The sequence below is a fragment of the Erithacus rubecula genome, assembly GCF_903797595.1.
Source record: "Erithacus rubecula genome assembly, chromosome: 6".
Classification (NCBI taxonomy): Eukaryota; Metazoa; Chordata; class Aves; order Passeriformes; family Muscicapidae; genus Erithacus; species Erithacus rubecula.
The window spans coordinates 4,461,279-4,999,379 of NC_136688.1; the positions used below are offsets into that span (position 1 = coordinate 4,461,279).

At 41.8% G+C, this 538,101-nt stretch overlaps 8 protein-coding genes and 2 long non-coding RNA genes across 35 annotated transcripts; 3 read left to right on the forward strand and 7 right to left on the reverse strand.

The window, feature by feature from the left end:
- Positions 1-856: 856 nt before the first annotated feature.
- Positions 857-30,096, reverse strand: NAP1L4 (nucleosome assembly protein 1 like 4). Of its 7 annotated transcripts, none has more exons than XR_013774585.1 (16): positions 29,886-30,038; positions 26,036-26,067; positions 24,875-24,936; positions 23,309-23,408; positions 22,240-22,381; positions 22,048-22,134; positions 20,432-20,551; positions 19,791-19,862; positions 15,982-16,121; positions 13,916-14,061; positions 12,020-12,042; positions 11,274-11,393; positions 10,945-10,974; positions 9,679-9,756; positions 8,526-8,563; positions 857-3,373 (listed from the first exon to the last, which is right to left on the reverse strand). XR_013774585.1 is itself a non-coding variant. In XM_079308456.1 (16 exons), the coding sequence occupies exons 2-15, from the start codon at positions 26,047-26,049 to the stop codon at positions 8,558-8,560; spliced, it is 1,119 nt and encodes a 372-aa protein (XP_079164582.1). In that variant the 5' UTR covers positions 26,050-26,067; positions 29,886-30,092; the 3' UTR covers positions 857-3,373; positions 8,526-8,557. The 7 variants fall into 7 exon arrangements, 5 of the variants coding, with proteins under 5 accessions (XP_079164582.1, XP_079164580.1, XP_079164581.1 ...); XM_079308456.1 differs by having other exon boundaries at positions 9,679-9,735; positions 29,886-30,092; XR_013774586.1 differs by lacking the exon at positions 8,526-8,563 and having other exon boundaries at positions 29,886-30,018.
- A 5,257-nt stretch (positions 30,097-35,353) lies between these two features.
- On the reverse strand, positions 35,354-66,751 carry CARS1 (cysteinyl-tRNA synthetase 1). 3 transcript variants are annotated; one of them, XM_079308417.1, is made up of 23 exons: positions 66,621-66,740; positions 61,573-61,818; positions 58,643-58,734; positions 57,728-57,816; positions 57,351-57,447; positions 56,827-56,925; positions 55,725-55,874; positions 54,350-54,490; positions 53,722-53,810; positions 53,013-53,134; positions 51,907-52,019; positions 51,255-51,383; positions 50,922-51,051; positions 50,528-50,631; positions 49,441-49,538; positions 47,820-48,009; positions 47,264-47,332; positions 43,851-43,932; positions 39,966-40,046; positions 39,467-39,534; positions 38,057-38,116; positions 36,751-36,834; positions 35,354-35,659 (listed from the first exon to the last, which is right to left on the reverse strand). In XM_079308417.1, the coding sequence occupies exons 1-23, from the start codon at positions 66,646-66,648 to the stop codon at positions 35,525-35,527; spliced, it is 2,496 nt and encodes an 831-aa protein (XP_079164543.1). In that variant the 5' UTR covers positions 66,649-66,740; the 3' UTR covers positions 35,354-35,524. The 3 variants fall into 3 exon arrangements, with proteins under 3 accessions (XP_079164543.1, XP_079164545.1, XP_079164544.1); XM_079308419.1 differs by lacking the exon at positions 61,573-61,818 and having other exon boundaries at positions 66,621-66,751; XM_079308418.1 differs by lacking the exons at positions 35,354-35,659; positions 36,751-36,834 and having other exon boundaries at positions 38,084-38,534.
- A 3,635-nt stretch (positions 66,752-70,386) lies between these two features.
- Positions 70,387-76,990, reverse strand: LOC306803963 (uncharacterized protein). Its single transcript, XM_079309985.1, has 9 exons — positions 76,932-76,990; positions 75,618-75,708; positions 74,750-74,881; positions 74,483-74,594; positions 73,733-73,897; positions 73,356-73,453; positions 73,119-73,211; positions 72,090-72,124; positions 70,387-70,958 (listed from the first exon to the last, which is right to left on the reverse strand). Exons 1-9 carry the CDS (start codon positions 76,968-76,970, stop codon positions 70,851-70,853), a joined length of 873 nt encoding a protein of 290 aa, XP_079166111.1. The 5' UTR covers positions 76,971-76,990; the 3' UTR covers positions 70,387-70,850.
- Positions 76,991-81,925: 4,935 nt separating this feature from the next.
- On the reverse strand, positions 81,926-84,488 carry LOC306803262. The gene is made up of 5 exons (XR_013774591.1): positions 84,357-84,488; positions 83,489-83,620; positions 83,222-83,333; positions 82,569-82,636; positions 81,926-81,945 (listed from the first exon to the last, which is right to left on the reverse strand). It is a non-coding gene; the product is annotated as an uncharacterized lncRNA (long non-coding RNA).
- Positions 84,489-87,743: 3,255 nt separating this feature from the next.
- On the reverse strand, positions 87,744-258,223 carry OSBPL5 (oxysterol binding protein like 5). 4 transcript variants are annotated; one of them, XM_079308388.1, is made up of 23 exons: positions 257,997-258,223; positions 148,231-148,387; positions 142,122-142,195; positions 141,017-141,079; positions 132,095-132,175; positions 131,360-131,461; positions 129,550-129,753; positions 123,805-123,889; positions 112,899-113,070; positions 108,299-108,518; positions 104,891-105,075; positions 103,468-103,549; positions 102,638-102,736; positions 101,637-101,733; positions 100,638-100,736; positions 99,483-99,580; positions 98,627-98,716; positions 96,397-96,533; positions 92,656-92,841; positions 91,997-92,135; positions 90,750-90,867; positions 90,051-90,153; positions 87,744-89,064 (listed from the first exon to the last, which is right to left on the reverse strand). In XM_079308388.1, the coding sequence occupies exons 1-23, from the start codon at positions 258,009-258,011 to the stop codon at positions 88,929-88,931; spliced, it is 2,742 nt and encodes a 913-aa protein (XP_079164514.1). In that variant the 5' UTR covers positions 258,012-258,223; the 3' UTR covers positions 87,744-88,928. The 4 variants fall into 4 exon arrangements, with proteins under 4 accessions (XP_079164514.1, XP_079164512.1, XP_079164515.1 ...); XM_079308386.1 differs by lacking the exon at positions 257,997-258,223 and adding an exon at positions 220,844-221,108; XM_079308389.1 differs by lacking the exon at positions 141,017-141,079 and having other exon boundaries at positions 257,997-258,087.
- A 13,875-nt stretch (positions 258,224-272,098) lies between these two features.
- Positions 272,099-342,926, reverse strand: PTPRJ (protein tyrosine phosphatase receptor type J). Of its 8 annotated transcripts, XM_079308391.1 has the most exons (25): positions 342,434-342,926; positions 297,621-297,639; positions 296,444-296,587; positions 295,406-295,678; positions 294,547-294,813; positions 291,978-292,244; positions 291,112-291,378; positions 289,767-290,042; positions 288,293-288,568; positions 287,176-287,442; positions 285,293-285,571; positions 284,560-284,694; positions 281,861-282,062; positions 281,588-281,703; positions 280,942-281,029; positions 279,620-279,661; positions 278,590-278,677; positions 277,416-277,506; positions 276,541-276,614; positions 276,260-276,394; positions 275,719-275,838; positions 275,221-275,381; positions 274,642-274,777; positions 273,772-273,958; positions 272,099-273,740 (listed from the first exon to the last, which is right to left on the reverse strand). In XM_079308391.1, the coding sequence occupies exons 1-24, from the start codon at positions 342,479-342,481 to the stop codon at positions 273,800-273,802; spliced, it is 3,930 nt and encodes a 1,309-aa protein (XP_079164517.1). In that variant the 5' UTR covers positions 342,482-342,926; the 3' UTR covers positions 272,099-273,740; positions 273,772-273,799. The 8 variants fall into 8 exon arrangements, with proteins under 8 accessions (XP_079164517.1, XP_079164516.1, XP_079164518.1 ...); XM_079308390.1 differs by having other exon boundaries at positions 272,099-273,958; XM_079308392.1 differs by lacking the exon at positions 294,547-294,813 and having other exon boundaries at positions 272,099-273,958; positions 342,434-342,923.
- A 43,535-nt stretch (positions 342,927-386,461) lies between these two features.
- PTPN5 (protein tyrosine phosphatase non-receptor type 5) lies at positions 386,462-460,798 on the forward strand. Of its 7 annotated transcripts, none has more exons than XM_079308434.1 (14): positions 386,462-386,794; positions 408,469-408,579; positions 427,893-428,074; positions 428,974-429,093; positions 430,910-430,993; positions 434,566-434,804; positions 437,356-437,545; positions 440,384-440,468; positions 442,794-442,873; positions 443,361-443,498; positions 446,772-446,882; positions 452,359-452,519; positions 455,192-455,305; positions 458,936-460,798. In XM_079308434.1, the coding sequence occupies exons 2-14, from the start codon at positions 408,480-408,482 to the stop codon at positions 459,027-459,029; spliced, it is 1,698 nt and encodes a 565-aa protein (XP_079164560.1). In that variant the 5' UTR covers positions 386,462-386,794; positions 408,469-408,479; the 3' UTR covers positions 459,030-460,798. The 7 variants fall into 7 exon arrangements, with proteins under 7 accessions (XP_079164560.1, XP_079164558.1, XP_079164562.1 ...); XM_079308432.1 differs by lacking the exon at positions 386,462-386,794 and adding an exon at positions 387,041-387,245; XM_079308436.1 differs by lacking the exon at positions 386,462-386,794 and adding an exon at positions 387,134-387,245 and having other exon boundaries at positions 427,908-428,074.
- An 11,192-nt stretch (positions 460,799-471,990) lies between these two features.
- IGSF22 (immunoglobulin superfamily member 22) lies at positions 471,991-513,252 on the forward strand (the record flags this gene model as incomplete). Its single annotated transcript, XM_079309986.1, is given in 7 exon segments — positions 471,991-472,149; positions 475,734-475,908; positions 475,911-476,052; positions 480,304-480,381; positions 482,441-482,607; positions 510,812-510,941; positions 512,723-513,252. Coding segments are annotated over 5 exon segments (645 nt in total). The 3' UTR covers positions 482,532-482,607; positions 510,812-510,941; positions 512,723-513,252.
- TMEM86A (transmembrane protein 86A) lies at positions 488,623-516,326 on the reverse strand. 2 transcript variants are annotated; one of them, XM_079308467.1, is made up of 4 exons: positions 515,868-516,326; positions 500,184-500,448; positions 495,562-495,989; positions 488,623-488,722 (listed from the first exon to the last, which is right to left on the reverse strand). In XM_079308467.1, exons 1-3 carry the CDS (start codon positions 515,886-515,888, stop codon positions 495,562-495,564), a joined length of 714 nt encoding a protein of 237 aa, XP_079164593.1. In that variant the 5' UTR covers positions 515,889-516,326; the 3' UTR covers positions 488,623-488,722. The 2 variants fall into 2 exon arrangements, with proteins under 2 accessions (XP_079164593.1, XP_079164592.1); XM_079308466.1 differs by having other exon boundaries at positions 488,623-495,989.
- Positions 516,327-518,311: 1,985 nt separating this feature from the next.
- LOC306803373 lies at positions 518,312-518,981 on the forward strand. Its single transcript, XR_013774614.1, has 2 exons — positions 518,312-518,508; positions 518,704-518,981. It is a non-coding gene; the product is annotated as an uncharacterized lncRNA (long non-coding RNA).
- Positions 518,982-538,101: the final 19,120 nt, after the last annotated feature.

Below are 538,101 nucleotides of genomic sequence, written 5' to 3' on the forward strand. Positions count from 1 at the left end.
CTCACATCTTGAACTCACCCTGCATCGCTGAGCTCGCAGGGAGCGAGCCATTTCCTCGTGCTGAACTAGTCTGACCTCTTCTTACGTGTCCCTGGGCAGCGTGGGGCTCCTCGGGACTGTGCTGTGCTGAGCTGGCTTCCCAGAGACTTCATTTGCTTGAGGAACTGCCGGCAAGGCAGCATTTAACTGAGCGTGAATCTATTACGAGTCTCCTTTATTTTAAAACAGGAAAAGCTCGTTTAATGAGGAGAGTGGAAACACACAGAGACCATCTTAATTTTTCCAGGTACCACAGATCCTGACCAAATAGCAAACCCCAAATAACTGAACGTACCGAAATTGAACCGAAAGCTGTTATCCCGAGTACCGAATTTCCAGGAAGGTTTGCTGATGCTGTGCTGCACTCCTGAGAAACCACAGGCTGTCCCCGAGTTTCAGCTGGCAGCAGAGCATTCACCATTTGTTCCTGTATCAGATAGGGCAGCAGGGCAGTAGCTCCAAGGCTCTCTTCCTAGACAACCCAGGCGCTGAGAGGCTGTTAATCACACTGTATCCCAGGCAGGTGACACGCCAGATGAATTTCTCTTGGAGTACTTCCAGTTGCTTCAACTTTCAGGCCCAGAACTGGAGTTTTTTCCTCCCTCAAATGAGATGCCACCAACATGAAGGCTGCATGACCAAGGTGTGTTCCCATGGACAAAACTTCAGGGTTTTTATCAGGGTGCTGAGATGGCAATCAGGCATGGATACACATGCTATCACACCATTTTTAAAAATTCTCACTAGCTTTACATAGGGCATTAATTTATTTGTCTCAAGGCCCAGTCTTCAAAACACACCAATTTTATTTTTAAAAAAATTTCATTCAAACAGTAACTTGTGGGTTTTTGCACACCCACACTCTGTCCAGCCTGGATTTATCTGACCATGAAATTTTGACCACCACCTCATCACTACATACTGTTAGAGGAATGAGCTGTACAGGTACCAGTTCGTTTCCTGTAGACAAAGTCTGTAAGTGAAAACAGAGAAGTCTAAGAACTGCTCATCTCTGCTGTTATCAGTGAGATCTGCAATGGAAAGAGCACGGCTGGGTTTTGACAAGATCTGTTTTCTATTAGGCTGTGTCAACTGGCATTAACTCTGCTTGAACGAATCCCAGCTCAGCTTTCCCATCGCTTTCCCTAGGATGAACATCTTGCTAGGCAGCTTCATTACCCACCCAGCTCATTTGGCTCCTGAGATGTTGGCACATTTGCTCCACATGTTCTGGAATTTCCCGTTTTCTCAAAATTAAAGTCAGCCTTTCAGGATTCATGCACATAAATTACTTTGGTGTGCTAATTTGCAGATGTTTATCTCCAGGTAGCAGCACTCCCGTTTAACCATGTAGTGGAAAGTACTGCTTGAGGATGGGGAACTATTATTCACTTTCTCCTAATATAGAGAAACCAACCAGGTCAAATCTCTCTATTTGCTGGCCCTGGCACTGTGCTGAGCCAGTCTACACAAGGGCAAGCTCCATTCGTTATTCCTGTCAGTGTCAGAAATGCCTTTACACTGCTCTCTCCATGTCTGGCAGAACGGACTGCAGTCAGACTCGGTTACAAAGTCTAGTTTTTTAAAACAAAAGCCCAGAACCTATTCCTTTTCATGCCTTCTTTCCTCATTCCTGCCTTAATACTATGGCACCTGAGCATTAGTGTTAACATTTTCTGACTGCAAGGTCAGATGTGGGAGTACCTCAGTATTCATAAACCAGTTTGGCCCCCAGCACCTCATTCAGTCCATGACCAAAGTACACAGATCATGTGGAATCTTGTAATGACACAGCCTCCCTAAAAACCCCAACTCCTGTAAAAGATTCCAGCCTGTTTGCTTGCAAATTGAGCAAGTTTGTTCTGATTTACATCAAAGAACTCTACACTGCTATATTTACAAGGGCTCCTGTTTTAGCTTTTGGCAAAGGCAGATGTTGAGCCAGGAGCTGTGGCCAAACAGCTGGAAGGTGCTGTGTTTAACACTCCACCATTCACAACAGGATGCTCATTTCTCCTAGGAAGCATTAGGGACCAGACAGGCACCACCAGTAATGTTTCACAACTTTAATAGAATATTCTATCTATTCTGTACAAATTGAAAACACCGTATTAAGTTACAAATGTGTAAGGTAAGGCTGGAGCACTCTACATGCCTGGTCACAGTGTTGATACAGCTGCTATTCAACTGCTGCCAGGGGTTGGTAATGGATGCTGAAACTAGAAATGTGTACCCTTAAGTGCCACACAACAACAAAAGGTAGTTTTGAAGACTTCAGAACTTTTAAAGAAAAACTGTGGAATGGAATAATTTCAGTGTTGCAAGTAAGACACCCAAACTTCAGATTTATTGAACTGATTCATTTTGATAAATTTCTGTGTTCATAGTGAAAGGTCCTTTCATGCTGGACACTAAGCAGTAAGACTATTGGAAATTGTCTGGTTCTTTGGCTGCAACCCACTTCCACCAACAGCAACAGTTTGGCCTTTGCATTTTGATCTTCATCCAGAAGAGTTGTCATTTTGATTGTGAGTTTGCTTCTTCTGTCTAGACTACTACATTGAGACCACTTTGAATTACTTGTTTTACAAGTATCCATATTGTATGCAAAAGAGGAAGAAGATTTTTCAAGTATATTAAAAACTATTAGAAAGCACTAATTCTGTCAAAGTACTTACAAACATGAATAAATAAATAGTAAGATGAACAACTAAGTCTCAAATATGACACCCTCTTCAATGAAGTAAAATTACTTCAACTCAACTGGTTGTACTGAGATAATAAATATAACATTTAAAACTGCTCAAGCACTAGTTCAATTTGTAGATTGCGAGAAACATTAAAAAAGTGGGGAGGGAACTAGCAAAAAAGTCATATTGCTCTATCTGTTTCAGCTACCATACATGTAATCCATTTACTTTAGCTTCTCAGCACATTGCTATTCCACAATTTTCAATGTTGAGCAAGAAAATGGATAATCCTCACATGGTAGTCTGGACTATTCTCCTATGCATAGGGCAGAAGGCTCTAAAGGCCTATTGACATACTTAGCTACAGTGTACCAACGGCTGTAGAGTGTGCTTTATTGAAACCTCATATTTCCCAAATGCATTGAAGTTGCCACTGTACATGTTAAGCAATAAAGTTAGTGAAAATCATGCATTTTAAAACAAATTAATTTTAAGCATTGTTAATAAGATTGTGCTGCAGCGATAGAATATCCTGAACTGCAGGCCAGGTATCCAACTATTTGTTACAAGTTGTTCAAATATCACTTCCAAGTGGTATTTCCTTATTACTGTTGTTTGCATTCAGCAGGTTGGCTGGACTCTTTCTGCATAAAGTGAAAAAGAGAAAATAAACAGTTAAAAATCAAATTGACATAAAAGAAAACATTTCAACAAATACAGAGGAACTGGATATGTAGTTCTAAATTAACTAGGTATTGCTAGCATGTACTAAAATGCTACATGAAAGCTCAAGCTACATCATAAAGGTCCAACAGAGTCACCACATTTATTTGGTTTCCCCTTGCCCCCAGCTGCTTGGTACCCCTAATTTATCTATTTCTGTGCTATTAACCCTGCATCCTGCAGGTTCACACAAGTAAGAAAGCAAACAACCACCTACTCCCTTCAACCAGAGGCTCTATTTGACTTCCAGCCTATTAAACAATTTTAACAATAAACTGCCACCTCCTCCAGCTCTGAGGAGAGAGGAAGGCAGGCTGCTTATTCTGCAGCACGTCTGAGTTTTTCCTTAGGAGCCTTGCCCTTTCTGCTAAGGTGATAAAAATGTAATTAATGTGTTGATTTCTTCTAGGTTCTGCATCACCAGCAGGTAACAATTCAACATTTTAACACCGGGCAAGAAGTCCGTATGTTAATCTGAATATGTAAAAGTAAAAACACCTTCATTAGGTAGTTAAACAACTTCCCCTTTGGCAAGAGGAAGTGCATTTGGGAATGAGAACAAGCACTCAAACAGCTAAGAACTTCAGGTTTACACTGCACTTCTTGCTTTCTTTCCATTGTAAAACAGCATTCTTAGAAAGCAGGATAATTTATTCAGTGAATTTCCACTTTGCTTCTCCCCTCACCATTCTTAATATCCTTTATTACACAAGCAGCAGTCACAGAAACCTGCTGCAGTCTAGTAAAGAAAAATACAGGTATAAAACACAACACCCTGAACATCACTGATGCAGAGTAAAATGTTTCTTAGTTACTATCCTAAAGAAGAGGTTTATGTGTTATAAAAAAATGTATCCATGCCAAGTTCAGTATACATCAAGTAACCAAGAGCTAAGACAACTGAAGTCTTTTGCCTCTAGAAACGAGGAATAACTGCAACTAGTTTAAACTTCCTTATGAAGTTTTGCCCTTGATAATCTGCACTAAATTCAGGCTGCTGTTCTGTTCCTCACAAAAACTGTCTTTACAGTCAGAGTGGTCACTATCATTCCCACTGCAATTAGAGCCAAATGCACAGATGTGTCAGAGACCTTTCAGACTTCTTCCTTGTGGTATTCCTCACCCAGCACATCTGGCTAACTTTAGCTTTGTTCTCTCTCATTTGCCTGGAGTTTCAAATAACACTGATGTGAATTAAATTGCACTGATCAGGGACTTAACACAGAAAAAGGGATATGTTTACACAGAACACAAAATTAACATTCTTGCTCTTAAATTAAAATTCAACTGCCATTGGTAGTGCATTATTCATGCCATTCCTTTTTTGAAGGGCAGCAGGCAAAATCCAGCAGAGTTTTTATCTAAAGTTTTCTAAGCGTTTGTATTCTTCTTTTAACTGCTTGGTATTTGAACATGGTGTGCAGGCAGCCTCACTTCCTCTCCTCTTAGCATTCTGGATAAGAGCCATGATAAAATAACAAATCTGCTATTTAAAATGTACTTTAAAAAAATCTTTCCATCTCCCTCTTTCCTTCCTTCCTAGTCACCTGTTATATTTAGATCAAGACACACTTAACTTGACCACTGCAATAATTTCCGCCAAATTTTAACGATCAACCAAAACACTTGTTTTATTTTCTAATAAACTTCATTATCTTTTCCTTATTTCTGTAAACACTTAAATCATATTTACTGCATTTAACTGTTTATTCTGTAAAAACTGAGTCACAGAGATCACAAAGTTCTTTTTAAAGGACCTTTCAGTGTTGATTACTGCTCTCAGACAAAAAAACAACAAACACAGTTTGAGGGGTTACCGGATCTGAGTCAGCTCTTGGAGGATTTTAAGACAAATACTGCTATTTTTGTGTTACACTCAAGGGTGTATCTGTGCAAAATGTTTAAGCAAGCCCTAAGTATCAAGGCAGTATTTCAGATCCACTTTAACACACAGCACTGCCCTTGGTGAGGAAGCCAGCATGTGAGCTCCACGCTGCCTTCAGCTACTCTCAGCCTCATGCAAAGCATCTCACAGCCTAATTCCAGAGGACACCAGCACAGAGACCACAATCCCCTTCCAGTTACAGCTGCTCCAGCAGGCACATTGAAACTCATCTCTGGCCTTCACTGGCTCCTGATGGAGAGCTGACACTCCACACTCCCTCAGGCTGGGCTTTAAAGCCTGAGCCTGCCCTTCCTGCAGAACCCAGACTTGCTGACACTGGGTCAGCCAACCACTACCACTGATCTGCCTTAGCCCCTGTGCCATTTATCACCCCATCCTGGCAAGGTTTCCCTTCATGTTCTATTTCCCTAAATTAACTTCCCAAGATATCTTAGAAAGGTAGTGAAGTACATTGGCCAGGCAACAAATGCCAGAGAGACTTGAACTGGCAAAGATAAGAGGAATTACACCTTATTTAAAAATAAATTTAGCAGTAAACACATGCACTCAAGATCACTACCTGGGCTACAGAGACAAGAATTCTTGTGGTAAACCAGATTCTTTACAGTAACCATAAGCAGATTTAAGTTAATCTTAAAATTGGTGGGATTTAAGATTTTTAATATCTTCAAAGTATTTCATATTCACCTATTCTGTGCAAGAAGTTAAAACTACTCTGGGCCTTTAATTTCAGTTTGAAATGCCGTTTCAATGGATATGACCAAGCTGCATGAGACTCACACCTATTTTTTCTATTCTGTTTAACAGAGCAATATACAGCTTTTTGTTTACTGCTGCTCATTACATCACTTTTTCGGAATTAAAAATTGCACCTAAAATTTGCAAGAGCATAGACCTAAAACAGAGAAAGTGTGTCTGAGTTGATACTGCTTTCATGATGTTCCTACACAAACCCCACATCTGCCCATCTACCCTAGACAATGGGGACTAAGCCCAAAATTTCCATTTATTTTAGCATTTTTGTTTTTTTCAAAAAGGTCCTGTAGGAAACACTGAATTTCTGTTAGCCTTCAGTGTTTAAACACCCAAGGCAAGATATGTTCCTAGGTGATTCAAACAGCAATCAAGTCTTTATCTCCTTACTTTTCCAATTCACTTTTTGGGAAGCTTCCCATCTGCTAAAGTAGCCGTGCAGGAACAGACAGATCATCAAGATATCTGACTCCCCAAGATGTCTGCTGCCAACAGCAGTATCACAGCAGGCAGCAGGTACTACATCTGATGTCCTTTCCAGTGGAGAAGGTAAAAGTCTTTCTGAAACATCTTCAGTGGAATAGCCCAATTATGGGATCTAAAGCTGAATCTTATCTTTATTTCCTATTCTGTTACTGAATGAGAAAAGGCAAGGATATCTAAGTGTAAACCCAGAGCTAGCTGGAGTTAAGTAAGCAACCCTAACCCAAACTGCCTCCTTGCACAACTGGTTCTAGAAATGAATTTGCTGCTGACAGGTCTTGCACTGGAACACAAAAGACAAAGGATCTTGAAGCCCATGCAGTCTCACACACAGCAGCTCTTCTGCTCATGATTCAAACCGGCACCCTGCACTCCCTGTCAGCTACCTCTCAATTCAAGCACAGCCTCAGCATAGTGAAATAAAGGCAGTTAAAGAATGGGACATGCAAGCACACAGAAAAATACACTAGACAAAACCAGCTACATTATCCAGTTTTGTAACAACTTCTGAAGCTACTTTCAATCATCTGACTGCTCAGTCTTCCAAAGCCACAACTTATATGGCAAAAGTGCTTTGTGTAAGAGATAATGATCTGGTTGTATCTGAACAACTCAAATGTACTTAAAACTCACAGGAAGGAAGGAGGAAAAGTTTACAAAGCAGAAAGTGTTGACATGCAGCAAATGTACTACAACAATAAAGGAGGTAATATGGAAATGACTGAAAAGGAGAAACTGGATTTGAAAGGAAAACAGACCAATTATTCTTGTGTACATGAAAAAGAAAATGATTTCAGATAAGAAAAACAGGGGGTGGGAACTGGAAGGCAAAGAAAGGAAAGGAACAGAGAAAAAGAGGAGAAAAGAGCAGGAGAAAGAATGGAAAACAGGACAGGATTGGAGTATCAGTGCCAAAACAAAGTAAAATTCCAAGCTGACTAGAAAAAATGAGTCGGTGGCTGACATTTTTAACTGTAGGAAGGGAATACAGCTGTGTAACAGACTGCAGCAGAATAACACACACAAGCCACTGTGAAAAACAGATGTTCTACTACTGCAGGTGAACCACCAGTGCACGAGGCTGAGGCACCAAAAACCAACACAAAAGCACAGCTCCATTTTGAGTTTAACAAAAGCAAGAAAGGGCATTATCTATGCAGATAGAATGAGCTGAAAGTATTACAGCTTCTTCTAAATAATTAAAATAAAAAGACACGAGCCTAAAATACAGGGAGGGGAAGAAGTATGGAGGCTGTTGCAGGCATTGTTCTCTGTGAGAAATGGGAAGAAAGGTGAAAGATGACAGTATACAACAGAAGTACAACAGAAGGAACTTTTTCTTTCTTCTTTTAAATAAACAGACAGATGAGCAGAAGAACAATACCTGTGCAGAATCATAGAAGATCAAGAAAAGGCTTCTAAGAGTTACTGCTTGCCTTTGTCAGGCACCATAAATAAGATGGAAAAGGTATACTAAGTAAGCTGATGACTTAGAAGAGTTTAGGAAGAGCAGAGAAGATATTTAAAAAATAATTTTCAAGTGCATTAGAAACAGTAAAGAGATGCAATATCAAACCAGAAGCAAGGAAAAATAAAGTCTGACCAGTCTCAGTATCTTTCATTATGTGTATATGAAATACAGTTTGGTTGCTACAAAGGCAAAGCAGAAAGTGTGCCAGGAAGGCAGAGAGTCATTCTGAAAAATCTACTTTAATTATGATTTAAAGGCACTCATCTCTACACCCATTTCTTGCTATTTTTTACTAATAAAACCTAAACCTAAAGTCACCATTCCCCCACTTCTTTTCCCCATACAAAGAGAAAAAAAAAAAAAAGCACAAAACAAAACAGAAAACCCTAGAAAACAAATCACATTGCATGACTACAAATGGGACTCTTGGAAGTTAGGTATGAATGGAATTCCACCTTACCTAGAAATGTATGAATGAATAACAGACTTATATTACACCTAAATGGGAAAAAATTGAAAGGAACGGTCAGCATGGATGAAAAGTGAAATGTACAAAATAATACAGGAGGCAACAACCATAACCTTCCAAGATAACTTCAGCTTTATTTTGCCTACCAAATCCTCTAGAAGGATGCTTCACACAAACATATGTTGATGCAGAACCAACATTGTTTCTCAGCTGTCCAACTTTTTCCCATTACAGAACACCACTGCATCTGAAACCTACAGAGCAGTCAGAATATGGATTTTTACCAATCTAACCTGGTTTGATTGATCTTTGTACAAGACAGACTTTAGTATACAGAATTTCTCATTAAAGAAAAACAAACTTGACTCTTGATAGTGACAAAAACCATTTACCAATGATATGGTGATGTATAAAACTATACTCAGAAGAGTGACATGTCAAGCTGCTGTCAAGACTTTTATCCAAAGATCAAGCAGTTTTGCATGCCTTTCACTTTTTCATCTGTCTTTATAAAAAATTGATAGCTGATGTTTTAAGAACTACATGAACCCAAGTCTGTCAACACTATCCCAGCTTCACTAAATATAAGCATTTACCATGACTGAAGGACTGAAAAATACCTGTCAGAAGGAACACTAGCCCTCAAGGCTGTATTTTAAGTCAGGTATCATAAAGTTTAAAATTCAAAGCTGAGGATTCTTTTTTTTTATTTCTAACCAAGCACAGACATGTAGAGTCTAACCTGCAGCCATCAGGACAACGATAAAGAACAATTCTAAGGAAAAGAAAATAAACAAACAAGCTAGTTGAGATTTGTCAGACTAATTCTATATTGAAGTCCAGCCAAAGAACATCTGAATATGACCTTTCTAAAGGAAAACTGTATCAGCATTACACAGAGATGCCATTAAGAAGCAAAGGCACACAGTTTTAGTGCATGCTGGAAGTCAAAAACTGCATTGTCTCAACTGGTGGAAACATTAACTTCTCTTTTAAGAGCAAATGGAGTGCTGAAGATAATGAAAACACTGCAGTTAGAAGCTAGGGTGTTTTTTTGATTGATCTTTTCACAAACTATCATGCCCTTAGCTACACTGCTCATGATTCTAACCTGTTTTATGACTAAGCACACAAGAGTCCTTACCTTGGGATCACTCTCTGCATCATCCTCATCTTCTCCCTCCTCTTCCCCTTCCAACTCCTATGACAAAATAGAGATAAACTAACAGAAATTAAAACAGGTTAAAAGTGCAACTTTTTGTAATGGACAAAATGCAAAGTAGCAAATTAAATTATCACTGTATTCCAGAGTGTTTCAGATGTCAGCACTAGGCTGATTTAGAAGACCTCAGCATCTTCCAAGTTTTAAATGCAAAATCTTTAAAATATGATATAAAGGTCTCAGTATGGCTTAAGGCAACCTTCCTATGTATGCTGCTGCTGCAGTCCCACAGCCATTTTTAAAATTCTACCTAAAAAATTATTTAGAATTTTAGTTCTGGTAATAGGTATATATGCCTAATTTTGTTCTTTGTTTCAGTCTCCCTCCAAAGACTCTGTTTATTTAGCTTACTGTGGACAGCATTTCCTGTGCAGGGTTTTTGCACTCAATTTTACACACAACTACATCCAAGTGATAACATCTGGCACTGGAAACAGACTAAAAATACACATACACACTTCTATCAATGCCCAGCTTAAAAAAATATGAAAATGTTTAACCACTCAACACAGAGAAAATAGATTGCTTGCTGAAGGTGCCAGCTCACATCAGATCAGCAGATTGATAACCTCTGATGTACTCTGCTATGCTGAAGCTGACAACAGTCATGGATCAGCACCTTTGACAAATTAGCAAGAACACTCCAACAAAAGCAGTAAAGTAAAAAATGTAAAGGATATTAGTTCATTTAAGTCTGGTAATGGTGACATTTAATGGGTTTGTGCAAAGCCTTTCATGGTGTGTGTTCATCAACACTACTGCAAATAGACCAGAGCCAGCCTAAATTATTTATGCTCCTTTTTTGCTTTACATTTGGTAAGACCCAGTCTTCAAGCTTATGACAACTAAACACTGACAGCTGAATTGCACTATCACCTAAGGAACAGATATTTATCATGCAGCACTCTACAGGAAAAAAAAAGCTTGTCTTTAATTTCTGACTCTTGATAGAAAACAGCTTTCAGAATACTAGATAAAAAATGGATATATGCTCTTGCAGAAAGTACTTTTATGAAAAGGAAAAACCAGGCAACTTTTGCAAGTCATGAATGCTGAACTGTTTTGGAAAGAAGTATCATGCACAAGAGCCTTTATGGACAACTGTTTTCTGCTGCATATAGAATTATTCCTGGTACTGGAATGGAATTGGTAATCAGTAATCCATAAAAAATACAGTGTGCATCTCACCTCCTCTTCACCTTCTTCATCATCTTCAAACTGAAAAACAAACCCAAACTTTAATTAGCTCTACTAGTATTTGCATAAAAACTTCTGCAGTAATAGATGTAAGCATATTCAAATACTGTAACTGAAACTAAGGCCCTTCCAGAAGCACATTAACAACTTACAGCAAGTTGAATGACCCTTTCCTATCCCTAAGTGGCAGGAATCTCTTCAGGGTTTGTTTTTTTTTTTGCTATTGTCATGTAATTAATACTTCACCCTAGTCTAATCAGAAAAGGAGAAGAATGTTTCTATGTGCTAACTAATAAATAAAGTACTAATTGCATACATACGTTATCATCATCCTCTATAGCTTCCCCAGTGAAATAGAGCACAGCACGAGGGACTATCCTTTCACGGAAGAAGTGTCCAATTTCAAAATCTGCTGCTAAGGTGAATTCTGAGTCTTCATCCTGTAAGACAAGTCAGTTTGAGTTTTCTACTGCAAATGTGATGTGCTACACAGAAGCAGATGAAAATATTTCAAAGTAACACGTTTGGGAAAACATCACACTGTCATCACCAACCTTCAGGTCACAGGCACTTTCAGTATACTTAATTTTGGAAGAATAAAACCCAAATCTAAATTTACAGAATTCAAATTTTCTGTATAAGCTTTCTACTTTCTACACATAGGTTAGTGTCCTGCTGAGGCCCATTTATTGAAAAGCTCATACAGACTTGGCTGGCTCTGGCATCTGACATTGAAGAACTGTTCAGAATATTCCAGACAGATTTTTAAAGAAGTCAGGTACCAGCCATGCAGTACTGCTGAATGGACAGGGAAAATAATGACCTTCCCAACAGCGACCACTGGACATGCCTTGGATCAGCAAGCTGTGAAACAGTGAACTGTCAATGGATTACTTAGAGAAGTTGACAGTATCATTCATTTTATCAAGGTGAAACCCAGCTTTGTCAAAAGGAAATATAAAAATAAAAATACACAATGCTTGATAAAATAACCCTATAGTCACTGTACAGTGACTTGGCAAAAAGGATGTGGCAAAGAGGAATTGTGCTATTTCAAAAAACTTACCAATGACTCTCCATCACCAGACACTGCAAAAAGAAAAGACAACAAATTTAAGAAATGCTTGTATGGTCTCATCCATCTCGGTATTCAAGATGACACAACACAGTATTAAGATCTTCTCATAGAAAACACAAGTTATAAAGGCTGCACAAGGTAACTATTAAAACTATGACAATTCAGATTAGTATTAAGTTAAATCTACAGAAACCATACTTAAAAGAATTTCACTTGTTGTAGTTAAAGCATCAAAGCTGCCATTTGAATGTTGAAGATTTTTGCAGAAGGAAATACTCTTTCTACAAGGATGGGTTCAGAGGACATGTGGATGAACATATTTGGTTTCTCTACTAATGCTGTAATTACAGTAACTTCATTTGGCTGGAGCACTACAAATCATCTCCTCTCCCCCAAAACAAATGGAAGTAAATAGATGAACATTTTGACATGAATCTGTAAAGCACTGTGGAAAAGAGGCTTGGTTACAGAAGAACTGTAACCAGCATGGAATAAGGTGGGTGTTTTGCTTGTTTAAAGAAAAACCCAAGCAACTAACCAACAACAAAAGCAGCAAATCAATGCAAAAAACCCCAATACAAATCAAAATGTTATTTCCCTTCTCTGCACTACTATGATCTACTGTGAAAATGACCATTTGGCTCAGTTCTCAAGTTGAAAATGCAACTATCTGCAGCCAGCAGATGTCAGTGTCTTATCTTATAGAGGTAATTCCAAAAGTGCATCCTTTGAGTACTTAAAAGAACAACCTAACACCCACACCAGACAAATCTCCATCCTTGCCTCCAAGCAGCAACAAAAATTAAAGGACATTTCTGTACCAATCCACCCTCAACTTTGGAAATGCACATCCCATGTTTCTTAACCTACATACATGGGGATCTGCAGTGGTAATTAGGAGGGACAGGTAGTTCATAACAACCCAAAACAGAATCAAGAACCATTCTGTTCAGTACACCTCATAGTCTGGGCTGGAAGGGACCTTAAAGATCACTACATTTCAACCCCTCTGCTGTGGGCAGGACATCTTTCACAAGACCAGGTTGCTGAAAACCTCATCCAGTCTGGCCTTGAACACTTTCAAGAATGCCCAGAGAAGTTATGGATGTCTCAAACTGTTCCAGTGTCTCACCACTTTCATGGTCAAGAATTTCTTCCTAATATCTAACCTAAACCTGTCCTCTTTTGGCCTAAAGCCATTCCTGTGTCCTGTCATTACATGCCCTTGCAAACAGTCCTCACCACCTTTCTTGCAGGACCCCTTTAGTCCACCAAATAAGCTACTTCCCTCATCTATTATTTGCAGAAGAGGACAGTGAAAGATGTACCAGGAAAAAAATATTGGCTCTGGAATCCATCTAAATTGTTTAATATGTGAGTACACATCTAACATTTGACTAGGAAAATGAGACAATTATGTAGAGAGTATCAGGGATCACTAATTAATCACAGAATTTAATGACAGAAAGTTCTGTCACTTGACAGAGGTTTCAATGAAATCGCCATGCTGCAGCTTGACCAACAATGGAACATATTTCTGTTGCATGTTAGAAACAAACTGATGCATGGAGCCATCCTGTGGCAAAACATGTTAACTTCTTTTAGAGAGTCTACAAGAGACTTTTTCCATACTGTGGGTCCTCTTTACACTGCATATCTATTGGTCAAATTCTACAGAATAACATGAGAATAAAATCATCTGTTTGGATGGGCAAGATGTTTGCAATCTTCCTCTAGTAAGCACTTTACAATGCAGCAGTATAAATAGTTTGAATGTTTAAGTCACATAAAAACAAATATATATACATATTATATATATATATATACATATATATATCTACACATATATTTTAAGGATCCTAAATTCTTAATTACCAAACTTACCCTTTATTGGGCTGAAGAAGTTAAAAAATGAATCATTAGGTACTTGTTTAGTAATTGTCCGAACTGTGCCTCGGCCCTTGTGTTTCTGTTTCTTCTTGATTGTTTTAACTGTAACATTTTTTCCTTTCTTCCAGTCGATGGTACACCTAGAGACAGCAGGTGAGAAACAACATTTTAACACAAGGCACCATGAAAAAGAAGGAATTGTGCAGCAGAACAGCAAGCTCAAGGCCAAGACAGCTTATCACTCTCTAGATAAAGCTGCTTGATGAGACATGAAGTGGCTCATAGTCCTAGAGATGATGTGTATGTTGGACAGGTCAAATATTTCCCTAAATGACAATGCTATACAAGTTTGTCTTGGCAGAGTAATAATCACCACTCCACCCACAATTCAATACCTCTGGCCCAACAACTGGACTTCTATAACCAAGGACAAGATTAAGCTATTCCTGAAAATACCTCACCAGTCAGACTGTTAGAAAATAATTCATCACATCCTTTAACTACAGGTCAAGGCAGTGTCCATTTACCCTAAAAATGCATGTCCAAAGAGTGGCCAGGGGTGTTTGAGCTCTCCAATGAGCAGTGACTGACTTGGCAGCCAAGCACTGAAGCTGAAGAGAGCCTAATTTTCTGTTCCATTCTGCTGCTGTACAAACTGACACTCAATGAAAAGTCTCTCTCCATTCAAACAAGTTTTTCCAAAGCTCCACAGGGGCAAACACAGCTATTTCTCCTATAATGGAAATAATGGTGTCACAGTAACCCTTAAATGCCCCCAAAATACCTTGTCCTATAGACAGATGGCCAAAGTCACCAGTTTTATAGTATGACAAGCACACACATGTTTTTCTGCTCTACTTGTACCACATCTAACACCTTTCCCTGGAAAAATCAACTGAAATCCAAATTTTGACAAAGCAGCAATCCAGGAAAGCATTCCTTTGTAATACTTAAACAGAAAATAATTTGCTGTAACGAACTGAAGTTTTCTTCAAAATGGAATACTCTGTTACTTAGGCACAACTTCCACTGAACATCCAAGAAGGCATTTTGCCTCACTGCAGTGAATGCTGGATTCAAAAGCCAACAGAAGCACTGAAATGCAGCACTGAAAGTCAAGAGGTTTTGAGGTTGTCAACATGCCTTCAGAAAACCAGGTATTTGGCATCTCTTAAGTGTCACTTAGAAAACTCGAAAAACCAAACCACCTAAAAATGCCCTTGAAGGGGTAGAGAAAAAAAACTAAATACCAAATAATCACCAACAGAAAAGAATACCTAGATGCAAAGAAAAATAGGGTACAAAAGCCACTTTTCATTTGTGTCAGCTCTGCTCCAGTGTGCCACTGGAATTTGGTTATAGAGCAGAGATCATGGATGTCAAGAGAAAAGGTTAGGTTAGATGGAATGATTCTTTTACCCCCAAAAAACTCTAATGTTGTATTCAACTCAGACTTCCAGAACAGACATGAGAATTTTCCATCCACAGCTGTTTCTGAACATGTTTTGCAAAAACAATAAAATTTTATTAAATTGCTACATTAGCCACAGCTGCCAGGATCAAACTGCATGGCCTTTATGCTCCAGCCTCAAAACAGGCTGAAAGAACACATGATAAATGTGACCTATTCCTGCCTGATAATAATAAACCAATTCCTGCTGGAATAAAAATTGCTGAGGAGATGACAAGAATCCAAGAGAGTCCAAGGCTACTCATCAGACTGAGGAGGGGAGTAGTCTGTGAAAAGTCACAACTCAAAATAATTTGCTCAGTTATCTGGAAGTAAGAGGTCTGTTACCTCCATTCAAGAACTATTATATTCAAAAGGTGTTCAATTTAAAATGCACACAATTTTAAAATTTATCTCCATCTATGAATCTGTTACTTCTGCATGCTGAGACTAACATCACCATCATCATCATTTTTGAAGTCAGTAACAATTTTATCTTTAATCATTATCACAGTAAGCAAAAAAACCAAAAAAAACCCCACAAACCTAAAAAAAACTCAAACCAAAACATTTTCACTTCAGAAGTTTTTTGAATTTCAGTTTTCCTTACCCCTCACAATCAACTATTTCAGGTCCTTCAAATGAAAAGGGATCTGTCTTGTCTGGCTCCGACTTCATCTTGTATGTTTTTGTCAGGACTGAATTAGAAAAGTAGTCATTGGGCCCAAAGTGGAACTCTAATGAGAAAGACTGGAAGAAATTTTATGTTACCACTAACTTTCATCTATGAAATAGTGCATCAGCATAATTATCATTAATCAAACTCTGAAAATACAAAAGAACAATTGTAATTTGATGGCAAACATTTCAAACTACAGCAGAAACAGGATATTATGAATGTCAAAAATTTCAAATGCTACAAGAAGCTACAACAACCTTGGCTTAGACTCAAATTATAAAAAGGTAATTAGTACATTTCATTCACCTTCACATACAGAACTGCTGTTTTAAAAGCAACCTTAGAAATAAGTACTTTTAGAAAGGTCTTAATTTCCTATGGAAACCTCTCATCATTCTTGCACTAGGGATGAAGTTGTTATTCTGAAGCAATTTTAACATTAGATCACCACCAATGTGGTTCTATTGCTCCCCCAAGTCTGATCAATATCATGATCTTAAGAGAATCAGACTTTATTTCCAATTAAAGCACAATTTAGATTGTAGGAGTATATTTAAATAGCACGCTCCCCCAGGAACCAGAGTAGTTTTTTCCATTTGATAATAGAAAATCCTGCAAAAGAAAACACTGACTTCATAAACTGAATCCTACAACCAGCATGTTTCAGCAGCTTTGCAGTCTGAAGTGGGTGTTTCTGGTTATGTTTGAACCTCCTCTGGCACCCAAAAATTGTTTGCAGAGATTCAGTTTCTTACATGGAGAACAAAAAGCTCTAGTTACAGAAAACCACAGCATCCATGATGCATCAATTTTCGGATCTGTAACTGCTTGCACAATGCTACAATATATATATACACTTTGCATTCAGGATCAACCATGAACTTTTAAAAATACACTAGAAATCAAGCTGTCTTGGAACTGGGGAAACAATAAAGGAAAAAGGTTTTTGGCAACATTGATTTAGTGGCTTGAAGGGAGAGAAAGTCTGCGGGTCAGTTCAGCACAACAGAAGGACTGAAAGCCAAAGCTTCCAATACCACTGCCCAGCCACAGCATGTGTAACAGTTGCCTAAATATTTTATTTACTTTCCCAGTAATATGCCTTATGAATTAGCCCTAATCTGCATACAAAACAGACTACATAAGTGTCAAAAGACTAACCCTGAATAAATTTCCCCCAGGAATTCTTTAGACTCGGGCCAGAAAACTGAATGTTATCACCAAGTCTGCCTTACCACCCTCTTTTTCAAAGCTTTTCAGGTGCAGACAACATAAATAACTCAGGACAACAGCCTGTTCTTCACAGATATTTATCCCTCACTCATCACCCAAAGGCCCCTAATCTTCCTAAGACCCCATGAATCTCCTCACATGACTCATACCTGCTAAGAGAGCAGTCGAGGAGTGATGGAGACCAAAGGCAACAGCAGCCTTCCCAACCCCCATGCCCCCTGTTTAAGGACAGGAAGCCACTGGGACTCAGCAGTACACTGGAATATCTGTGTTGACTTCACATTGCCTAGGTCAGCCTTACTTCCCTTTAAAGCAACTCGGGACAGCTGCATGGTTTGGAGGCTGTCTCCAGCTAAGGCTAATCTCTCTCTGGCAAACATGCTCAAGGGAAGAGTTACAAACTTAGCTTATCCACAAACAGTGACGAACACTCATACCCAAATAATCCCATAAACCATCACTGGGGCTATAAATAACCAACCAGTGGCACTACTTAGCATGCAGGATCCCAAGACAAAAATATCTGCACACAGCATTTCATTGTATACCTGCTAATTAGGAGACAAGAAGCTTCAAGCTCCATATAATATTTGAAGTGTTGTAATAGCCTTTCCAACACTCTTTATCTGGGTATCTCTGGAGGGTTTTTTTATCAAATATGTTCTCATGAAGTTAAAAAAAAAAAAAAAAAAAAAAAGGGAAGAAAACTGCCTTTTTATTATACTTAAGCTATACCTAGATGCATCATCCAGATCTGAATATGCTAGCTAAGGATCCTGATACCCAAATAAGTATGTAAATAGAAATTATAATTATAAAATACATGTACATACAAATAATACTTATTTATCCATATGGTTATAAATAAGTAAAAGCAAATAGTAATGGATCACTTATGCTTCACGCAGATAGAAGTTTCTATGTGCAGGCCATAACAGACAGGACTTTGAAGCACTTTAAATGCAGTCAGGTAAATCCACTTTTGGAGTGCCATAACTATGATTAATTGTTTAGAGTCAACAGTAAATCCTAATCATCATGTATTCTTTCAACAGCAAAACCTAATCCCCAACAGAAGCAGTGTATCTATGACACACTAATTGTGTGAAGCTCATACAGTACAAAGCTACCACTGCTGCACCAATTTTCAACAAAGAATTGCAGATAAGACAGTCACACACAGCTGCAGAACAGGTTTCACTCAAGCAGTTAGGAGCACATCCTTTGTCTCCAAATACAGAAGGGACATGGAGTTTGTCAGCCTTCCATTATTGGATTTAATGTAGCACTGGAATGGAACCTATTTACAGAAAAATGCTGTCAAAAGGTTACGAACAGTGCAAGACCAGGCAAATCTAGTGTTTAAATTATAAAACAAAGCTGAATGAGAACATAAAAATTATGGAGGCAAAAAAAAACCCCTATTCCCATCTCATCCAAATGCCACTGAATAGATATGCTTCAAGCTAAAGCCAACTTAGAGCACTTTACTTTGTGCTTAGACCATTCAAATCAACATTTCTTCATAAAACTCATATCCTCTCTCTAAGCCTCATCAATTTTAGCAACTTAATTCTCAGTTTTTCTCTGCCATACTACTTTCTTGCATAGTATCAGCTTGAGTGTTTCAGTACAAGTAGAATAAAGACAATAAGGAATAAAAAACAAAACTCAAACCCAACTTGCTATCAACCATTAAAAGCTCTTCTGAGAAAGTCCTCCCATCTTTCTTATGTGAATCTTCAATGCTGATTGTCTTGCATTTATTTCAGTCATTATCAAAAGACCATTACTCCATAAAATACAAAACATAAAGCCAGAATGACAAAATCTAAACAAAGTATGTGTAGGCTCAAATTCCATCCTTCTCCCTGTCTCCCCTTCAAATGGACTTCAAGGAATAAGTATAGTCTTTATAAATTAAATAAGCAGCAGAACTTATTTTCAACAAACACAGTATCTGTTTTTGTACATCAAACTTAAACAGAAAAAAAATTCCAAAAATAAGAAGAGGAAGTAGTACTTTAAAAATACTCATGAGATACCCTTTTATATTATTAATGTATTTTCTATTCTTTTCAACAGGCATAGTATCTATAATCTTTTGATTACTATTAACAAGTCATATCTCTTTTGATAAAATGTTTGATAATCCAGAATTTTCCCCACAACTCATTTTCAAATCAAAAGCAGCAATGTAATTGTATTACTAAGAACAGATGCACTTGAATTTGAGAGATAAAAAAGAAAGCAAAAACTAGACAGAATTCATCCAGAATTTTAATCTAGATACTACAGTAATGTCAGAGCTGTCCAGGCTTAGCATGGAAAGAGCAAAAAGTTGGGAAAGCTGAAGATAAATCTTTCATAGGCAAAGTAAGACAATAATAGCTTAGAAAGAAAACTTCCCCACACATGCTACAGCCAAAGAGAGCTGAATGAATATTTTGGAATGCTGCTCACTTCATTATCACAATCTTCATGAGAAAGAAGCAGAGAAAACTCACCATAGGCTGTCCTGGTTCAGAAAACTTAACTTTAATATCCTGCAGATGTTTCAAGATAGGTTCATCATATTCCTAAGCAGAGAAAAAAAGTAAAATCCAATTCAGCAGGCAGTATTTGGAAAAACAGTCTCTCCTTAAGAACCAAACCTTGTTACTAAGCCAACAATTTCAGCTAAAGTAAAGATCTGGATCTAAATTTCTTAATCATAGTTGCAAATTCTCAGTCATTTTAGGGCTCATCTTCAGTAAACAGAGCTGCTAGGATGTATTACTGAAGATACAGTAACCTCATTCAGGGTATTTATTACCAGGGATATTCACAGAAGACACATACCAGGGAATTCTTCTTTAACAGCATTAAAAGCAATTAATACAAGTGCAGGCACAACTACCTAAGCTATTTAACATGAATTCTGCCAATCCACAGGTATTCTTATAATCTTGCAAAAATAATCCTTTAATGGATTAAACTAAAATGCTTGTCCATCATTTCAAGCATCATCAGGGATTCCAAAGACTCAAAAGATTTGGTGTCTCACACCAAAGGATTGACTTATACTCCACAAGGATTGACTATTAATGTGAAAAGTAGTTATTTATTTAACACAACAGGAGTTGCTCATTTCAGAGTAGAAACTTACTTGTACTAATTCACTTAGCATATCTACATTCCTAAAGATAGTAAACCAGAAGTCTGGAATTCCTTTGACATTTGTCTCTTCTGCTTTTTCATCTATTACCACTGCATTTTTCAGTTCTCCCTGGGAAAGAAACACAGAAACAGCCAAGGCTAAGTATATCTAATAAACAGACAGAAGTACAAAACAAATGCCATCTCTGAAGATGTGTTTAAGGAACACTGGAAATCTACTTTTTTTTCCTCTGCAGATGAAGTTGAGATATAAGGTTTATTTACACAACTGACATATACACAATTCAGATTTATTTTCAATTCATTTGAAACTCTATATGAAGACTAAATAGACCAAGTGTCTGTTTCACCGATTTGACAAATAAAAATAATTAAAACGCTTTCCATAAAGAGAAATATAAATGCATTTCTATTTTTCTATTAATTTCCTTTCTGCAGTTCCATAAGCCCCCTACAGCATTTCATCTAACAATTTAAAATTTAACTTTGCCCCCTGAAATGCTGCTTTAGCTTCCCCATTTTGCAGAATACTTGTAAAGTTGTTTTTTACAGGTATTTTTCATTATTATGCTGCATCTAATTGTTGCTGTTTTAGGAAACAAGATGCTCTCCACATAACTAATATCAAATGTTATAAAAGAGAAGAATGAGGAAGTAATTTCTCAATCCTAAATAACCCTGGAAATTCAGTCTTGATTAGCTGCACCTTTCCTTTTACACCACTAGATAGCAGCAGATATTTAAGCTGCTTTTGGCAGTTGCTAGGGTTATGATGAACCAAGAATATGAAGCTACAATTTATTTCCCATCTAGACACGTTTCTGATTTTATTGTGTGGAACATGGCCAGTCAATGCTGTATGTACACAGAGCCTAAGGAACGTTTTTTTTTTGCTCATGCACACAGAGCACTGTGCCATGCTAAATCTCAGGAGATCATTAAAACAAAGAAAACAATTCACTTTGAATACAGAACAGCATTAAAAAAAAAAACTAGTAGAAATCAGGCTAAGAAATGCAAAAAAACCCTGACAGAATGGCAAAAAGAATTTTCTAAGTAGGTCACTTTGCCGAGACAAAGCCTGAGCACACATTTCCAGAAATGATGCTCAAAAAGTAACAGGCAGCCCACAGACTATACTATACCTCCTAGATCTAGACAGCTCCTATTCAATAGACAAGTAAGAATCCACCAGCCAAGCAGACATTTTGTTAGCTTGGTTCTGCTTTATGACTGTGTGACAAGTGTCTCACCTGTATTTATGAAAATCAAAGCTAATGATGTCCCCTAAAATAATGGGGACAGGAAGAGAACCAACCAGTCCTTTATTATCTTAGGGTTTCATGTAGCACTGGAATGGAACCCATTAGCAGGAAGGTGCTGTTAACAGGTTACGAACAGTGCCAACAAAGGCAACTCCTCAATTCCCACAAGTCACAAATTTGAAGAAAGGCTAAATTAATGGTGTAGAAGGTTTCACTGGACATAGCAGTGTATTTATCACAGGAACACATCACTGACACAGAAGTTCTTTCAATGGCAAGAACAGTAATTTAACTCTGATAATCTGATATATCCACAGTAGATGACCCGGGTTATACTCACAGCCAGTTTTTCCTCATCCTCATTTTCACTGTGCCATTCTGACTCTGCATCTGTGGGTTCAGCTTCCCCAGTAATGAACTCTCTTCTCTGTGTTAAAAAAACCAAAAATGTATTTGAAGATGGGAAATTACATATATGCAACCAGAACTGACAGGAACAAAGAAATAAAAATTATATACATTATTTACCCACCTTATCAAAAAGAGGTTGATAGAGTGCTGCATATTTTCTCTCTAAGTCATGTACCTCTTCATAGAATTTAGCTTCTATATGGGCACATTTCACCTGGAGCTTTTTCAAGGCATCAATTCTTCTTATCACTGCTTTTGGAAAACTAAAAACCAAAATTATTTAAAGTTAAAAGTTAGTTGCCTCAGCATTATTTCACATATTACTGAGAAACAGGTTGCTTATAACTACGTACAATTTTTAAATAAATGGCTTATGTCAAACATACATGCTTCCCCAAAACCTATTTCAAAAATTGAAAGAATCCTCTCCTACCCAAGTTGTTCTCAAAGGTGTTATCTTCTGTTCCATTCCCTGGGGCCACCACCCTCCCCGTGTAGTTCACAGATCTGAAATTAATACCTTTGTTTACACCTAAACTTTGAGACTAGATTTGTTTTGATCCATCTATGAAAAGTAAAAGCTATGCATTCTACAGGAGAAAGCTTTGATTCATAGGGTCATACTCAAAGCACACATTGCCCATCTGCACTTTAAATTATTAAACATTTAGATACAGTCATGTAAAAAGATCTCTTTACAGAACATGTGTGCTCTCTAAAGAGAGGTCTACAACAGCTATTCTCAGTCAAGAAATAAAAGGGTAAATACTTACTAAAGGTAGCATTCACATCTGCTTTACAGTCAATACAAAACTAAGCTTCAAATTAGGGATATACAGGTCCTGAACTTTCCAATACATCTAAGACAGCAATCTTACAGAAATCATCAGCCAATGTAGCACATACCATGTCAGAGTAAGGGTCACAGAAGGAAATAAAGGAGGGGAGTTATTTCTATCCAAAACAATAAATGGCCACAGTAAATATTGAACAGGACAAAATTTTGTTTGCAGGTTTGCATAAAGTAAAACTTCACTCTTCCTTCCAAAAGTAAGACGCTATGAATCACAGGTTAAGCAAACCATTTTTCTTAGTGAATCATTTATTCTAATTTCCTACCTTAATTGCATACTAATAATATTCTACTATGCTTTCAGTCTTTCAGGAATTTTATCATGCCCAGTACTTACTTTTCAATGTAACTTGAAGGAGTGAGTGGTGCATTGTCAAGACGTTCCTGAAGAGCTGCCAGGACCTGTGGATTTTGCATCACTTGGTCTGCCAGCTTTTCTATGAAGACAAAAAACCCCTTTTAAACAAATTTGCATTGACTTACAGTGCTTTTGTCATACTGTGTCTTACAGCAGTCACAGCAAAAATACTCACTGTTTTCATACCTCAACACCACTGTTATTTAAGGTGTGAAAATAGTATTTTACTACTAATACAAACAATTACTTCAGGACCAGATTTTTATATCAGTTGGGCAATGACAGAAAAAGCACTTTTCTCTTTGCAAATCCATCAGTTGCTTTCACAAACAAGTAGCACATTGACAACGTAAGCAAATTTCCTGTTTTCCCTTTATGTAAGAAAGTACAAAACCAAAAGTTTCTCTATGCTCCATCTGTATTAGCTGTACCTTAAAAGCCACACTTAATTTTGCAGGAGGAAAGCCACTGAATTATACTTCCAATATAATTGTTTTCCAGTTAGTATGACTCCTGAAAAAACCCTTCCAGTTTTGTGTACTGTACAATAAGCAGCATGGCACTGTGACTCTGACAACTACTTATTTTTTACCTAAAGATGATTTTACAATCTGTAAGATTCCTCAACACATCACAACACTTCCCAGAAGACTACTTTTATAGAAGGTTAGACCTAAAATGCTTCTGGTTTGGTGTTAAAAACCCTTACTGATAACCATGCATGGTGTCATGGTGTGAAGACTTGCTTTTCACATCTTTCCATTCCTTCTCTGTGCTCTTTTCCCCAGACATTAAAAACCCAACAAATTGCATAGCACATACTAAAATGGTGAAGCTTTTATATGCCTGGGTTTCTGTGTTGCTTTGGTTTTCTTATTTATTTGGGATGTTGTTATTGTTTTTTCTCAATTCAACTTGACTTTAAAAATTATTCAACGGTGTCTACCAGTTCTCATGCAATTTCCAACTGCCAGCCACAAAGAATTTCTTAAAAAAAAAAAAAAAGGGAATAAGGGAGACCTAAAGAATATTCAGTGACCATATATATGAAACATATTCACTGTAACTTACAAATTTGAGTATTTGGAGAAACAATGGAACTGCAGCTTTTCTGCACACAGAAGCAATAATTTGAAATACACTACTCAGCAGTTATCAGCAGACCTTGCTAATGGAAAATAAAAATTTCCAAGACACGTTGTAAAGATGCACTTTCTGAGAAGCATGACAGTAAAGAACTGCCAAACAAACAGCACTGCTCATTTTGATCATCATGCTGACAGAGAATAGATGCTGCTACAAGCCAGTCTTTGCAGGGTCATTTCTTGCAAGGGTCTAGTGGGTCATTTCAGGCAATAGTAAAGCATTACAGTCACAACACATACAAAAATACAGCCTTCACTCTGGCTGCAATAAATATGGAAAACAAAGTGGATAGTTAGCTTAAGCTTACTGCTTTGCTTTCAACTGTGAACACATCTTCAGTTTTGACTATAAAGGCTTATTCCAATTCTGTAACATCACCTACTACTATGTATTTCTCACCTTTTTTGTTGCTTGCATTTTTAGCAGCCTCCAGAGAATCTGAAGCAGTATCTTCTGTTTTACTAAAAGAATTTAAAGGGTAACATATTAAAATAGCATCACATTACACAAATGCTGACATTTAAGAACAAGTTATTCTGAATCTTTGGTCTACTACAGACATGTTTTATAGACAAGTATGCCAATTAAAGATATATTTATGTCTTTAAGCTGGTGAAAACTCCAAAGTTTAGGTATGAAACTAGATCTAAGATGAAAAGGATGCAAAGGCAAGGTAATGTAAGGCCAAAAAAACAAAACAAAAAACAAACAAGCCAACCTCAGAACAAAACAAAAACCTTTGACAGATAAATTCATCTCATTAAGTGAATGGCTGGCCATTCATGTGTAGGATTCAGTCTGTGAATCATGTGGCCATTCACTCTGCACATTAAAATGTTATTACTCACAAATAAAAATATGAGACACTTTCAGTGTAAGTGATGAAGAAAAACATGAGAAATTATGCAGGTACAAAAGGAAAATGAACAAGAGATAAAAGCTCTTTTTCCAACTTCCCTAACAAGCTGTTTTGATAGAAACATTCACTCCTACTCTAAAAGGGATGTCTCTGGCCTCCCCACCTCCCTTGCTGCAATGTCTTCCATCTCACTTCCCGTGCTGGAGGAGAAGGCCCAGCATGAGTCAACAGCCAGCCAGGATTCCCTGTGCTGCCTGCCAGTTTAGAGGTCACAAAACACACACTGGATATCGCTGAAATTAACCCTAACTCACACACAAAACCAGAAGAGATATATCACATATGCAAATGGGTATTATCAGGTATGGACAGACCAGTTTATCTAGCACTGCAAGCCTCAGAAGAGCAGCAGCACACATGGATTTGCAACAGTTCCACAGAAATACTGTATGCTGAAAAAATATTCCAACTAGAAAAAAAAAAGGTGCCTCTTGCAACGCTTGAATTACACAGATCAGAGAAACATTAAGGCTCTTCTGTTCTTTAGAGCATTTAGAAAAATATTACCATTTTACTCTTATCCAAGTCTGGTAATCCACTCTTGAGAGGTTAAAAAAACCAAAAACCTCTCATGAAGAACACCAGATATACAGTTGGCTCTACCCACCTTGATTTAATTTCAGGAAAACAGTCCAACATACCTGTTATCTGCCATCTGTGTGCCTGTATCCACCTGCAAGTTGAAATGCAGTGTTTAAAAATACTTGAACAGTAATTTGTTTACCTCAACAGAAGATGAAAATAGAACAGGTCATTGTTTAAAACCTCAATACAAATTAACAACTGCTGGTTTTTCTAAAACATCCATTATGCATAATGCTTCATTGTAAACTAAATAGCTACCACAATACCCAACTCAAACTGAAACTTGCTCAGTTTTTTAAATCTGTCAAGTGACTTAACCTCCTAGAACTTATCTTTTCTGTTAAATACTCCTGGTACCAATGCATTTCTACCCAGTCATAGGTCTTCAGTCTGAAGTGCCACAATTTTCTAGAATTGCTCAGCATTCTATCAAAAATGAGCCAAAGAGGAAAACATAAATGCATTCTTTTCTAACTCCTTGACAGCATCACAGTAAACAATGATTTTTTTAATCTCTGCCTGTATTGCATACTTGAGCAAAAAACAACTAAAGTTCAAATGAATTAATCACAATAACTTCCAAATGACTTTTTTCTTTTAGCACCCAAACAGAAAAATATGTTTCACTTGTCTGTCTAATCAGGGTTATTTTTGTGAGTAGCTGTTTCTGCTGCTGCACAATGTGCCTAGAACTGTTGCTTGATAAAAAGAACACTGAAGAAAGAAAATTATTTACCAAGAGAAGGGGTTTTGACAGAAGCTAGGAAGACAGAATCTCCTGTATAAAGACTTTCTCCTTATTTATCAGGAGTTAGAAAATGAAGAGGAAAGAGAGACATTAAAACCTCCTTGTTAACAATGACTGGAACCAAGTGCTACCCCAGCCCCCAATATCTAAATTTGCTCTCCTGAGAAACCAGAGGGAGCCAGATTGTCTAACTTATTCTGCTGTTCTTTTTTTCTGAGGTGAAATAGCCAAGCCTGTTCGTGTATTTCAGTAACAGAGATTGAGGTTTTCTACCCACATTTTAAAAAGCTGGTCACAAATTCCAGTAATCATCACCTGCCACAGAGAAGCACAGGTGGTATTTTCCACTATCAAGCTTTCACCAAAGCAGGCAGTCTGTGAGTCAAATTCAGAACAAAAAGTACCTTCAATCATTCATCAGAGTTGACAGGTCTGATTTCTGCAACTCTGTGAAGGCCAAACAGGCTGATCTGAGGCCCAGCTTCCAACAGAGGGCTACCAAAGAAGAACCTAAGTGCTAATGCCAACTTGAGCGGCAGCCCAGAGATTGCATGCACTCTTCCATCTGGAAAATGCTGAATCCTGCTCTCAGCTGCAAAAGCAACACTTTCACAACCATTCCAAACTGAGCTGAAAAGCTTTGTTAGTTTTCAACAGTACTAACAGTGTAGTTCAGATTATTCCACAGAAGTTGTTTACATCTCCCAGATAAGCCCACCCTACAGTTTAAGCCCAGGAACAGAACAAAGGGGCTTTTGGCACAGTAGGTGTTCCACCAGCTCAGGCAGATTTACTTCCAAACACTTCCTCTTGCCTTAAACATAACAAGAGAAAGTGGCAATGCCAGCAGGTGGTTCCCTGCTAGAGCAAAACAGATTTTCACAATCTCACAGCTGAAGAAATAAAGGAGCATAAATTAGTTTTTCCTTCCATGGCAACAGAAGGCAGGGAAAAAAATACAATTAAAAAGGTAAAACACTGCAAATTGACCTAATATCAGAGTTCAGCCAACAAGTTATATGATCCCAGTCACTATTAGAGGAGGCAACAGTAGCCAACTAAAAACGCAGACTCGCATCACTTAAAAATTACCCTCAAAGACTTGTGGCTTTCAACCTAGGCCCAGCAACCGAGCTAATGGAACAGACTCTACTCTACATAAAAATTCTTCTCCTCAGCTCTTTGTGCTGTATTTCCAGCAGGGAAGTATTTCTCAAGCCTGCTGAGGGAAGACAAGATCCCTCATGTGTGTTTGGAAAACATGGACTAATGTTTTAATAGCAGCTGAATTCATCTCCACTGGATCAGACATGAATTGGGCATGTTCTGACAAAAGCCACTCACCAAGTAGCAACAAAAAAAACACAAAAAGAGAAGAAAAAAGCCACCATTCCCTGGTGCAAATACATACTTCCAGCCTTGTTTCACTCCCTAGAGTTGTGCCTCTAGCAACTGGAAAGTAAAAAGAAGTATATAAATGAATAATTAGACGCAACTTTCTTAGAAGAAAGCTTGTGATTTCCAGTTTCATTCCAGCTGCCTTGCACTGACTTCACTGCCACAGAGTCACCAACAAAACTGCTCGATCCAAGCTGGTGAGGGCAGTGGAGGGGGGGGAGAGAAAAGCAATTTTAGAGATAAAGTTAAGTGCACACCAGTTGAAAAAGAACAGCACCAAAACACTGAGCTTTCATGTCCATTGTCTTCACTACTTTCCAAGCAACTTCACAGGCAATGAAGACATGAAAAAGCAAGCAGGACCAAGCAAATGACAGCAGAAGGTGTTGTTATTATTGCTGCCACCACCATTAAGAGGCCAAATTAGCGCCTCATTTCTTCTGGACAATTCCCTGTTTTCATGCAGATGAAGTTTTGGGGATGGTGGAGATCAGATCAAGCCCCTGTCCCACAAGGCAGGCTACTGCTGCAACTTTGTCTGGCACAAAAGTCACACACCATCAATCACTTAAAACTGCAGCAAACTGTAAACTCAATGCACATCAGGATAGGAAGAGTTCATTACAAGGACAATATCCTGAAGGACACAAATTCCAAGGAAAAATCTACAGACGGGCAAGATGTACTCATAAATACAAGCGTACACGGAATAAATTTTCTCTGCCTTGCAAAAACCTTCTAAACACAACTAAAATACAAAATAGGAAACTGAAGGGCTCCTGAACTCACAGGAAGACTGCCCACAGCTGTTAAGTGGTTTTCGTAACTACAACAAATCAGAAAGGAAAGTTCCAGCTTCCGTTTCAGAGGCACTGAGATGCAACCCCGTGGGAAGTCACAAACGAAACAGTGGGATACTTTCTGTATGGATAGTAAGAAAGGATCATGAAAAGTTATTTTGAGGAAGAAACTCATTGACCTGTTACGCAAGCCCCGGACATCATGAATACGTAGGCTCACCTCCTAAGTTTTCTTAAAAGAACACTATTTTGTTCAGAGATGACCTTATAAAAATCGACCTAGTGATTCTGGTTCCATCATATTTCCCACACTGGCTTCTCTACCTGTATATATTTTAAAGCGTCGTGAGTAGATGCTGCAGAGAGTCTGGCATTGTGTGTAGTAAACAATCGCAGCAGCAGAGAAAATTTCTAACAGGCCCTCAGCCGGGAGGCAAGGAAGCCGAAATGCAAAACCGAGCTGCCTGACCCGCCCGCCGCGCTGCGGGAACACCACACCGTGGCCGAGGCCAGGCGAAAGCACGGCACCCCAGCCAAGCGGCGAAGGGCTGAACTCACCCCGAGCACGGCGGCGAGAGCACCGGGGCAGCGCTCGGCGCCAGCAGCGCTCCTCCTCCCCCGCTCCCCCGGGAGGGCGGGGACAGGGCGGGCGTGCAGCCAGCCAGCGCGGCCATACATGCGGCCGGAACCCCTGCGTTACCCGCCGCCAGGCACGGAGCAACGCTAGAACCGTTCCGTGCGCCCCAACTTCCCGAACCAGCCTTAAAATGGAACGGCGGCCGGCCGGGCGCAAGCCCCTCGGCGCCGGGCGGTTGCGGCCGCCGCCGCGCTCCGCCCCTGAGCGGGCCCAGAGAGAATCCTCATCCCGCGCCGCGGTGGCGGTGCCCGGTTCGGCCCGTCCGCTGTCCCCACCGGGTGCCCGGGGCGCAGCGCCCAGAGCCCGGTGCCGCCCGCCCTCACCTGCCCGCGCCCCTCACGCCGCAGAGGCCGCAGCGCCGCCGGGCTCCTCGCAACCTCCTCGCTCGGGCAGAGCCGCCGCCAACAAAAACGCGTCCCATTGGCCGCGGCGCGGGCCCCTCCCTCAGCAAGCGAGCCGCCGATTGGTCCCGGCGGCGCCGCGGCCGCCACGCCGCACGCGGGCCATGTTGACTGTCCGCCGTGCGGCGCTCGGCCAATCAGAGCGCGCGGGTGGGGGGCGCGCGGGGCCGCGGGCGCGCGCGAGGCGAGCGCGTGATGCGGGGCGGGGCGGGGCCGGGGGGGACGGCGCGTGCCCGCGTCCTTAAAGTGACAGTAATATCCCTTTGCTCCTCGGCTCCTCCAGCAAAAAGTTACCTTCAGTAATCTGCAGGAATTTCCTGGACTGTGTGTGCCGGGCCGTGCTGTCCCTCCAACAAATATCAGGGTGGTTGGAGCTCCGCAGGAGAACTGGGGCCTGTCCCAGCTGCAGGGCTGTCCCAAACACCCACACTGGTGTCGCCTTATCAGCCCTTAATTCTCATTATAAACTCTCAAATCATTCGCCTGTCCCTGGGTAGAATTAGAGCAACTCCACCACCTCACCCCTGTGACCCATCCTCAAAAGTACCCAGCCATCCGTGACAACATTCCAGCCGTGTGGGCCATCCCACCATGTCTTGGCAATTACAGGAGATCCCTCCATGCCTCAGTAATTGCAATTTGTCATTAAGATTATCCATGCTGGGAGATGATCCATGCAGTTTCCGAGGCACTGTGCCTGGCCTGAGAAATGTGGTGTTGCTTTCCAGCTCCTCTGCAGCAAGGCTGCTTGTGGCAGTGCCCATTTTCAGCTCAGACACAATTCACAAAGCAAGCCCAGAAAACCTCATTGTCAGCCCAGTCTGAAAGCACTGGTGTGAGGAACCGGGCAATTGCAGCACCAGCAGCCACTTCCAGAGTTTCAGTCGTTTTCTACTCAGTTGGAAAGAAATCTCCAAGCCTTTTTTCCTATTAGGGAGTTCCCTTGCTCTAAAATATTTTCTCCAGGTCTGCAGCTTGGATTTCTGTAAGGACTAGTCTTTGGAAGCAGTGAGACCAATACTTTATAAATTAACAACCAGCCAATATATTAATGTTGGATTAAATAATTTACAGTAGGAATTTAAGTTACAGGAATAACCAAGGAGCCTTTAATTAGATACCAACACTGTAATTAAAAATGAGATCATTTTGAAAGAATTGTAGGAATGTTGTAGCCAGTTGCACAAACAAGCAGATTTGGTGGGCCAGAGGACATGTCCATTGGGAGGTTCCCCTTCTTTACTCTGCTTCCAGCTCCCTTTCCCTGTTTCTCCAAATCAGTCCTTTTTCTAACATCAGCAGATTAACAGCCTTCTCATATTTCCATTAATCCTTAATTTTGGGACAGCCTTATTCATTGTAATGACCATGCTTGAATCTCAGTGTTCCAAAGAAGAGCAGAATGAACTCTGAAAGAAGGGTGTATCTGAAGGAATTCCTACCCCACACTTCTGTGCTGGCTGCTGGCTCACAGCTATCAAGTATTCTTTGTTAAAAGTCACTCAGATGCTGAGTACAAACTCCAAACTGTCTCCTATGAAGATGTAAGAGAGGTTTTGCCTGATCCTGTAACCTAGCTGCACCTTTCTGCACCTGTATATCAAAGTAAACACATTTCAATGACCTTACACTCTGGATTTTTAGTGCCCCTGTCCAAAGGCATTAAACCTCCCATGATCAACGAGGGATTTTTGCTGACTGTTGTCTAAATCTCAGTGCTAGACTCCAGGACTGTGGATAAAGCACAATCTGTGGAGTCATCTTGCTGTCAGGTGCTGCTACCCTGCAGAGAGCTGCAAACAGATATCTGCTGAATCACCCTGGCTCAATTTAAGCACCCAGCCTCACATGCAAGGGCTTGGAGAACCAAAACCAAGGGAAGGGATTGTGCCAGAGCTGCCAAACAGATGCACTTGACACTGCAGAGCAAGCTCAGACTGAGATCTGTAGCTGGCATTAAAACTGTCTGTGTCTTCTGCCCTTGGGTGGGTATTAATGGAAACTGCTCTCACTGGGTGAGATGCCAGACATTCACAGCCTCATCTGAGACATAAGACTTCGTCTGTCAATGACTTTTCCTGCAGGGGAGGAAGAAGTTTGATCATTGCTAAGCAGAGTCTTGGCACTTAAATAGCTGATGTGCTTCTTAATTAATCTGTTCTGTCTCAAGGCATGTTAAGTACTATGTATGTGGTACATACAGAAATTGCCTTGTGAAATCAGAGTGGAGTAAAATTCCTCCCCATATTTGTGTGGTAGAAGTTGTGTAATTAAAGAGGCAGCTAAAGTTGGTCCAACAACTACCCCTAGCTGAGAATGCTTAAACTTACCTTCAACTTCATTTTCTTCATTTTAAGCTATGCCCTGTATGTGGCAGTGATTGCTTATTTGCACACTTAAAATGTAGCAGTGCCTTTGTGCAACAGAAGACAGCAAATAAAAATGTTAGGATAAACTGGTCAAAGAGAGTAGCAAAAATGTAATCAGCACTCATCAGTTGAAAGTCTTTGAAAAAAATGGTGGCATCAAGTTCACACTGAACAATTCACAGATTTTTCTACCAGTATCTCAGCAAACTGAGTGATGGGAAGAATTTGTTCTCTTGAGTGGAGCAGCAGTCACATTTGACACTAAGGGGAATATTCACATCAGAAAGGCTGAAAGGCACACTCTTAGCAAGAGACAAACAAAATTTGCTGCTGCCAAGTTTGGCCTTCAGCCAAGGGTGCAATTAAAAACAGAAACACCACTCTTTTATCTTCCCTTGCCATCTCTGAATAAATTCTTTGATAGGTGGGAAATTAAAAACTCCATGTTGTATGAGCAAGATGAGGTTTCTGTTCCAGAAAATTAAAATATTTTATAATTCTAAGACTTTGCTATGAGGATTTTCATAATTTTTCATAATTTTCATAATGCTTAGAAAATCATATTTCAGACTGGTTTCCCTGAGAGTGTGTATGCATACATGACCTTAAAAAACACATACACACAAAAAAAAAAAAAAAAAAAAGGAAAAAATTAAAATGCTGTGTAGTCTGCTCTCTCCCTTTTTCTGGCTGAGTGAGACAGATGACTAAGACTCTGCAGATCAGTGCTGTTGCACTCCCTTCTGCTTGCCAGGTCTCTCTCACAAAGCAAGTGCAGTGGAATTCACTTAAGTGCCACCTTGAGGGATTGCCAGGGAACAGGTATTGTCTGTGCAATTCAGTAATCTTGCAGATCAACAGGCATGTCCACACTAAAAAAGTCATCTTAAGCAATGTGCATCCAAGCCTGGCTGCAGCACTCTTTGTTTGCTACCAAGTTTTCCTTCACAAGGATTTTACACATACTGAATTTAAAAAAAAAAAAAACATACCAAGGGAAGGTGGAAGCAGTGTGTGTGCATGTGGGAAGCATACAGAAAGACTGGAAAATAACCTTTGGAAAATGTGAGTCTGAAATGCTCCCAAGATTCCTGTAAAGAGCCTTGTCCCAGAAACAAAATTAAGTGTTTAGGAAGGAAAAACAGCATTTAAAAAAAAAAAAAATCATTCTTTTACATTGACAGAGTAGTTAAATAATGGAATTGGACTAGGTTCTACTGAAAACATAACAGGAAGAGAAAAAAACAAAATGTGGGGGCAAAAGCCAAGATTTCATCATGGAGATGTCAAAAACTACAGTCCAGAACAGCCACGGATAAACAGCACTTTCTCCACAGTTAAATACTAACTCACTTTCAGTAAGTGCTACCTCAGATCACCAAAAACAATTCCTGTATTCAAATTCCTGGCACTATTTGACAATAAGTTTCAACTTCAGAAGCAGCATAGACATGGCCCATCCTTTCAAAGATATCCTGAGTGCACGTGCATCTTCAGGGAGCAGGCTGGGAAGAAAATGATGGGCTGATAATGCCAAAGGGAGTTAAGATCTAAAATGCTGCAAAAAAATCTAACTGAACCTTGTCTCTTCCCATACCAAAGGATGAAGAAGTTGCCCTGATGTGCAGTTTAAACATGCATTTATAAAATTGATTAGAAATTAGCAGAATAATCAAATATTGAATGCAAAATTGATTAAATTAGTAATAGCAAGCTAAAGGAAAAGCTCTGTAAACCACATTTCAATAAGATGGTTGTGAAATAAAGATAAGCTCAGTATTTTCCCCATTACACAAAGTTCAGATACAAGTACTTCACAACATATTTTATTTTCTGCACACAAGATGCATCTGCTTTATTGACCTTAACACTATGTATGTTTTCAAAGGCAGATACAGACAAATTAGAAAAAAAAACAACCCTACTAGACCTTTCTGTTACTCCAAATAATGTGTTCATTCCTCAGAAGGAGGAATATAAATATAAAAATATGAAGGAAAAACAAAAATATTTTATCTCTTAACTAAGGAAAGGAACATAGTCTGATGATTGTAGCATGAGCCTTAAAGTTGAGAAAGCAGAGGTATCACAGTATGACTTTCTTCAAGTCACCTTGAGAATACTGAATTAATATAGTTCTGCAAATCAGACACTTGGTTGATCTGTCAGCTGCAAAATAGGTGAGATATTTTTTAGGATTTCATGAACTTTTGTTCATTTAGTAGCTTCTGCCAGGGAAATACACTGTTAGGCAACAAAGAACTCTCCCTGCAGATACAGTGTGACCATAACTACATCAGAAAGGTTTTTATCTCAGGGTTAAATCATCATGTTAAAACCATCAGTCTTGAATACAGGGCAATGTCTAGCTGTCTTTCCTAACTGCAAACCAATCCACAAATTGCATATCAGTAGGAAACCCTCTGTTAATTCCCCATGGCTCTGAACTGGTAATCAGGTACTGAATACTTTGGGTAATCAGGTACTTTGGCAGGGCTCCTGCTTCCTTGAAGGGATAGCTCCAAGAACACATCACCTCTGCCATCAGACCTTCATGTCTTTCCCACCTGTTTGTACAATGCAGATGCATTTGCCTTGTACTTACCCACTTGACTGCAACTGCAGGTTGATGATCTGTTCCCTTTTTCAACAAAGGGACTGTGAACTTCTACTATGCAAAGTGTTCTGGGTATAATTATGAGAGTTTTTAATAACAGCAGCTAAAATAAGTATCATAGTGGAACTACCCACTTTTCCTGCTTATGTAAAGATACTAAAGTCATCTGGAAAATACTGTTCTTACTGTGAGGCAAATTACTCAGCTCCCATTTAGCAATAAATTTTTCTGACTGTAACATTGGGTCTTAGATAGAGATCAGGATGCAGAACAAATTAACCAAAGCATGGATAGCTACAATGAACAAGAATTCTTATGTGGATTTGCTGACTGAGCAGCAGCTTCACAAACAGAACTGGCAACCACTATTGCTACTGCTGAGAAGAAACTTCTTACAGGTTGGCTTTTTTTTAAATGATAGATTTTTATTATATTTCCAGATGACATTACTAACCCACGTAAACAGGAATTTTACTTTGCACATAATAGAAAGTGTAAACAGAAATTTGAGCATCAGTATATGCTCACTTCTTCAATGGGAACCCAGCACTCGCCTTCTAAATAAAGTCCTGTTTTCAATTTGCACTTCCATTCTGAACCATTTGTAGATACTCCTTGTGTAGCTTTTCTTGGGTTTCATAAAGTTTCTTTAGCTTCTTAATTTGTCCTTTGCTAAGTTCTTTGCCTTCTGTATCATGAGTGGGAAATCCCTGAAATATATATATAAAAAAAAAAGAGTCATTAACATAAATTATTGGACTGCTTTTGTTCTTTATGGAATGTTTTACTAAGATAGGGAGATAATATCATAACGACAGGCTGTCAGGAAGGAGTGTATCTTGGCTAATTTCAGTCACCTAGAAGTCTGACAGCTAACTTTGACTATTTCTGAATGTTCCCTTCCTAGCTAAACAAGAGGCATAAGGGTGTATTTATCTTCTGTCCTGAGCCACAAAAGGGAATCTTAGACCACTAACTTCTAGATGGTTTTAGTTAAGAGAATAATAACTAATTCCTGAACAGATGATTAAAATAATCTTTAAATCATACTAGGAGATTGAATTCAAGGCTTAAAGCAAAAGCAGTAAGAGATTTATAGCCTTGATGAAGAAAGTATGATCAGCACTTTTATGGACATTCTCCTTGGCTTGCAGGGCTATTTTCAAGTATTTATCCTCTCCATTCTGACTTGTCTCCAGGGCTTGAATTTGTGTAGGTGAAGGGGAAAGGCAGAAGCAGGATCAATGACCCAAATTAACCAGAAGTGAAGAAAGAGTAATTAATGTTTTCCAAGTAACCCTTTCATCCCCAAGGGGAGCAATCAAGAGCAAAATTATACATACAGCCCCTTCAGAGAACCTTTTCCAGGAGAGAGCAAAACAGTGGGTAGAAGAAAACAGGAAACACAGGACCTCTCCATAAAACATCAGTTCTGGCAGAGTTGGGGAGTTTGTACTTGCAAATGAATACCCTGCCTTGCACCAGAGAAATAAATCTGTGAATGAAAATCATACACATTCCTACCCACAATATATATTTTGCTTTGCAATAAGGGGAGCCAAAGGAAATGTACAATGAATGTAGAAGGAAAATATCCTTGAAATGATGGCTAAGAGAGACCTTGCTCCCCAGTACACAATAAAATTCATATATCACCTTTTCTTTCTCTCCTCCCCTCCTCTTGCTGCATTAATAGCACTGCCCTGGAGGTTTGGAACAAGACTGCTATAAACATATATATAAATAAGTATGTACAACTGGGGAAGGAAAACCCCTCCCTATATGAAGAAAAGTCTCTTACATTTTCATCAAACATGGAATATTTGTCAAGCTCCAATTTGAACATTTCATGTGGTGGAATCTTCATTTTTTCCAGTTTTGCTGCCTGCAATATAAAACATGCATTAACATCACAGTTAATTACTGACAACCTGTCACATATGCAAAAGGAAAAGCAGATTACAATTTCAAAATCAAGAAGCATTCAATTCTTAATTGCTTATTATGTGAAAAGAAATATGGAGTGAGGAACAACTCAGCAGGTCTTAGCTGTGCTTGTCTGAGGGAAAAACTGTTTTAAACCTGAAGAGAATCACTTTATAAAACAGATGCATTGCAGAAACTCAAAATAATTTGCTTATATGCTCCAAAAACTACATCTGATTCTTTTTAACTTGGTTCTTTAGTCAACACAAAGTGAGTAGCTGCTATTCAGCTACTAACTCACTGCAAAGGGAACCACTTTTATCAAGTTTCCTGTTGACAAGCAAAGGTTTCTATGCAGGTCACAGAAGAATCAGATGCAGTAATTGCACCAAAAACAAACTGAATTCTCCCTTAGCTGTAAATAAGCACATTTCAGAATCTTTTCCATGTAAATTTTGCCCTATGCAAGGGAATCACCTTTTTCAAAAAGGGTACTTGGAAGTTGTGGATGATAAAACAAGATAAGTAGCATTTATGTCTGTATGTGCTGCTCTCTAAAAGTTTTCTTCCTCTTTTAACACAGGAATGTATTTCCTGTACTGTTAAAGTCATCACCAAGGCAAACAATTTTTTCTCCTATGAGTTCATCTTCTCTGTCTACTCCCCATGTAAATTCCAAAACGTTTGAAATATCTGAATTCCAATCACAAAGATAAAACATTTCCCTGCTCAATCATAAGGAACAGGGGATTTCTTACAGAGAAAAATAAAAAAAAAGAAGAAAAATAAACTCTTTCATATATATTTATGATATTAGAAAGCAAATAAAATCATAAACAACACAAGCAAAATCTTCTCTAACAGTAACAAGCATGCAAGATATACTTTGTCAATTAAGGAAGTAATACTGTTTATAGAAAGAAACTTGAAATTAAGTGCTACAAGTTTGTAATAAGTTTTTGCAGGCCTTAGTTGTGTTTTCAAAAACAGCTTCTCTATAAGAATTCAAAGTCCAAACCTAAACTGCAAGCCAAAGCCATTCTGAGCAGGAAATTTTACACAAAAAAAAAAAAAAAAAAAAAAAGACCTGCTTCAGGCTGGGCAGAGAGCCTGTGTTCTAATGTTCCTTCCTGCACGTGACTATTGCTGTCCACACTTTCCTTCAAAATGAGGTTACTTACTTCCTGCTGTTGTTTTTTCCTGGCTGCTTCTTCTTTCTTCCTTTTTTTCTCTTCTTCTATCTGTGAGAAGCAGCGTTAGTGAGTAAAAGATAATGCACTATTTCATTTAGTTGTTTTCAACAAACCTGAGCCAGCTCCCTGGATATCTAATTATAGACAGACAAAACTGGCAGCATGACCCACAGCAAATCCACCATGCCTAATAATTAGGATTGTCTGATACATCCCACTGTATGACTTTGATTTCATTTGCTTTTATTCACAGTTAAACCAGTTTTAAGTGTTCAGAATGCATTTTGCATGCAAAGTGGATACCTATAAAAGAATATCTAAAAGAAATTGTTCTATCATTTTAGGGGGGAAAATGTTTTGCAAATGACTTTTTTGAAAGACTGTATTTCAATGATATTTTAAGCTCTTGCCTCAAACTGTGAAGATATCACAGTTCCTCAAGCAGCAGTTGTATCACTTGATGTTCCTAGGGAAACAATTATCCAAATTTAGCCAACTTGCTAAAAATCCCATCTTGCAGTTGCCCAGGAGAGACCTGTCAGTTCTCCAAGGGTTCTGCTAGTACTGAACATAATGCCATTTCCAGAGAAAAGGCACTGGCTGCAGGTCCTACCCAGCAGCTATAAACAAACTGCCTTCAAATGTCACTCTGATGAAAACATCTGGAACTGACTAAAACAACTTTTTACTTCTCCCTTTTCTTCATAACATCAACATGGAAGGAGAAATGTTAGAAAGTCTTCCAGATATTTCTAGTCATGACAGAATTTTATTATTTGGTAAAATTGAAGACAGACATATGAAATGTTACTTCTAAATATTACAAAGTCAAATATTAATGGTAGCAAGTGCCAAAAGCAGGGTTTCTACACAGACCTTGTGCATGTGGATTCAATTCCACAATCTTTATAGAGAACACATGAATTCTCCCCTACATCCTGAATATCTCACTAATCCATACTACATTAAGATTTAGCCAGTGCATTTTTTCCTCACATATCAGATGAATACAGACTAGTTCTATGAAAAACTTTGACTTCATTTGTACCAACAAAACCAGTCTGAATTAGCTTCTCATTGGAGTTGTTCTTCCAGAAAGATAAGACAGTTTGAATGCAATACTGAACATCTCTTAGTAATATGAAGTTCTTAAAAATCATCTTCATATAAAAAATCTCAGAGGTATTTACTAGGGCCCACACAAAGGTTTCAAGAATCTGTTTCAAAAATTTCTTTTTCCAACACACTTAAAGTTTGGTATCAATTCTCTTATGTCATCTTTCTTGTTCCTTGTAGTCTCCTATGATTTTTCTTATGAATTATCAAAGAAATGTAAAAATATCCATAGCTTACACATTACTTTAGATTTAGAAAATATAAGATGCTTAAAATAATTACCTTTTTCTTTTCTTCTCTTTCTTTCAATAATGTGTCCTTATCCACTAATTTAACCACAGTTGGAAGTCCTAAACAAGCAAAAAGACATGGATTAATTTCTTGATCAGTCCAGGATAAATGTGTTCACCCTGTGATAATTGTTTTCTTTTTGCATACTGAATGCAAATACAACTCAGTGGCCACTCAAAAGTGACTAAGAGATTAGGTGCTGTACAAAAGGTGAAAAATATTGCAATGTATGTTTTCTTATTCTGTACCTGTATTCCAAAATACAGTTCTATAACATATATTCATATATATCCACCATTATATATTATATGCCATTATATATAGCACATATTAAATATACATGGTGCACATACAATATGCTATAGCTCTGTAATACTTGAGTTTACTGAATTATTGTAAATCAGTTTTGACAGTTTGTTTCCCCACTTCTTAAGAAAACAGTAGGATTATGAAAACAGCTCCTACAAAGTTCCAAGAGATAACTGGGTACCTTCATGATCTTCAAACCGAACTCCAAGCTCAGGCAGGATGTCATCCCGAAGAGCATCACTCAACTGCAGCACTTCAGTTACTACAGAGCATAAAAATACTTTTAGAGAAGCAAAATTTGGCCAAAGTATACATTTACCCAGCTACATAGTTACTTTAGTACAATTAACAAATTGCCACTCTGTGACAGAGAAAGGTCTTTTCTTTTAAAGTGAAAAGTAAGTCCTGCCTTATTTCAGCCACACAGAGAAGCAGCATGTTTCTTTGTGGGGACTTGAAAATCAAATTTCTTCCAAGATACCCTCACTGTTCCTGAAGGAAAATAGAAAATCCAAGGCAATTAAGAAATGATGCAACAATTCTGCCAGGGTATGGTGGAAGGGTATATGACTCAGGAAAATCCTAATGGTTGCTGTAGGATGTGAAATAACAAAGGTTAAAAACCTAATTTTAGAAAAATCACAAATTAAGATATCCTGTGCTAAATCTAACAGCACCCTTTGAAGGACTATAATTTTGTTGATTTGATAACTACATATACATTTGACAGAGGAACTGCAATCCCTTTATTTCAAGCAATCTAGTTGCAGCAGAACAGAACTTTGGTTTTCTGCATGGTGATCAGGACATTGTGGCTAATTTTTTTTTCCCTTGCAAACTTATCAAAGAGCCTTTGATAACAGCAAATAGTTAAGAACTTAAGATTTAGCTGAAATATATGCTATCAGCTTTTAAGGAGAAACCAAATCTTCATAAGAAATAATTTTTGGATGAGAAATAGTATCAGTTGAGAAGCAGCAGAATGGTCAAGAGAGACTTAATGCATCAAAGAGACCCAGCATGTTGCTGCTGTGAATTCAGTGGCATTTTCTATAGGCAGTCTGGTATTTGGGAATAACACCTAGCAAGTGTAACAAGACATATTTGGGTTAGAAGTGCTTATAATGAACAAATGTTCTCCCTTTCAGCAATTCTTAGCTGGTTAAACCTAAGAAGTACCCAGGGTCTCCAAGGTATTTTAGACAGTGGAAGCTTCCATCCAGGCAGTTTCCTAAACACTGCACCTTCTGGTAGATACAAATACCACCCTGAGCCTTCATCTCTTCCACAATTCTCAGAGAGCTGCAAGTGAACAGCACTGACTATGCTAAAACCATGAGAAGGAACACCCTGTTTCAGTGCATGGCTGTGTTCTGTGGCTCTCTCTCTCTGCACAGAAAACCACTGCAGTGTACAGAACCTCTTTTGTCTGCCATAAACAGAGTCACTGTTTCTCCTGATCCAGAGCAGTTACACACAGTGAACCACAGGCATGTTTGATGCAACTCTAAATTGGCCATTAAGATAAACCAGGAATAAGATTATCTCACTGGAGGTAACTGTGTAAAGGAATTACACACATCATATCAAGACTGTATCAGAAACATCTACTTCTTACTCACCAAAACATCATTTGCAGTTATAAATGTTTACTTATCTAAAATCATGAATAATTGAAAGCTTAAGTAGAAGAAGTCCATCAAGGAGAAACACAGAATGAAACACATGATTTATGAGAGGACACTGTCATCCAGAGGAGTCAGCACCACACTACTTAAGGCTGAAAGGTGCCTGTTCTTTGCATGTGGCACCTCCAGAACAAATAAGTTTGGGATTGAGTAGGGGGTTGTTTATGGACTGTCTCAGGGCACGAGGAGGCTCTCACTGAGGACAGTGACCAGATGGGAAACCAGTGGGACAATGCCTTGCCATCACTGCCCATCAACACCCCAGCACATGGACACTCCTTGGGCTTGTGACTATTTCCCAGACCTCCTCACATTTTCTGTGAATTTCAAGCCAAAGATGTGAAACAGATGCTGAGGTGCTGTGAATCAGAACACTGATGGGAAGGAAAAAAAGGAGCTTGAAAAGCATCTGTAGAATGCTGGATGGGAAGACTGGCAGCAAAAGACAAGAGCAGGTAATGCTACAATGAGAGAGTTTGTCTCAGTTCTGGTCAACTCATGAGATATATGGAGAGGACAAAAGGTACAGAGGGCACTGTGAGAATTATTAGTCCACATTTGAATACTACCCATTCCAGATGACAGTAATATTTTTGCAGACTATATATATTCTGATTATTACTAAAAACCATAGCTTTAAAAATGACTATTCTGTGAAATGTTTTGTAGATACATTTTCAAAGTGCATATGTATGGATGGGGACATCTGTAATACTCCTCAGGTTTTACAGAGCCACATGCTTTTTATTTAACATGAGAATACTTAAAGCAATACAGATTGTTTTAAATAATATTTAATACAACCCTGCCAGCAACAGGCTATTATGGGGAAGCTCCCTTTGCCTACAGCCATGCAGAGGCAATATCCCCAGCCACTAATCAGAACAACTTTTACAGTAATTTAACACTTCCTGCAAGCAAGAATTTAATGGGTAAAGGGAAAGCAATCAGTAGCATGTCAATGCAGGTCCTTCCAACCATCACTCAGTTTCCATATATCAAATAGTTTAAAAGAAAGATGCCTCCCTGGTAGAAGTGCAGAGTGCTCCATACCCCAACCAAACAGCAACTAGATCCAGTTTGATTCTCACTGTCCAGTGTATTTCAGGCAAAAAAATCACTGTCTTCCAAGCAGGAAATTCAAATACTAGTAAGCAGTATAGAGACAGGAGTGTTCTAAAAATTATCTACAAGAAGCCCTGTGATATTTAAACCTTACCAATGCTAAAAGCAATGATCAGTTTAGCTGAACCATCATAAAGCAAGAGGGGAAAAAGCTTCATATAAACATGATAAATACCAAAAGACTAAAGCTCACATTTTTGGCTGAGGATATACACACAAACCTCTTGAATTAATTCAAGTTAATATTTACTGTTGGAATTATTGGAACTTATTACTAAGCCTACTTCTCAGCATCAATTAAGCCTATAAGAGTTGGACAATAATAGCAGAGTAGTCACATTAACAAAAACAGTTTTGTGCTTTTAATGTAAACTTATCAGCTTTAGAAGGACTCCAAACAGTAGTAGAAAAAAGAGTCCAGATTCTTTTCCAGCTGAATAGGTTACCAGACACTACAAGTAATTTTATGTTTCTGTGTAATATATGAGTTACTTGTATGTTCTGTGTAGAAAAAATGCTCTGTTTTGCCTTCAAGTACAAATCCCAGTATCAAAGTTTTGAGGAAACAAGAATCAAGTACATGTTGAAGGCATGCAAAATTCCACAAGGAAGAGGAGAAAACAGTAAGAGCTCCTCCATTAGGAAATATCAGTAAAATCAAAGAAAGTTTAATGGAACAACTTTTTTAACACTCTATAGATCTGCTGCCAACACACACAGCATGATCAAAGTTTTTCAGAGGGATTAAAAACGGCACCTGAAACTTCCAGCAAACTCCCAGATGAATTCTCCAAAGAGAACACTCAATTACCATCAGGGGAGCTACAATTCCAACTATGCTAACAAATAATAGTGAGCATCCTGGGCTATTTAAATGTAGACATCATTATTGTGTAACAATCTACACTTTCAAGTAAATGCAAGCTCCCTGGGGAAGAGATAATGGGTATTTTCATACCTAGAAAGCAGGGAGCACCCTAACCAAGAAAAACAGCAGCTGCACCTCATCATTCCAGAACTTTTAGATTTTTTTAGATTAGTTTAGCAGCCTAAAATGATTCTAAAATTAAAGAGACGGGCAGCAGAGATGCAAAAATTGAAAGCAACTCTGATTTAAAGATGCCCTACTTTCATTCTCTAAGCAAGGAGAGACTGTCAGGTGCTTCACATCCACACCTCCATCCTCTCCCCCAGTTTGGTTCCTATATATCAAAGTCTCAAGTGAAACAGCACAGGAAAAAGTGAACTCTCACCTTTCTTCTCTCTGGCAATTTGTCGCACTCCTTCTCTGAACTCAGAAAGGACTTGGAGGTATGGCATCACTGTAGATTCAATCTGTAGGATCATTATTTCCACAGTTAGCTAATCATCATTCAGATATAAAACATGTCCCTACCCACTTCATATTTATGTACTGTTGGATGGAACTTGACTCTCAGGGCAGATCTGTATTAATAAAAATTGATATTGATCTATCGATATTAAAGGATAGATGACAATTTGCATTAGCTGTCAATTTTCCTTTTGTGCACATAAAAATCAGCTTGTCAAGTTCAGCCTCTATCCATTCCTTTTTCACATCCTCTCCCACAAAAAGTGGAGAAAGATTACTGTTGAATTATTTCAGGTGTAAGTAAAAGCTCAGCATGAAAGTCCTGTGAGTGTGGTCTCAATGGCAGTGAATAGCAGCAGCAAGCAGTTAGTGAACAGCAGTGAACACCTATGAAAACAACTACAGATCAGTGTCTGCCAACACTTCTCTGGAACCCCAAGAGGAAAAGCCAGGCCCTTGGAGGAAAGCCTAAATTAAGTTTCATTACTTTGGTAGGTGGGGGAGGGAAAAAAAGTTGCAAACTTCTGTCTCCTCTACAATTTCCATATGTCTTTCCTGTCTGTTTAATCTCCATGACGAATTTCTGTACAATTAAGGGACATGATAGTCTGTCACACTGTAAAAGTGCACCTACAAAAATAACTGAGGAGCTCTGTTAGAACTTTTTAAAAATGTGAACACTGCAATCAGTTTCATCATCAGATCCAGTGCTGACAAGTCTGGCCCAAGGAACAGACTCTGGAATGTGAGGAACAGTCACATCTCCACTGCCCCTCTGCATTGGAAATATCTCTGCATGCAAATAAAGTTGTATGGGGAAAGCAGGCACTGTCACTACTTTATCAGTCATTTCAAGAGGAAAGATTTTTATTTCCACAATAATTAACTCGAAATCCTCAATTCACTTGGAAAATGATATTATGGAATGAGGTTTTCTGACTTCAAATCTCTTATATCCATTTTTCAAGTAAATTACTGATCCATGGTAATTAAGCTTGTTTATCTTTCAGTACTTTTGAACTGGATTATGACTTTTTTGGAGATACTGACTCAATTGGTTCTTTCATCTCTAATTTAAACAAGGAAACAACTGGCCTACCCACAGCTTTCTGTAATTAATGAGAAGTTTTTGAACCTTGGAAGTTCACCTCCTTTAATTTGTGCTAAGAAAAATAAGAATTTGCATGGAGGACTGAAAGACAGTATAATATTTAATGAAACAGCCAAAAACATTTGTGATAATATGCATTTTCATATTATAATGCTTAACACCAGTAATAACTTGAGTGATAAAAACAAAAGCTTCTTGAGTGTAAGAGATGTTAGTACAAGATTCTTCTGATTGTGCTAACAGTGTTGCAAAATGTGGAATGTGTAAAACTTTCTTCAGAAAAGATGTTCTTTAATGCTTGATTTTTGTATCTTTTCAAGCCTAGTCAACAGAAGGGAGATTTAATCCCTGAAACAGCAGCTCACATGCAAGCTCTAAGTGATGCCCAGGCATTAGAAAAACAAACTTCTTGTTGGTAGAATTGCCTTGTTAAGGTTTTGGACCGGACATGCTACAGTGATCTCAGACTTAGGAGAGGTTAACAGAACTTGGAGACAAGGACAGCCCACTGATAATGGACATAAAAAATGCCACAAAGAATTTACAGGCCACAAGGACACTTGGCAGAACTCCCAAGATAAGGATGAAACTCATAAAGCCAACTCAGCAACTGTGCTGAATCAGCTCCCACTGGGCAAAAGGTAATTTCAAACACCAACTCATGGACCACCAACCCAAGGAACCCACTGACTCAAAACAACAGAAAGACTTGAGTATGCAGACTAATTAGCATAGGAAGCAAAAAAATTATTAATCAAGAGAGGACAGAATACAAATTAATAAGAGAATCATGTAACTTGTAGCCAATGAACAGTAGTTGCTTTGTTTGCTAAAATGCATAAATAGTAAAAAGTTTTGATAATTGTTGTGCTTGATTTGCAGAATGCCACCGAGCTCCCAGGCCTCTACAACTCTTAAACAAATAATCAGTGTTGCTCTTAAGGGTGTAATTACTGGCTTGTTGCACATGGGTAACAAATCCAATTTTTGTGGACAACATGTGTTAGCACAGTTTTGTTTTGTGGTTTTTTTCTGCTCAAGATTCTTCTCACTCTATTACCCATGGCAGTGTTATTTCAAAGGAGTGAAAGTACTTAGCTTCAAGCTATCACCAATCCTTCCATAAAGCATATGTATTTATCTATTGGAAACACTGCCAGAAGTGTTAAATACAAATTTAATTTTCATTTTCCTTAAAAAAGTATTAAAGTGCTACCTTTCTTCTGAAATTCAAAATAATGCAAAGCTAAATTAAAAAAAAAAAATCACTATTGATGGGCTTTGTAGGCAATACTGACCATCTTCCTTATTACATCATTAATGGAAATTTTCACTGCACATGAATGTAAATATTTGCATTGGCAATTATTGCATGAGTGTTCATACCTATTTTTCCAACCACAAGCAAGCTTGCCAATTCATCTGATGAATAAAAAGTTAAGCTTTTTTTGTTGCACCAAAAATGTTCCATTTACTCCTTCTATGAAAGAACAAAAAGGTGCATGGTCACACCTTTAAATGGAGAAAAAGACTTGAAAAACAGCACTGATGTGTCCACAAGAGATTTTTGGCATGAAGTGTTGATAGCTTTCACATGGAATTATTTCTCCTGCCTGCACCACAAAATGCTCCAGTTATTCCAGAGCCCATCAGCACTTTCATCAGGCACCTCTCAGGTACTTCCAGAAAAATTATGCATCGAAGCAGAACTGCTGGGTGACTAAAGCAAAATAGCCTTTGAAAGCCACATAAAAACTGTGGCTGCAAATGAGATCAGAAGAAGAGATTGAAATGTGGATAAAACTCCAGCTGCCTCCAGGCTGGTTTCTGGTGTACCACAAAGAAGTTTAATCAGTGTAATTACATTTTAGAAACTACTTAGCGTACAAATACTTGTAATGAGTCTTTAGACTGTAGCATGTGCTCCCTGTAGTTCACATGTGGTTTAGGAAACAGACTCATCATTCAGAAGACCAGATAATTCTTTTTCTGGTTGCTATATAATTTGTCTGTCATTAAATCAAACAAACCTATAAAAATCCCAACTCTTGTAAAAGAAAAATCCTGCTTCCTAAGCCAATTAATTACATCAGATTCAAAAGCTAAAAACAAAAAGCATGCAATTCAGCTACATATAAGTAATGTCAACACTCTAACCTAAGCTCTCAATGGATAGAGAGTAATTTTTTTTTTTTTTTCAGAGCATTTTGTCCTTCACTTACATTTATGTTTTGACTAGTCCCTCCAACAGGAAAACCAATTGCATCATCACTTTCTATGGCACCAAAAATCTGGTCAAGGAAAAAGAAAAGATGGTATACATCAATTCACAGGAGTGTGAAAACCGAGCAAAATCACATATACTAGGCTTTTGAATAATTCTCATTTAACCCAGAATTCTCAGCTCTATCAAGATGATGTTCTGATTTGTAATTGATATACCATACAAAGCACAGCCTTTCAGATTTAGCTTTAAAGCTGTCAGATTTGTCATTCTGACTTCATATTTTTTATGCTACCTAATTTGTATTGAACATATTAGGGGCTCCCCAGTGTTCAAGAAAACATTAGCTGAAAACATAATTTAACATAGAGGACTCAAAATTGCTCCTGCTGCAGCACACACTAGAGTTTAGGGTTGTTTTGGCTGGGGAATGTGTGGAAGATCTCTAGTTTCCTGTAAGATGTAAACAAAGACTGTACAGATCCCTCTGCAGTTGAAAATACAAGCTATAACTGCACAGTGCAATAGCAACATTACTCCTTGCTGTCACATACCTTCAGCATTTGAGTGAGATAGGAGCTGATGTTTCCTAACAGAAGTCTGTTTGGCATCTGTCTGGAAGATTTCTTTGCAGCAATATAGGAGTTACTCTGGCTGACTAACGAGCGCATTTCTTCTAAGACAGAGCGGGTGTCAATATTGTCACACAGTGCTTCATGAATTGCTGCTTTCTTCTCGTAAAAACTGAGAAGAAAAAGATTCTTTTTAACTACTCATGCCAAAAACCCTGCAAGGTACTCTGAAGAGTCTGTCAGAAGAGTAAGGGGAGCTAAAAGTAAGATAACTTTTTGCTGGTCATAGTTTATATTTGAAGGAAAAACAGATGAGCAAGAAAAAAGGCATTATCATGATGTTGCTGTTTTACTGCTATGGACAAAGGCAGGATAATCTAATTGGCAACAACTATCCAAATAAATTACATCAAACAATTTTTCAGCAACTGGCCTTTCCATGCAAGTTTGTTTTTTTAAGCAGTATAAATTGCTTACTTAGTATCTTCTTGGGCTTACTTTTTATTTTTTTACAGTACTGCTCTCCAATCCCTGTGTACCAGCCAAGTTCTCTGTTTAGTATATTTCCAGGAAGGAGCACCAATTTGGAAGTTAACTTAACACAAAGTGAATTGTTATGAAGATATTACAAGTAGATAAAAGGAATAAATTCATGCAAACCTTTGTCATAGTAGTAACATGTTAGTAGGTATAATAAATAATACAACCACTTCATCACACAAAGGTTTTATGGTTTCAAACAGTGTACTTTTTCCATAAAAAAAAAGTAGTAGAAGAAAGGAGACAAAACCAATTATCCATTAATCATATATTCTATTCTTCCCACTTCTTTATCCCTTCCTTTTGACCTCTCTGCTACTTATTATCTCACACCTTTTTAAAAAAGGGGTTGTCTCCACCATCCTCAAGTTGAAGATAAAGTTTTCAGAGCATATCACTACACAGAAACACCTGCACTCAATAGTAATGTTAGTGACTACAACAGTAAAATGAACTAGGAAACAATTCTAGCAATGTAAGATGCTTCTGTTTTAAATTTCAGACAAAACAGAAGTGTTTTAGGAAGTTCTTTGCATTACAAATAATAATGGTAGCTTTTTAATAAATGTCAAAAGACTGCAAAATTGATGTATCACTGTCTCAATGATATATTTTCAAACATTGGCACTCTGATCGCCTGTGGGTTTAGTCAGGTCTTAACTTCTGTTTGTCAAGATGGCTTATGATACTTTGAAATATGTGAAATACTGTTTTTCCAGTTGTAGCCAATATAAATTATTGGTCACTCCTCAGAGACAAGACAAGATTTCACATTGTGAAGAAAATGGCAATTATCTAACAAAGGACTTCTCTTTCCCTTAACAAACATGGCAATGAGGCATGCCAGGGTACTTAACATAAACAAAAGGGAAATTAACAATTTAATCTATACTTCATAAAGCTATCTCAATATTAAAATGATTGCTTTTGAAGAATTGGGATGTTAAGTGGGAATTCTGCAGACATAAATATCACTATACACATTGTAAGTGATGTTGTAAGGAAAAAAAGAATTAAACATGAAGCAACACAATTCAGAGAGAAGTAAGAATGCTCCACTCACCTTTTGTTCAGCTCTGCTTCTTGATTTTCCCATTTCTGAAACTGGCCTGTCACATCAGTGGGAGCTCGAAGAATATCCTTCACATTCAAAAAGAATTCCTGTAAAAGAAGAATATAGCTGGAAGTCAGTTTCAATTGACCATATTAATTGAATATAATATAACCAATACTTACTATGAAATGGCATTATTTCTTTATTATACTCCTAAACTTTATGGGTTTAACACTGTTTCAGCCAGATCTAATGATGTTTCTCAAGACCATAAAATCCAATAAAATAATTTTGTATAACTTTCAATCAGATTTGGACTACAGTTCATTTTTATCTCTTGCTCTGTTACTGATATCATGATACCCTATGATATTCTAACACCAAGCTGCTCACAAAAAACCTTTTAAAAATGTTAGGGCAACAGTTCTTGTGATGGATTTAAAGTGTGCTGCTAGCAATGGAAGCTGAAGAACAAAATGGCTTTACAGCAAGGATCTATTTTAAATGGCATCCAGCTCAGTAAATAGACATTTTAACCTAATCTGTGGTCCAAACCAAACATTTTACATAAAAAGAAGAATACCTTCAGCTGGAGAGACCAAGATCAACAATCTCAAAATGCTGCCCAGTGTCCTTGTGGGAAATGTCATTTTAAATTATGGCTCCAAACTAACCAGGGACAGGAATTGTGCCTAACCTCTCACACACCTGCAAGGCTCCATGTTTGTGGTGAGGAGACAAAGTGGGAACAATACTCCTTCTTCCCTTTAGCTACATTTGTGTAGAGTCTGACCTGGTAAAAATGTTAGAGTGTCTGTGGGACTGAGTTCTCTAAGCAACTTGTGTCTAAGTGTCAAGCTGCTCAGAGATGTCAAAACCTGGAGAGAGCACCCAGTTGCAGAGAAATGTAGCAGTCTGTGGAATTTATAGGACTTGAGAGTTCAATGGTAGCTAAATAAGCACTGTGCCATCCCAGATGAATTCAGAAAGCAAACCCAGTATGGGAATATGGCCTACATAGCCTTGGAGCTGTATTCCTTGAAACAGAGATAACAAAATAAAGATTAGAGAGCTGGAGAAGAAATAGAAAACTTACATTCATAAACTTCTCATATTGAATAGCTGACTCCATAGTATTATTTGAATAATCCAGTGTATCCTTCCAAGAATGCATGAGGAAAGCCAGCCGTAACTGTCGTGCTATTAGGAGGTTTAAAATACACAAGGAAAGTTTTTATAAACTAAAATATGGACTCAAATACTGCAGTGGCTAAGAACATAATCTTTAATGTTTTTACTGTCACTACATCTACCAAAAAAGCAAAACTATTGTCATCCTACTGATAGATACCAACAATGATCAGAAGAACAGGGAAGGTGTTCCTAAATTAGTGAAGAAGAAAGGCATCTGAAATTACACCGAATAAAAAATTATTGCAGTTGCCACTCAAAGTACACCAAAAGCATTCCCATTCCAAAACAATTTTTACCTGTGTGTTTCTTCAGTGCATCTTTTATGGTAATGAAATTCTTCAAAGATTTGGACATTTTACAGCCAGCAATTGTTAAGTGACCAGTATGCAGAAAATACCGAACCCAGTGATCATTTTCAAAGTATGCCTGCAGGAAAAATACAAGAACCAAAGATGCAACTCTGTTGACATACATATCCTGAAATAGGAAAACTTAGAGAATAAAATCCTGAGAATCAAAACTCGTGTTTACAGAAAACACAGATCAAGTTTAAAAAACTGAATTACAGATTTGTGTAAGTTGTAATGAAAGCAAAGCATGTTGCTTTATCACAGCAGAAAGTTTCTCACCTCAGACTGTGCCAGTTCATTGTCATGGTGAGGAAATCTGAGATCAAAGCCTCCTCCATGAATGTCCATTGACTCCCCTAGAACAGATCCACCCATGGCAGAACATTCAATGTGCCAACCTGGACGACCCTGTTAACAAAATGGCATTACTTGGTTACTAGTAACTGTCTTCCTCTCCTGCCTGTCTCATTCCCTCATGCTGTTACTAAGAGAAAAAAAGATTCCCAGTCTCAGCTTCACAAAAGGAAACTCTTGCATTTAAAGATTTAACATGGCAATACATCTGTAACATTCTGATTATCTTGCTTACTGCTCTTTTAAAAGATACATTAATATTTTTGATCACAAGGGGAAAAAAAAGGAAACAGAATTTACTGCAGCTAAAGCTTGTCAATTAACAGAGGACAAACCATAAGTTACAGCCATGCTGAGCCTGCATGCAAACTTCTGCTTAAAAAGTATCAAACAGACTGATACACATTCCAGATTATTAAATGAACACTAACCACACAATCTTTATGACTGAATACATAATCTCCATAATTTATACGGTATTAATAAGATGTGAGGCAAAAAAAACTTGTGTAACTATGTTATTTAAATAAATGAGGAAAATCCAAATCGTTATTATAATTATAATGTCCTTCCTTACCTTTCCCCATGGAGAATCCCATGAGGGCTCTCCTGGCTTGGAGGACTTCCATAAAGCAAAATCATTTGGAGAATGCTTCTCACTTAAGCGATCAGCTGAGATGCTCAGGTCACCTTTCAAAAGGGAAAATGCAAATGTATCCATTTTACACCAGCATTACTGATTTTTGGCCTTCCTGTGTCCCACATAAAGAGAATCTTTTAAAAACCCTCGAACACAAGCCCCCAAATCATTGAACTCTCAAAAATCCTCATTATTAAGCTTGAAAATCCTTTGGTGTTTTGGTTAATGTGTGATTAACAAGTATCTGACAAGTAAGTATCAGCAGCACTGCCTTCTAAGTTTTGACATGAGATTCACCCACATTCTCTTACCAGGCACATATTTCTTCCCCTAATCTCAGCTGCTGCACAGAATGGTTGGTATTTGTTCAATAGCTACATTTACTCCTCTGCTACCTACTGTTCTGTGTCTTCATTTTGCCTGGTATGAGTGTTATATTTAAACATTTTAATATTATTTTTATAGATTTTCTGCATGATTTTCTAAAACTGTAAAACTTTAGGAGCAGGTAACTAATGAGTCCTATTTACTGAGCATTTGAAGTTAATCCTCTGCTACAGCTCTATCCAAAAAAATCCATACTTGGATTTGGTTCAGCACAACAAAGTTAAAAGAAGAGCTCTCAGTATGAAAGAGGAACCCAAATATTTGTCATGAAATAACCCCAGCCTGATGTGGAGAACCTGTGCTGGGCATGTGGAAGACCCAGGTTCAAATCTTTGCTCCTACTCTGAGCCAGATGAAGGGTCAAATAACTGGGCAATGGCCAAATGACTGAGTTATTCATGATTCTGACAAAAATCAAAACCACACAAACAAACAAAAAGCAACTCCAAACCACCCTAGAATCAATATAATTTCTTGGTATTTTCCAGTAAAAAATTTTCAGGAAGCTCAAGCTACAAAACTAGAAAAGAAATTGGTAAAGGAAGTGCAACAGGTAAATCATCAAGCTCTGACTGTGACTGATCCAAAGATCAGTAAAATCAATTGAAGAGACCAACACATCACCAGTTTCTTCAGCAACTTGAGCAAATCTTTACCTTCACCCTCTTGAAGAGCTTTCTGATCACCTACAGCTTCAGGCACCAACTTAGCATAGGAGTGTTTTTCACTGGCATCAAACTTCATTGTATCAAAGTATACAGATCCATTAGACACATACCTGAAAAGTTAAAGATCATTATTTAGCCTAACTTTCTACAACTTAACAGAATTTTATCCCCAAAATCACTGTTAAAAGTTTGCTAGTAAGTCCTCTCATATTATGATATTGCCCAGTATTGTAAATATGACTTAGGTGAGCCTAAGTTTTAAGGCCTCACCATATGAAGACTTTGCACAAATCATTGGAAGTTATAATAAAATTAATTGAAGAGAAAACAGCAGTTATTGTTAAGTTTTTGAGAAGTATCAGGAAATGGTCACAAGAACTACTATTTTTCTTAAAAATTGTTATTTGCAACCGATTTCTGCCATGTGTCAATTTTTGATGATTTTTGATGAAGACCAGGAATAAAACCCAGTTCAAGTGAACTGAACTTCAACTTTATTTTAATGAACAAGGATTTCACCTGTAGTACATCATAAGAAGCACATCAGGTGAAAAATAAGAGCTCTTTTGCAAAAAAACCTGAAATTTATTTATTTGATGAAAAACTGCTTGTGGCAAAGACTACTGATGAAAACAGTGAAAACAGCTCACAGCTAAATGCTGAAATCATTCATTCTGGCACTCAGTAGTAAACTTACCCATAACCATTATCCACAATCTTCTTCACAAAATCTACAATTTCTGGCACATATTCACTAACCCGTGTTAAAACATCTGGAGGTAAAACCTAGAGATAAAAAGTAGAATTATACATATATATATGGAAATATGTACTAAACATACATGTTATGTATTGGTTACAATTTTGCTCAAAAGCAAATAAAATCTAGCACTCCTATTTCAAGCTTTTTGCTCTGAAACAACATGCTGTGGCCACTTTTTCCTCAGTCTTTAAGGGGATGCCAGCTCTTCTGACAGAAGAGGTAGCAAGTCCCTCTGATTTGCAGGTAAATAAATCAACCTTCACTGACCTGAACCACTGCCTGTGACAAGAATTTCATGTTACACCAAGGGGATGGCATGGAGAGCATGCATTAAACCTGATCACCAATTAAGTGATGTGCAACAACCACAATAGATTGAAGGTTGTTGGGATGGAAACACAGGTGCTAATTTAACACCTACCTATTAATATTAAAGGCATTATTTTATCAATAAGGCTGAAACATGAGGTTCTTGAAAGCTAATAAGGAGCTAAATTGTCTTCTGGGTACTATAAGGCATGGCATGTACATTTTTAGAAGAGAAAACAGTTCATTTACTCACGTTGAGTGCTTCCATATCTTTATGGAATTCTGCTTCCCAGAATTTGGGGAGCTTTGAGAATATGGAATTGTCAGTCACCTGACTGCCAAATTTTGTGTCCAACCAGTCAGACAGCAAGTCTTTGGCTTCTTCCAACAATGTCTAGAAAACAATAATGATAAGAGCAACTGATTGAAGACTTGCCCTGTTTAAATTGTGTAGAAAGATCTCATTCTGAACAGAAGTTTGCTTAAGGAATAAGACATTTGCAATACAACATTTAGTTGTGAGTACAGAGTAATCCAGATTTCTACCAAATTTTTATCATATTGTGCTTCATAGATATAGATGAAACAACCAGAGTAAGGAAGATAAACTGTTAAGTGGTATCTGTTTAGACACTGATCACTTAAATAGGCATCTGGAACTTGCACTGTAAACACCAGATGGTACCTGCAGTTGTATTATATTTTCTGTTCCTTCACTGCTACTGGATAATCTAACAAGAAGCCTTACTGTGCACATTGCTAAAAAGTGTCTGAAAAACTAATATGGACATCAGCAAAGATACCTTTTAGTCTTATATTAAAGGATTTCTATTTCTGACACTAGGATATAATGTACAAGGTATGATTGCTTAGATTTCAGGACTTTTTAAAATTCCATTAGATCAGTATGCACTTCTATAAATGCATTTGATATTAGAATAGCTGGGCTTTTTTAAAAGATACATAATTTAGACAGGGTCTTCTCAAGAAGGAAGCACATAGCCACATGTACCCCACAGTACTTATCACAAATAATCTGAAAGCAAGACAAGATAAAAATGGAGATAATTTACTAAAAGAAAGTAACTACTAAAAACAGTTCTACTGACTGACTTGATTAGTGGGACAGAACCAAAGCCTAATAAAGTCAACATGATTATTTGTCACTAAATGTAATTGTTTTAAATAAAAATAATCCTGAGCACAATTTTGTGGGAGGAATTTTCCTCTACAACCAGAGACAGAAACACTTGTGTGGAAAACTGCCACTAGTATTGGAACACCAGAAATGCATGTTCAGTCACCTATAATGAAAATAATTCATCAGGACAAAAAAGTCAAAGAGAAAGTCTAAGCACATGCAAGAACACAATCCTCTGGAAAGGTTAAAAAAAAAAAAAAAAAAGTAATTGATAAAAACAGCATCCAAAAACTCTCTAGTTGAACTGAAGAATCAAATTTCCTATATTGAATGCAAAGTACTAAAAAATTCTCAATTCCACAATTCCTCTTTTCATGAATTATGGATTCCATCATATCTCAGGGAATTACTATGAGCTACAAATTATTTTTAAACCTCCTAAAAATTATAGGCCAAATCTAAAATATAAAAAGGAGCTCAAACTTACCTCATAACATCTGTTGATCTCTTCAGCAGGGAGCTTTGCTTGGACAGCTTCTTGTAGAGGGCCAAAAGCAGACTTCACTGCATTTTGAATTCTTTCCAACATTTGTTTTTTATCTGGGTCTGTTGTTTCATTTAGTTTAACTGAAAAGGGCTACAATTAAAAATAATAATAAAAAATAAAAATCAGAAAGCCAGCTGCAGCACAGTAGCATGCTCCATACACAGAATATTATCTTAGCCACACAGTACCTTGCTGGTGATGAATAAGACATTATAACACAGAAAAACCCTTGACTTCAACTACTGAAACATGAAATATGCTCCTCATTAGAAATAAAGGTGCAATCACAAGATTTTAGTTCACATCCAAATTCATTTTTCAGAAAGACTTCATAGATCACTACATCATCATAATTACTGCTGTTTTCATTTTCTGTGCAGCTAATCACTTAACTGTGCAGTTGATTACCATGAATTTGAAAAGGATAAGCTTTAATGTGAAACAGGGAGAGATTAAATGCAATGTTTAGGGAGTATGTCAGACAAAGACAGTTGTCCAAAATTTCAGTCCTCCTATTCCCAGGCCTGTACTCAATTCATTAGAATGATAATCTCTTTGTGATCTGTAGTTCTAAAAATTACCTGAGAATCACCTTCTCTCACCTTCAGTCCTGAATACACAATTTATTAAATCCTAAAAGCTTTTGAGCCTTTTTTTTCAAGGTCATCAATGGTACAAAATGGAAACCTCCCAAGCTTTAAAAGACTATTGAAGATCACTGTTTTAAACTCTTTTAAAGGATTATTTTAAATGTCTGAATTCTAACACGAAAACATCCAAATGCTGTTTGAGCAATATATGTACTCACAAATAAGTGCTAAGATCACAGAAATCAGAAATGCCTTCTAAAAAATTTGTCAATTTTAAAACAATGTAAAAATCAAAGCGATGTGCAGTTCAAGTAACATTTCTAATGTGTGCAGTACCAGAACTAAAAGAAGGAGAAGGTTTGAGGAGGCAGCAAAGTCTGAAGCATTCCTTAGATGCTTTCCTATATTATTGAGTGAGAATCTAAAACACAAGCAGAGATTGGCACACCCACCTCTGAGGCAGTTCTAACATCTTCAAGTAGCTGATCTGGTGTTGATTTGTTCTCTCTATATCGTTCAAAAAGGTAATTTTGTCTTGCTCTCTTGATGATCTATAAATCAGAAAAATGAAAATATTTCAATGAAGTGACACATACAAAGTTCAGATAAAATCTATTATGTACAAAAGGCATTTCTTTATAAATGTAGCAAGTTACAAGAATTGTGTGCAATAATACAAATCAAATACTATACAAAGCTAATTAACTACCTCAACAGGTAAATAAAATAAATGATCTCTTTAAAATACTTAGTCTTCATTATTTGTGACAGCATTCATTATTATCCAACAATATGGGGTTTGCTACCATAGGAATGCAATAAAACTGATAAAATCAATGCCTTTGTGCACAAAATGTATGTCTCAGTTAATACATGTAAGATTTATCTTGGCTTATCAAGTGGCAATTACATGTGACTCTCTGATTTCTATTCTAAAATTTCAGCATTTTAGATTGCAATTTTAAAAAACCCTTACCTTATCATCAATATCTGTAATATTCATACAATAGAAAACGTCATATTTAAAATAATCCCTCAAGACTCTTCTCAGGATATCAAATGAGATGTAGGACCTAAAACCAAAAAGATACAGGAGTGTTTTTAGTAAATACCTGTGTCTATTCTGTACACAAACCATTTTAACCTCAATCAATAACTGTGCAGCAGTTTTACTTTGCCCCCATCTATTAGTAAGTTTTTAATCTCACAATGCTAAAATATTATAATTGCAAGCATTGAGTCCAAAGAGATCATTTCCTAGTAATACACTCATCTAAATAATACCTTCTTCTAATAATCTTTTCCTTCCACTAGGCTCTGTTACCACCTATATCAAAGTAAGGAATGAAGTACCTGGCATGTCCCATGTGAGAAGCATCATAAACTGTTGGACCACAGCAATACCACAAGACCTTTTTTCCATTCTGAGGCTGAAATACTTCCTTAAGTGAAAGGAAAAGTACAATGGTCAGAAGAAATTGAAGACATGACCTCAGGTCAGTAACATCCCATTTAGAGATTAGAACATGAAAACATGGATAATAATTACAAAAAACAAATAGTTATTCCATTCCCAACTTTACTGTGAGTAAAGATCACCATTAGCTTTATCATGTAAGAGATAATGGGGAGTGGATGTTTATGTTCTATGCATTTTCATCAATCAAGATACGAGGTTACAACAATCTAAAATAAGCAGGGCACTATTCAAACTGTTAGGGAAAGTTTTCTTTTGCATTGGAAAAGGTTACATCCTACAATCAGTTCACAGATACTTGAACACTACATGCCATGTAAAATTAATATTCTTAGTATTTCCTCTTTCCAAAAGGACTTTCAAACACGACCACAAGATGTTTTAGACTTTTTATATTACAACTATATAATTGGTGAGACTTGTTTTTACATAGAAAACACCTGAATAAAGAAACTGTGATTTTATTCTGCTTACACTGCCTACACTTATGTGTATTACAGTTGAATGCCTGGCTATTTTGCATGACAGCTTGAAACTGGGAACTCAATATTATGCAATATGCACAAAGAGACACACACTTGTAGTGTGTATATATACTAGTGTATACAGGACAATTACACTTGACCAGCAAATGCAATTGACTGGCACAGAGTTCCTTGCGGGTGCTTGTTTACATTCCACAAAATACAACCCGGAGACCTGACTATTGACAGAGCAAACACTTCAGAAACAAGGATTTGATGACTGCTCTATTTGTGTTTCTAGGGAAATCTCCACTTTCATTTATTCACCTTACTGCGAGTCAGGCTGTTGTAGAGGCAGAGCCTGGAATGTTTTGTCCCTTCAGGGGGAGACCAGGGGGGCTGCACACGCTTGCCTTTACCTAGGAGAAAAGGTAGTTTAAAGAAAACTGAAAAGACACCTTTCACAAATAGGTTTGCAATATAACATTTCTTCCTTATCACATCACTATTTAAGAAGGAAAAAACCCCACATCTACATGGAGAAAGCAGCTTCAATCCTAGTAATGCAGCTAATTCTGTTAGAGCCTTCTACAAAGCAAACAAAACCAAAGTAAATTGCTCCAATCTAGTCTATTTTCTACTCTCTAACTCGCCATTCCTATTAGCTTTTGATGCAAGTAGCAATGAGGAAGAGGGTACACATGTAAGAGCATGTGATTCAGGTAAAGTATTACCATAAGTTTTGAAATTCAATGAATCATTAATGAAGTGTTACGGCAATCCTGGCTATCTGCAACACCACTGATTCTACTGGGATGGAACATCACAGATCTCACACAGAATTTGCAAAACATCTCCAGAGTCCAGAGGTGGGTGTCCAGAGCCAATATTGACAGTAGGTGTGCTCAGGCTGAGAGGGAGAGCTGACACAAAGGCTTAGAAAGATCCTCAGCTTTTTATCATGCATTGTTGTTATGTACACAAGACATTTCTGAACACACTCATTTACCACAAATATGCTCCAGTTCTGCAAGAAGCCTACATTTTGCCATTAAAAAGGAGTAAATAAAACCCAGGGTAATATTAGTGACAATATTCTTGCATTTGTTTCCTCTTAGATTTGTAAGAAGCAACATAGCTGTTAAACTCATGGGGTTTTTTCAAAGAGAAGTATGGGCATGTGATTTGTCAGAGTTGCAGTTTGCTGTGCACTGGGCTGCTTACAGCTGTAATGATGTTAAAGCAATTATCACATTAACTAGGAATGAAAGCAAACCAAGAAGTTCAAAAATACAGCAAGTTTGCCAGCTTAATACACACAGCACTATATTTAGGAATTCTCATGGTATGCATTTTAACTGCAATTAAAATATTCTACAAACTGTTCTGACAACAAAATTGCCTTTCTTATCCTGTATCTCAGGGTGCTTTTCACTAACTCTATTTCCCTCAATATCTTCATATGCGTATTTTGGCTGAAAACCTTCAAGTAACATAAACATTCATGGCATAAAAACATAATCTCTCCATCTTGCTTTTTTGTCTAAATAAGAAAAAAATATGTAAGTGTAGTACTCTGCCTCACAAAGGGACTTATTTATTTAATTTCCATGCTATGAATCCATGGAAATATGGGTGCATTCTAAACATTTCATAGCATGAGGTACTCCTGAAGAGAACACCTCAAGTTCTCTCCATAACATGGGTCATACACCAAGGTTTGGATTTGTTTACTCTTTGATTTACAAAGATTACTCTGGCATGCTTAATTGTGGCCAACGCTTCCCTCAGGGAAAGAAGCCTGTGTGGGTTAGTCTAATAAAAGATAAATCTGTAAAGCTTTCTTCAGTTACAACCACATGAACATAAGGAAAAACCCAGATACTAGAGTCCATATTTCTCAGCTTGTGAGTTAGGTGTCAAATTTTGCCAAGAGCAAAGTAAAAGGCTAATAAAATATTGGTTAGTCTGGTCAAATACAACTCTGTCAACCTACAACCTTTCCCCTGGATTTAACTGAAGTTCATATGCTCAAATCCACCATGGAGTTTGCTGGTACATCAAAAAAAAAACCAACAATGAAGCATTCAAGGTCTAAGAAGTACGGCAGATTTATGTGTTATTTTCATGGGGAACACTGCAAAACACCATTCCAGGAAATACACGCACCGATCATGATGATATAAACCTTCAGAAAAAGAGACTTAACAGTAAAGATTTCGTGGTCAGGAAAACAGAAACCTTTTCTCTTACTGCTCCACCCTGACCCATGTAAGTCTATAGACAATCTGCAGCTGGTGGATAAATCTGCTATCAGAGCCAGGGGTGCAGCTGAGATCTCTTCTCTGCTGGCAGGAAGTAATAACCAGCACAAACACTTGCAGGCACAAGCAAAACACAGAGAATTTATTCACAGCAGTCTAATTTTAACTGCTGGTCTGTTAGGAATTGAGAACACAAATGGTGAGAGGTTGTGAGAAGATGGCACTGGAGTAATAATAGTTAACAAACATCAGTAAGAATGACAGACGTGCATTCATTTGTAGGTATTGCAAGCACTATACAACAGCTCTGCGTTGTTATTTTTCATTATTTCATGACTCCTTGAGTAAGGATCTCACTATAAAGCAATTAAATTAGACTAGCTCATTGAGAAACAACTCAGGAGAGTGATGCAGCTCCCAAAAATGCCTGCCCATGCTTACACAATGGTCTAGATTAACCAGTTAACACTTCCTCAAACCATCAGCATGCCTAAATTACCAGGGTTAAAAAAGTATCCCAGACATTCTTTGTGAAGTTCAGTGTTAACAGTCATAAGAGGAAGTATTCAGTTTATTTTATTGTGGATTTGTATATTATACAACAACTATCTGGTTAGCCTTGCAAGAAAAAAGTAAAAAAAGTAGACTGGGCAAATCTTGGCATTTCCAGGAAAAAGCCCAAACCCACACATTCTTTTACAAACCAGAAGATAATCAGGTTTTTAAAGAAAATACACATAACTGAATTCTGTAAACTGAAGAATTTTAACATAAAAAATTTGATAACAGCTTTTACATCCAAATAGGTCAGGATCTACCAATTACACAGTAAGTGTATGCAATAATAATGTTATGATTTCAAATACAAATTGATACTGTAAATTTTAAGGCGTGCAAGAAAGTATGAAAAAGAACTTCTTGGAATTCTCAGCAATAACAACCAATACAATGTCAGCTAGTCTACAACCTGCCCACCAGTTTCATATTACTCACTTGTTTGAAGTTTACAAGGCTCATTTTTTTCACTGCTGCCATCATAGATTGCTTCTATGTGTCTGTACCACCGGACAACATGGATATACTGGTCCACAGGTGGCCCCGAAAACTTTCTGAACACCTCCACATCTGCATGTGAAAATGTGAACCCCTGGATATAACTACGAGTGCTCAGGTACTCGTTCAGAGCCTTCACCCTGGCTTCCTCTTCACTAATGCTCAGAATAAAACTGTAGCTGGAAGCTGTAAAGAGAGGCACAGGACATTTGGTCAGCATTAAAAGAAGGAGATCCCATGACCAAAATATATCCTTATAATATATATCTCCCCCTGTAAATTAGGTCTGGCAACTCGTAAAAAATTTGAGAAAATTAGATTTAATACAAGCTACCAAATAACTATGTATTTCCTGTAAACAGGATTATGTTCATGCGGCCATAAGTTTTTAAAGACATCTTTCAAAGGGTAATAAGGACAAGAATACAGGTCTTTTGCATGAAGAATATAATCTACCAAAATTGGAGAAAATCCTTCACACAGAGCAAACCTAATCAGTCACTGTTTTCCATGCTGCTAAAACACTCATCCTGCCAATATTTAAATATGATTCATTTTATACACTGTGGAAAGGCTGTGAATGTGTCTACTGAACTTGAGCCTGTAGTTACATTTTGCAGGGGTATTGTCTGCATGCAGGCTCCCAGCACAATGCTCAGTTCCTCCTACTTGGTGTAGAAACTCAAAACTTCAGCTGCTGCTGTATATTCCCATACTTCTCCTATGCCCCTTTCCCTCCTCAGGCACATGAATAATATTTAAAATGAGTAAAATCTGCACAAACAGACAGAAGATATCAGATCGTGCCCCTCTCTCGCAATTTTTTAATTCCATGATTTCTTTGGTATATAGGCAAAGCACGTTCAGCTATGTCTCATCTTGACAAACGCAGGGATACAGAGGAAAGCTCTGTAAGCTGGTGGGAATGCTCACTGGAAGAGCAAGCCCTGTGTAAGCCAGTGGGTGTAAATCTCTCTGAGGTTATGGCACTGGGCTAGCACTGCCATCAGGCAAACCCAGCATTCACATTTTCCTACTGTGATTCAGTGTTTGTGGCTCAATTTGTGTTCAAAGTACTGTATAAACATGAAGGCAACATCCTGTCTAGGCAGTCAGCCAGCAAGGTAATTTGAACCAAGGTCATGTGCACTAAAGTGAGAGAGGCAGAAGGAGAGCACCTGTCACTGCTCCCAAATCCCAACAGAGACCACAGCCAGAAGAGTCACTTCTCACACTGGCAGGAATATCTCCTGCAGGAGGAGTTCCCAAACCATGGAGGTGCTCACAGAACACAACTCTTGGAAAGGCAGGAATGAAAGGAGATGGGAAAGTGATGGCTAGGAGACGACATGAGGGATTGCACAATTAAAGTTTTTCAAATATAATCGGTTTAAAATTTATGAACCATTTTCTATATGGAAATCAATTATTAAAATATCCAGTAGCAACTCAGGATGACAGCAAAGTGGCAGCTAGATATCAAGTATGTTTGCATTCAACTCTTCAGGGTATAAATGAGATACAGTGACACATCAGGAGAGCTAATTACAAAGGTCAATGATCTAACAAAAAATATTTAAAATCAAAATTCACAAAAGATATTTAAAATCTATGAATAAAAGAAGACAGATCCATTTAAAGTATAAGTCCTTCTCAAAGCCTATCCATGTAAATGCTCAGTACAAATAACAACTACTAAGGAAATAAAGATTTATAACTCGACCTTATAGGCTTGCCTTACCCAGCTGAATGGGATTGAGCTTTAGCTCACATAGTTCATTTGACTACAATCTTTTAATGTTCCTAAATATTTACTGATGTTTATCAGCACAGAACTTCACATGTTTATACACATGGAATAGTTTCAAATGGTTATGTTCATTAACAGTGGAAACCTAAGACATAAGTCTTCCCACAACGTGAATTTTGTATACATGAAACATATGAGGGAGAAGGCAAAAGAAAAAAAAAAAGTAAAACAAGAATGATCTGGGTAGAAATGAAACTATATCTCAAAGAAAAGATCTTTTGCAAGGAAAAACAACACTCAATTTGCAAAGTATTATTATGGTTATTATGACCATTATTCACACACCAGGCTGCTAATGGGAAGCAAGTCAGTGTATCTGAAACAATGTAAGTGCTTTCCAACCACATCTGCAAACCAATCTAAAAGAGAAGTTGCCCAAACTTACACACATATACAACAAATATTACAGCACTCATACAAGCTTATTTTGGCAAGGAGAAGTGGCAAACACTGCCTGTGAATGTTAGGACCAGTTCAGCACCGATAAGGTTAACAACCAAAACTTTTTGGAGCAATCTTGGCACAGACATTAATAACTGAAATTGTAATGTTTGGCAGGCTCACTGTCCCATTTCCAGTGTCCCACATCAGTTTCATGGCCTGTGCTGAGTAAATGACCATGATAACACTGTCTTGGAAGGCAGTGTAGCAGTGGATCACTTTTTTCAAGCAAAAGGAATCAGTGACAGCTGTCTGTATAAAATTCTGTTTCAGTTTAATTCATATCACAACTAAAAGAAGAATAGCAAATCTACAGAATCTAGTTTTCTGTGATTTCCATTCTGCATCTTCTGTTGCACCTGTCCTGCAATTCCTTCAATTTATTAAACACTTGCACTGAAATATTTCCTAATACCTCCTAAGTGCTGCATCCTGTTTTCCCATACACTTCAGTATTCCCATCCTCCTGCACACCTCCAGCCCACCTTTGCTAAATCTGCTAACTGTGTGCAAGAGCCAGCTGCCCACTGTCAAATTAATCGATTAATTAATACCAATCAATAAATTCAAAAAAGCACTGAGGCAGAAGGGCCAATGGATATATGCACATCTGACCTGTTTTCCTTGTTACTTTAGGAAAACAGGCTAAGGAATTGCCCTTCTCACTAACTGCAATTGTTTCCATCCCCAAAACTACACTTGTTACTACTCAATTGAATCAGGAAGTGTCTCCTTGACAGCAGAAACACGAGAGTACTACAGAGCTGTTGCATAACATTGAATTTTAACTCATGTGAACAGAATGATCCATAGATATCATATCACACAAGAGGAAACAAACACTGAGCATGAGTATTGGAGAGGTAGCAAAATAACCTTGAAAAATTAGAAGAATTAATGTCAACAACGTAACAGTAAAAAGCTGTTCAAAAAAATTCCACTGCAGAGATCAATTAATGCAGTTCTCACACAATAACTGCTGGTGTACAATCTCTTTGGGTGATATAATTGTCACACATTCTTCTTTCCATGCGTGGAGTGCTTCAGAGACTATTAAAGGACACTGGGAATTTGTCTGAGAGACTGCAGCAACACACAGACCCAAAGGCACAGGACAGCTTCTACATTTTATTTGTGCATAAAATTAAATAACTTTGGAGGTTTAATCAAGAGACATAACCTCCACTACATCAAATTTCATTGAAAATCTCCATACTTTTATTAACTTGAAAATGAAAACCTCTGCTCCTTGAAGGTGTGGACAGCAAAGTAAACACAGGAAAGCCATAAAGTAGGCAGTAAGGTAGCTAACACAACATCAGGAAGTTACTTGGCTTCAGGGAAAACTTGTTTCCTGGGCTTCCCTGAACCTGCTAACCTTGTCAATCATAATTAAATGACATTCTAAATGTTCTGGGAATTCCGCAGAGGCATTCTCCAAAAATAAATCTTACCCATTTCTGAACATTTTGAAATGTAATTTGTCATCCCATTTAGCATTCACAAATTTTAGACAACCCAAAAAAGACAAATGTAACATTATCAACACAGCTCCAAACTGCCCATTTATCATCCCGAAAGGAATTCCTCTTCTGAAAAGAATTCCAACCATCTGCTCGGCCAAGATGAGATCTCCTTTTCCACTAACATTTCACAAGAACCAAACCAATGCAGTGATTCCAGCTAATGCCAGACACACCATACACTGAGACACAAAAACAGAGGATTTATCAATACTCACACACGAGAAGCAAGAATCTTTTATGTGAATAGAATTTTTAAGACTGAACTATCCAACACAAAGGAAGACCTTGTAAATCCTAGTCCTTTGAGCCCTGAAAGTTTCACTTCCAGTTTCCTGAACTGAAACTAAATATAACAATTGCAGTTCCAGTAAAAAAACCCCACCCTAACAAACAACAACTAAAGAGTTTCTCAAAGTGCACCTGAACCGAGCTTTTCTTGGGTGTTTTCCCCTCCCCAGATACTGAAAAGACTTCTGAAAAAGCTAATTCCTTGGCAATAAGAAATGTTTCACTTTAGTGGGAATCATATGTGATGAACAAAGAGCAAAGTAATATTCGGTAAAAAAGAAAAAGCAGCAAAAATATTTGTATTTACAGATCCTTAGCTGGAATGACAGAAATTTCCAACCCTTTACATACCATAATGGTATTTCATACCTGCATGACTGGTATTCCAAGTTTCCATTTGCTCCAGTAGTGCCAAAAATTATAGTACTACCCTATCCCTCCTTCCGTATGGAAGCGAGCAGTACAACCCATCATTAAAACACAACCACAAAAAATGTCCGTAAAAGTCCAAAAGTTCGGGCGTGAGTTCAGGGGAGAGCGCTGACGGCTCGGGAAGGGCAGAACAGAGACGGAGACAGGTGAAAAGCAGGGACGGCGAGCTGAACAGCGCACGGAGCGAGCGCGCCCGGCCAGCGGGGGCACAGCTGCTCCCGGCCGGGGTGACGAGGAGCGCTCCGATTTCCCCCGTAAATCGCTGGCCGGCAGCACGAACCTCACCCCCGCAGCGAGGCACAGGGCGAGGACGGGCACCCAGCGCGGGGCTCGGCGGCAGCGGCGCCGCCGGGCGCGCAGGGGAGGCGACCCCAGCGCCACCGCCGTGACAGCGGCGGGGCCGCGACCCCCGCGCCCGTCGAGCCGTGACAACCCCGGGCGCCCCTCGGCCCGGCCCCACCGGGGGCCCGCGGCGCCGCTCGCCCACCTACCGTGCTCGGCGCTGGCGGCTGCTGCCATCCCGCTGCTGCCGTGGCTGCTCCTCCGCCTGCCCTCGCTCCCGAGCTGATGCAACAGCGCGTCCGGAAGCCTGGCCCCGCCCGCACTACGCTACTTCCGGCCGCGTCACCCGGGCAACGGGCAGCGCCGCACGGCCCGGCCCCGCTCCGCACCGACCGGCCCCTCACGGCCCGGCCCCGCTCCGCACCGACCGGCCCCTCACGGCCCTGCCCGGCCCCGCTCCGCACCGACCGGCCCCTCACGGCCCGGCCCCGCTCCGCACCGACCGGCCCCTCACGGCCCTGCCCGGCCCCGCTCCGCACCGACCGGCCCCGCTCCGCACCGACCGGCCCCTCACGGCCCTGCCCGGCCCCGCTCCGCACCGACCGGCCCCTCACGGCCCGGCTCCATACGACACCAACCCACCCCACACAGCCCCACACCGCAAAGACCCGCACCACACAGCCCGTCACAGCCCGGCTCCACACCGCACCGACCGGCCCCGCGGCCATCCCGTAACCCAACCGCACCGTGCTAAGCAAGCCCGACTCCGAGTGCCGCCTCCCGCCTTTTCTCATATAGCTTCAAGGACGGAGACGCCGCCGCCAGAAAAAAAAAAGTCCCAGAGTCGATTTTCCCTCTCAGACAGGCTTTTATTGCTTTCACGTAACGGCGCTGAGCAATCCCTTCAAATTCGAAACAAAAAAAGCATCACAGTACTCTCAAAAACAGCAGCCGACTCTTGGTCGCACCAGCCAGGTTAGGGCAGCAGAGCACAGCCACTAAGCGATGCACGATCTCCTGTCTGCCAAGTGAGCATCCAGCACCTGAGTTTAATATTTCACAACTCAAAGGTAGACAGGTCATGTAAACATGAAAGCAGCAGAGCCATTACATCCCTGCCGGCTCTCTGCATGAGGTGAGGGTGTCAATTCCATTTCTACTAGCAGTTTCTGACACCCTCATTTAAAGAAGTCTGAAGAAACACATATGCTACACAGAACATTTTTGCAGTTCATCGTAAATATTAATCTTCAGTTTCTCCGTATAATGATTTTACCTTTTACAGTTTGATATGTTGTAATACCTGTATCTTATATATGCCTCAATGCATTCAGTAAATTAATAATACATTGTTCCTTTCTCAGTCTGTTTCTCCAGAGAAGCATCTGATAGAACTCTTCACTATAAATAGGAAATAATAATAGCATAAATAATAGTAGCATAAATAATAGTACAAAAGAATTATAGTAGGAAAAAAAGTAGCAGAAGTAGCTTCCTCAGTATCATCTTCCTATAGCCGAGTTTTCATAAGCTGCTCACACTGTTGTGGTGGTTTTTCCTCTATAAAAACATCAGAGGGCTCTCTCAGTTCTGCAAGAAGAAACATACACATCAGCCTGGATTTTAAAACACAGGGGTTATTTTTTCATAGCTCACCTACATACTTTCCCCTTAATTTTCAGCCAATACCTGCACAAAACAAACAGCAGCAGCAAGGCAGGGTTTGGCACCTAAGAAGCAGCAGGACAAACAGGTTTACTCCTAAGTGGTCTTAAAAGTTCTAAAGGTGTTGGTGCACATCTCAGAAGTGATGTCCTAAGGCAGGGCACCATCCAGTAAAGGTGGCTTTGAGGAAGGCTTCCTTGGCATTTTCCCTTGACAGGGCTACTGAAGAAAAAGTTTTAACCACTTCACTATGCTGCTGGCATAGACCCTCACAAGCAAAACCCATTGCTTGGACATCCAGCAGAACAATTTGCTGGGTACAGGAGGATGTGTTGAGGTTTGATGTGCTCTTCCACATGAGGGGACATTTGACAGAGAGATCTCTCACTCTGACATACATCTCACTCAGTAAAGCAGAGTACACACTGCTGCAATGCAGACTAGTTTTAAAACTTTTTTCCAAAATTTGTACCATGCTTATTCTTAAAGTCATGACTATGCTATACTCCCATGCAGAAAAGTCATGCTCCAAAGGCAGAACAGTTTACCACCAGGATTACAAATGCATCAATGATCCTGTTTCAGCATATTTTACAATAAACTGGAAACCTTGTAGCTCTAAGCAATATTCCTTAGCCTCTTTATATTACTCCTTAGGTAGACTAAAGTCAACAGGGAAAAAAAAACGAAATTCCAAGTACTGCCAAATTTATGCAATACTTACCACTTTGAGAGAGATCTTTAGCAGTTATCTGACTTGATTCTCATACCTGTAATACAAAGTTTTGGACCATTACTCCAACAAACCAGGGTGCTTCACTCACAATCATTTTTTACCTACTTGACAGCTTGCTTTTACAGCACACACAGCAAAAAAGGGAAGGGGAGGCAATTTCAGAGCAGACCTGAAAGTACTGGAGTAAAGAAACTTTTTGTATGGTGAAACAAACATGCTACTGGCTCCAAGGCAACATTCGCTGCTATTGCAGAAGGGTGGCTTCTGTTGGGGAGATGGAAGAGGCACAGTAAATTAAATGAGGGATTGAATTTGTTTTCTCCCCAAGCTAGCACTTCCCATGCTTCCTATTACATGTTTAAGGCAAAGTTTCCTCTATTGTTTTGCCTGAAAGCTCTAGGAATAGTTAAGAGCTCAATTAAAGGGATACTGATATTAGAGAAAATACAATGATCATTTCACACACCTACAGTCATTCCACAATTTGCTGGAGTTCCACTTGGAAAATCAGACAGGGCATTCTGCTCAAAGGCAGAATTCTGGGCAGGTTTTGCTGCCAACAAGGTCTTAACAATCTTCCTCAACCACACTGTCCTACAGCATGCCCACCTCCTGCACAGGACAGTGCCCTGCTCAGAAACCACACAATTCTCCACTATGTTCTTCTGGGGGAAGAAAAGGAAATACTTGAAGACATCAGATGTCAGAGAAATGAATGGAGAGCTGTCAATTTGGCAAAGTTGCAGCACTTTTAGAATTAGACTTCAAATGGTTTCAGAGCCTGATTCTCCACCTCCCTGGCTGCTCTGTACCAGGCAGACTGCAGGGTAAGGCACCTAACATCTACAACAACCACAGGAAACTTTTCCTAATGTTCTTACTGATGTGGATTGCTGCTTGCTCCTCTCTAGGTACAGGAGGTAGGTACCCATCCAAGGACAGGGGGAATGAAAGGGCCTTGCTGAGCTGACTTAACAGCACCAGGGCCCCCAAACCTATCACTGTGTCAAGGCTGATGCTCAGAACTGATGCCAAGGAGTCTGTTAGCTGCATGGAAGTGCACTGCCTTGGGCTCTCTGGATCTGTATTTGCTCTCCTGGAGATTCCCAAACTATAATCAGCCTAAAGGAGCCAGTAAGCACTTATATAAATTGCATAGCTTTTAGGAGGGGACAAAGATGGAAGCAAGCAAAAAAAGGCTCCCTTCCTCTTTGGCATTACCAATTTGTTAAACAAGCATAGGCAGGCAGTACAGTACCAGTCAGCATGACCAGTACAAGCACAAAGCAGAGGCACGTCTTCAGCATGACAGGCAGTGCTTTAGGAATAGGCTGGCTTCGGGAATATGTTTTTACATGTGGAAAACAGGGATGAGGAATTACTGCCCTGTCCTTGAGACTTGTCTTTATTAATGTGCAGTCCACCTGTAAGCATAAGCCAGCATGTTTTCTGCTTGCACAGGGACAGTGACCCACAGGTGACAACCACCCCCCTGACCAAGGTGCCCAAGCAGGGTTGTGAGGGGGAACCCCCCCAAATATCACACAGGTAGTTGTATATCATTCTCACTCAAAACAGTGTCTGTTCAAGCATAGAAACACATTAAATAACTTGATCTTATTTATGCAGGACAATTCTTCAACAGCAAAATAAGTGACTGGAAGAGCAAAGAACAGCTAATATTCCAGTTTCAAAATCCAGCATCAGCTCTTCAAGTATCAGCAGTTGTTGGGGGCATTAGAGCAGTGTGAACTCGCTGGTTCTTTGGAGGGAAGGTGTGCAGGTGCCAAAATACTCTGTCTCAGGACTGCATCAGTGTAACACTCTCATTAGCAAATAAGCTCTTACAGCAGCATGAGCACTCCAAGTGTGAACTTCCCATCCACCTGTGGCAGCTCTTACATGAGAGACAAGTGGCACCATGCACCAATTTGTAACTGCATCATTCTATAACCATTTTATTCAAATTAAGGAGATGTTCTATTTGCCAGCTCCCATGCTACAGCATTTTGATCACATTTTTTGTCATATTTCTTCATCAGCTTCTACAAATAGATGAAGTGCTGCAAATCTGGCCAGAGCGTGAGGGGAGACACAACCCAACAAAAAACCCAGGGTGTTTCACATATTTGAGGCACTTATGGACCTTCAAGAAAAAGAGCAGAGTTTAAGGTGAGCCTTGGAACATCTCTTTAAATTCTGTTTCTTCAGTCGTCAAGTGTTTTTGACATAATTAAAATGTATTGAATTACTCAAAATGTCTAATTAGTAACATTAGACACGAGTGCATATAGTGGGTGGGTAATGCATTGGTGAGGGACAAGAGAAGCTGCAGGAAAAGAGTGCTGTACACACTGTGAGAACAGTCTGAATATTTTTCCTAGTTCCTCAAGACTAACATTTGTTGTCTGAAATTGAGCTCATTTTTGCCTTGCGGTGCAGGTAGGAATGAAGCTTCTGACCAGAGAAATTAAAGCCAGCTTGTATTTACTTTGTCCATTTTTGTGTTTATCTTGCAGTAGGCTAGACTAGCAAGAGGTTTTTTCAGACTCAAACAGGAAGGATCTGAAATAGTGTTTGACTACAGGATGCCAGGGTATAACCAGCTTCAAGTTGGAACATATGCCAGCAACCAGCCTCTGCTGGATAAACCATTCCTAGGCATGTACTTTGGGACTGGCACGCTCTGAGCCCTGAACCCCTCCCTCTTTTGGGACTGCTTAGGACCAAGAATTCAGACTGTCAGGTCCTGGTCTGTAGATTGTGACATGAGCCCAAAGGCAGGAAGACTCAATCACATCACTGGATCAGGAGTGGTTAAGTCTTTTGAACAAATAATTTGTAGAGACAATGCAATGAGGGCTTAAACACCACCATGCAGGTAAACAATAGATGCCATCAGTTGGAGAATACACATGTGAAACAGCAAAAAAAAGAAATTAATTGGACCAAAGGATCACTTGGAGACAGTCTGAAGGGAAAACTTGCAGCTAGTCCAAGCTTTTCCCCTGCTTCCAAAGCATCCTGGTCACAGGCTCTGAAATGTTTCCAAGCATTGACAAGGCCAACTGCAGAAGACACATGCAGATATTGAATGAAACAGGCACTTGCTAATTATCATTGGACCTCACATGAATCACAGCTTGTTGCATCACAGCAATACATCCTATCAGAGATGTACAGTAGATGTAGAGAGAAATATTGAGGGCTGTGCATCAGATAGACTAAGACTGAACAATTAGATTGAGATGAAAGACTTGATCCATCACATACTTACCAGACCTCTCTCTGCATCTTTATCAGTTGAAGCAGCTGAAAAACAAAAGAAGTTTCTTAGAAGAAAGAAACTTATAGGAATTGCAGCAACTAAAACATGGCTGAATTCACACAAGACTTATATGCAATAGAAACTCCTGTAACACAGCAAAGCTTTCAAAAGCAATTTAGTTTCTTTGAACCTGTCATACTTCTCACCACAGTACTACCCTTAGCTTTCACCAACAGCACAAACACTGTGCTGCTAACCCTAATACAGAGAAGGGTCCTGCTTAGTAAAATGCAGAGCACAAGATGCAGTTGGGCTTTTGAGCCATTCTGGCAATCTCCTCTACTCCAGCCTTTGTTTCTCAGCATTTTTGTAGGCTATTGCAATAAAGAAGGCAGAAATTGTCTTTACTGACACACAACCACTAAGACATGATTTCAACAACCTTAGCACTTAAAATTCAGAATAATTTTCAATATTCTTTTAAACTAGGAGCAAAAATACTTTAACACACAACAGTGGAAATAGAGGTTCCCAAAGAAAACAGCTCAATTTCTGCTAAAAAAAAAATTAACACAGGACTTAGCAACTTAACATTCACGTTAAAAGGTTCAAACGAATAAAGGGCACCAATTCCTAGGAAAAAAAAAGGCTCCAGAGCCAAACACAGTGAAAGTAATTAGTGATCTAATTAGCTGCTACTTTCTGCCTCATGCATCTGAAACACACACAGGTTTTTCTCTTCGCCAATACAAGGAAAGTAGATTGGAGAATTCTTTTTTAAGGATCTTACTGTAATCTTGCTTTGAAGTAGATACATCTGTCAGCAAGATAAGAATCTCACAGTTAAGGATTATGCATTTTATTTACCAAACAAAACTACTCTTCATTTTCAACGATTTGCTAATTTCAATCACATGCTAAATGAACTAGAGTTTAAGAAGGTCCTCTATAAGAGAACACAAGAACGAGAGATAGCCCTAGTGCATGCGTTGCCTCACTCTGGAAAGCAGATTTCATGGATAATAATCAAGCAGTTACCTTTATCACATTTCAGCTTTTTAACAAGAACAACAACGACGACCAAAACCAAGACACACAGAGCCAGAATAACCCAAACGACAGCACTCATCCCTGCAATGAAAGAAAAACAAAACATAAAAATTAGTAAACAAACATCTGTCCAAAAAGATATTCCTTAAAGTCCTAGAGGAAAACCTAAACCGAAACTAGTACGACAGCCCAGACAGTGCATCCGGGAACACATCAGCCCTGTACATGTGAGTATTTGTTTGCACAGCACATCATCATCCAAAGGCAGCAGGGAATTCTGCAGAGAGCTGCAATAAAACTTCCACAAGGCTTTCTGAGAGACACTTCAGGGAAAATAAGTAGGCACAAGATGACAGCAACCTCTGGATGCTGTAGTACAGACAGTGTGCAGCCCTGGCAGAAGAGGAAGTTACTCCAAGTACAGTAAACATCTCTGCACTATCCATAGCTTTCAACTGGGCCACCCTTGAAACTTGAAGAACCCTGGCAACACATGAAGCTTTCACCCAGTGAAACTCAAGGAGGTTTGGCCCATCAAGCAATTGGAGAACTTGGCCTTAGCAAGTCCCAGACTAACAGGCAGCTCCTGTTCAATGTGTTACAGCAGTTGAAACACTGTTGTACAGACTGCTCTGGTGTTATTAGCCTGAAGGCACAGACCCAACAAACTAAGCTGAGGGGGTTTTTTGTGCACCAGACCTTGACTGGGTGTGCCTGCATCCGCAGCATCAGTGGAATTCTGTGAGATGTCTTTCTCGTCCGGATGCCTGAAGGGGATGGTAACACAAGGTTGCATCAACATTTCCAGAGCAATACTTGGCTCGGCCCAGACCTGATTCTTTTCCAGACAGAGCTTAGAACCATGACCAGAACATGCATAAGCTTTGAGAGAAGTGCACTTCTAAACAATCCAAGAAAAAAACCCCAGCAAAGCAGATAAAATTCAGGTATGTTACCTTCTAAGCGAAGAGGGAAAAGAAAACTAAAAAGCCACAGAGTAGAGGCATTATTCATGCACACTTAGTTTCATTCAACAGGGAGTTCTACATCCCAAAATTTTCAGCGGGGTGCTAGAAAGTTCATTCACGTGTGTTTCTGGGGAAATACCAACCTGAAGACACAAAAAATGCACATTTACAGCCATAGGCAACTAGCACAGAGATACCCAAGTCCATCTCTTCGCAGCTATCAACATCACAGATTTTGACACCTAACACGTTAAATGCATGAATAATGCCATTTGGGTTCAGGGCAATTATTTACAGCCTGATGATGTGTTAGCTATTGGCACAGATTGGGCCACAGCTCTAACTTTTCATTGAAGGAAAAGAATGACTTGGTCTCAAACTTACTTTTCACTGTTTCTCTCACATATCTCACAGCCCTCATCAGCACAGAAATACCCGTGTTTGCACTGGCATTCAGCATCCTGTGTCAGAGTACAGGGACTCAGGGTTATCCGATCTAAAAATCAAAAAGAAGTTGGCAAGTGCAAAGATTATGCTCAGGCCAAAATGGCCATTTAATTTTAAGTTCCATATGCTCCATGAAGACCAGGCTTTCTACATTAAAGAAGGGGAAATGGTTAAATTTTTATAAGATTTCATAAGTTTTGGTACCTTCATTGCAGTGTCTGCAAGGCACACATTCCTCCAAGCCATTTGCATGGGCAGTAAAGCTTTTTCCTTGCTTGCAAGGGTCACATTTTCCTTTTGAATGTGGAACACTGCAGTGAACAGCAACAAAAGTACCTGTGGAAGAAGAAAACAGGCAGCAGCAAAGTCAGGGGGTCTTTTGACAGACAAAGGGCTAAACCAGGATATTAAAGCACAAATTTCTGGGGAGAATTCAACCCTTCCTTGCAAATCAATCATGTGCCACATGAATCAAACAGCACAGGAGAGTCAGGAGGAACACTGGGAATTTGCTGCTCAGACAGGGAGAGGTGCAGAACGAGGTGTCCAGCAAGGCCTCAGCTGGGACAAGGATCAGTCACTGCAGTGGCTCAGGCAGGGAGCCATGTGGATGGCAGCATTGCTGAAGGAATGGGACAAGCCCAGGGACAATTGCTTTCAATCAACTTGTTTTCTCCTTTGTCTGAACCCACATAAATGCACCAGTAAACTTTTGATACTCAGGAGAGGTTTCCTCTTGTTGCAAAGCTTGTTATCTCTACACACATTGAGCACAGAGGGGAGAGCAAAACCATACTGAAGTTTTGCCTACAGACACAGAAATATCAGAATTCCTCTAGGCCCGTTCTTGGTGATAATTAAAATCGTTTAGCATCAAAAACTTTATCCTCAACCACAAGCAGAGGCTTCCTGGCTTGATGCTAAAGCACCTCTCCCAGTCATCACCTGTTGCATTAAGGAGCTCTCACTTCAAACAGCACCAAAAGTCATCACAGCTCCAACCAGGCTTCCCCTTTCACAGCATGCAATGGAAGAAACAAGAGCTAGCAGCTGTCACTGCTCAAAGTCTTACCTGCTTCACACAATACACAGCAGAGACCTTCGTGGGGATACTCATTCTGCCCACAGTTGTCTTGGGCTCCAGGCACGGTCAGTAGCACAACCTACAGGGCAGGCAAACAGGCATCTGGAGTGATTCATCCTCCCAGGATAAGATAACTATCCTGAGGAGATTAACTTGTAAAGACTTGGAAACACATTCACAAGTTCATGGGAAGCCACAGAGGAAACCCAAACAAATTTCGGCTAATTGCTGCTCACAGCAATAATTGCCATCACGAAGTTGGGGTTAAGGAAGCACCACACAGTGGGTGATGGATTTAAGGCAACTATTGCCACGTATTCCTGCATCCATATAAACTTGTTTTCTTTCCACTAGCTCACTGCAGTGACCAAAGTTTCTGCGGTGTTCAAGGGACTCACTTCTGCCTTTTTCCATTTTCTTATTTCATCAGAAGCTCTGCTACTCTCGCTGCAGCAAAATTGAGGAAACTCCCCACAGACGCATCCAACGTGTCTCTCTAACCGTATGCAGAAGGCAAGCCGAGTCATTCACAGTGCTACCAGAGCATTCGTATGATTTTTTATTTTTTTTTTTAAGTAAAAGAATCGCGCGGGGCGCATTCCCGGCAGCGCTCCCGCGGTGCGCCAGGTGCTTCAGGAATGCGAGCGCAGGTTCATTGTCTGCGCCCAGGGACACCTGAGTCACATCTCTCACAACGCGCACACGAGAAGAACTGCTAGAACAAGAGCAGGAGGGGAAGGGGCGGCCGCCCAGCGCCCCGTCACTAATTGCCAGCAGCCGGCATCTTTTAAGTAAAACCAAGAGGGTCCTGCACTTTAAACTCTGCTCTGCTGGACTGAAAAGATTCCCCGTAGCTGTGGGGAGGTGGGAAAACTTCCAGCTTCACAGATAAATAACGTGAGATTCATTAAAGAACTCACTTGTGACTTGGAACATTCCCCCCGTACCCCATCCCCAGGAGAGACGGAAGGTAGCAGCGCTGAGGAAGGATGGGCTTTTACATGCATACAGCCGTGCTAATGTGCCGACTTTCCTGACGGCGCTGGGGCATGAATGGCACAGATTTGCCGGGCTATCAAACACGAGAGGAAGTTCGGGAAAGTTACTAAAGTCTTTTAAAAACGAAAGGGGCAGAAAAATCCCAGAAGGTTACCTCACACTAGAGCTGCAAGAAGAGTTTTTCCCCCACAAAACGCGGAGTACGGGTTCTAACGACACCAGCGCCACTCGCGTCAGGCAGGCGCAGGGCGAGCCCGTGGATAAGTAGCCCTGGCCAGTCCCACGGGCACGCAGAGTACTCACCGGTAGCAGGAACAGCCCCATCACTCCCGCGACTGCCATGGCACCGTCCGTCGCTTCAGACGGGTCCTGCGGAGCCGCCGATTTTTATTCCGCTGATCAGGTGTTTGGGGTGCGGCTGAGAGGCGGGACTCTCCCTTCACGCTTCCAAGGCCTGCCCGGGAAGCGCAGGAAATTGCCTTATTGGTCTCTCCACCTGAACCTCAGGTGCTGACCCTGATCACGAAAAGCAGAGGGAAAGGCTGTAAGTACGATAAGCCGGTCCAATGAGGATGGGTGTTAGAGCGGGTTAACTGGTCCTCAGTTAGTTGGAGTTTGAGTCTGCTGGCTGTGCTGAGAAAGGAACATTCGATCATGCAAGGGACAGACAGGGTAAGGTGGCCGGGTAAGGGACAGGTTGGGATTAGCCGGTATGGAGAAGGAAGAATGAATCTTGCAGAGAGAAGGAGGGAAGGAGTCAGTGCAGTGTGGAGCCGGCTACTGAGAGGCAAGGAAGGAGTCAGGGCTTTGGAGCTGGCTGCTGCCCTGCCTTCGTGTGAAGGCGAGCAAAGAGGAAACAGCGAGCGCTGAGCTCTGGGGCCGTGCTCGCCTGCGAGGGCGAGTGGGGTCAGCAGTGAGTGCGGGGCTGATGAGGAGGCTGAGTGCTGCCCGGCCCGCCTTGAGGGCGGGGAAGGAGTCGGTGCAGGGGTTTGGGGCTGACTGCTACTCACCTGCGAGGGCAGGGAAGGAGTCGGTGCAGGGGTTTGGGGCTGACTGCTACTCACCTGCGAGGGCAGGGAAGGAATCAGTGCTGGGGTTTGGGGCTCACGGCTGCTCTGCCCGCCTGTGAGAGTGAACAGGGCGCCGCCAGTGCGGGTCTGATGGTGGGGCTGGCCGCGGTGCCCTGCCCACCCGTAAGCCAAGGAATGAGTCATTTCTGAGTGTAGCTTGATGCGGGTGAGGAAAACCAAACTGCAAATGCTGTTTGTCCTGTTTTGATACTAAAGACATCCTACGGAAGTGATTTGGTTTTTTTTTTTTTTCCTTTTCTTTCTGAGAGGCAAGGAAATGGAAGGGGGAGCCCATCGCCCGCTGAAATCCTGGCTTTCCCCCTCACTGCCCTCCCGGCGTTGCAGAAATGCTGCCGCTGGGACACCTCGGCAGCGGCCGCTCCCCCCGGCGCGGCGGGGATCGGTGGCCACTGGGACCGAAAAGGGGCGGCTGTGGCTGAGACGAGTTCACCCCCCAATAGAATAGAGGTAAGCAACACACTCCTATTTCTGGCTGGTCCCTGTAAGATGACAGTCCACCGTTCCATCATGCCATAAAAAGTATGATCTTACGGCTAAAAAAACTCCCGGCGGCGACCCGAAAAAAAATCGCATAACCCTTTGCAGTCCCAGGCAAAATATTAACACTTTCACTGCCCAGAATAAACGTTACAAAGTCTTTGTTTTCTCTCCTGAGTGAAAGAAAAGAACGGAAACAAAGATACTCACAAAAGCAACATAAAAACTCTGAGGTCGAACAAAAAAAAATTCAAGTCCCAAGAGAAGAGAGGAAAAAAGTCATGGACTGAAATTTCTTATTTTTAAACAATAAAAAAAGAGACTCTTGTTTCTGCATAACACATAAAAATTTATTATAAGGTAAAGAAATGTTTTAACTGTAAATAGAGACACTAGTGCTAGAATAAACAAATATTCAAATGAATATAATCCCAAAAGTTTAAATGAAAAAGTTTAACATGCCTGCTGTTTCCCAGGGAAGCAAAAAAAAAAAAAAAAAAAAAAAAAAAAAAAAACAAAAAAACAAAAAACCAAAAACAAAACCTCAAAACTAAAAAACCCCCCAAACCTCTGTTTTCAAAAATGAGGAAGGCTTTTGCTTAAACTGCTACAATCCTTAAAGTGTGCCCCATAAGTTACTATCATTCTCAATAATGGTTGTGAAAAAACTGTTAGTCAAAGAAGAGATTTTTACATAGTGATCAAATTTCCATTCTCCTGGGCACCTAATCGCTGACATTGAAGCCATGAAAATCTATTTCTTGTGTAAAAATTTCCATAGATTGAAGAAGGAAATTTCCTCTCCTAAATGAATTCATAAAATATATCTTTTAACAAAAATGATAAACTAATTATTTTTGTCTGTGCTGCCTGTGAGCTGTTGCTCATGGTATTAACTGGGCCAGAAATGTCCCGGGGCTGGCTCAAGAATTAAAGTACCAAGGGAAGAACATTAGAGCCTGACCCAGTGACACCTGAATACTTGCCATCATCACCTGAGAGCTCCTGCACTGACTCTGGTGTTGAGCAGCTGCTCTCTGTGTTCTGGCTGTGGTTGGAGGGCTGATCACTGGTTTTACAGCACCTGGAGTCTTTGGCAGATCTGTGCCAGGCCATCAGATCCACACCATCCAAAGGATCCAGTTTTCCCTGGCTAGAGGCAGGGCCCCCCTAGCCCTGGTTATTTTGTTCCTGGGCATAAATACTAGAGGTTCTTTCCAGGGAATCTGACAGATCATCCTCCCTCTGTAATACCCAGCACCTTGGCCATGGGAGGCTGAGGCTCTACCTTCACTTTAATGGAGCTCCCTAGGTTAGTGTTTCCCTCCCCGAGCTGGCACACCTGTGCTGCCAGGACAAGTGGCATTCCCATCCCATTTTCCTATGCCATCCCCATGGTCACACAGAAAGAACCACAGATCAGCTGGTGGGATGTACCCTCTCTCCCTAGCCAGGAGATGTTGGGCTCTGACTTTGGGGCCTGTGCCATATGGGAATGGTTCCTCCCCACCTCCTCTCTCATCTCCTCCTGGAGATACAGAGGGATGGGCCTGTATTGGGCCATTGATCCTACTCCTGTAACTCTTCAGCTTGTTGGCAACAGAGCCCACTGTCTCTTGACTGTTATCATTGATCATTGCAGTGAAGGTGGTATATTGAGATGGCCCCAGGGTTGCCAAATTCCACAGCATCTGCTCTGTGCACCTGACCTTGTCAGGGTCATAGTCATGCTGTCCCTCCCTCCCAAAGAGCACCTCTAATACTGCTGCTTCTCTCAGCTGCTGGATCCCTTCCTCAAGGGTCTGCCAGCGCATCCTACGGTGATGCTCCTGCATTCTCTCTGTGCACAAACCTCTCTCTTACACTCATTAAAACTGCTCCCAGAGGGAAAGGAGGCCTTGCTCCCTTACAGATACGTGACTCAGACCTGAGTCCTGTGTCAGGGATCCCAAATTCCTTCCCTCAGTTCCATCCAGTTGTACACCTGTTCCCATAAGGTCCCAGTCCCGGAGTAACCAAGTTGTAAAAGACTCATGGCCTCAACATACAGTCTCCTTTTACAGATTACAGAAACATTTATACAACAGGGACTCAACTCTCAACCTTTGGCTCCTGTGCAGGTTGTGGTTGCCCTCCTTTCTTTTCCTTATTAACTAAGTGCTTTGATTTCATCTTAGACTTCTTCATTTCCACAGGGGCGACTGTTCCTGCTGTGACAGATGAAACATCTGTTGGTTCCACTGCTGCACCCTCAGACTCTCCCTCTTTAAGGCACAGTGAGGCTTTCTCACCAGCTGGGGAGATGAACTCCCTCAGCATCCGGCCCATCTCATGCATCTCCTTCACTAGAGTACCCACCCACTCTGGGTGGTTCATTTCTGAGGTGAGCTGTGGGGCAGCATTCCTATTTCCTGGGGTAGGTATCAGGGTAGTTATCCAAGTCAATCTCCCCTTAGCTCTGAATGTTAAACAGAACAGGCATTATCAGCAACACCAGCCACTGTATGATATCACTAGCATTTACTGCAGATTTGAACCTGTCAAAACTGGTGGGGTACAAGGAAAAAACTGAGTGAAGGGGTTGGGAGAAGACTTCCCCTGCTGTCACTTCCTCACAGTAAGTACCATTATTGAAGTAACCCCAAAAACACAGTGCCATAGCTCTGCATCCATGAACCCCCCTCCCAGAGGAAGGTAAAAGTCCAGGTGACTTCCTCACCTTTTCCACCCATAAATTAAGCTGGCTAACAGCCACAGCAGACTTAGTTATAGGACACGTGTTTAGATAAGGGGGCTGCAAATGGGAGAGATACAGCTGTGACCACATGCAACCTGAACCAGGGGAAACTAGACCACATGGTGCCACCTAACAGAAGAAATTAAAACTCAAGGAGTGTGAGTCCTTTTTCACCCTTTCCTCTGGATGATCTCAGGCCCCACCTTTGGGCACCAAAATCTGTGCTGGTTTGAAAGACAGGTGTGCAAGGGAAAACAGGGCCCTCCATTGAAATGGAGAAAATAAATCCTAACCCTCTGAGCTTGTATCATTTTGAAATTAAGAGGCTCTCAGCAAAAATATGGGGATAGGGATAACAGGTCTTTGCTAGTATATATATTGAGGCAAATAAATGAAACAAGGCCATCTCTTACTTAAATATTTATTCATTTAAAAAACAAACAAAACCAAGTATAAAATTAACAAGAAACAGAACAGTAGCCCAGTTGCAGTCCCCTTGGCCACAGGCACTTTCCCCTGTGGTGCAGTTCCCATCACAGCTGGCAGTGAGCGCTGCCGGCTCCTGATGGGCAGGTACCATGGTCTCCACGTGGCTGCAGGGGTGCTGGGGTGATGGCAGCTGTGTCCCAGATGGGAAGGGGTGGAGGAGAGGCAGGATGCTCAGGAACAGCAAGCTGAAAGAGGGAGGGTGTCCTATGAGGGCAGGTGAGAGGGTGCAACAGCACAGAGGCAGCTCCGGTGTTGGGATGGCAGTGGTGGCAGTGACTGTCCTCCTCCAAAGCAAGGAGTGAGTGAGAGCCAGAAATTGCCCCCCACTCTCCTTTACCTGCTTCCAATCTCGGGGTGTCCCCCTCCCACCTGCCAGGGAAAGTCCTAAGAAACCAGGGAGGTTCCCACTCCCTGTCTCTAGGACCTCGCCATGAGGGCTTCTTAGCATGGCAATAGAAAAAAAATACACAGGCAAAGAGGACAGGAACAACCAACCCCAAGCAAACCCAAATAGCACTTGTCCCTGCAAAGAAAGAAAAACAAAATTAAATTAATACTGAAACAGTCCCCTGCATAGATATTCCTTACTGTCCTAGGGAAAAACCTAAGCCCAAACTAATACAACAACTCAGATAATTTTTCCTGGAAAAGAAAATTTTTTCTGCCCTGACCGTGTGAGTATTTGTTTGCACAGCACACCATCATCCAAAGGCAGCAGGGAATTCTGCAGAGAGCTGCAATAAAACTTCCACAAGGCTTTCTGAGAGACACTTCAGGGAAAATAAGTAGGCACAAGATGACAGCAACCTCTGGATGCTGTAGTACAGACAGTGTGCAGCCCTGGCAGAAGAGGAAGTTACTCCAAGTACAGTAAACATCTCTGCACTATCCATAGCTTTCAACTGGGCCACCCTTGAAACTTGAAGAACCCTGGCAACACATGAAGCTTTCACCCAGTGAAACTCAAGGAGGTTTGGCCCATCAAGCAATTGGAGAACTTGGCCTTAGCAAGTCCCAGACTAACAGGCAGCTCCTGTTCAATGTGTTACAGCAGTTGAAACACTGTTGTACAGACTGCTCTGGTGTTATTAGCCTGAAGGCACAGACCCAACAAACTAAGCTGAGGGGGTTTTTTGTGCACCAGACCTTGACTGGGTGTGCCTGCATCCGCAGCATCAGTGGAATTCTGTGAGATGTCTTTCTCGTCCGGATGCCTGAAGGGGATGGTAACACAAGGTTGCATCAACATTTCCAGAGCAATACTTGGCTCGGCCCAGACCTGATTCTTTTCCAGACAGAGCTTAGAACCATGACCAGAACATGCATAAGCTTTGAGAGAAGTGCACTTCTAAACAACCCAAGAAAAAAAACCCAGCAAAGCAGATAAAATTCAGGTATGTTACCTTCTAAGCGAAGAGGGAAAAGAAAACTAAAAACCCACAGAGTAGAGGCATTATTCATGCACACTTAGTTTCCTTCAACAGGGAGTTCTGCATCCCAAAATTTTTAGCGGGGTGCTAGAAAGTTCATTCACCCGTGTTTCTGGGGAAATACCAACCTGAAGAGACAAAAAATGCACATTTACAGCCATAGGCAACTAGCACAGAGATACCCAAGTCCATCTCTTTGCAGCTATCAACATCACAGATTTTGACACCTAACACGTTAAATGCATGAATAATGCCATTTGGGTTCAGGGCAATTTTTTACAGCCTGATGATGTGTTAGCTATTGGCACAGATTGGGCCACAGCTCTAACTTTTCATTGAAGGAAAAGAATGACTTGGTCTCAAACTTACTTTTCACTGTTTCTCTCACATATCTCACAGCCCTCATCAGCACAGAAATACCCGTGTTTGCACTGGCATTCAGCATCCTGTGTCAGAGTACAGGGACTCAGGGTTATCCGATCTAAAAATCAAAAAGAAGTTGGCAAGTGCAAAGATTATGCTCAGGCCAAAATGGCCATTTAATTTTAAGTTCCATATGCTCCATGAAGACCAGGCTTTCTACATTAAAGAAGGGGAAATGGCTCCAATCCCATCAGGTTTCATAATGTTTTGTACCTTCATTGCACTGTCTGCAAGGCACACATTCCTCCAAGCCATTTGCATGGGCAGTAAAGCTTTTTCCTTGCTTGCAAGGGTCACATTTTCCTTTTGAATGTGGAACACTGCAGTGAACAGCAACAAAAGTACCTGTGGAAGAAGAAAACAGGCAGCAGCAAAGTCAGGGGGTCTTTTGACAGACAAAGGGCTAAACCAGGATATTAAAGCACAAAGTTCTGGGGAGAATTCAACCCTTCCTTGCAAATCAATCATGTGCCACATGAATCAAACAGCACAGGAGAGTCAGGAGGAACACTGGGAATTTGCTGCTCAGACAGGGAGAGGTGCAGAACGAGGTGTCCAGCAAGGCCTCAGCTGGGACAAGGATCAGTCACTGCAGTGGCTCAGGCAGGGAGCCATGTGGATGGCAGCATTGCTGAAGGAATGGGACAAGCCCAGGGACAATTGCTTTCAATCAACTTGTTTTCTCCTTTGTCTGAACCCACATAAATGCACCAGTAAACTTCTGATACTCAGGAGAGGTTTTCTCTTGTTGCAAAGCTTGTTAACTCTGCACACATTGCGCACAGAGGGGAGAGCAAAACCATACTGAAGTTTTGCCTACAGACACAGAAATATCAGAATTCCCCTAGGCCCTTTCTTGGCGCTAATTAAAATCGTTTAGCATCAAAAACTTTATCCTCAACCACAAGCAGAGGCTTCCTGGCTTGATGCTAAAGCACCTCTCCCAGTCATCACCTGTTGCATTAAGGAGCTCTCACTTCAAACAGCACCAAAAGTCATCACAGCTCCAACCAGGCTTCCCCTTTCACAGCATGCAATGGAAGAAACAAGAGCTAGCAGCTGTCACTGCTCAAAGTCTTACCTGCTTCACACAATACACAGCAGAGACCTTCGTGGGGATACTCATTCTGCCCACAGTTGTCTTGGGCTCCAGGCACGGTCAGTAGCACAACCTACAGGGCAGGCAAACAGGCACCTGGAGTGATTCATCCTCCCAGGATAAGATAACTATCCTGAGGAGATTAACTTGTAAAGACTTGGAAACACATTCACAAGTTCATGGGAAGCCACAGAGGAAACCCAAACAAATTTCGGTTAATTGCTGCTCACAGCAATAATTGCCATCACAAAGCTGGGGTTAAGGCAGCACCACACAGTGGGTGATGGATTTAAGGCAACTATTGCCACGTATTCCTGCATCCATATAAACTTGTTTTCTTTCCACTAGCTCACTGCAGTGACCAAAGTTTCTGCGGTGTTCAAGGGACTCACTTCTGCCTTTTTCCATTTTCTTAATTCATCAGAAGCTGTGCTACTCTCGCTGCAGCAAAATTGAGGAAACTCCCCACAGACGCATCCAACGTGTCTCTCTAACCGTAGGCAGAAGGCAAGCCGAGTCATTCACACTGCTACCAGAGCATTCGTATGATTTTTTTTTTTTTTTTTTTTTTTAAGAAAAAGAATCGCGCGGGGCGCATTCCCGGCAGCGCTCCCGCGGTGCGCCAGGTGCTTCAGGAATGCGAGCGCAGGTTCATTGTCTGCGCCCAGGGACACCTGAGTCACATCTCTCACAACGCGCACACGAGAAGAACTGCTAGAACAAGAGCAGGAGGGGAAGGGGCGGCCGCCCAGCGCCCCGTCACTAATTGCCAGCAGCCGGCATCTTTTAAGTAAAACCAAGAGGGTCCTGTACTCTAAACTGTGCTCTGCTGGACTGAAAAGCTTCCCCGTAGCTGTGGGGATGTGGGAAAACTTCCACATTCACAGTCAAATAACATAGAGAATATTAAAGAATTTCCTCCTTACTGGTGGCCTTTTTTATTTCTTTTTTCCCCCCACGAGAGACGGAAGGCGACAGCGAGTGCGTCAGTAAGTTCCTACGGTGAGGAGCTACTTGAGGAACTCCGCCAACCCTAAGGGTGCGGGGCTCGCGGCGCATCCAAACAAGGTTTGCGGGGACATCAAAAAAAGACAAAAAGTTCGGGAAAGTTACTAAAGTCTCTTGAAGAAGAAAACGGAAAGAAAATAAAAAGAAAGGAAGTAAAACCCCATAAGCGTCTCTCACACTAGAGCTGCAGGAAGATTCTTTCCCCGTCAAAGAGCGGAGTGTGGGTTGCCTGCGGACGGCTGACAGCCACCGCTAGCGGAGGGCGAGCCCGCAGACAGTAGCCCCGTTGAGTCCCCCCAGCACTCACCTGCAGGAGCAGCGGCAGCGGCCCCATCACCGGCCCGGCTCCCAAGGCGCCGCTGCCCCGGCGCAGGACGCGAGGCGAGGGCGGTGAGATGGGGTGAGGGGGAGGCGTGGCTCTGCAGTAATACACTGCGCCGGACAGAGCGCTTCTTCTACGATGTTGTGCGATATTCCCGCAAACCGCACCCAATCGCCTGAATAAATATCTCCACCTGAACCTCGGGCGCTGAAGGGCTGCCCACCCTGATCGCAAAAAGCACAGGGAAAGGCTGTAAGGAGAATTTTTCCAACAGTGTGCAAACGAAGTGCAGATAGCTGATTTTTCTAAAGCCTTAAAAGGGTTCTCACGCTTCTCCTCAGCAGTTATTCCTCTCAGAGAAAGAACGTTTCTGGCCATGAATTTCCTCGAGAATACTTTTCATTTCCCATGTAACTGGCATGTAGGAACATTCACCTCCAGATGTTGAAACTGGATGAGAATTAATGGCACAAGGATTCATAGGCTGTTCCTTTTCGGATTAATTTTTAAACCTCTGCGGCAACAGCCTGAAATGCTACATACTCTTCCTCTGCTGATGCAATAGATCGGTGATTTCTTTCACTGAATTGTTGCTCTTGTGGCAACAGTGTTTATTTTACTCACCGGTGAGGGTGAGGAAGCAGGCAAGGAGCAAAGCAGACACTGCTGGATTTTGGTACTGGCAGCTGCCCTGCCTGCCTGTGAGCCAAGGAAGGAGTCAGTGTTGTGTGCAGCTTGCTGCCTGTGAGGAAAATCAAAAACTGCTATTGCTGTCTGTCCTGGTTTGACAGTGAAGGCAATATGGCCAAACAACTTCTCCTCATTATTCTGCTTATCCAGCGTATTTCAGAATATTTCTCGTTGTATCATTTCGTGGCCAGATGAACACTCTGCAGACCCACCTGTGAGGGTGAAATATGTGATTATCTCTTTTACTGCCCAGAATAAAACTTGCAAACACTTTGTTCTCTCTCCCAAGTGGAAGAAAAGAACCAAAATCAAGACATGCACAAGAACCAACATAAAAATTCTGAGGCTGAACAAAAGAAAAAGTCAAATCCCAGATGAAGAAAGGAAAAAAAAGTGGTGGACCGAAATGTCTCTTTTTTCAAACTATAAAAAATAAACTCTTGTTTCCCTATCACACATTAAAATATAAGGTAAATAAATGTTTTAACTGTAAATATAAACAGAGACATTCGAGCTAGAATAAACAAATATTAAAATGACTATAATCCCATAAATTTAAATTAAAAAAAAAAAAAAAAAACACAAAAAACCCTGCTGTTCCCTATGGAAGAATAAGCAAAAAAAAAAAAAAACAAAACAAAACAAACCAAAAAAAACCAACCCCAAAACCAAAAAAAACCCCAACAAACACGCCTCCCCCACCCATTTTCAAAGATGAAGAAAGCTGCTGTTTAAACTGTTACAATCCTTACAACGTGCCCCATAAGCTAATATAGTCCTGAATAATGGTTGTGAAAATCTGTTAGTCAAAGAAGAGATGTTTACAAAATGATCAAATTTCCATTCTCCTGGGTGGCTAATCACTGTGGCATTGTGGCCATGAAAAACTGTTTCTTCTGTAAAAATCTCCATAGTCTGAAGAGAGAAGTCTCCTTTCCCAAATAAATTAGTGAAAGACTTTTTTAAAAAAAAAAAATATTAACTAATAATTTTCTGTACGTTGTCAGTATAAACAAAAAAAAAGAAGAAAAAAGAAGTGTTCCGAAAATTTTATTCTGAATTTTACTTTTTTTGATAGTTTCTAATAATAAAGTTTTTCTTTGTACCCTTTAAAGTTTAAGCCTATTTTGCCTTCATTCTAATCTTATTTCACAGCAAAAATTTAATAAATAATTCTAATAAGTGCACTGATGATGTAGCCAATGCTAAACCCATGACACTGTACTAACTTATGGACCAGATCTGACACTGTTGGATGCAATTTCCTGTAGATTTTCCTTTAAAAAGTGATTTACTTGTAAAACACTCTCAAACACAACCCCCCAAAAAAATGTCAGATAGACTGCCAATGAAAGTTGTGTGTAGTTTTTATTTCAACATATCAAGCACAAACAGGTTTCCCCTAACTGGGGAGTATGACGAGGAATGTACTCAAAAATTTGGAAACATTTACATTGAAAGATAGCCCAGACTGGCACCACCACTAAGTATTTTAAGGCTGTATATATAGCAGTACTTACCACTTGGAACTACTTCAGGCCAGAAAAGAAAGGCTTAGTACTGTCTGCAGTCTAAAGAAAATATTGCAAATCTTTAAAAAATGGTGTAAAATAGGAAGACTATTAACAGGGTTGAACAATGCAGTGGCAAAACCCTCCCTCTTTCCTGACCTTTGACAATAAATGTGCCTAAGACCAAACACACGTACACCTACATCCCTCCCATCCTCACCTATGCTGGGGCAGTGGATTTCTCTCTACAATGCTAGGGTGTGATATTATAAAACAGCCATAGAGCAAATAATAACAAGAATAGTAAGTGACCAGGTTTTGCAAACAGGCGTGCGTGTCTGACATCACACTCGATGGGCCACACTCAGGACAGTGGCTCCATAACCAGACAAGGAGCTTTCACTGAATACTTCCCATTTCCTAAAGAAGAATGGCTCTAGGAAATTGTGTATATTTACAGTTTCTGTGGAATGGAAAATAAAGCACATCCTGAGGTCCCATTGTGTTGACTAAACAGATCATAACTTAATATCCTGGGGCTGGATTTTTTGGACCAAGTGTTATCCCTCCTGTAATTAAAGGCAGCTGGACAGGCACCGTGGACATCAGTTCTTCATTGCTCTCCCTCACTCCTGGAGCTATGACCCAGGCTGCCATGCCTTTTCCAAAATGTTGAGGTGATTACCATTTTGGGGTTACCAATACTGCTGGGTAATTATTAATTGCATCAGAAAATGACAAAACATAGAAAACAAATTGCACAATTAAAGCTACATTTGGCTTCAGCATTAAGGCCCATACAGGTTAAGAGGTCCTTGAAGATGTACATGTAAAAGGCAAAAATGACATAATCTGCAGGAACAAAGTTTTGCAGGTTCTAAGGTCCCTTTTTAACCTCGTTTTCCCACTTCCTTCCACCTCTGCCGTGTTGGTTCTAAAGTGCTTTGGTGCCTCGCTGGGCTCCTTGCGCGAGTGGCCCCCTCCTGCAGCCAGTGCTCATTATTGCTGCCAAACGTAGTGACTTTATTTGAAGACATAATTAATGAAGAGTTGACACGTAAGAAAGATGCAGAGGAGAAACCAACAGCGAGAGTCCAGGAAGAAGCTTTCAGAAGAGGCCTTCCTGTGGAAGGACTTCTTGTTCAGAGCACTGAGGTTTCTGCAAAAGAAAGCAATATAGTTATTTGTGTGTTGGAGAGAGGTGTGCCTTCCTTCACACGTGTGCATACCCAGAACATCCACACCAGGAGGGATCCCTGTATTTTGGTGACACCCTCAGGGGCAGAGCAGTGTGCCCACCCAGACTTTACCTCCCCCTTTTTAACAGGAAGATTAGTGCTTCTGGCTGCAGCTGGTTGGCATGGAAAGGGCATAAACCCCAAGAAATCTCTTCATCCAGCACCCACTCTTAACCCTGTGAGTTTAACCTTTCCAAATGCAAGGCCTGCCCTGGACACCCCCAGGAGCTGCAGTGAAGCTAAAACCAGATCACCAATGAATCTGGCATCCAGAAATAGTATCATGTGTGATATCCAGAGTGGATCATGTGTGATCCCACATCACTGAAGCCTTGGGAGAGCTGGATAATACTCCTCACACAGAGGGGAATCAACAGAGCTCCCTGCAGCAGAAGTAGCAGTTAATACCTCCCCACAGGAGTCTACAGGGCAAAGTCCTCTGTCAGCAGCAGGTGTAGTTAAAGCTTCTCTCAGATGGCAACCAGCAATTTGTACAAAAAACTTGGAGTTTAGTGCTTTTCATCATGCAACCCAGTTTTTCAGACCACAACCCTACATCTCTGTAGCAAACTGAGGAAGTTCCTAACATCCTCGACCGGAAGGGAGACCTCACATGTTCTTTCCAGGCAGGGATATATTAGCCAGGACCTGGCCCAGCCCCTCTCAGCCACAAATTGTGTAACATGCTGACGTGATGCTTTTTGCCCACAAAGAATGAGCTAAGATGAAGAGATTTCCTCTCACTGTTTCAAGCAGAGTGTGCATTTGTCTTTCTGGTGTGTTGACTTTAACTGCAACAATCTGAACTGCACTCCTGTAGTTCACACAAAAGTCCACAGTAAGGAGCTCAATACCCAAGTTACCTTTGGCCCATTAAGATCATTGACTCATGACAGAAAATGCTTACCTGTGTATGTCCTGTTGGGCTTTCTGTAGGGATAAGACAGCTGAGTGAATTTCCTTCAGGTGATTCATTTCTTTTCCACACTGAGCACACAGGCTTTCAAACCCTGCAGCAAGGTATTGAAGGACAATTATGTTTTGCATGACCATTCTGATGGTAGTGATGAAACACAGCAAGAGGGTACTCTAATTGTCACTGTCTAACTATCACTGCTAGGGGGAAGCCTTTCAGGATGAAAAATGGGGAGAAGGAGACAGGGAACAATTTTCCACCCACAAGACCCAGGCCACTGTAACAGGTTCTGAGACTCTGGCTCGAGGTGCTTTTCAGTCAGCACTAACTATGCTAACTAACAATGCTCCCCAGCTGAGGGGAGGAGAAAGGAGTGCTCACACCTGCCCCCTCTCTCAAACATCCAAGGTTACCTCTAACAAAGGCAGAGAAAAGAGAAGCACAGACTGTTTCCCATGTGTTGACTGGAATGTCAATGTATTTTTCCAATTTTGCCAGGAATTAGGAAGTCCTTGTTGTAAGGCAGAAAGAGAAACAGCACATACAGAGAACAGAAAAGCAGAACATTCTCTGTGCTGCCTGCGGGCTGTTGCCCATGGTATTACCTGGGCCAGAAATGTCCCAGGGCTGGCTCAAGAATTAAAATACCAATGGAATTAAAGCCTGACCTAGTGACACCCAAATACTTGCCATCATCATCTGAGAGCTCCTGCACTGACTCTGGTGTTGAGCAGCTGCTCTCTGTGTTCTGGCTGTGGTTGGAGGGCTGATCACTGGTTTTGCGGCGCCTGCAGTCTTTGGCAGATCTCTGGATGAAACAGGGATTAGAAGTGACTCCGTCTCTATCACTTTGAAGACGTGTTTGCTTTAAACAAAACAATTTGGGTGCTGGGAAATATATGTGAAGTTTGGTTGCTTCCTCAGCAACTCCTAGTAGTTGGACCCTGGCAGCTCCTTAAGTAGATCATACATGTGCCTCATACAGAAGCATTTTCCCAAATGACAATGTTCTTAAGACACTTATCCAAACTATTCTTCTTGTAGCTTTAACTGACATATATTATGGATCATTTTATAGCTCCTTTGCTGAGTTGTGCACCCAACTCAGACAGGCATGTAAGAGAAAGTTGGAAAAGAAGAAAAAATTAGAATCAAATTCCCCAGCAAAGATTTTTCAGAAGGTGCACGAAGGATCTAAACATCACAGAATTTTTATGCCTACTCTGTTGATGCCCTTTGGAAAGTTTCTCCTTCTCTCTCAGATGAGTAAACCAAACGTATTGATTCAAACTTATCACTAGAGGGCCTGAAAAGCAGCTATGTATCTCAATTTCCCCACTGAATAAGAGACATTAGATGTGAGGTATAATACAAGAAAATTACATAATAAGATACAAGTTTTTCAGTGTAATATGGGTTATACTTAGGTAGTTTAGCAGTTCTACATTTGAAAATGTGTTATGAATGACATGTATCACTCCAAAGATGAAAGCATTGAAATAGGGGAAATATTATCTCTTTTTAAGGGAAAGGATGGAAAGATATTTCTTGTCTTGTCTGAGAGAGTGCGTGATAAAGGCTGATGGCAAGGACTGAAACTGAAATCAGGGGATCTCAGTTGTGTACTCCAAAACCTATGGGAAGTTTTCTGCTTTGGAAACTCTGAATAGTGAAGTTCAGCTCAGTCATGTGCAAAATTCACTGTCACTAATATTGGGTGGAAGAAAAATGCCAAAACTGATAGAATGAGTCAATCAGAAATTACAATTCTTTGGAGTTAACAATGGTATAGTAATGCAGGTCTATGGTCACAAGCTATATTTACCCAAAACAAAACTTTCAGCCTATGCTGTGCTTACATGCAAATGCTGTAGAAAAAGGGCTGTGTATCTAAACAATCATAAAGAATATTATAATCCCCAAAACAGGCTTTTTACCTTGTGCCGTGTAATTTGATTGTTTATGCACGTTGCTTTGTGGTTTGACATCCTTGTGGATAAGTGTCTTTCCATTGTCTGAAGTATTCCATCCTTCTCAAATTGGGCAATGTCATTCAAAGGATCCCATGGTCTTAGACTTTTGAGACCAAATTAAAAACAAATCATCAGAAAAGCAAGAATCTCACATTAGGTGTGTTAAGCCCAGTACACTAATCCCACATGCATCAGAGCAGACAATCATCCCTGACAGACTTTCCAGATGCAGTGACAAGACTGACAGATAGTTCCCTGCACGTTCACAGCTCCTTGCAGAAAGCGAGGGGGTTCAGCCTCCAGAGGCTTCGCCCTTCTTGCCCAGGGGAGGAGAGCACAGTTGCTAACTCTGCTCTGAACAGAGCAGAAAATCTCTGCTAAATGACTGCACTTGATTGCAGCAATAGGAATTTACATCAATGGCACAGTGGATTTTCCACTGCCATTCCCTCATTTGCAGCTATTCCCAATTAGTATCATGAATATGTATTCTAGTGATGCCATGGAGCTCTGGACGTGGTTTTGGGGAACGGCAGGGCTCCAATGACAGGTCTGCAGCCCTGCTTGCATCCCTGGGAGCTCAGGCAGTGGGAGGAGTTGGGAAGCCCCAGGCCAGCACTCACTCCTGGTATTTGTAGTGCCACTCGTTGGTGCCGGCATCGTGCCGGAACAGCAGCGGTTTCCATTCCGCGCCGCTCTCCCTCCGCTCCCGGGCCGCGTTCCTCTGCTCCTCTTCCAGAACAAACTTCTCCTGCGTCGCCTTGTGTTGATCACCTTTGTTTATTGCGCTGGTAACGTGCTGCCAAAGCCTAGGAACAATCGGAAGGAAGTTAAACCACCTCAGAACCATCAATGTGTTTGGCCAGGTGGAACTTGTCAGTATTAGCAGTATTAACTTGTCGGTTAATATTCCATCAGAACTGTCAACCTCTGTTTATTCTTGTAAGTTGAAGGAAACGAGAATGGCAACACTGAATGCTCCTAAGTGACTAACTGAAGCAACCTTCTCTTAGATAATAGCATTCTTCAGTGCTGTCTGAGTCATAACTGATTATTAACCCACTGGGATCCATAGCCTCTTTAGACATGATGGAGAATCTGTTCTGCTCCTCAACCTTTCAGGCATTTCTGTTTTAAACACTTTGTGTCAATGCCTATCCCCAAAACAAAGGCTTTATATTTAAAGTTTAGAAGCACTAGAAAATGAATTTATAAGCACATCTTGTAGCTGCACATGCACCTCCTATGTAGGATCCTATGTAGGATCTACAACCTGATCTGTAGGAAGCTGATTCAATCCACAAGCAACAAGCATGTCCTGGTGCTCACAAGCTGCAAGCACAAACACAGGTTTTCACCCACACTTGTTGGCAGCTGCCAAAGGAAACGTAATCTCTCATATGATGCTCTTAGTAAGCATCTGCCCTGGAGAGAGGATATGCCTTCTACCAGGGAAAAACCAACACCTCTTTTTTTACTATAGCCAAGCTGTGATCAGCTTCTCCACAGTTCCTCTAATCAGAGCACTCTACCTTCATTTCAGACTGAAAATACTTCTGAACCTAGCAGTTAGCTCTCCCAAAACATTACTGCATGTAATGTTTAGTGCTTAGAATGTGCACAGGAGATCCAGGCTGCTCCAGCATTCCCAGCTCCACAAAACACCCATCCACCATTTAGAAGATGAATTCATTACCGCATTTAATTTGGAGCCTGTTGTGCAGCTCTTAATTTAAAAGTGATCCTGAAACTTTCATTATATTTCTATCACCATACATTAACACAGCACTTCCAAAAATGTGTCTTCTTAGATTAACTGAACACAGAGCAAGACCTTCCTTTCCTTTTTAACAAGTCACTCCCCTATTTCTTTGTATTAATTTTTTCTCCCAGAAACAAAGGAAAGAAATTCAGTGATGAGGATGGGAGAGGGAGGAGTGAAAAGCCTGAGAAAATACTGTGGTGTTGTAAAACCTGTCCTAAGGAATGCAGTGGTGTAAGGAGTGAGTCCCCAAATTCTACAAACCTTAGAGGGACAGCACAAAATTGTTTGATAAGAGCAAATTACTCCATCAAGACCTGCATGTGTCAGACAATGAGAGCCTCCACGGTGAGCTGCATGACAGTATGAGCTTCAGAGATTTCCAACAATTGTGAAAATAGGTGACTTTCAGCACTGCAGGGAAAACTAAGCAATTTAGGCAGAATATATCCTGGATTAGATGGGATTTATTAATGCAACTGTCAGCATAAGAAGTTTGGTGGAATGTCTGTTAGGGATCTCTGTAACTGTCCCTTTTGCCTCCTTCCCTTGGATGCTTGTATAATTATTAATCTCTGATGTAGCAAAGTGAGTCTGGCCATAAACTCTGGTAAACAGAGAACTGGAAATTCTGTGCCCACAAGACCAAGATTCTCCTTTAAAAGAATCTTCTGAAGATGAAGAGATAAATGTACTACAGTCTGTCCTGCTCTGCAGTTAACAAATCTGCTCTGTAAGTTACAGACTTAATTGCCCATAATGCTCACTGCTGTCCAAATGAAACCTTCATGTGTTTTTATTTTCATGCAGTCTCTTTCTTTACCTATAAAAAGAGGAATCTTGTTAGGGTGATGTGATGCAACACCAAATTGAGATGTCCACAGAGAAGTGGACAATGTAATGCAGAGCCAGGCAGCTGCACCTGCATGTGCTGGCTTGGGATGTTGGCTGGTGCTGGCTGACCACAGTGGAAAGGAAGCACAACTGATTTAAAGCCAGCCAGCTCCACATAACTTTGCTCAACACATAGTGCTCTTGCTCAACAATTGTACAGTGTGCATTATTCATTCCTTCTATTTCCTAAGTGTATTGGGTTTGCATGGCCTGGTTTTTGGCAACAGGGGTGCTACAGAGGTGGCTTCTGTGAAAAGCTCCAGAAGCTTCCACAACATCTGGCAGCATCCTGATGGCTCCAAATATGGACATATTGCTGGCCAACACTGGGGTAATGGCAATGCCTCTGTGATAACACACTGAGGAAGAAATCAAAAGAATGGTTGTGGCACAGTTTTAATTGTGACTAGAGAAGAGCTGGGTGAGAACATGTGAGAGCAACAGCCTTGCAGACACCAGGGTGAGTGCAGAAGGATGGGAAGGAGTGCTCCAGGTGCCAGATTCCTCTGCAGCCCACGGAGACCCACAGGGATGCAGAGATCCACCCACAGCCCATGGAGGAGACCCACACCAGAGCCAGTGGATGCCTAAGTGGAAGCTGTGACCCTGTGGGAGGCCCATGGAGAGAGGAGCCCACACTGGAGCAGCCTGTCCGTGAAGAACCCCATGGAACAGTGACCCATGGGGCAGCTGTCTGGGGAGGCCTGCTGCCCAGGGGATGGACTCACACTGCAGCAGTTTGCAGTGAGCTGCTGCTCATGAGATGGAAAAGTTAATGGAGAACTGTCTCCTGTGGGAGGGACTCCACAGTGCAGCAGTGAAGGACTCCTTTCCCTGAGCAGCAGGAGAAGCCATGGCTAATAAAGTGACTAAAATCCCCACTTTCCTGTCTCCTTGTGGTAGAGCTGTGAAGGAAGGGGTGGGGGGAAGGTGGTTTTAGGGACTTATTTTACTTCTCATTATCCTGGTCTGATTTTTAAACAATAACTTTATTTTATTGTTGAACCTGTTTTGCTCTCGATGGTAATTGATGAGCATCTTCTCATGGATGTTATCTCAACTCACAAACCCTTGGTTAAATTTTCTGTCCTCTGTGCAGCTGGAGAGGAAGTGAGTGAGTGATTTTTGTGGGCATGTGGCATCCAGCCAGGGTCAAACCGCAACACTAAGTTATTTTCCAGACTACCTTTATAAGTAACCTAGCCTGTTTCAGACTGCATCAGAGATCTCAGCTGAGATTATGAGGTAAACATCTGTATAATTACATTCATAAAATCCTGTTATGTGGTTCGAAGTACTGCTCTGCGGATGCCAGGACTTTCCACAATTCCTACATCTACTTGAAGAGCTTGTGGTTCAAATAACCATTCCTAACAAGATATCTAACCTCAGGATGACATCCTGCCCTTTCATAAAATGCTTCAGCAGTTACAGACATCTCTGGAGTCCAGGCAGAATTGTTATTTTAAGCAGATAAAATGTAGCCTCAACTATTTCTCAGTCCGAGTCTATTTCAAAGCTGCACTTCATGGAATTACTCCCAGTAGCCTAGAAAGAAACAGGTAAATGGGTGGGTAATATGTGCCAACAAAGCAGGTCACTGTCTTTCCAGGACAGTGCTGAGGGACTGGAGGAGCTCTGCTGGTCAGAAGCCTGCTCCCAGGAGAGAAGCAGCAGTGAGGTCAAGCAAGTTCCCCAAGCTCTCTACCTCTCTGACTCAAAGTCTGTCTGCTCCTCAAACAGCACAATGTGGCGCTTCAGCCTCTGCCTTCGCACTTCGCTGGTCGGGTTCCAGAAGGTTTCTGTGCTCCCATTCTTCAGCTCATTTATAAGCACTTCTCCATCCTGAGGAGGAAAATTAAATGAATTAATGACAATCAGAAAACCAAGGCAGAAATTAATCCTGATAAATCAAAGCTGCTCCTGGATGATAATAAGGGGTATCAGTTGGAGGCTTCTTTCTTCCTCTATCCAATAAAATCTCACTGAACACTTCCTGAAAGTTTCTGAAATGAATGAGATTAGGTATTGCCAGAAACAGTGGTTGCATTTATCATTCATCAGAGTAGAAAGGGACCTGGTTGCTTCTATTAAGTCTTGTCCCCAAACCTGACTGCCCATAAAAGCCCTAAGATACTATTCTTTCACCACTTTTCCTCTCACCACTCAGCATATATAAACAAGATCCCTGGCTCCTTTTTTCCAAAGTCTCCCTCAGGACTTTCTCTCCCATGTTCCAATATGCTAGTTTCAGGACTGATCCCAGGTCCCCAAGGGACCCCCAGTGTGGACAGGATGAGGTAGGCAGGCATTATCAAGCACCACTACATGAACCTCTAATAAGTACCTGCACAAGCACTCAGCTGCTGCTGTGACCCTAGGACTGTGAAGCATTGGGATTTGCTTCCCTTCTTTATTCAGGTGGGTTTTCAGGTCCTAAGGCAGAGGATTTGCCTTTCAGATGCAAGGATTTTTGTCAGGAAACTGGATGGTGTCAGAGAGAAGCCAGGAGAGCAGGCCAGTACTCCCAGTGGGGTGGGAGGAGAACGAGCACCATCCCTACCCCACAACATGGCAGCTCCTCTGTTCACTGCACACAGCTGCAAGCAGCAGCTTACAGAGCCACCCTTCCAAAGCTTTTAACTTCTTTCATACATCACTACAGTTTTGTGCACCACAAACTACCAGCACAAAGGTCAGGGAAGAGAGTATAAGCAGAAAGCTGGGAACTGAGCAGCACTCAACCTTGTGGCCCAGGAGAGCCCCTGGATGACAGGATCTCATGGGTGGTATTGTCAGGACCCACTGCAGACAAGATACTCCACAGCCCAGCACAACTCACCACTGACAGGGCACATCCTGCAGGACAGGGAGCTTAGAATGGAGCAAATCCTTTGTATGTGTCTAGAAAGGGAAAACCTCCCAATTTCAAAATGGTCTTTAGCTTCCTGTGTAAAAATACAGACTGCCTGACAGGACAAGTCCAGCACCAAAGGCTTCACTGTGGTTAGCACCTCACCATAGCAAGTGCTTTATCCAGGCATACTTCACCTGGCCTACTTTAAATACCTCCTTCAAATAAGACAAATCTTTTCTCAGAAACAGCAATTTCTATAGACTGGCAAGGGAGCACAGGTCAAATGTAATGACAATGTAGATGCCCAAATGTTGCTCAGAGAAATACCCAGATGTCCAGCCCAAAGCCAAGATTTGCTGCTTTTGTTTCAGATATCAGGAGTTCCAACCAAAATTAGACTACATCATTCAGTATGCAACTTTATTCTTGTGGGATTTTGGCTTGAGGGTGCCTCAGAGTGAATCGCTTGTGTTTACGGGTGCACAAAGGTGTCAGGTTCAGCAGTCTGGCTGACTGTTCTGAGCTGGCCACAGAGATAACACCCTCACCACATTGGTAACCTCTGTCCTTCAACTGATGAACAGGGTCATATCTGTCTTCTACCATAAATGTTTGCTGTGGAAATAATGAATTCAAAACCCTCAAGTTTCTGATCATGGTCTAACTGGGAAATACTGAACACACCAGACAAAACACAGCCTCAAGATCTTTGCAATCACACCTAACACACATGATATCTCCTGCCATCAGGGCTTGTCCTAAACCTCAGACCATAAATACAGAAGCACTTGCTTTGATAGAGAACTCCCCTACTGCTCCCAGCCTCCCCAGGCTCTGGGTGTGGCCACCCCCACTGCACATGTAAGTGTAGATGAAGTGTAAATGACCTCCAGAGGTACCTTGAGAGGTGTGGCCCAGGCTCTGCTCACCTGCATGCCCTGAGGCTGGCAGGAAAAGGCAGGACAGGGCCCTGCCAGTGCCCATTCCAGTGCAGGGAGCCTGCCAAGGGCTGCCAGTCCTCCCTCAAACCCTGCAGTCATGGGCTTGTAACCTGTCAGCAACTTCGATTATCAAATGTTACCCAGTGTCCAGTGAGATTCGCTAGCACTTCTTCTCCACATTTAATCTTCCCCGAGATTTGATTAATGCTCGTGCTGCCACCAAAGAAGGGCTGTCAGGGGAGAAGAGAAACAACAAATGTGGTCAGTCTGGAGAGGACTGGAAGAGAGACAAACACAGAGATGCAATAGGAAGGAAGCAAAGTGCAACTGCTTGACTCCCACTGTTTCTGGGGAAAGGCAGAATGAATTCTAATATGGATTCTGGCTGCCTCACATTGTGCCCCCTTCCTTCTGTTTGTAATACCACAAACACTGTAGCTGCAGGTAGGGAGATAAACCTTGAGGTGCATTAACACTCAGGAGTGCAAATTCACTCAGAAGTCATTGTAATTCACTCAGAATCACCTGCCTGACCAAAGGGCTGTCACCTGTTATCTAGACCTGATAAACACAAGCTGCAGCTCACCATAAAACCCACAAGATAAAATTTGATGGCTGCTGGAGATGCCTTAAGATGTCTGACTTGCCACACCCTAACTCACATCCAAGTCCTTTGTACACTCACTGCATTTAGCAAGCAAAACTAATCATCCCTGCCTAAACAGAAGCCACACTGTTGTTGCCAAGCTTTCAGAACAAAATTTGGCCAGTAGCTAGCTGCAGTGAAAAGTCATATAAAACTAAGGCTTCCTGGGGACCATTTGAGTTGCAGAAGCAAAACCAACAGCAGGGTGACCCCCTCTCTTCAGGCACACTCTGCTCTGGTGGTCACATACACTGCTGGTACAGAAATGATCTGCTGTGAATGGTCAAACCCTGCCTGGGGCACAGGGGCAAACCTGAGACCCACTCAAAATGGGGCACAACATATCTTACCTTTAGTTTGAATTCCAGTTCTGCCCTGTGGTTAGTTTTCTCACAGTCAATGGTAACCTTCCCTCCAAGCTCCATTGTCATGGTACCATATAAAAGACCTGAAAGGAAAAAAAGAGGCTTAAGAGAAGCCACAGTGGAAGCAAGTGCTTTCTCAAGTCAACCTAGCTGTTGCTGACCCACTGTGAAATTAATTTCTTGGCTTAAAGTTTTGAAGAGACAGAACCAGAGTTTTCTAGGAAATGGCTGTTTACTTTAAGCATGAAAAATCTCCCCCTGAGTCCATATTCCCTATTTATTACACCAGCTAGGAAATACCTTGACTCATGGGTGCATCTGTGGCAAGCTAAAAGTGAAACAGGAAAAAAAGAAAGTTGTGCCCACAATCTCATTCACACTAGTGATTAAACAGACTCAGTCAGCTCTTTCAGGGTGGCTGAAGAAGAGAAATTTGGGATTCAACAGAATCTGGGAGACTTTTTATTATATTTACCATTTGCTGAAGAGGTGCTTTGCAGAAAAAGGAAAGTTGGTAAGAAGAAGGTTTATGCACAGGAATACTTCACAGAGGGCATGATATTATGAGGTTACTGTTTCCAGGTACCCAGGCCCTTCTAAATATAAACTTAGAAGTCATTGTGTCAAAAAATACTCAACCCCCAAAACTGGATTCAGCTGCTGGTTTTAACTCTGGGGCAGAAATGATGCAGACAGAGCTTGGTGAGGAGCAGTGAATCAGCAGCCATGCCCCAGCCTCAGCACACACGGGCTCCACAGAGCAAAACCACACAGCAGCACTGCCAGCCTCACTGAGGCAGCTCATGCTCTGGGCAGTGCAATGACTAGAATAACAAGGAAGTGGCAAGAGAAGTCAGGAATTTGCTTTGTCCTCAAAAAGACAAAAAATATAACAAGTAATTTCAGTGTTAACATAATAAACCTTTTTATCCTAAAAAGTTCAGAAATGTAGTAACCCAGAAAGAGTTCAGTGAGGATTACTGAAGGTGTCCTGCTGAGTGCTATGACTCGGGGGACTCTCTGGAGTTACCAGGCCCTGTGGCTATCAGCTGCTTGAGAGGGAAGAGCCAGTGCAAAGTTAGTCAGCAAGACACCATTTTGTTATTCTCTTTGTTTCCTATTTGAAGAGTCATATCTTACCTTTACAGTGGGCATATGGCATAGTGATTATATAATCTTCTCCTCTGCTTAGAAACATAAGCTTTGCTTTCCCATCCAACAGTGCAGAAAGTGAGTTGCCTAGAATTAAGAAAACATACACATTAAAAAGTTCATGTTATGCTTTGTCTCTACTCCTACTTTAGAAAATATAGGTCAGTTGAATTGTGCATAATTCAGGACCTTGCAAGTCATGCACAGCTGGAGGCAGGCAATTCTAACAAACTCTGCTGCTGTTGTTTGCTCTGGCATTTAGCCCCTCTAGCAGAAAGAGCAGTAGATTAAAGAGATCAATAGTGGGCACTTTGAAGTTTCTCAGGTCCTCCAGTTCTCACAACTTTTCTGACTGTGTATGATCCCAATAACAAAATGAAACTGCCAGAAGGACAGCAGAGACTATCTAAAATTGTTTGAGCAAACACACTCAGCAGAGGATAATTAAGTAATTAAGAAATGTTTGTCTAAAAAAACAGATTTCACATAGCAGCAGTGTTTCAGAGGCTGGAGTTGTGCTGTTTCCATTGACATTAAATGACTGGAGGACACCTTAAAGCTCTGGGGCTCAGCTCTCAGGAGTCTGGGAGCCAGATAAAGGTTCAGATCTGTTCAGAGTTTTGTCTGTGTTGCCTGGGTGCCAAAGTGTGGTTTACCATGACTCATCCCAGTCAGGCACACGTACCCAGTGCATACTGACAATCCCATACATGACCTTAGCCTTTGCCTTCTGATAAACAGATTTTAAAGCTCTTAATCTTTCTATTAGATTTTTTATTTCTTTTAGTATCAGAGGGGTGTCTAACTGAAATGGTGAAATTGGGGAAGACCCAGGAGAGTCAAGACAAGGAATTAGGCTGTCCCAGTGATAGATTTGTCAAATATTTCTTTGTTCTTATCTCTCAACACACTCAGGGATGATTAAAAAAACAAACCAAAACCGATGTCACAACGTTACCTGGGAGAGGTCTAGACTTAAAGCCTTACCATAAAACTTGGACCTAGCTAGAATGCTGCCAGAAATGCAGAATCCATCCTTCCTATTGCTGACATGAAAAGCTGACACTGGTGGGTGATGGGACACCTAGGATAAAAGCAAGCAGGGGTCATTTAGAGCAGTGTGCACAGGCCAAGCAAAAGTGTGGGGGTGTTGTGAACACTAAAGGCAGAAGACAATACATGGCACCATTATGTATGAGAGCACTATACATCTAATCTTTCTCTCCCACCCTGTATTTCTTTGAGTTTGTGAATGTTCATTTGCAGAGAACTCACTGAGATCACTTTCAGGCCAACATGTAGACTGTAAAGTTTTCAGGAAATAAATGAACAGTGCAGAAGTTTAGTGCAGCATTTGAATAATCTCCATGAAATGAATGCAGAGGTTGAAATAAAAATTTTTACAAAGCTAAAATTATCTGATTAAATAGAGGGAAAATGTAGGTGAAACTGGGAGTCCCTTTACTACAGACCACACAGTTCTCAGACCCCGTTATTAACACTGTAAATCTCAAACTACACTTTGTCAGGACAGTAAACTTATGAACTTTGTCCTTCATTTCATCACAAAAACATAGATATAAGCCCTCAATTTACTCCGATTAACATCATCATAGAAAGTTTAGAAATAAAAGATGGAAGGATTTGGTTGTGTGTTTTATGCCCCTTTTGACAGAAGAAACACAAACCCAATTGTATTAACAATAAGAAAACAGTAGGGCAGAATTCCATGGAAAAGGTCTTTGTTGAGGATGCTGATATTGTATTATGGGAGACCTGCTGTTGCAGTTTTGAGTGCCCACCAAGCCTCATATAATTTCAGTAAATCTGCAAAGAAAAAAGATCAGCAGCCAGTTTAGCCCATGTTCTGCTCTGTGTTTACACAGAGCTCCAGATTTCTCTCCTAGGGTGAGATGAGTAGTGTTTCTATGCACGAGGTGCAAGCAGGTTGGTGTTTGCAACACCTGAGCATGCAAACAGCAACTTACCTGTTCTGCTATGTAAAATGTGTGACTGTTCGTCTGAGGGTGAAACCAACAGCAGCGGAATGTCTCTCCCAGAATAGGGTTGTATGGCTTTTTTATTCCCTGAAAAATCAAGTAATCAAAACCTGCTACAAATGAAGATTTGCAATCCAGTGCTACAGGTGGCCACAAAACAATATGGTAATTTTTTCTCTGATCTTTTAATCCAAGTCAATCACAAGAACAAAACCTGAAGAACTAGTTACATAGCCATTAAATCTAACTTAATCCAATCTCTTCATCTGAGCCACAGACTAATCTGCTATTCTCACCAGTTTAATATTTAGTACCACCCAATCAAAGCCTTACAGATGATCAAACTTCATTATTGCTGCTATTATACACAGCAAGGGTATACTGATGTGGAGATATGGCACACTGGTATTATTTGGCCTGGAAAGAGAAAGCAGACCTGCTTTCAGCAAAGGGAAAAACCTTGCATCCCAGGGCATGTTACTTGTTGATGACAAGTTTTACTTTCTAAAAGCTACTACTCTGTCTGCTTTGAAACCAAAAGCAATCCCAGTCTGAAAAGTAATGGTCAAAATCTTTGCAGTAGCAGAGCAATAAAAAAGTCAATGACTTAAGGTAACACTTTGTTAAGACTATATAAACTGAGAGCATGCAGAATAAAGGAAATGCCGTTGTTGTTTTGCTTAAGTGTGTGTGTGTCTGTGTGTGTGTGTGTGTCATGTCTGACCTGACTGTGACAGAGAGGCAATAGTGAAATTAAACAAAATCACAGCAGAAGATTTCAGTGCCCATTATAACCCCAATTTCATGCCTCATTTTACCTTTGGCTTCTTATAGAAGCCGGACAGATACCACCTCAAAACTTGCTTCATTCGGGTGTAGGGATCATCTTCAAGGACAGCCCTGCAGAACAGAACATAAAATGTTCTTTATACTGGTCACACATCACATTAGTTTCTTACCGGTATAATAACAGCAATTTCAATCTATTTCCCCACAACTAAAGAGAAGTAACTTCTGATGCCAGTGAAAAAGGTGTCTCCCAGCAGGAATATGTATTTTTAGTAATGTACATCACAAAACACAAACTGTTAAAAAGTGGCACCCCTTGCCCTGCATTTCTACAAAAAGCCCAATAAAATTTCTGGAGTGTCCCAGGTTATTGGAGTAGGTTAATGTGGTATTGTCACCCACACTGTAATAGTGTCACAGCTAGTAGAACAGTGGAGTCACAAAAACAAACCTATGCCATCAAAATTAAATATTGTTTTGGGGGTCTCTTGTGCTTTGTTTCCCTCTTTCATAAAAGATCTTTAAAGCTGATGTGCTTCATGAACTCAATCAGTAATCTGAGATTTCGTGCAATACTTCAGGTTGGAAGTGACTTCAAAAAGTCATCTCAACCAGCACCTCCAAACAATGCTCAAAGGTGAAGCAGGAAGTAAACCAAACTAAAGGCATTCCTGTATTTCCAGCCATTCAGTCAGATTTAAAAATCAACTTGGGTTAATTATTGCAAAATTCATTTAAACCACAAATTTAAAATTTTTTTATCAAGACCTCCAAACCTCTTGAAGTCTTATTACATCTCAGCACTGAGAACTATTTCTTTAACTTCAGATGGTACAAATACCACAAACAAGACTTGAAAATGATTCTGTAATTACTCAGAAAGTGGAATAAAAATGAGTATCTAGTGCTGCTATTAGAATATTACACATGCTGGTTTTACAATTCACTTGGACATCTCATTCAGAAGGCAGGCCGTATCTGGAAGCAGAACATCTCCAATTTTCGACTCTGTTGCCCCCAGTAGGCCTCTCTCATCAATGATTTTAGAAGATGTCTTTTATTTGTTCACCAACCATCACAATTATATTGCTTTGGGGAAGAGAAGTGCTTGGCAATTTTGGTTGTCCTCTGTCCTATTCCCCTGTGTACACGAGTACACCAGGAGGTGGCACATCTCTGCTGTGCAAAACCTCCAAGGCATGGGCTGAATTCCCATCAATTCCAGACAACACTGGCAAACATGTCCATATGCAAAGGTGGGTTTGTCTTCCTTCAGAGTTTAACTCTTCCTCCCCTGCCCCTGCCTGGCAGCAGTCTATCAGTAAAAGTCACTGCAGCCTGGTCTGTGTTGAAGCCAGTGACCTCGGTATTTTTGGAGTCTTTCTGGCACACACAGGGATACTTTCACAAACACAGGAAAGTGCCCATGTCAGGCCCACCCTGTGTGCTTACTGGGAGAGCAGGTCAGCATGGTAGTAGTAGTCGGAGAGCTTGTTGAGGAAGGAGCGCGGCTCCAGGATGAAGGTGGGCAGCACCACCCGGGACAGGTCCATGCCGGGCCGCAGCTGCTTCAGCAGGATCCACATCAGGCTCTTGTTCTCCTCAGAGACGGTTTCTGTCTGAGACGACTCCCCTGTCTGCAAAGGCAAAGCCAACTGCAGGGCAGGAACAGCAGAGCCATTCCTTGGGGTGCATTTCCCTGGGGTCCAAGCTCACCGGGCCCTGGCACAGGGTGAACGCTCAGCTACAGCCCTGCAGAGACACCAGCGGTGTCTCAGCAGAAATGGATCCCCAAGCCATCAGGTGAGGGGTGCAGAAAGCCCTGGGTGTGTGTGGAGGCTGGCAGGAGGCAGGGAGCACAGCAGCACTCAGGGCTGTGATGGGCCAGCATGGACCAGCATTAGCCAAGGGACTCTGCACTGCAAGCACTCAGGGGACGTGGATGTGCCCAGAGCTGCCACAGCACCCCTGTGGCCTGAGGGATGCACAGAAGCTCCTCTCAGACTCATTCTCCACAAATGAGAGATTATAAGATTCACTAGGATATATGTAGAAAAATGTAGGAGGTAAACAAGTAATCAACAGAGAATAGAAGCAGTCCTCCAGCTTCTAGACAACACAAACTGGTTGTCAATATGGCAAGGGTCCCACTGCCAGGAGAGAGGCACAAAAACTCCAGCACCTGCCAGTGCTGCTCAGAGCCCTTTGCAGCAGAAGAGTAGGTTAAAAAAAACAGGGATTGTGCTGTGGTTTCAGCCCTGTGTTGTACCTACTCATTCAATGGGTCTATGAGATGTGCAGCATGGAGAAATGGGCCTTTCACACCACTAGAGTAGGTAAATTAAACTAAACTTTAAACAAAAGTGCCATTTAATACATCTTAGGCATCACAGTTTAGCAGCAAAAAAGAATACTTAGGCTTTCTAGTGACTTTAGGCAAGTGCTGTGCTATGCCCTCTCCCAAACCAAAGTCTATTCCAAAAGTGGCCTTTTCCTCATAGGACATAGCACAGCACAACAGGATTTTCAGGTGGTATAAATCACTAAATATTCTCTTTCACAACCTGAGCATTGCCACCATGTTGGCTCCCAATCAGCCCTACAATCACAGCAAGCCTTCAGGGCTTGCAGGCTGAGGGAATTTCAAACTAAGGAACAACAAAGCTCTGTTACTGTAATTGCTTTTCCATTTTTGTGCCATTCTTCTTTTGACAGTCTGATGCAATACACACCTTGAACCTCCAAGGAGAAATGTGAGACCACAACATCACCTAGGGCTTACAATGCAAATGGGTCTGTCAGAACTCTCATTATTTATCCAGGTTCTAAAGTGTGCATGTACTGTCAATATAAATTAATGCCATGTTGAAATTACTGGACACGGTGTTACTCAGAATGAATCACTGCACACAGGAAGGACATAAACAGAAAGAGAAGAAGGTGCAGGAAGATGTTAACAACCACAAATAATAACCCTTTTTATAACTTGTTAAAACAACAAGCTTGGAAAAATGGGGGTTTTTCTGTTAGCAATCTACCTACTGAAGTGTTTATTTTGTGTTCTAGACCAACTTTTTCAATCTCAAAGTTCTTCTGACACCTGTCTCTGCCTTCTCATCCCAACTGCACGCAAGGCAAAACTGGAACACCAAATGCACAAACACCTTCCAAGAGCACAGTGACACACCTACCCACATGCACACCTTTAAAATGAGCCCTCAAAGCTAACCTGAAAATTTGACAGTGCCAGCCTGTGACTTTTGTCCTATTGCACACACAGGCTGAGGGCAGTTTGAGTTTAAGATGATTGCTATTGGCATGTGCTTACCTTGCTACATCTCCACCCAGAGGAGCTACATCATTGCACAAAACCTATTTTTTCCTATCTTCCTTTCACCAGTGAGTTCAGACTGAACAACCAGTCCTACCTGCGTGGCCCAGGTGATGACAGCCCCACCTCTTGAATAAATCTTACAAGACACCCATTGGCCAAGGCCACATGGCAATTTGTTTTGGAAACCCATTGGATGCTACCTGTGCCTGAGCAGACACACTAAAGAGAGCCTTATTTACTGCCATACAAAGAGTCACTGTCCAACAGAAATGCCATTTTTTTCACTTGGTTTGTAGTGCATTTTTTTCTTATTTTAATGTAAAACTGCAGATATCTCTCTGTTTCTCTCTCACACACCCACGTACATACATCAGTGTAGCCTGTAAGGTTTGAACATCAAAATATCAGCCTGCCCTACCACCACTTCTAGGACAAGTTTGTCATGTGAAGAAAGGTCCTTTCAGAATAGGCAGCTGACAAATTAAGTTTGCTTTCATTTTGCTGCTGTGGAGTTACTCATCTATATTCAAAATCTCCTGTTTGAACCCAGTTACCATTTACCTGTCTGCAAGGGGATTTGAGGAGAAAAGTGCACCAAAGAGAAGCTAGGTGGAATTAGGATATATTTGGCTGTATTCTTTTTGATCAATATTAGTACTACACTTTCAGGAAAATATTGAAAGAAAAGTGTAAGAGGCTGGTGAAGAGCCTGCAGCACGAGTCCTGAGTTAATAATTGGACTTGATTTTCAGGGTCTTTCCAACGTAAATCGTTCTACAATTCCATGACTCTAAGAACAAAAGGGCTTTCCAGCAGTGCATTTCTTTGAAGCACCAACAAGACATCAGCTTCCTTGCCCAAAGCAGTAGGCAAGCAAGTGCTCAGAGCTGAGCTCCTCTGCTGCCTGCTCAGACTGATTGTCACACAGCACACTTGGCTGCCCCAGCTCTCTACCACTGCCTCCCTCAGACGTGTCACAGTGACATCCAGCTAGCAAGGCTCTTAAGTGGAACAGAAATGCATCCTCCTGCTGTTAAATGTCATGAGAAATGTCTTTCAAGATAAGCAACTGGAATTTAGCAATCAAGTAGCTCAAATGCTCTATTCAGACACTGAAAAAAGGATCTTCCATGCATAATAAAAAAGGGAAGTGTCATATTTTGTATCACACAAGGACTGAATACCCTAATTGGCCAGGACACATGCCCAGGATAATAATCCTCCCTCCTGCTGGCTCCACAAATGTGCCAATGCTGTGCAGATCTTTAATGCAATAACTGATTAAAGCAACCACTGATGCTGGAAACACACCAAAGCACAGTAGCAGAGCTGCTGTTCATAATGCAGAATTATTAAAGCACATGATAACACCATGTAATTTAGCAGAAAACTGTGCTTTGCTTTCTCTGTGAAACACAGGAACTCATAAAGTTGGCTGTTACCTGCCATACAGCTAAATGGCTGAGTGATAAATACTATCAACAGATATGTTTTAACAGGCACAGGCAGCAATCAGGTTTTCTTACCTCTCCAAATTCTTCATACACTTGTTCAATATAAGTGGTCCCCTTCCTTCCTGGAGAGATCTCTCCCTGTATTTCTGACTGATCACTCTCACTTTCATTTGTCTTCCTGCTGTTCTCATGTGTTTCATTCTCTGACTCCTCTATGTTGTCTCTCTCTGACTTGTCTGAAAAAGCATCGTTTTCCAAATGGTGGTTGTTCTCCAGGGTTGATTCATTCAACCTGCAACACACAGTTCATTACTCGCTTCAGTTTGATTTACAAAGCCACATGGCTTAAAGCTTTTTAAACACAGTAAAAACACTCCCAGGACTCAGAACAGGGTGTGCAGACCGGGACAGTCTCAGAGATTGATTTCCTGAATAACAAGGGTATTATCACAGAAAGAGTTAAATATTTTCCATCAAAATTTTCCCCTCCAAACTGCACTTTTCAAAATGTGCCAACTTCATTTACTCCCCTTTACACAGCCCTGCTGCTGGCTCTGTATGGGAGCCCACAGACCAGAGGAACACAGAACAAATGCACTCCAACAACTCTACCCTGCTGATTAGAGAACCAAAGTATCCATCAGGAGAGATTCTTCCCTTTAGAAGACAATCAGTGGATTGCAGCACATATGAAAAATATGACATTATGGGATACATTTTCAGTGCTATTGCTCTTTTATTTCAACAGAGGGTGGCCCTAAGTCAGCCCTACACTAGAAAAGACAAATTTAAAAACTAACAGACACAAGTATTTTCTCACACACATACCACTCCCTCATCCACCAGGCTAACCTGGGGATGTGCTTCCCCCAGATGATGCTGTGTGGAAGAACAGAGTTGAAAGCATGGAGTGGATAGCTGCATGTGAGAACTCCCAAATTATAACAGCATCTAAGGGAAAGCATGAAAGGTGTAACAAGCTTCAAGCTCAGTGATCCAGACTTTATAGAATGTCAAAAATTCTCTTTCAAGTAACCTATAGCATCTCCACTTGAAAAAGCAGATGTAGTTCATATGACACATGGCACATATGATTACACCAGAGGCCAGAGGTCAGGTACTGAAAAGTACTCACTAAAAGCACTTTTTTTCAAGTGGTATCTATCATGTGAAACAGTTTTCCTTATTCAGATATGTCTGCAGACACATTACCTCTTCCACGGCCTGGCCTAACTCCCATTTGCTGAACTTCTCAGCTTGTTCTTCCTCTAAAAATTTCTTAACTGGAAAATTGTCTTGGATAGAGCAATAAAAAAAGATTTCCAGCTGTACAAAGGGTTTCTAAAAGAAGATTAAACAGGCCCTGGATCTTGAAGAGTTTTGTAGCTTCCTGTAGTCTGTCTTCCTCTCCAAGATTTCTCAGTACATGGGAATGTTCTGTCAAGCATTAATCTGCTCTATGATGGACATTTTCTCAGGCCATTCTGGCCATGTTCCAATTTCTACTAAGGATGGATGCTGAAAGTTCCCACCCCCTTCTTAGCTTCTATTTTCAAAAGATAATTAGGCATTGCTAGGTAGAGCCAGATTAAATTAAAAGAAAAAGCAATAGAAGAATCACAACACAGAACTAGCATCAGTTTTTCAGATCTCAGCTTCCAACTATGCACTGAAATAAACTCATGATTTTTAACTTGCCCAGCAAGCCACATTGTGACAACCAAAGCCCAGTTTCTAGAATTCTTTTGGAAGTGCCATCTACAGCTTTTTGTGCCTTTAGAAAATCTTTCTTTTAATTCCATTTGTATGTCTGCACATATAGATGTATATATATGGTGTTTATATAGACAAATCACAAGGTTTTTAAATTCATAGTTGTACTGTACAATAAAACTAAGATCATAAATCAGAGTCAATGACCAGCACTAATAATTTGCTATCAGACATTATGTATCTTCATTGTTCTGGTGCCAGGATGTTAGTTGTCTTATTTTAGCCAGCAAGCAGCAAATGTAATGACTGATAACCAAATACACTGGAGGCACAGATTACACACACATGAATTTAAAATAATAAAGCAGAAAAAAAGATGAGGAGAGAGCTGTCTGGAGAGATTACCCCACAATTCCTCAGCACATTTGTTTCCTGGATGGTAATAGGAAAATACTAGGTTTTGATAATTTAAATACCTAATTTATTTATTAAATTTTCAATGGTCAGGTAAACATGTGAGTGTTGTCTGTGGTTGCTTTTCTCCCTTTACCTAGTGAGTCTTTTCCATGGGGGAAAAAAATACATGAAAGAACTGTTCGTTATAAGACTTTTAGTTCATGGTTGAGAAGTAGCACTTGTTTCTATTTCACATAGAAGAGCAAGTTTTCCAGTAACCAGCCAGATTCCTGGGGCTGCTGGAGATAAGACATGGAAGCCACAAGAAATACAATTTCATATTAAAAAGAAGAGTGCCTGGTGCTCTAAAACTCTCTTGTCTAAAATCACTGATTTACACAGTACTTAAGCCTTTGATTCACTCACACAGTTCTCTCTCTCATTTTTATATGCTACTAAGGACATGGATTTTGAAATCACTGTATAATCTTGATTTGTTTCCCAGCAGGAAAGGAATAAAGCAGCCAGCAGACAAATGCAACTTTGGCTCAACAGAAAATCTGTCTTTGCCAGCTCCCAAGGGGGTTTTGTTCTTCCTATAATATCCATCATCCTCCCTTTCTTTTTCTGTTCTTGACAGAGTAGTTTGGCTAATTTGAAGATAGAGTTAAATGTAATTAACTGGCCCCCTAACAACTGCATGCCAATTTAATTGGTAAGATTCCCTGTAGGGAAAGTATTTAATTAGAATGACTGAATCCCTGTGAGGAAGTCACTGTCACTGACAAACCAAAAACACTTTGCTCAGCACTTGTGTAGTTTGGGTTTTGCATTCTTCCTTATTTAAAATGTTCTTCATTCCTTCAGAGATGACAGCAAGTCATCCTCCTGTCCTGCAACCCTCAAACTCCCCTGCGCTTTAAGCACTGGAGTGTCTGGGTACATATTCTCAACAGTGGTAGGACTCAGAAAGGAGAGTGGACTGTCCAGACAACCACAAGCTGAATGCCCAGCTTGAACCAGGCTCAGCTAAAACTTTAAGAGAGAAATGTAAGAAATATCTGATTGCAATTGTGGGTATTCCATCCTGCTGAAAACTCTGCCATGTGTACTACTACTACTGAGTCCCATATTTCAAGGGGGCTTTTAATGCTGGACAACTAAGAGGTGAAATAGAGGCATCACTTAAGCAGCATTCACATATCATATTCTGAAGAAATACTTTAATACAGTTTTAACCCTATCTTCTGCATTGGCTTACAGTAGTCATGGGTTTGCCTGAATGTTCTCAGTGCCACATTTTAATATTATGTGTATTTCTGTACACACACCCATCAGCCAAAAAACAAGTCCACAGCATTCTTGAATTCATTATCACAGTGAGCACAGAGACTCCCAGGCATAAGGAAAGTATTATGAAAGAAGCCCACAAGCACATGTACTAGGGCACATGATGTGGTAAGATATTAGATTTCCTTTTCTCCTCCCACTGCTTTTCAGTAAAGCTCTTCTTCAAACTCTAGATAAAAACCCAAACAGCAGGACTGGAGAACACATGCTGGGATAACCAGAACCTATCAGGGCAAAGAGCAGACTGAAATGCTGCCACTCCTTTTGTCCCATGGGGCCAGAGATACCTTCACACTCTGAAGAGGACTCAGACCCCTGCTGTTGTTATGACAGAGATCAACAAAACCTCTTAAAGGTGAGGTCCTCCTCTGCAAGGCATCATCTTTGCAGACTGCAAGAATTGCTACCCTAGAAACTGCATAACTGATGGAGCATTGCTGTGAGCTCTAAAAGTCACATTCCAATCAGCAGAACTAGAAATAGACACTACCTCCCCCAGTTCTCACTCCAAAGGCCAAATGTCTGTACCAGGAGGATTTTTGAAGTTGCTTATTCAGCTATAAGCAACAGAAAGACCTAGAGCTTTTTACTGTGTAGAGAGCTTTGATGTTCCAAAATGCTGCAGTAATACCAGGAATATGAATAGAAAAGGAGGCTGTGGGGACTCTTTTCCCCTTATGTAAAAATTTATCTGATTCATCGAGGAAGAAATTGGACACCCCTCAAAACCCCTGTAGAGAGAGAAAGTAATTATAAAACTAAGGATGCAGTGTGTGCACTCTGCTGACTATGACACAGTATTACTAGGGAAGAGTACACATTATTAAAAAATAGATCAGACTCAGAGCCATATGTGCTAGCAACACACAGACATTGTTAGTGACTGTGTCTGTGTAACTACAGCAGCTAGATTCTGCAATCTTTACTTAGGAAAGACATTTTTTCATGCTGTCATCCCCAGACACCATTTTGGCTCAAGCAGGGGACAGAAGAAAGTTGTTCATGTACAAACAAACACAGCTGAGATTTCTCCCAGCCCGTGTGTTCAAGCATTAGGTGGCAACACCAAGCCCATATATTAGTGAGGGATGAAGCAGCAGAACGCACAGGCTGGTTTTAAACAGGTTTCCACAGTGGACTCTGCCTAGATTCCACTAAAGTTTGAGCCATGTGACACCAATTTGTGCATTAAGGAGTAACAACCCCATCTTACTGGAAGAACTCCTGGTCTGACATAGCACTGCTGTGCAAGAGGTGGTTGAGCCCTGCTTGTGCAGCATCACTGGAGCAGTTCATGTCTCCATCCTTGCCCTGCTTGGAGGCACTGAGCCGGAAGAGGCTGGAGCAGCGCAGGGCAAGTTCCAAAGCATCCAGCCAGCATCGGCCTGTGAAAACAAAAGGAGTTATTTCAACATAGCAGAGTCAGTTACACACTCATGCATTGCTTCTCAAAAGCTTCTTGCCTGGGAGTAATGCTCATTATCATTACAATTCAGGAAGTCACTGTGTAGAATATATTTTACATATATATATATAATCTCTAGGTTATCTGGCCAGGAATGGTGTGTTTTAGTGGCTGCATGAGCAATATATCTACATGGGTGATACAGTGAGAAGCTCACCCCAAACCCCTCTTCCCTAATAACATCCCCTTCTAATCCCCCACAACTTGTTCCTATCCCATTGCCCCTTTCTGATTCAGTCTGAGATGCAGGGAATCTGTGCAGGTACGGTGCTTCCACACACCCAGCATCTCATGTCTGCAAGTAATAAGCTCCCCAAAACACATTCACCAGCCACTTGGCATCCCCATCTCACACACTTCCCAATGGCAGGGGGATACAGGGCACTGAGCTGCATGGGAGAGGTCCCTGCTTCCTCTGGGATTGCTGAACCACAGCCTGCTCAGGGGTCCCATGCTGGCTGCAGTGCTGCAGTAACCACCATTCCAGTCAAGATCCAGGATGGTCAACATGTCACACAGTGATTGAAACTAAAATTTCCAGGCTGTTCATTTTCCCTCTTTCTCCGCATTTTTTTTTTTTTTCCATTCTTTCTTTCTGCCTGGTCTGTTAGATAATCTGGGTGGGGCATCATATTTTCTTATCTTGCCATAAAAAAATCATTACCTGAAGGGTCCATTTTGCATAAATTATAAGCATGGCACAGAGCCAAGACAAACTGCAGCTCCAGTGCACAGCCACACTGGATTTCCTTATGGCTTGCACAGGTCCAGACAGCAAATGAAAAGTACAGGAATCCAAGCTGACCCTTGGCTCCTTTTGCAATGATCCATACAAGGCTACAAAGCTGTGTGTTAAAACCAAAACACCACAGTGCTGGAGCTGTTGAACTCCTGGAAACACCTGAAAATAGTCTGCTTCTGTAGTGTAGTCATTAATGAGGCCAGGGCACCTGCAAATTAGCTGAACATTCGAGAATTGAAGTATCAAGGGAGTTATCCTCTAATTTCAAGCTTGTAAAACACAGCTCTTCATTACATTTCTCAGAATATATTTCACAATAATTAGAAGTGTGACTGAGAGACAATGAAGGAAACAAAGGATTTTGCTCTAGCAATGGCAAGTGCTGCAAACAGGGTTTCCCTGTACTGCATTCATTCCTGGTCTCATTTGGCAAATTTTCCATTAGATTCTTTTCTATCACACAGCATCATGCACATGCATAAATCTCACTGGGATCCTGCTGCTCTCCTGGGCAGAATTCCCATCAACTTCAACATCATCAAAATTTGGCTCTGTAAGACTAATGAGAGTTTAAAAAAAAAAATCCAGAATGTGTATATAAAGAAATGTATAAATTTGAGTGGTTTTCAGTGCTTGCTTTGATACGAGGCTGTAACCAGTAAAATAAGACCTCCAATATTTGAGGAATTATACTTGAACATTTAGCCAAAAACGCTGCAGAGCCCTAGTCATTTATTCTAATTTTATTCAATAAATTCCATCAGCATCAGCTTATGATTTAATAATAACATCACAAATAATGGTTAATAAAAGATTAGAGAGGTTGAATGCTGTTGGAATTGATTTCACACTATTTTGTATTTAACAAATATTCTTGCATTAAGGCTTTACAGGCAGAGATTTATTCCCTTCTCACTATGTGGAGGATTTGCATGGATAACCCATTTGAGTTAATGGCAGCACTGAGCACAAATCCACCTCCTCCTACATATCCTTTCTCCCCCAAACCCACCACTATGCAAATCTATTTCAGGCTGTTCCACACAAGGGAGCACACTGCTGCTCAGGCTCCCTGCCTTGACTCTCCTCTGCCTTTAAATTTGCTTTTTTTTCCCAGCTCCACAGAGTGAGAACCATGTGATTTGACATTTGGAAATGCTGCATATGCCAAGATATTTTTGTATTAACTAGGCTGTGAAAATCAGGTGCTTTGACAGGTGGTTGATTTGTAGCAGCATGAGCCCTTTGAGGCAGCCACCTAGGTCATCTCCTCTGTGCTCTGCAGCTCTCATGTACAGTCATTATCCTATCCTATGATGAATTTGGGGTTCACCACATCACCAGGGGAAATTTCTGTACAATATGTCTAGGGTTTCCATCTCTCCAGATAACTCCCTGAGAGGTGTTATGAGAAACCTGAATCTGTTCTGAAGCCTTATTCAAAGAGCTTGAATTTTAAAAACCCAAAATGTTAAATATTCATTTTAATAGTCCCAGGCAGATATACAAAGCTTTAGAAGAACTTGCTGTGCATCAGCAGTCAGCATTCCTTGTGCCCTGCAGCAAACAGAAATGGCATCAGTGCACACCCTTGTTTTCATTTCTAACAGAAACTGAACTGAAGGGATGAAGAGCAGCCCCAAGCTCAGAAATGGGTCTTCAGCCATCAGGTGGTGCTGTGAATCCAAACATATGTCACTAACCCACATGTGAAATATGGACTTAACTCTGCAAATGAAAAGGTTACATTCTCTGCAAGTCAATGGTGTGTTAATTGCAGTATAAACCCATAAAATTATATTCTCTCAATTACAGAGATTGCAAACAAGATAAACCTGTTTCCTTGCCAAAGGCCTCTGTGAAATGTTTTTACATCTGAGTGACCTTTCTATTGAGCTGTGTTCTTCTGGATTGTGAAGATGACACAAAACTGCTAGCATTTGGATTACTTAATTCCTTACCTGACAAGTCTACTCACCTCCTCAGGAAGGGGAGAAATGAATGTGGTCACATAATTAAAGGCTGCCACCTACAGTCATGGTACTGCATGAAGGCTTCATGGCTACCTCAATTCTCACATGCTCTAATTTTGAGTGGGTGACTCAAATAGGGTTTTTTGTATCCAGGGTAATTAGATCAGAAAAGAATGTAAGATGTGGGTTCCTTCAGAGAGAAATGGCAGCCCAAATGGGTGCATATGAAGGAAACAAAAAAAACCCCAAAAAACAAACAAAAAAAAAAGTTACAATAATATTCTTTTAGGTTTGGAACTATAAAAAACTGCAATCAATTATCAGTTATAATTTTTCACAGACTGTGGCTTAAACTGAGCATATGTTTAAATCCTAAAGAAAAGCCCAAAAGCATATTGTCAGCTTGTGGCAGAATCTCCCCACAAGCTTTTAAGCTCTTCTCAAATCAAATAATAGAGAAACAGACAATTGTTTACCTTGGAAAATACCTCTAAGATCATCAAGTCCAACTGTTAAGTCAGCACTGCCAATCCACCATTAAACCATGTCCCAAAGTGCCACATCTGCATTTTTTTAAACACCTGCAGGGATGGTGACTCAGCCACTTCCCTGGGCAGCCTGCTCCAGTGCTCATCCAGCAAGCAGGTCACCTTGTCATAGGAGATCAGGTTGGTGAAGCAGGACCTGCTTTCCCCAAACCCAGGCTGGCTGGTCCTCCTCCCTTGATTATCCTGTACATGCTTTGAGGTGCAAACAGGAATCACTGTGGCTCCTTGCAGGACACTTTGTGGGTCAGCAGGGCACTGCTGGCACCATGAAGAAACCTGGAAGTTGCAAGGCTGAATAGCAGCAGGCATGTGCTTGCACCAACCCTTTTTTTTTTTTTTTTTTTTTTTTTCACAGACAAAAGGAACTACTAAACCCAAGAAACAAAAATAATTTCTTCTCTCTCTTGGAAAAAAAAAAGAATAACCAAAACAACAGAAGGTGCTTATGCTAACCCAGGTTCTGTTCAAAGAGAAACTTCAGTCTGTCCAAGTCTTTGAAGAGATCTAAAATTACAAAAATATCTCACAAGACAAAAACAGGCAACACTGAAAACAGAAAGCTATTCAGTTTTGAAATGCTTTGCACTCACCTAGAACAACTTATAATCTGATGTGCCATTTTGCAGCAGCTGGTCATAGAGGACACAGCCAATGTTCTCTCAGCACTCACCAGGAAGAAAAATCTGCTCTAGATGGAATCACACCATTTCACACAGATACATCAGTCTGGGACTATACTTCTTTTCCACTGCATTCCTGTAGCTACAGAACACCTGGGATGAATCTCTTGCCAATTAAGACTTCAAAGGCTCACACTGAGCAACCACACATTCCTCCAGAGAGGCATCACTAAGGGAATATTATTCTTCCTGAATTATTAAAGTCCTCCAGCTTTGGCCTCATGCCTCACACTTACAAGATAGATGCTTTTAAAAATCAACCTGAAGTAGACTGTCACCTGGAAACGATGAATTCTTGCTCAAGTGCACACAAATCAGGAGTGGTGAGGAAGAGGCTGATTTGGTTCAGTCAGTGAACATTAAGGTCATTGTGTTCAGCTGACTGCTTGTTTTGCTGTGCCACTTGGGTGCCTGCCTGCATGATTTCTTGCACTTTGGCTGTCAAGATGCAAGGATGTGAGCTCTCAATTAGCTGCAGGTGCAATTTATGCAGTGAACTTAATGAAATCTTGTTACAAAAGCCTGGATTTTAAACCACTGTGAAAGGTCTAAGGAATATGAATCACAGACATAAAGCTAAAAAGATACTGTATTTTTTCCAGAGCTGCCAAGACCCAGAGATGTATTTCATTGTTAACTTGGTTTCAGATTGCAATCTTCCTTGTGGTTCTTTGCTTCTGTGCGTGACCCTTATTTCAATAACCTAATTTCCTCCCCAGATGAGAGCATCAGTTTGGGCCAGATGCCTAGAAAAGAAACCACAACACTGTAAGCCAGACCATCAGGATTTCCACACAACTGCATCCACATCAGGCAATGGAGGCAACCCAAAGCACACCTGAAGGAGAGGGCAGACATAAGGAATAAAATGTAAATGTGGTTTACAATTCCACTGTTAAGATTTTAACCCTTGGTAATCTGCCACTTTGAATTCCATTAGGAGGAATAAACCCTGTGGCAGCAGTGCCCATGGCAAAGTGGAGATCCTCACAGTGACATATAGGCAGGTGACTTAAAATGCTTAGGATGCACCAGTTAGAGCTCAGGGGCAGCTCCAGAATGGTCTGGGCAGGAAGCTTGGGAAGGATTTAACCTATTAATTTTAAGTAACTTCTCAACATAAATCTGAAATGCATGCAGAGTCACTGTTTTGGAAAAAGCAGTCTTCTTTGAAACTGCTAAGAAAGAAGAAAAGACGCTGCACTTGTACAGGTTGAGCCCTGTAGGCTGACATGACCTTCCCAGAGGCTGATATTTAAAACACACCCAAAAGCAGACTGCTGCTCTGGTCTGTGAATGTGAAATCTGCTCCAGCTGGGCAGTGGTTCTGCAGATCATTCAGAAGTCAGGGTCTTAAATCCTACCAACAGCCTGTCACAGATGGCACAGCAGAGGGGCAAAGGGGATTCTGAAATGCTGAGAGAAAAAGTAGGCCATGTAGCTGCTGATCATGATATAGTTGCCTGGATGGCTGAACTGTACATCTAACATATGCTGCAACTCAAGGTTCCCCAGCAAGTCAGAGCCCTCCACGAGTTAGTAATATTTGCCAAATGCTTTGCTGTTCATTTTCCACTGCTAACATGGGAGACTGTGTTAAGAAGAACACAGCCAGGACACCTACTCAGAGATGCTGTAGATTCACACAGTATTGCACTACAGGGGGAGATGTGAACACACTGTAAATACAAACAAGGGCCCAGATCCCACCTGCCTCATTTGTCTCAGCTGGTTTAGCTAATTTTATCTCAATCTTCTGTCTCTCTTGTATCCTCTAGGTTTGTCCAGTGTGTTAAAGAAATGAAACAAACTCAGGCAAAACCTTTTGGAGATGCCTCTTTACACCAAGTGAAGCAATGCACCAGCCTAAAACCATTTCAGTCCTGTCTTCTGAGTTTAAAATGAAACTGTATGAATTGCAAAGAACAAGCCTTAATTTCCTGCAGTTTATACAGAATTCTTTAAATGTAGCAGTTTCTGCTCCTTGTGCCTTTGTCTGCATATGTTTTACATGACCTGCTGACATTATTACTGTCTCCAAGTCACTCATCAAGTATGACACTCATGTGTTTTTGTGGCCATTTGTGGGGACATGTTTGGGAGGAAGCTGTTCTTCCCTCTTGTCTGGAGATTCACATCCTGCTCTTCCCACACAAAGTATATGGGCCACTTTCCACAGCTCCCTGACCTCAGATGTGAAGCCAAATACTCTTTTTCAGCTGAAAATTACACCATTTTTCATGCTAATATTTCTGGTGCAGTTCAGTATCGATTTTTTGGTGAAGTCCACTGCTAAATGGACAGACCCAAAGCTTCAGCTTTCATGATCACCTCATCAGACTCAGAATCTACCACATATAATGTGGGTGTCCCAAACCTGTGCAGGTGGCTCTAGGGCACTGCTGGTGCTGTTCAAGAGCTTCTATTTTGTATTGAACCAAAGGCCCTAGTTGCTTTATACATACACATTTAGGATATTTGATTGAGAGGCACCTCAGTTCCTCCTCCTTGAGCACATTAGCTTTCCATCTAACATTAGGACCCTACTGGAGAGAAGCAGCAAAGTAAAGGAAAATCACACTAGACCAAAAGTAACTCTTTCTTGATCTGTCTGGCCTCTGCATGCTTCCCAAGAATCTTGGCCAGCATCTCACCTTTCAAAATGTATTCCAACTCACTATTTTAAATTCTTTTAACACAGAGCACAGTGTTCTGCATGTCCAACAAGTTAATTTCTGTGATGCCAAAGCCTTGGAGAGTGTCTGGCATGAGCAGAATCTTCTTTGGCTCCCTGGTGAGCACAAGGAGGCACAGCAACAGTGTCTCTAACTTGGTCTCTGCCCAGCCAGAGCTGCCAGGGACTTTCAGAGCCCATGTGAAATGGCCAGCATGGCCTGAGAGTGCCAGGGCAACACAGGGTGAAAATCATCTTTGTAGCCACCATGGTCTTCAGTGGCTGCTGCACCAGGGAGACCACTGACAGGAGCAATGTGGAGTGAGAACTGTGTGCCTTTGTTAAGAAAGGCTTGCTACTAACAGTGCCTACTCCCAGCCAGTCCCAAATTCACACCTAGTGGAATTTACAAATACTCTAGGTCTGGTCGGGTTCAAGAAGAGCTTGCACAATCCAGATACTGGAATTGGTCAGTTTATTGAAGCAATAGCACAAGAAGATTCAGGATTGCTGAATGCACTACCTACAGCATATTAATATATGCAGTAATTCACTAACTAGAGGGTCCTAATATATGTAGTAAATTCATGAACTAGAGGGTTCTAATATATGTAGTAAATCCACTGTCAATATACATAGTAAATGAGTGCCCACAAGGACAGCTCTGTGCATGAGGATCTCTTTCCAAGGCTTAGAACAGCATTTGTTTGAGCTGTTCTAGCAGATGAACATACTCCTGCATAGCCTTTATGGCATCTGGATTGCTGGCGAGGTGCTGGAAGAGGTTGGGTGCTGGGGTCCTGTTTCCTCAGCTCCTCCTCAGAGTGGTGGACGAAACACAGCATGTCCTCCCCCAGCTGCTCCCTCGTGCAGGTGCACAGCAGCTCCACATGGACACAGCAGTTCCTCTGGAGCACCCCTGAAGCATCCAGCTCCAGGTGGAAGGCATGTCCTGGAGGGGGACTCAGTGGTACAAGCACATGGTACACAAGGTCTTGTGCATGGGGACTCCAGCCTTCAAAGGCGTTGCCCACTCTGATGGCTTGTTGTTGCACCGGGTAGAAGCTGTTGGACAAGCCTAGTCCAAAGATGTGTGTGAGTCTGTCCATCAGGTCCGTTATGATGGAGCAACCTTTATCCAGGTTCAGAATAGGCAACTATATGCGCTCCTCTAAAAGGCTTCCAAGGTTCCTTTGGACATTGTGGCCATCGTCATCTTCATTTGCATCATGTTTGTCCTCTTCATTTCCAGCAGCATTGCTTTCCTCTCCCTTCTCATCGATGCTTACTTCTTCCTTTGGATCATCACAGCCTTCTTTTGCTTCATTTCCAGCATTGCTTTCTGCCTTTGCATCCACATTGCTGACTTCTTCATTTCTGCCCTTGTTGTCGTCTTCCACATTTGCATCGTCGCTTTCTATATCTTTCTTTGCAACCACGTGTCCCTCTTCTTCCTCCTCTGCCAAGTCGCTGCTGGATCGCTCCTCCTGGATCACGCCGGATTTTGCGGAGTCCAAACCACAGCGCCAAGAGAAGGACAAGGATTCCTGTCACAGCCCAGAATTGCCACATGGGCTGGGCTCCCCTGGCCACAGCACTGTGCTCCAGGTTCTTCTGCTCCAGCTCCTGAATCAGCTGAACCATCTGCTGGTCCAGATACTCGGCGCGCTGCTGCATGCGCTCCCGTGTGGCCTCATCCAGCCCGTCCCCGGCTGGCTGCAGGTACTGGAGGAGATCTTGCACAAGCACGAGAAGGAACGTAGTGGCAAACATGGCCTGAGAAGCTGAGTAGGAGTTGAGTGGGGCGCTGATAGGGGAAGTGGGGACAGGAGTGCCAGGGGTCTATCTGTAGGCAGGAAGGAGGGGCCCAGGCAGCAGTGGCTGCCAAAGGCAGTCCCACAAGGATTGGCCTCTGGCTGCCCGCTGAGAGGCGGCTCCCGGTGTTCCTGCTGTAGCTCCCACCCAGCACTCAGCACAGCCTCCTGTGTGCTGCACACTCGCCGCTCGCCAAGGCTGCACTGTAGCAGGGTCACCTGTTGCTGGGCTGAGAGCTGCCCCATTGTGATGCCACAGCCGCCATGTGCACCCCAGCCAGGCCAGCCTCACCTTCCATCTCTACTCAGCTCATGACTCACAATGGCCCCGGGCAACCAAACGCCTGACACGCAGAGCCACGGGTCATCATGGATCCCTGGGGTTCCTTGACAAAACAGGCAGAGCCCCCCAAACCCTTTCCAATCTGAACTTGGTTCACATGACCCATAAATGCTTTGTTCCTGGAAATCTCCTGCAGTGAGACGGAACCAGTTCCCAGAGCACATAATAATTCACTGGGCAGAAAACTTCCCACAGGCATTTCAACACTGAAAATTCTCACATGCCAGCCATGGTCCCTTTTGTGATCTTCCATCACATGTCGTACGACCCAGACAGAGAGATCACAGCTAGAAAAGTCTTAGCTCTGATGATCTCTTGGGAGCTATTGCTCCCTTAGGATCCTTTATGGCCAAGGTTAGTTAGAACAAATCTAAAGCTTCTCTACTCCATGTAACTGGCCTATGGCAGACACTGTAAAAAGAGGGAGTAGAAGCCCAGCCACAGGTCTCTTTCGAAGGCTGCCTCTAAGGTTTAATCATTAATAATTAAATTAGTGGAAAGGCAAGCGCACAGGTGTCTATGGAAATCATATTTTATAAAATCTGGATTGACAGATGGTTGTTGAAGTGATCTGGTTGCCGAAGAAATCTGTGGGATTCTTCTGTATATCTGTTCTGTGGCCTTTGTGTATAACTAAGGTTTGAAATGTCTCTAATTTAGCAGCTCTACCATACAGTCTATTTTTCCCACAAGAGATTACTGCATCAATCTATCTCTTTCTAGGCAGGTGATGTTTGGAGCCAGGTTAGAATTCTGTATTCCTTTACATAAATAAGCTACAAAAGCATCATATTTTGTGAAATAGATGTATTTCTATGGGTCTGTATAAGTTCTGCTTATTTTCATATAATTTCACTACACTGACATCTGTGAGCAGGCTTCAGTGTCAAGATGGTGTTCCTCACCATGAACTGTCCTGTTTTCACTTCAGGAGGAAAATAGCACAGAAGTCTGCAATGAAGGAAGGCTTCCTCTTATTATAAGTGTCATGTCAAAGGTGCATTTGCATTGTCTTATTTCCATCCCTTAGGAAAATGTAAAACCTAATCACTGAACCAGAGGGACACTACTTTCAAAGTCCATTTCTCTCAATAAAAAGTCCTTATGTTCCCTAAAGTTACTCTAGATGAGACCCAAAGGAGCATATGGGATAGATTAACCCCCTTGGTGGGGTAGGTGAAAAATATCCGGAAAATGAACAGCCTGGGTTAATTTGCTATAAAAAAAAAAATAGAGTAGTCTGAAGGTCAAGTGGAATGAAAACATGGTTTTAATCTTCTTAACTACTTATAAATCACTGATATTTTAGGTCTGCTGAAGTAAATTACAGAGATTTTCACATAGCAAGCTGGCATGTCTGTTATATTCTGACCTAAATTTACCTTCCATAACTTTGCAAATTCCCTAAACAGTATTTTGCATTTGGAGTCAACAGCATCTGGGCCTGCTATATTGCAAACCACAGCAGAAATAGTTCACAGCAAAATTCAGGTGGGTGAAATATTACCACACCATTCTCCTTCAACAGATCCCTCCCTAGAGTAAGATATAGGCAGATAAGACAATGAAGTCTCTGCTGAACTGAGGACACAGAGCCCTTTTCATATCAGTTTTGGGACCAACCCCTTCCATCCTTTTAGTTTATACTGACTTAGTGGTTTTCCCCAATTAGAAGCCTAAATCCTTCTTCCATACACATGGCCAGAGAGGTGGCTGTTCAATGTGCCAGAAGCCTGCTTGACCTACTCTGACCATTGCTAAGAGCAGTATTTCAAGCTGGGTGAGCCATCATTTTTTCCTTTATACACTTTTAACAACCTACTTTCTTAAGTGGCAGAAACTATGATATCTGGAGAAAGCAAACAAAACCCCAAACTTACCATCTGATTCGGAGGCTGCTCTGAAAATCAAGTAGCTGCTGGGAAGAGGCTGAGTGATCGAACCGACATTTTCTCCCTTTGGTCCCTGGAAATGCACACAGACAGAAAAATGTAAAGCATGGAAGCTGCAATAGACTGTTCTAGAAATGTCTTTCCACCCTTCCCAGGCAGAGAGTGCATGTTTGTGATAGAAAGAAGGCAGGAGCAGATGGAGTAATTTGGAGAGACTCATTAGTAATCATGATATTGCTGCAGCAGCTCCAAGGCAGTAATGAGCTCCTATGAAAATGGGGCTTGGTCTAACCTATGCTCAGCCCAAACCTGCTACGTTTATTCTGATATATAGGAATGGAAAGATCTTATTGCTGTCACTTGGGACAAAATCATCAAATCTTTGTGCAACACCAGAAGGAATTGCTCCATGAGGTGCACATGGAGTCTGCCTGCAGCCAAATACACTCAGTGAAACACCCTTCACACACCACCACAGAAGCAGCAGAGAAGCAACAGCAGCTCTCCTGGAAGTAAACAAAGGGGAAACTCCACCCTGAGTCTGTGGGAAAGGTGAAGAAGGGAAAACCAAAGGTCCCCCAACATGAGCACATTCCACTGGGTTGCAGTCCTTCACCTTTAAATCTAGAGAACCCTTGTGCTCTGGTGCCAGGGGTGACAGCCACTTCAGGCTTTGCTCATTTTATGCTGCCTTTAGTTTAGAAGCTGTGGGGGAAAAAAAAGAAAAAGAAAAAGTGTCTTGTAAGCATCCTGCCGCCATGCTTTCAGCATGACCCTCCAGAAATGATGCCCAGGGAAGATAAGTCCATCCTGGATGAGACACTTCTTTGAGCAGAACCACAGGCTCCCTCCTTGATCTCCTCCCTGCTTCCTCCTCTTCTGAACTGCAGAAGATGCTAAGAAAAAGCAGCTCCTGTATGCAGTGAATACAGCTTCATACTCTTCATGGTATGGACTTTGTACCATAACCTGATAGAAATAAATAGAACTCCCTCCTCCTGTCTTCCAGCCTACTCCAGCTCCCTCTCTTCCTCACTTTGTAACAAATAAAAGCAGATCCTTTTTCAAATGTGCAGACATTATGTCAGAAATAAAAACAGGGCACAAACCATCACCAATACTCGTGTGACCACTACGTCACCTGCAGGGGGGAGCAAGAGATTTTCTCCAGGATGCTCCAACACAGATTTCCTTGACTTTCTAGAGAATACCACACAATGCTGAAAGTCTGCAGGCAGATTTTTGCAGTTTGACTATTACTCTCCTCCCTTCCACAGGCCTTTATAGTACCCAACCATACTCCTTGAAAGAAGGATTTCTCCCTCCCAGTTGTTAAATATGGAGCTCTAACTGCTACTGAAAACTGCTCTTGTACACAAGTGCCTTACAGTTAAATAGTGGTTTTAGCTGGATTTTTGTTGCTAAATTATATTCAGAAAACCAAAATTTGGACAGAATTTAAAATAGGAAAAGCATCAAGCTGTATCTGAATGTAAGAAGATGAAGTGTTGAGAAGACAACAGTCTCCAGTCAAGCTTTCTGCCTTCACATCTGTGGGATTCCTCTTCTGCCAGGAGAAACTGGGATCCTTCTTACTTTCCTTTTCCCCTCCCTTGTCCCATGAGAGGTTCACTGTTTAAAAATTAAGACTGTTTAAAGGCTTAATAGTCAGGACTGGCAAAGTTGAGATTTGATTTGTAAACCAGAGCAGAGCAGCTTAAGACATTACTGGTGACATTAATGCAATCAGGCATCATTCCCCGTGGCATTTTTCCTTTCAGTTGCTTGCAGCTGAGCAGGCTGTTGGAGAACTATTGATAACACCATTACTTGTGGTTTTAGTGCAGAGGTGAATATTTGCTGTGTTTGAGGACAAACCCCACAACTTAACAGTACAGATACACAGAAACAGCATTAAAAAAAAAAAAAAAAGGTGGGAGGGTAGATGGGAAGGAAGGGATAACAGAAGATTCAAACAGGCATTTAGGCATGTTGATTAACTCAAAAAGCAGCCATGTCACTCTGTCAAGGAAATATATCAATAGTAAGACATGTTCATGCATGGAGGGGGCCATCTCCAGCAGAAAAAAAAGAGAGGAGACCATAAAAATAAAATAAGCATCTGCAGATTAAATGTTCTGTATTTGCCCAGTACAGACAATGATGCTTTTTATCTCCTAGTCTTTGAGCACCATTTCAATGACCATCTCTCACTAAAAGTGTTGTCCCAGCTGCAGCCTCTGTGCAGAACAGGTAAGAAAGTACAACCTTCAGATCATTCCTAGCTTTACATCTAATTTGAGGCTCAAAAGGCATTATGAAACAGGGGGTGGTTGGGCTTTGAAAAATAGAAAGGACTGACAGTTTTGGATAGTATGACAAGGCATCTCAGAGAGTCATAAAACAATGTTTTGAAAAGGGGAGAAAAATCTCCTTAACAGTACTGTGGATAACCACAAGAATGAAGATGAAACTGTTGTGTTCTGGAATGGAATAACAACTAGAAAAGCAGCAGTGCAAGACCATTAATAGAACTTTTTCTTTAAAGGAATGGCTCAAATTCTTACAAATCAGGAAAATTCTAATTACACATTTTCCCAGATGCAGTGGGTCTGTCCCCAGCTTACTTACTGCCCTAAATACATGTCAGAATGGGCTGCAGATAATGAAAGCCTTCCCCACACCATGGTGCTCAGCCAGCTTCTGAGCAAGCTTGAAGGGAAATACAGCCTATCCCAGGACACTTTTTGGGACAGGAAGGCAAACCCTGCCAGCTGATAGCCCTACAGTCCCTCTGGGAAGCAAGAGGACAGACACCCACACCCTCACATGAATTACTAGGTTGGCATTCCCCAGTCTCCTGCAGCCACCTTGACAAAATGTCTCTTCCCAGGAGCAGTGTGAGATGACACTGCCTTCACACATTGGGCAAAGTGCCTCTGCAGCAGCACTTGGAATATGTGGGGAAGCTTTTCTTACTGCTGCTTGCACTGCTGCCTGATTTTGGGGTGTTGTAAGTTTTGGTCTTGGGTTTACAAAGGCCTGGATGGAACAAATAGATAAAAGGTCCAATCCATGGGCACTGCAAAGGAGTTTCAGGCTGAAACTATCAAAAAGTCAGAGAAGCAGTGTAGAAAAAAGAACTCTTTCCCTCAGCAATGTGCTTCTAAGGTAGCTCTAGACCCCAGACAGCTTTATAGGAAAAGCAGTGCCCTGGTGCATATATTTAGCTTTCAACTATAAGCCATTGGCCTTATGTCTTACTTTGAAAGGTGCCCCAAAATCTCACCCTGTTCTAACTGAAGTTAAATGTCTGCACATCAAATTTATTTGGCTGGTACTACCATAAAAGCCTTTGGCACTGCCTGAGCCAGACATGTGTTCCAGGGCTGAACCCCAGAGTTAGCTCCAAACATCTGCTGGGCAGCCAGGCCAATGTGTACAAAGGGTATTTAGTAATTACCCTGAATAAACTGCAAATCCACTGATGAGAGTTAAAGCTGGACCATCAACTCTAGTATGGATAATCCCTGAAAATTTCACAAGCCATTCTGGCCAAGAGTGAAAGGTGTTCATCCAGATCTTATTTCTGTTGTGATGGACAGTAACTTGGGCACTTTCCTTAAGCTCAGGTGAATGTATATTTCATGGGAAACAGACTTTCTTTGCACAGTTATACACAACCAATGTAGATCAGTCAATTCTGCTCCAGTTGCCTTAAAAAGAGGCTGTGAAATGACATAAAATAAAACAGTATTTTTAGCAGCTTCAGCCTTAAACTGTTGACAGAGTGCAGACAGCCTCTTTGACATCAAGCAGCTCACTGGTGGATTTCTTCCTGATGTGTATTTTGGTATTTACCTCATGGCTGAAAGGATCTATCACACACAAAAATCCATGCTGAACTCAGGTTTCAGGGAGTATCCTACTATGCAGCTCAAATGTGGCTTTCTAAATATGTCTCAAGAGACACAGAATATTACTCTGACTTTAAAATTTAAACCTCTTTGGACTTCCTCTAGTACACAAACATTTTCAGACATATGCCCCCTTCACATTTAATATACTAATTCTTATTTCTACCATGTGTTTTCTCAAGAGACACACTAATTAGATATACACATTTAAATGCATATTGATAAAACCTCCTCTTTCTTTGGGATGCTTCATATCAAAGGAAGGGCATCCTAGTGCAACACTTCAGATCTGTCAGCAACTCTGCCTTTCAGTATCTGACTGCACTTTTGATTCTATTTTTCACTATCTCCTCTGACACTGCTTCTCAGAAGAATTCAGTCGACCTGTCAAGTCACAAGGAATGTTTTTGTTGACAGACAGTAAATCATCAACAACCTTCTTGAGTGCATGTTCTAAATTTAAAAAGTAAGAGAACTCTCAAAACTGAACAAGAAGCAAGGTAGCAATGAAACTTTTGGCACTTCAAGGAAAAGCAATGTGTTTAGGCACAAATCAGAGCTGAGTTGCTGGCAGAAATCATCAGCTCTCACCCCTGGTTGCTGAGGTTAATTTTAATTCTCTCCTCCTACCTTATTAAAAATGGAAAGGCTTTTAATAGAGATTTTATAGCTGTGTTTAAAATTGTTCAATTAATTGCATGGATGAGCAGGAGTGTGTCTGCTTGATCTGCTCCCACAGGGCTTCTCCCTTTTGTTAGAACTTCTGATGCCATGACAAGTGCTTTCAATGCTCTCTCCCGAGTCTTTCCATCTCCATTCCCTCTGCTGACCACCTTGCAGCAAGGCATCAGCTCTTAATGCCTTATTTACACTTGTGATGTCTCCTAGAGAATTTATGTCTGCAATAACTCTGCTTTTGTCACTGTTTTTGACAGGGAAACAAATACAAGTTTAGTCCTCAGGGTATCCAAAAGATGTGTTTCTCAGTGCCTCTCAGGAGGTACTGGGATCTTCCTCTTTGCTCATAGGCATTTTTCTTTTTCTCTTTTTGCCTGTTCTTACAGGAAAGAAGAAAAAGATACAGTTCTTTAAGATTTGCAGGGAGTTATTTCAAGAAGTGTGAAAACCTATTAATCATTTTCAATATAGGGAGATCCAGAGGTCACTGCAGGACCCACTGTGTGTAGGAAGGGATTGTCTCAGCCTGAAGAATAACTCAAAATGAAGTGGAGAAAATCCTGCTATTTCCATTTCAAAGAAGAGACAATAAGGGCTATCTAAAGTCACACTTTTGTGCAACAGTCAAGGCTTGAGCTGAACACTGAGTTCCAAGTCCATTGCAAACAAATCCAAACCTCAGGCGCATTAGAAAAAAAGAAGTCAAATTATAAATCTGCTTTTTTGTCACTTTGCCAACCATCTCCTAGTATTGTGTGAAGCACTTGGTGATTTCTGTGTCCTTGTTTAGGGGACTTCAGTTAACTGTGTCGATGCCCAACTCCTTTTAAAGATGTAGGTCATGCCTTGCTATAGCTTTGAGATATTGAACTTCTTTTCCTGTACTAACACATTTCCTTTTTCAGTTTATGCAGGCATCTGTACACTGAGAATGATACATCTGTGGAACTAATCACAAGGGCTGTGTCTCTTTGATGTCCTTCAATGATCAAACTTTGGAATCTTTAATCTTTTTATGCAGTCAATTCACCACTGCTAACAGCAACTGAATAACTAAATAATATCAGTGCTAGTCAATACCAGTGCTCAGAAACTTTGGTGACCAAGAAGAGATTGTTCAACTCATCAGGATTGTTACCTTTACAGCCCAGATGGATTGATCCAAAGGATGGAACAGTTTAAAGCAGAAGCCATCCTTTTTGGAGGGTCTCTCGATCAGCTCACAAGAATGGAGCAGGATTGTCCCAACCCACTGTCCGATCTTTGGCGTCTTATAAATGAGCAACACCCCTGGTTTCAGGACACACCACAGTTTGGTCCAGCTCTTCAGAGTCCCACGAATCTGGAGGAACAAAACAAGTTGCATCTACATTGTTCCTTAGAAGAAACTCAGTGTTTATTCAGTATTTATTCAGTATTTCCAGTATGTTTACTCCAAGGCTGCACCATGATACACTTCCTAAGGAAAATACATGGTGCTCCCTGAACAGTCCTAGGGACCTCACAGCAAAATCCCAGAACTTGGAAATCTGGCTATCAGAATCTTGACTTCATATTTTCAATACTGGCTTAGTATTCTTCCTATTTTTGTTACCAGCTCAGTATTAGCAGCTTGATTAATTTTTTAGGCAATCAGCACTGCTAGCCCATGTGAGAGTGATCTGTTAATAATCACGGAGACATGCTAATTAGAACATTGCATATAAAAATGTTATAGCTAGTCTAACTTGACTTATAAGTCATTTTAATAGTGTTCTGCAGAACACTGCTATTAATGGGTTTTGTCAAATATCCCATTTTTAAAAGTACTGTCTAGAGCTGGTTTACTTCTCTGTCGAGCTCAATGCAGCTCTCTCTTGTATAGAAGACATTAAATTTGATAAGAGTATATTAAAGATAACAGCTTTAAGAATGGAGAAGTTTCTCAGTAAGGTTAGATTTTGCCTAAGGTCTTCCTGCCTTCAGTGTGCATAGGCCAAACCTCAAGTCTTTTCTGTGTTCTGTTTTTGTGGTGCAGCAATTATTTGCAGCTCACCAGAATTTTACAGCCACAGCAAACATGCAACAGGTGTTTTATGTTTTAAAAAGTCTCAATATTTATTTTTCATTAACAGTAAACACTACAGGAAGGCTTTGATGCCAATCTAATTTTTCAAATAAACAATAAGGATGTCACTATTCTGACCACTAATAATAATTGCAGAACAATGTTGGAGGTTTTTGTTGGAGGCAAACCTAACCAAATGCAACTGTATTATTTAATGAAATCCTTAATTTACTTTGTTTTTCTTAAGAGCTATGCATTGGGCAATGTTTGGAAATTAGGTTTTGCTAATATAAAAGGTTCAACCAATTCAGTAATGTTTGAGAAAACTAAATGGCCCCAAAGGAGGAGAAAACCAGTGCTCATCTCTCAATGTCAATCCAGATTTACTTTGCCACACAAAGTTTCAGGACTTCAATGTGAAGCTGTCACTAACTGAGTCTGTGCACAAGGAGAAACTGCAGTTGTCATCAGGTACAATATGTTTCATTCTGTGCTGTGACAACAGAAAATCCAATTGTCGATGGAACAAGCTGTATCTGCCCGTTTTCAGGCTGTTACTCAGTCTATTCCCTCTTCAGTACAAACCCACGTTTATGGAAGAGGCCAATAGAGTCTTTCAGAGAGGAACAAAGAGAGAAGCATCATCACTTTCCTTTGTACTATGCCCTTTTTGAGTCCTTGCTGCTGCTTAAGGACATGGAATAGACCAGTTGGGCTAAGAAGGAAAGTAAATGCCCACAGTTCCATTTTCATAGCAGTTATTTAAATAAAGCTTGAGTTAAAGTTGAAAACTATTTGGTCTTCTTTCACTTAAAAAAGTGCTAGTGCATATATCTCATACACATCAACTACTTCACATCTCGGTTATCTTTTCCCATAGCCTCAGAAATGCATCAAATACCTTCAGCCAGTCTGCTGTGATCACCACACTGGGATCCTTCAGAGCACTGAACAGTTGTTTGGTAGCTCTTTTCTTCTCCTGTCTGTAATTTTTTTTTTGTACCTGGTTGAGAACAGAGAAAATATAGTAGGTGAAATCATGGCCTCTTTTGGGGAGGAAAGAACATAATGCATTAAGGACAGTTATGTATAGCACAGCAAGAACTTGACCCAGCACAGATTCCCCACAAACAAGCACAAGGAAGAATAAAAACATAATGAGAGAACAGGCATTTTCTTTGCTTCTGAAGCAAATGGAAAGAGGCTGGATACCAAGTCTTCCTCACCCCTCAAATTCAAGAAACTAAATCAAATTTCATTCACTTATATTTTTGGTTTGGTAGACAAGCAAGTGTTCAAGCTACTCAGTAATTTGCTCAGATTGCAAAGGCAATCTAGGCAAGCCTGTCCTAAAAAGAGCAGTGAAGGATTACAATCCTCTTGAGGTGCCTAATGGCTCCAGAACATACAAACACAGTGAAATAATTACACTGATCTGTTCTGCTTGCAGCATATCACCTAATCCTGTATATAAAGCTTGCAAATGTCCTTGGCCTATAATGACTTCTAGAAGATTCAGAGGCTTCTCTGAGTCTTGGGAAATGACTCTGACTTGTTTCCAATGGTTTGTTTGGAAGGTGCCATTTGTTTTTTAAAAGCAAGTCAGCTGATGGTGACCAGTCTGCTTTTCACATACCTTCAGAGTTTCCTTCTTCATGAATTTGGCTGTGGGAGACACACACTCTTTGTCAGACCCATTGCAAAGCTTATATTCAATCTAAAAAAAAAAAAAAAAAAAAAAAAGAGGGAGGGAAGAAAATAAGAATGTGTTAACATGAAGATGTTCAAGTTATGCTCTGATAAACTGTTGTTTATAACTTTTAGGAATCCATGAAAGAGCTGATTGTGGACTTCAGCAGTGGAACATGAAGCAGGTGCACAAAATGCATATCTGCAGTGCAGTCCAAACTTCCTTTTTTTACCCATGGCTAGTTGGAAAATTCCCCACTAAATTTTCTTTGTGTTTCTCCCATGTATACATTAATCTTGGTTTAAAAAATGAACAAAAACCCCAACAAAACAAAACAGAAAGCCAAGAAATTATATCTGATTCTGAAAACTGCCCAACTCGTTCAGATCTGAAAGCATTTCAATTACTAGAACATAATTTATGGGGAATTTGTTATACATTTTCCAGAACTAGACTTGATACTGGCAATGGCTGTTGCACTGACTGAAATGCCCAAAAACATGGGTGGGCAATAAATGACCTAATCATGTTGCAGATAATACAGGAAATCATCTTCATCTTGGCCTTGCCAAGTGAAGCACAAAATATACCCAGTCACTTCCAATCATGTTTGATAGTGTCAGTGCTGTTTAAATTCACTTTCAGAAACTACAGCCTGATCTCATGACTGTGCTGATGGGCTGTAGAAATGCTTTACTTCCATTAGGCATAATGACAGCATTACTGTTACCAAAATAAAGGATGCTTAGAAAGTGCAGCTCTCCAGAGCCCAGCTCACAATGAGGACCCCCATTTGGAAAGGTTCTGTCAGCAAATTGTACAAAACCCGGGCAGGGTTAGTGGTGAAAGAATGATGGAACAGTCTGGACTCTGCTGCTTTTAATGTGACTTTGGGGAAGTTGCTTTCTCTCTCTGCAGCTCTGTTCCTTCCAATCTTTCATGTGTCTGATACATTCAGACTGTGGGGTCAGACATCTTTTGGGGTCAGGCACTGTCTCTCCCACTCACACATGACAATTTTGTAAGAGAAGCTCAGCCCTCAGCCACCTTGATTTAATGAGTGTGACACAAAAATGAGCTGTACTAAGGAAAAAAATACATCAAATATATTTCCCAATCACTGCTATGATGTGAAACAAACCCACTGGGCTCTCAGAATATCTCTCCTTTATGTCACAAATTGATGCAATAATTTCACAGTACCTCCAGTTTCAACAGACCCACTTCCTTTTTCCCTCCCAGTGACACAGAAATCTCTCAGGCTACCACAGCCACAAACTATGCTGTACATTAGTGTGAGCAGGGAAATGTTTAATGACAGCCAGATCAGTCCTTTTCACATGACTTAGAGAAAAACACAGAAATGCATGACGAGATCACAGCAAACAAGCCATCAGCTATGCCTTGGAGCCTGGGGCAGGAGCAAAAATGGGAGAGAAGGGTGGCTGCTCAACTGAGCAAAGATCCTTGCAGTTGGTGCAGAATTAGAAATCAGGGACAGAAGGTGCAATTTGCAACAGAGCCACAGTCACTGTAGAACCTGTTACTTGTTCTCACATTGCCTTGTAGTACTCTTTTACTAAAATCAAAACTACATATGATACTTGAAAAACAGAGAAATGAAAACTCCATGATGACACACAAAGGCCAGTGAGAGCCCTGATCTGACTGTTTAGCTTATAAGTGAACTTGGATCCACTCAAAGAAAAGGCCATCTCCTGGACTCCTGAAAACTATTCAAGGTTTGCCAGTTTTGTTTTCACAGAAAGCTAAGCCTGCCTTTGCTCTGATTCATATCAGAGAGCTTTAGACTTTACTGTAAAAACACAATGTTTATGGTGAGGACCACCGCACAGATATGATGTCTGAGCAGAGAGCTGTGCCCACAGGGTCTTTGTCACATTTCAAAGGGCAGTAGTAGACATTTGGGAGATAAGCTATAAGCCTTTCTCTATAAAGAAACATTTTCAAGTGACTAAATATCTCTGAGCAAGAATCCTTCAGAATTATTAGGAGATTATGCTTTCATGATTGGAGACGTGTGTCCTCTGAAATAGGTCAAAACAATTCTCCCCCTTTCTCCCAATTAGCAGGAAGAATGTCCTGTCCTTGAGACACAACTATGAGCCAATTGTTTACTAGCAATTTCACTCCCTCCAGCCTGAGAGATCAGACACAGAGAGAAACACTGTGTACTAGTTCTCATCAGCCACTGTGAGAGGCAGAAAAAGCACAGATGTTCATAAGATTCTAGGAAATACTGCTCAGGTGCCTGCAAAGCATCAGAATACAAAGAATGCTTTTTGCTCAACTAATTGAATCAAGTTACAGTTGCTTGTTAAACAGAAAACTACATCTTAGCACTTATACAAAGAATGAAATTTTGGCCCCTAAACTCACTTGGCTTGGGGAGATTTGCTTGCAGCTGAAATCAGAAAGGCTTCCAATGACCACAGCAAACCTGAGCCTAGACCTGCTGCTGATGAGGAACCTGCACTGACACAGACAGAGGCACTTCCACTGCTTCACCAGCCCCAACTACTTCTTCCTTGGAGCCTCTCTGGGTCACACTAAAAAGAGTTGAGCAAGCACAGGAGTTCCAACCTGGTATGTTCACACATGATTCTGACTTTTTGGAAGAGCTGACTCCCTGACCAGAGACACCAGTGCTCAATTCCAGCCAATCCTGCTGTGCACACCATCAAACCACAGCACACAGCAGCTGACAAAGGGGTAATCTCCCCTGCCATCACTACAGCCTTTAGGGGCTCAATAAATACAGTGGAACTTGTCTGAAACCATTTCAAACTGGTCTCTCACTTAGATAAAGCAGCTGGATGAAAAGCTTTGGAGGATGCTGCAGTGGCTCCTGAAACACTGTGCTGCTTCCTTCACTCCCTTCCACAGGTTTGGGCTACACCTGGACATGCTGAACCTAGCCTGTAAGGAGACCAAAAGGCCACAAGGATGGTGGCCACCAAGACAGGCTTGAGAATGGATGAGAAAGAAGCAGTAGCATAGGTACTCACTGCCCAATTTCTAGGCATGGGAAAATAAGTTTCTGTGCTTCTATGTCCCCAAAACTGTGATGCACCTACCAACTGTGTGACCAATACCAAGATGGTTGCAAAATGCTTCATGAAGAGACAGAAAATGTTACTATAACTAAACCATGGTTTTAACTAGGAGTCATGGACAAGCTTTCAGATGTGCCTGACCTATAACTTCTGACAGTCCCCAGTCAGTTTTTAACAAGGCAGACTGATTGCTTCTCCCTCCTGACTTGGACTCTTGCTATGCATATGAGGATGCAGCACCACTGATCCCAAACAGCAGTTTGCTGGCAAGGAAACTGGTGATCTCCTGCTCTACAGGGTGAAAGGCATTGTATTTCTGGGTTTAAAGTTCCTGCTTTTTCATTAACTTTTTTTGTGGACAGCATACCACAGGTCCCCATGCTGCGGATAGTAATGACAGTTCCCCTAGGTTTAACCTGCTAAATGAGTTGAAGGAACATGATTTTATATTTTTGCATTAATCTGTCTTAATGGTTTTGATTGTACTTTGCAGCACGCATAAGATTCAGTAAATTTGGGCCGTCAGCTCCAAAGATTCCCAAGACACAGCAGGGTCTCACATTGCTAAGACACACTGAGAGCATTTAATGATGTTTTTCTACTGCTCTACCTTTCTCAGCCTGGCAGAAAACTAAGAGAAGCCATTTGTCACCACAGCATGTCTTCCAAGGACACTGGGATAATGCTTGTACAGGGTATCAGAATCTGGCTCCTGCTCTCTGCAGCAACATGTGAACAACATTGGCCACAGATGAGACTTTGTACAATGGGGAAATAAGGAATTTGTGCCCTTTTTAAAGAAAGAAAAAGCCCACTGGAGTATTCTAATAAGAGACCAGAAAGTAGGCTTTCCATATACTGGCTCTCATAAAAAGGGAAGTCTGTTAATATGCCAAAAACTTTCCCCAGAGCATGCAGCACTCGCAGGGAGAAGAAATTGTTGTTCCTTTTCAGTTCTCTAATCAAACCTGCCCTTTTCAGGACTGAGTGATGACCTCGCTGCTGACAATGGGCTGTACTGTACTCAAAACCATATTTTTTATCCCAGTTAAGTTTCTGTTCCCTTTCATCTCAGTCAAAGAGCTCTGGAGATTCACTGCTGATTGTTAGCAGTCATCACAATACCCTAACACTTCTGCCAGGCTTTGTAAGAGAGCATGCAGAGCCCTTACAATAGTGCTATTCTGATCCAGTGACATTTTTGGTGACTTCATTTCCAAGAGGAACCAAATAACTTCACAGCAAAGCAGCCTGTAATCAACTCCTGTGTGGGGGATGCCAGCCATGCCTAAGACAACAGCAAGAGGAATATCCTGTTACTTAGCACTAGCAATCCTTGCTGCACAACAGCCAGAATCATTCCAAATCAGAAACATTTCAAAAAAGTCATTCTCAAGCTGTGCTCTGCATGGTAACAGCAGTGACAGCTTACAAGTTGCCCTTTCGTCTTCTTTGCATCCAAGAGAGAGAAAGACAAGACCAGATGGGAATTTGAAGGCAGAACAAAAGGAGCTGGGGTCATAAGTTATGCTTCACAAAATCAGTGACATGTCCTTGGTCAGATGTAATTTCTCCAGTATCTTTTTCACATAGAATTGCTACAAATTGTGATCACACAGAAATAAAATAAATGAAATAGAAGTTGTTTAAGCAGTATAAAAACTATGGAAAAGCTAGGTTTGACATAACAACTGACAAACTCCTTGTTACTCATGTGAATATTCACAGATATCTAAACCAAATGAAAGCAATTTTGGTTTTATAAGCAGTTCCTTTTGAAAACTGTTTATTTTTGTTGTGAATTAACAGTTCATCCAAAGCACAGTAGAGTCAGTGAAATGATTCTTACTGACAAACAACCTTTGTAGTAGAAAAAAATTACTCTTCAACTGATAAGTTTCTTTACAGCAAGCTGAATAATCTTCAACTAAAATTTTCCAGTTGGAAAAAACCCCAAAAACATAATGATCCCTCTCATTTCAACAATGTTACAAAGATACAGCGACTGTGTTTACAACTCTGAAATAGCACAATGATTAGCACAAACGGAAAAGTCTGTATAATAAACAGTTGACATGACAGCAGCATCTGGGGAAAATAATTGGTGAAATTCAGCCATCCAAGCAACTTCAAATATCAAGTTATAGCAGTGTTTAGTGGAATCCTTGGCTCCATTACATCAAATTATGGTAAATAAAGAAAACTCTCAGACCTCACAGCATTTCTATTTGATCATTTAACTGCAAGGTCAGAATATTCAAAGAACATTTGAGGCAAGATGGGAAGTTGGACACTGAGAAAGATGCTGTTTCACATGACTGTCATAGACTTAGTGCCAGCAGAAAGCTGAAGCAGTTTTGATTTCCCCTCCAGTTATAGGCACAGCTTTTGCCCCTAGGCTGAGTTTAAACAAACAAAATCAGCAATGAAAAACAATTGGATCTGCAATTATGCTAAATTGTTTAATAAATAATTTCGATTCCAGCACCTCTGTTTGCCCTCACCTTCCTTGTCAGAAAATACAGATTTAGGAATTTCAAGCACCAGTGACCTATGCTGACATGTTTGCATTTCTGTGGCTTACCCAAAGTTATCAACTTTGAGTGACTACTGTCTACATCCTCCTCTCTGAGGCACCTGGGTGTTTTCAAGGCTTGTATGTAGCTACACAAGTTAGGGATGCTCCATGTTTTCCATTTCACCTGCTAAATCCCACCCCTCTTCATGCTGATTTTCCCAGGATACTCCAGGCTACATCTCTGCTCAGCTGAAATCAGCTGCAAAACCCTTGTGGACTACTGTGACTACCCTAAAGTTCTGCATGTGGTATTGAAGAAGCAAAGTATGCTGAGCCAGGGCACAGGAACTGACTGTAAGTGTTCATAGAGACAACTGGCTCCTAAATAATTCCATCCACAATATGGAGAGCATGAAGTATGGCAAAGAAAAGACAGCAAGGGGTCAGCTGAGCACAGCCACCACATGGAAGGGCCAGAATCTCCCATTAAGCTGTTCTTAACACACAGAGGGGATGTTTCACACCTAAGTCTTTCCAAGGGGATTCCTGCAGTATCTGGATCTGTCTGTCAAACAATTCCTTGGTTTGCTGGCTAAGGGAGAACAGAGGAAAAGGTACCCTTGTGAATTGCTATATTTGTAAATGATTTTCTGTGTTAGTCTCAAGTGTAACCATGACTGGAATTACCTCAGAGGTCAGGAGCATGATTCATAGTTTAAGCAGGGTGAGCTTGAGACAGTATGGGAGCTGTAACTTAAATCTCAAGTGATCAGTATGTGCAGTTTCAAACCACTGTGCAGCTAAAATAAATTTCTAACAGTCACATTCAAAATTCTGATTACAAATCACACAATAAAGATGTGAATAATTTGGGCATGTGGGAAAACTCATTCACAATGCTTTGCCTTCCAATACATCACATAACTGTGCATGCAAACAGCTGCACTCCTACAATTTCATAGACTTCATTGCAGCATTAGCAAGGGACTGGAAACAGTGAAGCACCACTGAGCTTCAGCTTCAGGATTTTTCTGACTATCCCTGAAAACCTACCTAAATTCTTTGTGGCCCTGCATGCATATCCAGAGACTTCAGATGCTCTCTAGCCAGTAGAATTAATAGGCAAGCACAGGAAAGAAAGAAAGAGAACATGCAGCACTGCATACTGCAATAAAAGGTGCCTCAGAGGACTCTAACAGCATCAAATGAGGCACAAAGCAGAAGAAAGGCACCTCCTGTCACCATCAGGTGTGTGCTAACTCTAACCTGGTTGCAGAGACAAGCCTGAGGCTTAGAGACAGTTTGATGATACTTTCACACCCCAGGTATGAGCCCTCATCCCAGAAAATGAGGAAAAAGGGCTCTAAACCAGAGAGAAACTAATATGAGAAACAATCTGAAATAAGTAAGCTAATATTTTTTTCCCTTAGAAAAAGGAGATGAAAGAGACTCCACTTAAAAAAATTAAACAGGAGAAAACGTGCTGCAGAAAGTTACCAACATAATATGTAGTTAAACTGTGCCTTAAATATGTTCCAATAAAATGTGGGTCAAGAAGCCACAGCTGAAATTACAAATATATATAGTGCCAAGAACCACACAAACACATTGAAAGCAAATGTTCCAGTATCAAATATTTGACTGTCTGTACAGACAGGACAACTGGGATGTGTTCACACCTCAGAGAGAGCAGCCCACCCACGAGCACAGGGCAGTGTGGTTGCAGTTAAAAGTCTTCACAGCTCACAAGTTCACAGACATTTATTGGGTTTTCATGCCACATTCCCTCTGCTAACTTGGGCAACCTGCAGCCTTCTCCATCATGCAATGAGAACATGGCCTGGATGAATGAAATGCAGAACTGTTTCCACCTCACTGATGAAGATGTGAAACACAGACACAATTAATGTGCCTTGACAATGCAGGGAATCCAAGGCAGAGCTGGGAATTGGAGGTTCCCCAAACCCCAGTCCAGGGATCGAATCACTTGACTGGCTTTCCTTTCCTTCTTATTACTGACTGAAAGTAGTTAATGTGCTGTGGTACCTCAAAATAGTGCTGCTGAAAGATTTACACTGATTTACAACAAGGTTTTTCATATCCACTGTACCAAAAGAAGGGCAAATATCCATGACATGGATCTGTAACATGTAGCATTTACTTTTTAATCCATTAATTAAACTAGCACACTCTACAGTCCAGTCTCTAGCAGTTATTCCCTCCCTGCTATCAGGAATCTAAATATGACTCAATTAGAGCACACTTCTCCCTTTGGTTCAAGTAGGTGGAATCACTATTTATTTTTAAACTGAAATAGTATGACAGATCCCTACTTACAGTTCTGAAAGTGACAGTAAGGCTTTATTTTATGGCATTAGAGCTGAGTGGATGTGAAGGATTATATATTAAACAAACTGACCACCAGTTTGTCTGAATTTTTAAGTAAAAAGACATTTCACAATAAGGACTCCCTACTGTCATTGCAAAGCATGACACAAGGCAAGTTTCTTGACTGGAGGATAGCAAGGTACTGCACAACATAGCAAGGTGAAGAAGAGTGAAGTGAGAATGACAGGTGCTACAGCACAGGTCCAGTGAGGTGGGAAGTCTCAGAATCAAACATCATGTATCTAAGCAGAATATTCAGGCAGGAAAAAACACCCAGCTCTGGCCCATTCAGCAGCCAAAGCAATTGCCTGCAACACTGCAAATGAATAGGCAAGTTGAGGTTTGGTGTTTTGGTGTCATGTCTCAGTGTTCTAAAACTGGTGTTTTAGAGCAATTTTGACTATTGTAGAACCAAAAGCTTGGGTTAGTGAAAGCAAAGCTCGTGTCCAGGTTCAGAGCCCCATTTCTTTTGATTCATAGATCTGCTGCAGTTATTTTGTGCTGTGCATTTCCTCTTAACTCTTCTTAACAATTGCTCTTGGCACTGTCTAGGAGAGACCAGATGCACAAAAGCATGGCAGAAATCAAGGTGGGCACCCAAATCTTCCAAAAACATACCTGTAGGAGATTGAATAGCAAGGAAGGCATGGAGGCTGGGAAAACACAGCTGAGCCATGCTCTCACCCAGAAACCTCTCAAATACATTTCTATTCCTGTGTTCATCCTGCATCAAACTCCCTTTTGGACAGCATTTCAGTGCTCTGAGCTGTCCTGTCCAGATAAAGTCTTTCTTCTTTAACATCCTAAGTCATTGGAAATTCAACACCACTCCATGTAAGGCGTGCAAAACATCTAGTTTTAAAACACAGCCCTGGATGCAGTTACCTGGTCCTTGGGCTTCTCCACTGACAGGATAAGTGGGAGGCTGATTTTCCTTGAGGAACCTGCCTGAAAAAGCAAAACCAAGATCGGTTTGCAGCTTGCCAGGTTCCAGCAATAACAGAGGACATGTACACAAGTCCTTGTTGCACACTCCCAAAGCTCCTCTCATCATCATCATCATCTCCGTGTGCTGACCCCTGCCAGGGCATCCCAGCAGAACAACCTGCAAGCTCCAGGCAAGCACAGAGAAATCAACTGGAAGATGCACAGATTGTTTTCGTGTCTCACAAGAAATCACTGGTCTGCATCTGTTTCATTTGTGCTATATTTTCATTTCAGCTCGTGCCACTTGCATTTTATAGCTTCATGGTTTAAAACAAATTTAGTTAAAAATTCATTAACTGGTCTGACATCTATAAGAAGTTACCCTCCAGAAACATGTTAGGGAGCTGCAGCCAAAAAAGCTGCACATGAATCTCAAAGCCAGATCTCATTTATAAGGTTGATTCCATCTCTACAGGAAATCAAACTCTGGCACTCTGCAACTCTTGATCTAAAGGCAGGTTCTGGGCAATGAGATCTAGAGAATTTAGATTCAGTTTTACCTCTCCCTAACATAACAGGCTGGATGGAAAAGTTGTCTTCTGGAAATGTTGGTTAGTTTGTCTTCCTCTTCTGTTACACCAATTCCCAGAGCTCTCTCTCAGGCTCTCCACTCACTGTTTCAGATGCTGTGCACTACACTAAATATTACAGGGTTTTTTTTGCAAAACAATTAGGATTCATGATTGCCTAATTGTCAGCAGGAGACAACTCTACTGACAAAATCAACCTTTCAACCCTAATTATTTATATCTAATTACACTGCCAAATGAGGCTCAAATAAACCAGGTTCTTCTGTGGTAGGTGAAATCAAGCCAAAGGAAAGTGCAGGCTTCCTTGTCATCCCAACCATGCAAAACCACTCATTTTCTTTCCCCCAAAATATGTACACACAGTTCCTGCAGAAACAGAGGGAGAAGCTTTCTCAATGACTTTTTAAAAAAAGGGTAAGAACGATTCATAACATCCTGAGAAGAAATGGGAATGGTTCCCTATCCCAAAGTACCTTGCTAATGGAGTTTGGAGTCTGTGGTGTCTCATCCTTCAGTGCCGATGGGCTGTTTCCTTCCACATCTTTTCCTGTAAGAAAAAAATGGGATTCAAAACCAGTGAAATTCTGTGCAAAACCATGGGTCATCATGGCCTGAGAAAGGCTACTGCTAACAGCACACAAGGGAAGTTATCATGAGCAAAAGCAAGCACACCACGATCCCAGAGAGGGATTGTGTAGAATTTGAAATAGCCTCAATCCTCGTGCTTGGCTAACAAGACTGCTCAAAAGTAAGGTCTCAAAACACCATGGAAAACCAGCATGATGGTTGCAAAGTCCAGCATTTGAAAGCTGGAAAAAACCAGAAATAAGGTTGCTTATGCATCCTCAATCAGCTCCCTTCTGTGTCTGCATTATGATGCAGTCTTTAATTACATTACCACAGTCTGTTCTTTCCTTACATATCCCATGCCTTGTTCAGTGCAAATGATAAATGCAATTTAGTTAATAAGCAGCTATTCAATCCTCCTTGGTCAGTATCTGGCAACTATTCACCAATGCACTTGATAGTATGCTTTGTTGGACATATAATAGCCATGATCACAAAATCATTACAGAAGAGGATCTAGGCATAATTAGTAAAACAAAATAAAAAACCCCCAACACACTTGCAGGAGATCAATGTCTTCTGACCAAGTTATTTGATAAATTAAGAAATATTTTAAATTAATGAGCAGTAAATGAGTACTATGACATTTTCCAATCATTGTAGAAATATATATTCACTACTCAAATACCCTAAACTTGCATATACCATATACTGGCATTAGTGTGTGTAGTTCTAGTCCAAGCAATAAAACATAATGATAAATACTGTTCTTTTGGCCAAATGTAATCATGGCTTTAGAGTAAAAGAAAGCATAGAGCTTCTGTTAAAAAAAAGAAAGCCAAAAAATAGAATCTGATGAGACTAGTTTTTTAGTGCCAAGACAGTCACTGTTAACCAATTACAATGTCATTTTCTTCTCAGAATCACTGGCAGAGCATCCGAATACAGGATGCAGTAAAGAACCACCAAGACAGTGAAACACGGTCCATTTGTAGCACACTGCAAACATGGCAACAGTTGAAAATGTTTCTAACAATGTGTGGGCCAGCCCTGGAAACACCACCAAATCCAAAACCGCCAAGAGAAAACCCCGATTCTCCCAAAGTCAGCAGAAGCTGTCATAGATGTGTCAGAACCATAATTTCTCCTGGAATTATAGAGCAGCCACTGAAGAAGCTGAGCACTGTTAGAAAAGCCAGCCACAGAAGGCCATGCTGTCACAGCAGGTCTAGGAGAAGAGGGAGAGTAAAAAAACTCATAAAGCATGTAGCTGCTGCACTTGTTACCCATGAAGAGTTTTTTCTGCACATGTATGGGAAAGTAACATATGGTCTAAAAGTTCAAGTAAAATTAATGGGAATCAGCTGCTGCCTGCTCCAAGGAAATGGTGTCTAACTAGCAAAACAGAATTACATCCATTCTTTATTATGTCTCATTTCTTAAAGAAAGCTTAACTCCAAGCTTGCAGCCATACAAAAAGCCTGGATGTGAAACATTTCTGCCTTCTCTCACTAATGCAGTTAAAAGGATTTGCAACCTGAACAATGAGATTTTTCCCTGTTTCTGAGGTTCTGGACAATCCTGCTCACAGAGCAAAAACATGGGGAAAAAAAGGAACATGCAACTCTTCATTTTTACTGCATCCTTTACAAGTCTTCATTAGGTGTGTTCATGAAGCAACATCTCCTAGTTTCTTATGTCAAACATAGTGAGTTTACTGGAAATTGTGGGGGAAAGGCTGTTTCTCAGAGGAGAGCTATCTTTGCTGTTTCTGCAGCCCTGCTGCAGCCATGCAGAAGGAGAGGACTAGCCCTTGTTTGGAAAGCAAACTTCATAGGAATGATGTGGAAGTTTCTCGAAAGCTTCCCACGCACACTGTTAAGTGCACAGAAAGCCCAGAAGAGAGTTTCAGCCAGAGCACAACAGACACAGCCACACTGAGAAAATAAATAGGAAACCAAAGAAAAACATAAGAGGAGCTAAACATGAGCTGGCTATAGAAGCTGAAACATTTATCTCCTTGTTAAGAAAACATAATGCTCACAGCAGAAAGAGAGATTAATGTCACAATTTAAAGTGCTGGCTGCTACCAGGGCACACAAAGAAGGGCTTTCCACAAAGTAGCCTGAATATTCTGCACCAAATAACAAAAAATATTTTGGGAAGAGAATTAGTAGTGTTTATGGAAACAGCCTTGATCACATTGTGAAGAAAACAGCCAACAGTCCAGTATTGTGGCTAGAGAGAATTGCTGATACTTTCTTTTTATCCATTATTGTCATGCACAGATAAACTAAATATTTAGTTCATTTTCAGAACTGTAACCATTCCTATTCTTTGGTTTTCTGCTGGGCATCAATCCTACAGGTGCATTTGCTTTTCCATTTTAAAAATAATTAAATACCAAGCATGACTGATAAACTACAAGAGGAAATACAAGCTCTGATGTGTGACAAAACTATTGCAAATAAAACCCATTTCTGTTGTAAATATCAGCCACATGACCCAATGTGAACACCTGAAATGTAGTTCTATGTATCCTTCACAGGAAAATCCCCATATTTATCAAAGTACATCTCAGGATGCAGATCAGCTAATCTAAATTTTTATTTAAAGACTCTGTGTGACCTTGCAGCCTAATAAAAAAGAGAGATTCTGTAAAAAAATTTTATACCAATAAATTTCCTATCCTCTGAAATAGAAAATAGAGAAAGGTTCTGTCTCCTCGTGGCTAAGTGAAAGACAGACATAAACAAGTAACAAGAATTCATGTCTCTCTAATTTGTAAGCTCCCTATAAAAAGAAAATATCTTACTCAATCTTCTCTCAGTTACAAAAATTGTTAGCACTTTTGTATGCAAGCAAAAGGCAAGAAGTCCAAAGTGTTATTTCAGATAGTGCCCTCTGCACATTTCCCATATGTTTCCTTTAAGAAAAAATAAATTCTCTTGCTGAACTGAATCTCCCTGGTGTAGCTCTCCTGAGTTGTAAAGTCTGTGAATCCCTTCTCTCTGAGATACTTACTTTTACATCTTCATTGTTGGAGGGTCAATCCTAGGTGATGGTGCAGTGAGACCTGCAGCTCCAGCCCCATCACAACCCACTGGATTCCAGACAGAAAATCACTGCACCCACCCAACACAACCAGCCCAGTGCTCACATAAAGGAAACCTGCTGGGCTCAAACAGCAAAACACAGACCACTGGAAAAACCTCAAGAACTGAAAGCTCATGTAAAGCAACACAGAAAAACAGAGAACAGAGAAATAAGGGATGCAGCTTATGGACACAGACCTGTGGCTTATCTATGGTGATAGCAGCACTGTTCAGAGGAACAGGAGAAGGTAGGGAGAAGCACATGAGGTTCAGAGGAAAACAAGGAAGCAGCAGCAGCAAAGGAGTGAAAGCAAAGCCTGCCATAGGGAATGGCAGCTGAACATGAAGAATAGCAGGCCCTTCTTGCAGAAAGTATGAGGAAAACAAAGAGACAAGGCAACTCCATGGGGATGGGAAAAGAAATAAGAGGAGTAAAAGAGGAGTAAGAATAGACAAAACCCAAGACTCTCTGCAAGAAATCCCCCGACTGAAGCAGTAAATTCTGTTTGTTTAAAAGGGATATTCTCTCCCTTACAAATCCTTTAGCCTATGCTCTTCCTTTGCAATACTGAGGGCTGCAGCCCTCCCTGACACTGGTGCTGAAGGTTACCTGGATGAACTGTGCAGCAGAACAGATCCATCGTGGCTCGAGGCACTTGCTCTGCTGAGCCCAGCAAAGGCTGCTAGCAGGAATCAGGAGAAACAAGGTAATGGGGGAAGCTGAGGAAGAGAACAATTCTTCCAGCCACCTCCTCCACACTGAAACCCTCAACTCTCCCTGGTTTCTAAAATATTACAGCACTGAAATACCACGTGAGGGAGTCAGTAACTTTTTCAGCATTGAAAATTGTGATAAATTCAATTCATGCTAACTAAATTGTAACAATATTAGCAAAATTGTTGCTTCATGTCAATAGAAAATTGTAGTCAATTGTTACAAAACAAAAAAAAGAGAAAAAATAGAAGGAAATGGTTAAACAAAGCAGATGAAATCCTCCAGGTGTTTGCTGAGAGTATTAGTAGAAGGATGTAGGTTTGATAACAGCATCTAGAAATAAAAAGCTGCGAACTTGGAATGGGACAAATTGGGATGATTCCAGGCATTGGACACTTGGATGTGGAAACATATATTTAGCTATATAACTCTAAGTTTAGTGTGCTTGCACTACCTGTAAGATCACACAGCAAACATGAGGAAGAGCGAGAACCTTCATCAGAAATAAAGGCCCCTGAGAGGAGGTCCCCCCCAACTACTGATGGAGCATGCACAACACAGCATAGTGATGTAGATTTTAGGAAAATAAACTAGGAGGAGTTTTCCAGAACATTCTGTATTAATAGGTATTAACATACATATATATATACACACAAGTGAGATTTTTAGTTTGATTGTTTGGTACAGGACAAAGGGTGAACCCCTCCCTGTACCCCCGGTCAGTTTTGCTTATGCTTTATTCAAACCTCAACTATGTTAAATTACTCACTGCCAAATTTTGTATATACACAAATATTTCATATACTTTGCTTGTATCCATTTGTATACAATTGCTGCTATTAAAAATATAGCTGCTAAATTTCATCTTGTTGTTTGATTAATTGGACAAATAGAACATCATTCATAAGAAAAATGCTGGTAAGAACTGAAGAAAGAACGGGGCAAACTTCTAAGCCATAGCTCTCCATCACCTCAAAGCAATGGGAAATGAATACAGGCTGAAAAATAAGCCCTTCAGCTCTCAAGGAGAGCAGAAGTGAGCTATTTGTTTGCCACACATTTGTACAGACTGTATTTATGGGCAGTCAGCTGTTCAGAAGTCCCTCCAGGTCTGAAATGTATGAGATTTTAGGTGTCCCATTTTAAATTGTTTTCAATTTGATTACTGAAAGGTTGTTGAAGTTTCCAGCAGCCTCAGTGGCAGCCAGGATTAGTCAGCACTGCTGAAAATAGGCTCCCCACTGCCTTACAGCAGACATTCACAAACAAAATACCTGCAAAATCAGAGGCCTTGAAGCCTTTGCACTTAAATACAATTAGGAAATCCAGACTTGGTTCTGCACTACATCTGCAAAGCCCAGAGAGTCTGTTGGGTGCTACCTCTGTATGAGCAGGGAAACCTTTTGACAGATGCTGTGTTCTTTCTCCAGATATCAGTGTTTTGAGACCTCACAATGATGCTGTGAGATTTGACTATTTAGCACTGACATGGCAGCTGCAGATGACAGCTCTAGAAACTTGTGACTGCCCCCTGAAGCACTTGTTTACAGAATGGTACAGAAGCATTGCCTGCAGACTGCAATCAAGGGAAGACTTCAATGTTTACTGTGAGCAACACATTCTGAAACAATAAAATGAGCTCTTTCTCCTTCAAGTAAGGTGCTAGGAAATACAAAGCTGAAAAAAAAAATGATGTGAAGAGAATGCTTAAAGCCAGCCTGCCATTCATTGCAACCTGTCAAGTTCCTTGTACTTTTACTGCTTGTAGATATTTACAGAACATTAACCACAGAAATGGTGTTCTTGTAATATTTATCCTGGGCTCTAAATCTGAACAGGGAAACCTGCCATTACACATCTGCAAATGGGGACAGTAAATTTTAAGCAAGCCCAATGCTTAGGGTGAAACACATCAAGTGACTTGAAGTGGATGTGCCTGAAAACATTACAGTAATTTTTTTTAATGTAAGGCCATGCAGCATTCAAACAGTTACAGTTTTCCCATTTTCATGCCCTCCCTTCCACTTAATGCCATGGCAATGAAAAATAACACCATCATGTCTGGGATCCAGTCCTGTCTGTGTTGCAGCAGCTTTCTCTTCCACATTCTTGGTTCTCTTTGTTTCCTGGCAGCATGCTAAAATACCTACTTGCAGTCAAGCACCTGAGGCAGCTGCTTTGTGCACTGACACACCAGAAACCAACCTGGGCTGAGAGGGTAGATGTCATTGTCGGCGCCGAAGAACAGGTTGCGCGTCAGCTTGCGAGGATCGACCTTCTGAGGGGTGGATGAGGCTGGACAGAGGGAGAACCTGCGACGAAGGAAGTTCTCCTCCTTCATGGCATGAGCTGTGGGGGTTTTCTGAAAAAGAAAGACAGAGATTACAGTTAATTTCAAGACACAGGAAATCAATGTTTTCACACCTAGATGGCTCCGCTGCTTCAAAGCCACCTAATCCTATGCAGTGTGCCAGATCTTTTTACAGAGTGCCAGAAGGCTGTGCATGGGGAAAAAAAGCCAAAACTATATTAATTCGAAGATACAATTACTGATATTCTGAGTCTCAGTGTTTGTAAACTGTAGGGAAGCAGGACAGTGAATCCAGGCAATATAACATCTTCCTGCCTACAAAGATTTGTCAGGATAACAGCTACTCACTGGGTCCATTCAGTGGCTAGCATTCAGTACACGGTGCCTGAAACTACTTATTTTTTTAAGGCTTTTGAGTCTCATAAATGCAATTCCATTGGTGTCAGCAGAGTTACACCATCTCCACACAAATTAACATTACTCTGAGCTGCGTGGAGGAAGACCAGCTGCACTGGCTGCAGGGAACAGCAAGAGATCACACCAGTCACTCCCACCCTAATTTCCAGTTACAGCACATAAAAATGATTATGGTTTCTTTAAAATAGCATTAAGACCAGCCTTGCAGTTTGATCAGTAAGATAACCCTGCTGTTCTGTGAGGGTAAAGATGAGCATTTGTGTCCCCAAAAGCCTCCCTGCATCCCTGTACTGGTGGCACTTTGCTCTTTACCACCACTTGGCTAATGCACTAGACCATCCTGGCTGGAATTAAAGGGTTTTTTATCCCCATCCAACAAGCAGTTCTTTCTTACCCTTTATAAACAGATACTATGACTGTCTCCTTCCTGAGTTACAGGCTTTATTCTCTCCCCATGTAGAGCCAGAGGCAGGGCTCTGGATAGCAGTAAGAAGTGCTAACCCAGCTTTTGGGGGGGCATTCCTAACCAGGTCTGCTGCTTCTCTTGGGGACTGAGGTAAGGAAAACCCTTTAAGGATAGTATGTGTTTCCTGAAAAGCATCTCCAAAATTTCCCATCCCTTTCAGGCTGCTGTGAAAACAAAGAAGAAAAGGTTACCCAGAGTCACAGTGCAGTTTGGAATGACAGGACCAACATGCTGCTACGGTGACCCTCATGGCACAGATGGGCAATGGGCTGGTAAAAGGCTAGAAGACTCTGACCTCCCTTCCTGCTCCCTCTGTTTGTGCTGTTCAAATGCTCCAATCTCATGGGGAACCTTCAATAGCCTCTTGGAGCTCAGCCTTCACAGCCAAGACACTAGCTGAGTCTGAATTTCATGACTGTGTCGCAGTGTGAGGAAGTCCCCCCCCCACGGTGTTTTTTCTGGGCTCTGTACCTCCACCTGCCCTGCAAATCCCTGTAGATGACAGGCCCAATATTTCAGGTTTTGCAATTTGTAAAAATTTATTTGCCCAGCAGACTGCATCAGTTTTATAAACTAGCAGCTATACAGAAGGTAAGAGAGAATCTTCTTCTTTCCTGCAAGAGAAGGCCCAAGAGCTCAATTTGATCTAAACCAGGCTGGACTCCAGCAATATGCAGGGATTACCAAAACCACTTTGAGCAGCAGGTCTTCCTGAACCCAGCTCACCATGGGATGTGGGAGACACCAGGGTCTGTGACATCCAACAACAGGCTAATGGGTAGCAGGTGGGGCTAGCCCAATAATGGGACTCCCCCGGGCTAGTAGATGCCATTTGAAGGGGATGTGTGTCCCCTGTTGGATCTGCATCATCCAAGAGAATTAAACAAGGTCTCTGAAGTGATGCCAAGAACTCCAAAGTGTGTCAGCGTGGACCCCACCATAAAATGGTGTAAGACAGCACACTCTGAGCAGCAGAGCTTCCCTGCAAGCCCTTCACACAGCTCTTGGTGAGAGGCTTTGCACCTGAGCTCCAGGACATGCACACTGCAGGACAGTGTTTCAGGCTGATGATGGCAGCCAGGTGCAGTGGGGTGGTTGCAGCTTTCCACTTGCTGCTGCCCTGCCTCCTGTCAACTCAACTGCCCTGGAAACCACCCTGCAGACATGTCCAGGCTCAAATATCATATCCATATTGCAGAATATTCCAAATATGTAATATTCAGATTCCCACTGCAGCCAATGGCATCTCTGAGGCAGCAGATAACATGCTAAGGTAGCAATGTAAATAAACCTCTGTTTGCTTAGAAACTCATGATTACATACAGCTGGGTAGGGAGAAGACACAAAACTTAACTGCTAACTTTAAAAAAATAAAGAGAGAGAGGAGGAAAACACAGCCAGCTATGTGTCTGAAAGCAAAGTATTTAAAAATAATCCAGGTCTAAATAGCTGGGTTTGGAATGCTAACAGTGAGCTATTTTTTGCCTTGTTCCCAGAAAGGCAGTCTCAACTCTCTACCTCTAGAACTGCTCCTAAGTGGCTCAGAACAAAAGCAGATGAGTGGGATATTTTCTCCAAAAAGCAGGGACCTGGTGAGGCTGTGCCAATCATGCAGGAAGGCATTCAGAAATCCCAGGCCCACCCAGTGCAAGCAGGCTGGAGAACAGGTTACAAACATAAAACATCTATCCATCAATTCTTATGACCTGACAGGGCAACAGAAAGGCTGTGTCCATCATCATTTTCTCTCAGCAATACCAAGAGCTGTGTCAGTGTGATGCCTGGAAAAAGGCATCAAGTGAAGAACTGCCATCCAGCTCACACTGGTGTCAGCAGCAAAACCCCAAAACACAATTTCTTTCAACTGTTGCTCTGTTTACTATGCAGAGAGACCCATACACTGATGTTTTCCTCACTTACTATTTCACACTATTTAACCACAGGATAAATGTCAGAATTACTGTGCTGATGCTCTCTCATTGCCACAATTATTTAAGCCACCAGCTTGATGGCAGAAAAATCTGGATGCCTTGTTCAACTGGGAACAGCCAGTAACAAAGGAAAAAGACTTTTCCCAGGTCTGGCTTCTCTCTTACATATCTTCATACAAACTTGTGGCAGCAGCTCATCTCTTTTTGACCACACAGATCAATTTCAGTAAGTTTCCTCTTAATTGGTGTTTTTTGGCAGAAGACCCCCAGTGACTGAAGTTCCCTGTGAAGCAGCAGCAGAGACACATCTGTCTGCCTCACACACACCTGTGCAACACATAGTGCCACCAGCATGGTGTTTTCTGGCTTGTTTCTCAAAGATAGCTACATAAGATATATTTGATCCTCATCCAGACAGGCTCTTATGTAGCACAAATAATAAAACCAGACCTTTTACTCTTTGTATTTTGGGTTTTCTTAATATATCAGTCATTTCTTTTCCTTGTCTGGAGAAAATGTAATCCATATTATTAAGATTCTACAATAAACCTGAAATATTTGGTTTGGTTTCCAAAATACATCACTGTGTGTGTCTGCATCTCCATCTATCCTATTTCATCCTCCCTCCCAACTCCTTTTGTATCATTTGAAAAAGTCATGGAACTCCAGCAGACATTAGAAAACTTGAAAATATTAGTTTCTTAAAAGATCAATGGCTAAAGAAATGAGAGAAACTGTAAAGCTGTCTTCTGAACCTAGCTATTACCAAATATCAGTGAATCCCATATAAGCCACAAATCCATAGGAAATTGAGGCCTCATTTACTCACTTACTCAGAAAACTACTTCTTATATCTGTCCATAAAGGTCTGACTGCCCAAGCTGGTTTCAAATAACAAAGCTCATGAAAGCTGTAGGGGAAGATGAACAGTAGATGTGTGAGACAATTTTCCAAAGGGATGTAACAGGAAAGTGGGAGGTGTGTTCATTGCTTTTCATAAGAGGGCTCTTTAGACACCTAAATAATTCAGAAAAAATAGAAAACTTGAGTGTTGATGAAGTATCTGCTAAGAAACAAGCAACATCAGAAGAGGGACTTCTAGACATGAATGATTTAGAGCCTCAAATCTTTCATGGCTGATTTGAAGACAACACTATTGTTCTGAAACCCAAACCTACTTCTAAATGAGTATTTTGGAGATTGCTTCAGGATATGGCAAAAGCTTCAAGGAAATCAGTTCTGTGGGGGTTTATGGAATAGAGAGAAGGTAAAAATCAGAATTGGGCCAGAATTGCAGAAGGCAAAAAATTGCCATTCTGTCATCAAAACACTTACATAACAGTAAGAAAAGCAAGAAATGTCACCCACTGCTGCAGCATTTCCTCCAAATCCAGCAGGTGAGATGAAGAATTGTCCTAGAAAGACAACATGCCTTAATTTGAAGATGCCAACTGGTGCAGAATCCATACAGTCATTTAGGAAAATAACCTTATAATGAAAAACATTAATTCTAGCTCCTGCATGAATTTACCTGGTTGTCAGTCTTGGTAGATTAAAGTGCCCTAAAGTTTGCAGCTCAGGTAATTTTTGTCCCTCCATTCTGTGCTCTTGATCATAAAAATGAAGGAAAGGTAATACAGAGAGTATTGACAGAGCCACTAAACCCAATACTTTTCAGGATTGCTCCTTTTGTGTCCACAGCTCTTTAAGCAGTAATGGGCTATTAAATATGAGCTGTTCACCAGAGCTTAAAAAGGAATAAATAATTCAGCAGGAAGAAATAAATTTCTTACTAACCCTGTCTTTGAGATCTCTTTATCTTTTAAAAATGCAAAATACTGCAGAAGAGATGTATATGTCAAAGTCCCATGAAGCACAGGACAAATGAAAGTAGTAAACAGGGTGCAACAGCACAATGGGACTTTCCCCCACCCAGGTAACTTCAGGAACAGCCAATGAAGAGCAATGGCACAAGAATAAAAGTTACTTCAGCAGCAAACCTGGTGGTGCTATTAAAGCAAATGGGAACTGCCATTGCTCTCCTCTTCTGGGACTGGACCCATTTTGGATGAAGGCAGTGAGTAGAACACTTAAAGATGGTCACTGTTGGTGCAGAGATGCCTTTCACACACACCTGTTCTGCATCCAGGGCCTTTTCTGCTCACTGGGAAGATAACATCAGGCTTGAAGCTTCTGGGAAAGGAATTTTCCTGGCTCCTTCTTTAAATTTTCAAAGTTCCTGATATATAATGACCACACAACTAAACACTGTGCAGATATTATGTTGTCAGTACCCTCTGCAAACTTGTGGGTAGGTTGGTTTGCCTACTCTCATTTAAAGATCTTAAAATAGATTGGAAATATGTACTTCTCTATAAATAGTTAATTAGGGGTTTTATATAGTCAAGAAGGCTGTGCTAGTTAGAGGGGGCTCTTAATTTATTCAAAGCTTGTTTCAAACAACCTTCTCTTTTTCTGGTCACTAAGTATTTCCCAGAAAATAAATGAAATCGTATTTTGAATTCAAAGCAGTCATTCACTCCAAAACCTGCATCAATAGGGAAAATTAGATCTAAAGATACTGACATTTCCTGATCCGATTAACCCTGAGAAGGTAAAAATTCATGAATGAAATGAGAAGGCAAATTGTTAGCAGTTCTATGTATTCATAAGGAAAAGCAGCAGCACAGATCCTTAATAAGGGTAAATTATTAGTTCAGTGGTGTGCTGGTGATTTACAACAGCTGAAGAACCACAATCAATTCAGGAAGTCTGTGAAATCTGTTTTTGAAGGCTATTCCCAAAAATGCCTATTAATAAGACAGATAATTGGACAACCAACCCCCAAACAGTTAAATAAAACCTGAAACAGTGAAAAATGATGGTGCAGGCAATTTTTTCTCTACTTAATTCATGTTTGCTGATTAGAAAAATGGCAAAACACACATATTGCAGCTGACACTGAATGTTTTAGGTTCTTGTGCTGTTTAGTTGGAAACTGAAGCAATGGAGCTTCAGAGCAGGTGTCAGTTGTTCTCTGTACCCTTAATTATTGAGGGTCAGCTGCTTCTCTGTGGTGCAGGCAAGGGGCCCTCTCCTCACCAGTGGTACTGCAGGAGTGCTCTGATTTCATGCATTGCCACACTGCCCAGCTTGACAATCAGCCCAGGCTGGAAAATCAAGTAATGTGTGTTGCTGCAGACACCCATCTGCAACAAAGGGATGGGCTTTGTTAAGATTGTATGCAACAGATTTCTCTCAGCTGCTTTGGCAAGCTCAGGAGCATGGCTAGTTTGTCCCTACAATCTAACTCAAAGCTCTCATGTCCTGCAGAGTCCTTAGAGCTGCCTCCCTTGTGCTGTTGTTGTGGAAGTTGCCTGCCACAGCCACGCCAGCAATCTGCCCTTGTTTTCTCTGAGAACAGAAGAATAACCTCTTTCTATCACCTCCTGCCTCTCTCCCTGCCTTTTCCTGCACTGGGCAGTGAAATTCACATAGTAATCAGGGGACAAAACTATTTCCTCCCTTAATTCTCTGTAAGATGTCTTGATTAATGTTTTCTTTGTATACACCAGAACATTTCCAGCTTCAGGCACACCAACAGCACTCAGATGCATAATCTTCTTACAACTAATCTCCCTCTAGGGTGAGCATTATGTACAAAGACTACAAACAGAACAACTGCAGGCAAAAACAGGCCCTGAATGCCTACACTGAGAAAAAAACCATCCCAGGTTGTTCTTCCTTGGGATCCCTATCTAAAAGAGGACTTAGAAATTTCAAGGTAGGGTCACACAGGGCAAAGCATTTTTATTTGACATGTAGGAAAATTTCAGAATCATCACTGGTTTGGATAAACATCTGTGAGCCAAGACCATCACTAAAGCCATGCTGTGTTTGGGAAAGGGATCACTGCAACCCTTTGGCTTAGAAAAGGGCACTGCAATAAGCACCATACACACAAGCCTTGTGTAATTTGCTTTTTTTCTTAAAACAGATGCAACTGACTCTGTAAACATTGCACTGGCGATTTTTTCCAGCTAAGAATATCGACTGGGTTGCTGAAATGAATGCTTAATGATTTTTACATCCACCTCCTCTGGCCTTTAAACTGTAAATTGATTGTTATGCAAAGGCTATTAATTTAACAAAGCATATTAAATTTCCCACTAGCACTGAGGAGCTTCTCCTGACTTAGCATTTCACTCCTCTTTCCCCTTGTTAACTGCACAGATCATACCTCACTTGCTGTAATTACAACTAGTACATCAACATTAATTATTTCCTTGGTAATGACAGGTGCATGAAGAATTGAAGGTCTAACCCACACTACCAGAATGATGAGAGAGGCTCCAGCATTCAGTGAGAAATAGGAGTGAGAACCTTTCCTGCAGATCTTTTTATCTCAGTCTCTCACTTTATTTTCAGTAAATCATACTTTGCATAATCTCCTTTAGCCCCCAGTTCCTGAAGGCATCTCAATTCAATATAGCTCCTGCAAAGGCATTTTCTTGAAGCACCAATCTATGCAGGAAGATGAGGTGCTTTCTTGGAATCCTCTTCAACTCTTTAATCCCATGTTCTAATATTTTCAACTTAAGAGATAAATCACACCTGTTAAGTATATACCAAGCACCTTACCCATCTTACTGGATTTTTATTTAAAGCTCACCATTATTTGTTACCGATATCTCTCATCAGCATTCTTTTAAGCAGGAAAAGAAAGACAAAACTCAGACTAGCAAAGACTCCCCACCAAAATATAATGTAGAACCAAGCACTTGTGCAGTGTATAGGAAGAAATGTGCCATCACAGATCACAACTCATCTCCTGATGCAGTGCTCATAACAAACTAGCTAAGAAACTCCAGTTGAGACAAACTCAGGAAACCGGATCTCTGCCTCTACATTTCTGTTCATCTAGAAATACTTCCATACATCTTTAATTGAAAGTTTCACAGAGATGACACAAGCATTCCCAGCTGCCTCAGCAGTGAGCTCAGGAGGCTCTTAGAGATACAGTTAACACAGAATACACACAATTTACCCTTGAGACAGGTAGCTGGAGTAGTGCAAACAGCATGGGCTACAAGGAAGGCATGCCAGGCAGGCTAGAAATGATGTCTGAGAAATCAAACAATCAAACCAAATGGCCAGTTCATTCTGAAATCTATGCTGGTGCCTGCTATTTGTTCAAGCTTGTTCAGATATAAGCTACCACTACATTTCACTTGAAGTACAGATGACTCTTGAATGAAAATATTGGACATATAACTAAAAGCTCTCCACCTCAAAGCAGATTGGAAGTGTTCTGCTTCCTTTTCCTTGTGGTTAATGACATCCACATCTCATCTACCAGTGACAGTTTTCATTTGAGGCCAGCTGTGAACACATCCCCAAGCCCAGGCATTTCAGGGAGCAAGTCTCCAAGTCCCATGAACAGCATTAATTAATTACATAATGGTAAATGAACACATCCCCAAGCCCAGGCATTTCAGGGAGCAAGTCTCCAAGTCCCATGAACAGCATTAATTAATTACATAATGGTAAACCACATCCACCTTTGACACATTGAGCTTTCCAGTAACTATCCATAACTCACACAGCACATGTGGCTTGAGGAATGGCTATCCCACTCCCATCATGCCCTGAAGTTTTTATGTGTGCTGTTAGCACACCCTCCAATGACCTCCCACACAATCCTTTTAAACTGTAGCCAAATATCTAAGAGAACAGCTTTCTAATAACCCATTTTTTCTAGAGGTACCTCAGGCTGTGGGAAGGGCCACCCTGATGGAATCACCACAACAGGCTTTGGGGAGAGGGAGCTCCTGCCACATGGGACCTTCCATCCCCACTCCTGCAGGGGCTGACAAGATTTGGGATAAACTCAGGGTATCAAGCACACAGAAACATAAATAAGACAGTAATTTAGTTGCTTTAGCTAAAGCTATTGGAGATTTAAAGCCACGACAAGAACACTTTGCTTTGGACAGGGGCACAGTTACATCATTTGCAAGTAGGCAACATCTTCAAGGTCAGTTCTTGCATTGATATTTTCCTTTGAAAATAACATATTCAACAGCAACATTATAGCCTCATCCTGCTATCCAAATCACATAATGAGATCATATTCCCTTTTAATGGGAGGATCCTACTTTTAATGACATTTTCAAAAAACACAGATGACTGCAAGCCTCACTGATGGCTTTCTACGATATTCACCTCTGCCTTTATAAAATTAAGTCTAGAAAAGATTGTGCCTTGGGGCTACATTCCCACCACACAATTACTAGGAAATACCAAGCTAATTTGAAGACCTGCTTTCATGCTTGAGAGGCATCATCCAACATTATTCCCTTGTCTGTGAAATATTGCCCCCTTGTAACAAAGTAAACCAAGATAATTTCCTACTTCAAGTCTGTTGAGCCATTCCCAGATTTGGGCTCCAAGGAAAACTTTGCCACAGCACTAAGGCAAAGGCAGTGGCAGGAAAGGATGTTTACAGATCATCTTACAGGCCAGAAAACAAGTGCTGCTCAATACCACAGATTCAGTTCCAGATTATGCCATGAGCATACACTGTCCCAGAGAATTTTAGATTAGAAGTGTATTTCTACCTTGGCATTTTGTATGAGCACAAAGTATATTTCCACCCAACGGCTCTGATCCCAAGTCTACTAAATTATAGCTGATCTGGCTCACCTACTTCTGAAGAATAGGTAAAGAATGGGGAAATGACCACATTCTGTGATGCTCCAATCAAGCTGAATTTTCCACTCCTCTATTTTCTTGTTTCTCCTATCAGATTCAGACAGGATCTGTAAATCTCAGGGGCCTTCATAAGGAGGGCTGAATAAACATGACCAAATAAATGTTAAGGAAGTGCATCTATTTTTGAAGAGATCCTTATATGCCCCTGTTCAGCTTTTCAGTTGTTTGGGCACTGTAGTATATACCAAGATCAGTTGTACAGTGGTTTAAATTTAGAATCCACCTATACTTCCTCTGATATAGCCACTCTCCCTGAAATTCTCCAGGAAATTAATATACTGAGTATCTTTGCATAAACCTCACTATTTCTCAGAGACGAGAGCATCCAGCTCTTCATTCAACAATAGTTAAAAGACAGTACTGCAGTTATTTTGGTCCTAGATTTTTAATTAAAACTCTCTGCAGGAGGAGGGGAACTAGACAACTCACAAGGAGCATGCAGGGTGGGATTTATGCTGTGTTAAATGAGCCCAAAGGACTCAAACTGTGCAAAGGCTGATCGAGCATGCACCATGAAACTCACTCTCAGCCTCATTTCTCAAGATGAGAACTTTTCTGTGCCTACCCCAGTCCCTCCTTCTCTCCCAGTTTACCTCACACAGTGAAAACAGGATAAAGTGTTTGCATTGTGGCTTTCATTCAATTTAGCCAGAGGGAATTTCAGGTACACATGTGGATGTGCACACCCATGCAATACATATTTAACAGTGTATTTGTCTTTGCCCATTTCCTTCTACCTGTTCAACTAAAACTATTCCAGTATTTTTGCCAGTGACTACTCTGCTGCTCCTACAATTGTCCCACTACCAGGTGCAGCATGCTGGACATAAGCAGGACTGAAACTGAGCTATCAGCCATAAGCTAAAGCCCTGGAAAATCAGGACTCCCTGGCTTGTGGGCAGCAAACCTAACAATACAACTCTTGATAAAAGACAACAAATCTGAAAGGAATTAAGGAATAGGACTCTTCTCATCACTTTAAAGCTAACCTATACTGACACTCGCTTTTTTTTTTTTTTCACTGAATGGAAAGATCCAGGCAAACAAATCCGAACTGAAAGAACAGTATAGCTCGGCTACAAACCCTCCTGGCTATAAGCACTGGCAACTGGAAAATACAAGGGAGGTCAAAATCAGCCCTGCCTGGAGAGCTGGGAGCTCCCAGCTGGGGAGGGTAAGAGAAGCACTCACCAGCACAACACCAACACAAGGATGTCTGTTCCACAGGGGAGGGAAGAGACCTCCAAGCAGGATATGGAGAACAAGGGGCACCTGCAGACCCAATTTCTATAGATTTATGGATCACACTGACCTTCAACAGCTCCATGCCAAAAGCAAAAATGTGGCTTTAAACAAACATAAATCCCTGCCTCCCTTACAAATGTGAGCTGAGGTCTGACCCAAAAGGAAGATCAGGTCCTCAGTGTCCAGACTGGCGCTGTCTGAAAGGAAGCCAAACACAATGCAGCCAAGTTCACAGCATTTTCTTTATCGCAGTGCTAAGAGCAGCTATACAATGCTTTCCAATAAAGAACAAAGCAATTTATCACACAGAGACAGGAGTTAGCAGGAAACACTTCCATTATCTCTGCTATGGAAAGGAAGTGACAAAGAGAACGGCTAAAAGGTGACAGACAGCTTTTATGAGGCTGGACTTCAAGTCCTCTCAGGGTTGACCAGCTCTTTTTTTCCATAGCAGGAAAAAAGTGAGAGGCTTCAGCTATGTGGGTCTCATACAACAGGAGGGAGCTGCCCCACTGTGACTTCTCAAGACAAACAAACCAAAAAAATGAAAATATCTGTGCTCTGTCAGATCCTCAGGCTGTGTAAATCAGGGAAGCTCCTTAGCAGGGTGATGCTGACTGACAGTGGGGAGTGCAGGGCAGAGCATCCAACTGGTAGAACAGAGGCAATCTCAGAGACCTGCAGTGATCTAAAGAGGAGACAGAGGACAGCATGAACCCATGATGCTTCCTGGCAACTATAAGGTCTCTGAAGCCTGCTTTTCTAATAAAGTGGTTGCTGCCTACAAGCTCCAAACACAGAAGAATTTATAAACAAAAGATCCCAGATGGTAAAGATTTGAAAAGTTTGGGAGGGCAACAGGGGAAAGAATAAACAAATATCTCTTAAATGAAGTAAGGAAGCACTTAAAATGGCAGAAGGCTAGATGGTCTGTGCAGACTTCGTGGTGCCTCTAAAAGGTACGAAATCTTTAAGATCCCATGGCTGTGCACACGTACCAAATTCCCCTACAGGGCACAAACACTCGCTGCTATTACCAGCTGCCAGTAACAAACACTATTGCTCCGCCATTAGCAATCAGGAGGCACAGCAACCCACAGTGTTAGGAGCTGTACTAACACATAACAAATAATTGCCTCTGCTTCAAAAAGCACATTGGGTTTCTATCATCTCAAGCAGCACTTGGACCCAAACATATTTGCTAAACAGCAACAGACCACAGCCACTAATGTCTGAGCGAAGCGGAGAAAACTAGAGAGCGAAACATTTTAATGTCTTCCCCTTGATCAGGTCAGCTCATTCAGTGCCTTTCACAGCAAAACTAATCTTCCACTGCAGCCATCTTCACCTTTAGAGTAATGTATAAACACAGATATTAAGAGCTTCACTCCTCAGACAGCAGTGATGAGACTGCCATAAGGACAACTGCGCCTTTTATAATGAACAATTTCCTATCTGGTTAAAAGTGGAGGCGAGCAGACAAATAAAAAGGGAGCTTTGCAAAACTGCTCAGCAGCAGATTCTGCAGACTCCTGTGGGAGTGGGGCCAAGCTGAGACTGCCTCTGTCTGTCAATCTCACATAAATTGTCCTGACTACAAACTGTGTTGCCAAGAGATGCAGGCAAGGACCCGTCTGATGTCTCTGTCTCTCCTTCCAGGACTGCCAATGTTACCGGACTCTTTAAGCTGAAAGATCAGCTGTTGATAGCTCGCAGTTCCCACCCGATGCAAACAGGACAGACAAAACCTATGAGTCAGCCCAGGGAGAGAAGTAATGTAACCCAGCAAAAGGACTCCCACAGATCACTTTCTTCCTAGAAAGAGGCAGCAATAAGCAGGGCAAGCTGGACACAGCTGGGTTACAACCCAGCTGCACATTTGTTCAAGGTCAGCTTCTTGCTCCTGATTACCATACAGCAGTTTTATCAAGTGGCAGCACCCAGCTAGAGACCCAGGCTGCTCATGGGAGTCACCTCTGCCACCATCACTGCAGTCGTGGGGAGTCAGTGAGCTCAGGGAAAACAGCAAAGAAGATTGGCAGCTTGCTCCGCACAACAAGCCACTTGCAGTTTGGAAAGCTGCTCCCGAAGCCGTGCTCAGTCTGGAGGTAATGAAGTTGAGAAACGCAGCACGGAAATGGCATTCACAACAAGCCAAGGTGGGAATTAAATGAGACAGAGGTGACACTAACTCATAGGAGGAAACTATTAGGTTCTGTGAAAATTTACTTCCCTCAACAGCCTGTCAAGGTAACTGTGCCAACAAGCTGCACAGCAAAGCACTTTCCTTCTAAAAAGCTTTGCAGTCCCCTAATGGCACCAGCTTCTCCCCCCTCCATAAACTCCTTCACATTGAAATAACTTAAAATAACTTCTTACCTTGCAGAAGAAAAGGATCCTATCCCACTTATTTTCTCTGGTAGAAGAGAACCTAAAATCTTTAGATAGGACCTGTGTTTCCAGACACCTGTCATCAGTCATGTGCAATTAAGACAGTTCTTTCCCAAAAGAACTCTTCTGCTGGTGGCACTGCCTTCCCAAAATGCTCTGAATATAAAGTGATTTCTATACTAAATGTATTTCTCCTTTGCCTGCAAACACCAAGAATCTTCCCTACACGTTCCTTGCTACAAGACCCCTACTGATCATCTAGATTAACCCCACCAATAAACCAAAATGTTTAGGATTATGGTGTCTGATTGCAATTTTTCAAAGTGAACTACATAGTGTTAGTCTATTCTAGACTGTCCTGCCTTATTGATGACTGAGGCAGATGACCACAGATAAGTGTTTCACACCCACCAGTCACTCAGATTTCCCTCGTGGGTTTTCAGGATTCATTTTTGTGACATTGCTAAAATACCTCTCTATTTCCCTGACAGCTCAAAGGCACTTTCAAGTAAGCATTACTGGAATTTACATCTCTGCCACTACATTGCCAATTGGCTGCACATGAAAGCAATGGTCAGTAATCAGTTTAAAAGTGAATAAAATCCTAGCTACTTTATTTATAAATAAACAACAGCCATGACTCACATGACTCACAGTCGTGACTTTATAGCCAACACACTGGCCAGTTCTTTGTTTCTTAACTATGAATACATAATGGCAGTAACACCAAGTCTTTCCACTGTACCTCCAGTCACAAAGACAAGATTAAAAATACACAGCATATTCAACACTTGCTAGTCAAAAGAGTCATTGAGGACGTCTGCAAACCAAGACTTGTTCTATACATGATTTTGTACCAGTTCACCCTTGTTAAATTACAAGTGTCATTTGCTGCTATATTTCTGATGATACAACAAAAGCGTGGATATAATCAGAGCCAAAAAAAGTGCTTTATACTGGAAGAGCTGGTTCTTCCTTCCCAAAGGGGAGCAAGCCACACTGGTATAAGCATGTTCATACTGGCATAGCTGAACTCACACTAGGGAGGGTTGTATCAATATTACAGAACAGCAGTTTAAAAGTAGTGCAAGTTGTTCACATAGGCAAGACCTAATTGTTAGAGGATTTGCTCCTGATCTCAAAAACACTGCTAAAACTCCTAATTCTACAAGCAATCTAGACACAGAGAAGAATTGGGCTGATCATGGGTTTAGCCGAATAAAATACACCACAAATCAATACAGACCACTGGATAGTGGTAATAACAGCAACAAAACACTTCTCATGTGGGCTCTCACTAATAAAGGCAGTTATACCTACCCTTAATGCAGGTGAGAAGATACCCAAGTTGTTTAGCAGCAGAGGGCAGCAAAATGGCCAACCTTGCTATATCAGTCTAAATTTCTTGAAATGTCAACTGCTAAAGCAAATCACAGGATGCCACTGCCACAGCTGCTGCTATCAGAATTCAAGCCTCAAGGGAGCTGAGTGCCCGTGTGGTTTAGAGCAGACAGGCAGAAATGCAAATAGGGCATTCAGATACTTTAAAATTCATCAGATACAATTCCTGCCCCTCAAAGGTTCCCAAAGCATAAGGGAATATAAATGTTTACAGAACTCATTCTGTGAGGCTGTGTCCAGCCTCTGAGGCATGGGGATGGAAACAAAGAAGAAGAGGGGAAGGAGAGATGAGCAGAGGTCAGGTAAAAAAAGGAGAGACTGAAAGACATAAAGAGCGAGCCTACACAAAGGGAGGATTTAGAGAGTGTTAAGAAAGTAGGAAGGTTGGGATCAGTGTTGGGGAAGGGGAAAAGGGCACTCACCACAGTGCTTGCAGCCTCAGACGGCAATCACTCCCCTCATCCACGCCACACCTGCATCCATAGCACCATCCCTTCCTTGCCCAGCTCCTCACCGCCTGCCGCACGCACTGAGGGCTTTCTGATCCCTCCTGGATGCACCCTGCAGATCAGCACAGCAGCCAGAGAGCACAGCCTCTGCTCCAGGGGCACATGGCTCTCACACACACCTCCCACACGCTGCCAGCATCTTGCCTGCCGTCCCAGCTCTGCTCCCAAAACCAGGGCGACTCTCGAACCGCGCTGACTGTGGAAGAAAATCCCGAGCAGAAGCACAGCGTGATTCAGCCCTGCGAGATATCCAAAGAGAGCCTTAAACAATAGCCCTGACGGGTGTGATCTGCCACTGTTTGGCAGGGGAAGTTCAAGCTGCAATGCCCATCGACAAGAATTAATTGTCAGCGCTGTTAACAGTTTCGCTGCTGATCAACGCAGCTGAGCAGCACCGGGAGAATCACAGCCACTTGCTGTCACTGATCAAAGCACGGCAGCAATAAATCTGCGACTCTGTGACAGACCCTATTCCTGTCACACATGATCTCTCACTCTCATTCTGGTCATTTTCTGTGCCTTCTTAGCGCACAGAATCCCCGTGCAATCAAAAGAAAAAGGAACCCCTCCCCCCAAAAAAACCCCAAACAAATAACAAAATAACAACAAAACAAAACAAAACAAACAATCGTCCCCAATTCCCTCTTTTCTGTAATTCTGAAAGGAATTTGTATACTAAAAGGAATAAAGTCAATCCTTGCAACTGTGGAATCACTCGGTGCACGGGACTCAGATACAAACGAGTTTTTCAAAGATTTCTCAGCTGATGCAGCTGAAAGTGAAAGCATCATTTCTTAAACTCTACAGAACCTAAATCTACCAGGTAGAGGCAGGTTTGCCAAGCACTGGTGCAGACTTCAGGTACATTAGCACAGTATTACTGATTTAGACTTCAAAACAATCCCATGGATTTTGTTAGTTACACTATCCCATGGCAATTGTACAAATATTTCAGTAGGCGAGCATTTGTAATTACAGCCCTGAATCACTCTGCATCTGGAAAATACCCACAGTTTTTCCTTCGTGGGTTTTCCCGATACTGCTAAATTAAGAGACAAACACAGAACACACAGCTCAGCCAAAGCTTGCTCCCAAGGCTATTTGTGTTGCTGTTGTGCTCTCCAGGATGTGCTCTGAAGGATGAGTTTTGCAAAAATATCTTTATCAGCTGGTGTCACCCACTGCAGTGTATCAGTCACTATCTTTTTGTAAACAGTTTTACACTGACTTCATAGAATCAGAAGCAGGCAATGGCTTAGGTTGGAAGAGACCTTAAAGACCCTCTTCTTCCAAACCCACAGAGACACTTCCACTATCCCAGGCTGCTCAGAGCCCCATCCAGCCTGGCCTTGAACACTGCCAGAGATGGGGCATCCACAGCTTCTCTGGGCAGCCTGTTCCAGTGCTCTATCATCCTCACAGTGAAGAATTTCTTTCTAATGTCTAATTTAAACCTGCCCTCTTTCAGTTTAAAACCTTTCTCCCTTGTCCCCTCGCTATCTGCCCATGTAAAAAAGTTGCTCTCCCACTTTTTTATAACCCCATTTAAGTACTGGAAGGTCATAATGAAGTCTCCCTGGACCCTTCTCCAGGCTAAGCAGCTCAGCCCTTTCAGCCTGTCCTCATAGGAGAGATGGTATATCCCTCTGACCATGTTCATGGCTCTCCTTTGGACTCATTCCAACAGATCCACCTCTTTCTTGTGTTGAGGGCCCCAGAGATGGATGCTGCACTCCAGGTGGGGTCTCATGAGAGAAGAGGGGCAGGATTCTCCTCCCTTGACACCAGCTCTCCCTTCTGCTTTATAGGAGATACACTCCAATACATTCTCTTCAGCCTTTCTTTTCTGATCACTGTACTTGAAGAAGCCCTTTTAGTTATTATTCTTCACATCCCTTGCCAAGTCCCTCTTTTTCTGTGCCTTATCTTTCCTGATCCCACCCCAACACATCCAAATGGTACCCCTGTACATTCCCCACTCATCTGAACCCGATTCCACTAGCTGTGTATTTTCTTCTTGCTCATCAGCTTGAGAGGAAGGTCCCTGCTCAGCCATGCTGGTTTCTGGCCTGCCTTACTTGATTTCTTACACATTGGGAGGGAGAGGTCATATGGTCTAAGAAAAGTGCCCTTAAAGAGTTGCCAGCTCTGGTCAGCTAAGGACAGTTTCCCAGGAAATCTCATCCACTAATACTTTAAACAGCTGGAAGTTCACTGTTTTAAAGTTCAGGGTCCTGACTTTGCTCTTTACCACACCCATGTTTCTTAAGATCACAAGCCAGCCAGTGCATGATCACTACATCCCAGGATGCCTCCAATCTTAACCCCTGCAATGATTTCATTTCCATTGGTAAGCACCAGGTCCACTAATGCATCTTCCCTCATTGGTTTGTGTAACACTTGTATCTGAAATTTGCCCTTGATGTACTCCAGGAGTCTCCTGAATTGCTTACAGCCAGCTGCATTGTTTTTCCAGCAGATACCTGGATGGTTGAAATCCCCCATCAGGATGAGAGCTCATGAGCATGATGCTTCCTGTAGCTGAGACACCTGGTCTCACTGTAGCTGGTCAGACACCTGTAGTAGATCCCACTCCTTTGTTGGTGTGCTCCTTGTTTTTTCACCCACAAGCTCAACCTGTTTGTAGCTTTTTCTCACAGACAGCCCTTCACAAACCCATTCCTTAACAGAAAGTGCAACACCTGCTCCTTCTCAGCCTATCTCCTCTGAAAAGTTTGTAGCCCTCCACTGCAGTGTTCCAGCTGTGTGACTCATTCCAGCGAGTTTCCATGATAACAATTTGGTCACAGTTCTCTAACTGAAAGATGGTTTCCAGCTCCTCTTGCTGCATGCACTCAGGCAGACTTGTGTCAGACTAGATTCCTCCAAGAGATCTGTCACAGTGTGACTAAAGAACTTCAGAGCTCCCACTTGTTGCACTAATTTCTCATGAATAAATGAAGTGGTAATAGTAACAATGAGAAGCCAGCATTTTCAAGGTATTTTACACCTCAAAAGTACTGTGCAAACAAGGATAAAAATACATGCATAAACACCACCTTCTACACTTGACAGACTATTGTTTGCTGAAGCCACAGCACCTGCTGAGACCTGATCTTTTATTGGATCAGGTACTTCAGCTATCAGAGACACTGCAGCAGCAGGAAACTCTTGAAATCCTCGTGGGAGGCAATGCTCATATGTCAGGCTGCACAAACACTGCTGGGATTCTAAAGCTGCCACCTTGGAGAAAGTAATAAATCCCAGTGGGGTGTCAGGCAAGGAGTGATGCCAAGGCCAGGGGTCCCCAGACCCTCTCCCATGAGGGGCTGGGAGAACCAGGGCACCCAGACAAAGTGGGGTTACCAAGCAGAGGAGGAACCATGCAGGGTGCACAGCACCCCCAAAATATCCAGCCTCATTTAAGAGGGCAGAGGAACCCCACAGTAAATTCTGGGAGTAATTAAAAGAAAGAGTGGAAAGTAGATTTTTTTAACTGTACGTCCCAGAGTCTCAGGGACTCTTCAGGCAAAAGTGTTTCTCTTGCTTTCAGACAGTTTTTAAAGTAGCCCTCTGTGGCTGGGTATTACAAGCCAAAATTAAAAACTAGGATGAATTTAAAGAGAAAGGTTCAGAAGCAACTAGCACTCTGAAGGGTCTGAGGTCTCCACTGAGATGAGGGGACAGATGCAGGGCTGCTGTCTGAGCAGGACACCCCAAGGCCACCCTCTCTGTGAAAACAGAGGGGATTTTTCAGGGCACATGAGACAAGGAGGTGCTAGGAAAAAGATTTTATGGTCTCTGCAGCCCTATGTTTCCCTTGGTTCACAATTTCACCGCCTCAAAGTGGGGAGAATTTTTGAACGGGTACATGCATAGGCAGCAACCCCTTTTCTGTAATGAATTACAAAATATCAAATTAACCTGGTGGCTCCTCACAAACAGTTTCAGACTGTGGTCTGTCCTTGGCAGCCTTGAGTTTCACTGGCTCCAGGCAAGGCATGACAATCCAGAACAGGGAACCCTTACAGCATCATTTGTGCACAATGGCACATCTACCTTTACCATCCACCTCAGCCACAGAAAAACAATGGCAAATAAAAAATTTCTTCCCAGCAGGAAGCTACTATAACTACTTCCAAGGTGTCCTACCTCTTCCTTACACAAGTTCAGGATGAATGCCATAAAAAAATTAATTTATGCAAACTGGTATGTGTTTGCCTTCTTGCCAGCTCATATCCTCAGTGGGGTTTGCCTTAGTGGTGACCTGCCTGGGGTCAGTGTGGACAGGGTCAGTCTTAACACTTCTTGATCTGAAAGAGACTTGCTTGAAAGTAATTTTCCATGTGCCTGGTAGTCACGTTCTCACTGTTTTTTTCTTTGTTTATGCTCCATTTCTGCCAAGTAACAGCATCCTTCCTGTAAATGGAAAAGCATGGCTGGGTCCCCAGGCTTATACCACCAGGTGCTTTTCTCTATAAGTCTGGCTGAATTGGTTGCTTTCTTAAAAAGCAGGCAAAACACTTTCATCTTCAAAAAAGAGGACAACATTCAGAAAGACCACTATTAAATGCTGTTAGAGAAAGGCCAAGCAGCACATGCAGCTTTGTATTACTAGATTAACAATGCAAAACCAGACCTTAGAACAGACTGCCCCACTTAAAATACTTCCAAATTCTGATGCTTGCAACAAATCGATGACCTGATCAATTCACAACTAGAAAACAACTGAGCTGGCACGTGGATTATGCAAGTAGGTTCAATGCCCACACAGGACCTCATGGTCCAGCAGCAAAGCTGCTTCCAGAGACATTGTGACTTTGGAAAAGCTTGTTGAACTGTCTAAGGAAATCTCAGCATGCTCCTGCCTCAAAGTCTACACCAGCCCTTTTCCTCTGGGCATTTCTTTCTCTGCCAAAGACAATGCCCAAATAACACAAAACACAGCTTCTTCCCAGAGCTGAAGTAGCAAAGGCATCTCCCTTTGTGTCTTCTGATTTCCTGCAAGAAGAGGCACACCTTCTTCCTTGGAATGCCTCTGAATCATGGAGCAGGCAGGCAGCCCTTAACCCCCTCGTGGCCAGGTAGCAGGACTCAGGCATTGCTGAGGAAGGCTCCCTACAACCCTGCCCAGCCCTCCAGCCCCAGGAGCCTTTGGCCATCCCAGTGTGGGGATGCTGGGAGGACTGCAGTGCTTCTGGCAAGGAGGGCTCAGTACAGCTGAGGTTCCCAGGCCTCTCCCTGATTGTACAAACCTCCACAGTGCATTTCTAGCTTTAACAGAAAGCAACTAAACAAAGCAAATAAATGAGAAACAACTTATTTTTCTTTCCCATTTGGATCTAGAATCCTCTTGAAATATCATTAACTTGAAAGAGATTCAAGCTTTGCATTTTTTGTGATTGCAGAGCAACAGAAAAGAAACATGCCAGGCTGTACAGTGCTGCTTTCTGCTTTTCCATCAAGTAAAATGAGGAGGAGATGGAGGAGGAATTGCTTTCTGATGTATGCCTGGCCATGCTTTCTCATCACTTCCAGACTCCTCATTAACTACTCATTGCCAATTCTGCATATTTTGGAATGATACAGGCAAGCCCTTCATTTACAGTAAGAAGTAGATTAAATCATTTTATATCCAGAATTTTGATAAAGAAAAACCTTTAGGTTCTAAATTTCTATAAGACTTTTCTCAAACAGTCCTGCAATGCCCTTCTCGCCACACCTTCTCATGCTATTTCCAAACTAAACCTATTTTTAAGCAAATAGAATTAATTAATCTGTTTTCTTAAACTGCTTCTCAGATGCTCTGTGAACAGGGCCAAGTCTTTACCAGCTCCCTACACTGCCATTAGGAAAAAAAAACAAAACACAAAAACAAAAACAAAACAACAAAAGAAACCCAAAAGAATCAAAAGTGTAGAAACTAACATTTCTATTTTGCAGAAAAGCCATGCTTTATTTCCATGGTTTTCCATTGGCTTTACCAAAATAGCAGCCAAACAAATTTCCTGCCTTTTCCTTAGTCCCACTCATTTCAAGCCTCTACTATATTTAAAATGGCTGCTACAGTTTTTATTTGACATTCAGATATATCAAGGCAACATTTAGGTATAAAACAGAGGCCACTGAACACAAATAAAGTTCTGCCAGTCCTACCTGCTAAAAAGCATCTTTTGCCTAAATCAGTCCTTTCTGTCTGCAAACTAACAGGGCCATAGGAAGAAGGTTACTGATCATACTGAGGCATTCCTGGTGCTTTATGCAAAGCACAGCTTTGATGGGATGCTGCTTTTCCCCAGCAGTGCTGCCACTGACACCAACCCAGCTCATGCAAAGAAATAACTTTTCTAAAGCACAGCACTTTCAGTCCTGAAGAATAATAGATTCAGCACCAATCCCATATCCTGGTCTGAAAATGGGACTGCAGGCTTTTCTGTGCTGGCAGTCCCCTGAAAGAACATAAATTCAGAACTTGGCCAATTTATAGCATTAACATCTATCAACACAGATCTCCCCTGCCACTATCACCATCAACAAATGTGATGTTGTGCCACTACAGAGCTGATTTTCAGAAGAATTGTATCTTCCTGCCTTCACAGGGCTCCACTATACCTGACCAGTAAAATACTGTAATGACAAGGCAAAAAAAAAACCTCAAAAAAAAACCCAAAAAACCAAGGCATTAAAGGATCATACTAAACAGGTACCATTTTGGACATTTACACAGAGATACTTGAAGACACCTTTTTTTTTTAAAGAAAAAAAGGGGGTGGGGAGTGAATTACAGCCAGTTTGCCTTGCAGTTCAAAGAACCCAGGATCCCAGGTTTCAGAGAGATGTGTAAGAAAAGCCAGACATACATAAAAGCTGTTAGAAACTAATAAAGAAACCTCAAATGGCAGGAAGAGGGAGCAACCAACAGCAGCAAGAATATGTTCAGCACCCAGTCCTCTAGGCAGATTGCTCTTCTCAGTGTGTTTCTGGCTAACAGGCTAATCTTGGGAATACTTGTGTTACATTCCCAGTGTTTCTGGGAACACAGCTATGAGAAACAAGCCTGCTGAAAGTATGAGTAGGTCTGGGCTTTGTGCCCTAGTTAAGAGAAAATGTAAACCTTTCTCCAAATCTATGATTAGTTCCCGTGATTCAGGAAGAAGCAAGAAGATACTAATATGTGTTTATAAATCTTGCCACATGTGCTTCCAAACTTTCCATTAACAACTTGGTGAGTATCCAGTAACAGGAGGTTTTCCAGGGCAGGACACTGAGGAAATACTGCTGCCTGAAATGTGCACTATTGTAATGATATTCCCAAATGACATGGTAAGGTGGTGACAGGATTTGTGCTTGCCTGAATCACTGCCATGCTGCCAATAAATGTCAGGGCTTTGGGTTTGGGCTATTGTTCTTTTTCTCAGTTTAATAAACAAAAGCTGCAAAGAGAAGTCTTTTCTTGAAGGCAGACTTCAGAGGAGAAGAACAGGAAAGAGTTTGTCTTGTTTCTGCCAGAAGGACAGACAAGAAGGATTGGCAGCCTCAAGAGCTGCCCAGTGGAGAACTGGAGGAAAAAGGCCATGGGCAAATGGGTCAGTGCTCCAGGCAAACTGGGAGCTCTCTGCTGAAAATCAGGACAGAGGCTGCTGGGACCAGTCTTGGAGCCCACTTCAGTAATGGCAGGACAAGGGTGCTTCTCACCCACCCAAGTGTCCTCTGCTTCCAGCAGCTACAGAGCACAAGAGACTAAAAAATTCCATACGGAGAAACATGTGCTGGCTGCTGCAGGGCAAAGTAAATTTTCTAAACAGACTGAGCCATCATGATTTCATCATGATTTGCATTATGTACAGTCCTGAATTGTTTGTTGTGACTTTAGTTACTAAAACTGGTAGAGAAAAAAATCACCCCCTGGTTTCATACATACAGTGATAAAAAGCCAGCATAAGGGGTGGTGAGGAAGTTGTTTTTCCTTGTGGCCAACCGTGCAGGAGAAGAACTCTGACTGACTTCTGCAGTTAAAAAGGGAAAATTAAAAAGTGTTGTTTGGTAAATCATGAACTTGACTTCTCAGAAGTGGCAGCCTGCTTCCATGAACCCGCACGTCACCCCACATTTGGAAGGATTTTTTTTCCAAATCAAATTACTCATTTGTAAAAATTGTAACTGCAACCACAGCTCTAGTCCATTTTCAGAGTCACACATTTTCATACCTACATTTAGTGCTTGGTGCCAACATGTTTTCTCCCAAGTATTTCTTTATATCAGCACCTGGCAGACAAACTCTGATAAGAAATACAACCACTGAGGATGAAGTGGCACAAAAAAGGCTTTTCTTGGTAAGAGTTAGAAAAATTTCAAGCAAAAGGCAAATTTATCCAAACCTTTGGAAACCCAGATTTCAAAATACTTAAAAGTTTGGGCTTTTGTGTCAGAAAATTTGGCAATCTGAAGAAATTTTGATGCCTCCTTACATGACTTTGATATTGCTTTATACAGTAAGACCCACATACTTCACACTATGTCAGTAACTTGTTCAGTGATCATTCTTTTCTGCAGTCTGTGCTGGTAAGTTGAATGTATGGAGCACTTACATTAAACTGCTCATTAGGCTTAATTTACATTAACTGCAACTACTTAAAGATGAGTTTATTGTCTGGAGCTACATAAACCAGGAAGGAAGGAAGACCCATAAAAAGTAAATTACCTTATTTCTTCCAACACTCTTATTTTCATTATGGCCTTCTACACATACAAACATTGTGTACTGGAGCTTAAAATTTAGGTAGAACCATGGGACTGAATATAAGGTGACTGATGTGTCAACTTCTTTTGAATCCAGCTATGAGCAATGACAGTCAGAAACAGCCTGTTCTGCTCATGAGCCCTTTGGCTCTAATGCTTTCAGCTATACAAGGTTCTGCTTTTACAACAGCTCCCAAAAAGATTATGGGAATGCTAAGAGAGCCAGTAACGGAGCCAGATGCAGTAAAAAGCACCAGGGAGTCAAAAACCTCAGTAAAAGTCACTTTAAATACCATTATCTCTGCTGGTAAAGAACACAGCAGGCACGTGGAGCCAGACCCACAGCTGGTGATTTGACTTTGCTGCAAGTGAGGCTATTTACATGATGTCCCTTTATGTTTAGCAGAGAGCAGGGTCTGTTTGAGAGGACAACCACGAGGCTCTGGGCTGCCTTTGAGGCATTACCACACCATTTCATGCCACAGATAGCTGGGAATCATGTGTTACATTGGCTTCTGGTTGAAACTGTGCGGCCGTGGTTAAGCACAGCAGCTGCACAGCAAGGAGGGAATAATTTGTAATCCAGCAGAACAGCCAGTGCCTGCACTCCACCCAGGAGGTGCTGGACATGCTGGAGGCACAGGAGGACATGTAGCAGCTAACTTTAATAAAAACAGCCAGACTTGAGTCCTGTGATCTAGAAAATAGCTTTTGCCTTGAAGGGGTGGGCATCCAGAGGAAGGATTCTGGCCTGCTTTCTGCATCAGAGTATGTTTCTAAATCCAAAGCAAGCAAGAAGGGTTGGAAGCAGCATTTCTGACAGATCATGCCATTTTTAAAATGGTCATGTAACATGGCTGCCAAAGGATTTTTTTTCTCTGAAGCCACGCCTGTTTCAGTCTCTTCTGCCAAGAAAATCCATTGCTGCAGCTGTGTCATCAGTGACTCAGACATTCCCTGATGCTGAGTCTCCAGACTTGTCCCTTTGGTGGTCCAGTGACAGCACTGGGCAAGAAGAGATCAGCACAAGAGGACAGGGAACCAAGACTAACATGTCAGAGCCAGGTTTGCTTCTAGAATATTTTTGCTTATATTTAACAGAGTGAATACAGCAGTGATGGAAAAACAGATAAACACAGACTTTCAGCTGTGATCCCATACCTGGAACATGGCAGTAGAGAAACAGCCACACAAATGTCCTTTCCCTGCAGCTGCCTGCACTGAGCAGCAGGTGACCACAACAAGCAGAACATAAGACCTCAAACCTGCTATTTCTGGTCTGACTTTTTTACACCTTTGCCAGCAAGACTGAGGTGACAGACTGCCATTATTCAGTTTAGGAGAGACAAGCAAAGTGCTTCCCTGTGGGGACAGGCAGGTAACTGAGGACCTGCTGGTGAAAAAAAATAAATAAAACAAGCCAAGTGTACATTTAATCCCTTGAAATCTGGCTTCAAATATTGAGTTCAAAGTTCACAGGTCAGCCCCAGGATTTCCAGGATCTCCCTCCTGAGCTGGGTAACAGCTGACACCAATAGCACAGTGTGTTACAATATGGGTGAAACTGGATAAAATAGAAGGCAGAGATTGTTTTTTGCTTAGATCTCTGCATGGTCCTATCCACCACACCCTGATGGTTCAGTGCCAGAAGGACCCAAGAGCATTAAATACCCACAGCTGCACACACAGTACACACATGTACATACACACATATCTGCACACACACGTGTGTGCAGTACAACACTCACCCTCACAGAAAGGCAGCAAAAATCTATCTGCAATATAACACTGCAGTGATGATATCTCTTGACTGATTGCTATTTCAAGACACTGTCACTGGAAGAGATTTATATCTCTATCACTGTGCCCGCCCATGCAATTAGTCTATCTTTGTGCCAAATTGTATTAATGGACAATGAGTGGAAAATTTCTATTTAAAAAAACATTCATAGGGAAAAAGAAATATCTATTTTGATACATTACCTTTAACAAAAGAGAAAGTTCAAGATTGAGAAAGCTTAGTGCTACAGTTCCCTGCTCAAAAAACAGCACTGGAAAATTCCAATTACTGCCTTGCAACTCTTGCATATCACATTATTTTTTGCTGATAAACAAAACAGATCACTACAATTTAATCATCAAGATAATAGTGCAGATGAGCTTATGGTGTGTGGAAAGACATAATTAAGCTTGTGAACCCCAACTCTAAAACCTAACCCTGACTAAATCTAAGCCAACCCTTAATCCTAACCCCTAGCCTTAACTATTAACCATAAACTACACCTAAACCTTGCCAATGAACACCTCTCAGAGCAGCCAGGACCAGGGAAACAACACCCACATGGGGGGAGGGGGGAAATCCCCAAGCTGTTTGGATTTTTTTAATTCTAAGTTGAAAAGAGATAATTAACAATTGTACATCAAAGACAACCTGCACACATTCAGTCCCTAACACTCATTCAACATCCACTCAATTCCACCCCTCACTTGGAACACTCAGTTGAAGAATACCACTCCCTTTTACCTGTCCAGGTCTTAAATTCTTTGCATGGATTTCCACTATGAGAAAAAGAGCTCCTGTCTTCTTCCTTGAACTCATTTCAGAGTCCTTACATGACATTCACACAGAGCTTAGGCTTCAGAAAAACATGTCTCTTTGGCATCTCACTAACTCTGTGTACTGAACTGACTTTTACCAAAGCAGAAAAAAATTTGACAGCAACTTTCCTTGATCAGACCACTCAGCTCAGTCAAACACTCCAGGACTTAACAAGCCCAGGTATCTTCCTCAAAGCAAATAAAATAGTAATTATAAATGGATCTTTTTTCCAAAGAGAGACAGATTGGCAGGTAGCATTTATCTCTTTACCAAAGGCAAGGTAGATACAGCATTTCAACAGAAGCAGAAAAACATGCCATGATGAATATACCAGTGTCTCCACAAAGCAACAGGGTTTAGATTTGCCTTGGTGAAAGCTGGAATCACACTGCATTGTAAAATCTACCCAGTGTTCTTTCCCAGGGCACCCTGAGTCCTTGCACATGAGTTTAGAGTAGAGCTGCTCCTGAATTGCCACAACTGCTCCACTGAAATCACAATTAATTTCAACAGGGAATCATTTTTAGACATTTTCCCTAAATAAGTGAGGTGATCCCATTGGAAACATTCTAGAACAAGAGAAAACTGGTTGTTTTTTGTTTTTTAAATAGAGACCAGCCTCTGACAATCTCCCACACAGCAAGTAACACTGTACTGCACAAATAGCCTGGCTGATCCCCACGGGTGGTTATCATGAGTAAGGCACTACTCACAGTGACCAAAGGTGATAAAAACATCTGCTCCTTCCTGGTTACCACAAAGAGGTGGCCTTCTACTATGGCATGAGACTAATGGCATGTAGGAAACTGACTCATGGATTAGGTGTGTCCTATCTTTAGAAATAATGTTACACCAAAGATAATGAAAAAGTGGATTTCTGTATTGTGTACAACATGGATTCAATGTCTTTAGGTAAGCACCGAACATAATTCCTGCATCTTCTCCATTGCACATTTTTAATGACACAAACACACACAGGTTGAGCAATGACAGACTGTCATGTTGGTGGTGAATATACCAAGTCAGTTTCAAACATCTGAGATGGGCACTGGCAATGCCCATCCTGGTAATAACATATCCTGGAGCTGATACTTCTGCTGTCTTCACATCAAAACAACAGCCACTTACCCATTCCCCAACATTCCCTAAAATGGTCTAAGAGAAGAACAAGCCCACAAAAGCTTTTGGAAGCCACAGAGGTGTGGAACACCATCACTTTGCAGAAAAGCAACATTTTTGCACATATTGTCCTAAATATATTTATTACAAACCAATTACTGTGCAATACAAAAGTAAGGATTTGAATTGACTCATGCAACACTCCCCAGATTTCTCACCAGCATGATAGTACTGATGTTTCCAGAAACTGCATGGAGTAGAAAAATGAAACCAAAGATTTTGCTTTAACTTTCTAATACAAGGGAAAAAATCTCCCCCACTTCCACTTCTCTCACATGTCCATTCTGAGCACTTCAGCTTTGCTTGCTCCAGAACAGTTTAAACTGTAGAGACATTTGGGAAGCTCTCCACCAGTCACCACTGATGCTGAATATTCCCATGACCATGAAACACCCTGCAACAAAGATCTGGTGGTCTTGTGGATATAACATGGGATTGGAAGCTAAAAATAAAACCCCAAACCATCTGCATTTCTCTTTTCTAGTCCATGTTTAACTGTACAAATATGTGGGGCAGGGACTTTCACTCTTCCTGTTGGGCAATGCACAAACACATTGGGCTTCTGATTCCACCCAGGAAAGTGCAAAATCCTTTAAGTGAAAAAAGAGTGGAAACTATTTGCAGGTGGAATAGAGAGACTCAGGATGCACCTTATACCTGGAGGAATTAGTTTTACAACTGATGGAAAAACAAGCAGCAGCCCAAATCCTGCCCCAATTTTCTTCTCTGGCTCTCTGCTCTGCAAATCCCTGACATTCAGCTGCAGCAGCAGGGGAGCTGAGCAGTAAAAAGACTATTGTTCTGGCCTGCAGAGACCACAATATCAACAAAAATGACACCCAGGCTTTCCAAGCAGACATCTGCTAGAAGTACCTCGGAAAGATAAGCAGTACTAATACACAGTGGCTGATAATAAACCCAGTTATACACCAGAACACAGGAGTCTGTTTTTGATAATAGGTAACAGCAAATTCAACCCCAGAGTAACTACAGCAGCTTTCTGTTTGCCACAAGTCATGCCCCACCTACAGCAGATTCCAGGGATCTCTACATCCACCAGGCAGGTGTTTTAGCAGTGCTCTCCTCTTTCAGGAGGGTCCTTGTTGCTGGTATTTACATTGCCCAACTTCTCATAACAAATTATGTCTCCTAAATCAGGAAATTAGTCTCTGTTTTCAGTTGAAGGGGAGAGGCTCCTGCCAAGAGTGACTCAAAGCAGCAGCCTCTCTCAGCAGCCTGGTATTCCTATGCTTTTAGGGCAGACATTGAAGTCAGGCAGTTCCAAGTAGCAAATCCAAACACCCACTGAAACTCCTTTCCATTTCACTCACAAATATCCTTTTTCAGGAAGTAATCAGTACTTCTGGTTACACATTCTTGGTTCCTGAACAGCTGTTCAAATTACCCTTGTACCTTTTTTCTACCACTGAACTACCTTATAGGGATGCACTGGGCCAAGGCTGCATTACTCTCCCCCTCCAAGCCTGGCTGCAGCTGCATGTGGAAGCCTCAAGTGCAAATGATAACACTGGGAAGAGGGTTTCAAGATTTGCAATTCATGACCTGAACCAGAATTTGGAGTAGCAGGCAACACTGTAACATTTAGGAAACGGCAATGCATCGACTCTTGATACATTCCTTGCAGCATAATTAACTGTAGCTATGGTGTCTTTTTGATAAGGGACTGCAAAAAAAAAACAAACAAATTACCACTTAAGGCCACATTCAACACAGAGCAGTGAGAGCCATAATAAAATTATGTGAAATGGTTATTAACTCATGAATATGTTATTCTTCCATCTCAGGCTGAAAGAGACCTCAAACAGTTCTGCACTGTGTTTCTTCCCCATGCCTCTGTCCAAAGCAAGTCTGAGTGCACTCAGGTTATGCACTAGCAGGTATTTTTCTGGCATGCTCCTAACTTCCAGTGAAGAAAACTTCACAGCTTTTCCTCTGCAGCCTATTCCAACAATCCATCATCTTTACAGTACAAGGGTTTCCCTAATGCTTGATCTGACTAATTCATTTACACCAAGAATGAGAGTATCATAGGCACTGGTAGGCACACTTATTATCATCACTGCAGTGGCTTGTAATTAAACTTATTCAACACTTCCCAATAGAGGACTTATACTCAATTGAATTTAGACTATTTGTGTTGAAATTCAGCATCTCAGTCAACTGCCTCAGGGCTGGTTTGAAGAACATTTCAACCAGAGATAATCAGTGATTTCTATGAATGAATGAAGAGACAATGTAAATTGCATGTTAGCCAGAGACCTTCCCTTGGAAAAACTCGATATTGAAACATTCCCCTGAGACCTCCACACACACATACACCCTTGGAAATTACAAATATATCCTAGCATCACTTCCATGGAAATTTGGCCAAGCTGTGTGTTTTCATTCCAGCCTTTCATGCAGCCACTTCACAGGTGGTGAAGGTAAAATCCATGGCACTGAACCCAGCTCCCATGGCAGCAGATCCTCACGAGGCACAAACGGCTCAGAAACACACACAGGTTGGAGTAGGGACATATGTCCCACAATGAGCCTTTCCAGCTGCCAGCCATGGCCCTGGTCTTGGCACACTGAGAACTGACAATGGAGTGAGACACAGGGGAAGAAGCAACCAGAAGGAAGTCTTCAAAAACACAGCCTAGAGATACTTTTCACTTTGAGCAAACCCCTCTGTATTTCAGAGGAATACAGCTGTTTCCTAGTAACTGACTCATCATCTGCCCTTCCACCTCTCCTGTGATGCCTCCAGCTCAAGAACAAGATACAGTGTCAAGGCAAGGCAGTGAAAAAGCCTATGTCCCTGCTTTGAGTATGGGAATTACCTGCAAATAAATGGGGGGCTGTGTCCAGAGTGCTGTCTCTTCATGGGTATAAAGTTTTTAAAATTAATAGATGATCAACCTGAAGGCATAGCACTCCAATCTGAAGTTATAAACTCAGTCTCACAGATGCCAGATACACCATCTTAAACTCTAATTACCTTTTCCCATTGCTTTCCATCACAATGGACTCTCACTGGCACAGTGCCTACAGGGTCATTCCACAAGCAGCAGTGAGCAATTCACAGCTGGAGCATGGGACAGGCATGAATCATATCAGTATTTTTCAAAGGGATCACTTAGGATGAGGTTCTCAATTTGCAGTCACCCAGTGAAAGGGAAACAAACAAAACCTTAAATGGGCTAGCAGCAGCTTTGGGGACAGATAAAACGATTTAGGAAAAAACCCATCTGTGATCTCTCATGGTGTAATTAACCATAATGCAACAACATACAAGTAAAGAGATGAAGATAAGCAAGGGCAGAATTTCTACAGAAACTCAATATCTGGAGATACCATAATCTGTCTTGCCTGCATCAAATGATGTATGAGTTTGCACCTTGGGGGGGGGGGCAGTTCTAGCAAGGATTCAACATTTCAAGAGAGAATAAAGTAATGCTTTGATTAAATTTGGATTAATCTCCAACTATTTTCTTCATTTCTGGTTTTATACTGATGAGTAATTTCATTTTATGATCATGCCTCTTAGTTTCGTCTACACCTATATCTGAATCTAACACATTATTTATCTATACAGATCTCTGCATGTATTAAACTCTCCTTTTTCACTTCACTCTTGCCAGAATAGTATTAAATAACAGCAAAGAATCTTATTCAGACTGTGTCCAAGACAAAGGAGGGAGTTCCCTCAGTCTGTCTTTCAAACGACAACTACCCCAAGTTAAAAAAAATGAAAAGCCTCTAGTGCTTTCCTGCCTAACAGGCCTCTTTACACTGGTGAAATTATTCAGTTGTGCAAATGTTTGCAAAAGAGGGGTCTGTCACCATAACCTTCCCACATGCATCTGATTCCAAAGTATGGGTCAGCCATGGTGTGGCCAGCAGGAGCAGGGCAGGGACTGTCCCTTGTACTGCTGAGGCCACATTGCCAGTGCTGTGTCCAGTTCTTCATGCCTCTGGACAAGCAGGACATAGAGGGGCTGGAGTGTGTCCAGAGAAGGACAACAGAGATGAGGAAGGGTCTGGAGCACAAGTCCTGTGAGGAGCATCTGGCAGAGCTGGAGGTGTTTGGCCTGGAGAAAAGGAGGCTCAGGGTGGTCCTTACCATTCTACAAGTACCTGAGAGGAGGCTGTAGCCAGGTGGGGGTTGGTCTCTTCTCTCAAGTAAAAAGTAAATAGGACAATGAAGCAACTACCTCAAGTTGTACCTGGGCAGGTTTAGATTGGATATTAGGAAAAAAATTATTCTCCAAAAGGCTTGTTAAGCACTGAAACATGCTGTCCAGGGTAGTGGTTGAATCACCACCTCAGGAAGTATTTAAAAGTTGTGTAGATGTGGCACTTTGGGAAATGGTTGAATGGTGGTCTTGGCAGTGCTGGGTTAATGGCTGCACTTGATGTTTTTAAAGGTCTTTTCCAAACTAAAGGATTCAACTACTGTAATGTGCATGTTCCTGTTCAGACCATGCAGGATTCAAACCTCTGCCATCTGCAACTGTCTCGTCAATGTGCAAAGAGTAAGAAAGTGCTGCACTCCTGGGGATGTAGCTCTCTTAAAACTCACACCACTTGAACAGATTTCTACCAAACAGTTCCAGGAACCTTGTCCTTGCTAAAGGCCATGTAAACTTTTACAGACATGTGTTCTGTATTAGTCTTTTACTTAATTATTCTAAACACAAACAGGGGGAAAGTATCATTTGGTCAATTCAAAAATCCCCAAATGGTCAACCACTTTACTTATTTCATAAGGTTTTCTTCAATACCAAAATTATTTGTGTGAGTAAGCATGTGAAAAGCTGGAAAAGAAGCTTTTTGGTTCTAATCACTGCAATGTCACTTTAATGGTGGGGAACAACCTTCATTGAAATCTGTCATATCTTTGTAAGGAAATGGACTTAATAATGTAAAAGGTCTTATATTTTTCAACTCTTTTAGCATATGCTCCCATTATAGCACTGGCATTTTGAGAACAGCCAGATATTCAAACTCTTGGTTTCACAAACAAGCATCTTGTCAGCTTGAAACTACACATAGAGAGGAAGCTGCAAAACCAAAACCACACTCTGCACTACTATTTTAAGACACAAAAATCAGAAACCAACATTTCTTCTTAAGGAAAAGTTCTCCATATTCAGAAGACACCATGACTGACCGCAGGAACACCTCTTACAGTAAAGCACAGAGCTATTTTCTACAATTTTACCATACTTAGGCAAACATGAATTGTACCTTTCATGTAGATAATGAAAGCTGGTCTTTAATAAGTGAGACAAAAAATATACAAAAATTATGCAAAGTAGCAATTTTTTTGTAAACAGCTGTTAGGTAGGTATTTATGCAAAAATATCCCAAGCTAGGAGGCATCCCTCAAATTCATCAGCAGCTCTGAACATAGAGCAAAGGGAGAGTTCTTGGCTGTGAAGGCTGGCATTTCAGAAAACAAGTTGACATTCCCTCAGCCTTGCCTTCCATCGAGTGACTAAGCTAAACAAACAGTATCTGTGTGCTGTCAATGTGAAAAATCACTGCTGGTTTATGCACCATGGCTCACCCAGAATGGTAACATGAAATCAAAAGCCTTTCCAATGTACTGGCTCAGACAGAAGTTCCTGGCAGTGATGGAAGACATTGAGAAGAAAAGAGCAGCTGAAACAAAAGTTAATCTACTTCATAATGTGCTTGTTGGGTTGTTGTTTTATTTTTCCCAATGATTGCTGCGCAGCAGAAATAGCCCTAAAAATCAAATGATATATATGATATCAAGTGATATATATCTGAGGGCTGCAACTTACACACAACAATGCCAATTTAGGCAGGACCAGCCAAGAAAACTTCCTTCGACTCCTCTGGCTTTCAAACCACTTTTCTCAGGAGGCAGCACAAAGAATAACCAACCAAGCTCAGTGCAGAACACGAGGTGGCTGATCACATGAACCAATTTCAGAAATAGGTTCCACATAGGTATTGTGTAAGACACGCATGATCCTGTGTCTTGTACCTTGAGTCAGGCCTAAGGAGGTTGTTTCCAAGCAGAGGAGGATATTAGATTGCATTTGTGTTTCCAACGATGAAGAAAATCTCTGCTGGGACTGGTGCAAGTAATGTCATTTGCCAACAAAAACCCACTATCAAATGCCCTGGAGCTGCCACACAGCTGGGAAAATAAGTCTGTAAGCTGACAAATGAGAAAAGTGAACACTAGACATCCACAGCAGTATGTGGTTCAAAACTCCCAATATACTTCAAATGCAAGCTCCAGTCCAGGATTTCTACATTTCCATCACAGACACTGTTATGAGGACAGTCTCTGGCTATGGAGCTCTCCAGGTGACTAACTGATTTTATGAACCAGTTATCTGCAGCAGTCTGACACAGCTCTTTAGATATATCTGGCTGCAAGATGTGATTGTTCCCTCCCTACTGTCACCCCCAAGTCTCCAGACTGTATTTTCTGCTTTCTGTCCTTTTAACCTTCTGCTGCCTGTGTTATATTAAGTCCAAACTATGACATGAAACTCCCTGTGGCAAGAGCTCTCACTGCATCTCTCAGGCACAGACTGTAATTTCTCTGCAGGACAGTCGCCAGTAAAAGTTATGACACCAATTACTGGGCAGTAATACTCACACAGCATTAAAAACCCTTGGCTTGTGAAAGTCTTAAAAATGCCTGCTACAGCAAATGACTTGCTTTATGTATTTTCCCATTAGCAATGCATGAAATTATTAAACAGACCCCTTTTGGTGCTCTGCTTGTTTTGAGGCTGCAAGCATTTTCTTCCCAGTGGATGATGTGGCTTTTTGATTTGGTTTGGATGAGGTGCCAAAAGAAGGCATCATTCATCCAGCATAACAGAATATTTGTTTCACATGTCTCATGCCAAAAGGAAAGCAACTTCATTTTGGTCCTGCATCAGGACCAACTCTCCACTTGCCAACGGCAATGAACTGACAGTACTCTGGGATTGCTTTTCTCTACATGTTCATCTTCTGCAAGAAAAACGTCTAAAACTAGTAAGAGCACTCACCAGCAATTTCATGGAGTCTGCTGCCAAGGCATACAATGAGAAGACAGTCAAACCCAGTGATCTTCCCAGAAGTATTAAAATTAAGTTTGACAATTTTCAACAGCCTGAAATTGTTTGCATCTAATAAGCAACTGTGCATCCCCCTAGCTACAAGTGCTACCAGCTCTAATTTGTCTTCCTCTCCCTTCTAACATGCAGCTCTTTCAAAAACATTCAAATATGAACTATCCTAATTGACATACTCTGCATCCCTTCCCTTTTTTCTTATATAAGCACAGAGATACATGTTCACATATGTATCTGGATACACACACCCTAAATAGAAGACATGAAGATAAATACTAGCACTTACTCAAGTTCAGGAGGGTGCACTGTCCCACAAGAGCTGTTTGTTTCCAAGGCAGCTGTGAGTACGTGCCCTCAGGACTTGTGACTACCAGCTTTAGTGAGCCAGAGCTCCAGCTCACATCATTTGGCATGGCTCACAATGCCTGGCTCCTGCAGGACTGCCCTCCATCAGCACCAGCTGAGAAGTTTTAAGCACCTTACAGAAGCTTACAGAGATAAATGTCAAATATTTTTCAGCTGCAGTTTGGTCTGCTTCTTATGTCTCCTGCTCAGTTCCTCATTCCACAGGAATTAGGCTGAATTCAAGTATCCATGGAGCTGAGCTGTCTACACACATTCCAAGAGGTGGCTTACATTCCAGATGAGCAGAACTGACAAAGAAAAACCTGATTTGCTGAGTACTTGCACTTCTTTTCTGACAGGTTTTGTCCATTAAAACCAGGAAGAGTGAGCAAAGTAAACGTATTTGAAGAGCTGCTTTCACAACAGCCCCATCAATTAAATTGATGCAAATGTCCTTGTCCTGCAAAGACTGATGGACAGCCTCAACACAGGACACCTGCTCCTCAAAAAGAGCACAAATATACACAAGCATTGCTCAGCAAGGATGCTCAAAGTAGCAGGACTCTCAAATTTGCAACAAAATGTCAAGCACATCATCTTCATCCATTTGTCAGAAGCCAAAGTAATGCTGCAAGCACCAAGAGACAGCTGCCTATTAGGCAGCAACCAGAAATACTTTCTGCTAAAGCTCAAAATGTACTGTTTATATTTATCTTTGGCTGAAATTCATCTTCTCTCCCAAAGCTCACACTGTATTTCAATGTACACAGAAGATGTTTGTCTCAGCTAAGATCACATCCACATAAATTTCGAGACAAGTTATTTACATAAAAAGAAGGCCTTTTAGTATTCTCCTGCTAACAACTATTTGGAAAGATCAAAAAGACTTTGGTAGTCAAATTTAAATTAATATTTCCTAAAAGTGGCTCAATGTCAGAGAGCTGCACATCTTTGGAGGTCTCCTCCTCTTTGTGAAAGTGATTAAAGATTTAATATCTCTGCTTCTGCCAGCTGTAGTTCATCTAATGCAGACCACTGGGACTAGTTTAAACATATTTGAGTTTGTTTTTTTAATTAATATGTTATTTATAAAACTGTACTTAGCATTACATCAGCATTTCAATGCTAAGGACTCATTTTCTGGAATCTGGAACATGTTTTTACCTGGTGCAAATAACATTCTTCCCTGCCTGAAACTTAGCAAAGAGATTTCTAGTAACAAAAATACAGTTTGAGTTCTGCTTGCTTTTGCTCAGAAGAGAAGAGAAACTAATTTTTTACTTCTGATTTGCTCAGTTCATTTTCACATATTTATTTTTGTTCCACAACAAGGACATGTTTTGACAGGAGAACTTTGTCCTCTGTTTTCCTTGTGTACCACAGTAGGGACCAAATTCAACAAGCTATTTACATTCCTTATTTACCACTGGTTTCATTAGAATAGGTCTGTGTTTTATTGGCTCTCCCATTTATTCCACCAAGAATTAAGAATTGAAATGGTCTCTTGGATCTGGCCTGAACTATGTGCTCAATTACCCCTTCTTAAATCACAGCCAGAAAATTCTTCTCCCAGCTCTTAATTGTTCTCCTCTCCTATTCCCAGTTAAAAAATTTAACTCTGAGCTCAACATGATTGTCTCTGTGAAGAGAAGGAGAGATCGATCTACATTGACCATGTTTTACAAGCACATTTGGAGATTCTTCTCCTGGGATCTGCCAGTGTAAGACAAAGAGTTAATTTGAAACACATTATCTCATTATTCATAGCAGAGGAATGGGAGCTACTGCCAAGTCACTACCTATTTCGTGTCTGGATTGACAAACAGGCAGCTGTTTTAAGATTAGGCTGGTCTTTCCATAGGGGGGTTTAAGTTTGTTGGTTTTTTTATAATAAACAGGTATTCTGAGAGTGAAACTTCTGGCTGGTATGTGAAAGGGGCTTCCAGCAAGCAAAATAATACAAACAATACATAAAAAAGGTGACTGGAGGATTATCAGCATAATGGCATAGGTGTCAGACAAAAGCTGTGTCTGTGACATGGAGAATGCTGCTGATAGAAGCAATAAGGGAATAATTTAGCTACAATTACTGTCCTCGAGGTCACAATTTGTGCTACTGTCATGGTCTGCACAGGCCGCAGAGTGTCCAGCTCATCTGCCAACACTGTCCTGAAAAGACAGCAGTGAGACAATTTGTCCTGATTTAAGAGGTGAGATGATGCCCAGTTTATTACACTACAAATTCTTAGCATGGAGCCCTGAAACCACTTTCCACCATCAGGATGAGGAGGCAGCAAATGATGAGCAGCAAATTATAGGTGTTGCTGCTGACTTTCCCCTCAAAGAGACACCACTGTCTGGGTGAGATCCACAGAAGTGAAAATGCTTGTCAAGACCAAGCCAAGGAAGGGAGCCCCACAACCTGAGCTACAGGACGTGGGAAGTCTGCTGGAGAGCTGCTCTGTGTCAGAAAACTCCACATGACTTCAAGCCCAGGCATGACAATTCTTTGTTGAGATCCTTGGCCACAACTCTGCTTTCTGAAGTAACAAGAACTTGGGGGATCAAGCTAAGCATCCTATTCCAGACCAGCAAAGCTGTTCAGAGCTCTGTGCTAAAAACATAGCTCCTGTTTCCTCTACAAGTTCTTCCTAAAGAGAAGTTTTTCCTACCTTGAAGCACCAGCTGCATGCTGAGCACAAAGGATGCACATGTCAGTGGTGCATTTGAGACAGATACCATGATACCAGAGCACTAAGCAAGAGCAATCTGCCCAGAATATGCAGCTGGTTTTCTATGTACCTCCTGGAGAAGTCACAAGACAAGAGGGGGAGCATCCCAGAAGCTTAGAAACTATGCACTTTCATACACTAAGGCATTTTTCTTGCTCACAGGGACCAGAATAACTACAAGGCTGTATTTGTTCTTCATCATGACTCCCCGTGATTGCCAAGACTCCTGCATGTGCACAGAACTGCTGCTTACTCATGAGTCAAACTGTGAAACTCATGAGGCCAACTTGAAAAAAATGACCAAACAAAAACCAAAAAAAAAACCACACCATGAGATTTTAAAATATAATTTTTTTCTCTTTTCTTTCCTTCATGGTTCTCAAATAGGAGATGAAAGATATGCAAGATGTTTCAGCACTTTCAGGTCACATTTCTGGGAAGTCCCCTGGTTCCCAGAACTGGGGCCTGAAGGAAAATATCATCTACCCCAGGTATAAAATGACAGAGAAAGGAAAGCAGCAACACAGCAAGACAACTACCCAAGACAAGAGCAAAAGTTTGGTTCTGGGTCTGTTTAAATCAGCTGAAATTGTACTGTGGATTGCAAGAGAAAGCTCCAGGTCCTGTGCTCCCAAAATCCCAAGGGAGAGAAAGCCTGAGCAGATACCACTTTGGCTTCTCTCCAGTCCTTGTCAAAACAGAAAAAAAAAGCAGCTTAAGAAAAATCCATCAATTTACAATGGAATATTGAGAATGTCACACTAGCAGAGGAATTATGTCCCTGTCTTAAACAGTAGCCCTGACCGTGCCCTGGCTTTGAAGAATTTCCTTGGAGCAGCTTAAGAAGTATTTTTAGGCTGAGATACTGGATTTTTTACTGCAGCTACCAATGCATGTTACCTTCTGCTGTTTCTGTTATGGGTCCATTACCCCCAGGAAAATACAGGGCAGAGAGCAGCATCTTTTACAACTGCAGCAGCAAGATTGTCCAGAGCTCATCCATCAATGCCCAGAATATATAGCTCAGTAGAACACTCAGGAAGATGACTGGACTGTGTAAGAGAAGACATCAATCACTATTTTAAACAGCCCAGGGGAGTTCAGAGGGTCAAAGGTGTTCAATTCTTGCCCACATCCTCATTTAATAGTATTTCCAAGGGCTCATTTCAGAATCATCTACCTTGCAATTCCAAACTACATGCAGAATGATTTGCAGCAATGACTGAACTTATGTGAAAGAGAGGCTGGGGTGGATTTTACCTCTAAATATCAAATGCTAAAACAGCTACCACGGTCTGAAAGGCTGCTGAGTAAATGCTTGTGGTTCAGACAGCAAGATTTAGGAGCATACTATGAAAATTGGTTTCATACAGTCTTTATATGGGAATATACTCACCTTGATACCTTCTTTCTGAATCAACAATCACCTTTTGCAGACAATGGCTCAGAAGCACCTGCCAGTCACTACCTAAGTGACTGCAGAGATTGTTAGTGTGTCTGACACACCCTCCCCAGCTTTCACTATCCATGGAGCCCCTACCCAAAGCATCCCAAGGTGGGAATGCAAGCCCAGGACACAGGCTTTGGCCCTGGGATGCAAGCATCCTCACCAAAACAATGCTTCAACAGTGATTTGCTCCCAAGAGGGGTAATGTTTGCTTATCACTGGGAGGGAAGACAGCTCTGACCTCTTGTGTCATCATGGACAGGCACAGTGGGCTGATGCAGGAAGTTTAACCTTCCCAAAATAAAGAGAGGGTTTTGTACGACCCATGAAAAAGTTCAACAGAGAGGCAACTGGGCCTCACATCATCTGAGTGGGATATGAACCTACACCCCAAGTATTGATGTTATTTGGGATCTCTTCAGAGCAGATGGGATGGATGGATGGATGGATGGATGGATGGATGGATGGATGGATGGATGGATGGATGGATGGATGGAAAATAGACAGTTTTATTTCTTTGCCTGAGAGTAACAGCTCTGCCACACATCCACCAGTGCAATGCACCACTGTCTCCTTCTTTAGATAGGGTAAGACAGATCCTACAGAGAGATCCCTGAGCTTACAGACATACAGAAACACTTAGGGGTTTCAATACTTAGTTTTAAATAAACCAGAAATTTGAAAGAGAAACAGACCTCACACTTCTCTGAATACAGCTAACAGCTTTTCCTAGTATTTAAGAGCCAGTTATACTCCTCAGTTTGAGGAAAAAAAGGAGTCGCATTTGTAACAATGATGAAAAAGCACCGAGCAACTTGGATGTCCCAGTGGAGAGAATGCAAGAGATTCCACTTCCAAAGAGCTCAGAAGACACATTTTGCAAGCCAGGATCTCCTCCAGCATTTTCAAGTAGCATACCAAAGATATAACCTGAAATCAGGACTGACATTTGAAAGACTTTGACCACTCCACATCTGCAAAAATCTTTTCAACTCATGCTCTAAAATCAATTTACACATTGGATTTCCTAGGAGAATATGCTCAGTAAAAGAAAGCATTATACCTGGAGGTGGATTACAAGGCAGTATTCCTGATAGAGCTGTAATCAAACTGAAAACAAGAAGAGGGAACATTGAAGGCTTGGGACTGAGACTAACAATCATGACTGCATTTAAATCTGAAGGAGGTTTAAACTAAAAGGAGGTGGGGAAATGTGGAACATAGATCTTGAGACCAGTAGTTCAAAACAAAATGCCCTCAGCTGAAAATAAAGATATCATTGTCAGAAATGTCTAAGGATAGCTTCGTTTCATTTAACAGAAGAATGCAGTATCCAAAAATTACTCTGAATTAAAAACTAAAATAACTGAGGATACATGTTAATACTATATATTCAGTAAATATTTTTGAATATTCAATATATTCTGAATATTCTTATATTAAGAATGCAATAACATGGAAGAATGTCTAACTTTGAGAAAAAATAAAAAAAAAGGGCTTCAAATCTCTACCACATAAATGTTAGCACAAAAGGTTCTAGAGAAGTATCTCCCTCAGAAGTATTCATTGCAGTCTTTTAGAATTACATAGACTCAATTTATACTGCCTTTCTAGGACAGCAGTTCAGTGATGCCTGCAGAGACTAGACTGTGCACCAGGGATTTGTGCAGCAGGACTGCTTGCTTGAATCAGGATGTAAAACTGGCAGCAGCCATGGCCTTGGGCATCTGAAGAGTTCTGGGATACCATTATTGCTACACACATAGTTTGGGGCTCCTGTATTCAGTGTATTCTGTCAGGAGGTATAAAACACTGCATCAACCAGAAAACTTGGAGAATTCAAATTACCTTTGATTTTCTTTCTGTTCATATGCCCAAGTCAGAACACCTACCTTTCTCGCTAGTACTTCCTGCCAAATTTTAAAAACATAAACATGTAATAAAAAAAGCACTCTAGTAACCTCTGCTGCACTAATCAACATCAAAGCTAATAACTCTCAGCTAATGCCACACTTATGTTGGTGTTGGTCTGATAACTGTAATGTGATGATCTTCAAAAGCAAATGGGACTTCAGGAAATTTATCAGGCATTACCTGATATATACATATTATATATATATATATACATATATAAGTATATATAAATATATATATTCATATAATTTCCCTCCAAGTGATAAGAGAGAATCATGCAAGGATCTGACACAGCTCAATCTTGCAGCTTGGAAAAATAAATGGAAGTTTTGTTAGTGTTCAGCTTCTTGTCTGTTCAGCAGCTATGAGACCAAGGTGCAGGTGAACTCAAACAACTGGGAAAGCAGACTGGGCAGTAAAGATGACACTGCACTTAAGCCCAGAATGTGATGGAAATATCCAGATACCCACATCCAACTCCACAACTACATACCTGAACAAAACCAACCTGGTTTTACAGGGTCACCAACTCCAACACCAATTGCAACAGTCCTCACTTCTCAACAGCTTTCACAAAAATGTCTAAAGGACATCTCAGCTCAGGCACTGAGCATCCTGAATTTCCTTTTTCCTATTGAAAAGTTCAGAGATTGGAGTTATATAATAATAAATACATTCCTAAAATAAGGTGTCTCTATTGTACTATTGACTTAGTTGTGAAAATTTGCCTTTTCATTTTCCATTTAAAGGGTTTCAGTGCATTTTCCCATGTGAAACATGAACATGAGTCACATCAGTTTTTATTTAAGAAAATACAAGCTTCTAGCTCTCATAATAACAAAAACATGAGAAGTGAACATTTATCAAAAAGCCCAACAACAAACTAGGAGAGCTGATTGACAAAGGAGCTCAGGTGCTGTGGAAGCCTCGAGCATTTTTCCCACTAGTGCTGGCAATTCAATATGTATTCTGCTTGAACCTGTAAAAAACACCAACCAAAATGCTGCAACTTGAAATAAGGAACACAGGCAAAAAATTGCCCCGTGTGCTGAAATGCCATTTTCCTGCCTGCTAACTGCCCAATTTGAGGACCATTTCAAACACTCCATGTTACAACAGTTGAGATGAAAAGATACTGAGTTCCTTACAGCATTCATTGTTTCAGCTACTACTAGAAATGGAGAGAACTTGGTTCTCATCTGCATTTGCATTTCTTCACACCTCCAAGGGATGAAAACAAGCTGATAAATTGTAACAGCACAGAGAAATCAATGTGAACAGCCATAAACTGGCCTCAGTGCCAATGTGAACTCTGCACTAAGTTCAAGCCCATCATGACCAAAAGATAGATAGATGATCTTATCAGATGGAAGTGGGTGAACACAGGAAAGAAATAAGTCATAGCTAGAGATGCTGACTTTAATGAGGAAACAGAGCACTGAATTTTTCTTTAGATGTGACTGCTCAGATTTAGAGCAATGAAGAGACTTTTCTGAACATTTTAAGTTTTATATAAAAGTATTTTTGTCTTGACAGAAGAAAACTATGGGGTATAATTCTTGTTTACAACACCAACTGATCCCACTGATCTGTGTAAAGAGACAGAAATATCATTTTCCAAATCTAAAGATCCTTTTGCCTTGCCAGAACAACAAAATACATTACAACTGTGAGATGTTTGTCTAGGTGTTTTTCTCCTTTTAAAGAGAATTGATGTTAAAATAAAATGCGCAAATAAGAGAATGACGCATATCTAATCTCGTGATATTCTTTATACCAGGAATTAATCTGAAAGCTGTTTCGAGTAACTAACAAAACCCATACCTATTAAAACCTGCACAGATCTCATTGCAAGAGAAACACAAGCAGAAACTAGGGAGGTTCTCACAGAGGAGCCTTTTCAGACTATTTGAAATTTCAATGATCATAGGAGGACACCAATAACAAATCAGGATTAGATGGTGTTCACTTCCAAATTTAAGGACACATAGCTGAGATAGCCTGGTTACTGTAAAATTAAAAACATGCAGCCTTTAGAAAAATATTTTGCAAGGATATGGGGAACTACAGTTCTCCATGACTAATGCTTGTATCTGGCAACTTTGTGAAGCCTTTAATGAAGGACAGCAGATACCCCAATAAATACAATCTCCTTGCAGTGTCAGTACAGCTGCTGTAAGGGGAGCCCTGCCTTTCCAGCCTCTTGGAGTTCACACAAAATGTCAGCAGCCAGGTGAATAAAAGTGATTTGTCTCCCATAATCCAGACTTCAAGAAGAGTTGTGATAAAGATCTTCATCTTAAGCTCTCAAAAGCTAAAAGCTTCAGGATAAGAAGAGATGTTTCTGAATAGAAAAAAAGAATCATTTAAATCTTAAGAAACACAGGATAGAACTAAGGATTCAGCTTCCAGGGAAAGGAGGTCATCAGTGAAGTTCATTAGGAAGCCACACTGCAGTAGGGAAGACAGTATTATAAATCCACAGCTAATTCACACATTAAATTCTACATGAGACCCTGGTCCTGTCACCTCAGACAAGACAAATTAGAGCTGGAATATGCCCATAGAAAGGCAGCAAGAATAATTAAAAGTCAGTCGAAGGAATAGTCTTGGACCCACTAGTCTGGAAAACACCTGACTCAGGGGGGAAAAGGTCTGTAAAAGGATGACTGGCATCAGTATGGATTGTGACTGATTGCTTGGTGTCTTCTCCAAAGCAGGACCTTGAATTTACCACATGAGCTAACAGCACCTCTGCTTTTCACTCAGGCAGGGTCATGAAAGGTCACTGAGTTCCAGAAGTTTACATAGGCTCAGGAGGAGACTGAACCAGAAAACTGAGTTTTCTTGTCAAGCAGAACACAGGATACAAAAACTGGTCCTGGGTTTCAGTCAAAGGCTTTAGATTTTATCATCTTGCAGCTGGGCAGGTGAAGCTGTTCAGGGGTTACTGCAATATACAGACATGCCAATAACATCTCCAGCAGCAAAGTAAAAAGACCCCTACACTGAAGCTTCTGCATTCATTTTCGCCTTCAATTTAAATCTCTTCCTTGCATCTATGAATACAGAATCAGAATGTATACAGAATCCAATTGGAAATCTTTCTACAGCATTGCATTAGGGAACCCCCTGATGTTCATCCTACAGTCACTACCTGTAAGATGAGCAAAAGCTCAGCAGAACAGCAGATGTTGCAGAATTATTGCTCATCTCCTGGTTTATCACATTTCCACTAGGAGGAAATCACAACTTTGTCCAGGGCTGTTTGAAAGCTGAAGCAGGCACTCGCCATAAATGCTGGTAGCATTGCTCCAGCTTCATTACAGGCTCCTTGCTGGGCTGGAAGCAGAAAGCTCATTAAACGTGTCCTGTAGGTCTAATAGTTAACTTACAGAACAATGAGAGAAATCTACATTAGCTCGGTCCAGAAGGTGGCTGCACTTAATTGCTTCTTTCAAAGACCCGATCCTTTGTGAAGAATGGTGGAGAATTGCTGATCATTATTACCAATTTGCTGGGACACTTAAAACATCAATCTCCTTACACAGAAAGCATTTGCTGAAATTATCACCATTTACACTGCCTGATGAGCTTTTGCTCCTCTTTGCAATTTGGAAGTAGGCCACCCCATTAATAGATTCTCAGACAGGTTTAAGCAGGAAGGCATTAATAAGTCCCGGCTAGTAATAACAGTGCCATGGCAGAAGTACCAGTGAGCCTGCTGAAAGGCAATCACAGAAGTATCTATAATCTTTGTTCAAAATTAAATTGCAGCCATGGAAATTAAAATTAGCACTGGTTTGTTGGTTAATGAATGGCTGAGGTCTTACACAGTAGTTCTAATTTTAATGAATTGAGCATAGAAATGTCAGTCAAGTAGATATTTAACCCTAAAATAGAAAAAAATATGGTTCTCTGGTTGCTGCAGAATTAGGCTGGGGATGGAGCTAATGGCCTAAAGATGACACATTTTGGTCCAGATCTATGCAATTTTTTTATGCCAGGTACCTCTGCAAAGAGCAACCCTGAAGGGACGCTTGGAGACACCAACAGCCCCCTCCCAGCCCTTCACACCTCACTAGAAGGTCTGAGGTTTAGGAGAAGAGCTCTGATCCTCTGTTCCTTTACCTGACCATCTCCAAATTCTCCCTCAACAGAGCACTTGCTAATAACAACAAACCAGCCACACTCCCTGCTCCTTCTCACAGCTGGATCCCCAACAACATTCATTGCAGCACAGAGCCACTGGTGTCAATCAAAAGGGAGAGATTCTTCATGAAGGGCAGCTCAGGAGTCACTTCTGCCATTTATTACTGCACTGAAATGCCTCAGAGTCCTAAGGCACCCTTAGCTCCTTCTCATGTCCCACTTACTGATACTAAGGCTATGAGCAGGAACATCATGATACAGAAACAAGGAATGAAGATACAGGAGGTCATGGTTCAGGTGACTATTCTCCAAAATCCTGACTAAGCATTCTTCAGCACACTGAAATCATTAATACCGTGTTCCCATGGCAGCAGTTCATTTTAGAGCAGTTTAATTCCATCCAAGACTAACATGCAATGTTGGAAATTATTCAGATACCTACTACCAACTTCCTCCCACAGATCCTCAGCACGTGAGGCAAGACTCAAAGCTTATTTCACTGTGTTTTTTAGGCTAAACTTTTGCATTTCAAAAAGCAACATAAAAGCCCATCAGACCCGTACCAGGTGAAAATGAAGACAATTGCATTAAAATGAAGATTACTTTGGAAGGAAAGAAAGGTGCAGCATGCAGCTGGCAGCTGTGGCACCGGGTGCTGCTCACCTGGCACAGCTCTTGTGCAAGGCAGCAGATTGTGCTGGAAAATCCTTTCAATCAGTGAGTGAAGGAGGCTTGAGTAATCAATAAAGCAACCGTCGGCAACGCAACACCTTTGATCTGCTTTAGTTTACTCAAATATCGGCTCCTTAAAAACCCAGGAATAAAGAAATACAGTAAGCAGACTCACCTACAAGTGGACTCCTGGAGTTACACATTTACTACTCCTGAACAACATAGGGAAAATTAAGGAACTGCTAACTTACTTAGCAGGCAGCTTTTAAAATGTGCTTCTAGCCAGCTGTAGAGAGCCGTGAATTCCCTTACAATTTAGATGTAAAGGACTTCAACTACTAAGTAGTTCACTGCCAGCCAATTTTAAAACAAAATAATTAACATGCATACAAGACAATATTTGTCTTGCAATTAGTTGTATGCCACATTGTTTTCTAGCAGCCTGTTCATTTCCAACCCCTTCCTACCCAAACAAGCCAGAAATAGTTCTCTGATTCCTAAAATGTCCCAGCTCCAACAAATCAGTAACTCAAAGCAGTCTAAGAGATAGGACAGCCCTGTCACCTATAGTCCTTACAAAGGCATACATTCATCCAGCCTGCATTAGGGACATTATCTCTGTTCCATCCCTTTTTGCCATCTTCTGCTCAGGAAATATTATGTCTCCCTGCCAGGTAGCACTAGCATGTCACCAGAAATATGAAGAGACAAAATGAATCAGGAAACCTGGGTGGGATGAAGTGACACAGCCTAAAGAAGTAAAATTAAGTCTAGTCCCACATCAGGCCTGGCTGAATGCTTCTGTTCCAAACATTTCCCTGGGACTGCTGTCACCTAGGGCCATCACCATGGCAAGTAACGAAGGCATAAAAGAAGAAAAGTCAAGTGCCCAGCGTGGCCGGGTCCAAGGATGCTGTGCAGTCTCACACACAGCCAACAAAGCCAATTAGCTATTCTGAACAGTCACTCTAAAAAATGACTTCTGTAGACCTTCTGTTCTGTTTGAAGGCAGAGAGACCTAAATTTGGATCTGCATGCTAAGCCTGGCACATCTCTGAAATAAGCTCACCAGCAGCAACAGCAGAAAGCCAAGCATAGGAGCCAGCACAAAAAACCAGAAGCGCAAGCTGTACAGTTCCAAGGTGGAAAAGGCATCTTGCTGGCAGGAGAAATACGCTGTTGTTCCAAAAAAAGGGAGGAAAAAAGGGAAGAAATACATCCCCAAACAAGACAATAAACAAAACAAACCCGACCTCACAAGCTTTAGCCACCCTCCTATTGAGACTGATTATGCAAAAGCTGGTTTTCTTCCAAGGACACCACCAGACATAGGTGGACAAATCCCACTGGTACAGGCAGGGTTGCTGAGAAGGCATTTAAGATCAGGAAGATAACATTTAAACCCTCCATTCCCACAGGAGGGGAAATTTCCATACTTTGTGCTTGCTGGGACACAGTCGGCTTTCCCTCTGCTGTACTCTGGAAGTGTCTCAAACTCACTGCTAGTAGTGTTTTCCTTGTGCAATGAATGTGCCTAGCACATTTGGGCCCCACCAGCTACTCCACAACCTTCCTGAACTGAGAGGGCACCAAAGGGTAGAAGAAAACATCAATCTGCTGTCCCAGCTCCTCACAGTGCACTCCTGCAGACAGTCTGCTGTGTTCACAATGTCAGCTCACCTTTAACATTTTGTCTGTAGTAACTCTACAGTCCTTCTCAGTAGAGCTGCACAAACCAGCCAGTCCCTAGCCTGGCTAATGCTGCCATCCACTTCAGCCTATGAAAAATACTCGGATTTATCCAAAAATAATACCCATTTAATTTCTTTAAGGTCAGTAATGCTGTCTCTTGGAAAACAATTGCAGCAAACTTAAGCCAAGTAGGAGTAACACGAGCCACACCAACAGTTGCAGAAGTACTGGGAGATAGGGAAGCTTGCAGGGTCTAAACCAAGCCAAGGACTTAAAAGAGGCTCAGGCCAGGTACTAATTCAAAGGAGTGTGTATTTGACTAATGTTTGTCATGCAAACTTCTTATCCAGGATTTCCCAACTTCTGTTTAAAGAAATCTCTTGTGCCCAGTGATTGGTGAAATTGGCTGTATTCCTGCAAACAGTAGCAAGTGCCATTCTATGCTGCAAAAGTACTGCAAATACTTCTCAGAGGCAACAAAAATGAAAACACTTTGATAATTTCTGTTTTACTGGGGAAAACAACATTTTCTAGCCATTAGAAATTTTCCCCTCACAGGCTCAAACTGGCATTTCAAAACAAGCTGATTGTCACCAATAGATTGCATGTGAATGCTTCCCTGCTACCTTGTTCTGTCCCTTCTTGCTATCATAAAGTAAGCCCATACATTCTTAAGATAACAAATACCCATCTTTAATAAACTAATGGTCTGTGTAACATCCATCACAATAAAGCTTTGATGTTAGATTAGAAGCTCTAGGTATTACCATATGAGTAAATAATTTTTTAGCCAGGATAATAACAAGAAGCCTAGATAAGCAAGTCCTAGAAAATAGCTGCAGCGGGCAATTGCTTGGCAGAAAAAGAAGCACACAAAAATGAAAAATAAACCCAAAAGAACTAGACCGAAATAGAGAACTTCCTCTTGTATATTTTATTAGAACTGACAAAAGACTCAAAGCTCTCTGAAGAGAGTCTCTTTGTAAATTATATTTCCTAATATCATCTTCTAATAGCTGATTAAGCCCTGCAGCCCAGCAAGCCAAGGCAGCACTGCTATCTGATCTCTGTTCTCACAGATACCCAGACTGTTCTCTCGGGTATGTAGGCTGCCTTGACGGATAAACCAGAGCATAAATCACAGCAAAGAACTCAGCACCACATTCCCTGTTGCTTGGCTTTTCACTTGTATTTGTATAAAACCACACAGGACAGCAAAATATTTTCATAGGTAGGAGGCATTTATTCATTGTAGAACAAGAGAAGCCAAAGGCCAGCAAACTACCACCCAGCCATCCTTGCTGCTGAGAGCTTGTTGGGGAAAAATCATCTGACTCTGCCTCCTTCATCTGTAGTTGGAGTTTTGCTACTGATTTTCAAGAGAAGCATCTCAGTGTCTCACTTAATATACCCAGAAGTTCACATTAAATAGCTAAATCTACAGCAGATTACCTGAAATCGGAATTATTACAGGTGGGTTTTGCTGAGGTAGCAGGTGTCCATGAGCAGAAAGGGTCACAGAATCACAGAATCTACTAGGTTGGAAGAGATCTTTGAGATCATCTATGACCAAAACACCTTGCCAACCAGACCATGGCACTGAGTGCCACACTCAGTCTTTTCTTAAACACCTCCAGGGATGGTGATTCCACCACCTCCCTGGGCAGCCCATTCCAATGCCCAGACACTCTTTCTGTGAAGAACTTCTTTCTAATGTCCTAAACTTCCCCTGGCACAGCTCAAGACTGTCTCCTCTCCTCCTATGACTGGTTGTCTGGGAAAAGAGACTGACCCTCACCTGACTACAACCTCCTTTCAGGCAGCAGTTCTGCCAGCTGCTGCTCCAATAAGAAATACCAAACTCAAACTGATTTCTTGGAGCAGCACAGTAAGACACAGTACTTTGTGAACTAGCAGGCTAAGTGTTCAACAAAATGAAGAGTAGCAAGAGAGATATATTTTGATCTGGAAGCATATGCACTGCTTGGAATTAATATGCTTGTTGGCACTCACCAGCTATGATCAAAGGTGTATCTTAAAGCTCACCATAGCAACCTCATGAGCCAACCACTCACTGCCTATTTCTGAGAACAACAGAGGGGGAAAAGGAATAAAGCTACACCATTATTAAATTCATTTCTATATTTCTGCTCCTCATTTAACAGAGCTGGTGCAGATATGAGAGAAGGATGCAGGGAAGAACATTGCTCTCTCAGAAATTTCTCAACTAGTATTTGTGTTTGGGAATCATCTTGAGATTGGATTGAGCTGCAATGGAGCAGGGAGATGACAGAGAAGAGGCCAAATTAGCAGTGCCATCTCACACTTCCTTCTACCTTGCAATTGCAGAAGCATCAGATCTTTCAGCTTGTTCACCTGACAGACTCAGCCATGCAGCTCTAGATTCCCAAGGTTCCCATGAATCATTTCCCCTTGAGCTCCATGGTAGACAGTGTCATATTGTGACCTTAGGGGAGAGGGAATTCCATTTTTAATTGTGCATCTTCCTGGGGCACTTTTCCCATTGACACACCAGTAGGTGCCTTAGCAGCTGACCACAAATCCTGCAACAGATCTGTCTCAGCTTAGAGAAGCAGACAGGGTCAGCTGAGAGATGGGCTCCTTTGGGCTCCTGGGGCAGTGTCCACACTCAGGGCATCAGTGTGACTGGGGAAAGGGCTGAGAGCTTCACTTTACTTTGTTTAAACCCACACATCTGCAAAAATAGCACCTTGTTTCCCAAACTCTTTCATCACCAAGGCTTAGGAGAGGCAATCTTTGTTGCCAGTGCCTGCCCTAACACCAGGTTAGGATTGCCCAATCCCACCTATTTTAGAGCTGTTTGCTAGGTAGACATCCTGGCAAAGTTCAGACTACATGATTTTCTACATTGTAATTCTGGAAAGTCAAACAAGATCTCTGTTGCAGGTGTTGAGATGGACACGACTAGCACCATCACCAGTCCTTTATTAAAAACTTTTCGTGCCCTCTCTCAGTGGACTTCTCTCAGCCAACCCCACACAGCACTGACTCCTTTCCTCACATGCAGCTCCACACAGCACTGACTGCTCTCTGCGAGTTTCCTTCTTCCTTCTGTGTGACCAGCTGACCCCAGCCTGTGCCTTACCTGGCCACCTAACCCTGTCTGTCCCTCACACAGCATCTTCTTACCTTGTCTGTCCCTTGCACAACCCCATGTCCCTTCCTCTTCACAGCCAGCAGACTCCATCTCAAACTGCAGCAGACTCTGGCTCTCAAGATCCAACTAACTGATGACCATCTAACCCACTCTAACACCCATCCTCATTGGACAGGCAGGGCTGTTTCCACTCCTTGGCAATCAGTACAGCTGTAATTCATTGAGGAAAATTGCCTTCTGCACTGTCCTTACAAACTATCCTCCCATAGATCTCCAAGAATTCTGCTTCCAATAGCAGCATGCAAAAGTATCTAAAAGTATTTCTTACCAACCAAGTCTGCCTGGGACAATAGGGTATGTTCATATTCCAAATCTGGCACTAATAATCAGAAAAATCAATACCATTTTCAACATTTAGCTACAAAGATATTGCTTTCTAGCACCTATTAGTACTTACCATGAAATCAACTTTGGGGTCCATGTTTAAAACAGATTCTTAACAGTGTCTGACTGAATAGCAACTGCCAGACTGTAGAAAACAGCTTTGTTTTTTAATTCAATTTGTGCCTCACAGAGGATGGGGCATTTAGCCAGATGGAGCAGAGCCTGCAGTACATTTTCCTGGGAGTTGTGCAAGGATAAGTCAACAAGCAACAACTTAGACTACACCAGCCTGCTCTAGCCCAACAGCAACAACTTTCTACTTGCTAGCTGCCAAAACTTAAAAAAATTAAAACCATTTAAAAGAAAAAAAACAGATGAGCATATTAAAGAAAAAAGGATCAGAATGTGTCCTCATAGCACCCTATCACTTGCAGTATCATTTGCATAATATACTGAGTGCTGAAGAGGAGCTTCATCTTTACCCCTCAGGAGCTCAGTGACAAGACTTTCTGTGTAAATTTGCTCATGTAGATTCAGTTACAGGATACTCTGAGGTTATCAGTCAGTGTCCCTGGTTACTCCAGTGAAATTTAAAACATGTTCACTCAACATTATGAAAACAAAGAAACTCAAGCTGCTGGTAAAACATAACCTTTCCAGGTGACAGCTGTGAGCTGCCTCTGGTCCATATGACATTTTACAATAAGCACTCTATCAGCAGACAGCTGCAGCACAAAAAGATGATTTTGGAATTGAGGTCAGCTAAAGCTGTTCCACTAACACCTACACAACTCTCTGCCACAAAAAACAAAAACAAAAACAAGTTTATCCCACAAGTCCCATGAAATGTGGGACAGTAACACCCTTCCCCATGTCCTGGGGGTCTGACCATGCAGTTTCTGTGTAACCAGAAAGAGCAATAGCCTAGGAGTGGATGGAGAGGAGCACTGGCAGAGGATGTCCCTACAAAGAAGGGATGGAATAGTGAGCCACTGAGCTCTTGCCCTCCTTCAGAGTACATTAAAGGTTTTAGGAGTGTTGTTCAGAGCCAACTCAAACAATGGTATTTTTTTATATTTAAAACTTCCTGGTGTTAGAAAGGTATAAACAAATAGTTCACATGGCAAACAATTCCTGATCCTAGACCAAGCAGAAAACACAATATAAATGCTGACAGAACTGACAGCCAAGCATGGTACACTTGCTAATTGTACACTTGCTGCTTTTCCTTTCCCCCAAAACAGAAGTTGAGCACTTTGTTTACCATCTTTTCTTTTGGGCTGGTAGGAGCTCACACCTTTGAACATTATGACTTTGTTCTACAAACCCATGCATGGGAGCAGACTTTCCAACCCTGATTTACACAGAGCTTTGCAAAGGCACCAGTGATGTGATAATGCTGGGAAATATCACGACAGGGCCCCCAGATGTGAATTCTTAGGGATATAGCTCCGGGTTTTTATGTGTCAGAAAATGAGGCCCTAATCAGAGGCACTGCCTCTGATGCAATGTTAAGATGCATAAGAAAATAGTATGGGATAATTAATTCAGTCAAATTCAACTCTGATCATCCTAACGAGATTCTTAGTAGACTTTTCAAGCTTTACACATGACAATCAATTACAACCTACATTAATGGGGTTGGGGGGAATATCCTCTTTTTTTCTTTCCACTAAAGTTATGCTTGAAGTGGGGATTTTATTTAATATATTCCCAGAAATACACCACTTCCTTCACATGTCTCAAGCTGGAAATGAGAGCTGCTGAGTTTCCTCAATTTACTTGAAAGGGACAGTGGTATATGAAAAAGGGACAGTGCTAAGAAAGACATTGCAAAGTTGCTCAGGAAAAGCTACTTGTGTGCTCTTCAGTGCTGGATAGGGACACATCCACATCCTGCTATGAACAGGGACACATCCTCTGCTACTCACTCAGTTACACAGTGCTCATGCCCTGCCTCCTGGTAAAAGGGGAAGAAGCATTTATGTTCATACCTTAAAAAAACCCAGAAAACAACAAAGCAGAGCATGAAGGTGATTGACTTTGTACACCTCCTTCCACAGAATCAACCTATGCATGTGAAGTAACCCAGGAAGAGTAGAAGAGTAGTGAGGTGAGAACAAAACAAAAAAACTAAACCCTTGTCAACCCACTTTTTTTTTTTTTAACCTGAAATTAAATTATATAGGAAAGATACCAAATCTAAAATGGGAAAACCATATTTAGAGACAAAATTTAAAAATTAAAGTGCGCTCTTCATATACTTAGCTGCCAAGATAATTCTCAGAATGCTAGGCTTCCTCTGTGATATTTGTAAGTAACAATTACAGTGAAAGAGCTCAAGAGTACCATATCCTAGAAGATTAAGTGTAGCTACAAGAAAAAGCACAAATACTGAACTCCAGTTTTGAGAAGGACAAAATCCCCCAGTTTGCCCTGGAGCATAGAAGACCCATGAGAATGAAACTGAGCTCTGACAGTTCTTGGTCAAATCTCAACAGCATCAGAAACCACATGAAAAATATGTTCCACTCTGCTGGGGCTAAGCTTAGGAGCAACATGATAACTCACAATACTGCAGCCCTTTTCATCTTCCACCACACTGTGAAAGGCCCTCAGACAACGTGTCTCCTCCAGGCTCCCACACAGCACATGGGCCAATAACTTGAACACCAGCCTGATTTCTCCAAGGCTGCTGATAGGCTGATGCCTTTCCCAAACACCAAGTCCCAAACCCATGAACTGTAATTACCAACACTGCAGATGCATCCAGATTAAGGAATCAAGTTACAGGACAGGTTTCACTTTGGATTATCTCTTCTGGTTATCATAAACACAATTTGGTTTCATCTGAAGGCAACACAGTTTGCATACTCCAAAACTGCTCCACAACATGAAATAGAGCACAGGAAGTGGAACTTACTCCACCAGTGGAGAATGTATCTACAAAGCACAATCCTTATCTCAAAACAAAAATGCTACTGGGAACACCCTGAATCCCCTCCCACTTCTCAGGGTGCAGCACAGTCCTCAACCTCAAAACCAGATGAGAGTTTAAGTGTACTACACTTCAGTAGGTGCTATAATTCTGGTGGGACAAGCACGTGTGTAAAAATAGAAACTCGTTTTTTCTTTCCTTTTTGAGACTTGAACTCACATATGGACCACAGCTCATTTAATCAAGATTCAGAAAATCATCACAGCTGAGAAACTGAGGGGGGTTACTGCTCCCTCTTGCTAGCACCATATACTGTGTTTTCACAGAGGATCCACACATGCCTGATTCATGCAGGTAAGCAGGAGGCAGGGAGACCACCCTCACAATCCTGCCACTGAAAGTGCCAATTTGACAGTCTGGGCCATGACTCCAGCCACTGAAAAGGAGGAGTTTGGTTTGGGGCTCTCTTAGACCCTACAGACACAGCACTGCTGCAGGGCAGAGCACCACAACACTCTAGCAGGAGTCCCAAGAGCTGCCTCTTGGTTCCCTGCCTTGACCACAGCTCAACTGTGCCTGCATCTCTTTGGTCAATAAGCCATTAGGAAGGAGCCTTTCTTCCTAGCTGAGCTTCTCTGTGTGAAAACTGCACAGGCTCTTTTCCAACTACACTGTAAGACACAAAGAGAAAAAAAAATCCATGTATCGTGCATGGAAAAAGAAGACAAAAGACTATTTTGGGTGACAATGGCCTGACATTTCAAAGTGATGGATCTGTGGTCTGTGTAAGGAGTCAGCCTTGCAATTTGCAGCCCACATTACAGCACTCCAAAGCTATTCCTGCAGATTTGCCAATGATGGTATTGTGTCTGCATGCCTGGCACTCCTGGACTATTCCAGAATTTCCCCCAGTGCTGACTAGACACATTCTTCACCACGCTAAGGAGAGGGTGACCAATTGCTTCAGGCTGGGGGGAAATGAAGATAATTGCTTTTGAGAGGCAAACCACAATTTTTCTCCATCTTTCTGGCTCATGGGGGAACAGCTCGACCCTGCTCTCCCACCCATCAGACCAGAACAGCGACACCAGGTCAGTTCAGCTGTGCACTGCCTGGTATTTATAAGGAATTTGACATTTATGTTCTGGTTTAGAAAAGCATAGAGCTCAATCTGTTCAAGAACTGGCTTTATCTGATTTGAATTGCCCTTCTGCCCAGTTGGCTTTGGTACATGCCACACAGCACTGGTGCTTGTCTTGGTGTGAATGAGTCTGCTCAGCAGCAGCAAAGGGAGCCCCAGGCCCCATTCCCAAAACTGCCTTGGCCTATCCCCTCTCAGGAATATGTACAGGGAGTTCTCAGAGCAAAGGCAGCTTTTCTGTTCACAAACAGTTCAGCAAACCACCACACCTCAGAACATTAACAGCAATCCTGCCTTCCAAAATATAATTTCAATAGACTTTGTCCCCCTTAGATTCATTCTGATTTATGCAGTTGCAGGGTGTGTCTATACTCACAGCTCTCCAGTGTGCAAGTGGGACACTCTGGAAAACCCTGGTTTCAATTATATGTAAGCAGTGAGGTATTCCCTCTGAAAAATTCTATTATCTGACAATAGGATTTTACTCCTGACCAAATACAGCCCTTCAGGTTTTCCAATGCCTTTGGGACATACTAATTCAGCCTACAGTGACAGAAGGGAGTATCACCACAAACATGCAAGGAAAAACTGCTCAAGACAGAGAGAAAATGGTAAATTATTTATGGGTAAGTTAGAAAAGAGTCAAATGGTAACAACTTTTTCCAGATGGATCAGCAATAAGGAAAGAAGCTACTGGGAGCCATTTCCAAAGGAATTCAGTGTTGATTTCACACTGCACTAGAGGTACTGATGGTACAAGCACCAATATCCATCCAACTGGGTTCTTTCAATGAACAAGCCCTAAATACTCACAGGTACTGTTAAGGCCCAACAATTGCCTTCCATACACACACTCTGCAGGAGAGGCAAGTGTAAATTACATAATGCCATTTTATTTACTGGGGACTTGTTTGCTCAAGCACAGCAATATGAGTGGATAATGAAGTCAATGAGATTCCAAATCCAAGGCCTTACATGTTTGTTTATACAGGCAGATAGCCATCTCTGCATGAAAACAGTGTCATTTATACAAAATTACTACATTAAAGAAAAAAGCTACATACAGAAAGTACTGTATTTATGTCATGCCATGCATACACAGCACTAGTACATACCACTAGTACATACTACAATGGGTGTGATTACATATCAGCAAGGTCAGTAAAGAGATAAAAGGGCATCTCCTTGCTTGGTATCACAGACCAAATGTGCTACAAACTGCAGTCTGTCATGGAACCAATAGCATCATTTTTCAGAGACTAAAATGAAATATCAATCTCTGGATAGCCTACAGAACATACCCACTAACAATGAGAGGTGGGCAGGGGGCCACAGACAAACATAACCCACATAGGAAGTGAACCGAAAATGATGTCACAGATATTGAACAAAATGTTTACAAGATAGTGTCTGGTTAAATAAACAGAAGGCAGAGCCAGAAAGGAAAATGACCTTGTTCTGACAATACAGGGATTCATATGGGTGAACCAGATACCCCAAATTACCAGCCATAAGAACTCTATTGCAAATGTAGCTCAACCTCCAACATATTAAAACCTGACTCAATCCAGTTTGCAACATGAAAAAACACAGACAAAATCACGGCAGTCACATTTGTGAATCGGACCATTTTCCACCTGCTAAAAATGTAGCAGCACACTGAACAGAAGCTCCAGGTGGTATAAATCAGATCAGCTCTGTTGACAGCACGGATGGCAAAGTATAATGTGTCTTTGCAGTAGTTGCTCTCCTGCAAAAATCAAGTGCACACAGAGCCTGATCTCCCCTGGCAGCCTGCATGCAAAGGATATGAATATGGACATACTCTGAGGCAAGTTTCACAAACCCACTGTGCCACACCCCTAAGTTGTGGAACAATTCATATAATGGGGTCTTTACTCTGCCATTGTCCTTTTCTGGTCGTCAAAAAGAAAAGATTACATGGATGACACAGTGGGAAAGCTCTGCTTCAATTTTTTCAAGAGATGTTTTCCTCTAAGGAGCTCTAATCGGCAAGACTGTAACTTTCACTCTTCAAACGGAGCTCAAATTCCTGACCTTGGCACAGCATCACAGAGGACTTGTTTTCACTCACACAGATTAACTGTCACTGAACAACTCATCCAGGATAATTGGCACAACCACTCCTCTTCTTCAAAGCTACCACTTCCTCACCTATTTTCCCTTCTTCCTCCAAAGAGTACACAACACATAGTATTATAACACATAACAGTGATTTTAATTACCACCACACCAGTTGGTGAGAGCGTTATCCTGGATAAAGCCTGCCAAGTGCAGCCAGAGAAGGAAGGCACAGCATGGAGTGTATAAAAAGCACCTTGGAGTCTCCTGCTCCAAGCACCAGGTGCAGTTTCTGCACATGGCTACAACCTCTGCCTGCCCCTGGGAATGGAGCAGCACAGGAGGAGCACCTGGCACACACAGCTCTTGCTTCCACATTACAAGTGTGCCAGTCCTGACCTCTTCCTATGGACACACCTATTTCCATTATTCCTATCTGCATGTATCCACACAGCTCACATGCCAGTGGGGAGGCCTATGACCCATCCATGACATTATCTTGGAGTTAAGTCAAATATAATTTGTCCTGCACTCTAACAAACACTTTCCTCTGGCACTAATTGGGAGTGCAAAAGAGGATACTAAAGAGATATTGGCTTTATTCTGTGTCTCAGCTAGGGCTGCTAGGATTGCACATTCTGTAATCGATTTCACAGTATTTCTTTTTCTTGTTAAACCTCAGGGGACTGCTTTCAAAAAGTAAAACCTGAAAAAAGTCCAACCTTTTCTAGTTGGAGGGAAAAAAAACCAACTTGGATGTGTGTATGGAACATGAACTTAAAAAATTTAACAGTAAAGAAGACTTCTTAACCCCCCTCCTTAAAGTTCCTATTTTTAAACAGAGCTTGACAATTTGTAACATCCTCAAGATCTCTGCGACTGACGAAATTTTCCTGAATCTTTAATATTATCACTAACAAATGGATGAGCAAGGTACTTTTTGAAAAGCATCATCACAGCTATTTTGACTATACTCACATACTAGAGCTTTAATTTTGAACACCTAGTCAATATGCAATCTGCCTCTCCAGCCTTGAATTGGTCTCTGCCTCATTTAAATTTGGAGGGGAAAAAAACGCTGGAAGAACAGCTAGCAGCCCCAAAATAGGGCACTAGTTTGCCCACTCTCCCATCAGCAATTTTTAAAGGGCTGCAGTTAAATGCCTCACCAAACTGCACATCCCTCCAGCTCACACTCACTCTCTTCCCTTACATCCAGCAATCATGGAGCCTCTCAGGATGTTCCTCAGTTTATGAAACACAAAGATGGACCAGCTTCCTTACATCAGCTCAACTAGTCCCTGGATTTCACATGTTGGACAGCGTGGTCTTGCACAAACAGATGTTCAGAAGAGCCCAGTTATCCTGTCTTAGAGGGAATATCAAATCACCCCCAGGAGAGTTAGGAACCCAGTGGCCACATTCAAGGGATTTACAGAGCTCAGGAAGCCTCCATCGATAAATCCCAGCCCAGATCAACTAAAATGAAAGCAGATGATAGAAGGCAGTTAAATTCTGCTATTATAAAGCACCTTCTTAATTTACAGCACACCTGTGAAGCAGGAAGCAGTAATTAAGCACCAGCCTTTGCAACTATAGCACAGGAGTCTGCCTCCACCCTCACAGCCACCTGGAGCTGCTCCCACTTCTGGAGAGCTCTTCAGCATGCACAGTGATGCTGCAGCTCTCCATCCAGCTTGTTACTGCCCCACACCACCAGCTCTGGGACCTGTCTGAGCAGCACTTTGCCCTGACTGGGCAGGATAAGGGCTTTGGGACACTGCTGCAATGCCAAATCTCAACAGCAGCAGAACAGGATGTGCATCTTGGTTCTCTTGAACTGAGGCAGCTGAAAGATGAAGGCAAGAGGCTGGGGGAAACAAACATCAGTCATCACACAGTAAAATCTTCCCCGACTTCATCCACCAGAGAAAAAAAGTAACAGGGCCTGTCCAGGGTCCACAGTCATTTAGATGCCAACATGATTTATCAACAATGATTTCTGCTCCTACACCAGCTGTTCAACTCTCTCCTGGGCAACTTGACTGGGAATTTTATACCCTGAATGGGCCATTTCAACAAGAGTATATTACTAGTTTCTCACAAATGTTCCTCTCTGCTTGGGGGAGGAACACTCATCCATCAAATACCTTGGTGCCTTCTCTGCTTGCCTTGCTGCAGCTATTTGCTTTGGCACAGCAGCTCTCTGGACAGCAAGCAGGCATGCTGCTATTTTCCCCAGCAACAGCACTGAGAAAGGAAAGTGTATAAATGATAGCAGTCTTGGGGCTGCCTTCATTTATCTAGCAAGGAATGGGATTTTTTTGTGTGTGTCTCTAGTGTTCTTTTTTTGTTCAAAGATGCTGTAGAATTTTGCTTCCTCCAGAAGGGATAGTGCTGAATACATACCATGCTGGGGAGCTTGGCAAATAAAATTTCATGGAAGAAAACTTTTTCAGCACAAGGCACCTGTGCTCTGCATGCCCTGGGAGAGTCAGGGAAGGTCCTCCACCCTGTTTTTACACATATTTTACATCATTTTACAATTCTAGAGCAGCTGTTGTGCAGAATACTGGAAAATTCATAAACACCTAGTAAAGGGCATGTCCTGGTTGCACCTACAAACATGGCAAGTTCCCAGCATTGCATCACACTGTCAGTCCATGAAAGCTGCAAGGCTCAGAGAAACTGGACTAGAATGACAGCCCAAATGTGTATGAAGATAATGCCTTTATATATTCAAACCATGAGTACAATCCATGGACTTGCTTTTCTACTTGTTCCCATTGCCCAACTGTGCCCATTCCCCGATGTCCCCTCCCACCAACTTCAGTGGGATTTAGATCAGGACTTCAATGGATATATACAATCAAAAAGAAAAAATCTATTTCAAGCCAAGGAGAGATTGGAAACAATCAATCAGTGTCTTTGAAAGTGTTTAGATCACTTCTCCTGGCAAGGACTGCAGCAAACAAAGTGAAGCAACATGTCTACCTGAGTGGGATACCTGAAGCTGCAGGAAGATAGCTGGGGAAATAAAGCAAAAGCTCTGGGCTGCTGCAAAACTACTTAAACCTTGATTTAACCAGGATTTATTTTTATTTAACTGGATTTATTTTACTACTAATGAAGAGACTTGCTGAAGCATTTCTTAACATAATTTTATCCAGCAGTCCCTGGAATATATTCAATGTCAATGGTATGATTTTCCTAGGACAGACATCTACACTGGCAGCTTCTACCACTGACACAACACATCAACTCACATAAAGGAAAAAAACCACCATTAGCTAAAAATATCTGAATGAAAACAAAGTAGTGTTTCAAATGCCATAGTATTACCCTGCTTTTCTTTCCTTGGCTCCCTCTTTGTTTTCTATAGCCACTGACATAGTCTCTGATAGCTGCAAAAAAACTGGCTGATTTCATCTTAATTTTTAAATAGCAGTGGGAGACATTTCCTTGAATTACATTGATGAAAAAAACGCTACCTGATAAATTTCTTTTGTAAACAATCCTTCCAAAGTCTATGAAGAACTACTGAATATACCAAGAAAAGGCCCAGTAAATGAGCTGTGAAAGGAAACTGTGGCAGGCATGACGTATTTTCCCCCCTCACTTTCCAGAAGCTGCTCATTAAGTCCAGTTTTACGTGGGGTGGAGACAAGCCACAGAAATTCCCAGGATAACACTGGTGTCTGATTAATGAGAAATGTCACGTCAATCCAACAGACTTGTAAGGAAGATGTGACTGCTGCATGCACACAGGCACCAGCACTACACTGTGTTTGCCTCAGAGCATCCTGCCCTCCTGCTCCCTTCCTGTTCAACTCAAACCTTCCTAAAATCAGGACCATTTCTCCAGTCTTGTTCCAAGTTTCCACCTTTATCTCTCAGCCTGCCAGTGCTGGTTAAACAAAGAATTTAGGATAGGAAATGACTGTACTCTGTGAGAGACACACTCCAGAGAGCAGGAGCACACAAACTCAAACAGAGTAGCACCGGATGCTTTCACAAGGGAAACCTTCTGCATCCTTTCTTTACAGTAGAAATGAGCATAGAGAGGGAAGAATGACCTCCAGATGCAAGTCATCCTAAGACAGTCATTTTTAAGGCAAAGCTCAAGATTTTGTACTTTTTGTGCTAAACACAAACCCTTAGGGGCTTTCTCAGAAGTCTGCTTACGTACCCTGCACACATCTGCTGGGTGAAAAGGAGCAGAGTGTCTGTTTGATACAAAGAAGTACAGAAACACACTACAGTATCCTGCACAGCCTTTTAAAACATTTAAATATCAAAGACTAGAAGAGGAGGCATGAATGTGATTCCCCATATTCCTTGGGATGCAGGAAGCTGGGAATGCTCCCTTAGCCCCCTCACAGTGGGTTGCTCCAGCTCCAGCACATTTCAGCATTTTACAAGGCATCAGCCATGGCCAGGTCCAGCCTATATAACACTTTGTAAAACAGTAAAACCCACCAAGTTTTCCAGGAGTGCTTTGGCTGAAGTAATTCAAATGGCATAACAACATTTTTTAAAAAAATAAATCTATTTCAAGTGCATTTGGCTTGTTTCCAACACCAATTAATAGCAATATTGAATTCCTGGGTAGATAAATATGCAGCTTCTGTCTACTGGACTTTCATGTAATGACACTGTAAAAACCTAAAAATTGATTATATCTGCCAGAGCCTACAAAAGCTGTATCCCCTGAATACAGACGTTTCTACACTCTCTTTTTTTGAAAGGATTTACATTTTGAATTTGGCTGTAAGAACTCCAGTACACAATTCCTCTGTCCACCATGGCCATATAATTGCTGTAATTCAGCTTTTTTAGGCATGCACTCTTGAGTATCTGCTGAAATGCTTTAGGGAGGGGTAGCAGCAAACACCCTGCTGCAAGACAAACAAGCCAGCACTCCCCTGCAAAACACTTTTGTTCATTTTCTGTAACAAAAATACACCAGCTCTGCTGCTTCTTGTGCAAACTAACAAACTACCCTAATACACAGCACTAACACTCATCAACCTGCCCCCACAAACAGTCACCTTTTCCCTTTGAGCCCACTCACATCCACCCAAGCTCAACATCAGGGATGGTGTCCAAGAATCTCCAATTGACAGCTGATGCTTAGCCAGTGCCCAACCATTGCTGTTGTATTTAAACCAGAGCCTTGCCTCACACAGAGTGATCTCTGTATCAAAAAGCACCACTTGGGGTTACAAGAATATACAGCACTGCAGTTTCAAGCTCAGGCATCTCAGAGACAAAAATCAATAAGCAAGTTCGTAGGAAAAGGAAACCAAAAAAGGATACAACATTGCATTTAACTGAATTACAGTGCTTTGGACATAACAGAGCATTCTTAATAGATGACATGGAAAGCCATTACTAAAAATTAGGAATATGTAATATTTTGTGAACTCTAGACTATAGAAACTATTTTGGCCTTTTAAACCAACTTAATGTCTCATTTTCTAAGTATCAACTTCCCATAATTTCTTTCTGCTACTGTATTTAACGTCCAAGGGACTCTTCTTTCTTGCATCTTCCCCATACCCTGTTTCAGGAAAGGACAAATCACTGGAGTAGGGACCAGCAACATCAAAAGAAATCTGGTTTTTCATTTTTATGTGTTTGTACCAGCTAGCAATTCATCATTCACAAAGCTGAGAATGGCAGAAACTTTGTCCCAAGGAAACCATGCTCTCTTTAATAATGAGAACAACCAAATGCCATGATTTGTAGGAAGAAACTTTTTTCTTTGACCTTTTTATTACTGGCAAAATGTCAGCAGATTATTGAAGTGCAGAGAGCACAATCTTTCATAAATAACTTTGTGTTGCCACATACCAGACCAAAACACCCCCTCCTCCCTGTCCAGACACAAACCTTAGCTTTCCAAAACAGCTCTGATTTATAAAGAATTATAGATAACTAACAGAGTCTGAATGCCAAGTGCAATACCGTGGGTGAACAGGGCTTGCTCAATTCCTGGAAGCATAAAGAGGGGGGGGGGAAAGGAAGAAAAAGACCAAGAGCCAGAATGCAGTCTTACTTCTGTCTGACAGCTGCAAGATCACTGCTGACATAACACACTCAATCTTCATCCTTACCTGAAATACAGCAGCACAAAAAAAACTGGAAAGGACTCAGCAAAAAACCATAAGGCTGTCTCCAAGCCTTAAATCAACTGCAATGAGACCTATTTTACTAATCAAAGACATTTAAGGGATCGCCTGATCGTAGCCTGCAATCACTTAGGGGGAAAAGATGTCAGAAAGCTGGAAAAAAAGAAGGTAGAAGAATGCCAGATTAGAGAGAAAGCATGGATCTTTTACTGTGAGGAAAACTACTATTTGTACACATTTCTGAAGAGCACAAAAGAATCGCCACCAAAAATTAAAAAGTATTAGCTGCCTAAGCAAAATGCAAACTCAAGTGAGATCAACAGGACTGATACAGCTGGCTTTAAAATCCAAGATGCAAAGAAAAGCTGCGTTGTCCAGAAAGCAAACCCCAGCCTTCCTACCTGAGCCCATTTTCCCACCAGATAAGCACCTCAGGAGATCACCACGCCAAGTGTTGCAGAGCCTCTCTCCAGCTGCCCGAGCCCTGCACCTCACTGTGCTGTAATCAAGCAGCAGAGCAGCTAGCAACAGGCAGCTCGTCCTGCTTCTTAAACATCTCCCAAAACACTGCATTTCTTCTCCACTTAAGTTTTCTAAGGTCCACTTCCAAATCAGCCTGAAGAAAACACTGTTTTACTGGCTTCTGTAAAATAAACCTTTTTTATTATTTCACATGCCGTCTCATTTCCTGGTACTCAAAGCTAAATGGCACAGATATTTACAGTACTGGGAGTCTCATCTGTAGCTCATCTAAGACAGCCTCACCGAGCAAACAGCTCACAGCACAGTAGGACTGCCCATTAAAAACACTACAGGATAATTCCTGGCTTCCTACGGGCACCATCTATGTGTGCAGCTCAGCTCATTTTCTACATGTTATTAAAAGCTACACTACTTAACTCACCATTTAATTTTGATGTTAAATGAAAGCAAAAAGCATGACAAAAGAATGCTAGCGAATAAAAAAGAAGCAAAAAGGATGTATCCGAAGACTTTCTAGTAGCTTTATCCAGAGAGCAAACAGGCATACTGTGGCTGGAGCTAAGCCAGCAGAGAACACCAAATAACACCAAGAAGAGATCAGATCCTCTCCCTGCCCTCATAACTGTAGGCCAACTCAGGAAAATAAATAAAACCCAACCCCAAAACTTACTTTGTTATTTTTTCCGGTGCAGACGGAGGCACAGAGGTGCAAGCAATCTCCTCACAGCTACAGGAGGTCTGTGCTGGAAGCAGGAACTAACACTGATCTCCTGATTTCAAAGCCAAATGCCCTAACCACAAAATTATCCTACTTGCATTGCCTCAACCTGTCTCAATCCAGAAGAATCAAATTACTGGAGAAGGGAACAAGGGAGAGAAGGGAAGAAAACAGAATTTCATTTATGAGAAATATTTCTGGTCCACCTGGGAACAAGCACTGCTTACATTGGCTCCCCATAAGTGCACTTCAATGAATTTGGAACAAGGGTATGAAGTTTAGTGTTCAAAATACTCAGCTTTCTGAGAGTTCAAGAAAGGCTGAAATAGACCTTCTCTTAAAGCAAGAAAAAGCCCCATATTGCTTAATGCTTTCTATACAGGGGCGTGGAATACTCAAGAGATTAAATAATTCACACACTGCTGTCCCCAGGGGTTCACATACAGCCCAGATCACAGTGTCAAGTACAATCACACACACTCTTGATAGACTTTGAGAGGTAAGGGCACGGCACGACTGCAACTCCCAGGAGATAAATGGGACAAGTATGGGACAAGTCCCTGTAGATCAACTTGGCAGCAGTCCTAGCAGGACAGCAAGAGAGCCAGTGCAGGAAGCACTGCACAGAAGTGGTGTCTTGGACCCCACAGTACAGAGATGAATAAATGAGGGAACATGCTCTGGTTTTCCCCTTAAAAACTTCAACTTCCACAGACATGATGAAATCCTGCCCCAGATAAAACACTTTTAAAACACATGGAGAGGCAGGGCGTGCTTACAGCAGCTCCACATTGAAAGTGGCATAAAAGATGCCATTCTCAATTGCACCAAACATGCCAAGACAGTGAGTTGGTGTGTTTAACACGGGGCACACAGCTCTGCACAGCTTGTGATTTGCTCAGGCTCCCAACCCAGGGCAGTGGAGGGAAGCTGCCGCAGCTCCAGCGCGGGAAGAGCAGCAGAAGCACAGAGAGCTGGATGCACCCACTCAACCTGCCTGGGGACTTGAGATGTTCCAACTTGCTGCAAGCAGAAAAGAGCAGCGAACCGTGTGTCTGCAGTGTGGGCCAAGCACGGAGGGAGCAGAGCCCCGGGGGAGCCGTGCTGCACTGCAGTGCCTTCAGAGCTGCAGTGGCATTTGTGTGTCTGCCCCTGCCTGTGTAGCTCCAGGCTTAGCTGCAGGCTGCAATCTGGTTCTTCACTCTATTTCCACAGCCATTTTCACTTGGAGTGCCTGCTGATTCCTTTCATAAACGACTGCATTCCTGAGATATAAAGGGCAGAAAACTCTTCTAGCAAAACCTGGGAGTCGGTGATAGAGAGGGGAAAATAAATTATTAAGGACCACATTGGGGCAGGATTTCTTTCTTTCTGTCTCAAGCAAAACTTAAATCACTTCTTCCTTCCCCCATCGTGGCTATGGTAATAACGCACAACTATTCATTATCCTCATCTTAACTAGAAAAGCCTCTTTCAATTTAGCACTTAATATAATTACAGTAAATTAAACAGTGTCTAGAAAAAGTCTTACCTTTTCAGAGCTGTTATCTTACCTCTATGAAACTCTATCAGTTAAAAGTGAAGCTAACTATTAAACAATAAGGGTTGGTAGCTATTCAGTGAGCAGAAAAGTGAGATGTTCAGTGGAAAATTGTTCAAATTCTATTTCTAAATTCAATACCACATCTCCAAGGGAAAATGGGAGAATCTCATTAATGGTGCTGCAATGTCCCTCTCACTTTGCAGAGATAATACTTGAGCACCAATTCTCTGTTCACTTCCCTTCACCTCAACAGTTTCCTTTTTTTTTATATAAGGAAAAAAATCTGCATTTTATAAAATCACAAGGTAAATTATTGTCTTTGTGTGCTTTCAGCAGAAGCTCTCTCTGGCTAGTGATACATCATTAATCTAATTTCTCCAAGAGACACACAGGATAAAAAGCACTTGGCTGCCATGAAGTTGATGGGAAAACACACAGACTTTGAGAGGGTCACGATAAACAAAAAATAAAAGCCATGAATTTCCACACTGTTACTCTGAAAAAAATAAAAATAAAAAGACAAAGCATCTACTGCAGGTACTCAAGAGAGGCATTTAGTAAATGGCTGTTCTGTGTTCTAAATAAATCAAAAGCTGGCTTGGTTATACTTGAAGTGATATTAGAAACATTATTTTTAACACAACATAAGCATGCCAGCCATCAAGAATAAAATATTAAGCAGGAAATATCTTTAATATATTGTTCGGAAGGAAATCAATATAACCCCCACAATATATTGGTTTTCAACAATTGGGAGAACATTAGTAATATTTAGCAGCCAGCATTGGAAGTGCTCTCTGCTAACTGTGCATCTTGTGGATAACAGCAATCTTATGTTAACACAATGATGTCAGCTGACAACAGCTTTATGGCAGAGAACAGCATATTGTACATTTCTGGGAAAAAGAACCTCTAGTGCTGGGGATTATTATGGTTAAATAGCTTCTGAGTCACAGTCTGCTGTTGCTCAATGTTTCTTACTTGGTCCCTATCTACCTACCTACCTTTTATTTTCTCATGGGGATGCACCTGTTCAAAGAGAATAAAACTGGCACTGTTGCACCCTCTGTCTTAGCTCATTTAGACAAGTTATTCAGTATCTTGCTTACATAATGAGATTATTTTTCTTTATATTACAGAACAGCCCAGCAGAACCCAAGACAATACTGCTCTAAATATCGTGTGAATTTTCAATAAGAGACCCTGACACCAAAGAACACAATAATCCAGGCAGAGAGAGGATGAAAAAGACATGGAAAGCTGCTATTGACACACCCTAGCCATGGACCTTCTCAGGGTACTCAGAAATGAGAGACCCTACACTACACTTCTCAGATATACTCATGGGTAGGGAATCCTCCCAGCTTCTCAGCACACCTCACCCTCTTGGAAAAGAAAGCTTTCAGCACCTACGCTGAGGGATTCCACAAGCCAGAACTTGAACACCAGCTTGGGAAAAACTAGGTTAGAAGCCTGACAGTCTAGGCTTGGTTTAAGCAGCCTCCAGCCTTGTCCACAAGTGGAGCTCCCCAGGTCTACTGCAATGCATAGATGTATGAATAAATGAGTGCAGGTATTAATAAATGACTGCAGGTGTGCCAAGGTGCCTCCCATGACCTGGAGTCCAGAGAGAAATTCAGGCAGTAACAGCAGTTTGGTTACAGGCAACAAAGCCTGGGTGGTTCATCAGCCAAAAAAACCAAAACAAAACAAAACAACCAAACCAAACACAAAACCCCCACAGCCCCAAAAAACATGCTCAACAGCCAAGAAATTTGGCCTTGTTTGCATCTACTGAACCTGAATTAAAACAAAACAAAACGATCTTATACATGCTTATATACATTCTATCTCCTCTTCCATGAGAAAGGTTACAAAGGCAGAGCAAGACGAGGAGACTGGGGCAAATGACAGATGTTTAAATTGAAAGATTTACTATAAGCAAAACTGAAAAATACAAACACTGTGTATTTCATATCTAACATGCCTGTGTTCTGTTCCAGATTACAATTACAGAACTCCATATAAGGCAGTTTAAATTATTGCCTTTCCCATTAATGCTGTAATTTGTATAGTGCATTCAGTGCTCACTGAAAGCCTTCATAGTCCAAGTAAGGATTTACAAATTCCCAAAAAAAAAAAAAAATATACTGCTTAGACCTGAACTGTCTTTGACCCACATATGAAATAAAAGGTCATTAAATGATCTGCAAATCCAGATTACTTTCCTTAGTAAGTTAAGGGGAAAAAAATAATTCACTGCATCAGCAACTGCCAGGCTTGTAGCAGTGTGAGAGGTTCTTTTTCAGGGCAACACAGCAAGAAAAGACAGAAAGATTCATCTTATAAAATGGAAATCTCATTTATTTGCATCCATGCCAGGAGCTTGCCAGAATAACCACCTTGACAGAGCATTAATTCTGGTTGCACATTCACATTTCAGGAGTTTTACAGAAGAGCCAGCAACAACTCCCCAAATGAACTGTGCAATGTTTGATAAAGTGTATAAAAGCCTTGGTCACCTCCTACTACTACATAAAAGTGATTCTCTCCTGATGTTGACGTCATACCAAAAAGAGACAGCGGGAAAATATCAAAACAATAGCAAAAAATATATTTAAATTGTTCTTTTCATTCTGCCAAGATTATTCACAATGATCAACAGTTACAACCACATGCAATGGAGCAGAATTCTCTTCCTCTCCTCATTGGGACACGGCAATTTATTGCTGTGAGGAGAGAATTCCCCATCATTTTAACCTGAGAAAAGAGCAAATCAATTCCACAGTGCAGTACTAGCACAGGCTTTGCACTCTTAACTGGCATCAAACAACACAGGTAACAAAAGCCAAGCAGCCTCTGCAACACTGAAGGTGGGAAGGAACAATGACACTACAACAGTTGTCTGGAACAAAATGCATTGCCATGAAAATTAAAGTGCCTTTCAGAGCAATCTCACCATTTTGCCAAGAGAAATCTGAAGGAGAGCTATCAGGATACTGCTTTTGTGCCTGAAGTGCTGTGATGCAGAGGGACCAAGCTCACATTTAAAGCTTTGCACTCAACACAGAATGAGGCATTTCATCCCTGATGCCTCTCTCTGCCACATCTGATAGATAAGCAGCAAGTCTGCTTTTATCATGGCCTCTGCTGATCGATTTAGACAGCACACCCTTCAGGACTCTACTACAGCAGCATTCCAGTTTGGGAATACACACGAAATAGCTATTACATTATTCCTTGGGGGTACAATTTCACATTGATTGATTCACTGACAGATTAGATAGGATGAAGCAGGCAAGCCCCATGTTGAGCTTCCCCCTTCCTCCCCCCAGAAGGAGAGCTGCACAGATCCCAGTTTATTAAGGATTTCTCTTTTGCCTGTAAGCATTTCTCTTTTGCCTTTAGCTGGTTAATTTTTCACTGATGCTATTATAGTGCAAATGGTAACTGGGTTGCCAAAACACTCAAACTCATACAGCCCTGCAGTGAATTCCCAGTAAGTTGAAACTTGGCATGGAGTTTAACAAAACACACAGAAACACTACTATCAACAAGACTGCCAGCATGGTAAAGTTATTGATACTGGAACAGAGCACACACCTCAGTGACACACTGCTAAAGGAAAGCCCAGGTATAGAGCTGGCTGTTTATTAAACAAAGACAAGAACTGAGCCTTTTCAATTCAGACTTTGATTTATACACCTATAAATCCTCCAATCTGAAAGGAGCGTAAAGGAAAAAAATGGCACAATTTCAACTGTAGCTCTACAAACACTACAGAAAACTGAGACTAAAGAACAAGGGATATGCCCATGGTTTTCATGCAGCTTGAAATAAATTAAAAAGCCCACACAAGCAGCTGGACTATTCTAACCTAAAAATAAAATTAATACCCCTTTCACATCGCTCTTCTTCTGTCATGGACAGAAACCATTCACAGGTAACTCTTACTAGCCTGCTGTTAGCTGCTTCCTATTTTGCAGAATATTCCCTTTTAGTCCCTTGATCCTTTTGTATTACACAGATGCATACACAGTACCTAGAGCCTGGTGCAAGCACAACACTCCCACGCCTTCAGCAGAGAGAATATTCCAATAATTAAGAAATGTGGAAACCTGGGCAGGTTATACACTGCTCCTTAGTCCACCACAGAGGCTCAGCAGCTACTTATCAAAGGGGTGTTTTCCAGGATGGTTGTCTCCTTCCTCCTTCATTGCACGACCAGAAAGAGCCACAGTGGTGGGGAAGAGCAGGGATGAAGGCAGAACCTGTGATTTAGACACAGCCCTGTACAATTAAATGCACCACAACCACACAGCTCCAAAATGAGGGCTGAGCAGCACCTGGGAGGAGTTTGTTTAGTCTCAAGATGCCTGGTGCTCTAAAGCACAGCATAAACACCAGCAGTGACAGTCAGGAGCCTGCATGAGGAGTGAGCAAGCCCAGACCCACGCTGAGATACGCTGCCACAGCAGGTCACTGCCATTCCTGCCCAAACCTGTGTGTATTTGGGATTTGGATTGTTCCCATTCCCTGAACTGCTTCTTGTGTTTCCTTTACCTCAGTAACCGCAGCAGGCATGCACAAACACCTACAGTGTGCTGCCAGAGACATCTCATGTTGAGCAGTGGAGGCATGAGAAGCAGCATTTCTGGATGAGAAAACACTGTGCTGTTAACGCTTCAAAGGCAAGGAGGTCAGGAGAAAAAACACTAAATGCAGCTTTTCCCCCAAATGAAACAGGAGATCAAATAGCACAAATCTGTGCTGTTGCAGAGGGAGGTCTGTGCTCTACAGCTCAGAAGCAGCAGAGCCCTGCTGACACACTTCAGGGCAGTTTCATTTCTACCTCTTCAGCCCCAGATCCAGCACTGAAAGACCTTCAGCACTGACAATGCTGACAATCTCACAATTGCCTGCAGGAGGTAACAGCTCTCTTGGATATGAAGTGAGTCTAACCCAATTCAGATTAGCTTAACTGAAATTTTTATGATCTATGAACATAATAAGAATTAGTTGAGTCTCAGTTTTGCTCTGAGCATGGCACACTTGATTTCAAACACTGCATGTTAGAGATTATAGGAATGGCCTTCCCCTAGAGATAAACTGGATTCCAAACCACAGCACTGTATCAGACACAGAACCATTTTTTTCCTGCTGTAGCCAGGAAAGCACCTTGAGAAATATCTAATCCAGCAATGGAAACTGAACCACCTGTAATGTACAAGCCTCCCTCCCACTCACCTGATGAATCAGTGTTGCAATAAAGCACACAAAAATTAAATTCAGCACCATGAAAAGATTAGAGCAGTAAATCTGCCTTTCAGTTACTTTCATGCATCACCATGATTGATTAAATCATTCCTTAGGTTTACATTGTCCACTTCAAACCGAAATAGACCATAGGCAGGACTGTGGACTGCATCTTCTCCCTTGAATTCTGCACCTGCATCAACAATGCCACAGAGTAACCCCTGGAGCTGAATCGAATTCCCTTGCTGCTCCCAAGTCCTTCTGGTCCAGCTCTCTGCCCCTACTTGCCAGGCCAGGGTGGGATACTCCCAGGGTCACCCACCAGCCCACTGGGAACTGCCCAGCCAAGAACACCATTCTCCTCTTTAGGCAGGAGAACTTACTGCACACAGAGCTGACTTGAGCCTTCTGTCTCTCCCTCCCCACTCACACCTTCTTGGAAACTTGCTGCCAAGGAGGAAAGGTGGCAGGTGGGGACACATCCAGGGCAGTGGCTGTTCTCTGCTGTTGTTACCTTGTACATCAGTGTAAAGAGAGGAAAGGAATATTTTGAAAACAAAGGTAATTGCTGCAGCTGGATGAAGTGAGGAGGTAACTACACAGTTTAAAGAACTTTCCCCCTCACTTATGTTAAACAATTGTTTCACACTACAACACTTTAGGTTTGCATAGCACTTGAAAAATACGGTTTCTGATCCAACAGACAGTTGCATATGCTTATATGTTTATTTCTCTAGGAATGCTGCCTTGCTTCACTCAGTGCAAGCTAAAAGCATTTCCAAAGCCGGGTTTCCAAAATCTGGTTTTCAGATAGCGATGCCTATGATCTCCACTATGGTATCTGTACAAGCATCTACAGGAAGGGTAATCACTATCGTCGATTAAATGCAGTCGGTTAGTAACAGTGCAGCCTCCTTACTAGTTCCTCATCATGCTGGAAGAAGCACATTCAAAATGAGTTCCACCTACCAGATATGCCCACATGTCTAAAGAAATCAGGTCTCCTTGACAGCACGCCATCCCACACGCCACACCGGCCGCTTGCTGGCCCCCCAGCCGTGCCATGCCGAGATGTCGGGGAGCAAGGGGATCCACCCCACACCTCCCGTTGTCAAACCCCAAAAGGCACACGTAGAAACGGCGAGGCACAACCTGGGCACAAAGCAGGGACAGAGGCGGCAGGTATCCCTCCCCGAGCCTCCAGCGCTCAGAATCTCGCTGGAATCACGCCACTCGCAAGCCGACTCCTGGGTACCACGTTATATTAAAAATAGGCAGCCTGGCAGCGCGGGGGACAAGCAGAGCAGCTAGCACGGGAGGCGGGGGAATGCATTTATTGGAATAATTTAGGGCGGGGGAGGGGGTGGTATTTGCTTTTATATGTATTTTAGGGAGGACAGCTTCGGGGTCCGGGGGAGGGCAGGGTGCCCGGTGGGTCTTACCTGGCCCCTGGCGGTGCCGCGCTCAGCACGCCGCCCCGCGCCGCCGCCGCCGCATCGCCGGGACACGCGTGGGACGGAGCGGGGACACGCGTGGGCCCCGCCGAGCCGCTCCCCCGGCCGCACGGAAAGCGCGCAGCGCAGCGCCGGGCCGCGGCCGGACAGCTGCTCGGGGGAGGCGGCGGCAGGAAATACCAAAAGACTGATCCAACCACGCTAGGGAGAGAGGGAGGGAAGAGAAGGGGGGGAATGGAGAAGAGAAATAGAGGGAGAAAAAATAAAAACTGAGGAGAGGAAAAAAAAAAAAAGAAAAAGGAAGGGAAGGTGCAAAATGCGGGCGGGATCGGCGCGGCGCGGAGCGGGCGCGGTGCTCGGCTCCCCGCGGGAGCGCCCCGGCCTCTCCCGGCCGGAGCTCGGCTCCCTCCGGTTTGTTATTCCCCCCACACTCCGCACAGTTTGTGTCTTTCTTCTCCTCGGCACAGGGAGAGCCTGAAGCCAAGGCAGAGTAAATAAAGCAAAACCACCAACCCCCTTAAACAAGAATACGGCGGACCCCCGGCCAGCAAGCAGCAAGCCATCCCCGGGGTTCAGTGAGATAATGGAGAAAAGCCAACCTGGAGGAATCACCGTGCCGAAGCCCTGCAGCTGCAGGAGCACTTTGTCTCAGCATCCAGCCACACGCCGCCGCCGTGGCTCAGAGGCGCCCATGCAATCTGCAGCCCTGACACGCAGCTGAGCACGCTCCCAGCTTCGCCTGTGCATCCAGAGCGACTAATCAATCCCATGGCAAGCGCGGACCCCTAAGCTCCTCCAGACGAGGAGGACAGTCCAATCATCGCATCCCTGGCTTCAGGCTGCCTGCCCTTCATGGGAGGCATGGCTTTACAGGCAGCAGAGTATCTGGTGAAGCATCACGACAAAAAGCGACCCAGCCACACGCGTTTAACTGCTGCTTCCTCTCGCCTCCACGCTATGGGTCCCACGGTTCAAGGCTGGACTAAGAGCAGGAAGCCAAGCAGGACTTCACACCTCCTTCATCTCCATGGGAAGAGGGGTAGCCGAGTTAAAAAGCACAAACTTTCTGAAAAATCACATGAGGGGATAATGTGATCAACATGAGTCTGGCTTGCATCACTGAAGTCTGAATCACCCATGTACAGCTGAAGCTATGGTGCAAAATACAGCATAAAGCTCAGACTCATACTTCTGAAACCAGAAGCATTAAATCATGTGCCTGAAGTGCTTTACTACCCCACCCTTCACAGAAAAAGCCAGATCCTTTTTCTCTTTAGTGTGTAAAGGGCTGAACCAAGACAAAGATCACTAGCTGTGATGTTCTTCATACGATACAGGCAGCAAGCTTCCAACACTAAAAAGCAGCAAATTGTTGCTTGAAAAGGTCTCACAGATGTTAATGAAAAGTCCTGAATTCATCACAGGCTGCAAGCTCAACTTGGACCAGGGCACATTTTCTCTCACTGCGTCCAACTAACTCCAGCCCATGCATGGACTACAAGGCTTCACCCTGCACCACTGATATCCATGTACCTGGTGCCAGTAGGGGCAGCTGATTTCCTCCCAGTGAGCTCAATGGGGCACAGAGCAGAATGCACCATATCTAGCTAGATGTAGAGCATGGTGCTGGAAGGAGAAATCATCCATTTTTGTTCCTGCCTGGAAAGAAAAGTACTATAAACACAGCATAAACTGTGAACAGCTCACAGAGTCTAACCTGTTCCTATTATTCTCAAGAGCCAACACAGCCCTTCTCTATCAATTACATAAACCCCTGAATCACTTGCATAGGACAGGTGATTTTAAGTTCACCTGTATTTGTTGTGATTTCTGCCATCATCTGCAAGGTGTGGAGAGTTGTCATGATTCCAGCTGCTTTCAAGTTGGTCGGGATTTTCACTTAATCCTCACCAAAATTTTACCCTGAGGCCAAGCCTGTACTGTGCAATGGGGCAGGGCAGTGCATGGAGATGCCAAGGCCTCTCATCACTCTGGCTCAGGGCACTGCCAGGTTGAGCCATCCTCTTGGAGCATGAAGCAGCTCACCCTGCCTCACACTGCCTTCTCCCTCTCCCTGCTGCCTCCTGTCCTGTCTGCTCCAGGCCACACTGGGGTCCTTTCTGTGTTCTCCACTCCCTTCACCCTTCTGCTTTTAGAGCTGGAACACTCAATGCAGCCAGGTAGGTTTTTTAACTAAATCATGGACTTGACATTGGTCCAGCTGTCTGTATCCAGACTGGTTTTGTCCCACCATGGCTTCTCAGCTACTTTGGTCCAGAGATCTACAGTTTTCAGCACCCAACGTGAATCTCAGTGGGAATATCAGTAGTTCACTTCCCAGGGATTTTCGTTTTGAACATTTTTTAAAACCCTTCTAAAAACGTTTTGGCTAAAGATTTCTACTAAATTATGTTATTTTCTTATCAGGCAATCATTCTATGATTACTAGTATTTCATCTGTTCACTGCCACATTGCCACACACCACTCTCTTGATTAAAAAAACTGAGCATCCAAAATTATTTCAGTTAGAGACCCTGAGAAAGAATAATACAATATGTTTTCCTATGTGCCCTAGGGCAGTGTGTGAAGCACTAGTGATGCACAGAACAGAATACCTGTCAGTTAAATTGTCAAAATTTCATCAGTAAACTGGACCATGAGAGAAAATTTACCTCAGACTGATGCTTTGCGTTGTGCAGCCATGGCATTTTTTATGGTCCAGGGAGCCCTGAACTTGAATTTGCTGTGTCTTCAGACCTTGCACCAGATGGGTCCTCTGACTCTGGGTTGGAACAATCCATCATTTCTCTATCCTTCTGTAGAAGCTGGGACCTAGACCTGTTCTCCCCCTTATAAGTCCCCCACAGAAATGTGGGGAATAAGCATTGCAAACACTAATGTTTTTGAAGGCCATTTTCCACAGCCCTCTAGTGTCTGTTCTGTTAACAGCCATTCAGAAAACACATCTGCTGGTTATGTGCTGTCTGCAGTCCATGCAAATACACCTGAACTGTGCATAAACCCCTAAGTGGGTAGATGTGGAGTACAGAGCTCATAACCCTGCTATGCATTTGAGTTGAACTCTTCTGTGTCCTAACACCACCTGAGCTCCCTAGCTTAAAATTAATTCATCAGTGTCCCTCAGATACCCTTTGGCAGAAGCTCTCTGATGGGTGTACCTTGCAGTTGTGACTGAGGACCCTTCTGGCTTCAGCTCTCCCTTGCAAGAAATCAGCATTCCTTCAGGGGGTCTTCAGCTGTGATATTTCCTTTGGGCATTTGCCAGTGTTTGCAACACTTACATTTCCCACCAAGCAACAACATTCTGTCCTAAATGGGCTTGTAAACTGGTGTGAACTCTATCATAAACAGGGTAACAAAAGCAGCATGGAGAGTAAAGTCAGACTGTTTCAGCTGTTGTTACTCCAGAGTCCTTACAAACCAATAATGCAACTCTAATAGTCAGAGCACTGCAAAGCAGTATCTCACATCTTTTTATGATAACCCTAGGAGATGTGCAACAACAGAGTGTCAGTATGGTCTAGAAATCATGGTAAATGCAGACAGACAGGTGAGCAGCAGCAACAGACTCCATTCTCTCAGGTCAGCAGCCTGCCTAGGAAATTGTTGCACAGCTTTCCCCTGCATCTTTCTTTTCATGTCCTCCACCCTTCACAGCTGCTAAATGAGCTCCTCTTCCCTCAACAGAGATCTGACCCTCCCTATGTAAATGCATAGTTATTTTGCAGAATCCAGCAGACTTGCATTTGATGCTTTCCTACATCTCACAACATAGTTACGATAGTTCTACAAGCTCCCTTTCATGACTAGGTAGTTAAACACCATAAAAGCCATAAGATATATTTATTGGCCTCTATTAAAATGAAAATTGAGAGGATCATGTTTCTGTCATTGTAATTACTATGATGGCTCTAGAGCCATAACCACATTAATCTGACATCCTATGAATGGTTGTTAGCATTGTAAAATACTTGCCCTTAAGCCCATGGCACATATTGAGACAAGAAGGAGAAAACTTTAAAACAAATTAGTTAAGAAATGTTATTTAACATGGGTTTTTAAAATCAGCCATAAGCTTCAACACAGCTGTATACAATTTATGATAAGAAAAAGATCACTTTTCCCAGCAAGTGTTTTCTAGTTCAATGTTTCTTAGCAAAAATATTCAATGCCAGAGCTGGATAGAGCAGGACTTTCTTGTGAACAAATAGTAGTCTGTCTGTTTAGAGCTCTGAAAAGAACACGTTTGTTCATTTTACATTTTGAAAAACAGAGCTGCTGCTAAACCAGAATCCCAATTGCTAGTTTGCTGGAACAGGTCTCTGGAGAAGTTAGAAAACCACAAACATCTCCCTGGGAGCCACTGGAGACTGGAGTCCTCTTGTGGCAAAAGGTAGAGGAAAATTTCCAGTGACTACTGCTGAAAGCTGGGAGCCAGTAAGAGGAACAGGGAATATGTACTTTGTAAAGAGCTTCATGTCACACTGCAGAGTATAAAAGTAGCAGCATGAAGACTTTGCAGCTGGCAGTGGGCAAGTGTCAAGAGGAGCAGGATGCCACAGTGTTTTGATACTGCAGACTGTGCTTCTGTTTACTGTTGTAGCTCTTTTCTGTTAGTGTGTTCCCTGCTGAGATGATGTTTCTGGCTGGGGGTTTTTTGTTTAGTTTTTTTTTCTTTGTTACCAGAGGTAATTTTTCCTGAGTGGTTTGCTAGCAAGAACTTTTCTTTTGGCTAATATATTCACTGCACAGTATCAGAGATCAGCACCCATCCTTCTTGTCAGTCTGGCTGAGGTGGGCAGATAATATAATTCTAAGATCTTGTTTGGATCCTGCTGCTCTGTATTCCATCTCCTTTTTTTCTATGTTGTTTCCTATCTGCAGTAGACCCTATGGACTGAGCTCATCTTAGGAGACACTTCTATGGATGATGGGTACTGGCCATGTTACTGCCATGATCTCTGCCTGGAACAGCCCTGCAGAAGATGGAGTAAGTAAATAACCTAAAAGTCTTTACTCACACACTGTAGTCAGAAAACTTTCACATGTCCACATTTTGGCTTGGGTTACAGCAAAGAAGTTATCTGGCTTGCAATTTCATCCCATGGGCCAAGCCTCTAAAGGGCTCATGGGCCACTTGCAGCTCTGGTGACCTGCAAACAGGATTTTGAGCTTTCAGGGAAAAGTCTCCAGCAGGAGCTTGTAGCACAGGCTTCAGAGACAGCTTTAAAGAGCTGCCATTAACAAGATAAAAGACCCCAGATGCTCTTACCTGGTTTATTTTCTCTATCTGGCCCATCAGATGCTTGGATGGTGCCCTGTTTCTATAACCTTAACCTCAAGGGTGTTTTTCAGGAATCTAAACACAATTCCATTTCAAGTACTTTACTCCAGACCTCATTCCAGAGAAACTGTTTGTGATCTTAGGTATCTTATATTAAACAAGACTTCAAGGGCAGACCTTGTTTTCCCTACCCTGCAGCCTCACCAGTGTAAACTTCTGTCTCAAGGTGACTCATTCAGGAATCCCACACTGAAGTCTGTGTTGGCAAGTAAAAATGTTCCCCATAGGTGGGTACACCTCTTACTAAAGGTGGGGGTTAATGGTGTTTAGTTGTGACTACCCAAGTTCCTAATTTCTTACTGTTCAGCTGAAGCCTGTTCACATCAAGCACCATGGACCTATTTTATTTTCCTTCCAATGTCTAAGCCAGCAAATTAAGCTGAATGCTGCCATTATGGCTTTGGTGTGAAAAACAGATCAAAGAGTATGGCTGCTGTTGATTTGCTCCCACAGGCCTGGCCAGTACCTAACAGCAAGTACGATCTCAGAGAATAGCCCAGCATGCTGAGCTGAACTGGTGAGCAAGGTTCCTTCTGCAGCAGTCTGGAAAGCAGCCGAGATAGCCAGGATCTGACAAATTGTCCAGTGAAATCTGGGCTAGATTTCAAAACCCTTGATAAGACATGACACAAAACCAATTTGGTATTCAAAAACATTCCAATAGCCCTTGTTGTTGGTCAGGCTTCAAGCTAATTACAAAGCAAGCTAGCTGGTACAAAGTCTCAAAGGACAGAACAAAAACATTCATGTATATGTTAGCATATCCCTAAGTAGAATCATAGCATAGGTTGGGTTGGGAGGGATCTTTAAAGGTCAGCCAGTCTAAATCCCCTGCAATAAGCTGGGACATCCTGAACTATATCAGGTTGATCAGTGTCCCACCCAATCTGACTGTAGAAATATGTATATAAATGAAGTACTAGTATGGCTACCATGTGAGTCCATCCCCTGGGCAGCAGTCCTCCCAAACTGCTGCAGCATGGGTCACTCTTCCATGGGGTTCTTCACCATGGAGAGGCTGCTCCACTGCGGGCTGCTCTCTCTGTGACCTTCCCACAGGGTCACAGCCTCCTCTCAGGCATCCACCTGCTCTGCTATGCAGAGGGATCTCTGCATCCCTGTGGATCTCCATGGGCTGCACTACAGGCTGCAGAGGAATCTTGGCTCCAGTGCCTGGAGCACCTCCTGCCCTCCTTCTGCACTGACCTTGGTGTTTGCAGGGCTGTTCCTCTCCCTGTTCTCATCCTGCTCTTCTCTGGTCACAATTACAACTGTGCAATCACTTGTTTTTCTCCTTTTCTTTTTTTTTTTTAATATGCTACCACCATTTCCAGTTGGCCCAGCCTTGACCAGTGAAATTTCCATCTCTGGATTGCCAGGACTGTGAGGAGGCTTCCAGCAGCTTTTCCCAGAAGCTTGGCCATGCAAACCCCATCCAACACATGTATTTCTATAAAACATTCTCCTATCAAACTCATAAACATAGACACACAGATCTTCATATAGGCCAGTACCAATCTCTCCACATGTATTTAGTTATGTATTGACTGATCAATACTCTGTCCATAGATAGATCTGGATCTAGACAGACAGAAACCACAGCTTAATTCCTATTTGTTTCCTGCTTCATCCTTTCCAGAGAGGGGCATTTTGACTTACAGATGATTGAATCAAGTTCCTGACACTCGATACATACTATTGATCTGGAAGTCAGGCCAGAGAGTCACAAATCAGCTCTATTAGTAGCTTTGTAATAACACTGTATCATATTCCCAAGCTTGCAGCTGCTTCCCAGGATGTGTTTGTTCTCATTCTTGACCCTTTTTATTTTGCCTGACTCTTGACTCACTTTTGTAGCCAGCTCATTTCTAATAAATTATGGAACTTCTCACAGCTTCTTTCGTGCTCTTCTCTCTGAAATTCATCTTCTGGCTCCATTTGTGAGCAAGCAAAAAAGTCTCCTTGGCTGTTACAATTCATTTTAAGGATTCTTTGTTATTGCTGATGCCTCCGGTGAGCTCCCACAAGGGTTTGAAGGAGATCAGGAAGAAAAAGTACAATAATATTTTTGCTGCTTCTGAAGGGCATCTGGCTTGTCTGCACAGGGGGATGCCAGTATTTTTGTCATCCTTTTGCTTCAAACAGGGAGACCTGTCCGGTGTTACAGTCACAAGTTACCATTATAGAAATAAAGCACAAAATACTGAAGCCTTGATGAAAAATGCTTCCTGAGAACAGATCTAACACTATCAAAGACCATGCTATGACTTAACAGCCTAAAAGGATGGCACACAAAGCTTTGTTCCAGAGCAAATTGTCCGTCCCTTTTATGCCACAAAGGACCTAGTTTGATTCCAGAGTCACTGATTAGATCTGTGCTGTTGAAGTCCAAACACAAAGGCACTCTTACAGAGGATGGCATGATTTAGCAACTACTGGAGTCCTGAAATAGTGGAATAATGCCTTGGGAACTATGACGTCCACATGGGTGACCTGATGGTGGCCACAGAGAACTGTAGATATTTGCTCCATCATTTTGCAGATTAAATTATTTGTGTCCTAGGTGTTTTAACCCTGATGAATTTTATTGTCTCCCTCTCAGTAGCTGTGTCTCCTAATCTCTTCACACAGTGAAACCAGGCTTGCTGTGGTGGTGGCTTTCTCATGCAGTTGATACATTAGCAAGCAGGACCACAGCTGCAGGGCAAAGAAATTGGTAGTGAGGATGCAACATGCACACTATTTGCATTTCAGAGAACTGGCTTTGGACTAGCTTTAGTCTGGTCCTATCAAGTCAGCATCCATCAACAACTGCAGCAAATTAGGCATGCTCCTAGAGTGCATCTTCCCATACTGATTCACTGAAAGGGATTCCAGGTGCATGTACTCTGAGACTGCTCTGGCTATGAATCAAAGAGCAGTAAATAAAAATTATCTGGATATGTGCCTCACATTGCTGATCTATCTGAAAGAGACTGACATCTGAGAGAGAAATGAAGAGTCTGCTGACTGAAAAAAACCCCAAAAAACAAAGGAGATACTGACAGAAAAAATTACCTTGAATGCAAAGACACAGATTTTAGGATAACGTGTCATCTTATCCACTGACTGCTAATAGCTCCTTAGGCTTGTACAAGCCTTGCAGCATGTTGCTTAGCCCTTCTTTGTTATGCTCCCTTAATTATACCTGGCTGTGAAGGTCAGGATGTTTGTCCCTGTTCACACCCAGGGGAAAACAGCTGTGTGGAGCAGCTAACCCATGTGAGACATTGCTGGAAGCAGATCCCACAGCTGGGGCACTGTAGCCCCACATTCCACCCAGGCCTCCACTGGGTACAAGCCTTACCATGAGGCCAAAGGCTGCTTTTTTCAATCAGGTATTCAATCACATGGTGGTTTATGTGCCATGTTCAAAATATGCCACTATTTTGAAGACGAACTATGTTAAATGCAGCAACCTTTCACTTTGAACCCTCATTGTAAAGATTCAGGCATTAGAAGTAAGAATTTCTGAGAACAGAGGTCTTTTAAAATACATAAAATGTGTTAGTTTAAAGTGTTATTACTTATATTTATATTTATGCAATTAAAGGAGCAATGTTCATCAAGAATATAGGAATGAAACCAGAGTTCAAGACCATCAATGATCTCTTGCTACCCAGAACAGGAGAATCTCTGACATGCAATTAATCCTTTCCTACTTCCCAATGGCTACAAAAAAGAGAGAAGAATAATGGGTAGAATAAAATATTCTCTTCAGCTGATCTCAGAGTGAAACAAATAATTACATTTGAATATGATGAGCTGATTTTATAATGCTTTTCAGAAGTACCTTAAGTAACCCTTGGGAAAACAGACTTTTTAAAGCGAACAGAATCCAAATGAATGTTCACAGGTGTGGGGTCATATTAAAACCTTCAAATTCATCCTATTTTCATCAGAGCTGTGTCAAGCATCTCAGCCAGCTTGTGCTTCTGCAGCAAAACTTCATGTTTCTCCCGGCTCTGTCAAACTGTCCAGTGAAACCAGATGAAACTCAGCAGTCCTGGATGCAGACAGAAAGCTTACAGGATGCCTGTATCAGCAGTGACAGTGAAGCAAGGCTCTGCTGTTTAAAGCCAGAGGGAAGTCCAGCATATAGATTGCTTTTGAAAAATTGCACTTGCCACTGACAGGAAATTCTTTTTATCAGGCAGCAAAACCATAATGGAGTAGATCTGTAAAGGAGCAATATCATTTGGTGTCAGCTGGGGGTCTGGACATCATCACGTAATCTTTTTCTTTCCCCAGGAAGAATGCTCTGGGTCACGGGATTATGTTGAATAAGCTGGTAATTTTTAGGGATATTTGAACAAAATTGTTTCCTCTTCTCTGAAATACATGTCTTGGAAACCTGCTTATACATGTACACTCAGTTTCTCCCTGAACAGATGTTACTTTTCACAAAATTACAAGGCTGTCATCTGTGGTGAATACTAAGTAGTTTCAAGAAGTCTATTCTCTGAGTTGGTAGAGAACATAGAACCCAAAGGAAGGAAAGGAGAATCTTGTGAGGAAAACATCTTCTCCAGACCAGGTCTCAGTTCTGGCCCCAGATACTGAATATCTCTTTGCAAACCTTTTATGCCTTCAATTCTTCATGTGCAGAATGAAATATTTCTCGCAGACTTTACTTACATACATTTTACACTCTTGATGTCTTACCTACCTTGTCTAGAACTGTAGTTAATCCTATTCTGATATAAATAACAATATTTTGTTTCAGTTCAGTATTGCATTTCAGTGCTTGTACAAAAAAACAGTCACTGACTCCTTCTCTATTGATTTTCTGTGGGTTCATTAGATTTCCCCTTAAAAAGACTCAGGGAGTTTCTAAAAGCACCAGTTTTCAGAATGGAAGAAATTTTCAAAGCTAAAAGGACCTACAGAGATGAAAAGTTATGTTTAAAAAAGAAACAAATCAGTCAGAGATGGTATTCTGTGTTTAGGCTTTTTCCTGTTCAGAAGTAAAACCAAGTAAGAAATGTCTTTATATGTCCTTTTTTTATAAGAAGGGCAGTAATATACCTTAAATAACATAACCTGGAAAGCATTAGGCCAATAATCTCTAATTTCTCTTTCCCTCTCTATTTCTTTTTTTTAACAGAAAGAAAAGCTTGCTCAGTAGAGGGAAGCTGGGGATGGAAAGGGAGGAAAGCAGTGTCTGGGGAGGTGGCAGACTCAATTCTTACTCAAAGCCTCAAAGCACAAGTAAATGTCATCAGCTCCAGGAAACACAAAGGAATCAATGTCTAGCAGTTGCTTGGCATATTCTCACCTCACTTGTAAAAGCAAATTCTTATCTGTTAGAATGGGAAATTATCTTTCTGAACACAAAGTGAATATAAATATATATCTGTGAGCTTGTCTGTGCAGTTGTTGCTTCCTGGTTATACTGGTCTAATGAGATGATTCATGTCAGACCAGGGTGGACATTCTGATTTTAGGTGAAGACTGGATCTTGTCAGAATAACCTAAAGAATATGCAGCAATATACAGTAAAAAAGACAGGCCTTGATTTTAGACACAGAGTGTCCTCCTGGGAACTCCTGCTGGTTTAATTAAAGAGGTTCAAAGTCTCTCTCTTTCTCTTTCTATTATAACTATCCCATGTTGATCAGCTGAGTTTGAGGAGAGACTGATCTTTGTTGCATGACATTTGCCTTCACTTGAAAAGATGCCAACTCAGCTAACAAGTACTGTGACTGTAATGCAAAAAACATTAACTATTTCACTTCTTAACAAAGCACACAAGAAAATCAAAGGACTAGAGAGCCTGCAGAAACGCTTCCCAGAATACAGAGTGAGCTTGGCTGCTGATATGCATAGAATTAATGTATTTAAGCCTACCTACAGTTAAACTGCAAGGAAGTCAGAGGGAGGGCACTAAATGAAGTAATTCTTATGAAAAGGTTAAGGTTGGGCTCAGCTTTGAAATGTTAGAGAAATAATACTCTCATTAACAGGTTTTTCTCTTGTCCCCAGAGAGACATCCTTCTTAGGATTTGGAAACAGGATGCTTCCAGAGCTATAGCAGTGACCTGATGGATGGGCAAGGGTTGTTGGGATGTTTTTAATGAGCTATAATGGCTTTCTTTGGGGACTTGAGAGATCAAGATGCTGAGAACAGTTTGTATCAAAGTATGACAAGGGAAAAGAATGATAAAGGATACAGAGACAGGTAATTTGCTGAATTCATTGCACTGCACAGAAATTATGCCTTGACAAACCCATTGTTGATGAAAAAGAGGTTTTAGAATGGCTGAAGTAGGTAGTATTGGCTGCTGTGGATGAACTAAATTCTGTGGTTTTGGAGGAATTCTGGGAGAAGCCTTCTGTGAGAGGTTCAGAAAATAATTACTGCCTGCTTTTTGAGCAAACAGTAGTGTAAGAAGCAAAGCTGGAAATCACCTCTGCAAAAGGGGATACATATTAAACATGTAACATCAGCTAGGTCTGAATACAGTCATCTTCCATCTCCAGCTTTCCAGAACCACAACACCCAACACATTCTCCAATGCAGAGAGGGTACCTGGCACACATAAATCCTCACAAAATGGAGCAAATCCGGCCTATTGTGCTGTAAAAATTTTCCATGAAATTGTCAGAGAAGTGCAGATGCTCAGCAACAAGCCAAATTTGCTCTGGTCTCAGTATCTCATGCCTAATTACTCCCATCAAGGCAGGGCTGATCATTGTTCTTGGAGTTAAAAATTAGGAGTCTAGCTCCCATGACACGTGCCAGACCAGCAGAAAATCAACACATTTCCTTACAGTATCAGTGAAAATCTAGAAACTCGGGATGGAAAAGGCCTCTTGAGTCAGCTCAGTGTGTCTTAGTCCAAGATTGTTCCTAGTCCTTGTTATATATTCCTCAGCACCCCTGGACAGTATGGCCACAGCTACCCATTTGCAACATGAGGCTGCAACAGCTCAGGACTCTGGTATGAGCTGGGGCACAGAAAGCCTGGAAAAAGAAGCTTTATTGATGACCACAACCAAATTAAGCTGAACAGATGCACTGTTTTGAGATTAGTTGTTTTAAACATTTCTTTTAAATTAGACATGACAAGGTTTGTGCCTTTAAAATAAATTGAAATTAGCTGAATTTCTATTAGATAATGACCAGCTTTTCACCTAAGATGCACTGGCAAACCCAGTTAGAGTGCAGTGAAATTCTCCCTCTGGTCAGGTTCTGAAAGACATTTTCTCCAAGAGCATTCAGAATCAAATATGCATTTAACTTTTCTTTCCATTTCATACTCCATTTCTAGTGATTAATGCTTGTGTTCTAGATGGATGAAAGCTGAAACAGATGTTATCCACTCACAATGCCATCCTGATAACCCTGAGCTAAAGGCTGAAATCCTTAACAGATTAGAAGCTGAAATAAAAAATGGATAAGTGAAGTGGGGAGTACGGCTGAACAAACTCTTATAGGTCTCATTTCTGTGGATAACAATACACACAAGCTTTGTAATCTCTGTGCTGTCTGCCAGAGGAAATATTAAATGGCAAAATTCCAGCACTGAAACCTGCAAGTCTCTACTGCTCTACTCCCTCAGTGTGAACACCAAACTTTTTAGCAGAATGTCACTGTGTACACTCTATTATGTTGTGGGTTTTCAGCTCATTTTCCTCTCATTGAAACAAAGTTTTCCTTATACATTCCTATGAGCTTATGGTATTTCTGCCATTAAAAGTACTTGCACCACTTTGTGGTTCATCTGGTGCTGGGCAGGTTAGGAAAAATATTTGAATTTTCACTGAAGTGAAACTGAGTGGCTTTTATCAAACAAGAAGACACTTTATTGTGACTTTGGAACATGTTTTCATATTTCTTGATTCAAACTTTGGAAGTATGTTGGAGCAATTAACCTGACATAGCTTTGTCAGGGGAAAAATTATTTTCACTCCTTTGTTCTTTACCTCAGATAGCTACAATACGTCAAAAAAAGGTGCTGTGTTAATCTATGGACAAGACAAACCAATTCAGCTGACAACATACTATTGGAAACTAGAGGAAAGGAGATCTGCAACATCAGTACCCTGAAGAGCTAAAAAATTTACCAGCTATAGAGTTCATCATCACCTAACTTAGCCTTTTTTAATTGTTTTATTTTTCTTTTTTTTTTCCTCTTTTTTTAGGACCCTAAAATTACTTTCTTTAAAGCCCAAGAATGGGAACATGGATGCAATAATCTAGTCCATTACCCTGCCTCAGACAGTAGCAGATGTTTCTGGGGGAAGGAACCAACAACCAGCAGTAGACTGGTGTAGGATAATCTTACCCCCCACATCATATCAGATCACAGCCTAGTCTTCAGTACTTAAGAGGCTGGCTAAAAACAGATCATTTAATATCCTTTTGAGAGGGTTTTCTACTCTGGCCACATCAATGATGAATTTCTTTCCAACACCCATCTTGGAGGCAAGTATCCTTCATATATCTGCTTTATGTACCAGATCAAGGCTCCTGAAATGCTTAACATCAGACAAAGGGCTTAAAATAGTAACTCCAACTACCTTTTTCAAATGGAGAGAAGAACACCCAGCTTGTTGTGTATAACTTGTTCTTTGTAGAATTCACAAGTACAAGTACAAGCTGCTTGAGGTCTTTTACATCATTGCCAGATCTGTGCTACTTCCATGTCTATTATAATGCATAATAAATCATAACAAAGCAATTGGGAATCCTAGCTCTTCCTTCTATTCTTAAGAAAAGGCCTAAAGACCTAGACAATAAAATTATCTTATATTATTTAAAACTATGTATTATTTATAATATAACATTGACACATCAGATGTAGAGCAAAAAGCAAGAAGATGAACATGATCCTTCAAAGGTATATTATTAAAAATCTTCAAACTCATGAACCCCTTCCCACCACCACCTCCCAAGAACGGTTTAGTCTTGTTACAGAATGTGGAAGGACTTAGCTGAGGAATAACACAGCATTGCAAGTTTCAGGGTATTATTCTGTGATGCAAAATTCTCCAGATCTTCAGTCCACAGCAGACACAGGAATCTGTGACTCTAGATTGCTTCTAATCTCCAGGCTCCACCTCCTGAGGCTCCAGTTAAGATCCCAGTTAGAACTATTACTAAACCTGCACCTTTCCTGGCTCTTCAGTGACACCTTCTGGGACAAGAATAGACCAAACCAATCTTCGCTTTTCTGCAGCTCTTTTTACCTGTAAGTAGGAGTCAAGTGAGACTTTTGGAAGCTAGTTGTAGAGAAATAGTGAGCCCACAAAAAATCCTATGCAAATACAGCTGCCTGGCCCTGAAAAATCTCTTTGGAGACTGGGCAGGAGATGAGTCCCAGATGGCCACAAATCTGTAAGTTTTCACTTCTCACACCACATATTTGGATTTCCTGAAATTGCTAACTGAGGAGAAAAAAAAAATCACACTTGAACAGCTGTATCCTCCCTATAAGAGCAGTAAAGATGAAGGTGGAAGTTTATATTGAAATATCTTTCTTTTAGTGACAGTGATGTTATCTTTGCTTGAGGGCAGGTTTTAGATGCATCTGTGGTGGGACTCCAGGGCACAACTCTTCTATTTCATTCTGGCAGCACTGTAAAGGGCTGGACTGCAATTCCCCCTCCCATGCAGCCCCAGTCATAAAGGACAGGGGCACATACAGAGGTTTCCTCAGCTGCAGGGGGTAAGACACCTTTTTATCCACTCTCAGGGGAACATGCTGGGAAGACAAGCAGGCTTTGCTAGGTAGGGTATTAACTTAATGAGTAGGATGGAGCTTAGCTGAGAAAATGAGCATGTTTAGCAGAGTTCTAATCTTGAGCACTCACACATGCACAGCTCCAGAATTCAATGTTACTGTGCAAATTTACTGCCACTCACACAAGTAGAAGTATCTCATTTTCCTCTGTGCATAGTCTATTGCTAATAAATGTACTTTGGACCACACTGTGCTCCACTGATGATCCAGATGGTACTTTTTGGTATTTCCATCCTGTACACCCCAGCCTATTTATTAATCTTCAGCTTTTTACTATCCAATCAGACATCTTGGAAAACCATTCTTTAAGTGTTTTTCAGCTACTGTTTTACAAAACGAACACACAGTGGGTGAAAAAAGTTGACAGTGCTGCAGGGCAGGGGTGACAGGGATGCTGTGCTCTGTGCCTAAAGGCAGAGGGTCAGCAATTACATTAGTGTGACCTGCTCCAGTGTGTAAGTTAAGCTGCTCTGTGTAACTCTTCCTGGACACTGACTGCTTTCATCAGTGCACATTTCCCTGAAGTGCTAGGGTTTCTTTGTACAGGAGGTGGTTTCCTTGTACAGGAGGTGCATCTAACATGACACATAGGAGCACACAGAATTTTCTTGTAATTGAGGAGTGATGAGAGCCACAGGTGAAGTTGGCAATGTGCAAATAGACAATGTGATTTGTAACAAAAGCAGAAAGAAGTCACGTATCCTATGGACTTGTGCATTAATGATCCGTGGCCTTCTGCTGGAGGGATTCTAATGTAACCCATGAATCATGCATAGCTTTAAAAGAAAAGAGGACCAAAGAATTGCTGTGCTATTGGATCCCTTCATTTCTTCTCTGCAGGAGCCAAAGGCTGACCTCTTTGCCTCAGGTTTAAGTGCTCCTGAGAACACTGCCACAAAGCTGAAAATAAAGGAGAGAATTCTCTCCATTTCTGTGCTCACCCTGTGGTTCAGAAGGAATCCACATCTCCATGTGCTTCTTTCCTGGCCACCTGGAGATCCAAGTGTCTAATTCCAAAGAGTAGTGTTGTATATCTGTTTTTACCACTGGATAAGTAAATATCTACAATCAGCATCAATTAATGCTTGCTCCTAAGCAGATGAGATCTGGCAAAATTGATGGGATGGTTCTGGGAATTGTCCTCTTGCTGTGGCTCTTGGTTTGGACCTCAAAACTCCCTACTTGCATTTCAGACTAGAGTATTATCCTCCTCTTATAAATTTCCAAACAGATATTCTGGCATAAGCCTGGATTTTTTTCTTAAGCAATCTATGTATTGGAGCCCACAGAGAGCTTTTTCAGCATATTATGTTCTTTCTGAACATTAGAGCTTATCTGCACATCTGAACACAATTTGCAGTCACCCCCTTTTTCAGGGTTAAAAGACAAATACCACATAAATTGTAAACCTTTGTGATAACAAGAAGGCTCAGCAAGATTTTTCTGGCTTTTCTACTTTAAAGAGACAGGATCTTATGATTACTGTTCACTTATGATATTGAGGCAGCCTGACCCAAACTGAGGCCCCAACACACTGCACTGTTTCTCTAAATACGCAAATACAAGCAGCTTGTGAAACTACAATGTTTCCAAGGCAAAACATTGTGACTTACATTTGACCTCTTTAAAAAATTGCTCTCATCTGGCCTGAAGAACTCTGCATGTTTTCTTTTTACAGCTCTTTTACTTGTGGTTTTTGCCATAGGCTGCATCCTGCTTCATACTCCTGGAAGCACTTATTCACTGGGAGCTATGGGTCAGTGCTCCAGAGAGAGGTCTGGGGAGCACCTTTCCAACCCACCACATTCCAGCTTTAGAGCTTCTTGTCCTATACTTTGGCATCTCCACCCTCCAAAACAGGGTATGCCTTCTTTTTGCATGTAGTTCAGGAGGGATGCCCTGTTTAGTTCAGGAGGGATGCCCTGTTTGCTGCCTGGCCAGACCTGTGCAGGAAGGAAACACTTCTGTTCCCAGGTGCAACTGTACTAAAGGGGAGCATCCTGTCTCTTCTGCACCCTGCACAGGCTGCCCAGGATGCCGTGTGCCTCTCTACCCCACTTGCAAGGGTGTGTCAGCCCTGGGAAGGCAAAATGTTGGCCCAGACAAAGTAAAACTGAGCTACCTATGCTCACTCAGGCTTCAGTGGTGCCCATATTTTGGCTATCAGCACATGTCCTGGTGTGCTCACATTTTGGGAATGTCCATGTTTTAGGCACCCTTTGCACAAATAGTGAGTAGTTCAAGGGCATGGCAGCAATGCACCAAGGTAGAATTATAACCACACTTGGCATGATCTATCAAGCAGCGTGCCAGAGTGCCTACTGTGGGTTTTGGGTTAATATTTGCCATTGACTATCAACACTCATCAGGAAAAGCAGTGTGTTCTTAATAAACTGTGAAATAAGGGATAGATGAATTGTGCTGATTGCAGCAATCCAGTCACTAAACTTCTTCTTGGGCACAGGTTATCTTTGTTTTCTCTATACTTGTAGATTATGAAGGACTGCAAGTTAACCTGCCACATGGGAAGACTTCCTTATACAACACTGAGGTGTTATTTCCTAGGTTGGAGTAACCTAAATCCTCAGCAAAGCACTGTGCCTGGAAATGAAGATAAAAACTGTTCCCTGGGCTTTGCTCAGGTGCTCTACTGCAAGTGCCAGCAAGAGGGCCTCTTCCCTCCAACAGCAAGGGTGACTGCAGGGCTGGGATCCCAGGAACAGGAGTGCTAGGCTGGAACAGCTCTCAGCAACATCTCATTGTAGATGGTACCAGTTAGCCATGCCTAAACAGGTCTCCAATGGGGGACTAACAGTCTGCACACACTGGGTCAGGTCCTGGGCTTTGGAAAACACTGGAAAAAATGGGCAAAGTGCTCCAAAATCAGAGTGTGCTCCAAAACCCTTGTTACTTCCCTCGTTACATCACTCATTATGAGGTTGAAAGAACAACAACAAAAAAACTAAGTAGAAGTTTTAGCAGCAAAACTGCTTTAACAGGTACTGCGGACCTGGTGAGACTGCTAAGGAAACATAGAAAGTATATGAAGATTCCACTGGCATAAATTTGGAGACATCAGCATAACTGCAGAAAACACCATTATTGAGTCTTTAAAAATAAAATTAAAAAAAAAAAAGATAACTTTTAGTACAGATATGGAAAAAAGAGGAGGAGATAGGATATGGTATCTCAAAAGAAATAGATACCTGCCTTATTTAATATGTATTTTTGAACTCAATTTTCCCCTTGCGTAAATCAGTAGGAAAGTCATCTTCAGCAGCATATTTAAGCACATAATTAGCTTTAAGTAGATGCCTCATCCTGATTTAATCACATTGCTGCATTTGCACCTAAATCAAAATGCTCTTAATCTTAAAACTACAGTGATATAAAAGACATGTAAGAGGTCAAAATCAGATACTCCAGGGTAGAATGTAAATTGCTACTGCCAATGAGCTGTTAGAACAAATGGTGTGATATTTTACCAAGAAATTACACTGTGCTATACTATGACAAAGAGAATTTGCCTTTTCACACATTTCCTACTCTGCTTCCCATCAGCTGAAAATGACTCTGCAAGAGTCAGAGCCCAAAATAGAGTCAAAATTCTTAGGACAAAAGCTAAAATGCAGCAAATTTCTTGTGTTACATTTAAAGATACTTAATGAATTACACAAATTGCTTCCACAAATAAACGAAGCAACTGGTAATTGCCAGGCTGACCTGGTATTCTCAGACTGTTACTACTGTAACAGAGTGGATGCTGCATGCCTAAATAATAAATACTGCAATTCAGCAAAGTAGTTCAATGTGTGTTTCACTGTCATTTAAGTGAAGATAAGACAACACCCCATTATGGGATTATGGGGTGGGTTATGCCTTAACATTGCTCATTTCAGTGAAGAGTAATACACCAAATTCTGGGAGCAACATCTAAGAAATCCCCATTAAAAAATAAAAGGAAACAATTTCACTAGCTTTATCTACTCCACAAAATAACACACTAATTCATTCCAACATCATGGATAGCAGAATAGATAATCAATGTTTAAATTGCCCTGTAATACAGGATTATAAAAAGATGCACAGCTAATTTCAGAGCTAGTTTCTAATGGGATACTTACAGAATCCACTAGCCAGAAAGTTTTTTGGCATCCCAGTGCTACATATCTTCACCTTGTTTTCCCATTGCTATTTTTCAGTCAAGAGAGTCAACTTGTGATTTTCCAACACAGAAAACCCTCTTGGAATTTTCTACAGGTGAATAAACCTCTTGCACCCCAAAACCTTTTCCATGATCTCATTTTGAAAAGCTAAATAAAAGTCTCTTTGCCCTTGACATCATTCAGGGAAGAAGGGCTAATGTGAGCACCTCAGACCTATATTATTTTAAAAGCAAGGCCAGGTTCACACATCTGGCTGATGCCACACTGGCTGAAGACTCACATTGACCACAGTCTCTTCAAATCCCCTTGCATGAACTTTCTCATCTCCTGACCCAAACTGGGCTCTGGGGAGTGCCTCCTTTTTGTCCTCTCTCTGTGCTAGAGTGAACACCATGGAGCTGCTTGGTGTTTATCAGCCCAGCACAAACACACCTCCCAGAGCAGCAAGCTCCTATTTCCCACTGCTGCCTGCACCCTCCACAGGCACCCATGGCATGGCCTAGGACCAAAGTGCAGGATCAGGGGCATGGAAGAAAATCTGTCTTGGGAGATGAAAAGAAGTGAGAAGATGCCATGGATGAGGGGGACACCTTGGGTGAGCAGGGAGGGTACCCACACCTTTGTGAGTTTGGGTGCTGTGCATGAGTGGGTAATACTGGAAACATAATTGTTAACAATTTACAGAAACAAGATGGTGATTAGTCTATGGCATTTGATGAAACTCAGTGTGTGCAACGATTTTGGTTGATACCATTAATAATGCATGACTAAACCACTCCAAAACACCACTGAAATGGGAAAATATCCCTTAGTTTTGTCCCACCCCTTATTCTAGGGAAGAAAAACTGTGATGGGTATGGCATTGCACTGGGGCTTTAGGAGTACAGATAGAAGTACTGCCTCTTCCCTGGAGCTGTAAGCCTTCACTTAGTAAAACCTTTGAAATAATCTCTGAGTGCTTAGATATTCAGGGCTTTAGACAGGCTTGTACTGCATTGCAACATGAAGTCTGCTTTAGCACTACTTGATCTCTATCTAGCTGGAAAAAATCAGGAGCATCACTGCTCTGCACTGATTTATTCCATCTCACTTTCTTTCATGGGACACAGACATATGGCTCAAGGTAATATGTTACAATGCCAGTTGAAATAAATGGGGCACATGTGCAAACACTCAGGCACCTCATTTATCCACCTGTAAAAAATTAGTTTGGCACTTACTTTTCAGTACTGGCACATGTGGAGCTGTTGAAGCTGAAAGGTTTCAATAAATGTTAAGAAAAACTGCCTGCAGGCTGCTGGCCTGTGTCCTCATCCTAAGAGGGGGATAAAAAAAACCAAAACCTTTTCTGGATCCTGTCTAGTATAGTACAAAGCTATGAAGTGAAATAATATGAAAAACAGGAGACAAGCCATCAGAGACACTCCAGAAATGCCTAGCACAAAGCCTGGACAAAGCTTTGCTCTCTGAAGCCTGCAGTGCACCAGAGGATGCACTAGGAAACCACTCTGGGGCTATTGCCCACCCTGAGCTCAGTGCTCACTCAGCAAAGTGGAGGAGAGAGTCCATCCCTTGGGTACCAGCTGATACCCAGGCAGGTGCTGGATATAAAAGAGAGAACAATGCTTTGTGATGCTGCCCTTTACCTGCAAATTGTGTGCCTTTCTTATCTTTACTGGGCATTTCTCTTGGGCATCAGCTCACCATGGTCACTATCATAGCTTCTTCTTTACAGGGGTTTTGGCTGCCTCCTGTTTGGAGATTGCCTACCTGACTTCCATAAGACTTTGGGGGTGAGATTAAAAACCACAAGCAAGCAAACAGGGAAGGTGCTAAATTTGTACATAATTCTTCTGGCACATCTTCTAGGGATGCCTTGTGCAGTGAAGTACAGCCCTGCAGAGGGAACCCACACCTGGAAGCATTCAGAGTCAGGACCCTGCTGGGAAGGCTTAAAGGGAGGATTTAGGAGATTTGTAAGCTTTGTGCCAGCCTTAGAACTGAGATAAATGTCTCCCCAGAATACAGAAATCTCTCATTTTTCCTACAGCCATTTTCATCCTGAAAGAGATTTTTAGAGAGTGAGCAATTTTCCAGCCTGACTGAAATCAGCCAGTACAAATAGAAACTAATGTAACTAAATCTTGGAATTCCAAAAAGGAAAGATAAATGAAACCTCAATGACACCATTAGATGATTTTCACAGGGGACTGTCAACAATAGAATCTTTTCAGGAATAAATTCTTATGCTTTCAACATATATGTCTTTTCAATCAGCAGCTCTTATAAGAGGTTCACAATAAATGAGTGCAAGGCAAATTAATGAAGAACATAATAATGTCATCACCTAACATTCCTGATATTGATTCCATTTCATTAACTGGTAAGCACTTTATACTCTCACAGAGAGATTTTTGTCCCTCCTCAGGTATCTAATTACAAGAACAAAAATAAATTTAATGATTCTTCCTCTTGGAGCCTACCTCTAGATGTATTTCCAGAACTATACAATTTTTTTCTTCAGTCAGGATGATGTAGAAATTATAGTAGTGAGAAGGAGCTGTAACTTTTTCTGCAGGCTTGAAGCATTAGATTTGCCTGTTAGAAACACCATCCTAAAACCTGCAGTCCTCATCCTTCAGAAAGAGTGGCAGAGGAAGCCAATATATGAGTCAGGATGGTATTTACTGTGCCAAAATTAGCAGTGGGTGTGTGCATATCAGTGTGGTTCTTTGAGGGTTGGCTTCCTGTTTGTGGAAGCCATTCCAGGACAAAGCTTGAGCCTTTCTGAGTCATGTTGGCCCTTTCACCAGGGTTACACCCGCACTGAGTTGTGTTTCAGCCAGGAGATGGTTGTCTTGCAGTGCAACACACACCATCAGGACAGCTTTTCTGCCAGCCCAGCTGGAAAGCAGGACACTCTGGAATCATTCTCCATGGCTCTATGACTTCTCTGGCACTTAAGGTATCCTCTGCAGAGCAATCTTGTTAACTCTAAATAGCTTGAGATTTCAGCAAAGCATAAGGGCTTTCCCATGCAGAGCAGATGAATAAAAAGAAGAAAAACAAAAAAAAACCCCATGTCCCTGGTGAGATAAAATTACTCAGCTCTACAGGTAACTTAATAATACCTAATAAGAGAGGATAGATATACTGGTCAAGAAGATTTGAGGTATGTTGTGATAAGACTTTTTTCCCCACTCTTCCCTGAATTATTTGCAAAATCAACACAATTTTTCAAAGTGTTTTGCTGATTTTCAATTAGCTTTTTTTTTGCTGAATGAGATTAATTCACTCCTAGCCTGACAAAATAAGTACAGGAAATTGCTTCTTTCTGCTGCTCTCCACAGCAAGTGTTTACATGCACAGAAATGAGCACATTTTTCAGAAATGGAAATTATCCAAGACATTAAAGAAGTACAGTATGTCTTAAAAGACCAAATCTGCTCCAGTATTTTCAAAACAATATGCAAGACCTGAGGTGTGTGACTCCTACTACAACTAGGGAGAGTCACAACATTGCAGTACAGGTCTTTGAGATGAACACATGTGAGACCTGGTTTCACTAAGCTTTAAACCAGCACTGCCCTGCAAGAGTTCACAGCTTCATGGGAGTGCAGAGAAAAAAGCAAGCAAACAAAAACACTGAAGAGAAAAAACTCTGAATAGCAAAGGCAATATGTAAAGGAAAGGTAAGCAGAAATGACAGTGTTATTTGCATTCATTGCCTAGAAAATTGGTAGTGATCAAGGTGAGGGCTTTTAAAGGATGGCTAATCTGAGTTGTTTTAAATTCATCTCAGGTATGAGCTGCAACTATGTCTACACAAATTTTGACAGAGACAGACTGACTAAGTTGAACCCTTTTTATAAGTTGAACCCTTTTAATATGCACCTAAGCATATGTGGTAAAGAATAAACACTTGGAGTGAACTACAGGTATCTATAGTTGTATAGTCAATAGTGCAAAAAACCCAGTTAAGGCACAGCAAACCTTCACAGAGCAGTTAATCCTGATTTTAAAAGGTGGCTACAATAATTTGTCCTCTCACTGATTATTGGAAGAATCCTACCAACCAAAAGTCTAACTAAACTTGGATAAAAAAGTCTCTCAGTCTGACAACTATAGAGTTAAACATTTGCCTGGAAGGCTTTTCTCAGATGGTATTTTAGAATTATTTTCATTAAAATGAAGATCATTTTATTATTGACTTCAGTAGGAGTACATTCCCATTAATGCCAAACATTTTGAGAATGTTGTGTTTGTCATATTCAAGTGTAGAATCACTGATCCTTAAGGGAGTGCTATCAGAAAGAGAGCTGAACTTCCTACAGTGATTAATTTGCTCTGCAACAAATCTCACTAAAAGTGACAGTTATATCCTGGATATTAAGGCTTTCATACAAAGGTTCACCAGATTTCACATCTCTACAAGAAGACCTTGTTTAATTGAAGGGATTTAAAGCAAGTCCTCAAAAAGAGAGCATGAAGAAACTGGTTTGATTACCTTTTTTTACCAGCAAGGCACTAGAAAACACTGCCTGGCATATTGCTGCACAGACTGACAGCCAGCTGAGAAAGAGCTTAGTATATGACCTGAATTTGTATTTCATTAGAAAATAGTCTTTCTTATGCCAAAGGCTTCTTCACTGTCCTAAAAACAATCACATCCAGGACATAAAGCTGGATTTTCCTGTAGCACACTGAAAAAAAAAAGATAAAGAAATAAATTCTTGCCCCACTGTTGACTTACAGACACAGCAAAATTCAGTCTCTAAAACTGTAATCTCACAAGACATGAGGACTTCCCAAAAGGAGTCATGGTAGAGTTTTTCCCTCTTCCCCATCCTGCCTGCTCCAGAGTCAGCTCTTCAATCCTGGGTAAGTACTGGGAACAAACAGGATCCTCTCTTCTGTGAGTAGTCAATATCTCAGCTGCAATCTCAGAATTATTGTGAATTAGGGCCAGCTAATCCTTGCATTCCCACCACAGGGTCATGGAGCACACACTGTCACACCAGGATTGAGATTACAGTCTACCACAATGAGTTTTTCACTTTGTCAAGTAAACTATGACAATGACAAATACTATCTAATAAAAACATTTCTAGTGTGATGCCAAAGAAGAGGGTTACCAGTTTAAATGTCATGGCTAAGGGTACATTGCACTTCAGCGCAGAGGGAATATGAGGTGAAAAGAAGCTAAAAATCAAGCTGCAAAAATAATAGTGCTTCTAGGCATGTCCAGAAACAACTAAAGAAAAGATTGTGTTTTGTTTGATAGAAGACAAGGGCTCAGCTGCCCAAATTAAAAATAACTGAATTCCATTTCTCTGAATTTACTTCACTTCATTGCTGTATTTATCTATGCCTGGCTTAAGTCCTGAAGTAATTGGAAATCATTTAAGTAGAATAATTCATGCTTCTAGCACTTGAGAGTTCAGTTTGGTGAGTTTATAAGAGGTTTTGCAAAAAGCTTACACTAGACCTGAATTTGCATATTTGGACCTTAACTGGGACCTGTGTCTGAGCACAGAGTGGTGTGTTCCCTCTGTGGACACCCCAGGAAACCACAAAGCAAAAAGTGAGTATGTGAGAACTGATGTTTGACATTCCTAAGCCAGGGGCCAACCTGGCAAGCACAACACTTGCAAGGCCCAAGCAGAAAAGGTTTAAACTCTACCTTAGCAGCTGCAAGGGCTTTTGAAATCCTATCCTCCAGAAATCATAACCTATTTCTTCTCTGCTTCTGGCAGAGCACACACTCCTCTTGTTAATAAAGTAAAGCATCTCCAAGGAATTCACAACCACTGGAAAAAAGTCTAATGTAAAGTAGCAATTTAATTTACAGAGCTCCTGATAAAGGTCTTTTACTTTGGGATATGACATAAGGTTGTCAGTAACAAGACAACACACTTAACCATGAGTAAGGTGTTTATAAAATTCCTTGATTACAAATACAGCAGAGCCAAGGCCATGAATAACTGTGCTCCTAACTGGGCATCTTGCCAGTCCCAAAATTTGATGCCTTTGGCCCTCCTGCTCCCTTTGCAGGGTGTACTGGCACTGCAGACAGCCTTCCTTTTCCTGTGTCAGTCCCCTCCAAAGTGGAGTCTGGTTGCAAGCCCACATTTCCTGAGGCATGTGGAAAGCAGCAGCTGCACACATCAAAAGGCCAAAATACCCAGATCCAGCTCCTCTGGGCAGTCCTGGTGAGCAGCCTCCTGGAAATCACTAGTAACCTACACAAAGATACATCCCAGCAAAATACAGCCTATCATCGTTAAAAATAGTTCTTTCCACTGACTGCCACACCTGGGAGCAATGAGCAGGTGTATGGAAAAGAAGCAAGAGACTCAAATGGGCCTGAAACACGGTGAAATGCTTCCTCAGGAAGATACTCCAGACTGTTCAGTGGATTTGGCTTCATTTTCAAAGTCTGCTAATTCACATGGTCATGCTCAACACTGCTAATATTAAGAATACAATTTTTTTTTCACATTGGGTCCTCAGTTCTTTAGCAGTTATGGACTCCAAGACTTCCCTTCAGCTTTCCACTCTTAATTTTATAAGATTATGGAACACTTTTAAAAAATACTATGTTTTTATGCCAGAAGGTCACTATCTATAAGGAATCAACTTGTTATTAAATCTATTTGTGTATCAAAAGAGGGATCCAGACATAAGAGTACACATAATTCAAGTGAAAATTAATAGTATACTTCTAATATTCATTGGAACTCTATAAATTATGTATAGAGTCATTTTTGTAAGGCCACATAACATCATTGGTCATAGTCTGTTTTTTTGTTTGGAACAGGACAGAAAATGCCACTGAACTCATACATATGTATTCTATAATTTACAAACCCCATACATCATCTTCATTGAGCAAATGTAAGAGGTGAAGGGTCCCCCACAAGCACTGGTAAGTTGTTTCAGTGATTGATTAGTCTCTTTCATGTAAAGATTACATTTATCTGCTTATCCTCCACCCCCAGTGCTGACTCTGAGGCAGCAGAACCTCTGATGTGCTGTTGTCTCTGATAAGAGAACCCTCAGCAGGATGCAGAGCTGGGCAGAGATGGGTGAGGTAATTCAAGCACAGCCAGCAGCACAGCCTGCAGATACTGTTCTCCTCCTGACCATGTTGTTCTCGTAAGGCAAGCTAACTAGCCCACATTTGGGGATGATCTAAACTGGTTATACTGTTCTTGGTACCCAGAAACAGCCAAGGGAAGCAATTTGAGTGTTCCTACACAGCATCCTCTCATGGCAATATACACTGCCAATACCCACATGCTGCAGGCAGGTGGCAGGGGAAAGGAACTCCTCCCAACACATTGGCAGGAGTCAAGACAGACAGCTCCCAGACTGGAGTCTTTGGTAAGAATACACCAAAAACCAGCTGCACCTCACTTCTTTCCCTATGATACAGCTCAGCTGGTTCAAATGCCTCAGGAAAACTCCTTTCTCTTGTAACATCATAGCACAGAGATGTGGCCACAGAGAAACACCTCATTTTGTTCCTGCACCCACCTCCAGCTGAGCCAGACAGCCCTGGCCCAGCAACCACCTTCGGCTCCGTGCTGCCTCTGACCCACATGTCATCTGCTGCCAGTGCTTTTGCTGCTTCCTTCCAGGTCACTGCCCTGCCTCTAAAAGCACATTCCCTCCACCTTCAAAATCTTGAGAGTCTGATTTAAAACAGCCTCTCTCAGCATTCACTGCTGGCAGCCTGACCCTCAGCTGATAGCAAAGCATGCAGTGCTTTCCTTCCTCCTCCCAAATCCTGCACTATGTATGCATTTGCAGTAAAAATAAAAGCTCAGGCACCTTCCTCATCACCATTCAAGACATTATAGCAGCCACAAGGAAAAGCCTTTTCCTCCCTGAATCTGCTGCTTGCTGAACATTTGCTCCCTGCTTGTCCTCATTGCTGCCCAAATAGACTTGTGTAACAAAAGCCAATCAACCTCAGGTAGTTACTAGAGGAGTCAAAGACATGATTTGGTCAGGTCACAATCTGATTGCAGTTCTGAATCTGCCAAGAACCATCAAAAGTCCTGATGAAATCTTGTTCCCATCTACTTAGTAGATTATAATAGCAAATGTGTTTCCAGCCAAGCATTTTTAGAAGAATATTTCTGTGCAGACCCTTTCAGGGGAAGAACCCTCTGAAATCTCTTTGCTCAGGAGGTTCTGAACATACACTGTACTCTTTTATGTTGCACCTGACTGATCCTTGTGCATGCAAAACCAGACATCCTGTCTTCTGGAGGGTGCCATTTTCTTCTTTTTCCCAGAGATTCTGAGGATGTGATCCAATTGATACACAAAGTCAGTATATGAAACTCTCCCTGGAGATACAAAAACACATCTCCAGTCATTTCAGCTCTGGCAGCTCAGATGAATCTTACTCTGCATCCAGCCATGGCCAGGACAGAAATGTCTTTTTCAGAGGAAGCTGGTGAGCTTGGCAAAACACATCCTCCTGCATCACAAGGGAGAAGGGATGAGCAAATCCCAGGCTGGCAGAACAAGGAGCATCAAAGTAGAAAGCTGCACATACCCTGCCAGTGATTTTTTGATGGGTGAACTCAGGGCCAAGCTGGTCAGGCTTGTCTCAGCCTTGCACTGCAGTCTGGGCAGCCTGTCACACCTCCAGACTGGTGACACATGCTCAGCACTGTCCCTTGATCACATTTTCCTGTCATTTCTAGTTATGGTTAAGGAAATGAGGGAAAAAATGAGGGTTTTTATGTATACTGTCAAATTGAAAATGTCTTTCTTTTGAGAAGGCAAGGGACAATCCATATTTAATGTTACATTGTTTCTCTTATGAAACCCTACTTTATTTTTGTGTAATTTTGTGAAAGAAAACTGGTCAAAGTTCCAAATGGCCCAATTCTCTGCTGCAGAAAATTGGTAACTAACTTCTCTGCAAACACCATGTGTTAACTTACAGTTGAATAAAGCTGAAATGGCATTTGTCCTTGCAAGTGATCAAGAGATGTCATTGATACCTTCCACTGGGTACCCACTAAGGGTGAATTCAACTGGATTTGGCAACACCCACCAAGTGATGCCAGGTAAAATCCTGAAACTTGGTCAGAGGTTGCTTTTTTAAAAAGCTTTAGATATTTCTCTAATTTTCAGGACAAGGACAGGTTGCCTCAGCTTGCCTCACAGCTAACAGGTCAAGACAACCTTAAGGATGCCCTTAAGAGTTTATTTCATTTTAAAAGAAGTGGCCCTGGAAATGGCTTATTAAAGTGACATCAATTTAGCAATGGTTTCTTGCAGCAGAATTTTGTATTTCCATTTCCCATGTGGGGTTATGCATTTCTGGTTTGTGCTCAAGGAGGGGGAGGCAGTTAAAAAAAAGGAAGAGGAGTGAATTGAATATTCATGAGTAGGATAAAGTTACATCCTTCTCTTGGAGCAATGAAGCCAAAAAATATTTAATGGAATTTGACTTCATATTTTAAAATCTCAATAATCTAAGATACAGTGGTATTTTCTTTAAAAAAATGTAAGATATTTCATTGTTAAAAAACTCTTTTCTTAGTTTTTCCTAAATTTGTTCTACTCTTTCTGGTAGCCAAATAAATTTCAATAAACCAGGAATATATCAAGTCTCAGTAATAAAGATATTGGGGGGAAATTTTTCTAGGAGTTTGAGTTTTTTAAGAAGACAGTTCTTCCCTGAGAAATTTGGCAACCTGTCTTTGAGCAGAGGGATTACAATATTACAAACAGATTATATTTGTTTTGCTGGTCCCACTGATGATGTCTCCACAAATTTGCTTTGTTGAAACCAAATGTAAGATACACAAAAGGGACCACTCTCCTTTCCTGGTTAACTACCACAGCCACATCTGCATCTGCTCTCTAAACACTGCAGACAGTCTTGCCAGGAGAAGTGATTAAGTCTGGAAAGATTCTGTGCATTGATGCAGCACCTCCTTATCTCCCCACAGACACCTAATATGTTTTGCATTTCCATGCATTTCCTCCAGTGTATTCTCATCCTCCCTTCTACATCCAACAACCACCAGAGGCTCTGGAGGATCATGAACTTGGTGATTCCAAGCACAATTGTGCCAACCACCCCATCCATGCCACAGCCTTCCTCTCAAACTTGTCATAACCTGCTTGGCTTTGAGAGCTGTCCCCCTCTGCTGAATTTTGCTGAAACATTAGTGCTTCAAAAAACAAAGGGGACAAACAGTGCTTTGTAGGGCTGCTAGGCCATAAAGAGAGAAGAGGAAGAGAGAGAGAGGCACAACCTTCCCCAGGCACAGTGGTGATAGTTGCATCAGCAGAAGAGAATCACACACACTTGGGATCAGATTTTTAACCCCCACCAAACAAAGTAGCTCTGTTGAGATCAGCACAGTGCTGCTTCACAGTGTATGAGGATCTCCCCATTGGTACAAATCAGCCTTTAGAAAAAACAGGCTCCCAGTAATTTGCTGAGTCCTTCCTCCAAAACACTGATTTTTCTTGAACACAGCATTCCCTGTCCCACTGTGGAGCTGCAAGGTCACATGACAGTTAAAGAGTACATGAGCTCTTTTTCCATTGCTACAGTGGCAAAGGAAAGATGTAAAAGAAAATCTGAAAGTTACTGCAGGGCTGAATTGCATATCCTAAGCCCACCTATTAAAGACAGACTGTAAGTGTCAATTAAACTACCTTGTCTATAGTACAACTACATCACACTGTTTCATCCCTGAATGACAGCTCCATACTTTGGAATTTTTTGAGACAAAACTAGAGCAACGAATAGCTCTGTAAATGCATGCAAATAACCACAGAAGGAAATAATCATTAATAAAACCTGGATAGAAAGACATCTCCCAGATTACTCAGTATTAGTTTCCCTTTAGTTTAGTTTTGCAGAAATCTAACCATCACTTATCAAAACTTCACACAGGCAAGACTTTTCCTGGGACCGTGCAAATGCCTGGTGCAGAGGCAATAACCTGGGAGCCAGTGTAGCTTAACTGCAGCATGAAGCAAGGACTGACTGCTGAGACACAGCCAGGTGTCTTACAACTCAGAGCTTGTGTTGGTGCAAGTTGCTGCAGTGGGTGTCTATATTTATCACACTTGACTGGGTCATGTTTGTTTCCTTGGTTCTCAGGTAGAAGTCACCTCCATACAGGATCTTCATGGCATTTCTGTGACACCCTGTGGAAAATGTGATGCCCCATGTATTGGAGCCAACATGGGACATCAGCTTGAACACAAACCATTCATATTTTCATGCATCATGTCTTTGTCTTTCCACCCAGCCAGAGCCTGGTACCATAAAAGGGGGGGGTAAGAAGATAAATAATTACTACCTCTTTTTTTTATATTAAACTTTAGTGTCCACCATATTATATAAGGTCAAGAGAAATGAGGTTTGGTTTGCAGACCAAACAACAACATTTAATATAAAAACCTAATCTGCTGTGGCAAAGCTCCTTGAGGAAGTTCCTGTTTCATGGATTCTGGAAAATAATTCAAGTAATAGAATCATGGAATCATAGAATATCCTGAGTTGGAAAGTGTCCACAGAATGATTGAGTCCAACTCCTGGTTTTGCACAGGGCAAGTGCTTACTGCTCCTTTCCTGAGACAAGTGCATTTTTCTACTATGTTTTTTACCAAGCAAAATTTTTTCTATTACAAAGGTTGAGGCAATTACCCATGACTGTCCCTGACAAATCTTACCAGTTCAGCAAGTCAGTTAGAAATTTTACTCCTCACAGATTTCAGCAAGCTCATGATCATCAATGCTTTTTGTCAAAGTTAGACCCTTTTTACTTGTAGGAAATAGACATTTCTATTCATTCAAGGAAGATGGACTAGAAAAAACATTTCAAAAGTGATTACAGGATTCAACATCATAAGCCCCTAAACCACTTTTAAAAGCTAGAAGGTCAGAGGCTTTAAATCTGCTTTTGACAACCTTTAAATATTTTACCCTAATCTTGAGCTACAGCAGTTTACAAGAACCTGAGGAGATGACAGATCATTCCACAGTAAGGAGCAGCCTGTCAGACATCATTTTTGTTAGCAACCATCTCCTCTAAGAACAGAGGTATTGACCAACATATATTCCATGTGGCAAATTACATATTCACTAAAACATATACAGTCATCTGGATTTATGAAATATTGCAGAACTCTCTCAAGGGAAAAGAAAATAACAAGCATATAATTCTTTTGTAGTCTAGCCTAAAATTTAAAGGCCTGTAACAACACATAGAGCATTTTCCTCAAAAAATCCTTCCTAAGAAGCCAGCTGAAAAGAGAAGCCAGGTATGTTGAGGAAATCTTTTATATATTAGCACTACAGTGCTGGCTGAAAGTTCACATCTCTCCTTGTTTCCAGTGTCTTATATCTGAGTTCCATGAAGCAGCAAATTAAACAATTGCACAATCTTTCAAGTTCCCCCCCCCATTTCAGTTTCCTATGTGAAAAACAATTTTTTCAGTTTTGTGCCTTGTACTAACTAGCTCTCCATTGTGAGAGCATATTTTAGCCTAGATTCCCAAAAACTGCCACATTTCAATGGTTTCTTCACCAAAGGAGCATGCCCATCTGGACACACTCAGCCAGCCACATTTCACTGAACACATGACGTGATGCTTGGTACAGAAGTGCACCATCTGCTTTGGGGTTTAAGTTTTCATGTTGCACCCATCTTTTGCAAAAGGTTAAGGGGACACAAGTCTTTGCTGATATGGGGTCATGGGTGGGTAAGTCCATGCAGTTTTGCCATTTGCTACTGCCAGAGCAGAAGCTGAAACTACTCTGGGGGTGCCGACAGTGTTGTAGCTGCAAGTGCCACAGGTTGCTTCCTGCTGGTGAAACTTTCCCAAGGAGATTCCAACAGGTTTTCCCTTTCCCCTGCTTCCATCCTGCATCTCCTTATCCCTGGAAGGTTCACATGAACACTATGAGGGAGGAAACCTCCTGTGTTTGAGGTACACCCACATGTGCTTTGTAAACACTTCAGTTTAAAGGCCCAAACTGCATAATCATTATCAATTTTTGGTAGGAACACACAGAAAGGTCCCAAACACTGTCTGCCCACTAAGATCAAAGTGGCTACAAGAGCTACACCATGAGGGAGGACATGAGCTGCTCTGGAGAGGTTCTGTCACCCATCCATCTGTTGTGACTGTGGGTGTAGAAAACAGGGTGTCACCTAGCTCCTGTTTTCTCCCAGACTGCAGTGCTCTGCAGAAAATAATGAGCAAACTTCAGCAAGCTTTGCTTTCCAAGACGGTATTTCCATGGAGATATTCCTGAATGTCTCCAGCTGGTGTCCTGGCTATGGACTTCAGTTTTGCTTCTAAAAGGTATGATAAATAATGTGATTAAAAGCAAATAGGCTGTCTTTATTCCAAGAGATATGTATATCAGGCTGGTGGGTTTTTTGGTGATGTGTATTTCTCACACACAAAGAAATTCTAGTTTTGCTTTGCCTTGCTTTATAAATTTCTTCTCTAGTAAGTTTTTATTTATCCCTGCATGCCAGGCATCCTGGAATCTAGACTGTGCAGCATGGAAAAGCCATCCTCACAGATTCTGTAAAAGAATGGAATTTGCTAGTGGTGAAAGAACCTTCCTGTGATCTGGAATGTGAGGAGGTTGCTGGCTCTGCTGCTGAGGTGGGTGCAGCAGACTGGAAAACTCTGAGCTACCTAGGATACCTTCTCCCAGTAGTGTCCATCCCCTTACTCAAGCCAATATTTAGCTCAGAAATCCTAGATCAAATGTAAGGTTCTGTATTCCCTGAAAGTAAATGCCTTACTGTTGCAGAAGCTGCAGTGCATGTGATCAAAGGATGCCATATGGGCCATTTATTAACAATGAAAAATGAATGCACCATTTGTCAGGCTGTAATTGAAACGGAAGAACAATTCCAGTTTTCACTCCCACTGTTGATCTGGCTATCTGTATCACAGAGCATAAACAGTTTCTTGCCTTAGTACTCCTAGCATGAATCCACAGCACATTAGGTTTACACATGGATATTGAGAGTAAATATTTCATGTTATGACTCAATAACATGCTGGTTTATATGTAAGCATATTGCCTATCAGCTTCCCACTTACATACATGTTAATGGGTTCGTGTTTATACACATATACAGAAATACAAATTCACATCCAAGATAACCCAACAAAGATAAAAATAAAATCACTGCAGACAGTTTAGATGTCATTCTGAATTCCAAGTGTTTTAAAATACTACTGCAGTTTGCAAGTCCACATTCTAAAGGAATGTGCTGTAAGAGCCTTGCATAGAAGCTATTTTGAACAAATCAATATATTTCCACTTTCTTAACTCAGGTCTTAATCCAAAACCAAAACATTTCAAGATGCTTCTTAAGTCAAAGAATCATAGTTTTCTCTTGGTTTCATTTCTATTAATTTCATTTCAGAATTGCCCAATATAATCATTAACAAAGATCACAAGCTTTATATTTTTAGTTGCCTCCTCTTTCTGCTTCTCTCCATTTTCTCCCCACAAAGTAAAATGTCTAGAATTGCCCTTATCTTTTATCTACTCCAACAAAACCAAGGAACTTGCAACATTTATGAGACTGAAGGAGGCAATTGGGGTCCAAAGCATCACACCAGACTGATGGCAGAACAGGAAATCTGAAACAGCAAAACAGAATCTGCCATTCTATTTTAAGGCTGGCTGCAGTCATGGCCTACCAACTACAAGCTGAGGGCAGGCCAGGAAAGGACAATTCATTCCATGTGACTGGTCCTCATCTCCTGCCCTGCCACAGGCCCCTGAGACACCCTTGCTTCCCTGGGGCTGCTCACAGATACCAACACAGCTCAGGCACAAGGAGCACTTCTTGGGTATCCATTCCACCAGTGCCCAAAGTGAGGCCACCTCTACCTTGGGCTTGACAATGACAGGAATCACTGACATTTTGCCTGTTGTGGCACGTAGAGTGATGGCAAAGGCTCAAAAATAAGTGAGCAGCCTGTATTCAGCTCTTTCAGAGTTACTATTTTGCTGGAACACACCAGCAGCACATCAGTAACAGGGTTTCAAAAAGCTCTTTGAATAATCAAGAGAATCAGTCATTCCCTGCCAAATAAATTGCATCCTACTTAGTGGCAAAGCTCCATTTCTATCATGGGTTACCTTCAATGCATCTCATTTAAATTTAAAACTAGCAAAATTCACATCTTCAGGCAGTTTCCTCCCCTTTTCAGTATTACAACTATAACAGCCACAGATTGCAACTTCACAGATGCATATCTGACATTAATACAAAATACTTCTCCAGAAGGACAAACAGGAACTGAGCTGGTATGTCAATTCTGTGTTTTTCACATTTATTAAACTTAAATCTTAACCTGAAATAAGGTCTAATTCAGATTCCACGAGAAAATCCCAGGAAATCACAAACACATCTATAAAACCAGGTATAAAATTCCATATAATGACAGAGCCTGTGATTTCTAGAAGGGATGTTTGAAATCCAGTGGGTATGAATGTCAGCTTCCCATTGCTCCTTTGGAAGCCTCAGCCAGCAAGAACAGGAGCAAGAATGGTGCAGAAACACAGGAACAAACAAAAATGTAGTTTTGACTATTTACAGGGCCAAATAAATGTTTAGAAGACATTTAGAACCAAAGTTTGTCAATGCTACCTGGCAAAATTGCACAAAAGTCATACTAAACCATATTTGCTGCATCATTTCTCATTCATATAAGGTCCTAGTTCACTGTCATAACCACAGGTGCTGACAGGGCCACATGACTTCATGTTATGTGCCATTTTGCCATTCCACTTGTCATGGGAGCCAGTTCAACAAGTTACTTCCTTCTGAGCTGAAATAGAGATGGAATTCCACCAAATGAAGCCTCCCCTCTTCCCCACATGGACATAATGGGGAGTTACAACTACAACTTACAACTACAGCTGCAAATCAGTGTTCTTTTCCCTCCTGCACCTACCAACTTGGCTCTCCCACTGTGTCTTCTCCCAGAGTACTCAAAACATAGCTTCAACACAGCTTGGAAAGGCAGCTGTGGTGCAGGTGATTCCAAGAGGCTATAGCCAGCCCCATGCCATCCATTTCTGACTCCCTAAGGAACCCTGGAACTGCATCCCAGGCCAGGATAGTACTGCAAAGCTATTCCAGCCAGGGCAAATCATGAAGCTTTCAGGAAGAAGAATGGAGAAAAGCATCATGACCATCAAGAGTTGTGCTATGCACAGCCCAAGAGAACAAAAAATGGGAAATCTTTGGGGAATGTACACAGCTTTACTCAGATTTAATTTAATATTATGTCTTAGCTCTGAAGAATATCACTATGTCCCTATGTTCAGCAGGGATTTGTTTGCATAAAACACTGACACCCCACTTCCTGCACCATCTCTCTTAACAAAAAAACCCTAAAAAATATTAGAGAGGTATTTTGACCAAGTACAGCATTAAAATGTTGTTTCCCAAAGCTGTCAAAAATACACGTTTTCAAACTCCACTCTGAATATTAGGGACACTGCAGGTTGTTAGAGTGAAACTCAGGTTATTTAGTATCATTTTTGAAGCAGCAGGTATAATGCACTCTCGGGATTAGCTGTATCTTTGTATATTACAGGACTCTGCAGTCTAAAAAGCTGCATTCCTTCATTCTGTTTCAGTGCTGCTGGTCAACCATCAATTCCTTAGGTAGCAATATTTTTGGGGGCTCTTCAGAAATGTTTATTTGTAGAGCTGTTTGCAAGCAATGTAGGTGCAATGCAGTATCCTGCCACTTTGAGCACCACACACTTTGGGGGCTACAGTAAAAACATTCCCTTCCTTTGCTCTGCCCTATTTTTGTTCTGTGGCAAAGCACAACTTGCAAAATGATCCATAGCATCAAACTTCACAGAAGTTACCCTTAAAAAAGAAAGGGCGAGATTAATCAGCAATTTTTAGAAGACTTGAGCAAATACTAACAAGCAGCTCTGGTATTTTGAATTTCCACTATTAGCAAAATAATAAAACCAAAGAAAACATTTTAATATCAACATCTTGCAGCTGCATTTTGCTCTCTCATGGCTCAAAGCTTAAATCAATGTGTTGCAGCACAGGAAATAACCAGAGCAGGACACAAACACAGTGTTTCAACCAGGATCATTGTAACAGTTAATCGAGCATTTTGTGACAGCAAGCCATTTACCAAGTACATTTTCACATAATTAAGCAGCAAACGAGTCACAGTCCACAGAAGCTGCAGATATAATTGTGTCAGCAATTAGATCACAAAGCACTTCACGCATATAGACGTGGCTATAGGACCCGTGTGTCTGTACTCACCGTGCAGCAAGGCATGGGTGCTACGCTGGTCTCAAAACAATCGCTTTAGAGCCCCAGGCACAGCAGCCTTCCTCTCACTCTCATCTCGGGCAAGTCAGTGCTTCTGGAAGGTGGCCAGGCAAGATCAGATTCATCAGCCAATAAAATTGTCTAAAGCTGCCGTTCCACAGGAGACCGTTTCTCTGGCTGCAGCCTCAGGAGCAGCCAATAAGGGAGAAAATCAGCATCAGAGTGCAGGAGAGCGGTTTGCCCCGTGCTGAGGGTCTGCTCCCCAAAACTCCAGCTTTGCCCTGCCTCTGCTGTTGTACACGGTCATCCTGCATGGAAAACAACTTGCACTTGGCTTGCCTGGCTAAAATAGATGCACAGCTATTCTGAACACTGACAAGGGTAAAGGAATCATGAGGCAGGTGCCTCACGAGCTGGGAAACAATACAGTGGCATTCAGAGCCATGGATTCGTGCTGCTAGAGGGGTACCCCAGCAGACCTAGCTTTTTGTGGGCACTGGGAATTACTGCTCACACAACACAGCTTTACTCAAAGACAGGTAATTCATGGTGGGCAATGTGGAGACTGTGAAAACCTTACCCCTATTTTATGTTCCAGAGCTGGACCCTGCTGCAGTGGCTGCGGGAAGTCATCCTCTCCCCAGCCCCACGTGCTTGTCCTGGACTTCACTGTCATTCAGAGGAGCCCTTGATTTCACCCTGCCAGTCCTACAGCAGCAGCAAAACATCCCAGTGTGCAGCAACACTTCACAGAGGAGCTGCCTGACACCCCAGGATCCTTAGGGCTTCCCTTTCCTTAGAAAAAGAAAAAAAAGACAGCAAAAAAAATTTCAGTCTTACTCTGTGTTACCTAACCAGCAGTAAATCCTAAAGGTGACAAGGCATTTGTGACAGTTATGCATGACAGCAAGTCAAGAAAGGCCTTTGGAGGTCTTTATATGTAAATTAACAACCAGAATAAGACCAGGCCTATGTGTTATCAGTCTGAACACGCATATTTTGACAGCAGATAACACATTTTTGCCACAAAATCTCAGTAGAGAAATAGCCCATGTGGTCTCTGCACACTATTTTACTGCCTTACTGGCATTTACCTCCCCTAACCTCTCTGAACTTAAAACTATTTGGATTTGTTTCCACAGAAATTTTGCACCAAGGTGTTTTTTCTGCAAAGCTGGGTTGCTATTCCATCTGAGGGCAACCCTGGTGAATTCCCATGTTCTCAGCAACATTTCTTTCAGTCTCCTGACACAAATGGAAAGCAAATACCATCCAGTCTTCACCAGTAATGTTACATACTCTCACCTACATGTGTTAGAGGACAAAATTGTCTGTAGTGCAGACATCCTTAACCTTTGGAAGGTTAAGACCTTGCAAGAAGCTACACTGCACCTTGAAGTGGGAATAGATTCTTAAGGAAAAAGCAAATGATAAGGAAAAAAAGATTAGAATGTGAAGACTGGAAATTAGAATAGATTAGATATTAGAATGGGTTCAGCAAGACTGTCATTAACAATAACTGGTTTTTGTTTCCATGTGCCATTGCCTTCAACCTCCTGGTTTATATGCGTCCCAGTCTGAGGTTTCTCCTAAATATTTTTACATATTTATGTGAGACCTCTGCTCTCTTTCCACATATTTATGTGAAACTTCTCCTTTCATGATGGTACTACAGCTATTTTTGGAGAACAACAGGCCAAAGTTGTTTCCCCCAGAGCTCTGAAGGCTGTGTTACACTGGAGGAGCTGGAAAAGAGGCTCCTCAAAAGCCACACTATGCTAAGATCAGGCAGCACAGAGGCACAGCCTAGCTGAATTCAGCAGCCTGGACTTTGTACTCTGATCTTGAAAAGCTGCATGTGCAAGCATTTATGATCTGGATTTTCCTTTGATGTAAATTGGCATAGACCCATGTCAATTCACACAGGCTTTCCTTCCAGCTGGGATCTTCTGCTATCTCTGGAAAACACAGGGTTCCATTTGGAGCTGTGGTATGCTGCCATATTGTCCATTCAAGGGCAGTGCTGGGCAGGAGCACACACCAACCTGAAGGCAAGTACCTGCTGAGGGCTCCCTCAGGTAGAGCCTTGGGTCTTGGAAACAGGCTTGTCAAGCAATAACTTCAGGAAGCAGTGCCTTGTTGGACATACACCTGCTTGGAGCAGCTGGCTCAAGGAAAGCAAGGGACACTTAGCAGCAGGTGAGGAGCTCCCTTACCTATGGGAGCAGGAGAGCACAAAGCCAGCAGCAGGCCAGGACCCACACCAGTGACACACAAATAGGGAGATGCCAAGCAGGCTCCCAGAGGGCCAGCCTCCAGGAACTTCTTAGTGTTCACATAGCTGAAAAGAAAAAAAAGTCAGCCAGGCAGTTGTGCTGGTGTCCAATCCCAAGAACTGTGTTGATTTAGGCTGGAAGTTGTGCACATTGTGCTAAAAACCTGGTGAACACATAAATTTTCTTCTCTGTGTTTGGAGTGAGGTCAAACTGCACAGAGAGGTGCTGCTGCAATGCTTGGTTTATCACTCATCATAAACTCTAGTTCCAGGGCATAAATTCAGTAATGTGAAGAACATTTCTAATGTGGAGAACATTTTCTAAGCTGCTTTCTACACATATTTGAGGTGTTTTGGGCTCTAATTAATTTGGAACAGGGCACAGAGTTCAGAAATTTTCCTTTTTTCTCTCTCACATCCTTGTGTCCCACTTTAGTTTTAAAGTGATAAGGCCCATCTAGATTAAGGCACTAGGAGGGAGAAGGAAGAGAGAGAAATCTAGCTGAATTAGAGATGGCTGACAGGGCATTTCATCAACCCAATTGTGTACTCAAAGCTATTTAGAATCCATAACAAGAGTGGCCATGCAAATCAGTGAGTCATTGCAATAGCTGAAAGGGAAAAACTTTACACAAAAAAAAAAAAAAGAAAAAAAAAAAGAGAAAATGTAGCAGAACTCTGCTTATCTGCTGAACCTGCTCAGAGAGGAGTTTCCATACCACGCTTGTGCTTTGCTTAGCCATAACCCATTTTTTATTCTCTATAGCACATTTATCCTTTGTGAACTTTGTGAACTAGGGGGTTCCTTCTGGGAAAGCTACAGCAATTTCTAGGATAGCCCAGCAGCATGCAGGAAGCCTACAACACTTCAAGGAACTGAAGCATGCCTTTGTAGTCAGAGCTAAGAGTCTTAAATCTGCATTGGGCTTCTCTGTAACACAAGATCAAAAGCTGCTTCCCTCTTCCCCATCTCTGCCAGCACCTGGATATGCAGCTGGCATCCGTGTGTCCTCAGTGAGGGGGTTGAGCAGCCTGAACCTTTTAACAGCAGTATTCTGCTTTTGTATGTTTTATGGGCTCAGTATTTGCACAGTTCTTTAATACTTATGTGTTTTTTAATATACAGATGCCCTCGGTGTTAAAAGAGAATGTATTGAATTTTGGGAGAAAACTGTTTTACACTCAACCTTTCACACTTACTCTGATCACAAAGGACAGCAGGATGCTGTGACTTTCTGCAGTTTCACCTTTTCTAGCAAGAAGTGATGAAGGGCCATATATATGAAAAAATAATAAAATAATCAGAAGAACTCAGACTGTTTTTTAACCTACCTCAAGTTTTAAGCAGTCCCTGCTTGTCGGGAAATCCAAGGGCAATATGCACCAGAAAACAGACATTGGTCTAGAGTGCAAAAAAAGAAGCCTGCAAGAGAGTAACAGAAAATTATTTCCCTGTGAATTGTCTACCCCTGTGAGAAGTGAGATACCCTCTCCTGGAGCAGACATGGCATCCAGTGATCCTTGCTTTGAGAGAAGGCTGCTCTGGAGTGAGCAGAATGTGGAAGGAGAGACAAGATCAAAGAATTGGTGTTTCAGTGCTCAGCTCCAGGTTGCTTCACACAGTCCTACTCCATGAGCACCCTGTGATGAGCAAAAGGGGTAAAACCAGCTCTGCCAAAGCTGGGGTTTTGTGTGGCAGGTACTTGTAATAAACACCTTCTGTGTGTGGTGTCCTGTGATCTATCATGACAGATACCTAATTTATTCATTAACACAGGAAAGGAGACCCTAAGTGATTCAGAGCTGGAGAAAGAAAGAAAGAACTCATGTTGCTCAGAGCTCTGATTCAGATGAAGCAACTCTGCAAGTCTAATAATGCTGCTTTTGGCCTTCAGTGTTATTTATGGGAAAAGTGAATTTGAACAGATCTGCTGGGTTTGTTCAATACAAGGATGGGACTGGGTTTTGGTTTACACACACACCCCTCCCTAAATCAGTTTGACACTGCAGTATAGAGACCTTGCCCTCTGCTTGGCAGCCTCATTACCATCTGTAACAAATGTAACATCTTATAAATAATTTATGTTGCAACAGCAAATACAGTTTAGAAGAAAGAAAACATTTAGGAAATCTGGGATCAGAAGAGGCTAGAGTGAGTCAACACGGGCCTCTCTGTTTCCATGGAATTAAGAGCATTGTCCTACCCTCCTCAGCTGCAGTCAAACAGCCCAAGTGACCAGGCAGGAAATATTGCATTGGATTACCAGAAAGGGAAGAAGAGCACTAAGCAGGGAGGGAGCTGCTGGACAGGGACCCAGCAGGAGCCAAACTTGTTTTCCATCTCACTTGCTGATTTCTGTCCTACTCTAGGCTGACCCCTAACTGTGAGGGGGAGGAAATTTATATAAATAAATGAAAAATTTGAGCAAACAGCTGTTCCAGAGTCAATACCTTGTCACATCCCATTTTCTGCTTGTTGAAACAAACTTTACCCATGCTTCCTCTGCTGCACTTGGACTAATTTATCATGCATTATGTATGTTCCTCTGTCTCAGAGTTCAATTATTCATGAAACCCTCCACCCTCACCTTCTTTCCCCTTCCACGTGCACAAGGACAAATGGGCACAAATTCATCAACTCAAGCCCTCCATCACCACCAGTTCTCCAAGGTGTGAGCTGCAGCCTGGCCCAGCCCTGGGCATTGCTGGCTGTGCCAGAGATCCCCAAATCCATGTGTTTACTGCCCATGGTTTGCCTCAGAGCTGGGCAAGCGTAGGAGGGCTGCACACAAATGTCACCTCCCCTGGGGCTCCTTAACAATCCCCATCCCTCAGACAGGTGCTGTGGGCTGGGGGCAGCCCAGTGGAACCCCTAAAAATGTGGGGTGGCCATCAAAGCGTGAACCAAAAACCCCAAAGTGAGGTTGGAAACAAACCCTCCTCATCCCCCGGAGTGGCGGGAATCCCGAGGAGCCTCCTCAGGGCCATGAGGGCCCTCACGCCTGGAGCGGGATCATCGCTTCCCCCAGCACCACCTTCACTCCATTCCTGCCTGGAGGGAAATGTCTGGAGGAGACAAACCTACCTGCTGGGTCCCGCTGACCCAGGGGCCATGCCAGTGCTGTCCCCAGCCATGAGGGAGCGGGGCAGGGTGGCTGTGGCCTGATGGCGGCCGGGCGCAGATCCACGGCTGGTGCGGGGCCAGGACAGCAGAGGAGCAGCCGCCCCTGCTGGGTGAGGAGAGGGGCTGCGATGGACCCTGCAGCCTCAGCCCATTCCTCCCCAGCCACACCACCAGGGCTGCCCCTGGGAAAAGGCTCCTCAGGGACACAGCGTGAGGAACAGCCCCGACAGCAGCCTGGGGTGGGCGACAGGGAAGGCATGAGGAGCATTTACAAACCCAGGGAATGAGGAATTACATACAGCACAGAAGCTTTTTCTGAGAGCCAGGATCTAAAAGCTGTTCTCAGCTGCCAGTGCCAGGGGAATCTTGATTCTGTCAGGAAAAGTAATCCACAAACACCAGAGGTTTATACCCAAAAAGGAGACAGAGGAGTTATTTTTGCTTTATTTGAATAAAGGGAGATGCCATGGGGCATTTCCATGGGATCTCTCAAATTTTTGGAGGAGCAGCCTCCATTTTAATCCTATTTTCCCAGCTGCTTTTCCCTCTCTCTTTTCCCCATTGGCTGAGGTACTCGAGAGGCACAGATTTCCTGGAATGCCTGACACCTGAGATTCCCCTCTAATGTATAACCCTCTCTTTTAATTTTTAATTCTTTTAGAATTCATGGTTTTTCCCCATTGCTTCTTTCATCTTCCAATATCCAATTTCATTTATCAACAAACCTACAGTTTGTTTGTAAAGGCAAATATCTTTTCCCATTCATCAACCAGTGAAATCCATCCCGTTGTTCCTTTCATCTCTTAGTGCTAACATTACCTACCTGCAGCAGACCTGCAGCTTATTTGTAAAGACAAATCTGACATTCCTCTCAATTCAAATCAGGTGTGTTCTCATCAGGATCATGCATGGGAGCCATGAAGCATAAGAAATCACTTGATGCCAGCCCAGTCCTTCCAAGTCAGCTCCCAGCATGCAAATCCAACCGGAGAAAAAAGACTAAATTATTACTGGTTTCTGTAACTTAAGTGTCAGATAGCATTCCCTGCAGCCCCCATTTCTAAACTGCCACAAATAGATTTGTTTTTTTAAAAAACAGAGCAATTTTCTCCTCTTTTCAGTAGCAGTGGTATCCCACAGTATAGAAAAGATATAATCTGCTGTCACCACTGCTGTCCTGGGCCAGTGCTCTCACCTGTGCTCTATTACTACTTCATTTGTCATAGGATGCTTCAGTCAGCACCTCTGCCTACTGCATCAAGTGTAACGTGCTTTTTTTCAACTTTGCAGGCTTCTCCTCCAGCTTGTGTAACATTGCTCAGCTGATCACTTAATTTCCTACATGCAAAAATCGAGCACTTTGTTCTGAAACCACATAGCTTTCATCTGCTGCCAAGGGGGAATCCATCTGGGTGCTGTAACTTCCACCCTTTGAAATGAGCCCTCCCAGCACCCTCCAGCAGGCAGGAGGCCTGTGGCCACAATTCAAGGAGCCTTCCTGGGTTTGGTTTAGCAGGGAAGCAGGGAGGAGTGGAGAGAGCAGCATCCTCATGCTGGTCACAAATCCTTCCTTGCAGCCAGACCCAGGTGTAGCAAGACCCTAAATACCATTGTCCTTTCCCTTTGCTTTCTGCCTTTGCTGTGAATTTAGCTAGGTGAAAAGATGGCATTTGATTTAACTGGAGAAGTTATTTTGGGTTTTTCCATCCCTTAGAGCACTATGGAATTGGTTTCCTGTGCTGTGGCTCTGCTCGGTGCAGAGAGCCTGGGGCTGCTGCTGGGGACTGGCCCATGATGGAGGTGATGGAGATAAAGCCTTTACAAGGCATGACTGTGAAACATTGCTCTGTCCACTGCAACCTCTTGGGCTGGCCCCTCTGCTGCTTTTGCATAGCAAGAGCCAGATCATAAAGTCAGACACATCCTTTGGCAACTGATTTACCCCAAATGTCTTATCCCCCACCCACAGTCCTCAGCCCCTGCCTGCCCACCCTCACACCTGCTGCCTGCAGCTCAGACCTCCACCTTCTCTCTCAGTTTCATTGTTGAAGCTATTTCTTGCTGTAATTAGTCAATTGATTCCCCCATATGCGAACACTGAGGCATCCTGAGACTGTCACTTCAAAGGGCTTTTGTCAGATTTGTCACCAATAATTAAAGCGTCTCCACCCAAGCAGACTGTGCTTTTGATCAAGGATAAGCAGTTTGCTCCTGACTGTGGGCCAAGGAAAGCCATAATTTGATCACAGTGCTGGCAAATGTCCTAGTAAGCAGGTGAAACTCACTTTGTTATGCTTAGTAGCTCCTGCCTTTCAATCATGGGAAATCATAATTTGACTATTAGCATTTAAGAATTTTCCTTAGACACCAGCAAAGTTAAAAGGCCAGTGTCAGCTTGGAACATGATGCCTTTCCTATGGAGGCTGATGAGAGGCTTCACACAAATCTATTTTTGCCTGCTGTTTGCCTATCAGTTTCTGGTACAGTCACAGGGTATTGAGATGTCAGATTTTTTGCAATTGAAGTATTTAACTCTGCAGAAATTATTTACTTTTTCCTTTTTTGTTGCATGAAACAAGAAGCAGCACCACAGCTTCACTTCTGCAAATATATGCAGTACACACCTGTAATGAAACACACCACATCCCCTCAGCACAGCAAGAGTTCTTTTTGCTTCCCCCATCCTTGGGAAAGCAATTAATCCCCACAATGCAGCTGCTAGCAAAGACATCAGTTCATTTTGTGAATTCTTTTGGGGGTATTTAAAAGATGACTGTTTGTCTTTGTTAATGATAACAACATTGAGTTGCCTACAAAGCCCTCTGATTTTATTCCTACTCCACCCATTTTGCTGAAAAAAACTACTTGTGAGCCGTTTGCAAAAGTGCCTTCAAAGGTCTCCTGAAAATTTTGTATCTAAGAAGTCTGAAAAACAGTAGACAATTGCAAATGTTGCTTATTATAAGTGACCATGGTCACCACACTGCTGTCTCATGCCTCAGCTGCTGGTTGTGTTTATCCTGCCTCTGACCATATCATTGATTGCAAACTCTAATCAGGAAATGGCCCTTCTCTCCTTGGCAGCTGTGTCCTCAGCCCAGAGGAAGCAGCCACCTGAGTCCTCCAGAGCCATCCTGCCTTTCACAAAATAAACTAAACAGCAAAGTCCTTGGAAGTTGAAATGTCCACTGAGTGAAAGCTCAATCCCAAGAAAAACTGCAGCATTGTTTTTTTCTGGGTACAGAGAGCAGTCTCTGCAGACAGTGATGCTGCTGGCTGTGTTTTCACAGAGATTCTGGCTCTACCTTTTAAAATCATTTACAACATACTGATCACTTCATGTAATAAATTACAACTAAAACAGTGTTTCATCTGGAACCAATTGACCATAGTTCATAGAATAATTCTTCCATGTACTTCTAATATAATTTAACACCAATGACTTTAAAAGAGCTGTAAGGCTCTGATTTGAAAATAACATTGTGCCTTTCCCAGGCTGACTTAAAAAATTTCATTGCAATGGAATAATGTAACTAGAGGGAAAAAAATTAAAAAGTAAAAAATCTAATTTCTATCTGTGAAATAGAAAGTAGATAAGCTAAAAAAAAAAAAGAAACAAAAAAAACTAATTTTCAAAATACCAAGTGGTAGTGATATGTGCCAGTGAGCTGGACACAAAGTATCAATTGCAGCAAACACTATGAAATGTATCTTCTGGCATATCAGTCACATTTTAGGAGATCTTCATGCAGAAGAAAACCAATTCAGTAGCTTTAGACCTGGCTTATAATTAAATTACAATGAGTTTAAAGGTTTGACTGATTCACATTGCTCACAAATTTTTCTTTGTATCTTGGTAAGTGCCCTCCAGAGCTCAGCTTTCCTTCATGTGACAACCTGGCCTGTCACCACCAGCACTGGGAGCATCACTCAGGCCAGGAGGCAGCATCTGAGAGCTGTTCAGCTCAGCCAAATCCTGCTCAGAGCAGATTATCCATCCACAGCACTGGTGCTGATACATGAGCATGGGAAGTTCTGATGTGAAATGCTATTTCCAGGTTTGATTTATTCCTTGCTCAAAGGTTGAAAGATTTGTAAGCAGCTGGGCAGTTGCAGATAGATCTTCCAGAAGATTTAGAGCTCTCTCACACACTCATCTCCATTACTGCCCTGTTTGTAAAAACTGTATTTATCACTAGAGCTTCATATTGAAATCTCACTGTAGTTTAAATGGGAGACAGAGGAAGCCAAAGTAACTCAGCAGATGTTGCCAGATGCTTTAAAAGCTACATTTACCATCTCCCCAAGGACCTGTGTAAAAATAGGCAGGGAAAAGTCATGTTTAGTGTTACCCCACAAACAGATCCATTAAATGAAACAGCCTTTTAACTGTTACTCGTATTGAGCCATACGAGCAAGCACATCATTGTTTGCTGTCTTTACTGATCTATCTGCACTGTGTTCAGCAATCCCATAAATCTCTTATTGCTGGGAACAGCTGTGGAACAGACTGATAAGCTGGGAAATGAGCACACAGCTGGTAATGCTGATGAACCAGCTCCATGCTGGTCCCAGCCAGAGCCCTTACACCTCAGAGTACACATACTAAAAGAAAATGCCCAAGTATCAGCAACACTTCCCGAGGTAGCAAAAGACTATTTGGCATTATCAGGCTACTGCTGATCTTAGGAATTTCTGAAAAAAAAAGTCACCTAATCAGGTGTACAACACTCTACAAATCCCTGCTGGAGCAGGCAGATAGCCATAGACAGGCATGGGCTTAACATGACAAGGGCCAGGGCAAGGAAGAGGAAACAGCACAAGGAGTGGAGGGAAGTTATCACAATCTGGGAGGGAAGTGAAAAAGGAGCAGCCTGGCAGGGAAAGCTTTCTGTGGAAAGACCAGTGGTATCATGTGCCATCTGGAGGCTTAAACCAGAAATGAACAGGATACATTTCCCTTCTGGAACGACAACAGGTAGATACATACCTCAATCAGAACTGGTAAGAGACCACTATCAAAAAGCCTGTTTTCCTTCTGATAGCATATTCTCGACTCTGCCAGACAAAAAAGTAAAACAAGTCTAGAAATCCCTTAGAGAGGATCCATAATTTCCTGCCCATCCTGCCCTGGGGTGAAACAAGTACAACAGCCTGGCACTGTGTGTGAAGAGCACTCTGTCCCTCACACACTGAGCACACAGCTCTTGTGTGTCCCTAGAAATCTTGTCAGCATTATTGATGCACCAGGAATGTTCATGAGACATCAGCACTAGACTTGGAACAGTGCTGCAAAAATCTGGCCTTCCTCTGATTACTTGGTAAGTTGGAGATAAAATGTGAATTCAAGTAGCTCACTTGGGATCAAACTAAACTCTTTTCTCAGTGAAAAGGGGTTAATTTGCTAGCTTTGCTTCTGGCTTTCAGGAAATTATGTATATTAATTTAAAATGAAATAAACCCAGGGAAAGTAACTGAAGTGAACAAATGGGGTTCTGCTAAGTTACAGGGACTCAGAACAACAGGCCTGGATTCATAATCTTTTCCTTCAGAGCTAAGAAATAGCTTGAGAAGGGCTCCCAGCTTCTCCCCCACATGAGATGTACTAACAGGTCCTTCCCTTCAGCCAACAACACTGGCAGGAAGCAGCTCCTCCTGGTGCTTCCAACTCGAGTTTTCTGCTTCATTCTGCTTCCTCCCTCGAAGGCAGGAGGCTGGCATTGGAAAAGGGTTTGCTGAGTCCAAGGATAACAAACATGGAATGAAACACAAGATTGGAGAGAGGCACTGTTTGGTACCACCATCAGAAACACTTCTGTGAAGTGCTGAAAATGGAGCAGTTTGCAGGCAGAGGTTTTCCAACACCACGAGCTCTTATATAACTCCCTGATGCAGTGCCACAGTAAAAGAAGAAAGGAAGTACAGTAACTTCTCTGGGGAGTACAGGAAGTGGAAAACACTGTACCTGCCCACCTCAGAAGCAAGGAAACTTAATCTTCACTTGCCCCTCATTCCAGCTCTTGACTACAGTGACTGCACCTGCATTTTTAAATTAGTTTTTACCCAGAACACCCAGGAGCTGTTAGGACCTTGACTTGTATATTTTTGCTTCAGAATAGCACACTGTGCAAAGTTCCCAGGTGTTCTTCCCTCCCAAGCCTCCATTTCTGACCCTCTTCCACAAAAACACTCACATATATTCATCTCCAAGTTCTGATAACACTGATATCTGCTGCCTGATAAAACCCAGCCAGGAAGGGCAGGCACAGGCAGCATCAATACATCCCATTTATCAAGCTAAGAACAGGACAGAAACATGACATCCTCTCCTCTCTGACCTCCATCTCTTTAACCTCCAAGGGAGTAAAACCAATATATGACAAAACCAGGTACAGAATGTGATTTCCAGATATTCAGGTTCAGCTCTACCCACCTGAACAGACTAAAGCTCCAAAAGGCAGCCAAAACTCCTGGTTTTCTTGAAATCCTAATATCACCAGGATAAGACCATCATCACGTGGCTGGCATATGATCCCACTGGACAATGACAAGACAATCACACTTAGCTCTTCCCATCTCACCATGCAGTCATTTCAGAAAACACAGCAGTTGCCACATAGAATCACAAGATTTTAGTTTAGTGTGAGCACCCTGTGATGAACTGGAGAGCTGCTGAGTGTCAATATCAGCCTGCAGGCATGTGATCCTCCTCAGGAGTGATTCAGATGGCAGCCAGGAATGGCAACTAAGAATTTTAGGAGAAAGGCACTTAACTGAGATAATTTTCTATGCATCCATAGAGAGGTGATCTGTAATCCAGCAGCCAGCTATAACATTACAGAGATATTTCTACATCCCCTTCTATCACCACCTCCAGACAACACAACATCTTCAAGAGATAAAAAAGTCCTCACTCTTGTTTCTCTGGAAGTAATCAAGTCTTAGAAACTGGTCTACCCCCAAGGCTATTTCAGCAAATGGAAATCTTTGATGGAGCTTGGATGATGGTCCTGTTTCTTTACCTGGTATCAAACTCTTCATTTAGAGAAGCTACCAACTGCCAGGACACTTTAACTTCAGACCCAGAACCTGCCAGTAAATCCAAATGAGAGATTAACACTATTCCAGGGAGCTCCAGTGACTGCACTACACTACTGACTCAATTGCCACCCCAGAGAATAGGAGTCCACTTTCCATTTATAATTTTATTCAAAATCCCAGTAAAGAAAAAAATAAGACTAAAAATGCTCTAGGATGATGCTTTTTAATTGTTATTTTTGTATTTTTAAGAACAAATCAAACCATTAAAAATATTACAGACATGTACTGAAATTTCCTGTACAACAAATATGAAAACAATAAAATTTGTACATCAGTTCAAGATATTCAACAGTCACTTATTTGAAACACATCAACTTTTCCCTTCTTTAGTAGGCCCCAAATGGGAAGAAAGAGTAAAACAGAAATGCAAAAGATGCAATTGTCACACAGTGGAGCTTTCAGTGGACAGCTTTAAATAAGCAACAGTGGGAGAAAACACTGACCAAAGAGACAGATCTCAGCAATTATAACAGAACATCAGAGGGCAGGGAGCAAACTTTTGCAGGAATTCAAGTCATCTTGACCAAGACACATCCACAGGGTAGTGGAGCATGACCTGTAGTCCTTTTCCTGCAGAGACATCCTATAAGGAATGTCCTACTTATTCACACTGACACTACGCCCAACTTTATTTTTACAACAGTTGAAGTTTTACCAACTTTTTCCACCCATACACAGAATCAAGAAGTCATTTAATGCAACCTTCAGTCTGTTCTCACAGCTTCCAAAACGATCAGTTTTGGAAACACACCTGCATACAGTTCTTTAAAAACAGATACTCATTAGATGATGGCACACGAGAGAATTTGATGCCTGCTTCCAACACCAAAATAATGGGACAGATCCATTTGTTTTCTGCAAGAGGATCTGGGCAGTGGTTAGGCAGAAACACATACTGTCCTAGCTCATTTTCTGATGTTCTGCTGCAACAGAATAGAAACAACATCATCCAGCATGGAAGACTCATCTCCCTCTCCTCTATGCTATACAAAACAAGGGCCTTCTGAAACAAAGAGCACTTGCCACCCTAAGGCAGCAAGTTCTTGGGAGACCTGGAACAACAAATACTGGCTCTGTGCTCTGCACAGATGTGCAGTAATTAAAAGAGAAAGAGTTAAAGAAAACAACATGACTGTAAAGGGCAGACTTTCCTCCCTCCCAGTTTTTTTGGAATGATTCTGTTTGGTGCAAGTGGTTTATCTTTGTCATCTGACAGTAGCTTAGGAAGAATGCAAATGAGAGATCCACTTTGTGGGCTGCCAGTTTGGATGGAGCTGGGCAGGATCATGAACCTCATGATGAGGGTTTTTTGAAGTACTTCCACAGAAAGAGAAGCGAAATTATATTCAAGAACCCACAAGTGGCTGCTTGCAAAAAAACAAAACAAAAAGAACCAAATAAACAAAACAAAACAAAACCAACAACCAAAAATAAAAACAAAAAAAAACCCAAAACAACAAACTCCAAAACCTAACAACCAAAAGTGCACTGTGGTTTGTCCTCCAGTTTTGCTCACACAGCACACCACAGTTTCACACCAGGCTGTAAAAAATTCCTCGGGATATTTGTAAAGTTACAGTTGTGCACCAGGAATTCCTATGTTCTCCTTCAGCTGACATGGGACCCTGTGAGGTTGCCAGGTTCCACTCTAAAGCCACATATACTCCTAGCATCTGTAGCTTTCCCTGACAACTCTATTACAACAAAGAAAAAAACCCCAAAACAACGACAACAAAAAAGCAGCAGAATTCCAGGGACTCTGGTTATTAAACCTTCATAAGATTTTTTTCCCTGCTTTATAGCTATTCTATAGCATTATTCATAAATTTCATATTCATCTACAATGCAACCAGTGCAACGATCCAAAGACCAAAAACACACCCTCCCCCACACCCCAAGCTACCTAAGTCCTTCATTGGTAATGCCTTCCTAAGTCTAACAGTTATGTACCAGCAAAATAAATCCAATCTGATCCTTGAGTTGTGAAATCAGCAAATGGGGGATTTCCTTCAGTTTCTAAAAGGACCAGGCAAAACAAAAGCAGCAGTATATTGCAAATAATTACAAAACAATTACACTGGATCAGTGAGATGCAGGCAGGTAAGATGTGTCTCAGTTTTGAATGGCTAAAACAACCCAAAATTTGTCTTTACAGCAGAATTTTGTGCAATGTCTTTTGGTAGAAACAGTAAAGCCAGTCGATCCGTTTGGGAGTGCTTGAACATTTGGAACCTTAGTTTCAGCATTTTCACAGATTTATATATTTGAGGAAAAAAACAACAACAATGATAAAAAGACACCAACCTGAGAAAAACTCTATTAGAGTGAGCATTATTCAGTAAATCAATATTGCACCTTTAAATAAATCATTATAAATTGTATAAAAACAGGAACAGGGAGGAGCTATTCTGTCCTTCATCCACACCCCCACACACCCCCCCACACACACATTCACAGATTCACTTGCTCTGGTTTTAACTACAGTTAAAGCTCGGAGTGACAGACCACACTCCTTTTCCTCTGGCAGAGGCACCGAAACATTAAGGCAGGGGATATCTGTGGTGAAATGCAAAAACAAAGCTCACCTCCAAACTTCTGGAGAGTCCTGCCAACAGTGCAACTACAGTTAAGTTTGACATAAGCCTTATTTAAAAATCTGTGTTCTCATTAAGAGTTTCAGTACAAAAATAGAATCTCTGCTGTTTTTTTTTTTCCTAGAGTAGCAACTAGAAAAGGCACAATTTCCAAGTATAAATGTCCATTTGAAGGAGCCATTTGTACTCCTTTTTTTAAATAAAAAGGAACAGAAAAAAAAAAATAGATCACAGAGGCACATATCTATTAACTAGGTAACCAGATACAGTAGATAAAATATGTTCCTGAAACTTATAATTAAATATATTAAACCAACCCACCAGCCTGGTGTCTGTAAATGAAATCATATAAAACTGTAATAAAAAGCTTGTGTTATTATTTTAATATTTAAACTCTAGGTCACTGTTCAAACTGCAAATGCTATTTCTCCTATCAGTACTGTTAAATTCCCAAGAAAAAACAAGATTCCTCTGTTAACTTTAAAAAGTTTTGCTTGGGTTTTGTTGTTTGGGTATTTTTAACATCAGTCTGCAGCTCCTGCCAGCATTGTTTTTCCTCTTGCAGATCCTTGGAATGCAGACAGAACTGGAGAAGCCACATGAGACACTGCACATAATCCCAGAAAACACAAGTTGGACACCTCCCTTTCCTGGGAGGTACAAGTTGGACACCTCCTGGAGGCACTGGATTCCTTCTGGACTATGCATGGTAGCCATTGGCCTTCCCAAAGGCTGGCCCAGGTGTGACATTTTCATAGATTGCCATTGCTGTCACGTTTTGGTAGATAAGGTCAGTTTGCCTCTCTCTCTGGGATTTAATGATATCCATGACACACTGGTTTAGGAAGACGTACTGGTCCTGATGGGAGAAAGAGAGAAGGAAATACATTTCTAAAAAATACCTCATTTTGGAAGTAATTTTGCTTCTGAATATAGGCTTGGGCACTGCACTGAGTGTTATCACAGTGCATGTTTTAGAGCTTATATGTACAGTTTATAGAAAATAGAGCTGGAAAGGACCTCATGATATAATCTGATCAACCCCCCTGCCCAATAAAAAACTAGGATCAAGTTTTGCTGTTTAGAACTAGGATCTGTCATGCCTAATAGTACCCTAAAAGACTTGAATGATGGAGTTTTTACAGCCTTTTTCAAAGAAGCTTACTCTATACACCTTTCTAGATCAAAGTGGTAATTTCCATAGGAATACTTGTATTCCTGCAGAACACAAAAGTTGCACACCAAGGCCACTTGACTCCAGATAATACTGGCTCACAACTAAAGGATAAAACCTACTAGTCTCCTTCAGGATTTGATTCCTTCCAGCTGCAAATGCCAGTCCTACAAAGTACTCTGTAAAGACATTGCTTGCATGTACTACTGTCCTTGTCTGCAACTACTTTTGTGCGAAGAGACGAGGCAGGAAGGAGGGAAATTAAAAGAATTGTAACTCCTTATTATCTTCCTGTCCTGTCATTCAGAGCTCCATCTGGATGATTATGCACACGTGAGGGAGGTGCTGCTGGACGGGGAGAGCCTCACCTCGGTCTGCACCATGAGGGGCCGGTGCATGCGGAGGTCGTACACCACGCCGTACACATCCACGCTGCTCTCCATCTCCATCTGCTGGATCAGGCGGTCAATGGCGATGAACGTCCCCGTCCTCCCGACGCCAGCGCTGCAACGACACCCACAGCCTGTCTGCTGCCTCTCAGCCACCTGCCACTGCTGGCCTGATAAAAACCCAGGGAAGCCAGCAGGATGCCCCCCACCGTTTTGGTGGCACAGGTAATAAAATCTTGGCAGCACAGAGGGGCGGCTCTTACCATCACCCAAAAGGTGTGCCTTGCATATGCAAAGGGTTATATATATACACAAGCCCCTGGAAGGACATCTTTTCCAGGTCAGTTTTCCAGGCTAGGTGAGATGCTTTGTTCTTAGGATATTTTGTATCACTTCCTTTGCTAGTTTCTGAAGCGCCAGGCAAAGGTTTTGGTATGGCAAAGTTAATAGCCCACATCCTCACACAAGGAGACTTACTTAGGTTTTAATATCACTGATAAGAAACTGACCGTCAGAAAACCACAAGACAAAAGTCTAACAGAAACACCTTCCTCCTACCTGCAGTGCACCAGAGTAGGAGAGTCTATTGGATTCTGGCTGTTGTACTCATGAACAAGGTGCCTGAAGTTGATGAGGAGGTCTGTTGTCTCTGGCACTCCGTGGTCTGGCCAGGAGGTGAAATGGAACTGGCGAACTGTGTGGCTCTCAGGGGTGTTGGACTGCAGGAAGAGTAGATATTAAAGAAACTAACGAAAAAGATAATGAAAACTGGCTTTAGAGGATTTCCTGACACGTGCACTGGGCCAAGCTCAGCTTCATCAAAGATGCCTGCTACAACAGTGCAGTGATTTGACCAATGATAATCCAGTTTCCCTCTTTCTTCTACTGTGGTAGAGAATACTTTGAAATAATTTCCTTTTGCTTTACTCCAAGCTCACATCTATTACATTACATTTGCTGACAGGACTAATTGCTTGGTCCAGAAGATATTACAAGTATCTCCATAAGCACAAGGTTATTGACACACTAACAACCAACAATCAAGGCAGTCCTCACCTTTTCTACAGTGAAGTCCCTTATTGTCCATTCTGGAAGGACAACTTCTGAAACCATTGTCACAATAATGTCACCATAGCTCTTGGATTGTTTGTCAGGCCAGTACTGCTCACATTTTGTCTAACAAGAAAGTTAGAGTGTTAGCCACACTACACACTGCAATAAAACAACTCACTTTTAAATAACACACCACCTGAAGCAAGGATAGAAAGCATGTCAGCCTTCTCAAGGGCTATTCCAGGGCAAGAAAAGATCTACCAAAATAATTCCTTAGAAAGAAGAACCCACCCTTAATATGACAGTGATTCCACAACCCTACTGAGACAATGTATTCTGGCAGTAAGCAGATACAAAAATATGAAGAAGATGGGGAAAAAAAAAAAAAAGTGTTTTTTTTAATCTAGAAAACAGTCTTTCACCAAGAGGGTGGTTGTTAAAAGACAGGGGCCAGTCTCCAAATCACTAAGGTAACAACAAAATTAGAAAATTAGAAGAGATGCAGCTGCCTTCAAGGGGCAATTAAGTATTGATAATAACATACCCGGGCTTGTTCCACACATTTTGTCAACATAACAATAGAGTAGATATTCTTTTCCCAAATCATTCGCCAGAAGTCTTCTATAGTGTTGGGTAATGGACCCTGTGCAGCAATAAATGCCTTCTTTGAGTTATAGCCCTAAGAAGAAAAAAAACAAAATAAATGTGTACATATACACACACATCAGTGAGAAATAAAGCTGATTTTAAACATCCTTATGAGCCCTCATGCCTACATCAGAAAAATACACATTATATTTCATTTCAGCTAATGAAGCAACTTACAGGCATATAGTTTGCATTAATATAATCACCAGCTCCAGAGCTTTGATTTGAAAGTTTAACACGAGAAATATCATCTGCAGAAAGAAAAAAAGAAAAGACAATTATGAATTTTCAAACCTTTCAGCAAAATATTGTTTATCTAATTCATGGTTTCTAAATAAAAGATGTTCAATGTGCATTTTCAGAATAAAAGCTTAGGAATCATAAATAACAGTAGCCTTCAGAAAATGGACTGACCAGGATAAACACTCAAAAAACACAGATTATTTTGGTTTTCTATATGGTTTGGTACTGCTGATTTATATAACTTTACCCCAACACAAAATTTACTACAGTTTTAATTACTGGATAAAAAAAGTGATTTGTCTCCTGCTGCAATGGCACCTGATGTTTTTCCTCCAAAGCATCCTTAAGTACCTGCCACTGTTCACTTTTCAATTACTTCCAACTCCCTGGTACATTAGAATGCCCACAGGCAGTTTGACAGGACTCAGACTCTTACTTCATCTGCAAATCTGGCCAGCAGGGTCTTGATATTTCTCATAGCTCTGAACATTTATTTATTATTTATTTTTTATCTGTTGTCAACTGTTACACTCCTGTGCTTTCAACCTGGATTGTATGTTTCTCATGAATGAAAAACTAAAGTTAAGGGAAAGTCCTTTAAAAAAGCTTTCTGAATAAATACCCTTGAGTGAAGGCTCTTTCAGTTTTGCTTATACAGTGACTTTGGGAAAGCAGCAGCCCAAATTAATTCGTTTGGAAAATTATATTTGAAATCTCTGAGTACTACTAAAGCCATATTAGCCAAAAACAACAGTTTTCACTTAAAAGCTCAACCAGTGGAAGATGCAAACCCAAAGAGAAAAACTCACATGGTAAGACATTGTTGTATCTATTTTTCCCCCTGTTCTCAGGAAGTTCAGCAACAAATTTGGGCTGCTGAACACCAGCAGACTTGAGTTCCTATAAAAAAAGGAAGATTCATGAGCACCTGGTCCTGGTTTAGCAATCATACAGAAACATGACAAACAGAAACAGTCCAAACACTCGTGTCCTGTACTATAAAAGTGGGCATGTTAAACTGGGATAAATGTCAATAAAAATCATCTTATTACAGAGTGGGAGGGTGACAGTAGCAAATCTGATAGAAAAGGGATTAATACAGAATTTAGGAACAGCAGCATGTTTAAAACCCACAGATGGGCTTTAAAAGCCTGAAAGCAGTTTTGTGGACACAGACACTGATATCAATGCCAGCTCCTTTTGTCCCCAAGGCAGGGAAGTACTGCATAAGCTTGCAGACATGACAGGGAGAGAGGAGCAAACATATCATGAACCAACTGAAGGAAGCAAAATCTGAGAGGAAGGCAAGGTGGAGCATCAGCCTGTGAAGTACAAAGACACAGAATTTGAAGAATAAAGTAAATTAACAGCTTTGAGGTGAGAAACAGAATGAGATTCTTTAACAACAGACATGACAACACAGAATCCTCCCTGACACTTCCTTCCTGTCCTTTGTTCCTTACCACAATTGAGCTTTAACACATTTCATAGAAAAACTCTTATGGTCAGAAAGCAAATAATAATTGTTGTTTCTCTGACTGAGCTATTCACAGGAGTGGTTTGCAAATCACACCCACACACTACAGAAGTCAGTAAGATTACAACAGACCTGTCTTGATATGCATAAAAACCCCCAAAACAACCCAAGATGAGAAAACTGAAAAGCAGAAAAATTATACAGTGCCTCCTAGACTAACTCTGAATATGATTAGAGCAAAGATTTCCCTGGTGACAGCTCTGCCAAGCAGGCCATGCTAAAGCCCACAAAGATAATAATTCAGGGCAGGAAGTATTTATCATGCACTTCAACTAAATTTAGAGCTCCATAAGGGAAGGGAAGGCCCTACACACAACTTAATCATCTCTATAAAAAAGGACCCTTCTCTTCTCCTTCAGTAAGCCTTGTGCATGCTCCATAGGAAAGATGATTTGTCTTTCCAAAAATATTTGTCATGAAGCTCTCTCTCCACTGAGGGCACATACCTCATACTCTTCAGCAAAACCACAGTTGGAGTCAGCTTGCTGCTTCTTAAAGTATGACTCAAAGTTCTCCACTTTAATCATTTTTGATCTAAAATGAGAAAAGCCATGTGTTAGCAACTGGTGTTAGGTAAATAAGCCATGAATTAATTCAGTTAATGTGTTAGAAAGTATGCTTTACTTACTTCTTGATTCTTCAGGAGAGGGTGAGGGGAAGAAAAAAAGGCTGATTAGACACATGCAGTTGTATTTTTCATTATGTGAATCTAAGACTGAAAGCACGACTGTTAGTTGCAGCCACAAATGGTGCATTTACAGGGGACAGGGTATCAAGCATAGCATTTAACTGCTCTGTTAAATCAAGGAGAGAACAGTGCATCCTTCAGGAGAGGAACATCACACAAGGTGTCAGTCAGCTGCTTACTCTCACTGGGTCGACCCCACTCCCTGGTGTATTTTATCCCAACCATCAAAGTCAATAGAAGTGGGATTTCATGGGATGTTCTGGCCATGGCTTTCCATCAGCACAAAAATTGGTGCCAGAACCAATAACATGATTCAGCTGCAGTGCCTGTGATTTTCAATGACCATGACCAGCTTTTACAATCACAACATTATCTGGATGAATGGCTCAGCACAAAGTAATCATTAAAAAAATTAAAAATTCAGGTCACAGAACATATTTTGTCTTTTTGCATTTTATCAATAATTTGGAATGTTCCCTCAATGTGCACGAAGCCTGTTTCATCCAAATATCCTGTTTCTCAAAACCATGTGGAGCATTTGTGTCTAATAGTGATTTATGAAGTGAACACAAATCCCTGTGCTGGCTCCAGAAGTTTCAATCAACATGATTATTTTTAGTCTGTGTGCTGGCATCTTTCAGTTCCATGAGAAACTAATACTTCAAAATTCTCTATAAAAGTGCACAAGTTTTCTAAAACATGTACCTGAGAAAACAAGTATCTGAGTTGCAATTTTTGCAAATATCACTTGAGCTCAGAAAATACCATGAGAAAAGATATGAACTTACTTAATTGGAGAAAAAGACATGTCAGCGTTTCTTTTGTCTTTCCTATGTGAAAGAAAACAACACAATAAGTTCACAGTAGAATTCAACAGAATTTATGAGATTTCTTATCTGCTTCCTGTGCCTGCTGAGAACAATTTCTTTAAAAGCATCTCTTTCTGTGAAAAAAATCCACAAACTCCTGAGGCAAGCTTTTACGCCTGGAATTAAAAAAACAAACAAGCAAAAAAAAACCCCAACACACAAACAAACAAAACCAAAACAACCAAAACTTCATCCACCTTTTGGTGATGTGCAAAGGGACTGCTTCTTTCTGTTGAACCAGAGTATAAAGCCTGGACACAAAGCACATATTTTGGTGGAAGATGTACACCTGAGGGATCTGCACCACTAGCTGAGACCTCAGTAGAACTGCTACTAACTCCAGAATCCCTGGAGGAAGTGTCCAACAATGTCAGTCATTCAGTGGTAGAAAGAAATGTTGCTAGCTTTAAAGCAAGCTCTTCCCAGGTTATATACAGCTATTGGACACAACTGTAAAAATAACAACAGTTAAGCAAAGCAGGTAAGAAAACTGGACTAAGTGCCCTACAGCTAACTCCACAGAAAGGATGCAATACATGGCCAGAAGAAGAAAAAAGGCCTTTGTGGGCTCTTTCATCCCAGATTATTTGCACAAGATTGGAAACTGAGAGACCAGCTCAAACTCATCAGCTCCAGGAAATTCCAGGATAGAAGTTGTATATGAGAAGCCATAAAGCAATTAAAAATAATGGCTGATGGGTCATTTAAAATCAAGCCATCTAAGGTGCAATTACACCCAATTACTATTAGCACAATAATTTGAGATGTTTGCTCACTTGTGACTGAATGACTTCATCACTGTTCATAAATTGCACTGGCACGGGTTGCCCAGGGAAGCTGTGGATGCCCCACCCCTGGCAGTGTCCAGGGCTAGGCTGGATGAAGCTCTGAGCAACCCAGGATAATGGGAGGTGTACCTGCCCATGGCAGGGGGAATGAAACTGGATGATCTTGAAGGTCCCTTGCAACCCAAGCCATTTTATGATTCTATAATTCTGTTCTATTTTAATTTTGTTTAGCTCTTGTCAACTCATTAGTTGGTAATTACAGGCTTAAATGAAGTTATTAAACTAGTGGTTTGATACTTCAACTCTTATCTCTAACATACACACAACATCTTAATGTAACAAATTTTAAGTGTCTTGACAGACATGTATCATGACAGAGTGCTTTCAGGAGAAAGATACTAAAGTGAAACTCTGTTGCTCCTCAACACAACCAATACAACAAACACACATTACCTTCTCCTTCTCCAGAATATGAACCCCCCTGTAGCGACTACAGCAAAGATAGCCAAGAGGCATCCAATAACCACTCCAGCAACAACGCCTGATAAAAAAGAAGAATTACTCATTTTACTCTTGAGAAACTTCTAACTCAATCAACATGCTACAACAGAACCTTGCAAATGGCTAACCAAGAATGCTCCACTCTACTAAAAAATCCTGTCTTTATTGTCCTTTAGCAGTATCAGTATTGAAGCCTCATTAAGGATAAGAATCAGAAACTATTAAATTAATAGAAAATTGGGATCAAAGGACCAGTGTCTGTATTTCAATACACCTGCTTCTAGTTTAACAGAGCTGTGAGATCAGCAGTTATTTGCCACTTGTTTCTATACCAAAGTCTCCAATCCCCTTCAGCATGCCACCAGTAGCACAGCTTTTGGCTACTCCTACAGTGGAATCTTACATGGAAAAAAGGAATCACCCACAGACCTAGCAAAGTATGAATTTACAGAGCAGTGGCACTGCAGAGCTAGGAACAGTTCATACAGAGAAACCAACAGGTGTTTTGGTATTATGAAACTTGCCATAATTAAGGAATCTCCACGTGCTGTGTATGTGCCAAGCTGCCAGCCCTATAGTTATTTGACATTAACTATACCTGGATCCTGAGGTAGTAAAACCGGTTCAGAACAGGGTGAAAATGATACATAACTATCTTCCCCCTCAATCATGTTGGCCACAAAGGTTATATTAGTGAAACCAGCAACACATGCCCTGTTGAAAAGGAAGGAATAAGAAAAAAAAAGAAAACAAAACCAGGTACATTATAGGGTTTTAACAGCCTTTAGCAAGATCTGTAATATTTCCATTAGTTTATCTCCCAGATTTCAACAGCAGAAAACTTAACAATAGAGTGGTTTGAAATAAATACCTGTATGAATGAAGAGGGATCAGTGGTCCATTTTCATATCCATGCATTGTGTTTCCCTTGCCTACATTAATGATGTTTTTACCATTCTGAGAATGTGATTCTGCTGGCTCTGTTTTTATGATATACGTAACATAGGCAGTTGTCTTCTTCTTCTTGAAATCTTTGTATGTGTTGTTCAATTTAGACTTCAAAGACTCAGAACCTTCGGGAAAAAAGCATAAACATGGATATAAGTTTTGTATCAATTGGCACAGTAGCCGAATTGGTCACATTAACCACAATTGTCATTATTCCACATGTACTGCCTGAAATGAAAGGCTGAGACAGATTATCTCAGAAATCTCTTCTACTGCAGTGCAATCTACCCACCAGCTCTCCACAGAGTTATTAGTTTTAACTTGCTATTGGTTTTACTTCTACTGTGTATAGAAGAGCTTCTGAATAAAGGTACATGAGTGTTGGAACCAGGCATCCTCATGGAGAGACTTCACCAGCCAAGTCAGCTATATCCATATGTGTTCTATCAATTTTTGTATGTAGAGAGTAAAATGCAAATGGTGTAGAAAAAAATCCATCAGCATTTGTGCTACCCAGACAGCATCAGGCCTTATTTAGGCCTAAACTTGTCCTGACCATGTTCCTTGTTTTATCCTACAAGAAAGCTCACACCTAAACTGTAAGAGATGAAAGAGGTAATTCCTGCCTTTCCTTGACATAGACAAACACTGGACAAAATAATGGTCAGAACAGTTTCCCCTTCAGAAGATGAAGAACAGGCTACCACAGTGAGCAGTGACCAACAGGACAGTATTTTCAGAACAGCACCAATTGACAGTCTGCTTTTATAGCAGATGAACCCTAGAACCTTGAGGCAATTATACAGCTGAGGCACATGTAACCTAAGAGGTAATAAACTCAACAGTTGTCCAAAAAACTCGAGAGCAAGCCAACTGACAAATCTTCCCAGTGCTGAGGGAGGATGAAGAATCTCACTCATTGCACAGAAGTTAGCTCTCTACTGACTTGTACCCTTTATAAAGGTAACAGGTCCTTCTAAAAGTAGGTATAATACTGAATTCACCTTTAAAAATGAGAAGCCCTACAGGAGACTCTGAAAGGTGGAAAACCCCTGGTAAGTTTTCTAGACCTGTGTACAAGGGGTGATCCAGCACCAGCAGCAAAGCTCAGCTGTAACTCTGTAGCAACAGGGAGCAAACACAACTGTTCTAAGGCACTAACTTGGTCTCATTAAAAGCAGATGAGGCTGCAATTAACTCAGCTGCCTAGAAATTGGTGTTCAATATACCTGAGATACATTCTGCTGTCTTGTCCTTAGTTTCCATTCCAACAGGATGCACATCCCTGATTATACCTGTAGTTCCTTGAGATGCCTTGTACACCACACGACAATTTCAAACATCATTTCTTACACAACAGAATAAAGTCCCCTCTGTCTATCCTAAAGGTAACCATGTTTGGTGCAGAACAGAGAAACACATTTCAAGAATATTTGTGCTACTTCAGCAATAAAGCTGAAGAGATGCCTGGCTGTTGCTCCCATCAAAGCACTCACTCTAATTTACAAGTGTGGGCAACTTTACTCCCTTACTCCTCTCAGTCACATCTTACAAGTCCTCCTTGAATACCTTCCAATCCAAGCCACACAGAAGAATGCAACAAATCTTGTGACAGGTGACAGATTAGGACTGGCTCAAGTTACAAGCAGAGCTGCATGCAAGAGATTGGCACTCAAATCAGCAATTCTGGAGCAGCTGAGTAGGCAAGTGAAAAATGGGAATTTTCTGTACTGATGTGATGCAACATATATATATATACATACACACACACATACATATACATACACACACAAACATGCATTTTTGGGATACACATTGCAATGGAAAATCATTGAAGAAAAAGCTATAATAAAAATCCTGAAAAATGAATTTCCAGTGTTCTAACAAAGGATAAGCATGAATGTCAACTCCCACTTGGCAGAAACTGCCTCCTTCAGATGCCTTATTCCTCCAGTGCACTGGCAAAAATGAACAGTTGTTCAAGCAGAACCTATGCTGCAAAAGCAAGTTCCTTAATGTGATGATTTATCACTAGACATTCACCTATCAGAGACATTTCTCAGTTTTGATGCTTTTAATAGACCAGTCTGATAGGCTACCCTTTAGTTTTCCATGGCATTTAACTTCCATTATTGCTGTCAATGATATTTAAGCCTTCCACCCACATCCTATCTCTCAAAGTGTTTTGAGTAAAATCAGGAAAAAAGCTCTTTTCCTTTTAAGACTTTACTGCAGGCATCTTTCAGCTGAAGAATAAAGGGGGAAAAAACATTCCATATTACAAAGCTGCTTCTACTAGCTGCTCAGAAAATTATTTTGTGGGGAAAGGATACTACACAATCTTGGAGAAGGGAATCACTGGGAAATCAAGGTGACAACAGCACAAGGACAATACATATGAGATTTAAGTACAAAGGTAAGTCAGGCAGGAAAAGACTGAGTGAAAAGAGGCACCTTCTGAAAACAAGGAATGACCTGACTTAAGCAAGCAAGGCATTTGCTTCACGATTTCTGAAAAGTCATTGGAAATTCTGAGTCTGCTTTTCCTTTATCTGTTTAACACCTGTTTGGAGTGTAAAACATAATGCTGCCTGCTACATGGTAATATTATAAACATCTTACTTTGCTCTTCTGTTGTGATCATTACTGCGTAGGCTTCTAATGGACCATTCAGTGAATCAAAATCAGAGAATTCAACAGACAACGAGCTGTGGCTGATGGGCTTGACTGAAGGAACTTCGGTTGGAGGAGGTGGGTCTGTCAACAAAAATATTTTTTAGTACATTAAATGTTGCATCTAGTTGTTGCTTGGGGTGAAGGCAAGTAAAGGAGCAGGAAAGGCCTTTGTAAGGGTTTTAGAGAGATATTTATTTCAGTCACAGGTCTGCATCATCCAGAGTTCAGGGAAAAAAGGTGAAGGGGTTTGTGGGGGGTTCAGGTTTTGTCATGGGATAAGCAGGTGGGGAAATCCTTAGGCACCAATTACCAGGGGACAGAGGGTGTCCAAGGGGGGGGCTAGGGTGAAAAGGCCAACAGGGCAACAGAGTGGGAGTGACCAAAAGGCTGACTGACAGGGAGAGGGCACAGGGCTTGCTTTGGCTTCTCTAATTGGGAATGCCTTTCCGGGTCTCACAATTATACACTGATAAAAGTTTTCCAACAAGAAAAGGCTGTGATACCAACCCTGTTCACATAATGCATATTCATTGTGCATCACAGACTGTGAATTAATGTAGTATTTTATTCATAATCAGCAGGTTGATGATGTAGTGCATACCAAGATTGGTCTTCTGCAATCATGATGTTAATGCTTTTGTCCTACAAGTACCTTTCATTCTCAGATCTTAATGCTTACCAGTAATGCTGGTGTGACACAACTTGGTCACTGGAGAGCTTTCACTGCCATTTGAAAGAGTTACAATGGTAACATCATAGGTGCTGAAAAAATGTAAAGGTCCCATTTTGGAGGTTTGTTCAATGCCTTCTTCCATGCACTGTGAAGCCAACCTCTCTGAAATATTAGATATTTTAATCCTGAAGCCAGAGTTGTTACCAGAAGGACACTTCCACTTCAGCCTTATGAAAGGCTCCTTGGCTACTGGTTCACACTGAAATGAATCCACTGAGACAGGTACTGCCAAAAGATAAAAGAACAAAAAAGGAGGAGTAAGAAATCAAACCTTGCCCTTAATAGAAAAAGCTGTTTATTTGTATGTTATTTACATAAATGCTTGGAAAACTTCAGTAATCCCTTCCCCTTTTAAAAGATGCCTACATGGCACCTACTGCCTACACAAGAACTTGCTACCCGTGAGGAAGACCACTATTTAACACAGTACACAGACCTCTTCTGTGCTGTAAAGCTTTTAGTGGGCAACAAATAACAGAATTCATTTAATCTCTGTCCATCAAGAGCACAGCAGTAGCCATCCTTAAAAGCAGCAACTATAACAAGTCAGTTTGGGCAAGAGTCTTCTAGGACATGATGTAAAAACTTCAACCTTATGACAAGATAAAGAAAAATACTGAGCACTGAGAAGAAAGGTTCCTCTAAACTAAACATCTTGTGAGACTTGGCCTTCAGGACAAAAATACTTATAAATCTACAATTACAACACACACCAAATTTATTTCCTCTCTTGGTAAGGAAGTATTTGGTACTTTCAAATACAGGAGTAATAGACTCATCTATTAAATTATTTTGTTGTTAGGGGTATTATTTTAAGAAACTAAGGAGAAGCACAATTGTGTACTAGAAGAAATAGATTTAGTAAAAACAGATGTGAGTGACTGGGACTTATTTCTACTGCATTTTATAAATATTTATTTTTCTTCAGTAACACCATCAGTTATTCCTATAAATACAGTAAAATTATAGAAGATTACAGGCAAACTCCAGAACACCACCTCTGACACCTGGTGACAAGGGGTGCCTGATTTCTAGAGAAGTCATAACTTTTGATTTCTATCCTGTAGGAATAGTTAGATGAGGTATCATCAGTGCTCCATGGGAAATGTCAGAGACCAGCATACTCTACCCCAATATAGAAAAAAAAAAAGCTGGGCTCTGTTAAAGTCACAAAGACTCCAGAAACACTCGGGAATATTTTGTGACAGAGGAAAAAAGCAGAGGCATAACCATGCTTTCATGCTTTAGTCAGACTCAGAATTTTGAGTAGCCAAGCAGCACCTTCAGAATACCAGTAACCCTCCAAGTCCATCCCAGAGCCCCTTTGGAAAACCCACTCAGGAGCTCTGGGCCAGATTCATTTTACCTCAGTCAAAATGGGACAAAACAAAGGAAAGGACAAGGCAGCACAACAAGGAGGAAAATACAATGCCTAACATAAGGAATGCAGCAGTAACTCAGTCTTCTCCTGTTGGCTGATGGGTTGAGTAAAGCAGCAGGGCTGACAGCCACACTATCCAATGCTGCCCAAGCCCAGGTGCATCCATGGGCCCTCCAAAGGGGGAAGTTCCCCAGGCACCATGCACAGTCTGTGGGAGACCTTCCAAATAAGAACCTGAGTGCCTCACTCAGAGGAAACAGAGGGCAACAAAACCCCCAGCACAGAAGCATCTTCCACACAGTTCTATTGCTGACTCCAGCTACGCTGTGTACAGCACTTCTGCCTAACATAGTATAGCATTCCAAACCCTGGGCAGGTGGGCAGAGCCCTGTGCTGCACAGCAAAGCACAGACCAACAGGAACAAGGATGCAAGAAACTGTGACTTACTTGTATACAGCCCTATGGACATGCCTTCTCCTTTTGTCTCATCATCAGCTGCTACAGCAAACACTGTGAAGTTGTATGGTGTCCCAGGGATTAAGCCAGTAATTTCTGCTTCAGTTTTATTGGTTTCCAGGTTGTTCACAAGTGTACCATTTTCCACCTCTATCCTGTATGTGTAGGTGGCAGAAGCACTGTCATTCACATCCCATTTTAAGGTGACAGAAGTCTTACCGACAGATTCTGCTGTGAGATTATCAACTTGGCTGGGCCCTGTGAAAGTAAAGCAACAACTCATTAACCTGCAAGAAGAGCTGCTCACAGAGATGCAAAGAAGAAACAGCCACACCAGGCCTTTGCTTCCCTTACATCACCCATGGCCCAGACTGCAGGAGCACCACAACAACATCACCAGACACTCCTGGAAGCTTGCACCAGTGGTAAGCTAAAACACAATTGATGGAATGGAACCTTGAGTTCCATCTCCCTTCGTACTTTAAAGCACAACATGTCATTACAATGCTAGAGCTCCCAGAATTTTGTTCTGGAATTCAGAGCATGGTCAAGAGAGACATGATTTTGCAGGGAGACTGGAAAGAGGCAATTGTTGTCTATCTATGTACAGAAAAAGTTAAGGAACTCCAAATACCACTAAAAGAGGAACTGAGGTGATGAAAGGTGGCAAAAGAGCAGCCTGCCTAATTCATGCCATGAATGCACTCCTGAGCCAGTGTCATCTAAAAGTTCATTCTGCCCCAGCCAGAGGACCACAAATCACAGTATCTCTATATGGGAGCCCTTTAAAATAATGTTCTGAGGCCCTGAGGGGCCCTGACCCTCCGAGAAGTGAAAACAGACACAGTCACAAAAATCCCAGACCAGAGAGGACATTCTTGGGAAGAGTTCATTGTGTCCTAGGCCAGGTAACCAACTTCAACAATCACTTTCTGAGGCGTTTAACTCGATGTTTGAAATCTTTCACACAAACATCTCTGACTGCAGGCAGGCAAAGCACAGCACCTCTGCCTGCAACACTATTAAATTTCAGGCCACGGGCAGAGCCTTGTGCTGCACAGCAAAGCACAGACCAACAGGAACAAGGATGCAAGAAACTGTGACTTACTTGTATACAGCCCTATGGACATGCCTTCTCCTTCTGTCTTATTATCAGCTGCTACAGCAAATACTGTGAAGTTGTATGGTGTCCCAGGGATTAAGCCAGAAATTTCTTCTTTGGTGTCATTTAATGTCAGGTTCTTCACAAGTGGATCATCTGTACCATTTAAAAACTCTATCCTGTATGTGTAGGTGGCAGAAGCAATGTCATTCACATCCCATTTTAAGGTGACAGAAGTCACACCAACGGATTCTGCTGTGAGATCAAGAACCCGGCTGGGCCCTGTGAAAGGCAAAGCAACAACTCATTAACCTGCAAAAACAGCTGCTCACAGACACACAAGAAACAGCCACACCAGGCCTTTGCTTCCCTCAAATCTCTCATGGCCCAGAGTCCAGGAGCATCCCCACAGCATCACCAGGCACTCCTGGGGGCTTTTGCATTAATAGCTGGGTAAGAGGAAATTGAGAACAAGCCATCTTAAGCATGGCTCATTTTCCTTTCACAGGCAAAGGCAAGAGTGGGGCAAAGGCCATGCTGGTGTCACCACTCACAGGGTTTTACCTGGCAAGCCAAAAAGGTAGACAGGAAGGAGAGAAAAGGTGAGGGGAAAGACACTGGTGGTAAAACTACGTACAGCAAAATATGAGCAAGATGAAATATCACTAGAAGAAGATTTGAGGTGATGATCCAGACACTCTTCTCCAGCCCTCATACCCTGCACTTCCCTTCCATAGGGGCAAAACCGGCTCTAGACCTTCTGGAGACACTTTCTCCATCTTTAAACGAGGGAACTAGCCATTGCAGACAGACAGAACACGGGAGACTTTCAGGCACTGACTGATCAACTAGGATCATACATGTAGGCACAATTCAGGAAAACACAAATGACAAGAACAACCATGAATTTGCCTTCAAATGCAGTCTCTGGAACGATCAGGCTGGGCTACTACCTTGCAAGCCAGCTCCAAAATGGTCCCTCCAACACTGCAAAGACTTAATACTCAGCATGGCAAGGTGCTGGATGGCCAAAGGAGTTCTCCTGATCTAGCACTGCCTGAATCTCTCTCCTGGCTGCACCACAATGGCAGCTATAGGCCTCCAAATCACACAAGTCCACCCAGCAGGATATGCTTTCTGTGGGAGCCTCTTACAATGAGAATCACAGGCCCCCATACTCTAGAAAACAAATGCAAGCTCCCCTTTGCTATATTTCCAAGAGATTAGTGCTCAGAGAAAAGTCCCTTCTCTTTGCTGACAGTCTTGGAGCAAGGTTTACCAACAGCTTTCTACCAGGGCAATTCTGCTTCTACACTAACATCTGATGCTTGGAGAGTGGCCATCTCCAGCTCCAGGATGGAATCATCACCTCTGCCTGCAACAGTCTCAAATTACAACCCTTGGGCTGGTGAGCACAGCCTCATGCTGCACAGCAAAGCACAGACCATCAGGAACAGGGAAGCAAAAATCTGTGACTTACTTGTATACAGCCCTTTGGACATGCCTTCTCCTTCTGTCTTATTATCAGCTGCTACAGCAAATACTGTGAAGTTGTATGGTGTCCCAGGGATTAAGCCAGAAATTTCTTCTTTGGTGTCATTTAATGTCAGGTTCTTCACAAGTGGATCATCTGTACCATTTAAAAACTCTATCCTGTATGTGTAGGTGGCAGAAGCAATGTCATTCACATCCCATTTTAAGGTGACAGAAGTCACACCAATGGATTCTGCTGTGAGATTATCAACTGGGCTGGGCCCTGTGAAAGGCAAAGCAACAACCTGTCAAAAACAGAAACAAGGAAGAACCACAGCCACATTCCCCTATTCCACGCAGAATGAGCATCACTTGGAGCTAAGTATCACTTTCCTGTTTCAGGCATTCACATAGGCATCTCTGGAAAGGTCATAGGAGCTCTGGGTGATACTCTATTTAATTTCATATGTTTCATTGTTTCCACAGTGATTTTCCAGAGAGAAACAGTCCAAGCTGATCTTGGTCTGTTAAGTCAAAATCATGCCCATGAGTCTCAATTTGAGACCTTCAGCCTAAACTGTCCTCAATAAAGAGGAAAAAGAAATGGGCTGCTGGAGCAGGTCCAAGAGCTGACACACCTTAGGGTACTGTGTCTGCAAGCCCAACTCAGCATCAATTCCAGACAGATAAAACTCATTGCAGGCAGAATAGACAAGCTTATCAACACAGTAGCAGCTCCTCTAAATTGCTTAGTAGATACACTGCCTATTCTCTTTGCATTTCTGAACTAGACCAAAAAAATAGTGTCTCCTCCTATCCCATCTGGTTTGGAAAGAAGGTACCCTGGAACAAAGGCAACAAGATTGGCACTACACTTGATAATGCAATGCTAAGAAGCAAGTCAGTCACAGGCCACATGAACCTCAGGCCCCAGACTCTTCAAAGAGCTCAAAACATTCTTTAAGAAGAGAATGACTCTGTGACCGTGGCACCACATCCCAGCAAAACCATATCTTTTGGTATGAGCTGTGACAACCCACTCCCAGAGGTGTTGTGAGGGGTCTCTTCAGACCTCAAGTATCTAGGAAAAGTCATGCTGTGGTAGCAGCTGGATCTCTACATAGTCTTGAGTAGACATGCAGATGAAATAACTGATTTACAGGTGGCACACACAAGCACAGAGACAATTTCAGTCCTTTTGCAAAGACCATTGCATTCAAGCACACACATCTGGAGCAAAAAAGCAATGTCACAACGAGAAACAGGAAAAAGGGGGAAACCCAAAGAAAGAAAGCCGAGTAATTTGGAACAAACAGCATGGTTACTTGGAATTGTAGGCAACATTTCCTTACTTGTAAACTGCTCTATGGTCATTCCATCTCCTTTTGTCTCATTATCAGCTGCTACAGCAAACACTGTCAAGTTGTATGGTGTCCCAGGGATTAAGCCAGAAATTTTTGCCTCGGTATTATTGGTTTCCAGGTTGTTCACAAGTGTACCATTTTCAACCTCTATCCAGTAGGTGTAGGTGGCAGAAGCACTGTCATTCACATCCCATTTTAAGTTGACAAAAGTCACACCAACAGATTCTGCTGTGAGATTAAGAACCCGGCTGGGCCCTGTGAAAAGCAAAGCAACAATTCATTAACCTGCAAAAACAGCTGCTCACAGACATGCAAACAAAAAATACAGCCACACCAGGCCTTCACTTCCCTCATGGTCCAGAGTGCAGGAGCATCCCCACAGCATCACCAGGCATTCCTGGAAGCTGCTATACCTGTGGCCAGCTAAGACAGAACTGAAGACAAGCCATTCTGAGTGGCCTTCATCTCTCTTCGACACTCCAAAATAGAGGCTTTGGGTACCACTGAAACAGAGCTCCCAGGGAATCCAGACAGGTGGACAGGAAAGAGATGGGTATGGTTGGCAATGCAGGCAAATCTCAGTTTGGTTGATTGACTGGTTTTCAGTTTAGTTCTTGTGGAGGATCTTTTTTTTCATGGTAGCGGGTTAGAGGGAGTTTTGTGTTTAATAAGTAAATAAATAAATAGATAGATAAATCAAGGCTTTTTTTTTTTCTACACAAACCACTCATTCTTAGCATCTGGCCCAGGTAAGGCTCCTATTAAATTACAAGCTCAGGCAGGTGGGCAGAGCCCTGTCCTGCACAGCAAAGCACAGACCACCAGCAACAGGAATGCAAAAAACTGTGACTTACTTGTGTACAGATCTTTGGTCACTCTTTCTCCTTCTGTCTTATTATCAGCTGCTACAGCAAACACTGTGAAGTTGTACAGTGTTCCAGGGATTAAGTCAGTAATTTTTTCTTCAGTGTGATTGGTTTCCAGGTTGTTCACAAGTGTACCATCTGTAACCTCTATCTTGTATGTGTAGGACCAAGAAGCACTGTCATTCACATCCCATTTTAACTTGACAGAAGTTACATCAATGGATTCTGCTGTGAGATTATCAACTGGGCTGGGCCCTGTGAAAGGCAAGACAACCACCTGTCACCCTGCAAGAACAGCTGCCCACAGACATGCAAACAAGAAACACAGCCACACCTGTGCCTCACTGAGCAGCTAAAAGAGAACTGAAGACAAATCATTCTGAGGGGCATTCACGTCCCTTTGACACCCCAAAACTTAAGCACAGGCCATCAACATTACCCTCCTACAACTACCTGACCACCTCATTCCTCACCAAAAGTTAAAGTGTATTACTGAGAGTATTGTCCAGATGTCTGTAACACAGAAGGGTTTGGGCCACTGACCACCTTTCCAGGAAGCCTATTCCAGTGTTTGAATCCCCTGTCAGTAAAAAAATTCATCCTAATGTCAAGCCCAAACCTCCCCTGAGGCAGCTTTGAACAATTCTCACGCATCAAATCCCTGGAAACCAGAGAATAGAGATCAGTCCCTTCCTCTGCATTTCCTCTCCTGAGGAGAACAATGAGGTCACCCCTCAGCCTCCTTTTCTCCAATTTACACAAGCTCAAAGCCCTCATCTGCTCCTTACAGGACATGTCTTGCACCCCTTTTACCACCTTTCTTGCTCTCCTCTGCAGGTATTCAAGGACTGTCACATCCTTCTTTAAATGTGGGGCCCAGAACTGCACCCAGTATGCATACAACTCCTGCACCCATACCTTTGATAAATGTCAAGCAGCCCTAGGATTGAGCCCTGAGGGCAGCACTGGTGACTGCTCACCAGCCAGACACAACCCCACTGACTGAAACCCTGGGAGCCCTGCCCTACACCCAGCTCCTCACCAAGCACACCATGAACCCCCTCATTCCACAGCTGGACAACTTGTCCAGAAGGATACTGTGAAGGACAGTACCAAAAATCTCATTAAAATGCATAAGAACCACATCCACCATCTTCCCTTCGCCACCAGGTGTGTGGCCTCACCACAGAAAAATCGAATTAATTACATGGGACTTTCCCTTTGTGAGCCATGTCAATGGCACCCAATGACTGCATTGTTCTTTAAACACCTTTCAACAGCACTCAGTACAACCTTCTCCATAATTTTTCCAGGAACTGAGGTTGGTGTCACAGGCCTGCAGGTTCCTGGGTCTTTCCTCCACCCTGCTGGCAAATAGGAATAACAGTGGCTGGCAGAGACTCCCCAGGCTCCCAGGCCTTTGGTAGCTGATGGAGAGGGGTCCTGCTGGAACACCAGCGAGATCCTTCTGTACCAGGGATGAATCCCAACAGGCCCCATGGACTTTGAACACTCAGCTGACACAGCTGGTCCCTCACATTTTCAGTGTCCACAAGGGGAAAGCCACTGTCCCAGCACTCATGAGGATCAGGCAGAACAAGGTCTGTCAGTATCACCAAAAACTGAGGCAAAACACACACTGAACACCTCTGCTTTTTCCTCATCCCTATTGAATGATGGGGATGAAGTGACAACAAGGATCAGTCCAATGCTTTCTTTAGACCTCCTCTTGCTATTAATGTACTTCAAAAAGCCTTTCTTGTTATCTGAAACAGCACTGGCCATTTTCAACTGAAATTGAGCTCTGGCCCCCAGTGTCTTCTCCCTGCATGGACAAACCACAGCTCTGTAACCCTCCTGAGAAGCCTGACCTCACTTCCAGAGCTCATACAATTTCTTCATCCCCTTGAGCTCCACAAGGAATTCCCTGTTCATCAAAGCTGGTTTTCTGCTCCAATTGCTTGACTTTTGACATAGTGAAATTGCCTGTTCCTGTGCTTCTAAAAGGCAGTTTTTAAAACTGAACAGCACTAGTGGATTCCTAAGCCCTCAAAAGCAGATTCCCAGGATAGGCTGCTAAGTAGTGCCCTGAACAGCTTAAACTTCACTGTCCTAGTGTCTAGAGTAGCAACACTGCTGTCTCTTTTTATTTGTTACGCTGTAGATTTGAAACACAGTCATTTAATGATCACCATAACCAAGTCAGCTACCTACCATTTCCCATGAGTCCTACTCTATTCACAAACACTGACTCTAGGAGGGCATCCTTCCTAGATGGCTCACTATTTGTGACAAGAAATAATCTCCCACATGATGAGATATGAGGACAAAGAGAGGAAGCAAAGTGGATTACATTTGCTTGTTTTTTCTTGTTAAAAGCAAGGATGCACTTCTTCTGCACCTAAAGACCCCATTGCTTACCTGACATTCCAGATTAGGCTCCAGGAACAGGACATCAGATCTATACACATAACAACTTTACATTTCAGCCCTCAGGCAGTTAAGAAGAAATCTGAGCTGTCCACTAGGAACAGGGTTGCAATAAACTGTGACTTACTTGTATACTGCTCTATGGTCATTCCATCTCCTTTTGTCTCATTATCAGCTGCTACAGCAAACACTGTCAAGTTGTATGGTGTCCCAGGGATTAAGCCAGAAATTTTTGCTTCGGTATTATTGGTTTCCGGGTTGATCACAAGTGTACCATTTTCAACCTCTATCCAGTAGGTGTAGGTGGCAGAAGCACTGTCATTCACATCCCATTTTAAGTTGACAAAAGTCACACCAACAGATTCTGCTGTGAGATTAAGAACCCGGCTGGGCCCTGTGAAAAGCAAAGCAACAACTCATTAACCTGCAAAAACAGCTGCTCACAGACATGCAAACAAGAAATACAGCCACACCAGGCCTTCACTTCCCTCATGGTCCAGAGTGCAGGAGCATCCCCACAGCATCACCAGGCATTCCTGGAAGCTGCTATACCTGTGGCCAGCTAAGACAGAACTGAAGACAAGCCATTCTGAGTGGCCTTCATCTCCCTTTGACACTCCAAAATAGAGGCTTTGGGTACCACTGAAACAGAGCTCCCAGGGAATCCAGACAGGTGGACAGGAAAGGGATGGGTATGGTTGGCAATGCAGGCAAATCTCAGTTTGGTTGATTGACTGGTTTTCAGTTTAGTTCTTGTGGAGGATCTTTTTTTTCATGGTAGCGGGTTAGAGGGAGTTCAGTGTTTAATAAGTAAGTAAATCAATCAATCAAGGCTTTTTTTTTTTTCTACATGAACCACTCACTCTGTGCCTCTGGCCCAGGTAAGGCTCCTATTAAATTACAAGCTCAGGCAGGTGGGCAGAGCCCTGTCCTGCACAGCAAAGCACAGACCACCAGCAACAGGAATGCAAAAAACTGTGACTTACTTGTATACAGATCTTTGGTCACTCCTTCTGTCTTATTATCATCACCTGCTACAGCAAACACTGTGAAGTTGTACCATGTCCCAGGGATTAATTCGCCAATTTCTTCTTCAGTGTTATTGGTTCTCAGACTCATCACAAATGTATCAGCTGTTAGATTTGCAACCTCTATCTCATACATCTTGTATGAGTCAGAAGCACTGTCATTCACATCCCATTTTAACTTGACAGAAGTCACACTGGATTCTGCTGTGAGATTATAAATCGGGCTGGGCACTATGAACAGAGAAAAACATTTTTAACCTACAAGAAGATTTTCTGACATACATATAACAGTCTCCTCACTGCCATACCCAGTGTCTGTAAAACAGAAATCAGCCTGTGAAAACAAATCAAGCCACTTTTTTTCTACTGTAAGGCACACTTGCAAGCTCTGCCATCTACTCCAACTCCTCAAGCTTCACTTCACCTCAAGCAGTAAAGCTGTCTAGGTGCAGCAGTGATTTCTGTGCTGACTCAGCTGTGAGCTTTATACAATGTGCTGAGGGAGACTGGGACACACAACACACTAGCATTTTTTTCCTAAACTGGATATCCCAAATAGAGGAGCCTTTCTAGCTGCAAGATTCACACACCTCTCCTGTACATATGTGACACAAAACATTTTGTACTAGGCAGAGGACTTCAACTGTACCCCATTCACTTATGCATCTCAAATCTGCAAATCTTTCAAATGTCACAGTGAGTTAAACTCTTAACCTGTAACCTAAAAAGCCATAATAAGCAGGGAAAGGAGCCCGAGTCTCGCATGTATGAAACTGTTCCAAGGCCATGCACCAATCACAGTATGAAACTTCACTCCCAGTCAGATGTGCAAATGCATTTCTTGGCCTCATTCTCTACTGCAGGAAAGCAGTTGGATCCATGCCTCTGCAATGCTTACCCTCTGAACTAGAGTTCAAATGCTATCACAATATAAAGTGCAAAACACCCCAAAGATTCACATTCCAAACCAAGAATGTGCTATAGTGCTTAGATCACCTCTTGTCTCAAATAGTGATGCAGCCCTGATGACTCTTCCACCTGCAGAGATTCTGTCTCCACTTGCAGAGTTTACTGATAAATCATCATTACTACTGGTTGCTGGTTCTGCAGTTACACTTTCTGAGCTGCAATTCTCAGTGCCTGAAAGAAGAACACAAAACACTGTCTTTACAAAACTTCTGGACTTCCCATTTGCAGAAGTACAGTTAGTTACAGATGTCATGCACAGACCCACAGTCACTTCTGTTTTCCCAGTTGTACAGGAACCTCATTACACAGTTCCTGGTTTTACCACTTTTCCTGGTTTCACCTCTCAACTTCTATGAGATTATTTGAATTAGATTCAAGTGACTGCCACATTTTTTCAGCCATCCACTGACTCCATACATGATTTAGATGAAAGCTACTACAACTGCTCTTTTCAGTACAGTTTTGTTTGAAAGCAGTTAAAGCAACTTGAAGCCACACTCTGTGTGTGCTTTCTTCTATGAAGTTTTTTTTTTACCTGGCATAGCAATTTTGTCTCTCCCTTTCAGTATATTTCCCTCTTCCCCTCTCATATTCCCACAATATGTTCCACCAAGTAAGGAAGAGACATGGCTCTGTATCTAGAGCCAGAAATATTACATCAATTTTACAGGCCAAAGCATAGAAAAAGTTGATTCAGATCTAAAATTTAAAGGCTAACTCATTTAAGTCTGACATTAATAATTAAGGTAGAACTTATCTGCCCACACTTTCAGAAATTTCTGCCACATGAAAACACCTTGTCTTGGTCAGTACAGCAGTTCTAGATTCACTTCAGAAATTTTTTGAAGGTAACACTTTGTGTTCTTCTCTTTTTGGGCTAAGTTTGGTTTTTATTACCTTAAAGTGTATTTTCCCATCTTTCTAAGCACATTACACCTGCACTTGATTTTATCAGAACTCTCTACAAACTGAAAAGCAAAGGGTTTTAAGTGCAGACTTATGTTCTTAAATATCCTTAAATGCATTGTAGGTATTACAGTCACTAAAGTAACTGAGTACATGTTTTTAACTGCTATTTCTAAAAATAATTTATAGGAAGCTTTTTTATTTAATGCTTCATTGATACTGCTTGATCTTTCTTAAAAAGAACAAAGATAAGAGTTATATATTAAAAAAAAAGGGCAAGCAATAGAATGATACTCACAAGCAATTGTACATCTGACCTGGAAAACAAAAACAAATAAAAGAAATTAAAATGACTGGAAGCTCAAATAAGATAAGGACTGGTTTAATCAACATGATGGGGAAAGAAATCTGTTTTTAAAAGTCCAGATTTTTCAATCTACAAAAGACATACATAAAATTCTACTGACATAAAAATAAAACAAAAAAAAAAACCACATCAAACTAGTAGAAAAAAAACCTAAGCATGCTGGTAAAATGCTAGTTTCCACATTCTAAAAAGAGCTAGTTTACTTTGACACACACACACACAAAAAAAAAAGGTTTGAATAACATAAGCTGGCTATTTTGCACACATAAATTTATAAACCAAACTGATAAGATCTTAGTTAAAACACACTGTTAGTACCCTTGACACTGTCCCACAAATAAATGGCAGATGTCAATTAGGTCTTGCTTATTAATAAGATTTTTCCTTTCATCCTTTTGCTGTATAAATCTTATTACTTCTCACGAAAGTGTTTTGCATTTTCTGAAGCAAACACAGGGTAGTCCAAGTTTCAAACACTTGATACATGCTCTGAAATCCAGTTTACACATTTGCACACATCCATAACATATCAGCAGTTGTCATTTAACTGCCGCCTGAAGCTCCTCTGCTGGTAATACTGACAAATAGCAGAATTTTACTTTGAGGATGATTTTTAATTGGCAAACTTTGTGCTTTACTTCCAAAATAGCCATTTCTCTTCCTGGTGGTGTGAGAATTGGCCCATAAATTGCCATGTTAACATCCCTCCAGGTGGCACCACAAAATGCTGCTTAAAGGAGTGAAGTAAAAGCCCCAGACTGAGGTCTGGAAGAAGCAGTCTTATCTAAAGCACTTAGAACTTTTGTTTTCTATACTCCCATTCAATTTCTTAGCTGTTTTGTAATTCCAAGCTCAAAATAAACTAAGCTATCTGACAACACCCTAATGCAATGCTCGAATCTCAAATCACCCACTCCCCCAGCTGCCATGGGATGCAGATGTCCTATGTACAAGTGTGAGATGACTCCTCAACCTGAGCTTTTGAGAGCCCAGCCAAACTGCAAGGCTGTTTAGGAAGTGAGGAAATACATGCCTGCACCCAGGTTAAGAGTCCTTCTGCATTCCTTCCAAAAGTGTCTGAGGATGAAGAGCTCAGGAAGGAAACAGCCACTCTGAAGGCAGGAAGACACTACCATGCAGTGTGCAGGGCAGAAGGGCTAAGCTGTGTGGAAACAGCTGCTGAATAGTGAGCAAGAGGTGAGATCCCCTGAAATACAGGGCAAGCTACAAGCAAAGCCAAAAGGATGTTATGTTTATTAAGAAAGGGAACTCACAAGAAGAGCAAAATCAACAAGAATCACCACAGGGCTAAGCTGCAGTGATTTCTGCAGCACTACATACAAAGAATCAAGAGCCTGACATGACTCACAACCCATCATCCTTCAGTTACTTTCTCTTCTGTGGAACTGCCTGAAAATCAACTTTCATCTCCTCCTCCACAAATTTTGAGTTTAGGGGCATAACATCCTACCTGAGCAACAGGAACAGATATTATATGACAGGTATGCCACTAGCAAATGCCCTGAAACTCTCCTTTTTACCTTCCCCTTTCTTCCCTGCCAGCTCAAACAAGGAACACATTTTATGGGCATCTAATCTAATAGCAAATAAAAACCAAGCTGCTAGAAATTTGGTTGTACTGTTACATGTGGGTTTTATTAAGGATGCTCAAATAGCCTCAAAAAGGAAAGTTACACTAAAATTCCTGTCACATGATTAATTAACTGCATCCCATCATTCTTTGCTTATCGCACCCTGGCAATACTGCCTCAAAATACTCTTCTGACTTCCCAGAACCTTATGTGCAAAATCAAATTCAAAAAATCACATCCCACTGGCAGCAGGCAGGCCTCCTTCTGAAACCCAAAACCACACAAAACAAATGATCCCATTCCCAAGCATCAGCCTGCCTGACTCAGTTATTCCATGCTGTATTTTTCAACATCAGCCATGAATCAAACTGTTCTCCAACCTCATGTTATTACTTAGAAATTACACAAAGCATTTGTTTATTATTTCAGAGGATATTTGCACAGAACACCTGATTCTCCTTGTGTTTACATTTAATACATCATGAGCCCTGCCATCTCGACTTTTCTTTTTCAATGACACAAATCCCTATTATTCATATATACAGCTGGGTAATTTTTCCTAACTTTTGTAGAACTTTGGGTAGGGGTGGAACATCCCTAACCAAGAAAAGACAGCAAAATGCAAAATACTGACAATTTCAACTGAAAAACAGGAGAGAAATGTATACACAAACTCACCACTGTCATAAGCTATGGCAAATGAATTTTTTCATGCCATTCAGCTGTGCAATCCAAGGCTATAGGTTCCAGAGGAGCTGAGGAATACATTTGAACTTGCACAAGGTCTGTCTTGTGCTCCTTATGTGAGCAGCTTACAACTGACCAGGAGCTGGTGGTGTGTGATACATGCAGAATTCAGCTCCATCCTCCTCAGGTGCACACTGGGTTGCCTAACTGAGGAATCAGTACTAGTCTCACAAATAATCCTATCCAGGAAGAATTAAGACATGGTGCAGGAAAATGTCTTTAAAAACAGTGAGGGACTGAGAAGACCAAATCCTACTGATATTAGATAACTCAGAGTAAGATATTTTCAGGAGCAGGATTTAAAACATGCCAGCTCTATACATGCACTGGGAGAGCCACAGGAAAGACAGTTTGGCTGCAGAGCCAAGCTGAGCTGAAGTCCTGCACCACTATGCCCTCGAATGAAGTTCAAGTTCCTGCTCTGGGGAAAACCCCTTGTGGACAGCAGCTGATCTACCTTCTTCAGTCTTCAAAATAAACAGCATGATTTGCTTCATGCAAATATAAGGTCAAAGGCTGGCTAAACAGTCAAAGCAAGCAAACAAAAAACAGCCAAAAAAAAACCACCCTTAACCACAAATTCTTTCCAAGAATACCACTTGAGGTTGCTGCTTACTGTTTCTGGTGTGCTCAGCAGTGTGTGCCTTGTGACTCGGATGCAAAAAGCCAGGGAGTTAATCGTGCCCCTCTCAAAGCTGATGATCTATCAAGTGTGGACCTTCAGATCTTACCATCTCCACCCACTCATCCACTTGAGGTATGGAGGAATTCCCCAAAAACACCACCAAGATATCACAGTACTTTCCCAACTGCTTCTCAACACCCTTTCACCAAAGCAGCAGCATAATTAAGACCCCTGCCCCACTAGGCAGTACCCCTGGTCTCACACCTTTGTTTCCCCCTCTATGCCCATCTATGATTAGTTGTCCCACATGTATAACTGGGCTTTGGAGACAAGCCACCACACAGCACCATCTCCATGACTCCAGGCTTGGCTCTGCTGATGCTGTCAGCCACCACCACTCAGACAACAAATATTAACCAACTTGGCCACTTAGAGACCCCTCTCTCACCTCTGATATTTCCTACTTAGCATGGACTTATTCAGGAAGCATTCCCACAGAAAGCTTTTACTTAAGGTCACACAAAGTAATTGAAAACCAAACTCAGGAAGCCCCACAGTAATGGAAATGGGATTGTCCAAGTATTGCACCCACAGACTGATAAGTTTTCCAATACTTGCTGATTTACTAGGATTTTTAAGGCATTGCCTGCTGTTCTAACTGAGAATATCTTTCCACTTCCTTAGGAGTCTAAAGTCTAAATCAGCAGAGAGTGACACCTTTCTGCTTGGGACTGTGGTCCTGCAGGAAGACAAGGTGGGTTTTAGATGAAATATTTCTGTCTCTTGAAATCCATCTCAGGGCTGCTCCATCCATATTATTTCCAAATTAAGTTTGTAGGCTTACAGCATTGGACAAGAAGAACGAGTTCACCTGAATTGGGGCACGGAACTATGTGCTTAAACCTGTATGAACATAGTTCAAGTAACATGCCTTATCTGGACAATGTGTGGGTTCTGGGGTAGAGAAAATGTATTGGAAAATGAGTCGAAATATACTTGGGTAACATAATTGCCCTATTTTCCAATTTTTTTATAAAATGTCATAAATTTTCAACTGCTACTTAGCCCTCCTGTATCAGGTCCTTACTACTTAAAGGATGAAATAATCAACAGGAGGCTAAATCAGAAGCTAAGGTTTAATTATGTTCCATAGTTTCATTTAAGATTGAGCACTTTCTGGATTCAGTGCTAGAGTTTGGGGTTGGTTTTCTTTTTCTCCCCTTTCTAGTGTATATTTACTCTGCTAAAACTCACTTTAACTGTAGTCCACAACAGTTCTGTGGTTTTTTTTCTTTTCATTTAAATGAATTGATTATTTTAATGACATTATACATTCACTTATAAATGAAAAAAGGAAAATATGCTGTGGCAAGTTTTAGTTCTACCTGTTTTCCCTCTGGTATTTTGTGCAGGTACATACACATGTACAATACACCATTTCACAATGTTTGCTCTAAGTGGGTTTGTCCTAGTGTAAAAAAAGCTCTGATTTCAGAAACAGCACTAAGTTTTTACAAGATGTTTGGAGTCTTCTTTTAACCCTAAACGAGGAGCTCTGTTAATGAACCTGCACAGGACCAGCTGCAGAACTCAGAAAAAATATGAACTGGTGTTTTTTATGAACTGGGTGGGGCTGGATCCTCCTAGGCCACCCTGTAGTATTAGGGAGCTGTGCAGAACTCTGAAATAGCCACACACAACTGTGCACAGGCTATTTACAGCTGTTATGCAGTTATGTGAAAGAGGAAAGACTATTTCCACTTGGCATGTATTTATATTTTGCCCCTGACATTTCTAAATTCTGACTTCCCAGAAGCAAGCCTTTCTGCAAAAGGAGACCAAATATAATTTTTTTTTCCACTGGCTTTTATGAAAAAATATGTGGACATTCCAGTTTGTGTGGCACCTCCAATGAACTAGAAGTGCTGTGGAAGACAAAGCCTTGTAAGAAAACAAAGATGAGACACAAAAAAGATATTTGTGATGACACATACTGGAGAAAGCTCTGTTTTCCTCTCTTAATTCTTCTGCAAGTTTTGCCTCTATCTGCTTTTCAGGTGGCTATCCTAGGAGCAAGCAGTTTTCTGGGCAACATATCCAAAATAAAGAGAAAAATACAGACACCAAAACCCAAACACAACTGCATTGCAACTGACAGCTCTCCCACCACTGACCCAGAGAACACCATTAGGTTTAATTCCAATGACTTCCAGCTTTAAGTGTTTAGTTTAAAACGTTTCCATTCAGCCCAGTAGCACTTCTGTTTCATCCAGACCTCCAGGTCCTGATTAATTGCAGGCATGAAGCGCTGCAGACCACCTCATAGTTTAGTAGGATCATTCCTCCAGCTGAGGAAACAGCAGAACTTCATCACAAAGAAGGGCTGAAAAGTTTCAACAAGCTTAAATAACTCACATAAGCCAGGATGTTGTACAGAAGTAATGTGTACATTCAATCTCTAATTCAGAGACCATCCTGCTAAAGGAGGTTATAAAAAGAAGAGTGTGCTTAATTGACAATGGCAAGGACCAATACTTAAAACAACTACTTACTAAACCCCAGATTGTTATCCTTTTCAAGTTCCATGTCATACCATGTTGGTTTCACCTGGGGCAGACTTTGTCCATAGTGGCTGGTATGGGGCTGTTTTGGATGGGGTACTTGGTTGCTAGCTGGGTTAAACCACGACACTTAACTGACATGGGGGAAACTGCAGATGGATGTGCAAGAGCAGTTTGAATTTGAAAAAGCCACCTCTTCTTCTAAGAGGAACTTCCAGTTACCACTGCCAGCCTTTTTTTTTTTTTTTTTTTTTTTTTTTTAACTGAGGAAGCATCAACCTTTATTTCATGTGAACAAGCCACATTCCTGAGTACAGCTCAAGAGGACTATTTTTTCACTCTGAGTCATTACTCAGGCACACCCTGGAAGAAGCAGGATACAATGAAAAAAAAAGGAGAAAGAAAAAAAAAAACCAAACCCGGGTGGCAATGACACAACACTCACTGTCGCCAAGTCAGCAGGGCTGGCCACCCAGACACCATGGAAAACGCTCAGCAGAGCCAGCAGCTGCCTGGACTTTGCAGCACGGTCACAAAAAGGAGCAGCATTTCCTGACAGAGCCCTACTTCAGATCTGCTTAGCTGAGTGCACTCAGGACTCCCAAGTTTTTCTTATCACAATGCTATTTCACTATGCTGTGCCAGACACTTTGGACTCTGCACAGTCTTAGCTTAGGGAAGTGTTAAAAATATTTTACAAGGAAAATAACAGTTTTCCAAGCAAAACTAGTTGCAAAGGGATTTTAAAACTTATTCTAAAGCTCAAAGAAAACATCAAGAAACATTATTAATGCTGACAAAAAGGACCAAATACTTCATCCATGACACCCTGTCTGGTGGCAAGAGACCCACGGCCTGTTAAAGCCTTCAAGCTCACTCAAAACTGTCTTGTTTACACAGAAAATCCTTTTATTGGGAGGCAGAATTAAAGCTGGTACACATGTTTTACTTTTTCCTGCCTTAATTCTACACTTTTCTTAATACAGTCTATCTTTTTGTCCTTGTCAAGGTGCTGAAAACTTTCTAATCTAAAAATCTGTGAGCTGGAAGAAACCAGTCTGTGACCACTGCCCAACAGAGACTTCTCAGGCTAACCTTCATCTCCTCCTTCACGCTCTGTTGCTGCTTATTACCATTCATTTATGCTCCTTCAGCACATTCAGTCCTCACTCCGTGTGAAATGCTCCACCAGAACACAAATAAATTCTCTGTATGGCACTGCCCTTGCCCTGTAGCTGGGTAAATCTATCGAAAGGAAGGGAGGAAAGCTATCCTCCCTCCTCCCTCCCCATCCCCTAAGAGCAGCTTTGGAGGAGTAATGCAGCTTGAGACCACTAGAGGCCCCAGTAAATCCATCGAACTCCAGCCCAAGTGACTAACGGCAGGGAAATATGCCTGAATTCCCATAAAAGTTGACGTTCTGGAAAGCACAAGGCTAAGGATGACCCCATTCAGAGTGTAAAATGTGGATGCAGATGTCAGCACCGCCTCAGATGCAGATTGTGGCAGATAATGACACCAGGCCAAGCTGGCTTGGGCAGGCTCAGTGCATCTTCAAGCATCATAAACCTGTCACAAGGAAAGTAATTTCATGCAATAAACTACTGGATGGACCTTAGACTTTCTTTACAGTGCTTATGTACAACATCATCACATCACCTGCACTGGTTTACAGTGAATCTACATTTTTTGATGGGACCAAAAAGCAAAGTAGCTTGACTTCCTCAAAACAAATGCAAATTGCCTTACAGCAAAAAACGTGATGTGAAACCTTTTCCAGCTCCAAAATAAGCCACAGATCTGGCTCATCAGCAAGGATCAGATTATCACAAACACAAACAATTTGATTAAACAATGTTTTCCCATATGTTGTTTTCACACACTGCACCATGGGGCTGCAGGGATACCCTTGGGGTTTGCCTGTTATCCTCAGCCCATTTAATCCTTTAATGAATTTAAACTGTAGCAAAAGACAAATGGGCTGCAAGCGTTCAAAACATGTAGTAGTACTCCTGGGAGGGAACAAAAGATCTCATTGTACAGCTCCACTAAGTTCATCTGGGGCTCTGGTAGAGTCTCTCTTTTCCTCCTCTTTGAACAGAGGCTGAATAGAAGCAGGAATGAGAATTGGCTCTGCCATCACCCCATTGCCAGACTCGCCTCTGTGAATACATTGAGGCTGCATGAGAAGTTATTCACCGACAACAACATGGGCTCTCTCTCATTTGCCAGTCAATAGACACATCTCTCAAAGGTCAACTTCATGGCCATCTGGGAGAACTGGCTATGGTGAAAAAGGGCTGGATGGGGCAGGGTCAGAACCAGAGATCAGACCGACACTGCAGCCCAAACAGCTGCAAACTTATTATTCTAGAAAAATAATAGCCATGGCTTCTCTCTCCTTCCAAGACACATGAAGGAGTTCCTGCTGATCTGCATATATGGATGGCATAGCTCTGATACAGATCAAACAGCTAGCAGCTCACTTCAAATTCTTACTTTAAGAGGATGATGTTTATGTAATTTATTACCAGCCTGAAAACATGCACATTTCAAATACATTGCACATTATACCACCGTGCAGTGTTTGCTTAGCCTGGTACACCACTTGAAAAAAGAAACCAAACCAAACCTAGAAAGCATTCAAAAGCTAAGAGTCAATTTACCCAACATTTTGGTCATTGTGTACTTAGAGCCACAGTACCACTGATGTGGCTTCCCATAGCTTCTGGTATCTCCATACACTTTCCCTACCTACACTACAACCCAGAAGATAAAGGCATCTCTCTTTCTATTGCACGGTCTTGACAGACAAATACAAAGGTTTTATAAAAGATTTCAAAAATTACAATTAAGTGAAAGACAGATGAAAAAATTTATTAAATTTACTCCATCTTGTTTTACCACTAAATGAACATGCACTACCAGCCAGCTTAATGATGAAGCACAATTATTTCAATCAGAAATTCCCCCTCCACTTGAGGATGGTTCCTGCAAGATTTTTTTTTTTTAAATCTCTATACAAGTTTTGTTTCTGATGACACATCCATGTATATTTTAAACAAGCAACCTCCTGCTTCACAGACTGCCTTGAGAAAACACATTAAATGCACTTTGAAGTTTTGTTAGAAGTACGGATGCACTATTAAGAATAATTGTGTCACACAGGCCTTCACAGCATCTGGCAGTGTTGCCCAAACAGAAAAGCAGAAAGGGGCAGCAACAAGTGCAGTACAATCTTCCAAGCATTTTGGCAGATTCTCCCTTTGGCAAAGTCTGTAGTAGCAACTATTGCCTCTACTAAGGTCAAGGAAAAAAGTAAAAAAAAGGTAGACATTACAAAGTACTAATACTGTTCAGGCACACTCTGCAGAAGACACTGGGGGCAGGGGAGTACTTCATCTGTACTTCTCTTTTTCCTACCCATGCTATTAACCCCTTTAGTCTAATTATTTTTTCAAGCATGTTAGGGGAACAGCTAGAAACTCAAATGGAGGGATATCCCTGAGGTATCCTCAATGTATTTTAATCTCTCTATGTCTGTCCAAAATGGCAGAGTGACAGATGAGCAGCAGGTACTACAATCAATCAACTCCTCATCCTTCCTCTCCATTTTTGCTGCTCTTCAACACATTGACACTTCCTTCAACTCATTATTCTTTAGCTTAAATTGAAAGTCACAAGATTAGATTTGATTTCACTCAGATTCTGTGTTCAGTGTCTTTGAAACAGTAGATGAGTTCTGTTTTGTTCCTCTGCTCTCAACAGACCACAAACATGGAAAGTGAAAAATTATCACTGCTTTCTTAGAAGGTTTCTAACCTTGAGCTAAACTGTAGAAATAGTTTCCCTGCACCACTGCAAAATGCCAGGGAAACACTGAATGACAAGAACTTCATGATTTCAAGGCAGATATGTTTTTTTCTGGCCTGATGCTCATGTTTGGTGTTTAATTTTTCATACTTTGCAATAGCTAAAGCATAACAGCTCTATCATATTCAGAGAGGAAACAAGGACATACCCAAAGCCAGCTAGCTAGAGAACATTCACTGCTATTACTGGTTTGCACAGAAAAAACCTAAAAAAACCCCAACCAACCAAAAAAAAAAAAACCCACAAAAAAACCCAAACAAAAAAACCAAAACCACCCAATCATTAAAAAACCCCCAAAACAAACAAACAAAAACACCCACAAAAAAAAAACAAAACCACCAAACCAATGCCTTCTCAAAAAACAAACAAACAAACAAAAAAAAACAACCCAAAAAAAACCAACCAAAAAACCAAAACAAAAAAGACCAACAAAATCAAACAAACAAAATCTGCAAACCAATAAGGCTATGCAAATGCTCAAGTATTTTATTATAACACACCTAGTCCACAAACTGAACTTTGAATTATCTGCTAAAAATATGATTCTTAAATTTTTCATCTGTGTGTTTAAGGCTGACAAGTACTAAAGCTCTGAATAGAAAAACCACATAGATGTGTCTTGGAGCAAGAGCTTTGGGGAAGGTTAGAGGGGAAGCCCTTCAGGTCACAGTGATGCATTTACACCATGCACACATGGGGCAAAGCTTCATCTTCACACTCAAATACTGAAGCCACATTAAACCACCTCTAAGACAAAGATGAAACTAAGTCCTCCAAGCCTTCCATCATGTTTTATGTGAACACCACAGAAGGCTAAAGTCATTTGCCATCTTTGCTCAGCTAATAGCCAGAAATCCCTCATATCAGGGAGATAACATACATATTTGTAGCCATCTATAAACTGCAGCTTGCCAACAGCAAATATGGTAAGCTTTGTATTTTATATTGCTGCTTAAGTGCTCTGCACCACACTGCTTGTGGGATTCTGGTATATCTGTAATCTTAGCACAAAAATTACATATGAACTCAGGGTGCTGAGTCCCAAGTCAAAGCCTTTTATCAGATAACACAAATAACTGACCTTTGTTACCCATGTGCAGGTAGGGGAGCAAGATAAGAGTGAAGAGGAAGTTAATTGCATTCCAGCTGCTGAAACCTTGTTATCTCTCTACCTTTTAATTGATGTGGTTTTGCTTCCACATCACCTTCCCTGAACTGCTCCTCTAGTGGCCTCAGGCTCTTTCCTCCCCACCTTCCAACAAGGGTTAAACAGAGAGTGATTCACAAGCTGGATTCCTCTGCACCTCTCCTGTCTCTTACAGGAGACAGTCAAAATGTCACAGAGTTATATAATGCTGACAGAAACGTGACTACCTGAAGAACAGGTTTGAATACAGAATGTAAAACATTTATAAGAACGATTACATACCAGAACAAAGTGGTGCATCCTTCACAGCTATGGCAGCCTCTCCCATCCCTAGGAGATACTGCTTTCTTTATTCCTCCTTACACTTCAGCTTCAGAACACTAACTAACAAGAAAAAGCACTTGGGAACAATTTGCCTTAGTGGTGAGAGCTGAGCAGAGTTTGATGCACACCCCCACAGGGTTTGATCCCTGGCCTGGATGGCAGCCCCTCCACCCTGTGTCTCAGCAGCACTGAGAAGGAATCCTGCAGACACCACCAGGAAGAATTTCATCAAGAGGGAAGACTCAGCTAAGATGACAAATACAAATGAGACCAAGGGCACACCAAGCCAAGTCAGACTAAAGACCACTGTTCACTGCACCCAGACTGCCCCTGCAAAGCTGAAACACTTTTCAAAGGACTGAGAAACACATTAGCTTGAATTCACTAGCACACACAAAGCCCTAGTTTAGAAAGATGCCTGATCCACCACCTGACTCAAGCTATGAAAACGAAAATATACCCACAGACCTTTTTTCTGTCATGTACTGGAACACATGAGCCTCCAGATGCCCAAAGGCAAGAAGGCAGATGTCTAGACAACCCCTAAGGGCTGAACATCTCTATTAAGACATTTTCTGCTTTTCTTTTCTAGTGATATATCCAGTCTGCATGACCCAGAACCTTTTAAAATCCACTGTTAGAGCACTTTCTCCTCTGCCATACAGTGATTTCTATGTCTGTGCTGCCTCTAACATCAACTGCATATTGTGTAAAGTCTGTGTTCAGAGCCCACTTTAAATGCAGATTAAGTTTTAGAGCCCAGTCCCTGTTCTGCTTCCCAAAGACACTTACCAAAGCACATTCCTTACAAGTAAGCCAAACAAATAGAAAAGTGTTTGGATAACTAAGGGGATTCCTTCTTGTTTCAAAACAGAGGTGGGACTAGCAAGTGTGTGCTCTTGCAGTGTCACCCAGGGGCTACAGATACTGGCAGCCAAAAAGATGAGCTCTGATCATACAGGACATTATTGCATCTAAGAGGGAAGACACAGAATCACTCATGTCTCAAGATCATGGGTCAAAAAATTCAACAAAACACTACCATGAACAAAACCATTCAAAAAAACCTGAACCAGAGTATCTTATTGGTTATAGCTCAAAAGTCAGGGATGTGTTTCTAGAAACATTTCAAGATCAAAGCCTTCTACAAGAAGCAAAAAGGTAGAGTTTGTGGCTGCCAAAGGAAAGAAAAAGAGACAATGTTGCACTGAATGTACTTCAAACAAGCATGTTTCATTATTGACTCCAAGAAGATGGTTACTTATTTTCATTCATTCAAACACAAATACTCTGGTGCAGCACCAGTAGAGACAGCCCAAGCACAGAAGAAACCAGAAGAATTACCTTTTCACTGACAGAGGTCAGCCCAAGGGTTATCCTGCACTGAAAGGAGCAAGTACTACAGTAAGACACAATAATGAAACAGGAAATTCTCTGGTAACATCTGTGAATTTTTTGATCCAACACCTACCACTGGATATTTCCTACGCAATTTCCCAAACCTTATGTTAGATGATAAGACTTATCAGAATGTAAACTTCATATTTAAATGAAAGAAAACAAATTGCAGTTATGGTATTTTTAACTCAAAGCATTCATATTGCAGGTTAACTAAAACAGTCTCATCTGAATTACATCCTTTATACCTGACATTTGAACTGCCCACACTGGATACTGGAAAATGAAAAAGCTGAAGAAGGGGATATAACATTATCCTCTCTACTCTTTATCCTGATTTAACTAGAATTGCATCCAGAAAGATATTCCCAGTTTTCCTAATGACCCTCTTATCCCATTTCAACATATACTGTATGAATATTCCCCTATTCCCAAATATTGTCACAGTGACATTTTAAGCTCTTAGACTGTTCTTTCACATACCACTCCCATATCATAGGGACACTTACTCTATCTGCCAATTTTTATCCCCTATAATATGCAACCCTTGAAGTTTTTAATTAATTTCATTAGTATACATTTTATTGCAATTCCATCAACAGAGCAGAGCGTATTTATAGCAGTTATCAGAAAAGCTGGGTGTAAATGGTGGCTCAGTCACCCCAGAAACAGTATCTGCATAGCTACACTACCCAAAATAGACCCAAAACATCATCTTCCAACAGAGCCGATCTTCTTCAGAAAAAATAACCCTTTTCAGTACAGCACCAGAGCTTTCTCCTTTATTCAAAGCTGTTCTGTATATTGGGTGTCTGAAATAAAGTTTAAAACATGTAACAATTTCCTCTCTTATTATAGAAACTTTATGTTTGCCTTGTAGATACCTTGTGTTACCATATGAGCTGGCTCCTTCTACTGCAGTACCAGGGCTTTTGCTGCAAAGCTCTCTTTTTAAAGTTACAAGCTTATAAAAAACCCCAAAAGAAAACCCAGTAGAATAAAATCCTTCCTCCCCTGGCTGCAGGAGTCAGGTTTGCTTATCAGCTGAATCGGATCCACACTGCTCACAACAGCCCAATGACTATATAACAATAAAGAAACAGGCCTAGCAAATTTTAATATTGCTGCTTCTGGATGGATTTTTCTTTCCCTTGCTCAATCATTTATTCATTAAGAAACACAGTTTCAGGGAAGACTAAACTATTCATGAATATGGGCTGACTTTACAGAAGGGTTCACTCGAGGACATCCCCCGCCAAGGCAGGAGATCGAAAGGAACTATTTCAGTCCTGACAAAAACCTTCGGATGCTGAGCAGGGGAACAAAAGCCGAGGCAACAAAGGCAACATTCAGCCCCAATACGGTGACCGTGGTCCCCTGAGCCACACGGCCACAGCACTCAGCTGGTACAAAGCAGATCCAGGTGGGAATCTTCTCGCCGCCTGGCCAAGAGGGAAGGGCAAAGTGGGAATGCACCAGTTGTCCTTAATCACCGCCGAGCTTGGAACGCATTCCTGCCCAGGACAGAGCCGAGGTCAAGCCCTAACCAAGCAAAAAAGCCTCAACGAAACACTAACAGGGATGTGCCACTGGGAAAAGCATGGGCTGCCCCTTTTCTCCCACTGTCTTTCCCTCAACTCCTTCCCCCAGGGCTCTTGGGTTTAAATAACAAACCACACAGGCAAAAAAGAAACCCAAGGTAAACCACTTTAACATGAGGTCACACTAAACAGTCAAATTACCCTAAATACCCAAATTGTGGGTTTTGGTTGCTGTAAGACTTCCCTCCCTATTCCCAGCCTCCACCTCCATCCCCACTACCTAGTGCAATTTTTCCAAGATTTTTCCCTTAGAAAAAACTATTTTCCCATATCTATGCCACCAAATGCAAAAATTAAGATGCAGATTTTTTTGTTTTCTTTTCATGTTGTACTAAAAAAGAAAATCTGGCCACTGCATAACTGTGTGCACTTCAGTGAGGGTGAGTCTGGGACACATTCACATTTTATTAGCACCTAGAAACAAACAGCTCTGGGAGCAGAAAATCCTGTAAAAACAATAAATAAACATTAAAAAGAAGCACGGGGGAAAGGCATTTGTTTGCACACCAGGGTGGGGCAGCAGCAGAGCACTAAAGACATGAATTATTCTTTTTCCTTTCTGTTTAGTTTTCTGCATAATCCCTCTAAATAGCAGCAATTTGGGGAACAGCATTAAATTCCTCTTTCAGAGGCTGCTCTGTATATACCTCTTATTCAAATGCTGTTAGAGCACAATGGGAAGAATGATATTCATTACTTTCTGCTGCTCAGGGTGAGACTAAATCTACCCAAGTCTGTATGGAGACACCTAAAACACATCCACCAAAATTAAAAGCCTGGGGGAGGAGGGATCTGAAACATTTAATCCCAGCTTTGATGATAGGCAAAAATAGTAAGAAGTTAGACCCAAAAGTCATTTAATTATAAGCAGGACAACGGGATGAAGTGGCAGCAGTGAAATCATAATGCAACGCTCTGACTCACGCCATGTATGCACAGCAAAGCAAGATTCTCCTGCCTGGGGTATTTTGGGAATCTGCATTCTAATATATGCTGTAATTGCAGCATTCCAGCCTTCTGAATTAGGCCCAAATAGCTCCTTTTATTATGGTACCTTTACTGAAGAAAAAATACTGTGTTGCAGGCACACTTTCTTACCTAGAAAGTGGCCATTGACACACAAAACTACTTTTTCAATACCCACACAGCTTTCATGAGGCATTATATCCAATTATGTCCCAACAAGGCTGCCTGCTAGTGATTATTCAAGAGACTGGATGTTTCCACCTCTATGGCTTTGGACACAACTTGCTATCAGCTGGAAGTGCTGCCCCATTTGCCCATCTTGCCATCTTTATGATCAATCTGCAAACTCAGCTCCACCCCACCTGATGATAATGAAAAGTAAATAATTAAATATAAAAGGAAGGCTAGCTGCTGAGGTCAAACTCAGTTTTGCATTTCTCCCATTGAGCAGCTTCTGTGAACTGCTTTTCCCACCTGCTGCTCTGACACCTGGCAGGACCCTCTTCCCAGCCCCACTTCCCAATCCTGAGGGGGTGCAGCAGCAACCACTTGGCACAGGAGATCAGGCAGAAGCAGAGGAAAGCCTCCACCCTGCAGCACAGCTTTTTCAATCACCACTCAGCCTCAAGACTTCTAAAAACAAGAACAAGACAATGAAAGATCTCAGTGATATGATGGGAGCCAAAAATGCCTTTTTTTCATGTGCACACAAATGAATCAAAAGTTCCTGTCTGATAATGTCTTCCAGCACACAACTCCCAGCCAGTGGCACATGCCAGGCTGGGGTGGAGAGGTCCAGGCATTCATGGCTCTAACTGGAAGAACACCCAGTGCCTGGCAGTATCAAGAGTTTTATTTCCTAATTTCCACTCTCAAAAGAGTTGGTGAAGAAAAGTGTGTGGAGAAATATTTATATATATGTAATTGTTAGTTACATATAAAAAATATTTGTATGATTTAATAAAATGAAAAATCAATATTTTATGTATCTTTTCTGTTATTGATTCTGGACTAAGCAGCAAAGCACTGGTTTTTTGCAGGATTTCTTGCTTTTCCTCATGCAAGAGTTGCTTTAAAATTATAGGGGAACAAAAAAAAAAAAAATAAATAAGCATTTTCCCACAGTTCTAACCCCCACCAGCAAGAGCAAGTCTTTAAATATATAAATACCCTGGCAAGAGTATAAACCATACACCATCTTAGGGCCACTGCCTAAAAGAAAACTATTAAGATTCAAAATGAGATGTGGAGAAGGTGATAAGGGTTGCACTCAACATTTTTCTGTATCTACTTTTGAAGAACACCGAGTACCTCACACAAAAATGTTGTACCAGGTGCTCTCCCTCCACCCCTTATTTTGTTCTCCATGGGCAGCTATCCCAGTCCCACTGGTATCTGGCTCCTTCTGAAGCCATGACAGCTTTTAATTGAGAACAGTGGCTAACAGAACACATGCTCTGGAGTTTGGAGGGGAGAGGGGTCCCCCCCAAAAAGCCAATATATGGAATTTCAGGAGGTTAAGGCAGGAAGATGCATGACCAACCTGCTGCAGAGGGGTTCACCTCAACACAGAGACACAGCTGCCCCAGGCTCCACCTTTCTTGAGGTTTACAGAGCAATTGCACCAGCAGGAGCTGCAGTGTTCCCTTATGCAGCTGGACATTTGACACCCAGAAGATCCCATATTGCCAAATACAAAAAAAAAAAAAAAAAAAAAAAAAAAAAAAAAAAAAAAAAAAAAAAAAAAAAAGCAAATTTCCAGGCAGTGCACACTATTTCTGTGGAGCATATTTTTGTTATGGTTATAGGAAGTTACTGAGAAGTAAGATCTCAGGAAGCTGAGAAGAGGAACCAGTTCTTTGAGGGACTAACAAGAATCAGAAGAGTTGCAATAGGATTGCTAAAACAGAAAAAGTAGATGCCTCAAGAGCAGGATTAAAACCTGCACTTCAGTTATAAAGCCAATCCTGTGTTCAGGGAAGGTGGAGAGCTAATATGGAATCTCTCTCCATAGCTGAATTTTGTTCTGCCAGAGCTGGAGGTATCCACCTTTCACAGGCACTTTCCCCTCTTGCTGCACAGTTCAAGTGAGGGGTGAATGCAGCCTCCATGCCCCCCATGCAAGCAGCTTGAGTGAATATCAGAACAAGAGAGGGCTCCCCGAGAAGCCGAGGCTCCACTCACTGGAAACTCCAACCTCTGACTGGCTGTTCTGTGTCTGCCAAAAGCCTTTGAAGTGAATTCTTTGAAGTTGGCCAGAAGCAGCTCTGAACTGGGGAGAGCGACAAGGAGGGTGGATGGGGGCTGGCCAAGGGCTTTGATTCCCACACAGTGGAGTCCAATTCAAGCTTGGATTCAGCAGATAAAAAGTGCATTTTTTTTTTTAAACAGACACCATTCATTTTACAGGTAAAAGGAGATATAAATCCTAACTCATGTTCACAAGATGACCAGTGGGCCAAACTGCAAATCTCAACAAGTGCTACAAGATACAGAAATGTGCACTTATTTCAGTCTCATGCTGCTGCAAACATCATCCCTTAAAAAACACCTCCATGACAGGACCTGAGGACCAAAGGAACAGAGGCAGTGACTGCAGTGCTGAACACACACAGGCAGTTTTTCAGAAAACTGATGAATGGGAATCAGCAAAGTCTCTTTTACACAGAGTAAGGAATGAGGCACAGCAGGCAGTCAGTCAGTATTTGGCCCACAGAACTATGAAAATGTTAGACATTATTTGATTATTCAAAAAAAAAAGCGCAAAATTTCAAATGGAACCAGTTGCACATAGAAGACTGCACAAGGAATAAGCTGTATATTATTTAACACAATTAATTTCCCTTACAATTTAGGGCTTTTTGTAGAAGTGTTTTCCATTCAGTCCCTGACCAGCTGCATGTAACAACTAAGAGGATAGATGAAGATTTTTGTTTCCGGTGCTCTCACTGCATTTTATAACCATTTCTCACAGATCTTTTTACAAGCCAGTATTTTTCATAATCTTGGTAAGGAAAAGGAACTTGTCAACACTGTTTCCTCTTTATTTGCTCCGCTAATTCAGTGGCCTTTGCAACAGATTAAATCAAATTACTTTCAATTTTGAAATCTAAAACCACTTTGCAGCCTGAGTTTAACACATGAAGATTTAGAGTACATGTATTATTTGATACACAACACAGCAGCATCTCTTAGTGAAAGGAAAACATTTCCCTACAATAAAAAAGATGTGGGAATTACTGTACAACCCTGAGTATAAAGATTAAGGCTGCTAAAAATGGTGCAACAGTTTCTACATTACTTGTATCTCAGTGATTTGTGCATTAAATTTATACAGTTCACAAAGTTGCCACTGTTAGTCTATTCAATCTCACTGGGCTGTGGTTTTCTGTTTTGCTTTGCTTTTTAATTACTTACTTCAGATCTGCAATTTGACATCACTTAACAGTTCCACTTGGCTGCTTTTAGGAACACTTCTCATCTCCTTGCCTACAGAAGCATAACTTGTTAGAAATTACATGAAGAAATATTACAGTTCTAGTGCAGGAAGAAGAGGCTACTCAAAATAAGTACAGCAGCAAATGTGTTAAGCAGAAATATATTTAACTGGCCTGCTGGCCACAGCCCCTTACTGAAGCCACAGAGATCCTTATGCAAAGTAGCTTCAGTTAACATGTTAAAAACCACCCAGTACTATTTTGAAAACTTTCAGTTTCAACAGTGTTTAACCAGACAAAGTATGGTTCTTAGCATTAAAGCAGTTTCCAGACATAAGAATTCTTTCCCCTCAGGGACACCACAACACACAAATGAAAAGATTTTGAACTAGACCCTGAGCTAAGCCCTCTCAAGTTGTGTATTTAGCATGTCATCAACACAATGAGCCAATAAATTGCTGCCCTTTCCTTCCATGCTTTGTTTTTAAAGGCCTTATTGTATTTTATTTCAGTTTACTTAAGCAAGATTTCTATCGCTGCTGGTACAGAAACGGGCAAAACTTGTTATCTTTGCAAATACATAAAAAGGCTCTGAAAAATACATCCATATATATTAATTGCTCTGACCTTACAAATTAAAACTGGTTTGTTCACTCTAATCAGCAACCACAAATCACTATGCCTTCATACCTTGACAAATTATGGAAATGAACGACATCAGGAACAGCAGTTCTAACATTTTTCTTTTTTTTTTTTCCCCTGACAAGCTTCAAGATCATCAAGAAATCCAGGCAACACACCAGCTGTAAAACTATTCCTGAACTCACAGCAATTCCCTGAACATACAGCCTTTAGGAAGGCTTTGACACTGAAGAAGAAAACTTCATGCTAATGAAAAAGCTGAAGGCTAATTACTTCAGATGGTGGGGATTTCCTGCAACCCCACAGACACTGAAGAACAGATCTGAGAGTAGCTTATAAAGATTCTCAGATCAGCAGCTCAGGTTCTGATGCACACAGGGGTGTCAGCAAGCACTGTCTTGATAGACCTTCTCCTACTGCCTGTGTTCTGAAACACCCCAGACATTCAAAATAAAGACATGTGACTCATTTTCCCAACCAACTGCTTACAAGGATTATTGATTTCACGGGTCATTAGACACATTCCTGCTTTTTTCATTGTCTCTGCTGCAGAGTGGGGATGGGAGCTCAGCACTTTCAAAATAATTATGAATTTAAGAGCAGCAACGACAGAGGAGAGAGGGGGAAAAAAAAATAAGGAGGGTGGGTGACAGAGATGACATGGAACAGAACACCAATAGTTTCAGCACAAGAATTCCCAAAATACACCAAAGAATGCCAAGCCCTCTCTTTCTTTCCAAAGCACCAAAAGGCAATGGCAAACAAGAGGAAGAGTTAGATAAGGAAAGAACTGGGAACTATGTTTGCTGTTTGCTTCCCTGGTTGTGGGTAAACATACAAGCATTCATATGACTAACTGATCTTCATTAAATTTCTGTGTAAACTTGCCTATATCAGAATATTTCATCTTTATCTACTTAGAATAGAGGGTTTTGCTGTTTTTAAAAAATTCTTTTATTTCAGAAGCCTAGAAATCATGGAGCATAGACTGTTTTATTCTCTGAATACTTTTTTCATTTAGAAACTCAAAATGAAATATAGTCAACACAAACTGAAAACAGCTAACCTACATCCATACAACTCCATAAAAAAGGCCTGCTTATATTATGAACAACTGCATATAGCCCCTTCTCTGCAGCAGCTCAGTACTAATGCTTTGGCTGAGCACTTAGAGCAGGAAGAAGTGCCAAGTGACAATGGGAGAAAAGAACTTTTGTTCAGCTTTGTTCTTCCCACTCCAACCTGCCACTATTTATTTTGATCCTTTTCTAAAAGGACCAAGCTTGCATTCTGAGGTCTGCTGTGTGTGAATGAAGCAAGCCCCTCTCTGTAGGGGACAAGAGACAAGGGGGAAGCTTTCCCCCCACTCCTGATTTCACAGAACACTCCTACAATCCCTGATATCAAACAGCCCAGTGCTCCAGCAGCCAGGCCCAAATTCCTGCCCACAAACAGTGTCCCTTGCAAACCTCCACTCTGCTCCTTTGCTGCCCTTTTTCAGGTGCAGGATGCAGGCAAGTGACAAGTTCCACTGTGGAAATTTAAAATATTACTGAACCAAGCTACCAGCCCAGTCCCTGCCAGGCAAAGCAGATAATAAATTACCAGGGCAAATTTTGTCAAAGGACCTTCTGAATCCTTAGGAGAATCCTGCCTGACTCCTCTGACAAATGTAGCCCAGACATGAGTCCCAGCTCAGGAGCCACCTGCAACAACCTGAGAGAGCAAACTGCACCACAAAAAGAGCCCCAGATTCACCTCACCTAATACCTCTCTTTAAACATATCCCACAAAAACAAGACCCAAACCCATGGTGGGTTTTGCCTACCCCTTTTGTTCAGTTTTCAAGTGTCGTGTTCCAAATGGAAACAAAAAGAAAAATTCAAAGGCACAAAAATCACAATGAGTAAAGTTTTCAGTACTTCTGTCTATTTCCACATCACAATTTTCACTGAGACCTTTTACATAGGTATAGATAAACACAAAATAAAGGTGGAGTGCACCTACATGAACATAACATTTACAATTGAAAACATCTGGTAACAGTAGCTTGAAACTGCCAGAGCTTTAGAAGAGACTTCAGCCTGCTTTGGAGCTTTTCCTGGTAAAAACTAATAGGCTTTAGATTCAATGTTCTAACCAGAAGTAATTCTTTACCAGCATGACTACAAGAAAAGTCTAAAAATCACCTTTCTTGTTAAAAAGTGCAATAAACATATTAGACAATATGAGTATTAAGCCTCAAATGAAACAAAATGTGTTTGGGGAAACAGATAAGAGCCTTTGGCTAAAATAAACAACCAAGAAACAAAAATTAATTCCCTAATGTAAACTGGAGGAGGAAGAAAAAACATTTGCCAGTAGATTCCCATGTTCTGACCTCTGCACGAACTCTAAGTAACCAGTCTGCAATTTCTAACAGCAACAAGAAAGGAAAGTGCATAGGAAGACACTGAAGGATCCCAGTCCTTCCAACTTTTGCTAAGCAGACAGGACACAAGTTAAGTGAACAAAACAAAACAAAACAAAAAAAACACAAAAGAAAAAAAAAACAAGCCAGACATCATACTGCACAAAGCTGCAGCTCTTTGTAGCAAATCACCAAAGTACTTCACTGCAGTCACCACAGGTAGAACACTGCAAATCATAGACCTATACATGCCTTGGGGACCAAGGCCCAACTCCAACTGATTTTATTCCCAAAACCTAAGTATGCCTTGGGGTTTAGCTACATTATCAGTTCAAGGTAAAACCAGCTTGATTTCAAAATGCTGGGGAATGTTAATGATTCCCCAGCTTAGTTAGTGTTAGCATACTCAGCTGTATCTGCTTCAAAAGAATGTTGATAGATAAATATTCAAAATATTTTAGGGCACCTTAACATGAGCATTTTCTAGGCTACAATAAATAACAAAGCCCAGTTGCACCCACTGAACATGTCAGAAAAGTTACAGGAGATCTTCAGCAAAGTAGGTGCTTTGCCTTCACATAATGTTAGCAAGCAGTAACTACTCAAATTAGTGTGGATAAACTTGTCTTAAAAGTACTGGAATAAGGCAAGATTGCAGTAGCTATATTACACTGCATATTTTTATTAAAACAGGGTTATTCCTAAGTAATTAAGAAATTAGCCTTTGTCACTAGCCTCAGGTTCAGCAAGGCACAGGTATATACTAATAGTTTCTCATATCCCATGGTTTGTAGCAGACAGGTCTCCATAGAAAAAGCTGGTAAATTTTTTTAGCTGATAGGAAATAACATGCTTTTGCTACACAGGTGTACAACATTCTTAGTACATTATTTCCAGTTTTCTTGAAAAAAACAAAGTTCAGAAATTACTTTAAAAAAGAAAATTGATTCTTACACTTGGGGGTGCTTCTTGTCTTTGCAGCTGTGGAAGAAACTGAATGATGAAACAACCTCATTGACCATCAGAATATTGCCATTACCACCATACTGGACTTTGACTTGTTCTATTAAAACAGTTCATGCATTTAGCTCTGAAATTGCCATCACTGAGATGGATGATACTGCATAAGAAACTAAAATACAACTGATATAACTTTTGCTACTGCTGCTGCAGAATTTGGCTGGCCCTACCCAACTGTGGCCATTCCTCCTCTCCTCACACAGCCCTCACTGAGGCATGGTCACCCACCTGATTGCACAGAGAATTTGTTTAAGCAGCTCATTTGGCAGAGAACTTCTCTCCCAGAATAATGGGAATAGCTTTCTGCTAGTTTAGCTATCTCACCCAGCCCAACACAAGGTCAGACACGGGCCAGCAGAGTGAAAGGGAGCAGCTCACGTCACTGGGTGACACAGGGAAGTAGATGGCCATTAGATTGGCTCAACTGTTTCATAAGGCCTCACCCTCTTTCCAGCATAAAAGATCTAACACCTACCCATCTCAATAGCATTTGAGGCAGGAAAACATTCACCTTCCACCAACAACAGTCATTTCACAGAGGTGACATATTTCAATTATGTAAAACAAGTAAACAGAATCATTTGCTTATAAATCTTCCTGGTGATAGCTCTACTGGTGGCCTACAAAATGATGGCATGTTCTTTTCTGACCAGGAAGCTCAAAAGCATCTTTTCTACAATCCACTCATGCCCTGCCTGCTTGCCTCACTTTCCTGTTTTTTGCCTATGTGAACCCGTTGAAAGACACCAGACAGGCAAGCAACTCCTTTAGAAAAAGCACACAAATTAAAATCCTTCTGCCTTAACAGTGTGCATGGCTGGACATGAGAACATCCTTTTAAAAAGGCTGATTTCAAAAGCACTCTCTATTCCAGGCACGCTGCTTTATCACTGCCATGACTGAGATGCACAAGGCACTTGCAGAGGGATTATTCTGACACAGCAGGAACAAATCATCTTTCAGCCAGCACCAACAATGAAATGAATGAAGCAGTTGGGAACCCCGATGCAATTCATTAGACAACCTGCACTACTCCTTAGCAGAGGTTAGTACAGTATTTATTCACAACAGAAAAGGTACCATGTGTTCTTCAAGTAATTACTATAAATACTGCACAAATTAACTGGCATTAAATGCTTGTTTTTAAATAAAATGTTCTCCTTCCTCTGTGCAATAATATTAGTGGAGAACACAAACACTGTAGCTTGAAATAGCAGAACTTGAAGAAAGTAGGAGGAAATTTAGTACCCTTTATTTTGCCTGTTCATGCAAATTACATACATTTGCACTTTAGTAACACTTAGAAACCAGGGCACCACTCTATTAAGAATTCTGCTTGCATCTGGGAAAACCAGCTCCTGCCCATTGCCCTTCCAACCCAACTACAGCAATACAGGAGAGTCTTTAAGGCAGTTGGCAATTGCAAAGGATTTATTCCTTTCCTCCAGTACAAAATATTAATTCTATTTGCTACAACATGTGTTTTGAAAGACAAATCTACAGAATTCACCTGATATAGACACTTCATGGCCCAGAAAAGGTTCAGCCAATCACCTTTTGTGCTGCATGTGGAGGGTGCAAACTGTAGCAATGACAAAATGAGGTAATTTACTCCTCTCTGTTTTAGAAGTTATTTCCAAACTTCTGCTTACTTGGCAATGAGACTCAAAGTTACTAAAATCCAGTGGACCAAGGTTAAGAATTAGAAAGCTCCAACTTTGCAAAAAGAGAAAATTTAAGTCATATGCGGCAATACAAAGCCAGCTGCACAAAAAAAAAAAAACCCAAAAACCAAACCAAAAAAACCATTTCCTTTGACATAGAAAGGGAACAGGCAAGTGAGGAAGAGTTAAGTGGTCACAGGCTGTAGCTCCACTTCCCATCATCAAAAACCAAAAGGCATAAGGGTTCACTTCAATAGACAACCAGACTTTCCATCTTCCTTTAGAAAGGGAGAAATTTTCCCCTCAGGCAGGTGGTGATGCTGAAAATAAGATAGAAACTCCAAGAGGAAGAACAGAGTAAGTGGTTAAAGCCCTTCTGAGGTGCAAAAGGGATTCAGAAAACGAGGGTGGGAGAAATAACACCCCAGGAGCTCTTCACAGCTTTGAGTGCCATTTTATGAAGCAGTACTTGAACTCTACAGTCACTCATACATGTGTAATATGCTTTCCTTACTGAGATAATGAGAATATTTTCCTTATTGTTTCAATATAGTGAGTTTAAAAAATATAAAGAAGTCACACAAGAAAGAAAGAAGCCACATAAAAGCCAGGCTGTTAAAAACAATTACAAAAGCTACTATGAAGGTATGCTTTTTGCAGATAATAAAACCTATTATGTCTAATCACAGAATATATTCTAGCCATGCAAAATCCCACTTATCACTGAAAGAATAGACAGATAGCTCAGTGCAAAACAATGCACTACCTGTGCACTGAGCTTTTCTGATGAGCAGCAGGAGAAAAGCAGAATTTCTGTTGCTGTACATGCCAAACAAATTGTACTACTGTAATCAGTCTTCCAACATCAACAATAGAGAAAATTTAAGGGAAAGGCAAAATTCAAGTTAGCTTGATTCACTGAGCTCAGCATTATCAGAATTTTAACTTAAAAGCTACACTGTTAATTAGATTTTTTTTTTCCCCTGGTTTCCATAGGCTGAAGATATTTATTATGTATAAGCACAGTTCCTGAAATCTAGGAAGACTTATGGGTTTACATATGTATCTTACTGCTTCCTACAGTACTTTTTCCTTCCCTGTTTTGTGTCTGCCACACACAACATGACCAAAAACACAGAGTAAGCAAAACACTGACTAGGTGAAAATGCTGTGAAAAGCTCCAGGAGGAAAGGTGAACATTTTAGGGTTGGTTTTGTTTTATAAAAACTTTCAGTAATCATCATATTCAGAGTCATAGCAGTAGAAAAGTGTCATCAAAAAAAGCAGAGGAGTTGCTGCTTCACAACTTGACCAAGGCTTCTGGATTAGGTGCTAGAGGAACTTAGAAACTTTTAAGCTTTCCCCAAAAAAATGCTCAGCAGAGTGGCCACTTTTAACCTGAGAAGATGTATTTTTTCAGAGATGGATCCAGCCCTTCTACAAAATCATAAACAGTTACAACAGCCACCAATATCTTTATTTCTTCTTCCTATACATACACTTGTATTAAACTAACCCCTCATGACCAATGTGGAAAACTGAAGTGGAAAGTGAAATGGAGAAGAACTTAGAGAACATATTCATATAACCAAAAGGAAGCAAAGTTTACCAAACATTAATAAGCAACACGGAAATACTGAAAGCTGGAGCACAAACCCCAAGGTGAATGACACAGTAAGAGTAGAGCATGTCTTATTCTGTAATTCAGGTTTTATTCCATAAAGATTTGTAAGGAAATGTGGCTCACACTGTGTGTATGCATTGCAATCCCTGGTTATGATAGTAGCTGTTACACAGTACTGCATGACAGGTGCTACATTCAAGGACTAACAGGAGGCAGTTGGGTATTTGGGGGGAAAAATGCTCCAGGCTGCTCAGAACTGTTTTTGTTTAATGAGTAATAGGCCTTCCTCATCCCCTCTGCAAATGAAGAGCCAAGGAAAGAAAGCAAACACTGAGTGAGGTTACTGTGTTACAGCACTGTTCCCCCCTTGCTGCCTTTAGCTACTCATTAACTTCCACACATATTAACCAGATAACAAGAGACAAACTCAGCTGTTTCCCCCTGCACACCAAGAAAAAAAAAAAAAAAAAATGAAGCAAATGAGGGGTATAGAACCACCTAAACCACTCAAGAGATGCATCCTGCCATGGACAACAGCAGTATGGCTCCACACTCAATGATGGAGCCTTACTTTTGCCAAACACACCAAACACACACTCCTAGAGCCAAAGTTTTATCTGGAAATTCCCATACTGTAACACAGCCAGATCCAGCACAACAAGTGATGCCCAGCAAAAAAATAAACATCACAAAACACCAGTTAGTTGTCATTTCAAGCACCTGACCTAAAAATGCATTCTTGTCAATGCAAGGCCTCAAAAGTAGGCTTAAGGGCAATTGACAACACACACACTTGGATATCATACAGATTTTGGCTTCAGCAGCTTTCAGGATTTAGACTTTGCCCCAGGCAGTGTGTGAGGCTCTAGTGACAGCTCAGGGGAGGCTCAGTGAGCAGTCACACAGGTAAGAAGCCAGCTGAGGACAAGAACAATACTGTGATGAGCTCCTGACATCAGGGAACAACAGAGTTGATGATGGTTTCCCTCCATGGGGACACCATGGTGGAACAGGTCAGCCTCTACCTGAGAGAGCACCACCACCATCCAACACCACCAGCGTTCCTACAACTGCAATCAAGCAAAATCACAGCAAGTGCTGGAGGATTCCTCCCCATAAAAGGGCTTTATTTTTATTAGCAATGAAAGATGAACAAAACCAAGACCATGAAGCACAAATCCCCCTGTTGTGACCCCTAAAATGATGCACAGTCTACAAAAGACAAACTAAAATGGACAGAGCAATGGACCTTTCACTCCCCTTAATTCAATTCTCTCCTTTAAGTCAGTGCACTATTATTGCCCTCGTAATGAGACTGTAACACTGAAGTTTTTCAGCTTGATGGTAAAATCACGTAGTGTCCATCCATCTCCAATAATAGCAATATTGAGACAATGAACTCTATTGAGGCATCTAATAAGGCAGATAGTCATTTGCATAGTACATTTTCTATGACTCTCTGTAATACAACATCTGAAAGACTCAATTCAGACTATTCTCCTTTCCCACAGACATTTTAAAAAAAGGATTCTTTTACTAGAAAAAGAAACAATGACCCCTCCCATAATAGGAGAAAGCAAAAGATAGAATTTTTCTGCCTATGATAAGTGCACAACTTTTGCCTGTGTATTTTTACTTGGTTGGACTAGATTCTTTTCCTTTTTTAAAAATTAACCCTATGTGATTTTCATCTCTATTTTGGCCTGAATGCTCAGAAGTTTATTTCTGATTTAATTCCAACAGGCTTCTGAACAGAAAGTACTTTGGGATCCCCATTCACTACCATAGAAAATTTCAACTTGAATTCCTGTGCTACAGTCTTTTTCTTCATGTCTTTACATACTTCTCTCCCGTGTGACTGCCTAAATTGTGATTTGCTAGACACACCATGGTTTTGTAGACACACAACTGCTTATGAGCCCTGAGTTTTAGGATGTGCTCTGCAATGCAGTACTTGGTTAAGTCTGACAAATCACTTCCTCTCCAACAGGCTGTAACAGCCTCAAAGAAATGTACACACATATAACATATACTGTGCCTCAGAGTTCAGCTCAAATAACACCACCAACTACTGCCTTAGAGAAGCACCAGTGATATGTCCTTGCTCTTCACAGCCCTTCCACTTTGACCCCATTTCCCAGTAAAAAATCCTGGACTGTCAGTGTTTCCTTTGGCACAAGGAAGCATACATTTGATTCCTGGAGGTAGTTAAGCTATCTCTACCTGTATAGTAAAGGCACACACTCAAAAGACCACCTCAGTATGGTCCAGCAGCTTGTCTGCTCTGCCCTCTGTCCCTCAGCTTAGTCCTAGGCTACCCCCAGATTTTCATAAGTGCTCCATTTTCTCTGCCAGAGCCCACAAAAGGAGCAGCATCAGAGAACACATGTCCATAACTCATCTCCTCAACTCCCAGCCCATGATACGATCACTGATCCACCTTTGGCCAGGAACACAAGCTCTCTGCAGCCAGGTCAGGGTGCAGAAGAGACAGCCACTGAGCTACCAAAGTCCTTGGACACTCCCCAGCCACGTCCCAGAAAAACAGCAGTGACACACACTCTTCACATGGGCCAGGCATGAAGCCTCCCTGCAGAAGGCCAAGCCAGAGCTGCTCTTAGGTTAACCTTCAGCAACTCAGCATTGGGCTCTTAGGAAAACGAAACTAGAGGGCATTTCTGGCAAGTCAGAGAAGGTCAGCGGAAAGGGAGAAAAAGTTGCCACACAAAACAGCCCCAGTGAAGAACAGCATTGCACTCTTTGTTCGAGTTTCTGATTTTTATCAGATTATGCCACAGTGTTAACATTGTTTATGGCCCTATTTTGTGTCTGTGAATCACCCACTCCTAGAGACTCTTCTTCCAGTCCAGATTATAAATAGGACCATATACAGAACAGAGCCTGTGAAGCAAAGGAGACTTGCTGAAACAAAATAATGTATATTGAACTGACAAAAATCTTTCAAAAGCCTTTCTTATTTATTTATAGTGCTGGCTAGACAGGCAGATTCCCACATTTCATAAACCCTGTAGGTCACTATCTCCATTGCTCATTCACAAACAATTCTGCTAATAAAAAAAAAAAAAAAAGCCCTCTGGTTATAACTGAACTTATTCCCCAGCACACTGCTTCTTGGCAAATGCCTTTTGAAAAAAGAGATTTTTAAACAAACAGTATTATGTATTTTTCCTATTTGAAGGCAACATATGTCTAGACCATGATATGACAATATGACATTATTTATTTATCTGGAGACATTCAGACATTGAAACCAACCTCTTAGTGCTCTATCACTACACATAAGTAGTTTTCTACCATGTTGCAGCAGACTGACTTAAATTCCCATTGATTCTATTTCCATAGGAAAATACATTCTCAACAGAAAGCACAAAATCCATCACTTTTTTTTATTTCCCCTTTCCTCCAGAAATGACTTCTTGCAGCAGGAAGCTCACAGTGCTGTCATCCAGGTAACAAAACAGACAAAGAGATATGTGGCCAAAAGCTGTAGAGAACAGGTTCCTGGAGTCCAAACACACATGATACCTTATTTAACCAAGACATAGTGAGCTGTAGGCTTGAGGAGCCAAACAAGCCTGGGCATTAAAGAAATCTAAATTTCCTTTGAGATGGGATGGATGGAAAGCAAGCACAAACACTCTGCATTGGCAAGGCAAACCTTCAGTGCTCCTGCTGAAGGCCAGGCAACTCATCCAATCTTTCCATCCCCACGCTTGGACATATTTGCTATACATCAACTTCACACCAGGAGAGGATCTGGACTGGATACACATCAGCCTAGCAAAGGCCTGCTGAGCTCAGGCACCCAGACCAAACCCACACAGGCAAATACACACCACTACAATGTCCCCACAGTGCCAGACAAACCAACATCAGGGATGCTGGGGCTGGAAGAAACCCTTGATTTTTCCTCCAATTACAGAGACATGGTTACACAAGATGCCTGTGTAAAAGACATCCTGCCCAGAATCAATTGAACAGAAACAGAAGAGCCACTGAAACAATCCTGGCATGTTCTACTAATGAAATTCTTTCTAAGTGCCTAAGGTATCCACTCAAGTGCTTCACTATTTGATTCACCATTTTTTCCCCCTGACATTCATCACATGGTTATTTGTCAAGCTAACAGTTCCTTAATCAGCTGTAAAAGTTAAAACCTGTTGTGGAAAGGTTCCTTTTTAAAACACAAAAGCAGAGTACAACAAAGCACACCAATGCATATTTCAGGGACAGTTAAATGAAATAATATTGTTGTTCTTGCTTATTTTGTAGACTCAACAAAAATCAACTGTTTATAATCTCAGCAAAATGGGAAAATACTAGTGCCTGGAAAATATCACAGTAAGTCTGGACATCATTTAAGCCAAGTCCATGTCTTCTTTTTTTTTATTCTCCTACTGCTTATCTCAACACACAGTTCCTTTTCCTTTAGCCTGTTTCAAACAATACTTGATACTAAACAAACAAAACTAAATAGCAAAATAAATCATTTCTCACTAAAGGCTCATTTTTCCTCTTCTGTTCTACATTTATAAATATATACTGCAGACATACATGGTCACATATATATACACACACACATATATATATATATATATATACACACCCCCACCTACATGGAACTGGCTAAGGCTACTTAGACTATTATATTATCTTATGGTTAATCAAAAACTGACTAATATTAAAAGTGACTTTTTGGTAAAAAGCAAAAACAAGAGTAGGGTCCCATTGCAATGACTTAGCAGGACTGAAATTCACAAAGTCCAAGCTGTGTGCCATCACTTCCCTGTTACTTCAGTACCTTGTGAACATTTAAGAATAGAATTTTTCCCAGGGGCTCAACACATTGATTTTCATCATCACTCTGAAATACTGACCAAAGGACCTACAGTAGCACTATTTAACCTTCCATAAGCTCTTTCCACATAAAAAACCACCTGTCTGCAATAACAATCTTTGTTAATGTGTCTGATCAACACAGAGGGAACTACAAGATCATAAAACAGGACTGTGACACAAGAACAGTGATGGGGATCTCCCACGTAAGTTCTCATTTATGTACACAAAGGGGAAACAGGGAGGGAAAAAAAATAATTACAGCTGACTGAAAAGTGAGGCATATGGTTTACAGGAATTTTTGCTTTCCATTAAAACACCATCCTCCTCAGCAACCTAAATAAATACAAATGAAACCAAACTATTCTATGACGTGTATATGCAATAATTGAATATAAGCATGAAATAAAATTGGGGTGAAAGCTGCACATAGGCCATGTGCAACTACAGTCTGAATTATGGAAAAAAATTCTGTCACCACACTACACAGGCACTTATTCCTCCCCATTTCATCACTGTATGTAACTGTTTTGCCCCCATTAGTAAAACCCATTCCACCTACACACCTGAAATTTGACTTGAGGTGTAGGCAGAAAAGGAAAGGGGGAGATAAAAAGCTGTAAAGAACAGGGCTGAATTTTAGCAGTAGACTTCTTAATAGAGAAATCATGTTCTGAAGTTTCATATTGATAAAAATGCTAAAATATGAAAATAGCTATGTTTCTAAAAGAATATAATACAGGAAGCCATGTAAAAGACAGGGCCAGTAAGGATGGATTTTCAATCAAAATGACAAATTGCAATTATGTATATACAGAGAAGACTTAAGAAAATGGGATATACTTGATTTAGAAACAAGTATGAGAAATGCTGTGAGAAAGACTATCCATACTTGCATTATAAAAACTCAGAATGAGTTGAGCCTTCACCCAGTTTAAGTTACACCAGGATTACCCAGCCCAGAGAAGGGAGAGTTTAGGAAAGGCTGTGACAGCAGGCTGTGCCACAGCTCTGCCAAGGCTGCCCATCTCAGGTGTGCTTGGAGATTCCACCAGAGCATCCCCACCACAGAGTCTCTGAGGATGCTCTCACACACTGTGCATCCCACACCACAGAGCTTGGCTGGGGGTGAACATCTGCAGCAAGACAGGAGCAGGAGGAAGAGCTGTTCTGTGTGACAGGGAGGCAGACACTCATGCTCTGAAAACCAAGGCCAACTAGTTAAATGAGAAATCTGAATGGTAATTCACAGGGTGTAATGTGACATTACCCAGGGTCTCCTGTGACATTACCCAGGAGATCCCCCTTCTTCACTTACCCCAAGCACTTCAGTTTGGAGAGAAAGTTTTAGGATATGTGCCAGCATCTGCCTATATGTATATGAAATGTTGCAACCAAAACACTTCAAAACACTGAGAAGGGGGAAAACATTGCTGTGCCAACACTAAATACCTTTTTTTTTAATGGTCTGGCAAGAAATGGATTTTTCCTGACCCCTTTAGTGCTCTCTTCACTAAGGTAGCCTTGCTGTAACTAGGAAAAGCTTATCTATTTTAGAAATACTTAGGATATCAAAATAAAAAGTCTTAATTGACTTTTGCCTATTGAAGCCTTTGCAGAACTGGAGCAGTGTGGGGAAAAGAATGCTCTCACCTCAGCTTGAAACCTAATGTAAAAAAAAAAAAAATAAAATCAAAGGGTGGGGGAGACACATCTCTTAGCAAGGCTATGTATGGAGAACTGCACAGAGACACCCTTTACCTTCATCCCAAAATACATCCAGACAAGCTGAAGCTTCTCCAGCAGCACCTTCTTGTGAGGAGGTTGGCATTGAGCAAAGACAGCCAAGCACAGGGAGCAGAAGAGTATGTACTCTAGGCTCTGCTCCCATCCTTTGGAAAGGGGCAGATTAAAGTAAAATGGGCAATTTAATTCCAACACTTCCTAGGTTTTCACAGATGGATTATGCAGTGATAGAAATTATCTCTAAATCCAGACTGTGTGTTTACACACATACATGCTTAAAATAACACACATCCAGGCACTTCAGAACAGAGACTGCCTTCCCATGCATTTTCAAAACAAGCAAGGTAACTTTGAGCAATACCTTGAAGTGTGTGTATACATATATATGTTACATATATATATATATGCAAACAGTAACACCAGTCACATCTTCCCCTCCATAATGGTCACCATAGACTGGAGACTGCAACTGTGCAGAGCAGCAGATGAACCAGACAGGCTCATTCCTCTCAAGCTCTCAGATCATCATGGGTTGATCATCAGCAGACACTGATCATCATCATCACCTCTTTGCAAGCAGCAAAGGTGAGCTCCTGTAGAGAGAGCCTGCAGGTTCAACACCAACTGAAATGCCTTCCATCACTTTTTACCATTACCCAAATTAGAAGGGACAGTGCCATGTTATCACAGCTGTCAAGTGTGCAGAGGTCCAGGGCTGGTAGGTACACATGACTTGGGCCTCCCTCTCATTTCAGGAAGGAATGTCTCATTCCAAGAGGATCTAATTAAGAAGGAGGAGGTAGACTGGTTGGTTTCATGTCAGAGGGAATAGGGTCCAGCTCTGTGTAATGAAACAGCACATACTTGGGCACTGCTTCAACAGCTGAGGCACGCTGTTAGCTTACGTATGCTGCAGCAATCTTGCTCTGTGTTTACTCATCATCCTCCCCCAGCAACCTACTTCCTTTTCTTCAGAAACTTTGCTTCTGCTTCCACAGAGATGGACATGATGAAGGAGTGCTTACACCTCAGGCTCAAGTAGCTTCTTGTACACTTGTCCTCCCCAGCTGTACCCACACACAGTTCTTGTTTAATTCTCTTTGCTGCCTTAAAGCAGGGAGAGGAACATCTTAAATTAAAGTCCCCCAATACACACAAACCACAGGCTGCTCACAAGACCAGTCACAGCCCTACAAGACATCCAGAAACAAACTGTGGGTTTGTTGGTCAGAAGAAAAAAAAAAAAAAAAAAAAAAAAAAAAAAAAGCAGCAGTATTTGCTGTGCAAAGGCAACAAACGGGTTTGTTTCAGTTATGTACAATACACACTGTCTGTGGCTAGATCAGCCTGATGGAAGCCATCTACAATGTAGCCATTTTACCAGCATACTGATTTTTGCACCTTTTCAATAAAAGGGCTGTTACCTTTAGCAGGACCTGCACATCCATACGCCATTCCTTCAGAAGCTCCCTAGCATCCCAACAGCTCTTGCTGCCCCACTTGCTATGACTAGCAGTTTTACAACTGGGACTTGCTCCCTGACATGGATCCAGGGTGAAATTCACTGTCCCACTAAATGCCTGCCAAGGTTTTGTGCAGCTTCAGTCACACTCCTACTCCCTTTTCCCTAGCACTTGAGTGGTTTACCACAGGCTGCCCTGTGTCTAGAGGTACATGTCTATCTCACCACACAAGGACCCTTTCCCCATCTGTGCCTGATGTAAGGAATGCCTTTCGTATCTACAAACCCACCAAGAATTAGCCAATTCACTTAGAGAAGAAAGAGACCAGACCCCACAACCCCGCTTTTGTCTGATTTATAACCCATTCATGACCAAAAAGGAACCCTGTATTCACAAAATACAGGAAGTTATATAAAGGAAGCTTTTTTCCCCCCTGCAGCCCTCATTTCTGATGCAGTTTGTGAGCAGAAGTGAATCCTAGTGGAGACAGGTGAGGTGGGGCACTATGCTGATCTCCTATATGCACCTGTTAACTGAGGAAGATTTCTTTTTTGAAGTCATTGCCAGAGATGTTAACCCCACAAGATTCCTTATAATAGCCATGTACAGCTAACATGTCCCACGGCATTTACAATCTCCAGTTCACAAAACACATCCAGTGCAAGAAAGGGGAGGAAAGTGCAAAAAAGATTTGAGGGGTGGCAGGTGAGCAGCTCGCAGGTCCTCAAACAAAACTTGACCCAACAACCTACTGCAAGTCCTAGAACTTCTCAGTCCTTAACTATATCTTCAAAACTCCAGCAGGATTTCATCACACAATGTTTCATGTGGGAGCATGAAACAGCAAATGTCTGACTTCAGGAAAGCAAAAGTAAGAGGTCTTTGTTCAGAACGGAAACTGAAGTTTGGCACTATCTTATCTCCCATCTTTTCCACACATTTCTACTGGACAAGACAGAATGTTCAGCTGACCAGTTCTCACTGCAAAACTCAGATTAACATTCATGCAATTAATTTTGATGAAATCTGGAGACAGTGAACAAAATACCACATGTAGCAATGATTGAATAAATGTGAATAGCCCTAAACTCAGGGATAGGAGAAATCACTGCACACACTGCTCACCACCCATAAATGCACTGCATAGAATTCTGCATGCAGCATAACCTATGGGGCACAGCAAAGGTTATCAGAAATGACCTTGAGTCCAGCAGCAGCACTGCAAGCAGGCAGTGGCTCTGCTAGGATGGAGCAGGGACTGCTCTGTGTGAATCACCCGGTCATTAACTTAACTTAATAACTGCTGTATGGACAGCAATCCCTTCCTGCAAGTCAAAAACTGCAAGTGGGTGAAAATGGCAATTTTTTTTTATAGGCTGCTCAAACTTTCAGAAATTACCACTTAGATGAAGTCCTAACCAATTCCACCATAAAGAGAACTAGGCTCCATTATCAGTGAAGAGGGAAAAGCATGCTCTAACTAAAGCATGCAGTAACTAAATAACAGCTCTGACCTTCTGCTCACTCCTCCTGCAGTGTTGTGCTTCACACACTGAACCAGGAAATAGTTGAACAGATACATGTGAAATTATGAAGACTGAGTCAGAAGACAATAGTTGAATAAATACCAGTTAAACCACATACCGTAGACCTGTCCTGTAGGACTGGGAAATGAGTATCGCCTAAGGCTGTTCCAGATATTGCATCCACCTGCAAGTATTTGCTGCTGGCTAAAGCTCAGCACATGCACTTTCATCAGCAGTGGTAGGACTCCCCAAAATATTGTGGACAAGAAAGAAAGAATGTTAGCTTAATTCAGAGTACAATAACCTAATTATATCTTTTAATCATCAAAAGCATATAATAGCTTGTTGGAAGACTTTTTTAGTTTGTGTGTTTGGTGGTTTTTTAAAGCACATTATAAAGTTAAATATAGAGTCCTTTTTTTTTTTTACAAGAATTTTAGGCCTTCAAATTCATGAATATAGAGAGCTGATTATTAGCTTCTTTAATGTGGCTATTTTACTACGAAAGTAGAGCAGACATCAGAAACAAGAATGTCACAGAGGAATTGGGCACACACAATGAAACCACAGAAGCAACTGCACTTTCATTATATAGTCTTAAATCCACATAAAAAACTATGATAAGACACTTATATTTTAGATCAACTACCTTTCAGCAATAGTGAAAAATCATCACAGAGAAAGACAAGAAGATGATAAAACTGCACTAACATGGTGCTGGAGGACTCGGCCATTAAAGTCAAGTCTTACGAAGAAAGATCTAAACACTTTATAACAACATTTAATCTGCAACTGTTAAGCTGGAAAAAAGGCTCATCTCCAAATGAATTCAACACATAAAAGACATCATGTTGGTTTTTTATTTTTTTCTGTTTCTGTTAAATGGCTAGGTTTTTTCCTCTGGAACTATCTCCCTGAAATTTTAACATGTCCAAATCCAAGTCCTTAATAAATTACAGACAAAGGCAAGTTTTCTCTTTTAATGAGGACAAAGGAATGCATTATTGAGATTTGTCATATACATACAATTACCTGCATTGTTATGGAGATTACAGAACAAAGGCCCAACAGATCCACTTCCAGATCTTACAGCCTTGTCCTTTCCAATAATTATTGTCTTAAAATTGGATTTCATTTAACACATTCACAATACCAATATCTACCAGTGCTTAGCATGTACTTAGGGATAGCTTCAATTATTTTAAAATGGATGTAGCAATGCATTTAATTTATCACTGATCACTCAAATGAACATATTCAATTTAATAGCACTGATAGAGCAAATGGTTTTTAGTTGGTTGTTAGAAGGCTTAAAATAAGTACAAAGTTAGAATAACTGGCTAGTCTATCATTCACTTGAAAAAAAAAATGGAAAAGACACTTTAAAAAAAAAAATTTTCATTTTTCCTTTTATCTCAGAAATAGGAGTTTGAACAGCAGAGAGATATTGAATTTAAAACAAAAAAAAAAAAAAATAAACCACCAAAAAACAAGTTTTATTCCTCAGATACTAATGCTACTCCTTTACCTCATGTAAGAGTATGTTGGTCTGCTTCCTCAGCTATCAGATACAAAATCCATCAGAAACTCTGAGTTTAGAGCACCAGGCCTGTATCTGTGGCATGCTCAGTGTGCCAGCTACAAAGGCCAGATCCTGACCTCAAAGCTGAGCTGCTCATTTCTCCCTGGTGCCCAGCTGCACAGAATTAGAGGTGAACTACTCTAAAAGAATTATGTAAACTGAACCAAAGTTAATGAACTTCCCCTAAGAAAACTTTTTTTTGAAGATAGACATTTACAAAGACTGTGGGAGGGAAACTGTGGTTACAATTCCCATATTTCCCAATTATAAAATAAAAAAAGTATAAATCAATAAAGGTGAAATCATCAAAGACCTCAATTAACCAGGCACAACCTACTTAGCAAAAAAAAAAAATCAAATCTGACCACAAAAAGGACATTTTATTGGTACTGAACTTCAGGCCAAGTCATAGAAGAAGCAGATGACCCTGCAAGCAGATGGAAAGAATACCAGAATTTAGAAAATATAATTCATGTAGCAAAAATCCACAGACTCAATTTCAAACTTGGTTATAAGTGGGAAATTATAAAATGTGCAGTGTCGAGAAGACTTTAGAATTCCCCTATCTGCCTTTACTAGAGAAAAGCAAATAAAACAATTTGATGATACAAAAGGACCCTACCAATTTATTTGCCCATTTTATTTCCCCCGCAATTTGATGTACTTACAAGTATTTAAAATTCCTGCAGAATCAAAGATCATGATCACTAAATGAAGAAAACCCTAAACTCCCTTATTAACACAATACAATTTTACATATGTAAATTTTATGCCAGCCACAGGCATCCATTCTTCTCCTTGCAATGTGTTTCACAAAAAGTCACATTTATTGATTAAAAAGTGCATTGAAACTGTGGCACATCTCATATTGTTTTAAAACCACCAGCAAGGCCAAGTCAATCTTTTTTGAAGGTTCCACACTGCTATTTTCTGCTAACCTAGATTTCTTTCACCTGCATCCCAGAGAGAAGCAGTGGAAGCCCTTCTCTTAGTCAGTCAAACAGAGATCATTTACCCCAAACCCCTGCCAGCACACAAAACTGGTTGCCTTTCCATTCCAGATGTCCCTGGTGGTGGAAGCCTCATCCATTTCCACTCCAGGATCCACAAAGTCAAGCAGCAGAGCAGGTTTTGGCAAATAAAGACAAAGATGGGGCCTCTCTTACTATCAATTCAGACAGTAACTGACAATTCACCTGTCCTTAAGCTGATGCAGACAGATGAAGGTAGCTAAAATGAAGTCTCACAATTTTCCCCTTCTGTTCATGGGACCTTGAGGAAAATTAAGTTGAAAGTTTCAAGGGGACAGTCTGAGAATCAGTTGTCTGAGTTTGAGTATGAGGAAACCCTAGGAGGGAAAGGCAGAAGAAAGAAGCAACCTCTACTTATCTACAGGGATTGTTGATCCTGCAGTCACAACAACTGCTACAGGGAGCAGCAGGAAGCTTTCCCAGTCTGTAATACCATGGATGGTTCCATGCTTTGCTGCTTATAGAGGCTGGCCTGCCCCAAAGCAAAGCTCTGCTGCCCCATCCTTTGCAGCATCCTCCTGTCTCATGAGTGGCACTCACAAACCAATCCTCTGGCTGGCATCCTTTGCATGGCTCTCTCCTTAATTTGAGAAACAGAGCTGATGGAAAATATGATTTGAATGTGAGGACTCAAAACCAGGTATGTAGAAACAGACTTGCCAGCAGTGACCTGTTAATGTGTGTCTGTAAGAAATTAAACAAGGAAGCTTATTGAAAGTGCTCTAGTTTACTAGAATCCAAGTGCACAAGAGGAAATATGACAGAAAGCTCTGTCTAAGCTCTGCCAGGATAGGGAATGCAGAAACAAAAGCCACCAGCATTCCTGTTCAAAAACACCCTCCAGAGCCATCTACCATTGCAGAGACAAACCATCAGCAAGCAGAGCAAGATGTGCAACACCATGAACTGGACCAGGAGTCTTCTTACAGGCATGCAGAGATCCCTGTCTTACCACCCACCTGCCAAGACATCCATGAATGATTCATTTTGACACGCCATTTAAAAAAAAAAAATAAATTCCTGCTGAACTAGCAGAAGCAGAGGCTTTTAAATATGCATTTAAAGCCATGCCAAGCTACAATCCCTCAATGACCAAGGACAGACTGGGTTTCCACAAGGCTGGTCTGCACAAATAACCCTTTTTGGGGAACACTCCCATGCAGGCCAGGTTCAGCCCAACTGCTTGCAAGCTGGCAGACACCAAAAAAATCCCTACCAACACAGTGCCAAAAGGAAGTAAGGAATTACTCTGAGAATGCACCTAATCACAGAGCCAGCTGTGTTGTAGATACAAATCTAACAGCCTAACATGGGAAAGCTCCCAGGCACTCACATCTCTCCACTCACCTGGGCTGTGATGGGAGGGAGAGCTCCATCACTTTGGGGCTCAGGAGTGCTAAGAGACTGCATCTGCTTACCAGGCCACAAGAGACAGGCTGTAATTAGCAATACATCTCTGCACCTGACGTTCAAGTCTTCACTTAATGATTTTACAGTCTCAGAAAAAAATTTCTTACATTCAATGAGGAAAATAGGGCTGAAGTTCACACAAATTATTCCTTATACTGAAGCCCTGGCTTATTTGGTGCACAGAAACCCATACTACAGTATGTAGACAGCATTCTTCTGCACACCACAAAGCCAAACCAATCAACCAAAAAACCATTAAGCCCTTCCAATAAACAAAACACCCAACCCAACATTTAAAGAAAATGCCCACATTCTCAACCCTAAAGCAGAAGCCTACATGCAAAACACAACAAAAACTTTGCATGCAATAGGAACTTCCCAATGACTCACTAGGTATTTCTTTTACATGTTCAGTTTGGCTAAAACTGTAGAAAAGAGAAAAATCAAAAGTGTGCCAAACAAATGGGAGATACAAGAAGAACAGGAAACAAGCAGATGGGCAGCATTGGAGAGAAAAAGACCTCCAGGTACTGACTGGGAGAGCTTGAAGGTGATCCTAACGGGTCTCTTCTCCTCCCCAAAGCAGTACCCATAAAAACATAGCCTTAGCCCTCTTCCCCACTCATACCAGCTGGGTTTGAAGCACCATGTAGAGCCAAGGTCAGTTACAGATGACACAGATCTGGTACCACAGCAAACACCAGCATCACCATTCCTCCATTTAGAGCTGCCACTTCTTGGTAGGTGCAATTTCTTCAATTTTGAGACACAGTTAAAAGCACAATTACCTTTTCTCCTATTACATTTCTACAGGTGGAGAAAGACGTTTTCCTACATGGCCTTTGGGATCTTCACAGAGAACACAGAAAGAAAAGAGTGATGGCTGGACTGCTTGGTTTCTAATATCAAGGGGTCCTTCCAGTTTCCTGATGATAGTAGGAAAATAAGTACTTTCAGTGATGTGCCAAATGCCAACAACATTTATGGAAAGATATGGACATATCTTTCCCTGGGTTTTCTATTGATAGCCCATGGAGGCCATACAAGATAACTAAATGAGGCCATGAATTTTTTGATTCAGCTCTGGTTGGACCACACTTACATGTCCATTCTTTGTTGGATTACAGAAATACTTTTCCCACTTAATCTCGGATTTTCTCCTGGAACTTTGGATTAATAGCCCCAAGGAGGCCTGTTTATATGCAGATACATTTGGGAACAGCTGGAAAGCACTTAGAGAAAAGCCTTGGTGCAACTTTCCAGAGCAGTGCATCTGCTTTGTTCTCTTCCTGTGATGCCTGATCACTCTTTCCTCCACACTCTTTCCTTTCTAACACTTCATATTAACACATGTTCACCTACACTTCATTTTTTTACCCCCCCCCCCACCCTGCCAATTAAAGTCCTCCCCTGCACAGTCATCTCCTGCTGAAAATTAATTTCCTACTGATAGCTCCATTTAAGGCAAAGTTCTTTCACTCTCCCATCCCTACACAGCAGCAGGCCCTCTCTGCTGGAGAAAATTAAACTAGCTCTTCCTACACTTGCAGCAACCTTTCACGACATTCAAGGTACTATTTGCATTCAAATTCTGGAGTCAAACTAAAAGCATCAGGCTAACAACCAGATGTGCAGCCACCAACTGGTTTAGTAGTGTCTCTTGCCTTTGCTCATACCAAGAAACTTTCAAGCAGGCAGGTAAATGTCATAGCCTTCACACCTACAAACACCCAAGCACCCAAACATTCTTCAACACTATCAAAATGCTCCCTCTATGATACAGTGTAACTCTAGTAGAAAGAAGAAAATGCACAAATTAGAATTATATAGATTATGCCCTGCACAATGAACAACCAAAGGTTTTAGAACAGCAGCAATTTCACTCATATTTAGAAACTCCAACCATAAAAAAATTACATGCCATGAAAATTCTCAACAAAGACTTGCATGTAGCTCACATAATTGAGGAAGTACTAATAATAGCATGGCTGTTTGCACAGACAACATTTCCACTGTGGGCCTGAATTCTGATCTCAAATATGCAGAAGAAGATATTTTGTTGTGTGCTGCTGGCTGGAGACTCAAAGTATTGGAAACCATGTGAGTGTGCTGCAATGTGCAGCCAGCCTATGCCTCTAAGGAAGCACTAGGCACATCCATGCCACACTGAAGACAAAGCCTCCATTGAGCACTGCAGAAGGTGCTTGTGTTGTGTGGGGCTTTGTAAGGAACATAAAGAAGCTCAGGAAATTAACCTGTGTTGCCATTTTAAACAAAAATGAAAACAGTCATCACATGAAAATAACCTGGCCTGGCAGATGAAGAGCTTATTTCTAAGCTCCTCAGACACAAGCAAACTCTGTTCACAGCTGCAGCTTCCCCTTCTGGTCTGTGCTGCCTAAGTTCAGGCCTGCTCAGGTCTCCAGATCAGCAATGCTCATACCTGTGTTTTTAATAGTGGCTATTAAAGGGTTTGCCCAAGAAGTACAGGTACAGAAGCAGCAAGGGAGCCTCACGTGTCTCAATCTTTATTCTTTTGTAAGTCTCTAAATGAGCTGTATGTAGACCTGTCACAAAGTTAAATGGAAATTACTATTAACTTCTTCCATGTGCTGAAGATTACCCAGAATAATTTCACAAACTAAAATTTAAATTTAGTGTACCATATAGGAGAAGACTCAACAAGGATGATTAATAATGACCAATATAGAGCAAAAATTATCTCCCATGCAACATCCACACATGGCAAGCCCACATTAGAGATAAGACAGTTCTTCATTTAAATTGCTCTGTTGGAAATTCAGACCAGTAATTAAGACATAATCCTATATAATCAATTCACACAGTATCAGTAGTTTTGTGCATGGAATAAGATGTAACAACAAGCTATTAGGTCCACACAAAAGGCACTTGCAATTCTAAACACCAAAACAAGCCCAAAAATAATGTATGTTGCTCTTTTAGTAGAAATGTTATTTATGATGTCACTAATATGATCACACTCAATAAACAGACAGCAACATTTGTTTTTTAACAACTCCAACCTTGCCCACTATGTTGTAATTCATAAAAATTAAGCAAGATGCTTATCCTTGAGTAAAAGACACCACAGAAAGATCATGTGCCCATCACACCACTGAGGAGCTGCCATGACACAGCCCTTCCACAGCCCTGGCTGCTTCCCAGAGTGTGGTTGGGTCCACAATGGTGTCAGTGTGGAGTGCTGTCCCCTCTCCGACCCCACAGACATCTGAAAGGCAATGCAGAGGCCAGACCCAGCCAAGAGCCACTTCCACCCCAGCTGCTGCCTTTCCACTCAGGGGCTGCTGGGAGACTGCAGAGAAGGGGCAATAAATAGTTCTTACAGGCAGAACACAAAGCCCAGCTCATGCTACATGCCTGACAGTCCTGCCATCTGCTGTCACCTTCCTACAGCACCTAAATGCCTCCCCAGGTAATGCCAGACCATGGCCCTGCACCTCAGCACATGCCACACATCAAACACCAGCCAACTCTAACACCCACCTGAGCCTATGCAAAGAATCCTACACAAAGAGCACAACTGTGCCCTATTAGAGAACATCCTCATTTCTAGGAGGCAAAACCATGTGAACAGTATTGGAATGGGCAACAAGACCATCGTGCTTAAAGCCTTGCCTCCAAGCAAAGGTGAAATTTAGTCATTTCAAATGAGAGGATGATTTGCAGAATCATACCATCAGTGAGCATCTGGAATACATCCTATTCCTCTAAGGAAAAAATCCTAAAGGACCTTTCTCCCCACCTGTCTCCAGTTCAAGCATGTGCTCCCAATGTTCAGAACTCCACTAGATGCTGATCAGGACTAGTTAAGAAGCCTGGTAAACTGAGTCTTCCTTGCCTCAGCTTTCACATTCACAGGTACAACTAAGTCAAAATTGAGAATATTGTCTTCTAAATTTTCAATAGTGACACTATGAGCTGCAGAGTTCCCACCTAAAATTATTCCCACCAAAATCTGCAGGTCTGACCTATGTCCTGTTGCATGTTGATGGGAGCTCTGATAACATCAGGTGATGACAAGACCTACTTGAGGGTCTGCAGCTGGGTCCCAAGACAATGAATGCATAAATATAGCTACATACAACTGAGGAGAGGGTCCACTTTTTTTAGTATTATTATTATTAACCATATTAGACACCAATTAAGAGCTTGATTTAGAAAACATTAGGGATCACTAAGTCACAGGATTTCATACTCAGATTAAGAAGAAAAACTATGAACAACAGAGGTCATGGCAGGCAGATCCTGCAAGGCTGTACCCAACAACAATCCAGGCCTCCTTTGAGTTCTTCCAAAACATTGGTGTATTTTAATACACAATTCAGACATAGCTCTTATTCAGAAGAGATTTTCAAACCTAGGCTTGGTACAGCAACAGAGATTGAATAACAAAACAATGTAAGGTAGCCCAAACAGAAACAGACAAGACAAGGAAGCAAAGGTTTACAACGCTCATTGGCTGCAAACACAAGCTGGTGCCAATGCAAGGTAAGGAAAAAGTAGTCAAAAATGTAAAGCAGCAGTACAGTTCTGCACTACAGCTCCCAGGCAGATCTGTCACCACAGATTACTGAGCACCTTGGTTCCTATCAACACACATTCACACTTCTGTAGCAGAAACCATTGAGGCAGAGAGGACAAGCGGGTACATCTGGAAGCAAAAGTTCAGCAAGCCCCAGAACATTAGAGTTCAGAGCAGCCGTGAAGCTCCTACGGGAACACTGAGAACACCATCAGCTGAGGGAAGCAAGGGTGAGAGAGTCTGTGCCAGCATGCTGAGTGGGTCACCTGGCACGCGATTCTGATTTACATCACTGAAAGGTGTTCTTGGAAGAACATTCTGCAACACACGTGGGACCAGAGGGGGCCTCAAAGCCAAGCGTGCTGGCCAAGGCCTCCGGCTGATCGGCTGCCCGGCACCGCCAGGGCTGCTCGCTCCGCACCACGGCAGCATTTTCCCGTGGAAACTCCGCGCTGATCCCGAAAGCTGTAAGCCAGCGGGTGATGTGCACGGGCAACGCGCAAATACCCTATTACCATATACACCCTATCAGTATAATTCACCGGCAGCTATACGAGGAGGGCAGGGTCCAACACTGGGGAGACGGGAGCCGTCCCTGTTGTACCCAGGGAAGCTTTTACCCAGGAAAACCACCGGGGCAGCCTCACGCCCCGAAAGCGGCCACGCGGCTGCACCGCCGGGTTAAACCTCAGCAGAGCCCCCGCTGCGGCCGGGCGGGGGGCAGGGGGAGGCCGCGGGGATCCCGCCCAGGTGAGCGACGCTCCCGCCGGGCCACAGCGCGGCCCCAGCCTCCCCTGCCCTCCCCTCCGCGGGCGGCACCGGCCGATCCGCTGCGGGACAAAGCCGAACCCGGCCGCACACCTGCCCCGCCGAGCCGGGGCAGCCGCGGCGGGGGCAGGTGCGGCAGCCCCCGGTTCCCGCAGCTCGCTCTCACCTCGGCCAGCAGCAGCAGCAGGAGGCAGGGCAGCGGCAGCCGCCTCATGGTGGCGGAGAGCGCTCCCCGCTGCGCGCACGGCCGCTCAGCCCGACGCCGCCGCCCCCGGAGACATGGCCGGGCTGAGCCCCGCACCGCCCGGCGGCCCGGCCCTCCCCCGCGCCCCGCCCTGAGAGAGGCGGGGGCACGGAGCCGCGGGGGAAGCCCTGCGCGGGGCGGGGTGAGGGGCGAGCGGGGCAGAGGCAGCCGGAGAGTCGGGCCGGTCACCTCCGTGCGCCGCCGCTCCTCGCCTCCTCCCGCCGGCCCCTCGCCCGCGGCTTAAATGGCCGTCTGGCAGCGGGCGGAGGGGCTGCGGCTGCCGCTTCCCCGCCTTCCCCCCTCCCTCTCTCGCTGCCGGCATCTGACATCTCCCCCCGCCAAGCCAGGCCGGGCGAGGAAGTGGCTCCCTCCGAAAGTTTCCTGGTCTCCGTCGGCCCCCGCGGAGGGAGCGGCGCCGCGGGGCGCGCCCGCCGCCCGGCCGGCCTGGCACGGTGCTCGGGGGCGGGCGATCCGCGGAAGGGTCAGGGTAAGGCGAGGTTAACCCGGCCCCGGGGGCTCCGCTGCCCGCCCGCCGCCGGCCGGAGGCGAGCGCTTCGCCCGCCGCCGCCACACGCGGCCCCGGGCCGGGTAAGGAGCGCCCGAGCCCCGCCGAGGGTTTGCCGCAGTGAGGGACTCTGCTTGTTGAGCTATTTTTCATCCCCAAACAGTCCCCCAGGAAAGTCTTATCCCGCTTCAGGCACGGGTTTGGACATGTTTTATCCATGTCATCAAAAGGGACGTGACATCATCAAAGGCAATCCCTTTTATAAACCTTAACTTACTTCCCAGGCTCAGTGGAGTGTCCCACATTTCATTCATCTTGGATAAGGGAAAGGGGGAGGCAGGGACAATTTACAGAGCATATCTTTAATTACGGAAACACTGGCAGTCCTCATTTTCTCAGAAGTTTTGTGCTCATATGTTTGTCATTTCCCTGTCTTTTCTGAGCCCTCAAAACATATGCATAGCATTACGGAAGCAACTATTTCCATGGGAGTTCATGGGAAAATTCACAAGAATAAGGACATTGGGGCTGTTCTCTGGAAAAGAGAAGACGCCTGGGAAACCGTGTTTGAGCCTCTCAGTACTTAAAGGGAGCTTGTAAGATGAGGACAGACTTTTTAGCATGGCGCGTTGATACAGGATAAGGGGGAATTGTTCTTAACTAAAAGACGGTCAATTCAGACTAGATATAATGAAGAAAATTTTACAGTGAGGGTGGTGAATCACTGGAACAGGTTGCCTGGGCCAGATATAGATGAACCATCCCTGGAGATGTTAAAGGGCATGTTGGGCAGGGCTCTGAGCAATCTGATAGAGTTGGAGATGTTCCTGCTTATCACAGGGCAGCTGGACTAGACCTCCTTTAAACATCCCTTCAAACCCAAGCTATGTTATCATTCCATAAGGGCACACAAAAACCTTATTTAGGAGATTGAGACCTACAGCTGGAGTTACACAGTGTATAGCCATCACTTCATATCAGGAAGATTTGTAGGAAAAAGATAATTCAGAAAAGGTGGGGGGGGGGTGGGTTATGAGGTGTTTTGGGGGTTTTATGTTAGGAAGTACTGAAATGAGACAATAAGCACCGTACAAAAAACATTAATAAAACTTTTTACACTTTCCATTCAGTGCAAAGCACCTGAGGATTGTTATCCAGCTGAAGGCTCCTCCTGGTAAACCACACACCTGACAGAAGTATCCCTGGCTGCTGTGAAATTGCTATGCTGACATAACTTCTGCAGATCAAACCCTACCATTTGGAAATTACAACTCTGACTCATAAAATAAATTCCCTGTCCCTGTGCCTGGGCAGACCCCCAGTGGGTCTAAGCTGCCAAACTGCAGCTTCTGGCCAGACTGGGTTCCAATGTCTTGGCTGCACCTAAAGTGCCACAGCTGCACTTGAGCAAGCACACTTGGTCATCCTTGGCTCCAGCCCAATTGGAGCAGTGTGGCTTTTCTAATTGCATACCTTTCCAGGACAAAAACCTGGTAACTAATCCAGCTGTCCTTGAAATTCAGTGGGAATCTCTTCACTGATGTCAGTAATGGCAGCCAGCTCTGAAAGAGAACATTAAATTTAAAAAAATATATTAAAAAATTTAAAATGCACTGAGAAAGCAAGAAGTGGGATTCTCACCTTTTAAAATTTTAAGTATCTCCAAGCTGATGTTGCCATCTCCAGCCTCTAGACATCCTTGGGCTTTTAAGTTCATTGAAGAGGCCACAGAACCCAATTTAGAAACAAAGGGAGTTATATTTCTTAGACAATGTTAATTCATTGCTCCAGAGAGCAACTGAGCAGCTACATCACTATTACAGGAAGTGAACTCCTTTCACCACACCACGTCCGTCTGGATCTGGTATAACTGGTGGGGCTTTTCAAATAGAAGGTACATGGAATCTGTAATTAATTACTTTCTCATTAACACTTGTGGCTGAGTGTACATCATATATGACTTGTATGTCAAGCACCTGAACTAGGCCTATGAAGTTCTGGGGCACAGTCTCATTTTTGCATCATCCAGAATAGTAGAGAACTGAATTAAATTTACTTGTAGTGATTTCTAAGCAGAGTATTTCTAGGACTGCAGTAAAAAACTACCTTTATAACATATCTTTAATTGTAACCATAACTATTGCCATCAGTAGGATTTGTGCACAGTGAGTTAAGCTGGCACAGAGAGAATATGGGTTTGTTACTGTTTCAGGGTATCTCTCTGACTGACTCTTACCAGACCTCAAGGAAAGAACTGACCTTTCCAGAGATGTTTCTAGGGTGTTGGAAATACTCATCTTCCAACCATCAGGGACTCTCTCTGTAGGACAGGGTAGTGAAGTATGAAGATTCATAAACATTTGAAAATACTCAGATAGATATGATAGAAGGTAGCCACAAGAAAAGGAAAAAAAATACAAGAAACATTAGGCACAAAAAAGTGTAATTATTTTGTAACACAAAAATAATTTTCATTTGAGGCAAAAAAAAGAAAACTATTGGTAGTGTTTAAAATTTTTTTTGTCTTATGTACAGATTCTAAGGGAATATTTGTGTCCTTTAGATGGCTTAAAATTCTGTGAGGAGGGTACCAAAAAAGCTTTTCTGATTAGATTTTGACAGCTCCATAGAGAAAGAATCTCACGTGTACCTGATGATTCCTTCAATCAATGCTTCTGTCCTTTATAGCACGCTCTGGTTCACTGCTAGCCTTGCACACCTCAGGGAAGAGGTGGATCTCAAAGAGCTGTGATTCGTGCCAGAACTGGAGCCTTCACATGCTGAAAATGGAAGAGAGAAATTAAAAGCCAAAAGTTTTAAAGCTCTCCCAGGTGCTAATTGTTCAGCAGCAATAACCATCACAACACAAACAATTTCCTAGGAATTAGAGGCTCAAGGTTGCATTTCAGGCCACAGGCTCTTCACAGCTTGTTACTAATCTGCTGGAAATTTCCTGAATTACAACTGCTACTGCCTAATTGTTTCTATAGGTGAGTTTTGTTCATTCTACAGGCTCTTATTAAATCTATATGTGTGACAGGCTTATGAAACTGGGTAGGTGTTGCTTCTGGGCTAAAGCTTCTACTTTTTAACTCACTGGAAGTTAATTTGTGCATCTGAGTCATAAAACCTCTTCAAATGGAAGTTTCGGAAAGAAGTTACTCCACATCCTTTTGATGAGGTTTTCGAAAGAGACTTAAACTTAAGTCATATTGGGCCCCTGCACACAAATCTAGGAAGAATGTGCATATTACTTATGGGTACTCTAGTTCACAGCATAAGGGATACTACTAATTCTAGGGGCAGAATTGGAAGACTGCAAAATATAGTGGATAAAGCTGTCCAATTTGGAGCAGTTATCCAGGCTGGTAATACTTGTCTTTCACTGAGACTGCCAATAGGATACGGTTTTAAAAAGAAAAAAAATCAGAATGGCCCCATATTTAACTGCATACCCCAGCCAGCCTTGATCACAATAGTGTATTCTCATTAGTTATTCCCAGTTTCATTCATCAGCTCAATGTGCAGTGTCAGCCAGAAGACGCATCCAGTTGTGGAGCATTGTCAGGAAGGGAGTTGAGAACAATGCAGAGAGCATGGTTTTGCCAATGTGTAAAACCCAGGTGCACCCACGTCCTGCCTGAGGCTTGTCACTGCTCTCAGCATTGCAAGAGGGATAGAATGGACTGAGGGAAGGTATCAAGAAGGGCAGGTAAAGAAATGTGGATGATGATGCAGCTGTCTTATCAAGGCAGCCTTAAAAAGCTGTGTTTTCAATTAGGAGAGGGGAAAGCTCCCTGGAAATAAGATGAAGGAAAAACTTGCTTACTAAATCAAATTAAACAGTCACAATAAAGTGCTTTTGTACATGGCAGGCAATGAGCTTCTGAAATGTGTAGTCACAGCAGGTTTTAAAGGCAAACAGTATGAGCAGTCCCAAAACTTCATGGACACATTCATGGGCAATATGTCCATAAACAGGGAGAAGGCAGAGATGAGTCTGTAATGTTTGGATGCCAGGAATGGTACTCACAGAACAGTCAGCTTTTTTTTCTCTTCCTGAACAAGTCTCCTAATGCCACTGCTGGGGACAGGATACTGGGTTGGATGGATTCATCCCTGTCTGGGCAAGTAGCATATGCCTTGGCTACTGTTTACAAGGAAATCAGTGCAAAGCATAAGGATAGAGCACATATAAGAAACAAGTGTATTAGTGTGTGGCTTGCTACTTCAGCGAGACAGGTAACATGTAGCAGGGTATGTTACTATTGTCATTCACAAGGGAGGAAGAAGTCTCTGCCAGGATTTCAGACCAAGGTTCAAGATCTGCTCTGGCTTTGCTTTCCCTTTCAAGTCCTCAGATTCAGACATTATGGGACATCTGTGACCCAAACAGAATTCCAAATGAACCATCCTGTCCATCATTGCTCAGTGCTCTGGAGCACAGGAGCCCAAAGTGATCTTTCTAGCTGACAGTGCTCTGGCTCTTACACCACCTCAGACCTTTCCCTCCAGGCTTCCATGTACCATCAAACACGGAGATGAGTCTTTTGGGAAGAAGTCTCAAGCAGAACTCTAGTCCCTTTTATACTACAACAGAGGAACACTACACTAACCTCAGCAGCAGCTTTGGAGAAAAAAACAATGAGTAGCTAAATGCTTCACCTGGGAGTGGTCCTCTCTACCATCATGAAGGAAGGTTTCAAGTGTTGGATGTGACTGGAATCTGGTTTCTGCTGGTACTAGCCCTCCACAGCCTGTAGCTGCAGGGGTCCTGGTTGGGGACTGCTGGATAGTATCTTAACCCCTAAACAGTATTTTCTTTCTTTTTTTTTTTTTTTTTCTTTCTCCAAGAAATTAAAGGTGCCTTGGGCTGCTAGCAGAGACACCTTTCAGATGGAGAATAAAATAGACAGGATACAAAGAAAACCTGTCACTTTTTATGATGAGGAATAAAGTAACTTGGCTTCTGGTCAAGTCCAGGTTTGGAATGTTTTTTTCTTTACTGAGAGGAAAAGACATATTTTTGCTATGGAGGCCAGTGAAGAAAAACCAGAAAACTTTTTTTTTTTTTTTTTTTTTTTTTTTTTTTTTTTTAACACAACTTTGAAAAAGGCTTTAAAGTGCCATAGCTGAAAATCACTTTTTGGAAGTGGGTAATGCCTTCAATCTCTTAAGTTCACTTGGTAGCCAGCTTCCTTTGTGTGGGAAGGCAGGTGAGTGGGAGGATGTATCATAGCAATTGAAGGGAAAATATGCATTAAAACCCCACAGACTAGCACACTCCAAAGCATTGAGTCAGCTGCCCTGGCAGCCACGAGGGCCAGCCGTGTCCTGGGATGCCTCAGGCTCAGCATCAGCAGCTTGTCAAGGGAGGTGAGGTCAAGTGAGGTGATTGTCCTGCTCTGCACTGCACTGGTGTGGCCTCACCTCGAGGCCTGTGAGCAGTTTTGGGTGCTACAATTTAAGAAAGACATAGAGGTATTAGAAAGCATCTAAAGAAAGGCTATGGAGATGGCAAAGGGCCTGGAGGGGAAGCTGTGTGAGGAGCAGCTGAGGTCACTTGGTCCATATTCAGCCTGGAGCAGACTGAAGGGAGACCTCACTGCAGTTACAACTTCTTTGTGAGGGGAAGAGAGGGGCAGGCACTGATCTCTTCTCTGGTCTGTAGTGACCAGGGACAGGACCCAAGGGAATGGCCTGAAGCTGAGTCAGGGTGAGTTTAAGTTGGATATTCGGGAAAGGTTCTTCACCCAGAGGGTGTTTGGGCACTGGAACAGGCTCCCCATGGAGGTGGTTACAGCAGCAAGCCTGACAAAATTTGGACAATGCATGTGGTATGATTTTGCAAGTTCTCCTGTTCAGAAACAGGGGCTGGATTTCTTGGGATCCAGGTGAGTCCCTTCCAACTCAGCATTTCTACAGCACCTGAGCTACTTCTAACACCACAGAACATTTTGTAAGTGATTTGAGTTCAAACAGACACCAGCCTTTTAAATAGGTTGTCTTCTACACTTCCTCTTCCAGTAGGAAAGACCTTGTGGTCCTGTAGCCTGTCTCACCAGTACAAGGTCCTATGTAATCACTTGGTTTCAGCCAGGAGTAATGTCATGGATTGCAAAGGGCTCTAGCACAATAAATATACATCAGAGTTTTACTCAGATTTGCAGAAAGGGGCAAGAGGAAAGCCCTGCTCAGTATAGGCAGTCCTTGTCATATTAGCAAAGGCCACAGCTGTAGCTCAGCTGCCCCACAAAGGAGCTAGAGCTCTGAGGTGGCATAGAGAGCCAGGCAGCAGACTGGCAGGATTCTGGGAAACACCAGAAGCTAGCAGAAACATTTCTGCTTCTCCACCTCCCAATTTTTTTGTCCTTGTCTCCAAGCTCATGAAAGAAAGGCATAAATTTTTCTTGGCATATAAAATTCCAGCGGAATGACTTTCAGTTACTATTTGAGTCCCATAAATGGCACCCTATAATCCAAATAACACCAAGCTAAACTTGGTGTTACAAAACATTACAACAGCTGAGTCTGCCCTTGATAATGAGTGAAATCACCTGCCTCTGGAAACCAGCAGGTGTGTGCATGACTGGCAACCTCTGTCAAGGGCATTAGAAGAGGGAGTGGCTGGATACATTATGTTGTCCATGAGCCCCATATGCATTGACCTCCCACAACTCACCTTGCCATCTTTAAGCACTGAAACCTTAAGAAACTTATCAGAAAAACCATGGTTATGACACCACTTGCAAAAATACAGATGCTTAAATACCACCAAGATTTCTACATCAGAGGATTGTCATTCCAGAGTCACAGATGACCACTGAAATCCCAAGGTGACAGATATCCTTTACAGAAGAAGAAAGTTAAAATGTTAAATATGAAATCTACCAAAATTCTTTGACCAAATGAGTCAGCCTCCTTTTCCCTGTCTTCTGACATTACATATTGTGGTGGAAGGGTGGAGCACAGTTTGCATGCTGGGGTTTTGTAGTGTTTTGCTTATTAGCAAAACCCTACCCCTGCCTCCTCTTCTTCCCATAAGTAATAATGTGGAAGTGCAAGAATGCAGAAGTGCAAATGGCTTCTAAGTGTAATGCATGCCAACTATATCAGGAAGGGACTGCTTATGGACATCCTAGGAGAGCAATTAGCATCTTCAGGGTCATTTAACTTTTGGTCCATTGCAGAGGTTGTTCCTAAAATACAGGCACATCATCTTGTGCTTGTTTAACAGATGGTACTGAAGCATGAGCTATTTTCATGGCAATGTACATTTGGCAATACCATAAAAGTGAGAGAAGCAGTTTTCTGAGCAATAAAACTACTGGCTGGAATGCAACTGGCCTGTTTTACACCAGTACTTCTCTGCACAAATGCCTGATTTAAGGTAAACATCTTTTTTTTTGCATACAAAGGTATGCAAAAAATGACAGGAAGTAAAGAGGCAAAAAGGAAGAAGTGAGACTGAATCCCCGAAATGCTTGTATCCACCACTGTACATGAGAAAGATGTCTTATGGTTTCTCTAGGTGGATATCAGGTCTATTTACTGTGCTCAGATCACAGTAGTTGAATTGGGATGGTTTCAAGCAGCTTGGCAGCAGCCTTTAGCTTAAACAGTGAGATGGCAAGAAGGCTAGGAAGACATTTTCCTGGGAAGAAAACAAAAGCTGACATCAAAAAATATCACTTCACATCCCAGCTATCATGGTTATGGCTCTGAACTTACATCCCTGCACTTGCAATTTTGATGCCTGGTGATGTGCCCTGATCATTGTTCTTTTACTTGTCTGACTGGAAATGGTGTTTTTGCAACAACCTGCTATTTACAGTGACACTACAGCCCTAAATGTCCTTTAAGATGTGCTGAGGCTTAGCTGGCCAAATTATTGTGCTGGCCTTTCACTTCTCATTGAGAGCCAAGTGTCTTGCTTGATACATCCTTTTCAAAAATCCCACGTTCTGGGTTTTGGTGACATTTTTTAAAACATTAATTTTTAAAATTAACTTCTTTCCATCTACCATTTAAACCCAGTCACTGGTGTACAGCCTCCTGATGCTACTGGAAAAAGCTTTCATTTAAAAGGTTTGCTAAACTCTAGTAAGTGAAATAATTAACTACACATCAAATAATGAATGAAATTTTCCCTGTGTTCTTCTTGCATGAGAACAATGATGCAGGAGCACATTGTTTTTAGGATTATTAGTTTGTGTGTGTAATGACTCCACCTGTCATTCCTCAGGCTGTTCTAAACAGTACTTCTGCTCTCCAGGAAAATAAGAGTCCAAAGGGCAAGGAAGCCACATCCACAGCTAACAATCTCTGTGGAAGGTACAGATCCTTTTAAAAACTGATGGATTGGATTCAATCTGCTTCAATAGGCACTCACCAGCAACAACCCAAGTTAATTTTACAGCTGTCATCTTAAAGGTTGGGTGAATAATCTGTCCTCTTAAAAGGGAAAACTTCCTTTTCCTGGAAGATCCTGAACTTTCCGGAGTGCATCCATACAGATGTAAGCTGTTAGAACAACTTTACAGGCTATGAAAACAAAGCATCATTTACATACTTGTCCTCTCTACTCACTGCTGCAGAGCAAATTCCAAAGCACACCTTGCAGAGGGGCAGTGGCTCCATGGGCTGTGTTTTCTGCCAGAGGTGATGTGGCTTTGCAGTCTTATAGTCCCCATGAGTGCCTGGCTAAGGAGCTGTACCTGTCACCTCTGTTTCTAATTGAGAGATTAGGCTCATAACTCCTTTCAGGTAAATACTGTATGTGGTTCTACAGCAGTACACTTGCTCAAATAACCTGTGTCACTGCAAAAATGCTTCTTTTTGGTGAGAAATAGTAGTGGCCAGGGAGAATGGAAACAGGAAGATAACAGGGTGAGGGGGAAACAGATATTGAGGGTATGGCAGAAAATTACTGCCTTATTTCTTCATGCAATTCATACCTCCAAGTACTACCAAAGCAAGAAAATAAAGATTTAAAGCAGCTGATCAGGAATAAAACCAGCTGTCCAGAACATGAAATCAGGAGGTCAAAAGCAAGAAAACATTGCAACTAAGGGGGTTTTCTTGTTGAAGAAGCTTTGCTGCTACTGCACTAGGCAGAGGTAAGATTCAGTCTGTGGCTGCAAGTACTGCAGGAGAGGCCATAAGCACACTGCATGGGTCTTCTGTCAGACTGTGCTGTCATCTTTGACAAAGCAGACAGTGCTGAGGCTTTCTGCTAGGACTAAGCTCTTCACTCTCAGGCACTGACTTCTTTGTTCTAATGCATTCTAAGAGTGACACTTAATGAAAGATACAGGGGAAAAGTCATTCTCATGGGAATACTCACCAAGCCCATCTACTACAATGATGTGAGCAGCCTTGCCTGGGTCCCAGGCAGGTGGGTGTCTTGTACTTTCAAAGCAGTGTGTCCTTTTGAATGATTTCTAATCCCCACAGCTGAGGGAAGCAGGAGATAATGGAAGATGTACTTATGCTTCTTAGTGGTTATCAGAGGGAATTATAATGGACCATTTTCAAAATTAATTCATTTCCTATATCCAGCATATTAATTAATCTGGGGAATAAAACTGATTAAGTTTCTCTTCTAGAAAGAGTATTTTTTCTTTACCAGAACTTGATCTTGCTTTTACTATTAATATATGGTTTGGTGAGATAACTACCACCCAATTTAAATTTGTTGCAGCAGCAATCTTACCTAGTCTATAAACCAGTTCTGGTTTTACAAGGGGTATGTATCTCCACGGTGCAGAAGTCATTGTCTGAAGGTAGATGATTCAAAATTAAAGTTAAAACCATGAATATGTTGACCTGAGCCAAGGGATTCTGATTAACTAGCAAAATTTTATTTGCTGCTCTCCTTCTCAAGAGGTCCTCAGGTTTTAACTTGCCCAGGTCTTAAGATACAGAAAGATTAATAGTGATTGCTCTCTGCATGCTCATTAGAAGTTTTGGTTTTTCTAAACAAGCCTGATAGATAAGAGAAATAATTTAGCTTCTTCTTTCAAGGATTAGAGATTTGATGGAGTAACTCCTTCCCTTTCTTGTATGAGCTGACCTTTCTGATGCTTGTCACTGGAGCTTGGTTCTGTATAAAAGCATGGGCTGAGGAAGAAGTTAAGACAGGTACAGGCAAAAGAAAAACAAGAGCTTTAGCAGAAAAATAGAAGAGGTGAGGAATTTATTTAGCAGTCAGTGGTGCTGCTATTCCTTTGTAGAGGGTTGCTGCCAGGAAGGTTCCCTAATTTGCCTCCCCTTATTCTTCAGCTCTCCTTCACTGGACACAAAAGATTACCATCCATGCTCAGTTACTTCTATAAAACCTTTATCCACAAATGTGGGCCATGTTCCCTCTTGGTATCCCACTAGTTACAGCCCTTGCTTTGACCATGTGAGCTTTACTGCCTCACCTAGGCTCTGGCATAACAAGCTGGAAAACAGCTGTTAGCCAACAGATAATGTTGCTCTGAGGAGGTCCTGCCAGTCCCCCTGCCCTCCTCAGACATCAGGAAGTGGTCATAATGCATTCTCTAAGAGACACCCACTGACCAGTAAAGCTAGTAAGGAAATAGCAGCAGCCAAAATGCAGTGCAAAGTCTGATCTTGCTGCCAGCCAACTAGAAATAATTGCAGTTATCTCAATTTCTCTGATTTAATTTCACTTTGACTACAGCAGTGCCACCTTTAACAGTGTCACTGCCAACTTCATGACAGTGGGGTTTTTTTTTTTGTGGAAGATCTTGCATTTGCATCACAAGCAGGAAAGACTCCAAGCTTTTATTTTACATGAAATATGGTTGGATCCTGAAAAATGATCCAAAAGCTCCCTAAAGGATCATAACCCAGAAGGTGAGAGGGGTGGGGCAAAGAACACAGGATTTCTAAGTTCTTCTCATGATCTTTGAACACCTGGTAGAGCCAGAAGGAAGGTCTGGGGTTTGAGGAGCTTTTGACAGTTTAGAAGTCACAGACTTTCATTCAGTCCTTTGTCATCTTTAACTTGGGTTGCAAATTGACATTCAAGATGTATGAGGTGAAGAAGGAACACCTTGAATTCTTGAGTTCCTGCCACTGTTAAAGCTGTTCAGTGCCTGAAACACTGACCCTAAAAGCCTGGCCTGGCCAGACAGTGCTGTTTGGACAAGGAAAGTCTGCCCAGGTGCTTTTAATTACCAGGAAAGTAGTTTTCCAGAAATAGCTTGCTGGCTGTTTGCCAGATCTATTTCTTCTGACAGGAAAAGCAAAATGTAAACATCCAGCACTTCATAACAGACCTCAGAAACCCCTCTCCAACTGGAACAGGACTCTGGAAAGGCTGTGCTATCTTCTTGTTTCCTAACCCTGGCATACCTCCTAAACAGGATTATCCCATGGCCCTTAGCAGCTTGCCAAGGGGACATTGTGGGAGCTCCCTCATGCTGCAGGAGACTGTGCTGAGGAATCCACTGGGTCTTGGTTCAGAAATGCTGCCAGAGAGCAGATCAAACAGGGAGCTACTGCCATGCAAATGCTTATGAAGCCCGTGGGTACTGCCAAAAGAGACCAGTCCATTCCAGCTGCCTCCAGTGGCAAAACTGAAAAGGCACTACTGAAAAGGAGGGGTGCTCTCATTTAGTCCTGTCTTTGTCATTTATTTTTTCTTCAAACCTGTTATCGGCTGCTGTGAGTTTTCCTGAACTCCAGAACTACTTTTCAGTTATGTGGCACTGTGCTTACAGGTGATACAGGTATAGAGGTACCTCATGGTATCTCATATGTTGTAACATCTCCAGAGGCAGCTCTCTAAGGAGTATTTCACCTTCCCTTTCCTTGATCTGTACCTGGAAATGTCTTATAGGAGGCAGACTTCTGGGAAAAGTATCTCCTGACAACTCTAAGGGTATGGGGAGGCAACAAAGTGTATTTTCTGGGTTCTGTCACCTATGCACAACAATCTGGCAGGAAGAAGATGAGACAGAGAATGTTACAGTGAATAAATAGAGCTTCACTCTTTGCAGTAGCTGCCAGGCAGCTCATGTCTCCAATTCTCCCTTTGCATCCTCGTTCCCTGCCGGCACAGCATCTGTGCTGAGTCTTTCAGCATTGAAAGTTCCCTATTTCTGGAGCCTTTAGCCAAACTGCATGACAGGAGATACATTCTTATTAGTGCTCCAGTTTCTAGTTTGGCAATTTTTGGAAAGCAACTAGAGGACATGTTAAAGGATGAGGAAATGGCATGGTTGATTGCTCAGATATTACTCTTAATTCCAGGGATGCCTTGGGATTATCAGGGGCAACGTTTCTTTGCTGGTAAGTGCTACACAATTATCCAGGATAACATTTGGAATAAGGAGCTGATGGATAGGAAACATAGATAAGGGAAGTTGTTTAGGAATGGCACAGTAAGTGATTAAGGAACTTGCCTAAGATTGTAGAAAGAGATTGCATGAGAGCCAGAAGCTGAGATGATGTCTGCTGAGTCATAAAACACGAGCTTACTCATGTCAATTTTTTCCCATTGCATAAATACCAAGGAACTCGTCTGCAACACAACACACACAAGTTGCTTAAATGCAACTGAACTCAGTAAACTGAGGGTGGTTTCATGAGCTTAAAGAAAGGAAAACCTTCACCTTTCAGAGGGTGAAAAATAAATTATTTTGTTGCAATGAAGACATTGGCTGGGCAGAGTCACTATTGTGCTTGGTTCTAACAGGGAGACGACTCAGTAGTGCTGACACTGATGCTGTTGTTGGTTTCCCTTGCACATCTGACTTCCTTGCTTTGGGCAGCTTTTGCAACTGCACCCATCCTTCACAGGTCTCCTGTGCATTTAAAGTCTCCACAACCATCCTTGTTCACAGTCTCCACAGCCAGAGCCAGGTCAGGAGGAGCTGAGGTAAAACACCTCTGTCTGCTCCATGTAGGATGCCAGGGGAGGCTTCCAGCTCAATGAAGTCCTTGCAATTTACAGTAAAGAGAGGCTGGAAGAGGGCGTCAGCAGGGAATTGTGCTGCACAGCACTGCAGATTGACTTGGGAATTTCTCCTCTGGAGACCAGTTGTGAAAAAAACAACAAAGGATCATCTTGTTTCCTCTTCGCAAGAGGTCAGGCAAGGCAGAGAGCTGGCGTCAGCCCCAGGCAGATGAAATTAGCAAGAATTAGCAAAAAATCTAGTGTCCATAAGTAACCTTTATAAAAATTAAGACCCTTACAAGGCACCAAATAATGCAAAGGAGGGCTTGCAAAGCTCCTCTTGTTGTTTGAAACATCAGCACTGTGCCATGGACAAACAAACAGCTAATTCAGTCACTAAATAGATCTGATGGTCTCTGGAGAGGCTCAGAATTGAAGAGGTGGTGTGACACAGGGTGGTAAAGAATGAATCAAAGCTGAGCAGAGGTTTCCAGTGTGTAGGAAAAAAGCTCCAGTTGGCCAGAGTCTGACTCTTTGCCCTGTCAGCCTCTGATCTGGCTGAGTTCTCTCAGCTCTTTCTTTAACTTGCATCATTTAACCAATTCATTGAAGACAATGTGGATGCATCTGGGCTTGAGCTTGAGTATAACACACAAACTAAATTCTCTACTGAACTGTTGTCTTGAAGTGCTTCCCAAAAATGCAAGAATGAGCCTCTCTGGCATTGCCTACACTAGAGTTTTGCTAAACATTTCCTACCAGTCCACATCAGCTGTCATGGAGAAGCAGAAACAGTGTGGACTCTTGAGCAAAGTATATTAAAAGTCTGAGTCCATGAGAAAAGATTTTTAGAAGGCTTAAATGTATTAGGAGCTTAGCTAGCATTGCTCTGCCCATTCTAGAAAGAAAATCTGTACCTCAGAATCCATCTATAAGTTTCTAGAAAAGTAATTTGACTTTCAAAGTAGCATCTGTTCTCATCTCCAGTGGGACTTGCACATGTCCTGAACTTATGAAAAAGCAATATATTCCTATGTAGGAGGCCAAACCTAAACATTTATTAACATAACTTTAAACATCCTCTCATTATCTAAAAGTTGTTCACGCAGTGCTGTTTAATAGATTGGGTGTGAAAGAGGTCACACCCAAAATTGTGAAATTGGGTAAATTCACACTCAGTAGGTTGAGTGTGAAAATGAAGACTATGTCAAAAGAAACCTCAAAAAAAATTATGTAAAATTTTGGTCTGTTTGGGTGGTTCCTGCAATTTGTCTTTTTGTAAAATGGCTTCTTGCCTGAGGAAAAATTTAAATGCTCTTAGTTTTTGAATATTTTCCAATGAAAATTTCTGAAGGTTATTTTCTTCCATTTGAGAACAGAAACATGTCCGCTCCATGGTCCCCTGCCCACAGCTGTTAAAAGATATGTAAAAGCACAGAAAGGAGCCCAACCCAAAACAGTAGCTATTAAACTTCCCCCTTCCTCTTATTTTGCAATAACAGTTCAGAAACATGCACAGTTAACTTTTCATCATGCAAACTATTCTCATCTAAGTTGCTAATACACCCATAGAACTGATAAGCTAAGAATATTTCCTGATTTTTTTATTATTTCCACTATTTATTTCCATGCCAAGCAGAAGCATGTTCTCTACCCACTTCAAAATTCATACTCAAAGATATGCTACTTGTGGAAAGGCAGACTTTTTCTTCTCTATTTTTGTTCTATCTAATCTTTTATAGAAAGATGTTCAAGAATCTGATCACTCAGAGTGCTCTGAAAGGACTTTTATTAATAACAAGCAGAATTTATAGCCAAGGCAGTGCATAAACAAGAGATTTCTTCTTTTAACATCAGGATCCCTGAACAAAGGGATCTATTGATCTTCTGAACTATAATGCAGAGCACTCAGCTTTCTGTATGTTGCCTACAAAAGCTGCTCTAACTTCCCAACAGGAAAATGATGCCAGACTGACTTCATAAACCCTAAAAATGGTTTGATCTCTTGTAAAAACTGGAAATTACATGGCTATTCTTAATACTCTTATGAATATTACTAATATTCTCTTTTAATAGGCTGGTAAGAAAATTCTGTATTATCTTCCTCAGGTAACTTTTACTGAAGCAGCATTCTGTAGACACACTTTGGTAGTGGCAGGAAGAGGAATTTGAGCTCAGACACCCACACCACTTGTCACAGGACCCTGAGTGGACCTCTGCAAGCGGGGAGCTCTCTTTCTGCTCAACTCTGCTGCTCTTGAGTCTCATGAGCATTGATGCTGTTGGCCTTGCTCAAGGGAACTGTCCTTCAGCTGACTCCCTGCATTTAAGCACAAAGCACCCAGCCCTGCTGTCCCAGAGATTGTGGTGTGCCACTTCAGGGCTGTGTTACTTGGGATTTGACAAATTTATAGGACTGGTCACACTGAGTCTCAAACAAGTGACAGCTCTGTACCATGGCAGGTGCTTGTGCTCTGCAGGAAGTGAGGTCTGAGAGATGACATCAGATCTCCTGTTAGACTGAAATCCTCTAAATGACAATGGCCAGCAGCAGCACTCTGGGAAGAAAAGGAAAAGAGAATAACACCATGCTAAACAAGAAGTAATGGTTTCCCAGAGTCTTGCCAGCAGATTTTCTGCTGCATCTAATCTGCAGTTCAGGGTTCTAGGGTGTGAAAATATTTGAGTTTGTATTGCATCTACATGGTTAGATCCTGTCATCGACACTTTGCTGTGTGAAAGAACACAATTCAACAAGAAGCAAAATACAGATGTTTCTTTCTTCAGAAGTTAAACCAGACTTTTAAATACCAGAATAATTTGATGTATGCCCGGGGAATTTTATGGAAAAAGAAACTAAGGAGCAAGAAAGAGAGAACTTAGCAGCATGCCCTGATTGCATATTCCCTTGTCTACACCCCACCCATTTGACACTGTTAAGCTGAATTGGTATCAATAATATGATAAACTGCAAACTGAGAGAGGTTATGCCAATAGTACAGGCAGTTATCCTGTCTTAGCAATACCATTTTCAGAGGAACAAGAGGAAGGACTAGGAAGACCTTTTCAGAGTGCACAAGTGTATCAGTGCTTTTATGGCTCGGTTACTGGCAGTAACCAAGTGGAAGTGCTTTTATTGCTTGGTTACTACACATGTTTCTCTTGATAAGGCAATCACAAGGTTTTCATTCTCATCTGAATAAGAATATTTAATCTTTGCAGCATAAAGTTCCATCTGCTAAATTAAATTTCCTGCCAGCTCAGCAAACAGTTTTGCTACTTTGAACTGCATTGTGCATGATTTCCTTTCATCACAGGATGCATTCTGTCTTGAGCATCAACAGCCAAGAGGGAAAAGCCCAGTTCATGCTCCAGCACAAGCATGAACATGCTGTGGTATTCAGAACCACCATCCACCAGCAGGCAGCTGGGGTGGGATGCAGGTGACAAAGCAGAGGTACCTGCAATAGAGATGAGTCACTGCAGGACACTTTAACTGTCCATGAAGAGAAAAGGCTACTGGTGGCACAGTGCAGCACTGTGAAAGTGCCTGGCTACCCTAAAAGTGCCACTTTCTCTGCATTGGTTTTCAAGGATGTGTGTAAAATTGGCTGAGGTGTGGACAGTCACATTGCAGATCTCTGTGATCAGGAGGGAATAATCTGACTTCCAGTTTCCTCCCTTTGCCACAGTAGGTTTGGGAAGGCTTCTCCAGGTCCCTTCCTGCAGCTCACTTATCTATGAGTATGTTTCAAAATGCTTCATGCATACAGGCTAAAATTGTTCATTTCATTCCAGAGTTACCTAAAACCAAAAACAGAGCAAGCTGGTTGTATTTTTCTTTAAAGGGAAGAGAAGGAAGAGGGGGAGGAACTAATGGTATTACTGCAAAAACAGAGGTGGTTTTTTTCACATCATATACCCTCAACAAACTTAAAATATTGCATCTTGGTAAAGTCACCAAATGTTTGAGCTGATTTTGTAACACAGTTTTACCTGGTTTAATTCTTTGTTAAACTTCCTTTATCTATGTTTTTACTGTGTGAGAGTAGGTGACACTTGTGATTACCAAGATTTTCAACAAACAGAATGGATGCTACAGCACAAAGCAAAAGGGAGGCTGGGGTCCCCCATTGTTAGGGAACAGAAAATCAGTTGCCTTTTGTTAACTCCAGTCACAGTTCAGCCTTTTCTTAGCTTTTCTTGCATCATTTGGAGTTCATAGCATTTTAGAGACTTCCTGACACAGGTTCCAAAGTACAAGGATTTTGGATATTAAAATCAAACTCAAAAAGACACTTTTCTTTGTTGGACCAGAGAAATATGACAGGAAGATGAGTTGGACCTACAAATCTCAATTCCTCAGTATCTCAAACCCTAACCTTACTTGACTAGAGTAACTGAACATATCTGAAGAAGAAAAGCTTCATTTGCTAAAAGAAAGAATTAAATGTATATAAACAGACATTAGGTTTTGGCAGGCTATTTTCTTTACTAATCCTCAGTATTTCCCCAATTACTATACAGCCAAATCATTCTACATAAGTTGTTTTTATTAACACTATAAGAGACCATCTGTCTGCAAATACCCAGTGAAATAATAGAAACCAACAGAAGAATAATCAAATTAATCTACTGACAGATCAAAAAGATTTATGTGCAGAATAAATATTTACTTTTTTAGGCACTTCAATATAATTCTGGGAGTTTTCCAAGCATTTGTCATTTCAGGGTGGCAGGGTAACAATTCTTTCTCCACCCACTTCAAGAATTTTTACTTTCAATCACCAAAGATGATGTAACATGAGGCCTTTCCAATCTGCATCATGCTATCACACCCCCAAATAATAAGCATGCTGTGATTGTTACAAGATCATAGGAAAAAAGAACTCAAGCAAATTTTGAACCCCAAAATTTTGACTCACTTAGAGAGGTGTGTCATCCAATAGATCAGAGTTGCTCTACAAAATTATGACTGCAAAAATGGGCAGGTCCTCAGAATTGAAATTGAAATGAATCAATGTAGATGGAGTTGGTTTAGCAATCAAAACTAAACAACTTGGATTAAGTGAACAATTTTGGTTGAGAACTCTCCCACCAGGCAGCTTTTTCCAACCACTCTGGCCCCAGCCTGCAGGGGGTTGTGACCCAGATGACACAAGTTACTTGGTTTTCTAGCAATGGCCAGCAGGTTGTTCTATGCAGCATTCCTGTTCTTCTTCCTCTTCTTCCTTGTTTTGAATGAAAATATTGAATAGGACAAACAATGCTGATTAAATACTGAAGATCTTAAAGGAAGCAGCTATGCAAATTAGTGTGTTTAAAAAAACATAAATCAAAATAATTTCTTATCCCAAGTAGCAAGGCAGGACAAGAGGAAATAGCTCCAAGTTTTTCCAGAGGAGATTTAGATTGGATATTAGGAAAAAAATATTCACCAAAAAGGTTATCAAGCAATGAAAAAGACTGCCCAGGGAAGTGGTTGAGTCACCATCCCTGAAAGTGTTCAGAAAAGATGTGGATGTGGCACCTGGGGACACGATTTAGTGGTGAACCACAGCTGAGTTAATGGTTGGGTTTATGATCATAGAGGTCTTTTCCAATCCTGACAACCCCAATATTGTGTGATTTCACTAAGAACTGAATTTGTCCCAGTGGCCATAATAATTTTGTGGGTTTCAAGTAAAGCACCCAAATGTAACAAAAGCAGCTCAGCATAATGAAAGCCAATTAAATATGATGAAAGACCTAAACAGTTTTATGAAAATAGGCTAAATTACCTTTCAAATTATTATCTCTGCTTAAATACAGAGATGCTTTAAATAAAACTTGTCTTTCTTGCCTTCAAAATAAATTTCTGGTTCTTAAGAAAATGAAATTATGGGAAGGATATCTTTTCATAACTATCTTACACTGTAGAGTTATGATAGACTGAGAACAATACCACAGTAAATAAAAAGGTACACATGTAGCAGGTTTGTGTAAAAAAATTACATAAATGTTTGCAATATGGTCTGAAGTACTATCATTACTGCTTAGGGAACAAAAACTTTTCACCAGGGATAACTTCAGCTGCCAAAAATTGACTATTATGTAATAGCTGGGGAGGAGAAAAAAAAAGAGTGAAAGAGGGAGAGGGAAAAAAAAAACCACTCTGCATCTCCTCATGGTCCCTGGAGTATCTATCCAGACCAGATGTTAGGAGGGAAGGATGTGCTTATGCTGCCTGCTGCACAACAGAAGATTATGCTTTTTGCAATAGGGTCAGTAGAGAGGTGTCAGAAATGCTGGGGTACTCATTCTCATGGAAAGACATGGGCAAGATGAACCTCCTGTTCTTAATTGTAGATCTCATCTCCAGAGGATGAGGAGACAATTCCTGGCTGGAATGTTTGGTAAATTGACTCCTCTCTTTTTGTGCCTTGGCCACCTCTATGATGGCTTAAGCTAAATTGCAATTTTGCATTCTTTGGAGTAATGTTAAAAATTGACTCATTAATTTTAAAATCACAATGGTCATGTTAATAGATATTAGTTATTATACATTGCTGCACAATAAAATAATTGTTATAAACTACATTTGTATCTGTTTTGCAGATTAAAAAAAACTAAAATGGTGCATTTTGAAAACAGTTCTCCAATGACAAAAACTCCACTAATAAAGTTTATTCCACTTCCTGCTTAAGCTATACTGTTCTAAGGCACTTACCACCCACATAGCTCAGCAGAGGGAAGGCACTGAACTTCAGAGCTCAGAGAGGGACCAGCAATAAAAAATGCTCTTTGGCTGTTAAAGCCACACACCATTTTACTGGGCCTGAGAAAAGGATGGACAAGTAGCAGGAGAGTTAATGTCAGGAAATAATAATAACACTAATACTTCACTAATTACTCTTTTCCTCCCCACTCGATCAAAAGTGAGATTAGGACTGCAGCTAACCAAAAAATAAACCCCTAAAATTTATGTTAAGAATAAGAGGATACATCTGTTTCCTGCCTTAGCCAGATCTGCTCACCCCTGCCATCAGAATAGCTGCACAGAGATGCAAAGTTCCAAAGATTAAAGCTGAGGGCCACTATTTTTACTCAGGAGAGCTCCAGAATATGCGTAAGCGTAGTTTATTATGTCATCTCTGCCTGTGACAATGCAGAAGTGCTGCCAAATGGGGAAACTCCTAATTGTGAAAAGCTCATTTGAGTGAATGCAAGTAAGAGATTAAGGAAATATCTGTCCCAAAAGAGTTCTTCACGCCATTTCTGGAAGTTAAAAAGATGAGCTTACCATGGATTTAAGTAAGCACAGCACTGACATTTGGCTTTAGAATCGTTTGCCAGTTTATCCAACATGTCTCAGCTCTTACAGTGGAAAGCCTTTTCAGTATTTTAGATCTGGAAAGGAGACATTTTGAAAATGGACTCCTTCATTTAATTTTTCTTTTACATACTTCCAGTTTTGGCCTGTTGGCAAGATTCCTTGAAAGATGAAAATTGCTAGCAAAAACTATTGAAGTGGGAATACCTAGTCACACTGACAACTTATAACCATCTGTTACTGGTTACTCATGAGTGGTTGGAGTCCCCTTTGTGCTAAGCACTCCATGTATGCATAGCAAATGAGAAAGTGCCTGCCCCAAATAGCTCAGAACAGACAGAGCTAAGATTTGCCCAAAGCTGCAAGATGTACATGGCAGAATTGGGAAATGAGCCCATGTTCTCTCATCTCAAATCCAATTCCAATTTATCTTTCTAGCTGAAACAGATTGAAAACTGTCCTGTGTCTGTAGGGACCACTGATAAATACACACAGGGTTTTGGTAGTCAGTGGCTAAGAATGGGAGGATGTCCTGATGCTGCAAAGGGAAAGGCTAAAATATTGTTTAAGCTGAATAAAAATGGAGGCTACTACCCATACTGTTCAGAGTGACAGCAGCAGAAACCACCACTTTGTTTCACACAGGCTTCTCTCCCTGTGAAGCCTCCTGTCCTAAAGGACATAGCAGTGTGGGTTTTATCATACTTTTCCTCACATCCCTAATATAAGCCCCATGACTTTCTGTTGCTCCATCAAGTTTTTATCTTCAAAATGCTTGAACCAGATTTCAGAAAAACCTTTGGAAGCCTTTTCAGTTATTTTGTTTGTGTTTTGGTGGGGTGTTTGTCCAATATCTGAGAATCTGATTGGGCAGACATCTGAGTAGGAAGGAAGGGAGAAAATAATTTGAGCAAAATAAACTGCCTACTCCTGCTCCTCCTTGCCCATAAGATCTGCTAATATCACAGCATTGCTGTAGAAGATCTCCATAACATCTTGAACCATTAATATACAGTGCCTGGTGTTACTGCACTCCTAACTCACACATTCAGTCAGATGGAACAAATCCCAGCTCAGGGATATTCCTGAATTACTGGTATATAACCCACATCCCTGGCAGTGTTCAAGGCCAGGCTGGAGCTCTGAGAAACCTGGTCTAGTGCAAGGTGTCCCTGCCCATGGCAGAGGGGTTGGAACAAGATGCTCTTGGATGTCCTTTCCAACCCAAACCATTCTCTGCTTCCACTGGAGACTAAGAGCTTGGGAGGTGTGGGAGGTCCAGAGAAGCCATGTGCAGGTATTGATGCAGTGATTCCTTCTGCAGCAGGCAAACAGCAGAAGCTGTCATGTGCCCAAGGACACAGGTCTGTGTTTGTCCTGCTGACATGCAACCAGTTCTCTGTTTCTCACAGTCATTCCATACAGGAGCAGAGGAGGTCACAGCTACTACCTGCAGGCCAGGAGCTGTGGCAGTGACCATGCAGCTGCTCTGTGCTATGTCTGCCTTAACGCTGTATTACCACCAATTCTGGAGCTTGGGCAGCCCTCACACAGAGCTCTTTTGCCCCAGCTTTGAAAGGAATTAGTTTTTGGAACCAAAAGGCACTAATTGTAATGTAAATTAAGAGCTGTGGAAGATAGTGCCTGGGTTTTTGACAGCATGATTCACAGTAGTTACTTCTGTCCTTTTAATGCAAGTGATGTAATTAGGAAAAGCACAATCAGATCAAGTTGGCCTTGCAGTAGGAGACAGAACAACTACAGTGATGAAGCACATAACAGAGCAGTGGAAAATCAGCCCTCCTCCACAGTTCATGCAGCACTCAGAATGTCAGCTTTGAACTGTTCTGTAGTGTATTTTGAATAACACATTACATATATATCTGGAATAAAACATAACACTACATTGATTGGATTTTGTAAGTGGTTAACTCATAAATCCTCTCGATGAAACAGATGCCTCCAGGCTGAAGATTGAGGTTGGTTTTTAGGATTAATTTTTTTTTTTAAGTCACTGCTGCCAATTTTTTACTGTAAGGGAAGGTGTTACATGTGCAGTTTCTAATGTTACTGCTCAGCCTGCAATGAGATTATGGCATTGTTAAAATGAAGGAATTCCTGTTCCGTGGTGTTGGTTTTGGCTGATCCTGCATTGTGAGTTAACTTCGTGTGATGTATTTTCTTTAGAACAAATTTCCTTCAATTCATCAGCAGAGGTTCAAGCTGCTCTACTAAGAGTTTGTGACATTTTTCTGGAAGTAGTTATGAACTCACCAATGCAAAGTTAACAGATTGTTGAGAACACTCCCTTGGGAATGACGTTTCTAATTTTTCTTTATCCTTTATCCTTTGTTTATACTCTTTTCCCTTCCAAGACTATATCTTTCCAGCCCAGAAAAACTGTTGTGTGGAGCTTTTGACACAATCCTAGAGAGTTGCAGAAGAATCCAGAGCAGAGAAAAGCATTCTAATTATCCTCTAGAATGGAGGCCTTGAGCAACAGAGATTCAAGAGCAAACCTCTGGTCTGTTCCTGGCTTTCTCTCAAACTCATTGGATAATCATAGTCAATTGATTACAGTGGGGCATTTCAGACCCAACCATAAAGACAACCAACAACTAACAAATTATCAGTGGGGCAATTTGTGCAGAACCAGCAGGTCACCTAGGGAATTAGCTCTCAACAAAAATAGGTTTGTGCTCCTATGTTTCACAAAGGGCAGAAGCAATGATCAGACAGAGCAAAACTGGAATGAGCTCTTTGACAGAGTATTCTGGATCATGACAAGAGCATGCCATTAACTTTTTAGTCAGGGGAAAGAGGCATGTGATTGTAGATAATAGACATCTAAGTCATCAGTCTTGGTAAATACAGGTAAGAAACTAGTGTGCTCAAACAAGCAGTGAAAAAAAATTGATTAAAATAATGTGTTGTCAATAAGAAAGTGACAAATTTTTCTGATTTCAAGCTAGAGACTGCTTGGCTTACTCTTCATTTTGCTTTGAAGATTTTTATATTTTATACAAATGGGCCATTTTGAAAAATTCTAATTGGCTCACTTCATACAAATGCCTGTCCAAGTCTCTTGAAATCCTTTGAGAAAGGCAGAGAGGACTATCAAAATGAAAAAAAAACAATGGAAATAGTCCATGAATGGCCTTGTCATATAGTCCTGTTTAAACATATACTTTCCTTAACAAGTCCAGTAAACTGCAGCTTTGAATTGGATACAGAAACAAATACCCCTCCTGAAAAGTAAGATTTTGCTCGGCTGTGAAAGCTGCTCTCTTTAATGTGGCAACAACAGGAATACAAGAGCTTCACATTCCCCTTTTATATGTTTAACCTTTGACAAAAAGGTTAAACACTTTCCTCACAACTGACTCACATCAGGAAACGCAAGAACACCACTTTCCAGATGAAGCCTGGCTAGCTGAAAATGCAATGTCAGCATCCAAATTCATTAAGACAAGGATTCCTTGTGCAGCTCTTAGCACTGCTACAGGGGCAGGAAGTGGGTCAGCAAGAGGGTCTTTTACAGACAGGAGGAAGATGAAATAGTGCCGGGAACAATAAGGAAGTTCAGGGTGGAGGGAGAATTAGCTCCAATTACAAACAGCTCACTGAGATCTATTTTAAACACGTTGATGTATTAAAATCCCCCTAGCAACATAGCAGGAAAATTTACAAAACATTACACGGAATATCTACGAAAACTTTCTGTGCTTTCCATTCTTTGCCTTACAGATATTTTAGGGTCAGACTCTCATCTGGTGTCAATATGCCTAATTCCCTTCACTTGGCTGATGAATGTAAGCTCAAGTTTGACTGGATGTGTTGGTTTGTTCATTGGAAGACTGGTGGCCAAACTCCTGAACTGTAGCAGGTCCAAAGTCAATCAATTCTGCAAGTACTTAATACATCAAAAATTCAGGGCTGAGGATCAGATAGAGCCATTGAGGCTTGGTGACCTAACTGGCTAGAGATGTCCAACAGAATAAATACATGCCCTGTCAGGTGGGACAGAGATGCCTATGGAGTGCTGAAGAATGAATGCTGGAGGAAATGCAGAAGTGCTAAGCATGGACATGTCCCCAGGATAAAGCACAAAGAAATGATGAGAGATGAGTCCAAGGGTGACTCTTCACCTTATCTTAATATTTGGAGGGGTCACCTACACAGGTAAGAGTGTACCTGCACACCTAGCATAGTGCACACCCAGGGGTGCAGTTCCTCTACATGGAGTATGCTGGGGAATGGGAAGAGAAGAGAAATTGTTAGGAGCATGGCAGTAGGCATCTGGAAGTAAGGTCTGTCTGCATCCATGGACAGACCACAGCTGGTATGACAATAGAGATTCTGGAAAGGTGTTGGTAGGGCCAGATTGTGCTGCTCTCCTTCCCCATACTCTGTGACAGAAAGAGGAATGGGGGATTTGAAAAACCAAGCACTGTTTTCAGGAGCAGATCCTCTCTGATGTGACCCCTGAGCTTGCCATCTGCCCCAATTTAATCTCTCTCCTCTAGCCCCCACTTCTCTGTTCAACCATCTTCTGTAACTTGGTTTAACCCATTCTTCATTGGCAGAGGAAAACCCACAGATAAATTAATTGCACTCCAGGACTTTTTGGTCTTTCAGCTGCTGCACCTTTTCCTGCTGCTCACAACCAGCTCACCCCACTGCCCTGCTTACCCTTCTCATGACATCATATGGCCTCATGCAACAGCACACAGGAATATTCTCCTGCTTAAAGCCTGTATTTTGGGGTGGAAGAGTGAGTTGACACCTCTGCTTGTCCTAGGACACAAAAGCTCTTGCAAACCACAGCACAATATAAGGAGCTTAGGAAACAGTCGTGGCCAAGTTCCTGGTTCCCTTCTGCACAGTGGGGCAATTGTGAAACTCTGTAGCTCAGCACAGCACGAGATGGTGTCCCAGTGTTATCCAAAAGTACTCCCTCCAAGACAATGTGCAGAGAGGATGTGAGGAAGAGGCCATTCCAGGACTCACTTGACTCAGAAGGAACAGAATTGCTTGTCACAGCAGCACCTCTTCAGCCAAGTTGGTGTGGATAAAGGATTTACAGCACAGAAATTTAGGGCACAGAAATTGAATCTTCTCTGGATTGAACCTACAAGGAGGTGATCCTAAACCATGAACTAAAATTGTAGAATAAAATCAAATCTCTAGATGTCATCTGCCCGGCATATTTAGAGATAAAAATGCTGTCCTGAAGATCTATCCCCTACAGCCCTCACTATGTTTGCAATATAGCAAAGGCTAGCTCTGGAACCTTGTGAGACTTCTCACTTTAAGTGAAGCAGAAACTGGCTTTTTATAAGTGATTCAATGTCCCTCCAACACCAAAGCCATAAAAATTAAAATGAAGTCTTCTACATTTGAAAAGCATTCAAAAAAAGAGGAGTTTTCTTGGACAATGGGATGAAGAGGTGGAAAGGTATTGCCAGAACACTGACCTGCAGCACCCGTTGTACTGCATGGTGCTAACAGGGGGCACAGCCACCACCTCAGTGTCCCCCAGCAGACACACCCTGCAGCAAACTACAGGGTAATACTGGCTTCACAAATGGCACTATGGTGACAACCGCCACATTCCAAAATCATCTCACACCCAGGCTCCAGCGTTTTGGTATCAGCTGTGCCCATCCTGCCCACCTCACAAGAAGCGTTTTGAGCCAAATATTTTACATGAAGCCCACAGCAGCTGCCACAGAAATTGTCATAGTAACGCTGCGTTTCCTGCAGCTTGGTATACAATGCAGCAGGCGCCAGGTGGCGATATCATTACAGAATTAGCTGCGACGTTACAAAATCATGTCGTAGTAGAGTGTTAAAATTGTTACCTAGACACTGTCATAGACCATTATTGATCCAAAAAAAAAAAAAAATTTATCACTCTCTAGCAACTGCCTGAATTGTCATGCACTGACTTTCTGATACTCTGCAACAGGATAGGTTTGACCTTTAAAAGATCAAACGGGAGCTCACGTCGGTGTGGGATAACTGACAGCTTTCAGCAGGAATTTCTGAGACAGACTCTGAGTGGGTTTGCTCGTGGTTTTGTATACACACGCACACGTTTGTTTCAGAGAGTCAGAATAACTTATCAATGGGCAGAATGAACTCCTGCCCTGCTCGTGGAAATGGCAAGCACTGTGCCCCACTGCATTTTGCAACAATTCCCTACTAGGGGAGAAAAGGGGAAAAGGAGTGGGTGGAACAGGCATGTAAGGGCTGACTCAGTGAACAATGCTCACTTAGGGGAAGAAGCAGAAGAAAGTCATGAGACAATAAGGAGCACCCACAGCTTGCTGGCTGGAATAGCTGGCACCAAGCACTCAGACCTGCAGCACTAATGGGCTTGGGAGCAAACAGACCTCAAGCCTGTTTCTCTTCTCATCAGAAGTAGCAGATTAAAGTCAGCAGAGCTATTCTAACATACATTCCCCTATCTGGATGCCAGATGGGAAATAAGTAACACATTTTTAAGAGTGAGAGTGACTAACCATTGGAACAGACCAGCAGGGGAAGCAGCAAATTCTCTGTTTCTGAGCCCAAACTGGATGTCTGCTTTGTGCAGACTGTGTTTTAGGGAGACACACAAAGCTCATTGTGAGAACAGCAGTCTAAGGTCTGTGACTAGAGAACATCCTATTCAATCTGACTCTGAATTTTATTAATCTGCAGCAGTCCAGCATATATAAGAGAAGAATTGGGCCCTCCATTGTTTCCCAAGCAGGTACATGGACCAAGCTTCTGTTGTACTCATCAGGATTAAAAGTTACTTTTTTCATAACCCATCTACTGGTATAATCATATAATTTGATATTCATATTAGCTCATCCAAACAGTTTATAATGGAAGTGAATTATCCTCCTGGTTTTTTTTGGAATGAGTATCTTTGCTCTGTGTTGTGATTTTGGATAAACAGGATAAAGCTTAATTTACAGGCAAAATCAGCAACCCCAATTCTTCTGTTTCACTACCACATTTCTGCTGGTTAATCCCACTTAAGATTCCAGACATATTTCAGGTGATGGACAAAAGTTGTTGGAGTAGAATTTGCCTCTCTCTGCAATAGAGAAAAATTTTGAAAGTTCAAAATATATAATAGAAATATCAAAGATCCATTTGCACATCAGCTCTTCCAGAAGGAAAAGCCTGTGAGGTAGCTTAAAAATACTTCACATAAAAGAAGACATAAAATTCTCTCCAAACAACTAAAAAAGTTTGAAAATGTTTGTGTATGGCCTCACATATATTTCTCTTTAATGAACTGTGGTACAAAAATATCCAACAAAGATGGGTGCATGCTTCTGTAACCAGCTGAAAAACTGATTCAGGAAACTTCATCAGCTGAGTTTTGTAAAAAGTTCTGGATGAACCAGCTTTTGATAAATGAGCTAAATTGTGCCTACACTTCTATTTCTTTTTAGCAACAATGAATATGTCACCAGCCATAACATTTTGCACTGGTTCAATTAATCCTGACAGTCTGGTGCATGGAAGAGGTAAGATGTAACATCTCTAGACTGTGACATTTTATTCTTGGTGTTTCATTATTATTCATTCAGTATCCATTGCAAGGCATCCCATCTTGATTAATGCAGTGGATATTGTGGATATTCATGTGGATTTCCCTTTTCTTCAATTAAAACTGCATTATAATTCACAACTGGCATAACTAATTGAAATAATGCTTCCTTTTTCAACCACATAATCTATTCATTTAAAAAGTATATAACAGTCTTATTGTCTGCTCATTAGCAAGTTGCATGAAGAGATCAGAATTATGTTTCATGAAATAAAAGAGATGAAAAGCTTATTTTCTTCTGCCATTTAAATATATAGACAGATGTGAATATTTGTGAATTTCCCATTCACACATATGCCCACCTACAACTCCAAGCATCACTGCACATAAAAAAACCAAAGTTCAGAAAGGAGGGATCCAGAGGAGCCCCAAGACACCTCACTGTGCTGTATGGAGGAGAGCACAGCACTTTGTGTCTGTCCACCCACAAGCTCCACTTCCAGTCACTATGACATTCTGCCCCTCATATAAAACAACTAAAGCCATTTGGGATCTCAGCTGCCTTCCACCTTCAGAGTTCAGCATAAAACACAACTTCTTTACTGCTCCCAGGCAGAGAAGCCTGAATCCCCAAAGGTCTGACTGCACTAGAGCAGGACAAAACATTTCTCTCTGCCCCCACAGGCCCCAGCCTGTCAGTACTGGTGTTCAGAAAAAGCTGACTCCTTCCAAAACCTCAGCTTTGGGTCCCAAGTGCTTTATTCAAATTTTGAGATCAGACAACGATCCACATAATTGATGTCATTAGGGATTAAATCATGTGTCGTGGTCAATATGGTGAATACTGACCTACTCTTAGTCCCTATTTTACATAGTTCTGCAGAAAGTGGACTCTTCTGTGCTCAGAATTTCTACTCCTTCCTGCACATTTGCACTTGCTTGGGTCATTGCCCGTTTTCTTGAACAGTGGCTTTTTTCAGACAGTGAACTAAACTAACACTTCCTCCCAGTACTCTCCTAGTTTTACCATCTCCTTTCTTTACATTGAACAGGGTTTAAGAATTTTGTTCCATACCCATTTTTGACACATTGTTGCACTGCACCAAAGTTAGAAGGTACATTTTCTGGGGTAGGCAGATATTCCTTTTCTTTTCAGTTACTGATGTGTTTTGTAAAGCACAAACAACAGACAGCTATTTCAGCAGAACCCAGATTAAGCTGTGTTTTCCTGGAAAAATATATTACTAAGCAGTAACAAACACAGCTGTTTGGTTTTTGTTTTGGGTCAGGTGGTAGGAGATCTGAAATTAATTCAATCTCCAAGATTCAAATTCTGAATGAACATAAATAATATGAAAATCTACCACTTGGGAAATTACAATATATGTTCATTTTTCACTGCTTCTCTTTTAGGAACAAATTCTACTTGCTATTACACCAATGTAAATTCACAGCACTAGCACTGGTGGTGATATTGCACCAAAGTATAGCCTTGTAATCAAATTAGGGAATGGTGCTCCATCCAAAGGTGAAAGGCATTGTATGAAAAGTGCTGATTACTTATTAACAGTGGAGTGTTGCAGGGTCACTTCCAGCTGAGCTAATGTGTATTTTCAAATTCTTGAGGATCACTTACTAACAAAGCTTTTAAATATCTTTCAAGATACAAGTTAAACAGATTGAAATCCTGAAGAAAGCATATGTTGGTTTTTAGTATTTCTCCCCGCTACCCTGAGAAATTTTTTCAAAATCCAAGAGAAAAGCAGTGTCCTGCTCTGCATCCCCTCTGGTGCATGACTATGGGCTAGCCAGCTGTGTGATCTCTTGGAGAAAGCTCTGGCCCAAGGATCCCAGCAGCCAGACCCTATGTCCCCCCTGCCATGACCTGCCCTCTCCTAACCTCACTCTCTGATCTCTCCATCCTGCCTCTGGTGCCTGACAAACTCCAAGCCAGGAAAGTACCACTCTTTGGGGCAGTCTTGAAAATGAATCTTGTGAGGGGCTCAATGAAGCCTGTGTCAAAACACAGGGGAGGGGCTGGTGAGCGTACACTTTTGGGGCATGGTGTGTTTGGCCAGGACTGACCCCCAGGAGCCACAGCCAAGCTCTAGCTATGCTAGAGGGGCAGAGCCCCTTGCAGATACCTGTCATACAAGGACTAAAGGAGTCTCTCTGAAAGCATTGCTGCACCAGGGTGCCTGCCTTCCCACACCTCCAGCCAAATACTGCAGCACAAACCTGCCTTCAATCCATTTGCATTTTCCCTTGAACACAACAGCAATCACTGACAGCTTTTCCCCACTGATGTAGTAGAGGTAAGCTGGGCTCAGAGCTCTAAACAGGGCTTTGACTACCAGAATCAAGGGACTCCAGGACCATCAAGACAAGGTGTGTATGGTGGGACAGTGGCACAGCTAATGCACAACCACCCTCTCCAGTGCAGCAGCAGCTTCTCCACTTGGGACTCAAATCTGAAACCCTTGAGGTGCTGCTCTTTAACTAAAAAATCAATCTCCCATACAGATCAAGTTGTTTATTAAAGAAGTTGCTTTATGCTACATAATGCTCATTTCAACAAGCAAATTTTCCTCCTTCTTCTCTGTTCCCCTTCCACCTTGTCCTATCTTCACACCTTTGGATCCTTACATGAAATTGACACCTCAGTTATCCTTTTGAGGATACAAGGGGTCTTTTTTCCTTCTGTACATTGTTTTTCCTTTTTTGAACTGCCCTTGCCATTTTGTAGACAAGTTTCCAGCTCCAAAAGAACAGTGCATGACTGCTGTGGGTGTTACATGAACGGAGATTACATGGTTTGGATTTTTACGTGAAAATTCCAGAAGGAGGCAAAACGTTGCAAATAACCTTCATAAATAATTTTAAACAGAGCTCAGAAAATGCCATCATGATTTAGCTCTCAATATCTAAAAAAGAAGTTCACACTGCTGTAAGACTCCTGTTAAGTATGTTTGCTTAAGATGTAATAGAAAAAGTACTGTGTTGCTGTTTATGTTTTCCATTTTGTATCTTCTGTCCAGACACAGCTTAGTGCTAGCAGCTTTTAATTTGCACTCCGCAGTATTTCATCATCCAAAAAACAATCCCTCTGGGGCTACAGAATAAATGGCTGGAGGCAGATAGGTATGAACCAAAACGTTTGGGGAAGGCTGGAGCGAAAAGCTGGCGACATCTATGGAGCTGTGGAGTTACTGCAGTTTCCTTTGCCGCCCCCTTTCCTCAGTCATTCAGCATAGGAAACAAGCCTTTACTCAGCTTGGGATTCCACAATTGAAACACTAGTCTGCTTATCTGTTGTCCTGTACTGCCTCACATATTTATTGATGTTGCCACAAAATCCTGCATAAGCAGATTACTGTTTTTTAAGGAATGCTCTTTACAGATGGACAGCCAGACAGAAAAGTTGGTTTAGTGCAAGTCAGCGATGAGTACTGATTAGGGAGGAGATGCATTCTCTACTGTAAAATATCAGTTTTAGTAACCAACTTTAAGGAAACAAAACAATTTTACCAACCAGAGACATAGTTTCAGGACACCAGCAGATGTCTTATTATATCAGCCTCTGACATCCAAAGACAGGCTGAAATGAGATTTGAAAACAAAAACAACATTTAGAGAGCACAACAGTAAGGTTTAGGCATTGTTGATAATTTCCCTTACTGATCTGCCACTAGGCTTAGAGGTAGGACAGTGGATGAGCCAGTTTTGAGCTGTTTTGTGAGCATATGCAGTTATAAAATTCTGTCTTGTGTCATTGATTTTATATGAGGAAAATAGTTGTCTACAGTCAAAACTTTTTACTTGCATTTCTCCCAGGTAAGTTTTATACTGTTCAATAAAAGCTCATCTGTGTTCATAAAAAGATAAATGTTACTTATTTAGTATATACAAGCAAAACCAATACATCCCACATTAATTTCAAGGTATTAGAAATAATTTAGTTACCTACTTACATCTATTTTCACTTCTGCATTTCTTGCTTAGCTGCTTCAAGAGGGGTTGAGTTCCAATACCTCTGTTTAGTGAGAAATAGCCTCAGTCTGGTGCCCTGATAGAAAACAGAGAGAAAAAAATATTATCATCCTTTTTTCTTACCAGGAGGAACTGAGGGACATGGAAATTTGCTAATACACTCCAAAGGTCTGTGTCAGAGATGGGATTTTAATTTGGATCTCTTGAGTCTCTTGCAGTGCTGTTTCTGGTGTCTCAGTGAAAGCAGCCTTGAATTTCTGTCACATTTCTGAAGGCAGAGGGCCTCACACAGGCTTCCTTCAGCTTCCATACATGACTGCAATGCCTCTGAGAGTTGCTCTGAGTGACAGGAGGCTCTTGCTTTCCCTGCTGGCAAGGTAAGTGTGTTTATTATTTTTTCAACTTGTATTTTGGAAGGTTACTTATGCAGGCTTAGAAGTTCACATGTGACTCTTCTGTGCCAGTACTCAAGAGTCATGGTTCCTGCTGATGAATATTTGCACTGCTTTTTTGATGCACAGCTTTGAAGAGAGATCTATCAGAGAAGAGGGGGAACTGCCACAGCTGTCTTTTCTATGAGTATTTATTTATGCTTATAAAACCAGATGGGAAAGGTGCTCATCCTGTGCTCTAGGCACTCCTCATGATTATTTAAAAGCACAGTATAACAGAAAGACAAAATCAGTAGACCCACACAGCAGGATCCTTTGCTTAGAGCCTACATCAAAACTGAGAGAGTAATATGAAAGAGAGAAAATATCCAGGCCCCTGCATAAAAAAACTCCATGCATTAAGAAGCAGCCATGTTTGTAAACACCCTAAAATTTTCAAACTACTCCAGGCACAAAATATTGGGCAATATGTGCAAAAATATGTGGTAGAAGTACAGAGGTCAAGCAGTCTGACCATAACAGAGCTGGTCACAAGAACATCCAGGTTTAGCTATGTAAATTAAAAAATAAATAAATAAACACTAATTTTTCTTGAAGAGCTTCCCAAAATTTCTGACCTGGATGTAATTTGCTTATCATTGGCCACACATATCAATAACTCCATATAAAAATCCCCACTGACTTCCTCTTGCTCCTAAAGGTACCAGGTATAAAATAAGCAGCTTCACAATCTCTGCTCTGATCCAGTACAACTGCATTCAAACACAGGATGCAACCATACACTTTAATACCTCTGGGGGAAAAAAAAAATCAACAATAACAATAACAGCAACAAAAACCAAAAACCAAACTGACAAAAATATTGATGAAGCCTTTCCCCCACTCCCTCTCCTCCTGAGTCTTTTCTAATCATTCAGTGCCATTCACTGGAAGCTGTTGTTTTCTCCCAGGAGGTGACAGCTGCCTTGAAAGAGCATTTGTGAAGTACCCTAAGTGGTTTTCAGAGCCAGGGGTGACATTTAGATGCAGAACAAACCAGGAGGTTTAGAACACCCAACTGGGGGTGCAGTTGAGAGCTCAGAGTGCTTCAGGACACAGAATTACAGCCCACTCAGACAGGAGGTAGGAATTGAGAAACAATTTATAAATATTAAATCAGTGAAATCCCAGCCACTCCTGCTGCAATTCTTTGCCTTTCTGCAAAGGAGTTAAAGTGGCAGCCAAAAACTAACCTTGTACTGCAAGGAAATATGCTATTAATTTTTCAAAAATCATGTCCTAGTTCATATTTTCCTCAGATGCCAGTTTTCTAGAAGGTCCAGGCCAGTTTCTGTAGTTCTGGTATCTCCAAGCAATCTTTTTGAAAAGTCTCTGCATTTGATATGTTGGAAAATATTTGGACAGCATGAAGGTTCACTGAATTTATTCTTATTAGACCTATTTAAACATCTCTAAACTGATGATCAAATGCCCTCTGGGATGGGGGCAGTTTACTAAAGTCATTGACTTTGCTTTTGAAAGGCATTTTCCAGGTAAAAATATAGTCTATCTTCAGGCATCATAAACCACTTATGCCCACAAGAGAAAACAGGATTTTGTGTTAACTATTGTTTTCCTCACAACTATTTCAGCCCATCCACGTTTCCAAACTCATAGTAGCAGTTTTCTTGTGTATCTTGCACTCTCCCATTTGTACTGCCACATGTTCTGTTGGATTTCTCCCCAACACCACTGTCATGAATGTGGTAGATGAAGGCATTGCTTCAGTCTCCTGATGCTAAGAACCCTGGTCTTTGCTGCTTCTCACCAATAAACTTCATGTGTTTGAGTGAAACTGGAACAGTTCTGAGTCGTATCAATGACATATCAATTAATATCAATGTTAATTTGCACCTGTGAACTTCAGTACTGCTGCCTTGTGCTTTTTTGCTTCAATCCCAGCTGAGTTCTCCTGTTAATTCTGAATGGGCACAAAGTAGGACAACCAACAGTGTGCCCTGAGACTCACCTGACCCTCAGCAATTTTAGGGAGACCCAGTGGGTTGGCAAGACAATCACTAATTACTTGGGTGACACAGTGACAAGTCAAAAACAGAGACAAGTCAAGCTGAAATCAAATTTAAAAAATCAAAAGTTCAGGAAACATAATACAGCTAATTCACATTAGGACTACAGAAATATCGGAGGCCTCCAATTCCTAATCAGCACTTATTGTAACTTTTCAACCCACAGAAAGGAAAGTGTATCAATATCACCATGCATGTTGGTTTTGCATTAATTGATTTGTGGTGAAAAGGGAAAAAGTTTGGCCCAATTTCTGACAAACACAAATTTTCAAGTACCATTTTCACATGGGACAAAATGTTTACACTTATTTTCTTTTTTACTGCAGAGAGTGGGAAAGAATAATAGGCATAAATATATGAATCTCCAGATTACTTTTGCTTTTATATGGAGGGATGGAAGCACAAAGAGACTGAGCTCTGACTGATCCAAGGACACAAAAACCTAGTAAATCACCCAAATTACCCTCAGGAGCCAGGAATTCTGACTCTTTGTCCGCTTCTGTACTGACTGAATAATGATGCCAGCCATGATAAATCCTTGTAAGAGGAGAAGGTGGGTGTTAGAACAATTAGCAACAACTAGGCTAATCTTATGTAGTCTGGATAATCCAAACACTCAGAAAAATACTTTTTCCAACCCACAGAGGAAAATTGTATCACTCTGTACTCCTACAATGCATTGTACTACATTTCTTGTCAACAGTTTGTGTAACACTCTTTACTAATATATTCTTAAGCTGGAAATAGGAAGTGAGTAATAACACAAGCAGCAGCATCTCCTTTGTTACTTTTGTGTGTGTTTGCAATATGTTATTGATGTGTTCCACGGCTCTGAATTAACAAGAGAGACATCAGGTCACTAGAGTCCTGGTGACATTAAATTGAAACCAAAAGTCACCCTTTTGTTTATTTCCTGCTCTTTTGGGGTATTGCACCAATAGATACAGACAGGTAAAAGAGTTAATGTCCACAGAATTGACATTTAAATGAAGGGATTAAAATACCATAAATTTAGCAAGCAAAATGGATCTCAGATAGAATTAACTTTAGAATATAGGTCTCATGCCTCAGCGCTGCTTTAGGCAACTCTCTCAGCATCACATTGCAATGAAAACTGGAAGGGATGTTTCAGTTGATGCTTTGGCAGATGAACAGGAACTTATTCATAAATTTTTTGTTTCCTAATTGCTGAGCTGTTCCAACAGTTATTTACATTCAAACAACCCTATGCAAGAATAAAAGTGGGTAAACTCATGGGTTGAGATAAAGACAGTTTTATAGGTAAAGCAAAATGGATTACCCCCTTCCCAAGGACAGGCAGGTGTTCAGCCATGTCCAGCATAGCCAGGCTCCATCATACATAACTGTAACTAGGGAAGGCAAACACCATAGCTCCAAACTTCCCCCCATTCCTTCTTCTTGCCCAGCTTTGTGACAGAACCTGGTGCCTCACGGTGAGGAATGTCCCTCTGACTGTGCCCCCTCCCAGCTTCTTGTGCTCTCCAGCCTCCCCACTGATGGGGGGTTAGAGGCAGAAAAGGCCTTGGCTCTGTGCAAGCCCTGCTCAGCAATAATGAAAGCATCCCTCTATTACCAGCACTGTTCCCAGCACAAATCTGAAACTCAGCTCCACACCAGTTACTGGGAAGAAATTAACTCTAGCCCAGCCAAAACCAGCACAACCAGTAATTCTCAGAGCTTGGAGCAAGTGCACTTGTTTTCTTTAACAATACCCATTTAGTTCTTGCCTCCTCCTACTCAGGCCTGTGACAGTCCACCTCTGCTTCCTTTTAAGAAGATATGGATATGGAATATGGATAAAGATGCAGGGTAGTGGTACAACAGTTGGCCACAGGTAACTAATTTATTTTTTATCTTAAGATGAAGCTCACTCTCCAGCTGAAGTTTGGATGACCTTTCAGTTTCTCTTGCTGAATTCCGTGCTGAAGTGCCATATGGATCCCATGTCAGCTACTCCCACTGTGAGTGTCACACGCACCAACTGGTGTGCTTTCCCAAGCACTGGATAAAGGGAATGACTTATTTCTTTCTCATGTGGTTAACAGAAAAAGTTAAAATTCTATGTTTCTTACAGTATATAAATTTTAACAGCGTTCATATGTTGCATGAAGAGAAGTAATAAATTGCATGGCAGACAGTGCTGTTAAACAATAGCAAAAGGTTCTTCTTAGTTTTTTTCATTGTCATTTTGGATTATTGATACTTTTCCAATTGGGAAAACCTGATTCATAAGCTCCCATATGTCAGAGCTTGGAGTAACTTCTGAGCAGTGCCTGGTGAACTGGCTTTGTCACAACAGGCAGAAAGAAAGGGCGCTGCTGCTGGCAGTTCAGAAGAGCTAAGTGACAACGAGACTGGAAGCGAATACCAACTAGAAGAATTCAAAGAGAAAGCTTGACAACAGCTTCAGGTGCCAGACAAAGCAGTCTTGCAGAGCATATGCCAACTTCTGATGACTACACACAATATGTAGGTCCTTGGTTTCTTAATCAAGTTATTTTCAGCAAAGGGATATACATCTTGTCTTTATGTTACCTGCCATGATGTATAAATTAAAGTTCTTAGCTGGTAATATGCCCTGAAACCTAATTAAAACACAGATAAATCTTGCCTTTTACCAATATACTAAAGGCGTTTTTAAAGACATCAAGATACTATTAAAACACAAAGAGTTATTTTCTATGGTGATGATCTCATAGAAATACAATACTGAAATTATCTCTGCTCAGGGTATTGATTATAAGGCCCAAACAATTTGATCTCCCTGGTTCAATATTTTAGCCTGCCATCCCTCAAGGACCCCATTATTCATATACATCCTTTACATATCCATGTACAACCATAATTGCTGCCATACACTGGCAATGAATGAACTCCAGTAGCAAAGGATGTCTATCACAAACACATGGAAAACTTAGGAAGCATCACAGAAATCATCACTTTATGAATGAATTATCTGAATTCCCATATTTTAAATATTTTTTACATTGGTAGGACTATTTCAAGACAGAAGTCACTTTCTATGGAACATTTTTCTATGGTACTCCTGGACCAAATGTACTTGTTTGTGGTTTTGGATGATTTTGGACATAAATTTTCTCGATTCTGGATAAGAGGACTATTAAATCAGACAGATAAACAGGTAAAAATGTTTAGCTATACCCAGCTATAGAGACTCCAGCTATCTCAAGTGTCTGTCAGTGCTGCTTAGCAGCAAGGCATGCTGTGAGAGGCTTGTTTACTAATATTTGCAAGACTACAACAGATGTACAAAATGAGCTAGGCTACAGTGAACATTAAGAAAGGGCAACTGATTGTTTAATCTAGAGAGAGGGAATTTGCTAGAAACACTACTAGCTGTTTGCTGGCATGAAAATTTTTATAGTCAAAAGGAGTATTCTCTATAGCATCATCCATTCCTTTCAGGTTTGTGCTTTTTCACCCCAAAATTGCTGAAGCTGGACTGTGGATTTTTGTTTACAGGAAGGTCTAGATGGTGATTGCTGTTGGTTTTACCAAAACTTTCATTATTTGACTATTTGTATGTAAAATATGCTACAGCAAGAAGGAAAAATGCATGCAGAGACAATGTGATATGGACAGGAGGGATCCTGCAGAGAGATGAAATCAATCTAGGGATAAGTGGGGTACTTTAATGCTTCAGGAAGCTCTATGTGTATCAAAGGGAAATATTTTAGAATTGACTGTACACATCTCATTGGTTTCTTCACGGTTAGGTTTACAAAGCAGCCATTAATCCTTTTTCTTACTGGCTAATACAACAAATGTTCATGGCTGTGAGTGTATACACATATAAAAATATATGTGAGGTATTATACTTCTCAATTCAGACTACATCTAAAATTCAGATCTGGTAGTTTCATGCTTCTGCAAGAGTCTGACCTGCTTTGTTATGACCCTGTTCAGTTAGTATAGAAAACTACAACCTTGGCCGCAAAAATTTACTTTCCAATTTAGTAATTTTTTAATAATTAAAAATTTACTTTAATCAGTGATAACAAGTATTAGGGGAAAGGGGAAGAACAATACAGGTGGTAAGATCAAGCAAGTACATAAGTTAACAAAATTATTTTCATTTTTGAATTTCCCCAACAGATCTTAATACCTAATATTTTGTTAATCTTTTTTAATAGCCATTTCAAAATCAGCCTTGCCCAAATGAGCAGTCCTGACCTCTCAAATGTGCCAAAAAGTGATTTTGAAATTTTAAATGCACTGCATTTGTGGATTTTGTCTCAAACTACCTCCCAGGACCCGACACCAACAATGCATGGAACACCCAGTGACCTCTGTAAACAGTCTTAAGTTGAGCAGCTACCTAATACCAAAAGTCCCACAAACACCAGCTGCTCTTGGAAGTATGTGCATTGTCTATTTTAGTTCCTGCTTTTAAGATTCACACAAAAAATTATCTAAAGCTCTTTCACTTCTCATTATCAGACCATTTTCAAAATCATACATTCTTACAGTGTCAGAGCTCTTGTTCTCTCCAGCAGCAAAGGTCTCTCATGCTGTCTCTCAGGAGGTCTGCAGGCCTGATCCCCTGAAAACCTCCTGCCATCAGTATACTTTTTGTCCTCAAACAAGGAATAGCAAGCTGCCATTCTGATTTCCTCTGAGCCATATGCTTCAGCATCTTGAAAGCATCCAAGCCAAGACTTCCTTTGCTTAGCTTGAACCTCTCAAATGAGTTAACCTCACAGTCCCAATCTTATACTTCTGGATTTCTTTATTTCTGACTTTTGTGCAAATTGAGGTTTATAACTCAAGCACAAATTATGCTCCCAAAGTTTTGAACCTGACCATGTTAACCTTCCACAGTGTGCATTTATCAAAATAGCTGCTGGTGACAAAGCTGAGAGGGGAAACCCCAGGGCATGCACCATATGGTGGCAGGGACAGCAACAGAAATAGTAAGAAACAATAATTACTAAATAAACAATTCTTCACAGATTCAAAATGGCTTTTCCAGGAAGTATTAATAACCCCTGGTTAATTCTTCCTTGTGACTACTTGGTTCTGAATAAACACATCTCTTTCTCAACTTTGGGGAAAGTTTTTTTCCTCCTTCTGCCTTTTTTAACATTTGAAATATAAGTAGTATTACGGTAACCATGGTATCCTGATGACATAATGGTTACCATGAGAACAAAGCTGAAATAGTGTCATCAGAGCCCCTTCTCTGCTGTGTGTTGAGTTTTATATTTAATAGAGATGGCCAAACTGCTGCCTCCCAGCCTGGCCAATTCTATCTGGCTTCATGGTTTCAAAGCTTATAAAAGCAGAGCTGCCCTATGCTGCTGCCTTCTGCCATGGTACAGTTAGTTTTGCTTCAGGGCAGCTGTGCCATCAGCTTATAAGATAGGTCTGCATAGCAGCAGGTAAGAGAATAACTGTTGTAACACATTCCCTCGGGACAGTGGCATTTGTCATATGCCTCGAGCATCCTCCAGTATAGCCCTTGGCCATGAGTAAAATGGTGGCTCATGGTCTCCATTTGCCACACAAGCCAGATTTTAAATATTTTTTACTTAACTGTGCTGGAAGATCTCTTTGCTAGCTTGTACAGGGTCTCCCAGCACATGGTTGCCTATGGTCCAGTCCTGCAATTAGCTCTGCCCAGAGAGTGCTCTGCACCCACAAAGGAATCCAGTGGCCACCACCAAAACACTGTACCAGAGGGTAGCTACAGCTTCAGAAAAGTAAAAGTTATTCCCAGCTAGTTTCCTCAGAGAAGATCCTCTCTTTTACTGTAAGAACCACTGGACATGAGTCACTGCATATTGTTTGTTCATTTTGCTATATATATTTCCCAAATGCTATTTTAAGTTGCATTTCTCCCTTATGCTCCAACCAAGTTTACTGCATGAAAACAACTCTCCAGTTTTAATTTCATATTTAACCAAAACAAATGTGGTGTGGCTCTGCTCACTTCAGTAAAGCTGTCTGGATTTTTATTCTGCATACAGATATAAGAAAGTTGGTCAGAGTGGAAGATGTGGAAGGTCTTACAAAACAAAGGGGCCAATGAAGCAGGCAGCATTTCATACAAAGCTCCCTGCATTCTGCCTGTGCTCCCACACCAACCCAATCACTTCCTGCAGATGGTTCACATGCATATTCTTCCTTCTCTAACCAGAATCCACTGCACACACTCTTCCCAGAGATTCTGGCCATAACGTTTTCTGTCTGAACAGGCACAGCTCCCTCATCCATTCCTCAAAGGAGAGATGCTCCAGACCTTTGACCATCTTCGTAGCCCTCCAGTTCTGGTCTCACTCCAGGAGCTCCATGTCTCTTGTTCTGAGCAGCCCAGAGCTCAGCACAGTACTCCAGGTGAGCCTTCACCAGGGTTGAGCAGAGGGGCAGGATCACCTCCCTTGACCTGCTGGCAGTGCTCTTCCTAATGCCCCCAGGATACCATTTGCCTTCTTGGCAACAAAAACACACTGATGGGTCATGGAGAGCTTGTTGTTTACCAGGATCCCCAGATCCTTCTCTACAGAGATACTTCCTTGCAGATCATCAGGGTCCAGCAGGTCAAACAGAAAATAAAACCCAAAGTGGTATAGAAACCAGATGGCTTAGATTTTTCAATTACTTTCTGGAGCATGAAATCAAATGGACGTAGACTAATAACAAGGACATGAATACAGGAGCACATCAGCTTCAAATGTTACAAATTCTCACCTATTCCCACCTTAACCCTTACCAGGATCCTTAATAGCTGCTTCAGACACAGTATAGTGCAAATACTTCACTCTAAGCAAGGTCAAACTTTTATACAAAATTCACCAATAAATAGCCTCTGTTCTACAGCTGCATCAGTGGGTGCCCTGAAATTATTTTTCTGAACACTATTTCAAGCCTGCCCCATCAGTTGTGCTTCACCCAAAGTTCAACCCTGATCCCAGCTGTAATCTTGAGTTGGGAACCTCTGCCTGCTCAGGGAGCTGCTGCCCAAATCAACACTGAAGTCCCTGGCTTGGCTGGGAATATACCCAGCTCGCTGGTCATTGAGTCTCCACTCTCTACCCTGTGTATGATGTTGACCTCACCACAATCTCACACTTAAATCCTTCCTAATTGTTTCATAGTGACAAAACACCAGAGCAAACCCAGGTTGCCACCAAGTTCATCATGCCCTCATAGCTCATCCATGTACCCAATCGCAAATTTTGGCCCCTTTTTTTCTGAGACAATTTTAACAGCAACTAGGTGGCTGACCAATTCTACCCTGTTCTCTGCAGAGTACGAGATACCCAAATTTTGTTATTCAAAATCAGTTCATGCAGATTTGGGATGTTTTCCAGTGAGATATTGCAGAGAGCCACATGTGGTTTTAAAGTCAAGAAGCAAAATGGTTTCTTAGAACAAAGCAGAGAAACCCTGCTGCCTCTCAGCTCTTCACTGCTGCCAGCCCCAAAACCCTGCAAAGCTACTGTGCACCCCATGGCAGTGAGAAATAGATAGGTATGGTAGCTTGGAGCATTTGGGAAGAAGGAAAACTGATTCCATGATCTACTGCAGTGTTTCTGAACTCTCAGAGGAGGTTCCATCATAAGATGATGCCAGGTTTTCATAACACTGACTTTTGGAAGGGAAGAGGAAACTGACCTAGTGCTGTAGTAACTGACTGGTTTTGCCTTACATCAAACTGACTCACCCTCTGATACCAACTCACAATTCTCTCTTAATTGGGAAAATCACTAGGATAGTACTCACTGCCAGAATTCTGGGTCATAAAGTCATTCTCTGACTCAGAAGAAGGTTTACAACAGCTGTGGCAGTGATATGTACTGTAGGTGAGTCATATTGAACTATTACCAAATACATAACAACCTTATAAAACAAATACATAATACATTCTTTGTTCTATAGCAAAAGATTTGACAGTGCTATATTGTCCATTCAGTTTTCAGGAATACTAAATTTAAAAAATGAAGCTCCTAAGACACTTCTCCCCACAGAAATCAAAAGCAGCTTTTTTTACATTCAGAGGCTAAAATTTTAGCTGATATAAATTTTCTGGCAGGCATTAAATTTGTGGAGGCATACTGCTTTAAAACAGCTCAGAATGTGACTCTAGCTTCATGGGACAAAACCCCATGTTTATTGATTATATAACTGCAAATGCAGATATGTCTCAAGTGCAGCATGCAATGTACGTATCAGCATATAACAAAATTTTCCATGCATATTCAGAAGTAGAAAATGTTATTTTCAATTTAAATTGTATGATATTTAAATAAAAAATAAACACATTTGGATGTTCAAATTAAGAACTCCAGTGAATAAAACCAAGAAAATACATAAAATATTAATTAAAGGAATTAGTGATTTTCAGTGAATGGATAGTGAGGCAGCCACTTATTTTGTAGGCCCCCACTACCTGAACATTTAATGCTTTGACTGTGCAGTAAGGCTACTAAAACTAACACCACAAACCAAACTCAACAATAGTCATGCCAAAGCACTGGGGACAATCTCTGGTCTCCAGCCAGAGATTGCAAAGTGTGTGTTTAACAAGTCACAAGCATTTTTTGGACAAGTGATCTGAGGGAAAAAATGGATTACAAGGCTACACCACAGTACCAACTAATCACTGGGAAAACCAAGTGGGCTTTAAATGAATTTTGAGATTGTTTCCTCCCTCCTATTACTTCTAGATAAGAGTCCTAGTTCAGGTATTAGGTGCTGGGTTTTTATGAGCACAAAATGAATTGCCTTTGGTGAAGCAAAGTGGGTTTATAGATGAGGAACCAACCAGTAGCTGTAGCATCTCTAGGGCCACAGTCATGTGTCTGGCTTGAGGAGCCATCAACTTTCCACCTTCTGCCCTGTGGGAACAAACGCAGCAGAGCATCGCAGTGTCTTCAAGCAGCCTCTCAGCCCGCTCTGAGCAGAGATGCCGGGGGTGCCGCTGGCAGTCAGGGGCCGCCGGCTCCCCTCCCTCAGGAGCCCACAGCGGGGCAGGGGCTCCCCTCAGCCGGGGGCTCCCCATAGCGCGGGGCCGGGGCTCCCTCCCCACAGCGCGGGGCCCACCTGGACCGGCCGGGCTCGCTGCCCCCGGGCACCACGGCGGCAGCGCTGCCGGGGACCGGGCCGGCTGCTCCCGCTCGCTGCCTGGCTCTTTCATTCATGCTTTCTCCTTCGCCATCTCCCTCTCCGGCTGAGGGGAAACGGGAGCGCGCGTGGGCGGCCGCTGGAAGGCTCCCTGTCAGTCAAGCGGCCGAGCTGAAAAGAAGGCGAGCGAGGGAGAAGGAGGCAGAACAGCTTTCCCGGGGGAGGGGGCGGCTGTTGTCGGCTGCCAGCCTCGCAGCCCTTCCCGGGGGCATCTGCAGAGACGGGGTGGGGGGAAGGCGGGAGCGGTGTTGCACCACAGACCTTTCCTACCGCTCGTCTCCTGTATCCCCCTCCCCACGCGCACCCAGCGGCGACGGGGCGGGGGCCAGCGGCCGCCCTGTCTGACGAGCACCGGGCGCAGGGTCCGTACCCTCGGCTGCCCGTACGGATCTACCGGGGCAGCGGAGGGGGGCGAGCCCGGGGGGGTGTCCGTGATGGGGGGTACGTGGGGCAGCGTGTCCCCCTCAGCTTCCCGCAGGACCGGGGAACTTCCTCAGGCTGAGGGGCGCTCCGTGATGCCGGCACCAACCGCAGCACATGGGGCTGGCGAGGGGAGGCTTGGGGCAAGTTGCACGGTGTCGGGCGGGGGGGCGGCCCCGCGGCGGGCTGAGGTGGGCTGGCGCTCGGTACCGGCAGGGGAGGGGAGCGAGCGGCTGCCGGCGGCCGGAACGGGGCTCTGGTGCAGCAGAGCCGGGAGAGAGCCCGCTGCCCCACCGCGCCGCAGAGCTGCCTTTGTGCTCCCTCCGCACCTGAGCGCCAGGCTGGGAGGGACGGCGCAGGTGGGGGCGGGCACGGCAGCAGCTGCGGCGCATCCCCGGAGCCGGGGCGGGGAGGTAAGGCGAGGCTGTGCCGTGCTGCGGCGGCTGCTCCCGGGGCTGCGGGGGGCGGCTGCACGCCGGGGGCTGCGCCTCCGGCCGGCGGCGGGGGCGGCGGGCAGGGCACGGCACGGCACGGCACGTCCTTTGCTTGGCTTTTCTTGCAGCCGTTTCCCGTTTCGTCCTGCTGCGCGCAGAGAGATGCAACAGCGGCAGCCCGGTCCCCCGGGGAAGGACGGGGCTCGGAGGTGGGCGAGTGGCATCAGCCCGGCCGGTGCGCGGTGGGGATGCCGGACGAGGGGCTGGGGCCGGGGGGAGCAGCCGGCGGTGCCCTGCCGGTCCCGCGGTGTCCGCGCAGCCGCCCGCGGAGCGCTGAGGCGGCCGCAGCCCGGCTCGTCCGGCGCCGCTCGCACCCCCGGGGCGCCCGCAGGGCCCGGGCACGGCGGCGGCGAGCACAGGGCTGGGCTTCTCCCCGTGTGCTCCCGCCACAGAACGCCGGGATACGCGCAGCGGATGCCGGTGTACGCGCCTAGCGGACCTCGCCCGGGAAGGGCCGGGGGATTTGGGGGAAGATGCTTTCGAGCCGGCACAGCCGGTAGTTAACTACCGGCTGCAGTTAAAATTTTAGTAGCAGCAACAGCTTTGCGATGCTTTCCGGGAACGCTGCTGCCTGGGAGCTGGTATTCCGGGCGGCCCGCGGTACGCCGGTGCTCTCTCCTAGATGGCAGTGCTGAGAGCAGGATAGCTGCCGGTGTAGGCAATAAAGTGCTGGGAATCTGGAGACCTGTGCAGGATTTTGGCAGAGTTATGGGTGGAACGGAACAGCATTCACATGTGCCCTGTGAGCTTACTTGCAATTAAGACAATTTTTTTTTCTTCAAATTTTACATATGGTTATCTTGTTATGCAATTGGGTTTCAGTGAGACTGTGATTGTTACGTTATGAGAGAAAGGAAAAACAAATTTGGTAAGTTAAGCCTTTTGTATTGCAGCGTTATTTACAAAGTTGCCGAGGTTCAGATCCAGTTCCGCTGGCTGCCACCTGATTTGGCAATAATGTACAGCTGGTGGTCAGGTTCTGTGTTTGTGTTAGAGCAACAAATCGCAAATTCAGATCAAATGTGGCTGCATTATCCTCTTTTTCTTCCAAAATTTTGTGTATGCTGAGGAATCATTATTTTAAAAATTTGATCACAATGTTTTGTTAGTCAGTTTGAGATGATAACTTCCTTGTTGTATAAATTGTGCCGTTAATGGATCAAGTTCAAATCTCAGACAGACCCAGAGCTCACATTGATTTCAACACAAGTTGTGTGGTACATAGCAAGAGCACTGAATTTTACTGTGTGGGATAGCTGAAGCAAATTTTCTCACTTCTTGCTCTAGTTCCAGTTTGTTCCTTTGGAGTAGCAGAATGTAGTGATTTTGCCAACGCTCTCATTGATATATTTGAGTTAGTGTTGTATATCTGAAGCCAAGGACAGTTCAGGGGCTCAAGACATGCCTATTGAGAGACAAAATTTAGCCAGTTGACTTGAATGTGGATAAAATGGATGTAAGAACTCTTACTCTACATATGTTTACAATAAGTCCAAATGTTCTCAGTAGGTATGTGCAGAAAGGCAAGCACATCACATTTAGTAGTTTTATTCCTTTTGTTATAATTGAACAGGCATTATTCTTTGTAGGATTGTGTTGTTGATTTGTTAGGGGTTTTTTTACTTCTTATTTAGCTGTATTATGGTTTAAGGGCTTTTAAAATGTTTGTCACTCCACTGCAAAAAGAGTTGCCAACTGGATGTCATGCATATAAAACTAGAACAAGAGCCTTTGAATAGCAAAACCATCAATTTAGTAACAATTTAGTGTGATAAATGGCAGAATGCACAAAAAGAATGCAAATCTGAACAATTATAGCATGCTTCTTTTTGGTATTAATATTGATTAAGTACAAAGCATAAAAGGCAAATAAACACATACAGCTTTTAAGTGCCTAAACTTGTTTGAAATGGAAGAGCCATTTTCTGTGGGGTTTTTTTTTTGTCTTATGTGGTTTATGTTTTTTTTAAAAAGTGGGGGGTGGGGAAACAATCAGAGAAGTTTTTACAAGCATTTCTTTTGTTTTCTGGATCTCAGAATTCCATTATGTAGCAGGATGCTTTCCAGTATCTGCTTTCTCAGTATCTGGAAAGGCAGATGTTGCTGCAGCAGGAGCAATTACACTGATTTGCAGCACAGTAAAAAAAAAAGAAAAAAAAAAAAAATCAGTTCCTTCTGCCTCAGTCTAAAAAGGTCAGCCATGCAGCTCTGGTTTGGGCATGTCAACAGAAAAGATGAGACAGGGAAGTTAAGCTTGTTCAACAAAGGGAGTGAAGTAATGTACAGTTAAGAAATTTGTGTTTCAGGAATAAAATGAGTAAATTTGCCTCACCAACTGCACTGAAGAATTTCGCCTGCTTGGCTTTCCCTCACCATTGTCCATGAGCCAAGCCTTTCTGAAAGGCAGGGAGTTTTGCTAGGTTTGGTTGGTTGTTAGCTGCTTAAGCAGACCACTCTCCTGTGGAATTTTGAGTCCAAAAGCAGAAGAGGCAGTGGACACTAGAGATATGTAGGCTTCTGTAGAAGAGCCTTTCTTACTTGTAGCTTTTCAAAAGGTGCACAACAGAATCCTACAGCTGGGAATTTTGCTTTCACACTTCTTTTTCACTTCTCTGCTTACCCTGTGTAGGCCACAGCAACATATGACTGATGTGACCCAAGATTCAATCTATGATAGGACCTGGCTTCATGGTTTAAATTGATGCTTAGAGAGTTTATCTTGAGATTACAGAGATAATGTGTTTCTACTTTAGAGAATATTTGGACTTCCTTGCAAAAAGAACATGCAAATGAAATTTAAGAACTGATTTGCACTAAAGCATCCTTAGCAGAATAAGGCCAGAAGAGATGCAGAGTATGTATCCATGCCACCACATAGAGAGCAAGCTATGATAGCCAAGAAAGACAAGGGTTTTGACCATCTCTGGAAGGTTACAGTGGTTATTATCTCAGCATGGAGTTAATGTTCTTTTCAGACTCCCCTCTTGATTCTACAGAACCAGACTGTCCTGTTATTTTGAGCACATTAAAGAGCTAGTATGGTAATAATTAAGGTCTTAGAAATCAAATTCAAGCTCCTTTGTTGTGAGAGTCCTAATCTGTGACTAGCTAGAATGCCAGTAAGTCCTATGTTATTGGTTTATGTCTTTTTTCCTTAGTCCTTCCTTGTTTAGTGACCTGCTGCATGTAACCTGATTCCTAACCTCTTTGGGGCAGGAGCAGCCTTTCCTAAGTTGTTTCAGTAGGGCTCAGATCCTTGTTTGTAGCTCCAGGAGATGGATGTAATAGAAATTGGTAACCCTGGTTTAAGGTCATGAGTAGCTGCCAAAAATATTTAGTATTTTTAGGAGTTGGATCTCTAGCATAAAAATTTTATTTCTTGTTTGTTTTGTGATTCAGTATCATATTTAGTTTCATTCTGTGTTTTTTTTCTGTGTATGTGGGTAGACAGTGCAACTTTCTGTATTTTTACAGAAATTCTCTCCTGTGGACACAACTGCCTGTGCCAACAGGAACTAATTTTTGACACAAACTCACCCTTCAGGTATAAGCAACTTGCTTAAGTTACAGGGAGATTGTGACCTCCCTTATCTATCATCAGATAAGTACCTTTTGTTATTGCAGTACATAATAAAGCCACTTAGACCATCTTTTAGAAAAGAATTAAATATGTGAGGCTGGGCTCAAAGAGCATTGAGTACCAGCAAGAGTGAGAACTAAGTGTAATATATTTTATGTACATGCATTGCTTTAGGATGATGACTGTTTTTGTAATCCTGTGTGTGCAAATTTGTTACCTCCAGATGGGCCAGAGTTTCAGGCAGGTTTTGAAAGCTCAATGGGAAGTTACCAGTCACTGAAGTGTGCAGAGCCTGCTCCTTGCTAGTTTTGCCCACTGCCATACCCATAGCTAACATGTCACCATCTAAACTGATGTCTATGTGGATTCACTGCTTCATCAAACTGCATAAGCTCTGACACAGGTAGCCTTAATTACACTGCTTTTTAAAAATCATTCAAATGTTGTAGTCTGCATATTGCTAGAATGACTGTCTACAGATCAGGTTTCATTAGAAGTGCTGATGAGCACCCAGGAATCTGAAGGCAGCAGTTTTGTGCAAGATAAGAATGTTCCTTAAAGAAGTTGATGGAGGATAGAGTTCCTAGCAGACACTGACAGTATAAGATGTCACTGTAGTCTAGCCTGAAACTGTATGTCTAAACAACAATTGGATGTCCTTGACTTTACAAGAAGTTTTTGCACTGAAGACACTTAATAGTGAGTAAGAAACAGCTTTCAGAAGCCATGTAGATATGTTTGTTTCTATTCTGTTGCATTATTATGACTATGGAGCAGTTAGGGTTTTTTTAACATGTAAGTGTGAATTGAAAAATTCTACATTAGAGGAAGACATTTAATTTATCCTGGTGAAGCTGTGTTCTGCACTTTTTTTCCAGAACTGCTTGGAAATCAACAAAATGGATGGTGTAAGCTGCACAACATCACTGGTTCCCAAGGATTCTCTGTTCCAAAGCTGTTGATGCACTTGCAGAAGCTTCTTTGAAACTTGCAGCTGACAAAGGACAAAAAGTACTTTATGTAATTAAATATGCAAAATATCTCATATGAATGATTTCCATACCCTTGCAGAACTTTTTTTTTTTTTTTTTTAATTACTGAGGCCTTTTGTGGCATAGGCTGCTGTCAGTAGGGAACAGGTAGGAAGTTGGGAGGCCAGGACATTAACACTGCATGTGATGCCCTGAAATACATTCCATAGTTGTTACTATAACATTAAATACAAACCCAAGACAATTTTTGGCAGATAAATAGTTGATCACAGCTCTAGGGAAAAAACAATCACTTTTAGTGGGCAAGTCCAGTGAACTTGGATTTTTCAGTTTCAAAACATGGAAGAAATTTTATCTCTGTCTAATATTTCCTTTCATCTTTGTTATGCAATTCTTGTAAAAAAAAACAAAAACAAACCAACAAATACAGAAAGAATCTTGCAAAATAAGGTTCTATTTGTATTTGTAAGTAGGCAGTTATCAAATGCTGTCTCTCATCCCTTTGTGACCCTGAGAGATGCGGGAGATGGATTTATTTAATTGGGAAATTGAGAGCTAATCTACATATGGAAATTCACAAACATTAGCATATCAAGCTTATTTTCTACACACACGTAGCCCTTATGCAATCAGACTGAACTGGAAGTGTATATGCCTGAATATTTGGAATGGCTACTCTGGTGTGTAGACAGACTCTTAGATTTGAATTAGTATTGCAGCAGTTGGTGAAATCAAATCTAAACCTAAAGAAGAATAAAACAATGAAAGATGCCTTTATTAGTGCAAGTAGAGATGTAGCAAGATCTTTGTGATCATGTGCTCGTTTTCATCTGGGAACCCAGTATGAGAAGTTGAGGTTAAAAATCCTCCTAGATATCCATTCCTTAGTTTGTTCTGTATATGTTGAGTGAACAGAATATTTTAAATTTAGAGGAATACTTTGTATTTACAGCTGCAGGTAATGATGTGTCTTGTGTTGCTAGTGCAGCCAAGTGACTCCGTGAGGTTGGACTCAATCCTTGTGGGTCCCTTCCAACTCAGAATATTCTGTGATAAACGTTTGTAACTTCTTGAAATACATGTTTACTGAAATCACAATTGTATCTAGAAATCTCAATGTCCCTAGATCCCAGGAGTTCTGTCTGTCTGGAGATGTTCTTTATTCAAATGTGAGGGGTACAAATAAAGATAACTCACATTAAATGGTATTTAGAATTAGACATTTGAAAATTGGCATATGAATAGCACTACTGTGTAAAATCAAGTCAGTTAAATATAAAATTGTTTTAAATAATTGAAAAAGGAAGAGTAGGCATGAACAGTGGGGACTGTTGATGCAAAGGAACAAACAAGATGCTTGAAGGAAATTGTTTTTTAGACAAAGTGAATTATTTGTTAAAAATCAGTAAGCAGTTATATTTTTTTTTATAGTGCACAAGTTTTGTTTCTTATGTCATGCTCTGAAGTAATTGACAGTGGAGTATTTGCACGGTGGGACCACATCAGCCCATGAGTTCATTGCAAAAATAGTCAAAAGACTTATTACAACAAATTAAGCCTGACTTGTGAGAAAATATGGCCTAAAACTGTTACTGAATTTAAATTGAAAAACTTTTCTAAATTGAGGAGATATAATTTAGGATTTTTTTTTTTACTTTAAGTTATTTAATTTTTAATTTTTTTACAACCTACCCATAATATTTCTGACTTTCTTAGAAGCTGAGACTTGAAACTTTCACATTCTTAAAGACTGAACAGAACCATTTGTAATATGAGGTTTGTACACAGCTCCCTTCATTATTGAAACTATAGCATACTACTTAGGTTACTGCTTCTTATATAGTTTAGTTCCCTTCTAATTTATCCTCTTAGCTTAATTCCCTTCTGATTTCACCTCTGAGTGAGAGTGGCTTAGATAAATTTAGGCGATGACTTCATTTGGACCAGTGTACACATCACTTTCAAGATGATCTTCCTCCCCCCCCCCCCCACCCCAATTCTGCACTCCAGAAAATAGCAATCCTTGTGGTTTCTACCCTGAGACAAACATTTCCTTTTTCCCTCTAGATAGTTGCTATTCCACTATTCCACTGTTCCTAACACCAGTGTTACAAGCCTCTAATGGTATCCTAGAGCATTAGAAAATACAAATGCTGGCATTTGGTAAAGAGCTCTTCCAAAACCAAAACCATTGAGGGAAAAAGCTCTGAGTTTTGCACAGTGAGAGTGTTTGTTCCAAATTTTATCTCTTAGCTGCTATAAATAATAACCATTTTCATAATAGATGACTCGCAGTCTGTAAAGCAGGTCATTCCAACTATTACCTTATTTCTCTTCTGCTATTTCAATGGCAGAAGATTTTTAGCAGCCAGCAGCATTGCAGGTGGATGTTGACCACTTCATGGATGCAAGATAAAGGGAAGGCTCCACTGGGTATAGGAAGCTTTGTGTCCTTTGGCAAGGCAAGATTTAAAAGGCCAAACCAACAGTTAGCTTGGATTTTGTAGCCCCACTCTTGCCTCCCACCAGCTTGCCTGGAGCACAGCTTTACTTCATTTGTGTGTAATGAGAGTTGTCAAGTGAACCTTAAAGGGATGGGGAGAACAACACTTGAGTTTCCTCTTTGAGAGAAGTCCAGGGGAGCAGAATGGCCTATTGGACCTGCTCACTGACCCCAGCTGGTCTGAAATTTGGGTTTTTACAAGCTGTCCATGGGTTGCAGGTTGGCAATTGTCACATGCAGCTGTGGTGACAACACAAACAGCAGAAGCTTTCCCACACAGATACTCTGGAGACCTGTTCTTACAATTAGCTGTTGATCAGCTAGTACTCAAAAAACAGGCTACTGGATCTCCCTGGATGCTTTCCATGTGTTTTGTTTTGCAGCTCATACTGGTGTCTTGGAGTTGACCACAATTTTGGGATAAATAAAATATAGGCATGCACTCCAATAAAATGGTAAGGAAAGCAGACCACTGCAGGCCTGCTAATGGCATTGAGAATCCATATGGGCTTGAGATTTTTCTCCACTCTTGCAAGATTTAGGTCATAATGTTTAGGTCAGGACACTTAGAAGCAAGCTAGGCCTCTTGATTCAGCCTCCCTAAGAGAGTGCTTGTTTTACCAGAGATGTTATTTGAAGCATTCTTGGTACGTGATACCACTTTTGAATTTACTGTCAGTTCATTGATTTGCACTTGCCTATTTGGTTTGGTTTTTTTATTGGTTTGTTTGTTTGGTTTTGTGTTTTAATACAGGTAAATAAAGTATGCTTAATATGTTTTGGCTTTTTTTTTCTAGCATTAATCCAGAGATTCTGGGGGAGGGAAATAATTGTATTCATCAGGCAGTGCATTTTTTTCTGGTGGTTCTGCAGAGTCCTTTTTTGCATTTAGGAACTTGCTGCTTCCTTTCTTTACCTTGACTGGTTAAGTATGGCTAGGTTTGTTTATTTTCTTTTGCAGAATGCCTTCCATTTGGTACTCCAAGAGCATCTGTTCCCTCATTTTCAGTATCAGTAGCAGTGTACATTACCAGACTGGGGCTTGGCTGAAGTTCCTTCAGGAGCAGATCTCTCCCTTGCCAGTGGAGATCACTGCCACCATACCAGTACCATGACTGAAGCCTCTGCTCCTTAAGTCTCAGAATAGCAAGTCAGAGAGGTGGAATAATTTAAGTAGTTGCCTTGTTTCATTCCTCTTCTAAACATGGAAATCGGAGCCTGCAAACACTTGTAAGATGAAACGTTGGCACAGACATGGTAATTTCTGTGAAACTGCAGATGTGACTACTTTGTTATGAAACTGCTGGGAGCTTCAAGAATTATTGTAACAAATCCTGTGACTAAAAAGCATGTAATGGCTATTTTATTGTGCTGATGATTACTTTTGCACTTCAGAGTCTGTTTGGAATGGTCACATAGTTAAAATAGTTATTATCTTCTTTTAAATTACAAGAGGACTTTTCTCATACTTGTATGATGCCTGACTTGCACCAACAGGCACAAGCTGAGTGCCCAAATGCTGTCTGTATTTCAGCCTCTTAGTTAATTGTTTAAACCATGTTTTCAGATGGTGCTCTACTCTTTGTGGTAATTTACTGCTAACACATGTAAGATTCTCCATGCTATGTATATCTTCTAACGTCCCAAAATTTCTGGATTATGTATATTGTCCCCAAAGCAGGCACTGACATTTGCTCTTTTATCCCATTTGAGCTTTTTACATCATGTACAACAGTGTATGAATTTGTTAGGAAAAGCCATCATCCCTTTTGAATTTCCTATGAGCTCTCTAGCACTGTGACCCCTCAGACTCCTGGTTGGAAATGCTGTAGATTTTGAATGTAGTTTTGGCCATTGTCACATATCTGCATGTTGCCAGAGGAGAGCAGATCACAAATGAAGATTCAGTGCTCTGAAGTTTTGTAGTGATGCTAAATAACGAACCAGCAATTAAGCAACAATGTTTTATCTTATGTAGTCTGTGCAACTCAGAACATCAATTTTCAGTCAGATATCCATGAGTAGATTAGATTACATTATATTAGTTTAAATTGAAAACTGTTGCTTTGTGTGAGCCCTGGGCATGGCTTTAATGTTAAATTTACTAACTTTACTAAAGAGGGTGCCAGAAAAAATGGGGCCAGAGGTAAGATATTGATGTAGGCATGATGCTGATTCCATTGTTTAGACAGAAGAACTTCTTGTCCATGTATCCAGGATTTAGAAAAAGATTCTCTTCTGCTTGGCAAGCTTGCTTCAAAGTCCTGCTAATGCTAACTCTGGCTTCACTGTGTTCTGTCACAGTCTAGTGGCCTGGGATATGTAAAGCTGTGCCTAGGAGATTGCTGATTACACTGGGAAGAGAAGGCAGTCCAAAGCTAGCTGGAATAGTGTCTGCTGTCGTTTGGGAATTTGCTTTATTAAGGCATGCAGCTTACTCCCTTGGTTGTTGATGCTGAACAGAAATTGAGAGTAGGTCTCTAAGCTAATTTATTGTCTGTCATTGAAACCAGATGTTTATTCCAGTTTGGAATATAGAGTTTCATATCTGTGTCTACAAGCTTTTCTTCCTTCTTCTTTTCCCGGTTGTTACCAATCTCTGCTGCTCTGTACACGGCTTCCACCATGTCCATCTGTGTCTGTGACCTCTCCAGCCCCAGGTGTCAGCTCCTGTAGCTCTATATTTCTCTTCCTCTCAGAAAGAGCAGAGTAACCTTCTGCCACAATGGTTTCAGACCACGGAAGTATAAACTGCCCTCTTTGTCTACAACATCCTGTCAGATTAGCAGCTTCTGATTGATAGTGATATTGCCAAATATGAAATAAGCAGCTTTACCAGGAGCTGTGAAATCCCATGGTTGTAAGGGACTTCATTGTGGGCTGAAATGAGTTGATGGCCACCACCACAGGATACATGAAAGTAATTTGCTTCGGGGTTTTTGGTTTTTTTCCTCTTCTATCACGGATTGCTATGGACATCATTCTGATTCTGAGAACACAGCATGTATTCAGAAACATCATCCTGATGTCCTGGAAAATGCCTCATTAATCCAGCCAACCATTTTTAGACCTTTTCCTACAATACTGAACTTAAGCATTGCACTTACCTGGTTGTAATTGCTAATTTTTGTCCTTGGTTGCTGCATGATTTTAGGAGCTGATGCTTTACAAATCACAAGCAGTAGAGATGAGCAGAAATCTGAGATCCTGCTAACATGTTAGGCTAGACAAGGCCTTGCTTGCTTGTCATAGTGATTTGCCCTAGAGAAACATTTTTTCCCCATTGTTTGAGAACAGGTCTCAGACCTTAAATCAGTGTAAATTTCAGAGCTCCTCTGCTGTGCTAATTCCTCCTTGCTTTGTTTTGGGATGTTAATTGAGGATAATTCTGGATGCTTAATGCAATCTGTTTGAGGATTTCTAAACCTTTTTCTGGCAGACTCACTCAGTGACACTGGTTGATGCAGGGAGTGGTTTTGAGGAAGAAAACAGATTGGAAGGCAGAAGAAGCTGTTTCTCTTTTGTGTGCTGTGGTGTCATGGAAAGCAAGAGCTGGAAAGGGTGAGAGATTGATTGTTCCTATCCCCCTTTGCAGCTTCACATTTGAAGAGTGTGATGCAGAAGCAGAGCTCTATCTGCTGATGTTCCCTTTCGTGTGAGATAGCTCCTCAGAGCAGAGGGTCTTACATAAACTACTTTGCTGACCTGTGTTTCTGTGGACATGTTGTTAACTACTTCATTGAAAAGAAAAAGTGAGAAATCAAGTCAGTTTCAGAGCTGGAGAAAGTAAGCAACCCTTTTAGTTGTATGCAGGTCATAATTTCTAAGTAAGATTTAGCATCTTCACATAACTTGGACCATGATCACTTCAGACATTACCCAAAATGAAGCCTAATTTTTCCTCATATTGAACTTGGATGGCAGAGGGAACAAGGTCAGACTATGTGGTCTTAGCTGGTAAGAAGGGAAGTTTCAAGGTCTGTCCACATATGCATAGGTATTTTTTTCTGTCTGAAAGGATTCTGATATTCAGCTGAGGGGCAAAAGCTGCTCTTCTGTTTTGGTTTGAAGTGGTGTCAGGGGAAGAGGAAAACAGTGTTGGCAGCAGCTTCATTTGCTTTGAGCATTATGTCTATCTGTTCCCTGGGGAACTCATTAATTTTTAAGGCTGTGGCAGCAATAGGCTAAATGGATACAGTAGTGAAATCCTGATGGTTTGAGATAGTGCATTCATCCTTTTGGAATAAGCAGTTCTGCTTTCTTCAGAGCAGATCACTTCTTCCCAAGATCATTGGGTCAGTCTAATATGAGAAGGCAGCTGCTTAGTAAACAGGAAGATGCCATTTGGCATAATAATGGAAACAAGAAAACAGTTCTTTTTAGAGCATTGTCTGCTCTCTGAATCCTCTTAAGTTTCATTTACCCTGCTACTAAACTCCATCCCTTTGTACAAAAGGGGTTTATGCAAGAAGGTCAGGCTCTTGCCTGATGGTTTATGCTGGGGAGCCAATAGTGTGTGAAAGACAAGGTTCTGAGCTACACTGATTTCTCCTCAGTAATTGCTAGTCAGGATGAGTGTTGATTGTTGACTTGCAGGATCTTAATGTTGTGAATGGATAAGCTTTTCAAACCTGGATATGTTAAAGGTGGTCATATTTCAGGTACATGTGTATATGGTTCTTTTGTAGCTTGTAATATCCAAATACTTAACAACCCTGGAACTGAGTTGTTGTACCCAACTTCCTTTCTAATAAAACTCATAGAAGACTTCCACTGCCTCCCAAGGCACAGCCTGGACTCTGAGAAACATGTGGCTTTTTAAAATGGCTAGGTGCTTCAAAGGGGCCGTAATTAATGCTGAGATGGCAATAAGCAAGCAGGGGAGGCTGTGGCATGGCCCTGGAGCCCCAATACCTGTTTATTGTCACCTGTTGCAAAGCCACAGTGCGTGGGGCAGGATAAAATGGGGATCCTTGCATGAGCCACTGTTGAGGCTGAGGCTCATGAGTGGAGCAGACCTGGCTGTAGCCGAGGCCTGAGGCACTCTGCAGGCAGGTTCTGGGTTCGAGAGCACAGCTGTGAAGATAGCAGGAGTATTGAAGGATACAGGACATTTAGAGGCACTTAGGGCAGTGAAGGATGGAGGCAGTCAACTGATGGAGCTCCATTTGGTACTGAAAGCACTTACTGGCTTTACTTTGAGCTTACCATTCTTACTTTTAACCCTCCTGGCCTTACTTGAGTACTGAGATGATTTAATGCAGATTTGGATGGTCATGAAGTGCCCGTCTGCCCTGTCCATTCTCTCAGCAATGTCTAATGCTGCTTCTTCTCTACACTATTGCAATCCATTTCCGAATCAGAAGCGTGCAGTCTGTTCCAGCTGATGGGGTTGGAAACTGTAGGGGCTCCAAATTGGATGCTATATAGCTGCTAGTTAAAAAAACAGTGCCAAGATACCGTGAAATACTCCACATATAAACATCAAGGGGGAGAGTAATGCTCCATCTAATGCAAATTATATTCAGTGTGTAAAGCTTTTATATGTGCTATATATTTCATAGCATTTGGAAGTTTAGAGTGCTTATCTTCTGTGCCCTGGACTGTAAACATCATTGACCCTGTGATGGAAGAAAGATCAAGCCCTTTAATGCAAGAATAATAGAGGAATTATAGATGGATAGTGACCCAGATCAGAGAAACAGCTTTGTGCTGACACACATGGATGTAAATGTGTACTCAGATGCTGGGGATCCCTCCTTTCTTGGGGGGTTGCTGGTAACTTGTATCCCACTGAGATTAGATTCAAGTGCACTTACTACCTGCAGGATTCAGCCTTAAATGCCTGCCAAAATGTTTTCTGCCTTTGGAGCTTATAATGGTTCAAAGCCTTTTTTTTTTTTTTTTTTTTTTTTCTGGATTTTAATTTATTTTTTATTTTTAAAATTGAAACATGAAATCCAATCTACTGTGGCACCAACACTTTCTCCCCGCCTCCCTCCCAGAATCTGTCTTCCTGGACTGGAAAACTGTATATAGTTTTTTTACTAAGTTTGAGGTTTGTTTTGCTAACATATGAGGGATTTAAAACCTAAATGCTGGCAAAACCTTAACTAGCCTATTGCAAATGTGTCACTATTCATTAAGGACTCTCTAGGGTGCAGTATGTTCCTTGGTGGATTGGCTTCCTGGAAATTTAATGGCACTTTGTGAATTGGCATCCAATTTTGTTTTTAGTCTATCTCCTACTACTATAGAAAGCAATTTGGTTCTGATAATTTGAGAAATTCTGTTTTGCTTTGCTTTACTTTCATGTTGTACTTTAGGCAAGAGGATGAGTCAGCTGGTGCGATCTTTGAGAAATAGTACAAAGAAAGATTTCTTTGAGGCCACTTACTCTTCTAGAAATTATGCAGGATATTTATGCCTAGGCATCAGTAACCAGTTGAGTTCCTATCTCACCTGTAGGTGAAGATCAATTAAGTTCAGAAAAGGCACCTGAATGTTACATAACTTTTGGGGGCTCCAGCTGTAAGAGCCGAAGTGGCCTGTGTAGAAGAAATTATTTTGTCTTGAACTGCTTAAAGAAAATACCATATTTTATAAGATTACCTTCCTTAAAATCACCATTACCATTTTGTTTTCAACTTGTTTCTTGTAAAATACTTTCCAGTCACTCTATTCTTTTCTTCTTTTGTGACCTATACTCTGGCTCACCAGGAAGCACACAGGCAGGCATATACCTTCTCTCAATTGGCTCAGAATTTCATGACCAGGGCTGCACCACTAAGATTGAGTCGTGGGTGGGAAGGTGCATCATATCAGTGGTTGTCTTATGGATAAAGAAAGGGGAAAGTTGTGGCTGTGCAGAGAGGTGGATGCAGACCTGAGTAAAACTGGTGAAAGAGTGACAGGCCATGTGGCTGGGCAATATCTCCTGCTTTCATATCAAATTTCTCTGATGCAGTCTGTATCACAAGTGTCAGCACTAATGGCCAGAAGGTGTTTGCTCTCTCTGTAGTCTCTTAGAAAGATGACCTTGAATGATTGTGTGGACTTTGCTGGAATTGTAAGACTGGACTCAAAACTGGCTCTGTGGGTCTGGTATCCTTAATACTCTCAGGAGTCCTAGGCAGAAGACTATAGTAATTTCAATGCTTGCTGTTGTGTTTTGTGAAATCCAGTGAGGGGGAATTATCCTTATTGCATGAAGACCAAGAACCAAGGAGCTATTGTGACCACTTCTAGTGGCAGGCTCTGTAGGAGAGTTTTTGTCTGTTATGTGGGAGGTTTAGATTTCATCAGTGGAGAATTTAATTTCCCCATTTCACCGAGGTTGGATTTTTACAGAACTGTAACTCTATCTTGCAGAATCTGCATGAGAGCAGAGCTGATTTGTGTTGAGACAGATCTCCCACATGGCTGTGAAAACAAGTGCACAAATTCAGAGTAGCTGAGTGTAAATCTGAAGTAACTGTCATGGAGATTGATGTTCTTAGGAGTTAATCTAGATTTACATCAGGGAAGCTGTGACCATAATCTCCCAGGATTCACTAGACTCTAGTAGCTCACTAAATTAATTGCTAATTAATTTGAGATGGTTGATTATTGTGGATGCTTCCCACACATTCCTTCTTACTGTCATCAGATTTAAAGACAGACCTCCAGTAGATCAGGCCAGATCTTACCTGTTCTGAACTCTTGCTTGTCAAAAGCTGTTCTCTTCAGCTAAGTAAGAACACCAAGTGCAGTCAGCAGACATTACACCAAGGAAGTAACTGCAGTATACTGCAGTCCTTGGGAATCTAAACTTGTGCACATTTGGATCAAAGCAGAAGGGACATGGCAGCCCATAGTGTTGAAGGCAGGCAGAGTAAGCACAGGGTTAGAGAAGCCCTGCAAGGTAGTCCCAGATTACCCTTGAAGGCTGGCCTTGCCAGTTTCTACAGTGGAGTGAAGCAGTGTAGACTTTTCTTTGATGTCAGTGCAGTAGTCAGTGTGGTTTCACCACTGAGATATCCAAGCAATGGCATGAAGTGCCTCCTCTCAAAAATGCTTCTCCCCTTGCGTGTCAGAAAGCAGCTGCTTTGGTGCTTTGTTAATTCTGAACAAAGGAGGTTGTAATGTGAAGTATCCCACAGAAAAATACCAGCTTGCAATGTTCAAGGACATTGGGAGGGAACTGGCCAGAGCTATTCCTTCCAAGTCTGACAACATTGAGGCACACCTATTCTTCAGATTTCACCACCAGTATTACACTAGAAAAGTACACCTTTCTTATATGTGTTTTGTGTAGCTCAAATGAAATTGGGATGCCGAAAAGATGGGGTGTCTGATGCTGCTGTAGTCTGGGCAATGAAGTTTTATGACAGCCTTACTTGAAAACTAAGTTTAAGTTATGTTCCAGGCCCCTCCAGAACAGAAGCATAGCAGGAGAATTAAAGCAAACCAGCTTGAGAGCCTTTCATGCCCTTGAAAATAGTGAAAGGATCTGTGCCAGGGTTGAAAGAAAAACTAAACTGGGCCTCTATTCAATAAAAAGTTCTTATTCTTAAATAAACATGTTGTTAGGTCCCAACAGAGGACGTGTCTAAACAGCATGAATTTAAAAGCTGCCCTTTCCTTTATGAATGTGTTTAACAACCTCCCAGTCCCTGGGCTTCACTTTGAACTGGTCTGTCTCTCAGCAGCCTGCAGTTTGAACTGGGAGGGCCTGGTCATGCTGCCTGATGAACATGCAGTGGAGATGCAAGGATACAATAAACGGGTGATCATCTTTCCTGCCTGCATGCAAAAGTAAAGGCATGGTGCCAAGCAAATATGCGCATTAGATGACTAACAGCTCCCACACTGCCAGTGTAGGCAGGGAATATGCAATGCAGCCACATATGTGTCTCAGAACCACACCAGGTGCTTTTTATTCTTAATGTTTGGTTTTGTTTTTAAATAGGAGCTCAGATCTTTGAGCAGGATGTTTATCTCTATGCACAGAAAACAATATTGGTCATAGCTTTTAATATACGATCAAGTTTTTAGAACTACCAGCTGATATATCTGTTGTGAGTGACATCAGAATTTCAAGTAACTGCTATAAATGCTCTCTAGGATGGTTGTGCATATCATGTATGATTTACAGAGTTTACCTTTATTTAGTGGTTAGAAAGTAGCTTTTTAAAGAATGTGAGAATTTTTTTTCCAGTGGGAATATTGTTATAAAGATTTGTATTTAATGTTTGGGTTCCTATTTAATTTTTTTTATTAATGTTTTTGCCTTGATTGAATTTTGATCACTCTTTTTTGGGTAAAATTGGTGGGAGGAATTCACAAAAATTATTATGCTGTAACAAAGGAGTTGAATCTCATTTGATACTAGCTTAGCCTTAGTTTTACAATGTACGTGTGGATGTATAATGAGCTGAATTGTACAGCAATGTCCTGTAAACCCCTGTAAGCAGAGAGCAGTTCACCTTAACATCTAATCTAGCAGTGAGCTTCTTCTGAAAATGGTCCCCTTTTCTTTCCCCCAATGATGGCTGATCCACACCCCACCCAACTAATCATTTTCCTGTCAGTTCTGCAAGCCGAGGCAGCCTTGTTGCTGCATAGGTAGCTAAGATAGGATGCAGAAGAGGAAATTGAATGGGATGAAACAAACCCCTCTCTCTCTCCAACAGTGAAAGGTCAGATCATGCTAAATACAAGACAAAGTGAACCTCAGGTGTTGATGGTTTGGCTGATGGACTCACACAAATTCCTCCAAAACAGAAGAACTCTCTGAGCTAAAGACTATATAACCACAGAATGGTAGGCAGTCTCTTGAGCTGAATCTGAACAAAAAAATGGAGGAACAGGAAACAGAAGGTCAACTCTCACATCACTGAGATGCAGAGCTGTGGCCTCACAGCCAGGTGTCCAATGAACAAACCTCTCTTGTTCCCAGAGCTAAAATTTCTTTAAATTTATCATGCTTTTTACTGACATCTCATAAGCATGCAGCATTGTGGAAAGCAGACTTTCAGAGTACAGATAGAGAAGAACTGAAGTCCTCAAATGTTTTCCAGGACATGCTCTCATTGACAGTGGTAGAATCTGTCAGTATCTATTTAGCACTGATGACAAACTAATTTTTGAGTAAAAGAAGGAACAAAGGCCTATTTTCCTTATAGAGCTACTCAGTAGCCTGTGTAACATGGACTGGTTTCCATTTACTCTATTTTAAACACCTATTTCTTCTTTTTTGGTCTCTGAGTTAGCATCCAGATCCCTCATTGCTGTTATGTTGGTTTTGCCAGTAAAAATTGTTCTTATGTGGACTAGCAGCTAGAAAGGGCTGTATGGAATGACAGGCATGGCAATCCTTGGATAGTCTGCATTATATAAGCTGTGTTTTCCACCCAGGTGGTTAATTAAACTTGGTCTTCAGATCCCAAGACAGAAACCACTTATATGCACACACTTCATTTTAATAATGTGTTTCTGTTCCTCTGCCCCAAGAGTCTTAGCCCTCTCTTCAGGTTTGCCCATTCTCAAGAGGGAGAAAAGGGAATGTAAGGACAAAAGAAGAGTGTGTGCCTCTGGGTGGTCTCATTTTGGGAAAATAGTCTTGTCTAGGGGTTGTAGATTGAGTGAGGGAATATCTTACAACATCATTATGGATTGTCTGAATGATGTGTCCTTTGGAATAGATGCTGTATCCTTCCCAGAAGAGGGAAAAAATGAACAGTAGCAATGAACCATTATATAATTTTGTGTTCCATCCTCTGCAATTGCATTACTGTTCTGTGATGATGCTCCTGAAATTTAAACTGCTTTGTTACCCTGTCAGTGCCAGGATATGTATACAGATAATTGTGTGTAGAATTTTTACTTGCATTTAGGCAGACCATGTCACTGTTTTCAGCAAAAATTAACTTGGTAGCTTAAAAACTTGGGATTTTCCTCATACATAGAACAAGATAAAAGTCACTCTTGGTTCCATGTAATCTTAATGTGTTTCTGTGTGTTTGCTACCAGAAATTTTGCAATTGCTCCTCAGTCCTCTATGGCACATCCTCTAGGGGTTTCACACAGCTCAAAATTAGGTGCTGAAATCCTCTCTTAACTTTGAGCCTGATCTTGCTGGCACTTTTGCTCCAGTGAGTGCTCCTGTGACTGGTTTTAGCTGCTTGTGTCAGAATAACAAAGGACACACCAGAGCTTCAAAAGGAAGGTCATGCAGTTGTATTGCCTTTGTTGATTAATGTGAATTGCTTTCTGTAAAACTACTTGGCCTTGAAGGTTTTCCTTGTAGTCATGGAAAGATGGAATTATTCTTCTACATTAGTGTATGGTAGGTGTAAAATGCTGCCAGATCTCAGCATTGTTTTCACATCAGTTTTGCACTGGTAATAACTGCAAGGTGTAAGCTAATTGAGAATAAGCCCTTATGCATTTTCAGAGGCAGGAGTGATTCCTGCTTTGCTTTTGTGATATTTTCCTTTGATCATTCACATTCTGTTGGAGAGACAGAAAGATGGGGCATACTAGGCAATAGGTGGGTATTTCTTTCACTGGTGTAAAACTACACCTGTCCCTAAATTACATGATGGGGAAGGAGGAAGCAGAGGAGGAATGCTTGAGTTTAGAGGCAGTGTAAAGAATGGAATTAAGTATGGAGTCTGGCAAGGCACCTGCACTGAATGCAGAATACAACAGTAGAAAAGAGTTTAAGAAGAGGAAACTCCTTCTTTATAGAAGAGTATAGAGTTTCAACATTAATTCTTATTTGTTTGGAATCTCTGGAAATGTAATACCAAGTTCTTTGTACACAATGTGTAAAGAAAACAGTTTTATACCACTACTTGAATATTGTGAAGAACTGCAGGCACTGAGGGAGGTCAAAGAAAGCATTGGGAGCTACTGTCATTGTAGACAGATTTATACTAAAAGCTAGGTGTGATCAAGTTACCTTGTGTCAGCTGAGCCACAGTAACTAAATGCAAACATCCTTATTCTACTTTTTCAAAAGTAAAAACCACTTCTGGCTTGAATTTTAGCTCTTTTCTGCTTGCATTGGACTGAGGGCATGCAGAGTTAATTACATTTCTACTTAGCAGAAGTAATAACCTTTGCTTGCTGGGGCAACCTGTTTAGATACAGAGCCCTTTGTGTCAAGACAAGAAGTGCTGTATAGAGAGGCAGAACATCTTTTTTTTAGATCACTTGGTGTAGTTTAGGGCATGTAGTTTGGCCTTCAGTAGTGAGCCAAATACACAAAGTCTCTTGCAAAATCCAGTTACTCCTTGATTCTGCACCTTGTGGCAGCTCTGCTGGAGGGACAAGTGCATTGCAGAGACTGTTTCTTGGGAGTCGTGCACAACTGGCAATTATGTCATTGACAAGTTTGAGGGCAGTGGGGGTGCTGATGATAGACTCAGAGCTGCCCACACCATCTTTTTATGGTGCCTTTAAGTTTTGAGTAGCACCTGCTCTGTAAAAGAAGGTTGACTTTCTATGGAACTTGTCTGAAAGACATCTTCCCTGGCTTGATCCTGGATGGAAGAAATCACATCAGAAAACTAACTTAATAAAAACATCTAGCTGAAAATAATCAGTTGTCATATTTTCCTAGGAAGGAGGGAGAGGTGTTTCTAAGTGGCTATAAAAGTATAAATACCATCTGTATGACATATTCTTATTTTTTTTTCTGGTTTTAGGAATAACTTTTGGATTATGTTTGGAGACACACTGTGTACACAGACAGTAATTCTTAGTCTTGAACTTACATACTATATTTGTATTACTACAAGTGAAAGAGACAGCATGTATCTAGGCCAGTTTCATCCTTTAGTAATCCCTTGTCCTGAGCAACAGAGGATTGCTTAGTGATAAGATGTGCTATATGGCATCAGGTGATTTTTTTTTTTTTTTTTGGATGAGTGATCTGCTGTTTTGCTTTTACCTAGATGCTGTCTTCTTGTATACTGGTGTCTTCTAAGAATGTGACTTTTAAAGATGTTCTTATTTAACATACAAATGTGCTGCTATATATGTGCAGTGATGCCCTCATGTCCCAGTGTCAGAGCTAAAATCTGCATATCTAAATAATCTTGGATTTATTAGATTATTCAGAACAAGAAAGATAATTCTCTAGTCAAGGAATTTCAACAGCACCTCTGTAGGAGAGGACACTTGCAGAGCTTAGCCATTTAAACTCATGTTCTTGGGAGACTTCTTGATTTGGTTTGTGAGGCACAGTGTATTGGTATCAATATAAAGAATTCTGTTTGTCTCTGTGGACTTTAGAAGAGATTGTATGTTCACAGTGCAAGATCCTTTAGAAGTAGATGAAAAATCACATAAACCTCAAAGGCAGAGCACTTTATAATCTGGACAAAAATGTCATCTCTGGCCTCTCCCTTAGCTGAATGGGTGAAGGAGGAAAAGATCCTTGCAATTTGTTAGGGGTGAATTTCTTTCCACCTGCCTGCATTACCTTCTTTTCCCATGTTTTTGCCGTGCTTTTAGTGGCATGTTTGGTGTATGGTCTCTGAGGTTATGATGGACTGTTCCCAAATTATGTGTTCAGTTAGCTCCACTGTGTGATAGGTATGACACATTCAACAGTCCTTCACAAATAAGGGCTTTTGTCTTGTATTTTGACCTTCAAGCCCTCTTGGAGATTTTAGTGAAATGGGGCATTATGATTTCAGCAGAAGGCTTCTTCTGTATGGTGCAGATGACTCCTGAGAGAGCTTAGTTTATTAATTGCCTCCTTTTCCTTAAATATTAAAACATATTAAAACGTACCCTTTGGTCCTGGTAGATTCAAGTTCCTTTATGCAGGCAGTAAGCAAAAGCTTGTTCATCAATCATAAGATGGCAATATTATTATTTTTTTATATATATTCATCTCCTGTCCATGTTTTACCTCACCCCACACAGCAGTGGGCTGACTCTTTCTTTATGGATGAACAGCTCGTCACGGTTTTTTGGAATGTATTGTCAAGAAGAATTGTGTGTAAAAGCCCTGAATGCTTCTTAGACATCTGATAGTGTTAAAGCTTAGATTTTTCCTTTATTTTTCAGGATTCTAGTGCATGAAGGACGTAAATGATAATCCCAGAGGACCATCTGTCCTGGAGCAGGCACTGGAACCAAGTTGCTATGTGAGTGAAAGGACTGAGTGCAAGTCAGATGGTAAGTAAGATGGGAAGATGAGGTATATCATGCTGTCACTTCAGTACAGATGAAAAAATTCACCATACACTCTTCAGAACTTACTCTAATTTTCAGGTTTTAAGTGTTTTGCAAAACCCAGTTTTTGCTAGATCTTTTCATGGTGGAGTATATATTTTAACTTAGCTGTTGTTCTCATTGTTCAGAGTCCATTTGCAATTCTTTCTAGATTGGATTTGTAAGGAAGCCTAAAGGATTGAGTCTTTGGCTCTTAAAACTCCTTAGGAAGTCCTTTTAAATCCAGTCCATAGCTGTCTCAAGCAGTTTTTTATTTTTAATTGATTTGTGGTAAACAGTAAGCAAATTAGCTTTGCTTAATCATCAAGGAAGTGGGTGTTTTCAAGCCATTCTGGACTTGTTTCTAAACATATTCTGTCTCTTACAGGAAAGTGTCTCCTGTCAGCATAGTGAGGGCTCTTAGAGCAACTAGGGATTTTATTTATTTGTTGGGTTTTTTTTCCCCTCCTGGTTTTAAGGGACTTCACTTCTTCCCCTTGTGTCTTCGCATAGACTTTGACACTGCCCTTCTCTCATCTTGAGACCAAAATACACAGTGTTCATGCTCAGAGCCTGCAGGTTGTTCATTGAAATGATCTTTAATCCAGCAGTGATAACTGACTTACACTTTATATGTGGGCAATACAAAGGGAAGTTTTTCAAGCAGTTTTGTTTTTATTGCAGAATAAGGCGTAGGTAGTTCTGCCTTGCAGAAAAGCTTAGCCTGGAAAAACCTGGTGTGGGAGGGGAGAAAGAAAAGATTGACAGTCATTTATCATGTGACATCAAAGTGGAATAGTTCCAACAAAGAAACTGTGCTAAAACTTCCCAACTGAAAGTGAGCTGAAGGTCATGCACTTGCATTCATGTTAACTTGACAGAGCCAGCATGGAAGCATTGCTAAAGTACCATGGAGGGAATTCTGTGTCTGTATGCTACCCCTGACAAGTGTGCTTGCTGAAAAGTACCCTGGAAAAGTCTCAGTCTAAGGTGGCTGAAGAAACTGCTCTTGGCACAAGAGGCAAAGGCACTTAGAAAGTATCAGTGATGCTGATTTCAGGAAAAGCCCAGGTGTATGAAATTCAGATTCATGTCTTTAATCTGATGGAAGATGCTCCAATGAATGTTTGAAGTAGAAGTTATTCTCCAGGCATTGTCATAGGACTGTAGACTGGCCCTTGTTTCCAACTTGGCAAAAAGAAGGGTATCCTGTTCAGCTGTCAGAAACACAATAATAAGCTTCAGTATTGTACAAAATACCATGTAGAATGTGGCCAAAGGTCTTCAATGTTATATTGCTTAAGCTGAACAATTTATTATATTCATACAAAGAAAATACTGCTTTCATTGCAGGGCATAGGAGCTAATAAAAAAAACTTCTAAGGCATGGCTTGATTAGGGTAGGTTGGAGTGCAAATAAAAATTATGAAAGATTCATTTGGAAACTGTTAGGATATTTATGCCAGCCAGTTACCACAGATGGTGAAACCATAAAATTATGGACTAGATTGAAAAATGGTCATTTAAAGTAACCAGAGGTCTATTTATTTCACAGCACTGCCTCATGTTCACATAGTCACATCCAGCACAGTACATGAAGCAAAAAACAGAGAGAGTGAAATTAAACTGGATGGTGTTTCTGGAGGCTTGAAAAGTTTTGCTGTAGCTGCACGGCAGAAGCACGAGCTGCTCTTGTGCGGGTGGGAAACAGGATACAGATAAGAGGTCACATGGGTCTGTGGGGATGAGCAAAATTACAATGCTATTTCTGAAGGAGTGTGCACTTGGGTTGACAGTTTGAAGTTGAAGTCTTTCAGTCAAATCTTTATTAAAGCAAGTTTATTCTGCAGTGTGTATGCAAAACACTGTAGGAAATTAGACTGATTAAAATCTCAGTTAATCTCTTAATGGCATTTAAGAATCCAAGACATAATGAGAATGAGGCCGTTTGCAGTGCCAAGGTACACTATCTACAGGTATCAATCAGGGACCCTGATTTCAATAAAGAGTTAATTTTAAAATCAATCTGTTCTTTTTGACAAGCATCTCTTTGGTGAATTATCATGTGCCAGTTTTAGTCCTATCAACCTTATTGATTTAGAAGAGTTTTAGTACAGTCTCTTTCAGTATTATCATATCTTTATTAAGGACTGGATAAGTTTAGCTTTTTAGGGTTTTTTCTGTTAATTCTTCTTGCACTTGATCCTTTCTCAAGCTAGACGGGTGGCGAGTTGACTTGATGCTCTTTCTTTCTCCTTCTATGCTATGCATAAAAATTGTTATCTTGCTTCACACTAAGTAAAGGTAATTGTTAAAGTGGCATTTGTAATTTAAAGGCTTGACCCCATTGATGGTGTCCCCCGATACATGTTTACTCCTATGCCAGCTCCATTAGCCCAGCCCGGCAGTCACAATATGAATGATACCTTATTGTTGAATACCTAAGTTATTACATTTTATACACACTGGGATTTCATACAGCATTTAGGGGAACTGATTATTTGCTTTCTGAAGAAGCTCCAGTGAAAGTTGGAATTTTTGATACCTTTCAGGAAAAGACAACAGAATCATTTGCTGATATGTTCCTGGGTTTCAGTCTTCAAACCTTAATACAAGAATATAATTTGAAAAGTTTAACGATGTATGGAGAATGATGAGCATATACTGACAGAACATTGGGGCATACTAGGTGCAGAACCTCTAGCAGGCAGGTAGCTGTATTTCAAAGGTAGATCACAGAGTTGGGGGTTTTTAAAACAGTTTCTGTCAGTCCCTATGGAGATTGGCATGCTAAGTCCAAGGTAAAAGAACATTCTACCGTGTTTCCACTGCTACACAGGCAGCAAAAGAGTATCTCTGGGCTGTCACTCCCCTCCAAGGATTATTCAGGGCTGTTCTGTCAATCCTCCTTTCATCATTCATATTAGGACAGTTATCCCCTCATTGCTTTTGCCTCTCTGTGTGTAGCTCCTACCTTTTAAACTTGTACTCTGGCAATGGAGACTGTCACAGAATATAAATTTGACCAGATGCTCTTTGTTAAAGTGAGGTCTGGGCGGCATCAACTTTTTGTCCTTGTTTCCCTGTGTTCTGAAGGAAATATGGACATACAGACCCGAGGAGAGCAGCAGCAAACTCCAGTCACAGCCCTGTTCCAGATGGTCATGGAGTGAAGGGTTGTGGTTGTAGCTTGTTCCTGCTGTGCAGTCAGATGTAGATGTGGCAGCCTGTGCATAATGACAGAAAAGAGGTGGGGAATGGGGGATATTCCCTCAAGTTGCATTGCTTGTCTTGGCACATCTACCCATAAAGCCATGTTCCACACCTGTGAGAGCTGACAGAACTGAAGTGCTATCAGTCCCTGTACCTCTTCCCCATGTGGGACTTTCTCAGCTTTTGTGCAGGTGCTAACATCATAAACATCACTTCCAGTCTAAGATTTGGAATGCTGAGGTGTCCTCACTCTGCCCAGTTTGTAGTATTTGATATTCTCATAACTGTACCTGGATTTTCTTAATTGTGAGTGACAACAGACACATTTAGGTGCTGTATTCACAAGCACAATTAGAGGAAGCAAAAGCACGTGGTAGGCAGCAGTTTGAAAACCATGTCAGTCTCAGTTTCAAAAACAAATGTGTGGTATTGTCTCACTGTCAGTGTGAAATTTAATCCATATTTTTAAGCTGCTTTTGAAAATGAAGCTTAAGCCCATCTTTTGAAGAACAATTGACGTTGTTTCAGCAGAACTAGGGCTCTATCTAGGGGCATTTTGATAATTTTCCTAGGCCTTTTGAGAATCTGGCCTCCTGATGCTGTAAGTCTGTTCGGCATGAGATACCCATTATCATGTTTCCCACTAAAAATGAGTCTAAATCAATGCCTGGTTTCTGCAGTTTTATGTTTGAAAATTTCCAGTGAGAGCTCACAGTTGTAATTGAAAATCACCAAAAAGTTTAACTAGAATTTTTTTTTTCTGTTTCAGAGTTTAGTGCAAGATATTTCAGACGAGAGGGAGGGAACTCTCTATCTTAATTCTGTGGTTACTTAATACCCAAGAGGAAGGAAGTTTTCAGTATTTTCAGTATGCTGTACTTCTTGCATATGCTACCTTGTGTGATTTGAGCTACTGCCAGATACTGTTTTTAGTCTCCACTCAGTCCTTCTGTCAGGCTTTTCACACTCCTCCTCCTCCTGTGGGCTTCTCTTCTATGGCCTTGTATTTATTTTCCTTCTTTCCTCTCTTATCAGATATTCTCTTTTCCATTATACATACATACACATACACCTTCTTTTGACATCTGTATTTTGTCTTTTCCTTTCTCTTCTTATTGCTGCTAGTCCATTGTCTAGCTTAACTGATGACAGTGGTTGTGATGGACCCAGTTTAATGCCATAGAACACACATATTGTACATCAAAAATACTGAAGAGCCTGTCTCAGGGATGTGAGATCAAAAACAGTGCAGTATTTTGAATTGCACATGTTGATACATACTAAATTATATGCATGCCTCATGGGCACTGATTTGGTGGACTAATTGATTAATTAATGAACAGTCATATCATAGCTGAAATAAGCTGAAAATCAGCTGGTAAAACAATTAGTCGTTTTTGAGAACAGAACTTTGCTGATGTGTCACATGGTCTGTGTGCAAGTTTTATAAACTTAGTTTTTAAGCTTGTTCTTCAGCAATAGGGACTGTCACAGAAGATAAATTTGACACCTTTGGGATGGCTAATATTGTCACCATATCTCAAACCTCTACTGTCTCTGGAAATCATGGTTTCTTGACCTCTGCCTTACTAGTTTGCTGACTGAGGTGTCATGCTTTCCTTATGCCTGCTGGTGACATCACCATAAGGAGGTGCAAGAAACCTCAACACACAAAGTACTTCAATAAGGACAGCATTAAGAGGTGAGCAGCTGTGGAGTATCAGCCTCAAGAGTAAGGGGTTTTAATGGTGGAATGTTTTCTTCATTGTATCACTGTCTGTCTTGGAAGAGAAATCTTAGGAACCTAGGACTTGCTTTGTGAATCCTCTTCTCTTTTTCCACCTACATGTGGTCTCTTATCTTTGTTAAGATCGGGGCCTGCTCTGCATCTTCACAAGAAAAAATCTAAAAGGAGAGAGGAGAGGACTGCAAAGATTGAAAAGTTAAAAAAACTGATGGAGAGCAGGTATTGTCTTGTGTTTGGCTGAAGCAGTCTTCCAACCTTCTACCTGAGAAGAGCTGTCAAAGAAGACATGATCATGGTATGGTGTCACCCATTAGATTTGTTAGATTTCCAACTGCACTGTGTTGCACAAGAAGATTTGGTTGAGTGCAATTAGGGAGTTCCCTGAGAGTCTTTCACCACAAAATGAACCTTCCACCTGAGATCTGGCTGTGTTGCCAAAAGAGAGTCATAGTCAAAGTATGTTATTGAAAAAAAGAATAGGAAGGGGAATCTGCCTTTGTGAACCTCACTTCAGAGCATTCAGAATGGAATTGAGGAGCTTAAACTCTGCTTAAATGAAGAAAGGAGAGATTCAGGCACTCCATGAGAGGAACATGGAGTTCTTCAACAGAAGAGTTGAGTAAATACTGACAGGTTTGACTCTTTTGCAGTACATTTTCACAACATCTGTCAAGCTTCCTTTAAAAATACCCAGCCAGCTCTGGTTTGACTATAGATACTTTTCACACTTCCCAGTATATGGAATTAGCATTTTAATTTCACAAACAAATATACCAGCTTATTAGATTTATCCACCTGTTTATGCAAATGGCAACACAGTAGGTTGAGTTTGTTCTCATGTGTTTTTCATCACAGGTTTTTGGTTTTCATTTAAGCCTTATAGAGTATTGTGCTCGGGTCCCATATTTTGCTGTATCCTATATAATTTCATCCTTGGGATTGCTCCCACCGCTGCAGTAGGTGGTAGCACTGGGTTGTTAGGCTGTTCTCCCCATGGGATCTGAATACCTCTTTCCTGTGGGCTCTTGGCATTGTGTGCTGTCCCCCACGCTGTGGCAGCAAGCTGCCTGCACATTACTATGTTGTGGTTCTTTGCACCTACCAAGAGCTTATCAGGTGTCCTTAATGACATAGATCTGCTATTGCTTTATTTTCAACTCTGCTGTTTAACTGAAAGAATGTGTTATTTAAAAGAGCAATTTCACCTGAAAGTAAATGGCCAAATGGATTTTTTTTTTAGTCCCAACAATAGATGCCATTTGCTGTTGATGATTGCCATCATTGCATACTTTAAGTGAGAACAAACATACTGCCCCCCTCCAATACACACAAAGCTTTTTCCCTAACAGATTTATTCATTAAGCATATGTTCTAAGTCTACAGCTATTATTTTAAATAGAACCATTTTTTCATTGCTTTTCATAGAGAAAATGCTACAGTGTTGTGAAAAACCTATTAATGTTCTAGATTCAATTAACTAACATATTCTGTTAAAAGTAATTTCTACTTTTTCCTTTTGACAATAGAAAAATAAATACCATCTTTTGGAGACTAACCTTCAAATGACAGTCCAAAGCTACTGCTTTGCAGTCTTTAGCAGTTTGAATGCATTTGCCTTCCCTCTGTGTATGTCAAAAATGTTTCCTACAGAAATTGAAGGGAAGCTGGTTAGACTGTAAGACTTGGTCCCAACTTCCTTGAACAGGAAACATTCCTGCTGAAACAGGTAAAAGTTTCATCTGACCAATTTTGCTAAGACTTTTGATAAGAGGGATGGCACTCCTGAAAGACACTAAATGCCTTCCATTTTGTATGCCTTCTGTGGAAGACAAAGATAAATACAGACCTATTTTTCAGAATAGGTCATTTTTCTTTCTGTCAGATTTGTGCAGGCATTCTCAAAATGGCCCCTTTTAGCATCCTGTGTCCTCACTGGTACTGATAGGTTCTGAATGTCCTTTGCCAGCACATTGAAGAGCCTGTGTTATTTTTCTGTATAGAAAAATGCTTTTGCAACAGCTCTAAGGTGAAGCTTTCTTTGTTCCTGAGGTTTTTTTACACGCTACTAAAAGTGCTACTCCTATTGGATGCACATATGGATTTAGGGATACTATTGTCTGTTCAGCTGATAAGATCATTTCAAGATCTGTGGAAATTAAAGCATGAACTATGATATTACACTTATTCCTCAAATATAGGACTTCATACTGCCCTGCTTAGGCTTTTGTCTTTTGTGCCTCTGCTCAGCATGTCTGAAATAGATCACAGGGCTTCTACCTGGGCCATGGATAAAATGTAACTCTTGCCCATTCTTTTCATGATCTTGCCAGCATAATTAATGCTCCTGTGGTGATTTGACCTTTGCTGGAGGCCAGGCACCCACCAAAGCCATTCTGTCTCCCTCCCTCTGAACTGGATAAGAGAGAAAAAATATAACAAGTGGCTGTTGAGATAAGGACTGTGAGAGATCACTCATAAGTTATTGTCACAGGTAAAACTTGGGGAAATCAATTTGAATTGCCAATCAAAATCAAAGCAGGATAATGAGATGTAAAACAAGTCTTAAAATTATTCCTATCCCTCCCACCTTGGTCTTAACTTCATTCCTGATTCTCTGTCTCCTCTCTCTTTGTGGTTCAGGGAGATGGAGAGTGGGGGTTATCAGTCAGTTTATCACATTTGTTTCTGCCACTACTTCCTCCTTAGGAAAAAGAGTTTTTCCTCTTCTCCAGCATGGGATCCCTCCATTGGGAGGCAATTGTCCATTAACAGGCTGCAGTCCTTCATGAACTGCTCCAGAATGGATTCCTTCCAGTGGCTGTGGTCTCTCAGGAATAGGGTGCTCCAGCATGGGCTCCTCTCTCCCTGGGTCTGCAGTCTCCCTGCGAGGATCCTGCTCCAGCATGGGCTTCCCCATGGTCAGGACCTCCTTTTGGGCATCTCTCTGCTCTGCTGTGGGCTCTCCTGGAGGCTGCAGGTGAAATCTCTGCTCCTCTGTGGGCTCCCAGCTCTGGCACCTCCTGCACTGACCTGGGTGTCTTCAGGGCTGTTCCTCTCACATATTCTCCTTTCTTCCGTGGCCACTTTTACTTCTGTGCTTTAACTTTATTCTCCTCCTTAAACAGATTATCCCAGTGGCATTCCTACCATCTGATGTGCTTGGCCTTTGCCAGCTGGTGGGCACTAGAGCTGTCAGACACGAGGAAGCTTCTCAAAGAATCCATCCTTGTAGCCCCCCACACCCTGCTACCAAAACCTTGCTATACAAACCCTTCAGGAAAGGACCAAGCAGTTTTGTTGTTCATAATTGGCTTTGGGAGATGAGGGGTGCAAACCAAAAAAAAGTTCTTTTAGTAGAATCTTGAAGTAATGTGGAGGAAGACAGAGGTGGGATGGTTTGGAAGTGCTGCCACTGGTCTTTAGAAGCTAAGAATGAGATTTTCAAGATTACTCAGTACTTCATTCTTCATCTTGAAGTGAAGTGTGGGAGGAGACTTGGTATGAGGCGTTTGGCATCTCCTGTAAATGCAGTTGAAGTGCTCTGGACAGCACAGCAGAAATGCAGCTCTGTGGATGAAGTTTTGCTTCCCATTGGCACTTGCGGTCACCTACACTTCAGAAAGAACATCCTAAAGGAAGCAATTGACTACTCATATTCCAAAATCTGTAACATACACAGTGTGCTTCAACATGGAGACAAAACTGTGGGGCAAATAGGAGTCCCTAAGAATATGTTTGGTGCCTTTTTGGTGACCTGAATTATAAATGTAATGAAATCAGGAGCTTCTGAAAAGAAAGAAATGCTCTAATCAAAACCTGATGAAACAGTGTTTAACAATTCTGATTTGTGTTGCATAGTTAAGAATGAAAAGACAGGATTTTTCTTTCTCAGAACAGGACATCCTCAGAAAAAGGCACGTGATGCCTTTTAAACCTGAGGCAATGGGAGGTTTTAAGTGTGCCTCCTTGGCATGTCTGCCTCCCATAGATGCTGCACACCATGCAACCTCAGATCATCATCATTTCTGCATCATTTGCTGGAGTACAGAGTCAAAATCTCCATGCTATCTGTGATCCCAGTCTGGAGCCAGAAGTAGAAATGCTCTGCTTATGCATGATCCGAAATGGTATTTGCTTACCACTTTGGTGACCTGTTGATTAATGTCAGCTCTTGTTATGGTAACTCAGCATGAGGCTGTGTGATGTGAGGTGGAGTGGAGCCCTAGAATACATGAGTCCATGAGAGGTTTGTTTCTTTGGGTGGTTTTGTAGAGTGAAGCTCACAATTGCAGACAAGTGGTGCAAAATCTTCCCGGAATAATCGCAAAGCTCATCACCAGCATGTGCTTTTTTCATGCCACCTTCTCCAACAGAGAGCTGTAACAACTTGTGCATGTCTGCTTATCTATCTAGACAAAACATTGCTCAGTGCATGTTTCCTCCCTGGGAAGAGGATGAGAAGGCAAGCTGTTGCATCTCTTTAGTGTTCTATTTAAGGCTGTGTATCCATGTTGACGAGCACAGTATAGGAACCCAGATAGGCTAGACACGGGACTGTTACCACTTTCTTCTTGCATTGTTCACTTTTCTTGCTCCTGTAGGGAGAGATAGAGAGGAGGAGAGCTTGAAACTATTAGTCTTGTTACATTTTAGTAATCTAAGCATGTCTCTAACATGAAGGAACTACAGTTACAGAGGTAGCAGAGTACTGAACTGGAAACTATGATACTTATTTGTGTTGAGTGTCCATTAGAGCCCATAATGGTATAACCTTGAATGAAAATAGGGCTCTAATACAGAGATAAAATTGATCCTGTTTGTGGATGTCCACGCCTTTACCTCTATAGGTGTTTATTTCAAAGCCTAAATTAGAGGGTCTAAGTGATACTGTTGCTTTCTGAGGAAACCAAGCAGTGCAAACATAGCCTTTTTAGATGCATGAAAGAAAGCAAAATGCTTATCCTTGGCATAATACCCTTGGGGCATATATCAGGTTTGTGGCTGAAGATGACTGTTGAGACTGGTCTTGATATAATTTACTTTGCCCAGGAAAAAAAGAATGTCTTTGATATGAATGTAATAGTGGCTTTCCTAAATGTTTTTTTTCTGAAGGCTCCAGGATATAAGATTTGCGTCACTTAGTAAAGCAGGCTGTCCCCAAATGAATGACATCAAAACGTTCCCATTTGAACCTGGCAGGAAGCCAGCAAATCACCCCTCTGCTTCAAGGTGCAAACTCTCTCACTCACCAGAGCAGAAAGCAGATCTAATACCTACAGAATGCCAGGCCAGTCCCTGAGGAGACATTAGAAACACACAGTGGTATTAGCATCATGACTGTCAAAGTACTGTAGGAGTTCTTAATTTAACAAAAGAAATATCCTCTTCTTTTTATTTTCCAACAATAGGAGTATGGCAACACCAATACAGATTATAATAGTACGAATAGCAAATACTTTCAAAAGTGTGTGATACTAGAATGTGCTTATTTCTCTTAATTGTCAGTCACTCCTTTATTGAAGATGATGTTCGTCTGGTTCTAAATTATTGCTATTCTTTGATTATGCATTCAGGCACATTTAAGTATATCTGTAGTTAAAAGTGTAGAGGCACAAAAATTGCAACTAGAGTTTGGAAAGGGAGAGTTGGTTATTGTTTCTATCTGCATCACTGTGCCACTGACAGTTCTCCCTGCCTGTGTTGCCTTTGCAAGGCTGATTCATGAGCAGTCTAAGCTTTTAGCTCTTTAACTGTGGAATTACACAGCTGCTTTGTGGGTTTCCATTTTCAGTATTAAAGGGAGCTTGCACCCTGGGATTGATTTTTGGACAACCAACTCCACTGAAATTCAACTTGTAGTCTGTTTGCAAAAGCTTAAGACAGCTGCAAAATTATCACCAGACATTACAAACTGTTCAATGAAGAAAATAGCATAACAAAGAAATCTATTCTTTATTAAAAAAAAAAAAAAAGTAGAAGTTTATTCAATATTCAATAGTAATCAGATGGACCTTCTGTAAGAGGGTTAAGAGGAAAGGAGAAAAGACAAAATCAAACAAAAGCTTTGAACTGAGCCCTGATTGAAAGATGGCAATTACTGATTGTGTGGGTGCAATACAAGTTAATATTCAGTATCTCTGCCCTCTGAGAGTCTGCATTCACTTAATAGCTGTAATTTGACACCATGTTTAAATTTTTTTAAGCAAACATTAATCATGGATCATAAATCAGTCAACACCAGTGTGTAGGACCCTAGGTATGAGATGAGTGCTGTGTGGAATACTTAGTTTCCTCCAGAAAGGGGTTGGTGACATCAAATTATATCCCCCAGACTCACCATTCAGTAAAACAAAATCTCTGGTGCCAGGCTGCATCTTTCCTCCTCCAAGGATGACTTTGTAAGCCAGCATCCTGTCTTTTAAGATTGTGTTTTGCAAATTCTTTTGATCAATTGGAGAAAAAATGACTGTATGGAAGCAGGAGACTTTGAGGAGATTGTGAGTTTTGGTTTTCTCTTTCCCATATTTTTTTTTCATCTGCAGTTGTCTTTTTTTTCATGAGCTATTTCTTGAGCAACACCACAGTAAGCTACTCTGTGGGGTGGGCTGTGGAAGTTGATATAGAAAGGCATTTTAATGCTATGTCACTTCACCCTCTCAGACTGGATTGTGTTTGCATTTCAGGTAGAGCATAAGCACATTTGCAGAGGTTTGCATTAGAATCACTAAAAAGTAAGACTTAACATTAAGTAAGAACAGATTCTTTCTCACAGGGAAAAACAGGCTTACTTTTTGAATCATTAATTCTGTTTAATAAAACAAAGTCCTTATTTAGCTCCTAACAGTCCCTCAGTTTCTCTGCTAACAGTAGCAGTGGGTTAAACATTAGTCTGAAAATGAGTCACAGTTGTCCTTGTATAGTCTGAAAGTTAGTTTTAGAAATGGATTTAATAAATTAGGAAACTGCTAGGCATTTTCTTTTCTCATGACTTATAAAATGTACTGTCCAGAATTCTAATCACAGAAAAAATACTACCTTGGAAATTTAATTAAATGTTTATTTCCATGTGCACAGCTCAACCTAAGGGTAATCTGCACCCTCTGTAACTGTGATAAACTATTTCCCACCATTGATAGTAGAGTCCCTTTTCTGTACAAGAATTTAACAGGTTAGGAGATGTTATGCTTGAGTTTTATGGAACCTGCAATAAAAAGACTAGGATTTTCTCTTCATCTTATTTAATGATGAAAGTTGGAGCTGGTGGACACTTTCACTGCAGCAACTCAGCTGAAGATGCCCTTAGGAACTGGAATCTATCCAGATGATATTTTCACTTATCATTGTGGTACTTCCCTGTGGCAGCCAGGCAATTATGACACAGTAGCTGTTGGACTGTTGAAAAAATCACAGCAACTTGAAAGCTCTTCTAAATCACAGCATAGAGCCTTGTCTGTACCCTGGAATTCACAGAACATATCAGCAAGCACATAACATTGGTGATTGATTTGGAATCAGATGAGGTTTGCAGCTTGTTTGATGGCCAGTCTCCTCCTGTTGAGGAAGAGGGGGAGGCAGTTTTTCTTGCAGTCTGGTATTTCTCTTCTCCATCCCTCTCTAGCAGCTTGCAGGCTTGCTGTTCCTTGTGACCCCACAGTATCGTAATAATGGTCCTGGGTGAACATGAACATTTTTTCTGCCCTTCGCCTCTCTTTGTCTCCTCCCACCCATCCCAGATGAAGTAGCAGGTGGACTGAGTGGGAGCAGTGTGAACCCAATGCAGAGAAAACGTGTGACTCAGCAGTTCAGCAGGGAGCTGCTGAGAGGAAAGGCAGCTATTCTCCTTTCATACTCTGGCATCAGGTTGCTGTTCCCTCAGAGATGAGATGAGCAGCCTCCAGCATGGCAAAGGGGCTGTGTGTTCTTTACAGCAGAACTTATTTCAAGTAGATAGAAAAGTTTCTTCTTCAAGTTTGTTAGAAATGTTGCTAGTGAAAAGGGAGGAGCATCAGGCTGGAAATAGGTAGACCGTGGTTATGTGCATGAGTTGCTCACAGATTTTGTGGATGACTTTCCCTCTTCCTTTCTTTCTCTCTTGATGTGTCTTTCCCTTTTGGTAATTGGAGTTTAGCATAAACAGCATCCAGACTCCACCAGCTGAGCTTGGGAAGTGCAAGTCTATAGTACTTTTCCTGGCAACTAGGTGACGTCCCTTTTCCTCTGCACTGTCAAAGAACACAGAGAATACTTGAATTCCTTAGAAGGAAGCTTCTGGCTTTCCCCATACTACCTGCCCCTCATGGATAAATAAGCACAAAGGAAAGTTGATAATTGTAGGTTATCCTCTGTCATAAGGGGGTAAATCAATCTTCTCACTCACTATTAGAGAGGGGTCATTGCAGTGTCTATCTGAGCAGCTTCGTAGTAATGAAAAAGTTGTATTTTATTACCAATTTTGTGTTTGTCTTTCAGAATGGAGGACTGAAGCAGATTTTTCTGTATAGACTAATCAACAGCAGGTAGACATTTTTTATTAGTGGTTGTACTTACTAAAAGATCAGTTTTAAAGCTGTACTGTGCATCATTGTCACTGAATTTCCCCAACACACACACAAAAAAGCACAAGCTGTGGGGTGGTGACTGAAACAGTGTCACTGGAGAGCTGTTTAGCAGCTGATCCCCTCTTGTTGGGCATATCAACCTATGAATCGGTGTGAATTAAATACAAATATTTCCAGTGTGATGCTTTTAGCAAAAATGCTCAGCTTTCCCAAACAGAATCCCTGAATGTTAGAAATTTCAGTTATTCCCCACACAGCTGTGAATAACTGTAGCCTGGCTCAGTTTGTTCTTACAGTTCAGAGTAGATACACTTAGTGCAAACTAGAAGCATTAGAAATGATAAGCTGAAGTTCATCTTAGATTGAGTAACATAGAAGACTGACACTCGTGTTGCTGGTGTGTAGGCTCAGTCTTGGTGAAGAGTCTTCCAGTCCTGTCTATTGTGTTAGAGAGGGTAGTTCCAGTTTCCTGGACCTCTTACTTAAATTGATGGTATGTCAGGCTTATTTCTTCATGAGTACTGCTACAGAGAAGAGTTTGAAGTCTGCAGTTACAGTCTGCAGTCCTACAGAGGACCACAGGATGGATCTATCCAGCTTCCAGTTAAGATATCAAAGTTATTTCAGGGTTGCTTTCATGCCTTGCATTATTTAGTGGTAAATGTTGTGGGATCCATGGATCTGCCTGGCTTGTTGCTTGTGTTTGAATTAAGCTGTCTGATACTTTCTGAAGTAGCTCTCAATGTGGTTTTGCATTGCAAATGCAAGATCTACCAACCACAAGCTCTTGGCAGCCAAAACTTGGACTTTATCCAGAATAGAATTGGAGGTACTGAGGATATTACACTGTTGTAAATCCCCTCTATCTCCAGTCAGTCAGTAGTAGGTAGCTGTGGGGTGCATCTGGGGGATGTTTTTATTTGCAGCTTTTAATCTGGATTCTTTTGGGGCCTAGATGATCTCCTCCTGAGAAGCATTTTACTCAGCCATTTGAAAAACATAAATGTATTGAACTCTTGTAAACAGAGCAGATCAGGGATCATGCAGAGTAACAGTAGTCATGATTAGAAAGGTCAAAAAAAGAGTAAAGGGGGAGCTAGCATCTGTGTTTTCAACACAGATCATTATATCTTTAGTGTAAATTTTCAACACACCTTACTGATGAGTCAAGAGTGCAGACAGAATCAAGAAGAAACAGACTTTACTTGGCTGTCTGTAAACAGTAATGATGTAGCTTCTGTCATGTTTACTACTTAATAAATTAGGTTGCTGTTGATAAAGAAGTTCAGTAGAAGTTTAGGAGTTATAAAGCAGTGACCTGCTTGTTGGTTTCCTGCCAAGTGAACAATGTAAGTACACAAGTTGTGTTTGCCATGCAAGTATGAGAGGTCCCTTTCCTCTTACCCAGTTCTTCCCATACCACTGCAGTGCAAAAGAAAGCTAATTTTTCAGTTTGCATCTTTTTCATGCTGCAGTGGCCACCAAAAGAGATTGTTTTCTTAGCCAATGTCATTCTCCTAAAGCTCTGTTCTTTGGACAAACAGGCTTTTTACCCTCTGCCACAAGCTGCCTCTCGTTCGTGTGCACTCTGAGGCAGCTCATTCAACTTTGATGTGTCTTTCCAGCACTTGGACTTGCCTGCAATCAGGATAACTTATGGTGTGTGTATTAACAAGGTCTTGACCAGATCTGTGAACTGCAATGCCAAGGGGTGTGTGCAGTTGAGGGGCATCTTAAAATTCTTATCAGCAGTGGACTGAGACCCATCTCAATAGTGTACTTTCATCTACTGTTCTTTCATCAATAGCAGCTCTCCCTACCAGTTAGATGGAAATTAGAGGCAGAGATTTCAGTAGGTAGTTGCATTTGGACATCTGAAGATGCAGAAGCCATAAATAGACTTATTACTCTGGTCTGAAATGCTGGTAATCTTGATGGATGTATTTCTGGCATACCTCATACTTTGTTGTGCTTCCACTCTGTGGTCCATTTCTACAAATTCTTACCACACATAAAAATCATGAAGATGTGGACAGGTTCAGAGGGATATGTACCTCAACACACCTAAAACAATTAGGGGCAGTGCAGCTGGCTGCTGTGGTGTGTTGGCTGCTGCAGCTTTGGCAGAGAACAGGTGAGGCCCCTTTTGCCCTCCTGTCTTGTGTGTCTGGAAGGTAGAATCCACCATTGACAAAACTTGTATTTTCCAGTTGGATGGCAGTACCATCCAACCCAGAAGCATAATTCCCACAGGGACAGTGTGATGGATGTACGTAAATGTCCAATAACTGTATGAGCACTGTCTTCTCATTGTTGAGGTGAATTCTTTTCTGTTTTATAAAAACAGTTTTGTTGAGGAACAAGCCTTTCTCTCAAAAATACATTGTTAAATTAAGTCTGCCAAGGGAGCTGTGCCAATTCCTTGAGACTTAGCATTCATGCACAAGTTCCTTTTAAAATGTTAACTTCATTAGGAGATACAGCCAGGTTGTGAGGTTCTGAGGGGTTGTTTTTGTTTTGTTTTTCTCTGAAAGCTTTGAGTATGAATCAGTTGAGTTACAGAGTTGCTAATGCCTCACCCACAGCAGGATTTGATGGGATCGTGGCATGTTTGTTACTGTAAGGCTTTGTTGACTTGCTTGTTATTGCTGCAGTGCTTTTTAATGTTTCAGCTAAGACTAGTACTCTAAGCACTTGTTTTTCTGAGAGTTATATAGATGTTTCTTCACTCTTCTGCCTGTTATGTACCCACATATGAAGTCAGAAAAAAAAGTGATGGAGAGATACAGGGAGGTTAAAATGGGCAATGCCAGAGTTACAGAAGCCAGCTTTTACCTCCTGAGTGAAGAAAGATGCTTCCCTATATATGTTATTCCATAATATGATAATGTGCAGTGCTGTGCTGTGTAGTTTTGACAGCTTGTTTTGGTGGCACTGCTTAAGGAAAGAATACAGGATGAATGGATCCCTGGCATGATCCAGAAAGTGCTTTTCCCTGAACAGCAAGGATGAATTTAAGCTTATGGTACTGTTTTGAAATTTCAACTTGCTTTCACAAGCCATATGGCTGCTACAGATGTCAGAGACCTTTTAATTCTTCTGCCAAAAGGTTGGTTTTTTTTTTTTCCGCAGCAAGTGTAGTCTTGTACCAAAGCAGAAGTACTCATAGAACTTGAATCTCCATTCTCTGTGATGCAGGAAATGAGGAAGCTATCATATGGATGCTACATTTCACTATCAGTCAAATCACTAACAGGGGAGGGGCTCAGTTCATTCCTGGATGCAGTCATCCTTGTAGGCTCTTTCAAGACCTTCACATTCACCTTGACACATGACAGCTTTACTGGTGTTTCACTCACTATCTCATCTGCAAGAATCCTGGGCCCACTGGGGCAAACAATACAGGAATATAGGATTGCAAGATAATGTGTGACTGCTAATTGAAGTGTTGTTTAAATCTGGCATGGTTAAATCAATACAGAACCCAAGGTGGGTGTCGTTATATTTGTTAGAATCTAATCTTTTGGGATATATAGGAGAAAATTTTTGAGTGGGCTTTAGTTAATACTAGACCTTCTCTTGGTATAGCCAAGACATGTATCTGTTTATTTATATGGATGGATGGATTCAGCCAATTCTCCATTATTTTAGTTCTTATACCTTTTACCTTCTGTTGTGCTAGTGAAAATACCTCTTGCTAACAATTCAGCAGAGCTGGAATCCTGGGCTCCCAGGTCCACAGGCCAGGTCTCTACCTTATGCAGTGAAAATAATTGAAAGTAAGAGTGGTCTCTTGTCCTTCACATAGGACAGTTGTAAGAAAGAGACTGTGACCCCTATAGTTGCACAAGTGTTACTAGACAACACTGGAATTCCAGGAGTTGGACTTCTGGGCTGTGGAGAGGCACAGATCCCCATGGTTACAGATACAGAGCAGTGCCCTAACTTTGACATCTTTGTTCCAGAAGATGCAGTTAAGTGGCCTTCACATCGTTGTATTATAGTCAGGGGTTTGTTTCCAAGCAGAAATGACCTTGTAAAATCTCAGACTGCTACAAGTATGAAACAAAAAAATGCTGTTTACCTGCTACATAAGGCAGCATCTTTGGTCAGTTAAAAAAAAAGTTCTGAAATATGAAATATTATGACTTATAAAAACCAGCTGAAAGCTGAGTGTTAAGTCTGCATTCCTTGGCTCCTTGCATTCCTTGGTCTGGTCGTCTTCCCAATGTTTTCTACTTTTGCACTGTGTATATTTTATCTTGAGATTTGGGAAGGAGTATCCAACACAGGAAATCATCAGAACTAGGAAAAACAGTAAATATGTTCATTAATCATTCTTAGTGACAGAAGTGCATTATTTAATGCAGATAAAAGTGGAACTTAAACTATGTTTAGTGAAAGTGGAAGGTTAGAGACTTTAGGAGAAAACTACTAAGAAATAGGTATTTTTGAAGCTTTAGATCTCAGCCACAGGTGCATGTCTCTCTGCAAGGATGACAAAAATAGTTTCTGACACGAAGATTCTGTCCCTGCTAAATTTCAAATTCCTGTTCCAAAACACAGAACATAAACATCCCACGAAAATAGCAGGAAAAAATTGGCAATCATTAACAAGTATTTTCCTCTCAATTCTTGTTCAAATCTAGTGAGACATGAAGCAGTTTAGAAGCCTGAAACTTTTCAACTTTAAGGACTGAGAAGTAGACTTCCTGTGATATCTAGCATTAAAAAAAGCAGCATTAAAAAATGAATTCTTACTATGGGTAGACCCTCAGCTGATAACAAGATATATTTAATTTGCCTGATTGGAACTGTGGCTAGTTAATGGTATTTACCTGACTTAGAGTTACTATTGTGAGGCATTTAGAGAAATATTTGCTGAGAGGAATGTTTTATGGAAACCTGACCTCAACAAACCATGTAAGGACCAATGGTGTGGCCTTTCCCTGGGACACAGGAGGCTGGTTTGGACTTAATTCTCCAGTGTTATATACAGGCTAGCCTTGGGGCATTCCTCATGTACAAAGATATAAGTCAGTAATACTCACACCCAATGGTTCTGATCTTTCATTCCTTCTCACTTGTAAAGGAATTTATACCTGCATTGACTATTTAAAATAGTGTTACTGAGAGAATAGCCACACCAGTGGTTATTTCCACTGAGCAGAGCAGCATTGCAACATTATTAAATAGCTCTTGAGTATGAATTCATCCAAGAAGTAGGTTATTGGAATAAAGTCTATTTTATTAGTGCCTTAGGACACTCAGCCAAAACCCAGAGTCCCCGAGCACTATTCAGACACATTGCATGAAACAGTCTCTACCTCAGAAATTTATAATCGGATTAGACAAAGCAGACAAATGAAAGAAACGGAGAGAGTGAGAGAGGAAGGGGCAAAATGGGTTCTCTGCCCTCATGTAGCTGGGAAGGGTGTAGCTAGGCAATAGCACAGTAAAAAGTAAAAATGAAAAAGTGCAGCAATGTAAATGAGAATTTGTTAACAACAAAGCTCAGAATCTGCACCTCCGGAAAGAAAGGGAAAATAATTTATCCGCCCACACTCACTTTTTTCTGATGAAGGCAGGTGAATAAAGCTGCACTAATAGAGTGTGACGCTCACAATCCTGAGCTGCGCTTGCCGAGGCGGAACTGAGAGGTAACCATCGTCTCCAGGAAAACAATAGCCCTGCAGCCCCCGCGGTGCCTGCGGGGTCACATCCCATTCATCCCCTGCACATGTCGTTTTCACGTGAAGGTTGTTCCCATCCAGCTGTTATGGAGTCGGTGGATGAAGCTGAAGGACGGCAAGGAGAGCTGAACAGGAAGGAGCAGTCCCTGAAAGCCTCCCAGAAAACAGCAGTGCTCGGTTGGCCTCCCCGGTGGAATGGATTAATGCCCGGAGACAGCATGTATCTGTTTGTCCTCTCACAGATACTGGTAAGGCAGCGTGCCATAGCTTTGGAATGCTGGGACCCTTCCTTTAGGCTGTGCTGGCTCGGGAGGTTTCCTCATTCACTGTAGATGTGGCAGTGGCAATAGGTGCAGCCCTCATTTCTGCAGCCACCTCCGACAGCTTTGCCATGAGACAGTGTCCCAGAGTCCCATCCCATCTCCTGCCACTCTGCAAATGCCTCCTTTTTCAAATGACCAGTATCCCACCAAATCCATTTTCTGCAGCTGATATGTATGGGGGTAAAGACCTGTGTCATTAACAAGTGGAGCAGGAGGTATATTCTCTAAAGCTGGGGTGTGCCCTTCATAGATGGGGATGAGGGTGAATGTGTTAAATATAAAGTCACTGCCTATGTGGTTTATGTTAACTGTGGCATGTGCAGCACTCTTAAGTTCAAATGAAAAGTTTCTATGCGTGTATGTTTGTGTGTGTGTATTTATAGTGATGACTGTGCGGTACATGGCTATTTGTGAGAGCTTTGAGAGAGGCCTTAAGAGTCTTTTAATAGCATCCTAAATTCATGGAATTACTAATTTTGATCTAAAACTAGTAATCCTGAAAACTCAGAAGCCAGAGGAACCTGTTGCTCTTTCAGTGTTGCTCCACTTGCTGTTTCTGGGCAGCCCTTTTGCTAGTGAGGGTCAGAGGGAGCCTATGTAACTCGGTGATGCACATGTAGTTAATAGTGGCTGAGCTTGGAGCCTTCATTCTTTTAATTCCTGTTAAGCTACAGCCTAGAAAATACCTGACTTCTTAAAGCAAAAGCGATAATCAACGTGAAATCAATGCAAACTAAATTAGTTAATTATGCAGTCTTGAAATGAAAATGAATGCGTGTATAATGAGAGATGCTAATTATGTTTTTTTCTGATTGATTGCACAGCTTCTCTGCATGATGCTGTGGTACAGCACTTATGGGACCATCCCAGCAGCTCAGAATGCCTTCGACCTGCTCTCTTACTTGCTTACCCCATTCAAACAGGCTTTTTCAGATCAAGGGGAGGTAAGTCCCTCTGTTCCTCTCTGGTTGTACAGTTGATGTCAGTAGCCTTGGGTGGTGCTTCTGATATCTCTTCTGATAAGTATAATGTGTGTATTTCATGTGTATGCCTTGAAATGGTAGATGAGTCTTCTGAAAGCAGAAGAATATTTTGAGCTATTGGGCTGAATTCTTGGCTATGATGTTAGGTCAGCACAGCAGATTTTTTGTTATGTGCAACTTATTGCAAATGAAACAAAGCAATAAGAAGTTATCTCGTTAAGATTTAACCCACAATAAAGGGAGAGTTGGAACTTCATTCCTTAGGATGAATAGCAGCTTAAATTCTGGAAGAATGGATCAACCCATATAGAAGGAGAAAATCACACCATAGTCTAAAAAATATATTTTTGTTGAGTGTTTAGAACATATCTGTGTGCAGGAAATGTATTTCAAGTGTACTAGGTGCACAGGTTCAATTATATCTACAGAGCTACCCCAGTAAAATTGCTTAGCTTCTCACCATGACATGATGACATGTATACCAGAATGATTCATCTGATAAATTACTGGTAATTATACCCAGTGCAGATTTTTCTAGTGTGGACAGAGCCTTAATTAAATGGTGAACAGCTACTTTCAAAAATCTGATGAAATATATTTGCTACCAGAATGCTTAGATCCACTCTACATTATCTTTGAGGCAGAGGCTTTTGCAGTGCTAATAGAAAATCTGATTCAGTGCCTCTTATGATTGAAGTACAGTGGAGACTGTGTTTTCTGTTTTCTCAGTGTTTGTGAGCTGCATGTTACCTGCTCTTTTGGGGTTTTTTGAAAGAAGCACTTTTTCTTTGCCCTTTTGCAGTTGACTTTATTATGCACAGAGCTCTTCACAGACTGTTGCCTGTGTCTTATTTGCAGTGGCTCAGTCATTAACAAATTGTTATTCCCACCAGAAAATTGCTGATTTGAATAATTTTGACATACAATAATTGTCCTTCATGGAGGAAACTGATTCCTAGAATGCATCACAAGAACACCACAAGTACAACTCTGTGCAGATGTTCATGCATATGTTTGAGGACTGTTTATTCTAACACTATTTATTGTGCAAATTTGCACTTGAAAACAGTATAGGCAAAGAAATCTTCTGATGTTAAAATAAGCAAATGGAAGCTCTTAACTCCAAATTTCTTATTAGCTGTTCATGTAAGAAAAAAAAAAAACAGAGTAAAATTCCTTGCTCACTGAAGCCCACTAGAACTGGATTTTGTACCTACTACTAGAGAACAGGTTGAACTATAGACTACTATAAAATGACTAAGACATCAGAATTAATTCCACTGCCAGTGGTGTGAATTAACCTGATGGTGGTTCACTGAATGTGTAGAAAACACAGAAAACTCCTCTGTGGCTGGATTCTATTTAGGAATCCCAAACCCAGAAGGAGTGCTAAACTTCATCTAAAGCCCTTTGCCACAGTATAAAATTACACAGATTGTAGTAATAAAGTGTTGGTCCAGTCTGCAAAATTAATTGTAGGTCCAGATCTCAACTTTGGCCAAGTGTGAGGGTAGGAAGCAAAACTCCTGTTTGCCTTCAGTGTGAAATCTAGGGTTTATACCTGCTGAGGTGCTGGGGCTTAGAAATGGTTTCAGTTTCCATCTTCTCCAAAGCCTGGCTTTTTTTTTTGGCAGTGATGGCAGCTTTTCCATAGGTGAGTATGATATCAGTAAATCTTCATGAGAAATAATACATATTTGGTCAACAGCATGCATTCAGACACTGCACTGTGCCCCTAAATTCTTCATGAATCATTGTCTATTCTGTTGTTCTACAGAGCCTGACTACAGTTGGGAGTGTTGTGGTATCTTACATCCTGCTGTCTTTGGCTTCTCTAGGACTGCTATTTGTAGGATCTCTGGTAAGTTATGACACAGCACAAACTATATTCATGTCTAATTTATCCAAAGTTATTGGTATTATGCCCAAGTTGATTGTAAAGCATCATTTTTGGTGCTGTTTCTGCATAATTATCTGCTTGCTTTATGTAGAGGAATTAACTTCACTCAATTTCTTGATGAATTGAGGATTGCACAGAAGTAGAATGGTGTATAAAAATGTTTTTTTAGTTTTTCTATCCACAGGTGGGCAAACTATTTGCACTGAAGTAGAAGGCATGTGGTCCATTAATAGGACTATCATTTTTTTGTTTCAATGGCAGAAGGAGCTGCTCCAGAGTGCCCCTGTTCTTCTGAATGTGAAGTCCTGTTAGATGTAGGCCAAGGCCCCAGCTGCAGAACAAGCTTAAATAGCATGACTACAATTAATCTGGTTAGCTGTTAGCTGTTGGGGAGCAGCACTGTGTTGTGTTTCTCCATGGATTGTGTAACTGGCACAAAGGTGTGTGATAGATGGGAGAGCTATTGAGAACTCTGTCTTATCTGGGAGCTCTAACTGAATGTGGCTTTTCAAACCCCTCTGCACTGTTCTCTTACAGTGGGAATGCAGCTACTGAATGTGCAGTTAGAGCATTACCTCCTGTCCTTCCAGAGGTGCACCCAGGTAGCTCAGGAAGTTGAAGCTGTGGTCTGCACATGCTGTTTGAGTGATGCACAGCACAATAAAATGCATTCCAGAATCATGGGACTGTAGGTGGACAGAGATTGCTAATCTAACACTCTGCCTGGAGCAGGGCTGTTACCAACACTTGGTAAAGGCAGCTATGAATTTTTCCACACAGGTTTTGAAAACCGTCAGGGAAGGAAGGTTTCTCACTTCTCTATGAGCCTGTGCCACAACCATGTGGCATTTTTTGGGAAGAGACATTTCCTAGTGTCTGATCTGAATTTCACAGATGTAGAAGTCTGGGTGAAATTTCTGCAGGCTTGTGGCCATTGTCCCTTGTGGTATCAGCTGACACTGCCAAGAAGTGTCTGGCTGTATCTCTGGAGCTGCCCTTCAAGCAGTTGCAGGCCACTGTTAAATCACTGCAACCTCTTTGCCAGGCTGAACAAGCCCAATTCCCTCTACCTTTTCCTGTACTCAAGACCTTTCACCTCCTTTGAAACCCTCTGCTGAGACCATTCCAGTTTTTCCATAACTGTCTGAAATTGGGGAAACTAAATTTGTAGACAGTATTCAAGGTGCAGCTCTGTCAGTGCCAGTTCCTTTGATTTGCTGGCCACATTCCCTGCTAGGAAGTAATGTCATATTATATGCCATGGTTAAATTCACTCAGAGGCAGCACAGTGGCAAAATCTTCTGTTTAATGTGTCAGGAAAAGGGACTTTCTAAAAATCATTCACAAGGCAAAGTAATTATAGTCAATGCCTCTGTTATTATGATCATTGATATAGTCAAGGAAGCTAGTGAGGTTTATGCAGTTTTCTGGGTTTTTGATACTGCTGTACCTTATCCAGATTAATTCTGTCATCAAAAATAAACTTTTGGTAATTCTGTAATTGCAAATATTAAAGAAAAAAAAAAAAAAGACACCTAAGAATTATCAAGAACTGTTTGAGTTCCAGATAAATTTGCAGCAAAACATTCTGGGCTGAAAATCTGAGTAGCAGGGGTGTAATTTTTTGCATATTCAGCTATCATCTTGGTAGATTAAAACATTTAGAGCTGACCAGTTCTTAGCACAGAAGGTAAAGTTAAGTGAAAGCTCTATGTGGCCAAAAATGCTGATCTCTCTTTGAACAGCTTTGCATGTGAACTCCTTGCCAGTGAGCATGAATACCACTATAGATTAAAGAAGACTTGGCCCATCTTTGTGTTGGTTAAAATTTGTGTATAGAAAAACATTTTATAACAGTTTCCATGTTGGCAAGTTTGTACTGGTTTGTATTCCTGTGGTTTGTGCTAAGGATTTTCTAGCTAGAATAGAGGCACAAATGTCACTCTGTGTCACCCTGTTCTCTGGATAAGTTGCTGGGCAGCCAAGTGTAGGTGTCCTGTGATTTTTGAACAATGCTCCATCCTGCCCAGTGTGTTATCTCTAGCATGGACATTAGGAAGGAGAGGTGGTTTAGAGAGAGCACATGAGCCTTGTCCCTTCCTGCCTATCTGTCACCTTCCTCTCAAATGTCTGAGGTCATGTGGCTTTGCAGTTTGCAAATTTGAAAATATCTGGTTTTATCAGTATTTGCACAATAAGGTAAAACAGTCATTGACAGAGCATTGAAAATGGTGACTGAACCAGGCAGGGTTTCTGCAATCCCTGCCTGGTGGACAACAGCTTATTGCATTAAGACAGTTTTCTTTATTTTCCCTTTGTCTGAGCTGAGTGATCTCCCTCTCCCTCTCCATTCAAAATTGATTTTAAGCTATGTGCTACCTAGAAGAGACCTTGAAGGGATCTTTTCCTTAGAGGAATGCCTTTATCACCAAGCCTTTCTTTCCCAATGTTGAAATTGACACTGTCTTGCATGACATCCTAATGTGCTTTAGTACCCTAGGAAGAGAAATTTGACCTTTTTTAGTGGCACTTTTAAAAATTCAACTGGTCATTTAAAGAGCCATGTAAGAAAAAGACAGAAGAGGCTTTTACTGTGGCAAATAAGACCTGTTCTTAGTCTCCAAAGGATGCATGACAATGCAGTATAGTTTGTATGGCATTTGCTTCAGTGATACTACTTCTAGTTCTGTGCTACATGGATAAAGTTGGCCTAGAGGTACAGATTCTGGAATTTGGAGGTGTGCTTGAAATTTTTAACTGAAATCTGTGTGGAGGATTTAAAGTCTACTGATCTGGCGTCCAAATCATCTAGTCTATCACAGCATCTGTACAAACTGGTATGGTGCAGAATTTTTTTCAGATTAATGCAATTTTAATGCACTTGTGTCTTAGAACTTCACAGGATTCCTTATTTAATGTTTATACCATATTCAGAACAGATAATAACTTTATAACACAGTCTTTGCCCCTGGCCAAAAACTAATATGGGCATTCTGAGCCCCAGGATCAGGTACTTCAAAATTGAGGCCTCTTCAAAAATGATGGGTTTATGCATAAATTTGGGGTCCAGTGCCTGGTTATTAAAGATGTTCAGCTCCATTATATTAAGACTGCTATATGTTAATTTCAAATGGAATGTCATTAAATCAGGAAAGACATGATTTGTAGAATACTATAATGGATTTTGTTTTGTAAACAAGCATGGGAAGGATAAGAAACTGAACAAAAGGACAGTGGTATCACGTTGGCTTGCATATGATGGTCACAAGCACATTCCACTTCCACTGTATCCCCGAGTTAAGCCTGGCTAGCTCTGTGGAAACCTCTGTGGCTGAAAGCAGGTTTGAATGGGTAGATGTGAATCCTTGTAACACGCACCACAAAGCCACTCCTGCATGGAACATTCCTGTTCTCTTCAGTACTCTCCAATTCTAACACAGGCAGCTGGGATGCTGCCCTAAAGACCTATGCCCTAGGCTGTGTGGAAGGGCTGGCTACAAGCAGAAACTTTTAAAAATGTTTGTTTCCTCCAGTTCTGGCACCTCCTCAGAGCCCAACCAGACCCCCCCTTCCCGCTGCAAGAGGACAGACGCCAGTCTGTGAGCCGGCAGCCTTCCTTCACGTACTCAGAGTGGACAGAGGATAAAAATGAGGATGACTTCCTAGATTTGGATCCTGTACCAGAGACTCCAGTCTTTGACTGCGTAATGGACATTAAAGCGGAGACAGACCCAGCTACTCTGACCGTTAAATCCGTGGGCTTGCAAGAAAGGTAGGGGAGATGTGACTAATGGAGAAAAGAGTCTGCTCCCAGATTTTGTGGGTTTAGGAGTTCTGTGCCTAGTAGGAAGCTTTTTTGCCTTTGTGAATGCCACTTTCAAATGTGGTTGTAAAGTCAAGCACCTGCTTTATTTCCTGTCCTGTTTTCAGTCCAGTCATAAATACAGTCATGTTAGCTAAACACCACACAGTTTCTGGACAGTTGTCATCAAGTGCTGTTCTAAAGCATCACTTCTTTCCATTGAATACATCTATATATGTGTTTGATCAGTCTCTCACCATTCATCAAGTCAGCAATTGCTTTGCTTGAAATCCTCTATAGAGCAGTGAAAGCTTTACCTCTGAAAGAGGTGGGTCTTGAAAAAGTGATAGTCTTTGGTATTCCTCATATGAATGAGTTAATCCAGAATTTGATTCAAATGAACCCAGTAATTAAACTTTGGGTGGGCTGGTCTTCACCACTTGAACCATAAGGGCAGCTTAAAAAGAGTAGTCTCTCAGGTAAGTCAGGAGCTTCTCAGAGAAGTTCACAGCAAAGAAAGGGCAGTTTCAATACTGAAGGAAAATCTTTTTCAATTTTGTGTCCTTTCAGTTGTCTTAATGAAGGTCTTGATAGAATTCCTGTGAAGAAATTCTGCAAAAGTGGCGATGTTTTGAATAAGAATGAAGCTACTGAAGGGCCCAGCATAGCAAAGTATCACCTTTTTTTATTTCTCAGTTTCTAAGCTTAATTGGAGTGCTAACCATAGTTAATTCTCATTTCTAAAACTTAAAACAAAGGACAGAACTTAGATTTTAAGAATGCAATGATGATTTTCCAAAGCTCCTGAGAACACAGTAAAAAGGAGTGCTACAGGAGAGGCTTTCAATTTACACTCTTACGGGTTTAGAATGTTTTTTCTCACTTTATGGTTTGTTATAACATTGTCCTTAAATCTTACACCTTTTATTATATTATTCTACCTTTATATGAGATCACAGTAATCTCTGGGGCTTGTTCCTGAAGCTGCTGCTTTGTTGGTTTTTCATTTTAGGCAAGATTTGGCTTGAAATACGTGAGTCGTTCGTGCTCTTCACTATCCCTGATTTCATTTCATTTCTGTCACTTTAAAGATATGACATTTCTCCTCAGGTGACTGCTAGCCTACATGAAAGATACTCACTGTATCAAGAGAGTTGGGGAGTATTGCTTGGGGAATAATCAATTGGTTAAAGTAATGAATTGCAAAGAAAAATCTGTCAAATAACTAAAAGTGGGAGAATGAAAGCCATTGCTTGAAGTTCTCAAACTAGGTACAATGCAAACACTTAAGATATAAACTTGTTTTCAACATACACGTGTCCTTGAGAAGACAGACATCATTTCAGGATTGAGCTGTGCTCTTACAAACTTCATTTACATTACACGTTGGTCACTTTTCCTTTATTTGATGATGTGTTAAATTACCTACCTGTGCCCCTTTGCATGCAATTCTGCTTTTCCCTTACTTCTCTCTCATTCTTTAACCACCTATACAATTATAAGGGAGGCCAGCAGCTAGATTTGAACACCATTGAATGCTGCTGAAGAAGAAATAATCTCATTCCCTCATGCTGAAGAGCTACTAATGCAGGTAGCCTCTTCTACCTTGAAAGAACCAAAAGCAATCCTTGTCAAATGTGTCTGTTTTGGGGGAGAAATGTGGTAGCTGTTTAATAGCAGACATGAGGGTAAGGTGAAATCCTCTTAAAGGTGTCACTAGAGATTCCATGTCTGACACTAGTGGCATTTCCCCATGACTGTGAATCATAGCAGGAGGCTGGCTGCAAATTCTTTTGAACAAACTCCTGAGTCCAGGAAAGGGCTGTGATCCAAGTGATGACTTCTGTCCTCTCTGTGAGTTGATCATGCCTGTGTGCTTACATGGTTTCCAATAGTGCCTGCACACACCTTCTAACTACATTTTTCTGGTTGAGATTCATCAAAAATAGGTTTACTGTGTGGATGTATAGAACCTTTACCTAGTAATCATCATATTATGTGGCTTTATTATTATGTTAAAGACATTTAAATATAGATTTGCTGATGGCTTTTCAATCTTACTTTTGTCTATCTTATGTGCAACTAACAGAAGCTCAGAAGTGCTTTAAAACTTTATTCATAGTAGGCATTTTGACTTTGGTTTGTTTTGTGGCTAACTAACACTAAAAATTCTGCACTCACAGTATCTTTGTTTATAATGTAACTGTTAAAGTGTTAGGACCTTCATTTTACCCCTCTTATGATGCACAGTTATGGAAAGAACATTTTTCAGATTGAAAAGTTATTCACTGCAGTGGTTGGCTTTTCATGTCTTTAACATTGAACTGGTAGCTTATTCCAAGATCTTACCCCAGTGATATTTCATCTTCTGATCTTGTCCACACAAGAAGCATCACCCATTTTTTTACAGGTAGTGACCAAAATGTCCCCATCAGAACCAGGTGGTTGGTTTCTTGAAGTTGTTCATCTGTCATTGCTGGCAGTGATGGGTCTGTTGTAAGTTGACTGCTCTATTTTGCAGGAGAGGTTCAAATGTTTCACTCACACTGGATATGTGCACCCCAGGCTGCTCTGAGCAAGGCTTTGGCTATGTCATGTCCCCACGGGAACAATCAGCCCGAGAATATCTCCAGACAGCATCGAACATCCTGACTGAAGAGGAGCTGCACAAGAAAGCACTGGATCCTTTCATACTCCAGGCAGAGTTCTTTGTGAGTGTCTGACCTCTCTCTTCTAGGAGCATCAATAAAAGTGGGATGTTGTCTCTCCATAGAAGACCTTGGTATTATTTTCTACCACTATTTTAAAAGTAGCACATGCAAACTCCAATTCTGTCAATGAATAATTTTTTTCAAATTTATCATTCCTTTAAACTACAATGTCTGAAAGCTTTCAGTGATATTGTCACTTAAAAACTAGAGAATTGGTTCTGGCAAAAACAACAACAACAACAAGTTTTCGTTTCACGAGATTTTGATGATTTTTTTTTCTGACGTCTATTACCATTTTAACAATAGCAACAAAAAAATCACTGGAGTTGGGAAGAAAAGCCACATTTACTAAAAGCATAACTTCTTGAAATGTGTCTGGAGTTGCCCTAGGGATGAAATTAGTCCTAATCCACCCTCTTTGCTGTTGAATGGCTAATGTGGAGCTACTTTCCAAATCTGAATATTCTCTGGTTACCTGAAACACAATGTAGCTCTGTCATTCAGCAGGAGCTATAGAAAGTACATATTACTGGAGTTTTGCTCTGCACAGGAATAATTTACTATTGAAGTTAATACTGCCAAGTCAAATATTCTCTTAAGCATGACATCTCAGCAGAGCAGGAGGAAGATTGTTTTGCAAGATTACAGCCCTTTCACCCTGTCCTCTTCATGACCTCTAAGTGTCTGAAAGGGAAAGACCACTCTGATTATCACTTGCTCTCTTCCCTTTTTTTTGCAGTTTCAGGGGAAAAAACCCGTTAAAAGAACGGGGTAATCTGAGCTTCTGTTTTAAGATGGAAAGCAAGGTATCTGTGAAGCTTAATTCCTTTAGTTCTGTGCAAGTTGAAGGAAAGCAGCTTTTATGTAGGCAAAGCTCTGATTCTTTTAAGTAAGGCATCTATTGCTCTTTTAGGAAGGGAATATTCACTTGGTGTCTGAACTGACTGCTAGACTAGTCCACAGTTCCATCAGTCTTTGAGCTACTCTGGAGCTTTCAAGTAAAGAAAATATTATTAGGAAAAATAGAAAAAATTAGGAAAAATGCACTTCATTTGTCTGAGAGATTTTTGAATTAGATTTCCTGGTGTTCGTAGAATCATTCAGCAGCCAAGCCATCCCAAGCTGTTTTCATTCTTTAATGAAAACTGAAAGAGCACAAAATGCTGTGCAAACAAAATGTCATTTCTGTAATTAAAAATTGTAAACCAGTTCTTTTTTTATGAAATGGTTACAACCAGCTAACTCTTCATCATGTATTTTCACTCTGTCTAGCCTACTTGGTTTTCAAAGTCCAGATCCCAGATGAAGAAAGCAGCTGTTTCATTTTGGAAGAAAAGTCAGGGAGGACATTAATAGGGCTAAATCCTGAAATTAATGCAAAATTTAGAGTTTTTACTCAGACAATAGTCTTGTTGATTTCACCAAGAATTGGTTAGTGTGGTGAATGACTTAAAACCCAAAAGTAGCCCATGGAGCTTGGCTCACAAAGTGTTTGGGTTGACTAAATACCAAGGAACAATTGAGAAAAAATACTGAGATTTTTTTTCCTGTGCAGTTCAGAAATTGATAGGAAATTACTTCAACAAAATGTTTTTGTCCTTGTTTGCCTCTGGTTAAAGCCAACAGTGTGCTCAGTGCTTTGTAAGAGATGGAGTGCAAATAATCTTCTAAGGTTCCAGAATTGACCTCAAGTTGTTCCAGGGCAGGTTTATATTGGATATTAGGAAAAAATTATTCACTGAAAGGGTGAACACTGGAACAGGCTGCCTGAGGAACTGGTGGAATCACCATCCATGAAAATGTTTGTAAACATGTGGATTGTGGCAGTAAACATGGAGGTGGTAGGTGAAAGGTTGGACTCAATTATCTTAGAGTCCATTTTCAGCCTTAGTAAACTCTGTTTCTTAATAAACTCTGTCCATAGCTCTGCTCATCATTTTTTTCCCAGAGTGAGACTTGCCTTACTCAACCCTGATTCCTGTTAACAGTCTGTGCTGTAGTGGTCTCTCAAATCCAGTGTGCAGCAGCTGGGATGACCAGCTCTGCCTCATGGTTCCCATGAGCCATATCTCTGCTGAGATATGAGATTATTAACACATCCCTTCTCTTTTCTACTGACTCCAGCTGATGGAAGGTTCCCTTCTGTTCACCCCTGGCATTGGCCACTTATGGCAGGGGATGAGCAGTGGGGAACAGGAAGCCCCTCCATCTTTGTGTGCTTGTTGCATCAGCAATGCAGAGCACAGGCAATCCCTGAACGTCCCTTTGCTGTGCTTTTCCATGGAGCTCAACAGCACGATGAGCAAAACCCTGTCGCTGCCCCAGCTCCATGGAGCCAGGTCAGCACACCAGCCTGTCATAATGTGTGTCATACTTTGTTGCTGGTGCAAGTCCCCAGCAAATTATTAACTCCCACCCTCAGAGAGGAAGCGATGTGAGTCAGAAAGGAGGATGCTGAGGTCCATCCTCTTGGAGCAGTGTCTTGCGTTCAACCTCTTGCATCGCTCTGTGCCTACACTTGCAATTCAGTTCTAATAATATTAGGAGTGAGCATGTCATGCGTGTTACTCAATGAATTAGTCACTAGGAGCGTTTTCACATGATGGATTTCAGAAAAGAAAGCCAGTGACAGTAAAAGGAAACATCAATCATACTTTGGTGGTAAGTTGCTGGAGGTACTGCACAATATGTCCCAGTTGACTTCATCACTTTGCCTCCCTCGCAGGGAGGACATGATGGGCTTGAGGTTTTTATACCTGCTGTGAATCTAATAATACTACTGACTGTCTCTTATATTTTTGTGGGTTTTTTTGTTCTTTTTTTTTTTTTTTTTAACAGGAAATTCCAATGAACTTTGTTGATCCAAAGGAGTATGATATTCCAGGCTTAGTCCGTAAGAATCGCTACAAAACAATTCTCCCAAGTAAGTTCCTGCTTTTTAAGTTGCTGAGGCAGGGTGGTTTATTCTATATGCTGGAGGACTTTGTATTTTCCTTTCCAGAATGCATGAAGTGTATTGTCCAAAAGCCATGTTTATGGAGCAACAGCATGGCTTCAAAGCATAAATCAAATTTCTAAAGAGGTAGAGAGCATGAAGAACCAAAATGCTGCTGGTCCTCAGGGAAACATATTATTTTAGTTATGAAAAACATATCATTTGATGCTGCTTAAAAGTTGTACCTAAGAACTTGGTTTATTAAGATGTTACTTAACAATTTCTTTAAGTTTCTTTTGAAAGACCAAATTCTAGCAACGTTATTTTCCTGACTGATGTTTTTTTTCAAATGCAGACTGAGAATATTAGGAATTGGCCTGATGGCATTAAGATGACATAGAAAAGTATTTTTCCTTTCTATTACACTAGTGTTATTTGTAGGCAGGAGTAGGAGTTTTGTGAAATATTTTGGTACAAATTTTTACAAGTGTCATGATTTTCCCCTCTTGGAAAAGATACTTTGAAAAGTAGTATGATTGGATTACATGCCTTTTTTTTTCTTTTCTTTTTTTCTCTAAGCTGTTGTTGGAAGATGGTACCACCATCCCCAATAGTTTTTTGCAAAATCCAAAAGGTTCAGAGTCAGGTTAGGAAATACAAGTGCAGTGAAGTCAAAAATGTCCCCAGCTGTGCCTAATGGTCAATGAATCTTGATTGGAAATGGTTTCTAAAAAGACTTTAAAATGTCTTCAGACTCCAGCAACTGCAGCCCAATGTGTGAAACTCTTTTGATGACTTGGTACTCTACTCAGACCAGAAGTCTAAAAGCATTTAACCACCTTTCACTATTGCTGTGCTAATGACTGAGGTGATTCATTCAACTATTAATTCATTGGTTTTGCTGGAATGGGAAGATTGCAAAAGTGGATATTGATTTCAGATGCCCAAGGTGCCAGATCTAAGGGATCTGTATATTCTGAATTTGGCATCTCTTCATCTCAGCCAAATGGGTATTGTTGTCACTTTGATCTGTTCATCTCAGATAACTGCTTTCTACCCAACCATTTCTCTAAAGGTTAACAGCTTTATTCAGGTCTTATTATGATCTGAGGGGTTTTTTTGTGAATCAACTTTTAGCAACTTTGTCCTTGACTGTGGCCACAGGATGGCTTGATATTGCTGAGGAAAGGAGAGGGCTGAATGTGCTCACTTTTACCCCACTTCCTCCCTTCCACAGGGCTTGGTCCTGGCAGTAAAGAGGGGTAGCCAGAAGACCTAAACATACTCCTCATGCTTCAAAGCCAAAGATCTCATTAAACATGAATCTGTTCTGTCTGAGGACAGCATTTCATGCTGAGTCTGTGTTTGTAGTACTGTAAAAATTACTGTGTGCTTAGTCCTTACTATGATATTGCATAAAGCACAATTTTTGCATAAATTTTATTTTATTCTTCTTTCTAAGTCAGCTGAATTTTTTTATGAAAAAAGCACCTATAGTCTGTTTTTAGTATTATCTTGGTCATATACACTGTTGCTGTTTGCTGAGGCCTCTGTCAGGAGACTGTTGTCAATGGTAACAAACTGAGTAGCACTGGTCAAAGTGGATGAACATGGGCCTGTGTTAGTTCCCCTTAAAATCAGTGAAACAGCCATTGACTTCAGTGGGAATTGGACTGAACTTCTCGAGTGGAATAATGTTTTCTTTTGTCATCTTATTAGAACAAGAATAATGCTTCACAAACAGCCTCAATGGAGGAGACTCAAGTTCTGAAGAGACTTACAATGCAAGAGATCTGTTAATATTCTTTAATTTCTCTATAATTATATTTGTTAATAGCACATCTTGGAGTTCATTGCAAGATGAAACAGGGAAAGAGTTATTGTCATCTGGCTTGCCTGGGTGCAAGAAATGCATGCTTATGTTTTGGTAGAAATGCTCTTTGCTGTCATTTCACAAACAATATTCCAATGTCTTTGAATCCAGAATGAGTCTGTTGACCTAAGAGATTGAGAAATAATTTCCTGGAGCAGAAAACTGCTTTTCCAGAGTCATGCTGAGAAACTGACTCTGCATCAGGACCAATTAAGGCAGGCTTCAGAGAGTGGGTGAAATTGTCAGAAGTTTCACTGCAAATTACCCCAACCATCCTTCCCCTTTCTTACTGGTCTTAACATGGGGCTTTTCCAAGGCCACTCACATCTGTTTGTGATGGCAATGATTGCATGTAAATGTCTTGCTGTACTAAACAATCTTTTGTGTCTCTTTCCTCTGAGCAACTGATAAACTATTCCTTATCTCCTTACACTTTTCAGATCCTCACAGCAGAGTGTGCCTTACCTCAGCTGATCAGGACGACCCCCTCAGCTCTTACATCAATGCTAACTACATCAGGGTAAGAGCTCCAGTGTGTCTGCCCAGCCTCTATCAGCCACCATGAATGTAAACAGAATCACAGCATACACTGGCTTTTAAAGGCATCCTAGCTGATCTGATTGCTCTTCTCTCCTGCTTACATTAGCTGAAACCCAAATTCAAAGTGCACCTGTACAGATTCAGACCAGACAGAAACATACTTCTGCAGTTCTTGATGAAAAATTCCTTATCAGCTGGCCTAACCAAGGCACAGGATAATCAGCCTGAATAAGGCTCATGACCTAGCTAGTCATCTCAAGGCTGTTGGACACTCTTTGCTGGAATTATGTGAGTCCATACTGTGCCTTTTCTTCACATACACATGTGCAGGAGAGAGATAGAGAGGAGAGCTGGTGCCACAGAGCGAGCATTTCAACCAGGATAGCTCTCTGTTTTTTTAAGAGCAAACCTTCAAGGTTATGGTGGACATCCCTGTTAAATCTGATCTCTTGTTCTTTCATTGGCAGGGCTATGGAGGAGAGGAAAAGGTATATATTGCTACTCAGGGACCGATAGTTAATACTGTCAGTGACTTCTGGAGAATGGTGTGGCAGGAGCGTTCTCCCATCATTGTCATGATCACCAATATAGAAGAAATGAATGAGGTAATGCTGTTACATCCAGTCTATATTTTTATCTGCACAACAGAAGTTAGTTCAGTGGCCTATGCAATCAGACCTAACATTAAATTCTTCAGGCTCAGAAGATGTGGGCTTTTCTTTCAATTCAGTTTACTGTAAGTCCTGTTTTACTGTCTAGCTTCTCCTACTGTTGGTTTTGCTGTTTTCCTCTCCCAGCTGACCTGAAACCCCTCCTAACTCAGCTCTATTTGCAGGCAGCCTTTGAAGTTCTTTCTAAAGGAATCAAAAGCAATAGTACCTCATAATTGTTAAGGCTGAATATCTTTAATCAGTGGAGTTGTTGCTGCTTTATCTTGCATTTAATATGATTTGATTTCTATATGCACATTTCATTGAGAAAGTACCTGATTTCTGTATGATAATGAACAATTAGAACTGACTTGAATATTGAGAACCTTCCCCTGAATGTGTCTAGGGAATGCTCATGAAATACTGAAAATAAGATACTGAAAATTTCTATTTGCCACCTACTTCCATAAATTAAACTGTATTGATGGTTTGCTAAGCCACCTGAAGTTAATTATTTTTGGGGTTTTGCTATTTATAATACTGCAGCTGTTCATTACTTACCTGCTGAAATCTTTCCCCCATAGCAGAGTTGCAAGAACTTTGTGCCTGGGCTTCAGCTCATAGACAAGTAGCTGAGCTTACATCTGCCTTTACTGGCAGTGTAAGATGTGAGAAAGTGGTCTGGGCATGTGTTGGGCCCTGCATCCTCCCTCACCTCTAAGCAGCAAGATTGAGTGGAGATATCCATATTCTTAAGCTGCAGCAGCAGTGTATGTCAGCCTTGTTCTTTAGAACAGGTTAGTAATTTAGGTTAGAGATTTTTGTTTTGAGAAGAAACTTTAGATGCTTAGAAGCCAAAGAAAATGGGCGTGCATCCAGCATACAGAGGTGTAATGTCTCGTCTGCTAGCTGGGAGCTTAATGCCCATAATCAAGTACATGCACAAACCTTTAGCTTTTCATAGTTATAAACTGAATAAATTTAACTTTCAACTTTGTTGGAAAAAAAGTAATGAAGAAGACTGACACAGAATTATCACGTTTTGCAAGTTAAAAATGGTCAGTTATTACAGCTGGCTCATTGGACACATCCTGTCAAGGCATTGCAGATGCACAGCAGCAGAGTATGCTGCTGATCTGAGTGCTTTTTCACTCATGTTTTAAACTTGCACCTGCCTGTATCTGAGCAGAAGCACTGAAGCAATAAGTTGCTCATTAATCAAAGTTGCCAGTTTCTGGCACGTACAATATTAAAGTGTCATGACACAGTCAGTGCACCACAATAATTTGAGGACTTTGAGGTTTAAAGAAGATGCAGAGGAAATGCTGGCCCTAAATGACACGTTTGGTGCTATGTTCTTCCACTGTAGCTTTCATAACAAGATTGTGTAACATGGAGGCAAAATAACCTTTATGTCTGGACTGCCTCTGTACCTACACTGACCAAGTGTTTCACCCCTCTTACCAGTCTTGGGGAAGCAGTGCACTGCAGTCCTGATGCACTGTGGAACTGGAGCTTGCTACAGCCTGTATACCACAAGAGCTGCTGATTCTTTCCTGATACATTTTGTGTCAAAAGTGTAATGGCATCAGCGATCTCAGCCATAAATATAGGGTCCTTTCGTGGAAACATCTTCTATACTCACTCCATTTATCTGTAACACTTATATTAATAGATAAATAACAGGACTCAAAGTACATAGATTCAAACCCAGTTTTGTTTAACAATGATGCTAGTAAGAGAGGCTTTGTGTTCCTCCTCGGTGCAATTACTTCACTGATGTGAGTATTAAAAGCTCTGCACCTCAGCCCTCTGTCACTTCTAATCTGAACTGACAGACAGCCCACAGAAATGAGTGGGCAATTTTACTCCACTCCTTTAAGCAGAGCAATGTCTGTGCTATTGATAGCTGGTAGCACTCAACAATTTTTGCAATGAATTCTGCAGTTTATGAGTAGAGGAAGAAAACCACAATCTGCATAAATAACTTTACAGAGACACAATGGGCCACACTCCCAGTGGGTTATTAACTGATGTACTGTGCAGATGGAACAACACTGGTTCTCCCACACAAAAATTTTGACTCAGAAACTTTGTAAGGTACTTTTCTGTTGTTAGTCTTTCTCCTCAAGTGGAATTACATTTGGTGGGGGAGAGCAAAATGATTCAACTAGTTTCCTTCAAAATTTATGTACAGCTGTGTAAAAGAGGAATCTCACAAGCATCATTTTTACTGAGGTTTGTTGAATAGCAGATACCTACTCCCCTGTGATAATGGAATAGCTTCTTGCTTTATCACAAGGGAGCCTTTTCCTCAGATTCTGCCTCATTCACGTCATTCCTTGTCCATGAACTAATTTGTGCACCATCTTGAAATGTCTGTCTCTGCTTTTGCATATTGATTAATTTATGTAAGTAAATACAAAATCACAGTCTTTTAGTCTTTCTTCCAGGATCAGAGTGCTTACAAATTTTCACTGGCACATCTCCAGTGTATCAGTACCACAAAGTAGACCTGCAAAAGGACTAGTTTGTGTGTTTCTGAGTGTCAGGTTGTGCTGGATGCATCTCTTGCTGGTTTTTGGCAAAATCAAATGTAGGAGTCCGATCTCTCTGACAGCTACTGCTGCCTTTTAGTTCCCTAGCTTTGAAAGATTCTCACTGACAATTTTAAGTGGATTTTGGTACATAATCTATTTCCCCAAACATCCCCAGTCATGTTATTTTGTGCAAAAATATATGCGAATGATAATTTTATATTCAGAGAGCGTTGAGCCTTTATAAAAAATAGAAAAGCTGTATTTTGTGTTTCTACATCAGTATATACACAGCACAGATACATTGGTAACTAGTGCATATTATACTAATCATTGTTATCTTAAGAAAAGGATTAATTTAAAAATGCAAGCACATTGCCACCAGCCTCTCTAATGAACCTTCAAAATGCACATCAGTTGCATAAAGATAAATAAGGATGTGTGTATTTAATAGCATTGGTTAGTAATTACTTGATTTGTGCATTTTTAATCAAGCAATTCAGGCTATTATGGATGCAGCAAAAATCAGCTGAAATGTGGTCTCTGCTTAGTAAGTGGAAGCTTGCACTTATTATAGAAACAGAATCTATTCATATTCATCTATGCATGTGCTATATTCAATTTCAGAGGAGAAAAAAGCCAAGCCTCCCTTGATACCTGCTTAACTGGATTTGTTTTATATTGCACACAGAAATGCACAGAATATTGGCCAGAGGAACAGGTCACCTATGAAGGAATAGAAATCACAGTTAACAGAGTCATACAAGCAGACGATTACCGTTTAAGGCTCATCACCCTAAAGGTAAATCATTCCAATGTACTTACAGTAGCTTAGCTGTCTAAACCTATAAATGCAGATGTTCAGGGGGAGTTGTGCAGAAAGCTTCTGTGCCGTGTACTGCCATACAAACACCACTTTTCATTACTGAAGGTGTTGTAGCTTTGCCCAGTTCACTAGCATGAAGGCTACAGGAAAATAAGCAGTCAGAGGTCCAGGCTGCATGTGTACAGTCTGAAAGCCACCAGGCCAGTTGTAGTACTATAGGGTTCACTGGGTAAGAAACCAGTGACTCATTCTGTGCCTTTGTCCTCTGGGTTCATTGATCATTTAGAATGAAATGTCAGCTCGCAGAGAGCTTCTTGCTTTGCAAGTGTGGTTTCATATACCAATGGCCATTCTATCATCTTATGAATAGAAAGTTTTAGCATTGGTTTAATTTTTTAAGTACTTAGATACTACTTAATCTAAAGCACCAGAGTCCTATTTTCCAACTTTTTTCATTGCTAGGTTCTAGAATATTAAGCTATGTGTTTTAGTAACAGTCTGTTAACATAAACTTCATACATCTTTCATCTGCCAGGTCTACCCCAACCTCAGTATAACATGAAGATTTCTTTCCAAGCTGGAAAAACTTTCCTTTTATCCAACCAGTTTCAAGTCTCTTCAGCCATATGCTAGTGGGCAGAAAGCCAGCATATGACATCCCATGTCTGGATTCAGAGTGTAGAAAGTCTGTCACTCATGCTTTTGGCAAAGGCAGCAAGGAGAAAATCACACTCCCTGACAAGTGGGAAGTGAAGAATATTTACATGTTGCAGACTTGCAGCTTATCTGCTTTTGGTTTTCAGTTAGACAGTGGTTTTGTTTTCAATACTAGTGGATCAGTGTCTCTTTCCTCCACCCTCAAATGTTGGGATGTGAACTGCTGAGTTCTAGAGCTGAAATAAAGGTTCCATTTAAGTTACCATTCCCTAGAGCAGTACATTTGTCATTTAATAGCAATAAGGGAGTAGCAGCTCTGAACCAGACATACATTGTCACTTGATAGTGAAAAACTGGAGAAGCCATGCATTGACTTCAGTTTGCCCTTAAATAGGAGTGCTCAGAAATACATGATTACTGCATGCTTTACAGAGTGGACTGTCATTTTTCTCTCAGTATAGGGGACAAGATTTATTAGTTTTTGGGAATTTAGAAAAAGCTCAGGTTATAGGCAAGGCTTGTTTTCCTTTCTCTGGTATAGAAAGCTACCAGTGTCAAGCCACTGAGTCATGATCTCAGCTACAGCATACATGATGGCAGACTTCAAACCATCAGTTAAATCTTGCTTCCTCCTGGCTGTTCCCAAGTCTTCTCATTCTCATGGAACCATCAATAGAGAATATTTTGTTCAAGCCAAAACAGAAGTGTAGAGAACCACAGACGTCAGGGTTCTCCAAGCAGAAGTATTAAACTTTTAACACAGCAGACAAAACTGAAGGCATCCAGAGTTCATCACTAGAACTTTGTCTGTTTTCTTTTGCTGTCAACTAAATGACTTACGTAGTGATTCATGTTTTTCTGCTGATGACTTTTACATTTCCCTCAGTGTTATTGACAACATTTTTATTATAATTTTTCACAACTGAGTTAAGAATTGGGTGCTCATAACTTCTGTGACTCACACATAGTCACACATTCAAAAGCAACTGTGTTTCAGAGCAGCATTGATCGGATTTGCTGTAGAAAGCTCGAGTGCTATTCATAACTAGTTATGCTCTCTTAAACAAAGTTTTTTCTCCCTAGGATAAATAACCTAAGGCCAGATTCTGTGCTATGATAGTAATACTCTCTTTTCCTCAAGTGGGCTAGACACAGCCTTAAGGATCCTATGGCTATGCTTTAGTGAGCACTTTAAATCTAGTATAAGATCAAACAGCAGCTCAATGAAGCTGAGCCTCCCTTTGTCCAGCTCTCTTGTTCCAATCCTTGTGCCATCTCCCATGTTCCCTGTAACTGTGTGACAAGCCAAAGGGAGAAGCTGGTCATCCAAAAATTAATCCATCTCAAGAAAGGAAAAATATTTAACGATTGCTTTCCCAATCTAGTTCACTGTGAAGCTGTGCAAAAGCTCTGTCATCCAAAAAGAAGGAAGAAAAATGTACAACCACAGAGCACTCTTAGCATCCAGTGTCTGACAAGCATAGGGAGGGACTTGGGAGTACACATGATAAACTATTTTCAGATTTTTGTGCCTTGTTCTTTAGAAAGAGTTATATTTGTCTTTTTTCCCCCCTCTTCAACTCAGCTAGCCATGTGTTGAAGGGAGGGTTGTGGAAGCTAACACTTCTGTTCTTGGACCTTTTGCAAACATTTAGCTTGCCCTGTGCCAGCTGGCTTGTGTAATGGCTGCAAGGGTAAGGCTGGTTCCCTGGGCACCATGTTACTATTTTCCACCTTTAGAAATCAGACAGAAGGATATCACTTTGAACACACAAAATCAGAAGCTCACAGTGCTGCTTGGCACTCCAAAAAGGAAACAGTGCATTTGCTATATTCATAACCATGCTGAGACAGAGAATCAGAGTTTGTGTCTCTCAAAAAGACCTGGACTGCAGCTAGATACAATTTCCACCTTCCATATTGCCTCTGAATTTCTTGCCATGTCTAAGAGAAGAGTAGAATTGACAGGAGACCAATATAAGTGTGTCTGTCAGAAGAGACAGAAAAATAAGCTCCCATCTCTCTCCCTCATCTATTTATCTAGCTATCAGAGACAGAGATATGGCTCCTGGCTCTCTGTCTGTCAAATACATTATGAAAGCAATTATGTCACAAGCACAGCTCTGGCTTTGCTGAATGAATCTGTCAAGAGGGAGCAGACTGCCTGGAGTGTTTTGCACACAGCTCTTGGCACTAAAAGAGCAGAATACTTTGCGGGGGGAGGAATGGGGGGAGGTGGGGGTTGTAAGGCAGTTTACTGAATTGCAGCCGTGATATTTGAAGTCCAGATTTCTGTGTTGTGTGGCTTCCCATTTGAATTTCTGTTCCATTTAGTATTCACATAATGGTTGGGGTTGGAAGGGAGCACTGGAGATCATCTGGTCCAACCCACCTGCTAAAACAAGTTCCCCTAAAACAGGTTGCATGTGCTTGTGTCCAAGTGAGTTTTGAATATCCCAGACTCCACAAACTCTCTGAGCAGCCTATTCCAGTGCTCTGGGGGTGGGGAAAAAAAAAAATCCCTCAAAACATTTTTCCTTATTTTCAGATGGAACTTTGTGTTTCAGTTTGTGCCCATTGCCCTTGTCCTGTAGCCAAGCACTACTGAAAAGAGCCTTGACCCATCCTCTTGACACCCTCCCTTCAGATACTTAGAAATTTTGGTAAGGTCTCCTCTCATTTTCTCCTCCAAGCTAAACAGGCCCAGCTCCCTCTAAGGGAGGTGCTCCAGTGCCCTAATTATCTTCATGGCCCTTCACTCCACTAGTACCTTGTCTCTCTTGATCTGGGAAGTCCAGAATTGGACAGAGCACTCCAGGTATGGCCTCTCTAGGGCTGAGATAGGATCACAGCTCACAGCCTGACAACTTTGCTTTTCTTAATGCACCATGGGACACCACTGGCCTTCTTGGCCACAAAGGCACTGCTGACTCATGGGCAGTTTGTTGTCCATCAGGTCGTTCTCCACAAGGCTGATTCCAGCTAGGCAGCCCCCAGACTGTACTGGTGCCTGGGGTTGTTCTTCTCTACTTGCAGGACCCTGCACTTGCCTGTGTTGAACTTCATAAATTCCTCTCTGTCCAACTCTCCAGCCTGCCCAGGTCTCATGGAATGGCAGCACAGTTTTTCTGGTGTATCAACCACTCCTCCTAGTTTCGTATCATCATCAAAAAATGAGCTGAGGATACTCTCTGCCACTTCATCCAGGTCATTGATGAGTAAATTTAACTGAACGGTGCTGAACCCAGTACTGATCTCAGGGGAAGGTCACTGGCTATGGGGTTTCAACTGGCTTTGCTGCTATCTCAGCCCTCTGAACACATCCAGCTAGTTCTCAATCCATTTCTCTGTCCACTCATCTAACCTATGCTTCCTGAGCTTTCCTCATGAGGAGGTTATGGGAGACAGGGTCAAATACCCTGCTAAAGTAAGACAGACAGTATTCCTGCTTTCCCCTCATCCATCCAGCCAGTCATACCATCATAGGAACTTTTCATATTGGTCAAGTGTGATTTCCCCCTGGTAAATCCATGCTGAATACTCCAGATAACCTTCTTTTCCTTCACATGTTTAGAGGTGATATGCAGAGTGAGCTATTTGTGTTTCCAGGAATGGAACTGAGGCCTACTGTGTGGAGGATGTGTAAACCCCCTGGGTGCTCCCTCTTGCCAACTTTTTGAAGACTGGAGTGGCATTGACTTTCCTTCAGTCTTCAGGCACCTCTCCTATTCTCCATGATCTTTCCAAGATGATAGAGAGTGACTTGGCAGTGATATCTGCCTGCTCCCTCAGCACTCATGGGTAGACGCCATTGGGGCCCATGGATTTGTGGGTGTCAAGTTTACCTAAATTCTTTCTAGGTAAATTCTCATCAAGCAAAGGAAAGTTGTGGGGTTTTTTCTGCAGAGTTTATTGCCTTCAAGGTCTGGTATTCCTGAGGGCCAGCATCGACAATGAAGACTAAAACAAAGAAGGCATTCAGTAACTCTGCCTTCTCTGTCTCTTTCACCACCAGGGTTCCCACCTCATTCAGCAGTGGGCCTATGTTTTCCCTGCTCTTCCTTTTGCTGCTGATGCAACTGAAGAAACCCTTCTTGTCATACCTTGCCAAATTTAATTCCAAATGGGCCTTAACCTTTCTCATCACATCTCTGCATACTTTGACAACATTTCTGTATTTCTCTGAAGTGCCCTGTCTCTTTTTCCATATTCCATAAATTTCTTTCTTGTGTTGGTTTTTTTTTTGGGTTTTTTGTGGTTTTTTTTCCCAGAAACTTCTTGCTTATCCATGCATGGCTGCTGTCCTCTTTGCATGATTTCTTACCCAGAGGAATGCATGGAAATTGAGCTTGGAGGAAGTGATGCTTGAATATTAATGAGCTAGTTTGGATCCCCTGTCTTCCAGGGCCATAACTCAAGGGATTTCTGAAACTAAGTCCTTGAAGGAATCAAAGTTATGTCTTCCAAAGTTCAGGCATGTAATCCTACTTACTGGCCTTGCTCCTTCCATGTAGGATCCTCCACCATCTCTTGATCACTGCAGCCAAGGCTGCCCCCAACCTTCATGTGCCCAGCTGTGCACTAATACAAGTCTCCTTGTTGGCTCCTCCACCACCTGTGTCAAAAAGATCTCATCAGACTCTAGGAGTCCCCTAGAGTGTGTGTGCCCAGCTGTGTTGTCTTTCCAGCAGGTTGATTTAATCTTCTCAGTCTTAAAGGGAAAACCATGTTTCAGTATCAATTTTACAAGAAGTTCTTATAAAACTTTTGTGGCATTTGTCTTAATGGTTTGCAGAAAGGAGAAGAAGTCAGAAACCTGAAGCATTACTGGTACACATCTTGGCCAGACCAGAAGACACCAGACCAGGCCCCTCCTCTGTTACAGCTAGTACTGGAAGTGGAAGAGGCCATGCAGAGTGCAGAGGAGAAGAATGCCCCAGTGATTGTTCACTGCAGGTAAAAAATATTGTGTCTGAAGTCACATACAGTGACACAGTGCAGACACTGCCATATAGGCCATCAGTCACACGTGTGAAATCTTGCCCAACTGCTTCTTTGAAATATGCTTGGAATTTCAAAGCTTTAATGACAATGATTTTCTATTGTCAAGTGCTGCATTCAAATACAGACTTGGTTGAACATAGAAGCTGGCAGTGGCTCAGTTATTTGTAAGAATAATTCCATTTCATTTGCCTTACCAGTAATATATGCCTTTAATTATCTTTTAAGGGCTAGGTTAGCAAAGATTAATGTGAGTTAGGCAAATTAAGTAGGAAGACACATGCAAGCAGACAAATAATAGCATTCAACTTTAAGCATCAAACCCCCCTGTTTTGTAGATTCCTTCTTTGCTTTTTTTTTTTTTTAATCATTATTAGGCCAAAGAGAATAATTTAAATATAACACATTACTGAAAGAGTGACAAAGCTGATCACAGCAAGTACTAATCAATAGTCAGGAAATGTATGCAACTGATAGTAAAACCGAAGTATCAGTAAAAATCCCTGGCAAAGATGAAAACTTCTGTGGAAGGAGCAAAGTCTTTACAGTGGTTTGATGCCTGATGAGAAAATTGTAATTATCAATCAGAGCAGAATAAAAATAGATGAGGATAGATACTTCTCTTCTATCCTCAGAAAGAAGTGGGATGATGTACTTATCATTTGCAGACACGATGAAGTATGTTCTTTTGCACTGATAACTAGGGAGCATGTTAAGCATCAGCAACCACTATTAAATCAGATATGCTAGTTGATTTTCATCCAAGAGTATTTTTAAAAAGTTGGTTCACACACTCTAAGCCATTAAAGTTTAGTATAGATGAATTACAGTTCTTGGAAAACTGGAGGAGTTCCAGGGGTCTAAAAGGGAGGCCTGTTTTGCCAGTGTTTAGAAAGGTTAAATGTGTTTACTTGGAAACTACAAAAACTGTTTTGTCCTCAAAACAGTTGTTCCAGGTAAATAGCAGAAAGCCTGATAAGAGATGCAGTTTATCTTGCCAGGGTAATCTTCCATAATTTCAATAACATACATTTTGCCAAATTTATTTTTGTACAGAGTTTTGCTTAATTTTGCATAATGTTTTCTAGGAAACAGCAGATGGTTGCTCTCCAAAAGCCATAGTAAATGGGTATTATACAATGAGAATGTTTTTAAAAGGCCTCTTGGCAGAAATGGTAGCCTGGTAGCCTGGTATCATCAAAGATCCTACTATAAGCTAATATGGAGTAATCACTATTAAAACCCTTGTGTGATACCACATGTCCAGTTTTTCTGCCTGTGTTTTAAAACAGGTGTGGAAAAATTTGGGAGAGTTCAGATGAAAATAAGAAATGGTTTGTAAGGAGGTCCTCTTTGTCCACAAAAATTTGTGACTCTCTAGGAGCTACTTGGAGAAATATGGTATCTGCTGCTGATTACCATGTCACTCTTGCTTTGCATATTTGTTCTGTCCTCTTGTATAGTGTCTTCCCCATGACCAGTAATAATCTGGGGAGAAACGGGGCATTTTTATTTGGAGGGGAAAGGTGCTAAGAGATATGGTGAGAGGATTATGAAGTGTTCTACGTGGCTAATGTGCCACCCAACACTGTCTCAGCCACTGAGAGACCTGCAGCTTGTCCTGGGACAAGCACTGTTTCCTTTATCTAAAAATGGGTGTTGTTCCATCCCTTTACAAAACTCTGGGCAGTAAACAGTATTAGGAGCTGTGTGGTCTGTTTGGTTATGATCAAGTGTAAGATGAAGGACTCGTGGGCAGCTGTGAACCATGAACTCCAATGTTGCTTGAACATTTGTTGCCAGTGGTTTTGCATTGTGATTTTCTCACAGTGTAAATGAAAGCAGGATCTCCTGTAGTTGTGTCAAGTAATTATTCCCGAGTATGCTCACTTATTTAATGCATAAGAAGGGCTTCCAGAATTTGCTGGTACATTGTTAGGTGATGAGAAGAATTCACAGCTTTTGTAGCACTGTGCCTTTGAAAATAAACTCATTTCTGGTCATTACCTAAGGAATGTATCAGATAAAAAAAGAATTCAGGAAAACATAAAGAAATTTTTTTGATAGTGAATTTGTTGTATTCTGTTCTAATTCAAATTACTAGTTTGTAGATCTGATCAGGAAATGGCATCACACTTACTATACTGCTGTTAGCTCTAATTATTTAACCAAGTGTTGGGTTTGTTTTTTTTTTTTTACTCTACCTGTGAATGAAAATGGCTTTCAAAGAAGCTGTTAGAATTGAGAATTTCAAAGCAAAGTTTGCCTTCAAAGCAAGCGTTGCTGTCAAACCAAATCTTACTAAGAAATGCAGCAGCTTTTTTCACTGGTTCAGTGAGAGGTTCAACAACATATTGGGTCAATGAGTCTCCAGTAGTCCATTTTTAGCACTGTATCTGCAATGTTCACCCTTTTGCTGTGAGTGGCTCATACTTAATCATGTCATCCAGCAAAGCTGATATCTTTTCCTAGCTATGACTTTCCATCTGGAAGCACCCAGCTGGCAAAGGTCGGAGGGACAAAAGGGATGCTGGGGTCTGTGCTGGTTTAGTGGCAATCATTTGACAAGAAAGTTCCAAAATCCTTGTGACATCTCCACTGCCTCTCTCTGCTCTTCCCTTCCTTAGTGCAGGCATCGGGAGGACTGGCTGCTTTATTGCCACAAGTGTCTGCTGTAAACAGCTGAAGAACGAGGGCATAGTTGACATTTTGCGAACAGCCTGCCAGTTACGGTTAGACAGGTAAGAAAGCCTGTTTCTTTTCCAGAAAAATAAGAAGGGAAAATGGTAATATTTCCCCTAATTTAAGGAGAAGCAAATAAGAAGAGGGGAAGAACAAACCAAGTGGAGGCCAAGAGAGAATGTTCCTCTGACTTTTAGTCTTTGCCTGAGCAGTAAACCTTAGTGAACAGCCCTAGAGCTGATTTAGGTTTCACAGCTGGCATCAAAGTCTGCCCAGCTGCCCACCTTCATGCAGCAAGGGAAGATCTTTTACCAGCTGAAGAGTTGGCCCCATATTCATACAAAAGCAAAGGCTCAAAGATCTGCTGTACTTAAGTTCAGAGCCACAGATCATCACTTTTCACCCAGAAGGAGTATTGAAAATTCATCTCTCATACTGGAGCGGTGAGCCGTGATGGGAGAGACATTGCTTGGGGAAGGAGAGTGCACAGCCTGGAGTGTTTGCAGACATATGAAAGGAGCTGCAAAAATCTCCACAAATTCAATGGTTCCAGTTAAGCATTTCTTAACACACCAACTTGAGTTTGATTATGAAGTAAACAGACTTGAATTTTGTAGCAGAGATGTTATTTTTCCTCTCCCACTGGTTTCAAGTGCCATCAAAACATGTCTCAGTGCTCTCTCTAATGATAATGATAAATGTAGTTGGGGGAAGAGATGTCACGAAAAACATACCAAAGATTTTTCTGAAGGGAAAAAAAAGAACCTCAACCCCACGCTGAACTTTATTTCAGAGAAGAAATTATGCTCAGTGGGAGGCAAAAAATGAAATGCTTGCTGCCCTGCTGAGGCTCTGATAGACAGGGACCTGCAGGGGCTTAGAGATTTGGCTATTTCAGTGGATTTTAGCCCAGACAAGGGAAGGCTTCTTGAGAAAAAGAAAATCAGAATATGAACAGTGAGTGCTGATTATCCATGGTCCAGTTAAATATCTGTCTGGATGTGAAATATCTTGTCTTTGTGACTAATGCTACACAGGAAAATTACTGCACAAACGAAGGCTGAAGGCGCCTGCTTACAAATGTGTGTGAAACAGCAGGCCAATTGCAAATACTAGCTTTGAAGGGAGAGGGGAACTGGCAGTCACTTGAAGAATCTGAAGAAGGAAAACCATACTTAAAGGACACCATGGGGGAAAGGAAGACTGCAGGAGCCTCTGTAGCTGCCATGTAGCTCTCAGGAGTGGGATGGAATAGATAAAAGCCATTTAAATGTCATGGGGTAAAATACTGAAAGCAGATCACCATCCTTCCCACAGATTTCTTCAAGGACTGAAAAATAGGGCTTGTAGTCTCTTGGAAGTCATGCTGCCACCCACTCTCATTTTCACTAATTTCCCCCAAAATCACCAGGAGACTTCAAAAGTAGCGTGAGAGGTTGAGATAGTGTCCAAGCAGCTATAAGAGGGAAGACTCTGTCTCCTTCTTTAGCCTGATCATTACTGTCTAGGATGGCAAGAAATCACCAGGGACTTAGGGAAAGAAGGATGAATGCTGGCCAGAGTAGATGTCTGAAGGAATGCATCCCCCTGCTTCACATGAACAGAAAGGTTGATATTAGCCCTGAGAATCATCTTTGAGGTTGCCATGGGTATGGAGAGAACAAAGGTTTTTCCTTTCATTCCCTCACAAATCCTTTGGAAAAGTTCTGTGCACTGGGCTTTGCATCAGTGGCCAACAGATGGTCCTAAAATAACCTAGTATGACTAAGGAGAGGAAGTAATCATTTCTACATCCTTCCCACAGTGCTGAGAGACAGTTGCTGTCATTGCCCACAATGCAACTCAGATTTCAAAGGTTTCTGTGGCAAATAGGGGTGAAAACACTATTCTGTGCCAAAGCCTGGACAGCAAGCACATGCCATGGTGTGCATTATGTGTGGCAAGGGAGGAAGCCACCACATAGCAGGAAACAGGATAAAAAGGAAAGTAATTTCCTGTGGTCTGAATCTCAATGGCCACCCTGGTGCTTCTGTTGCTACAACTTCAGGGTGAAACCACACTGTTAATGGAATTTCTTGGGGATAAATTGTCAGATATGACTAATATTCCTTGTGTGTTAGTCTGACATAGATATATTTCAGTGCTGTGTGAAGCACAGAGGGACTTAGAAACAAATCAACTGTGAGCTTGTATTAAGTAGAGCAGATGGGGAGGAGATGCTCAGCTAGGAAACATTTTTTTTTAGAAACACAGTGTTTCTCACCTTTGCTAGTTGATAAGAGGTTGGAGAATAGGTCCCTGCCCTTCTCTGCTCATTGTTAAGTGTTATTTCAAACAGCTACTTAATAAAGTAAGTGCAAAGGGCTGAAGGACAAGGTTGTCTTTCCCTCTCATCTCCCCCTTACTGGTGTGGCTTCTGTGTGACCAGTAATGGTTAAGCCGGACCTCATAGAAAAGGGCTGTCCCAAAGGAGGGTGCTAGCAGTCTGCTACCCATTTGACTTAGAGGAAGCAATTTTTCATTGATGTCCCCTGGTGAGGTTTCTGAGGGAATGCTCTTCCTCAGACTGACAGTCTGGTTGGCTCCAGTCACCCATGGGTTCCCATGTTTCTCAACTCTGCTTGTCATTTCAGCCTCCTTTTGGCACGGTGCTGCCAGGATCTGTGCACCAGCACCAATGCTGGCACAATTCTGCATAAAATTTCTGTGAGCTTCAGACCAAAGTTTTAGTTGTCTTCTTAATGGATTGCCAAGAGATCATATCACTTTCAATGGGATATTCTTAGAAAAATTTCAAATGTTAGTAGAATCTGCTTAAAATTAACAATTTTAGCCTGGTTGCTTTTGTTTGTTTCTGTCTCCCCCTGTAGTGGTCATATGTTGGTTAATATGCTACTTCCAGAAAGACACAGGCTAGACACATGGAAAATCAAACTACTTTTGCTCCTGCTTGCATCTCCTTTCATGTTTTCAGTTTTAAAGAGAACTGTAAAAGCTGAAAAATAAGCTGAACTAAAACAGGTTACTGTGCTGGGGTATCTTTTGCTATCAAGGTGTGCACAGTAATTAACTCAGTTACAAATTTGAATAGTCCTTTCTAAAGTAATATTGTGTGCTCCAAAATCCTGCTGGCCATCCCTAGTTCTCTGGTTAACTTGGTGAAAGCCTGTGGATTGGTAAAGAGGAAAGAATCCTCATTGCAGAATGGGAAAATTGCATCAGTGGTCTGGGCTGGTTTGGCTTAGGCTGGCCTGGCCCTCTTTGGTCCCAAATTCAGTCCCTAGTGCAACTGTGAAATCTTGGATAAGCTACTTTTATTCTCCTGCTCCCATCTATCTCTCCAGGGCTTTGGGGTGGGAATTACTTTTCACAGAAGAGTGCTTGGATAATATGAGAGTAAATGATGATGGTGATGTTTTCCTGGAGGAGAACCTCTGCCAAGGAAAATGAATGTAAAGCCCATTTCTATTCTCACTATCTTCTGTTCATTGCTTAGCAGAGACTTTCAAAATGGAGCTCAAGGTCAGATTTGAAACTGGTTACAATCTAAGGGCACTTCTCACTCATTTCAGAAAGCTTTGGAATACAAAGCTTGTGGAGCACAAGCTTCATATTAGCTGTGCCACTTCCTCATGTGTTTGCAAGTATTAAGACTGCTGTTTTCCTCCCCTTCTCTTCTTGCCTTTCAGGGGAGGAATGATCCAGACTTGTGAACAGTATCAATTTGTGCATCATGTCATGAGCTTGTACGGGAAGCAGCTTTCTAGAGCAGCAGAAGAATAAGTGTTCATGATATTCCTAAAGGCTAAAGCCAGGAGAACTTTTGACTGCGCTCAGATATATTTCAGATCTGATAAGAGACACATGGTAACCTGGCTGTTTTAGCTGGAAAGATAATATTTTACTTTAATATTGCTTTTATGCTCTTGTTTGCATTGACATTTAAGAGCTGAGGTATGCCTTGTCTTAAACATATGTGACAGGACATAATCTTCACCAAAAAAGGCTTATTTATACTGTAAATAATAATAGTAGCTTCATTTGTTACAAAAGCAAGAAGAAAAAAAATAGAAAAAAAAATCCACTGTCTTCAGTTTGCTATTTTTTAAAAGGTCATTGCTAATATATCCAAATACAGTGTGAAACTTTTTGAATTGTCATGCTGAAATGTGCCGTATGTTGACTAAGCTTGAAAGTAAATTTTTGCCTCTTTCTGATTGTTTTTACATATAAAATTACCGAATACTGTGTGTATTGTAAACCTTCAGAGCCTCTGCATTGAAAGACTCAAGTAGATTCGCATTGAAATGATGTTTCACACGTCATGTTTGCTTGTTTATTTTTTCTAAAGCAGTCCACTACCAGTGTTGTCAGAACTAAGGGGGGAAACAATATTTCAATGACATGAGTCAAATCCTTGCCTCGAATTCTTACCAGCAGTGTACCCCAGTATCATGACAGCGGGGTCAATCTGAGTAGACATTAATCTGAACATAAATGCTTCATGCTTTACCTTTTCTTTGTCAATATTAGGGCATCTTAGTCATCTGGCAACCAGATTGTATTTCTGCAAATAGTTTCTATTTTTTACATGGAATACAATTTCTCCTAAAATCTGAGATTCTAAATCAGGTGAGGAATTTTTTTAGTCCATCTTTATTTAAAATCTAATAATAAAATCACTTTTATTCTATGAATTTATACTTGTTTCAAAGCTTTGAGGGTAACCATATGTCCAGTGCCTATTAAAATTAATGCAAATCCTAAAGGCAGCTTAAAAAAAAAATCAGTGTGAACTTGTTGGCTGCTTTGTGATAAATGTGCCCTCAAACCAAATTTAGACAATAATTAGCCAATTCTAATCAATGGTCCAGGAAACAGTGTTTCCTTTCCAATAATACAGACTGCTGCCTGTGTTTTTGGTTTAGACTTCAATCAGGCTAGGAGCATTGTAGTTTGTGTTTAATGCTTAGAGGTGAACACATGTTGTAGTGCTTCACTGAGCAGAGAAAAATGGAGGTACACAGGATCCTTAACATGAAAGACGAGTGTTTTGTGAATAGAAGCTCTGATAACCTACTAAAAATATATTTGCTTCTCTTTATTTGTAACAAAAACCAAACCCCACAGCTTCTATTAGTGCAGAAGATTCTGCGAATTTACTGCACTTCCTAATCAGGAGAAGGTAAAGCAGCTCTCAGAACAATAAGGGCTGATCCTGCTCCCACTGATGTTTTGCCATTGACGTCAGCAGGTGCAGGGTAAGGCCTGAAATGTTACGCCTACAATTTCATCACTGTGGGGAAAAAAGTTTCCCAATATTTCAGTACACATCTTTGTGTTTATTCTGTATCCATGAACCTGTAAAAAATCCTGTCTGCAGGGTTTGCATGAATGTGTGGCAAAATGTGTTATCTTTAAACCACTTGATTTTATTGCTGTATTTAAAATATTTCCTTCAGTGAGAAGCTAGCAGAAAGAACTGGCATTCTTTTTTAAAATACTGGTGATAGTCATTAAAGAGAGCAATAAACTTAAGCTTTTGAGCATAACATGACTGTTAGTTTTATGTAAATCTTGATAGCTATATTCTCCACTGTGCTACCAACTTTTTCAAAGGGGTAACACTATTTCATCTAAGCACTCCTTAAAAATAACAAAATAACCACTGATATTCTGAATAACATTTAAAGTGGAACTCCCTATAAATATTTTTCAGCTTTTCAGTGAGCTTCCATGTCAAAGCTGACTCAGTGAGTAAAACTACTTGCTCTGTCATCAGCTTCCTATTCATCTGCTAAAGAAAGCTTGCTGGTTGGAGGGCAGTGTGCATATAGGAGGTAAGTTCAACATATAAATTGCCTCCTGCACAAGGAGATTTTCCAGAGGAAAATAACTTAATGGCAAACAAGGTATGAAGGGCTCTAAGATACTGGCCTTGAGGTCCTTGCAGAGATCCTCAGCAGGTGTTAGTTGGCAGTGCTTCACTGAGTAGAAGTGAATGATTTACACCAATGAAGGAAATTTGGCCTGCTGTCCATTCCCATTCTACGTGTGTGGAATGTCCTGAGAGTGTGATTGTTGATAAAATTAGGTTGTTTGGCATCAATTCACAGCTACAAAGCACATGTCAGCCTCCCTGCATGCTCTGGTGATGAGGGCTGCACTGCTGCCACCTCATACCAGGCAAGAGCAATGCCACTTGGCCAGGATCAAAATATTCAAATGCCTCTTAAAGTGTTCTTTTGTCTAACAGATTTGGAGCTAATCCTTCACCCTTATCATAATTAACATATTTGTGTCTCTTTTTTTCTTTACTTTTTTTTTCAATAGAATTTGAGATCTGAAGGACCTTTTATCAGCTGTTCTGATCTTTTCTGGCAGCACAGGTAGTCTTAAGAAGTGCTTAAGATTAGCAGAAGGGAGCTCTGGCTGTATGCAAGCCCTTGAGACGAGTGGGGCTGCTGCTTCTGTAATAAGTGTATTTGAAACTAAGCTGACAATAAGAACTAAACTAAGCTGTGTCTCTGACTAGATTTTTCTTTTTATTCTTTCTCTATTAAATGAAAATTCCAAGCATACTTCATCCACTCTCTCCTGCTCAGTGCCTGGGACTCTTTATACCAGAGACCACATCAGTACCTACAACAGAGTTGTTTCCCAGAGGACTGAATTCCTCTCCTCAGGTGGGTAAGCATATAATGAACATGAGGTGATTTTATATAGAACCAACTGTGATGTCTTCTGTTTGATAAGCTTTTTCACACTTTGAACAGGACAGAGCCTAGCTCAGTGCTTTGATTGTTTGCTGGTCGATTTGGTCACCACACTTAAGCAGTTTTATCCTGTTTCTCTTGCTGTCGTGGTAACAGACTAATGGCACATTCTGTCCTCATGCAGGTAGTCTGAGATCAACAGATAACAAAATTATGTAAAAACAAAAACTAAGATTGCACTTGAGTGTAAGGGCTGTCCTCAGATAAAGCACAACCCACTCTCTGAAGGATCAAGATAAAGCTGACTGGGTCAAATTATTCTTATTTGTCAGCTTTCTAATAGTTATGTAGGGAAGATAACTGCATTTCTTCCAAGACTTTCAAAAGTATCTATTTATTCTGAACTTTTCCTCTATAATTATAATTTTCTCTACAATGGAAAAATCTTAACATGTGAAGTTGCAAAATGGACTTAAGAATGAAGACAGGACTAAACAGGACCTTGGTTCCTGTCTCTTCCCTGCTGTCTCTTCAGTGGAGGAATCATGCAGCTTGCACATAGATGTTCATACTTTATAGATTTTCTGTGGAGAAAAAACAAAGCACTTTTTCTGAGATAACCTTGTTTCTTCTGCCAAGTCTGTGAATGAGTATTTCCTAGTGTCTGCAAGAGTGACTGTCAGCTTAGGATAAAGTAGGGCAGCTCAAGGAAGCTTTTCTCCCTGCAAGTTAAAAAAAAAAAAGCTCCATTCAAAAACACAGAAGAAATATGTGAATGAAAGCAGCATTTTCAGCTTTGTGCATAAGGTACAGCCAGTCAAAGATCTGCGTGCTCTAGGCAACACAAGCATTGATTTCTAATGTCTCAATGTGAATTTCACATATTCACAAAGAAGTTAATTTCTTCAATTACATGCAAGGAAAGAAAAGCATCCACTCTCATTTGAGCACTGATAAAGATCAGGCTCCAGCCCTGAATACAACAGATGCCATCTTCCTGTGGCATGGTGTGAAAGTCACAGAAGGGATTATGATTAGCCCTGCCCAAGATTTTGGGCCATGTAATACCCAGCAGGGCAGCAGTGTCAGGTTTACTCAGATGATAGCAAAGCTGAATGAAGAGACAGACTGAATTATTTACTCAGAATTAAGAGCCATGTTGGCACCAAAGCTGGCAATATGGCTCTGAACATTTGAGAATATAAAGCTTAAACAGTCTGGCAAAAGATGCAGGTATTGCAATTCCTGGCCCTTTCTCTCTGCTGGACCATGCTACTCAACTTGTGTTCCCTCTTGGTTCTTTATCTCTTATCTGCCTGTTGCTGCTTATGCTTAAAATAGAATTGAATAAGGTACAGTATTGCACTACTTTTAACCCAGTATGTTGATAGTGTTTTCCAGAAATTCTCTCTCTCTTTGGACAGAGCCTGTCTTGCTAGACACCCTTCAAGAGCTCAACCTCTTCCACACACATCTTCATCCCAGAATTTTGGGGTAGAAATCTGCAGTTATGTGCATCTTACTAATGGCATTTCTCCACTAAGTAACAGTTTGTCTGAGCCTTTTTTTTTCCTTAAGCTTTTTATTCATACTTCCCTGGTCCCAGTACCAGGTGCAACTTTCCTCTGAAAAGGCAAAGGCAACATTTCCATGAATCAGAGGGGAAAAATCCTGCATAGATCTCCTTTCCATGTTTAGCTTCTTTGCCTCTGAAGTGGATACTAGGAAACCTGTCAGGAATTAAGTCAAAACTGAAAATACACAATGGAAACCTCCTCTTGTAAATTAGCTTTGACTCCTTCTATCACAAAAGAACAAAAGCCATGTGTGATTGGTTTTACTACATCCACTGTTGTCAGTATTTAAGATATTGTAAGGAGTACAGAAAGCAAACATTCAAGCAACATAAAGGTCAGGGTGTCAGTTTGGATAGGTGGGAGGAACTGGATTTGTTGGCAGTGCTTTGGTTTTTGTTGGGGAAAACACAACTTTCAGTGCAGAAAGCAAGTTTCTCTGTAGCTAAGTTTGGCTCTTGGTCCTGAAGTAGAATACTGAAGACATAAGTGATCGTTGGTTTCTTTTGTTAAAAAAGCAATAAATAACACCTTATCCACTTCACAACAAGACCAATCCTATTTCCACACACTTCTGATTTGATCTGTGTTAATAGAACACAAGCTTCCAGACAAGGGAGCACAGAGTGTCTGTCTTGCTGGATTCCTTCTTTAGCCTGTGAAACAGCATATGTTTGTTTTGGCTGGCTGTATGTGGTATTTTTTGCTCACTGGAAAAGCTGACAATGTTTCAGCCTGTACTGTTTCTTCTTGTTTTTTGTTAAACTTTTCACCTCCCTCTTTCTTTCCTGGACTAGCAGAAATCACCTAAAAATCATCAGGAAAGGTAGTCTGTTCCTGGAGGAGGGTGGGAGGCTGGGGTGTCCATTGCTTTTTCCAGGGTTTGCCTGTAGATTTACTCCCATCAGCCTGTGTAAATTGGCTCGATTTTCATGTTCTTTGGTTTTCTCAGTTCCTGTGTTTTGCAGAGCCTAACCTAAGTGCCTCTTGCACTAGACTTCCTTTTCAGCTGAATTTAACATAAATATGGAGTGGATGACAGCATTCTGTTCCAAACAGAAATCAAGTGTGGTCAGTTAAGTAGTTTATTGCATCTATATTTTGCTAAGCTTCTGTTGTAGGCAAGATATGTAGTTTGTGTCCTGCAGAATTGATTGGTCTTATCCACCTAAAATGATCTCCTGCCCCTACGTCAGCAATGCTGTGGTTAACATGAGTAATGTTAAAAAAAGCTAAATACACAAGCTGAGAACTGTAATTCATTCCTTCCTTGAGAAGTACTCTTCCCACTGGGAATGAAGTCCTCCATAAGAAGTGTGGCAAAATCTGACTATTAAGGAATATAAGAGAGCTGATTAAAGAATGACCTCTAATCTGAAACTATGAACTGATCTAAAGCACTGAGTCCCTGCTTGAGTAACTGAATGAACTGGCTGGACTTGGAAATTAGAGAAAGTGCTGAATATCTAATTTATATATATAAGCAAGCAAAGCCAAAGCCTGGAGGTGTGAAAGCAGCACTGGGAAATGACTTAAACATCAAAGCAGGATTTTTTTTCAATGTTTAACTGTTCAAAATCTGGGCCCACATATTTTTGTTCTAGCATGTAAAAAAAATTGGTAAATTATTTCATAGTCTGCTTTTGATCAAAGTTTTGAAATGGTGTCATTAGAAAACCTGGGATTGGGGAGGTAATGTTTATTTTTAAATAAAAAGGTATCCTTTTCACCTACAGAAGGTTTATTCCTTTTAGCATAATACTTGAGGATTTATTGTCCTGTTATTCCAAGAATGAGAAAGTGCTGAAGGCAGTGCAAAGGATGTAACAACACAGCCCACAAGAGGCCAGTATGTATTTAAAGGTTGAACTATTCAAAGCCATATTTGTCCAGTGTAAAGGGACCCAGGCATCTTCTTTGGAATGCAACAAGCTACAAAATTTCATGTGAACTGAGGCACACTGAAGGGTCAGTAATGGTCCTGTGGTTATGAATGCTCCTGTGGTAGGAATGATCAGGATCTTACCAGCTGGGATAAAAAGGTAACATTTATATAAACCTAGATTCTCAAGGATGTCATAATACTTTGTGTTCTGTGGCTGTGGTCAGGCAGGGTAGAAACTGACTGTGAGTCAAACACCTTTAGACACATCTGCATTGCTTTTCCTTTCCTTCCCTTGCAAATAAAGCAACTTTATAAAGTATCACTGTGAATTGTAAGTAATTTTCATGCTCAAAAAATTTGCAGCCAAGGATGAAAATATTGATCAGGCAAAAGAAAATCTAAGTAAAGGGAATTCCATTTTTGAGGTGAAAGGATCAACTGTAAAGGTGGTTGCCTGAATTTTAAGTCATGTCACCATAGCTTTTGTAGGATTTGAAAATCCAATTCTGAAGGCATGCAGAGCAGTGGATCAGTGAGCCAAGCAGCAGCATCCTATATCCCTTCTCATTTTAGCACTGGGTGTTGCTGTTGTGGATTTGCCCCACAGTGGTTGAGGGGCAAATACACAGCACCCTTTTCAAGGGCCTCTGGAATTATAGGATTCATCTTGTCTCCTCCTAACCAGCCCAAGTCAGAGCTGTCACCAACACCCATGACCATTGGTACACAGGAGTGAAGGGGTGAGAACAGGACAGTGAAAGAGGGTGGCAAAGGGGGTGGGAACACCTTTGGGTAGACCAGGCTTAAGGAAACAGAGCATTTGTGTATCATACAGGCAGCCAGGAGGCAAAAGACAGCTCAGCATGGACATCAGGGTATATATATATATATATATATATATATATATATATATATTCTGTTAAGGAAAAGGATCTCCTTGGGAGATCAGAGCACTTTTGGCATATCTATAATTCCTGCTGGCAACAAAAGAAAGTCTCAAGGTCATATGGTATTAACATTGTCTTTGCTGTGGGCTGTATTTTCTAGGTTGCTATGCATAATCCTAACTTTATCATTTGTGCCCCCAAATATTGAAAAGGCTTTTGGGTTTATTTCCTTCTGCCCCAAGATCTTCTAGCAGCACAAACAACTGTCAGAGGCTACAATTACTGCATCTATCTTGTCACAGAACACTTTTTAAAACTAGAGAGCTGCAGTTTCTAGATGACTAATACTCATCCCTCAAGGACTACAATCAAATAGTCCAGTTTCCCCAAACTGCCCTTCACACATGGACCAATCTTGGATTATCTTGGCTTAAAGCAGCCTTCTTACTGTCTTGTCACTGCAGTGAGGACAACGACACAGTTCCCAGCCACATCCACTGGGACCAGGTAGTGCACAGGCCCTTGTGGAATTCACAAATCCCTCTCTATGTGATATACTTATGAGAGCTAGGGAGGTCCTTGATTAGAAAGAAGTTCAGTGAAATAGTCTAAATGAATAAGATTGAATAACTGAAGCTGGTAGTCAAGTTTATCTTGCTTTTCCTGGTGCGAAATTGAGGCATTTTGCTATTAACCACAGAAAAATAACCTGGCTTCAGAGTGGTGTTCTCATGGAGCTTTAGAAATTAGTATTCAGGGACAGCTCCTTGCTGTGATCAGCTTTTGGGGGAAAAAAAAACAAACCAGTTTTACTTAACAATTAGTTAATACTAAAATAAACTAAATAACTTCATTTTGATAGAAAAATATAGCTCTTTGAAGCTTTTTGCAATTAAGCAGTTTAAAGGAGAAGGATTTGTCCTAAGTTACAGACATTTGCCTAGACATAGGGCTTGAGCAGCACTGAAGGGAAAATGCAGCTTGTGCAGAACAGAGTAAGTTCTAACAGGCTTTTTAACACATCCAGCTGTGAAGCCTTCTTGAATGACATCTGACATCAGAGCACCTTACAGCACTCCTGCACAGCAAGGCAGCCCCATTTACTCATTGTCTAGATGACAAGATATATGGAGAGAGCAAATTACTTGGCCAGAATCCTGCAGAAATTCAGGAAAGCAGCAAGGAGCTGATCAGCAGCCTCCTACAGCAGCTAGAACTCTTCCTGCTGCACAAACCTTTCTCTCACAGGAGTTTTAGGTGCAGTTTTCTGTGTAGCTTTATGTTTTGGGGCTTCTTGTTGTATCTAGTCTTTGAAATTCCTGGTAAATAAATCCTGCAAACAGTACCTTGCTGTTCATTTAATTTACATACTTTTTTCCCAACCAAAGAAGTCTTCTGCCTTGTTGGAGCCTTGTAGCACACTGATGTGAGCCTTTGAGATCCTCGCTGGAGAAACCCCTGAATTTGTGGAAAAACCTTGTCCACTGAAAAAAACCAAGGGTGAGTAAAAAATATTTTTTTCTGGAAGATCTTTAGCTAGCACATGCCAATAACTGACTGTATTTTCAGGTGCTCTCAGGTATATGCACTCACCCCATGCAAGGAAATACAGTCTGTCATCTTCCATAACCAGAAGAAGGGTAAACAAAAAGAGGTGTGCAAACTGCGGTTAGCTATATCCATCCTCACTGTTTTTACAGATTTTTCATGGATCAGTCAGATCAGTGGGAAAGCTGCTGTTCATTTTAAGCTGCTGGAAACTTGTCCTTATTGATTTAAATGCAGCAGTTCTTGTTATGCAGAACTCATGATTGAGTGATTTGGCTAGGGCTGGAAGAATGTGACCTTTAATGCATAAGTAAATAAGCCTTTCCATCATGTATAATCTCTCCCATATGACAGATCTGTGACTGTCTAAAGTGACAGAAAGATCATATTAGTCTTTATTTTTTGAGATATATTATCACAAAAAGTCACAAATCATTCCTGTCAGTGTGCAGAGAGCTGCTAATGAAAGAATTTCATTCTAGAGTGGAATCTGTGATGGATGTAAAGTTGTAAGTAGTACAGTAAGTAAAATAAAGCAAGGTTAATCTAATCTCTTCCATAAATCAGACAGGAAAAGAAACCATGATTTAAAGTAAACTCAAAGTAAATATCAGGCCACTGCTCCATTTCACTCATTCATTCCTTAATTCCAATGTTTCTTCTTTAATTTTAGGAGACAAAGCAATATTCTGAGTTAAAAAGCAAACCATAACATGGAAAAAAGAGAATAGGTTGTTTTTGTTACTAAGTTTTATGCTAAAAATATGCCCTAATGCCTCTTGTGTGTCATAGAATGGCCTGGGTTGGAAGAGACATTAAAGATCATCCAGTTCCAACCCCCAGACATGGTCAGGGACACCTTCCACTATCCTGGGTTGCTCAGAGCCCCAGCCAGCCTGGCCTTGGCCACTGCCAGGGATCCACAGCTTTCCTGGGAAACCTGTGCCAGTGCTTCACCAACCTTATAATAAAATCTGATCTAAACCTACTCTCTTTCTGTGTGAAGCCAATCCCCTTTGTTCTGTCACTATATTGCTGTCCTTATTGCCTCATCTTTCTTGTAGGCTCCCTTCAGGTACTGGAAGGTCACAATCAGGTCCTTCCAAAGCCTTCTCCTGGCTGAACAATTCCAATTCTCTCAGCTTTCCTCACAGGAGAGATGCTCCATCCCTCTAATTATAACTTGGTGGCCTTCTCTGGACTTGCTCCAACAGGTCACTGTCCTTCCTTCAAGTGTCATTCAGGCAAAACCAATGTTAAAACTCAGTAATTCATAGTATTATTCAGGACACATATCCCAGTTCATCCTGGTTTAATTTTTGATGTCCCATGGTTGCAAAAGTACTGCCCTTTCTCTGTCCCTCTCTCTCCTCTTTCCTTAATTCTTAGTTCACCCTAATTCACCTCTTCTCTCAGGCAGTCCTTTGTTTGCAAATCTGCCAGTCAGGCCAAGTCAATCTCTTCCTACAGTACTTCACAGTCTTAAATCCAACAGCTTCCATTCCCCCTGCTCTGGTCTCTATTCCTCATGCAGTGCAGGGGGAATACTCACTGCCAGTGCAGAGCATCAGAATATAAGGCTGTCTCTGAGAAGAAAGGTGACTTCATTTTTCTGCCTTAGGCCAAGAATGCACCTCATCCAAAATACATCACTATCAGTGGAAAGACTTATGTCTCTGTCTAGGGTTTTAGGAAGGCTGTGAGTAGCCTTTAGGGATGAGAGGTTATTTGGTTTAGCCTCAAAATTTCTGCCCTTGGAGATCCTGGATTTTCGACAGGTCAATTTCTTCAGAGATTAAAAAACACTGATATAAACACAAATAAAAACTGGATATCACTAGTACATTTGTCGAACCCACTCCCTACCACCCCAGCCTACTGGGAGGTTCTGCTTATTATTTCTCTATGGGGTTTTTTTCTCTTTCCAATCTGAATGCTGCTCCTGAGATGACACAGGTAACTACAAATCTGCAGTGTCCTGTACCTACACTGATGCCATCTGCACAATGTCCTTGATAATGAGTAAAGATAATCTCTAGAGGTCTGGCTTTACTATTGCTAGACCAGTTACTAACAACCAAGCTTCTAAGAATTTCAAAGTTAGGAAAAGGGCAGATTTGCTCCAAGTAGAGGGAGGTAAAGCAGGATGGAAGGATCTACACCCTACTGGCTTTTGAGCTCTATGGCTCTTGCCTTTTGAGCCTGCTGCACAAAAAAGGATGTGTTTGCACAGGTGCAGGCATTGTGCTTATCATGAAGGAGAGCCCTTGTGTTCCCTGTGTTCCCTGAAAAAAATAACACAGACCATGTAGGTTTGAAGTACATGTTGTGCATCTCCAGTGGGAATGAGGCAGACCTAGGCACCTACAGTCTTCTGTGGCTGACAGGAAACTCTCTTGTGCAGAGAGTGATAGGTAATGTTTGTTCTCAGACCCATGAGGTTCTTTGTACAATGCCAACAACAACTGCAGACAAACATGAGGGTCAGAACTGGTGGATCAAACTGTAACTATCTTTTCTTACATGTCTCTACAACATTCATGATTCACCAGTCTTTTTAGGCTCAAACAGAAATCTAACTTGTACAAGTCATAAACCAACCCACAATTACCACAGCACCCATATGAAAACACCTTTCAAGAGAGAGCAGATTTCAGTTTGAAGCCTGGTTATTACACATAATAAGCCAAATTCTCTACTGACGTCAGTGTGGAAGGGGTGTGAGTCACTACTGAATTTGGACCAGTTTTAGTCAAGTAGATGGGGATGATAAAATGCACTCTGGCACTGTCAAGCGCCAGCGAAATTTGCCCAAACACTGTTGCAGCCTTTGGAGTGAGTGGATGAGCCTGGGCACAATGAGAATTATCTTTTTTTCATCTGGATATGCTTCCTATGACAAAACAAAGGTGTGCCTGCTTTTTGAAATAAAACCAACCATGTTTTATGCAGCAAACTAGCTTTTAATCAGTGCTGAGTAACAGAGATGCTTCCTGCCTGCTTGCCTTACCTTTTATTGCAGCAAGACTGTCTCTCCAGGATGAGCTTTGCATCACCTTTTAAGTATAATATTTACCTTTTTGATGAAGCCCTAGGCAGGGCTTGGGCACAGGCTGTTTGGTAGTGGTATACTACCTTACTGAAACAAATAGTGATCCTGTGAGAGGCACTGCAACTCTCTTGACAGGTAAAGCAGTGATATGGCAGTCATCCTTCAACTTGTCAAATGGTTCCAGGTATGCTTGCAGATGTCATCTGCACTTGTCTGAAACCATTTACCTTACAATGACAAGGAGAGAAAGAGCAGAGCTGGGACAGAAGAACTGAACAGAAAAGCAATGTGTCTGTTGGTAAATAGCTTTTTAGGATTACATGCAACTTTTAGTGAGCATTATGAGCTATAGTTAGCTTAATTTCTACTGAAGTTGAAGGAGTGAACTGTTCTTTCTGCTACCAGTTGAGAACTTAAAAGTATTTCACTGACATTTTGCTGTTTAGTGTAATAATTTGGATATCAAGAACTAAAAATAACAGACTCTTTATCTTTTGTCTTTTTGAATGTTCATCTTTTTGGTATTTTAAGAGATGTGCTCCCTAACTCCTGACAGAACAGGAACCACTAAAAATGGACAGCTGACAGCAGTGCTTGGAATCCCCAGTAAAGAAAGTGCAAAGCTTCACTTAGAAATTCCATGGGAAAGACTCAAAGTGGGATGATAAGTATGATTGATGATTCAACTGATGATGGATTGGCCCACACTGTGAAAATTAAGGGTGTTCAGACCAGTTACTTTAAAGGCTTTGGTATTAAGACTGGAGGTCTAGTACAGAACTCTGCTCTTCATTGATCATAAGTGATGGAAAGTAAACATCTTTGCACAGTGGGTGGATCAAATGTGAGACAGCAAGGTTTGAGCTGCAAAATCCATAAAGAAAAACACAAACCCCTAGAGCTTGGGCTGACAAAATTGGAATCCACAGTCTCATAAAGTTAGTGTGATAGGCAAGCAGAGGAGCATCAAGACCTCGTTTTCACACTGGAAGTAAAGTCCCAAGCCAGGAATCTCTCTTGCACAAGAGCCCATGTTATATCCTACAAAGACCCCTGCTTTGGTTTATAATGTACTTGCGGGTATGTGCCATTTTTTCATGCCCATCCCTTCCCATTTCCCAAGGGTTCCAATTCAATTTGTCAGCAATCTCAAGAACACCCAAGTAGAGAGGAAGGGAAAAGCCTGCCTGGAGTGTACATTAACTCCTGAAGGTGTCACCCTGAAGGGGATGAAGAACGGATGAGTGATAGAGGTTTCCTGAGTACACCAGGAGGCAAGAAGGGAAGAGAGCAGGATTTACCATTTAATGCTGCTGAGCTGAGTGACTGGGGAAGGTTGCACTGTGACCATGGGATGCACAAGTCAGTGACCCTCATGGGCCGTACAGCAGTGCCAGTGCAGCTGTGGGTGATAAACTCAAGAGAGGAAGAGGAGGAGGAGGAATATTTAGTCTTTACACTGTTTTTCAGTGAACTCTCCAATGGAGTAGTGCTGCTTTGCTGGAACACCTAGGAAACTTGTAAAGTAACACTGTTCTGCAGTCTTTTTGTTGTTTAACATGGAATAAGTGTTAGTTTGTACTTTCTATTGGTAGTGTGAAGGTAATAATGAAGGACTTTTTGCTGTATGAAGTGGTAGAAGCATAAAGCAGTAAATCTTCCATTTAAGTCCTTACACCTGTCACCTAAACCAGACTAGTAAAATGTTTTGCATGTTTTATTTTAGTCAGGATTGCCCTAATGAATTATTATCCTGATTCTTTAAAGTGACCCATGGGACTTGGACATGACTGCAGTCTGCTGAGGACCAGCAGCACAACAGGAGACTGGTAAATATTTAATATCACATTTGTTTTATGAATTAATTTTACAGTAGCATTATTGATGCTGGAAACTTAAGTCTATGATCTTTACAGATATACACACACCTGTTAAGAAAACCAGGAAGAAAAGTTGGAAAGTTTAGCTTCAAGCTCTTAGCATAGGCTAGAGGAGAATTTCAAAGTAAGGGTGTGGATTTTAGTGGCTGTTAGACTATGAGATGACTTCTGTTAGATGTGGACCCATCAGAGTCCAGGTTCAGATACAAATATTGTGTAGGCAGTAAAGGAAGTGTTTGACTGGTGGGACAGCTCCTCTGGACCAGCAATGGGAAAGGAGCAGTTCTAAGGCAGTTTTCAGTTTCAGCTTTTGGATTTCTGTGGCTGCATTCCCATCAGTGAACATACATAAAGGAGAGTAAAAACTACCTAGAAACAATCATTTTCCATCCCCCTTTCTCCACAGGATTGCTTCCAATTTACTAAACCACTTTCATCCTGTGATCTGTCCATTTTGTTAGGAAATCTCCATGCTGCTAACACCTTCTTGGTGTTTGAAGTGCTCAGCTGATAATTCTGAACAGTTTTTGTTCATATGCTTCCACTGGGATTTTTCCCAGAGACACAGTACCAAATCTATCAGAGTTTAAAGAGTGTCTGGTTGATATTTAGTAATATGGTTTAGTTTTGGGTAGTCCTGCAAGGAGCAGGGAATTGAAATCAATGATCCTTTTAGGTCCCTCTCAACTGGAGCTATTCTGTGATTCTATGGCATTTGCAAGCATAAAGAGTGTGATGTTCATACTTTTAACTGGGGGTCCTGACAAGCTGTGTAGTCCTGAATGATGCAAAGCTGGGAGGAATATGGCTCAAGAAGACAAATAGGTAAAATGCCCATGGGATGATCAGTGTAATGAAAGGCTGCAAAACCCTAATGGGACTTGGCCTGGTGTTGATAAAGGGCTTCCACCTAAGGACAAACAGATGGGCAGATCAGACAAGAACAGGTTATACCCTTCCCACACTACTACTATCTCAGTCTTTTTAAGTTTTGGCTTTGGATCTTGGCTTTGTCAAAATTTTCCTTTGCATTCTCCTGTGAAGATGCTTTCACATTTGCTAACCCATTTTCTCAGCCTGTAGGCTCACACTCTTTCCCACAAGGCTGGCTTCTCACCACCCACCCTTCTCCTTTTGGTCTCTGATTTTCAGAGTAATCATTAAATGTGTCCTCTGCATGCAAATGCACACCCTTATGGTTCATCTAGGTACAGACCCACATAATGCTGGATTCATTTTGTCTGTGGATCACTTCACCTGAGTAGGAGCCAGAAATCCTGGCAGCTTAGACATCTTAGGGCAGGAAACTCTGCTCAGAGGATTCAGGAACACTGCTGGAAATTCTATTTTTTGTCAGGGGATGAACTTGAAAAGTATTTGGATAGTGAGGCAGGGAACCATCCACAAACCCATCACTGACAGATTGGGAGAGCAGTAGGGGGGCAGAGCTGCCAGAGGACACAGCCACCCTGTGTCCTTCCTGTTCTTTACCAGGTGTACACAAACACCTGCAGAATCAGTGCTTCACCAGCTCTCTTCACCGGGGCCAGTAACAAGAAAAACCTCTTCCTGCTGCTTCTTTTTCCCCAAGGGGAGAAAATCCAACAGTAGTACTGGTTGGTTTTAAGTCACTAAGTCAGTGATCAAGAATTTTGGCCTGAGCCTTTGCTTCAGACATTGATGTCATGAGCAACCTGTAAAACACCTTTTCTGAAATGATGAATAGAAGCAAGAAACTTCCTTGTTATATTTAGGCAACAAGGAGGATATTTATTAGGAAAATTTTATTCCTTCACCTATTTCTTTATCTACAGCTGAAACAGAGTGAGACCAATGTTTCTATTATTATTATTTATTTTTATTTTATTTTTATCACTCGGCTCTTGGCAGGCAGATGGCGCCAGATGGGCGTTCAGCGTGGCAAAAAGCCTCTTCTACCAGCTGGAGCAGGGCAGCATGGATAAAACCACAGGCAGGACAAACAGGAGTACAGGTGCTGTGTCTGCCACAGTGAATGTTTGTCACACCTGTGCTGCACTGAAAATACATCCACAGCAAAGCTTTGGTATAGGGAGACTGAGTATCAGCAGAGAATTTTGATTTCTGAAATTACAGGTTGTGTGACAAAAATAAAGAAATAAAAAAACAACAGATATGTTTAGAATCATAGGATGCCTCAGGTTGGAAGGGACCTTAAAAATTATCTAGTTCCACTCTTTCACTATCACTAGGCCAGGTTGCTCAGAGCCCCATCCTTCCTGTGGCCTTGAACACTTCCAGGGATGGGACATCCACAGCTTCTCTGGGCAACCTGTTCCAGTGCCTTGCCACCCTCACAGTAAAGAATTTCTGCCTAATATCTAATCTAAACCTACTCTCAGTTTGAAGCCTTTATCCATTGTCCTGACATTACATGCTGTAGTAAAAAAATTCTCCCAATCTCTCTTCAGGTACTGGGAACCTGTTTGTTTTGGTTTGGGTTTTCTTATTTTGTGCAAGACATCCTTATCATACCCCCCTAATATTACTCTGCTACAAATGAGGAGGAACACTTTCTTTACCAACTCTGATTTTACTATCTTTATAATGATCTTTGGTATATATCCCCATGGGACTTCAGGGAAGAGTAGCAGAAAGATGCTTTACAAAACTGAGAAACTGCATGGAATCAAATCTCCAGGTCCTGAGGAAATGTGGGGTTTTGGGATTTGCTAATTCCCAGAGCTTCCTCTTTTTCTGCTGAGGTGAACTACTTAAGGAGGGCAGGTGACTCTCTGTATAAGAAACAGAACTAAATCAGCTGACTCAAAACATGATTAATCAAAGCATAAGACAAATTTTGAATGTCCCTGAAGACTGTCACAAAATACAAAATTCTGATAGTAAAAACATGAAGGAGTGTATGAGGGGCCCAGGTTTGGACCACTTTTTCTGGGAACTCACAGATACAGGATAGGTGCCAAGTTACATTTGCACCTGCAACCTTCAGGTGTCTTCTGTTCTTTCCAGATTCTCCTATTATTGAACAATCTGTCCTCGAGCTTCTTGCGACACACAGTGTCCCTGTGTGCACTGCAAGCATTGAGGTCCCTGCCAAGGCAAAGCCAAGGCCCAAAGTCACATCAAGGACAGCGTGGAGGAGACAGAGGAAGAAAATGTGGTGGTGGAAAAAAAGAGGGACTGCATTACAACCAGAACCCTGGTGAGAAAAGACAGTGGAGCCATTGTGCTGAATCTGAAAATTCACTGTGCCTGGAGAGAAATGTAGTGATAGGAAAAGGGGTAGTGGCTTCAAGGGTAAGTTTAGATTAACATTTGGAAGAAATTCCATACATACAAATATAACACATGCACACAATTTGGAATCAATGAATTGTGACTGTTCTGTGCTAATTTGATTTTCCTCTATGTAGAGCCTCTGAGAGTGGTGTCCCACAAAAGTTGCTTGAATGGCTTGTTACCCACAAGCAACAATGAGAGACCAGATAATTCAGTACCTCTGAAAGTCACACCTATGGATTTGGCTAATTTTGACTGCTTTTTACTAAATTAGACCAGACCTGACTTGAACAAGTGACTGATTTTGTTGTAGCCATCAGATAGCAGCCGTATGATCCATGTTCAACACAGCTTGTGCAACACATGGGAGTGTTCCTATCAGCAGCAGCATCTGACTAACGAGACTGTTGCTCTTCTCTTTCTGTTAATATTTTGGTTCTTTCTTGGATTCTTTCCGCTGTCTCATTCAAAATGTTGAATTTCATGTTAATTAAATTGTAATCGCTCGTGGTATTGTCCTAGTTTCAGCTGGGATAAAAGTTAATTTTCTTCTTAGTAGCTAGTACAATGCTGCTTTGGATGTTGTAGCTAAATAGTGTTTTCTCTTATTAAAGGACTATTTAGTTTCCCATGCTTTGCCAGTGAGCAAGTGCACAAGAAAGCTGGGAGGGATCATGGCAAGGACAGCTGTCCCAACCTGGCCAGAGGGATATTCTTATATCATAGACAATTATGCTTAGTATATAAACTGGGGAGAAATGTCTGGGGACTGCCAGTCACTGCTAAGGGACAGGCTGGGCCTCATTCAGAGGTTGATAAGTAACTGTAGCCACCTCTTAGCTTTTATTTTCCTCTCTCTCTCCTTTTCATCTTCTTGATTTATCTCAGTCCAAAAGCAATAAAAAAAATTAATTAGTGATCCCTCTGTAACTATTAAAACAAGGACACAGGGATTCCCAGTTGGGGGGAATTAAGTTTCTGCAAACAGCAGGGATCAATGTGATGAAGGTGTTCTGAGGTGTAGGTAGCTTTAAGGTTCACACAGAGGTTGCCAAAGGCCATAATGTATGCCAAAGAATATAATTTGTCATACATGTTACTATGCTCATCAACCCTTTTAAAAGAAAAGAAAATTCCCATGAGATTAATGAAAGTTTCTTACATTCTTTTATTTTAGTACTGGATTTTTAGTAGTAAAGTGTCTGTGCCTAGCTCTGAACTGATCAATATCACAGGAAAATACCAAAGGATTTACAGTAGCCTCAGAAATGCTGAAATGGGCAAATTTTATTTTGTGCCAGCAACAGAGGCTTCTTACTCTATATAACTGAAGCATTTTACAGACAAAACACTGTCAATGCCATCAATATCCTAAAGTATTGATGGAATCCTGTAATAGATACTGAAGAGGGTCTTAGTAGTTGCACATAATTCAGGAAAAAATTGGCCAAGGATGGAAGCCAGTAAAGCTAAAAAAATAGAGAATTCTATGTAATAGATGAAAGCCTTGAGGTTAAATAGTTACTCAGATGGGAAAGCATTCAGACTCCTTTAAATCAGAAGACAACAAAAAAACAATTTAAAGCCTGGAGCTGTGATTCTTCTCCTATTTGAAGACTTGCATTATCTCATACTAGGCTTAGGAGAGGAGAATACCCTCTGCCCATATGCACTGTTTTCCTTATGACCCCTCTGCTCAAATGAGAGCTTTGTATAAAAGTCATTAGCATCAAGTTTGTTGTGGCATGCTGCACTGGGTGATTTTTTTTGGTGCCAGGGGAAGGTTGTTGCATTTTAGCTGAGAATTTCAGAGCAGAACTTATATTTGAATACACAACTTCCAATTATTTTGATTGGAAACATACAGCTATTTTAACAGTCCATCTTTTGTTCTTCTACTACATTATGGAGGCTGCTGCAAAGTGGACTAAAGAGCAAAAAGCAAGATCTGTATTTTTTTTAATTACTATTAATTAGGGGTACTGTAATCTTTGGCAAATGAACTTGAAGAACATTAATAGGATCTTGCAAGCCAGTAAGTACATTCCCTAATCCCAGTCCACATAGCACCTGACTACTTCCCACAGGACTGTAGGAGGGATTTATTAAACAAGAAGAGACACAAGGGACTCAAAGTCATAGAAAACAGGTTGTAGGAAATGTACTGCAGAGTTCACCAGCCAGCTAGGAAGAGACAGAAGCAAACCTTTAATGCTAAACACCTTCTCTAAGCACATGTGAGTGGTGGGCAGTGCTCATAGCAGATTCTCAGATGATTCTGTGCCAGAATGTTTGAGTTTTTTTCTTAAATGGCCAACCTTAAAACAGTGTCTTCATTATCTGCCTGTTAGGAATCACATTGCTTTGCTGGACAGAATTTGCTCTGTGTTTATTAAGGCTCTTTTTATACCCCAAAATCCTGCAGGTTTGGCACCTTGAAATGGACCAGCTCTGTATTGATATCTACACGCTGTGTACTCTCCTGCTGTCACAGAGCCTTCAGAAGTGCTAAAGGTGATAGATTTTTCAACTCCAGCCTTGGCTTAGCCTGGAAGGGAACTAAACCATGGAGATTAATGTGTATCCTTACAGAACAAGGCATGAGTTGAGGACACCAAAAAGACGAAATGCACCAAGATCCCTATCTCTAGTACCACTTACAGACAAATACTACTTCTGAACCCAAGCCATGAGTGAAGCTGGTATGGGAGAAGTAGAGTTATTAGAGGAAGAAATTCTAGCAATGTCACCTTCAGGTAAGACCTGCAGTATCCATCTCCTGTCTGTCAGCTGTTACTTTCTCTTTTTTTAACATATACCACATTTTGCAAACTTTTATCAGATTCATCTTGCACCTAAAAAAACCCCATTTATCATCACTGCTCAACTGGGGTTTATTCAATTTTCAGAGGTTCTGAGGAAAATATAGAGCAGCACAAAGTTGTGCAATCCTTGAGCCAAATTTAAATCACTCTGCTATCCTTGCTAATGTGTCCCCTGAATGAGTGTGTCAAGTTTAAAGCTGCAATAGTTGTTTTTTACCACCACATGACTTCTCACATCACACCTCACATGTGGTTACAGAGGTCACTGTTGGAAATTCTCTGATTTCTGACATGGATTCCTTAGTCTGAGATGGGTTAGGACAGTTGATGCTACAGTAAACAAACCATCATGTTTGAAACAGCCATTTGCTGTAAATATGTGGTATTATTGAGACAGGATTATAATCCTTTCACACCCTCAGTGAGCACTCAGCATTCTGGCACCAAAAGCTGAAGTAATATTAGCAGAGGTCATGCTTCAAGTACACTAATTATGTCTTGAGGATGAAGACACCAATGAGAATGACCTGCCATGAAATCCCTAGCTACCTTACTAATTGAGGCAGCAAAGCATCTACATCTTTATTGTTTAGAACTTGCTTGCTTAATTATTAATTAGAAAATTTGGGCTTTTTGTATTAGATGCTCCCAGGTGACAAAGCATGGTGCTGGCTGTCCTCAGTAGCAGTAAGGCCAGCAGGAACAGGTGATTCATGAGTAGGGCAGAAGGACATTCATTTCACTGAGGAAGCCTCAGAAGACAAAATCCAGGTGGCCAGTATAAAAAAATGGTCATTTCCCTTCTCAGTCTCCACTTTGGAACTACACAACCTATCCATAGGGCATGGCTTTGTTACTGTATCATCAAATAAACACCAAAAAATCCCAGAGAGACTGTAGGCTCCAGACAAACCTCTCTGGTGTGGCATGGCAAAATGAAGTACTGTGCTGAAGAGTATGAGAAGTCCTGTAAGAAACAGACATTATACAAAACTGCATGTGGCAGAATGTAGACAGTAAAATCATCAAATGAGGCATTAAAGCTGCCTTTTCCTTTCTTTTGTTCTCATTCATGTATTACATGCAAACTACATTTTTTTGGTCACATTTTTTACATTATTTTTAAATATTCCTGTTCCACCCACCACACCTGAGTAGGTGCTTATCAGAAAGCAGTTGATTGCATTGATGTTTTTCTTTTGTGGTTGCACAACTATTGAGAGAAGAGCTAACACCATCTTAACCCTTACAGGTAGTGCCTTGTGCTGAAACACTCTGAAGGGCTCTTCTTGTATTCTCTGATATGACTCAACAGGCTGAAAAATGGCTGTACCTTTCTGTGCAATCTCTCATTCTCTCATTTTTTTAAATTTTTTTCTCTCTCTCTGTTTTTTTATTCCCACCTACCCAGATTTGATCTGACTGTGAGGCTGAAGAGCCACATGGTGGTTTGTGCTGGGACAGCACTATGTCTTCACACATCTTTTCTGTGAGCTTCTGTGTTGAGTGCTGTTGGAGCAGAAATCCTGCAATTAATGTTTTTTTGGGCATCTGATAAGTACAGCTGCAGGGTTTTGGATTCTGGAGTTGCCCTTTGGCCTTTATCACAAGCTGTCGCTTGGGTTTAAAAGTTGACTCTTGGAGAAAACTCATGCAGAGCTTCAGGTTCATAAAGCCCTGCATAACTGCTTGCTGTTTTTATGGCAAGCCTTTTTATAGGCCCCTCAGTGGTGATAGAGGGACTCCTGTGAACACAGGTTTATCAGCTGCACAACCCAGCCCTTCACAAGGGGAGCATCAGTGCTCAACAAGCCATAAAACATTGGGGAGGCTCTGTGATTCACCATGAGAAGCAGAATTTTTCAAGCATGCAACTGCAGTTCACATCAGGTGAAGAGAAATCATTCTTGATTAAACCTTGAGTGGCCAAGGGTTATAAAGACAATGCTTGAGGTCTCAACACTGCCCTGAGGTCCAATTTAAATTGACATGGATGTTGAGCTCATTTATATAGATATTAACAGCAATTTATATAAATTTCCTTTTTTTTTTTTTTAATTGTAGATCTACAGGACCCTGCTCCACAGGACCCTGCAAAATGAGCCCCACTGTAAGAAGGTACCTCTCAGTTTAAATTGTACAAGTTGATCTGTATCACACCAGCTCTTTTCCCTCAGCTTCCAAGATGATCAAACTAATGAACTGTAGCATGAGGTTATGTGGAACCTCCCAGGCCATGCCAGCTATGTGCACTTTGCTGGAGACAAAGTCTGCCATTGCAGACTGAAGAAATATCCAACACTGGTGTCTTTGAAACATTTTTCTATTGGGCTGATTCTGTACAAGTAGCTCCTGTAGCCACAGACACCCCTGTTGTGCTCAAAGATTGGGTTTGTTTCTGTTGCTGCTCAAGCCAATAAGCAGAATTTTATGGTTGCAGTTGTCTTGGCCAGTGGTCCCCACCACCACCACCAGTGGTGTGGCAAAGAGAGGGAGGACAAGGACCATTCCCAGTCCTGATCCACAGCACCAAGTGATTTATTTCTGACCTGTTCTGCATTAAACTCAAGAAGAGCTGCAGAGATGTCCTTTACAACATTAACATGCAAGCTGCAGGTACAGTATAGACAAAACTTCATCACCTTAGGGTACTGACAGGAGGTACTCTTCTGCTGATGAAAATCACACACAATTTCTGCATCAGTACTACAGTTAGGTTTTTTCATTAAAAAAAAAAAATCCAGATGCTTCCAAGAACACAATCCTTTATCCAAAACAGGCCACGGGAGCAATCCAAAATGTTTTCACTAAAGGGGAGAAAGACTCCCTGGTCAGAAAAGACTTTCCTACTTCTTCATTGTGTTTCCCAATTCCCTCCTTCATGTTAGCTGAAGACTGGAAGCAGCATGGCTCAGAGCCAAGGAATTAGGATGGTACTGCTGGTGCTTTATTTACTCTGTTCAATGTGGAGGGAAAGGGTGAAGCAGTTGTTGCTTCAGACACTCCTAATGCTGCCTTGTTTTTCACATCATTATTTGAACAGGCTAATCCCCATAACAGCACTGACACAACAGTGTCTGTCCTCTCAGCAATCTGGTGACATCATTTCCATTGCCAGTGGGTCTGATGCAGGCTGGCTTGGGTCCTTAGAGAGACTCCTATTACTGCAGTGATCTGCTGGGGTTACAGACCTATGTAATTTTCATCCTTTCAGAGAATGCTTTTCAAAACCAACAGCCCTATTTTTTCATCAGAAGGTAATTAAACAGTACAAATTGGCCCTCAGGATAGAAGAAATCAAGGAAGGAAGTACTTTCCTAGATATAAAGTGACTTTGGAAGTGAATATTTTTGCCCCAGAGAAGGACAGAGGGAGGGAAACAAACAGAATAAACTGTGCTTAAATGGGTCATTAATTCTTAGCTTTCCCTGACCACCCAGTAATGTTCAGCTGGCTGAAGGAGTCTCAGACACTGTGACCCTAAACCACAGCTCAGATGCAGAAGACAACTAGGAGACATATTATGGTGTCCTGCAATGTGATGTCAGTACTGATGTGTGGTTCACAGGCACAGAGAAGATCTACAGCAATAAATACCCTGTCACAGGCCTGCTCCCAGGGAGGAAGTACTTCTTCTAAGCCAGTGTCTGCAATGACAGTGGGGACACTGACCCTCTGGGTTCACAGGAGCAATGGAACATCTCCAAACACAGAGGTAAGCACAAGACTAGGGGTTAAGCTCAAGTTCCCTGTGTGGCCTTGGGTATGTCACTAACCTACTTTGCACCTCAGGTGCTCACCTGGGGATTAGATAAAAAATATCTCCTCTTCTATCCCTCCATTTGTTGACAATCTCTTCAGGACCAGTCTTCCTTTTATTACATGTGTATGTAGCCCATTACATAGCACTCTATACAGATCCTGTTTAAATTAAAATTCAGGACATCTGTGTGCTCAGAGGGTGATACCATCATGTCTTGACAGAACAGAAGATTGGTGTTACAAGTCATTTGTCTTGTAGCACATTTTCAGTCTGACTGGGATTTGTTCCCTAAATGAGAAGCAAAGAAATCTGTGACATGTAGGAGACTGTATGACAGTCTTTCTAGACCAGAAGGCCCTGAAAGCACATTATATTAAACATTTAGAGGTTATCCTGTCAGGTAAATGCCTTCTTCTTTCTTCAGTTGCTCCCTACACATGCCTAATCATAATATGAATTCTAATCAGTAGTGCTCCCAAATATAACTGAACATGGACCAGCTCATCAAAATGGTAAGTGATCCTTCTGCCCACTCTGGGGAATTGCAGAATGCAGTGACCCTAAATGGTGAGATCAAAGACAGGTTTTTTTGGATTGGCCTGTGCCTGGTGTAATAAACAATATAGTAATATAAAAAATTATGTATTAATACATATTACTTGATTAGGCATCTGTTTCTTCAGAAGCCTATCCACATGTTGCTATGAGTCTTCTAATCCCATTAAGAGTAATGGACAACACACTAAATGGACAGAATGAGTGGTACCCTAAAAGGAGTAATGAGGTGTCAAATTGTGTATTTGTATTTACATATCATCCTTTCCTGATTGATTAGACCATAGGTATGTTACTTTGGCTATGTGTGCAGCTGAGAAAGAGCACTTCCAGTTACATGGCTGCAGTCGTGTTCTTCTGTGGAAGTGCTCTAGGTCTGGGTTCTACAGAGTCTGAAATGACTTCAGTAACTTCTATGCAAGTAGGCAAGTGTAGGAGAGTTGTAAATGGAAGGAAGTTAGGTTGGGGGTGCCTTGCACTACATTCCTTTGATAATAGCCTACCTGTCTTCAGGCAGGACCAGCAGGACACAGATGTGAACTGATTTCCTATTCTTCATTATACATGGCAAGTCACAAGGTTTATTTGCATAAGCCTGGGAGATGGTAGAAAAACTCCAAAGGAGAATGAGGAGATAAGCTCTTTTCTGAGAATGAGGTCTCATAAAAGAATTTTGCAATACACTGCTGCACTTACAATCCATGGGATTTAACTGATGAGATCCCATGTCAACACAGCAAGCAGTATTAAGTACTTCAAGAAATGTGTTTAAATACAGGCTGAAAATAGAAGATTTGTAGTGGACACTGGAAATTAAATTGTACATGCAGTTCCCCTTGATTTCTCCTGAGCATTCTGTAGACTATTAATGCCTCAGAAAAACACCAGCAGAGCAATAACCCTTCCTCTACAAGATCACCTGCTTTGGTTTATAATTGGGTGTAATTTAATCATGCATTTCTAAAGTGCTTTGGGAGCCAAATATCTGAAAGCACTTTACAATTTAATGGCATTAGTGAGAGAAGGCACTGATATATTCCTGTGGAGCAAAAGTCTGACACCAGTTACAGCTGAAGAAACAAAGAAATTAATTGCTTGCTTACAGTTGTATAGCAGATTAATGGAAGAATAAGACTTCCAAGTCCTTCCCCTCTTGAATTTCAGTTTGTACTTGTTTGCATGTAGAGACGGGTGTGCTGGTCAGATGCCAAGAGTAATGTGGTGTATTCTTCCTACTCCCTGGGTTTTTCCTGATAGGAAGTAAGGTCCAGGCCATGAAATATACCCAAGCTTTTAAAGATATGTACTCATGCACAAGAAGGCTGGTGCTGGCTCTGTTTGCATGTTTGTGTGTGCAATAGGAAGCAGCCTGCAGTGACTGTCCTTAGCAGCAATTTGACTTCAAGATGGAGTATCTGAGGAAGGACAGTGCTTCTTGTTTCATGGCCCCACTGAGGAGCCACAACATGTGGCAGCAACAGCTGTGCCCTGAGCTGGGCTTTCATCAGCAGCCCCCACTACCAGTGACCCAGTACAGGGGCACCATTAGCATCACATGCAAGCCTAAGCTCGGCTCACCTCAACAAAGAGCACCTGCCTGCTTATGACCCCTACAACTTGCAGCTGCAAGCTGATCATCTGTGGTAGGTCAGGTGTGCAGCCACTGGGATCTGTTGGGGGTTATTCTCTCCAGGCTGAGTAACCACAGATTTCTTGTCTGAATGTAGTTCACACCCTGCAGTTTTCCAGGACAAGTGCACTTGCTGGGACTGGCACTTTGTGTGGATCACACTCCTCTGGCTCCCTCCCTGTCCACAGAGGAAGAGATTGTTCAGTTTCTAGGTGCTGGAGCTGCAAGGGCTATATTGTGGGAACTTACCTTCATATCCAAAAAACCAGCCTAACCATCTTCCTTCGAAGTCACTGAGATTTATCTTCAGTTGCTTTAAGGCAGTCTTGTATCCCTTAAAATGGCATATTTTGGCCAGCAGGCTTCATGAATTTCCTAAATGGCTCAGAAGCAAACATGACCATTTCTCAGTCCCTAACCAGGCTTGTTCTGCATCCATGGCATAGCTAGCACTTCCAAGCAGTCCATAGCTGCTCTCTGACAATAGCCTTATGCTTTCTTTTTTTTTTGCACAGATGCTGCACTGGGTACATCTGCTCTCTTCCTTTGTAAAATGGAAACATTTTTGCCAACACTGTATGACAGCTAGTAAGCTTTCCAAGACAAAAAGAGGAAGAAAATCAGATATTTCATATCCTACTCTTCCTTCCCTCTTTTGTTGAACCCAGTGAAGCTTCAAATCAGGTTGTAAAATAGAGCTTGGTTCCAGCTGGCTCAAATTGGTGGTGTGAGCATGGACACCTCCAGGTGCATAGGGTGAGATTTTACAAACACTTTTAGAGACAGGCCCTGGTGCCTCAGGCCTGTTAGTGTCCTCTTAAAGGGGCCAAGAGAGAGAGGCTGCCAGGCACAGCTTGAAATGAAATTGATACAGCACCAATAATGAGGGACTATATTTGGAAAGATCTTTCAGGGTTATTTTTGTCTGAGATCATTACTTCTGGACACCCTGCCAACAACTGCTGAGCACACAAACACACCCCACCCAGGGTTTGGTTCTCTCTGCTAATGTGGAAGTAGCTCACAGGGAAAGGATGCTCACACTGGGTTTCCTGCTCTGATTTTCAAACTGACCTGTCTCGGTGTGCACAATACATGCAACACTTCACTGAAGCGCCCACCCAAAATACTGAAAGCAGTTCTTTACCATTTTTCTAATAATTCCTGTTGTTACCACGTCTCACTTTGCATGCACCCTGATATACTCCTCCCTGAAGCCACAGCTGGAGCACAGCTTCCTTGTCCCTAAAATCAGTGTGAGCTTCCTCTGGTTGCCAGCCAGGCTGATGCAAGGAATCCTGATAGCACTGCTCACCCAGTTCAGGGAAGGCAGACAGGCCTAAGGGGCACGAGAACAGCTCCCTATCCCCTCTGAGATCTGCTTGCTGGGTAGCATTTACCTTCTGCCTTCCCACACTCAGCTTGTTTAGGTGAGCACTGTTGCAACAGGAACACACCTCTTCAAAGTTATTCAAAGCACCCTGTTTACAGCAGACCTGGCTGAGGAGTGAGGCTTGCAAAAGCACTGTATGGGTGAGGTGCTGATTTATACTCAGATTCCTCAATGGCAGCCTGTGTCTGAGGGATCCTGAGGCTCCTCCTTGTCTTGACCTGGGCAGTTTCTGGGTAGGGTCTCTCTGCTGCCAGATATTTGCAGCTGAGTGAGGTGGGAAATCAAGAGTCAGAATAAGAGACTGTAAAACTGACTTTAGCAGATGGGGCATTCATTGAGCTTAACTGCAGATTTATTTTTATTGTTTTAGGAATTACATTCTTGATAATTTTAGTTCTGGAGGAAGGGTAGTTTCTGACTGGACTTGGGCACTGTAGGCAGGAGGGCACCATGGCTCATGTAAAAACAAGCACTCTTCATCAGGACACGGGACCTTCAGACCAGGACTTAAAGGATTTTTTTTAGGGACATTTTTCAGAGACTTTCAGTGGTCTTTACCTGCTGACAGGCTGTCCTATGGGAAGGGAGTTAAGGACTAAGTAAGGACTGAGCAAATCTGCTGATTTTAACAATTGTGAAAGAGTAGCTGATTTCTGTGTTGTTTCCATAGGGACTAAACCTCTGTCTCAATTTCTCTTAATATATTGTGGTGGATTTACCCCAGCTGGACACCTGGTGCAGATTAGAGCCATTTTATCACTACCCTCCCACAGCTGGACAGGAAAGAGTCAATTTAACAAAAGGTTTATGAAGCAAGGTAAGAATAGGGAGATCACTCACCAATTACCATCACAGGAAAACACACTCAACTTGGGGAAATTAATTTATTACCAGTCAAATCAGAGTAGAGTAAGGAGAAGTAAACCCCTAAATTTTAAAAAATCTTTCCCGTACTCCTCCCTTCTTCCTGGGATTACCTTCATTTCAGAATTTTTACCTCCTTTACCCATTGCTGGAGCTGGGTGGAGAATGGGGGCTATGGTCAGTTCATCATGTCTTTGCCTCTCTTTTCTCTGCTCTCACATATTCTCACTCCTCTCTTTTGCTGCATTTGCTGTTGCAGTTTTTTTTCCTCTTCTCAACAGTGTTGACATGGAGGCACTTGGACCTGTTGCTTCTGGGCACAAGGGAAGCTTCCAGCTGCCTCCCACAGAAGCCACCCCTGCAGTCCCCTCCTGCCACCAAAGCCTTGCCACACAAACCCAATACTTACATACTCTTCTATTTCTCATCTTTAATTGCATTCTTCTGCTTAGCCATGTTTTTCCATTTTAGGCCTTTTCACAATATTTGCAAAAGCAAATAGGGCATTGCACCACCTCAGTGAAACACAGCAGCAGCTTTGCTGCTGTTGTAGCTCAGATAATTTTCCTTAGGCTGAGAGGGGGCAGGTTGCAAAGAATAAAAAGACTATCAGACCCAAAGTGAATTGTTCAGAACAGTGCTGAAGTGATCAAGGGGAAATGGGAGTGAAAATGAGAACTCCCTAAATCTGAACTGTCACTTCCTATGAAAACTGTGACAACTTTTTCCCTTGTTCAGTGGAAAACCTTATAGAGCTTTAAAACATTTATCCATATAAAAGCATTTTATCCATAACTTTATGACACTTGCACTCAAAACATAGGGTTGACTGCACTAGTATGGCACTTAGTCCTTCTCTTTTCCTTAAGAAAGGAGGGACACAGAGACAGGAAGTTTGCAGAAGTTGAAACACAAGATATAATTAGTGGAACTAGCTGTGCCCAGTCTGGCATGCAGAACAGCATTGTTGTGGCTGTGTAGTTTGTCTTCATGTGGCTCAAAATGCAGCTGCCCTTGGCTTCTGTGAAGGTCATTTAGACCAGGTGGTAGAATGGGGCTTCTGCTCAGTAGGGGCACTTCCAGTGTTTCCATCTTCCTTCCTTCTAAATGATTTTATACAGTAGGATGTTAAAGGTGATATTTCTAATGCCCTCTGCTAATGTATCTTAATGGCAATAAAAGGGGGCAAAGATTTGGAGAGAATCCTGCTTCCAGGTTCAGAAAGAGACTGATTGGATTCTGCCTCATTTTCTCCAGATAGCCCAGCAGGCAGGAGCTCCACAATATTATAGGCTTCTTTGTGTGTGATTGTATATAAACACAGAGCAAACCATAAATCTGAAATACTTAAATCCTTGCAATACTAAGAAAGTAAATGCAGCTTTGCAAATGAGGGAGTCACTTTTACAAAGAGCTGGCCATACAAATTGCAGGAATTTCACTGCTGCTGGCTGTGCCTAGATAAGAGATTACAGAAAATCTGAACCACTGAACATGCTGGCAGGTAGACCAATACAAATATACATACATTGCTGCTGGTTCTTTTAATGTAGATTGAAATCTTCCAGGAGCCAGTTGTGGAATAAAAATATAGCAGTGGCCAAGCACTCAGACACACTGAGAATCTGTGTGAGAGAATCAGAAGTCAGAGTCAGAATCTGTTCTGAGAATCTCAGACACAATCTGAGAATATTGTGTCACTTTTGTTCCATCTGGAGCTAGGAAGGAGGTATGAGGAAACAGGATGCTCCTCCCAGCAGTCCTCTAAGTTTTTGAAAGGAATTGTGAAAGACCAAATAAAAGGGAAAGGAGAGAATCACCCACTTTTGCCTCCTGCTAACCCCTTTAGGCTGCCCTGAGAATAATTTGGTTGCATTTCTGCCTGGTACTGATTAATTCTCACATCAGGAACCATTGCACTTCAGAAGGGGCGTATGAAGGAGTCTCCATTAAGCCTGCAAGCAGATCCATTTAATTGACTGGGAGTGCTTACACCCGCTGTGTTTCTATGCTATAAATCCTTGAAACCTGTTCCACTAGTGACAGATGGCCTGGTTCAGGATTAATGAAACAAAATATCTGTGCCACTGCATCAAACAGCTGAAGAAGCTGGCATCAGATCCTCAACCAGAGAAAAACGTGCAGACTACTCTACTCCTTTGCTCCTGGAAATTTTTCTGGGGCGAGGGGCAAGAGGGATTTGGCCATGAGTTTGGGAATTCCTGGCAGTCTTCCTGGAGCAGTCCTGTGCAGCAAGCTCCCTTTTCCCTGGAAGTGTGGACAAATGGCCATTGTTTATGGGACAGGCTGGAGCAGCAAAGGGCAAGCTTGTTCCAGAGACTGACATCCCAGGGCACCCAGGATGTAGTGTAACACCAGCCAGGTGCCTGGTTGGTTTGTTGGATGTGCTCTGTAGGGTGCACGTGGGTGCTTTTCAGGGTTCCCCAGGTAGGAATCCTGTGGCTGACTGTGACAGTCAGCTTTAGTGGGGTGCTGAGCAGCTCCAGCACAAATTATGCTGGAGAGCATAACAGTGGCACAAAGCTGCCCACCACACAGGGGCTTCATATTCAGTGCTGAAACAGTGACAGAAACAGAAAATGAGCAAGGAGATTATGTATCTGCACAATAAAAGTACCCAGTAAATTAATATTTTTAATTGCTGTTACACACAGAAGAAATGAGAAAAAAATTACATTCCAAACAAAGAATTAAAATAGTAAAATCAGCATAAAAATGTGTTAAGAAAAAGATCCCAGATCAATTGGCTGTACTGTATGTGGTGACCTTTACAATCACAGTAAAGAAAGTAAGTGCTAGAGACTTTCAGACATGGCAAAGTGCTTGACTCCCCAGAGAAGAGCAGCTGTTTCAGACACATCTTTCAGTGCACTCTGCCTGGAATGTGTGGGAGAGGGGCTGGAGCAAGAGATCACACAGGTCCAAGACAAAGATTAGTGTTCAGGACAGACCAGCCACTCTGCATTCTCAGGCAGGCAGAACTGCCACTTGCCCAGTAGCATTTGCTTTTTCCTTCCTTGTTTATTTTTTGGGCTTTTTTTTTGTTTTTGGTGGTGGTGGTTTTTGGGGTTTTGTTCTTGTTTTTGTTGTTGCTTTCTGGTTTTCGAGTTTTATTTAACAAAGCTTCAGGTTCTGCTGGCCTGACCCTGCCAGCACCATAGGCTTGGAGCAAGCCTCCCCAGCTGAATTAGGAGCAAGGCTTGGTCCAGCAGGAACCTGCACCAGCAGGGTCTAGATAAATATGTTTGTAGTGATTCAGCACCATCGCCCAATGGGCTGGTTTTGGTTTCTTGCTTTTCTTCTGTCAGGAAAAGGTGTCTTTTATTTCCTTATGCTCTGTCTTCTGACTGATCCAAACTGGCCCAGTCGTGCTCCCACTGAAGTCTTGGTGGCTCAACCCCTGCATCCTGTGCTTCAGCCTCACTTTTGAGCCATCACACCACTCCAGTGGCTCACCCAACAGCAGCATAGTGTCACCACAGAAACAATACAAGCCACAGAAGTTTTGGCATTCCTGCCAACTGGCCACCCTTTTTTCATTTGTAGTCTGTCTACAGTTGTGTATTTTTATTCTTTACAGTAAGAGCAAAAATAAAATAACATTAAGAAAATTTTCTCCAAACTAAGAAAATGAAAACCCATCAAATATTTTAAAGAAACCATAAAAATTTGCATTGTGTTTGCTTCTGAGTTCATATTAAGATTTTACTGCAGCTGCTTCAAAATTATGGTCCATTTCACATGTACACAGCTCACATTCCTTGGTGTATAATTCTTTGCCTTCATTTGTTTTTGTACAGCAGCTAGTGCTACAAAGACTAGGTAGTTTCTAGCTGTGGTCCAGATTCAGATCAGTGAACAGTGGCATTTTTATCTTAGTTGAGAACATGATGATGGTTGAGAGCTGTATTTCTAGATCAACTTCTGTTCTGGGCCATAGGACTGGTGGTACAAGCACTTCCTCTGCTACAAAGCTTCCTTGATTTGGGTGAAAAGAATTCAAGAAGGATGTGCTGACTTTATTAATTCCATCAAGGCTTTCTCTCTATGCTGATTTTAAAGCCAGTAAAACTTACAGTCGACGAAATTCAACATCCTTGTAAAGGTTGTCTCATGAAACACAGCTGACCTTCTGCAGACTGAAGGTTGAACAGAATGACTTAATTTTCTGTTCCAGCTTGTTCAAAAGCCCCAGCAGATTGTGAGGTACTCTGTTTTGGTTGGATTATACTTACTCTAGCTAACAGTGAGGGACAAGATCAGACTGCAAAAGTTGGATGCAAGGTTCACATCTAACAATTTTGTCAAGGCTTTCAGAAGAACTAAAAACCATTTGCAAAACTGAAATTAGAGAGTTCAGATTTTTAAGCTAAACCTCCCTCAGTGTTCAAGTGTAGCTGAGCCCATCCTGTTAACCAGCATGAATAAATATTTTGCTTTTTCTGCTATCTGATACAAATTCAAAAGGCAGTCACGCATTCCATGTTTTAAGACAAGTCCTGCAAATCCCTAAAAGCAATTTGAACATTAAAATTGGATAATACTTGTGACTTACATAACACTTGACATCTTCAAAGTGCTGCATGAGGATCAATCCTCATTATATCCTTGTGGGGTAGGTAAGAGCTAATAGCTGCATTTTAGAACGGGGTGAGAGCCTGGTCCCCTGCTGGGATAACTCGGCATTGCACTGGCCCTCATACACCAGATGTGGACCTGGCCCCAGAAAATTTAAGTGACTCACCCAGGGCCACAAAAGGAGCAAACATGGATAAAAGGCAGGAGAATAACCCAAAAGGATTTCTGTCATTAGAAGTCAGCAACTTCCCATTCTCTTCCAAGAACACAGTTATGATGCCTCTACATAAAAGACCCTGTCTGTATTCAGAAACCAAGCAAAGAGAACGAGGCACCTGCCACTGAGCTCTACAGTTACTGTTGGCTTTGATCTGCTCTTTCCAGAGCAGCTCTCAAAAATACCATGACAGCAAGGTGAAAATGCAGGTGTTAGCATCAAACTACAGGACTGGAAAACTTTGAAGAGCCACTAAAAGCTGCCAAGTTCCTCTTGGGAATTTTATAAGCTTTTATATAAGAATTTTATATAAATTACCTCCACTGTTGATAACATGAAACCCTCAACAATCCACTCAAAAGCCATGTTAAGATTAATTCTTAAACCAACTGGTCTTACAGATGCCTCAGATGGAGAAGTAAGAAGCCAGGTATTCAGCACAGAGTAAGAAGAAAGCCTAAAGTTAAAATCCTCTGGCTTTGTTCTTCTTGACCTGCCATTTGTACATGAGCATCACCCTGTGACACAGCCCAGAAGCATTACTAGCACTTAAAAACAAGTTGCAATTAGCACTGCTTCTTTGACTGACCCTGAGAATTCTGTGCAAGGAGGATCTGCCTACAGAAAGAGGCTGAAGTGAACATGCTGCATCTTTTATATGTCCAATTAAAGAGCCAATGGACCTCCAAGAGGGTGATAACTACAGAAAGTAACCAAACTGTGTAAGCTCAAGTGACCATGGACAGGGATTGCAGAAGGATGTTTGGATCAGCAGTGTCAAAAGAAAACAGCTGTGCTTAGCAACAAAAGTAGCTGCTGCTGGGGCCAGGAACACTCCACCACCAGGAAGGTTCCATTCCCTCTGTAATGTTCCTGGGCCAAAGACTGGGTGCTTCTCAAGGACTGTGCTCCTGAAAAGGAGAAGAATGGATGGAACCTCAGTTTTGCAGCACAAAGAGGCAACAGGACAGTAACACAATTTGTCACTTATGAACACCACTCCTTTTTCTACTTTATTTCAAAGTGAAGATTGCCCTCCCTGGGGTTGAGGGAACAGCTTTAATCCCAAGAAAAGTTATTTAACAGCCTGCCAGCAACTGCTTAGCGTTTCTCAGGATTTAGGCATCTCAAAATTGTGTCAGATCACAGTCCACAGCAGCTGGTCTCTTCCCAGCAGGAAAGAGTCTCCAGGAAAACAGTCTCATTCAAGTAATATGGATTAGAAAGAGGAATGCAGAGCCAGAGAGAGATTTTGAAGATTAAGAGCCTTGGCCAGCAAACCTCCAAGCCAACCAGGACTCTCCTTTGTATGCTGAGGGCTCTGCCTCATGTTCCCAGGAAGGCTGAAGCTGTTGCAGCACTGGGATGGAGCCAGTGTGACTGGCCAATGTGTCCCAGCCAGGTCACTCCAGGTGATCTGTCCAGGACACCAAGGGAACAGCTCACTTAGGTTGCACGAGTTTCTGCTATCCCACCCAGAGACCTCTGCCACCAGAAACTGCACCTCTGGTGGAGAGGAGGGGCCTCCTAATAACACATCAAGACTCTTTTCTGAAAGTATCCAGTAGCTGATGGTAGAGCAGGACAGCAAAGCAAGCCAAGAAGAAAAAGCACACAGAAAAGCAACTCAGCTATTTTCAGGCAGTGCAAGACTACTCGTTTCTAGAGAGGAAAAAAAAAAAGAATCAAAACTCAAGACTTTTAAATAAAGCTTACTTTATCACACAAGCATTTCCCTCAAAGCAAAGGGAAGCTCAGGATGTGGGGGAGCTCCTCTGAAGAACTGCCAGCTAAGGACTGAGTGTGCTGGACTGACCCATGCCAAGGAGCTGGGACTCAAAGACTGCAGTGTGCTGTTTGCTCACATGCTGAGAGGATGGTGGGACTCACCCCAAATGCTTAGCTGGGTCACTCTGTTGTAGGAGGAGATTTGCAAACAGCCAAGCTGAGTAACAGCAGGTGACATCTGCAGAGAGCTACAGTGAAGGGTTCAATGTGTGGCCAGGAGATAAGCAATGCTGATGAATGAAAATGGTTTATGGCTCTAAATTCCCTTAGCTGTTTACTCCAGGCAGGCCCCGATGTGCCAGTGAATGAATACTGACAGTATTACATAACAGCATTAAAGGGAAGGGATTACAAGGGGCTGTGCTACCTACAGTGTTTTCCCTCTCCATAATGCAGCTGACCTTTCTGATCCCTGTCTGAAAAGCAGCAGATGCCCCCATGGGGTCAGGGTGGTTAACCCAGATTTCTGTAACACTGGCTGCATTTGTACTTGATGGAGAAGACATGGGGAGGAAATGCCTATTCTCTGCCAGGCACACCAGGTGAGGTTGGAGAGGAATGGGAAACACACTCAGCACCTCTCAACACAAGGGCAAAGCTAGCAGGGTTCTATGTGAGCCCATGTGAGTTTGAGAAGGAAGTGGCAGGCGTGCTGAACACAAAGGACAGTGCTTTTCAGGAAGTTCTGCTGAAAAGGGGCTTTCTTAAAAAAAAAAAAAAAAAAAAAAGAAGTGGTGTAAAGAGGATCGTTTTCCACCAGCTGGCAAAACACGACAATCTACATCCAAAATCAGGGCCTTGATCACAGGAAATGCTCACACAAAGATTTAAGATACTGCAGGCAGCAGTACTAAAAGTAGTATTGCAAGTGCTACTAAAACTTAACGGGTACATGGAATATTACTTGTTACGACATTGGAGAAAAAAGGCATAAAGATTAGATGCCTGTCTGCCATACTAAGGATAATTAGGGCATACACTGATTAAGAGAATGAGTAAGTTCTGCTTTAAAAATCAAAGTTCCTCATGTGCCCATTGCATCTCACTGGTGGCTGCAGGCACCGTGCAACTGCGTGCATGTGGCGAGGCAGAACACGCTGGCCTGGCTACTGAGATGTCCCTGAAATCCCACCAAACTCCTCTCAACAGTTCTGCCACAGGCAGCAATGCTGACTTGCACCTAGAGACCTGCCCTGGAGTAGTGATCACTGTAATCAAAGCTCAGCACTGCCAGCACACCTCTCACTCTGTGCCCTCAGATTGGGGTTCTGGCTTCATGCTGGTTCTGGTGGGTACTGCCCCATGTGCTGCCACTGACTTCAGAGCTCAGCTCCCAGCTGCATATGCTGTTTTTATTCTCCCTCCAAGCTTCCTCTCAGCAGAGGAATAGCTCCAGTTTGCATACCAAGTTTGTAATGCACAAGAAGAGACAAACATCAGTTAAATTAATTTTTACCTATGACTTCAGCAGAGATCTGTAGCTGTCTGCCTACAGTTGAGCCTTTTAGCACAGTGCAGGAGGCCAAACCTCCTTTCCATCAGCCCTCCTCTTCCCAGACATTTAGCATCCATTTCCAGACTAACAAGTAAAATGCAGTAGTACAGCACTTCCAAGGAGAAAAAGTTTAACAAGTAACTACTGCAGGGGCAGTCTAAGCTTTCTGATGTGGACTCCACACTGAAGTAAGCTGTATTCAGAGAAAGCCAACGAAAAGAAAAGTAATTCCCAAAGGTAATGCTTCAAAGAAGCAAAATCAACATCACCAGTGTGCCTAGAGAAATGGAGATCTCTCTCAGGGGTGAACGCAGCTACAGCACCTGAGATATAACCCATGAGTTCACAGACTACTGGCACTCCACCTAGCTCCTCTTCCTGAAGTCCTCTTCATCCCTGGTCTCCACGGCCGACAGCGCGATCAGCATCTGGGCGGCGTAGTAGGTGGCCATGATGATGAAGCGCGAGTAGGGCACGGGGAAGCAGAACTTGTTGAGCGCGATGGTGAGGTCCGACACCATGAAGAGCATGGCGCCCACGCAGGCCGACAGCTTGGTCCACGTCCACAGGTCGTTGCACAGCTGCACGCCCGCCACCGCCCGCCAGCCCATGAAGCCGATCAGGGCGATGTAGACGGCCACCAGGTAGGTGAAGGGGCCCGAGAGGTAGGAGTACAGGAAGGCATAGCAGGAGCTGGAGACAACGCCCATCAGCAAGCCGGCTTTGAGGTCCAAAGGCTTCATGCCAAAGGCTGAAGAGTACAGGATGTGTGTGATGGCGAACATCAGCAGACCTGGAGAGAGGCATTGACACTGAGTGTGACCTTTCATCAGTGACTGGCAGCAGCAGAAAAAAATATTCATTGCAGTGTCACCTACCAGTAACACTACCAGTGATAATCACACTGACCATTTGAGACCATTTTATTACAAAAATCTGTACATGGCAAATAGTACCAAGTCCCCAACCTAAAAAAAGCCCCAGCACAATTACAGCTGCAGCCAAGTACAGCTCTGCTGTGACAAAAGCCTTTCTGCTGATAAGCTGGGTGGAACTGATGGAAGCTGATCGAAAAGGAATTGATCTTGTTTTTCAGGTAGTTCTTCTTCCCCTGCTTTGGATGGAAGGTTGGGAGGAAGGCAGACCAAAGATCACCCCCTCTATCATAGTGTTTTGCTCATAGGTCACATGTGGAACAGGAAGACTGGAACCACAGCAGTGTAGGAACAAAACGTGACAAAAGACACTAATCCCTCTGTACCCTGACACAAAGCCTGCCCATATTTAGCCACAAACCCAAAGGCACTTGAGAACTAAATCTGGCTGCTTCTCCACCTCTGCCCATAGCTGGGAGAAACCTAAGCTGGAAAGAAGCAGTTGGCATATTTCATATAGGACTGCACCAATGTGATCTGCCAACAATTTTATGGCTATTTGCAAGATTCAGATGAACCTTACCAGGAATCAGCCTGGGAAAACAAAATGCCAGCTTCCCTTTGAAGTGCAACACCCCTGAGAAATGCCAGATGTGGGTGTTGGAAGGTGCTGTCCATATGTTATTCACTTGCCAGTAATCCATTTGACAAAAATATGTCCCGATGTGCTGGTACAGCTGCTGCCTCCAAGCTGTCATGACAACTGTAGATAATGGGCCACAAACAGAGCCCAGCTCCTTGGGTTGTCTGGTTCCCAGACCCACCATGGTACAGCTGCAGGCTCTCCAGCTTTATCCTGGCAGGGTTATTAGAGGAGTTGGAAGTTTTCATGCAACTCCACAGCATGAAATGGAGAAAAGGAAGCCGAGTCCTCCAGCAGAACACTTGTTAACATTTAACATGTGATGCACTGGTGTAAAAAGCAGTCACAAAAACCTGAAGCTGGCAGATGTTGCTTCATTCTACTACTCTTATATTGAGGCAGCCCAAGGAAGTAGAAGTGTCTCCCTGCCTTTGGAGAGGACCAGATCAGACACCCAGTGAGAGCTCAGCCATGGTGGGATGAGAAAGAAATCCACAGGAGGGAGGGGTGCTGGTGGGATCTGTTTTGCAGGGTGAGGCTAGAGAAAATGGAAACGTGAAGGGGAAAGAAGAGAAGCACAAAAGAGGACAAGAAGAAGCTGATGTTTCACAGAGCTATTGCACCTCATGGACAGAACACTGAAGAAAATGAGAAGGGATTTAGGACAAGAGCTTTTTATAGGGTTGTAGTGCAGGAAAGGTTAGAGCTGAGGAAGGTGGTAAAGAGGAGAAGGTTATGTTGCCCTAGCAGTGAGGAATGTTTTTTTCCCTTCAGTGGCATTATATGGAGCATTCTTCAACAGAGGACTGAAGAATGTTTTGCCCTTCATGCAGGCATCTATCAGCAAGGAGGAGGAGAGGACAGGATGCAGCAGGCAAAGAGCCTGGAAAGGCAGGAGGAGTTCTGTGATATGTGGTAGGGCTGGTCACAAACAAGGGAGTCAGCTCCCAGGTTTACTCATTCAACACCCACAAACCAAGCCAGGAACTAGGGAAAACTGTGATGGTTTCACAGGGAAGGGAGTGCATTTCTCTTGCATTTCTCAGCCTTTAGCTTGGTCCTCTTAACCACATCAGGGAGATCAGCCCTTTTCTCCCATCTTCTTCCTCTGGGTTTCCTCAGGCTGGTAATAAGGCCTTTTTCCTAGTCCCTTTCTTCACCAAATGCATGAATTGTTTCTAAGTTCCTGATATCAAAGGAGGTGGATATTAACACTGTAAAGTATCTTCTACAGCAGTAAGACAGTAGTCAGAAAATAACGTGTTATTAGCAGACTGAAACAGCAAAAATGAAAAAAAGTCAAGCATGCCAGGAGTAGGTTCCCAGGCTCTCACTTCCCTATAAAGTAATGAACAAACGTCCTTTTATAAACTCATTGTCTCAAAAGCTTTTCAAATGAGCCCAGTTTCCAACCCTTTTTAGTCCAAAAACTGCAGAAATTGAACAGAATGTAGATTTTTATTCACTATTTCCTCTTCTTTCCTGAAAATTCAAATTCCCACAACTGATGACGTCAAAAATATTGTCAGTTGTCAGCAACAGCAATCTGATGAGTTTTAAACAGGAGAAAATACATTTTTCAGGCAAACAGAAAGATGAAGTGGAGCAATGCACTTTATCTGTTTATATCTGAAATGCAAGTATTAACACTTTCCAACAGAAGGTAGTCTTGTGATAAGTGGTAAGGCTGGTCAAAAACAAGGGAGTCAGCTCTTAGATTTACTCATTCAACTCAGCTCAGTGGGCTGAGATTTTTAAAATGCTCCAACAGAGCTTTTCTTCTCCTTAAGAAGAAAAAATGTGCCTAAACCCACAAAGCAGAACTTCTCAGTTATGAAAACCTGACTCATTTGCAGATTAAAACTCATCAACCAGATGCTGAATTGCTGTGACTGGTTAACCTTCCTCTAGCATTAATTGGGACAGGAAACTCAGATATACCAGTTACATGGGAATGGACAAGCATGGAACAGTCCATACACAAAAATGATCATGGGGAGAATTGGGCCTTGAATGTTTCCCAAGCCATAGCTCAAGGAGCAACTCCAGGAGGCAAAAGCAGTTGGGCTGAGGGGACTGAGCCAGGTACTCCTGTTGGGAGGAGGCAATGGGTGGGAATGTCAGCACTCAACACCAAAGGGATGGCACCTCAAGAAGGCAAGAAATCCTCAGCAACGTGCCCAAGGTTCAGCCAGAGAAAGCCAATCCTCAGGGCCTAATCCAAACCCCACCACAATCAGTAAATATTTTTACATGAACTTTTAATGGGATGGGGATAAGCCCTTGGGAAGCAGTATTAAAACCAGATTCAGAGCATTTGGCCTTTCAAATCTGGCACTGCACACACTTCCTTCTCATAAAGAAAGAGCCTGTGGGAATATCAGAATAAAACTAAATACTAACCCCGTGAGAGAGGGGGAAAAATAAGCCTTTGATTTTCTGAGCTGACAACAGCACAAGTCAGGAAAGTTCTCTCATCCCATCACATTTTCCAGTGGGACAGTCACAGCAGACAGTTTATGGTGGGTGTTATGTGCAATCCCTGTGCTGGTTAAATTAAATTCAGAAACCCCACCAGTCAGTTCAGTGAAGGACTCAACTGCTGCTGATTTCTTGTGACAGTCCAAGGCCAGGAAGAGAGTTGCTGCAGGCAGGTTCAACATGGCTTTAAATGACTAATCTGAATCATTATGTTCCAGTCTGAAAACTAGCAAAACAAACCAAGCTCATTTTGCTCTGAGATGTGGATCTTTCTGTAGAGAAGACAGACCACTGCAGTAAGGCTTGTCCTTGATTGACCATCATTTAAATGTTTTGCAAAACAGACATGTCTTGTACAACAGGCTGCATGATTCACACTGATGAACCTGCAAGTAGGACAAGATTGCTGCTGCTTTGGTTTCTATCATCCACTTAATGCCTCCCCCAGGCTATGGGCTTGTCTATCAAAACATAAATGTCCTCTCCACCTGTTCTCCACCAAGGACCTTTGCACAATATGAACACAAATGTCCTCTCCACCTGTTCTCCACCAAGGACCTTTGCACAATATGTTCCATCCCCAATCCTCACAGGAAAGGGCTGACAGATCTCCCTGCAGAGAGAAAAAGGTAAATACTTCCCATAGCTTCATGGGAACTGATGAGGGCCATGAGCATTTCCTTCTCTTTCCCAGGGATTCTGGCATGCCATCTTTTCAACTCCAGCCAGCCCAGATGCTGTGACACATCCCAGGAAACCTAACCTGACCCAATTACCTCTCTAACCTCAAGAGAAGCTCAAGAGAAAGACTCATCCATGATGCGATTCCTCAAACCATGATGGATTTTAGTCAAGGGGTAAGTGCTTCCCAGCGCCCAGGGCTTAAGCTCCACATGAATAAACAAAACATGTGGCCCAGCAACTCATTACTAAATAAAGAGGGTAACATCTGGGCACTCTGGCATCCCTTTAGGACTGACATACTCACCATGAATGAAGTAGCCCTGCTCCTGCCAGATGAGAAAGGCGTCGCCCACTGCCGAGAATATGAGTCCCGCTAGGATGCGGCTGGCACTCCGGTGTGACACTAAGAAGTTAATCCCATGAGCCAGGAGGAAAACCCACAGGCAAAAGATGGGCAGACATTTAATGAGGGCACTGAACCAGGATGGGCTGGAAGTTGGCAGCCAGAGGACAAAATAGACACAAGTGGCTTTAAAGAAGGGGACCAGTTTGGGGCCTTCACTCTTCACCTATAGAAAACAAACATTAAAAAACAAGAAATTAATAGGATCATCAGAAGCATCCATGGAATAAACTTTATAACAGAACTGCCTCCTTCCCTTCAAAAGCTGCTCTTCCATATCCTGCAAGCTGGCAGTGTTCCTACCCCAAGAAATGTTGGTTGAACTTGACCATGATCCTCTGCCTAGACCTTTGTGACCCCCTCTGCTGAAAACACATCTCAGTTGGCAGGATGGGGTTTGGGTGGTGGATTTGGAGGAAGTTTTAGAACCTTTTCTCCTTATTTGTTCCACTCAAAATATTTAAGCCATTAGTCAAACTCCTCTGGTGCTCCTTGTCACCTATGTCGTGTCTAAGCTAACTCCTTTTATACACCTTTCCAGGAGCTGTGAAAATGCTGCACGCCCAGATATATCCCAACAGCAAACAAGCCAATAGAGGCACAAACCTTCTCTCCCATTTTCACAAATCCTCCTGTTTAGCCAGTTGCAGATCACCCTGAGGATACAACATTTCTCCTAGCACATTCTTTCCCCTGCCCTGTAGCCTCATGCCTGGAGCTTGCTGTTAGCATCACTAACATCAAAACCCAACACATCAACCTCTCAGGTGAGGATGTCACTTCCTTGGCTGACTAATAGCAACATCAACCTTGAGTGGCTTTGTTCTAGCATTACACTAATAGTACAGTACCCATATTGCAGGAAATGTTTTGACTCAGGGCTCTACTGTGTAAATACAGACACAAAAATGCAGCATGAGCACTTGGCTACTCATAACAAAACCACAGTAAGGGCAGGGCACAGAGCTACGGGCTCCACAAGCTGGGTCTGCTCTTGACACTTAGCTGAGACCACTCTGCACAGTGATATATATTGTGTTCACCTGCCCTCCTGGCACATTTCTGCATTTCAGTGCAGGTGGGGAAAACTCCACGAGAAACAAAGCTATGATTTTATTTTCTTCTGGAGAAAATCTGAGGGCCAAAACAAGGAGCAAAGGAAAAGACTGTAACTGCTTCCATGCCTGCCTCAGCCATGTCCTAGAGCCTACAGGAGGCCTGTTTCCTCTTGCACCTAAGGCAGTGCAACCCCCAGAGCTCCTCTGCAAGCAGGGGTTCACCCTCAGTCTTCCCATTTCTTTGGTCAAGCAAGATTTATTTGCTACACATCACAATGACTTCCCACTACTCGCAGCCAAAGCACACAGAGGCCTCCTGCACTGGGGGAAAATTGAGAGGCATCCAAACTGATTTCACACTGTGAAGTCCAATTTGTCTTTTTTTTTTTTTTTCCTCCAATAATTTGACCCTTTTTCTGCTTCCTGCATCATGGGACATTGTCATGACCAGTGTCCATCTTCCTTTGATGCAGGGTGCCTTAGTGCAGATACTCAGAACAGGTGAAGATAGCACAGGAAATATTCCATGCTTACAGTGCTCAGGTGATAAAGCCTAATCTCATAAAAATTCCAGAGCATTTACGGGCACAAGCAAATGGAGTCAGGTGGAGTTGGAAGACAGAGGCAGAGGCAGAGGAGGGCATCTTCACATGCAGTATCTAAAAAGGGAATGCAACCTCTGAAGCAGTGAGGCTATAAATAAAGGGCATCCCAAGAAGACCGTGCCTTCAAAATTTTTCTCACATCTCATGGAAATTTCCCCAGCATATCAGCAGTTTCTTGGCAGTAAGGTATTTCAATATACATTATTCATAGGCTATTGCCAACACAATTTTTAAACACTCCATTAAACAACCAGGCTACACAATTCCCTAACAAAAGGACATCAGCAAGCCGTTAACTTTCTTGTATTACATGGTGAGCCGTCGTGAGTCTTCTACTTAGGCTGTCTAAATTAATCACCATTTACCACTCCTTGTCTGCATTCCCTGGGAAAATTCTGGCAGCAAATAGCAAATGAACTTGAAATAAAAGTCATAAAAACCCATGTAGTCTCCTCACAGTACTGGAGTTGCCTGGAAACTATCAAGTACTGTAGGGGAAAGAGTGCATAGAAGCATACAGGAGAGTATTTGGGTTAGTAAACATGGTAGGTTTTATTTAATACCTCATATTAAAGGAAAAACACCTGCTGGGAGCAGTTACAATTACCATCACAGCTTGCCCTCCCCTGCGTGCACACATGATGAGACAGGTTTTAATTACACTTGTCATTTCCCCAGGAGCCTTGCCTTACTGAAGCTAAGGTACAAACTTGTGCAGAACTATTATGTTTGCTTGGTAAGCTTAGAATTACCTTTTCTCACTGTCTGTATATGAATTTTACAAGCCCAGACAGCTTTATTTTAGAATAATGTTTTGTATTATTTCCATCCTAATAATAATTAAGGAATTTTTCATGCATAAGAGTTACAGCACTCTCATGTAAGAATGATCTCATACTTCTAGAAAGGTTACAGGCTTCTCATCATTGACACTTTATTTCTTAACACTTTTTCTCCAAGAATACTCTAGATTAATTATTTCCAGCCATGCCCTTGCCCATCACTGAATGCTGCAGCCCACTGGAGCCCTTTTATGGCTCTGACCAAGATGAGGGCCCCATCAGTGGCACTGGAAATACTTTGGAAAAGTCCTCCAAGAAAAACTGAGGCAACCAGAGGGTGAGGCTGGGGATTATCCTCTGTTTGGTCACATGGCTGAGGCTTGGAAAGAGGTGGTGGGGCAATATGCCACCTGAAGGACAAGTCAAGACTGGTATTGGAAAACCATGTACAAACATGACTGGAAGCTGTGGCTTGAGGAAAGTCAAACATATAATCCATTATGGGACTTGCTGTACCACAGGGAAGAGGAACATTTCTTGTTCTGCATGGATAAATTGGATTAAACCATCCATCTCTTTTATCCCTGTGTCTCAGAGACAGCATGTGAGATGGGGCTGCACCATGGGGCTGGAAAACAAAGCACTTGATGGAGGTGACAAGATCCTTATTGCTAACGTGTGTGAATGGTCATGGCTTTAAACTGGGTTTTGCCATTTTGTTACAAATTCTATTGAATTTTTCTTCCCATATCTTTTCTCCTACTACTGCTAATTTACTCTGTGCTGAAATGCAGTACAGAAAGTATCTTGAATGCAAAAACAAGGCAGTATTTCCAACATTTGGATTTCTAAACTGAGCATAATTTAGGGCTTTTTCTTAACTGCTATGGCTACTAAGTTACTTAGAGTCTTCAAAAATTAGTTTAAACTGCTGTAAAGTCACTATCTCTGTATTTGTAGAATCACAGTAGAAGTACTATTTATTAAATTATCTGTATCCAACCAAATCCAATGAAACCCTCCAAGACTTGGGCAGACTAGAAGGAAGTTGTGTCTTGGCTTGCACCAAGAGAGTTTATCCCTTCCAGTCTCAACCATTCTGTGATTCTGTGATCTTCAAACAGAACATGGTATTGGCACATGCAGCTCTCTGGAGGCTCAGGGCTTGGATATCCACCTCCCTAGGTGTTCATAGGTTTACAGGATCCTTTTTTGTTTTGTCTGTGCTCATTCTGCTCCAGTTTAAGATACTGCTGTATATGACCTGTTCTGACTGCTGCAGGCATATAACCAAACCAAAAAATTCACATCTGGCTCCTCTACTCCAGAATAAACCCCATTCACAAAGGAACAGCTACACTCATAAGGCAGTGCCCTGAATTTCTTTAACATTTTGAAGCCAATTGTCTGCATCTGTATCACAAGTGAGAAAGCAAATCCAGCTGCCACAAGGAGGGAGAGATCTTCCTTCTGAGGTACAGAACATCAGAAGCTTGTCACATTAAAATGTTAAAGTTGGGCAGAGTTCATTGCTCCTAAGCCTTGCACTGGTCCCAGCAAACAATGTGGAGTAGCAACTCCTCTCTGCAAAGCCCCCTAAATCATCCTGCAATGAAAATGAGTATATAGACACCACCTGTGTGCCAACCTGCTGTGGAGATATGGCTTGCACCCACTGGGCTGCAAAGTGCTGTAAAAATAATACCCCAGCTATTCCACTGAGAAACACTTGAACACAGCTGTGTGCACTGGCCAAAAAAAGCTGGGCTGTTGTCCTCCACCCAGCCCTCCCATCAGCCTTGTACCATTTTGTGTCTGAGCTGCTCCTCCTGGCTTTTGGCATCCAGCACTGTGGATCGTGCCTTGGTTCCGCCCTACTGTGACAATTGTTCTCACACCCAGCTGTGAGCCAATAAATATTTATTTGGCTTTGTTGCCATGTTTTCTGCCACTGAAAGCCCATGACCCTTGCTTCTCATTGCCGAGAATATGTGGCTCTGTGCAAGGCTCTCCAGCTCTGCTCTCCTGCAGGAACAAACATGCTCCTAGGGGACAACAGATCACCTATTGCCATTTGTCAAGGAAGGTAGTGGCTTGTACATGTCCCAGGTCACTCCTGAATAAAATTCTGAAAATAAGTGCTTGTTATGGAGGGTGGTGAAGAGTTACTGAACCAGCCAGTCAACTTGTCTGAAATACTGTGTTGGTGCAACATATTTTTGCAATTAATAGGAGGGTTTATGTTTGTGTTGGAGATGCCAGGGGCCAAGCATCCAAGGCAGATGGCTCCTGAACAGGCTCCACATGCTGCAGGAAATTCAGGGTAATAGATAAATCTCCCCTCAAGTAGAGACAAGACTAGAGGATTGCATCTAAGATGCATTTGTAAAATAGCAAATAAATGACCCAGAAGATGGTACATGTTATGCATGTGGGAAAATTCACATGCTGGCAATCCTGGCTTCATCATGCTTATGCCATTTAATGAGTTTTGCCAGGTCTTTATTGCAGCTTCTGACACTCCCCAGCATAACTCAGGGCCTCTGTTTCTCCCACAAGGGTAATGCAATGAAACTCAGCTCATGCTCAGGTGTTCAGTCAGATCTGTTTGCAAGGGGTTGAAAAAACATGGATTTGTCTGACAGGAGCCTCTGCTGTCCAGCACAAGCCAAAAGCAACTCTGGACTCTGCCTGAACACTTCCAGCCTGAAAAAGGACCATCCTCCCAGCTCAGACACATGAACATCCAAGGCAGCTCTTCCACCCCCAGGATCTCTTAAACTCCTGCAAAATAGGGCAGATTTGTTGGCTTCCATCATTCCTCTCTCTACCTCAGCAGTCCGGGTACTCTCTTCCCCACCTCAGTTAAGCAAAGTAAGGTCCAACTGTACTTCCAAGCTTTGTTCCACAACAGACTAACACAGGGTTGAGAGCTAGAAATACTTGACTTCTTTTTCTTAAGACCAAGCTATGGCTATTTGCCAGAAAAATGCAATTTAAAAATTGGCACGGGCACTCACAGTTCTTGGGTGGTGAACTCAGCTATACTGCTACACAAATTCTTGGCACCAGTAAAGTCACCCTTTGGTGGAGGCACAGAGGAGCAGGCAGTGGGTGAGGATCAATCAAACTGGCATCAAATAATGGCCCCTGTGCATGGCTGGCCTGCTCCAGCAGGACAAAGAGCCACAACAAATCTTATTTTCAGCACCAAGTCAAAATGCTACCCAACCTGCAGTCACATTAACACTCAACAGAATCTCCAGATAAACCACAGGGGATGAAAACCTGTCAGCACCCAGGCTGCTTCCAGATGAGTGACTTCCCCTCCAATGCAGAGAGAAGAGAGGAAGTTTTCAGCACGAGTTTCCCTGCAGATGCCTGGCAGCAGGGCAATGAATGTTTGCCTGTGCCAGCCTGTCCCAGGTGGAATGGCAGCTCAAGCCCCTGCAGCGAGGCTGCACGCCCAGGCACCACAGAGCATGGCATAGCCACCCAGCTGGGCATCAAAAATGGGCTGGTTTGTGCCAGGAAAGCTGGGCAGCACTCGTTCTCCACTTGAGCTGTGGCAGTGGCACGAGATTGCAGACACCACTTTTGCAGTGTGAGTAAAACAGCAGCCCCATCTTGTTGTCAGGTGCTTGAGGAAGAAGAATGTAAAACACGCTGGGTGCTGAGCAGTCACACTGACCACGTTCACAGAGCTGCTGACGAGGCCAGGCTGGCTCAGCAGCCACTGTCACCTGGGAGCTCTTGGACATCGCAGCTCTCAGATAAAAAACATACATCTGCAGACACCTGGCATGTAAAACAGTCACAAATGGGAAACTGGAGTCTTGCCCTCAAAAGATGCCTTTTAAGAGGCTCCAGAAATATGAGGGAGCAGTCCTTTAGGAGCCTAAAGTAGATGGAGGAGGTTCTGGAGCCAAGGAAATCTTCCCACTGCATCAGGGCACTGCTTGTTCCACATATTGCAAGAGCAGCCCACTCCCACTTCTTGTCTTTTAAACCCTAGCATTGCCAGAGCTATCTTCAGACACTGGAGCACAGTGTTCCTCCAGCAGTTAAGGAAGTTACAGTATCCATACAAGCTACCTCCTGCACTAAAGAGAAGATGCAACAGTGTCTCTGGGACCTCCCTGCAGTACCCAGGACCTACTGCTGTCAGGCCAGGTACTGCTACACCCACCAACACCTTACAAGTCACTGGGGTACCTGCCCTTGGCTTTCAGGGACTGCAGGGAACTCTTCAAGGTGATGAAGCCTTTCTTTAGCAGATGTTAACTCATTAAAAAATACAGACAAATACATTTCATCCTGAAGACTCAGCCTGGAAATGCGTATTTCTGCTAAGGTGTTTTTGGGGGGATGTTTGGTTTTTTTTTTTTCCCCATTACCAATCATCTGTCCTGTCTACCAGACTGGCACAGGAACACAAGCAGGGCTATTTTAAAAACCTCTTCTTAACCTGTGGTAGTAATGATTGACTCCACATCTGTAGCAATGCTACAGCTGTCAGCAGTTTTGGAGAGTATGGTCAATAATGTGCCACTGCCAAGCACTAACAATACTAAAGTAGTCAAGAATTCAAAAGCCTCTTCAGGCCTACAGGGGCTGTCAGACTAGTGCTTTCAGGGTAGTTCAATGCTCTCAGAAATGAAAGCAAAAATATAGTATTTGCCTGAAAACATCTTATCTCGGAGCAAAGATTGCTTTTCCCTCTTGAGATTCCGGATCTTCATTTTTGTGCAGCAGAAAGCAAGCCCCTCCAAACATTTCCTTCACTCTAAGACTCACAAAAGAACCCCTTGCAGATGCTTAAAAACCTGAACCACAATGGGTCTGTCTTTTCATTTTGCTCATCAGAGCTGCAGTGCTGCCACAGCAAGGGCACACATCCTTCCTCTTAAGTGAGGTCAGCTGGGGTCATATCCTTACTGCTACCCTGGACATCAGGAGGAGGTTGTGAAGCCACAGGGAATTCCAGGAGCCAGGTAGCCAGCACCCTGAAATGCACAGTTGGTACCTGTCCCAGACAATTCCTCTCAGGTTGGGAAGGGGCAATTATTTGGCCTGTCACACTAGAATCCAGATAAAAAATTGCAGAAAAATCTCCACAGCTTATCCTGGGGAGGGCTTCCAGACTACCAGCACTTGTTCTCAGGAGACTCATTGTTATTTATATCACACTTTTCTGTGAAAGGGAGTGCAGATTTCTGTTACCCAGGAAGAAGCAGTTTTAGGTAAGCCCAACATGCAAGCTGCCAGGCACAGAGCACAGCAAAAAGCAGCACCCTCTTGCAAGGCCCATTGCTACAGACAAGTGCCACCCACTGTCATCTGTCCCCAGAGCTGTGTGGCAAAACTGGAACCTCTCTCCAGTCCCTGGTGCAGAACCAAAATAAAATACCCCAGGGAGAGCTGTCAGTTCTTCCCTTCTCAGCACCAAGGGCAGGCTGAATCTCCAGGTAATAGCCGAGAGTGATCTGCATACAGAGTGCTTTGTTCCCAGGGCTGAAATCCATCTTCTGCTTGCACTCCCCCATCTCCAGCATTATTTGCACCCCACAACCCATTGCAACATTTATGTGCTTGTTGGAGGGCCTCAGCCACTCTGTCATTTTGCTGTGGCATTGGGGATGCACAGAAGAATGTGTACTCAGAGAAATGGGCACTTGGCAAAGCTCTACCCTGCCCCATACTGCTTTCCACCAGGGACTGGTATTTGTGAGGGAAGGGAGCCCCTTGCATCCAGAAGCAACCTCTTCAGGAGAGAAATGTCATTTTCCCTACAATCTGTGGGGAATAATGTGGGTCTAAATGAAGGGCACTGCAGGCATTGGTGCTGTCACAGCCCTTTGCCAGGAGTGCAGCCCAGAAGGCAGGTGGCACATGACAGGCTGTACCAGCCCTACCAGCATTGCCAAAAAGACATGCCAAGGGTGAAACCGCCTCAGGCACTCACTTTTGCAGCTCACCTTTCTGGCTCTCACAACAGACTGGTGCACACTTGGCAGAGGTGAGGTTTTTGCAAAAGGAACAGGAAAGAAGAGCTGAAACAGGAGGGGAAGGGAGCTGCCAGTGTCTGGGAAAGCTGGCAACTCTGCCCAAGAGACTTTTGCTATATGAATCCTCACAAGGGGCTGCAATAATACCAGCAAAGGCAAATAGGGCTGTGCTGGGAAGCCCAGGAGGGACTGCTCAGCTTGTCTTATGCTTATCAGGAAGCTAAATTAAATGCTTTACCTGTGTCATGTCCTGCAGCTCAAAAGCTTGTGAAATACTGATATTGAAGAAAATCAGAAGGGAAAAATAGCAATGAATCACAATAAAGATGTGTATTTAGAGAGATGCTGCTCTGATAGCTTACAAAAAAGCAGCAGTCCTCCTCATGTTATCATGGGATCAATATGCTTAAGAGGGTGTTAAGGTCAAAGGATGACAGCAGAGCTAGAGATTTTATTTCCCATATCTATTCTTATGTCAAGATTCTGTGACCTGGAGAGGTCAGTATCAGACACAACTTACCTGAAGACAAATTGGATCTTCCCAGCCAGTCTCAACAGATATGAAGTGGGCAGGTGCAAACACTAACTCACACATTCCCAGGACTCACACTGATACACCAAGGCTTCTACTTGCAAAACCCCTGCTGTAATCAGGCTGCATAAACAAATGCAGACCACATTAATAAATGAGTGTGCGCCTGCTTACCAGGATTTATGCCCTTTACACCGAGGGTACAGATCCAGAGATGCAACCAAGCAAAGTGAAAACTTCAATTAAAACACCAGTTAAGTGATAGCTTTGTTATCACACTCCTTTTATATCAGGGTTGCAGGGAAAAGCCGCAAAACTTGCTCAGTTCCTCCTGCAATGGAGCACAAGTCAGCACTGCTACCCATCCCCTAAAAAAATCAAAGACACAAGCAAATAGGGATACAGTAGCCAAACCACGGCCTCAGCCCAGCTCTGCTGAAGCCATGTAAATCTGACTGGTGTGCCTAGAATGTGCTGAAAAATGAGCAGCTGGCTTAAGGTCAAACTTCCCTCAGTCTCAAGCAATGATTCAATCAGAGGCTACTTGAGACCAGCAGAAAGGCACTCATTTTGATACATAACAGGAAATGCGATGCCTGATGTCAGCTGATGCCATATCTGCCTCCGAAGCTGGTATCTGGTGAGAGGCAAAATATGAAATTTTACCATTCATTCAAACTTGACAAAAGTCTCAAGGTCAATTTGGTAACAAGGGTGTCTCATCTTTTCTCAGTTTTGGCAAGAACCTGCCTTACAGTAATCTACAGGAATTAGTTTTTGGGAGAAGAGTAGCCTGTTGGTAGAAACAAGGCATTTCCATAGGATTGCAGCAAGGTGAACCAAAAGAGCCATCATTCTCACTAATAGGCAGATTTGCAATACAAGAGTCAGCCTTGCAACACTGACTTAACGCAAGAAGAGAGGCAAGTTCCATTTATTCAAAACAAAACTACATCTGTGCAACTTGAGTCAGAGGCTGCAGTGTGAGCCCCTGGGCTCTGTTGGTGTCTGAAATCCTTCCCAGACCATGGAATGAAATTTTCAGGAAAGCTCTTGCCCAGCCCATCTACTGCCTTTCAGCTCTGGTGGTGTGTAAAGTCCTAGACAGTTTTCTGTGCTGTGTCACCTGGATACTTGTTCACATCCAGAATTATATGGAGAGATGCTCTAGACTGACATATTTGTCACACAGAAACCTATCATGAGCTGAAATGCTATTTAGATTATGGCAATATAGGAAATGGATATAGATAGGGCACAAGCAGGCTAGAAGGAATAATCATCACCCTCATTTTGTGTGAGTTGCAGTAAGCAAAACCTACATCTCTACTGCAATGACAAGTCTACTGGGCATTGTGTGACGTGAAGGACAGTAGAAAAATTAAGTGGTGATATAATAACCACTTGGGCCTCCAGGAGGGAAGGGAATTATGCAACTAATAATCTTTTTGCTGTTCAAGAGTTTCCACATGCTAGCAGAAGATGGGTTCCTGATGCCATCTTTTTCTAAGAGTCTAATTTTACTGGCGTTATTATTTCCTCAGCACTATGAAGTTACCCACAGAGAAGATAACTTTGGCTTTTCTGCTGCACGCAGTGTATTTTGGACAGAGATACTTGAACATGAAAAGAGAACAGAAGAAATCCATCTCTGTTCTTTCAGAGGAATTACGTGTAAGTACAGACTTCAGAACTGGACCCACAATCTTAATGCTCAAAGCACACTTTGAACAGCAGGCGCGCGTGCCTTGAGTGATACACTTGGGTTAATGAAGCCTTTAATGCACAGCACTGCCTGCAGCAGGGACCAGCACTGCCTGCTCAGTGCTCCCTCCCCAGCACTGGGAAGAGCTCTGCAGGCTCTGCTAGCCCACCCTCCCCTAGCAACAGCTACGGCAAGGAATGTCAATGTCACAGCAAGAATGCACGAGTTCAGTCTGAGAAAATAAATCGTGGCATGTAACACTATGCCTGGGCTTTAGCTGGCATAAATCAGCACAGCTTTTTGCTCGGTAGGACCAAAGTTTTTAGGCTTCTCCCAAAAGGTGGGACTGACATAAATGTTATTAAGATCCAGCTAAGCTTTGCTAAGGTGATGTTTCCCTCCCTTTCTTCAGTGAGTTCAGAAGTTTAGAAATATTTTCTATCATTCATTTACATTGGCTTGGTTTTTATAGTAGTGCCATATTTCCATAATTGTCAGTGCATTATCTGAACGTGCATGTCTACAAGCTTCCTGCATAATAAAATCCCAATTTATGATGCATTTAAGTAATGGGGGAAATTACAATGAAAGCAACAATGTTGCATATGAACAGAGTAAAATTAAACCATAAAAGTAAAATTAACCATAAGTTACTTCTAACTTAGATGGTTGCTAACATTTCATTCATTAATGCAGAAACAATACATCCTCTCTTTAAGAAGCAAAGCTGAAATAGTTCAGTGTGATCTGGCTTTCCTGTTTTCAGCAAAAGTTTGAGGATTATGGAGCACCCTTTTTATTAATAAACCTTTAAAACTATGCTTAGAACTACAGTTGCCCACAGTGGAGAGTCTCTAAGCAACATGATTTACATCAGGTTTCCATACCTATCTGGATCAGTGTGGTTTGGCCCCTGTTCAGAAACACAAATAATACCCATTCAGTTCTCTAGCCTTATTCCATACTTCTTGCTGGTCAATATCTTTCCAGACTGTACCTTTCAGGTATTCTGCCCAGTTTTTGCAAGTCACCTTTATACTCTGTCTCTGTGACATCCTGTATCTTTCCCAAGGGCTGGTGGGGGCTGCTCTCAGGAGGGTGCTGCTGCTTCCCACCCACAAGGGATGGGGCTGAGGGCTCCACTTCCTTTGTGCACTCCAAACAACATATCCTTTCCCAATCCAGATATCTCTGTTTAAAGATGCAAATACACCAGACGACAAAAGGGAAGGGATGGGGATTGTTAAAATAGGGATTTTGGGCAATAATCTGTCCCAAAGAGTGTTTCACCTGTCTCCCATACATATGGCTGTGCTAGGTCGAGTACATGTCAGGTGTGGAGGGGATGTTGTAGGGATGAGAGGCCCTAATTCATCTTGCTCTAAAAGACACACCAGTATCATCTATAACTTCCCTCTAAAGAGATCTACCCTCAGCCAATTAATCTGTACTTTGCATGCCCTGTTTTCCTCAAAGTGCTGTGAAGCCCTACACTAAGTTTAGTCCTAACTTTAGGAATAAAATAGAGTCCCTTTGAGCAAGGAGCATTATGTAAATGTCAGAATGACTGCATGTCTCCAGGCTCATCTCCTGCACACTTATGGCTCCTGCAATCATGCTGCCTGCTGGGCAGAAAGGTCTTTAGGGCAAGAGCTATCTCCCACAAGCTCACACTAAAAACTGCTTAGACAACAGTGGGGGAAGTAGGGGGACCTGGACAAAAATCACTAATGAGTGCTCTTTTATTAAGGTGGGACCAGTGATGATTGAACAAAAATGGAATTAAACCTCACATATCCACAAAGCAAACACACTATCAACATTGTGCTCCAACTGCAGGCTCTCAGCCTACCTGGCTTTATGCAGAAAAAACAGCTCTTAATCAGAGCAGTATCAAGAATAACAAATTCAAAGCAGGATGCTCCTGCTTGCCTAGCAGAGTAAGCAGGGAAAGCTTCCCTCCAAGGTGACTTCCAACCAGAGTGAGCATCGCTCACCAGATGGAACAGGGTGGCAGACAAATGCATCTTCCCTGCCACAGCCCAGCACCATGCAAGTCTAGACTCTGACATCAGCAGGACTCCAGAGCTTTATCCCAGCTGAGGACCTGGCACAATCTGTTAAAAGGTACTTTGGCACCAGACTTGTTTATTTGTGGGTATGCTCAGCACATATGAATTGTACAGCATCAGAGACCACAGCCTGATGAGCTCTGCACAATGCTGTGGCCTCTCCCTGTGTACTGGGCAGATATTCCAAGCCTCCAGGCACTGATGCACACCTGGCACAAACAAGCAGTCCTAGTTTGATCCTCTCCATGGACCATGCCTCCTTGTGTGGTTCCTTCCCGCTATCAGCGGTACAGCAGACTCAGAACTCAGGGGTTTTGACTCTTCTAAAAAGAGTGTCCTAAGGAAGGAAATAGGGGGAGACACAGGAGAGCAGGTTGTGTGTAAGCATCCAAGACCACCTGCTGCAGTATTGTACCAAGACCATCACTTTGAGAGGGGCAAGAAAAATCCTGTCACTCTCAGATGTGCTCTTCTGGTGCTCTCCCCATTGAGCCTGATGCTGCAGTGTGCTGGGAGAGGACACACTACAGAAAAATCAATTCCTCTGGCTAATTTGATTATGCCTCAGGTGCTGCCCCTCCAGAGACTCTCCCCATCGTGTCATGGCAGTGATATCCATGCTGGCTCCAAAGATCTGGTCTATCTATGCAGCAAAGGCAGTGCAATATAGAGATAAAGGCTGGGCCCCGAGGTGAGCACCCAGCTGTGGCCAGACCGATGGCCACTGCCCTTCCCTTCAGCGAGAGACTTGCAGGAGGGAGCCCACCAGCTGCAGAGCCATCCTGCTCCTCAGCCCCAGCCGTGCAAGGGCCACACCACGCTCCTGGCAGCACAGGCTGCTGCACAGCACCGATTCCAGCCCCCTTCCCGGGCTGTGGCACAGCCAGCATGGAGCAGCACGGTGCCCTCCTTCAGAGGAACAGCAACTGACCGCCACTGACAGATGTGCAGAATACTGCTACTCACAACACTGAAGGCTTGCACCTCTTTTTTTGTGAGCTGTGTGGAGGATCAGTCACCCTTCCCTCCCAGCTCCACAGCAGTGGCAAACAGCTGCAGCTCTGGTCACAGCTCCTGGTCCTATTGTCCATCCAGCTCCCCATGGCTTCACACCTGTGTTAGTTGCCTTTAGAGAAGCAAACTGTTCACATCATGGATACAGAGAAGAAATGTGCTTTGTTACATGTCAAAAGGGCAAGTGAGAAAATAAGTTTTTTTCATTTTCCTCTTCAGTTTACCTTCCTAAAGCCTTCCGGTTTGAACTCTGTACACCCTTCCCAACACGTACTCGTGCTTTAGTCATTTACCTCAAAGCTCAGTTGAAATAACACTCTGCAAGACCACCCTGATGCACAACAGCCAAGTATAGCCTTCTGCACGCTGTGAAACAAAACCTGTCAGTTTCTGAGCCACTCCAGTACTGTCCCAACATGAGACTGCACTTCAAAGATACACATCCACCATTCAGTATAACTAAAAGCGTTACTGAAGGACAAATTTAGTTTATGGCACAAAAGCACATTTTACATTATTTTGGAAAAACACAAAAAAGTTTGGCACTACAACATTATAATTTCCAAGCTACTTCCCTCTGTCTCTAGAGATAAAAGTCATCCCCAGGCTGCTGATGAACTTACCAGGTACATGTTAATAACTGGGGGAAAATTCATCCGAACTATCAGACAATACAGCCTGCTGTGCAGAACTGGCAAAGCAATTTAAAAGTTCTGAACGCCAGCTTTGTGAGTTAAGATCAGGACAAGATTTCTACCTGCCAGAGAGTATGCAATAGCCTGGCCCTTAACCAAAGTATTTCAAAACAAAATGAGAATGGATCTACAGGGAACCAGGATATCAGCAGTAGGTGTTCAGTGCTGCAGCAAAGCACCAGGAAATTTTCCCACCAACAGCATGTGTTAAGTCTGCTGGGATATTCCAACAAATCCCTCACTTTCTAGAAAGGGAAAGATGCAAAGCAGCAAGTCTAACAGTGCAGCCTCTCTGCTGTTCTGGCAATTCTTTCAACATTGGAACAGCCCCTATTCACCTGCAGGGGCAATTCCTCGTGCTGCTGGCACAAGTCACAGCTCCTTCAGTTACCATCAATCCAAGAGTTCTGCTGCACACATCACCTACTGACAGGACAGCAGCGAGTTGCTAGCTTATCGCTGGTTACGTTAATTAAGCTTCGTGAACCCCCATGAGACAGGCAGGTGACACCAATCCCAATCTCATGTCGCTAGATGGTGGAAGTGCCAGACTGACTTGCAGACGAGATGAGGTCTCAGCGAGAGGTCACCCGACCTACGGAAAGGTCTGCCCCACACGGGGGTCAACACAGGGCTCAGCCCAAGCCAGGACCTGGTCAGCAAAGCCACCTCCGGATGGCGAGGCAGAGGCGCCTGCGAGCGCAGGGGAGGCGGCGGGGACAGGAGGATGCTGCCGGGCACTGCCGCGATGCGAGCCCAGGGCAGCTGGGGCAGCGTCGCTCCGAGCAGATGCAGCGCACGTAGAGCAGATGTGCCGCGGATGTTTTTACAAATACACACGACAAAAGGAGGACGCAGCGCACAGCCGCCCGGGCAGGCGCACCGCTGGAGCAACAGCTGCCGGGGGAGGCCGGGTGAGCATCCCGGGAGCGGGGGTGCCGCGGGACGAGAGGAGCGCCCGCCGCGCTCGGGGACAGCGCCGGGGAGCGGGGACAGCGCCGGGAGCGGGGACAGCGCCGGGGAGCGGGGACAGCGCCGGGAGCGGGACACCGGCCGAGTGGCCGTGGGAGGGGGCGCGGGCCCCGCCGCCCGCCCGCCCGCGGCCCGCACTCACCACGGTGACGGGGGACACCATGTCGGCGGCGGGGCGCGCTGCTGCCGTGGCCGCTGTCGCCGTCGCCGCTGGCCAGCCCGCTGCCCTGCCTGCCTGCCGGGGCGCTTTTTTAGGCGGCGCTGACGTCACAGGAGAGGGGCCCCCGCGGCGAATGCGCTGCGGGGAGCAGGAGGGGGCGGCCCGGGCCCGCCCGGCGGGCGGCGCGATCGGAGCGGGCGGCCCCGGCCCCGGGCGCGCTGCCGGGAGGGCGAGCGCCTGGCCCGGCCCCGGCCCCGGCGGCGTCAGCGCCGCCTCCGCCCCCTGGCCGGGCGCCCTCCGCAGCCGGTGCGGCAGGGCCGTGCCGGGCGCCAGCGCTGTCCCCGGGCAGCGGCGGCCCCTGGGCGGCCGAGGGGCTCCGGGCCGGGCACACGGGCGGTTCCGCGCCCTGCGCCGCCGCTCCGCGGGGCGCTGGCGCCGGCGGTACAGCGCGGGGCGAGAGGCAGCGCAGCGCTCAGCCCCCGCTCTCCGCCGGGCCCGCCCCGCGCACCCGGTCCCCCGTGCCTGTGCCTTTCTCCTCCCTTCGCTTCCCTTCCCTTCCCGCCTGCCGCTCCGGCTACTGCTCTTCCTTTCGCATCCCTATTTCTTGCACTGTCCCCTGCGGCCTTCCACTCTTTCTCCTCCACCTTGAGTCTCCAGCACCCCATGTTTCCATATTTTTTCCTTCTCAGGGACTTCTCTCGTTTCCCAATTACCCCCTTAGTACTTCCCATCATCTCCATCTAAAGACCACAGGTCCTTATCAAACCCTCTCCCTTGCAGGGCTGACCGTACTTTCCAGCCCTGTTCCTGCTGCCAGTGGCTGGTACTAGCCCCTGTGCCCTCCCAAGACTGGGTCCCTCCCAGTTTACATCCCCATCCCCATCCTTCTGCCAAGGTCATTCAGATGCTGCAAAGATGCTGGTGTCAGCAAAAAAATAAAGCAAGGAACATTTAATGTGGGATACAAGATAGTGTGGTGCATCAGCTCAGACTTACTAAAGTGACCCTGGGACTACCTTTAATTTGTTTTTGTTTGAGGATTAATATTTAAGGATGCAAGAAACCACTTCACATGTAATATGATCTTGCTCACAAGTTTCACTTCATGACAAAACAAACAGGTACCTAAATAGTTGATGATTAAGTAATTCGCTATTTGCAGCCTGAGCAAAAGTCATGCTCAGTGTTTATCACATTGAGGGAACACTTTCTTCTATAAAGTAAAAACAAACAAACAAACAAACATATCAGTGCAATTATTTTTCAGTCTTTGTGCAATAGATTGGTATCACATTTCTGAGGACACAATGTGTGTGAACAGCAGTCCTGAGGTCCCACATGGGCAGCACAATGCCACTAGAGATGTGTTAATAAGAGAGGACAGTATTTGGCCCACCACCATCTGATGGCACCAGGATGGACACTGCAACCTTTGCAGTGTTGGACTTACCAGTCCAAGAGGGATTCCTGCCCCAAAAAAGGACCCTGCAGCTCTGCACTATCAGATCAGAGAGACATTGCAGTGAAATCGATGCTAGGCAAACCTCAATCAAATGAAAACAAATTGTTCTCTGTAAAGCAAAGGTCTGGGTGGCCACAGCCAGGAGATTGAGTGCTGATCTTACACTTTCAGTTAAAATAGTTCATAGGGCAGAAACAATTTTATTAAGCAAGAAGAGAATAAGCTTTCCCATTTTGGGAGAAGGTAGGTGAACTAAAGAAGGAGGAGAAATTTCTAACCTTTTTGTGATAAAGACTTTGCCCTTCTGAAATCAAGGCCCCTAGCAGAAGCAGCACAAGCACAGAGGTATTTTGATGTTCAGTGATGCAGTCCTTTTGCTACCATACAGGGTTTTCAGAAGGATCAAGCGACTTACAGAACTTGGGCTCCTTATCACTTTCAGAAATCCTTCTGAGACCTTGATTGTATTTTGGCTTTTCAATATCTGAAAAAAAAAAAAAATCTGCTCCTTGGTCCTTAGCCAAATGTTCATCTGCTTATCCCAGCCTCTCTGTGATGATCCAGGACTGTGCAGTGGGCAGGGGCATGTTTGCTTTTGGTATTGTCTCTGATGCTTCAAAAGCATGAGAGGATACTGGCAAGAATGCAGCTTGAGCTTAGTTCTCTTTTTCTAATGCAGTTTCTGTCTCCAGTGGCTTCCAGTTGAAGCTTCACCTGGTCTCTCATACAAGGTACTATTGATACAAATATTCAGAATGTATTAACAGCTCAGGGTGGGTTTTCATGCAATGTTATTTTCTCAGAGAAGCCTGTCAGAAGCATAAGGGAAACTGTGTGCATGTCCTGACTTCCCCACCTCAAACAGGCCCTGGGAAACTCAATCTCATTAGTTTTGCTTGGGAAGGGTTTGATCTTATGGGGTTTCCAGACAGTTTCTTCCACAAAGCTTTTAAAAATAGAGACTCAGAGGCTTAAATGGCAAATGTGGTACTTGTATGTAATAAAGAGATGGCTCATATGACAAAGATTTTACAAATTGAATATAAGTTGGAAATTTGTTATTGCTTATTTAATATTAGGTTAATGTTCTTTCAAAGACTTGCATGATTATTCATGGATTATGTCCATATTTCTTCTACAAAAATAAGTATTTCATCAATGGTAAGTAGTTCCATGTATGTGACACCTCAGAGTATAAATTAGGAATTTGGATAGAACAGAAATGATATGTATATCATTTTACATTTTATCTAAATAACATAAATATTTTATGGTTAATCTGCTTTAGGAGTACCTTGGAATATAAACTAGGAATTTGGATATTGCAGAAAGATTTTACATTCCATTTATATTCAGGCTCTGATAGAAAAGATCCCAGCTCAAATCTGTTCCCACTGTAGAAACACCAAGCATCAGAAGAAGAAAGGAAACGGGATACAGGACTGATGCCATCACAACACAGTCAAATTTGTCTTGATCTGTGCATGCCATGCTTTTGGTGAGGTTTTTCTGTTGGTAGTGTTGCAGCCTCCTGTCCTGACTAGTGCAGGCAAGAGGGATCTCATGTGGCTCATCACAACATTTTCTTCTATATCAACTGCAAGAATGTAACAAAAAATAGAAACCAGTTCTAATTTGGGGTGTGTATGGTATTTTTAACTCACTATCAGTAGGCTAACAGAGAGCAGCAATTACATGAGCATACATTTATGGGGGTTGGGTATAGCAGGAGAAAACATTAAGTACTTCTGTGCATGTTTGTGCTAGAAAATAGTTTTGCTGGGCCATGTTTGTGGTATGAAGGGGTGTGAAAGACAGCAAGAGAAGTCTGTTCATTGCACAGGGAGGAGGTTGTCCTCCCTCCAGCAATAGCTGGAAAAGCTGCAAAGCATTTCTCACATGCAGGTGTCCCTGGACTGAGGGGTCACATCTCTCACTCTGATGGAATGGGCTCTGCCAGTGGGTCATGGAGACATATGCTTTGCTTTACACTTTCAGACTTACTCTTAATACGAAAGTCATTGGGAATTAAACTACTCAAGAACCAGAAATAAGTGTACCATGAAGGGTTGAAAAAGTTTTATTTGAATTCATCTCTGTTAGATGCTCCTGAGCCATTTTCTTGCTGACTGCTCAAAGCACAGCATCCCAGTTCCCAGGACAGCAGTGTCTGCAGGATACATCCAGTGTGGCTTTCTGTTTTGTCATATCCAACTTATGTAGCCTCATTTGTGATTTCTGCACTGGCCACTGCACAAGTTCCCAGTGCTTTTCATGTCAAGTAACCTGGTGCTTCCTTCTGCACGTGAGGAGATACAGGACTGTTTTCTTTCTGTACAGATTTATTGCCTGATCCCTAAAGAAATGCAGAAAGTGCAATTGCATCCCTCGTGATGGCAATTTCCATACTGACAATAAAATATTATATTTAGACAGTAGAATTAATGTCTCAGTGAAATAAAGGGGGGACACTGCAAATTCATGTCTCCTGAGAGCACTTTTTCAGACTATTTACTGAACCAGAAAGGCAGCATTTCATCTATTTATAGGCTATCTATTTGAAAGTTTTTTTTCTCAGGCATAAAAACCACTTTGCTCTTTAGTCTTAATAAATGCTGTGTGTTTGTGTCTCCATGTTTATGGAAAAGTTGGTATTTCTGGGTATGAGCATGTGTATAGCTAAGGAGGATCCAAAAGTGCCGGTCCATTATGGGATTTTCCTTCTTTTTATTGGTTTATATCCTGATCACCATCAAAACAAGTACATTATAATCTTATAAAAAAACGTTAATAGGGAAGGGAAAATAGTCCTCATTTAAAAAAATAATTCCATTCATCATGGAAGTAAATCACAAAATCTAAAATGTTTACAGTTTATCATGGAACCATAGAATGACTTGGGTTAGGAGGGAACTTTAAAGATCATCCTGGTCAAAGCCCCTGCTGTGGACAGGGAACTTTCCACTACAAGAGATTGCTCAAAGCCCCGTCGTTCCTGACTTCAAACACTTCCATCATGGGGCATCCACAACTTCTCTGGACCTGTTCATAACCATCCTAATCATAAAAAAAGAATATATCGATTTAAGTCCACCCTCTTTTGGTTTAAAACCACTGTCCTTTCTCTTATCACTACAGGCCTCACTAAAAAGTCTTCCTCTATATTATAAACTAAAGGGCAGCATAAGGTCTCCCTGAAGCCTTCTCTTCTCCAGGCTGAAGAACCCCAACTCTTAGCCTTTCTTCAGAGGAGAGGTGTTCAAGACTGAATTCCACCAGGACAGGATTGCTGCAGTCTGAGCTAACACCAGTGTTGTCATCTCTAATAGTTCATCCCTGATGATAAGTAACAGGACTGGTAATGCTTCTCTGGTCCAGCTGTCACCTGGGTTAAGAAATCATCCTCAACACCTTCCAAGAGTCTCCTGGATTCCTTACAGCTTACTGTGCTGCTTTTCCAAGAGATATCAAGGAGTGCCCCAGCAGGATCAGAGCATGAGAGCACACTCTCCTGCAGCCAAAGGAAGAAAACTTCATCAACAGGTTCCCTTGCTCTGGTGCTCTGCAGGAAGACCAAACATGAGTTTTCCTTTGTTGACAAACCCCTAGATTTGATTTACAAGCCCACAGCCTCTTGATCACTGGTTTTCAAAGGCAGTTCTGTGCATTCAATTTATTTTTTCACATGTAGGGCAAGCGCCCTGCTCTCTGTCCTTGCCTGTCCCTTCTGGACAGTCTGTAGGCATCGACTGCAGAGTTCTGATGTGGTTACAGTTTCTGTTTCTCACCCAGGTGCCCCATTTACCAGCTTAGAAACCCATCAAAAAGAGCTCTGATTTATCTAGTGACCAATCCCCTCGTGATTTAGTGATATCTACAAGCAGGATATAGTAATAGCTGAAGTATTAAAATATTCAGGAAAAGAGATGAAGGCTTGTCCTGGGAATCATCATCAGATGATTTGCAGGAAAAAGCATGATGCAATTAAATGGTTAGGTTACAAAATAGCGTGTAGGTAGGGCAAATGCTTTCATGTCTATTTTCATTAAAGCAATCTAGCTTTGTCTCTGAAAAGAAGCTACTCATGGTGGGAGAGAGGCTTTAAAGAAAACAAGGGAGAGGATCCCAACTCAGCCCACAGCTGCTTGCTGGTGGCAGGTGGATGAGACCAACTTGTGGTGGCATTTTAGGTTTTGGTGGACTTATTTCCATCACGAATGCATGGTGCCACATGGGATGAAGGCCAGCCAGAAGCTGGCAGGGGAACAAGGAATTGGCCTGGAAAGAGTGGATGGTGGTCACTGGAGCCATAGTAACCTAATGTTGTTCTTGTCATGTTTTCAAAAGTGACTGGTGGCATTCAGACCATGGTCTAGGTGCCCTAAGTATCTAATTTTCAGAGAGCATATTCAGAAGTTCTGCTCTGTTCCAGGATGCTTTCCAGTCTCCCACCATAAATGGCAGTATTCAAAGTCACTGATCACTTCCAAATCATGCCTGTGGGCAACAGGCATTTTCTGGATTACTCTAAAATGAGTCTGAGTCACTAATAAGTTCAGATAAAGTTTTTTACCACTGTGTTTATTTAAAGCCAATCACTGTTACATTTCCCAGAGGGAAACACTGCCAGCACCGTCAGCAAGCAATACATTGATTTTAAATCAGCAAGACTGCCATTGATCTTAGCAGCTATTTATTGCACATGTTCCCAGCAGCCACTTTCTAATGGAATTTTAACAATTTAGTGGGGTCACTTGAAGGTCTCGAGGAAGCAAGGGGAAAATTTGTCTCCTGCAGAAAGTACCTCCCTAAAACAGTGCCTTCACTTGCAATCACAATACAGTCAGAGTGGTGCATTTCTCAAGTTTTTGTGAATCCTGATGATTAATTTTCAAGACATGCAAAGTTCTTATTTTATGCAGCTTGTCCTGGTAATAAGGATACTGTTTCACCTCTGTCTGATGAATTCCCTGAGCTGCTGGTTGCTGGAAGCTGGTAAATACAAAGCAAATATCTCTGGCCTTTTGGCCTCTTCTGGGGCTCCACTGGCAGCCTTAGGATAGACAAACCCTTAGCTCGGTGGAGTACATCTACCCTCATATTAAAAATAATGGCATAAAACCCAGTCTAAATATGCCTCTGTCTCTTTTTTCTTTCCTGAAGAACTTGGCCTTTTTCATCTGAGTTAAGGTCTTGCACCAGAAGGACAATTTCTTGTTTGGGTATGCCATTTCCAAGGAAACAACAGGAAGCAACATGTAAAATATTCTTCTCTCATAAAAACTACATTAGTTGCCATTTTCACTCTGTTTTTTTGCTTGTGATCTCAGCCCCAAAATTGTCGCATGGATACACAGGCAAAAATAGGAGGAGTAGGAAGGGAATAATGATTGTTAAATGTTTGAGAAAAATTATGGTTTATCATAAAACTGAAAGGGATAATAGTGCTTGGTTTGGGGTGGGAGGAGGTGGCTGGTGCAAGTTTTGAGTCAGGCTGGTGTCCTGCCTTCAGTGTCAGGGCTCTTCTTTGGAATTTCCTGGTTCCTGCCAGGGTTGTTATGTCCCTGTGTCCCTTGGGCAGCATCTTCACCTGCCTGGCAGGCTGGCTCTGCACTCTGGGTGGCACACAGACCACAGACACCCTCACTGAAGCCCACAGTCCCAGCTATTCCTGAGGAAAGGCATTAAGTCCAGACCTGAAAGGCTTCCTGAGATTTGTACAAAGAGCACAACCACACTTTTCTCTGCCTCCTACACACACAAAGCACTCATTACCTAAAAGACACAGGTAACACAATCACTTGACAGGTACCTGTAACTTTATCTGAGAGTTAACTTGTAAGAGTGCTGTGGTTGTATTTCTTTGCATACTACAGACTGCAATATAATCCAGCAGATAACAAAGGATGAGGGCAAAGGAGCTCCATGAGGAAGTAGTGGTGTCTGTCACCTCCAGCACCTGGCACTGAGCCCAGCAGGGAGGGTGTTCTCTCTGACATGCTTCTTGTGTGTTGTGATGGGGACCAGGACAACAGTATGATAGTGTGAGAATTCCTAGGTCCTTTTGAGAGGTCTGGATTATAGCATGGATGGAAGTACCCCCTATGACAGCAAAAAGGAAGGTGAGAGGCAGCATGTTCTAATAAATAAGAATTAAATAATACCTGGATTTCCAGCAAGGCTCCTCTGCTGGCTCCATGGGTGATTGTGAACAAATTTCAGGATTTATGCACCATTCTGCAAAAGTAAACAATGGGTAAAAGCTGTCTTCAAATCTAGCTTTTCCCTTTTTATGAAAGGTCTAAATACAGCCAAAGTAAATTCCTTTTTTGGACAAACATCATTTTACCTGTGATTAAGCCCTAGTGCTCAGGAGTAGCACAGCCCACAGGCAGCTAAAAGTGTGGCTGGTGGGCAGGAAGGTGTTTGAAGCAGAGCCCTGCTGTGAGCACAGCAGGAGCTGGAGAAGGCTGCTCAGGAGCTGGCCACGTTGCTGAATTTCTGGCTAATACTCAGCCGGGGCTTTTTGGACCTTCACAATGGTGCTACAGTTCCCTGTCACTATGGAAACTGGTTTTGGAAAAGGCATTAGTTTTTAAAAGTGAATTGAAACCAAAACTTGTGCTTCTTCTTCTTCTTCATTCCTGGCTCTGGGGTTCCCCTGGGAACAGGCAAAGGCTCTGGGATGCTGGCCTGCCTCCTCAAAACCCAAACTCAGGTCTTCTTCCCGCGAGAGCCACAGCTGAATCAGCAGCTGGTTTTTCCACAGATACAGGCAGGAACCACAAGAGCTGTCAAGTCAGCAGGAAAGAACTTGAGAGGAACAAAAACCAATGTCAAAGTAGCACAGAGTATTATGTATTATGTACCCCACTGGGGACAGCCACAGGGTGTGCAATAAAACTGTGTATGGCTCAGACAGGTTCTCTTAAAAGCATTAGACACTTAAGAGATACTGAGCATTAAAAACTTAAGAGACATAGTCTAAATTGCTTTGTTCTCTGGTCTTGCCAAAGCTTAGGTACAGGAGCTCAGGAGACATCACTGGAACATAAAAGTCCTTTGCAGAGATTCTGTGAGGACAGACACTTGTCTCCTTGCTGTTCCTGCTTCTGTGCTTGATTTCATGACTGTGCCCATGTAAGTTTCTGTGGAGCTCTGCTGTACTGTAAAGAAAAACTTGGGGGATGGAGAAGACCAGGACAAGGGCAATGAGTAGCTTGAGGTAGAGAAATTGAGGAAGGAGGGTTTTGAGTGAACTTTGGCACTAAAAGAAGACCTCAGCTACATTTCTGGGATAAGTTCTGGAAGATCCACGTAGGACATACCCACTTGCAGTCTGTATGGACACCTAATTAGCAGGTGCCAGGGTCCAGGATATGAATCAGTTAATAATTTCTGTATACAATTGGCAGAAGGAAGTGGAAAGTCCCCCAGGGAAGACCCAGTATGCCAAGTAATTACAAAGAACTGGAAAGACAAGGCACAGTGTTTCCTTCTTTCTGAAATTTCAGCACCCAAACCCCACTCCCTTTTCATGTCCTGAAACAAAATGTTCATGTTTAAGAGAAGCAAATGCAGGAGCAGAATCTTACAACTGCATCCAGATCTGACCCAGTAAAGCCAGTAGAAGCAAGCAGCTGGACCTGATTCTTCTAACAGATTTACTGCTAGTCTGTTATCATGTGACCATGCTGGGTTCCTTGGACCTCTTGAGTCTTTCCAACATCCCTTCCCACTTGTTGTGTCAGCATCTTGCCATGGAGCCCACAGCTCTGCTAAGAGCCTACAAGAAGCTCAGGGAGAACCACAGTGAGTGATTCCACATGAGAAAGTGCCATTGCAATGAGGGGGCCTCTGCTCACCTGCAGAATTGTGGTGCAGACCCTGCTCTGAAACACAGGGACAATCCCCAGCCCAAACATCAGAGGCTTTCCCTCATCACACTGTCTTCATGGCAGGCAGGAACCTGTATGACAGCCAGGGCTGCTGGAGAGGACAAAATCAGTGGTGGAAAGGACCTTGTGATCCCCAGGTGCCTTTGGATGAAGGTAGGAGCCTGCAGCTACCAATCCATATAAGGAAGCCTTTGCACACCTCTTCCACTTACATTTAATTTTTGGCTGCTTTGCTTTCTTTCCACTTCTGGTCACACCATGCCCCAGCCTGGGATCTCCTGCTCCCATGGTGACTTCCATCTCCTCCAGCCACAAGATTGTGGGGGCAGTTTTCAGCAGGTGAGTGCAGACAGACCCATCCAGCCTTCTGGGGTGACACTCATTGCTCATTCTGATCAGAAGGATGTTCAGAGAAGTGAGGCAGGGTCCATGTTTGATTCCTTTCAGACACTACCAGTATTCCAACACACCAGGAAGGGAGAGACTGGAGAAGTGCTTAGGATATTTATTAACATTTCCCCCTTGCCTGGAATAGCATTTTTTTCTGTCTATGAATGTCCTGGGTGCTGCAGGACACAAGCTTGGGAGGAACTCCTTGGTCAGCCATGCTGCATGTCCCTGTGCTTTACCTCTTTTGAGGTGCCAATCTGGAAAACATAGCCTTGAATTTGGGCCAGCATTTCTTTATCATAAATACCTGTGATACCTCAAAGACAAAGGATTTTCCCCTGACAGACTTAGGGGTCTTTTTAACATTTCACTGTGCTATAAAGCCATTAGACTTCAAAGCACTTTCTAGTTTGTGGCTCCCACATCTGCACAGGAAGGAGGAGTGCTGCAAATAGAGGACATGAGTGCCCTGATGGAAAGGGGAGACATTGGCACCTGTCCTTTTCACCTGCACCAAGGCTCTAGCACAGGTACCAAGAGCAGGGAGAGAAGGCTAGAAGAGGTTTTATGTTGAGCAGCAGTGTGGTAGCACCAGGCTGTTGGGCTACATCCTGACCCACCTCATGCTCCTACAGCATCAGGCAGAGGAGGAACAGCAAGGTCACATTTGCCCTGCAAAGACTGTGTTCTAGGAACCTGGGGATGTGATGTAATTTAATCTTTTTTTTTTTTTTTTTTGTTCTTTCAAGTATTCAAATATTTTAAAGTAATTTGGGATTTTTTTTCCAGCTCCTCTAGAGCTATCCTTTGAAAATGTCCAAGCTTCAAACATTTGTCTGTGGGCGAAATACAGAGGAATGTTAGAAACAAGATCAGAAGTAGGCAAAGCTGACATTAACTGATGTATTTGGAAAACAATTTCAGGCTCTGAGAAACACAAAAATCTGGCTATTGGTGGCTCCCTTCTTGAGGTGACTGACTGCCTTACCAAAGGATTGCTTTTCTGCAAGCTCTTCCAATTTTAGGAAAGAATACAACAGTTGTACCTTGCACAATCTGTGTGATCTCTGTCATTCTTCTACTCATCCTGTGCCTCACCCTCTGCGACACAGAGGTGCTTACACTGGAAATTTTATTTAGACTATTGAAGATTTTTAGCAAAAGAAGAAACATTATTTTACAAAGGAGGATCTGGATGGTGCTTACAGATTTCTGTCCCTATTACTAACCAGCTGTAGGAGGCAAGTAATTTAAAAATCCCTATTTTGGCAGATGGGAGTTAGGCAGCATTTGGGAACTGAAGTCTAATACAATTGCTCAGAAAGCAAGTTAGACTGCATTCCAAAGTCACTCTTATTGATCAAGTAAACAACGTGTCCTTGCAGTTATCATCTTTTATATTATTGCTAAACACGAAGCTAAACTGTCTGTCTCCTAATCTCTCTTCCATGGAGCAAAACCAAATGCAAACAGAAGATAATGAAGATCAGTCTACCCTTTAGGAGAAGTCCAAAGTGCTTCTCTGCACTATTATCAATACTGTCATATCAGATAAATAGTTCTAAATTTTTCCTGTTTGGCACAGAGGAAACTCTCTTTGTCACCAGAGTTCATGTAGCCTCTGAGAGAGAGTCAGCAAGTAGCCAGAGAATAATGCACAATAAATCCAACATAAATATCTGAATCTACATTTAGATCAATGGGTGAATTACAAATGTTTGAGAAACTTAAAGAAGATATTTGAGACATCTTAATTTCTAAAAATAGAGTTTATTTTTTTAGAAAAAGCTTTTAGTTTTTAAAACTTCTGCAGGGTTAACGTTCATTTGTTTTCAGGAGGTGGAAACAGTCAGAAGATGACAATGTGGTTTTGCTGAGATCAGCTCAGATGTCTGTCCAGAACTGCTGACTTCAGGGTCTGCTGCTGAGTGCCTGTTTTTCACCTCATGATAACTCATGTGTGTTCATGATGCTGCTACGAAAAAAAAAAAAAAAAAAAAAAAAATACAACTCTTTCAGCAGTTAAACTAACTTTGTAGTGAACTCCCATAACATGAGAGCATGGTATGCACAGTGCACTAACACTTGTGCTTTGAGTAATTAGTGGGAACAAGGATTCCCTTCAAGTTGAGCAGGAATTTTTTTTTTTTAACTCCCTTGGAAGTAAAAGGGATGGCTGCTTTCATGCAGGATTGGATAAACTGGGTAGCAAACATCCCTTCAGCTCAAGCCTCTCCTCCAAGGCTGGGTATTGCAGTGCACCTGATAATGCTGAAAAGAGGAATGGCAAAAGGATTAGGAAACTTTGAGCTCTGTGAGACATGTGAACATGATCTATTGCAGCGTCTTCTTATCAGGGAGACACTAGAAAGAATCATTCATGCTGTCTGTGGCAGAGTCCATCATTACTGCTGTGCAAGCAAACAGCACCAGGGTTCATAGGAACACCCCAGAGTCAGCTCTTCCTTTTGGGTTAATATTCTGCCTCCTGTGTCTTTATCAGGCAGACAGGGTTAGAGAATATTGCACAGCTACATGTGCTGTTGTGCCTCAGCAAAACAAGAGGCATAACAGGGAGCAGGGAAAACAGACACTAAACTTGCAGGGAATGTTACCTGGGTTTAAGCCTCACTTCTGCCACAAACTGCCTGTTTGCCTCTCTCCATCTGTCTCTTGCTGGGTGCTTGAGTGAGGCACAGGGCAACCTGTGCTGTGGTTGGCATTTTCAAATACTGCTGGAATAAATGTAGTGTAGACCTCTACTTCCCAGTGTTGTGCCTAGGAGGGTTTGCATAAATATCTGATGGAGCAAGCTGAAGTAGTGATAGGAACGCAGAGTAAAACAGATGTTCTGCATTTCAAGTCCTTGACCTGTGCCTATTAAAGCACTTGCAGCAGGTCTGATCACCAGCCTATTCAAGTTAATGACAGACTGTGCATTCACCTCCATGGGCTTTGGATCAAGCCCAATGAAGTTAACTACAGAAACAACTGGCAGGAAAGAAACAAATTAAAAGAAAAGCATAGTACTGCAGAATGCAAAAGAGAGTAGTGGAAACAATGCTCAATCACTCAGCTGCTTAAAGGCTCTTCTAGGTAAATGATTAAGAGTGCTTTGTAATTATTGTGAATATGCAGGATGATAGGAAAATTAGATTTTGTATATAAAATAGATTACATTGGACCACTACACACTGACTTCTGAGTAACTGTATATAATTGACTTTACAGCAATAAACTGACCATGAAAATGACAAACCTGTGGATTAGGATAAGCGAAGCTGTAAAAACAGGCCAGCCTTGCTAAGGTACAGGCTGCAGGCACCCATGTAAGTGCTCTGGTCTAAGGCAGTAACTCCAGAAGATACAATATTTGGCCGCAATATCAGTCAGAGATCTTTTCCTCCCCAGCTCCTGGGCTTGCTCTATTTTCCCCTTGCTCCTGCCTGCCCTCCTGCCAGCACAGACCTTGGTACAGCCCTTCCATGAATCCTTTTACATGGGGAAATGGAGCCTTTTAGTCACACACAGAGAAAAGCAAACATACATTGCTGGGTTACTTTTTAACTCAAATTACCCCCAGATCTGGCTCAGAGGATTGGCTTTGGAGTGCAGGTGACACCAGCACCAGGATAGCACAAGGTGAGGAGTGACAGGATGAATGGGGCAAGCACAGAGCAGAGGCTGGTGGGCAGCCCTGGGGCATCAGCCAACAGCATTCCAAGTCATCTTCTCCTTTGCCAAGGAATCCACAAAGCTCTCACATGATCTAAAGATCACCAGGAATACCCATATTTGGGTTTCTGTCTGTTTGTTTTAGTGCAGTCAAATGGTGTTTTTACAGTAACCATTTGCTTTAAAAAAAAAAACGTTTAACCTTGTAGGAAGTAATGGGGTGTTGATTACTCATTCACTGAAATTCAGGAGCCTGAATATAAATTCTCCTCGCACTCCCATTCCTAGCACTAGCATTATTCCAATTAGGAGAGTGTTCAAGATATTTAAATAATCTCCCATTCAGCTGCATGTATGAGAAAATGCATTCACTTAGCACAATAATGCAATTGTGCTTTTTCTCTGAGATGGCAAAAGAGAGGGGTTGGAACCATTTGTAAAAACAGTAACTGGAAAGTTAAGGCTCTTGGACAGACTGGGCACGACAAAACATGAAATCAAATAGCAAACGTGGGAAAAAGCCTCTCTGCATGCACAGACAGCAAAGAACAAAAGGAACAGAGCAGCCTGTAAGATGAGATACTGCATTGCTTCACCAGCTAGAGAAGTGTGTTGGTTTGAGTTGACTCTCCTTCAAACTGCCAAGAAAACAGAGCACGAGTGGACTGATGCTCTTCTGACTTCCACTGATGCAAATCAGGAGCAACTGCCCTCAAGCAACTAATTTCAGCACAGGTACACTGACATAGCAATGATTTAAGTGAAATAAGGGTTCAGGCATAAAAGAAGAGGTGCAAAGCCTGGCAGTCAGCCCCAGCACTTTGTAACAGCTGTAACATGTTTGTGGGGCTGACCTGGAAAACCTCAATATCCCAGCAACAACTACTCACAGCACAGATGCTGGGACATTTTACTGTACAGCCAAAGGATCAGCAGCAGAGCAGGCCTGTGTTTAGCCACAGAGAACAAAAAGACATTTTTACAGTTGTTTATGTTTATTTGGTCCATAAATATTGAGACAAGATTCCTTTCTGTGGATCCAATTAATTTATTTTTCAGTTTCATATTTGTGACTCTAAGTTCAGAGGTGACTTAGGGTTGCAACACACAGCAACCACAGCTGCTAAAAATAGACCACAGAAACATAAAAAACACATCAGCCTTTAACCACCACATTCCCCTGTTCCTCAGCTCTTTGAAGCCCCTGTACTTTGTCACATTGCTGTATTTGGAGGCAGGGAAGCCTGCTGTGGTTGTGAATTACCATAGCCAGAGCAACATGGGGAAGGAGACAAGATGAAGCATCTCCAAAAATCATTCCAAGCTGCTGGACACATGGCTGAATCTCTCCCATAGGGATGTGTGGGGAAATATTTTCCCTCAGGAAATAAAGCTAGGATTTCAGGCTTTTCAGTGTGGCATGGCATTGATTTCAACTGCAAGCAGTTATTAAAATAGCAGCCTGGAAAGTCAAGAGGGAAAAGAACAGAAAGGATGTGATGGGAATCAGAATGATGCGATTTTGATCGATTTTTTTTTTTCTTGCAAAGTCACAAGCCTAGGAATAAATCCTACAAAGCAAAGTAAAAATTCTCTCCTGAGAGAGAACGGGGAAATAGCCATTTTTTATCCCTAAAATTTTCTGACCATCAAGTACAAAACAACACTGGAGAAAATCTATCAATTCAGTGATGGTGAAGTAGCCTCACCTAAGCCCCTGAACCCGGGGCTCTGTTGTACAGGTGTGTCCCACCTTGGTGGGACAGGAGGGTCAGGACAGCTTCAAGAATGGGGATAAGGCTGAAGAAGTAAGGGAAGGGCTAAAATAGTGGCAGTGGAGGTGTTTAATCCTGGACATGTGTCAAAGCAGACACAGGAGAGACTAAAGCAAGGTCAATTAATGACCTGCTGCTTCAGGAGCTACTTTCTAATACTGTAACTTGGAGCAGCTGCCAGATTGACAGATCTGGGAGACATTATCCCACATACTAATGCAATTTATACTCTTCTACTTATCACATTCTTTTTCTCAGACCAGGAAAAGGAGAAGCTTTCATACAAAAAGCATAAAGGGTTTGGGTTTTGATTTGGCAAGTAAAGGCAACAATTACAGGCTGGAAGGATGTCACGCAGTAGGGAGGGGATGCAGCAGAGACCTCTGCCATTAATGATCTTCTCTCAGTTTTTTCAAGTGAGGTTGAGCTAAATTTACTTTTCCAAGTAGCTCCATCAGTAAAACCAACAGCTGTGCAGAAGATAGCCTGTGTTTCCCTGCTCTCTGGCATCCCCCATCTTGCTCATCACTGTGGGGAGGCAGAAGAAAAACTACTGGAGTAGTTTTTTGGCTGCTGTAGGAGAGGCCAACTGGGCAATGCTCTCTGACAGTACAGCAGAGAAGGGCCAGGCTCTGCAACTCCATCATGAACAGTGCAGTGTCTGTCATGATCCACCACATCAGGGCTTTAGGGTTTTTAGCTGCCTGTACTTAGGGTTTTAATTTTGCATTTAGCGCTTCCAATTTTGTGTTTATGGCACAAATTTGGCATTTATGCAATACCCCAGGTGAGTATTTTCTTTGAAGTCCTTTTCTTTGAGTATTTACTTTGAAGTCCTGCCTTCAGCACCTCTTTCCTGGCACTTTTCCCTTCTCTCTCTTCATCCAGCTCTGACCTGGGTCTGCCCTGGTGGTACTACAGGATCTCAGAGCAGCTGCTGACAGGTGGATGGTGATCCCTTACACGTGGGGAAATGTAACTCTACCTAGAATTGATTTATGTCTCATAATGTCCCAGTCCTCCTAGACAGTTCCTATCTGTGTCTCCAGTGACTGTCACCTAATCTGTTCCTGCTGTATCACTTCCTGCATGCAGGGGTATTTGCAGGAGGCATATTTGTAAGGCCACATTGTGTGATGTGTTTGTGCTCTGGATTAGTTTAATGGAACTGCAGTATATCCTGCAAGACAGTTTCCCAGCTGGTAATTCATGTTTAAACAGTGAAAAACAAATATGCTTTCTTATTGCTCCAGTCTTTTTACATCTGGTTGCTTAGCATTGTTCCTATCTTTGTGTCCACTTTGCAGTGCTTCAGCACAATTGCCAAACAAACTGGCTAAAAATCAATTTAACAAAGATCAGAGGAAAAAAAAAAAAAAACCAACAAACCCAAATGAGATATAACAGCCTCTGATGGGATACACAGACATATCAATTTGGCAGCCAGTCAAACTTCTTAGAGCCATGGGTTGTGCTCATTAAATGTCAGAGTTGTGAATTTTCCCCAGGCATTTTCAGCAAATGCTTGAACATGGCCCAGCTTGACTGTAAGTGATTTTCTTCCCCAAATTTCAGGTAAAAAGATGAATAAGAAGAGATTGCAATAGAGAGTCTGTACCATAGTTTTAGTTCCAGAAACAAATTTCTCTGTCACAAAGCCAGGAGATAAAATTTTCTTTTTATTCAAAATAAAAATAAATATTTTTCCATAGTACTTACAGGTACTTCTCAAGCTGAGTCCCCCACGTGATACAGATTTGAATTTCAATGCCAGTAGAACTAGGATCAAATTTTTATTTGATTATGTTCATTTATGCAGCAGTGCAAGACCTCAAATCTTTTTTGTCTACAAGCAAAAGTGATAAGGTTTCAAAGGGGATTTTGGTGGGATTTTTTTGACATGGAGGATTCAAGAAGCAGCAAACCCTTTTTAACACTCAAGCTTGGAAAGAAAGATGATTCTGTTACTGAGTGTGTTTTCTTTAATATCACAGCAGCTCACAACTGCCAGGAGGTGACATAAAATTGAAGACAGCTTCAGAGGGTGAGGTAGAGAAAATGGAAATCTTCTAGAAACCAGCAAAGAAAGAGCAACAGCTCCCCAGCTCTGTGAGGATCTTCTGCTCTGCACATCAGGAGTTTCTCACTGACTTAGATTCAAAAAGCATAAATTCCAAGATCCAGGGGCTAGCTCTTTTGTGTGGGCTTTGGGGAAACTTTGGAACAAGAGTTTATTCTGAGCAGGCATCAGGACATCTTTTTGCACCTGGCAGGATTTCAGTCAGATATTGTTCAGGTAACTCTGCAGAAATCAGGGAGGTCTCCCACTACAAACTGGTTACCCAGTGTGGTCTAGGTTGTGAAACACACACCTGGCCAAGAGCTTTGCCTCACTAAGGACCTTGGAGTATGACCTTTAATTCTGAACATGCTGACTGTCTAAACAAGCCATCACAATTAGTCTGCACTGTGCTCATCGCTGAGCCCATTCTAGAAAGGACCTGGGGGTGAGGAGCAGGCTGGGGCCATTTGGAACACCCAGGCCTGGTCACTTCTCTGAGGGTGACACCTTCTTATCCACACAGGTGGATGGGGAGCTGCCCAGCTTTACAGCCAGGGCTCCAAGCTCTTTGCAGGTCCCTCCATAGGACAGCCTTTGCCTGGAATCTTCATGGATTATGAGCATTGGGAAAATGTCCCAGAGTCACTCATTCTCCTGGGTAAGAAAGAGATATTGTTGTTTCTGGCATGCATTGCATTACGTAAGAGCTGCCATCAGTGTTTGGATTAATGCTGCTGCCTGTATCATATTTCAAAACATGCCAGCAGCTCTGTGCCCATTGCTCCCAGGCTCAGGTTGTGTGGATCCAAAGGGAGGCGGGGAGAGAAGGCACCTGCAGCCTGGCTGAGCTGTGAGATACCAAACAGCCACACTGGGAGCTGCTTTAGGAGTGAAAAGTCCATGTTAGAATCTATATTTCCCAAGCACTCGACCCAAAAGGGATCAGTTCTTTTGCCCCACTGCTCAGCACCTTCAGGAGCACTTCGGTGGAAAGCTGCATTTATTTATTGGAGTGCTGAGTAGTATTTGCAATGAATAGGAGAGACTGTTACCTGAGCTGTTTCTTACCAGGAAGGAGGGAAAGGGTAATTCCCCACCTTTAGCATGCTAATTCTCAGGAAAGAGTTAAAAATTGTAACTGCAGCTTCCAAATCTTCAGCTCTTTGCACCTTGTACTTGTGTCAGCAGTTTGCCTGATAAAAGAGCCCTGACCTTCTCACCTATAGAGGAAAGTCCAAAGATCTTCAGAAGGTTTTGGGGTTGTTTACCAAAAAGCAAAAGTCCAGAAACCCATATAGGGAGGCAGCCTGGGAATACAGGCCAAAATAGATGATGTAACGTGGTGGAGGCTTCCAGCTTCCAAGAGGGAGTACAAATCTTGACTCATAACTTTGCAATGTCCCTCAGCCATTTGAAATGCCCCCATCATCCCAAAGGATGTCTCCTTTGAGTGACACAAACTGTATCCTGCTGGATCTACAATTCAGTGCCATAGTTCCACTGCTTCCTGTAATCCCTTTGATGCTGAAGAGAATGACTCCTCTATTATCTTTACTTTTAAAACTTGGATTTCCTGTGTGGGGGCAGTCCTCATGCTAAAAGCAAGCAGCAAAAATGCTTTAAAGAAGGAGGTGAATGTGCTCAGATTGTGAAGCAGCTGATCTAAAGGCAGAAAGACCCTTAGGGAACCCTGGGCCACAATAGTTGACATTTCAGGCAGGAAATTATGGTTTGTTTAAGTAACTGAGCTGAAAACTGCAGGGAATTTATACGAGTGAAACAGAATTAGTAAGAGCATTTAACTAAAATACACGTGAAGATTAAAACTCCTATGTCTGTGGAAAAGAGATTTTACATCTTTAAGTGGCCTCTGCTATTTGATTAATCTAAAAAATTAGGTGGGCAAGGGATGCTATGAGGGAGTTCCTGCTTGCTTATCAACACAGCTTGTTGCAGTGGCTGCTGATTCTCCACTCAGTTTCCCTCCAAGCCACAGACCTGCCTTGAAGTTTCTGAGAGAAAATAGCACAATCTTGCAACTAGGCTATTCTTTTTCTAAATATTCTTTCAAATGCACTTTTTAAGCACTTTTTTAAAGTTAAAAGTGACCTTTTTGGTCAATAATGATGTTTATTTTCAGAGGCTTTCTTCACTTCTTTTAGCAGTATGAGCTAAACACTGTGATTTTTCACTTCCTGTGGCAGTGAATGATATCCAGGGGTTTGACTTTCCTAGAGGATCTGGCTACAGACACCAAGGTGTCAGAATAAAACCTGTCTAAGTCAGACAACTTTAGTAACAACAACGGAAATTGAGAGAATGGCACAGCATAAAAGCATTCATTATTCATCAGTTGATACCCAGGGGGAAAAAAAATCTGTGAGCAGTTTTTGGGTTTTGCAAACCATGTCTGACTTTGCCAGCACCTGGCAAAGATCCCAAAGGTGAAGTGCTTTATCTATGATCTCTACTTTTGATCAGCAGAGACATTCCTTATGGCCCAGGTGTCACATCCCCATGTCCCTATGGCCCAGGTGTCATGTCCCCATGTCCCTATAGCCCAGGTGTCATGTCCCCATGTCCCTATGGCCCAGGTGTCACATCCCCATCTCCCTATAGCCCAGGTGTCACATCCCCATGTCCCTATGGCCCAGGTGTCACGTCCCCATGACCCTATAGCCCAGGTGTCATGTCCCCATCTCCCTATGGCCCAGGTTTCTCTCCTGAGTGTCCCTCTCCCTCCTCCCCCATGCCCTACTGCAGGCCAAGGAAATGTTCCAGGCCTGGAATGCATTGTCCCAGCTGCATTGAGCCTGTCTGACAGTGAAAATGGCAGGTAGCATCCTTTCTGCAAAGCAGTGACCTTAACCTCCTTCTGCAGCCCACTGGGACAGCAGAGTTCAATGAACAAGTCTAGCTGCAGTGCTGAAAGCTGTGGCCTCGGGGGAATTAACTTGTTGTTAGGTTTATTTCCAGCTGGATGGTCCCTGGTCAGCTTTATTGTGCAATTCTACAAATCCTGATGCCAGCACAAATAAGCCAGAGATACAGGCTGAGCAGAGGTTTCTTCTCCCAGCAGCTGTGCTGGCTTAGGGCATCCATAAATGCTTGTGGGATGCCTGTTCCAAGAAAAGCTTGGCACAGCCATGTCGAATGTTAAACCCTCTGAGGTGATTTTTCAGTCTCCTGCAATTCTGCACAAATCCTAACATGGATTTACTCCTCCCTTTACTCCTCCTCTGCTCAATTCCTGTGTGCTGCAGCTCTTTAAACATTCACAGAGCACTACCTGGAGTAGAGTGCTTCAAAAGGGAGAGAGTCTGCAACACCAAATCATCTCCTGCTGAGCACCACAAATCATTGCAACCTTGGACAATCAATCAACTGGTTTGGTGTTATTTAAGTTGCCCTAAAGGCTACATTTCAAAATCTGTAATGTATGGATTGGAAAAACTGACACTGCATTGTGCTCATGCTGCACAGACCTTGCTTGAAAAGATGGCTTTTAAGAGAGGGAATTTAACCAAATTCCATACTAGCTTGCTTCTCAGCTATGGTGAACAAAAAGTCTTCAGAATATTTAGAATCTGATTTAAGCTTACAAGTCAAAGAAATAGGTGTTAAAACTCAAACTCCTGCCTGATGCTCTATTTGTAATTCATCCAGTTGTTAATGAGCCAGGTTCTTGACTAGTATATATGGGCATAAATCTGCTTAAACCATGCAAGAATGTTGATTTATGCTTGCTGCAAATCTGACCTTTCATTCAGTGCTTCCTGGTAAGTTCCAATCCTCTTTGCACTGTTCATTTAGTGGAATGGAATTAGATTTACCAAGGTATGCTCTGACAAAATGGATTGCTTTTCCCTGAAATTTTTGTGCCAGGGATAAAATGGTGCTGTGTTTCAATGCAGTACTGTTAATAATATAGGTTTTCTGAAGGAAAGTTAGAAATTATAATATCATTCATTATAATGCCACATGGTTTTTATTTCTCAAAGTTTTACTCAATTAGTAAAATATACTCCACAAATTACAACCTCCTTCTAGGAAATCTGAGATATAGCTGCAGAATAGTGGTTAGATAAGTTTAGCTAACAAGAAATTGCATAAAATCTTAAATATAATTAAGGCAAATTATTTGCTGGGAGTGTATTGGAATGAAAATACCCTTATATTTGCTTAACTGAACCTATTTTTTTTCTAAGTGACCTTATGTTCTTTATGTCAAAGTTCACAATCCCTGCACAGAGACTCAGCACACTGCACAAAGCCAGACTTACCAGGAGACGACAATCAGCAATCTATTTTATCTGTTTAAATACAACACTCTCATAGTTTGACTATGCTAACTACATGGTAAATACAGCTCAGGCCTGCAGAGAACCTTGCTGAGAAAATTGTGTGTGAGATTACACTGCTGTGAAGTGCTCAATATGGGGGCTACACTCTAAACACAGAGCTCACGTAGGAGGCAGCAGCCTGTTTGCCAAAATCTGCTTCCCACAGGTAGCATCTCACACTGCTGCTTTCAGCCTGCACCAGGGACCTTCCTGACGACGACTGAAGCAGTTTGCATGGAATTGTTTACAAATCCTCCTCTGGAGGGGCACCGCAGCCATAGGGATTTGACATAGGAGCATTAAACTTGGTATGAATGGGCTGTGAATGGCAGTGTAAAAGTGTGAAATCGTCAGGAAACACCATGAAGGGGCAAAAGAAAGGCAAGTGGAGCTTCTGAAGGCACCGGGGGCTGGAAAACCAAGAGGTGCCTCGTGGGTGGATTGCTGGCCTATGCTGGAGGCAGTTTTTTCCCAGTCCTGACTCCTGCTTCCATACTGGAGCTAGCATGTGTCCAGCCATGACTCCCAGGTGAGCTTTGTCCTCAGCCCCATCTCCTAGGTGGAGCTTAGTGTCAAGCCTTGTCTCCCTGACCCTCCTGCATATCCCCTGG

Excerpts from the sequence above, each read along its gene's own strand:
- LOC306803963 (XM_079309985.1), bottom strand. The coding sequence starts at position 76,970 with ATGGCAGTCGCGGGAGTGATGGGGCTGTTCCTGCTACCG. Across the intron at positions 73,454-73,732 it reads ACAACAGTGTTTCAACTGCT|TGTCTCTCAGAAAGCCTTGT; the intron begins GTAACACATTGA and ends TTTTCCCTGAAG. Across the intron at positions 73,212-73,355 it reads GTGCAAACAAATACTCACAT|GGATGAGTGCTGTCGTTTGG; the intron begins GTACAGGGCTGA and ends CTTTCATTGCAG.
- CARS1 (XM_079308417.1), bottom strand. The coding sequence starts at position 66,648 with ATGGCAGCAGCCGCCAGCGCCGAGCACG. Across the intron at positions 61,819-66,620 it reads AGCCGCCAGCGCCGAGCACG|CTTCCAGCTACAGTTTTATT; the intron begins GTAGGTGGGCGA and ends CTCTCTTTACAG. Across the intron at positions 58,735-61,572 it reads GCCTTGTAAACTTCAAACAA|GTAAAGGCAAGCGTGTGCAG; the intron begins GTGAGTAATATG and ends CTTTTCTCCTAG.
- PTPN5 (XM_079308434.1), top strand. The coding sequence starts at position 408,480 with ATGAAGGACGTAAATGATAATCCCAGAGGACCATCTGTCCTGGAGCAG. Across the intron at positions 434,805-437,355 it reads TCCGTGGGCTTGCAAGAAAG|GAGAGGTTCAAATGTTTCAC; the intron begins GTAGGGGAGATG and ends TCTATTTTGCAG. Across the intron at positions 446,883-452,358 it reads TAAGGCTCATCACCCTAAAG|AAAGGAGAAGAAGTCAGAAA; the intron begins GTAAATCATTCC and ends AATGGTTTGCAG.
- PTPRJ (XM_079308391.1), bottom strand. The coding sequence starts at position 342,481 with ATGAGGCGGCTGCCGCTGCCCTGCCTCCTGCTGCTGCTGCTGGCCGAG. Across the intron at positions 294,814-295,405 it reads GACCAAAGATCTGTATACAA|GGCCCAGCCGGGTTCTTAAT; the intron begins GTAAGTCACAGT and ends TGCTTTTCACAG. Across the intron at positions 282,063-284,559 it reads GATCACAACAGAAGAGCAAA|GTTCTGAGTCTTTGAAGTCT; the intron begins GTAAGATGTTTA and ends TTTTTCCCGAAG.
- OSBPL5 (XM_079308386.1), bottom strand. The coding sequence starts at position 220,939 with ATGGCACGGCTGGGGGGCCAGCAAGCGGCCGGTGTGGCGTGTGGGATG. Across the intron at positions 98,717-99,482 it reads AACTGGAATTCAAACTAAAG|CCCTTCTTTGGTGGCAGCAC; the intron begins GTAAGATATGTT and ends CTCCCCTGACAG. Across the intron at positions 89,065-90,050 it reads GCCCAACAGGACATACACAG|AAACCTCAGTGCTCTGAACA; the intron begins GTAAGCATTTTC and ends TTTCTTTTGCAG.
- TMEM86A (XM_079308467.1), bottom strand. The coding sequence starts at position 515,888 with ATGGTGTCCCCCGTCACCGTG. Across the intron at positions 500,449-515,867 it reads TGGTGTCCCCCGTCACCGTG|GTGAAGAGTGAAGGCCCCAA; the intron begins GTGAGTGCGGGC and ends TGTTTTCTATAG. Across the intron at positions 495,990-500,183 it reads GCAGGGCTACTTCATTCATG|GTCTGCTGATGTTCGCCATC; the intron begins GTGAGTATGTCA and ends GCCTCTCTCCAG.
- NAP1L4 (XM_079308453.1), bottom strand. The coding sequence starts at position 29,983 with ATGGGACGCGTTTTTGTTGGCGGCGGCTCTGCCCGAGCGAGGAGGTTG. Across the intron at positions 20,552-22,047 it reads AGGATGAGGAAAAACTGGCT|GGAGAACTGAAAAATGCAGT; the intron begins GTGAGTATAACC and ends TTTCTTTCCCAG. Across the intron at positions 11,394-12,019 it reads CTGGTGATGGAGAGTCATTG|GATGAAGACTCAGAATTCAC; the intron begins GTAAGTTTTTTG and ends CTTGTCTTACAG.